Here is a 536,006-nt window from a genome sequence, read left to right on the forward strand (position 1 = left end):
CAGTGATAATCACCTATATTTTCAGGAACAATAGCAATATTTAATAGATCATATAAGTTTTTGACAGAAATAGCTACTCTGTTAGCGAATGAATCGAGCAGCCACTTGACGTAAGCAGAGCTTTTCTGGCGAAAGTTCTTGTGAATAAATGCTTAAATCGCCGAATTCTTCATAAATATGGGCATCAAACAGTCTCGATTCTTGGTCAAAAGCAAAGAAACTATGCAGTTCGCGTTTATTTTACGTAGATTGTCGAAGTACAATGCTACTCTGTTAGCGAATGAGGCTAGCGGTCGCCTGACGTAAAAGCTTTTCTGGCGAAAATTCTTGTCAATAAATGCTTAAATCCCCGAATTCTTTGTAGATATGGACGTAAAACAGTCTAGATTCTTGGTTAAAAGCAAAGAAACCGTGCAGTTAGCGTTTATTTTATGCATATTGTCGAAGTACAATGCTACTCTGTTAGCGAATGAGGCTACTGGCCGCCTGACATAAACAGGGCTTTTCCCGTCGAAAATTCTTGTGAATAAATGCTTAAATCCCCGAATTCTTCATAGATATGAACGTAAAACAGTCTTTATTCTTGGTTAAAAGCAAAGAAACCGTGCATTTAGCGTTTATTTTGCGTATATATGTCGAAGTACAATGCTACTCTGTTAGCGAATGAAGCTAGCGGCCGCCTGGCGTAAACAGAGCTTTTCTGGCGAAAATTCTTGTGAATAGAAGCTTAAATCCCTGAATTTTTTTACAGATATGGACGTCAAACAGTCTTGAATCTTGGTTAAAAGCAAAAAAACGTGCAGTTAGCGTTTATTTTACGTGTACTGTCGAAGTACAATGCTACTCTGTTAACGAAAGAGGCTAGCGGCCACCTGGCGTAAACAGAGCTTTTCTGGCATAAATTCTTGTTGAAAAGATGCTTAAATCCCTAAATTCTTTATGGTTATGGACATAAAACAGTCTCGATTTTTGGTGAAAAGCAAAGAAACCGTGCAGTTGGCATTTGTTACGTATATTGTCGAAGTACAATGCTACTCTGTTAGCGAATGAGACTAGCGGCCGCCTGAAGTAAACAGAGCTTTTCTGGGGAGAATTCTTGTGAGTATATGCTTAAATCCCTGAATTCTTTATAGATATGGAACTAAAACAGTCTCGAGAAAAAAAAAAAACGTGCCAGTAGCATTTATTTTGCGTAAATATTGCCAATTATGAGTCTAGTCAGTTACGAAAATTATCATTCACCGATTTTTGGAGTAAAAAGCACATTTTCAAAATGTATCTATTCTTACAAATTTTTGACCAAATCACATGATTTGGACATCAAAAATTCCGGGACGGTGAGGGGCATAAAACTTGTATACAGAATTTGGAAAAAAATTACGGTTCCCCGGAAATTTGCCAAAAACTTTCCCGTTCATTTTTAATGGGGTGCAACATTTGTTCAAATTTCCTATTCATTTCCAATGGAATTTACAGTGCATTGATGCCATTGACGGCCATGGACGTCCAAATTTCCCATTCATTATTCAATGGCATTTACTTTGTTTAATGCCATTGACGGCCATGTTTGTTGATTCTATTGATGCCAATGTACTCGGATTCCATTCGCGCAAATGTAAGTCGATGCCATTGACGGCCATGAATGTCGATTCTATTGATGCCAATGTACTTGGACTCCATTGACGGCCATGGACGTCCAAATTTCCCATTCATTTTCAATGGCATTTACTTTGTTTAATGCCACTGACGGCCATATTTATTGATTCTATTGATGCCAATTTACTTGGATTCCATTCACGCAAATGTAAGTCGATGCCATTGACGGCTATGGACGTCCAAATTTCCCATTTATTTTCAACGGCAAAAAAAACGAATGTCCCCAAATCAACAGATGACAAGTTATCTATAGGACGTGTCCCCCAAATGACCTAATTTGACGAGGCCACGCCCCCAAATGTCCCCAAATGATCTGATATGACCAGGCCACGTCCCCCTAATGTCCCCAAATGACCTGATATGACCAGGCCACGCCCCCCAAATGTCCCCAAATGACCTGATATGACCAGGGCACGCCCCCAAATGACCTGATATGATCAGGCCACGCCCCCCAAATGTCCCCCAAATGACGATTTATGACTAGGACACGCCCCCAAATGACTTTATATGACCAGGACGTGTCCCCCAAATGACCTGATATGACCAGGATGTGTCCCCCAAATCAACAGGAAGTGACCTGATATTGTCGCAGAAATGTCCTCAAACCTGCCTGGGTGGGGCTAAGATCTGTATACACACAGCAAAGACCCAGAGTAATTTCTACTGAAATTGCAGTTTCTAGTTTTCACATAAAATTTGTTGACTGTCCTTGTTCACCCCCTCATTTTCCCCCCTATGGAACCGCAAGAGGGTGCATCAAAGTTCACACACTTCTGTACAGTACTATGACACCCACTTGTGAGTGCGGACGTCGGAATGGACCGGCGCCAGTGTACTTTATTAAGATTTTGAGCCAGTTCCCAAAAAGTAGGGTTGTAAATCACCAATATCCGAATGATACAATACCGAGTCTTTGCACTGCGATGCTATATTTTCTTATTGTTACTAATCGAGGACCTTAGATTGAACAAGTCTCGAGGCCAGTGACCTACAACTGAACCGTTTGGTTCAGCGTCGAACCCGACTACTGAAGAGCTCGTAAACAGTCTTCTCATCGCCGTGTATTCCCACACGCATTTGCATAAATTTCATAGTCTTAAGTCGCGGACGGTAACCCGCGTTATTAGTCGGCGTTTAGGCGGCGGTCCGAGCCGGTCGCACTGAGGCCTCCTTGTTATCTCGCTGAAAGCACGAGCCGGGTCTTAAGATCGTGGGATTTGTTGGCGTATGAAAGCGGCGGGACGGGCTCGCAAAAAGAAACAGGTGTCGGCTGTTTGCGCGTCCGTAGGTTGCAAAAACACGCTGTTCATCTGTTGTGTGTTTGTGTGCGTATACATGTGACAGAGGGGCTTCGGTGGGGGCCTCATTGAAAAGTGCGCCTCTCCTCCCCTGTTCAACATGCTGGATTAGCACCAGCAGTTTCCCATGGAGCAGAAACGCCCCCCTCCCTGCGCATTTGCATAAGGCGCAGACAGGCGGAGATGTGACAAACAAACCTGGCAGCACACAAGCGAGCACGGACCCCAATAGGAGAGCGCTCTCACCTCGCCACATATTTTTGCCCAGAGGACTCTCCGCGCCGCCGTGAGGCCGCCAAGTTCCCATCAGGCGGCTGATTTACGGCCCGCGATGCATTCCTCGGCTGAAATATGAGACGAAGTGGCGAGAGGGTAGAGAAAATGGCTGACTTGAGGTTTTGGCGCCATTGACAGGAACAGTCGTCCGATCCTTTACGACGGTTCAAATGGATCGGACACCCATCCTATGAAATAAAAGATAATATAGTGTTAATTAGGTTTTAGTTTGTTTTAATCTGCAAAATGTTTACCTTTTTTTTTTTTATCAAAAAACTGATTTTAGGGTGAAACCAGTGAAACCTCGATTACTAATGGGGACCGTGAAGTAGTGTCAACCTTCCCCCACTTTTATCATACATTTTTTGTGTGTATATATTAGAGCTGAAACGAATACTCGAGTAACTCGAGTTTAAAAACTGATCCGAGTAATTTTATTCACCTCGAGTAATCGTTTATTTTGACAGCTCTAAGCATCACGTTTTGCTCTGACTACTTTTAATGCGGGACAACGCGCTGATGTCACGTGCGCAGAGGAAGAAGCAAAAAATAAATAAAAAACTTAATGCAGCCGACAGCCGCTACAAACAACGCCGGCGTTGCTAAATACTAGCCCGCACATGCTACGTTAGTTGCAGGTAGCGTCTGATGAGTCTCTTAGAGATCACATGTATGTTGAACTACGTGCGACATGACAGACTAGGCCACGTCTGGGCAGCGTTAGCAAACAGCCGCCATCTTAAAGCAGTAGAGCGCTAAGTGCGAATAAAGAGCGCTAAGCGCTAATAAATAAGATTAACGTTACTGTCACTACTAGCTCAAGTAACGTTAGCCCTGCAGAGGGCTAGGTTTCTATTAATTATGACCACTTTCGATGCGTGGCTATCGTGTCTTACATACAGGCTTTAACATAGCGTTGTGGAGTGATGAGGGTGTAAAATAAAAACTCAATAATGCTAACTATCAATTTTAGCTCACTAGTCATTGCTGGATAAAACACTAAGTAGCACTAGTTGTGCTCCAATACAGCCTGTATCATACATTTATTTTGAACACTGCAATAACTCAAAATCCTAACAGGACTTACAGTTTAGACTAACTTAAAACCTAATTAGAACTTAAAAGTGGCTTGACACAAATAGAACTTCAATTGAAACACGTGGGAAAAAATCCTAACTTTTAAGTGATGTCTGTTATCAAGCGTAAAGGCATTTTTAGGTGTATATGTATATATATATATATATAATTTTTTTAAAAATAAGATCTAAAAGTTTTTTGAGTGAAAGCAGTGAATTAGTCTTTTTTTTTATTCTAGTTACGTCTGAGATGCAATTGTTAGCTGTTTTCAACAATATATATCGAAAATAAAGACATTGATTGACTGAAAATGGTTCAAGATTAAATGAAATGTCTTGTTTTCTCATGTATATTCATAATTGCTCTTCACCTAAAAATATATTTGTTTTATCCGATTACTCGATTAATCGATAGAATTTTCAGTCGATTACTCGATTACTAAAATATTCGATAGCTGCAGCCCGAGTATATATAATATCACTAAGTGTATAAAACCCTATGAATGAATGTTATCATTAGAACATTAAAGAATAGTTTGAAACATGTAAATAAAACATTAATAAAAATAATAGCGCTGTCAAGCGATTACATTTTTTTAATCACAGTTCATTGCATTTTTGCATCGTTACCTCGCTTTTTAGAATTTTTGTAAAAACAATTCCATCAGATTTTAATACCGTAATTTCCGGACTATACGCCGCTATTTATTCCACATTCTGTTTCTCATGGTTGAGGTTTACCCATGTTGACAATTACAGGCCTCTAATATTTTCAAGTGGGAGAACTTGCACAATTAGTGGTTGAGTAAATACTTATTTGCCCCACTGTATCTTGTCATCTCCTGTTGATTTGGGGACATTCGTTTTTTTGCCATTGAAAATGAATGGGAAATTTGAACGTCCATGGCCGTCAATGGCATCGACTTAGATTTGCGTGAATGGAATCCAAGTACATTGGCATCAATAGAATCAACAAACATGGCCGTCAATGGCATTAAACAAAGTAAATGCCATTGATAAAAATTGGGAAATTTGGACGTCCATGGCCGTCAATGGCATCGGCTTACATATACGTCAATGGAGTCCAAGTACATTGGCGTTAATAGAATTGACATTCATGGCCGTCAATGGCATCAATGCACTGTAAATTCCATTGGAAGTGAATGGGAAATTTGAACCAATGTTGCATTCCATTAAAAATGAAGGGGAAAGTTTTTGGCAAATTTCCGGGAAACCGTAATTTTTTTCTAAATTCTGTAGACAACTTTTATGCCCCTCACCGTCCCGGAATTTTTTATGTCCAAATTATGTGATTTGGTCAAAAAAATTGTAGGACTAGATACATTTTGAAAATGTGTTTCTATTCCAAAAATTGGCGTTTACGGGTGAACGGAAAATTTTTCGGGATCGTTCGAAAAATTCCCTGCCTCGTGTGAAAATTCCGGTCGTTTCTATATTCGAACGACCGCATTTTAATCCTGCGTATAGTCCAGTGCGACTTATTTGTTGATTGATTGAGTTAACAGGAAACACTTTATCTGACAGCGGTGTCATAAAACTGCCAGAAGACCGTCATAATTATGACATGACACTAGTGCTGCAACGATTAATCGATTTAACTCGAGTATTCGATGAGAAAAAAAGAATCGAATTAAATTTTGCTGCATCGAGTATTCGTTTGATTAAAGTGGCGTTGTAATGGTTTGTTTTTGAAAGTGTTTGCATTAGTTTTATTGATTTGGGTGGATACACTGCCCTCTCGTCTGCCTCATTTTACTGGAGGCAAATCTAAATCCAGCTGCTCCCTGTTAAGACCAACATAAGCTAGGTTTTTGTTTGAGCTAATTTTTTTTTTTTTTTTTTTTTTTTTTTGCATTCATAATTTAATTTAAAGGTATATTTAGCCAATTTTTGTGGGAATATGTGTCCGAACCATTTGTTAAGAGCATTGTAAAAAAAAAAAAAAAAAAGTTAGCGTTTTATAGCATTTAAGCTAGCGGACTTTTGCTATGTAAGTTAGCCAATTGTTCTTTTGTTGTACATAGATCCCTATTTATTTATTTTTATACCGTTTGAGGCTCAGGTATTTTTTTTTTTTTTTTTTATGTTTATCCAATTATTCGATTATTCGAACTAACTAGTTCATCGGTTAATCGACTACTAAAATAATCGATAGCTGCAGCTCCACATGACACTATCATGGGCATTACTGAATGCTTATGACTGATGTCATTAAGTGTCATCCGGCAAATTATTAGTCCATTTACGTCCAACTTGGATCTTTTACATCCATTCAAAAGTGAGATAATTTGCCGGATGACACAAAATGATATCTGTCATAAGCATTTATTAATGCTCATGACAGTGTCATGTCATAATTATGATGGTCTTATGACGCCACTGTCAAATAGTGATACCAAATACCATAACTAGCAATAAATGAAACAAGTGGAACAGTAACTGAAGAAATAATTAGGTCAGAATGTGAATTTTAATCGTCAGTAACTGAAAAAATAATTAGGTCAGAACATGAATTTTGATTATCTACATCTGTAGCGCTGCACTGCATACTAGGAGGCATGTTGTACGACAACAGTGTTGACAGCGGGTGGCAGCAGAGGTTCACTGTCTCCCTCAAGGGAACAGTGGGGGCCAAATGAAGCTTCTTGAAGCAATGAAGCTTTGCAGCTCAAAGCTTCATGGTGATTCATTTGGTCTTATGACTGTCTTATGATGGCCGCCATATGTAAACGGAGCTTTTCCAGTGAAAATTATTTTGAATAAATACTTAAATCCCTGAATTCTTTATCGATAGGGACGTAAAATGGTCTCGAGTCTTGGTTTTTAAAAAAAACGTGCAGTTAGCATTTATTTTACGTAAATATGTCAAAGTACGATGCTAGTCTGTCAGTCAATGTGGCGGCCGCCATATGTAAACAGAGCTTTTTCCGTTGAAAATTCTTGTGAATGAATGCTTAAATCCCTGAATTCTTTATAGATATGCACGTAAAACAGTCTCGATTTTTGGTAAAAGCAACAAAACAAAAAAAACGTGCAGTTAGCATTTATTCTACGTAAATATGTCGAAGTACGATGCCAATCGGTGAGTTTAATATGGCGGTCACCATATGTAAGCAGAGCTTTTTCCGTTGAAAATTCTTGTGAAGAAATGCTTTAAATCCTCAATTTTTTTATCGATATGGACGTAAAACAGTCAGTATTCTTGGTTAAAAAAAAACAATGTGAGGTTAGCATTTTACGTAAATATGTTGAAGCACGATGCTAGTCTATTAGTCATTGTGGCGACCACCATATGTAAACAAAGCTTTTTCCGTTATAAAATCATGTGAATTAATGCTTAAATCCCTCAATTCTTTATAGATAGGAACGTAAAACAGTCTGGATTCTTGGTTAAAAGCAAGAAAAAAAACGTAAGCTTATTTTTTACGTTAATATGTAGTACGATGCTAGTCTTTTAGACAATGTGGCGGCAGCCTTACAACAAAGTTTTTTACGTTGAAAATTTGTATGAAAAAACGAAAATTATAATAATGTCCTTGAATCCTCTAACAAATCATTCCTGTTTGTATGCGGTACAGCTTTAGTACATTTTCAACATAAATCCGGTGTTGGATCGCTGCATGTGTTGCTGCGACCCACTGCCAATAACAAGCGGATTGTGGGATGGCCCCCTACTTGAAGGCGTGGCGCAGTGAAGGTCGAATCTGACTCGTCAATATCATTATGAAGTCTATGATTGTACATGACGACATATTTTGTCAGGCTTTTAAAAAAAAAAAACATAATTTATGAAGTATAAAAATATAAAATTGTTCTCAAAAGTGGGGTTTTGCTTGAACTAGCTTGAAGCAAATGTGTGACTCTGCGCTATGAAGATGAGATATTGTCTGCGTCAATAGTAGCGCAATTCATAGCAGTCACACATGTCGGATAAAGCGTCGTGTCGGTGTCAAATTTGGGAGGAATGCCTCACGCTTGTGTTCTTTGCCGTGTCGACATCAAGTGGATGTGAATGTCTCGCTTTTCTCGCCTGCGTGGGCTCTCCTACGCTCTTGGCGTCCGGCTCACCGTCAAATTGCGAGGAGGTGAAGACTCCGAAATAGACGCCCACTGAACCCTAACCTAGGTTTCATAACCTTTTGACATGACATGGGAAACAGGGCCAATTCGGAGGGGGCCTATATTCAAAAACTTCAAATATTTACAAAACCAAAGCTGCGACTGACCTAAAACCAAAACAGGCACCTGCCTTAGCCATATATGAGTCTCCATGAGTTTTTGACCAAAATAGCAACTTTTTTTTTTTTTTACTTTACTTTTACTTTACTGCAAATTTTCAACAGCTAATAAATCACTCAGTTTAACGTCAGAAACATAATATTTGACAAAAACATGCAGAATCAATTATAAATAATATGTAAATAGATTATTAATAAAATCTATATACAATCACAACTTATTATAGAATAGAATAGCCCTTTATAATCATTATACACTATATACTGTTAGTGAATTAGGCTAGGGGCCGCTTAGCATAAAAGGAGCGTTTCTGACGAAAATTCTTGTGAATAAATGCTTAAATCCCCGAATTCTTCATAGATATGGACATTAAACAGTCTCCATTCTTGGTCAAAAGCAAAAAAAAACGTACAGTTAGCGTTTATTTTATGTATATTGACGAAGTACCATTCTACTATGTTAGCGAATGAGGCTAACGGCCGCCTGGCGTAAAAGGAGCTTTTCTGGCGAAAATTCTTGTGAATATATGCTTAAATCCCCGAATTCTTCGTAGATATGGGCGTAAAATAGTCTCGATTCTTGGTTAAAAGCAAAGAAACCATGCAGTTAGCATTTATTTTACGTATATTGACGACGTAGAATGCTACTCTGGTGGTGAATGAGGCTACCGGCCGCCTGGTGTAAAACGAGCTTTTCTGGCGAAAATTCTTATGAATAAATGCTTAAATCCGCGAATTCTTCATAGATATAGACGTAAAACAGTCTCAATTCTTGGTTAAAAGCAAACAAACCGTGCAGTTAGCGTTTATTTTATGTATATTGACGAAGTACCATGCTACTATGTTAACGAATGAGGCTAACGGCCGCCTAGCGTAAAAGGAGCTTTTCTGGCGAAATTTTTTAATCCCCGAATTCTTCATAGATATGGAAGTAAAACAGTCTCAATTCTTGGTTAAAAGCAAAGAAACCGCGCAGTTAGCGTTTATTTTGCGTATACTGACGATGTACAATGCTACTATGTTAGCGAGTGAGGCTAGCGGCCGCCTGCGGTAAAAGGAGCTTTTCTGGCGAAAATTCTTGTAAATAAATGCTTAAATCCCCGAATTCTTTATAGATATGGACGTAAAATAGGTCTCGGTTCAAGGTTAAAAGCAGGGAAACTGTGCAGTTAGCGTTTATTTTACATATATTGAGGAAGTACAATGCTACTATGTTAGCGTATGAAGCTAGCGGCCGGCTAGCATAAAAAGAGCTTGTCTGGCGAAAATTCTTGTGAATAAATGCTTAAATCCCCGAATTCTTCATAGATATGGCCGTAAAAAAGTCTCGATTCTTGGTTAAAAGCAAAGAAACCGTGCAGTTAGCGTTTATTGTATGTATATCGACGAAGTACCATGCTACTGTGTTAGCGAGTGAGGCTAGCGGCCACCAGGTGAACAAGAAGCTTTTCTGGCAAAAATTCTTGTGAATAAATGCTTAAATCCCCGAATTCTTCATAGATATGGTGAACTATGAGGCTAGTCAGTTACGAAAATTAGCCACCTCCATGTGCAGACAAAGAAGAAAATTCCCACGAATAAATGCTTCAATCGCGCATGCTTGGTATGCAAAACATAATATTTACCTTGAATCCTCGAACAAATCACTCCTGAGACAATCTGTTAGTATGCGGTACAACTTTCGTAGTTAAATCCAATCGTAAGTAAATCCAAGCTTAAATCCGACATGAGCGTGTGCCGTCTTCGGCTATTACTAAATGAAGCTCGGCTCACTCTGATAAGGCGTCGCATAAAGAATGACGAAGTGACACCTCAATAGTGATGATATCTATGACAGTAAATCCCTGCAAAGCTTTGCTTAAACTCAAAGGGGAATCCCGCTGATGCGTTTCGACGTCAATTAACACCGTATCCTTCCACTCGCAGCCGCGGTGGCACGTATGTATAAGTCCGCCACCTGTCATCGACGCTAACGAGTAGAAGTGACAGCCAATAAGGAGGCAATCTACTTCCTGAAAATATAATTACATGATGAATAGCGCTACATATCGACCCTGGCACTGTAATATCGCGCGGCCACCTGCGAAAACGCCACGGAATAATTGTTTGTTTTGCGGGCTGCGTTTCGGAATCCTCCCAAACTTCCTGACTGAGCACATTTTTTACGCAGCTGCTTTCCGCAGAAGATTGATGATAGAAATTCGCGTCATTAAAGTGCTGGAATCCCTCACCTGCTTAGCATTTACAGTACTTTCTGGCCGCACATGTTCTGCTAGCTCTTAAACGCTTCCAGATTTCAGCAGCAACGGCTCTTCTCTCTTTGAAACGCTTTTGACTCTTTCACTGCCATTGACGGCGATGGACGACCAAAGGCGGACTCGATGAACTTTTTGACTGGATCTGCACATGCCGTAGATACAGCATGTATAGAGAGCTAGATGCGAAAAGTTGGAGTCGGCGTTATTCCAACGCATTTACCCAGCGATTAAATTTTCTAATGTTATTAAAGTGCGTATGACATCAAAAAGCATGTTTATTTCATATTTCACGCTGTGTTTTATGCTCCTGAATGAAATGGACCACCTGGATTTGTGTGGAAGCGATCGTTTCATACATTCAATTTTTGAATCCCGCGTCATGAAAATAAGTTACTCCCGGCTCCAGTCTCGAGTTTAGGACGTATGGGAATGTGACGTCACCCAGTCTTAGGGGCCGTTTACATGGTGACTCTCCAAGAATACGAAAAATGTCAAATTTGCATTTGCGTCTCCATTTGAACAATGTCGCGATTCCGCATGAAAACGATGTAGTATTCATGCCAGGCCCTAGGGGGCAGTGCAGATTTACTAAGCGACAGAGATTGATGCACTTTGAGTCTCCATGAGTTTTTGACCAAAATAGCAACTTTTTTTGTTTTTACTGCAAATTTTCAACAGCTAATAAATCACTCAATTTAACATCAGAAACGTAATATTTGACAAAAACATGCAGAATCAATTATAAATAATATGTAAAGAGATTATTACTCAAATCTCAATACAATCACAACTTATTATTGAATAGAATAGCCCTTTATAATCATTATACACTATATACTGTTAGTGAATTAGGCTAGCCCCGCTTAGCGTAAAAGGAGCTTTTCTGATGAAAATTCTTGTGAATAAATGCTTAAATCCCCGAATTCTTCATAGATATGGACGTTAAACAGTCTCCATTCTTGGTTAAAAGCAAAAAAAAAAATGTACAGTTAGCGTTTATTTTATGTATATTGACGAAGTACCATGCTACTATGTTAGCGAGTGAGGCCAACACCCGCCTGGCGTAAAAGGAGCTTTTCTGGCGAAAATTCTTGTGAATATATGATTAAATCCCAGAATTCTTGATAGATATGTACGTTAAACAGTCTCCATTCATGGTTAAAAGCAAAGAAACCATGCAGTTAGCATTTATTTTACGTATATTGACGACGTACAATGCTACTCTGTTAGTGAATGAGGCTAGCGGCCAGCTGGTGTAAAATCAGCTTTTCTGGCAAAAATTCTTGTGAATAAATGCTTAAATCCGCGAATTCTTCATAGATATAGATGTAAAACAGTCTCAATTCTTGGTTAAAAGCAAAGAAACCGTGCAGTTAATGTTTATTTTACGTTTTTTGACGAAGTACAATGTTACTATATTATCAAATGAGGCTAGCGGCCGCCTTGCAAGTCCCCACCAAGCTCCCTCAGCCCGGAAAAAAAATATGCTCGCCCACTTGAAGCAATGTTATTTTTCTTTTGCTCAAAAAGGCACAAAAATTGAAACGTTCAACATATTTAATTGAAAAATATTATTAAGACTGTAAATTAAAGCCGACATTCCGCCATATTTGCTGTTTTTAATGTTTAGTAGCACCGCTGCGCACGCCCAATGTGAGGTGTACGAGTGCTGACGATAACGACGTGGTCTCGCGCTGCAGGACCCTTTGATATGCATGCCGAGGAAGCCCCCCTCAACCCCTCGCAATCGGATTCGTCCACTTTGGAGGCAGGATTCAGAATTTTTCATCTTCGCCGACACCATATGCACGCGAAGCGAGTCCGCAACTCAGTCATTGCGTCTTTGTGTCGCAGAGTCGCCATATAAACTGCCCCTTACCCTCACCGTTGGAACACGAAAAATCACACAAAACTTCTCAAACTCATGTCATACACGGCAGCGGGGGTCATTGACTTTACCGATCGGCCAGCATCCGGCGGCGCGCAAGTTTCGGCTTGTCGCTCCCCTGCTGAGGCCCCGGCAGGAGTGCTCGTCGCCGGTAATGCAGCAGGGGAATGAACCCCGAAAATGGCGCATCAGATAAAAAAAATCAGATGAATCCGCAGTGCTTCTCATACATCAGTATGCCTGTATAGTCAAGATAATGTCTCTCGTTGACGTTACATCCGCCGCCATCCTCAATCCGAGACTGTGGCCGGAAGTCTCTTTCGTAGCGTGGGATTAACTATCTCGATCGCTTCTGCACAAACCCAAGTTCACAGGCACTTTTAAAGTCTGCTGAGTGATCATCCAACTCTAAATGTAACTCGTAGCGTTAGCATAGCATTCGCGTTTGCGTTAACATTGGAGCGTCCTCTTAACTCTTGTACATTTTATTTTTACATACAGCTCGTGGCGTCCAGCTGGCTATAATTAATTCAAAATAATGCAGTTTTCCTGCTGAGTGTGTATAATCACCAAGTTGGGTTTGTCCTTGTATACACTACAATATGTGCTCGTCTGTCAAAGTTCTTTCGAAATAATTTGGAAACTTTATTCATTTATTTATTTTTGGTGTATTTTTTAATTTACAGACAAAAACATTTTTAGTAAACGTCGACTAAAACTAGACGAAGACAGACATTTAGAGATGACTAAAATATGACTAATAGTGCCTAAGTATTATCATCCAAAAGGTAAGAGGACACTTTAAAAGGCTACCAAAAACCACACTGAACAAGGCCCAGGTGCAATGAGAATAAACAGGACCACACGAGTGGATCGTTTGACAGGAAGGGTGATTTTTCTACGGGCCCGCTAGAGGGCGCTGGCAGGGATATTTTAACACAGAACTAAACGTGACTGAAAATTCGGCACTGAAAACTATTGGCCGAAAATAGCTAAAAATGCTTAAAATGTTTTAAAGACCGAAATTATACCACAGAATATAGTGAAGAACCTTAGTCCTCTCTGATGATGTAATCAAAACACGGCGAGAAGCAACACGCTGGCTGACTCTGTCTTGCAAGCACTCCTCGCTCACTCTTAACATGTTTGCGGTTCTGAAGTGTTTTGAGGTATCAAAGAAATATGCTCGAATAGCGGTCCTTAAAATCTGTTCTGCTGAAGTGCCTCGAGGGGGCACAACGCCGAAGAATTTTTCCACTTCAGGTTTAATCAGCCACTTGTCCTACAAACAATACAACGGGTATAAGAAGCTGAAGGAAACGAAAACAGTTGCTCCCGTAATACCAACTTCTGTTGCAGACTTTTTCGTTTCCAATATTCAGTTTTTGGTTTCAGCCAAGAATTTTGCCTTTGGTACATCCCTACTTAAAACAGCTTCTTGAATCATATTACCTTTCAGTTTGACCCTCCCCTCGCACAACCACGCCCACTTGACACCCGCAAAACATGCCCCTTAAAAGCCCAGGTGCAGTGCACCACCCCTGGATCGGACGTCTAGAGGTCTAGCGCCGCCAATGGCAGTGAAGTCTTGACCTGGTTGCAATTTAGGAATCTGTCCTCGCCTTCCAAAAAATTCGGAGTATTAAAAGCGAGGATGAACATATGGCTCCTGTGTTCAAACCTGGCAAAGAGCACAAGATGAACAATGATTTGTGTAAAAATGAAACAGACCACCCACCCCAACTCCCCCTCGCAAAAGAAGGTGTAAGTATAACCTTCACTTTCATGTGCCCAAGGGAGTGTGCAAGACAAGGGGGGCTTTATTTTTTTTAATTTATTTATTTTTTAAATTCCTTCCGTTGTGTTTACAGGCAGACGCAACTGGCATCACACGCACTTTTCCCCATATGGCATATGGATCTGGGATGCAAGGATGCTAAAAAAAAATTAGAAGAAGAAGAAAATCAAGCCCCATATGCGTGTCTGTTTCTCTTCATTAGCTGGCGGCCGGAACAGAAGTAGCGCCTCGTCGGATCGACTGAAAGAAAAGGACGATTCGGTGCCACGGAGATCTGACATTCCCTGGAGGGCCTCGTTTGGATTGCACCAATTGGCTTTCATAGGTTTCAAAATGCAGGCTAATAAGCGATTATTTCAGTTTTCAGAAGCATAACAAATGCTTACATGCCAACACGTATGTTTTTTTTTTTACAAGCAGAAACCCCCCCCGCCTCCTGCCTCAACGCCTCCTTGGGCCAGGAGGCGAGGAAAAAAACGGATCCAGTGTCAGACATTCCCCGGATAGTACTGTGTAGCTAGCGGCGCTATTAAGGTTAAAGAGCATTGTGGAGAGGCGGCGGGGCACGGAGGAGGGTTGGGGGGGCTGGATGTTGTAGCTGTGAGGAAGCGAGCGCCCCTGTTCGCCCCTAGCCACCCTCCTCCGACTGCCATCTGATGTGAGGTAACATGTGAGGGCGAGCATCCATCTGTCGGCGGTATACGCTGGCAGAAGGTGCCGCTAATGAGGCTTGATTTGCCGCTGCACCTGCCTCCAATCTGGGGGGGGGTGGCGATGCTCGCGCCCGCGTGCGTACGCATGTGTGCGTGCGCGCCAGGGACGCTCCGTCTCGCCAGCCGCAGCGACCTCCGAGGACGCCCCGCCCTCCTCCCCTCAAGGTGCGATCATTGCCGAGCTCGCCCGCAGGTGGAGGGATCCTGGGAGTTCATTAGGAAGCAAGTGAGACCCTGGCTTGGAAGCGCCTTTGACCCGCCTCCGAAACAGCCAGGATTCCTTAAAAAGTTGGTTGCATTTTCCTTGTTGCTTCATTGCTTGCCATTGACAGCACTAGACGGCTAATCCATATGAAGTGGGAGGGAAGGCAGAAAGCCTCCTACTTCAAATAAATTGAACCTGTACTAGCGAGAAACTCAAAAGTGATGTCCTCAATAAGTATAGACCTGAAAAGTGTGTTTATTTTTCCCCATTATTGTTCAGATATAAGTCAAGTTTATCTCTGGTTCAGATTGGCTTCAGGAAATCAATACCGTTTTTGGTACTCTTAACTCTTTCAGCACCATTGACGATGCCAGACATCCAATCACTGGGCTCTTAAAAACCAAGTAAAAAGTATCTACCAAGTTTATCATTCCGAGTTGGTTGCATTTTCCTTGTTGCTTCATTGCTTGCCATCGACAGTGCTAGACGGCCAATCCATATGAAGTGGGAGGGAAGGCAGACAGCCTCCTGCTTCAAATAAATTGAACCTCTACTAGTGATAAACTAAATTCAGATGTCCTCAAAAAGTATACACCTGAAAAAGTGTGTTTATTTTTCCCCATTGTTGTACAGATAGAAGCCAAGTTTATCTCTGGTTCAGATTGGCTTCAGGAAATCAATACCGTTTTTGGTACTCTTAACTCTTTCAGCACCATTGATGATGACAGACATCCAATCACTGGGCTCTTAAAAACCAAGTAAAAAGTATCTACCAAGTTTATCATTCCGAGTTGGTTGCATTTTCCTTGTTGCTTCATTGCTTACCATCGACAGTGCTAGGCGGCCAATCCATATGAATTTGGAGGGAAGGCAGACAGCCTCCTGCTTTAAATAAATTGAACCTCTACTAGTGATAAACTCAGTTCAGATGTCCTCAAAAAGTATAGACCTGAAAAAGTGTGTTTATTTTTCCCAATTATTTTACAGCTATAAGTAAAGTTTATCTCAGGTTCAGATTGGCTTCAGGAAATAAATACCGCTTTTGATACTCTTAACTCTTTCAGCACCATTGATAATAACAGACATCCAATCACGGGGCTCTTAAAAACCAAGTAAAAAGTATCCACCAAGTTTATCATTAGTAGTAGCAGTCCAATCCATTTGAAGTGAGAGAGTGGCAGTGATTATCGAGCACAGTCAGTGGCAGCCATTCTGCACAGAGAAGCCATTTAAAGGAGAAACTGAAATGTAAATCAAGGCCGCAGACAAACGAAGGGACCGAGGGAAGACTGCAGTTGTCACTTTTTGGGATATTCGCCCCATAAACGATACGTCGCTCATTGTTTGCGTTCCCTAACCGCAAAGTCTCTTAACGAGCGCCGCGAACGGTTCATTAGAGCGACGTGTCAATGCCATATGCTCAGGACTACCTCTCTCTTGTGCGTAATGGCGCTCCATTGCGGCGACTGACGTGGGTCAGATCTCCAGGCAGGTGGCCGGGAAATGGAGGCAGATGGGCCCAGCGGGCCCGCCCATCGCCGAATCTGTGAACTTCACTCTCTCTCTCTTCACTTTCAAGCGGCACTGATGGGCCCTTGAATTATTACCGGGCCCCCCATTCATAATTACCCCGGGCCTGGTGGGGACCAAAGCCCCACTAATGACGCCTTTGTTGCCGTTGATCAACGGCGCACAATCAACAAGAGAGGACGTATGACTGAGAGAAGCATTGAGCGATAACGTGCCTTTAGGGCAGCCTCTCTAAAACAATCACGCATGCTTTCTCTTCGTTCCCCTCGTTAAAGACCGCTGTTCACAGGGAGCGTGAGACTGCGTGTGTTTGTGCGTGCGCTCGTGTCTTTGAGGGCCTCCGATAGGCTGCTTCCCACAAGCTTTAACCATCCATCCATCCATACAAAAAAGTTGAGTGACCTGGCTTTTAGATTTTCAACATTATCAACAGTTTTTCGGCTTTTTCAGATGTCTAGACGAGATCTTGAAAATCCGATTTTTACGGATTCCTCATCCTTAACCGCCAGATACTAAACAGCTTCATTCCAGAATTGTTTTATTGCTCATTTTCTCGCCCTTGAGATGAAGTCGCCTCTTAAAAGCGAAAGGGACGAGGAATTAAATGCGCCTGCTGTCCGCGCTTTGTATTTGATGCCAAAGGTGCCATCGGCGATGGCAATCGTTAATATCCCGCTCTTTGCTTTTGAGAGGGCGCTCTTGAACATCCCTCCAGCCTCTGAGGGATCCTCTGGCAGATTATCCTTCGTCTCGGCTAGCGACGCGGCAGCGCGAGAGCATCTGTTTTCCTCTCGAAGGTAGAGGATTTATCGAGCTGTTCGACTGAACCTTCGGAATGTTCCTCGCGTTTCGCGCCTCCGACTCTAGAAAGTTGACGCTTCGCACGTTGTAGAATGTGTGCATCCGTCTAAGATGGGCGGATCCTCGAGTCGGGAACTTGGCTCCTTTTCAAATGAAAAGTGGATGGGTGCATTTTTATCTGGCCGCTTTGACAGCTTGCCTCCCCCGCCCTTACGCTAAGTCACATGTGCAAGGACCGCCGCTTTCTGCATTCTTGTCCCTGTTTACCCCCTCAAAAAAACACTAAGTATTGATTTTAGAATTTTTTGGGTCGTAGGGTTTCGGATATGAGGAAGCGTGACGTAATTTGGAGCATTTATATTTTAAATTTGTTGGTAAAAAACGAACCATCTTGATGCTACAGGCCCTTTAAATTTGGGTGCAGGAGGATTTAAAAAGACGTCAGGTTATTCCGGCGCTACTGAAACAACTCTGCCTCTTCCCAGTTCTGGGAACCCAGCCATGTCGGTCCCCCGATGCAGCTGTGGAAGCCACCCAAAATTCGGGTGCGGATAAAGGTTCCCGTTGTAACCTAGCAACGGCGAGTAGAAACGCACACACACGTACGCTGGATGGGTGGCCTTGTTGTGCCAGAGGCGGGATGGGGGCGCCTGGCTGCAGCTCAGTGGCAGATGACATTGAGGGAAACCTGCCGTGGTGAGATTAGAGGATCAGATCCTTACAGAACTTCATTAGAAATGTAAAAATGGATGCCAGGATGGGCTTACTGGGCCAGATGTACACAGACATATGACAACATTGCGACTCAACGGTGGGCACCTGACCGCAAGCTAGCTAGCTGTCTCGACATCCGTATTGAAATGTCCTTGAGCAAAATACAGGACCCCACATTGCTCCTATTGAATAAGGTGAAAAAGTGTAAGCTCATTTAACAGCGTTAGCTTTTCAATTTGCGCCAGAACATGACCCTGAAAAAAAGTTATGGTAATGGTCTTTCTTTCAACCTAAACCCTATCGACCACTCGTGCCGGATCCCGTCACGAGGCAGATTACAGTGGGAAAGGGCAACCGGGATCACTCTGAGAGCGCGGCCCCTTCCACCGGAACGGGGATGACGCACAGAGGGAACGGAGGCGGCATCATAGTTCGGATTCCCAATATGTGTCCGGGGAATCCGCGGCGAGGCCAGATGGCACGGGCCCGCCAGTCTTTGGGAAGCGCGGCATACGGCGGCGGCCCGTGTGGCAGAAGGTAGCGGGAAGCAGCGGCAGGGTCAGCACTTGATGTCGGACGCTCCCCGGAGCGTTTCCTTCCAAGCCTTTGAACAAGAAGAGGCGTCTCCGACCCGCAACTGTGCCCGATCCCCGCTTAACACGGCGCTTGACTTCAAAAGCCAGCCCCCTATTCCCACCCGCCCGAAGCCTCCCGAGTTCCCAACATATGTTCTCCGACCCGAGCGTGCCAATAACATGCCGGCGAAGAGCGCACGTGGACGCATTGTGCTCTCTTTTCCGCTTTCATCTCGCACAATTCCGGTCGACCAATTATATCGCCCGTCGCTCCGAGACAGATGTCCAATCTAACCTGGTTAGCGCTAATAGGCGGCTTTTTGAAACCGGAGTAATTATTCGTCATTCAAAATGACGGCGAGCGCGCGTGACAGGTGTCGCCACCGATCGGCCGCCTGACAACCACGGCGGAGACGACCATTTTTGTTCTTCGCCTCGACAATCTTCCCCCATTTCGGTCCGAATGGCCGCTTTTTAAAGGTGGCGTATAAGACAAAGACCCCTCGTTATTCTCATTAATCCTCCATCTGTCTCCTTGGCAAAAACCCACCGTCACCGAGCCAGGCGTGATTAACATTTCATCAAATGATGTCCTGATGAAAAATGAAGTAATCATGGATTTAAGAGTTTTTAAGAAATAGCTAATTTAATGCAGTTGTCACATACATAAAGCTAAAGCTCTTATTTTTGACCAAAAGAATCAACAGAAAGTAACCCAAAATTTCTTTCCCGAGAGCAATGAGCAAAGGAATTAAAAAATTTGCAAATGACCGTATCCACACTGAAAGTATTTTCCATACAGCCATTAATCACTTTACTTTCTTAATTGATTCATGGGGTGTTGTTTAAATCCGAACAAAATCCATCTCCCTTTTAGTGTTTAATATCAGTGCTTTGGCTGACTCATGCTCCCTGGCGAGCAGCCTTTATTCACATCTTAATTATCTTTGATTTCCATTGCACTTTATTTGCGCAAAGGAAATCAATGGGCCCAGTCTGTGGTCAAGACAAATTGTAAGATCAGTAGCGAGCTGAGTGACCGAATGCAAATGGAAGTCCATTCATTGATTTGTGCAAGATGGATGTATTCCGCGTTCTTTCCTTTTTTTGTGTGTGTGCGGCTATATTGGTTTTTTTGTGCTTGCAAAACATTTTGTATGGAAATGAAATGGAGTGGATAGATTTTTATTTTTTTGCTGATTTGTACTCGGGTTGTCAAAAGTATCAAAGTCCCCGGGTTACGAACGAGTTCGGTTCCTACGCTGGCGACGTAACCCGAATTTCCATGTAAGTCGAAATTTACCCTTAATGTACCATAGACTTCATAACCTATGGACATGACACGGGAAACGGGGCCAATTCGTAGGGGGCCTATTTTCAAAAACTTCAAATATTTACAAAACCAAAGCTGCTACTGACCTAAAACCAAAACCTTTGCCACATATGAGTCTCCATGAGCAGCGGCATCAAAAAGATTCAAAGTCGCTCCCTTATAAAATTCCCATTATTTTTTTTTATATAAGTATGACAAATCTTAAAATGGCTATAAAAGTCTCAGATTTTACACTAGATGCACAAAAATCACCAAATGCAGAGATAATCACCTATTTTTTTCAGAATCAATAGCAATATTTTACATATATGTTTTTGACCAAAATAGCAACTTTTTTTTTAATTTACTTTGTTTTTTAACAGCTAATAAATCACTCAATTTAACATCAGAAACTTAATACTTGAAGAAAACATGTAGAATCAATTATAAAGAATATGTAAATAGATTATTTAAAAAATCCTATATACAATCACAACTTATTATAGAATAGCCCTTTATCATCATTATACACTATATGCTGTTAGTGAATGAGGCTAGCGGCCGCCTGGCGTAAACAGAGCATTTCTTGCGAAAATTCTTGTGAATAAATGCTTAAATCCCCGAATTCTTCATAGATATGGATGTAAAACAGTCTAAATTGTTGGTTAAAAGCAAAGAAACCATACAGTAAGCATTTATTTTATGTCTATTGACGAAGTACCATGCTACTATGTTAGCGAATGAGGCTAGCAGCCGCATGGCGTAAAAGGAGCTTTTCTGGTGAAAATTCTTGTGACTAAATACTTAAATCCCCGAATTCTTCATAGATATGGATGTAAAAAGTCTCGATTCTTGTTTAAAAGCAAAGAAAACCGTACAGTTAGCGTTTATTTTACGTCTATTGACGAAGCACCATGCTACTATGTTAGTGAATGAGGCTAGCGGCTGCCTGGCATAAAAAGAGCTTTTCAGGCAAAAATTCTTATGATTAAACGCTTAAATCCCCATATTCTTTATAGATATGGGCGCAAAACATTCTGGATTCTTGGTTAAAAGCAAAGAAACCGGACAGTTAGCGTTTATTTTACATATATTGACGAAGTACTATGCTACTATGTTAGCGAATGAGGCTAGCGGCCGCTTGGCATAAAAGGAGCTTCTGTGGCGAAAATTCTTGTGAATAAATGCTTAAATCCCCGAATTCTTCATAAATATGGACATAAAACAGTCTCGATTCTTGGTTAAAAGCAAACAAACCGTGCAGTAAGCATTTATTTTACGTATATTGTCGAAGTACAATGCTACTCTGTAAGCAAATGAGGCTAGCGGCCGCCTGGCACAAACAGTTCTTTTCTGGTGAAAATTCTTGTGAATAAATGCTTGAATCCCTGAGTTCTTCATAGATATGGACGTAAAACAGTCTCGTTTCTTGGTTAAAAGCAAAGATACTGTGCAGTTAGCGTTTATTTTACGTTAGGGTGACCAAACGTCCTCTTTTGCCCGGACAAGTCCTACTTTCACGTAGTATCCTCGTCGTCCGGGCGGGTTTTATAAATTCATAAAAATGTCCGGTTTTTATGATTTTTCTCGGGACCAATTTGAAGAAAATCCCTCCGGCCGCTGGGGGGCAGCAGTTGGCATGGCTCCTACTAGAGGGGAGGGAAGGAGTAGTTCTTCTTGTTTTTGTTGGCAGTTTACCCCTATCATGAGGCATTACCGCCATCTACTGGGTTGACAATTTGGCCACAACGCCTGCCCAGTTGTGAAGTTTTAAACGATAAATACGTAAATAATGGCTACTGTTGACTTCTGTCGGAGCTTTGACTGTAAAATCCCATTTGGTGTCGCATCATTGCGCTGCCGATGATTGTAAACTTTTCTAGCAAAGTTTGATTTTTGCCTCAGCTAGCTATCAGTAAGCTAAACCATGCTAGGCATTATGGGAAACGTAGTTTGGAACTGCTACGTTTGAAAACATGCTGGTTGAATAGTTTGTCACTTAACTTCGGTTATTGCTTGCAATCTAGAATATTGAATGAGAATATCAATTGAATGGGATAACAATTTGTCAAGCACAATTGTCGCGATAGTAATTTATAAAAATGTTTAGTTGGCACATAGCCTACTGTGTGTATGTGTATTGACTGGACAACATTTCTATGGGTCTGCATTATATATATATATTTTTTAAGTCAATATTTTAATTTTTTGTCAAACTGCATTTTTCCATCCAGAGTAAAGGGGCACACTTTAAATATATTAAAGTGATACAGGCATCTTTGAGTGAACTTCGAGTAAAATTCAAGTATCTTGAGGCCAATCAAAATATGGTCACCCTATTTTGCGTATATATGTCGAAGCACAATGCTACTCTGTTAGCGAATGAGGCTAGCGGCCGCCTGGCGTAAACAGAGCTGTTCTGGCGAAAATTCGTGTGAATAAATGCTTAAATCCCTGAATTCTTAATAGCTATGGACGTAAAACAGTCTCGGTCCTTGGTTAAAAGCAAAGAAACCATGCAGTTAGCGTTTATTTTACGTAAATATGGCGTCTTTAAGCCGCCTCCCTGTGTAAACAAAGAAGAAAATTCTTGTGAATAAATGTGTCAATCACTGAATTCTTTATTGATATGGACGTAAAACTGTTTCGATTCTTCGTTGAAAGAGCCAAAAACCGGGTAGTTCCGCATCAATTTTACGTATTTATGTCGAAGAACGACGCCAATGCCGTAGCGGTTCCCATTCTCCCATTGATTTTATTCACAACGTTTTAAAATGCATGCTTGGTACGAAATATATAATATTTACCTTGAATCCTCGAACAAATCATTCCTGAGACAATCCTTCCTGTTTGTATGAGGTACACCTTTCGTAGTTCTTCCGAAATCCAAGCTTAAACCCGGCTTTGACATGACCATGTCCGACCTTCGACTTACTATTACTAAATGAAGATTCAAGCTCAGCCCCCTATGGTAAGGCGTCGCGCAAAGAATGACGAAGTGTCACGCCAATAGTAATGAAGTCTATGAGTCATTTTAGTCATTTTAGTACCCTGTCGGTAGCAATACAAGTGCAACACAAGTTCCAATGACTGCTATATCAGTTATGGATTGATGGAGGACAGTATCCCCGTTCAATTTCTCTATAAATTGCATTTTCCAGAGCTACGTTTTTGTGTTTCAAGCTGATCAAAAATCCTCTTCAGTTGAACTTTGACATTTTTCTCGGTTACGCAATCAGGCACCCCCTCTGCTAGCCTCTTATCTCGCAGCTCAGACCACACATAAAAGCAAAACAGCGGCGCTACGTGCTATACAAAATCAGCATGTGGGACGCGGCACGGCACCTTAATTGATTTGTTCCAAATCTGCTCTATATGCCCTGAGATAAGTGTATTTTTTTTTCCTTCTCGCCTTGGCTTGTTTGTTTGCTTTCGCTTTGAAGACGATCCAGCGATTCCGTTCGGTATCTGCGGACAAACGCCATTGTTGGCGGAATTTGGGGTCCGAGCCAGAGTCCCTCACGGATGATTTATGTGTTCAGCTGGGACGGACGGGAGGGGGCGAAGCGGGCGAATATCATCTGGCTGTAGAAAGCCGCAGCCCAGCAGGCCGAGAGGAGGCTTAAACAGAAGCAGGACGGATGCCAGGTTCTCTCCTCCGCCATTGTGCTTTAATTAACCTATATAGGAGCTGACTGGTTAAATGTGCAGTGATAGATAAGGGCCCCCACAGATGATTGATTTATTTACTGCGCGCGCTCGTCATTTCCATAATATTATAGAGCCACAAAAACACAGTCAAAGTCCAAGTAGGTGCGGCCCTGCAACCTGCTGATGTTGGAGTCGCACAACGCTGCGCTGTCTGCCGCCATCTAGTGCTTGATAGTGGTATTACAGACGATTTTTTTGGGACAATATTTGTCAAGCCTGCGAAGTCTGTCTCGATTCGATTCAAGGGTCCTAATATTACATACGCATTTGACTCATTCGCTGACATTGATGGCAATAAACGTCCAATTATGTGCTGTGATGAACTGATTTTCCCACGTTCGATTAAGCCATAATGGGGGGAAAAAAGTATTTTATTGTATTTCAAGTTTATTCACAATTTTAGTGATGCATTTATTTAAAATGTACGTCAATAAATTGTACTTGATATAAATTTATTATACTATTATGCACTTAAAACAGAAATTATGTGTAATTTCTAAATGTACTTTTAAATTTTTTTTTTTTAAGTTTTGACACCTCAAAATGTATGCTCATCATTACGTTTTAACATTAAGACTGTTAAAACAAGTTTGAGTGATATGTTTCAGTCTAATAATGAGCTGAAGGTAATTACACTTGTACTTCAGGGTATTATTTTGGAAACTTGTCAGGAATATTTCTGCAAAAATGCCCTCAAACCCAATTAGGACATTTTGTGTTGTGTGTTAAGTACAACAATTGTTAAACTACAAACTGGAATTTCTGGAGAAATTACTCTGGGTCTTTGCTATGTCGAGATACAGATCTTAGGTTCGTTTGGGGACATTTCGGGGACAATATCAGGTCACTTTCTGTTGATTTGGGGACATTTGGGAGACACGTCCTTACATATCAAGTCATTTGGGGACATTTGGGGGGCGTGTCCTAGTCATATCAGGTCATTTTGGACATTTAGAGGGCGTGTCCTAGTCATATCAGGTCATTTGTGGACATTTGGGGGACACGTCCTTGACATATCAAGTCATTTGGGGGGCGCGTCCTATTCATATTAGGTCATATGGGGACATTTGGGGAGCATGTACTAGTCATATTTGGTCATTTGGGGACATTTGGGGGACATGTCCTATTGATGTCTGCTCATTTTCTGTTGATTTGGGGACATTTGTTTTTTTGCCATTGAAAATGAATTGGAAATTTGGACGTCCATGACCGTCAATGGCATTGACATACATTCGTGTCAATGGTATCCAAGTACATTGGCATTAATAGAATTGAAAAACATGGCCGTCAATGGCATTAAACAAAGTAAATGCCATTGAAAATGAATGGGAAATTTGGACGCTCATGGCCGTCAATGGCATCGACTTACTTATGCGTCAATTGAATCCAAGTACATTGGCATCAATAGGACAAACATGCCCCTCAATGGCATTAAACTAAGTAAATGACATTAGAAATCTTATTGTCTTATTATATTATTATATCTTATTATCCGGGTCTTTAAGTTCTTGACTGATAATTGCTGTATTTGTATTGTTTGCAATGTGTTTTTTCAAATACATTAAAGTACTATAATTTTCGGACTATAGGCCGCTAATTTTTCCGTCATTTTGAATCCTGCGGCTTAAAGTCCAGTCCGGCTTATTTGTTGATTTTGTGTGTGTGTGTGTGTTAATAGGTAACACCATATTTGACAGCGGCATCATAAGACTGCCATAAGACAAGAACTTATTCACATATTTCTGTGTACCTCTATCATGGGCATGAATGAATGCGTATGCCAGATGTCATCAAGTGTCATCAGGCAAAATAGGTCACTGACACCATTTATGTCCAGGTTGGATCTTTAACATCCATTGAAAAGTGAGATAATTTGCCGGATGACACAAAATAACATGTGTCATAAGCGTTCATTAATGCTAATGGCAGTGTCATTTTATAATTATGATGGTCTTATAATAGTCTCATGGGGCCACTGTCAAATGGTGTTCCCAAAATACCATAACTAGCCATTAATGAAACAACTGGAACAGTAACTGAAGAAATAATTAGCACAGAACATGAATTTTGATTGTTATTTACATCTGTAGCGCTGCAACGCATGCTAGGAGGCATGTTGGACGACTACAGAGTTGACAGCAGGGTGCAGCAGAGGTTGACTGTCTCCCCCAATGAAGCTTCTTGAAGCAATGAAGCTTTGCAGCTAATTTGTTCAAGCTTCATGGTAGTTCAATTGGTTTTATTACAGTCTTATGATGCCGCTGTCAAATAAAGTGTTCACGATTTTCTGCCAAAATCTCCTACGTCGACGAAACGTCTACATGAGTCGGTTTTGACACCCAAAGTACTACCGTGCGCTCTCAACTTGTTTTGTTTAGATGCATGCAGGCATAACGAACTAAAAAAATGCCTTGAGAAAATACTTAAATGTAGTTATATCAAATACGGACGGTTTAAATACGCTACATGACTAATGTGGTCAATTGCTTCAAAGCTATCAGAAAAAAAAAACACAATGGTAAAAAGTATGAGAGGGTAATATATGTAAAAAGTATATTTGAGGCAATGAAAAGTGTCAAGTTCAAAAATAGACCCTTAGGTAGACATTTGTAAAATTACCCAAAAATAAGGAGAGAAGACACTCAGTTTTCTTGGCCAAGGAGAGCAAAGAGGGACTAGACAGAGAAATGCTAGATTACGCTTTATAGTCACCAAAATTGGTCTCAGGAAAAAACCTCCTTGCTCTTTTTATTAGGGGTTTGTCCTAACACAGAAGGGTGTCGGCCGAAAGGGAGGGGGAAAGCAAGCTGGAGACACCCATGTGATTTTGATTGGCTATGTGTGAGCATGTAGGTGGAACTAACTAACTACACGTGTGTAAGCAAGGGCACAGGTAAAGTGGTCAGAATGACCCAGACACTTCAGTTATGCAACGCTGCAGCCGTGGAAGATGTCCTCGAATGGAAAATTGTCCTCGAAAGTCTAGACGAAAGTCTAGACGTAAGATGCTGAAGATGTCCTAGAAGGTCTAGTTACGCAACGTTGTGGCCATGAAGCAAGGCAGTTGTCATCCCGACCCTCCTTACTCTTTGTAACACTTAAACATTATACTACAACCTAGTATAGCAAGCAATAATCATTTACTGGTTATATCAATAAGAAAAAATATGGCAATATGTATTATGTATGTATTAGGTATGTATGAGCACAAGCAAATATTCAATCAATCAAGCAAATATTCAATCAACCCTCGATAATTAACTCAACAAAAAGGTACTAAAAAACTGAATAAAAACAAAAATAGTGAGTACTCGCCACTTCTAACCGATGTGCGGATGCTTGTGCAAGCGTGCCGAGCATTGTTTAGGACGTTTTGCCGCGTAGGAATTGCTGAACACCGGTTAACATCTTTTGGTGTAAATATCCCATAAGACAGCTGCAGCTTATAGTCCAGTGCAGCTTATCTATGAACAAATGCTGTCCAACCTATCAAATTTGGTAGGTGGCAGCTTATAATCAGGTGCGCCTGATAGTCCAGGAATTATAGTATTTTTTTTTTGTACTGGAAGTAGTCCCACAAGTCTTTTTTTAATATCCAAGTAAAACGCTTATCAGAATAGTCAAAGTAGAAAGCAATACAAGAAGTGTAGCCTCACGAGGAGTAGCAAACTGCCTGCATCGCAATGGTGTGTCAGAGCAACGCTCCTATTGGTGCATTCAATGTGACAACACGACGCTCCCATAGGTAGGATTTGCTGGCGCAAAGACTTGTGCCAGCAGTCAGTATTTGTACGTGTCTGTAGACAAAATAAGAGTCGCAGGGCTCTGCGACTGGCCTCGGGAAGAGATCAAGGGCAAATAGATAGGGCCATCTGCGTGGCTCTCCCCAGGAGAAGGGAGGAGTGGGGTAAGATAAGGGTCTTCGGGAAAGGAAAATTATCATCAAATTAAGCCGAATAAGTAATTTAATATGTCCAAATACGGTTGGTCGTCAGTCAAATTCGTGCTCCTCATGGTGAAGGCGAGATCTCAGGTCCCTTAAGTCATTGTGGTCTGCCTCAACAGTTCAGTCACCTGCCCCGACAGTTCCGTCACCTGGCGCAAGATAGCATCCACTTTCCTTCATCCTTCCTCGGATCGAACCGTGAGTCTACGGAGCCAGTTCTCGATCCGGGCCTCGACGCGATCTTCCAATGCCTTGAATCGCACCGTTTGATCCGTTTTCAATTTTTTGATGTCCTTGAAAGCTGCCGTCTTGGAAACTTTCTGGTAGAGCAGGGCACCTCCTAAGCCAAGCAGAAGGAACCCCACAACCGTCACGCCAAACAGCCAAATATCCTCGATATCTTCCACGGACAGGACAGTAAGACATGCTGGTTTCCAGTGATCCCATGAATCTCTCACATAACCAGCGGCGAAGGTGCCGTCCGGGCAAGACAGCTCTCCTGGTACACCGTGTGAAAAAATCTTGACAAATGCACTGATAGACCAACTAATCAGATCGATTTTTGTATGAGAGATCCACAGAGGAAATAGAAGAGTATGCTAAATTTAGTACACTTAACACATTTATTTTTCACCAGGTAAGGCACATACTGGACTGTCTCAGAAAATTAGAATACACAATATTCTAATTTTCTGAGACAGTCCTGTACATTAATCCACCATTTAAAGCAGGGGTGTCCAAACTTTTTGCAAAGGGGACCAGATTTGGCGTGGTAAAAATGTGGGGGGCCGACCTTGGCTGACGTCCTTTACATAGAACAATATACAGGACTGTCTCAGAAAATTAGAATATTGTGTATTCTAATTTTCTGAGACAGTCCAGTATATTACATTTAGTCAAAGTATGAAAATAGGTGCAACTAATAGTCCAGAAAAGATTATTAAGCATTGAAAAATGGAGTTTTAACTTCTGAACTCTTCAGGGGGAAAAATGTCCCCAAAAAGTATAGACCTGAAAAAGTGTTTTCTGCCATTGTCATGAATGTTTCAGTACTGAAAGATTTTAGGTTGGTCTATTTCTGGTTTTACTTGTGTTTGAATGCACACTCATTCGCTGTTTGAAACTAAGCCATATAAAAGGTGACAATATTGTGTTTTGGTCAATTTCGTTTGAATCAATATAGAACAATAATACGGAATATACAGTAAAACAATTTTTGTTGCTCAGTTTTTGAACTGTATTATCGCTGTTTTCTTACCCAAAAAACGACAAGTACAGTAGTTAATCAGCATAAAAATTGAACCCATTTTTGTTTTTCCGCATTTTCCTCAGTGTAATTTTCTCACTGATTTCCCAGCCGGTTATTGGTGGCTTCACCGCCAAAGCCGTGACACGGCGAGAATCAAAGGCCCTCACCTGCAACTGAGTGAGAAGTAAAAATCCCTACGTGGCTGAGGGCCAAGTGGCGCTTGCATAGGTTTATTAAAAACTTCCCTCATGTGATGAAGCGCTAAAAAAGAAAAAGCCGCGAGACCACGGTCCCCCCCTCCGCTGGTCTGTTTGCGTATGATTAGCAGCCGCCGCTGCGAAACGGCTGCGCAAATACGATACGTGTGTTTGCACGCGTGTTGTGGTACATTTCGGGATTAATCCATAATCTAAACCAAGACGGGCGCACTTTTGATTGCTCAGCTGTGGTCGAAGGGTGTTAAGACGCCTATTTTCATACAAATTTGGACTCCTGGTTAAGATGTCTGGGTTCTCCAAAAATGTTCAAATCACTCACTTATGTTTTCAACTAAACGACTGGATGAGATTCTATTTTTCTAGTCTTTCTTTTCACCCTGACCTGACGCTTTTTCAATGTTTGCCCCTCCATCCAAGGCTGCCCACTGCGAAATTACTCGATTTTATTGCAGTATGTCCAACTGGTTTAAGCACGCTGATCCAGTCAACCCATGACAAGAACGGCCCTCCCTAGTTAAGAGCCGTGTCCTAATAATTTTACCGAAGCAGGGACTGTATAATCTGACTTTACCACTATTTGTCCATTTTAATCCCAGTGACCCGCCATTTATTTGTGGTTTGGGTGGCAAAGTTTGAACTGCCGTCGGTGGTGAAAGACAAACAGGATAGTTCTAAAAATGTACTGTATTACAACCCCTAGCAAAACGTATGGAATCACCAGTCTCGGATGAGCACTCACTCAGACATTTTATTATGTAGAACAAACTCCAAGTGCTGATGGACCAAGTGGATTCACAAGAATCATGGCTCCAACAAGAGAGATGTCTCTTGGGACCAAGGAGAGGATTATCAAACTTCTTGAAGAAGGTAACGCTACATGTATGGTTGCCAAAGATTTGGGGTGTTAACAGTCTGTATCAAAAATCAGGACCAAGTACAAACAGCATGGTAAGGTTGTGAAAGTTAAGCGTACTGGTAGACCGAGTAAGACGTCCAAACGTCATGACAAACAACTAAAGGTCATTTGTCTTGAAAACAGAAGCTGTACAAGACAAATGAAGAAGAAATGGGAGGAAGCTGGAGTCGAGGTATGTGACAGAACTTTAAAGAACAAGGGAAGAACAACATGGGCTAAGGAGAGGCAATCATGGACTGTGAATGACTGGATGAATGTTATTTTCAGTCATGAGTCAAAAATCTGCATTGGACAAGGTGATGATGCTGGAACTTTTGTTTGGTGCCGTTCCAGTGAGATTTACAAAGATGACTGCCTGAAGAACACATCAAAATTCCCTCAGTCCTTGATGATGTGTGGCTTCATGTCAGGCAAAGGCACTGTGGAAATGGCTGTGGTTAAATCTTCAATAAATGTACAAGTTTACATTGAAATTTTAGACAGCTTTCTTATCCCTTCAATTGAAAATATGTTTGGGGATAATGAAATCATTTCCCAAGATGACACAGAGCTAAAACTGTTAAAACATTCCTTGGAGAAAGACTCATCTAGTCAATGTCATGGCCTGCAAATAGCCCAGATCTCAACCCTATTGAAAACCTGTGGTGGAAATTGAAAAAAAAAAAAAAAAAGGATCTGCAAGGATGATCTGGCAACTGCAATCAAAGAGAGTTAGCAGCAAATTGATGAAGAATACTCATCAAGTCCATGTCTCAGAGACTGCAAGCTGTCGTAAAAGCCAGACGTGGTGCAACTAAATACTCGAGATGTGTTTTGATTGTTATTTCTTTGTTTGTTTCTCATGATTCCATATATTTTTCCTCAGAATGGAGTAATTCTATATTTATTTTCCTGCACTTGCTCTATAAAAGTAACATTTACTGACCACCACTGTTTTTATTATTTTCTTTTAGCGTTTCTGAATGCTAAAGAGTTGCACTTTTGAACTAATTCATTATTTTTTTCAAGCTTTTTATCTGAGTTTTTTCTACATAATAAAATGTCTGAGTGAGCGCTTGTCCGAGACTGGTGATTCCATACTTTTTGCTAGGGGTTGCACATTAGCATATGACCACTTACAACACTTAAACTGAACAATCAAATCACTTTTAGATAATCACATCTAGAATCTTGCAATTACTTGCATTTGTGGGATTTTAGATGTACAGTATTTTATTGTTGGTTACACTGCTGTTCTAATATCTTCATTCAACTTTGTACTAAAACAACAGAAGCGGGCATGTCTGCAATTATTGATTAGCATGTTAGCAGAAATACCATTTTCCTTCAACGTCTATCGCCGTTAATGGCAATCACATGATAGTCATCCAATCAATGTGAAATTTTTCATCGCGGGCTTCATTTCCATATCAGTCACGAGATCAAAATAGCGCACGTTGCTCTTTGAAAAGCGGCGAATCTTTGATGCACTGGCGTATTTGCATAGGCTGTGACCACAGGCCTCGCTTGGAATACACTCAGCAGGTGACAGGCAAGCATATGCCTCCGAATGCCATGGGGTCCTGAAGCCGGATCATCTCCAAAGGCTAACTGGCAGCTCTGAGCAGGGACGTCATTAATGCATATTCACAAAGAACAAAAATGTCGCCCAGCTGCTTTGTTGGCAAGCACTACGGAGGCTTCTGACCGCCTTTCCAGACCCGGCTGGGATTTAGCCGCGCTTTCCCTCTTCAGTTCTCATTTTTTTCACACAGGTAGTGGCCTGCAGCTCAGCAACAAAAACAATCTGTATGCCAAATCCTTGATTGTTATATAGATCACGGCAACTGGCTAGTTTTGACAAGTATGCACAAACGTTCGTTCGAATTCTAACTGGATGTTTGTTGTATTTATGACTAATTTGATAGACATGCACACATTTCTTGAATTTTCACATGGGTCAACATCCATCATTTTATTATTTATTCATTTTTTGTACTTGTAAAAAAAAAATTCAACCAATTTTTAGATATTTTTAAAATTATCAAATCCAATTTTTAAAAAAATTCAAAGTGTGAAACCGTTGCTACATTTCCAATGGTTTCTAAGCGTGAAGTTTTTCCACATCAAAAATGGCGGCGACGTTGACGTGTCCATAGATACCAAATGTATAGATCTAGTCTAAAGGCGACGTCGGCCGCGTAAATAATTGTTTCATGATTAATATATTTAATTGCTTCATGATTAATTTGAGTATGAAAATCGATAGCTGATTTTGCTACTTTTATGGAAAACCAATATAATTAAAAATCATTTGAAATTGATTAATTAGTAATCAAAATAAACGCTCCAATTGTTATATATTGTTATCACCAAAGGCATTTTTTTTTTTTAACTACATTTTTTAAGTGTGAAACTGGTGCTTCATTCTTTAGGTACTCTAAACGTGTGTTTTGCCACATCAAACATGGCGGCGAAGTTGACGTACGTTAAGTATGTCCATAGATCCGACATGTGGAAAGGCGAAGTCAGCAGAAAATTTACTGATTTTGCCATGTTTATGGAAAACCAAGATAATTAAAAAATCTTAAATTGATTCATTTATAACCAATTCAAATTAAATTGCAATTTTTATGTATTGTTATAATCATCAAATGCAATTTTGTTAAAAACATTTTTTTGCATGTGTGAAACGATTACTACATTTACAATGGTCTATAAACGTAAGGTTTTGCCACATCAAAGATGGCGGTAAAGTTGACGTGCGTTAAGTATGTCCATAGGTCCCATCTGTATAAGACTAGATGTCTAAAGGCAAATCGGCAGCGTAAATAATTGTTTCGTTTTTTTTTGTTTTTTTTTAATTGTTTCATATGAAGAAAATTAACAGATTTTCCCACGTTTATTGAAAACCAAAATGATTAAAAATCATTTGAAACGGATTCATTTACACCAATTAAAAAATAAACGCTGCATTTGATATGATGTTATACATAACGGCTGCGTCGCAATATGGCCGACAAGTGACAACGCTAATTATGTATATATATGTTGCCTATGAGAATAACAACATGTTAAACTTCTCTCCACTAGTTGGCGACCGTGGAGGCAAACCCACCGGAAGCAGGACGTTCTATTTTTTGATGGCTAAGCAAAAAGTAGTGTTATTTTTCTAACCATTTTCTCCTCTAAACTGAAGAAAATGGATTATCGATACTTGGCAACGTGTAGTAAACTCTTATTTTAAAAGCCATGGCGTTTTACTATGTAAGAGTTTGGTTTCCGTCGTCCTCGTGGATGTACTTTGTTTACCGACTGCTAGCCATGCTAGCCATAAACGATGCAAGGTTCGGATGAAAATTGTTTTGGTGTTAAAAACGGACGCCGACTGCTAATTACAGGGTTTGTATTGATGTTTTTATGAGAATTTAGCAGGGAAAAGCCTGCTTTGGTTTAGTATTCATTTTGCTGTCTACATGCAGATGATCGAGGTGGTGGCTTCCATGGCTCGAGGTCCCGTCTTTCTGGCCGGGGAGCTCATGGAATGTCTCATCACTTTCAGGAATCCCATGTCGCACCTTTCCACTTCTGCCAGCAGGTTAATTCGAATGCTAGCACGCGTTTCGAAGCGATGTTCTACTGTTAGTTCTTCTATGACTGTCTTCTAGTGAGATGTTGGCGTGGGCCAGTGCTCAGATCCACTGTCAGTTTCATGCCAGCGAGAGTAAAGTCAATCTGCCTAACCGGGTCAACAAGCAAGATGTCCAGGCGGACAGTGACACCGTTCTCATTCCCAACAGAGGTCAGAGAGTTAAGACCAGGGGTTAATTTGTGCCGGATCTTGCCGGAACAAGATCCGGCACCTCTTGATTTTGGCCTCCCTGTGTTCCGGGACTTATTTGGGAAGATCTGGCACCTCTCGTGTATAGAAAATAATAATATGAGTTTTTAAAAAATGTATTGTAATAGTATCATTACATATATACTATACATATATATATATATATATAGTATATTACACATACAATCCCTGACAAAAGTCTTGACGCTTATCCATTTTGTAGAAACAATTGCTGATAACTTTTAATGATTCAATTGGTTTCAAAAATGGCTAATATGAAAGCTAAGATCCTCCCAAATGATGTTGAATGTACAAAAATATATTTGTTTCACTGAAAAAAGATTTATCATTTAATGAAGACATAAAGGTCAAATTTTGGCAAGACATAAGTTTTGTCGCCTACAGAAAGTAGTGTGAAAATTGAACAAAAAATTACTTCAAATTAGTGCTGCAACGATTAATCGGTTAACTCGAGTATTCGATTAGGGAAAAAAATTTTGAATTAAATTTTGCTGCTTCGAGTATTCGTTTGATTAAAGTGACATTGTAATGGTTTGTTTTGAAAGTGTTTGCATTTATTTTTATTGATTTGGTTGGATACACAGCCCTCTAGTCTACCTCATTTGACATGCCTGAATCCATCTGCTCCCTGTTAAGACAAACGGAAGCATTTGTTTGAGCTAATGATTTTTTTAAATGCAATCCTATTTTAGTTTAAAGGTATATTTAGCCATTTTTTTGTCGGAATATGTGTCTGAGCCATTTGTTAAGAGCATTGTAAAAAAGTGTTAGCATTTTATAGCATTTAAGCTCGTGGACTTTTGCTATGTAAGTTAGCCACTTGTTCTTTTGTTGTATATAGATCCTCTTTTTTTCTTTACATACCGTGTGAGGCTCAGCTCAGCTATTCTATTTTTTTATGTTCCTTATCCGATTACTTGATTACTCGAACTAAATAGTTCATCGATTAATCGACTACTAAAATAATCGATAGCTGCAGCCCTACTTCAAATACAAAAATATGTTACATAACATAAGCGAGTTATGTAGAGGTGCTGTGAGATCCAAATTTAATATTTTGTATGACTTCCATGGGCTTCGGCAAGGATTCATACAATTTATTGATGAAGTCATCAGGAACATCAAATAAAGCAGTCTTGCATGCCTCCCAGAGTTCATCAACTTTCTTGGGTTTCGTCTTCCATGCTTCCTCTTTCATCCAGTTCATGTTTGGTGGCTAGGCTGGCCAGTCCTGGATGGTCTTGATCTTCTTTGCCTTGAGGAACTTTGAGGTAGAGATTGAAGTATGCGATGGAGCACCATCCAGCTGCAGAATTTGTCCCTTTTTATGGTTAGGAATGTAGGAGACAGCTAAGATTTGTTGATATTTCAGACTATTTATGTTGCCTTCCACCCTGCAGATCTCTCGCACACCCCCATACTGGATGTAACCCAAGACCATGATTTTGTTAATGATGTAACCACCAAACTTCACTGTTTTCTGAGTGAATCTCGGAGCCATGCGGGCTCCAGTCGGTCTCCTGCAATATTTGTGGCGACTGTGGTGTAATTGAATGGACGATTCATCTGAAAAATCCACCTTTTCCCACTTTTCCAGCGTCTATCTTTTTGACAGGCTGCGGGCCTTGGCTAACGCCACACGTTTTTTTTAATTGTCTGCATCCTGAGAGGTAAATAGTCTGAAATATCAACAAATCTTAGCTACCTCTTACATTCCTAACCATAAAAAGGGACAGATTCTGCAGCAGGATGTTGCTCCATCACATACTTCAATCTGTACCTCAAAGTTCATCAAGGCAAAGAAGATCAAAATCCTCCAGGACTGGCCAGCCCAATCACCAGACATGAACATCATTGAGCATGTATGGGGTAGAATGAAAGAGGAAGCATGGAAGATGAAACCCAAGAATGTTGATGAACTCTGAGAGGCATCCAAAACTGCTTTCTTTGATGTTCCTGATGACTTCATCAATAAATTGTATGAATCCTTGCCGAAGCCCATGAAAGTCATACAAAGTATTAAATTTGGATTTCACAGCACAACTACTTAATTCACTTATGTTATGTAACATATTTTTGTATTTGAAGTACATTTTTTGTTCAATTTTCACACTACTTTCTGACGGCAACAAAACTTTTGTCTTGCCAAAATTTGACCTTTATGTCTTCATTAAATGATAAATCATTTTTCAGTGAAACAAATAATTTTTTGTACATTCAACATCATTTGGGAGGGTCTTAGCTTTCATATGAGCCATTTCTAAAACCAATTGAATAATTAAAAGTCAATTGTTTCTATAAAATGGATAAGCGACAAGACTTTTGTCAGGGACTGTAGTTATGGACATTACAGTATAAAATAATATGCATAAATTCATTTACAGAACAAATCCTAAGAATTGCATGTTGTTTATAAAAATTTAACGTAATTTAAAAGAGTCGGAGGTTTGTTGATGCATTGAAAAGCTGGACCAACAAATCGCACCCCTAACATTTAAAAAAAAAACTTGAAATTTGCGGCATCTGGGGAGCAAGCAGCCAGGATCAAACCGTATTTCAACATGCCAAAAAGACCGTTGCATTTACTGTCTTTTTTTTTTTTTTTTAATTAAGGTAGATGAATGGTTCAAAACGAGTCAGACAAGCACAAAAAAAAGAAAAGTCCCACAGCATAGCAAGTGGGCATTTGCGTGTTGTTTTCGGCACCATTTTCTGCGTATGTTCCGGGACCTGTGCCCGTCTCGTCATCCCTGCGTTGTCATATGTACTTTGCATTCCAGCACCTTATGATTGACAAATTAATCACTGGTTAAGAAATAAACGATGAAGTGATCAAATCTCAACGTGATGTCTTCACTAGGTGAACGAGGTCAATGCGTCCTGGACACGCCGCCGAAGATTCTGTTCTGCGATCTGTGTCTAGATCCTGGAGAGAGTAAAACCTGTACGTTATTCCTTGAATTTTTCTTTTCTCATTTTATTTCCTACTCATACTTTTATTTCGCCCGGCAGATTCGTACAGCGAGTACGTACCCGTCGACGGTCCTCCCAGTTTCCGCGGGCAGTCCGTCAAGTATGTTTACAAACTGACCATCGGCTGTCAGAGGGTCAACTCTCCCATCAAACTTTTAAGAGTTCCCTTCAGAGTTTTGGTTCTGCAGGGTGAGACCATCATGGGAGGGGGGGGGATGGCGGAAGTCGCTTGAAATTTGTCTAATTTGTGGTGATCTCCAGGTATGCCAGAACCCTCGTTTCCTCAGGATGAGGAAGTTTCCCCCTCTAACCCGTTCCTTGAGGAAGAGGAAGCCAGTCGGCGGGATGCGCGGCCTTTGGAGAGGGCGCTCGACATGCTAATGATCTCCACATCCAGACGTTGCCCCCGTAAGTTGTTACTTGTGCCACTACTTACCAAAAGCGATGTCTAAACGCGACCTTCTCCAGACATGTTCAACATCACCAATGTGCGAGGAAAAGTGGCAAAGTTCTGCATTTTCAAGACCCTCTACAGACTCGGAGAGGACATCATCGGCACGTTTAATTTCTCTGAAGGCGACATTCCCTGTTTGCAGGTACTTTGCAACTAGGAGTGGGAACCTCTTGGTACCTCACGATACGATACGATTTGCGATACAAAGCTCACGATAACGATATGGCGATACAACGATTATCGATACATTGGTCAGGAAATCATTCTACAATATTCTACAAACAATTAACAGAAAAACAAGCTTCTTGTGTGAATTGGAATTAGTTTATCACTAGTAGACGTCCAATCCGTTCATTCGCTGCCATCCCTCCCACTTCAAACGGATTGAACGTCTATTGCTGTCAGTGGCAGTCAATGCAAGGCAATTAGTTAATTTTGGGCCATTTAAAGTCTTACTGGATCAGCACCAAACAAAAGTTCCAGCATCATCACCTTGTTCAATGCAGATTCTTAACTCTTGACGCCTTGTCCAATGCAGATTCTTGACTCTTGACAAAGTGATGATGCTGGAACATTTGTTTGGTGCCGTTCCAGTGAGATTTACAAAGATGATTGCCTGAAGAAGACATCAAAATTCCCTCAGTCCTTGATGATATGGGGCTGCATGTCAGGCAAAGGCACTGGGGAGATGGCTGTGGGTGGTTAAATCTTCAATAAATGCACACATTTACATTGAAATTTTAGACTGCTTTCTTATCCCCTCATTGAAAATGTTTGTAATTTTCCAAGATGACAATGCATCATGCCACAGAGCTCAAACTGTAAAAGCATTCCTTGGAGAAAGACCCATCCGGTCAATGTCATGGCCTGCAAATAGCCCAGACCCCAACCCTATTGATAACCTGTGGTGGAAATTGAAAAACAATGGTCCACAGCAAGGCTCCAACCTGCATGGATGATTTGGCAACTGCAATCTAAGAGAGTTGGCACCAAATTGATGAAGAATACTCATCAAGTCCGTGCCTCAGAGACTGCAAACTGTCATAAAAGCCAGAGGTGGTGCTACTTAATACTAGAGATGTGTTTTGATTGTTATTTCTTTGTTTGTTTCTCATGATTCTATTTTTTTTCCTGAGAATGGAGTGATTCCATATATATATATCCCTGCACTTGCTCTATAAAATTAACATTTACTGACCACCACAATGTTTTTTTTTTCATTTCATTATATATATATATATATATATTAGGGCTGTCAAAATTATTGCGTTAACGCGCGGTAATTAATTTTTTAAATTAATCACGTTAAAATATTTGACGCAATTCACGCACATGACCCGCTCAGACAGTATTCTGCCTTTTGGTAAGTTTTACAGCAAGGCTTTTTATGCTGTCCAACAGCGAACTCTTGTGGCCGCTTTGCGACATGGTTTATTGTTTTCTTACCATTTCATTATGGCTGCATGACGTCTCGGGCTGATAATGTTGTGCTTCTATGATCCTTGGACAAGATTTGTCCGTAAGTATGGTTGTTGTAAAGAATGTACATATTATGTTAGTAAGCGAAATGTTATATTTTTTGTATGAGACGCTTTTTGTTTATGTTTAGTGAACCTGTATAGCGTGCTAAGCTAGTTGCTAATGCAATGCTTGTGTACTTTTATTTTGTAGTTTTACGACGGTCTAAAGAGGACAATGGTTTGAGGCCATTTTATTAATAAATCAGATGAAAAAGGAAGAAGTGTAATTACTAAGGCGTTGTTCACTAGCTGTCTAGCTTTGGAAAAAGTAGACGCTTCGGAGTGAGGACAGCATAGACAGATTTAAATGACAGTAGAGTGAAATGCCCACTACAGTCCTTATATACCGTATGTTGAATGTATATATCCATCTTGTGTCTTATCTTTCCATTCCAACAATTTATTTCACAGAATATATATATAATTTACAGAAAAAATATGGCATATTTTATAGACTGTTTGAATTGCGATTAATTGCGATTAATTACGATTAATTAATTTTTAAGCTGTAATTAACTCGATTAAAAATTTTAATCGTTTGACAGCCCTAATATATATATATATATAATATATATATATTTTTTTTAAACATTGACACCTTTTTAAAACGATATCTCGATTCTTGGCAGGAGCATATCGATAACCTTTTGGCATACAAAGTATAACGATATATCACCATTTCGATATTTTGTCACAACCTTATTTGCAACACTTGCCGATCGTCGGCATTGTCCCAAAACAACAATTTTTTATTTTTTTTTTGCCAGTATTCAGTGAGCCTCCAGAGCGAGGAGGAGATCGCGCAGGAGTATCAGCGGCGCCCCGGCCAGCCTCTCGCCGTGACCGGACACGGACGTCATTTGGAATCCTGCTTGCACACGGCGTCCAGTCACTTCTCACTCCCCGTTCCCCTCAACGTCACGCCGGGCTTCGGCACAGATGTCGGTGAGTCCGCCGCGCGTCGGTTTATGAGTTCGTTCTTTCTTTTAAAATCAGTAACAAGACACCACGTTTCAGTAACACTGCGCTGGCGCCTGCACTTTGAATTCGTCACTGCACGGGAGCCCGCCGAGCCCCCCGTGGTGTTTCAGAACGAGTCCAAGGCGACAGTGTGGTCCGGTGCCGAGCATGTGGAAGTGGACACTTTTAGCTGGGACCTGCCCATCAAGATCTTGCCTACCAACCCGGCTTTGGCGTCCTACGAGTCCCAGTTCACTGGGACGAACCGGATCAACATTTAAACAGAAACATTGCCCAATTTTTATAGAAAAATTCTCAATTGTACACCTGAAATTAACATCCTGATTAAAAGTGTGATTGAAAGTGGAGTAGGAGTTATTGTCATGTTTAGAACACCAGAAAACATTTCTTTTTGTTGTTGCTTCTCTTTCTGGCCACTGGAGGGCCGTCTAATACGCCCTAATAACCAGTTTGTAATTTAAACTGGAAACTGCAAATCTGGAGAAATTACAATGAGGTTTTACTGTGGTAGATACAGATCTAAAATCCGCCCATGTTGATTTGGGGACATTTCAGAGACACTTCCTGTTTATTTGAGGACATTTTGGGGACACGTCCTGTTGATAGCAGGTCACCTTCCTGTTGATTTGGGGACATTTCGGGGACATGTCCTGTCGGTATCAGGTAACTTGATTTGGGCACGCAGGGTTTTTTTATTTAAAAAAATATATATACTGTATATATCTTAGGATGCCATTGACGGCCATATATATCCAAATTTCCCATTCATTTTGGAAGAAAACAATGTCCTTGTGATTTCTTACCATTTACCATGATAGCCCATTGGCATTCAACTGGTGCCCAAGTAAGTGGATGCAATTGACTGCAATGCACGTCCATGCCATTGACAGTCAGGTACATCCAAATTAGACGTACCTGGCCGTCAATGGCATTATGAGTCAATGGAATCCAAGTACATTGGCATCAATAGAATCGACATACATGGCCGTCAATGGCATCAACGTGGAAAGCCTTTATTGGCATCTGTGAACATTGGTGTAAATGCTATTGGAAATGAATGGGAAATTTGGACGTACATGGCTGTCAATGGCAAGGACGTGCTTGGCTATCAATGGCATCGACTTACTTGGGAACCAGTTAAATGTCAATGGGCTGTCATGGTCAATGGTCAAAAATCACTAGGACCTTGTTTTTCAAAAAAATGAATGGGAAATTTGGACATATATGGCCGTCAATGGCATCCCAATAGAAAGGAATGGGACTGTTTTGGGCCAAGTTTTTCAGAATTCTGTTGATAATTTTTATGCCCCTTAGCGTCGGAGATTTTTGAAATTTCCAAATTAAGTGATTTGGTCAAAAATGGCAGGAAATGTAGCATTTTGAAATTTTCTTTTTCCCAAAAACCAAAGTTTACGGACGAACAGAATATTTTTCGGGGTCGTTTGGAAAAGTTCCTGTCGCGCGAAAATTCCAGTTGTTTCAATATTCGAACTTAACAATATTCGGTCAAACGGTTCGGGCTGTGCGGCGTGGAAAAAACGCGGAGAATAAGATTATGAAAGAAATGCATTATAAAATTGAGGAATTTTACTAACTGGGCCTTAGCAATGTAATGCCCCATATTAAAAAAATTATAAAGTTGAGGAATTTTACTATCTGAGCCTTTGAAATGCAAAGCCTCATTTTATTTTACGTTTAATAAAAAATAAAAACTCCCGTTTGAATTGGCTATAAATTTAGCTCAGTATTAAGCAAGGGGCTCTGACGCAATATGGCCGACCAATGGCAACGCTTGTACACATTGGCTCTCCCCGCACATGGTCTTCGCCCCTTTTTACAGGTTCTGTGCTCGAGCTACGAGTCCATCGATAGTGTTTTGTATTGTATCGAATGCAGAGTCGCATCGATAATTGACTACTTTAGCCTGACAACAGATTTTGCTAGCAGCTGGCTTGTTTGTAGCCTGACTAAAACATCAAATATGTCCCGGAAAAAGCCTTTAAAATGCCAAGTTGGCTTTTAATATGAAATTAGTAATAGTTGGGACAAACTGAGTGTCGGCTGAGACCATCGAGTCTCTGCAAAAGGGGCTTTCTTTGCTCGATCAAGGCCCCGTAGCCCCAAAAAACGCACTCCAAAGTATCACGAGTGCGGTTTATGTGGCGCTTTTTAGTCTAGTTTTGGCTTTACTTTGGTGGACAATGGACACGGATAAGTTTAACTACGTTTACAGCTGCGATTTGGACATCAATGTTCAGCTTAAGATGTAAGTCGAATTTCGAAAATGTACCGAGGCGACGTATAATTCAGTTCTTGTGACCTGACAGGGTGTTAATCAGAAGACTTGCCATAACTCTTTTAATGTATTTAACCCATTGAGGATTGGACGTCGAGCAGTGTCAATGGCACTGAAAAATGTGCATTCATATCTTGTCATCCCAGTTTAAATGAATTTGACGTCTGTTGTGTGCTCAGAGGCAGTTTGGAAGGCAAGCGAGAACAGAAGAGTTACAAAGCCCTCCTTGAAGACCCCATGTTACGCTTCTCCGGACTCTACCAGGATCACTGTTCGGACCTCTACGTCACCTGCCAGGTGTTTGCCGAAGGAAAGCCTCTTGCCTTACCGGTGCGCACCTCCTACAAGGCATTCAGCACACGCTGGAAGTAAGTCTCCAGATTTGTTCCTTGGCACGTTCGAGTTCCTAAAACCACCTCCTGGTCATCCGCAGTTGGAACGAATGGCTACGACTGCCGGTGAAGTATCCGGACCTGCCCCAAAGCGCACAGGTGGCCCTCACCGTCTGGGACATCTACGGGCCCGGTCGAGCTGTCCCAGTCGGGGGTACCACGGTGACACTCTTTGGCAAACATGGGTAAGTCCATTGATCCCGAAGGCATCGGTGAACCCGACTTCAAACCGGACCTCCTATCTGGCGGCAGGATGTTCAGACAAGGGATGCACGATCTGAAGGTTTGGCCCGGGGTGGAGGGTGACGGCGCCGAGGCCACCGCCACGCCAGGTCGCACCAGCAACAGCCTTACCGAAGACCAGATGGGCAGGCTAGCCAAGGTATTTCATTTCATCGTACTTAAGAACCGTGAGAAGCAGACACGACCCTTCACTCTAAAGCACCGTATTATTCCAGGGCCCCGACCTGGAAGTACTTGGTGATGTGAGTACTCGTGGGGTGGTTAGTCTAGGTTGCGCTCACTGGAATGGACTTGATTAGCGCATGGACCTCGGAAGATAAAGGCTGGTAGTTGCTCGGAAAAACGTATTACGATATTTTTTTTGTAGCATCTGTCGTTCAAAGCGCGTTCTCGTTGATGTGCACTGCTTGTACTAACTAATGTTGTGCCTACAGTGTATCACAAAAGTGAGTACACTCCTCGCATTTCTGCAGATATTTAAGTTTCTCTTTTCATGGGACAACACTGACAAAATGACACTATGACACAATGAAAAGTAGTGTGTGTGCAGCTTATATAATAGAGTTCATTTATTTTCCCCTCAAAATAACTCAAAATATAGCCATTAATATCCAAACCCCTGGCAACAACAGTGAGTACACCCCATAGAAACTACGTACATCCCTAAATGTCCAAATTGAGTACTGCTTGTCATTTTCCCTCCAAAATGTTATGTGACTCTTTACAGGAGTGCTGTCAACATTGCTGCAGAGATTGAAGAGGTTGGGGGTCAGCCTGTTAGTGCTCAGACCATATGCCACACTCTTCATCAAATTGGTGTGCATGGCAGTCTCTTCTGAAGACAGTACCCAAGAAAGCCTACAAACAGTTTGCTGAACACATGTCAACAAAGCACATGGATTACTGGAACCATGTCCTACGGTCTGATGAGACGTGCGGGCTTTCTTGTGTACCGTCTTCAGAAGAGGCTTCCTCCTGGGGTGACAGCCATGCACACCAATTTGATGTAGAGTGCGGCGTATGGTCTGAGCACTAAGAGGCTGACCCCCCACCTCTTCAATCCTTGCAGCAATGCTGACAGCACTCCTGCAACGAGTCATGACATTTTGGAGTGAAAATGACAAGCAGTACTCAATTTGGACATTTAGGGATGTACGTAGTTTCTATGGGTTGTACACACTTTTGTTGCAGACTACTTTTCATTGTGACAAAGTGTCATTTTGACAGTATTGTTCCATGAAAAGATACACTTAAATATATGCAGAAATCCGAGGGGTGTACTCATTTTTGTGATACACTGTATACCCTTTTTTGGTGCCCGATACCGATTCCTGTGTGGTAGCGATACCTCGTTTAAAAACATTGTTTTTTTGTAAATAAATCATGAATGATTTCAGCTCACTCTTCCCTACGCAGCTAACCAAGGCCCATCGGCAGGGACACATGGTGAAGGTGGACTGGCTGGACCGCTTGACCTTCAGGGAGATTGAGATGATCAACGAGGTGAGTTTTTGAAGCAGTGGTAACAACGCTTCCGCTAAATGTTCTGTTTTTTGAGAGCAGAGCGAGAAGCGCAGCTCTAACTTCATGTACCTGATGGTGGAGTTTCCTCGAGTGAAAACTAATGACAAAGAATACAGCATCGTTTACTACGAAAAGGTGAAGAACCGTCGTCATGCGGCGGCGGCTCTCGTACGGTCACGCCAACTAAAGGCTTGTCGCTTTCAGGACGGCGATGATGCGGCGCCGGTTCTGTCCAGTTGTGAAATCGTCAGAGTTCCCGACCCACAGATGGGAATGGTGAGCTCATGTTCCTCCGAACGGCTTGCGGTCATTGAGATCTTTTATTCTACTGCAGGAGAACTTGGTGGAGAGCAAGCATCACAAATTGGCGAGGAGCCTCCGCAGCGGACCATCCGACCACGACTTGAAGCCCAACGCCGCCACGCGGGACCAGCTCAATGTGAGTTACGGGTCCGTATAACAGTAAGATCTCCTAACTGATAGTTGGATTTTGGTGTTTCGACAGATCATCGTGAGCTACCCCCCCACCAAGCAGCTGAGCTCTGAAGAACAGGACCTGGTGTGGAAGTTTAGATACTACCTCACCACTCAGGAAAAGGTCCGAGTCGCCCCGTTTCTCACGTCCTGCTCTCGTTCTAGATTTTCCTGGTCTTCTGCCGCAGGCGCTGACAAAGTTCCTCAAGTGCGTCAACTGGGATCTGCCCCAGGAGGCCAAGCAGGCCCTGGAGCTCCTGGGGAAGTGGAGGCCCATGGACGTGGAGGACTCCCTGGAGCTGCTGTCATCGCAGTTCGCCAACCCGACGGTTCGACGCTATGCTGTGGCGCGATTGCAGCAGGCGGACGACGAGGTAGATTTACCCGCGTTCAAACCAAAACAAATGGTAGTCATGAGGCCTTGAGAACACTGAATATGTCTGACTCCTTTGTAGGACCTGCTCATGTACCTTCTCCAGCTAGTTCAGGCGCTCAAGTATGAGAACTTCAGCGATATCCAAGGAGGTCTGGAGCCTGGCAGCAAGCGAGACAGCCAGGGACTTTCAGATGACGCCGCACTGGACAGGTCAGTGATGTCAGTCTAAACCAGGCGTATCCAAACGACAACCCTCGGATTGGAGTTCTTTATACTTCATCAAGACCCCATATGGTCGAAATCGAACTCTACCTGGAGTGTTTGTCATTCATTCGAACCGGCGAATCTTGCCTTTTGACGCCGTGTTTTTTTCCCTGTGCAGCTCCCAGATCCTGACGGCCACATGCGGAGCCCTCCCGACCACGCAGAAAGGAAAAGAAGGAGCAGACGGCGAAAGTCTCGAGGTGTAACGCTCACTCCGCACGGGTGGTTTTCCCAGTCATGGCCTATGCACCAAACAATTTCTTGTCTCTCACGTTCTGCAGCAAGACCTGTGCACGTTTCTCATCTCGCGCGCTTGCAAGAACTCGATGCTGGCCAATTACTTGTACTGGTACGTCTGCATGCGCTTCCTTCGCCAATTCCGTCCAAACGGCGCTAAACTGCTCGCAGGTACGTGATCGTGGAGTGCGAGGACCAGGACACTCAGCAGAGGGACCCCAAAACCCATGAGATGTACCTGAATGTCATGAGGAGGTTCAGCCAAGCTCTGCTCAAGGTCCGTCCCAGTCCCGCTTACGAATACATCTGCCCGCATAGTTTACACACTTCTCCTCTCCAGGGGGATAAGTGTGTGAGGGTGATGCGCTCGCTTCTCGCCACCCAGCAGACCTTCGTGGATCGCCTTGTGCAGTTGATGAAAGCTGTGCAAAGGGAGAGCGGCAATCGCAAGAAAAAGGTATCGATGGATGTGTGTCATGAGTCATGAGTCACCATCAGTTAACGAGCATTAGATTTGAAAAAACAAAAGGCAAGATTCACTGGTTCGAATGAGTGACAAACACTCCAGGTAGAGTTTGGTTTAGAACATATGGGGTCTTATTTATTTTGAAGTATTGATGAAGTAAGAACTCGAATCCAAGGTACGTCATTTGGAAAGCAGCTATTTGAGTATCTAAGAATGCGGACTCCTGGTCTAGACGGAGCGGCTCCAGGCGCTTCTGGACGACAACGAGAAGGTGTACCTGTCGGAGACTGAGCCCATGTCAGGTGTCGTCCAATCACCATCAGTTAACAAGCATTTGATTTGAAAAAACAAAAGGCAAGATTCGCTGGTTCGAATGAGTGACAAACACTCCAGGTGGAGTTTGGATTAGACCATATGGGGTCTTATTTATTTTGAAGTATTTATGAAGTGTGAACTCCAATCCAAGGTACGCCATTTAGAAAACAGCTTTTTGAGTATCTAAGAACGCTGACTCCTGGTTTAGACGAAGCGGCTCCAGGCGCTTCTGGGCAACAACGAGGTGTACATGTCGGAGATCGTGCCTATGTCAGGTTTCTTCCAATCACCATCAGTTAACAAGCATTTGATTTGAAAAAACAAAAAGCAATATTCGCTGGTTCGAAAGAGTGACAAGCACTCCAGGTTGAGTTTGGCTTAGACCATATGGGGTCTTATTTATTTTAAAGTATTGAAGAAGTATGAACTCCAATCCAAGGTACGTCATTTGGAAAACAGCTATTTGAGTATCTAAGAACGCTGACTCCTGGTCTAGACTGAGTGGCTCCAGGCGCTTCTGGCCGACAACGAGAAGGTGTACCTGTCGGAGATCGAGCCCATGTCAGGTGTCATCCAATCACCATCAATTAACAAACATTTGATTTGAAAAAACAAAAAGCAAGATTCGCTGGTTCGAAAGAGTGACAAACACTCCAGGTTGAGTTTGGCTTAGACCATATGGGGTCTTATTTGTTTTGAAGTATTGATGAAGTATGAACTCCAATGTAAGGTACGTCATTTGGAAAACAGCTATTTGAGTATCTAAGAACGCTGACTCCTGGTCTAGACGGAGCGGCTCCAGGCGCTTCTGGCCGACAACGAGAAGGTGTACCTGTCGGAGATAGAGCCCATCCCGCTCCCGCTGGAGCCTCAGATCCGAATTCGAGGCATCGTCCCTGAGACGGCGACCCTTTTCAAGGTTCGGGAACACTCTCATCCGCTCACAGTCATTTGCTCACTGACACCTTCTCGTCCGTCACATCAGAGCGCCCTGATGCCGGCCAAGCTGATCTTCAAAACTGAGGACGGCGCTACCTACCCGGTCATCTTCAAGCACGGAGACGACCTGAGACAGGATCAGCTCATCCTCCAGATCATCTCGCTCATGGATAAAGTACGTCAACCGGTGCTGTGTTCATAGTTCATAGTAGCGTTGCGTCGATACCATTTAATGATCCGTTCATTTGCTGTAATCCCTCCCAATTCAAGTGATGTCAACTATTGATAAATTTATTGTCCATCATCATCTTGGATAGGTCAACTAGCTAAACTAAATCTCAGCGTACATATCGGCGCATTATTATATGGGGCTTTGCCTTGCAAAGCCCAAAATGGTAAAATTGCTGAACTTTATTTTATGGGGCTTTGCCTTGCAAATGTACTTGGATTCCATTGACGCACATGTAAGTCGATGCCATTGACGGCAATGTACGTCGAAATTTCCCATTCGTTTCCAATGGCATTTACATTGCATTGACACCCGTGTACGCAGATGACATTGACGGCCATGTACAGCATGTCGATTCGATTGATACCAATGTACTTGGATTCCATTGACGCATATGTAAGTCGATGCCATGTACTTCCAAATTTCCCATTCATTTTTACTGGCAATGAAAACCCAACAGGAAATGACCTGATACCAATACGGCATGTCCCCAAATCAACTGGAAGTGACCTGATATCAACAGGAAGTGATTGTATCGTGAGATACCCAGAGGTTCCCGCCCATGTTGGACGCTACCCGATTACCGATTCGAGTATCAGCGCAACGGTATTTAATAGCGTTTGATATCTTTTTCAGTTGTTGAGGAAGGAAAACCTGGACCTGAAGTTGACGCCCTACAAAGTGTTAGCCACCAGCACCAAGCACGGTAAGCGTAAGGACACGCAACAAGCGATCGACTTTATTCATCAAACATTTCTCGTTTTGCTAGGTTTCATGCAGTTTGTCCAGTCAGTTCCGGTTGCCGAAGTGCTAGCCACAGAAGGCAACATCCAGGTGGGGTCCGCTCCCGTTGAACAACCGCCGGGTGGTTCCTAACCGGTTCTTGCGCTTCAGAGCTTTTTCAGGAAGCACGCGCCGAGCGAAAAGGGGCCGTACGGCATCAGTTCCGAAGTGATGGACACCTACGTGAAAAGCTGCGGTGAGTCTTTGAGAGCGTGGCGACGCCACGGGAAACACCTTAACATGTGTTCTGAAACCTTTCAGCCGGTTACTGCGTCATCACGTACATCCTGGGAGTAGGAGACCGACATCTGGACAATCTGCTCCTGACAAAAACCGGTACCTGACGTCGACCAGAATGCTGTTTTATTTTTTTACAACTGGATTTGATGAAAATTGCCGCTTCAGGGAAGCTCTTCCACATCGACTTCGGCTACATCCTCGGCCGCGACCCCAAGCCTCTTCCGCCGCCCATGAAGTTGAGCAAGGAGATGGTGGAGGGCATGGGCGGCACGCAGAGCGAGCAGTACCAAGAGTTCCGCAAGCAGTGCTACACCGCCTTCTTGCACCTGCGCCGCTACTCCAACCTTATCCTTAACCTCTTCTCCCTCATGGTGGACGCCAACATCCCCGATATCGCCCTGGAGCCGGATAAGACAGTCAAGAAGGTCCAGGACAAATTCCGGCTGGACCTGTCGGACGAGGAGGCCGTCCACTACATGCAGAGTCTGATCGACGAGAGCGTTGGCGCCCTATTCGCCGCCGTGGTGGAACAGATACACAAGTTTGCACAAGTAAGGCTGCGTTCAGACTGCAAGCATATTAGATTCCTCCTCATATCTGATTTTTAGGACTGACTGGTTTCAATTCCTTTTAAGAAAATCAGTTTTTTGTGTTTTGGCACTGTTCAGTCTACCAAAGAGCCATCTTGTTTCAATCCGGATTTTGGCTGATAGTCTGAACAAGGCTTTAGTGACACGTTACACGACTGTAGCTCTTCATGCAATACCTATTTCAGCCAGGAGATGGCGCCAGATTTGCACTGACTTAGATGAGGCTTTGAAAAAATGAAATGTTGCTAGTACTAAAAGTTTGACCAAATCGCATCATTTACACATAAAAAAATTCCAGGATGATAAGGGGCATAAAAGTTGTATGCAGAATTTGCCAAAAACTTCTCCCAAAACTGGCCAAAAACATTTCTAATGAGATGCCATTGACCGCCATGTGTGTCATTCCCTTCATTTCTAATGGTGACTGGCGCCCATTTGACAGTCATGCATCTGGACGTGTCCCCGAAATGTCCCCAAATCAACAGAGAAGTGACCTGATATCTACAGGACGAGTCCCCGAAATGTCCCAAAATCAACAGAGATGTGCCCTGATATCAACAGGACGAGTCCCCGAAATTTCCCCAAATCAACAGGAAGTCGCCTGATATGACCAAATGTTCCCAAATAAACAGAAAGTGACCTGATATCAACAGGACATGTCCCCAAATCACCAGGAAGTGACCCGATATAAACAGGACATGTCCCCAAATGAAGAGGAAGTGACCTGATACCAATAGGACGTGTCCCCAAAATGTCCCCAATTCAACAAGTGACCTGATATCAACAGGACATGTCTCCAAAATGTCCCCAAATCACCAGGAAGTGACCTGATATCAACAAGACATGTCCCCAAATCACCAGGAAGTGACCTGATATCAACAGGACATGTCCCCAAATCACCAGGAAGTGACCTGTCCCCAAAATGTCCCCAAATAAACAAGTGACCTGATATCAATAGGACATGTCCCTGGTATCAACAGGAAGTGTCCTCGAAATGTCCCCAAATTAACAGGATGTAACCTGATATCAACAGGAAGTGTCCCTGAAATGTCCCCAATTTACCAGGAAGTGACCTGATATCAACAGGACATGTCCCTAAATCACCAGGAAGTGACCTGATATCAATAAGACGTGTCCCCAAAATGTCCCCAAATAAACAAGTGACCTGATATCAACAGGAAGTGTCCCTGAAATGTCCCCATTTTACCAGGAAGTGACCTGATATCAACAGGACATGTCCCCAAATCAACAGAAAGTGACCTGATATCAACAGGACATGTCCCTGATATCAACAGGAAGTGTCCACGAAATGTCCCCAAATTAACAGGATGTGACCTAATATCAACAGGAACTGTCCTTGAAATGTCCCCAAATTAAGAGGATGTAACATGATATCAACAGGAAGTGTCCCTGGAATGTCCCCACATCACCAGGAAGTGATCTGATATTAACAGGACATGTCCCCAAATCAACAGAAAGTGACCTGATATCAACATGACATGTCCCCAAATCAACAGAAAGTGACCTGATATCAACATGACATGTCCCCAAATCAACAGGAAGTGACCTGAAATCAATAGGGCATGTCCCCAAATCAACAGGAAGACACGTGATATCAATAGGACGTGTCCCCAAATCAACAAGAAGTGACCTGAGATCAACAGAAAATGTCCCCGAAATGTCCCCAAATCACCAGGAAATGACGTGATATCAACAGGACATGTCCCTAAATAAGCAGAAAGTGACCTGATATCAACAGGACATGTCCCCAAATCAACAAGAAGTGATCTGATATCAACAGGATGAGTCTCGAAACGTCCCCAAATCAACATGAAGTCACCTGTTATCAACAGGACGTGTCTTCGAATTGTCCCCAAATCAACAGAAAGTGACCTGATATCAACAGGACATGTCCCCAAATCACCAGGAAGTGACCGGATATCAACAGGACATGTCCCCAGAATGTCCCCAAATCAATAGGAAGTGACCTGATATCAACAGGAAGTGTCCCTGAAATGTCCCCAAATCAACAGAGGGTGACCTGACATCAACAGGAAATGTCCCCAATTCAACAGGAAGTGACCTGATATCAACACAACGTGTCTCCGAAATGTCCCAAATCAACAGGAAGTGACCTGATACCAACAGGACACGCCCCCATATCAACAGGAAGTGACCTGATATCAATGGGAAGTGTCCCCGAAATGTCCCCAAATCAACAGGAAGTGACCTGATATGAACAGGACATGGCCCAAAATCAACAGAGTGACCTGATATCAACAGGAAGTGTCCCCGAAATGTCCCCAAATCAACAGGTGACCTGATATCAACAGGAAATGCCCCCAAATCAACAGGAAGTGACCTGATGTCAACACAACGTGTCTCCGAAGTGTCCCCAAATCAACAGGAAGTGACCTGATATCAACAGGACATGTCCCCAAATCAACAGGAGGTGACCTGATATCAATAGGTTGTGTCCCCAAAATGTCCCCAAATCAAGAGGAAATGACCTGATATCAGCAGGACGTGTCCCCCAAAATGTCCCCAAATCAACAGGAGGTGAACTGATATCAACAGGACGTGTCCCCAAATCAACAGGATATCAGCCACAGCAAAGCCCCGTCGTAGTTTCCCCAGAAATTGCAGTTTCTAGTTGAGTTAAGATATCAAAATAAAGACCAAAAATGACCTTTTTTCTTTTGTGTGTTTCAGTACTGGCGTAGGTGAGCTGCAGGACAAGGGTGTACCAATTGCACCTGAAAAGAAAAAAAAAATTAAGCCAGCTGATGAGGACAACTGGTCTTTTTTTATTTTATTTTAAACAAATGTTATATTTAAATGAACTGTGTTAGCCTCCAATATATGAGATTTGCTGATTTATATTAGCACCCAGGGGGGGAAATGGTAAAATAATCAATTCTAACATGTCTTGCCATCCATGCTCAAGAAGACGATGGACTGCTTCTTTAGAACAAAAATGGATTCCTCTCAGAGCTTGGGTCCGTGTATCTTTTAAACATTTGTTTTTTTCTCCTAATTTTGGAAAATAAAAAATTGGAAAACAAACCGAATTCAGTTATTTTTTTAATCAATGTGTATATGCATACAAAAAAGCCTTGATATACGTGATTGTTCTATAGGATGTGGGAGGAAATGTCTGCGTGAGTGGAAGTTTTTTAAGAAACTTAACAGCCGAGGACGAGCGCAAACTGACGCAACAGCGACGCTCAGCGGCGGGAGAACGTACTAATGTATTAATCCGGCGAGCAGCGCTCGAGCAGCTTTTTTTTAAATTATCATTATTTTGTAGTTATCATTTAAAACTTTTTCAACGTTCCCAGGACAATTCCGTTTTGTGTTTTATATGTGGTAAACAAAAAACGAGAAAGTCTCCCGTTTCCCGATTAAGCAGTGGGAATTCAAGAACGGAAAACGAGCCTTGATCCGTTTTTTCAATATTTGTTCATTGAACTGAAGTGGAAAAGGAAAATACAACTAATATTTGTTTTCCGCAAAGTTCGCTTTTGCAATGAGCCATGACCCGGAAATCAATGTTCTTCTCATAATGAGAATGTCTGCTGGGCCATGGCTGATTTTAAAAGCGAACTTGGTGAAATACAAATATGGGGAGTATTTTTGTTTTATGTATGCATGTAATGTTTGTATGAATGTATCTACGTATATATACATATATATATATGTAAGTATGTTTTTTGTATGTATGTATGAATGTAATTATGATGGTTGTTTGTATGTATGTACTATACATGGTTATTTTTGGGCAAAAAAAAAAAGCCTTACTATACATGGTTGTTTTTTGTTGAAAAAAAAAGCCTTACTAAACATGGTCGTTTTTTGGGGGGGAGAAAAAAAAGGCTTGCGTTCGTATACGTTCGTTTTTTTTTATAAGGAAATAAACCTTACTATATACATCAGGGGTCTCCAAACCGGTCCTCGAGGGCCGCTGTGGGTTCTGATTTTGGTTCATACCAATCAAGCACAGACCTTTTAACCAATGTGGTTTCTACTAAAACAAGCAGCACCAGACTGCAATCAACTGATTGGCGAAAAGGTGTGGTCTTGTTTTGTTGAAGTGAAATCCTGCACCCACTGTGGACCTTTGTGGAATAGTTTGGAGACCACTGCTATACAGTCATTTTTTGTTTTGAAAAAAAAAAAAAAATTAAAAAAGCCATACCATGGTTGTTGTTTTATTTAGAAAAAAAATCTTTCCTGTACATATAAAAGCCTCACTATACGGCGGCACGGTGGTTGAGTGGTTAGCATGTCCGCCTCACAGTTATGATAACAAGGGTTCAATCCCGGCCTTCCTGTGTTTGCATGTTCACCCCGAGCCTGCGTGGGTTTCCTCCAACATCCCAAAAACATGCATGGTAGGCTCTAAATTGTGTGGGTGTGTGAGTGAATGGTTTTATGTCTGTGCGCTGGGATTGGCTCCAGCACCTCCGCGACCTTCGTGAGGATAAAGTGGCATGGAAAATGAATGAAGCCTTACTATACGCGTTCATTTTTTATATGAAAAAAAGCCTTACGATACATGGTCGTTTTTTTCTAAGGAAAAAAGCCTTACGATACATAGTCTTTTTTGTTGTTGAAAAAAAAGCTTTACTATACATGGTCGTTTTTTTTTTCTCAGGAAAAAAGCCTTACTATACATGGTCGTTTTTTTCTAAGGAAAAAAGCCTTACTATACATGGTCGTTTTTTTCTCAGGAAAAAAAGCCTTACTATACATGGTCGTTTTTTTCTGAGGAAAAAAGCCTTACTATACATGGTTGGGTTTTTTTCTCAGGAAAAAAGCCTTACTATACATGGTCGTTTTTTTTCTCAGGAAAAAAGCCTTACTATACATAGTCTTTTTTTTTTTTTGGTGGAAAAAAAAGCTTTACCATACACGGTCGTTTTTTTTTTCTCAGGAAAAAAGCCTTACTATACATAGTCTTTTTTTTTGGGGTGGAAAAAAAAAGCTTTACTATACATGGTCGTTTTTTTTCCTCAGGAAAAAAGCCTCACTATACATGGTAGTTTTTTTCTCAGGAAAAAAGCCTTACTATACATAGTCTTTTTTTTTTGGGTGAAAAAAAAAGCTTTACTATACATGGTCGTTTTTTTCTAAGGAAAAAAGCCTTCTTATACATGGTCGTTTTTTTTTCTCAGGAAAAAAGCCTTACTATACATAGTCTTTTTTTGGGGGGTGAAAAAAAACAAACTTTACTATACATGGTCGTTTTTTTCTAAGGAAAAAAGCCTTACTATATATGGTAGGTTTTTTTTTCTCAGGAAAAAAGCCTTACTATACATGGTCGTTTTTTTTGGGTGGAAAAAAAAAGCTTTACTATACATGGTCGTTTTTTTCTCAGGAAAAAAGCCTCACTATACATAGTCTTTTTTTTTGGGTGAAAAAAAAAGCTTTACTATACATGGTCGTTTTTTTCTCAGAAAAAAAGCCTTACTATACATACTTTTTTTTTGGGGTGGAAAAAAAAAGCTTTACTATACATGGTCTTTTTTTTCTAAGGAAAAAAGCCTTACTATACATGGTCGTTTTTTTCTCAGGAAAAAAGCCTTACGATGCAGTCTTTTTTTTGGGGTGGAAAAAAAAGCTTTACTATACATGGTCTTTTTTTCACAGGAAAAAAGCATTACTATACATAGTCTTTTGTTTTTTGGGTGGAAAAAAAATCTTTACTATACATGGTCGTTTTTTTTTTCTCAGGAAAAAAGCCTTACTATAAATGGTCGTTTTTTTTTTCTCAGGAAAAAAGCCTTACTATACATGGTTGTTTTTTTCTCAGGAAAAAAGCCTTACTATACATGGTCGTTTTTTTCTAAGGAAAAAAGCCTTACTATACATGGTTGGGTTTTTTTCTCAGGAAAAAAGCCTTACTATACATGGTTGGGTTTTTTTCTCAGGAAAAAAGCCTTACTATACATGGTCATTTTTTTTCTCAGGAAAAAAGCCTCACTATACATGGTCGTTTTTTTTCTCAGGAAAAAAGCCTTACTATACATAGTCTTTTTTTTTTTGGTGGAAAAAAAAGCTTTACCATACACGGTCGTTTTTTTTTCTCAGGAAAAAAGCCTTACTATACATAGTCTTTTTTTTTGGGGTGGAAAAAAAAAGCTTTACTATACATGGTCGTTTTTTTTCCTCAGGAAAAAAGCCTTACTATACATGGTCGTTTTTTTTTTCTCAGGAAAAAAGCCTCACTATACATGGTAGTTTTTTTCTCAGGAAAAAAGCCTTACTATACATAGTCTTTTTTTGGGGGGTGAAAAAAAACAAACTTTACTATACATGGTCGTTTTTTTCTAAGGAAAAAAGCCTTACTATATATGGTAGTTTTTTTTTTCTCAGGAAAAAAGCCTTACTATACATGGTCATTTTTTTTCTCAGGAAAAAAGCCTCACTATACATGGTCGTTTTTTTCTCAGGAAAAAAGCCTTACTATACATAGTCTTTTTTTGGGGGGTGAAAAAAAAAGCTTTACTATACATGGTCGTTTTTTTCTCAGAAAAAAAGCCTTACTATACATACTTTTTTTTGGGGGTGGAAAGAAAAAGCTTTACTATACATGGTCTTTTTTTTCTAAGGAAAAAAGCCTTACTATACATAGTCTTTTTTTTTTTGGGTAGAAAAAAAAGCTTTACTATACATGGTCGTTTTTTTTTCTCAGGAAAAAAGCCTTACTATACATGGTCGTTTTTTTCTCAGGAAAAAAGCCTTACTATACATAGTCTTTTTTTTTTTTGGGTGAAAAAAAAAGCTTTACTATACATGGTCGTTTTTTTCTAAGGAAAAAAGCCTTACTATACATGGTCGTTTTTTTTCTCAGGAAAAAAGCCTTACTATACATGGTCCTTTTTTTCTCAGGAAAAAAGCCTCACTATACATGGTCGTTTTTTTTCTCAGGAAAAAAGCCTTACGATACAGTCTTTTTTTTTTGGGTGGAAAAAAAAGCTTTACTATACATGGTCGTTTTTTTCACAGGATAAAAGCCTTACTACACATGGTCGTTTTTTTTCTCAGGAAAAAAGCCTTACGATACAGTCTTTTTTTTTTGGGTGGAAAAAAAAGCTTTATTATACATGGTCGTTTTTTTACAGGATAAAAGCCTTACTATACATGGTCGTTTTTTATAAGGAAAAAATAGCCTTACTATACATAGTCGTTTTTTTCTAAGGAAAAAAGCCTTACTATACATGGTCGTTTTTTTTCTCAGGAAAAAAGCCTTACTATACATGGTCCTTTTTTTCTCAGGAAAAAAGCCTCACTATACATGGTCTATTTTTTTCTCAAGAAAAAAGCCTTACGATCCAGTCTTTTTTTTTTGGGTGGAAAAAAAAGCTTTACTATACATGGTCGTTTTTTTCACAGGATAAAAGCCTTACTATACATGGTCGTTTTTGTTTTTCTCAGGAAAAAAGCCTTACTATACATAGTCTTTTTTTTTTGGGGTGGAAAAAAAATCTTTACTATACATGGTCATTTTTTTTTTCTCAGGAAAAAAGCCTTACTATATGGTCGGTTTTTTTTTTCTCAGGAAAAAAGCCTTACTATACATGGTCGTTTTTTATAACAAAAAAAGCCTTACTATAAATGGTTGTTTTTGTGGGGAAAAAAAGCCATTCTATACATGGTCGTTTTTATAACAAAAAAAGCCTTACTATACATGGTCTTTTTTTGGGAAAAAAAGCCGTGCTATACATGGTCATTTTTTTAGGGGGGGGGGATGCCTTACTATACATGGTCGTTTTTTTATAAGGAAAAAATAGCCTTACCATACATAGTCGTTTTTTGGTGAAAAAAAAAGTCTTACTATACATGGTCTTTTTTTGGGAAAAAAAAGCCTTGCTATACATGGTCATTTTTTTTGGGGGGGGGGGGATGCCTTACTATACATGGTCGTTTTTTATAACAAAAAAAGCCTTACTATACATGGTTGTTTTTTTATATGGAAAAAATAGCCTTACCATACATAGTCGTTTTTTGGTGAAAAAAAAGTCATGGTCGTTTTTTGGGAAAAAAAGCCTTGCTATACATGATCATTTTTTGGGGGGGGAAAATGCCTTACTATAGATGGTTGTTTTTTTTAACAAAAAAAGCCTTACTATACATGGTTGTTTTTTATTAGGAAAAAATAGCCTTACCATATATAGTTGTTTTTTGGTGAAAAAAAAAGTCATGGTCGTTTTTTGGGAAAAAAAGCCTTGCTATACATGGTCATTTTTTGGGGGGGGGGGGGGGGGGGGAATGCCTTACTATACATGGTCATTTTTTTTTTATAAGGAAAAAAAGCCTTACTATACATGGTCGGTTTTTATAACAAAAAAAGCCTTACTATACACGGTTGTTTATGTGGGAAAAAAGCCTTACTATACATGGTCGTTTTTTATAAGGAAAAAATAGCCTTACTATACATAGTCGTTTTTTGGTGAAAAAAAAGGTCTTACTATACATGGTCTTTTTTTGGGAAAAAAAGCCTTGCTATACATGGTCATTTTTGGGGGGGTAAAAAAATGCCTTACTATACATGGTCGTTTTTTATGACAAAAAAAGCCTTACTATACATGGTTGTTTTTGTGGGAAAAAAAGCTTTACTATACATGGTTGTTTTTTATTAGGAAAAAATAGCCTTACCATATATAGTTGTTTTTTGGTGAAAAAAAAAGCCTTACTATACATGGTCGTTTTTTATAAGGAAAAAATAGCCTTACCACACATAGTCGTTTTTTGGTGAAAAAAAAAGTCTTACTATACATGGTCTTTTTTGGGGAAAAAAAGCCTTGCCAAACATGGTCATTTTTTGGGGGGAAAAAAAGCTTTACTATACATGGTCGTTTTTTATAACAAAAAAAGCCTTACTATACATGGTTGTTTTTGTGGGGAAAAAAGCTTTACTATACATGGTCGTTTTTTATTAGGAAAAAATAGCCTTACCATATATAATTGTTTTTTGGTGAAAAAAAAAGTCTTACTATACATGGTCGTTTTTGGGGAAAAAAAGCCTTGCTATACATGGTCATTTTTTGGGGGGGGGAAATGCCTTACTATACATGGTCATTTTTTTTATAAGGAAAAAAAGCCTTACTATACATGGTCGTTTTTTATAACAAAAAAAGCCTTACTATACACGGTTGTTTATGTGGGAAAAAAAGCCTTACTATACATGGTCGTTTTTTATAAGGAAAAAAAAGCCTTACCATACATACTCGTTTTTTGGTGAAAAAAAAAGTCTTACTATACATGGTCTTTTTTGGGGAAAAAAAAGCCTTGCTATACATATTCATTTTTTTGGGGGAGGGGGGGGTGCCTTACTGTACATGGTCGTTTTTTAACACAAAAAAAGCCTTACTATACATGGTCATTTTTTGGGGGGGGGGGAATGCCTTACTATACATGGTCATTTTTTTTATAAGGAAAAAAAGCCTTACTATACATGGTCGTTTTTTATAAGGAAAAAATAGCCTTACCATACATAGTCGTTTTTTGGTGAAAAAAAAAGTGTTACTATACATGGTCTTTTTTGGGAAAAAAAGCCTTGCTATACATGGTCATTTTTTGGGGGGTAAAAAAATGCCTTACTATACATGGTCGTTTTTTATGACAAAAAAAGCCTTACTATAAATGGTTGTTTTTGTGGGGAAAAAAGCCATACTATACATGGTCGTTTTTAGAATAAAAAAAGCCTTACTATACATGGTCTTTTTTTGGGAAAAAAAGCCGTGCTATACATGGTCATTTTTTTAGGGGGGGGAGATGCCTTACTATACATGGTTGTTTTTTTATATGGAAAAAATAGCCTTACCATACATAGTGGTTTTTTGGTGAAAAAAAAAGTCTTACTATACATGGTCTTTTTGGGGGAAAAAAAGCCTTGCTATACATGGTCATTTTTGGGGGGGGAAAAATGCCTTACTATACATGGTTGTTTTTTTTTAACAAAAAAAGCCTTACTATGCATGGTTGTTTTTGTGGGAAAAAAAAGCTCTACTATACATGGTTGTTTTTTATTAGGAAAAAATAGCCTTACCATATATAGTTGTTTTTTGGTGAAAAAAAAGTCATGGTCGTTTTTTGGGAAAAAAAGCCTTGCTATACATGGTCATTTTTTTTTGGGGGGGGGGGGGGTGCCTTACTATACATGGTCATTTTTTTTATAAGGAAAAAAAGCCTTACTATACATGGTCGTTTTTTATAAGGAAAAAATAGCCTTACCATACATAGTCATTTTTTGGTGAAAAAAAAAGTGTTACTATACATGGTCTTTTTTTGGGAAAAAAAGCCTTGCTATACATGGTCATTTTTTGGGGGGTAAAAAAATGCCTTACTATACATGGTCGTTTTTTATGACAAAAAAAGCCTTACTATAAATGGTTGTTTTTGTGGGGAAAAAAGCCATACTATACATGGTCGTTTTTAGAACAAAAAAAGCCTTACTATACATGGTCTTTTTTTGGGAAAAAAAGCCGTGCTATACATGGTCATTTTTTTAGGGGGGGGAGATGCCTTACTATACATGGTTGTTTTTTTATATGGAAAAAATAGCCTTACCATACATAGTGGTTTTTTGGTGAAAAAAAAAGTCTTACTATACATGGTCTTTTTTGGGGAAAAAAAGCCTTGCTATACATGGTCATTTTTGGGGGGGGAAAAATGCCTTACTATACATGGTTGTTTTTTTTTAACAAAAAAAGCCTTAGTATGCATGGTTGTTTTTGTGGGAAAAAAAGCTCTACTATACATGGTCGTTTTTTATTAGGAAAAAATAGCCTTACTATAATTGTTTTTTGGTGAAAAAAAAAGTCTTACTATACATGGTCGTTTTTTGGGAAAAAAAAAGCCTTGCTATACATGGTCATTTTTTTTGGGGGGGGGGAATGCCTTACTATACATGGTCGTTTTTTATAACAAAAAAAGCCTTACTATACACGGTTGTTTTTGTGGGAAAAAAGCCTTACTATACATGGTCGTTTTTTATAAGGAAAAAATAGCCTTACCATACATAGTCGTTTTTTTTGGAAAAAAAAGCCTTGCTATACATGGTCATTTTTTGGGGGGAAAAAATGCCTTACTATACATGGTCGTTTTTTATAAGGAAAAAATAGCCTTACCATACATAGTCGTTTTTTTTGGGAAAAAAAAAGCCTTGCTATACATGGTCATTTTTTGGGGGGAAAAAATGCCTTACTATACATGGTCGTTTTTTATAACAAAAAAAGCCTTACTATACATGGTTGTTTTTGTGGGAAAAAAAGTCTTACTATACATGGTCGTTTTTTGGCAAAAAAGCCTTGCTATACATGGTCAGTTTTTTGGGGGAGGGAATGCCATGGTCATTTTTTTTATAAGGAAAAAAAGCCTTACTATACATGGTCGTTTTTTTATAAGGAAAAAAAGCCTTACTATACATGGTTGTTTTTGTGGGGAAAAAAGTCTTACTATACATGGTCGCTTTTTGGCAAAAAAAAGCCTTGCTATAAATGGTCATTTTGGGGGGGGGGGATGCCTTACTATACATGGTCATTTTTTTTATAAGGAAAAAAAGCCTTACTATACATGGTCTTTTTTTTATAAGGAAAAAAAGCCTTACTATACATGGTTGTTTTTGTGGGGAAAAAAAAGCCTTACTATACATGGTCGTTTTTTATAACAAAAAAAGCCTTACTATACATGGTCGTTTTTTGGGGGGGGGGAATGCCTTACTATACATGGTCATTTTTTTTATAAGGAAAAAAAGTCTTACTATACATGGTCGTTTTTTTTATAAGGAAAAAAAGCCTTACTATACATGGTCGTTTTTTTATAAGAAAAAAAAAAGCCTTACTATACATGGTCGTTTTTTTATGAGGAAAAAAAGCCTTACTATACATGGTCGTTTTTTATGACAAAAAAAGCCTTACTATAAATGGTTGTTTTTGTGGGGAAAAAAGCCATACTATACATGGTCGTTTTTAGAACAAAAAAAGCCTTACTATACATGGTCTTTTTTTGCAAAAAAAGCCGTGCTATACATGGTCATTTTTTTAGGGGGGGGAGATGCCTTACTATACATGGTCGTTTTTTTATAAGGAAAAAATAGCCTTACCATACATAGTCGTTTTTTGGTGAAAAAAAAAAGTGTTACTATACATGGTCTTTTTTTGGGAAAAAAAGCCTTGGTATACATGGTCATTTTTTGGGGGGTAAAAAAATGCCTTACTATACATGGTCGTTTTTTATGACAAAAAAAGCCTTACTATACATGGTTGTTTTTGTGGGAAAAAAAGCTTTACTATACATGGTCGTTTTTTATTAGGAAAAAATAGCCTTACCATATATAATTGTTTTTTGGTGAAAAAAAAAGTCTTACTATACATGTTCGTTTTTTGAGAGAAAAAAAGCCTTGCTATACATGGTCATTTTTTTGGGGGGGGGAATGCCTTACTATACATGGTCATTTTTTTTATAAGGAAAAAAAGCCTTACTATACATGGTCCTTTTTTATAACAAAAAAAGCCTTACTATAAATGGTTGTTTTTGTGGGGAAAAAAAGCCATACTATACATGGTCGTTTTTATAAGAAAAAAAGCCTTACTATACATGGTCTTTTTTGGGGAAAAAAAGCCGTGCTATACATGGTCATTTTTTTAGGGGGGGGGGGATGCCTTACTATACATGGTCGTTTTTTATAAGGAAAAAATAGCCTTACCATACATAGTCGTTTTTTGGTGAAAAAAAAAGTCTTACTATACATGGTCTTTTTTGGGAAAAAAAGCCTTGCTATACATGGTCATTTTTTTTGGGGGGGGGGGGGGGATGCCTTACTATACATGGTCGTTTTTTATAACAAAAAAAGCCTTACTATACATGGTTGTTTTTTTATATGGAAAAAATAGCCTTACCATACATAGTGGTTTTTTGGTGAAAAAAAAAGTCTTACTATACATGGTCTTTTTTGGGGAAAAAAAGCCTTGCTATACATGGTCATTTTTGGGGGGGGAAAAATGCCTTACTATACATGGTTGTTTTTTTTAACAAAAAAAGCCTTACTATGCATGGTTGTTTTTGTGGGAAAAAAGCTCTACTATACATGGTTGTTTTTTATTAGGAAAAAATAGCCTTACCATATATAGTTGTTTTTTGGTGAAAAAAAAGTCATGGTCGTTTTTTGGGAAAAAAAAGCCTTGCTATACATGGTCATTTTTTTTGGGGGGGGGGGGGATGCCTTACTATACATGGTCATTTTTTTTTATAAGGAAAAAAAGCCTTACTATACATGGTCGTTTTTTATAACAAAAAAAGCCTTACTATACACGGTTGTTTATGTGGGAAAAAAGCCTTACTATACATGGTCGTTTTTTATAAGGAAAAAATAGCCTTACTATACATAGTCGTTTTTTGGTGAAAAAAAAGGTCTTACTATACATGGTCATTTTTGGGGGGGGGAAATGCCTTACTATACATGGTCGTTTTTTATAACAAAAAAAGCCTTACTATACATGGTTGTTTTTGTGGGAAAAAAAGCTCTACTATACATGGTTGTTTTTTATTAGGAAAAAATAGCCTTACCATATATAGTTGTTTTTTGGTGAAAAAAAAGTCATGGTCGTTTTTTGGGAAAAAAAAGCCTTGCTATACATGGTCATTTTTTTGGGGGGGGGGTGCCTTACTATACATGGTCATTTTTTTTTATAAGGAAAAAAAGCCTTACTATACATGGTCGTTTTTTATAACAAAAAAAGCCTTACTATACACGGTTGTTTATGTGGGAAAAAAGCCTTACTATACATGGTCGTTTTTTATAAGGAAAAAATAGCCTTACTATACATAGTCGTTTTTTGGTGAAAAAAAAGGTCTTACTATACATGGTCATTTTTGGGGGGGGGAAATGCCTTACTATACATGGTCGTTTTTTATAACAAAAAAAGCCTTACTATACATGGTTGTTTTTGTGGGAAAAAAAGCTTTCCTATACATGGTCGTTTTTTATTAGGAAAAAATAGCCTTACCATATATAGTTGTTTTTTGGTGAAAAAAAAAAAAGCCTTACTATACATGGTCGTTTTTTTATGAGGAAAAAAAGCCTTACCATACATAGTCGTTTTTTGGTGAAAAAAAAAAGTCTTACTATACATGGTCTTTTTTTGGGAAAAAAAGCCTTGCTATACATGGTCATTTTTTGGGGGGTAAAAAAATGCCTTACTATACATGGTCGTTTTTTATTAGGAAAAAATAGCCTGACCATATATAATTGTTTTTTGGTGAAAAAAAAAGTCTTACTATACATGGTCGTTTTTTGAGAAAAAAAAGCCTTGCTATACATGGTCATTTTTTTTGGGGGGGGGATGCCTTACTATACATGGTCATTTTTTTTATAAGGAAAAAAAGCCTTACTATACATGGTCCTTTTTTTATAAGGAAAAAATAGCCTTACTATACATGGTCGTTTTTTATAACAAAAAAAGCCTTACTATAAATGGTTGTTTTTGAGGGGAAAAAAAAAGCCATACTATACATGGTCGTTTTTTATTAGGAAAAAATAGCCTTACCATATATAGTTGTTTTTTGGTGAAAAAAAAAAAGCCTTACTATACATGGTCGTTTTTTTATGAGGAAAAAAAGCCTTACCATACATAGTCGTTTTTTGGTGAAAAAAAAAGTCTTACTATACATGGTCTTTTTTTGGGAAAAAAAGCCGTGCGATACATGGTCATTTTTTTAGGGGGGGGGATGCCTTACTATACATGGTCGTTTTTTTATAAGGAAAAAATAGCCTTACCATACATAGTCGTTTTTTGGTGAAAAAAAAAGTCTTACTATACATGGTCTTTTTTGGGGAAAAAAAGCCTTGCTATACATGGTCATTTTTTTTGGGGGGGGGGGAATGCCTTACTATACATGGTCGTTTTTTATAACAAAAAAAGCCTTACTATACATGGTTGTTTTTTTATATGGAAAAAATAGCCTTACCATACATAGTGGTTTTTTGGTGAAAAAAAAAGTCTTACTATACATGGTCTTTTTTGGGGAAAAAAAGCCTTGCTATACATGGTCATTTTTGGGGGGGGGAAAATGCCTTACTATACATGGTTGTTTTTTTTAACAAAAAAAGCCTTACTATGCATGGTTGTTTCTGTGGGAAAAAAAAGCTCTACTATACATGGTTGTTTTTTATTAGGAAAAAATAGCCTTACCATATATAGTTGTTTTTTGGTGAAAAAAAGAGTCATGGTCGTTTTTTGGGAAAAAAAGCCTTGCTATACATGGTCATTTTTTTTTTGGGGGGGGGGGGGGGGGGGGAATGCCTTACTATACATGGTCATTTTTTTTTATAAGGAAAAAAAGCCTTACTATACATGGTCGTTTTTTATAACAAAAAAAGCCTTACTATACACGGTTGTTTATGTGGGAAAAAAGCCTTACTATACATGGTCGTTTTTTATAAGGAAAAAATAGCCTTACTATACATAGTCGTTTTTTTGTGGAAAAAAAAGGTCTTACTATACATGGTCATTTTTGGGGGGGGGGAAATGCCTTACTATACATGGTCGTTTTTTATAACAAAAAAAGCCTTACTATACATGGTTGTTTTTGTGGGAAGAAAAGCTTTACTATACATGGTCGTTTTATATTAGGAAAAAATAGCCTTACTATAATTGTTTTTTGGTGAAAAAAAAGTCTTACTATACATGGTCGTTTTTTGGAAAAAAAAAGCCTTGCTATACATGGTCATTATTTTGGGGGGGGGGGAATGCCTTACTATACATGGTCATTTTTTTTATAAGGAAAAAAAGCCTTACTATACATGGTCGTTTTTTATAACAAAAACAGCCTTACTATACACGGTTGTTTATGTGGGAAAAAAAGCCTTACTATACATGGTCGTTTTTTATAAGGAAAAAAAAGCCTTACCATACATAGTCGTTTTTTGGTGGAAAAAAAAGTCTTACTATACATGGTCTTTTTTGGGGAAAAAAAAAGCCTTGCTATATATGGTCATTTTTTTGGGGGGAGGGGGTGCCTTACTGTACATGGTCGTTTTTTATAACAAAAAAAGCCTTACTATACATGGTCGTTTTTTTTTATGAGGAAAAAAAGCCTTACTATACATGGTCGTTTTTTATAACAAAAAAACCCTTACTATACATCGTTGTTTTTGTGGGGAAAAAAGGCTTACTATACATGGTCGTTTTTTGGTGGAAAAAAAAGCCTTACTATACACGGTTGTTTTTGTGGGAAAAAAGCCTTACTATACATGGTCGTTTTTTATAACAAAAAAAGCCTTACTATACACGGTTGTTTTTGTGGGAAAAAAGCCTTACTATACATGGTCGTTTTTTATAAGGAAAAAATAGCCTTACCATACATAGTCGTTTTTTTGGGAAAAAAAAGCCTTGCTATACATGGTCATTTTTTGGGGGGAAAAAATGCCTTACTATACATGGTCGTTTTTTATAAGGAAAAAATAGCCTTACCATACATAGTCGTTTTTTTGGGGGAAAAAAAGCCTTGCTATACATGGTCATTTTTTGGGGGGAAAAATGCCTTACTATACATGGTCGTTTTTTATAACAATAAAAGCCTTACTATACATGGTTGTTTTTGTGGGAAAAAAAGTCTTACTATACATGGTCGTTTTTTGGCAAAAAAGCCTTGCTATACATGGTCAGTTTTTTGGGGGAGGGAATGCCTTACTATACATGGTCATTTTTTTTATAAGGAAAAAAAGCCTTACTATACATGGTCGTTTTTTTATAAGGAAAAAAAGCCTTACTATACATGGTTGTTTTTGTGGGGAAAAAAGTCTTACTATACATGGTCGCTTTTTGGCAAAAAAAAGCCTTGCTATAAATGGTCATTTTGGGGGGGGGGGGGGATGCCTTACTATACATGGTCATTTTTTTTATAAGGAAAAAAAGCCTTACTATACATGGTCGTTTTTTTATAAGGAAAAAAAGCCTTACTATACATGGTTGTTTTTGTGGGGAAAAAAAAGCCTTACTATACATGGTCGTTTTTTATAACAAAAAAAGCCTTACTATACATGGTCGTTTTTTGGGGGGGGGGAATGCCTTACTATACATGGTCATTTTTTTTATAAGGAAAAAAAGTCTTACTATACATGGTCGTTTTTTTTATAAGGAAAAAAGCCTTACTATACATGGTCGTTTTTTTATAATGAAAAAAAGCCTTACTATACATGGTCGTTTTTTTATGAGGAAAAAAAGCCTTACTATACATGGTCGTTTTTTATGACAAAAAAAGCCTTACTATAAATGGTTGTTTTTGTGGGGAAAAAAGCCATACTATACATGGTCGTTTTTAGAACAAAAAAAGCCTTACTATACATGGTCTTTTTTTTGCAAAAAAAAGCCGTGCTATACATGGTCATTTTTTTAGGGGGGGGAGATGCCTTACTATACATGGTCGTTTTTTTATAAGGAAAAAATAGCCTTACCATACATAGTCGTTTTTTGGTGAAAAAAAAAGTGTTAATATACATGGTCTTTTTTTGGGAAAAAAAGCCTTGCTATACATGGTCATTTTTTGGGGGGTAAAAAAATGCCTTACTATACATGGTCGTTTTTTATGACAAAAAAAGCCTTACTATACATGGTTGTTTTTGTGGGAAAAAAAGCTTTACTATAAATGGTCGTTTTTTATTAGGAAAAAATAGCCTTACCATATATAATTGTTTTTTGGTGAAAAAAAAGTCTTACTATACATGTTGGTTTTTTGAGAAAAAAAAGCCTTGCTATACATGGTCATTTTTTGGGGGGGGGGGAAATGCCTTACTATACATGGTCATTTTTTTTATAAGGAAAAAAAGCCTTACTATACATGGTCCTTTTTTATAACAAAAAAAGCCTTACTATAAATGGTTGTTTTTGTGGGGAAAAAAAGCCATACTATACATGGTCGTTTTTATAAGAAAAAAAGCCTTACTATACATGGTCTTTTTTGGGGAAAAAAAGCCGTGCTATACATGGTCATTTTTTTAGGGGGGGGAGATGCCTTACTATACATGGTCGTTTTTTTATAAGGAAAAAATAGCCTTACCATACATAGTCGTTTTTTGGTGAAAAAAAAAGTCTTACTATACATGGTCTTTTTTTGGGAAAAAAAGCCTTGCTATACATGGTCATATTTTGGGGGGTAAAAAAATGCCTTACTATACATGGTCGTTTTTTATGACAAAAAAAGCCTTACTATACATGGTTGTTTTTGTGGGGAAAAAAGCTTTACTATACATGGTCGTTTTTTATTAGGAAAAAATAGCCTTACCATATATAGTTGTTTTTTGGTGAAAAAAAAGTCTTACTATACATGGTCGTTTTTTTTATAAGGAAAAAAAGCCTTACTATACATGGTCGTTTTTTATTAGGAATCAGCCTTACCATATATAGTTGTTTTTTGGTGAAAAAAAAAGTCTTACTATACATGGTCTTTTTTTGGGAAAAAAAGCCTTGCTATACATGGTCATATTTTGGGGGGTAAAAAAATGCCTTACTATAAATGGTTGTTTTTGTGGGAAAAAAAAGCTTTACTATACATGGTCGTTTTTTATAAGGAAAAAAGCCTTACTATACACGGTTGTTTTTGTGGGAAAAAAGCCTTACTTTACATGGTCGATTTTTATAACAAAAAAAGCCTAACTATACACGGTTGTTTTTGTGGGAAAAAAGCCTTACTATACATGGTCGTTTTTTATAAGGAAAAAATAGCCTTACCATACATAGTCGTTTTTTGGTGAAAAAAAAAGTCTTACTATACATGGTCTTTTTTTGGGAAAAAAAGCCTTGCTATACATGGTCATATTTTGGGGGGTAAAAAAATGCCTTACTATACATGGTCGTTTTTTATGACAAAAAAAAGCCTTACTATACATGGTTGTTTTTGTGGGAAAAAAAGCTTTACTATACATGGTCGTTTTTTATTAGGAAAAAATAGCCTTACCATATATAGTTGTTTTTTGGTGAAAAAAAAGTCTTACTATACATGGTCGTTTTTTTTATAAGGAAAAAAAGCCTTACTATACATGGTCGTTTTTTTATAAGGAAAAAAAGCCTTAGGCAAGGCAAGGCAAGGCAAGGCAAGGCAAATTTATTTATATAGCACAATTCAACACAAGGCAATTCAAAGTGCTTTACATCACACGAAAACCATAAAAATCACATTTAAATCAACACAACGTAAAAACCAAGACAAAAAGACCTTACTATACATGGTTGTTTTTATGGGGAAAAAAGTCTTACTATACATGGTCGCTTTTTGGCAAAAAAAAGCCTTGCTATACATGGTCATTTTTTTTGGGGGGGGGGGGGGGATGCCTTACTATACATGGTGATTTTTTTTATAAGGAAAAAAAGCCTTACTATACATGGTCGTTTTTTTATAAGGAAAAAAAGCCTTACTATACATGGTCGTTTTTTATAAGGAAAAAATAGCCTTACCATACATAGTCATTTTTTGGTGAAAAAAAAAAGTCTTACTATACATGGTCTTTTTTTGGGAAAAAAAGCCTTGCTATACATGGTCATTTTTTGGGGGGAAAAAATGCCTGACTATACATGGTCGTTTTTTACAACAAAAAAAGCCTTACTATACATGGTTGTTTTTGTGGGAAAAAAAGCTTTACTATACATGGTCGTTTTTTATTAGGAATCAGCCTTACCATATATAGTTGTTTTTTGGTGAAAAAAAAAGCCTTACTATACATGGTCGTTTTTTTATGAGGAAAAAAAGCCTTACTATTCATGGTCGTTTTTTATAATGAAAAAAGCCTTACTATACATGGTTGTTTTTGTGGGAAAAAAAGCTTTACTATACATGGTCGTTTTTTATAAGGAAAAAAGCCTTACTATACACGGTTGTTTTTGTGGGAAAAAAGCCTTACTTTACATGGTCGATTTTTATAACAAAAAAAGCCTAACTATACACGGTTGTTTTTGTGGGAAAAAAGCTTTACATGGTCGTTTTTTATAAGGAAAAAATAGCCTTACCATACATAGTCGTTTTTTGGTGAAAACAAAAGTCTTACTATACATGGTCTTTTTTTGGGAAAAAAAGCCTTGCTATACATGGTCATTTTTTGGGGGGTAAAAAAATGCCTGACTATACATGGTCGTTTTTTACAACAAAAAAAGCCTTACTATACATGGTTGTTTTTGTGGGAAAAAAAGCTTTACTATACATGGTCGTTTTTTATAAGGGAAAAAAATCCTTACTATACATGGTCGTTTTTTATAACAAAAAAAGCCTTACTATACATGTTTTTTTTTTTTTTTTGTGGGGAAAAAAGCCTTACTATACATGGTCATTTTTATAAGGAAAAAATACCCTTAGCATACATTGTCGTGTTTTGGTGGAAAAAAAAGTCTTACTATACATGGTCTTTTTTGGGGAAAAAAAGCCTTGCTATACATGGTCTTTTTTTGGGAAAAAAAAGCCTTACTATACATGGTCGTTTTTTTATAAGGAAAAAAAGCCTTCCTTTACATGGTCGTTTTTTATAACAAAAAAAAGCCTGACTATACACGGTTGTTTTTGTGGGAAAAATTCCTTACATGGTCGTTTTTTATAAGGAAAAAATAGCCTTACCATACATAGTCGTTTTTTGGTGAAAAAAAAGTCTTACTATACATGGTGTTTTTTTGGGGAAAAAAAGCCTTGCTATACATGGTCTTTTTTTTGGGGGGGGGAAATGCCTTACTTAATGGTCGTTTTTTTTATGAGGAAAAAAAGCCTTACTATACATGGTCGTTTTTTATAACAAAAAAAGCCTTACTATACATGGTCGTTTTTTATAACAAAAAAAGCCTTACTATAAATGGTTGTTTTAGTGGGGGGAAAAAAGCCATACTACACATGGTCGTTTTTTATATCAAAAAAAGCCTTACTATACATGGTCTTTTTTGGGGGGGAAAAAAAGCCGTGCTATACATGGTCATTTTTTATAAGGAAAAAAAGCCTTACTGTACATGGTTGTTTTTGTGGGGAAAAAAAAGCCTTACTATACATGGTTGTTTTTGTGGGAAAAAAAGCCTTACTATACATGGTTGTTTTTGTGGGAAAAAAAGCCTTACTATACATGGTCGTTTTTTATAAGGAAAAAATAGCCTTACCATACATAGTTGTTTTTTGGTGAAAAAAAAAGTCTTACTATACATGGTCTTTTTGGGGGGAAAAAAAGCCTTGCCATACATGGTCAATTTTTTGGTGGAAAAAAAGCCTTACTATACATGGTCGTTTTTTTATAAGGAAAAAAAGCCTTACTATACATGGTCGTTTTTTATAACAAAAAAAGCCTTACTATACATGTTGTTTTTTTTGTGGGGAAAAAAAAGCCTTACTATACATGGTCGTTTTTTATAAGGAAAAAATAGCCTTACCATACATAGTCGTTTTTTGGTGAAAGAAAAAGTCTTACTATACATGGTCTTTTTTTTTTGGGAAAATAAAGCCTTACTATACATGGTCGTTTTTGGGGGGTAAAAAACCTTGCTATACATGGTCGTTTTTTGTAAGGAAAGAAAGCCTTACTATACATGGTCGTTTTTTTATAAGGAAAAAAAGCCTTCCTTTACATGGTCGTTTTTTATAACAAAAAAAAGCCTGACTATACACGGTTGTTTTTGTGGGAAAAATTCCTTACATGGTCGTTTTTTATAAGGAAAAAATAGCCTTACCATACATAGTCGTTTTTTGGTGAAAAAAAAGTCTTACTATACATGGTGTTTTTTTGGGGAAAAAAAGCCTTGCTATACATGGTCTTTTTTGGGGGGGGGGGAATGCCTTACTTAATGGTCGTTTTTTTATGAGGAAAAAAAGCCTTACTATACATGGTCGTTTTTTATAACAAAAAAAGCCTTACTATACATGGTCGTTTTTTATAACAAAAAAAGCCTTACTATAAATGGTTGTTTTAGTGGGGGGAAAAAAGCCATACTATACATGGTCGTTTTTTATATCAAAAAAAGCCTTACTATACATGGTCTTTTTTTGGGGGGAAAAAAAGCCGTGCTATACATGGTCATTTTTTATAAGGAAAAAAAGCCTTACTGTACATGGTTGTTTTTGTGGGGAAAAAAAGCCTTACTATACATGGTTGTTTTTGTGGGAAAAAAAGCCTTACTATACATGGTTGTTTTTGTGGGAAAAAAAGCCTTACTATACATGGTCGTTTTTTATAAGGAAAAAATAGCCTTACCATACATAGTCGTTTTTTGGTGAAAAAAAAAGTCTTACTATACATGGTCTTTTTGGGGGGAAAAAAAGCCTTGCCATACATGGTCAATTTTTTGGTGGAAAAAAAGCCTTACTATACATGGTCGTTTTTTTATGAGGAAAAAAAGCCTTACTATACATGGTCGTTTTTTTATAACAAAAAAAGCCTTACTATACATGTTGTTTTTTTTGTGGGGAAAAAAAAGCCTTACTACATGGTCGTTTTTTATAAGGAAAAAATAGCCTTACCATACATAGTCGTTTTTTGGTGAAAGAAAAAGTCTTACTATACATGGTCTTTTTTTTTTGGGAAAATAAAGCCTTACTATACATGGTCGTTTTTGGGGGGTAAAAAACCTTGCTATACATGGTCGTTTTTTGTAAGGAAAGAAAGCCTTATCACACATATTCGTTTTTTGGGGGGGTGAAAAAAAGCCTTATTATACATGGTCGTTTTTTATAACAAAAAAAGCCTTACTATACATGTTGTTTTTTTTGTGGGGAAAAAAAGCCTTACTATACATGGTCGTTTTTTATAGGGAAAAAATAGCCTTACCATACATAGTCGTTTTTGGGTGAAAGAAAAAGTCTTATTATACATGGTCTTTTTTTGGGAAAAAAAGCCTTACTATACAAGGTCGTTTTTTTATAAGGAAAAAAAGCCTTACTATACATGGTCGTTTTTTTTGGGGGGGGGGGGGGGGGCTTGCTATCCATGGTCGTTTTTTGTAAGGAAAGAAAGCCTTACCATGCATGGTCATTTTTTTGGTGAAAAAAAAAAGTCTTACTATACATGGTCTTTTTTTTTTTTTTTAAGGAAAATAAAGCCTTACTATACATGGTCGTTTTTTGGGGGGAAAACAACCTGGTCGTTTTTTATCAGGAAAAAAAGCCTTACCACACATATTCGTTTTTTGGGGGGGGTGAAAAAAAGCCTTATTACACAATGTCGATTTTTATAACAAAAAAACCCTTACTATACATTGTTGTTTTTGTGGGGAAAAAGCCTTACAATACATGGTCGTTTTTTAAAAGGAAAAAAAGCCTTACCATACATGGTCGTTTTTTAGGGGGGAAAAACCTTGCTATACATGGTCGTTTTTTGTAAGGAAAGAAAGCCTTACCATGCATAGTCATTTTTTTGGTGGAAAAAAAAAGTCTTACTATACATGGTCTTTTTTTTAAGGAAAATAAAGCCTTACTATACATGGTCGTTTTTTGGGGGGGAAAACAACCTTGCTATACATGGTCGTTTTTTGTAAGGAAAGAAAGCCTTACCATACATAGTCATTTTTTTTGGTGAAAATAAAAGCCTTACTATACATGGTCGTTTTTTTATAAGAAAATAAAGCCTTACCATACATCGTCGTTTTTTTGGTGGAAAAAAAGCCTTACTATACATGGTCGTTTTTTTATAAGGAAAAAAAGCCTTACTATACATGGTCGTTTTTTATAACAAAAAAAGCCTTACTATACATGTTATTTTTTTGTGGGGAAAAAAGCCTTACTTTACATGTTTTTTTGTGGGGGAAAAAAGCCTTACTATACATGGTCGTTTTTTAGGGGGGAAAAAACCTTGCTATACATGGTCGTTTTTTGTAAGGAAAGAAAGCCTTACCATGCATAGTCATTTTTTTGGTGAAAAAAAAAAAGTCTTACTCCACATGGTCTTTTTTTAAGGAAAATAAAGCCTTACTATACATGGTCGTTTTTTTGGGGGGGAAAACAACCTTGCTATACATGGTCGTTTTTTTATCAGGAAAAGAAGCCTTACCACACATATTCGTTTTTTGGGGGGGTGAAAAAAAGCCTTATTATACGATGTCGATTTTTATAACAAAAAAACCCGTACTATACATTTTTGTTTTTGTTGGGAAAAAAGCCTTACAATACATGGTCGTTTTTTAAAAGGAAAAAAAGCCTTACCGTACATAGTCATTTTTTTTGGTGAAAATAAAAGCCTTACTATACATGGTCGTTTTTTTATAAGGAAATAAAGCCTTACCATACATCGTCGTTTTTTTGGTGAAAAAAAAAGCCTTACTATACATGGTCATTTTTTTATAAGGAAAAAAAGCCTTACTATACATGGTCGTTTTTTATAACAAAAAAGCCTTACCATACATGTTATTTTTTTGTGGGGAAAAAAGCCTTACTTTACATGTTTTTTTTTGTGGGGAAAAAAAAGCCTTACTATACATGGTCGTTTTTTAGGGGGGGGAAACCTTGCTATACATGGTCGTTTTTTATAAGGAAAAAAAAGCCTTACCATACATAGTCATTTTTTTGGGGTGAAAAAAAGTCTTACTATACATGTTCTTTTTTTTAAGGGAAAAAAAGCCTTACTATACATTGTGGTTTTTTGGGGGGGTGAAAAAAAAAAGCCTTAATATACAATGTCGATTTTTATAACAATAAAAAAAAAACTAACAATACATGGTCGTTTTTTATAACAAAAAAAGCCTTACTATATACATGGTCGTTTTTTATAACAAAAAAAGCCTTACTATATACATGGACATTTTTTATAACAAAAAAAAAGCCTTACAATACATGGTCGTTTTTTTATCAGGAAAAAAAACCTTACCATACATAGTCGTTTTTTTTTTTTTAATGAAAAAAAACCTTACTATACATGTTCTTTTTTTTTAAGGAAAAAAAAAGCCTTGCTATATACATGGTCGTTTTTTAAAAGGAAAAAAAGCCTTACCATTCATAGTCTTTTTTTTGGTGTAAAAAAAAAAAAATTTTTATAAGGAAAAAAAAGCCTTACTATGCATGGTCGTTTTTTATAACAAAAAAAGCCTTACTATATACATGGTCGTTTTTTTATAACAAAAAAGCCTAACAATACATGGTCGTTTTTTTATCAGGAAAAAAAACCTTACCATGCATAGTCGTTTTTTTGATGAAAAAAAGACTTAGTATACATGGCCTTTTTTTTTTGTTTTTGTTTTTTGTAAGGATAAAAAGCCTTATTATACAATGTCGATTTTTATGACAAAAAAAGCCTTACTATACATGGTTGTTTATTGTGGGGAAAAAAGCCTTTTTTTTGTAAGGAAAAAAAGCCTTATTATACAATGTCTATTTTTATAACAAAAAAGCCTTACTATACATGGTTGTTTATTGTGGGGAAAAAAAGCCTTACTATACTTGATTGTTTTTTGAGGGGAAAAGCCTTACTATACAAGGTAGTTTTTTTGGGGGGGGGGGGGGGGGGCTTACTATACATGGTCGTTTTTTATAAGGAAAAAAAAGGCCTTATTATACATGGTCGTTTTTTTTTTTTTTTTTTAAGAAAAACATTTTATGGGGGGAAAAAAGCCACAAAAAATAAATGGTCGTTTTATAAGAAAACGCCTGAGTATACATGGTTGTTTTTTTTTGGTTGTTGTTGTTTTTTTGTTTTTTTTTAAATAAAAAGCCTTCGTATACATGGTTGTTTTTTGGGGTTGGGGAAGCCTTTCTATACATTGTCATTTTTTATACGAAAAGAAAGCCTTGCCTGCGGGCGCCACACGAGATTGAACAATTTTTTTCTTTTATTTTAAATTAAAATGATGAGGAGACAAAGGTGAACAATCAACAATACAAACCAAAAATAAAATAAAACAAACCCAAATATCCCAGGGGGTACAAATATTCTAAAAATTGTCTATCAAAGAACAAAAAAAAACAAAAAACAATGAATAATGCTGTCATTCAATTATTTAAAAAAAAAGTTTGTTATTACAAATATTGAGTGTTTTTCCGCTTTCAGATTGTTTAATTTTTCTAACAGATTTATGTAGCACACAGTGTCGTTATGAAAGTGAGAAAAAGAAGGTAACAGCTTGCTAAATTTACATTTGTGAAGGTAGAATTTCGATAACAAAATGAGTACATTAATCATAAAAAACATTCTCATTCTTGAATTTTTTTATATACAAAAAAAAAATGTACTTTTCCCATTTGAGTTGAAAGTGCACGCGATTCCAGATGAGGAATTCGTTCCAATTTATTGGAGAAAGCAGGTCCAAAAAAAAAAGGTGTTGAACTGTTTCTGGATGTTTTCCACAGAAATGTCCCGCTTTTTCATGTAGTGGACTGGATAGTCGAGACTGGACGAGAAAAGCGAACTCACGCTTCAATGACGATGTAATTGACGCCGCCGTAAAATGAAGGAATCGACGACGTCATACAGGTTTGATGGACTGAGAGTAGCAAAATTGAATGATCATTGCAGCGGTTCTTCCCAACTTTTATTGTGAAATGCCGAGCGGAAGTTGTGCGGGCTTGACCGCAGGGCGGCTTGACGCTCGTCAGGTCGACGTCGCTGCCGTGGAAACGCCACACGAGCAGCCGAGCGGCAGTCGCGCCGTCCGTTCGCGCATCCATCCTTCCCTTTGCGCCCCGAAACATGGCCGCCGCCCAATGAGAGGAGGAATCGCGTGAAGGTTCAAGAAGAAAGAAAGCAGTCGCAGCAGCCAGGTAAGGCTCGAGCACACGCGCGCAGGAGAGGCCCCTCGATTCATCCGCAAAGCCCCCGACAATCACAACCTCACCCCCCCACAATGGTGCGTTTGCACCGTGACCGACGTCGACGCCCCCCCGCCCCTTTCATCACGACCACCTACGCGTGCTCGCTTGCGGGATGGCGTCCTAACAGATCACGTGAGCAAGGCGTCCGTGGACGTGCGTCTAGATGCCTCGGAGCAAGGCACCAGCATCTCCTATCTTCCTCCGCCCTGGTCCCTCGGGTTGCCATGGTAACCGTGAACGTGCTCCAGTGCGTCAGCCATGTTGAGAGCGGCCTCCACGCGCTTCAGCCTTGTCATTTCGAGGCTCGTTCCTGTGAAAGAATGGCATTTTGCAGGGATTGCTTTGGTGCTTATGTAAGCAAACGGTGGCAAGCGGGGGCTGCAAGATGGCACGGGCGCTCGCTGGTGCCAACTTGAGGTGGGAAACCAAGACGCAGCTTCATGGATTTCATCGGTCTCGCTGAGGTGTCTCACCAAGGGCGTAGTTTTGCATAGAGACGATCGGGACACAACACTACCAACTTTTCAAGATGCTCAAATTGTCCCCACCAACTTTTAAGCAACTTATTTGCATTCTATAATGAACTCCGTTACATACAGTGGGGCAAATAAGTATTTAGTCAACCACAAATTGTGCAAGTTCTCCCACTTGAGAGAGCCCTGTAATTGTCAACATGGGTAAACCTCAACCATGAGAGACAAAATGTGGAACAAAAACCCAGAAAATCACATTGTTTGATTTTTAAAGAATTTATTTGCAAATCATGGTGGAAAATAATTATTTGGTCAATATCAAAAGTTCATCTCAATACTTTGTTATGTACCCTTTGTTGGGAATAACGGAGGCCAAACGTTTTCTGTAACAAGCTTTTCACACACTGTTGCTGGTATTTTGGCCCATTCCTCCATGCAGATCCCTTCTAGAGCCGTGATGTTTTGGGGCTGTCGTTGCGCAACACGGACTTTCAACTCCCTCCACCGATTTTCTATGGGGTTGAGATCTGGAGACTGGCTAGGCCACTCTAGGACATTGAAATGCTTCTGACAAAGCCACTCCTTTGTTGCCCTGGCTGTGTGTTTGAGATCATTGTCATGCTGAAAGACCCAGCCACGTCTCATCTTCGATGCCCTTGCTGATGGAAGGAGATTTTCACTCAAAATCTCTCGATACATGGCCCCGTACATTCTTTCCTTTACACGGATCAGTCGTCCTGGTCCCTTTGCAGAAAAACAGCCCCAAAGCATGATGTTTCCACTCCCATGCTTCACAGTGGGTATGGTGTTCTTCAGATGCAATTCAGTATTCTTTCACGTCCAAACACGAGAACCTGTGTTTCTACCAAAATGTTCTATTTTGGTTTCATCTGACCATAACACATTCTCCCAGTCCTCTTCTGTGTCGTCCAAATGCTCTCTAGCAAACCGCAGACGGGCCTGGACGTGTCCTTTCTTCAGCAAGGGGACACGTCTGGCAGTGCAGAATTTGTTGCCTTTGTTACTTTGGCGCCAGCTCTCTGTAGGTCATTCACTAGGTCCCCCCGTGTGGTTCTGGGATTTTTGCTCACCGTTCTTGTTATCATTTTGCCACCACGGGGTGAGATCTTGCATGGAGCCCCAGATCGAGGGAGATTATTAGTGGTCTTGTATGTCTTCCATTTTCAAATAATTGCTCCCACAGTTGATTTCTTTACACCAAGCGTTTTACCTATTGCAGATTCAGTCTTCCCAGCCTGGTGCAGGTCTACAATTTTGTCTCTGGTGTCCTTCGACAGCTCTTTGGTCTTGGCCATAGTGGAGTTTGGAGTGTGACTGACTGAGGTTGTGGACAGTTGTCTTTTATACCGATTATGAGTTAAAACAGGTGACATTAATACAGGTAACGAGTGAAGCCTCGTTAGACCTCGTTAGAAGAAATTAGACCTCTTTGACAGCCAGAAATCTTGCTTGTTTGTAGGTGACCGAATACTTATTTTCCACTCTAATTTGGAAATAAATTCTTTAAAAATCAAACTGTCAGGTAAACCGGGCAGGCAGGTGGTGTGTAAGCCCAAATGCAGGGAAAGGGAGGCGAGGCAGATAGATGGTGCAAAAATGATTTAATTCAAGCCAACAAAAACAAAGTACAAAACAAAGGCTGTGGTGATCCAAAAACTTAACAAAAGTCAGGCTAACTAATAAACTTACTTTCCAAGCATGACAAGGAACTGGGGAAAAACGTTGACATGAACGTGGAGATTGACATTGACAATGACGCAACAAGGAGTGAAAAGAAACTGGGTACTTATGTACACACATGCAGACAAGGGGTAACAAGACAACGAGGAACAGCTGGGTAATACAGGAGGACTCAGTAGGAGCAGGCACAACAGGTGAAATCAATGGGTAATCACAGGGACAAGTCACACTAGGAAAATACCAACACAAAACAATGTGATTTTCTGTTTTTTTTCCCCATATTCTGTCTCTCATGATTGAGGTTTACCCATGTTGACAATTACAGGCCTCTCTAATCTTTTCAAGTAGGAGAACTTGCACAATTGGTGGTTGACTAAATAGTTATTTGCCCCACTGTAAATACAACATGCCGCATCCTCTCCCCCCTTCGAAGAGGAGGAATATTCGAGTTTTTTTTCTGCCAGCAGCGGCCACTGTAGGTATTGTAAAAAGTCAATGTTGTGGAGGTGGGGAACACACCACTAATTTTGCTACTAAAAGTCCGACCAGCATCAGAGTTTGCATAACATTAATCTGTGTGAATTTCGAGTAGGAAGCTGCTTTGAGAGAAATATCCTCCTTTATGTGTTTTCTACTGTTAACGTTAATTAAACTAAGAAATGTAGTGAGCTAAGGTTTATCCCCTTCTCCCCAAATTTTCATTATTTTAACCCTCAAAACAAGACGGAGAAAATTATTCGACTAGATTTAAGAAAAAATGATCAGATTAAGACATTATACATTTACAGTGTGAATGTTAGTATAAATCAATACAGATTTATTTTGCATTGATAATTTAGCCTATCAATTAATTAGATTCATATTGGTAAGAAATTTAGCCCTGACACCCATTCACCCAATCTCTTTGGTCTTATTCATGTCCCGTTCCCACCAAAAAGTGTAGATGCAGGTTAGGCTTTTATTTTGTCCCTACCAATACCTACGCCCTAGTGTCTCACGTCCCGTTTTGGGCAAACTCGCTGTGACCCCCGCTCCGGGCGGGCCCCCCGAACGTTTTTCTGCCGGATGACTTGACGCAGCCACGCTGAGACCGACACATTCAATTGTGAGGGGCTGGATGGGGGCGGGGGGCAGAGCACAATGCCTGATTTGCCTGACCTGTTTACCGAGAGACAAACGGAACGTGACTGACTGCTCTCACTTGAGTCTCGTTCGCTTGTCAACTCGGACGATGGGCTGACGGGAGGAACGCGGTTGCCGCGATGATGGGATCGCGTAACTTCTCGTTGAATCGGTCGGATCAAGGGCGTAGGTTTGCATAGGGACGGTAAGGACAAAACTTCTCAGGATGCTGAAATTGTCCCCACCACCATTATTAAGTGAATTTTTTTCATTATGGTCAGACTTTCATGTACCTCTTTTCACTTGCTGAATGTGCCGGTCCAATTTTTCCTCCTAAACCCACATTTAATTGGCTAATGACCTGGACCACCCCCACCCACACATTAGATATTAAAGATATTAGTTTTTTTATCAGCCAATAGCAGCCACTGTAAGAAATGTAAAAATATGTCAATGTTGTGGAAGTGGGGAAATTTTTGGGGAATAATTTTGCTACTGAAAGTCTGACCTGCATCAGGTTTGGCATAACATTAAACTGTGTGAACTTGCCAACTTGCAAAACTCGAGTGGGTTGCTGCTCAAAGAGTCCTAATAAATTAAATTGTGAGAAATGTAGTGAACCGAGTTTTACCCCTTTTTCCCCAATTTTACTTTTAATTTTATTAATGTGGTCGTAAAACACCCTACAGGAGCTTTATTTATTCATTGATTTATTTATTTTCAAGTTTGGTTGTGCTTGTGGAAAAAAGCTGTAGTTTACCTGGAAAATAGCACAATTTTTAATTTTTTTGTTATTTCCTGACAAAGAAGATTTTCAGTTATATTTAATTTCTTTATTTAGACAATGTTGAGTACTAAAGTATTAAAGATATTAGATATATTAGATTTTTTTTTTCAGCTAACAGCAGCCACTGTAAGAAATGTAAAAATATGTCAATGTTGTGGAAGTGGGGAACACACCACTAATTTTGCTTCTAAAAGTCTGACCTGCAACCGGTTTGGCATAACATTAAACTGTGTGAACTTGCTAACCTGCAAAACTCGAGTAGGTCGCTGCTTAAAGTGTCCTAATTAATTAAATTGTGAGAAATGTAGTGAACCGAGTTTTACCCCTTTCTCCCCAATTTTACTTTAAATTTTATTTATGTGGTCTTAAAGCACCCCACAGGAGCTTTATTTTATCTTATTCTATTTTTTTGTTGGTTTGTGCTTGTGGAAAAAAGCAGTTTACCTGGAAAACGGCACAAATTTTATTTTTTTGTTATTTCCTGACAAAGAAGATTTTCAGTTATATTTAATTTCTTTATTTAGACAGTGTTGAGTATGAAAGTATTAAAGATATTAGATATATATTACATTTTTTTTCACCCAACAGCAGCCACTGTAAGAAATGTAAAAATATGTCAATGCTGTGGAAGTGGGGAACACACCACTAATTTTGCTACTGAAAGTCTGACCTGCATCAAGTTTGGCATAACATTAAACTGTGTGAACTTGCTAACCTGCAAAACTCGAGTAGGTCGCTGCTTAAAGAGTACTAACTAATTAAACTGTGAGAAATGTAGTGAACCGAGTTTTACCCCTTTCTCCCCAATTTTACTTTAAATTTTATTTATGTGGTCTTAAAGCACCCCATAGGGGCTTTTTTTTTTTTTTTTTTTGGTTTGTGTTTGTGGAAAAAAGCAGTAGTTTACCTGGAAAACGGCTCAATTTTTTTTTTTCCTGACAAAGAAGATTTTCAGTTATATTTAATTTCTTTATTTAGACAATGTTGAGTATTAAGGTATTAAAGATATTAGAGGTATTAGTTTTTTTTTTCAGCCAACAGCAGCCACTGTAAGAAATGTAAAAATATGTCAATGTTGTGGAAGTGGGGAACACACCACAAATTTTGCTACTTTTTAATTTTGCTAATTTTGCTAACCTGCAAAACTCGAGTAGGTCGCTGCTTAAAGAGTCCTCCTTTACAGTCCCTGACAAAAGTCTTGTCGCTTTTGTAGAAGCAATTGCTGATAACCTGACTTTTAATTATGCAATTGGTTTCAGAAAAGGCTCATATTAAAAGCTAAGACCCTCCCAAATGACGCTGAATGTACAAAAATATATTTGTTTCACTGAAAAAAGATTTATCAATGAATGAAGACATTAAGGTCAAATTTTGGCAAGACAAAAGTTTTGTCACCTACAGAAAGTAGTGTGAAAATTGAACAAAAAACGTACTTCAAATACAAAAATATTATATTATAAATTCTGCAGCAGGATGGTGCTCAATCGCATACTTCAATCTCTACCTCAAAGTTCCTTAAGGCAAAGAAGATCAAGTTCCCCCAGCCCAGTCACCAGACATTAACAGGATGAAAGAGGAAGCATAGAAGACGAAACCCAAGAACGTTGATGAACTCTGGGAGGCATGCAAGACTGCTTTCTTTGATGTTCCTGATGACTTCATCAATAAATTGTATGAATCCTTGCCGAACCGCATGGATGCAGTCCTTCAAGCCCATGGAAGTCATACAAAATATTAAATTTGGATCTCACAGCACCACAGTTTTTGTATTTGAAGTACATTTTTTGTTCAATTTTCACACTACTTTCTGTAGGCGACAAAACTTTTGTCTTGCCAAAATTTGACCTTTATGTCTTCAATAAATGATAAATATCTTTCAGTGAAACAAATATATTTTTGTACATTCAACATCATTTGGGAGGGTCTTTGCTTTCATATGAGCCATTTCTGAAACCAATTGAATAATTAAAAGTCAGGTTATTAGCCATTGTTTCAACAAAATGGATAAGCGACAAGACTTTAGGTAGGGACAGTATTTTGCACTGATCATTAAGAATGTCCTATCCCCAGCAAAAAGTGTACATGCAGGTTATTTATGCCATATCGTCCCTACCAATATTGAGACCAAACCTATGCCCTTGGGTCGGATCCATCTTTTTGTGTGTTTTTGTCACTCAGCATGCCGCTGGTGAAGAGAACCATCGAGCCCAGGCACCTGTGCCGCGGGGCGCTGCCGCATGGCGTGACCAGCGAGCTGGAGTGCGTCACCAACAGCACGTTGGCCGCCATCATAAAGCAGCTTGGAGGCCTCAGTGAGTACACGCCGAAGAAACAGTCCTTTTTGGCTTTTTGACTTGACGCGTTCTAACCGCAGGTCGTCACGCCGAGGACATTTTCGGCGAGCTGTTCAACGAAGCCAACAGCTTCTACGTGAGGATGAGCGGCCTCCAAGAACGTGTGGACCAGCTGGCCGTCAAAGTAACTCAGCTGGACTCCACGGTGGAGGAAGGTAGGTGAAGATTTCGTTGTCTCTTTTTGGGACTCGCGGCTAACCTGCAGTGAACTCCGCCACTTTCCGGAATACTTGAAAAGCTCCTTAAGACTGCAAACAAACCTCAAGTGGCTCGAAAGAGCAGATGTCACATCGCTAGGGTTAATCTGAATGTGTGCGCGTGCGACCATCTGGCATTGCCTGGAAAGCGACCACGCCGTGTTAAAACTCTTTAGGCACGTGGCCCGTCTTCGGCCAATCCGGTCAGTGAGCTTTTCTTCCACAGTGTCGCTGCAGGACATCAACATGAGGAAGGCCTTCAAGAGCAGTACCGTGCAAGACCAGCAGGTGGTGTCCAGGACGTCGGTGCCCAACCCGGTGGTGGAGATGTACCATCGCTGCGACAAACCTCCTCCGCTTAACATCCTTAGCCCCTACAGGTGCCAATCATTACCCATCCGCCGCCGCGTCCGTCGCTCTTGTCCTAACCTCAACCTTCAACAGGGATGACAAAAAGGACGCGCTCAAATTCTACACGGACTCGTCCTACTTCTTCAACCTGTGGAAGGAAAAGATGCTGCAGGCCACGGAGGACAAGCGCAAGGAGAAGCGACGGCAGAAGGTATGCGTGGCTCCAGAGTGCCGCCGGATCGTCGGCCTTTCTTTGCGCTTTCCTCTCATCCGGTTTCCGCGACAGCCAGACGACTCCTCGTCTTCTATTGGACTTTTTCCCAATTCCTGACTGGCGTCTGCTGTGCGCGTTTGCTGAGCTTTGTGGCGATTTCATTTTGTCTCCGCCTGCATTTCACCTTTTCCACAATCTGCAGCGCAACCCGACCTCGCCCTGCTGACCTACCTCCTTTCCCCTACTCCCTCTCCCTGGCTCTGTTTCCCAGTCTAACGTGGAAGCTTGTCTCTCCCGTCTTTCCGTAGGGCTGTCCGGCCCATCCCGACAAGCCCCACTCCAGACAGGCCCCACCCAGGAGCCCCCTGTCCATCTCTGTAAGACAACCCCGAACCCTGACCTTTCCCTCCACCCCGCGCACACACACACGTCACTGAGGATGTATGCTTCGAACACCCACGCAGTCATCATGCTTGTTATGCGTTGCTTTGCATTGTGTTCGTTCGCGTCACTTACTGAAAAGTCACCTGTTGCAGACCTGGAAACAGGCCCGCATATTAAGGCATTGTCTTTGTCTACCAGGAGCAACAGAGGCAGGTGGACGAGCCGGGCCGTGAAGTCAAGAAGGTCAGTAAAAGGTCGCCCCTCGAACCTCCGTGTTTTCGTATGAAACTCTCTACGGTTCTCTCCCCAAGGTGCGTAAGGCTCGCAACCGACGTCAGGAGTGGAACGTGCTAGCTTACGACAAGGAGTTCCGACCCGACGCCAGACTCACGCCCTCACCTTACCACGGCATGTCACCCGAGGGGTCCTTGTCACCCGACAGCAGGTACCCAGCTCAGAAGGGCTTTTTGTATACAGTGGGGCAAATAATTATTTAGTCAATCAAGTGCAAGTTCTTCCACTTGAATATATTAGAGAGGCCTGTAATTGTACTTTGAACCTGTAAACAGACTTTGAACTCCCCCTACAGATTTTCTATGGGGTTGAAATCTGGAGACTGGCTAGGCCACTCCAGGACCTTGAAATGCTTCTTACATTTGTTGCCCTGGCTGTGTGTTTGGGATCATTGTCATGCTGAGAGACCCAGCCACGTCTCATCTTCAATGCCCTTGCTGATGGAAGGAGATTTTCACTCAAAATGTCGAGATACATGGCCCCATTCATTATTTTCTTTACACAGATCAGTCGTCCTGTTCCCTTTGCAGAAAAACAGACCCAAAAGCATGATGTTTCCACCCGCATGCTTCACAGTGGGTATGGTGTTCTTCGGATGCAATTCAGTAGTCTTTCTCCTCCAAACACAAGAACCTGTGTTTCTACCAAAAAGTTCTATTTTGGTTTCATCTGACCATTACACATTCTCCCAGTCGTCTTCTGGATCATCCAAATGCTCTCTAGCGAACCGCAGACGGGCCTGGACGTGTACTGGCTTCAGCAGGGGGACACGTCTGGCAGTGCAGGATTGGAGTCCCTGGCGGCGCATTGTGTTACTGATAGTAGTCTTTGTTACTGCGGTCCCAGCTCTCTGTAGGTCATTCACTAGGTCCCCCCGTGTGGTTCTGGGATTTTTGCTCACCGTTCTTGTCATCATTTTGACGCCACGAGGTGAAATCTTGCATGGAGCCCCAGATCGAGGGAGATTATCAGTGGTCTTGTATGTCTTCCATTTTCTAATAATTGCTCCCACGGTTGATTTCTTTACACCAAGCGTTTTACCTATTGCAGATTCAGTCTTCCCAGCCTGGTGCAGGTCTACAATTTTGTCTCTGGTGTCCTTCGACAGCTCTTTGGGCTTGGCCATAGTGGAGTTTGGAGTGTGACTGACTAAGGTTGTGGACAGGTGTCTTTTATACCGATAATGAGTTAAAACAGGTGCCATTAATACAGGTAACAAGTGGAGCCTTTGTTAGAAGACAGCCAGAAATCTTGCTTGTTTGTAAGTGACCAAATACTTATTTTCCACTCTAATTTGGAAATAAATTCAAAATCAAACAATGTGATTTTCTGTTTTTTTTCCCCCACATTCTGTCTCTCATGGTTGAGGTTTACCCATGTTGACAATTACAAGCCTCTCTAATCTTTTCAAGTAGGAGGACTTGCACAATTGGTGGTTGACTAAATACTTATTTGCTCCTCTATCTGTGCTTCTTAATGCACGCCCCTCTCCGTCAGGTCGGCCGCGTCCGACTCCTACCCCGCCAGTCCCAACCACCCTTCGAGCCAGGTCTCTGCCTCGGACCACCACCGCGCCAGGGACCACCCGGGTTCGGCGGCACAGACCCAGTCGCTGGATCGGGGATTGAGGCCTGCAAACCCGCCGGCAGGAGGTGTTGCGGCAGCTGCCGGCGGGCGCCATGCCGCCTCCCTAGGCCGGACCCCGTCGACACAGGCCAACCCAGCTGCTGGGGATCTGACGGTCAACGGGCCCAGGCAGCCGCCGCTTAAGGATTACCGCGCCGGACACGGGTAACGTCCCCTCGTCGCTCAGAGCTGCATTCCAGATTATGACCTCATACCTTTTTCCCCCCAGCGGAGGCCAACCCTCCACCATTCCAGAGTACTACATCCCACCTGCGCCGCCCCCTCCCCCACCGACCATCCCATCGGCGCAAACCGCCTTCGATCAGACCCCGGGCCCGCCCTCTGGCGCCGCGTCCGCTGTGCCCCCCTCTTCCTCCGCCCTATCCCGTCCTTACTCCCCCTCCCCTCCTCCGCCCCCGGTCAACTACGTCCCCTCTCCCGCCCACCCCCCTTCCGGGGTGCCGCCGGCTGCACCGCCTCCTCCCCCGCCTGGGGGTCCGGCGACTCACCGGGCACACCCCTCTCCGACGCGCGCCGGCGCTGGCCAGGCGGCAACGGACGGCGCTCCCCCTGCCAGGAAGGGGGCAGTGCTGGGCATGATCCCCATGAGCGACGCCCGCTCCGACCTGCTCGCCGCCATACGTCGAGGTGCGCAGTCATCTCAAAAAAGCCACTGGATTTGACTTTTTGCATACAGTAACACCTGACTCTTCTACTGCAGGCATCCAGCTGAGGAAGGTGCAGGAACAGCGGGAACAGGAAGCCAAGCGCGAGCCGGTGGGCAACGACGTGGCCACCATCTTGTCTCGACGCATCGCCGTGGAATACAGCGAGTCGGACGACGACTCCGAGCTGGATGAAAACGAGTGGTCTGACTAAAACGCGTCGACCCTTTTTGGAAGAAAAGCACTGCTTGTGTTTTCAATGAAAAATAGTGATGACGTGTGGCTAAAACAAACAAAAATAGTGCTTTTCTTTCAAAATAATACAACCGTTGTTTTTTTGTTACCCCAGACTTCCGGATGGTCGTTGTGAAGTAGATAACAATTTCATGGAAATCACAAAATTATCAGAGTAACACCGAATGTTTCAGCACCAACCAAACAAATTGTCGATTCTCGCCTAATTGACAATTGTACTGTTTGTGTCTATCGGTATAATCATATCGGATGAATCCGGATCATCGCTCACTTTAAGGTGTGTTTATTGACATCGAAGCTGGCCGCTTCTTAACTTGAGTGACCTCTAGTGGTGAGAGTGTAAAATACGTTTTCAAACATGAGCAATTGTACAGTGGCTTTGTTTTATCGTTTGTTGTCATACTTTTGTCGTCAGAAAAGTGACCGAATCGGAATACGACGCGCTGAAGGTAGGCTTTGCTGGCTAGCGTCGCGAACGAGTCTCCTTTATTCGCAATTCGCGAAGTTTTGAAGGATTGTGGCCCACACTAAATAAATCCATGTGCAATTGTAGTATAACGGCGTTAGCACTGGGCTTGACTGTTTTGTTGCTGTGAGACATCTCATTTACGCGACTATTTTGTACTTGATTGAGGTGAAACATTGTGCTTTTAAAAAACAGTCCTGCCATTTAGGCAGCAGGGCCGAGAACGAAAAGTGGAATTTGGTATGTGGCAAAATATATTTTGCCATGTGGCAAAATTGATTTTGGTATGTGGCATTTTTTTGCCATGTGGCAAAATGTGTTTTGGCATGTGGCATTTTTTTGCCATGTGGCAAAATGGATTTTGCCATGTAGCATTTTTTTGGTATGTTGCAAAATGGATTTTGGCTTGTGGCATTTTTTTTTGTATGCGGCAAAATTGATTTTGCCATGTGACATTTTTTTGCCATGTGGCAAAATATATTTTGGCGTGTGGCATTTTTTGGCCATGTGACAAAATGTATTTTGGCATGCGGCATTTTTTACATGGCAAAATGGATTTTGGCTTGAGGCATTTTTTGCCACGTGGCATTTTTTTTTGGTATGTGGCAAAATTGATTTTGCCATGTGGCATTTTTTTGCCATGTGACAAAATGTATTTTGGTATGTGGTATTTTTTTGGCATGTGGCATTTTTTTCTGTATATGGCAAAATGGATTTTGGCATGTGGCATTTTTTGCTACATGCCAAATGCATATGGCATTTTCTTGGTATGTGGCAAAATGGATTTTGGCATGTGTCATTTTTTTTTCATGTGGCTTTTTTTTTTTTTTGGTATGTGGCAAAATTGATTTTGCCATGTGGCATTTTTTTTTTGCCTTGTGGCAAAATGTATTTTGGCATGTGGCGGTTTTTTGCCATTTGGCAAAATGTATTTTGTCATGTGGCGTTTTTTTTTGGTATGTGTGCCTGTGGAATTTTTTTTTGCCATGTGGCAAAATGTATTTTGGCATATGGCATTTTTTTTGCCCTGCGGCATTTTTTGGGGGGGTATGTAGCATTTTTTTTGCCATGTGGCAAAATGTATTTTGCCATGTGGCAAAATGTTTTTTTGTTTTGTTTTTTTGCCATGTGGCATTTTTTGGTATGTGGCAAAATTGATTTTGCCATGTGGAATTTTATCGCCTTGTGACAAGATGTATTTTGGCATGTGACATTTTTTGCCATGTGGCAAAATGGATTTTGGTATGCGGCTTTTTTTTTTTTTTTGGTACGTGGCCAAATTGATTTTGCCAAGTGGTATTTCTTTTGCCATGTGGCAAAATGTATTTTGGCATATGGCTTTTTTTTTGGGCCATGCAAATCTTTTTGCCATGTGGCAAAATGTATTTTGCCATGTAGCATTTTTTTGCCATGTGGCAAAATGTTTTTTTTGGGGTTTTTTTGCCATGTGGCATTTTTGTTTTGCTATGTGGCAAAATTGATTTTGCCATGTGGCATTGTTTTGACATGTGGCAAAATCAATTTTGGTATGTGGCATTTTTTTTTATTTGGCAAAATGTATTTTGGTATATGGCATTTTTGCAGGCCATGCATGTCCATGCCATTGACGGCTATGCACGTCCAAGTTTTCCAAAACACATTTTGCTACATGGCAAAATCAATTTTGCCACATACCAAATACCACTTTTCGTTCTCGTTGTCTATCCATTTAAGGCAGGGGTGTCAAACTCCTATTGTTGAGTGCCATGTCGTAGCTACAGAGTTAATATATCACTCATTTGGCTGTCGTTTACTGCGCTGGAGGTCCAATCCGTTTAGACTGGGAGGGTCAAAAATATTGCCCAATCTTTGGACTACATCAACTTTATTTCAGCTAAATGAAGCGGCGGCCCAGTTTGTCCGGACAGTTTGACACCCCTGATTTAAGGCTTTGCTTCATTTGAATTGCTAGAAACGCACAACTATTCTTCTTATGAATTCAAAGACATCTGCTGTCAGCAAGTATGCATGCAACTGTAGACAATAAACGCTCAACTTGACGTCTTGATTCTGCGCATTGGTTTTCTATGACGCCACAAACAAGACACACACCGTCTTGACTTGTATTTATTTTCCTTTGTTGACCATTTCACCTTTTTTTGGAGTTATGTACAATAATAAAAATAAATGTTTCTCTTGGAGGTTCTACATTCGACATACAAGTGCAACAAGTGTCCCTCTTATAAAGTGCGTATTATATTTTTTCCCCATCTAGATGCTGTTAAAACAGTAAGTGTATCGGCACACACGTACACACACCATGGTCACATTACAAATAGGCCGTACTCGGTCCAAATATTAGCTCTGTTGTGGTTTTTCTTGATTGCTCCATCCGGGAATTCCTGCTTTGGTACCTCAACCTCAGTATTTTAAATGTACATGCAGGACACTAGAGGGCTACCCCTAAAAGGACAGTGAAAAACTCACCAACGGTAGAAAACCAGGCGCAAATGTTCACTCGAGAAATCTGACTTTCTATTTTTAGAAGCGGCCTGACCGACTTGCCTCCTGCAGGTGCGGGGAAGGGAAGCTTGGCAGAAACGTCTCGGGACAAAATCAAAGACACGAGCACAGTGGAAAATATGGCACTTTTTTCTCACACATTTGTCCCGCCACGCCGAAGAAAAGCCAAGACCAGGAAGAACGGCGGGCGACATCGTCTTGCCCTGATGAGATATTACAAAAATATTTGTTTCTGTACAGCGTTGCATAAGAAAAACACTTTCAGAAAATAAGAGCGACATTTGGGTTTGGTTCTTTCTATAACTCCTAGCAAAAAGTATGGAATCACCAGTCTTGGACGAGCACGCAGACATTTTATCATGGAGAACAAACGCAGATAAAAAGCTTGAAAACACTAAAAGAATGCAGATTCTTGACTCTTTACAAATTGATGATGCTGGAACTTTTGTTTGGTGCCGTTCCAGTGAGATTTACAAAGATGACTGCGTGAAGAGAACATCAAAATCCCCTCAGTCCTTGATGATATGGGGCTCAATGTCATGGCCTGCAAGTAGCCCAGATCTCAACCCTATCGAAAACCTGTGGTGGAAATTGAAAAAAATGGTCCACAGCAAGGCTCCGACCTGCAAGGATGATCTGGCAACTGCAATCAAAGAGAGTTGGCACCAAATTGATGAAAATATTCATCAATTCTATGCCTCAGAGACTGCAAGCTGTCATAAAAGCCAAAGGTGGTGCTACTGAAAGCCAGAGATGTGGTTTGATTGTTATTTCTTTGTTTGTTTCTAATGATTCAATTTTTTTTCCTCAAAATGGGAGTGATTGCATATATATTTCTCTGCACTTGCTCTATAAAAGTAACATTTACTGACACTAGTGTTAGCGTAGCCCCATATTATCAAAGACTGAGGGATTTTTGATGTTTTCTTCAGGCAGTCATCTTTGTAAAGCTCACTGAAACGGCACCAAACCAAAGTTCCAGCACCATCATCTTGTCAAGAGTCAAGAATCTGCATTGGACAAGGTGATGATAAATGATGATGAAGTGAAGTAACATTTAGTGACCACCACAATGTTGTTAATTCATTTCTTTTAGTTTTTCTGAATGCTAAAGAGTTTCAATTGAAAGGGATAAGAAAGTTTTCTAAAACTTCAATGTAAACTTGTGCATTTCTTGAAGATTTAACCACAGCCATCTCCCCAGTGCCTTTGCCTGACATGCAGCCTCATATCATCAAGGATTGAGGGAATTTTGATGTTTTCTTCAGGCAGTCATCTTTGTAAATCTTACTGGAACGGCACCAAACAAAAGTTCCAGCATTATCACCTTGTCCAATGTAGATTCTTGACTCCAATGCAGATTGCAAAATCGATTTTGCCACATGCCACAACAATGCCACATGGCAAAATCAATTTCGCCACATAGCAAAAAAAAAATGCCACATGCCAAAATACATTTTGCCACAAGGCAAAAAAATGCCACATGGCAAAATCAATTGTGCCACATACCAAAACAAAAATGCCACGTGAAAAAAAAAAAAAAAAAAAAAAAAAAACATTTTGCCACATGGCAAAAAATGCTACATGCCAAAATCAATTTTGCCACATACCCCAAAAAATGCCACACTGCAAAAAAAAAAATGCCGCATGCCAAAATACATTTTGCCACATGGCAAAAGAAATACATGGCAAAATCAATTTGGCCACGTACCAAAAAAAAAAGCCGCATACCAAAATCCATTTTGCCACATGGCAAAAAATGCCACATGCCAAAATACATTTTGCCACAAGGTAATAACATGCCACATGGCAAAATCAGTTTTGCCACATACAAAAAAATGCGACATGGCAAAAAAAACAAAAAAATTTGCCACATGGCAAAAAAATGCCACATGCCAAATCCATTTTGCCACATACCAAAAAAATGCCAAAGGGCAAAAAAAATGCCATAGGCCAAAATACATTTTGCCACATGGCAAAAGAAATACCACATGGCAAAATCAATTTGGCCACGTACCCAAAAAAAAAAAAAGCCACATACCAAAATCCATTTTGCCACATGGCAAAAAATGCCACATGCCAAAATACATTTTGTCACAAGGCAATAAAATGCCACATGGCAAAATCAATTTTGCCACATACAAAAAAATGCCACATGGCAAAAAAACAAAACAAAAAATATTTGCCACATAGCAAAAAAAATTCCACATGGCAAAATTAATTTTGCCACATACCAATAAAATGCCACATGCCAAAATACATTTTGTCACAAGGCAAAAAAATGCCACATGGCAATATCAATTTTGCCACATACCAAAAAAATGCCACATGCCAAAATAAATTTTGCACCATACCAAAAAAAATGCCAAATGGCAAAAAATGCCACATGCCAAAATCCATTTTGCCACATACAGAAAAAAATGCCACATGGCAAAAAAATGCCATAGGCCAAAATACATTTTGTCACACGGCAAAAAAAAATGCCACAAGCCTATATCCATTTTGCCACATGGCAAAAAAAAATGCCGCACGCCAAAATACATTTTACAAAATACACTTTTGAACTAATTCATTATTTTTTCAAGATTTTTATCCGAGTTTGTTCTACATGATAAAATGTCTGAGTGAGTTCTCGTCCGAGACTGGTGATTCTATACTTTTTGCTAGGGGTTGTATAGCTGTCAAAATGGTATCCTCCAAATCGAATTTATCCCAAGACGACAAATACCTGGTGACCCGTGGTCGTGTAAATACAAATAACTGAGTGTTTAAACCTTTGTCAACAAATACAACACTTCAGTATCGATACTTTGGACAACCGATTTGACAAAGATAATCTGGAGACATGAGGGGAAGGAACCCTGGCCTCGTTGCGCTGTCCTCGGTGCTGAAGTTGACTAGACGGTCCAAATGCTGGTAGCTTTTTCGGGGAAATGTGCTTCAAAGAAGAGGGAAGTCCAACGTCCCCGGGCTACACGTCGCTGGAGGCCCGCGGTCTGGGCGAGAGGTCGTGCGGGACGCAACCGCAGCACGCCATCCACAGCGATTTTTGGATGTCCGGGTGGCGAAAGGCGTAAATGACTGGGTTGATGACGGAGCAGCAGGTGGCGGGCAATGCCGCCACGTAGCCGTACACGGCCGGGTAGCTGGAATCGGCCACGGCGGAGTAGGCGGCGAATGGGAGCCAGCACGCCCCGAAGGCACACAAGATAGCCGACAGCGTGGAAACGCCCTTGGTGGTGGAGCTGGCCGGGAACTGGTGTTGCACGGCGATCTGCTGCGCGTGGCGGAAGGCGATCTTGCAGATCTGCAGGTAGAGCTGCATCATGAGCGCGAAGACCAGCAGGAAGGCCACGGCTAGCGCCACCGCGTTGCTTTTGGTCACCGGTCGGAAGACGCTGCACGCCGAGCGATCACGCAGGCAGTTCCAGCCCAGTGCCGGCAACAGGCCCAGCGTCACGCACGCCAGCCAGATGGACGCAACCATGGCGTAGGTGAAGGTCAGCGTCCGTTCCGTGTGGTAGGTCAGCGCGTTGTACAGCGACAAGTAGCGGTCCACCGTGATGGCCAGCACGTTGAGGACAGAGGCCGAGAAGGCCGAGAGCAGGAGCCCGGCTGAGAGCAAACCGGCAGGTTCGGGCCAGCCGGTCGCCAGGTAGGTGAAGACAAAGTTCAGGATGAGGCCCAAACCGGCCAGGAGGTCGGCGGCTGCTAGCGAGCCCATCAGGACCAAGGTGGGCGCCCGGGGTCCCGGCGCGTAGAACAGCACAGCGATGACCAACGCGTTCTCACAAGAGATGAGCGTCCCCGTCACGCACAGCGCCACGTCCCAGGGGCTCACCTCCGACGGACGCGGCTCCGGCTGGGCGCGCACCTCCGGCTCCGAAGAAGAGTTGGACGGCTCCTCCCACCACGCCGACGCCGACCAGTTGGCGGGGTCCGGGGCCAAGGAGGAGTTCAGGCCGCTCCCGGCCACCGCCGCTGCCGCCAGCGACAGTATCATGGCTGCGGGAGCAAGCGCAGAGGAAGGATGCCGGCTAGTCAAGCGGAATACAATCGGCGTACCCACAAACGCTTCCGTTCGTCATCCTGACGGATATCAACAAATGCTATTTTTAGCACGCCGCTAAAATTGGTGCATGACGTCCTGGGCCGGCGCGCGTGCGTGTGCAATTTTTAGAAGCGCCTCGACCTCATCATCATCTCCTGAGGATGAAGCGGTCTGGGCATTCAAACAGACAAAAAAGACGATTTAGGCTCCGTCAGCTAAAATGACGTCCGTCCGGTGCTCCATTCACAAAAAAAAAAGATGAAAGAAAAAACGGCTAGCGGCTAGACCCCCGCCCGCTCCCCCTCCCTCCGTCTGATTCTGGGAAGGTCACCACCGCCGACAAAGACCACCCCCTCCGTCCGCCACCCCACCCCCGTCGGCTGTGGGGTGCACATCACTGCGGTAAAAAAAAAAGCAATAAAAGTCACCTTTCATTCAGCTGCAGCGTTGCGTGAGAAGATGCGCGACTACCGAAGTGGGATGCATGGGGGCGCGTCAGGATGGGAGGAATAAAAAGGAGAAAATTACCAGCTGGTTGTGGTCCCCGTGGGAAAGCAGCGATCTTCTTCCTCCTGCTTTGGCGGGCAGTCATCGGCGCGCGCCCCGGCGCTGGCTCGGCACGCTTAGTGAGCTGCCGTCCTCATGCCGCATGCACGTCCTCCCTCCTCCGCACGCGTGACGTCACCAAAGTCTCCTCCGGCGTCAGCGTCAGTCACGCCGGGAGCGGAGGAATGTCTCGGTGAGGATTTGAGAATACGCCTGCACATTTGAACGTTGCATCATCAGGGTGACCTTTCCGAAAGGTCACAGGGGTTGTGATGCAATGCAGCATTCCTCAACATCCAGACTAGACCAAGACTTTTGGTCTTGTAATCCACTATTACAGCCAAACACCTACCATAGTTTTTGCACTATAAGGTGCCCCTGACTATAAGCCCCACCCACCAAATTTGACATGAAAACGACATTTGTTCATAGGGAAGCCACACTAGACTAAACACCACAGCTGTCCTGTATTTTGGGATATTTACACGAAAAGACAGTCAACCTCTGCTGCCACCTGCTGTCAACACTGTTGTCGTCCAACATGTCTCCTAACATGCATTGCAGTGCTATAGATGTAAATAACAATCAAAATTCATGTTCTGTGCTAATTAATTCTTCAGTTACTGTTCCAGTTGTCTCATTAGTTGCTAGTTATGGTATTTGGTAACACTAATTAACAGTGGCGCCATAAAACTGTCTTAAGACCAAAATGAACCACCATGAAGCTTTGAATCAATTGGCAGCAAAGCTTAATTGCTTCAAGAAGCTTCATTTGGCCATCACTGCTCCCTTGGGGGAGACACTCAACCTCTGCTGCCACCTGCTGTCAACACTGTTGTTGTTGTCCAACATGTCTCCTAACAATGCTATAGATGTAAATAACAATCAAAATACATGTTCTGTGCTAATTATTTCTTCAGTTACTGTTCCAGTTGTTTCCAGTTATGGTATTTAGTGACATTTATTAGACAGTACCATCATAGGATTGTCATAAAACCAAATGAACCACCATGAAGCTTTGAATCAATTGGCTGCAAAGCTTCATGGCTTCAAGAAGCTTCATTTGGCCATCATTGCTCCCTTGGGGGAGACAGTCAACCTCTGCTGCCACCTGCTGTCAACACTGTTGTCATCCAACATGCCTCTTAGCATGCATTGCAACGCTACGGATGTAAATAACAATCAAAATTCATGTTCTGTGCTAATTAATTCTTCAGTTACTGTTCCAGTTGTCTCATTAATTATTATTATTATTATTATTATTTGGTAAGACTTTATTTGACAGTGACGCCACAAGACTGCCATTAGACAATCAGAATTATGACAATGTCATAAGCATTAATGAATGCTTATAACAGATGTCATTTAGAGTTGTCCAGCAAATTATCTCACTTTTGAATGGATGTAAAAGATTAGAGCTGGACATAAATGGAGTTAATGACATCTGTCATAAGCATTCAGTAATGACCATGATAGTGTCATGTCACAATTATGAAGGTCTTATGACGACACTCTCAAGTGTTACCCATTAACCCAAATAAATCAACAAATAAGCCGCACTGGAATATAAGCCACAAGATTCAAAATGAAGGAAAAAAGTAGCGACTTATAGTCCGAAAACTACGGTGTTGGTGGTCATTAGGCTTGACCTAAAATAAACAGGAGGTGACACAAAATGAACAGAAAGCGATGCAGAAATCACGCTAGCTTACCTTCCATTGACGGCGCTAGACAGCAGCGGCGCGGGAAGTGGAGTGATGAGGGTGCTACAGCGCCACCTGGTGTTAGGGAGAAAAAACGTTTTGGGTAAATTTGTTGTTTTGTATGTTAAAGGGAACCATGGATATAAAGACTTGTATTAGTTAAAAGATAAAACATGAGTTAAAATAATTTGGTATTAAAACCCCTCTTGATGCTTTCATTTTTATAGTAGCCTAGTAGTAGTACGTAAACCATCCGGCATGAGTGAGCCTTTTACCACAAAAAGTGAAGTTTGGTGGTGGCAAAATCATGATCTGGGGTTACATCCAGTATGGGGGTGTGCGAGGGATCTGCAGGGTTGAAGGCAACATAAATAGTCTGAAATATCAACAAATCTTAGTTGCCTCCTACATTTGTAACCATAAAAAGGGACAAATTCTGCAGCAGGATGGTGCTCCATCGTATACTTCAATCTCTACCTCAAAGTTCCTCAAGGCAAAGATCAAGATCCTCCAGGACTGGCCAGCCCAGTCACCAGACATGAACAGGATGAAAGAGGAAGCATGGAAGACGAAACCCAAGAAGGTTGAACTTTGAGAGGCATGCAAGACTGCTTTCTTTGATGTTCCTGACGACTTGTATGAAACCTTGCCGAACCGCATGGATGCAGTCCTTCAAGCCCATGGAAGTCATATAAAATATTACATTTGGATCTCACAGCACCACTACTTAATTCGCTTATGTTATGTAACATATTTTTGTATTTGAAGTACATTTTTTGTTCAATTTTCACACTACTTTCTGGAGGCGACAAAACTTTTGTCTTGCCAAAATTTGACCTTTATGTCTTCATTAAATGATAAATCTTTTCTCAGTGAAACAAATTAATTTTTGTACATTCAACATCATTTGGGAGGGTCTTAGCTTTCATATGAGCCATTTCTGAAACCAATTGAATAATTAAAAGTCAGGTTAAATAGCAATTGTTTCTACAAAATGGATAAGCGACAAGACTTTTGTCAGGGACTGTACATTAAAACTAGGGTTGTTCTGATCATGTTTTTTTGCTCCCAATCCGATCCCGATCGTTTTAGTTTGAGTATCTGCAGATCCCGATATTTCCCGATCCGATTGCTTTTTTTTTTTTTTGCTTCCGATTCAATTCCAATCATTCCCGATAATTTTTCCCGATCATATACATTTCGGCAATGCATTAAGAAAAAAATGAATACAACTCGGACGAATATATACATTCAACTTACAGTACATAAGTACTGTATTTGTTAATTATGACAATAAATCCTCAAGATGGCATTTACATTATTAACATTCTTTCTTTGAGAGGGATCCACGGATAGAAAGACTTGTAATTCTAAAAGGATAAATGTGACTTTGTATATTGTGACTAAATATTGCCATCTAGTGCATTTGTTGAGCTTTCAGTAAATGATACTGTAGCCATTTAAATGTTCTGCCCAAATGCATGATGGGAAGTGCAACCATGACCGTGCGTAGTGGCACCAATTGATATATCTTCTCTGCGTTGGGAAGTAATTTAGGGTGTTAAGGAAAAGATCAACCACTCCTTCATCCCCATGATATTTCTAATTGTTGAGAGAGGGATTTTAAGGCTTTAGCCAATTAAAAAGAGGCTCCAAAGACTGCCAAAATTCTCTCATTTAACGCTGCCTGTTAGCGCTATATATCGGTAAAACAGCGCCATTATAGATTGTACGCGACAATGCGTGAGTAGGTCGTGCAGCGCATGCGTTAATTTATACCTAAAAAAGGCATATCCGATATTTTTTTTGCCGATTCCGATACTTTGAAAATGATGTGATCGGACCCGATCGATCAGGAAAACTGTTCAGACCATTCGGACACTCAGATTTCCATTCTCTGTGTCAAGCACCTGAACAAGACAGGTTTAAAAATTAAAAAATAAAATGAATTGGACGTCTAGTGCCGTCAATGGCAACCGATGAGCTTCTCGTTCTTGATTGTTCTCGCCTTGTGGCGCAACATGGCTGATTCAAAGGTTTCCCTTCCATCCGAGCTTCGGAAGATGACGCACAGGTGGGCGGGGTCTCCCGTGCTTTTCACGCTTGGCCATTGGGAGCCACTAGGTGGCAGCATAGCAGCACGCACACGAGCTCCACGGCCGCATGCCTTTATCTTAAACACCGATTCGAGTACTTGTTGCTTTGGAATGGCTTTAATTGGCTGCCGACGACGACAATAGAGGTCCGGTCTTTGTCGTCAAACGAATGAGATAACGTGACAGTGGTGCAGTGAAAATCATCATCGTCGTCATCCTCATCATCACCTCCCACCGCCGCTTCATCTTTTTGTCGTTAAGGGCAACCACAGGATGGAAGCGCACACACATGCATGCACAAGACGACAAGATGACTAGTGTTTATTTTAAATAGGAGGGTGGAACATGTCCATTTTCAGAATTTCGGGGTCGAACTGAGCCCCAAAGCCCAAGATCATTTGAAGGTAACGTGAGGGTTAATCATAATAATTGGCCTTCATTTACTGCGCGTGCACGCGCGCGCGCTCTGAACGTTTTAACCACGGATCCGCATCGCTTTTGAATCTCTCTCTCACTTGCTCGCCCTTGTTCCTCCTCCGCCCAGCCTTCTCTTATTTCCCTCTTCCCTGTCCTCCACCGCTCTTCCTACCTGCTCCAATTCGTTTCCGGCAGCCAGCGGAGAAGGAGGAAGGGCCCGCCGGCGAGCACTCGGAAGCGGGCGACGAGCGTTCGCGGCAGCCGAGGGAAGGTAAGCCGCGCGCGTGTCGTTGCTTTCCCGCTGACGGCAATTCGACGCGCAGGCAGGGCGGGATGGGGGCTGAAACGCGCGCCGGAACCTGCCAACGAGCGACATTTTCCTCCTCTATTCGCCTCTCATCATCACCACCATCACCACCACATATGTCGCCATCCTAAGGGGCCGTTTTGGAGAACAACAAGACAACCATACAGGAAAAGGTTTGCTTATGTGCGCTTGAGAGGAGACCCCCCCACCCCCTTCCCGAGCATCACCTTACCCAGACCACCCACCCCTCCACATCTATCCGTACGGAGAATACAAGTGCTGTCACCTCTTCTGCAGAGTCCCGTCATGGCTTCCAAACTCAACCCCAACGTTCTATACGTGGCGGAACCCGGCGAGTCGACCCGGGCGGACCCCGAGAGGACCCCTCTCGTAAGTCAAACTTGGGTCCGAGCGACATTTAGCCGATCAATGCCAGTTTGAATCAAAACCCAGCTTTCTCGTAGGCCGGCGACGCGGGAGACGAGTCCTCCGACAGCGACGGGGAGCAAGAGACGTCGCACAAGCTGATCCGCAAAGTGTCCACCTCGGGTCAGATGCGGGCCAAGGTAGGACTGACCCCGTTTTACTATAAAACACCGGTCTTCCCATGAATAATAAGTGAATTAGATGCGTAGCACTCATGCGAGCTCAATGTCACTGTGTCAAGTCCGGATCATTATGTAGCGCCGCCATCGACCGTTGGCTGGAAATTGCATTGGGATCAATCAGAGGCGCGGGATTCTGCCGCCCGTTGCCATGGCGATAGCCTCGGGAAAGCCTAGCTTTCACGTGACCTCCGCGGTGACCCTCAAAAACTTGATTTCAAACTCAAAATCTTAGCGCCTTGGCGTCCTTTTGCACAGGACAGCCACACCCGTTAGAGTCTTGGCGTGCGCTGGTTATGCTCACCTCCACGCGACCTTGGAGACTCGTGGCTAAAACCCCCCCGGTTTGACGTTTCTTACGGATGGAGTTGATTCATGCACTAGCTTGTGCTGGCGCACCGGTGAAGTGCCTCCTCCTTTTCCTCCTCCGCTGCAAGTTTGGTTACGTAAGCTTTCACACTCTTTCCTCCGGTGTGCACTTTACGCTCATGGTGTAGGTGTGCATTTGTGCGCTAGTGGTGTCCCACATGCATGTTAGCATGTTAGGGAACCTCTCTTTAGATGCCTTTGAATGGGGATGCTTTTAGCTAAGCGGTCAGCACGCTCGACTTCCAAGGATGCATGTTAGCATGTTAGGGAACCTTTCTTTAGATGCCTTTGAATGGGGATGCTTTTAGCTCAGCGGTCAGCACGCTCGACTTCCAAGGTGATATTGAAGAGAGATTATCCCATTAGCTTATTAGCTACCATTGACGGCAAGAGACGCCATCGATGGCAGTGAAATATGGTCACTAAATGCCAGTCTTTCCGGGTCAAATGGATTTGAGAACCCGTTAGGGTGAGAAGTGTGTGTCTCTGTGTCGAGCCGCTACTCCTCCGCGTTGAAGGGAGCCAGTTAAAGTGGCTCGGGCATCTGGTTCGGATGCCTCCCTGGAGAGGTGTTCTGGGCATGTCCCGCCGGCGGGAGGCCCGGGGACGACCCAGGACATCCTGGAGAGACTGTCTCTTGGTTGGCCTGTGAACACCTTGGGATTCCGCCAGAGGAGCTGGTTGAAGTGGCTGGGGAGAGGGAAGTCTGGGCTTCCCTGATAAAGCTGCTGCCTCCGCGACCTGACCTCGGACTAAGCTGTAGATCAGGGGTCTCCAAACAGGTCCTCGAGTGCCACTATGGGTCCTGGTTTTTGTTCATACCGATCAGGCACAGACATTTTAACCAATGTGGTTTGTACTAAAACAAGTAGCACCTGACTGCAATCAACTGATTACACTTATAAAACACCAGATTGGTGAAAAGGTGTGGTCTTGTTTTGTTGGAGTGAAATCCTGCACCCACTGCGGCCCTATGTGGAATAGTTTGGAGACCACTTCCATAGATGATGGATTTGATGTCTATAACTGAAAAATGCTACCTGCTACACGCGTAGTATAAAGATATTGCAACAAATTAAAATACAGAAACTATTTTTGTCAGGTTTTGACCTAATGAACAGGCACTGTTTTAGTGGTGCAACAAAATTTAAGCTGAACTCAAGTTGCTAATGCAGGCCATACTCAATGATATTTTCATAGTTTTCTGTGGGCCGATGAAAACTGGGCATTGTTTGGATACCCGTTTTAGTAAATACAGCATCTCCCCAGCGGGCTGGGTAGCTTGGCCGATATGGTAAATGGTGTTATACTTGTATAGCGCCTTTCCACCTTTCAAGGCCCTCAAAGCCAGCACCAGGAGTTCAGTATCTTGCTCAAGGATACTTAGACGAGTTCATCAGAGCAGAGAATCTAACCCACAACCTCTAGGTTGGGGGACAACTATGCTTCCACTGAGCCAAGCCACCCTAAGATGTGCGAGAGAAGCCCTAGGACAGTGGTTCTTAACCTGGGTTCGATCGAACGCCAGGGGTTCGGTGAGTGAGTCTAAGGGGTTCGCCGTAGGTAAAGAAATGCAGAGCTCTGTTTTCGTACGCTGATTAAATCTAGGCACAGTGGCTTTTTAGACCAGGTTTTGCACTGGTTTGCTCCCAATTTACAGGCTTTATCCATTTCTTTTAACTGGTGGTCCTCGATCTGATGGGAGGAGGACCTGGTTTGCTCAGTGGAAGGTTGACTCCCACTTGGTATGAGGGAATACAACAGACCAAAGGGCAGCGTGGTCTCAAATTTTGAGCTGTTTATGAAACATTCTGTCAAAATGAGAAGAATTTTGAACGGGAATTTGCTAAATTATGTTAGCTTGCTAGCTTAGATATATCGGTTTTGAATTTGTAAAAAATAACGCTATATTATCTCATTCCGAAGGGTTCGGTAAATCCACATGTGAAACCTGTGGGGTTCGGTACCTTTAACAAGGTTAAGAACCACTGCCCTAGGACTTGGGACACTGAACACTCCAGGTAGGGCCAGAACCAGAAAGGTACCGCAGTGGTTTGCACACCCCAAACTGCAACCTAATTTTAGCACGTTGGTTTCAATGTTAGCGCCTGCTGAAAAACTGCAAAAACACTAGTTTTGGCCTAAGCGCATTAGTTGAGTTTCTGTTAGTGTGCGCGTAGGCATGGACAAGTTCTAGGTGCGCGCGTGGGCCGGCCAAACTAGCGCACACACCGACGTGTGGGATGCGCCTGCGTGTCTTTTTGCGCGCCCGCTCTGATTTATGCCCCCGGCTACGCGGGCTCCATACTCAGAGGATGCGGCGCTGCAAAGACAAAAGCGTGGATGGGATAGCGTTGGAGTGGAAACTAGTCAAGAGACGGAAAGTGGTCTCTCCATGTAATAGGATCCGAAATCAGCATAGCTCTTATTCGGCTTCCTTGCCGGAAGCAATGATGTTCATCATCAGTCGCGTATAGGCCGATTAGCATGTTCTGCTTGTCCTCCTTTTGTCCTCGCCTTGTCCTTCACATCCCCAAGCTGCTGTACGACATCCCTTTTTCTTCTCCCCGAGCGGCTCCATCCCTTTTTGTCTTTCCCCTTTCTGTCCCAGTGCGACTACTCTCCTCAGCCTGCTGTTAATGAGGTCGTGCCCCTCCCCTCCCTGCGAGATGAAAATACAGCTAACGAGCTATCTTGGGTGCCCATGTCAAACGAGCGACACCCACTTTGAAAACGCGCCAATGACAAGGATAGAACAATGTTGGATGCGTATCAGGTGTGTTTGTCTTGTCACTAATTAGCCGCAACCTGACATGAGCGCTTGCTTGTTTCCGTAGGCGTCCCAACGAGTGGCATTGATCGCTGCTGAGTGCATGCGTATCGCTTTCCCTCCATCTCTTCTTTGAAACCCGACCTCGCTCATCATCGGAGCACAACTAGCTTTGTCATTCCTTCGAAGCTACAAGGCTAAGGGTGTCTGTCCAGGTGTCTGATTTAGCTTCTTTGCGCGAACACCACTTTAATCCCGACTGGGTTTTAGCATCTGTGGCGATAAAGCAGATGATGACACTCTGAACATGTCTAATTCTGCCTCATTCATCATTCAGAACGAGGGGCTGGTGTAGCTTATGCACCGTTCCTAAAATAAGCCATGGTCTACTCCTCCTGTAGGGGGCGGGGTTTGGGTCGGAGCAGCAAATGAACAAGGCCCCAATCATCCTGCATGATGTTCACTCATAAATCCGCGAAAGTGTCGGCAAATGATGCTAAATCGGAAACACAAATGCCAATTAATAACATGCTAACGGCATGGGAACATTCAGGAGAAGCGTCTGTCATCACTTTCCTTTTCCTGCTCTTGTGTGCGTGCATGTTTGTGTGTCTGTGCGTGGTGGGATTATGCAGCACCAGCGCCAGATTTGGTCCGTATGTTCCGACAACCCCCCCTCTTTCCCATCACTAGCAGGAGATTATGTGTCCTTCCATGCACTAACCCCTTCAGGCAGAATCCCAAAAATGGGATGATAGTACAGAATCACATTAACAGCCAAAACATGCGGCTAAACTTGAAGGATTGTGAGTGACAGGAGAGAAACTCATCAGTTTCTTTTCCTGTCCAAGTCTTGTGCGCTGTGCGTGTTTGCGCGTCTATAAATAACCATACAGGGGGTGCATGAGACAGGATGTGGTCGCCATGGTGCAAAGTCCTCCCACGCCTTGTTTTAACTGAGCACCCGTGCTCGTGGTCACAGCGACATGTTTGCACCACAGCCGACACGAGTCTATTTTAAAAATTTCTGGACTTTACCCAACGTTAGCTTGGTTTTGCGTTCCTTTGGCGTTTGCGCACCAAAAAAAAAAACACCAGCATATACGTGAAAAGGTCACAGGGTCCCCACATTTTATGAAGTAGCAAAAAACTAGTTGCTCTTTGTACCAAGAGTCATGATGCTGCCGAGGTTTTTCTTCGACTTCTTATCCCAATCAGTCAAGACTCGCCATTGGTTCACTTAGAAGAGCACTTAAGTACAGTGGGGCAAATAAGTATTTAGTCAAGCACCAATTGTGCAAGTTCTCCTACTTGAAAAGATTAGAGAGGCCTGTAATTATCAACATTGGTAAACCTCAACCATGAGAGACAGAATGTGGAAAAAATAACCCAGAAAATCACAGTGTTTGATTTTTAAATAATTTATTTCCAAATTAGAGTGGAAAATAAGTATTTGGTCAACCATAAACAAGCAAGATTTCTGGCTGTCAAAGAGGTCTAACTTCTACTAACGAGGTCTAACGAGGCTCCACTCGTTACCTGTATTAATGGCACCTGTTTGAACTCATTATCGGTATAAAAGACACCTGTCCACAATCTCAGTCAGTCACACTCCAAACCAGAGACAAAATTGTAGACCTGCACCCGGCTGGGAAGACTGAATCTGCAATAGGTAAAACGCTTGATGTAAAGAAATCAACTGTGGGAGCAATTATTAGAAAATGGAAGACATACAAGACCACTGATAATCTCCCTCGATCTGGGGCTCCATGCAAGATCTCATCCCGTGGCATCAAAATGATAAGAACGGTGAGTAAAAATCCCGGAACCACACGGGGGGACCTAGTGAATGACCTACACCGAGCTGGGACAAAGGCTATTATCAGTGACACAATGCGCCGCCAGGAACTCAAATCCTGCACTGCCAGACGTGTCCCCCTGCTGAAGAAAGTACACGTCCAGGCCCGTCTGAGGTTCGCTAGAGAGCATTTGGATGATCCAGAAGAGGACTGGGAGAATGTGTTATGGTCAGATGAAACCAAAATAGAACCTTTTGGTAGAAACACAGAATCTCATGTTTGGAGGAGAAAGAATACTGAACTGCATCCAAAGAACACCATAAATACTGTGAAGCATGGGTGTGGAAACATCATGCTTTGGGGCTGTTTTTCTGCACGGTTTGAGTCCTGTGTAAAGGAAAGAATGAATGGGGCCATGTATCGAGATATTTTGAGTGAAAATCTCCTTCACTCAGCAAGGACTTTGAAGATGAGACGTGGCTGGGTCTTTCAGCATGACAATGATCCCAAACACACAGCCAGGGCAACAAAGGAGTGCCTTCATAAGAAGTATTTCAAGGTCCTGGAGTGGCCTAGCCAGTCTCCAGATCTCAACCCCATAGAAAATCTGTGGAGGGAGTTGAAAGTCAGTGTTGCCCGACGACAGCCCCAAAACATCACTGCTCTAGAGGAGATCTGCATGGAGGAATGGGCCAAAATACCAGCAACAGTGTGTGAAAAGCTTGTAAAGAGTTACAGAAAACGTTTGGCCTCCGTTATTGCCAACAAAGGGTACGTAACAAAGTATTGAGATGAACTTTTGGTATTGACCAAATACTTATTTTCCACCATGATTTGCAAATAAAGTCTTTAAAAATCAAACTGTGATTTTTGTTTTTTTTTTGTCTCTCATGGTTGAGTTTTACCAATGGTGACAATTACAGGCCTCTTTAATATTTTCAAGTGGGAGAACTTGGACAATTTAGTGGTTGACTAAATACTTATTTGCCCCACTATATGAGCTTATCTGCCGCTATAAGCATGCTTTAAAATGACAGCGTAAAGAGTCCCTACACAAATCCTCGTGATCAACCGTTTTTGACACACGGCAGCCGCCCAATTTTCTTTCAAGTCTGACAATGTTAATTGAGTAGGCGGTTGACTTGAGATGGCACAGGAGGAAGAAAAGAACTGGAGACTTGCCGACTTTGAACTCATTAAATTACAGAATGACATGCTCACAAGCACACAAACACCAGAGTTCGTGTGTGTGTGTGCTCAGGTAGGAACAAGCCTATTTCCTTGTAGCTATATATATTACTAGAGGAACCTGTCTGACTGGGTACACACTGAAAAGGGCGGGCCTTGTGACACACCTGAGGGGGTGTCAACTCACAGCGGAAGCGGTCTGGTATTGCGGAAAGTGAGCTGTGGACCGGTCCCGTCTGGAGACTCAGGAAGCAGCTGTTGCTTCGTCGCCTTGAATCCATTTTTACTCTTGTGCCATTGGGAAGTGACTCCAAAAACGAGCGTCTCTGGCGAGGTTTATGTCACGGGTAGCCCGCCGATGCCGGCCATCTACAGATCCGTAGGGTGCTGCGTAGCTCCCTTGTGTCTCGATGAGGATGAGCAGCTGAGCTGTTCGGAAGCCAATTTGGGACAAAGCTGCCAATCTGAGCAAGAGGTCAGTGCCACATCAGAAAGGATCCCTTTGCTTGGTACGTGGTTCAGAGGGCTCGAGTTGGAACAAAGTCCAAACGGTTATAAAGCGGAATGTAGCGCAATTGCTCGAGTGCAATGGCAGGACTGTTGAGATAAGCAAACTCATGATTCGCATCCGAACACATTCCAGATTATGAGATCATTTCTCTTTCCGGGTGACAGTGTTTGTCGAGAATGTTTGCCGTGTAACCTGACACAATAGATGACTTCCTCCTCTTCATATTTTGAAAGACAAACAAGTGTGACAGTCTACTATGTTGGTCAAGGACCCAAACCTGAGTCACTGAAGCCTCACGTGAACCTTCATTTGTGTACATAGAAGAGTGTGAAAGAGGGAATCCTGTTGAAGCAGACAAGCTCCTTCCAAAGATGGAAGCGCCGCTACTTCAAGCTCCGAGGCAGGACACTGTACTACGCCAAGGACTGCAAGGTAACAAAAAAGCTCCCCAAAACGACTAGCGCTAAGAATTTCTGTCAATCTCATTCCACGGTCCATTTGTGTGTTCTTTCAGTCTCTGATTTTTGACGAGGTGGACCTGTCAGATGCTAGCGTGGCCGAAACGGGCCCAAAGAACATCAACAACAGCTTCACGGTGAGCAATTGCCGTGGCCTGGTGATGCAGACCGCGACTTCTTCCTGACACTGTCGGTTTTTCAGGTGATCACTCCTTTTCGCAAATTGATGCTGTGTGCTGAGAACAGGAAAGAAATGGAAGACTGGATCGGGGCTCTCAGATCAGTCCAGAAATGGGAAATCTACGAGGTGGGTCTGAACTATTTTATTGTTTCCACGTTGAATCCCAGGGTGATAGCTTCAACTCTGTGCAGGCCAGCCAGTTCAACATGGAGCATTTTTCGGGCATGCACAACTGGTACGCGTGCTCCCATGCCCGACCCACTTTCTGCAACGTCTGCAGAGAGGCTCTGCCGGGCGTCACCTCCCATGGACTTTCTTGCGAAGGTACACGCATTCGCACAGACTCTATTCGCATAGTAATTAACCCGATTGTACTTGCTATCCCCATAAGTATGCAAATTTAAGGCTCACAAGCGCTGCGCGGTTCGTTCCACCAACAACTGCAAGTGGACCACGCTGGCCTCCATCGGGAACGACATCATCGAAGATGAGGACGGGGTGCGTTCAGGTTTTTTTGTGCGCGCGCGTGCTGTAATGTTCTCTGGAAATAACCTAGCGCTTCTTTTGCCCAGGTGTCCATGCCCCACCAGTGGCTGGAAGGCAACCTGCCCGTCAGCGCAAAGTGCGTGATGTGCGACAAGAACTGCGGCAGTGTGCGAAGGCTGCAAGACTGGCGCTGCCTGTGGTGCAAGGCTATCGTAAGATTTTCTTGTTCTGATATCATCGCGCAAAAATGAAAGGACTTTAGAATCTAGAACGAGAGAATAGGCTACATGATTTCAAATATAGTGAGGATTCAGGGGCAGAAGTATTTGCACCCCATGCGATTTTGCAAGTTCACCCACTTAGAAAACTGGTAGAGGTCGGAAATTTCAATCACAGCACCCATGAGAATCAACAATAATTATGCCACTCAAAGAGTTGTCAGTCTACCTTAAAAAAAAGTCCACCTTTACCTTATGAGTAACCACCCACACACCCACCCACCACCCGTTTGAGTTCATTATTGTGACGTGTGCACCCCACAGTCAGTCATTAATCCAACTGCTACCATGGGCAAGACCAGAGAGCTTTCGAAAGACATGAGAGAAAACATTTTTGAGCTTTACAAAGCTGGAAAAGGCTATGCGACAATTGGAAAGCAGCTTGGTGAGAATAAATCAACAGTTGCAGAAATGTTTAGAAAATGGAAAAGGCTAAACATGACTGATAATCTACCTCGGACTGGGGCTCCATGTCAAATCTCTCCTCGTAGGGCATCACTCATGATGAGAAAAGTGAGGGCTCAGCCTAGAACTACACAGCAGGAGGTGGTCAATGACCTGAAGAGAGCTGGATGCACAGTTTGAAAGGCTACTCTCAGTAGAACACTCCGGTGCAATGGTTTAAAATCTTGCGTTCCTTAGAACGTTCCCCTGTTGAAGTCAGCACATGTGAACTTTACCAGGGACTATCTGAATGACACAGAGGGATCATGGGAGAAAGTCATGCGGTCAGATGAGACCAAAGTAGAACTTTTTGGTGCAAACTTTAGTTGTTAAGTGTGGAGGAAAAAGAAGGATGAGTACAATCCCAAGAACACCATCCCCACTGTGAAGCATGGGGGTGGAAACCTCATGCTTTGGGGCTGTAGTGTATAAAGCAGAGGATGAATGGTGAAATGTACCATCAGATTTTTAACCACAACATCCTTCCCTTAGTCAGAGACTTGAAGATTAGTCGTGGCTAGATCTTCCAACATGACAATGATCCGAAGCACACAGCCAAGCTGATCAAGGAGTGGCTGCGTAAAAAGGAAATTCGGGTTCTGGAGTGGCCTAGCCAGTCTCCAGACCTCAATCCAATAGAAAATCATTGAATGGAGCTGAAACCTGACAGATTTAGAGAAGATTTGTGTGGAGGAATAGGCCAAAATCCCCATTTCCATATGTGAAAACCTGATGACAAACTACAGAAAGTGTCTGACCTCTGTAATTGCAAACAAAGGCTTCTGCACTAAATATTAGCACCGATTTTCTAAGGGGTACAAATACTTATGAACCCCAGTAAATTAAACAGCTATGATTGAAATTTCAGACCTCTACCTATTTTCTAAGTGGGTGAACTTGAAAAATCACAAGGAGTGCAAATACTTCTGCTCCTCACTGTATGAAGGTTCTCCTGGAATTTGAGTTTCTATGGAGATGTGTGTGTGACTCCAGGTCCACAACAGCTGTAGAGAACAAATGGGCAAAGTTTGCCCTCTGGGTCAGTGTCGGGTGTCCATTATCCCTCCTACTGCACTTAACAGCATCGACTCTGACGGTGAGAGGCCTCTCGCGTAAACGATTGTCTTGACCTCTTAGCGTTTCTTCAACCTATCAACTTCATCAGGCTTCTGGAAGGCTACATCGGCATCCTGTTCCAGCCCTCTTCTGGTCCTGGTCAACTCCAAAAGCGGGGACAACCAGGGGGTTAAGTTCCTCCGCAAGTTCAAGCAGCTCCTCAACCCAGCCCAAGTCTTTGACCTGATGAACGGAGGGCCGGAGCTCGGGTATGGTAGGCGTCGTCATCCGCGCTTGATGTGGACTGTCAGCTTTTTCCTCACGAAGCCTTCTTCCGCATTCCAGCCTGCGCCTCTTTCAGAAGTTTGTGACATTTCGCATCCTAGTGTGCGGGGGTGACGGCAGCGTGGGCTGGGTGCTTTCAATGCTGGATAAACTCAATCTTCACAAACAGGTAGGCGAGATGCGGTGAGACAGGGTTTACGTTTGGTATCCCGCACGGTTTGAGTCCCTCGCCCTCTGTTGTTTGGCAGTGCCAGCTTGGTGTGCTACCGCTGGGTACCGGGAACGACCTAGCCCGCGTTCTGGGCTGGGGGGGCCTCTGCGATGATGACGCCCAGCTGCTGCAGATCTTAGAGAAGCTGGAGAGGGCCACCACCAAAATGCTGGACCGGTAAGAGACTCCGGCCTGCAAAACTCTGCAGCGTTCTCATAGGTTTCACTCGCTCAGCTGGAGCGTGATGACCTACGAGGTTCCCGCCACTTCTAAACATGCCCCGTCAGGCAAGGAAGACGACATCCTTGAATGCCCCCTGCAGGTGAGCGTCGCCAGCAACAAAAAAGCAGCGCCGCAGTTATCGTAATTGGGTTGCTTTTTGTCAGGTTCACATCACTCAGTATGCCGACTCGGTGGCGTCCCACCTGGCTAAAATCCTGGATTCAGACAAACACAGCGATGTCATTTCCTCTGCCAGGTATGCGTGGAAACTGACGATGTCACGTAACCGCTCGAGTCATTCCCCCTCTCACTCGACAGGTTCCTGTGTGGGACGGTGAACGAGTTTGTGGCCGAGGTGGGCAAAGCGTATGAGAGAGCCACGGAGAACAAGGAGGAAGCGGACGCCATGGCAAAGAAGGTTGCAGTTACACAAGTGCTTGTATAACAGCTTGTTTTGTTGGTCATGCGACCAAAAAAGGATGTTCTCCAAACTCTTGCTACAAATGACTGCTTTTTTGTCCTGTCCCAGTGTGCTTTGCTAAATGAGAAGCTGGATTCCCTTGTCAAAGCCTTAAGTGAGGAAGCTGAAGCTCAGGTAAGGAAAGGAGCGACAACTAGCGCCAAGGGCAAAACAAATGATCATTTTCCTGTTTTTCCCAGGTTGTTCCGGCGGGTTCCCCGGCTGGCGGAGGAGACTGTGGCTCCGGCCCTGATAAAGACGGCGACGACGGGTGCTCCGATGGCCAAACGTACCGCTCCAGGGAGCAGCTAATGCTGCGTGCAAACAGTCTGAAAAAGGCGCTAAGGCAAATCATCGAACAGGCCGAGAAAGGTGAAAGAGGAGTGCAGTCGCTTCATTCCAGCACACTCACCGTAATTTTTGGTGCACCTGACTATAAGCCGCCACCCAGCAAATTTGACACAAAAATAGCATTTTTTCATAGATAAGCCTCACTGGACTATAAGTCGCAGCTGTCCCTATTGTACTATGGGATATTTACACCAAAAGATATTAACCAATAACCAGGGGTGCACATAAGTGGTCCGCATGCGCGCATGCGTACTGGACGTAGACAAACGCGCTGGCCCTCAACGGCTTCCATACACTTTTGCGTACCGATGGCTGACCACTGTATTTGCGGCGGACACGAGAAAATAACTTCTCAAAATGTCGAAGAGGCAGGCCACACTGAGTAATTACTTCTGTGTTCCCCCAAAAGACAGACAGACGACGGAGACGTCACCGGAGCCACCGAAAAAAATGACTTTTGCTGAAAGTGGCTACAGGAGGTACCATGGCTAGAAGCAAATGATGCTCGCACGGAAATGCAGTACAAAATGTGCCGTGAGAATCCCAATGTCGCCGATAAGAGCAGCGCATTTTATGTAGGGTCAAAGAATTTCAGCCATCCAAACTTTGAAAAGCACGAAAAAAACAGAGCATGTGGCAGTTAAGCAAACTATCGATGTCAAACAGGACCCCACTCGCCCTGTGGACAAGTGGCGGAATAAAGGTAATGAACAGCGACATGCACTGACAAACGTGTTTTTGCTCGCATTTTACAAAGCTAAACATACACGTTCAATGAGGTCTTATGAGGAGGACATCCCACTTTTAAAAAGGCTTGGAGTTAATGTGGGAGCCGCATAATGCCCTTTATTTTGAATTGGTGCTTTTTATTTCTTTACATTTCACTTCAAAGTAATGGCAATTTTGTTGTGCCAGTTGATGTTAATCAAGCATTAATTGTTAATATAATTAATTAAAGTTAATTGGCTCTAAGTAAAGCTTGTCATAAATTTATCGCATCAGGCGGGTCGGCTCTCAAGCTCAATGAGGACCAAGTCAGATCTCCAGGTGCTCATCTGAGAACCTGGGCAAAAAAATTATGTGCACCCCTGCCAATAACACTTTATTTGACAGAGGCATCAAAAGACTGTCATAAGATGAAATGAACCACCATGAAGCTTTGAACCAATTAGCTGCAAAGCTTCATTGCTTCAAGAAGTTTCATTTAGCCATCACTGCTCCCTTGGGGGAGACAGTCAACCTCTGCTGCCACTATCGGTCAACACTGTTGTCGTCTAACATGCCTCCTAGCATGCATTGCAGCGCTACAGGTGTAAATAACAATCAAAATTCATGTTATATGCTAATTTAGTTGTTTCATTAATTGCAAGTTATGATATTTGGTAACACTTGACAGTGGCACTATAAGACTGTCATAGGACCATCATAATTATGACATCATACTATACCATGAGCATTGATGAATGCTTATGACTAATGTCATTTAGTGTCAGCCGGCAAATCATCCCACTTTTTAATGGATGTAAAGATCCGAGCTGGACATAAACGTAGTGACATAATTCATAATGTCATTAATGCCCATAATAGTGTCATGTCATAGTTATGACGCTGCTGTCAAAGTGTTACCTATTAACCCAAATAAATCAACAGATAAATCGCACTGGACAATAAGCCGCAGGATTCAAAATGAGGGGAAAAAAGTAGCGGTTTATAGTCTGAAAATTACGGTAGTCGTAATTTTTTTTTTCTTGCAGTGGTGGACGAGCAGAACCGACACACTCAAGTCCACAGGATGTGGTCAGCATCTTCCGTCAAACAGGAAAACAGTGAGGAGCTCAAGGATGCCGAGATGCGCACATGTAAAGAAAAATCGAATAATCTCGAGTTTGTAGCAGCAATCGCCGCTTTCCACATTTTTGGAAACAACTCCGTCTAAGCCTTCGCTACACTTCCTCTGTCCAGGCTATAAAAATTTAAGTCCATCATCACCCATCGTGCTGGAAAAATCGGCAAACCTCCACACGGTCAACTACAATGAGGACTCTGTGTAAGTATTAACTCTTCACCGCGCCGGTGGCTTATTTGTCCTTATTTTGTGTCTGTCCGCAGACAATGCTGGGAGAAGTGCGTGATGAACAACTACTTTGGCATCGGCCTGGACGCCAAGATCTCGCTGGAGTTCAACAACAAGCGCGATGAACATCCGAAAAAGTGCAGGTAAGAAGAGAAACCCAGGGTCATTGATCCATTCTCCAAAAATAGAAGGTGAGGATGTTTGTTTGCGATGTTATCCTGCAGCAGTCGCACAAAAAACATGATGTGGTACGGAGTCCTAGGGACTAAAGAGCTGGTCCAGAAGACCTACAAGAACCTGGAGCAGAGAGTTCAGCTGGAGGTAGAGTGCATATCTGGATTCTATTTCAGAAAGCGATTCGTTATATAACACTGAATCTTCTGTGTCTAGTGCGACGGCGTCGCTGTTCCTCTGCCCATTCTCCAGGGCCTAGCGGTGCTCAACATACCTAGCTATGCCGGGGGGATCAACTTCTGGGGAGGCACCAAGGAGGACAATGTGAGTGGAGTATTGAAAACGTGCGGACTTTGGTTAGAATGAGCACTTTTTGCCCTGCAGAATTTTGGCGCACCGTCTTTTGACGACAAAAAGCTGGAAGTAGTAGCGGTGTTTGGCAGTATGCAAATGGCCATGTCCAGAGTCATCAACTTGCAGCACCACCGGATTGCGCAGGTTGGTTGGTAGGAACGTCTTTTGCACAGTCTTAGGACGGATGTTCTGACGTAGGACATCTTGCGTTCAGTGTCGCCAGGTAAAGATCACCATCTTGGGGGATGAGGGTGTCCCCGTACAAGTGGACGGCGAGGCCTGGATCCAGCCACCGGGAATCGTCAAGATACTCCACAAGAATCGAGCTCAGATGCTGACCAGGGACAGGGTCGGTTCTGCATTTTCATGCCGTTATATAGTTCGTAGTCTGTCGTGTAGCTTCAGTAAGGAGGACGGTGGCGCGTTCTAAAGCAGTCTTTCGGTCATCTCTGTGTTCTCGTAGGCGTTTGAGAGCACATTAAAGTCATGGGAGGACAAGTTGAAGATCGACAGCGATCGGGCCAACAGGCCCCGCCTCAACTCGCAGCAGTCCATGGAGTACCTGACGGAGGAAGAGTGCGCTCAGGTGCAGCAGCTGGGCTTGGTGGCTGAAACGCTCATCAGCAAGTCAGTGACGCGCAAAATCCCTCAGGGGAGCTTTATTCCTCTCTGCTCACGAGCGATTGTCCTCCTTCCCAGGATACGTGAGGCTGCTAAGATCCACAAGCTGGTGGAGCAAGAGCTGGCGCACGCTGTCAACGCCAGTGCCGTTGTGCTGACTGAGGCCAAGCTGTCCAGCCCCGAGGTAGGGACAGATGGGTCCAGACGGGGCGACAGATGGCCCGCCGGACCCACGCAATGCACATTTGTACACGAAACGTGCGGGGACGCCGTTACTCCTCAAACCCGAAGCGTCCCGGGGCGCCTCGACGCCCAGCCGACGTGTCGTGACTGGAAACGTTTCTCTATTTGTTCAGTTTCTGAGTCGCAGCACAGCCGTGGAAATCGTCAACAGCAGCAAAGTTCTGCAGGCGGAGACGACAATGCTTCTGGATGGCAAACATCTAGTGAGCTCTCCCTCTGTCATTGCTGCCTATTTTGAGTACCTGGTCAAAGATACAACCTTCTCCTCGTTCTCAGTCCGATTCACCTGAGGAAGAGGAGCTCCGCCTAACATTGAGCAGCCTGAGTGGCGAGCTCCACAAGTTGGACGACATCCACTGGATCTGTCCGCTGATGCACTGTGCCGAGGAGGTGGGGGCCGTGACGCGCTCTGCTGTTAGCGCAATGCGGGCATTGTGACATGGGAACGATTGTGTGCCCGTACAGGAGTCTGTGCGTCCCTGTAGTAAAAGCAGCATGAAGTTGAAGATCATGCCCAAGGTGAAGAGGGAGAAGGAGAAGCTACACAAGCAGAAGTCCAACAGCTCGCTCTCAGGTATAGCATTTTCAGAAGCAATTTCTAAGGCTAGGTTCATACCGCAGGTCTTAATGCACAAATCCGATTTTTTTTCGGGTTCATCCGACTCGAGTCAGCCATTAACTTGACGGTCTGAACAGGACAGGTCGCATAACAGTGGACCATTTCAAATCCGATCTATGTCACTTTCGTATGTGGTTAAAATCTGATCTAGGCCACATTTTTGTCGAATGTGGCTGCGGTCTGAACCGTCAAGTGTCCTAAATCGGAAGAGATACAGCGAGAACGAAAAGTGGTATTTGGTATGTGGCAAAATTGATTTTGCCATGTGGCATTTTTTTTTTTTGCCATTTGGAACTTTTTTTTGGTATGTTGCACAATGGATTTCGGCATGTGGGACTTTTTTGTGGCCGTCAATGGCATTGACGTGCAATGCCAGGTACCAAAGAAAAAAAAAAGGCCACGTGCCAAAATCTATTTTGCCACATGCCAAAAAAATGCCACATAGCAAGATCAATTTTGCCACACACAAAAAAAAGGCACATGCCAAAATCCATTTTGCTCCACACCAAAAAAAAATGCCGCACGGCAAAAAAAATGCCACATGCCAAAATTCATTTTGGCACATACCAAAAAAATGCCACATGGCAAAAAAAAAAAAAAAATGACATGCCAAAATCCATTTTGCCACATGGCAAAATAAATGCCGCATGCCAAGATCCATTTTGCCACATACCAAAAAAAAATGCCACATGCCAAAATCAATTTTGCCACACACAAAAAAATGTCACATGCCAAAATGCAGTTTGCCAAATACTAAAACACATTCCAAAAAAAAAGACATGCCAACATCCATTTTGCCACATGGCAAAATAAATGCCACATGCCAAAATCAATTTTGCCACATACCAAAAAATGCCACATGGCAAAAAATATGCCACGTAGCAAAATCCATTTTGCCACATACCTAAAAAATGCCACACGCCAAAATTCATTTTGCCATACGCCCCCAAAAAAAGCCACATGGCAAAATCAAGTTAGCCACACACAAAAAAAAAATGCCACGTGCCAAAATCCATTTTGCCAAATACCAAAAAAAAAAAAAAATGCCACATGGCAAACAAAATGACATGGCAAAATACATTTTACCACATGGCAAAACGAAGGCCACCCGCCAAAATCTATTTTGCCACATACCAACAAAAAGGCCACATACCAAAATCCATTTTCCCACACACCCAAAAAAAATGCCACATACCCAAATCCCTTATGCCACACACCCAAAAAAATGCCACATGGCGAAAAAAAAAAACCAAAAAAACATGCCAAAATCCATTTTGCCACATAATAAAAAAATGCCACATGCCCCCCCCAAAATGCCACACTGCAAAAAAAAAAAAAAAAAAAATACGCCACATGCCAAAATCCATTTTGCCACTAACAAAAAATTGCCACATGCCCCCCCCCAAAAATGCCACACTGCCAAAATACATTTTGCCACATGGCAAAATCAATTGTGCCACATACACATTACCACTTTTCGTTCTCGACCCTGCTGAATCAGAATTCATGCAGCAATTACGTCACCAAAGAGCGAGAGACACAGGGCGCTACGTTAGCGATGGAGCTGTGCATTAGCACCTAGCCTGAACGCGGCTTTTAGGGAAGAGGCGAGCTTGACAAGTCATAAAAAAATTAAATCAGATGGGGGTTGGGGGTCTGTGCTCCAAATTAGCAATATTTCAAGATAGCTTTTACGGCCGAGAGTCGGGGCAAACTGTCCGTATACTATATGTGCGTCATGCAGGGACAGTGCGTGCACGCTATCCGTCCATTAAAATTTGAACATAAGTCTAAACGAGGGTTATTTCTGTGTGTCATTTGTGTCCTCCTGTTGGAAATCAAGCTATGATCACCTTTGAAAACAAAAAAAAAACATGACAAAAAAATCAGAATTGTGCATTAAGACCTGCCATGGAACCTAGCTTAATTTTCTATGGCTAACGGTTTGGAATCACTGTGCTTCAGGAACATTGGACGTCAAAACCGCGACTCCTGACGCAGAACCGTCAGCCAACTGAGCTTCTTTTGGGCGGAGCGCTTGACTTTTGTTAGCCAACTTCTGAACGAGGAGGCGCCGACGACGTTTCCCCCGCTGTACTTTTCGTTTCGAGACGTGTCTGCCGCGCTACCGAAAGAGCCCGCAATGAATGTGTCCTGTCTGAAACGGTGTTTACACGTCGCCCGCGCGCCGAGCGCGGTCAGCTTATTCAAGCGTCGCAAACGAAACTGCCTTCGGATTGAAGCGAACCGCCCGGGGACGCCTTGTTGCTATGCTAGCGACCTTCCGTGACAAGAAACAAACATATTGAATGTATTTGTGTGTTGAGCTGTGAATATTACTACCGCTAATAATGTGCACATGCAAGGTTTTCAAGTGGTTCTTAGTTTTTTTTTTAGGCTTGCAGTGGCCTCACTGGTACCGGGAGTTGCTAACAAACAGCTGATTGTGGATGTAACGCAGCGTTCCCAATTGTTGTTCTCTTTTGCTGCCTCCCGTGCATTCATGTACGTGATCGTGTTGAACTTAAGCGCTTGTCGTGAGGGGTGCCGCGGCTGCGCGCTATTCATTTAGGATGCTGAAGACGCTCGGACGGCCTGCCGCCTTTTTGCCTTTGGGGCTTTCGTGGTGTCGTGTGCCAAGCGGAGCATGCGCGTAACGTGGCGTCCATTTCAAATTGACTGTCTTGCCTTGCACTTTACACACTTCTCGGTGGGAGGAACGCGGCAACGGGATGAAGAATATGAATGTTGTGAGGAAATATTCAAGATTTCATGTAAACACACACGTGCCCGTCGAAGTGATACGTCGTTCCCGTCCGCCGGTGCAACCATTTGAAGCTTAAAGCCAAAGCTTAAAAGGTGGACTCATGAATCGCTGATTGATTTACGACTCGCGTAGTAGAATATGTGTGACTTTTTTCAAAACTGTATCATCGACTTGCTTCGAAGTTGGCAATTCGTGTGCTGGTTTAAAAAAGGCGAGCTGAAGTATATTTAAACTAATGATTGCTTTCATGTTATTTAACAGGGTTCCGCAGAGTCCCACATGTGTGCGTGTTGCCAATTGTTTAAGACAAAGACAAGTTGTCAGGGCTTTGAATTGATTGCAAGGTTTACAATGAAAAACACGCGGACCTACCCTTGGACTGACACCGCCACTAGCTAGAAGACAAACAAGGGTGTTATCAGAACCTTACAACAGAGAAATGATAGAATACTAAGCCTGCTTGCTCGGGTGAGAGGCAAAACATGAAGGATAACCTACGACCTGGCAAAAAATATGGAATCACCAGTCTCGGACGAGCACTGACTCAGAAATTTTATCTTGTAGGACAAACTCATAAAAAAGCTTGAAAAAATAATGAATTAGTTCAAAAGTGCAACTCTTTAGCATTCAGAAACACTAAAAGAATGAATAAAAAACGTTGTGGTGGTCAGTAAATGATAATTTTATCGCGCAAGTGCAGGGAAATTTATATGGAATCACTCCATTCTATGGAAAAAAAATCTGGAATCGTGAGAAACAAACAAAGAAATAACAATCAAAACATCTCGAGTATTTAGTAGTAGTCTCTGAGGCATGGACTTGATGAGTATTCTTCATCAATTTGGTGCCAGCTCTCTTTGATTGTAGCTGCCAATGCAGATTCTTGACAAGGTGATGATGCTGGGACTTTTGTTTGGTGCCGTTCCAGTGAGATTTACAAAGATGACTGCCTGAAGAGGACATTGAAATTCCCTCAGTCCTTGATGATATGGGGCTAAATGTCAGGCAGAGGCACTGGAGAGATGGCTGTGGTTAAATCTTCAATAAATGCACAAGTTTACATTGAAATTTTAGACAGCTTTCTTATCCCTTCAATTGAAAATGTCATTTTCCAAGATGATAATGCATCATGCCACAGAGCTAAAACTGTTAAAGCATTCCTTGCAGAAAGACTCGTCCAGTCAAGGTCATGGCCTGCAAATAGCCCAGATCTCAACAATATTGAAAACCTGTGGTGGAAATTGAAAAAAAAAATGGTCCACAGCAAGGCTCTGACCTTCAAGGATCAGGCAACTGCAATCAACGAGAGTTGGCACCTATGAAAGAATATTGCACAATTTTACATTGAAATTTTAGAAAGCTTTCTTATCCCTTTAATTGAAAATATGTCATTTTCCAAGATGACAACACATTATGCCACAGAGCTAAAACTTAAAGCATTCCTTGGAGAACGACTCAAAGATGGTCCACTTTAATGTGACTTGTCCCGTTTACACAGTCAAGACCCACACTCGAGTTGGAAAAACATGGAACAAAAGTTCCAGCATCATCACCTTGTCAAGAGTCAAGAATGAATTGGACAAGGTGTCAAGAATCTGCATTGGACAAGGTGATGATGCTGGAACTTTTGTTTAGTGGTGTTCCAGTGAGATTTTCAAAGATGACTCCCTGAAGACGACATCATAATTCCCCTCAGTTCTTGATGATATGGGGCTAAATGTCAGGCAAAAGCATTGGGGAGATGGCTGTGGTTAAATCTTCAATAAATGCACAAGTTTACTTTGAAATTTTAGAAAACTTTCTTATCCCTTCAATTGAAAATACCGTATTGGCCTGAATATAAGACAGTGTTTTTTTGCATTGAAATAAGATGACAAAGTGGGGGTCAACTTATATTCGCGGTCTAGACATTATACCCATTCACGAGGCTAGATGGCGACAGATATCATTGAAGCGATGTTCTGTCATGACAGATCTCCGCTACTCTCAAGTTGAACTAGTTTGCATTATTTTATTGCAATGTTTTTCCTTATTCAGATTTGTTTCAAGACTACAGTTATAGACTTCACTTTGATGGTTAATGCAGTTATTGCAATTGCGGTTTTATCACAATAGATTGGTTTATTTTAGGGCTGTCAAACGATTAAAATTTTTAATCGAGTTAATAACAGCTTAAAAATTGTAATCGCAATTCAAACCATCTATAAAAAAATGCCATATTTTTCTGTAAATTATTGTTGGAATGGAAAGACACAAAGACGACTGATATATGTTCAACATACTGTACATAAGTACTGTGTTTATTATAAAGATAAATCCACAAGATGGCATTAACATTGACATTCTTTGTTAAAGGGATCCACAGATATAAAGACTTGTTCTCAAAAGATAAATTTACGTACTAGTAATTTTATTTTAAAATCCCTCTTCATGTTTTTGTTTTAATAAAATTTGTAAAATTTTCAATCAAAACATAAACTAGTAGCTCGCCATTGTTGATGTCAATAATTACACAATGCTCATGTTGCATAAAATCAGTTGCACCCAAGCGCCAGCAGAGGGAGATTAAAAAACAAGTAAAATGTGGACATGACACTGCTGTCATTTTAATCTGTTTGAGCGGGGCATGTGCGTTAATTGTGTCAAATATTTTAACGTGATTAATTTAAAAAATTAATTACTGCCCGTTAACGCGATAATTTTGACAACCCTAGTTTATTTACATTTCAAAAACCAGAAGCCATTCATTTACGAATGTGATTGCACTTTGGTTTACATATTTAAATGTTCAGATATTAAGATTTGAATGAGGCAAAATAACATGCTTTTTCTCTCAAAATGTTGTTATAATCATTTGTTTCAGATGCACTGCAATTATTTTCTGTATAAAATTTAGTGTTCAAAAAGTCTTTTGTCAAACTCGAGTCTTGAAAAAGAGGGGGTCTTCTTATAATCAGGGCCAATACGGTATGTCATTTTCCACGATGACAATGCATCATGCCACAGAGCTAAAAAACTTAAAGCATTCCTTGGAGAAAGACTCATCCAGTCAATGTAATGGCCTGCAAATAGCTCCGATTTCAACCCCATTGAGAACCTGTGGTGGAAAATGGAAAAAAAATTGTCCACAGCAAGGCTCCGACCTGCAAGGTTTAACCACAGCCGTCTCCCCAGTCCCTTTGCCTGACATGTAGCCCCATATCATCAAGGACTGAGGGAATTATGTCTTCTTCAGGCAGTCATCTTTGTAAATCTCACTGGACCAGCACCAAACAAAAGTTCCAGCATCATCACCTTGTCAAGAGTCAAGAATCTGCATTGGCAACTGCAATCAAAGAGAGTTGGCACCAAACTGATGAAGAATACTCATCAAGTCCATGCCTCAGAGACCGCAAGCTGTCATAAAAGCCAGAGGTGGTGCTACTAAATACTACAGCTGTGTTTTGATTGTTATTTCCTTGTTTGTTTCTCATGATTGATTCCATATATATATTTCCCTGCACTTGCTTTATAAAATTAACATTTACTAACCATCACATTTTTTATTAATTTATTTTAGTGTTTCTAATGGTAAAGAGTATCACCTTTAAACAAATTATTTTTTTCAAGCTTTTTACCAGAGTTTGTTGTACATGATATGAGTGAGTGCTTGTCCGAGACTGGCAATTCCATACTTTTTGCTAGGGGTTGTATACACTAGCCGTCCATTCATTGCCCCAAGAATAATAAAATCAAAGACAACAAGCTTTGGAGATTAAACTGACTTGATGGTGTGTGTGTCTTCTATTGTGTTTGTTCTATTGCTGATGAAAACAACTTATAAGAGAGCAGCAGGCTTGATCAGAACATGACAAGTGGGGACATCAGAAATGTGACATTTTTATTGAAAGCAAAGGATTTTAAAAGGTACAAATAGTTTTCTTCACTCTTCCAGCTCAACAAGTTTCTTTAGCTCCACCTTCAGGGTCTGGTCGTCATCGTCCTCATAGTCTTCCTCTACCTGGATGCCGTCCATGGTCTTTTGCAGGTCTTCCTTGATGCGGTTGAGCTCCAGGAGCCCGTCCTGCAGGTCCTTGCAAACCTCTCGGATCTTAGCGGCAAATTCCGTTTTGGCGCCCTTCTTCAACTCCCTCGAGTCCTTGGCCAAGAAGAAGAGGTCGAGCGCAAGGAAGAGTCCGGACATGACTCCTGTGGTGACGCTCATGACCTGGACGGCTTTGGCGGCGCCGCCCGCAACGCTCAGAATCTGCACGGTGCTAACAAGGCTCTCCGCGTTGACCACCAGAGCCTTACCAGCCCGCCCGCCCTCCTTCATGACATGTTTGATGTTCTGGTTCAAATACTTCTGGGAGATACTCTTAGTGTAGCGCTCAAAGTTCCACTCCTCCAGAGTCTCCATCCCTTCCTGGCGGCGAAGAAAGCATAGTGTGGAGCTAACCAACTTCTGACACCAGTAAATATAGAAAGCTCCCTTTGAGCATTACCACCATATCCAACTACTGTAAATTTCGGACTATAAGGCGCACCTGACTATTAGCCGCCACCCACCAAATTTAACACGAAAACAGCATTCCTTCATAGATAAGCCACACTGGACTATAAACCGCAACTGTCCTCACCATATTATGGGATATTTACACCAAAAAATATTAACCGGTAACACTTTATTTGACAGCGGCATCATACGACTGTCATAAGACCAAATGAACCCCCATGAAGCTTTGAACCAAATGGCTGCAAAGCTTCATTGTTTCAAGAAGCTTCATTTGGCCATCAATGCTCCGACAGTCAAACTCTACTCCCACCTGCTGTCAACACTATTGTCATCAACATGCCTTCTAGCATGCATTGCAGCGCTACAGATGTAAATATCAACCAAAATTCATGTTATATGCTAAATATTTCTTCAGTTACTGTTCCAGTTGTTTCACTGATTGCTAGTTTTGGTATCAACTTTTATTTCACAGTGGCGCCATAAGACTGTCATAAGACCAAATGATCCACCATGAAGCTTCGAACTCATTGGCTTCAAAGCTTCATTGCTTCAAGAAGTTTCATTTGGCCATCACTGCTCCCTTGGAGGAGACAAACTCTGCTGCCTCCTGCTGTAAACACTGTTTTTGTCCAACATGCCTCCTAGCATGCATTTTAGCGCTACAGATGTAAATAACAATCAAAATTCAGGCTATATGCTAATTATTTCTTCAGTAACTGTTCTGGTCATTTCATTAATTGACAGTTATGGTATTTAAGAACATGTTATTTGACAGTGGAGCCATACTACTGTCATAAGACCAAATGAACCACCATGAAGCTTTGAATATATTGGCTGCAAAGATTTATTGCTTCAAGAAGCTTCATTTGGCCATCACTGCTCCCTTAGGGGAGACTGTCAAACTCTGCTTCCCCCTGCTGTCAAGACTGTTGTTGCCCAACACGCCTCCTAGCATGCATTGCAGCGCTACAGATGAAAATGACAATCAAAATTCATGTTCTGTGCTGATTATTTCTTCAGTTACTGTTCCAGTTGTTTCATTTGTTTGGGAACACGTTATTTGACAGAGGCGCCATTAGACTGTCATAATACCAAATGAACCACCATGAAGCTTTGAACCAATTGGCTGCAAAACTTCATTTCTTCGATAAGCTTCATTTGGCGATCACTGCTCCCTTGGGGGAGACAGTCAAACTCTGATCCCACCTGCTGTCAACACTGTTGTTGTCCAACAGGCCTCCTAGCATGCATTGCAGCACTACAGATGAAAATGACAATCAAAATTCATGTTCTGTGCTGATTAATTCTTCAGTTACTGTTCCAGTTGTTTCATTAATTGCTAGTTATGGTATTTGGGAACACCTTATTTGACAGAGGTGCCACACGTCTGTCATAAGACCAAATGAACCACCATGAAGCTTTGAACCGATTGGCTGCAAAGCTTCATTGCTTCAATAAGCTTCATTTGGCCATCACTGCTCCCTTGGGGGAGACAGTCAAACTCTGCTCTCACCTGCTGTCAACACTGTTGTTGTCCAACAGGCCTCCTAGCATGCATTGCAGCGCTACAGATTTAAATAACAATCATAATTCATGCTATATATTTCTTCAGTTACTATTCCAGTTGTTTCATTTATTGCTAGTTTTGGTATTTAGTAACACTATGTGACAGTAGCGCCATACGACTGATTGGACAATCATTATCATGACATGACATTGTCATGAGCATTAATGAATGCTTATAACATATGTCATTTAGTGTTTTCTGGCAAATTATCTCACTTTTGAATGGATGTAAAATATCTGAGCTGGGTATAAATGGAGTTAGTGACATGGTATGCCTGATGACACTTAATGACATCTGTCAGAAGCATTCAGTAATGCCCATGATAGTGTCATGTCATATTTATGACGGTCTTTTGACAGTCTTATGATGCCATTGTCAAAAAGTGTTACCAAATACCATAACTAGCAAGTAATGAAACAACTGGGGCAGTAACTGAAGAGATAATTAGCACAGAACATGAATTTTGTCTGAAAATTATGGTACTCAGAGCGTTACCTGTAAGAACTCCAGACAGTCCTTGATGTCACTCATCTCCTCCTGGTAGCCCTGGATCATTTTCTCCACTTTCTTGCGGTCCGTCTTAGAATGCACCGTGTCGGTGATGTTGGCGGAGGCGGAGGTCACGCCGCCCGCCGTGGCCACGCTGATACCCACAGCCGTCACAATGAGGGACGTCCCGGCCGTGAACGGGGCCAGGATGAGTCCAGTGATGGTGGTAACTGAGCCGGCCACGCCCGCCACGCTCCCGCCCACGCTAGCCGACAACGTCTTCTTGTGGAACTCGTCGGCGGAGTCGGCCAGCGCCAGGAGCTCCAGGATGCGCTGCTGGAGCGAGGCGCCACGCCGGTTGAACAGAGCCACGAACAGCCGCGCCGCCATGAACACACGGTCAGCCGCTTCTTCCACAACCCTGACACCCCAAGATTGAGCAATATGAATCCACCCTCCCTACCTCAGCTTTGGACCAATCCAAACCTGAATTAAGTTGCTGACAAGCTCATGCGAGCATTTGTTTCTTTAAAGAACAGCAGGGAAGCCAAGAAGTTAACTTACTCTTCAGATGAGTGGTTGAGGACACTCTCGTTCCACTCGTTCCAGCCTTAGTAAGAAGAAGACAGTGAGCATATTTGCCTGCCGTGGAACACGCATGCTGTACGTACCGTCGGCTGTTCTCCACCAAGTTAGGAGTCCTCCTTCATCCTGCAAAAAAAAAAAGCACTTTGGGTTTTTCCCATTCCATGGAGTCCACGTGTTTAAATCAAATATTTCAAACCTCCAGAGGGTCCAAGTCATTTGACTCCTGGAGCGAAGGTAAGTCGACCATCTCAAGGGTTTGGACCTCCACCTCCTACCGTACGGGTTTAAAAACAGGAACCCAGGAGAACAGAAAGGAGAACTAGAGGATTTCTAGAAAGTTTGGGATTCTTGTCCTTACCTGAGGCAGTGTCCCAGATTCCTGTGGAGTCCGACAGAACGCAATTGAGCTATTAATGCAGCCCGGAAGACAAAGCAATACAGTTGACTCGTACCTTTGCACCAGAACCAAAGAGGGCAGCGGGAAGAATTCTTTTGATTCTAAAGGTCTGAAAGAGAATTTTTGTTTTTACAAGCAGCACAAAAGTGACATTGGTTAAATGCCAATCAAACCTTCATTCGTATCTTTGGCTTTTCATTTGTTCGACTTTTCAGATCAGCGCCGTCATCATCGTGTAAACTCTCAGTGTTGGCCTGCCAGAACGACATCGAAAGTCACTCAACATTGGTCTCTTGGAGGGGAAATGAAGCTTAGCAGAGCGAACTTGACAATTGGCCTATCTTCATTAGCTTAAAAAAACAAAGAAAACCTCTTGCGGCTTTGTGGATAGGTTGTTCGTGTCAGTCGGATTTTCTCGGTCAGAGGAGACATCGGGCTGGAGAGGTTGCGCGTCCTAATCAAATAGACCACGTTAAAATCAACAGGTGGTTTTCCAAATGACTGTAGTCCTTTACCTTTGATTGCCAGGATTTGAACGGGTTGACCTTCTGGATGGCACGAACAATTGTTCCGGGGTTCTAAAATGAAGACAAAATCAGGGAGACGGTGAGAACCAAAAGTGGTATTTGCCACGTGGCAAAAAATGCCACATGGCAAAATCCATTTTGTCACATACCAAAAAAAAAAAAAAAAAAAAATGCCTCATGTCAAATTCCATTTTGCCATGTGGCAAAAAATATGCTATATGGCCAAATCCATTTTGTCACATACCCCAAAAAAAAATGCCACGTGGCCAAAAAAATGCCACATGTCAAAATCCATTTTGCCACGTGGCAAAAAAAATGCCACATGTCAAAATCCATTTTCCCACATACCAAAAAAAAAAAAAAATGCCACGTGGCAAAAAAAAAATGCCACATGGCAAAATCCATTTTGGTGCATGGCAAAAAATGCCACATGTCAAAATCCATTTTGCCACGTTGGAAAAAAATGCCACATGTCAAAATCCATTTTGCCAAGTGGCAAAAAAAAAAAAAAAATGCCACGTCAAAATCCATTTTGCCAAGTGGCAAAAAAAAAATGCCACATGTCAAAATTCATTTTCAATTTTAAACACTACTCGTCATATCGTACAGCACTACTTCGGGGGTGTGCATAGACAGGTCCTAAATCTATGCTTAAAACTTTCTTAAAAGAAAGTACATACTTATATTTTGGGGTGTTTTACACCTATTTCACCCGCTTTAACCCCTCCGGTTATTTTTGTTTGTTTGTTTTCATTGTACAACAACGTAAAAAAAAATGCCACATGTCAAAATCCATTTTGACACTAGGAAAATAAAAATGCCACATCTCAAAATCCATTTTGCCACGTAGCAAAAAAAAAAATTCACACGTGAAAATCCATTTTGCCACATGGCAAAAAAAAAAAAAAAAAAAAGCCACTATGTCAAATCCATTTTGCTACATACCAAAAAAAAAAAGCCACGTCTAAATCCATTTAGCCACGTGGCTAATAAAAATGCCACATGTCAAAATCCATTTTGCCACGTGGCAAATACCACTTTAAAGTAAATCACATTACAAGCAAGACTCTGAACATTTACTTGTTTTCCATCCTGTTCTTTCTCCGAAGACTCAATCTGAAGGTCCCTCTTTGCCACCTGAAGCAGAGTCCACTTTTGGTCAACAGTTGGAGAGTTTCATGTTTGGGGGAGGTCGCACCTGTCCTGAAGACTTAAATGGGTTGACTTTCTGAATCATTCCTTTCAGCATGTTAGGATTCTGTAGAGTAAAAGCAAGCAAAGAATTTCACCACAAGAGGGTATTGTTGCTTCATTCACCTTGTGGTTTTTAGGTGTTAGTCTCAGTCAAGGACAAGAGTGTCATAATTTTACCATGACTATAAGCCGCCACCCACCAAATTTGATACGAAAACGGCATTTATTCATAGATAAGCCGCACTAGACAATAAGCCGCAGCTGTCCTCACTGTAGTATGGGATACCTAGACAGCGGCATCATAAGAATGTCATAAGACCAAATGAACCACTATGAAGCTTTGAACCAGTTGGCTGCAAAGCTTTATTGCTTCATTTGGCCAGCACTGCTCCCTTGGAGGAGACAAACTCTGCTGCCACCTGCAGTCAACACTGCTGTTGTCCAACATTCCTCCTAGCATGCATTGCAGCGCTACAGATGTAAATAACAATCAAAATTCATGTTGTGTGCTAATTATTCCTTCAGTTACTGTTCCAGTTATTTCATTAATTGCTAGGTGTAGTATTTGATAACTTTGGTAGCTTCATCAAGCTTCATTTGGCCGTCAGTGGTCCCTTGGGGGAGACAGTCAACCTCTGCTGCCACCTGCTGTCAACACTGTTGTTGTCCAACATGCCTCATCAATCAACAAAAGCCGCAGGATTCAAAATGTGGGGAAAAAAGTAGCGTTTTATAGTCCGGAAATTAAGCGTTTCCAACCTGCGTGGATTCAGTTCCAGGTTCCGACGAGTTCGAAGTGACTGTGGAAGGCGTCTGTGGGAAAGGACGGGTTATTAAAAAGGATAAAAACAAGTCACTTATTTTGCTTTACCTGCGACAAAGCTTTGAAGGGGTTGACTTTCTGCATCACGCCCATCACTTGAGTCCTCTGCAAAGTAAACATGCCAATGCATCACTCATGTTTAGTTGGTTTCATTTGGCCTGAACAAAAACTGCGCACACCTTGGACTTGGGGTTACTTGTGGATTCGTTGTTGATTCCCTGCAAGTAATTCAGTTCAGTAAAAATCGCAGAGGTCAGGCCAGCATGTCAGTGTTTTCATGTCAACACTAACCTCACTCCCGACTGCATTCTGTTCAGTCAGGCTGCATGTGACGGTATTCGCTGGCTCCTGTTGAATGGCTGAATGAAAGCCTGTTCCAGGGGCGCCCCAACCATGCCTGAAACATCCCTACCTGTTTGCTGGGCCTCGGTGGGAGCGCCGGGGGGCCCTTTTCTTTCCCGAACATGTTCATGCTAAAACATTCAAGTGTTCCAACAACAGACGCATAATTTAGTATTGGCACCCCTGCAATTCTGTCAGATAATGCTCAATTTCTCCCAGAAAATGATTGCAATTACACATGCTTTGGTAGTAATATCTTCATTCATTTTGCTTGCAATTAAAAACCACAAAAGAGAATGGAATTTTCTTTTTTAATCATTTTCATTTTACACAAAACTCCAAAAATTGGCCAGACAAAAGTATTGGCACCCTTTGAAAAATCATGTGATGCCTCTGCAATTTGTGTAATTAACAGCACCTGTTACTTACCTGTGGCATATTACAGGTGGTGGCAGTAATTAAATCACTTTCAGCCAGTTAAAATGGATTAAAGTTGACTCAACCGCTGTCTTGTGTAGCTATACCACATTGGGCATGGAGAAAAGAAAGACCTAAGGACTGTCTGAGGACTTGAGAAGCAAAATTGTGAGGAAGCATGGGCAATCTCAAGGCTACAAGTCCATCTCCAAAGACCTGAATGTTCCTGCGTCTACCGTGCGCAGTGTCATTAATAGGTGTAAAGCCCACGGCACTGTGGCTAACCTCCCTAGATGTGTACGGAAAAGAAAACTTGACGAACGAAAGATTGTGGGGATGGTGGATAAAGAACCTCCACAAGTTCAAGCTGTCCTGCAGTCTGAGGGTACAACAGTGTCAACCCGTAATATCGGTCAGCATCTGAATAAAAAGGGACTCTATAGTGGGATACCCAGGAAGACCACACTTCTGAGCCGGAGACATAAAAAAGCAGGCTGGAGCAAGTCAAAACTTACCTGAGAAAGGCAAAAACGTTTTGGAAGAATGTTCTCTGGTCAGATGAGACAAAAGTAGAGCTTTTTGGAAAAAGGCATCAAAATAGTGTTTACAGGAAAAAAAACGAGGCCTTCAAAGAAAAGAACACAGTCATGGTGGAGGTTCCCTGATATTTTGGGGTTGCTTTGCTGCCTCTGGCACTGGACTGCTTGACAGTGTGCATGGCATTATGAAGTCTGAAGACTACCAACAAATTTTGCAGCATAATGTAGGGCCAGTGTTAGAAAGCTGGGTCTCCCTTAGAGGTCATGGGTCTTCCAGCAGGACAATGACCCAAAAAAATACTTCAGAAAGCATTAGAAAATGGTTTGACAGAAAGCACTGAAGACTTCTAAAGTTGCCAGCAATGAGTCCAGACCTGAATCCCATAGAACACCTATGGAGAGATCAAAGTGGCAGTTTGGAACAGGCATCCTTCAAATCTCAGTGACCTGGAGAAGCTGACCAAAGAAGAATGTTCTAAAATTCCAGCAGAGCATTGTAAGAAACTCATTGGAGGAGACCGGAAGCGGTTGTTCGCAGTTATTTTAAAGGTTGTGTTACCAAGTACTGTATTAGACTGAGTGTGCCAATACTTTTGTCCGGCCCATTTTTGGAGTTTTGTGTAAAATGATAATGATTGAAAAATTTTTTTTTCATTCCCTTTTGTATTTTTTTCATTGCAAGCAAAATAAAATGAAGGTATTAGTACCGAAGCATTTGTAATTGCAATCATTTTCTGCATTATCTGACAGAATTACAGGGGTGCCAATACTTATGGCCAGCACTGTAGGATTAAATTACAATCACAAAACAACCACGCTCAACTTGAGACCCGTGTTTAGGTTTCAAGAACATTTAGGGATTTTAGAGACCTTATTCAGTGACTGCTCCCAGGCAGAAATGGCAGTTTGTGTACGTGTTTAGCATTAGACCAATTGAAATAACGCCATTACGTTTTTATCTTTCTAGTCAACACTTACTAGCTAAAATTAGCAAGTCAATCATTTGTGTGAAGGTCAGCTTACCTTAGACGACTGCCGCAAATGTCACAACTGGTAAACTCCAAAACGCTTCTCGCAGGGAGAGAAAACACGACAAACCGGTTTAGCAAAAGGTGAGCAACGTGTTAAAGAGGGAAGTTCATTGAGTGTCCTGTTTCACGGTCAATTCCTTGGCAAACAAAGACAACATGTATCACTGGGCTTTTTTCCCCCCTCCAAAATCAAACAAGCTGGCACCAATAGGCTTAACTGGGACGAGCTCATGTGCTGGTTGGTTGCTAATCAGTCATTGGCGCATAAAAACTGAGATTTTTGTACTGAATATGTCTAGTTTTTAAACAATTATGTGAAATTTGATCCTTTCCCACAGTGTTTGGAAATCACTGGCTTATCTGGCTAAGCCGCCAACTACGCACTTGAAAAGTTTTTAAGTTAGCTTCACACACAGCTAATTTAATTGTGCTAGCTACTACAAAGTAAACACAGTACATGTAGCAAAGCATCACCGTGGCTAAGGACGAACAAAAAAACAGTTAAAGATCACTCTGGATACATTTACAGTCATGATTTTAATTCACTTACAGACTTGCATAAAGTTTAGACAAAACATCTTATCAAAGTCAAAACTAGCCCACCCTGCCCTCTACATGTTCTTAGGTTTGGAGATGACGCCGTCCGGGTAGCGTTCCTTGAAGCGGGCCACCACCTCTGGATCGAGGAGATGAATTCCATCAAGCTGGTTACCGAGCGTGACCCTACCAAGAAGGTGAAATTAGCGTAGCACAGATGGTGTGTGAAGATGTATCACAGCTTACCAGTTAGGTTGGACGTTGTGCGGTCGACCAAACAGCTCGATCTTCCTGGTTCCTGGCGAGAGTCTTTCGATCATTCCGTAGATCTCGTCCGGTTTGTGACTGGTGGATCGAACCTGATAGGGAGGGAACGCGCTGACTACGTGATGTTCTTGATAGGGCTGCAGCTTTCGATTATTTTAGTAGTCGATTAATCGATGAACTAGTTAATTCAAATAATAGAGTAATCGGATAAGGAACGTAGAAAATCGAAATGCCTGAGCTGAGCCTCAAACGGTATAAAAAAAAAAGGGGGGATCTAAGTACAACAAAAGAACAATTGGCTAACTTCCATAGTAAAAGTCCGCTAGCTTAAATGCTACAAAACGCTCACTTTTTTTTTTTTTTTAACAATGCTTTTAACAAATGGTTCAAACACATATTCCAACAAAAAACAGCAAAATATACCAATAAACTAAAACATTAGCTAACAAAAACTTATGTTGGTCGTAACAGGGAGCAGCTGGATTCAGCTATGTGAAATGAGTCATGTCATATTCACTGTCACCACTAGAGGGCAGTGTATCCGCTCCAAATCGATAAAAACTTTTAAAACAAACCATTACAACGCCACTTTAATTACCGTAAGTTTCGCACACCTGACTATAAGCCGCCACCCACCAAATTTGACACAAAAGCAGCATTTGTTCACAGATGAGCCGCACTGGACTATAAGCCGCAGATGTCCTCACTGTATTATGAGATATTTACACCAAAAGCTATCATCCGGTAGCAATTTATTTGACAGCAGAATCATAAGTTTGTCATACGACCAAATGAACCACCATGAAGCTTTAAACCAGTTGGCTGCAAAGCTTCGCTGCTTCAAGAAGCTTCAATTTGGCCATCATGATTCTCTTGTGGGACACAAACTCTGCTGCCACCTGCCGTCAACACTGTTGTCATCCAACATGCCTCCTAGCTTGTATTGCAGAGCTACAGATGTAAATAACAAATCAAAATTCATGTTCTGAGCCAATTATTTCTTCAGTTACTGTTCTAGTTGTTTCATTCATTTTTATTTATAGAATTTGGTCACACTTTCTTATTTTTCAGTGGCGCCATAAGACTGCCTTAAGACCAAATGAACTACCATGAAGCTTTGAACCAATTGGCTGCAAAGCTTCATGGTGGTTCATTGCTTCAACTTGGCAATCATTTCTCTTCTGGGAGACCGTCAACCTCTGCTGCCACCTAACGTCAACACTGTTGTCGTCCAACATGCCTCCTAGCATGTATTGCAGCACTACAGATGTAAATAACAAATCAAAATTCATGTTCTGTGCTGATTATTTCTTCTGTTACTGTTCTAGTTGTTTTATTCATTGCTAGTTATGGAATTTGGTAACACTTTTACCGTGGCGCCATAAAACTGTCATAAGACCAAATGAACCACCATGAAGCTTTGAACCAATTGGCTGCAAAGCTTCATGGTGGTTCATTTGGTCATAGCTTCAAGAAGCTTCAATTTGGCCACCACTGTTCTCTTTTGGGAGACAGTCAACTTCTGCTGCCACCTGCTGTCAACACCGCTGTCGTCCAAAATGCCTCCTCGCTTGTATTGCAGCGTTACAGATGTAAATAAATCAAAATTCATGTTCTGTGCTAATTATTTCTTCCCTTACTGTTCTAGTTGTTTCATTCATTGCTAGTTATGGAATTTGGTCACACTTTATTTTACAGTGGCGCTATAAGACTGTCATAAGACCAAATGAAGCTTTGCAGCCAATTGGTTCAAAGCTTCATGGTGGTTCATAGCTTCAAGAAGATTCAATTTGGCCATCACTGTTGTTTTGCGGGAAACAGGCAACCTCTGCTGCCACCTGCCATCAACACTGTTTTCGTCCAACAAGCCTTCTAGCTTGCATTGTAGCGCTACAGATGTAAATAACATAAAAATTCATGTCCTGTGCTAATTATTTCTTCAGTTACTGTTCTAGTTGTTTCATTCATTGCTACTTATGGAATTTGGTAACACCTTATTTGACACTGGTGCCATAAAACTGTCATTAGACCATCATTATTATGACATGACACTGCCATGAGCATTAAATGAATGCTTATGACAAATGTCATTTTGTGTCATCCGGCAAATTATCTCCCTTTTGAACGGAAAAGATCTGAGCTGGACATGAATGGAGTTAGTGACATAATTTGCTGGTTGGCACTTAATGACATCATCGTGTCATAATTATTACGGTCTTATTGCAGTCTTATGACGCCGCTGTCAAATAAAGTCTTACCCATTAAGCAAAATAAATCAACAAATAAGCCGCACTGGACTATAAACTGCAGGATTCAAAATGGGGGGAAAAAAGTAGCGGCTTATAGTGCTAAAATTACAGTAAAAGAATACTCGAAGCAGTAAAATTTAATTAGAATCTTTTTTTCTAATCGAATTATTCAAGTTAATCGAGTAATCGTTGCGGCGGGGCTGGCGCCTCTTTACCTCAGCTACGATGACGTCGCAGTCCAAGCCTCTGTTGAATCCCTGAGGGTTACCTTTGACGCCCACCTGGAGACAGACATGTTTAGAACAAGGATGCGTAACGGAAGAAAAATGTTGACGCACCAGGCAGTGTTCCTTCCCGTGGTTCAGCCAATGTCCCGTTCTTCCTGTGCGGATGATTCTCTGAAGTTGGTTGGTCTTCACCCAGATGATTTCATCGACACGTTCATAGCTGACGTGGCGAGGAATTGATTCAGGCGCTTTGCGACTCCACACAAGACATGGTGACGGTGCCACTTACCCCCACAGACTGAGACACTCCCTGCCCAACTCCATTGCCCTGCGAGAAAAAAGTTGAGGCGACCTAGCCAGAGAACCTTTACAATCGTGGTCGCGTTTACCTGCCAGTGACCCAGAGGAAGAGGAAGCCATTATCCTGGAGAACAGGAATGTTGAGCTTCCTCATCTCGTCGTCAGTCAACGTCCCGTAAGGCAGCTCCATGTGGATGTCCCAGGGCGGGTCGGCCATCACCACGGCAAACTTGCCCAGGACGGAAACATCCAAGTAGCGGATGTCGCAGCAGATCCACTGAGCGGGGAAGAGCTTGCCGACGTTGCTGTCCGAGTCCCCGCCACAAAGCCCCAGCTCGGCCGTCCCGGGCTGGACCCCCGCCGGGCTCCCTTCGGCTTCCGGGGGACTGTCGATCTCGTAGTGGACGTACTTGCAGGTGTCCATGTGGAAACACGTGTTGAGAAAGGAACAGTCGCCCAGGTTCTCGTCCGTGTGGTTGTTGATGATGCGGCTGGGAGAGAACCGAGAGGAGGTAAGTGAGAGCCCGTAGTGTGCAAAGAAAGCCGAGCGCGGGACAACGGAACCCACCGGAAGTGGAGCTTGGTGCAGGGTTGAGGCGTATCGGCCGAACGGACGCACTCCTCTTTGGTCCCGTGGTCGCAAAACTCCTGTACTTGAGCGCGGCCCCGCGAGCGGAACTTCTCCACGATGGATTGCTCCTTGGCCGTGCTGGCGTTGAGCAGCTCCAGGATTTCTCGGCTCACCTACGCAAAGACCACCCATAGACTTCATTACATATTGACGTGACACTTCGTCATTCTTTGCGTCACGCCTTATCAGAGGGGGCCGAGCTTCATTTAGTATAGTCAGGCGAAGAACTACGAAAGCTGTACCGCATGCAAACAGGAAGGATTGTCTCAGGTGTGATTTGTTTAAGGATTTAAGGTAAATATTATATTTATATACAAAGAATTCAGTGATTGAAGCATTTATTCGCAGGAATTTTCTCCTTTGTTTACACATGGAGGCAGCTAATTTTCGTAACAGACTAGCCTCAATGTTGGCAATATTTACGCGAAATAAATGCTACTTGCCTATTTTTTTGTTGTTGTTGCTTTTAACCAAGAATTGAGATTGTTTTGCGTCCATATTTATAAAGAATTCAGGGATTTAAGCATTTTTTCACAAGAATTTTCACCAGAAAAGCTCTGTTTATGTCAGGCGGCCGCTAGCCTCATTCGCTAACAGAGTAGCATTGTACTTCGACATATATACGTAAAATAAACTAACTGCACGGTTTCTTTGCTTTTAACCAAGAATCGAGACCGTTTTACGTTCATATCTACAAAGAATTCAGGGATTTAAGCATTTATTCACAAGAGTTTTCACCAGAAAAGTTCTTCTTACGTCAGGCGGCCGCTAGCCTCATTCGCTAACAGAGTAGCATTGTACTTCGACATATATATGTAAAATAAACGCTAACTGCACAGTTTCTTTGCTAAGAATCGAAACTGTTTTACGTCCATATCTATAAAGAATTCAGGGATTTAAGCATTTATTCACAAGAATTTTTGCAAGAAAAGCTGTTTACGTCAGGCGGCCGCGAGCCTCATTCGCTAACAGAGTAGCATTGTACTTCGACATATATACGTAAAATAAACTCTAACTGCACGGTTTATTTGCTTTTAACCAAGAATCGAGGCCGTTTTACGTTCATATCTACAAAGAATTCAGGGATTTAAGCATTTATTCACAAGAGTTTTCACCAGAAAAGTTCTTCTTACGTCAGGCGGCCGCTAGCCTCATTCGCTAACAGAGTAGCATTGTACTTCGACATATATATGTAAAATAAACGCTAACTGCACAGTTTCTTTGCTAAGAATCGAAACTGTTTTACGTCCATATCTATAAAGAATTCAGGGATTTAAGCATTTATTCACAAGAATTTTTGCAAGAAAAGCTATTTACGTCAGGCGGCCGCGAGCCTCATTCGCTAATAGAGTAGCATTGTACTTCGACATATATACGTAAAATAAACGCTAACTGCACGGTTTCTTTGCTTTTAACCAGGAATCGAGACCGTTTTACGTCCATATCTATAAAGAATTCAGTGATTTAAGCATTTATTCATAAGAATTTTCGCCAGAAAAGCTCTGTTTACGTCAGGCGGCCGTTAGCCTCATTCGCTAACAGAGTAGCATGCACTTTGACATGAATACGTAAAATAAACACTAACTGCACAGTTTCTTTGCCAAGAATCGAAACCGTTTTACGTCCATATCTATAAAGAATTCAGTGATTTAAGCATTTATTCATAAGAATTTTCGCCAGAAAAGCTGTTTACGTCAGGCGGCCGCTAGCCTCATTCGCTAACAGAGTAGCATTGTACTTCGACATATGTACGTGAAATAAACGCTAACTGCACGGTTTCTTTGCTTTTAAACAAAAATTTAGACTGTTTTACGTCAATATCTATGAAGAATTAGGGAATTTAGGAATTTATTCACAAGATTTTTAGCCAGAAAACTCTGTTTACATCAGGCGGCCTCTTGCCTCATTCGTTAACAGTTTATAATGTATAATGATAATAAAGGGCTATTGTATTCTATAGTAAGTTGTGATTGTATATAGAATTTATTAATAATCTATTTAAATATTATTTAAAATTGATTCTGCATGCTTTCCCCAAGTTTCTAATGTTAAAAATGAGTGATATCAGCTTTTGAAAACTTGCAGAAAATGAAAAAAAAAAATGAAGTTGCTATTTCGGTCAAAAACTTATGTGATATGTTAAATACTGCTATTGATCCTGAAAATATAAGTGATTATCTCTGAGTTTGGCGATTTTTGTGCATCTAGTGTAATTTTACATACATTACATAGCCATTTAAAGTTGTGTTATACTTCTATAAAAAATAATCAAGATTTTAATAGGGAACGACTTTGAAGTTTTTGATGCCGCTGCTCATGAAGACTCACATATGGCTAAGGTAGGTGCCTGTTTTGGTTTTACGTCGGTAGCAGCTTTGGTTTTGAAAATATTTGAAGTTTTTGAAAATAGGCCCCATACGAATTGGCCCGTTTCCCGTTTCATGTCAATAGGTTATGAAGTCTATGGACCGCCGTGGGCATCGGGAAGTAACTGACTACAAGGAGATACGGAGAGTCTCGTCTGACCTTCTTGCTCTGTTGTTCTTTCGTGGACTGCTGGTTGAGGAGGCTTTCGATTTCCATGTCCAAGTGAGACGATTGGCTTTTCCCGCTTCTGCCCTTCTTGTCAGCGCCGCTCCCTGACACGCAGGGCGGCCCCGACATCTGCCGAGATGACGCCGGCAGAACAGAGGGGACGGCGGTGGGTCGGGGAGGTGAAGCGGCCCCTTGCGACGAGGGCGAGAAGCCCGGACTTCTGGTGTGCTGGGATTGCTCCTCTATTTTTCTCTTGACTCCTGTCCGTGGTGCGCCGGCGCCCGATCCGATCATAGCCCAGAGTTTGGTGTGATCCACCGCGACCACCACAGTCGTACACGACGAGGATAAAGCCGACTGCCGGACTTCGATGAGTTCCTGGGCGGAGAACTTCAGCAAGAGACTCTGTATGCATCCGTGAGCGATGGCAGTCTCCGACTGTGAACGAGACCGGAGAAATGAGGACCGCGTCAGTCATGTTGTATTCTGCTCAACTCACTCCGTTGAGTTCTTTGGTGATGGCGAGGGAGTCCTTGGGAAGAGAGAGACTCAGATCTGACAAATAGGCCAGCATCCTTTTCTCCAGCTCGGGGTCCGGAGGTTTCTCAGTTTCCTCCCGCGTGCCACACGGCGCTGATGCTACCGGGCTGTCGCTTCTGGATAATGAAACGTCTGCACTTGCGCCAACCTCTGACACACATAAGTAATCAATGAAGACTAAACAAACTATTCAAGCACCCACATTTAGCTTGTTACATTACTTTGATATGAATTTCTACTAAATTTCCAGGGAAAATATGTGTTTTGTCAGTGAGGGAATTGCGTCTTACCGGCTGCCAGAGGTGTCGACGGTTCTTTCCGCCGCCGCTGGAGCCGTTCTCGCAGGGAGTCCAGCTGCTTCTTATGCGCCTGGATGTCGCTCCATGTGTCCGACATGGTTTCCTGAATCAAAAAGGCGCGTTTTGTCGTAAAAAAACACATAAATCCAACAAAAAAAAAGGACGCAACGTTTCTTCACCTTACTATGAAGGGTGATAGCTGCAAACGCTATTCAGCCTCGTAGGTGCACAATGTTCAGTGTAGTGTAGTAGCGGTTATTGTGAACGAAAATTGAAAATGTAAAAACGAGGATGGAGAGTAGATTCTTTAAGTCACAGGATGGAGAACTCTGGTATTTCCCAAAAAGAACTGGTCAGAAATGTGCCTTTTCTAAAGGTTGCCTGACTCAGAGTAGCATTTTAGTTCGCGGCTTTTGCGCCGCATATTACGTCACATCTTTTTTATGCGGGCGACCAAAAGTGACGTAAATATGCAGCGACCAGAAGTGACGTAGCTTGTCTGTGCCGATCAATTCCTTTTTTTTTTATTAACAACACGGCAGAATGAACTATACAAACACAAAAATAGAAAATAAAACAAAAAAAACGAAAGAAAAAAAACTAATAATACTATAAGCAACACAAAAAAAACCACAAAAAGTCACAGCTTTTCACAAAATTTTTTTTTCCGCTTTCCTTTTGATTTTAACAGATTTATGTAGCATACCGTTTCATTGTGGAAGTGAGAAAAAGATGGCAACAGCTTGAACTTCTATTTGTGTAGAATTTCAACAAAAAAAGTAGATTAATAATAAAATATCTTCCTGATTTTTTAAATAAAAACAAAAAAACTACATTTTCCCCATTTTAGCTTGAAGTCCACATGTAGATTCCTGTCAACAAACTTACAAAAATCTTTCCAAAATTTGTTGGAAAACGAACAAGTCTAAACAAGGTGCTGAACTGTTTCTGGATGATCTCCACAGAACGAACAGTTCGTGTCGATCAATTTGTTATCGAAATGCTACCTCCACAAATGTGTTTAAATTTTTTTTTTTTTTAAAACGTGTGAATAGTTGAATGACTGCATTACTCGTAGTTTTATTTTGGGATATATTTTGAATGTTTTCACCCCCTGGCATGTTTTAGTTCTTTTCAGTATGTATAGCGAATTGCTCACCTTATTAACATGAGTGAACAAAGTATATTTCCACGTTCAGTAAACAATGCATTGACCACGGTAGACGTTACGCTACTATGTTGGCATTCATAATAAAACGTCTTTAATGTTCACCTGTGCAACGGTCATTTCCGGGTTGAACGCCAATCGTTGATCCTTCCTCGACAGCAACTTTGGACCAATCGTATTGGAGCGCAAACAGAAGGAGGAAGTCTCCCCGAGACCTGATTGGCTAACGTAACCCTGGTCTTTTCGGTTTTGGTTTAGCTAGCTAACAGCATACGAGGCCGTTTATTTTTACATTTACACTCAACAAGGCAGATTACACTGTTATAAAAGGAGCATCCTTTATTATTTTCTTTAAAGACCAATAAAATAAATACTATACAGAATCCAATGTAGAAAATTTTGATACACTGTTTCTGTCTCAAAAAAGGTTAACAATTCAATATTTTTAAAACAAAAACAAGAAAAAAAAACACCATACACCTCCGGGAAAAAAATAAAGATGTCCTCCAGGTAAGTTTTAAGGAGGCTGTGGAATCTCTAAACTGCAAGTTTGGTCCTTTCACAACACCAAACACCCACCCACATTTTTTGTTGAGGTAGATCACACAAAGTGGCCACCATCTGAATAGAAAATCAATGTAACACTTCAAATACAGAAACTACAAAATGGAGTGGATATGCTAACTAAAATACATTTTAAAAAAAGAACCAACCAGCACGGACTGAACTCACCGTGAACATCCACAGGGCCGCCGTCCTCCACTGACTGGCCCAAAAAAACAAAACAAAAAAAGTGTACATTAATGCTGCTAGAAATGGAAAGTGTTCTTTCCATTTTTTCTGTGCGTTTTCTGGCCCCCGCTCCTGTTCTAGAGTATAAAACAGCAGTTAAGAGGCTCCAAACGATCAAAGTTGATTTTACTATACAGGTCTTTTTATTGAACATGCCCTGTGTTTACTTGTAGCCCCCCCAAAAGATGCAAGTTTAAAGATGGCGTTACGTACACTTGAGGTCTCCTTAACACTGTTTGCGTTCCTACCAACAATCACAGCAAATGTTTCAAGATGTGGCCTCGTAGATGCTAGCTAGCGTTTCGTCCGCGTCACAATGTTTGTGCTTTTTGGATGTGGGCTCAGGGTGTGGGGTCCAGGTTAAAAACATCAAGTGGATGCAAATTAGCACCCCAAAAAACTGGAATGTCCATATTTATATCAATTTTCAGTGAGACTACATGGCAAACAGTGTTAAGCATGCCAAGCCAAAAAAATTGAGGGGAAATGGTCTTCCTTCCCTTGCAGGAGTCAGTCAAGTTTGGGAATTCCAACCAAAATTTGGCCTTTTTTTCTCGTTTTTTTAAACAGTGAAGGGAACCGGGGGCGTATGGATTTTGCTCTTTTCTCTTTAGAAAAGATCAGCCACATTCATGGGCATCTCCTCAATGGTGGTGTTGTAGAAGGTCTCGATATCCCGCAGGATCCGCTTGTCGTCGTCGGTCACCATGTTGATGGCCACTCCTTTTCTGCCGAAACGTCCGCCGCGACCGATCCTGGTGGAGAAAAGCAGATTATGGGGCGGGCCTGCGTGTCGGCGGCGCTTCTTCCGGACTTACCTGTGGATGTAGTTTTCCCTGTTGGTCGGCAGGTCATAATTGATGACCAGCGAGACTTGTTGCACGTCGATACCGCGAGCCTGAAAGAGAGCGGGATTACTTTTTCAGCCGAGATACGCATTTAATCGTCATTAAAAGGGATGTGGTCTGCCAATTAGTTGTCAATCTGGGACCAGAACCCAGCCACAGTGGAGGGCAGACAAGCTTCTCTCCCAAGGAACTTTCAGTCCATCGCCAACACCACAGTTGGGAGGAGAGGGATCCCTGGAACGTGCTATATGTCTAATTTTAACGCATACCAGCAAGTCAGTGGTGATGAGGACTCGACTGGAGCCGGAACGGAACTCCCTCATGATCAAGTCGCGCTCTTTCTGGTCCATTTCACCGTGCTGCAACCACAACGTACACCTCATGATGACGTTCTCAACACCAGCGTGTCATTCGGTCCTTTTCGTGTTTTTTTTTTTTTACCATAGCGGAAACGGTGAAGTCCCTGGACTGCATTTTCTCGGTGAGCCAGTCCACTTTTCTCCTCGTGTTGATGAAGATGACCGCCTGGGTGATGGTCAGAGTCTCGTACAGGTCGCATAAGGTGTCCAGTTTCCACTCCTGAGAAGTCGACAAGGGTCAGTCGGCGGGTCAGATCGGTCGGCGCCCCTGTCGACTAGGGGTGTGCCATCTTAGGCACCTCACGATTCGATTACGATTCAATTCTTGAATGATGGTCACGGTAATCAAGATTATTGATGCATCGTACATTACTGATTAATAAAGTAGCCAAACAAATTTATGTCAATTATTTAAAATATCCTTTTGATCCAACAGGAACGATTGAAACATGCTCATACAACAAAAAGCTGCCCTTAAGCTTCTTTTTTATTTTATTCTATTTTTTTACAAGAAAGTGCAAAAACATTAACCATTTTAAAATGGAGTACTTATTTCTCTCAACAATACAATAAAATTTACACTGGTGGAATGCCACACTTTCTGGACACAAACAAAGTGTCTTTAGAAATAAGACTTCTTTTAACCAATATATTTTCACAGTGTTACCTCCCTTGTGTAACAGGTGGAAATCACAACTGCTCTTGATCACTTTTAACTTGTGGCGTTTATTCCCGAGCACATAAAAAAAAAAGACATCGCCACACACACACACACACGCACACACACACACACACACTCATTACACGCGCACTTTCTTCTCTCCCTGCCTGCCCACACGCCTGTCAGCTCCCAGGCAGCACTTGCAACAACAGATTTCTGTATTATTTCGCATGTTTGTAGTGTTACCGCTGTACTTAATCATGGTTTTACACGTTCTGCATACGAAATACACGTTAGCGAATTAGCTTAGCACTCGGCACCAATTATTAACATCTAAAAAACGACAACAACAAAAACTAAACAGTACAAGAGGGTTAGTGTACTCACCTCTTAGCAACACACTCAGGACATTTTTTAATTGAAATGCCTTAAAACTATTGCTGGACAGCTGAAAGACAAGGCGCTACAAACTATTTCTCTTGCCCTCTCGCTCTAAAAAATAACTTGCGCACAAAAGCCCACCCGCCGAGTCACGCTTCTGTTCCTTCTCGTCTCATACACAAATTAATTTTCCAGCCTTTTAAAAAGGAGTAAATCTCCCTCCCAGTAACTGCAAGCATCCATAATAACGTGCGTGCGTCCGTTAACGGTGTCCGGGCGGCAGATGTGTCTTGACTTTCGTTCCGCTACGAGCAGCTGTCTTAAAGTTATGAGTGATTATCATCGTTTTTGAACCTTTATGAATCGTAATGGAATCGCGATGCATGGAATAATAGATTTTTTAGATCTCCTCTACTGTCGACCCCCTCACCACTGACCTCTTTCTCCACGTTGACGTAGAACTGGCGGATACCCTCGAGAGTCAGCTCCTCTCGTTTGACCAGGATGCGAATGGGTTCGCGCATGAATTTCTTAGTGACCTCCAAAACGTCGGTCGGCATGGTGGCCGAAAGAAGGACGACCTTAATAAATAAATTAAATCAATGGAGCATTTAGAAAGAACCAGTTGTGAAGAACTTACCTGCGTGCTGCCGGGCAGTTTCTGGAAAATCTCGTAGATCTGGTCCTTGAAGCCTCGGCTCAGCATCTCGTCAGCCTCATCCAGCACGAACATTTTAATGAATTTAGAAGCTTAAAAAAAGAACAGAAAAGTTTAGCCCACTGTCATATGATCTATTAACATTCAGGTTAACATTCAGTGCTGTATTCAGAAAAGTGAGTCTGATCACGTCCCCGGATCCCCGACGAACCGGCGACCCCAGCCGGCAAAACGCCGACTTGGGCCTCGACACGTCGGGGCGCTGCCAGGGTCAGTTGACACGCATGGGTTTCATCACCATACAGCAAGCCAATTTTAGTTTTACCAAGCAAGAGCTTTATATAAAGGGGGAAACTATTTATACAATTATGAGATTAATTTGAACTCAACATTTCAGATAAAGTATGTCCAAGCTAAAGCCCAATGCAAATTATGAAAATTAACATGGCCAGCACAAAAAGCTTAAATTCAGCCAAAATTCTGTTGCAGTTCTTAGTTTTAACATTAGCTGGAGCTTGTCACATTAGCTCAGTGGTTCTTAACCTTGCCAAACGTACCGAACCCCACGAATTTCACAGGTGCATTCACCGAACCCTTCGGAATTAAAAAATAAAGCCTTTTTTTCCCCCCCTTACAAATTTAAAACCTAGCAAACTACCAAGTAAGTGAATTCCTGTTGCAATTTCTTAAGATTTCTAATTCACTACAAATAATTTTTCCTTTTGGTAGTGATTTTCACGTCGGTAGATGAAACGAAACTCATTTAATTTCACACTGTTCCTTTTGTTTTCATGTCTATATTCTTATTTTATCGTCGCATCCTTGTATCAAATACTATTTTCACTATTATTTTTAAATATCTACACAGTTCACGATGCCTGTAGGTCTTTTACACTTCTTTATACTGAGAGTGAGTCAACCTTCCACCGAGCAAACAGATTTCTATTAGATAGAGGGCTAGCAGTTGAAATTGAATTAGTGCTGCAAAAATTAACGATTAGCTCGAGTAATTAGAAAAAAAATGCCTTGAATCAAATTTTGCTGCTTCGAGGATTCGTTTAATAAGAGTGGCGTTGATAATTTTATTGATTTGGGTGAATACACTCCCCTCTAGTGGCAACAGTGAATATGACAACTCATCTAACATGGCTGAATCCAGCTGCTCCCTGTAAAGAACTTAATTATGTTTTTGTTAGAGCCAATATGTTTGTTTATGCATTTGGCATTTATTTTTAAAGTATATTTAGCAGTTTTTTTCGTGAGGATGTGTTTGAACGATTTGTAAAGAGCTTTGTTAAAAAAAAAAAAAAAAAAGTTGGATTTTGATAGCATTTAAGCTAGCGGACTTTTGCAATACAAGTTAGCCTATTTTGTTGTACTTAGATCCTTATTATCCTCAGCCTCATAGATCCTCTTTTTTTTTTTTATACCGTTTGAGTCCAAGCTCAGGTACCTTAATTTTTTAATAACAGTGTAGTTTTGAAGAAACACTCAAGAATTTTATTTAGTATTAACATTTAATGCCCTTTTGCAAGTGCAATCTTAGCAAGCCAAAATAATTATTCCAAGGATAAACACTTGTTTCTTTCCTTTTACATGTCCTAAAATTTATTCTGCAACGTATTAAATGTTTGTTATCCGATTACTTGATTATTTGAACAAACTAATCAATAATCGACCTTAAATGGAATAAAACATGTAAATTGAGGGCCGACCAGTCCAAAACCTGGTGTAAAACGCCACTTTGCCTAGATTTAGTCAGCATACAAAATAGGGCTCTGCGTTTCTTAACCTTCACCGAACCCTAGTTAAGAACCACTGCATTAGCTCAAGGGTCAAAACCTGACATGTCAAAATCAATGCTGTAGGATTTCCGTATTGTTTTACATCAACTATTTTTTTTTTTTTTTTAAATCCAATGCGTTAACTTGTCCCATCTTTTTTGCAATATCCATATACTTCTGCTACTTACAGATGTTCCTACGGCTCAACATGTCAAAGACACGGCCGGGGGTCCCCACCACAATGTGAGGGGACTCGCACTGCAGCTTTTGGACCTCGGAGCGGATGTCGGTCCCGCCGATGCAAGCGTGGCAACTGGCGCCCATGTAGTCGCCTAGAGACAGCACCACCTTCTGGATCTGAACGGGAGAGGTGCCACGGCCGTTAAGGTTTGGACGCTACACGTAGTCCTCAAAGCAACTTACCTGTTGAGCCAACTCCCTGGTGGGAGCCAGGACCAGAGCCTGGGTGCCTTTCAGCGTCACATCAATCTGTTGAAGAATAGAAATGGCAAATGTGGCAGTCTTGCCGGTGCCAGACTGGGCCTGCGCAATCACGTCATAACCTGAAGATCAGAGGAAACAAAAAAAATCAAACGACAATAAAACCATTCAAGAACAAAACAGTAACAGCCGTTGAGTTAACAGACATCATTCTAGTGGAAAATTTTGGTAGCCAAAACCTTTTACAGTGGTACCTCTACATACAGAATTTTCAGGTTAAGACAGGCCTCTACGGGAAAATACTGCCTCTTGTTACACAACACAAAAATACAGTCTGGCTGGCACTCGCAGCTACCAGAGTTTACTGAACGTAACATACTTATAGCTGTGGTGCCAATAGCCATTGCCTAGCATTCCTGGCGTCCAATTGGCTAAGAGACCTCTACTGACTGTGTATCCTAGCGTCCTCTTCATATGCCATGAGGTGTTCCGACAGCTTTACGAGTGCATTAACTTTTTGGTTTTTTTACATCATACACAACTGATTTTATGTTTATTGCGCAATTATCTAATTGTAAGATGTATGTGTGTCATGTTTTGATGCATTATAAAAAAATCATGTTTGAATTTTGGGGGGGGGCTGAGAACAGATTAGGGCATTTATATGGAAAATGCGTCTACATACAGAATTTAAGTTACGAAATTACATCCAGAACGAATTAATTTCGTAAGTAGAGGTACCACTGTATTGATTTTTGGTGCTATCCCAATGCTAACCTACTGGGATGCATCACTATCGATAACTACGGGCTGCAGCTAGAGGTGGGAATCTTGGGGCATCTAACGATTCGATTATAAATAGATTATTCATGCCTCCCCAGCTATTAGCGGCTTTTAATGTTTCATACATTAGTTAGGAAATTTGTACAAAAATTCTCGCGCTTAAATTCCTATTTCAGTATCAAGAGTTCAAAACAGTTAAAAAAATACTCAAGTCCCCATTCTGTATCAGCAGCTTTAAACTACATCCAGTTAATTTAATGTTGTGAATCAACTGTTTAAGCTGCTAAAATTGCTCCCGTTATTCCATAATTTCGTTTCTGTCTACTTTCGACATGTGAAAGTTTTATAACGGTTTCATCATTTTGCCGATTATAGGAGTATTTTAGATAAAAAGTCTGTTAGGTTCACCACAACAGCCCTACAGAGAAGTCTAATGCTTCAAGATGATGGCTGTTTTCCAATGCCGGTAAGTGTCATTTCGTATATAGTTCTACATACATCTGATACCTACTAAGGGAGTGCCAAAAAACTATTAGATGCATCGCGATTCGACATGTGACGTTTCGATTACGATTCATAAATGTTAAAAAACTGATTTTCTCTTACAACTTTATGACAGCCGCTCGTAGTGGAACGAAATTCAAGACGCGTCTGCCGCCCGGACACCTTTAACGGACGCACGCACAACGTTATGAAGGATGCTGCCGGTTACTGAGCCAGAGATTTCCCCTTTTTCAAAAGACCTGAAAATAAATTTGTGTATGAGACAGGCAGGAACCCGGCAGTCGCGCTACTGGGCGCAAGCTATTTTTTAGAGCGAGCGGGCAAGAGAAATAGTTCGTTGCTCCTTGTCTTTCAGAAGTCCAGCAATGGTTTTAAGTCATGTCAACTGAAAAACGTCCTGAGTGTGTTGCCAAGACCCGTGTGGGTCTATAAGAGGAGAGTACACGAACCCTCTTGTACTGTTTCGCCTTTATTGTTGTTTATGAGACGTTAACAGTTAGCGCCAAGCGCGAAGCTAATTAGCCAATTCGCCAACGTGCATTTCATATGCAGAACGTGTAAAATCATGATTTGGTACAGCCGTAACACTACAAACATGCAAAATAGCACAGAAATCTGTGGAAACAAAGTATATTGGTTAAAAGAAGTCTTGTTTCCGAACACAGCGCTGTGTTTTAGTTCCGCTTTACTTGGCATATTTGAATAATCGGAATTTGGATGTTTGGGAATCGTTCTCGAATCTTCCACGGACAAATTGCGAACAATCTAAAATTTGGAAATTTCGCACACCTCTAGCTGCAGCTATCCAATATTTTAGTATTGGAGTATTTTACTAAAAATTCCATCAATTAATCTGAGAAAACATTTTTGGGGGGTAAAGCGCAATTATAAATACATGGGAAAACAAGACAGTCCTCCTAATATTGAACCGTTTTTTAGACAATGTCTTTATTTTAGATGTACACTGTTAAAAACAGCCAACAATTTTTCTGATGCGACTAGAAAAAAAACTCACCGCTTCCACTCATAAAAAAACTTAAGATCTAAAAAAATTTTTTTGTTTCTTACCTTAACAATGTTGTTATGCTTGATAACACATCACTTAATAGTCGTTTTGCCCATCTGTTTCAATTGCATTTCCATTTGTGTCAAGCTATTTTGAAGTTCTAGTTAAGTTTTAAGTTAGTTCAAGTTGCAAGTCCTGATAGGATTTTGAGTTTTAGCAGTGTTCAAAATAAATACCTATTCTATTGGAGTACATTAGGCACCTGTGCTACCTTGTCTTTTATCGAGCAATGACTACCAAGCGAAAATGACAGCTTTATTATGCTTTTATTTTACACCCTCATCACTCTACAGCGCTGTGTTTTTTACAGATTAAATAAAGCCTGTATGCAAGACACGTTAGCCGCGCATCGACAGTAGTCATAATTAATAGAAAGCTAGCCCTCGGCAGGGCTAACGGTACGTTAGCAAGGTACAGTAACATTAATCTTATTTATTAGTGCTGAGAAGTCTACTGCTTTAAGATGGCAGCTGTTTACCAATGTGATATCTATGAGACATCAGACGCTAGCAGCGTAGCATGTAGGCGTAGTTTGTAGCGCCTGTTGGCGTCAGTCAGGTATTATTGCTTCTTCCTCTATGCACACGACGTCAGCACATTGTGCCACATTAAAAGTAGTCCGGGCCATAGACTATTACCCATTGACGGGACACGTCGTCATTCTTTGCGTCACACCTCATCAGAGGAGGCCGAGCTTCATTTAGTATAGTCAGGTGAAGACTGCACACGCTCATGTCCAAGCTGAATTCCAGCTTGGATTTTTCAAGAACTACAAAAGCAGTACCGCATACAAACAGGAAGGATTGTCTCAGGAGTGATTTGTTCAAGGATTCAAGGTAAATATTATATTTTTCATACCATGCATGCATTTTGAAACGTTGGGGGAAATCAATGGGAGACTGGGAACCGCTACGGCATTGGCGCCATTCTTCGACAAATATACGTAAAATAGATGCGTAACTGCCCGGTTTGTTGCTCTATTAACAAAGAATCGAGACATTTTTACGTCCATATCTACAAAGAATTCAGAGATATAAGCATTTATTTGCAGGGATTTTCTTCTGTTCACACATGGAGGCGGCTAAATTTCGTAACTGACGAGCCTCATAGTTGACAATATTTACGCGAAACAATGCTATCTGCCATTTTTTTTTTTTTTTTTTAAACCAAGAATCGAGACAGTTTTAAGTCCATACCTATAAAGAATTCAGAGATTTAAGCATTTATTCAGAAGAATTTTCGACAGAAAAGCTCTGTTTATGTCAGGCGGCCGCTAGCCTCATTCACTAACAGTATCATTGTACTTCGACATGTAAAATAAACTGCACGGTTTCTTTGCTTTTAACCAAGAATCTAGACCGTTTTACGTCCATGTCTATTAAGAATTTGGTGGTTTTAAGCATTTATTCACAAGAATTTTTGCCAGAAAAGCTCTGTTTACGTCAGCCGGCCGCTAGCCTCATTCGCTAACAGTATATAATGTATAATGATAAAGGGCTATTCTATAATAAGCTGTGATTGTTTATAGAATTTATTATTCTAGTTACATTTTTTTTATAATTGATTCTGCATGTTTTCCTCAAGTATTAACTTTCTGATGTTAAATTGAGTGATTTAGTAGCTGTTAAAAACTTGCAGTAAATAAAAATATTAAGTTGCTATTTTGGTCAAAATCATTTATGTTAAATATTGCTATTGTTCCTGAAAATATAGGTGATTATCTCTGCATTTGATGATTTTTGTGCATATAGTGTAAAATCTGAGACTTTCATAGCCATTTTAAGTTGTGTTATACTTATATAAAAATTAATCTGGGTTTTATCAGGGAATGACTGAATTGTTTGATATCGCTGCTCATGGAGACACATATATAGCTAAGGTTGGTGCCCGTTTTGGTTTTAGGTCGGTAGCAGCTTTGGTTTTGAAAATGATTATTATTATTTTTTTTTTTAAAAGGCCCCCTACGAATCAGCCCCGTTCCCCGTGTCACGTCAATAGGTTATGAATAGGGTTGTTCCGATCACGTTTTTTTGCTCCCGATCCGATCGTTTTAGTTTGAGTATCTGCCGATCCCGATATTTCCCGATCTGATTGCTTTTTTTCCCCTCCCGATTCAATTCCAATCATTCCCGATAATTTTTCCCGATCATATACATTTTGGCAATGCATTAAGAAAAAAAATGAGTAAAACTCGGACGAATATATACATTCAACATACAGTACATAAGTACTTTATTTGTTTATTATGACAAATCCTCAAGATGGCATTTACATTATTATATTACATTATACCCACTCACGCATTGTCGCGTTCAATCTATAATGGCGCAGTTTTACTTACATATAGAGGTAAAAGATAATGTAAAATGAGTGGAGTGAGTCTTTGGAGCCTTCTAATAATTGGCTAAAGCCTTAAAATCCCTCTCTCCAAAATTAGAAATATCGTGGAAAGCAATGTGGGGAAGTAAGGTAGTAGTTGATCTTTTGCTTAACACCCTATGTTATTTCTCAACGCAGAGAAGATATCAATTGGTGCCCCTACGCACAGTCATGGTTGCACTTCCCATCATGCATTTGGCCAGAACAGTTAAATGGCTACAGTATCATTTACTGAAAGCTCAACAAATACACTAGATGGCAATATTTAGTCACAATATACAAAGTCACATTTATCCTTTAAGAATTACAAGTCTTTCTATCCGTGGATCCCTCTCACAGAAAGAATGCTAATAATGTAAATGCCATCTTGAGGATTTATTGTCATAATAAAAAAATACAGTACTTATGTACTGTATGTTGAATGTATATATTCGTCTGAGTTTTATTCATTTTTTTTCTTAATGCATTGCCAAAATGTATATGATCGGGAAAAATTATCGGGAATGATTGGAATTGAATCGGGAGCAAAAAAAAAAAAAAAGCAATCGGATCGGGAAGTATCGGGATCGGCAGATACTCAAACTAGAACGATCGGGATCGGATCGGGAGCAAAAAAACATGATCGGAACAACCCTAGTTATGAAGTCTATGTCCGGGCGTAACGTCATACAGAGAGCTGGCAAAATTAAACTATTCCTCGAGGCGGAGAAAATGCCTCGATCAAATTTGACAAAATAGTAACTCGAATTATTCGAGTAACCGTTTCAGCTATCGATAACTGACCCTTGATACAAGGAAGAATGGCCCTCTGTTGGATGGCAGAAGGCTTTTCAAAACCATAGGCGTAAATTCCTCGCAGCAAATCCTCACGCAGGTTCATATCATCAAAACTGTCCACAATGTCATTCCAGTTGCTCTGCAGAGATTTGTGAGAGAAAAAAAAAAGTGTCAACGTAAGACATCGTTGATGATGTGATGAATCATCTCGACTCACCTCGATGACGCCATCCGGCTCCATGCCTTCTGGGCCATTGTCTCTGTGAATGAAAAGCAAGCACATTTGACTCCATTTCGTAATCGGCCATTTAATTAAAAAATGAGCAAACCATCACGCTTCCTTTTAAACAAGTCCGCCATTTTAGCTTGTCGCATTCAAGATGGTGGCTCCGCAGCAGGGAGGAGAAAGATGCTACTACTAAACTAAAAAATATGTTGTATCAGTTATTATCAGATTTTTTTTCGTATATTATTCACCTCGAAAAGTCAAGTTAGTTTGCGAAGCGCGCGTCAAAAACAAAATAATCAGTTAGCTTATTCTCTTTAGCATCGAGCCGCTAACTCCCCCTGCGTTTTTCCATACATGGCTTCAGCATCACCACTCGTCAAAACCTCGCCCGCAAACCAACAAAAAATTAAAATTAACAACGTAAATATGACCACATTCGGCGGAATGCGGCCTACTCTTCCGGCATTGTTACCCACAGGCGTGTCCGCCACCACCATGTGCCAGCTTTCCCCTGAAAAAGGGCGAAGGAACAGTCTAATACAAGACTTTTCGCGACGTGGCAAAGCGGTGGTTTCTCGCAGAATTTCCAGCTCGAACGCACAACGAGGCAAAGTGTTTCCAAGCTATTTTTACGCCATTATTTCCACATTAGAGGCCTAAAAAGCGCTTAGGCCCAGAAGCAGTCACATGCTAGCCGGCGACATTAGCTCGGGTTAACAGCTAAGCGCTCTAGAGCCGAACTCAGATATACGCCAAAAACAGTCGCGAATCACATGTAACATATGAATACATTTAGAAATTTAAAAAAAATTCACACGTTGCAGCCATCCGTCGGCTTAGTGTAAAAATCCGACGCATTTCGCGAGGAAATTCTAGCGGAATTTTCCATTCAATAGGCCTAAATACAGGCTCGTAATCATGTTGCGTTTAACATAGGATTTTCGCTACACACACAAGCATTACTGAATAAATATGTATGTTGAGACATTTTTATGGCGAAAAGCTTAACCGGTGAGTAGCTGGAGCTGCGTTAGCCTCCGGACGGTCCCTACCTATTATCGTTGACAGCCGACATTATCACAAAGAAAGAAAGAACGGCGAAATTGTCTTATATACGTCGTCGGCACAACGAAGCTTTCTCATTGGACGAGACGGCCGTCATTCACAGGTAGTCCCGTCTATAGCGTATGGTGATTGGTTCAAGTGTACGTCATCAGGACATGGGCGGGCTAGAACCGTGTCTATGCGTCACCTCCGCTCTCAGAATGGAGTTTGTTGTTAAATCTTTATAATCCATTTTATACGCAGAGGAGAAAGTTTTCTTTTTTTTGGGAATGACGTCTTAAATGTTATCTGGCTTTGATACATGGGTGTTTTTAATTCATTTACAGGTTTGATTGGTGTATTATACCTAACGAGTTTTTTCTTTCATCAGTAGTGCAGTCAATGCAGTGATTTGAATTATCCTTTCACTAGAACAGCACACAAAAATACCCATTGGTCACCATTTTTTTTATTTGCATTTCTTGCAACCAGAATGCTTTGTGTATAGAAAACAACTTGCTTTGCGTCACAAATTCATTAGGAAGGGTTGGCGGGGGCCAAAAGTATCATTACAAAAAAAAAAAGTGAGAGGATAACTTGTGTGACTAAAGAAAAACTAGTCATCATTTTTCTTGCCCCCGCCCCCAGACCTAAAGTATTCTTTTACTGACATGAACGCACGTACAAAAAAAAAAAAAAAAAAAGTCAGATAAATGCAAATTACCTCAATAAAGGACATCACGTAGCAAAAAAAAATTGAAGAGATGGGTGCGGATTTTAAGCACAGAACAAATTTATCTCATTTGCTAGCATATGCTTAACTGTTATTAGGTCTGAACACAAAACTGGCAACCGTTTTGCACGGGTCCGTAGCTCCTCCCCCTTGCGGTGTGAGGGTGAACCCTTGGCCCGTTTGAACTCTGACAACCATAAAAAAATAACACGTGAGAACTGAACAGTTTTGGGTTTAGCTAAACGAGTAGCTCCCATCGTTGAATCCACAAAACGGCCGTCTACGACGGGGCGTTCAGTCTGTCCCGCCCCGCCCGTTTCGCCGCGGCTGGTGTGCTTCGGCACGGATCGAGGAGGTCACACGGTGAGCTTACAGTGGCATAGTTCTTTGTACATTTGCCTTCGCAGGCGAGGCATGTCCTGCTGGCCGAAGCTGAACGGCTGGCCCAAGGACAGACACTTGCAGTACTGGAGAAAGAAAAGAAACAATCAAGCCTCCGAACGCTAGGTGGCGCCAATTCTCCTTCAATAAAGTCAGATGGTGCAAGTCTTCAACCCCTAGCAAAAAGTATGGAATCACCAGTCTCCGACGAGCACTCGCTCAGACATTTTATTATGTCGGACCATCTCAGATAAAAAGCTTGAAAAAATAATAAACTACTTCAAAAGTGCAACTGTTTAGCATTCAGAAACACTAAAAAAATAAAAAACATTGGGGTGGTCAGTAAATGTTACTTTTATAGAGCAAGTGCAGGGAAATAAATATAGAATCACTCCATTCTGAGGAAAAATATATGGAATCATGAGAAACAAACAAAGAAATAACAATCAAAACACATTTTTAGTATTTAGTTGCACCACTTCTGGCTTTTATGACAGCTTGCAGTCTCTGAGGCATGGACTTGATGAGTATTCTTCATCAATTTGGTGCCGACTCTCTTTGATTACAGTTGCCAGATCACCCTTGCATGTTAGAACCTTGCTGTGGACCATTTTTTTCAATTTCCACCACAGGTTTTCAATAGGGTTGAAATCTGGGCTATTTGCAGGCCATTACATTGAGTGAATGAGTCTTTCTCCAAGGAATGCTTTAACAGTTTTAACTCTGTGGCATGATGCATTGTCATCTTGGAAGATGATTTCATTATCCCCAAAAATATTTTCAATTGAAGGGATAAGAAAGCTGTCTAAAATTTCAATGTAAACTTGTGCATTTATTTACAGCCATCTCCCCAGTGACTTTGCCTGACATGCAGTCCCATATCATCAAGAACTGAGGGAATTTTGACGTTTTATTCGGGCAAACATCTTTGTAAATCTCACTGGAACGGCACCAAACAAAAGTTCCGGCATCATCACCTTGTCCAATGCAGATTCTTAACTCATCACTGAAAATAACCTCCATCCAGTCATTCACAGTCCATGATTGCCTCTCCTTAGCCCATTGCAGTCTTGTTCTTTTCTGGTAAGGTGCCAATGATGGTTCCCTTTTAGCTTTCCTGTATGAAAATCCAGCTTCCTCCCATTTCTTCTTCATTTTTCTTGTTGTATGTCTTCTGTTTTCAAGACATATGGCCTTTAGTTGTTTGTCATGACATTTGGATGTCTTCCTCGGTCTACCAGTACGCTCAACTTTAACAACCTTGCCCTGCTGTTTGTACTTCGTCCAGATTTTTGATACAGCTGACTGAACAGCCCACATCTTTGGCAACCATACGTGTAGCGTTACCTTCTTCAAGAAGTTTGATAATCCTCTCCTTGGTCTCAAGAGACATCTCTCTTGTTGGAGCCATGATTTTTGTGAATCCATTTGGTCCAGCAGCCCTCCAAGGTGTGATAACTGCCCTGTTTTTAACTGCTGACTGACGAGCAGATCTAATCTGAGGCAGGGGCCCAATTAAGGAAAGGAAATTGACTGGGTGCGTCTGTATTTTCTACTCAAAATCGAGTGTTTCCATATTTTCTTCAGAATGAAGTGATTCTATATAACATTTACTGACCACCACAATGTTTTTTATTCATCTCTTTTAGTGTTTCTGAATTGATTCCCAAAGAGTTGCACTTTTGAACTAATTCATTTATTTTTCAAGCTTTTTATCAGAGTTTATTCTACTTAATAAAATGTCTGAGTGAGTGCTCATCCAAGACTGGCGATCCCATACTTTTTGCTAGGGGTTGTACACGGATCGGATCGCTCTTTACCTGTAAGACAAACGCCCCGCAGTCGCTGTCGTTGTTCTGCCGGCCCACATTCTGAAACATACGACCACTATCTCAGTCAGTCTGTTCACATTCGAAAACCCATCAAGTGTCTCACCATTTTGAAAAAGCCTTTCCAGCCGGTCAAAAAGTCTTTCTGGTCTTTTTTGATGGCTTCTGCTTGCAGATACTTATGAATGTGCTGTGGACAAAAGATGGGAGGTAAGCTAAGCGTGATTATTTCACATCCAAAATGGGTGGTGCCCACCTTGGGGCAGCGCCTGTTAAGGGTTCTCTGGGAGTCAAAGTAGAAGATGGTTTTCCCAGGAATGTCAACGCTGACCAGAGACCAGTGGACTTCCAGGTGGATGGGGATCAACAGCAGATCTTTCTGGAAGATATCCACCTGGCAGGTAGAAATGTGCATTAACAACAATCTGCTTAGGGGATTCCCACACGTTGCTCCCTTACATTTTTCGTCCACCGTTTGACTCCTTCGTAGCCTTTTGTCCTCAGCTTGTCATAGAAAAAGCTGTTGAAAAAGTGAACCTGAAGACAGCACAGAAAAAAGGAGATGACGTTCTGACACTGACGGAAAGATTTGATCGGTCGACGCGCACCTTCTCTGGAACCGAATCCATGACCAGGTCGCCATACATGTTCATAATCTGTAGAAGGCAAAAACCAGGGTTTGTCGGGTGAGACAAAGGTTCAATTTTCCGTCTTTGACCTACCCTAATTTTCTCGTCTGATTATAAGCCGCCACCCCCCAAATTTGACATAAAAACGGCTTTTTGTTCATAGATAAGCCGCACTGGACTTTAAACCCGCAGCTGTCCTCACTGTTAAATGGGATTATGGGATATTTACACCCAAAGATATTAACCGGTAACACTTTATTTGACAGCGGCATCATACGACTGTCATACGACCAAATGAACCACATTCCATGAAGCTTTAAACCAACTGGCTGCAAAGCTTCATTGCTTCAAGAAGCTTGATTTGGCCATAACTGCTCCCTTGAGGTAGACAGTCAACCTCTGCTGCCACCTGCTGTCAACACTGTTGTTGTCCAACATGCCACCTAGCATGCATTGCAGCGCTACAGATGTAGATAACAATCAAAATTCATGTTCTGTGCTAATTATTTCTTCAGTTACTCATCTAATTGTTTCATTAATTGCCAGTTACGGTATTTGGTAACACTTTGACAGTGGCGCCGTAAGACTCATTAGACAATCATAATTATGTCATGACACTAGGTCCGAACGATATTGGAAAAAACTTGTTGCTATTTTTTGGGGTTTGCGATTTATTGCGATTTTTTTAAAAAGAAATTTTCACTGGATGACTTGAATAGGTGTTTGGAAAGACTTTGGATGATTCACTGTGACCACATTGTACAGTGATCCCTTGTTTTTCGCGGTTAGCTGGGATGAGAACCTGCCGCGATAAGTGAAAAATCGCAAAGTAGCGCCCACCCCCCCTCCCAATTTTTTTTTGGGGTGTTTTCAATATATTCATGCAGATTTAGCATTGGAAAGAGATACATATAAGACATGTTTTTTCACTTTTGACAAGGGCTGTCAAAATTATCGCGGTAGTTAATTTTTTTAAATTAATCACGTTAAAATATTTGACACATTTAACGCACATGCCCCGCTCAATCACATTAAAATGACAGCACTGTGTTATGTTGACTTGTTACTTGTGTTTTTTTGGTGTTTTGTCGCCCTCTGCTGGCGCTTGGATGCGACTGATTTTATGGGTTTCAGCACCATGAGCACTGTGGAATTATTGACAACAATGGCGAGCTATTAGTTTATTTTTTGATTGAAAATTTTAAATTTTATTAAAACGAAAACATTAAGAGGGGTTTTAATATAAAATTTCTATAACTTATACATTTATCTTTTAAGAACTACCCGTCTTTCTATCCATGGATCGCTTTAACAGAATGTTAATAATGTTAATGCCATCTTGTTGATTTAAACAAATACAGTACTTATGTACAGTATGTTGAATGTATAAACCCGTCTTGTGTCTTTCCATTCCAACAATAATTTACAGGAAAAATATGGCATATTTTATAGCTGGTTTGAATTGGGATTAATTACGATTAATTAATTTTTAAGCTGTGATTTACTCGATTAAAAATTTTAATCGTTTGACAGTCCTACTTTTCACATGTGACATGTAGAAATTACAATCTCCTCAAGATCACTTCTAGCGTTTATTACCACGACATGTCCGGCTGCCTCCAACGTCTCGACACACACACACACACACACACACACACATTCATTCCAGTGCACGCTTCCTCGCGCAGCAACTATTTAACCCGTTAACACCTAAGCCTATTTTGGCCGAATTTGCATGCATTTGATGTTGCCTTTATATTTCAAAGAAAAAATTGTTCACAATGGCCAAGTTGGGTCCTTTTTCAGGACACCTTGAGCTTCATGTCCAAACTGTTGTTTTCTTCACTGACCAATTTTAATCCACATTTTGGACCCAAAAAGACAAAAAAATCCGAAAATATTTTTTCAAAATTTGTAATGTTGGTGTCCCATTGACAACCAAACATGCTCGACCAACCGTTTTGAAGCTTGATAATATTTATTCAACTTGTTATGATAAACATTTAATAGAAAAAAATAAAATTGAATAGTTTTATGTTTGACTATTCAACACAAACAGCGGGTATGGTCATCGGCATTTTTGGCCTTTACACATACTATGGTCAAAACAGGTTATATACAGTGCAAAATAGTGAGAAAAAAATTATATATATCATCTAACACAAAAAGGGTTTGGAGGATATCTCTTTGTGAAGTTAGGTATTATACCCATCACCTTATCTAAAGTATACGCACATGCAATCAAGCTTTTCGAACAGACATCTATATAAAAATTGAAAAGATTCATAGTGAAGAAAAAATATATATAACATTGGAAAAAAAGTATTTTCAAAAATATTGACAAGTAGTTCAGTTCAATTCAATTTTTTCAGGCATGCGACTCGATAGTTTTTTTTTTTTTGCGCACTCAATAAAGTTTGTTTTTGAACAGGTCACTGAGCTGCGTCACATAGAACGTCACACAGCCTACTCTTCTGCCGTTTGAGCGCTGCTGTCACTTCTACTCGCCGAGACGCCGACTAATCCGAGGAAAACGACAAATACAGCTCATCCTATTCCTTGAGTTGATAAAAAAATGCATTAGCTTGCGCTAAATTTAGTTTTCGATTCATTCTGCACGTTTCAAAGTCGCTCGCGCAATCCAACCGGTGTTCACGCCTCCTTTTCCTTAGTTGGCGCCTAGCTCGGTAATTTATTAAAAATGTTCACATTCGGTTCGTCCTTCTTGACATCACAACGGATCTTGGGATATGTAATCTTTTGTGCTGCTTTCGGTTTTGAAAAAGGACAAGAAATGATGGAAATATGGAGATAGATCCATGGTACATGCATGCATGTTTTAATGCATATTTATGAGTGCAATAAAACTATAAAACTCAAATGACATTATCTCCCGTTTTTCTTGGTCGATTGACTTCAAATAAAAATTGGTGTGGACATCAACTTCCGCACTTTCAAATGAAACCAACCAGCGGCACGTGGGTGACGTAATTACAGCGTGACGAAGCTTCAAAGACGACATGCGTAAACGCGTCGCTCCCGACACGTTCGGTGTTAAAGGGTTAACAAGTCAAACGATGATTGACGACGTACAAGGCGCATTTGAAGTCGGTGTCTCTAGCAAGATCAAAGACAACCATCTGTCAACATTGTTAACGTTAATAAGCGAGTGCCAGTCACTAAGGAACAAAGAGCTGGCAGAGGGAGGGATGGAGGCTGTGCGAGCGCATGAAGTTTGTGGGATTAAAAAAAAAAAAATGATCACACGCCCTGGCGATGGGACTATTCCGCATGCGCACATCACGATGGCGATGTTTAAACAATATATCGTTCAGGCTTTCATGACACCGTCATGAACATTAATGAATCCTTATAACAGATGTCATTTAGGCTAGGTTCATACTACAGGTCTTAATGCACAAATCAGATTTTTTGTCATATCTCTTTTTTTGGCGTGCCCGTTCAGACTGCCTTTGTCCATTGAGACCATTCAAGTATTACGCATGCGCGCTAATTCACAGTCCGACACGCGCTGAGCAAGACAACCCGCATGCGCAGAAGCATCAAAACAAATGACCACACATGCTGTCATCTGTAATTCCAGGGATATCATATTTTGCTTTTTAAAAAGAGGACACAAATAACAGACATAAATAACCCAAATTTAGGCTTATATTCAAAGTATATGGATCGATAGCATGCACGCACTGTCCGTGCATGTCACACGCACATACGGGCAGTTTGCCCCTACTCTCGGCCGTGTATGCAATGGTGAAATATTGCTTATATGGAGCAGACAGACAACTGATCATTCTCAGGCTTATCCTCAACCCATTTTTATTTTTTTATGACTGTTGTCAAGTCCGACCCTTTCTTAAAAGCCGTATTCAAGGCAAGCTAGGCGCTAATGACGCACAGCTGCACCGCTACCGTAGCGTCTCTCTCGCTTTTTGTTGACGTAATTGCTGCATGAATTCCGATTTGAGAGACTGGACAGTACAGACCGCCGCGACAGTCTGGAAAAATATGGCCCAGATCGGATTTGAACCACATACGAAAGTGACCCAGATCGGATTTGAAATGGTCCAGTTCTATGCGACTTGTCACGTTCAGACAGTCAAGTTAATGCCTCACTCGAGTCGGAAAAACACGAAAAAATCGGATTCGTGCATTAAGACCTGTAGTATGAACGTAGCCTAAGTGTTCTCCGGCAAATTATCTTCACTTTTGAATGGATGTAAAAGATCCTGGACATAAATGGAGTTAGTGACATAATTTGCCGGATGACAATGACATCTGTCATAAGCATTCAGTAACATCCCCTTGGTAGTTTGTTATAATTATGACGGTCTTTTGACAGTCTTATGCCGCCGCTGTGAAATAAAGTGTTACCTATTAACTCCAAAACAGGATTCAAAATGAAGAAAAAAAAAGTAGCGGCTTATAATCTGAAAATTACGGTACCTGGTCGTTGAGCCAGTTCTGTCCATAAAGAGTGCCGAGGTCATCCATTGTAAGAACGTGCCGTTTGTAGTTGACTCGGAAGGTTTTGGCCAGAGCCGATCCCGAGGAACGCTGGAAGGACTGGATCAAGTGTTGGACCATGGCTTTCCTGAAAAGAAATTGGTTGAGAAAGTCTGACAATGACACGCTTACCGCGGGCGTCTACCTGTGCCCCTGCGAAAAGTTCTCGCTGAAGATGTCCTGAAGCCTCTCCGTGACATCTTCCGTGTGAATCGGGATCAAACTGCCGTATTTCTGCAGGCATTCTTCCAGAATTGCTAACCGATGAAGACGTCAAAGTTTCAGAACGTGGTTTGCCGCGACCGGGTGAAAGGGGCTCCCGATACGGACCTGTTACGCAGCTCACGTGCTCCTCGGAAAGCGCCGGCTCGGCCCGTTTGTCTTCTGCTTCCCGTCGGCCTCGGTCCCCGGGCCTGTTCGGAGAGTAGCCGCTCCTTTGTTTTTCTGGACCAAATAGATAGCAAGAGAAGCAATTCTAGTCATGCTATTTCAACTAGAGATTAATATTTTTATTTCATTCTCAGGGCACTGACTGGATTTAAACTGGACTTTTCCAGTTACCCTCCCAAGACCATTGCAAAAGTCCTGTTCAGACCCATTAAATACCCTGAGAATTTCCACCAGCGGCATTTTCAGAGACGGAAGGAATCTGTGCCGTACCAGACGCAGGGAATCCGTCATCGTCGCTGTTCTCGTCGTCAGAGTACGCCGAACGACGATAGTGTTTCATCTTGGTCTTGTTGTTGTAACAATTGTAGTTGGTTGCTTTCAGGCTCCAACGCAGATGAAGGAAGGAGACCCGTTGGGCTCGTTGCCTCCATCGCTTCCACTGCAGGCTGAGCATATAGCCCGGGGTGCCGCGGAACGGCCGCCGTTGCCAGGAGCGCCGCACAGCCCGGAACCTGTGCGGGTGGGGCGTCAATGTCTGCCGGCCCGTTCCGGACAGTGATACTTCCCCATCGTCCTCTTCCTCTTCTTCTACCATCGTCACGTCCTCGACATTCTCCGTCATGCCGAAGTGTTTGTAATGCTGAGCGGCGATGTCCGCCACGGTCCAATCCGTCACAGCCCCCGACTCTTCATCCTCCTCCTCGTCTTCTTCGTTCTCCTCCTCCTCCTCCTCATCGTCATCATTTTCCTCCCAGCAGCCACCTTCAAACTCGTCGGCGAACTCTGCGTTGATGTGGTCCAACCCCTCTTCTTCCGCCTCGTCCTCGCCGCTCCACACCCGCTCTTTCTGACCCAAGCGCAGGTGCATGGGGCTAGGGATGCTATGGTCAGAACCCGGGACAATCAGGTGCTCCCCGGGAATCCCGCCTTTGGAGAAACAGAAAAAACTTTTTAGCTACACTACTGTTCAAAAGTTTGCCGTCACTATGAAATTTCCTCCTTTTTGAAAGAAAAGCACATGTATTTTCAATGGAAATAACAATCAGAAAAACACTATACATTATTAATGTGGTAATTGACTATTATAGCTGGAAACATTCAGTTTTAATGCAATATCTACGTAGTTTTGTAAAGAGGCCCATTTACAGGAAACATCACTCAAGTGTTCTAATGGTACATTGTGCTTGCTAGTTGCCTTAGAAGGCTAATAGACAGGGGTGCACATAAGTGGTCCGCATGCGCGCATGCGTACTGGACGTAGACAAATGCGCTGGCCCTCAACGGCTTCAATACGCTTTTGCGTACCGATGGTTGACCACTGTATTTGCGGCGGACACGAGAAAATCTATTCCCAAAATGTCAAAGAGGCAGGTCCCACTGAATAATTATTTCCGTGTTCCCCCACACCCGTCAAAAGACAGACAGACGACCAGTGTTGTTAATAACGGCGTTAGAATATAATGGCGTTACTAACGCCGTTATTTTTTTCAGTAATGAGTAATCTAATTAATTGCTTTTCTTATCGCTACTATGCGTTACTAAGTTGGTTGAATAAAAAAAGTCTGAGAGAAACTGACTCACGGAGACGAGAGAGCAGAGCAGGAGTGGGGAAGACGCCGTTGCACCCGCGATGCTAGGTGGCTCCAATAATACCTGACTGTAGCCATAGCCGACAAACTACGCCCACATGACACGGTAGATATCATATTATAGAACTAGATGCAATTGACAGACACAGCTGCATTGGCAACATATTTTAATGACTACATGCGCTAGTAAACAGCCGCCATCTTAAAGCAGTAGACCTCTCAGGAAGGCTCTGATGTAGAGATCCTTCATAGCGAACCTAAGTAACTTTTTCTTTTTTTTTTTTTTTTCTTTTTTAAGTCTAAAATGCTCCTAAATCAGCAAAATCTTAACTTAAACCTATCTTTAAATGATGAAACAGTTTTAAAACTTACACATGTTTAAAGTAGACAGAAGGGAACTAATGAAATAACGGGAGCAATTTTAACAACTTTAACGGTTGATTCACACCTTTAAATGACTTCCACACATAGCAAAGGTTACTATCTAGTTATCGCAATACCCTGATGTCTAGTTAAGTGGAGGGTAAAGAATTGGGCTTGGGCCAATTGTCCCCCAAACCCTTTAAACTTCACATTGCGTGACCTGTTTTTTTTTTGGGGGGGGGTTTTGAGAAAAAAAAAAGAAAATTACCACTAGTTACTTTTCCAAGTAACTAATTACTCTTACATTCAGGTAACTGAGTTGCTAACGCAATTACTTTTTGGGAGAAGTACTTTGTAACTGTAATTAATTACTTTTTAAAAGTAAAATTAACAACACTGCAGACGACAGAGACGTCACCGGAGCTACCGGAAAAAAAGGACTTTTGCTGAAAAGTGGCTGCAGGACGTACCATGGCTAGAAGCAAATGATGCTCTCATGGAAATGTGGTGCTAAACTTGCCGTGAGAATCTCAACGTCGCTGATAAGAGCAGCGCAATTTATGTAGGGTCAAAGAATTTCAGCCATCCAAACTTTGAAAATCACGGAAAAAAACAGAGAGCATGATAGCAATTAAGCAAACTATCGATGCCAGACAGGACCCTACTCGCCCTATGGACAAGTGGCGGAATAAAATTAATAAAGAACAGCGCCATGCACTGACAAACGTGTTTTTGCTCACATTTCACAAAGCTAAACATGCACGTTCAATGAGCTCTTAAGAGGTGGACATTCCACTTTTACAAAGGCTTGAAGTTAATGTGGGAGGCAAAAAAAATATGCGTACCCCTGTATACGTCTTTACATTTCACTTCAGAGTAATGGCAATTTTGTTGTGCCAGTTGAGGTTAATCAAGTGTTAATTGTTAATAAAATTAATGTAAGGTAATTGGCTCCAAGTAAAGCTTGTCATAATTTTATCGCATCAGGCGGGTCGGCTCTCAAGCTCAATGAGGACCAAGTCGCATCTCCAGGTCCTCCTCTGAGAACCTGGGCAAAAAAATTATGTGCACCCCTGCTAATAGATGACTAGAAAACCTTGTGCTATTATATTGGCACAGCTCAAAACAGTTTAGGTGGTTAGAGAAGCTGTAAAACTGGTCTTCCTTTGAGCTAGTTGGGTATCTGGAGCATCACCTTTGTGGGTTTGATTAAACTGTCAAAATGGCCAGAAAAAGACAACTTTCTTGTGAAACTCGACAATCTGTTCTAAGAAATGAAGGCTATTCCAGAAGAGAAATTGCCAAGAAATTGAAGATTTCCTATAACGCATTCTGTGTACCACTCCCTTCAGAGAGCAGCACAAACAAGATCTAACCAGAGTATAAAGAGAAGCGGGAGGCCCCGCTGCACAACCAAGCAAGAAGTACATAAGAGTCTAGTTTGAGAAATACAGTGGGGCAAATAAGTATTTAGTCAACCACTAATTGTGCAAGTTCTCCCACTTGAAAATATTAGAGAGGCCGGTAATTGTTAACATGGGTAAACCTCAACCATGAGAGACAGCATGTGGAATAAAAACCCAGAAAATCACATTGTTTGATTTTTAAAGAATGTATTTGCCAATCATGGTGGAAAATAAGTATTAGGTCAATACCAAAAGTTCATCTCAATACTTTGTTATGTACCCTTTGTTGGCAATAACGGAGGTCAAACATTTTCTGTAACTCTTCACAAGCTTTCCAAACACTGTTGCTGGTATTTTGGCCCATTCGTCCATGCAGATCTCCTCTATAGCAGTGATGTTTTGGGGCTGTCGTTGGGCAACACGGACTTTCAACTCCCTCCACAGATGTTCTATGGGGTTGAGAACTGGAGACTGGCTAGGCCACTCCAGGACCTTGAAATGCTTCTTACGAAGCCACTCCTTTGTTGCCCTGGCTGTGTGTTTGGGATCATTGTCATGCTGAAAGACCCGGCCACGTCTTCAATGCCCTTGCAGATGGAAGGAGATTTTCACTCAAAATCTCTCGATACATGGCCCCATTCATTCTTTCCTTTACACAGATCACTCGTCCTGGTCCCTTTGCAGAAAACCAGCCCCAAAGAATGATGTTTCCACCACCACCATGCTTCACAGTGGGTATGGTGTTCTTCGGATGCAATTCAGTATTCTTTCTCCTCCAAACACAAGAACCTGTGTTTCTACCAAAAAGTTCTATTTTGGTTTCATCTGACCATAACACATTCTCCCAGTCTTCTTTGGATCATCCAAATGCTCTCTGGCGAACCGCAGACGAGCCTGGTCGTGTACTTTCTTCAGCAGGGGGACACATCTGGCAGTGCAGGATTTGAGTCCTTGGTGGGGCCTTGTGTTACTGATAGTAGCCTTTGTTACTGTGGTCTCAGCTCTCTGTAGGTCATTCACTCAGTCCCCCCATGTGGTTCTGGGATTTTCGCTCACCGTTCTTGTTATCATTTTGACGCCACGGGGTGAGATCTTGCATGGAGCCCCAGATCAAGGGAGATTATCATTGGTCTTGTATGTCTTCCGTTTTCTAATAATTGCTCCCACAGTTGATTTCTTTACACCAATCGTTTTACCTATTGTAGATTCAGTCTTCCCAGCCTGGTGCAGGTCTACAATTTTGTCTCTGGTGTCCTTCGACAGCTCATTGGTCTTGGCCATAGTGGAGTTTGGAGTGTGACTGACTAAGCTTGTGGACAAGTGTCTTTTATGCGGATAATGAGTTAAAACAGGTGCCATTAATATAGGTAACGAGTGGAGCCTTGTTAAGACCTCGTTAGAAGAAGTTAACCTCTTTGACAGCCAGAAATCTTGTTTGTAGGTGACCAAATACCTATTTTCCACTCTAATTTGCAAAAAAATTCTTTAAAAATCAAACACTGTGATTTTCTGTTTTTTTTCCACATTCTGTCTCTCATGGTTGAGGTTTACCCATTTTCAAGTTGGAGAACTTGCACAATTGGTGGTTGACTAAATACTTATTTGCCCCACTGTATTAGTCTACAGGTTTTCACGACCATATCCCAATGGGAATCAAACAGGTATGACATTTATTAGTTTAAGCAGAGTAAAATAATACATATTCACAGTACAAGAAAGTTGTTTCCGTGTCCATCGATTGGTAAAAAAAAAAAACTTTGTACTAGTGACGTGTGGGCGCTCCCGTCAGGGGAGACATTTCACGCGGGGTGGATATTTTTCGGCACAACAACGGCGCTTCAAAGTGTTCGTTCATAGCCGAAACTTTTGAACGGTAGTGTAACTTCTAGCCATCTAAGCGGCAGTTTACATGGCGACTCTGCGACACGAAAACACAATGAGTTGCGGAATGGCCTCGCGTGCCTATAGTGTCAGCGAAGACAGAAGGCAAAGACACAAATTTCTGAATCCTGCCTCCAAAGTGGAATGATTCGATTCGGAGGGTCGCAGCACATTCGTAGGAATAGAAACCCCCTTCGCTTGGATAAAGTAAGCACTCGCACACGTCACATGGGCGTGCGCAGCGGTGCTATTAAACATTAAAAACAGCAAATGGCGAAACTGCGGCTTTAAATTACTGTTATAATAATATTTTTAAATTCAAATATGTTGAATGTTTCCATTTTTTCTGCGTTTTGGAGCAAAAGAAAATGCCATTGCTTGGAGTGGGCGGGCATGTTTTCTTCCGGGCTGAGCAACTTTGAATCATTCGCTGTCGCCTTGTAAATCTGCACTGCCCCCTAGGGCCTGGCATGAATACATCGTTTTCATGCGGAATTGCGACATTGCTCGAATGGAGACGAAACCGTATTAATGCACATTTGAAATTTTTGGTATTCTCGGAGAGTCCCTATGTGAACGGCCCCTACGAAAAAACAAAAAATTACCTCCACCGGTGTCTTCCTGGCCCACAGCAGTCAGACCCAGATCTCCCTGCCAGCGGTTCTGGGTCAGGCTACCCCCACTGTCTCGCATTATCCACGGACAACCCGCAACCTGCGCCAGCGCGTCACCTAAGAAAAAACACAACATGACGCTCACAAAGAGTTTCAAATTTTCCACAAGAATAAAGTCTGTTAGCTCTAGTGCTGCAACAATTAATCGATTAAATCGAGTATTCAATTGGAAAAAAATATTCGTATTAAATTTTGCTGCTCCGAATATTCATTTAATTAAAGTGGTGTTGTAATGGTTTATTTTGAAAGTGTTTGCATCTAGTTTTATTGATTAGGGTGGACACACTGCTCTCTGGTCTGCATCATTTCACATGGCTGAATCCAACTGCTCCCTGTCAAGACCAACGTAAGCTAAGTTTTTGTTTGACCGAATGTTTTTTAATGTATTCATAATTTAGTTTATAGGTATATTTAGCCATTTTTTGTGGGAATATGTGTCTAAACCAATTGTTAGGAGTAGTGCTGCAACGATTAATCGGTTAACGAGTATTCGATTAGAAAAAAATATTCAAATTAAATTTTGTTGCCTCGAGTATTCGTTTAATTAAAGTTGCGTTGTAATGTTTTATTTTGAACGTGTTTCGCTTTCATTTATTGATTAGGGTGGATACATTGCCCTCTGGTCTGTCTTATTTCACATGGCTGAATCCAACTGCTCCCTGTTAAGACCAACGTAAGTTTAGTTTTTCTTTGGGCTAATGTTTTTTAATGCATTCATAATTTAGTTTATATGTATATTTAGCCGTTTTTTTGTGGTAATGAGTGAACCATTTGTTAAAAGCATCGGGGAAAAAAACGTTAGCATTATTATAGCATTTAAGCTAGCGGACTTTTGCCATGTAAGTTAGCCAATTGTTCTTTTGTTGTACATAGATCCTCATTTATTTATTTTTAATACAGTTTGAGGCTCAGCTCAGGTATATTGATTTTTCATATTCCTTTTCCGATTGCTCGATTATTCGAACTAGTTCATCGATTAATCGACTACCAAAATAATCGATAGCTGCAGCCCTAATGAGATCTAAAAGTTTTTTTGAGTGAAAGCAGTAAATTAGACTTTTTTTTTATTCTAGTCACATCTGAGATACAATTGTTGGCTGTTTTCAACAATGTACATCGACAATAAAGACATTGATTGACTGAAAACGGTTCAAAAATAGAAATGTCTTTTTCTTCTATGTAAATTTATAATTGCTCTCTACCTAAAAAAATTTTGCTTTATCAGATTACTCGATTAATCGATAGAATTTTCAGTCGGTTACTCGATTACTAAAACATTCGATAGCTGCAGCCCTAGTTAGGAGCATTGTAAAAAAAAAAAAACATTAACATTTTACAGCATTTAAGCTAGCGAACTTTTGCTATTTAAGTTAGCCAATTGTTCTTTTGTTGGACTTAGATCGTCATCGATGTATTTTTTTATACCGTTTGAGGCTCGGGGCTCACGTATTTTAATTTTTCATGTTCCTTCTCCGATTACTCGATTATTCGAACTAACTAGTTCATCGATTAATCGACTACTAAAATAATCGATAGCTGCAGCCCTAGTTAGCTCGTTGGCTGCCATTAATGTACGTCCAAAATGACTAGCGACGTTATGGCACTCAAGCATTAGAGTTCAAAGAGAGTTGAAATGAAACGGACGTCCATCGTTGTCAATGGCAGGCAATGAGTTAAATACACACATTTGTTGTATTTACAAAAAATATATATAAATATTCTCATAGTTTATGAGGAAGACAAGTTTTTTTGACGGATTGTCAACGACAGTGCAAAAAAAAAAAAAAAAAATTCCAGTTAGAAATTGCTTATTTTTCCTCTAATACTGCAATTGTATCGTAAATTATCGTACATTGATTTCCCGCCGCGTGTATTATTAATTGTTGTGTCGCCATATTGTAAGATAACGTGTATATACGCCATATATTTGTGCTTTAATTAAGAGACAATAAAGGAACACTTGGGGATTCGTTAGCATGCTAAAGATAGCCAATAGCAATTTCGGTGTTTGTCATTTTTTAGGTCAATAACGAAAACCACACAATACGTCAGTAACGCCTAATAAAAACAAAGCAGAAATATCAAAGAGGGCTATTTTATTTTAAGCCGGCGTGGCCATGTTGTCGTTAGCAACGCTAGCTAGGCTAGCTACTTAGCATCATTTTCGAGTGTGGAAGTCGCAACGTCACGTAACCTACACGAGACGTTACGACGCATTCAAGGCACCTCTTACCGTTTAGTTACCGATGTTGTGTAAAAGTAAGTCCAGGGGTTACCGAAGCGTGTCTTAACGACCTCTTTTTTTTGCTCGCCAAAGCCCAGATAAGCTAAGTGCGATGCTACCGCTTCATTGAATGAAGTCAGGTGGGGGGGCTGTCGTGTAGAAAGCCAAATTCCGCCTCCTCTTGTCGCTCAAGTAACTTCAAATGCAGCAAAAACTCGAATCGGACGACTTAAGTGTCTTCATAACGCCACGCAATGTCACGGAAATTGTGTCTTTTGGCTCTCCGAGCTAAAAGATCGGCGCGGTTATCGTCATCATGTCTTCCGAGTCGTCGCACAGCAAAAGCGTCACGCGGCGGACAGTTCCGAGAGGAAACGGGAACACAAAAAGGCCCATTTCAAGGTTTCATTTCTCTCCTCAAAATAAAACCCAGATTGAAGTCATATTATTTTTTTTTCAATAAATAAAGTACACTAGTTGTGCAACTTGCAAGCAATGGCGTTGGGTTGGTCTCAACAATGGTAGGGACGATATATCAGCAAAACGTGCATGTTGATTATGAACCTAATCGGCTAAATAATTAATGCAAAATAAATCTATATTGACTTTCATATGTATTCATGAATGCTTATGACAGGTGTCGTTAAGTGTCATCCAGCAAATAATGTCACGAATTCCCAAGGCTGGCCCAGCCTATACACAGACTATGCAGCTGCTTAGGGCCCCTGACCACTAGGTGGCCCCCAATCTGGCAACCTCATTTTATACGTTGTTAATAGAGCATCGTGAATAATGTGGCGCGCATTGCTGTTTCTCCATGCAAACATCCATTTTTTTGTTTTTTAACCTGTCCTGTTCAGCTGTTTGACATGGAGAATTGAAGTCTGAGTGCCCGGTTGGTCTGAACAGTTTTAATGTTTCACATTGAGAGTATGGCATACTCCCATTGTGATCATTCACATACCTCGTTTATTATGACAAAACAGTGAACAGGAAGGGGTTATGGGAGAACAGAAGAAAAGAAACACAAGGGAAGAAAGAAAAGAAACATAAACAACAAGAAGAAATACATTGCACATCTACACTAACTACTAACATGTTGGTGCTATCGTCAGCTAGATGTATTTCCGGTTGACATCATGTGGGGGGCCTGTTGACCAGGGAAAGAAGGGGACGTTTATAAGCTAAGTGATTGAAAGGGGAAGAGCGTACACAAATCAGCTCTGTTATCTAGAACCCAGTAATCATGTGAATCCCTTGTGAGTGTAAGCCCGTTGGCAACCGACCTTACGCCGCCCCCCCGCCAATCCCGGCACCGGGACCCCCAACCCGAGGGCACCCCATCACATCCAACCGCACGCAAGCCCCACCAAGTGCGCGACACCCACGCAGACGAGCGGAAACGCCACACGGGTGCCAACCCAGGGCCACGGCCCTCACCCAGCCAGCTCGGGGAGGGATGGGGGTTCAGCTCAGCCTATTAGCAAATTCACACAGTTTAATGTTATGCTAACTCTGATGCAAGTCAGAGTTTCAGGAATAAAATTAGTGGTGTGTCCTCCACCTCCACAACATTGATGTCACATTAACTACAGTGGCGGCTGCAGCTGGCTAAAAAAAAAAACTTCTAATATCCCTCCTCTTTGGAGGGGGTGGAGGAGGCAGCATGTTGTGTTTTTGTCAGGGCCGTGAGTGCGTGTGTGTGCGTGTTGTGTCAAGTCATCAGCCAATCAAATGTGCGTTTGAGGATTAAAAAAAAATGTATTGGCACATTCAGCAAGTGAAAATGGTAAATTTAAGTCTGAACATAATGAAATTAATTCACTTAATAATGGTAGGGTCCGTTCTATTGTTACAACATATATAATGCAAATAAGATCGCTTAAAAGTTGGTGGGGACAATTTGAGTATCCTGAAAAAATGCTAGTGTTATGTCCGTGCTGTCCCTATGCAAATTTACGCCCTCGCCTATTATTTTATAGAAGTTGTACACAGCAGAAGCATTTTGAGAAGATATTTATTGGTATAAATCCTTAAACACACAAAAAGGTCTCTCAGTCTATGTACAAAGCATGTAACCGTCGTCAAGGTGACGACTGTCCGTTATGAAATAAAGCCGAACATTTATAAGGTGCAAACAAACAAATGAACAGGTTCACATTTATTGCCATCATGCTAATAGCAAAATTACTAAACATGCGCAGTTATTTTACAAATTAAGTATTAGAGCCACTCTGAAAAGGACAATTTTCCTATCGAAATACTACCAAAACGACTCCCAAATGTTCTATTTTTATTGTTTTTTTTTCCTCAAGGCATAAAGGTAATGTAGGAAAACTCCAAACTTTACATAAAAGCTCAAATGATTTTTCAGAGTGGTTTTAATATTTGGTAAAGAGTGATAAAGAGCCACAAGCGCTACAAATAAAGCAACAGTATCAACATGGAAAGAGAAGAATTTCTTGACACAATAGTATCCCTACAAAACCCCTAAAGGGACATCGACAGAAATAAAATAAATCTAAACCAAACTACTTGGTGTTCACCAGATAGTATGTGGTGCACGCGAGAAATAATCTGGTGCGCACCAGATAGTATGTGGTGTGCACTAGAAACGATCTGGTGCATACTAGAAACTATCTAGTGCACACGAGAAATAATCTGGTGCGCACTATAATGTGGTGTGCACTAGAAACTATCTGGTGCGCACTAGAAAAGTATCTGGTGCACACCAGCTAGTATGTGGTGTGCACTAGAAATAATCTGGTGCGCACTACAAAAGTATCTGGTGCACACCAGATAGTATGTGGTGTGCACTCAAAACTATCTGGTGCACACGATAAATAATCTGGTGTACACTATGTGGTGTGCACTCAAAACTATCTGGTGCACACGAGAAATAATCTGGTGCACACGAGAAATAATCTGGTGCACACTAGAAAAGTATCTGGTGCACACCAGATAGTATGTGGTGTGCACTCAAAACTATCTGGTGCACACGATAAATAATCTGGTGTACACTATGTGGTGTGCACTCAAAACTATCTGGTGCACACGAGAAATAATCTGGTGCACACGAGAAATAATCTGGTGCGCACTAGAAAAGTATCTGGTGCGCATGAAATAGTACGTTAAGTGCACTACAAACTATCTAGTGCACACGAGAAATAATCTGGTGCGCAGTAGAAATGTATTTGGTGCGCACCAGATAATATGTGGTGTGCACAAGAAACTATCTGGTGCACACGCGAAATAATCTGATGCGCACTAGAAAAGTATCTGGTTCGCACCAGATAGTATGTGGTGTGCACTAGAAACTATCTGGTGCACACGCGAAATAATCTCATGCGCACTAGAAATGTATCTGGTGCGCACTACAAACTATCTGGTGCGCACTAGAAAAGTATCTGGTGCGCACCAGATTATGTGATGTGCACTAAAAAAGTAGTACTGATACTGAAAAGTATCAGGTGCGCAGTAAAATCTATTTGGTGCACACGCAAAATAATCTGGCGCGCACTAGAAAAGTACATGGTGCGCACCAGCTAGTATGTGGTGTGCACTATAAATAATCTGGTGCGCACCACAAAAGTATTTGGTGCACACCAGATAGTATGTGGTGTGCACTCAAAACTATCTGGTGCACACGATAAATAATCTGGTGCACACGATAAATAATCCGGTGCGCAGTAGAAAAGTATCTGGTGCGCACCAGATAGTACATTGTGTGCACTAGAAACTAGTGCACACGAGAAATAATCTGGTGCACACTAGAAAACTATCTGGTGCACACAAGAAATAATCTGGTGTGCACTAGAAAAGTATCTGGTGCGCACCAGATAGTATGCCGTGTGCACTAGAAACTATCTGGTGCACACGCCAAATGTGATGCGCACTAGAAATGTATCTGGTGCGCACTAGAAACTATCTGGTGCACACTAGAAAAGTATCGGGTACGCACCAGATTATGTGATGTGCACTAGAAACTATCTGAAAAGTATGTGGTGTGCACTAAAAATTATCTGGTGCACACGCAAAATAATCTGGCGCGCACTAGAAAACTATCTGGTGCGCATCAAATAGTATATGGTGTGCACTAGAAATAATCTGGTGCGCACTAGAAAAGTATCTGGTGCACACCAGATAGTATGTCGTGTGCACTAGAAACTATCTGGTGCACACGAAAAATAATCTGATGCAGACTAGAAAGTATCTGGTGCGCACCAGATAGTATGTGCTGTGCACTGGAAACCATCTGGTGCGCACTACAAACTATCTGGTGCACACAAGAAATAATCTGGTGCGCACTAGAAAAGTATCTGGTGCGCACCGGATAGTATGTCGTGTGCACTTGAAACTATCTGGTGCGAACCAGATAGTATGTGGTGCGTACTGGAAACTATCTGGTGCACACACAAAATAATCTGGTGCGCACGAGAAAAGTATCTGGTGCGCACCAGATAGTATGTGGTGTGCACTTGAAACTATCTGGCACGAACCAGATAGTATGTGGTGCGTACTGGAAACTATCTGGTGCACACACAAAATAATCTGGTGCGCACGAGAAAAGTATCTGGTGCGCACCAGAAACTATTTGCTGTGCACCAGAAGGTTCCGTTTTATAATTGCGGCATGCTAAAATTGTTAACACAGGACTTAGTTGACCTTTACTTCAATCTTGGACTCAACTATAAAGATACTACTGCATTACCAATAACCAAACGATTACCAATAACCAGTAGTCTTCTTGTGCACACCACTTACTATCTGGTCCGCACCAGATGGTTTAAATTTATTTTATTTCTGTTGATGTCCCTTTAGGGGCTCCGTAGAATCCCAAAATTCAGGTCTGGACCTAAACGGGGTCCAACTTCAGCGTGGAAATACGTTATGTCAGGAAATCTTATTTTTCATCACATGTACTTTAAATACTTGTATATCAACATAAATAGAAGGAAGCTAATTTTTCTTGAAACATTTACAAATAAATATTGGATTTGAATTGAATCTGTTGAGAAGGGCTTTGGAGCGAGGACAAAAAGATCCAGTTATGTAAACTCAGCATGCTCAACAGTAGAAAAGTGTCTGAAAACCAGCATTTCGTTGTATTTTTAGGGGGGGACTAGGAAGGTAAATAGCTTAAAAAGTGTAAGGACAGTTTCAAATAAATACATATCCAATGTCTTGTACAGGAAAGAAGCAAGCGTGAGGTTTATGTTCCACTCTTCTGTTCCCATTCCTGGAAAGCAAACAAACGCAGGTTAAAGAAAACGAACGACTTTAGGATCTTTCCCGAACAGACCTTGGCCTTCCTCAGGACGTGTCCTCGGACCGGGGAAGGTTTGGGGATGCCCTGCTGGCGGCGGAGAAGGGAGGCGCTGTTGACCGGCAGGGAGCAGGACTCGGTGTCGCTGGTGTCGCAGCTGGAGAAGGGCGAAGACCCCTGGACGCGCCGTAAGACCGCCGGCGACTATGTTGCAAGAAAACATCAGGTGTCAAAGTCATACTCCATTTATTACAGAAGGCGGTAATGTAGTGACCTGGACAGGGGCGGATGCGGATTTTGGTTGAATTGTGAGGCCAAGAGTGACCCCTCCGCTCAGAGCCTTCTTTAGGCTGCCTTTGACTTCGGTCAGCTCCAGTTCCAGATTGACTCGCTCTTCTTCCTTCTGTCTGCACTCATCCTCTACCTTCTTCAATCGTTCCGACAGGGAGGCCTGCGATCGCTTGCCTGTTGGAAAGTAACATGTCGTCACCCCATCAGCCAAAAAATTGGCAAACAGCTAGGAAGCCGGCGACAGAGATCGCGGTAGCCTGCCTCTTAATTCACGCACTTCTCACTTTGCACTGTAAATATCTTTCACCCTCGCACCTACATGCTCATTCATGCCTCCGGGGACAATCGGGACGGGGCCATACAGTCCCAGCCTGGCTCCTCCTTGATTTTAATGCATCACACACCAAGGTTGTGGGATGGATGGGACTTGTTGGGAGGAGGTGACATCGCGGTTACCTCCTCACGGTAGGCCCCGCCATTCGCGCAACTTTTTTAACTCAGCACACACATCATACTCCACGGGGGAGCTCCAGCAAAGGGCAGTGGGACGGGCGGCTGGGTAGAAATTCCATGCAGCGGTCCAACTGCCAAGCCGAGCTCTCCTATTTTAATGAATACACTGCACTACCCTCCCCACACAATCCCATCACGATGCTGGGTAATGGCTGCCTGTCGGGGGACCTGGCAGCCACAGTAATAGGGTGGTAAGTGGGTCCTACACTTTTTCTCTATGGCACTGGTCTCAAACTGACTCCTTAAAGGCCAAGTGATCAAGGACCAATCTGATCTCTTACATGTGTAATCAGTTAAACTTTGTCAGGTGCTGCTTGTTTCAACAGAAAATTAATTGGTTAAACTGTTTGCGCGGTATCGGTTGGAACAAAATCCAGGACCCACTTGGCCGTTTGTGGAATTGGTTTGACACCTTTGTTCTATGGCGTGGCTCCTGGGGTGTGGCCTCCCCTCTGCCTAGGCTGCTGGCCACGGGAGTGGGGGTGGGTCAGGGCCCCGGTCGCGCGTTCCCCCGCGGCGGGTCCTCGGAGTTCTCCTGCTTCCGCCTTCCCCTCTCTTTTCTGCCTGGGTATCCGCCCTGTGCTCTGGCGCGGGTCGCTGGCTAGTTGCCAGTGTGTCGGCGGTGTGTTGCCAGCTCCGGCGGGGGGCCCTGCCATGCCCTGGGCTTGGTTGGCCGTTGGGGGTCCCGCGATGTGCCGTGCTGGTTGAGGGGCTGTGGCTGTGGCTCGTGGGCTGGGTGGGCGGGCTTTGGTGGGGTGGGTGTGGGAGTTGGTTGTGTCTCCCCTCTTCCCATCCCTGAGGGCTGGTTGATGAGAACGTGGGTGGCCTGGGGGGACCACCCTGGATATCTGGGAGGTGACGATGGCCCCTTTGCTGGACCGCGGGAGGAGGAATGGGCTACGCCGGAGCGCCCCCCACCTCCTGAGGTTGGCTGGGTGGGGGCCATGGCCCTGGGGTGGCGCCCTCGCTGTATCTCCGCTCATGTGCGTGGCTATCGCATGTTTGATGAGATTCACGCACAGCTGGATGTGATTGGACGCACTCGCGTGGGGGACCTCAGTGCCGGGACTAGCGATGGGGCGGAGTAGGTTCGGTTGCCAACGGACTCACACTCACAAGGGATTCACACGATTACTGGATTCTAGGTCACATGGCTGATTTGTGTACACTCCACCCCTCCCAATCACTTATCTTCTAGACTCCCCCCTCTTTCCCTGGTTAACAGGCCCCCCACATGGTATCAACCGGAAATACATGTAGCTGACGATAGCACCAACATATTTATAGTTAGTACACAGTAGGTGTTCAATGTATTTCTTGTAGTTTTTCTTCTGTTCCCTCATAACCCCTTCTTGTTCGCTGCTTTATCTTAATAAACAAAGTATGTTGAATGAACTCCAATGTGAAACATTAAAACTGTTCAGACCAATCAGACACTCAGACTTTCATTCTCTGTGTCAAACAGCTGAAAATAGAGAAATCGGTCAGCTGCGATACAATGGGTCGACACTGGTTTTGTTATGTCTCACCTGAAGCCGCCTCAATCGCGGCGCGCAGGTCCTTGCGTTCCTTCTTCAGAGCAGACAGATGGTTCCTAATGTCCAGTTTCCTCTTGGTCAGCTCATCATCTTTGGCCTGCAGTCGCTTGGCATCCGCCTCCACGCGGTTTTTCCCGTATTTACATTGCTCTGCATCTGGAAAACCAACCAGATGAAATCCAGATTTCACAGACCTGACGATTGTGACAAAAGCTTGATTTCTTAGCATTTAGCACTACTTACCGGAGTTGTTGCGTTTCAGTGAAGCCGACCCGTTGATGCAACTGACTCCGTTCTTCTTTTGCTGACTTTTTGCATCTGTCTTCTGTTTGGATGCCAACCCATTGCTTGCGCTTCCCTTCTTTCCCTTCAGCTAATTGGTAAAAACACAATTATAATTGCTAAGCACGAGGGACCACGTCAATACGCACGGCACTTTACAGACATTCTGTGGTAGTGTCAAAGTCATTGAGTGAAAAGGTTCAAGTGTGAAAGGGTAGGCTTGTTAATTACGTAGCAAAAAGAACAGAACTAGCAAAACAAGTCATGCCATGTTAGTCACCTGAGTAGCATCTTTGCTTTTAGCATCAGCAGTGAGGAACTTAGAAGAAACTTTAGAAACAGGAGTTTTATAGAGATTCGTAGAGGCGGTCGGCTTGGCCGAAGGCACGTTTTCATAGGAGTTGTCATCCTTTCCGTCGTTGCTGGGTTGCTGCGCAGTAACGCCAAGAGAAGAAGATGCAAGTGTACAGAGTGTGTTAGGAAAGATGTTAGTAGAAGGGGATTAGCTTCTAACAAATGTCCATCATCAAATGTTGCCACTTTGCTCTGACTGCATGTCAAACGCGCCCCGATTCGCTCCCACCTCTCTTGACCAGGTTGGGACGCGACCCACACCGCGCTACATGACGTGCTTAATATCGACAGAGTAGGGACGCTAACCGCTGCGCCATGAAGCTCGAGCCAACGGCACAGCCGCCAGCGTCCCTTCTTGAAGGCATCGGCGGGAAGGTTTTTCACGCACCGCCTCACACATGCGGACCTGCGTGTACCCGTCACACTCACCCCCCGAAAACCTTCACTGCCGATCCGGGTCACGGCACCAATGTAACAGGTTTGAAACACGCTGCACCCCGATGCGATCCGCTCCCACCTCTTTTGACCAGACTGGGACGCGGCCCACGCCGCGCTACATGACGCGCTTAATATCGACAGTGTAGGGACGCTAACCGCTGCGCCATAAAGCTCGAGCCAACGGCACGGCCGCCAGCAGTGACACACGCAGTCAGTAACACTGTACCTTAGCAAATTTCACGCTGCTTAGAAAGAAACTGTAAGTAAGCCTTACCATTCCATTGATAGGTACGTCATGGTAGTGCAGAGCCGTCCCAGTGGGGCAGGCGTAACTACCGCCCTGGTTGTCCAAGTACGGGTTAGGAGAGATGGCGCGCTTACTGGTAAAACTGCGAGAAACATCAAAAGGTCATTTGAGAAATGCGTCCGTCGGCTAGTTTCCCGTCTTACCAGAGGGATTGTTTGGCCAACTGAATGACGTTGGCGGTGGTCTCCACGTCAATGTAGTCGTAATGCAAGGTGGCCGGATCTGCGGTGGAGCCAGTCTCGGCTAGCAGGACCCCCAGCCAGCGACCCATGGCTTCGGAGGAGGATGCCTAAAAAGAAAATAAAAATGAGACCCGACAAATGCGATAATCGTAAAAAGGCCCGGCGAAATGTACCTCCAGCACAGCTACTTCTTGACCGTTGCGCAGCAAGCGGAAGGCAAACGGGTGTTTGTGGTCCAGGCCGGGGCTGACCTCGCAGCCTCGGAGGGGCAGCGAAGCCATGTGGCTCTTCAGGTCGTCTTGGTCCTTGTGCAGCAGCAGCTGGTTGTCTTTCAGACGGCACCAGCGTTCGCGCCAACGGTTATTTGACAGGACGTTCAAGTAGCCTATCGAAGGAAATAGTATCTTTTATCGTATTTACTGTTTGACTGTTTGTATTACTCTAACACACCTAATATACAGTGTATCACAAAAGTGAGTACACCCCTTGCATTTCTGCAGATATTTAAGTAAATCTTTTCATGGGACAACACTGACGAAATGACTCTTCGACACAATGAAAAGTAGTCTGTGTGCAGTTTTTATAATAGAGTGAATTTATTTTCCCCTCAAAATAACTCAAAATATAGCCATTAATATCTAAACCCCTGGCAACAAAAGTGAGTACAACCCATAGAAACTACGTACATCCCTAAATGTCCAAATTGAGTACTGCTTGTCATTTTCCCTCCAAAATGTGATACACAAGAAAGCCCGCCCGTCTCAACAGACCATAGGACATGGTTCTAGTAATCCATGTGCTTTGTTGACATGTCTTCAGCAAACTGTTTGCGGGCTTTCTTGTGTACCGTCTTCAGAAGAGGCTTCCTCCTGGGGTGACAGTCATGCACACCAATTTGATGTACAGTAGAGTGCTGCGTATGGTCTGAGCACTAACAGGCAGAGGCGTAGCAAGGGTCCCCGGGGGCTCCAGGCAACAAGCAACATGGGGCCCTTCGAGCGTGTGCAAGTAAGGGGGACAGTTGGACTTGGAGCAATAGAAGAAAGAGTAGCAACACAAAAATACCACCACCGGATGCGGAGGTATATACCTTTGTGTGAAATCAGTAGTCAGTGTGGCCCTACGACCCACCAAATTCAAATTATTCCGTAAAAACCACTGATTGGTGGACTACCGACCAAAATGAGTGTTAAATTTGCTAATATAATTATTTAGGATTATTTTAGATGCATATATGTTATATTTTTCTTATAGAGTATTTGGCGAGGAATACGATAGACCAGCGGTCTCAAACCGACTCCACAAAGGGCCGCAGTGGGTCCTGGTTTTTGTTCCAACAGATCCAGCACAAACAGTTCAACCAATGAGGTTTCTACTAACATAAGCAGCACCTGATTGCAATCAACTGATTACACTTGTAAGAAACCAGATTGGTGAAAAGGTATTTGTCTCGTTTGGTTGGAATGAAATCCAGTACCCCCTGCGGCCCTTTGAGGACCGGTTTGAGACCACTGCGATAGACCCATTAATGCAGGGGTCTCCAACCCGGTCCTCAAGGCCCACTGTGGGCCCTGGTTTTTGTTCCAACCGATCCAACACAGACCGTTGAACCAATGAGGTTTCTGCTAAAACAAGCAGCACCTGACTGCAGTCAACTGATTGCACTTCTAAAACACCAGATTGGTGAAAAGGTGTCATTTTGTTTGGTTGGAACAAAATCCTGTACCCACAGCGGGCCTTTATGGAATAGGTTGGGGACCCCTGCATTAATAGACTTTTTTGGAAAAATACCCATTTCTTTCTGTAGTCACATGAATAATGAGGTGGCCTGTGAAAATCAACATAAAAAAACTCGGCAAGGACTTTCCAGAGAGTATTTGGTGATTTGGTGAGCAGTTGGACTTGAAATGATTAGAATTTGCAGTGACAAGACAAAGGGCAGCTAAGGGCAGAACAGATACAGGACGCCTCCTGACCACGGAACCCCAATGCACGCGTCATGCAGTTGACTGAACAAGGCTGACGCTGACAAGCAGGTAATAGGCAATAATACATCTACAAGCCAAAATCTGCACCACCAAATCCTGCAATCAGAGCCTTTACAATACTGAATGTTTAACTAATCGTGATTTTTCTCGGGAATCTTTTGTTGGCTTGTGATATGGTGCCTCTGGATCCAGTTTGCCTCCTCCCCTGGGTCTCTCTCTGATGTATGATTGCTGCCGACTTGGAATAAATTGTCAATTTGTGTTTCGAAGCCTTTTTCCAGCTTTTAAAACGGAGTCAGGACAAGGGGTTAAAACTAAGGTGAATTCGCGGAGTTTGGTCTTTTGGCCGGATTGAGACCCACACAGCACTGAGCCACTTGGAACAACAGCAGTGCTACGTCAGGATGCTTTTCATTGACTTTAGCTCTGCATTCAATACCATCATCCTTGACATCCTGGTGACCAAACTACTCAACTTGGGCCTCCTCCCCTCCATTTGTTCCTGGGTCAAGGAATTTCTGACTAACCGCTGACTAACCGCTTAAACTCGGGCCCTACACATCCCTACCATCAAACAGCACTGGAGCCCCTCAAGGCTGCGTGCTGAGCCCGCTTCTCTATTCCTTGTATACTCATAAATGCAAACCTGTCCACTCATCAAACACCATCATAAAGTTTGCTGACGACACAACTGTTGTTGGTCTCATCTCCAGAGGTGAGGAATCCGCCTACAGAGATGAGGTAGAGCGACTGTCAGCATGGTGCTCGGTGAACAACTTCGTTCTGAATACCACCAAGACCAAGGAATTAATAGTGGACTACAGGAAGGTGCGTGCCTCGGAACCTCTCTGGGTAAACGGAGTATGTGTGGAACATGTCCTTCAAATTCTTTGGTGTCCACCTCTCTGATGACCTCTGCTAGTCAGCTAACTCCTCGGCCATGGTGAGGAAAGCTCGCCAGAGACTCCACTTTCTGAGGGGCCTCAGGAGGTACAACACAGGCAAGGGACTGATGATTGCCTTCTACCGATCAGCTATAGAGTCCATCCTCACTACTGCATCTCAACGTGGTATGGAACCTGCTTGGTAGCGGACAAAAAAATCACTGCAGAGGGTGGTGAAAGCGGCTGAGAAAATTATAGGCTCCTCTCTGCCACCACTGGAGGACATTGCTGCTGCGCGACACCTTAAAAGAGCTAGGAACATTTTTAAAGACTCTTCCAAGCTTGGTCATCCTCCTTTGAACTGTTGCCCTCTGGCAGAAGATATCGGGCGATGAGAACACATACAACCAGACTCAGCGATCCGGCCATCCGCGTTCTTAACACTAATTGTTCATGAATTACGCTAGCGCGGTTCCGGCTGTTCAGCTAGCATGATTCCGGCAATCATGCTAGAAGGTCAGATTCCTTCACTATCAAGGGAGTGAACCATGGTAAGACTTCAAATTGAACTTAGAGGATGAACTAAACCATTCGCAAGTATTTAAACTTGGTTTCTTTCCACCAAAGCTTACCGCATGTGGGTACATCTTCCTCCGCTGACGAAGTCTGCTCATCCATAGACGGCTTCTTCTTGCCCAGCCCGATGATTTTGGTGATCTTCTTCCCGGCGCCTTTACCGACCGTCCCGGTTTTACCCTGCTCCGACTTGGAATTCTTCTTCCCTTTTCCTGGAAGAAAAGTACCACGGATGAAACCCTGTCGCATAAAAGCGGACCAAATTGATACGTACCGTGGTCCTTGTTCTCAAAGTGTCCGTTCTCATGTGTGGCTTCGCCGTCCGAGCTCGGTCTGTCACATGAGGATTTCTGAGGAAAGTTGGACCAGGAAACGGTGAAACACAGTCCAATTGTATTGTTATTGGTCCGGGATAACATACAGTGGGGCAAATAAGTATTTAGTCAACCACCAATTGTGCAAGTTCTCCTACTTGAAAAGATGGGTAAACCTCAACCATGAGAGACAGAATGTGGAAAAATAAAACAGATTTTTAAAGAATTTATTTGCAAATCATGGTGGAAAATAAGTATTTTGGTCAATACCAAAAGTTTCTCTCAATACTTTGTTGTGTATCCTTTGTTGGCAATAACGGAGGACAAACGTTTTCTGTAACTCTTCACAAGCTTTTCACACACTGTTGCTGGTATTTTGGCCCATTCGTCCATGCAGATCTCCTCTATAGCAGTGATGTTTTGGGGCTGTCGTTGGGCAACACAGACTTTCAACTCCCTCCACAGATTTTGTATGGGGATGAGATCTGGAGACTGGCTAGGCCACTCCAGGACCTTGAAATGCTTGTTACAAAGCCACTCCTTTGTTGCCCTGGCTGTGTGTTTGGGATCATTGTCATGCTGAAAGACCCAGCCACGTCTCATTTTCACTCAAAATCTCTCGATACATGGCCCCATTCATTCTTTCCTTTACACAGATCAGTCGTCCTGGTCCCTTTGCAGAAAAACAGCCCCAAAGCATGATGTTTCCACCCCCATGCTTCACAGCGGGTATGGTGTTCTTTGGATGCAATTCAGTATTCTTTCTCCTTCAACCTGTGTTTCAACCAAAAAGTTCTATTTTGGTTTCATCTGACCATAACACATTCTCCCAGTCGAATTCCGCGATCATCCAAATGCTCTCTAGCGCACCGCAGACGGGCCTGGACGTTTACTTTCTTCAGCAGGGGGACACGTCTGGCAGTGCAGGATTTGAGTCCCTGGCGGCGCATTGTGTTACTGATAGGAGCTTTGGTTACTGTGGTCCCATCTCTCTCTAGGTCATTCACTAGGTCCCCCTGTGTGGTTATGGGATTTTTGCTCACCGTTCTTGTTATCATTTTAACGCCACGGGGTGAGATCTTCCATGGAGCCCCAGATCGAGGGAGATTATCAGTGGTCTTGTATGTCTTCTATTTTCTAATAATTGCTCCCACAGTTTATTTCTTGACACCAAGCGTTTTACCTATTGCAGATTCAGTCTTCCCAGCCTGGTGCAGGTCTTCAATTTTGTCCTTCGACAGCTCTTTGGTCTTGGCCATAGTGGAGTTTGGAGTGTGACTGACTGAGGTTGTGGAAAGGTGTCTATTATAACGATAATGAGTTAAAACAGGTGCCATTAATACAGGTAACGAGTGGCGCCTCGTTAGAAGAAGTTAGATCTCTTTGACAGCCAGAAATCTTGCTTGTTTGTAGGTGACCAAATACTTATTGTCCACTCTAATTTGGAAATAAATTCTTTAAAAATCAAACAATGTTGATTTTCTGTTTTTTTCTTCCACATTCTGTCTCTCATGGTTGAGGTATACCCATGTTGACAATTACAGGCCTCTCTAATCTTTTCAAGTCGGAGAACTTGCACAATTGGCGGTGGACTAAATACTTATTTGCCCCACTGTATCAGCCATACCTTTTCAAGTTCAGGTTTGTTGACCGGGGATCCGGAGCGATCCAATTCAAAAGTGCCGTTATCGCACACCTCTCTCATGACCTAGAAACATGTCATTCAGTAACACAGCATTAGCCATAAGGGGCTGTCATTAAAAGAAGCGGAAAATCTGCGGACGGCTTTATATGATGCTTGGCTTGCGGAAAGTTAGGACCATAAAACACGGCTGGATTAGGAATCCTGAAATATTTCCACAGATTTAAGATACTCATTCATTACCATTACATAAGAATACGGGGTGTATTTTCTTTCCAAGGAAATTGGAGCGTCCACCCTCGAGTATATATTTTTCGAGCTACTTTTTAGCAGACTTTTCCGTGCTTGAACTGGTGTAGCTAGCAAATTTCCTGTTGCTAAGTGAAACTGCTGCTACACACATTAAGTTTCACAATGGCTCAGGAATCTAAGTTCAACAATGCCAAGGAAGGGTTCATGAGATTTGCAGGGCCGTCGCGCCGGCGTTAGTGACGCGAATCTGCCAATCCTGCGCCAGAGAGCGCTCAGCTCATTGCTCTTGGCTCAGGCACGGCAATTAAGTTTGCCGGGGAAATGACAGGCTGCGAGGCAGACTGGAACGCTGTCAAGTGCCCTCAAATTTGGGCTGTTTAATAGTCAGATTTGGACTTAGTTAGTTTTAGGAGTAGGAAGTGCCACAGTTACCTTGAGCCACTGGTCAGCTTGTTCCTTGCTCTGCACAGCCAGCACCAGGGCATCCGCCCCCTGATGGACGATCTTCAGCTCATGTCGTTTCTTCTTGCCGTCTTTGGGGACGTGGGTGACGCTGCAACCGGATAGGGTGAGCTCCATTTGTGGCGTGTGGTCTTTGGACGACTTGTAGCACTACGGAGCCAAAGGACAAGACCGCGTTAATGTGAAATCTGAGGAAGTCCTGTTGCAAAACCCCCAAAAAAGCTGGAGGTTTTCTTTTCTTCTACTTGTACAACCCCTAGAAAAAAGTATGGAATCACCAGTCTCGGACGAGCACTCACTCAGACAAAGAAATGACAATAAAAACACATCTCTAGTACTTAGTAGCACCACCTTTGGCTTTTATTGAAGATTTAACCACAGCCATCTCCCCCGTGCCTTTGTCTGATGATGGTGGAAAATATTATGTGATGCCTTAACATTAGCACATTATGCCTTTGTGATGTATGATTGCTTCTGTGACCTAGATTGTAACAACTTCTATTGTTTTTCACCTTGGGTCCCATAGTTAGGAGGGAATCTCACGAGATAACTTGTTTTGCACCATAGTACGCGCTTGAGTCCCATAGTTAGGAGGGAATCTCACGAGACAACTTGTTTTGCACCATAGTACGCGCTTGAGTCCCATAGTTAGGAGGGAATCTCACAAGATAATTTGTTTTGCATCATAGTACGCGCTTGAGTCCCATAGTTAGGAGGGAATCTCACGAGACAACTTGTTTTGCACCATAGTACGCGCTTGAGTCCCATAGTTAGGAGGGAATCTCACGAGACAACTTGTTTTGCACCATAGTACGCGCTTGAGTCCCATAGTTAGGAGGGAATCTCACGAGACAACTTGTTTTGCACCATAGTACGCGCTTGAGTCCCATAGTTAGGAGGGAATCTCACGAGACAACTTGTTTTGCACCATAGTACGCGCCTGAGTCCCATAGTTAGGAGGGAATCTCACAAGATAATTTTTTTGCACCATAGTACGCGCTTGAGTCCCATAGTTAGGAGGGAATCTCACGAGACAACTTGTTTTGCACCATAGTACGCGCTTGAGTCCCATAGTTAGGAGGGAATCTCACGAGACAATTTGTTTTGCACCATAGTACGCGCTTGAGTCCCATAGTTAGGAGGGAATCTCACGAGACAACTTGTTTTGCACCATAGTACGCGCTTGAGTCCCATATTTAGGAGGGGATCTCACGAGATAATTTGTTTTGCACCATAGTAGCGCTTGAGTGCCATATTTAGGAGGGGATCTCACGAGATAATTTGTTTTGCACCATAGTAGCGCTTGAGTCCCATAGTTAGGAGGGAATCTCACGAGATAACTTGTTTTGCACCATAGTACCCACTTGAGTTCCATCGTTAGGAGGGAATCCCACGAGATAACTTAAATAAACATTCTACTTTAACCGCTGGGAGCCTCAACTGGGGGGAATCTCATACCCTTGCGGGGTGGGGGGGTCTCACGAGTTTGGGTGGTGCGTTTTCATGGGGGCAGGGAGTGGCCACCCGTGTCCCCGCGTCAGACGTACCTATAAGAGTCGGGAGATCCCCCCAACTCCCCGGAAGTCCGCTGGTGGATTAAACATACGGATCGCCCAGCTTTGTCCTTTCGCCGCTTTGCCGGAGCGTTTTGGCTCCCCGCTCATTTGTCACGGTAAGCGATTTTCATTGCTAAGGGACATTTTGTTGTGCTGTAACGCGGGGATTCTGGGATTGACAAATGCAAATCTAGCGTCATCGTTGCCATTTGTTATGCTTGTTTTTGATACTTGTTTGCTTGCTCTTGTGGGATTGTAATCAATAAATCTCATTTATTCTGCATTTTCTAATCAATAAACATCGTCTATTGAGCAAAAACGTGCTAGTTGCTGACTCACCGCGAACCTGGAAATTTCGGAAAACACCTGACATGCAGCCCCATATCATTAAGCACCAAATTGATGAAGAATACTCATCAAGTCCATGCCTCAGAGACTGCAAGCTGTCATAAAAGCCAGAGGTGGTGCTACAAAATACTAGAGATGTGTTTTGATTGTTATTTCTTTGTTTGTTTCTAATGATTCCATTTTTTTTTCCTCAGAATGGAGTGATTCCATATAAACTTCCCTGCACTTACTCAATGAAAGTAACGTTTACCAACCACCACAATGTTTTTTATTCATTTCTTTAAGTGTTTCTGAATGCTAAAGAGTTGCACTTTTGAACTAATTCATTCTTTTTTCAAGCTTTATATCTGAGTTTGTTCTACATGATGAAATGTCTGAGTGAGTGCTTGTCCAAGACTGGTGACTCCATACTTTTTGCTAGCGGTTGAAGCTCTCCTCACCAGAAGTTTGTTATCTTTAATGACGCAAAGAAGTTTGGACCACTGTCCGAAGCGTTTCTTGCGTAGCAAAAAAGCACAGATCCGGGCGTCCTTCACCAAATCCATGGACGCCTCTTCAGAGGGCCACTGGTGGCGCGTCTTCTGACCCTTGTCGTCCTCTTCTTCTTCGTCGTACGACTCGTACGAGCTGCTCATGGCGTCCGAGTCGTAGTCTACCAAGGAGAGAAATTTAAACGACGGACTCGCGCGTCTGCGTTCAATCTGCGCGTATCTCACTTGACGTGATGTATTCCGGAGCTTTCCCGGGACTTAACGGCACGGCTTCTTCGTAGTAACCTTCTGGTAGAGACGAGCTGGGGAGAGGAGGAGCGCCGTTATTCGGAGCCTGCAGGAAGAACAGAACATTGGAATCAGCGCTAGCTAGCTCTTAGGCTAATGAGACAATTGACATGTGGAGGACAACGAGATCAGACCTTGTTTGAATTGGCTGGCTAACTCCCGACATTTCATTTTGTTAGTTGACCTTACGCAACCTGATCTGGAATCGGCGCTGGATGATTGGATGCGAGCGAGATGAGATAGAGGAATGTTTGCGAGGGGGGGAAAGACAATAATTACACGGTACCGCATGACAGATGAAAACAAGGGGAAGGCCAAGGACAACTTGGGCTCGGAGAGATGTGTAATTAGCCTTCGCAGACATGAACGGAATCGACTCGGAGTTGTAAAATATAGAGTTGAAAAATCCGAGCCTTGACCGAAAAGGTCACTCTCGAAAGGTGAACCGTAGTACCGAATACAATCGAGTACATGTGGGTGACCTACATACGCCGAGCACAACAAAAGCCAGCGAAAATGATGTATGCTTTGGAATTTTAGCGCTTGCGTGATGCAACGCCCTGCCAAGCGGAGGGAAGGTCGGGTCCCGCCCGCCTCGAGGGGGTTAGCGAAAGAGGAGGCGCCGCTCTCCAACGTCAACACATATGGAAGTCATTTGAGAGTCATCCAAAGGAGCGCGGCGGCGCGTGACGTAACCGGGCAAAGGACTGCCAAAAGGTTTCCTTAAAAAACGCGGAGCACGTGAGCCTCACCTGTCCGCCTTTAGCAAATTTAGCGTTTTTAAAAACAAGAGTACAAACAAAATGTCAAAAACACGACAATTCCAATTGTTCGCTAACGTCTCTAGCGCCGTCATTGGCAATGTAAGCTGTTCCAAACGGATTTGATAGACCGGTGATTCAAAAACATGATTAACTAGAAACTGCAATTTCTGGAGAAATTACACCTGGGTCTTTCCTGTGTGGAGAAACAGATCTTAGCCCCACTCAGGTCTATCAATAGCATGGACAATAATGCTAGTCAATGGCATTAAACAAAGTAAACTTCATTAGAAATGATTGGGAAAATTGGACGTCCATGTCCGTCAATGGCAGCACCCTCCATAAGCGTCAGTGCAATCTGGGACATTTGGGGTACACGTCCTATTGATACCTGGTCATTTCCTGTTGATTTGGGGATATTGTTTTTTTGGGCATTGAAAATGAATGGGAAAAAATTTGCAAGTCCATTGACGTCAATGGTATCAATATACATACGTGTCAATGGAATCTAAGTACATTGACATCAATGAAATGAAAAAACATGCTGAAATGCCATTGGAAATAAATGGGAAGTTTGGACGTCCATGGATGTCAATGGCATCACCCTCCATAAGCGTCAATGCAATCGGGGACATTTGGGGTACACGTCCTATTTATATTTGGTCATTTCCTTTTGATTTGGGGACATTGTTTTTTTTTTTGCCATTGAAAATGAATGGGGGAAAAAATTGGACGTCCCTGGACGTCAATGGTTTAAACTTATATAGGTGACAATGGAATCTAAGTACATTGGCATCATTAAAATGAAAAAAACATGAGGAAATGCCATTGGAAATGAATGGGAAGTTTGGACGTCCATGGCCGTCAATGGCAGCACCCCCTATAAGCGTCAATGGAATCGGGGACGTTTGGGGGACAGGTCCTATTGATATCTGGTCATTTTCTGTTGATTTGGGGACATTTTGTTTTTTCCCCATTGAAAATGAATGGGAAAAATTTTGGACGTCCATGGCTGTCATTGGCATCGACATCCATATAGTCAATTGAATCCAAGTACATTGACATCAATACATTCAACATGCATGGCCGTCAATGGCATCAATGCAATGTAAAGTCCATTGAAAATCCTATTGAAAGTGAATGGGAAATTTTCCCATTAGAAATGAATGGGATGGTTTTTGGCAAATTTCCGGGGAACCGTAAATTTTTTCAATTATAATACAATAACACAATCTTTATGCCCCACACCGTCCCGGAATTTTCGATGTCCAAATTATGCGATTTGGTCAAAAGTTGTAGGACAAGTAGCGTTTTGAAAAATGTTTTAAAAATCGGAAAATTACCGTTTACGGGTGAACGGAAAATTTTTCGGGGCCGTTTGAAAATTTTCTTCACGCGAAAATTCCGGACGTGTCGATACTTGAACGGTGCCGATCAGTCAAATGGTTCGGGCTGCGCGGCACGCCAAAAAAACGCGGAGAAGACATTGCTAAAATAAAAATAAAGTTGCAGAACAACATAACCTTGATCTTTCCTTCGGAAAGACCCAGGTAAATATACAGTCATTTTTGGACAATAAGGCGCACCTGAATATAAGCCGCCACCCACCAAATTTGACACAAAAACGGCATTTGTTCAAAGATAAGCCGCACTAGGTCTGCTCCGATCATGTTTTTTTTGCTCCCGATCCGATCCCGATCGTTTTAGTTTGAGTATCTGCCGATCCCGATATTTCCCGATTCGATTGCTTTTTTTTTTTTGCTCCCGATTCAATTCCAATCATTCCCGATATTTTTTCCCGATCATATACATTTTGGCAGTGCATTAAGAAAAAAATGAATAAAACTAGGACGAATATATACATTCAACATACAGTACATAAGTACTGTATTTGTTTATTATGACAATAAATCCTCAAGATGGCATTTACATTATTAACATTCTTTCTGTGAGAGGGATCCACGGATAGAAAGACTTGTGACTTTGTATATTGTGACTAAATATTGCCATCTAGTGTATTTGTTGAGCTTTCAGTAAATGATACTGTAGCCATGGCCAAATGCATGATGGGAAGTGGAACCATGACTGTGCGTAGTGCTACCAATTGATATATCTTCTCTGCGTTGGGAAATAACATAAGGGGTTAAGAAAAAGATCAATTGCTACCTTGCTTCCCATGATATTTCTAATCGTAGGGAGAGGGATTGTAAGGCTTTAGCCAATTAAAAAAAAGGCTCCAAAGGCTGCTAAAATTCACTCTACTCATTTTACGCTGCCTTTTGTCTCTCTATGTAGGTAAAACGGCGCCATTACAGATTGAGCGCAACAATGCGTGAGTGGGTCGTGCAGCGCATGCATTAATAAATTTGATAACACTACCTTAAGCCTAAACTAAAGACTCTGGATGAGTGTAACATATTATGTCTGTAACGTTAAATACAATTAGAAAACGATTTAATTAAAAAAAAAAAAAAAAGTAAAAAAGGCATGGCCGATATTTTTTTGCCGATTCCGATACTTTGAAAATGACGTGATCTGACTAATATAAATATACAAAATATACTAAGTCCTTCTCAAAATATTACCATATTGTGATAAAGTTCATTATTTTCTGTAATGTACTGATAAACACTACACTTTCATATATTTTAGATTCATGACACACAACTGAAGCAGTTCAATTATTGTTTAAAAATGGATGATTTTGGCAAAAAAGTCAAGAAAAACCAAAAATCCCTATCTCAAAAACTTAGCATATCATGAAAAGGTACTCTAAAGAAGCTACTGGCCTAGTCATCTGAATCAACGAATTAACTCAAAACACAGTGCCTTGCAAAAGTATTCGGCCCCCTTGAATCTTGCAACCTTTCGCCACATTTCAGGCTTCAAACATAAAGATATGAAATTTAATTTTTTTGTCAAGAATCAACAACAAGTGGGACACAATCGTGAAGTGGAACAACATTTATTGGATAATTTAAACTTTTTTAACAAATAAAAAACTGAAAAGTGGGGCGTGCAATATTATTCGGCCCCTTTTATTTCAGTGCAGCAAACTCACTCCAGAAGTTCAGTGAGGATCTCTGAATGATCCAGTGTTGTCCTAAATGACCGATGATGATAAATAGAATCCACCGGTGTGTAATCAAGCCTCCGTATAAATGCACCTGCTCTGTGATAGTCTCAGGGTTCTGTTTAAAGTGCAGAGAGCATTATGAAAACCAAGGAACACACCAGGCAGGTCCGAGATACTGTTGTGGAGAAGTTTAAAGCCGGATTTGGATACAAAAAGATTTCCCAAGCTTTAAACATCTCAAGGAGCACTGTGCAAGTCATCATATTTAAGTGGAAGGAGCATCAGACCACTGCAAATCTACCAAGACCCGGCCGTCCTTCCAAACTTTCTTCTCAAACAAGGAGAAAACTGATCAGAGATGCAGCCAAGAGGCCCATGATCACTCTGGATGAACTGCAGAGATCTACAGCTGAGGTGGGAGAGTCTGTCCATAGGACAACAATCAGTCGTACACTGCACAAATCTGGCCTTTATGGAAGAGTGGCAAGAAGAAAGCCATTTCTCAACGATATCCATAAAAAGTCTCGTTTAAAGTTTGCCACAAGCCACCTGGGAAACACACCAAACATGTGGAAGAAGGTGCTCTGGTCAGATGAAACCAAAATGGAACTTTTTGGCCACAATGCAAAACGATATGTTTGGCGTAAAAGCAACACAGCTCATCACCCTGAACACACCATCCCCACTGTCAAACATGGTGGTGGCAGCATCATGGTTTGGGCCTGCTTTTCTTCAGCAGGGACAGGGAAGATGGTTAAAATTGACGGGAAGATGGATGCAGCCAAATACAGGAACATTCTGGAAGAAAACCTGTTGGTATCTGCACAAGACCTGAGACTGGGACGGAGATTTATCTTCCAACAGGACAATGATCCAAAACATAAAGCCAAATCTACAATGGAATGGTTCAAAAATAAACGTATCCAGGTGTTAGAATGGCCAAGTCAAAGTCCAGACCTGAATCCAATTGAAAATCTGTGGAAAGAGCTGAAGACTGCTGTTCACAAACACTCTCCATCCAACCCCACTGAGCTCGAGCTGTTTTGCAAGGAAGAATGGGCAAGAATGTCAGTCTCTCGATGTGCAAAACTGATAGAAACATACCCCAAGCGACTTGCAGCTGTAATTGGAGCAAAAGGTGGCGCTACAAAGTATTAACGCAAGGGGGCCGAATAATATTGCATGCCCCACTTTTCAGTTTTTTATTTGTTAAAAAAGTTTAAATTATCCAATAAGGCAGCGTACAATGAGTAGAGTGAATTTTGGCAGTCTTTCGAGCCTTTTTTTTTATTCATTTCTAAAAAAGCCTTGAAATCCCTCTCTCAACAATTAGAAATATCGTGGGAAAGCATGTTTAAGGTTTACCCATGTTGACAATTACAGGCCTCGCTAATATTTTCAAGTGGAAGAACTTGCACAATTAGTGGTTGACTAAATACTAATTTGCCTTATTGTACGTCAAATCCGAGCAAAAACTGTACTTGGGTCTCACCAGCCAGGGATGAGGGATTTCAGGCAGCGGCATCTGAGGCGGCGCCGGGAGCCCGTTGTGGATCTCTGCTTTACATAACGGCTCTTGCGGAGAAAAGCAAAACCCATCAGAACTTGTTTGCTCCTCAAATCCGCAGCGCTTCACATCTACCTTTATCCGACAGGACTCTGTTGAGGATGTTGGAAAGGTGCGTTTTCTTCTCTCGGATTCCGGCGCTGAGGTATTCCCTGTCCAGCAGGTCCAGGAACAGCCGGAGCTCGTACACCAACTCCTCCATAGCTGAAAAAAAAAATCATACTTGACTCGGCTTTAATTTCTAGCGAAACACGAGCTCGCCCGGGCTCTGTAATTACACTGACGGGGCGCAAGCTAACATCAGAGGGTTGATCGCTATCACACAGGTGGTTAACGTGCGAGCAGATGTTTTCCGAGCCCCGGCGTTCGTAAGCTAAGTGGCTTTTTTGGAGAGAGTGAAGAAGCTCCCTCTGGTATTTCTTTCCAGAGGATAATTAGAGGGTGCGTGCGCGCATGTTCACCGCAAACTGCCAACAGCTTGCCGTCAATGACTCTGACACACACAGCAAACTTCACGTACTCGCTGGTGGGAAGTCACCAAGTGCAAATAGCAACAGAGAACATTGACTAGCATATGCATTTTTATATATATAATGCATTGCAGAGTCACTTTCAATTCAACAATAAATCAAAATACCTGAGCTTAGCCACAAAAGGTATGAAAAATGAATACATGAGGATCAAAGTACAACAAAAGAACATCAGCTAACTTGCGCAGCAAAAGTCCGCTAGCTTAAAAGCAATAAAATGCTAACTTTTTTTACAACACCGTGCAAACACATAATCCACCCCCAAAAAATGACTTAATATACCTATAAACTAAATTACGAATGCATAAAAAAACATATTAGCTCAAATAAACTTACTTATTTTGGTCTTAACAGGGAGCAGCTGGATTCAACCATGTTAAATGAGTTATGTCATATTCACTTTTGGCACTAGAGGGTAGTGTATTCACCCGAATTAATAAAACAAAACGCAAACACTTTCAAGACAAACCATCACAACGCCACTAAACGAATACTCAAAGCGGCAAAATTTGATTCAAAGCTTTTTTTCTGTCCTGATCGAATTACTCGAGTTAATCGATTCATCGTTACGGCACTAAAAATAAAATATTTTTAAATTGAAAATCATTAGTATTTTGTTATTGAACTGTTATTTTTCAGTTTAATTTAAAATATTTTTCGAAAATGTTGATTTTCCTTAAAAAAATGAGTATTATCATTTAATATTATGAATACAAACTGTTATTTTTCTTTTCATTTAAAATATGTAGTAAAAAAAAATAGTTCCTTTAAAAATTAGAAACTTATTTTTCTGTTTTTTAATTTGAAAAAAAAAAAAAAAAATTCTGAGAATATAGATTTTCTTTAAAAACATGGAATATTAAAATTTAACATTTAAAATATTTTCCTATTTATTTAAAATATGTCATAAAAAATCATTTCCTTAAATACCGAGAATGTTAACTGTCTTTGCTATAATTTAAAACTGTTTTTTTTTTTCTGGTTTTTCCATTCAAAAAAATTTCTGAAAATGCAGATTTTTCTTAAAAAATTGAATATTAACATTTGACATTTTATTATTCATATTTATATAAAATGTTATTTTCCTTAAATATTTCCTTTAAAAATAGAGCATGTTAACTGTCTTTGCTTGAATTTAAATCATTTAAAAATAAGTGTTAAAATAATAAAATAAAACTAAAATAAATAGGAAAAATAAAATTTCAAAAATCCATATTTTGTAAAAAAAATAAAATAAAATAGAATACATTAAAAAAAAATATATATATGTATATTTCTTAAAAAAAGGGCGTCTTTTGAATTTTAGATTTTCTTTAAAAAATTAAATATTAGTATCTAATATTAAAACAAACTTTTAGAAACTATTTTCTTCAGTTTTTATTTAAATTATGTAGTTTAAAATAATCCTTAAAACATTTGAGAATGTTAACTGTCTTTAGTATAACAAACTGTTTTTTTTTGCATTTCTTAATTCAACATTCTTAATTCAAAATGTAGATTTTCTTATATATTATTTACATATATCTTATAATATTAAAATTTGGCATTTTATATTATTCATATTTATATGAACTGTTATTTGCCTTTTCATTTAAAATACGTAGTAAAAATAAATTCTTTCCTTAAAAAATTGAGAATGTTAACTATCTTTGCTACAATTTAAATCTTTAAAAATAAGCATTTAAATAAAAAAATAACTAATTTTTTTTTAACTTAACTATTATTCTTCCTCTTTTAAATTAAAATATTTTTAAATTTAATTTTTTTTTAATTCTTTAAATATATACAGTATATGTATTTCCTTAAAAATAGAGGGCATGAACGATTATTCATTTATTTTAAATTGAGAAAGGTAATTTAATTAAAAAAATATATATATTTTGTATTTAAAAAAAAAAGAAAATATAAAGAAAATATTGTTCCACCTTTAAAAAACAACAACAACAAAAAGAATACTTGCTATGAATAATCTAGAAATAAAAAGTTGGTTGACATCACTCAACGATTCATCAACAATCAAAACAGTTCGATGACGTCGATTCATCCGATTTTGCGTTGTTTCCAATCTCTCCCAAACAAAATCGCCTAAAGGTGTGAATATAACCACCAAAAAAAAGGTGAGTGGGTGGAGATCAGTATCTGAAAAGGGGGTTCCTATGACCTATTTAACAACTCTTCTTACCGCAAAACCTCTTCTCAATAACGAATGCATCCATTTCGCGAGAACAAAGCTGCTTATTCGGCGAAAACTTTCTCCTGATCTACATTCAAGTCGGCGTGTAGAGGGGGAAAAAATGCAAAATGTCGCCGTCACATCCGAGCAGAAAAAAAAGCATCCAGGAGGCCAACTCACAGTTAGAAATTCGCTCACTCACCCCCGTTGGAAGTAAAAATCAGAGGGTCGCTCCTCATGGTGAAATCCGCCCAAGGACGTTCCATACGCCGCTTAGACGTCCACGCTGTTCCTTTTCACCCAGGCGTTTTTTTCCCCCCAGAGTTTTCCTTCCAAGTTCTCACTTTCCCCCCTCAGTTTTCTTCTCCTCACCGCCCCCGACGCGACGTGACGCCTTCACGGAGCCTCGGAGTTCCGGCAAAGCATAAATTTTTCATTGATGGCTTTGCACGTAACGCAAAAGCAGTCAAAGGGTGTAACAATTAATCATTGTGGATCGATATATCGATTTTTTAAAAGCAGAATTAAAGGTTATTTGATATGCCATTTTGTAAGGAACTAGATACATTTTGAAACTTTTCTTTGTTTCCCCTTTAAAAATGAATGGGCAAGTTTTTCGCAAATTGCCGGGAAGCCGTACATTTCATCAAAAAACTTTTTATGTCACTTTTATGCCCCTCGCCATCCTGGAATTTTTGATGCCCATCTTGTGTGTTTTCGTCAAAAATTGACAGGCTAGTAACATTTTGAAACTTGTCTTTTTTTCCCATTAAAAATGAATGGGCAAGTTTTTGGCAAATTTCCGGGGAACCGTATATTTTTCCCAAATTGTCTTATTAACTTTTATTCCCCTCAGTGTCCTGGAATTTTTGATGCCCAAATTGTGTGATTTGGTGAAAAATTGTAGGACTAGATAAATTTTTATACTTTTCTTTTTTTCTCATTAAAAATGAATGGGCAAGTTTTTGTCAAATTTCTGGGGAACCGTAAATTTTTGCCAAATTCTGTATACAACTTTTATGTCCCTCACCGTCCCGGAATTTTTCATACCTAAATTATGTAATTTGGTAAAAAAAATTGTAGGCCTAGATACATTTTGCAAATTGCTTTTTTTTCGGAAAATTGCCGATTACGGGCGAACGGAAAATTTTCAGGGCCGTTTGGAAAAAAAGCCTGCGTTGCGCAAAAATTCCGGACGCGTCGATACTTGAATGGTGCCGATCAACAGTTACTTCAAATCAACAGGAAGTGACCCAGTGTTAACAGGATGTGACCCCAGATCGATAGGAAGTGACCCGATCAACCAACCATCACAGTAAAACTACTTTTTTAGTATTTAAGTGTGACTGGTTTGGACGTCTATCCCAGTCAATGGCGGCTAATTTAAGCTCAAATTTTGCCAAAAACGTACCCATTAATTTCTAATGGGCAAAATTTCCCATTGGTTTCCAATGGCACCATTTGCCATTCATTTCAATGGCACATATACCTCCATTCAATCCTATTGATTTCCAAGCCAAGTGTCTCAATATCAACAGAAAGTTACTTCAAATCAACAGGAAGTGACCCGGTGTCAACAGGAAGTGACCCGATCGACCAACCATCACAGTAAAACTACTTTTCTAGTGTTCAAGTGCTATTGGTTTGGAATTCTATCCCCGCCAATGGCGACTAATTTTAAAATCTAAATTTGCCAAAAATGTACCCATTCATTTCTAATGGGCAAAATTTCCCATTCATTACCAATGGCGCTTTTTGCGATTCATTCCAATGGGACACATACCTCCATTCAATCCTATTGATTTCCAAGGCAAATGTCTCAATATCAACATAAAGTTACTTCAAATTTTGTAATGGGTCAAAATTATTTTTCAAACACATCATGTGACTAGCTCCCTAGAGATGGCCATTAGCCTTGCTTAGCCAAAACCACCTGAGGACAGATTTGGGCTGGAATATTCAGTCAAAAAGGATGTGGTGTCTCCGTCAAATTCCGCCTATGGTTTAAGCCCAAAATTTGCCAAAAATGTACCCATTCATTTCTAATGAGCAAAAACAGTAAAACTACTTTTCTAGTGTTTCAGTGCTATTGGTTTGGACGTCCAAATTTCCCATTTATTATTTCCAATGTCATTCACATTACATTGACGCACAAGTACACAATTGCCAAAGAGGGCTATGTACGTCCATGCCATTGACGGCCATGTATGTCGATTATATTCATGCCAATGTACTTGGACTCCATTGACGCATATGTAAGTTAATGCCATTGACGGCCATGGATGTCCAAATTTCCCATTCATTTTCAATGGCAAAAAAAAAACAATGTCCCCAAATCAACAGGAAATGACCTGATATGACCAGGACATGTCCTCCAAATTATTCCCGTCAATGACGGCTAATGTGTAATTTTTGAGGGGGAAAAAACAAACAAACAAACAAACAAACAAAAAAAAACATTAAAGCCGTTTCAACAATAAGAAATTTGTAGGGCTGTCAAAATTATCGCGTTAACGGGCGGTAATTACTTTTTTAAAATTAATTACGTTAAAATATTTGACGCAATTAACGCACATGCCCCGCTCAAACAGACTAAAATGACAGTACAGTGTAATGTACGCTTGTTACTTGTTTTTTGGTGTTTGGCTCCCTCTGCTGGCGCTTGGGTCCAACTGATTTTATGGGTTAGTACCATGAGTGAGCATGGTGTAATTATTGACATCAACAATGGCGAGCTACTAGTTTATTTTTTGATTGAAAATTTTGCAAATTTTAATAAAACGAAAACATTAAGAGGGGTTTTTATATAAAATTTCTATAACTTGTACTAACATTTATCTTCTAAGAACTACAAGTCTTTCTATCCATGGATCGCTTTAAGAGAATGTTAATAATGTTAATGCCATCTTGTTGATTTATTGTTATAATAAACAAATACAGTACTTATGTACCATATATTGAATTTACTGTATATATCCGTCTTGTGTCTTATCTTTCCATTCCAACAATAATTTACAGAAAAATATGGCATATTTTATTAATGGTTTGAATTGCGATTAATTACGATTAATTAATCTTTAAACTGTAATTAACTCGATTAAAAATTTTAATCGTTTGACAGCCCTAGAAATTTGTTGTTCGACAGCTTCCAGTAGTTTGAGTTCAATTTAAACAGTTTCACATTTTCGTGGATTGTTTTTAATCTCTATACACTGAAAAAACTAAACTGTGGCTCATTTAAAAAAATATTGGCTGATCAATAACGCCTAAAATTTTTACTTTTAATACAATGTAAATAAATTAAATTATTTTCAAACAAATTAATTGCATTAGCAGTAACATTTTAGGTGTGATTGTTCTGGCAATATTTTTAAAATTGAGGTGCAATGTAAATAAATTTGTTAAATAATAATAATAATAAGGTTTTTGTACAAGTCATACGCTTCCACGTGAGAATACATAATACAAGAAAAAGCAGTCATCAAACAGGAAAAAAAAGTCGGGTTTTGATTATGAAAGAAGATAAAAATTGGAACATGAATGCTTTTATGGTGATGTCATTGTGTTCAATTAATGAGCACAAGCGCATATTTTTACAGCAAAAATCTGAAATGGGCGAGATCATTTTGCAAAAAAAAATGTGTAAGAAAGAATTAGTTCAAAACGCAAAAAAATATAAATTACACGCCTGAAAGAAAAGACCATTCCTCCCCCCGTGCGTTTGTTTGGCGATCAATTAAAGTGGCTTGAATGACAGGACAATGAATTCTGAGTTCAATAACAATTCAGCAACACAAATAGCAGCAAAAATGGCAAACATACAAAAACACAAGCTGAAATATGAAAGTAAGCTGAGCTCACCTCGCTCTTTTCTCTCCTTTTCCATCTTATTGTTCGAGCACCGGTGACAGTCAATAGGCTGGGCGGAAGTGACGCCGCCGCCCACAGCCAATCCACGAGAGAACATAGAATAATGAATGAAAATTGGATTCGGGTCATTTTTTTTTAATAGGGTGTAATTTGGGCGTAAAAATGGAGACTAACAGAGGAGACATTTTGCGCGAAAGCAGCGCTTCCCAATTATTTTCTGTTACGCCCCCTCCAGGAAGACGTAAACGTTTCGCGCCCCCCCCAACTGCGCCTCCACTGTAAATACAGTGATCCCTCGTTTTTCGCGGTTAATGGGGACCGGAACCACGCGATAAGTGAAAAACAGTGAAGTAGTGCCCAATTTTTTTGGGGTGTGTTCAATGCAGGGCCGGCCCAGCCTATACGCAGACTATGCAGCTGCTTAGGGCCCCTGACCACTAGGGGGCCCCCCAATCTGGAAATTGTTTTATTTTTATTCTATTTTGTTGACTACAGTTTGCTTTATTTGACTTTTGTGAGTTTTGATACTTGATTACAAGCTTTAAAAAATAAAAATTCTTCCTTAACTTCTTTCTTTCCACTTTTAGAAAAAAGGTTTGGCGCTATCACCTGTAACTACTGACAATCATTTGGGGTGAGAAGTTTGAAGTCTGCAGTGCAACAAAATCTGATTAATATACAAAATATGGACGTATGGGTTGGATTACATGTATGGGTTTCACAGTACACTGAGAACGAAATGGTTGGCCAAAAATATGTGCCCCTTTGCATTATTTTGCTTAGGGCCCCCAAATGGCCTGGGCTGGTCCTGGTTCAATGTATTATTCAGATTTAGCATTGGGAAGACACATATAAGACATGTTTTTTCACTTTTGTTCCCAAATTATAATTAAAAAAAAAAAAAAAAAAATATATATATATATATATATATATATATATATATATATATATATATATATATATATATATAGGGGTGTCAAACGATTAAAATTTTTAATCGAGTTATAATTACAGCTTAAAAATTAATTAATCGTAATTAATCGCAATTAATCGCAATTCAAACCATCTATAAAATATGACATATTTTTCTGTAAATTATTGTTAGAATGGAAAGATAAGACACAAGATGGATATATACATTCAACATACGGTACATAAGGACTGTATTTGTTTATTATAACAATAAATCAACAAGTTGGCATTAACATTATTAACATTCTGTTAAAGCGATCCATGGATAGAAAGACTTGTAGTTCTTAAAAGATAAATGTAGTACAAGTTATAGAAATTTTATATTAAAACTCCTCTTAATGTTTTCGTTTTAATAAAATTTGTCAAATTTTCAATAAAAAAATAAACTAGTAGCCCGCCATTGTTGATGTCAATAATTACTTACACAATGCTCATGGGTGCTGAAGCCTATAAAATCAGTCGCAACCATGCGCCAGCAGAGGGCGACAAAACTCCGAAAAACACAACAAGTACACATTTCACTGTGCTGTCATTTTAATCTGTTTGAGCGGGGCATTTGTGCGTTAATTGCGTCAAATATTTTAACGTGATTGATTTAAAAAATTAATTACCGCCCGTTAACGCGATAATTTTGACAGCCCTGTTGGAAAGACAAACATATATATTTTTTTCACTTTTGTTCCCAAATTATAATTTAAAAAAAAACTTCTATGTATATGGCGGAAAACACAGACAAGACTGAAAAAGCAGTTTCTGCTCTTGCACTCCTTTTTAAAAGAAACGGCTGTATTTTAAGCCAAAACAACTGTTATGTTTGATAGAACAATAAGTCTATATGCTGCCATAGCAGATCCATGGCGCATGAAGCCCCCAAACTATTTTTAATTTGACCGTTTTACCCTGCAAACCCCCGTTTACAGACAGTTTTTTTCAACCCAGCCATAAAACGAAGGTAATTAATGATATTTGTTATTCAAAATATCTGTCGTTTTTAGCTTAGAATCATTAATTGATGTCTAATATTTCATAAAAAGAAAAATGTAATCAAAATTTAAAAATTATTGACTTGCATATTGTAAACTATTAAACAAATTACATCACAATGAAAAAAATGGCGTCTGTAAAAAGTCACGGATATTTACCTCATAACTATCGCTTAATTGTTTTTTTTTTTTTGTTTGTTTCTGTTGCATTTTTTCCCGATATGTAAATGAGAAATAATCCATACAAACAAAGAAAAATTAGAAAAAAATGTTTAAAAAGGTAAATATATGTAAAAGAAAATGTCGACCTCTCCTTGATGTCTGCGATTTCTGCATCACGTCCCTTGTTATATGACCATGTTTCACCTATAAAATCCCCCCAAAATCCAGTTGTGGCCATTCATAGCTGTGTCTTTACACTTATTGATACATGCTACATGGAGTTTTTGGATCGAAACAAGGTAAGTACGCGATAATATCTCGTTCAGTTCATGGCGTCTGTAATTCTGCTCTCACCTCCAGATAGGGTTTTGCTGTTTAAACTTTTTTTTTCAAAAAATCCCCTGCTGTTCAAAATTTTTCTTTCCCCAGAAAATTGAGATTTTACGCTTTCCAGTGATGTATCACACATGCATATCGGACAATCTTAAACGTTGGCCAAAATTTGGGGTCTCCGAGCGGAACTTCAAGTCACTTGAGTGTTTTCCGCCATACACGTATACTGTTTATATACAGTGCTGTCCAAAAGTATTGGCACCCCTGCAATTCTGTCAGAAAATGCTCAATTTCTTCCAGAAAATGATTGCAATTACAAATGCTTTGGTAGTAATATCTTCATTCATTTTGAAAAAACACAAAAAAGAATGAAAAAAAAAAAATCATTATCATTTTACACAAAACTCCAAAAATGGGCCGGACCCTCAGCCTAATACTTGGTAGCACAACCTTTAGACAAAATAACTGCAAACAACCGCTTCCGGTATCCATCAATGAGTTTCTTACAATGCTCTGCTGGAATTTTAGACCATTCTTCTTTGGTAACTGCTCCTGGTCTCTGAGATTTTAAGGGTGCCTTCTCCAAACTGCCATTTTTAGATCTCTTCACAGGTGTTCTATGGGATTCAGGTCTGGACTCATTGCTGGCCACATTAGACGTCTCCAGTGCTTTCTCTCTAACCATTTTCTAGTGCTTTTTGAAGTGTGATTTGGGTCATTGTCCTGCTGGAAGACCCATGACCTCTGAGGGAGACCCAGCTTTCTCACAGTGGGCCCTACACTATTCTGCAAAATTTGTAGGTAGTCTTCAGACTTCATTATGCCATGTACCTGGATGACCGAGCTTCTCACCCTATCTCTAAAGTAAAACCCGGACACCCTCACACTCATTTCGGCCGCTTGTATCCAGGATCTTGTTCATTCGGTCACGACCCACAGCTCGTGACCATAGGTGAGGGTAGTAAGTAGATCAACTGGTAAATCGAGAGCTTCGACTTTCGGCTCAGCTCCTTCTTCCCCACTACGGACCGGTGCAGAGTCCACATGACTTCAGACGCTGCACCGATCCACCTGTTGATCTCCCGCCCCCTCCTACCCTCACTCGTGAACAAGACCCCAAGATACTTGAACTCCTCCACTTGGGGTAGGATCTCATCCCCGACCCGGAAAGAGCACTCCACACTTTTCCGACTGAGGACTATGGTCTCGGATTGGAGGTGCTGATCTTCATCCCAACGCTTCAAACTCAGCTGCGAACCACTCCAGTGAGAGTAGGAGGTCATGGCCTGATGAAGCCAAAAACACCACATAATCTGCAAAAAGCAGAGATGCAACGCTCAATGCTTCGGCTGCTGTCCATAAAAATTATGAATAGAATCGGTGACAAAGGCGAGCCTTGGCGGAGTCCAACCCTCACTGAGAACAAATTCGACTTACTGCTGGCAATGCGGACCAAACTCTGACACCGGTCGTACAGGGACCGAACAGCCCTTACCAAGGGGATCGGTACCCCATACTCCCAGAGCACACCCCATAGGACTCCCCGGGGGACACAGTCGAACGCCTTCTCCAGATCCACAAAACACATGTGGACTGGTTTGGTGAACTCCCATGCACCCTCGAGGACCCTGCTGAGGGTGTAGAGCTGGTCCACTGTTCCACGGCCAGGATAAAAATCACACTGCTCCTCATGAATCCGAGATTCGACTTCCCTCCTCTCCAGTACCCCTGAATAGACTTTACCAGGGAGGCTGAGGAGTGTGATCCCTCTATAATTGGAACACACCCTGCGGTCCCCGTTGACCACCACCCCGGTCTGCCAATCCAGAGGCACTGTCCCTGATGTCCATGCGATGTTGTAGAAGCATGTCAGCCACGACAACCCCACAACATCCAGAGCCTTTAGGAACTCTGGGCGGATCTCATCGACCCCCAGGGCCTTGCCACCGAGGAGCTTTCCAACCACCTCAGTTACTTCAACCCCAGAAATCAGAGAGCCCACCTCAGAGTCCCCAGACTCTGCTCCTTGTCTGACTCTGTCTTCAAAGTATTCTCCCAACCGACTCGAAACGTCCCAAGTCAAGGTCAGCAGTGCCCCATCACTATACACACTGTTAATGGAGCACTGCTTTTTATTCTCCGCAGACGCCGGATGGTGGACCAGAATTTTCTCGAAGCCGTCTGGAAGTCATTTTCCATGGCCTCGCCAAACTCCTCCCATGTCCGAGATTTTGTTTCGGCGACTGCCGAAGCTGCAGTCCGCTTGGCCAGCCGGTACTTGTCAGTTGCCTCCGGAGTCCCACAAGCCAAAAAGACACACAGTGGGGCAAATAAGTATTTAGTCAACCACTAATTGTGCAAGTTCTCCCACTTGAAAATATTAGAGTTTGACTTTTAAATAATTTATTTGCAAATCATGGTGGAAAACAAGTATTTGGTCAATACCAAAAGTTCATCTCAATAATTTGTTATGTAGCCTTTGTTGGCAATAACAGAGGCCAAACGTTTTCTGTAACTCTTCATAAGCTTTTCACACACTGTTGCTGGTATTTTAGCCCATTCCTCCATGCAGATCTCCTCTAGAGCAGTGATGTTTTGGGGCTGTCGTTGGGCAATACGGACTTTCAACTCTCTCCGCAGATTTTCCTATGGGGTTGAGACCTGGAGACTGGCTAGGCCCCTCCAGGACCTTGAAATGCTTCTTACGAAGCCACTCCTTTGTTGTCCTGGCTGTGTGTTTGGGATCATTGTCATGCTGAAAGACCCAGCCACGTCTCATCTTCAATGCCCTTGCTGATGGAAGGAGATTTTCACTCAAAATCTCTCGATACATCGCCCAATTCATTATTTCCTTTACACAGATCAGTCGTCCTGGTCCCTTTGCAGAAAAACAGCCCCAAAGCGTGATGTTTCCACCCCCATGCTTCACAGTGGGTATGGTGCAATTCAGTATTCTTTTTCCTCCAAACAAGAGAACCTGTGTTTCTACCAAAAGTTCTATTTTGGTTTCATCTGACCATAACACATTCTCCCAGTCCTCTTCTAGATCATCCAAATGCTCTCTAGCGAACCGTAGACGGGCCTGGACGTGTACTTTCTTCAGCAGGGGGACACGTCTGGCAGTGCAGGATTTGAGTCCCTGGCGGCGCATTGTGTTACTGATAGTAGCCTTTGTTACTGTGGTCCCAGCTCACTGTAGGTCATTCACTAGGTCCCCCCGTGTGGTTCTGGGATTTTTGCTCACCCTTGTTATCATTTTGACACCGAGGGGTGAGATCTTGCATGGAGCCCCAGATCGAGGGAGATTATCAGTGGTCTTGAATGTCTTCCATTTTCTAATAATTGCTCCCACAGTTGATTTCTTGACACCAAGCGTTTTACCTATTGCAGATTCAGTCTTCCCAGCCCGGTGCAGGTCTACAATTTTGTCTCTGGTGTCCTTGGACAGCCCTTTGGTCTTGACCATAGTGGAGTTTGGAGTGTGACTGACTAACATTGTGGACAGGTGTCTTTTATACCGATAATGAGTTAAAACAGGTGCCATACAGGTCATGAGTGGAGCCTCGTTAGACCTCGTTAGAAGAAGTTAGGCCTCTTTGACAGCCAGAAATCTTGCCTCTTTGTAGGTGCCCAAATACTTATATTTTCCACTCTAATTTGGAAATAAATTCTTTAAAAATCCAACAATGTCATTTTCTGTTTTTTTTTTTTTTTTTTTTCATATTATGTCTCTCATGGTTGAGGTTTACCCATGTTGACAATTACAGGCCTCTCTAATATTTTCAAGTGGGAGAACTTGAACAATTAGTGGTTGACTAAATACTTATTTGCCCCACTGTACCTAAACATACCTCTAAACTAAATTACAAATGCATTAAAAAACATATTAGCTCAAACAAAAACTTACCTTGTTTTGGTCTTAACAGGGAGCCCCTGGATTCAGCCGTGTGAAATGAGTTGTCATATTCACTGTTGCCACTAGAGGGTAGTGTATCCACCCAAATTAATAAAACTAGATAAATGCAAACACTTTCAAAACAAAGCCACTCTAATCAAACAAATACTCGAAGCTTTCTTTTTAATCGAATTACTCGAGTTATTCAATCAATCATTGCAGCACGAGTTGAAATTCCCGCCACTGGTATGATTTTATCGCAGAAGAGTGACATCAATAATAAATGGCGGATTTTCTTACCTGAGGACGAAAAGAAAGCCTTTTTAAATATTCTTAAAAAATTAAATAATATATTTTAATTTATAAACAACCCATGAATAATAATAAATAAAATCATTAAAACCTAATTATTTTAGATATCTTTTAATTTACTTATATAAGTTCTTTAATAATTTGCCAAAAGTCAATTCAGGAGCCTGCACCCATGAATTTATAATGGACGGCAATTGATTACACACACATAAATAAGTTGAATGAGTATTTGTGGGGACACAAATGGCACCCTATGAAAAAATGACCCAGGAAGTCACTGGCTCCTATAGACCCTACCCACGTGACGTCACAACTCCGCTCTCCTGACTGGTGCCGCCCAATTGTCCGTCAACACATCGTGTTGACCTGTTACGGCTACGTACATTCCTCCTATTTACGGCGTTTTTCTGCTCGTTAACATTAAAAATCAAAATGGTGAAGGCGTGTGTGGCGGTCGGTTGCAATAACAGAGAAGATAGACGGAGAGACTTGAAGTTCTACCGGATTCCGAGAGACACGGAGAGGAGAGAGCGAGATGGGCTGCTGCAATTCGACGAGAAAACTGGGCTCCAAACGATTACCACAGATTATGTAGAAGTCATTTTATATCTGGTAAGATGCATTTAATATATATTTAGAGGGTTTTGGGCTGACAACCACAATTAAGATCATTGCTAGGCTAATCGCCGACAACATACACGTATGTATGTAGTGAGAGTGCTATCGCTAAACCATATAAACATTAAAAGCCCTAGCTCCATTGACAAATGACATGAAATACATTAGACTTGACAGTGGATGTTAGCAAGAACAAAAGATTTTGAATTGAAAATTTCGTAACTCACCTTTCCAAGCACAAGATAGATTCCTGCCGAATTTTCGTGGACGAGGACCTGTTTCACCCAACCAGCAACGAAGTATTTATAAGCCTCCAAGGTCTTAAAGTTTTTCAAACTTTCGTGAGAATAGGCTGATTTTGTGTGGACAAGATGATTGTAAATATCAGCGTAGCAGATGTCAGGCAGACAGGGCGAAGACAGTGGGTCGAAAAACATCGATTTGGGCATCAAATATGGATCTGGCGACTGTATAGAACCAAGCTTTTCCACATAACGCCTTTTATGCAACACATCCAGTGAGTTTACGGCATCAGAAAGCATCGGGTCTTCCATGAAATGCATTTTAAATTCCTCGATCAATTGAAACCAATGCTAATACAGAGACAAAATGACGGACAAGTGGGCGGAACCATACAGCGAGCACGTGGTTTTGTGACGTCGGTGGGTAGGGTCTATAGACGCTAATGGATGAACCAGAGTTGCTTAAAAAAAATCAATGTTTTTTCCACACATAAGTTAACCATATCAACAACCTTCCTACCTAACATTGGCTGCCATTGACTGCAATTTACGTCCAATCCATTTAGACTGGGAGCGATGTTGCAGATGAGTCATCTGACCAAAATGCGGTTGGGTAAAGCACTTTAATGGCAGACGAACAATAGAAACAGTTAGTGTTTTTCTTAAAAGGCGGAACATAAAACCGATATGTACGCTTATAACTTCCCAAAAAAAATCCCTTCCTTCATATTACAATTAAATAACTTATTGCAAGCATTTCAACCGAAAATAATTCTCATGCAATGGCTTGTATACAGAAATATATCCTTTACAGTTATATAAGTATTCAGTAGTACATCTTGCAGTATTGTCATGGGTTTTACCTTTGCAGTACGCCTTCGAGCAACAGATGAAGCAGGCTGACAAATCTTCGAACACGTCCAAAGTAGAAAACACTGAGGTGGAAAAATTCAAAAACGAAAACGTGATTTCGGATGTTCTCGCAAATATTTCGCCGCAACTCAGCGAGACGCCAAAAACGAACCGAAACTTTGACAATCAATACAAGAACTGATAGAACAAGACCAAAAAAATACGGTGTTATATATTTAAATGTACAAGTTAGACGCCACAATATAACGAGAAATGAATGCAAATTTGGATGTTCGAAAATGGCAATCTTGAATTTCCCGGCTAAACCATCTTGAGAACGCGGCGGGACGAAAAGGGGCTACGAGCAGAAGTCGTGGCGGCCGTTTGACAGGGGGTGGCGCTACAAGCACGGAGGCATGCAAACACGACCGCGTTCCCGTCGGATTGCACGCGTAAAGCGTTGGCGGGCTGCCTAAAACAGGCGAGCCCTCTTCTTCAAGTCGTTCCTCTTCCACAGGGCCAGACGTTCAAATATATCCAGAGTCATTCCGAACACCCTCTGGAAATCTTCGGGTGAGAGGTGGCGCTGGAAAAGCGGGAGAGTCAAAGTCAGCGGCTAGCGAGAGGAATTGTTCATTCATTAGCTAGGAAGCGGTTCGTTCCTCGCCGATTAACGCTCACCTCCAGTCGGGTGCGATCAATGTCTCTGGGAAGCTTGACTTTAACCCGATTGGTGACCGCCAACATTTCGTAAGGGTACACCTGCGGGAATCGGCGAAAATATGCATGGACAGTCGGGCAACCGGCGACATAGAAAACTGGAACTCTTACCTTATACTCTGGAAAAATGAAGGGAAAAAAAGCGATTTCAGTTGAGAGAATACACAAAAATTTGACTTGAAGCCATCAAGAAACTCTCACCTCTCATGCCTCCCCAACTTTGAGAATCTGGATCGGCTTCATCCTCGACCATCTCAGCAGCCTTCCAAAAAAGTACACCATTCATTTTGAATTCACACGATTTACAGATGGTTTATGCTTCTGTGTCGGGCTGCCGGTAGAAGTGACGCATTCCGCTGTAGTGTGCCGCCCAGTCACTAGGGGGGATGTATCCTCGCTTTCGTAGTGCTATATATAGGACTCCTTGGTTTCTTTAAGACAGTACAGAAAATGTGACCTAGGGGGACATACTTTGTTGCCGTACTAGAATAAAGTGTAATTGCACATCCACTCACTGGGTGGCAGTGCCGCTCTCATTTTCAGAGTGTGCGCAGTATTTTTGAACCAAACAAAAGCACACAGCAAAGAGCACCGGAGACATGAAGAGCTAAGACGAGGAAATATGACAAAGCGTATGTAATGTTTGGCTTTGGCCTTTAATTTTTTCATTCAGTGGGAGACGAGAAAAGACCAGACTTTTGTCAATTATCTCGCTTTGTCAGTGTTACATCAGTAAACCAGCGAGCACTGTTAGCATCATATAAGGTTAGCATACCAATAACCAAGTTGCTCAATTGCACATCCTTTCAGTGAGTGGCAGTGGCGCTCTTATTTTTGAAGCAAACAAGAGGACACAGTAAAGACCACTGGAGATGTGAAGAGCAAAGACGAGGAAATATGACGAAGCGTATGTAGCTTTTGGCTTTGACTTTTAATGCAGCGGGAGACGAGTAAAGACCAGTCCGTTTACTGTTTCTAAAAATGATTACAGCGGACAGCAGGAAGCCAAATCAATTAAGATGTCACTTAAAGACATCAGACCCCAATCACATTGACAAGCCTTTTGATTTTTTTTTTCAGCAAAAACGTGCCGAATATTGCCAACAATTGTCCTGCTTTGTTGGTGTTATATTAGTAAACCAGTGAGCACTGTTAGCGTACCTCCACACCATAAAGGAGCTGATACTGCCTGCAGCAAAAATAAAAACTGTCCCTCCATCCAACGACACTTTTTGTTTTTGTTCTATTAATTCTAAATCTTAAATCTATTAATTTTAGTTTTTTCGGTCAAATTGTTTGCCATATTGTCATTAGGGCTGCAGCTATCGATTATTTTAGTAGTCGATTATTATTTCGAATAATCGGGTAATCTGATTAAGAGTAATAAATGCGTTGCATAATCAATTTTAGGAGATGTAAAACTAAGGCTTGCTAAGATTGCAGTACCAAAATAGCATCAAATGCGAATACACAAAAAAAATTCCCGAGTGCTTCTAACTATGCAAAACTGCACTTTCATTTCAAAATAAATTAAAATACCTGAGCTTAAAATAAACAAAAGAGGATCTAAGTACAACAAAAGAACAATTGGCTAACATGCATAGCAAAAGTCCGCAAGCTTAAATGCTATAAAATGCTAACTTTTTTTGACAATGCTCTTAACAAATCATTTAAACACATAATCCCCCAAAAAACAACTAAATATATAACATATTAGCTCAAACAAAAACATATCTTGGTCTTAACAGGGAGCAGCTGGATTCAGCCATGTTAAATGAGTTATGTCATATTCACTTTTCTCACTAGAGGGCATTGTATCCACCCAAACCAATAAAACTAAATGCACTTTCACTTTCAAAACAAACCATTACTACGCCACTCTAATTCAACAAATACTCGAAGCAGCAAAATTTAATTTGAAGTTTTTTTTCTAATCGAATTAATCAACTAATCGTTGCAGCACTAATTGTCATAACAACGGTCTAGCTTGAAAATCGTGAGCCATAATTGCCTTAGAAATCTCTTTGACTTCTAAATTGCTGCCACGACAACCGAGCCGGCGGAGACTTCATGAGGGCAGTAAGGGGAAGACAGGAAAGCTTTGCACAAGTACGTGGCGCTCCCAAGAAAAAATGGGCGCTGGGGATGGCCAAGACATCTACAAGCCGACGTCTGGACCACCAAATCCCACCATCAGCTCACCATCATCCTCTCCTCACACAAGGAACATCTGATGACGGAGGAACCTGCGACTGAGAAGTTGACACTCAGCACTCACGTCGCGCAGAAGCTGGCAAAATCCTCAACTATCGTTGCCCTGACAACAGTAACGCCCGAACACACCCTTCTTCCGGACCAAAGCCCGCCTCACCAGAGCCTTTAAAAAACTGAATGTTTAACTAATCGTTGTCATTTTACCTCGGGAATCTTTTGTTGACCTGTGACCCCGGATCCAGCCGTCCTCTTCGTCTGGGTCTGTTTGCTGTTTTTGCCTTGCTGTCTGATTGCTGTCGACTTGGAATAAATTGTCAACTTGTGTTTCGAAGCCTTCTTCTAGCTTTTAAAATGGTGTCAGCGCAAGGGGTTAAAACTAAGGTGAACACGCAGAGTTTGGCCTTTTGGCCGGGGTGGAGTTGTGCCAGCCCAGGTCATTGGAATTGTGCTAGTGTGAGTTTGGCGGTTTAGGGTTAGGTAGGTTAAATTCTAATACTAAAAAAGAAAACGGTATTCAAGCAAATTGTTTTTATTCGTCATTACTGGGATCAAGAACTGGCGTGTTGACCTGGGTCAGTGGTTTGGATAGTGGGTCCAGTGAACTTCAGTGGCTAATTTCCCTTACTGTCCGCGCAGAAAACTTTTGCGGAGGTGGTCTGTCCGACCACTGAAACAGTTGAGGTGAATTTGCCACACTTGTTCACCCGCCAAACGGAACGTACGAAGAGATATTTTTGGATATCAGCGGGCAGATTTGACGATCTCCTTCACAGAATTAACTCTTTAATATCACACAGTAGCAATAGCAATCACTGAAACGACGTTTTATGTGGACTAATCACAGTCCTTGCCATTCACGTAGCAACGTGTAGTCAGGATTTTTGTGAGGCAACTATGGCATCGCCCAGACGCAGAAGCATAACAGCCCGTTTAGCCCAACGTGAGTTCCAGTTACAACTTTTGCATGTTAGCTTTAGCCTCTATTCGCTCCCAGTCCGATCCTCACCTTGTAAATGCCGTTTCTTCCATAACCCGGTAAAGATGCAGATTTATAATGAGGAAAATCTGAAAAAACATGTAAAAAACACTACTTTGGACTTGTTTCTTAAATAACCCTGAACAAATTTGTGACTGACTTGGCTGACATGTATTCAGTGGCAAACTGCAGGTGGACTTGGACGACGGGTGGTGGTCTTCAGGACCCGTCTGGCTATCAATGTCGCTCTTTGATATCATCCAACTGGGCCGCTGGAACGCAAAAAAAGATGAATAAGGTCAAAATTTGGACGGAACGTGGTAAAATCCTACGTTTATAAAATGATCGTCTCACCTTGCTGTCGTCGCCGTCCTGCCAGGAAGTCCTGGAAACTGCGTAAAGAGTTTCAAACAGAAGTCATACGTTGTCCTATACCACCTTAAACACGTTGTTCTAGAACAGGGGTCAGCAACCCGCGACTCTAGAGCCAGATGTGGCTCTTTAGCAATGCTCTAATGGCTCCCTGGAGCCTTTTTAAAAATGTTTGAAAATGGAAAAAGATTGGGGAGTCAAATACATCCTTTGTTTTAATATGGTTTCTGTGAGACGACAAACACACGGAGCCCCAAAAAGGACATCTACAGAAATTAAATTCAAGCAATTTGATCCGCACCAGATTGTTTCTTGTGCGCACCAGAAACTTATCTGGTAAACATTAGGATTATATAGTATTAAAGCTCGTGACTTTTGCTATGCAAGTTAGCCAATAGTTGTAAACATTAGTTTTACAGTAAAGAGCATTTAAGCTAGCGGACCTTTGCTACGCAAGTTAGAGAATTGTTGTAAACATTAACATTATATAGTATTTAAGACAGCGGACTTTTGCTACGCAAGCTAGAGATTTTTGTAAACATTAGCATTATATAGCATTTAAGCTACCTGACTTTTGCTATGCAAGTTAGCCAATAGTTGTAAACATTAACATTATATAGCATTAAAGCTAGCAGACTTTTGCTATGCCAAGTTAGCCAATTGTTGTAAACATTAGCATTACAGTTTATGGCATTTAAGTTAGCGGACTTTTGCTATGCAAATTAGCCAATTGTTGCAAACAATAGCATTAAAGTATATAGCATTCAAGCTAGCGGACTTTTGCGACGGAAGTTAGCAAAATGAGACAGAATTTTATTCAATTTCATTTGGAAAAACAAAATACATTACATAAAAAAGAATTATGATGAATAATGTAGCTTGAGGAGGCTTTAACGCTTTGGACTTTTGAAAAATCCCAACTCAATATGGAATTTCATCACTACACACATTTTTAAATCTGTAGGAGGTCTGGAATTTTTGTCGAGAAAATCTTAAATCTGAGTAAATCTTATTTTAATTTAGGCAAAATTTCACATTCACTGTGTAAAATACGCGAATCAAAGACCAAATTTTTATGTTTTTGGAAAAATGTTTTCTTTATATTTGGACGATTTAGGTTCCTCTTTGAACCCTAAGGTTATAAGGACCAAAAAACATTGCAAACAATACAGCTTGTGTTGAAAATATCCTCGACCCTTTTATTTATTATTCTTGTTGTAGTAAATTGTTGATTATATGTGAATTGCCTTGCCCTATGTTTGTATATTTGTTGTTAATAAAGTTTGTTTAAAAAATAAAATAAAAAAAAGTTAGCCAATTGTTACTTGTGCGCAACAGAAACTATTTGGTAATCATTAGCATTATATAGACAGACTTTTGCTATGCATGTTTGCCAATTGTTGTAAACGTTAGCATTACAGTATATAGCATTTGAGCTAGCGGACCTTTGGTTTGCAAGTTAGCCAATTGTTGTAAACATTAGCATTACATTATATAGCATTTAGGCTAGCGGACTTTTGCTATGCAAGTTAGCCAATTGTTGTAAACATTAGCATTATATAGCATTTAAGCTAGCAGACTTTTTCCATGCAAGTTATCCAATTGTTGCAAACATTAGCATTATATAGCATTTAAGCTAACTGACTTTTGCGATGGAACTTAGCCAATTGCAACAATTCAACAATTGGCTAATTCGCATTCCCAAAGCCACTTGCAAATTCCACTAGCTTAAATGCTATATAATGCTAATGTTTACCAGATAGTTTCTGGTGCGCACCAGATTACTTAGGTAATACAGATACATACAGTATGTGCTGCCTTCATTGTCAGGCTTAGATACGGCTTTCAATTATTTGATGTTCCAGACATATAATTTGTTTTTTGTTTAATCGTCTGATATGGATCTTTCAACATTTTGGGTTGCTGACCCCTCCCTGTTCTTTAACAACGTTGTTGTTTTGCAGAAAAGCAGCATTACATCAGGGGTGTCACAACTTTTCTCTTCAGGATACAACGGCCATTTTTAGAACAAAATTCTGAATTCCTATAGTTTCCTAAACTGTTTCCATCAGGTTTTGACCCCTGAGCTAATGGGGAGGCACTGTTTAAGTGAATAGTTCCATCTAATGTTAAAGCTGAGAAGTAGGCTTAATTGTAGCTTCTTCTCAGGCCTTAGTTTGGACACCCCTTGTCTACAAGGAATAGCGAGTGGGAAAGGTGCATGCTACCCTAGGAGAGGGAGTGTTAAATAGGAAGTGGACTGTACCATGCTGTTTGTAGATGGGGGGTTTTCTATAGATATTATCTTTGACTTCAGTCTCTGGAAATGCAAAGAGAAGAAATCAAATGAAAGACAAAGAGGGGAAGAGCGAGGAGACAGACGCACAGAGAGAGAGAGAGAGAAGCATGGGTTAGCAGTTATTTTGTGGATGAGAAGCCAAAACATTCTGCGCTCGACAGAATTGTGGAATTTTCAAGGGCTTGCCTCGAAAAATTCCCGTCATCCGTGCATTCCAGGTTAAATCCCCCTTAAGCGCACTTACCTGGTATGTGGAAATGGCGAGGGGCAGCCATGTACGTGGAAGTGGACGACGGGGATTTGCCATCAGAATAGGTGGATAAACTGGGAGTACTCCGACCACTTTCGCTACCTGAAAGTGTGTAATCTGTAGTAAGCGACCATGTTTAGGATGAGTGATGTGTTCAACAGGCACACCACATTACATCATGGGCTTCTCAAACATATGGAGTCCAGGGAGAATTTGTTTCAAGAAACCCCGCGTAATCCTAACAACAATTAGATTAATTTGAAACTAGCCCAAAAAAACAAGCTAATCGAATTCTGACGGACCCCTTGTTTGAGAACCCCTGCAATGTCACAGGCAAGACTTGCAGAAGACCACAAATACACACAATCGTGCTGTTAATCTGGTCTCGGGAAATTCAGGTTTGAATCGACTAACTACGGCCCGTAGATGGCGGCATTGCGGCGCTTCGGCTCTGAATCAGTCGTGGGGGTGAGAGGCGCCGGACGAGTTTAGGCACCTCTCAAAAAGATATTTCATGGAGTGACGACACCACAATACCAGACGACATCACAAATATTGGCTAACCGTTCCACTGAGGTTGAGGGACAGAAGAGAACCGGAGTTTTACCATTAGGGGAAGGGAAACTGAGATGCAAGGATGTCCTAGGTAGGGGGTCTTGTTTGAATCCTGAGAGATAATGAGGAGATTATTAGGATGCCATGCTTAAAAAAAAAACAGTGGTTAAAAGTCATGTTTACTAAAAAGTCAGGATGCATCACAGCAAGCCATTCTTCAAGTCCAGTGAGCTCCAAAAAAGACAATGTTGGATTTGCTGGGGGTGGAACTGAACAATAAAGCTGATGATGATATGAACCTTAACTCAAACTTCTACTGTTCTTAACCCTAACTCTAGGCTTTTGTCCACCAATCCAGCAAATTGTCAACCGTCTGCCAGGAACGAGGCCTCGGTGGAGGGATACCTCGGAAGTAAGGGATGAAGTTGTGCTGCTGCAGCATGGACAACGTGGTGGGGTTCAGGTGTAACGACACACCTCTACCCATACCCCACGGTGTGGCGCTACCGGGACTGCTACAACCTTCGGTGCCCTGGGAATGCTGCACGGGGACGGAAGGGGACACTGCCCTGGCCAAGCTGGAGGTGAACTTGACACCACCCGAGAGTGGGCCCAGTGTAGCCGGGCACTCCACTTCTGGTCCTGATTGTCAAATATTGTCACGGAATGAGGAAAAATGCCAAAAACGAAGGTAAACGATGAACCCGTGTTTCTAACGGGGGTGCAACATACAGAACAGAGTACTCATCTTTAAGCGGTACATAAAAACACAATTGTTTCTGAAGATAGGTAACATCAGTACCTGGTCGGCTGTTGTTCTGAGGGGATCGGGACGGAGTGTAACGTCCGTAGCCCCCCATGGAGCTATTGGAACTGGGGCTGGAGGGCCTGTGCTGACAGGGTGACTTCTCCCCTTCGCCCTGGATGCGCAAGACCAATCGAGAATCCGTTTTTTGCAGCCCCGATAGAACCCCCAACCAAAAACGAAGGCTCGTCTACCGTCTACCTCGCCGTAGTGCCTCTCTTCAGACGGGTAGCTGACGTAGGGCGAGTACGACAGCATATCCGGTCGGTCAATGTTGTAGATGGCCTTGGTTTTCGGAAGGGCTGCCAAGTCCTTGTAGTCCAGCGTCTCTTCTCCCAGCTTCGCCTGCCGACCGAGAACCCCGTGATGCAAAAAAAGAACTGCCAACAGACAGTCGAAAGTGTCTTACGAAAATGACTCTGTTGGGAGAGCCTGAGGCACTGGACGCCGGGACGGATGTGATGCTTTCAGACGAAGTCCGGGTCACCTGGAACAAAGTCTCAAATGATCAAGCAGTGTTTCCCAAACAATAGTTTTCATTGCTAAAATACCAGACTATTTAAAACCTTATCCCGCCTTACCAGCCAAGTCCTTACCTTACTCTTCTCTTCCTGCTTGGCAGCTTGTCTGCAAGGGGGATGCCAGATTGAAGATCCTACAAAAGCCGGACGAGTTTTTAGTTTTCGTTGACACTGACAGCCACCTGCCAACATTTGAGGAAACTTCTACCTTGGAGATACATCTCCTCTCCTTCTGCAAACATCTGCTCGCAACGGGCACAGCGAGCACATGACGGATGATAGTGCTTCTCTCCAGCCTGTTAAATGACAAACACACCCAAGATGTTGATCATCACAGTTGTGATATATTCCTAGGAAAGACCACTAGGCGGAGCTGTACAGTAGCCACGGTACATGCTGCGTTACCTCCAGGACTTTTCCAGTGATGTACTTCTTACAGCTCTCGCACTGGATGCCAAACATGGCGTGGTAGTCCATCTCGCAAAAGGGAATCCCGTCCCTTAAGAAAATAAGCATGTTAAACCAAAAAATATAATCGGAGTGGGGGCCGTCATCAAACACTCACTTGCTAATGTACTCGGCGTTTAGGACCTTGTTGCACACTTTACACTTGAAGCAGCCCAGGTGCCAGTGCTTGTCCAGGGCTACGAGGGACTGTTCGTTCTTAAACTCCTTCCCGCAGCCGCAGCAGTCTAGGCGGAAACCGACAGTCTGCTTGACCGTCTATACCAGGGGTCGGCAACCCAAAATGTTGAAAGAGCCATGTCGGACCAATAAACAAAAAACAACTGTCTGGAGCCGCAAAAACTTAAAAGCCATATCTAACCCCGATAATGAAGGCAACTCATACTGTATGTATCTATGTTAGCTAAACAATCTGGTGCGCACCTTAAACTATCTGGTAAACACTAGCATAATATATCTTTTAAGCTAGGAGACTTTTGATATCCATGTTAGCCAATTGTTGAATTGTTGCAATAGGCTAATTTGCATAGCAAAAGTCCGCTAGCTTAAATGCTATATAATGCTAATGTTTACAACAATTCACTAACTTGCGTGGCAAAAGTCCGCTAGCTTAAATGCTATATACTGTAAAACTAATGTTTACAACAATTCGCTAACTTGCATAGCAAAAGTCTGCTAGCTCAAATGCTATACAATGCTAATGTTTACGACTATTGGCTAACGTGTATAGCAAAAGTCACTAGCTTAAATGCTATATAATGCTAATGTTTACCACATAGTTTCTGGTGCGCACGAGAAACAATCTGGTAAACATTAGCATTATATATAATTTAGGCTAGTAGACTTTTGCTATGCCAGTTAGCCAATTGTTGAATTGTTCCAACTGGCTAACTTGCATAGCAAAAGTCCGCTCGCTTAAATGCTATATAATGCTAATGTTTACAAAAATTGGCTAACTCGCGTAGCAAAAGTCTGCTAGCTTAAACGTTATATACTGTAAAACTAATGCTTACAACAATTGGCTAACTTGCATAGCAAAAGTCAGCTAGCTTAAATGGCATGTATTGCTAATGTTTCCAATGACTGGCTAACTTGCATAGCAAAATTCACTAGATTAAATGCTATATAATGCTAATGTTTACCAGTTTCTGGTGCGCACAAGAAACAATCTGGTGCGCACGAGAAACAATCTGATAAACATTAGCATTACATATCATTTAAGTTAGCGGACTTTTGCTATGCAAATGAGCCAATTGTTGAATTTTTGCATTTGGCTAACTTGCATCGCAAAATCATAACAGAATTTGGCTATGCAAGTTAGACAATTGTTGAATTGTTGCAACTGGCTAACTTGCATAGCAAAAGTCCGCTGGCCTAAATGCTAAATAATGCTAATGTTTACAACAATTGGCTAACTTGCTTTGCAAAAGTCCGCTAGCTTCAATGATATATACTGTAAAACTAATGTTTACAACAATTGGCTAACTTGGTTAACAATTGGGTCATTTGCATAGCAAAAGCCACTAGCCTAAATGCCATAATCATGCTAATGTTTACCAGACCTAAATTTAATTTCTGTCATTGTCCCTTTAGGGGCTCCATATGTTTGTACTCTTAACCATATTAAGACAAAAGATATTTTTGACTCCCCAATCTTTTTTCAGTTTTCAAACATTGTTGAAAAGGCTCCAGTGAGCCATTAGAGCAGTGCTAAAGAGCCGCATGTGGCTGTAGACCCACGGGTTGCTGACCCCTGGTCTATAGGTAAAGACATTTGCGCAAACCCTCGACTGTCACAAAGATGCAACTGACTGTGGACGGCCTGGATGGGTGCAGGGCTGTTCGGAGGAAGAGGCTGAGTACAGCTTTGGCAGATACAATCCTTCCCGTTAAAAGTCACTCGTTCACCAGCCGGAAATGGCTGCCTGAAATAGAAAAAGACTTTGAGGATCTACTAAATTAGACATCTTTCTTGGGAAATGACCTTACTTGCAGGAAGCGCAGACAAAGCAGTGGGGGTGGTAGGTCTTCCCCAAAGCGGAAACCACCTCTCCTTCGATGAAGTCCTGGCAACTGAAGCAACGAGTCCCGTACAGACGCTGGTAGTCCTGAGTGCACATGTACTCCCCCTGTCGCAGGAAGAAGCCTCCGTTGGCCAGTTCGCATCCGCATACTGGCCAGGGGCAAACAACAGGGAGCTCTATTAGTTGCGGTTGACTATAAGTGTTCACGGTCCCCAATAGGTCCATTTTCCCAGCATGTGTGGTTAAGTAGGCCTTTCATGTTTACTCCCAAGATGAAGCATTTTGCGAACACGTGCGGGTCACCTTGCGCTAAAGTGTGAGGGTTTGCAAGAAGGTGAGAGGTATGCACTCTATGTCTCACAGTGAATATACCCTGCCATTCCCCAGCCGTAGATGGCTACTATGCTTCTTTTCTATGTCCAGAGTAGTGGAGTTAAATATGTTGTCCAGCGTCCTTGTTCGAGCTAGCAAGACCATATGCTTGGATAGGGTGACCAAACATCCCCTTTAGCCCGGACATGTCTACTTTTCACCTCCTGTCCGTGGCGTCCGGCCAGGTTTCATAAATTCATGAAAACGTCCGGTTTTCATCATTTTTCACGGGACCAATTAGCGTGTGTTAAAATTGATTGACACTTTGCACAGAATACTACGGTACTCTATCAGTGAGCTAAGACATGCTAGGCATTTTGGGAAATGTAGTTTTGAAGTGCTGCGTTTGGAAACGTGCTGGTTGAATAGTTTAGTTTTGAATAGTCAGTTTATTTCAGTTATTGTTTGCGTGCAATCTAGAACATTGAATGAGAATAACAATTGAGTGGGAATAACAATTTGTCAACGACAATTGTCGTGATAGTAATTTATCCATCCATACATCATCTGCTTCTTAATCCGGGGTCGGGTCGCGGGGGCAGCAGCTTTAGCAGAGAAGCCCAGACTTCCCTCTCCCCAGTCACTTCAACCAGCTCTTCCGGCGAGATCCCAAGGCATTCCCAGGCCAACCTAGAGACATAGTCTCTCCAGCTTGTCCTGGGTCGTCCCCGGGGCCTCCCGCCGGTTGGACATGCCCGGAACACCTCTCCAGGGAGGCGTGCAGGAGACATCCGAACCAGATGCCCGAGCCACCTCAACTGGCTCCTCTCAACACAGAACAGGAGCGGCTCGACACTGAGTCCCTCCCAGATGACCGAGCTTCTCACCTTATCTCTAAGGGAGAGCCCGAACACCCTGCGGAAGAAACTTGCCCTTTCGGTCACGACCCACAGCTCATGACCATAGGTGAGAGTAGGAACGTAGATCGACTGGTAAATCGAGAGCTTCGCCTTTCGGCTCAGTTCCTTCTTCACCACTACGGACCGGTGCAGAGTCCACATCTATGCAGACGCTGCACCGATCCGCCTGTCGATCTCCCTCTCCCTCCTACCTTCGCTCGTGAACAAAACCCCAAGATACTTGAACTCCTCCACTTGGGGCAGGATCTCATCCCCGACCCGGAGAGAGCACGCCACTCTTTTCCGACTGAGGACCATGGTCTCGGATTTGGGGGTCCCAACCGCTTCACACTGAGCTGCCAACCGCTTGAGTGAGAGTTGGAGGTCACGGCTTGATGAAGCCAACAGCACCACATCATCTGCAAAAGGCAGAGATGCAATGCTGAGGTCACCAAACCGGATGCCCTCAACACTTTGGCTGGGCCAAGAAATTCTGTCCATAAAAGTTATGAACAGAATCAGAGACAAAGGGCAGCCTTGGCGAAGTCAACCCTCACTGGGAACGAATTCGACTTACTGCCGGTAATGCGGACCAAACTCTGACACCGGTTGTACAAGTACTGAACAGCCCTTACCAAGGGACTCGGTACCCAGTACTCCCGGAGCACCCCCCCAAGGACTCCCCAAGGCACACGTCAAACGCCTTCTCCAAATCTACAAAACACATGTAGACTGGTTGGGAAACTCCCATGCACCCTCGAGGACCTTGCCGAGGGTGTAGAGGTGCTCCATTTTTCTACGGCTGGGTCGAAAACCACACTGCTCCTCCTGAATCAGAGATTCGACTTCCAGACGAACCCTCGTCTGCAGCACCCCTGAATAGACTTTACCGGGGAGGCTGAGGAGTGTGATCCTTCTATAATTGGAACACACCCTCCGGTCCCCCTTCTTAAAAAGGGGGGCCACCACCCCGGTCTGCCAATCCAGAGGCACTGTCCCCGATGTCCATGCGATGTTGGTACGACAGCCCCACAACATCCAGAGCCTTAAGGAACTCCGGGCGGATCTTATCGACACCCGGGGCCTTGCCACCAAGGAGCTTTCCAACCACCACAGTGACTTTGACACGAGATAAGAGAGCCCAGCTCAGAGTCCCCAGACTCTGCTTCCTCAAAGGAAGGCGCGTCGTGATACTAATTCAAGGGTGGGCAAACTATTCCACAAAGGGCCGCAGTGGGTGCGGGTTTTTGTTGCAACCTATTAAGAGGACTCCTAATCACCAATCTGCTGTTTTACAAGTGCAATTAGTCGTTTGCAGTCAGGTGCTTCACATTTCTGCTGAAATTGCATTGGTTAAACTATCTGTGCTGGGTCAGTTGGAACAAAGACCAGGACCCATTACGGCCCTCGAGGACTGGTTTGCCCACCCCGTACTAATTTATAAAAATGTTTAGTCGGCACATAGCCTACTGTGTGTGTGTATTGACTGGACTACATTTCCATGGGTCTGCATTATATTACTATTTTTTATCATTATTTGTTTTTTGTTGTTTTTTTTTTGCGTTTTTATTGTTTTATTATTTTTTTTAGGAAGAATTAAGCCTGTTGAGTAGGATTTGAACTGTTTTTTGGTTATATGCCAGTGTTTCTCAACCTTTTCTGAGTCACGGCACGTTTTTACATGGGAAAAAATGTTGCGGCACACCACAAACCAGAAATGTTCCAAAATTACTTCCTGTACAGTATATTTAATTAGCCAATAATTTCTCAATATTTATTCTAACTCAGTGTGACTTGAGCCTGTTTAGATGAACACAAAGCCGATATCATGGCTGGAATTGAAGACGCACACGAAGCAGTTTATCGCAGTTACGCTTGAAAAGCTCAGAATTATCAGACAGGGGACTATAGCAATGTCATTAACCGCATCAGGGCCGAGCATCTCGCTGACAATGGCTTTGCAGGCAAGTAGCATTTATGTCACTGCTACAGTGTGCGACTTTTTAGATTTAGTAACAAGTTCAGCTACAAGGTAACTGGCGTTGAGGGCATTCACATTTACCTTTGTAGTTTTTCTCAAAAAAAGTTGCCAGTTTCTCTGTGTTTTCATTAAGGCGGACAAATAGTCCATCGACTTGTTTTAAAGCGACGGGTGTTTCGTTTGGAGATGACGTTCAAGCTTGCTTGGCACCATGCCGCTGTTGGATAGCTGCTCGTGTCGCATTCAAGAACTGCTCTGATTTCTAGCCATCGGCCACCTTGCTGTCCTCGACAATGTGTTGGAATAAAACGCAGGGGGAGGATTGACGGTTGTCACATATGGATGAAATAGAAAGAACACTTTCGTGTATATCGACACTTGACGAGTCTAATCCAGTGACCTACAGTAGACGTGCTGGGGTCCACATTGTCGCAGACAACAAGGTGGCTAGAAATCCGAGCAGTTCTTGAACGCGACATGAGCAATACCTCCCTCATTTGCACACAACCGAAACCTTCTACCTAGTCCTTCCTTCTGCAACTCCACACGACGACGTAAAAAAAAAAAATCGTTTTTGGATTATTTGTTGCGGCACACCTGACAATCTTTCTCTTCGAGTAAAATTCATGTATCTCGAGGCTGGGATGAGTGTCCTCTTTTTTTGTAAATCAAAATATGGTCACCCTATGCTAGCATCTCTATAGGATGGACAAAGAACTGAACGGTACGCACCTTTACAAACAAAGCACTTGATGTGGAAGTGTTTATTTTGGACTCTTAGGGCCTCGCCTTTGCAAGGCTTTCCACAGTTCTGGCAGCTGACGGGGCCTCGACCCGTTTTCGGCGGGCTTTGGACAGCCTGCTGCTGAATCACTAAAGAGGAGGCAGAAGAAATGTTAGCCGATAGACGTCCAATCTTGTGAATTACAATTCATTCGTCACCGGACTTAGCGTCTATCGCCATCAATGACAGATAAGAATGCAAATTAAATACTGACGGAACTCTGGTTTTCTTCTTTGAAAAGAAAGCTAGCTGCCTTAAGGGTTTGGCTTAATTGCTTTTGTTTTCGCAGGAAACAATTGTATGTCAGCAAACCGGTTTCTTCAGACTGCGCACAGGCCAGAGGTTCAAGTTGAATCGTGGATTAACTTGGTGAACGAGCACGTGGCTCATCGGTCAAAAATTCAAATGTTACCCTTGAACACAGATGTTGCGCTATACCATCAAGCCCCTTTTAGGCAGGCTAGGCTATACAGTATGCCCGCTCTAAATATAGGACACCCCATAATACTCGAAAGGCATTCCTGTTGTTGAACGATCAGATTTGTAAGCGGTGTCCAATACTCCCGTTACCACAGCGGGCAACTTTGACTTGACTTTGAAAACACCCCAACACCACAAGGTCTAAAATTCACATCACCTAAATGATAAAAAAATGTAGCAAATCTTTTTTTGGCCTGTTGTGTGTCTTCTCCCACATCGGCCAACCAGGAATGATGAATACGACACAAGTGATTTTCTTAGCGCTTGTTGAAAAAAAGTTTGAGAAGTAATACAAAGAATCCTTCAATCTAGATGTGGGTGGGGCTCGTTGACAAATTAAGCCTTGTGCATTGTTGCTGGATCCCGAAGCGGAGCTACAGCCAAAACACAAGCTGAGCAGGTTGAACAAGGAAAGAAGAAAGAAAACAAAAGCATTTGAAACGCTTAAAATTTTGTAATATTTTTAAAAAACATTGAATAAAACTTTTTTTTTTTTGGAAAATTACGAATTTTTTATTTAAATAACTGTCATTGATGGCGATGGACGTCCAATCCATTTGAACTGGGAGGGTGGCGGCAAAATGTTCATTCACTCCCATTTCAAATGGATTGGACAACTCATTTAAAGAGGTTTAATTGACTTTTTAAATCACTAAAGTAGTTATATATTGAATAGCGTGCATTGGGCTTACATGGTCAGAAAGCATCCTGTGTCTGTTCTGCCGTTATCTGCCCGTTGTCTTGGCGCTGCAAATTCTAATCATTTCAAGTCCAACTGTTCATAATATCAAATATATTCTGCTTGTATTTCTTAAACTATGATTTAAATGCTATTTATTTTATATTTGGTGTGTTAAGAGTAATACAAACAGTCAAACAGTAAATATAAGAAAAGCTACTATTCCCTTCAATATCATAAGGTTAATATGAAATACATTTAAGGCTATGTATCTTTTCAGTTTTGGTCAATTTTAGCGACGCCGGTGGACAAAAACAGTAGTGTTTTGCCTTAAGGAAAACTGTGTTTCCCATGAGGACCAGCACACACCCGCACAGTGTCGAAAAATCCTCAATCAATCAAAAATCAAACTTCCGGTCGCCTGCAAATGGATTAAACAACATTTCTGTTTCCAGCAGTTGTGTGAAGGATGAATAGTAATAAGGTAATGAATCCAGTTGTGGCTAAACAATTGCATATGACGGTTAGCAACCTTAGCTTAGTGTGGCTAAGCCCACCACCCCTCCCGAACTCGTCATCACTGATGAGTGAAACCCGAGCCAATGTTTAACTTTTAGTCTCTTGTTGATCTGCCCTCTTTGCAGAATTCGCACGAAAGCGTACGCATCGACGTCCGTCTTTATAATGAATGGGGAAAGGGGGAAGTCACGTATGCCGTTAAGCAGTCAGCACATTTGTAGTTTTTTTTGTGTGAAAGGGTTCCTGCCACCCTCCACAAAGTTAATTAGTGCCGGTGAAAGCGATACAGACCAGGGCTGCAGCTATCGATTATTTTAGTAGTCGATTAATCGATGAACTAATTAGTTTGAGTAATCGAGTAATCGGATAAGGAACATAAAAAATTAAAATACCTGAGCTAAGCCTCAAACAGTATGAAAAAATTAATAAAAACAACAAAAGTACAATTGGCTACCTTACATAGCGAAAGTCTGCTAGCTTAAATGCTATTAAATGCTAACTTTTTTTTTTTTTTTTAGGGCTGTCAAATTCATCGCGTTAATGGGCAGTAATTATTTTTTTAAATTAATCACATTAAAACATTTGACCCAATTAACGCATGCACGGAATGACCGTTCATCCGTTACCTCAGACCGCTTATATTGACGCCGTTTTCGCACATTGAGAGCGAAAAGGCAAAAAAATGCGAGAGGACACAGGTGTTCCTTGGACCGCGCCTTTTATTGGCTTTGGCAGCCACTACTAACAGTCCTGGTTGCCCAATTTCCCATCATGCATTTGGGCGGACAAGCGATGATCTTTTTATTAACACGCTTAATTGAACACAACGCAGAACACATTGTATACCTTTTGTAGACACTACTGACAGTCATGGCTGCCCAACTTCCCATCATGCATTTGGGCGGTGTAGGAGAGGTTATTTTTCTTAACACTTTAATTGAACACAATGCAGAACACATTGTATACCTTTTGCAGCCACTACTGACAGTCATGGTTGCCCAACTTCCCATCATGCATTATACCATTTGCAGCCACCACTGACAGTCCTGGTTGCCCAATTTCCCATCATGCATTTGGGCGGACAAGCGATGATCTTTTTATTAACACTCTTAATTGAACACAACGCAGAACACATTGTATACCTTTTGTAGCCACTACTGACAGTCATGGTTGCCCAACTTCCCATCATTCATTTGGGCAGTGCAGGAGAGGTTCTTTTTCTTAACACTTTAATTGAACACAACGCAGAACACATTGTATACCTTTGCAGCCACTACTGACAGTCATGGTTGCACAACTTCCCATTATGCATTATACCATTTGCAGCCACCACTGACAGTCATGGTTGCCCAACTTCCCATCATGCATTAAGGCGGAGCAGGAGACGTTCTTTTTCTTAATATAAAATTACTATAACTTGAACTGAAATTGATCTTTTAAGAACTACAAGTCTTTCTATCCGTGGATCCCTTTAACAGAGAGAATGTTAATAATGTTAATGCCAACTTGTGGATTTATTGTTATAATAAATAAATACAGTACTTATGTAAAGTATGTTGAATGTTTATGTCCGTCTTGTGTCTTATCTTTCCATTCCAACAATAATTTACAGAAAAATATGGCATATTTAAGAAATGGTTTGAATTGCGATTAATCACGATTAATTAATTTTAAAGCTGTGATTAACTCGATTAAAAATTGTAATTGTTTGACAGCCCTAGTTTTTTACAATGCTTTTAACAAATGGTTCAAACACATATTCCCACAAAAAAAGGCTAAATATATCTATAAACTAAATTACGAATGCATTAAAAAAACATTAGCTGAAACAAAAACTTAGCTTATGTTGGTCTTAACAGGGAGCAACTGGATTCCGCCATGTGAAATGAGTTATGTCATATTTACTGTTGCCACTAGAGGACAGTGTATCCACCCAAATTAATAAAACTAAATTCAGACACTTGCAACACGCCACAACGCCACTTAAATTAAACGAATACTCAATGCATCAAAATTGAATTTGATTTTTTTTTCTAATCAAATTACTCAAGTTAATTGATTAAATGTTGCACCACTAATACAGAAACCCCCCCCCTTAAGATAGTCAGTCGACATATCAACACAAATGCTATGAAAATATCTTATAAAGGTTGAAAAGTTACCAAGTGTTAATTTAATAAATAACAATGTCATTAAAACGCTACTTTGGGCAAAAATTTAATGAGTGACTATTGTATCAAATAAAATAAAAAAACACAACACAAATATTATTTCTTCAAGCAAATGTAAAATCAACAGAATTTCCATTGATTATAATAACATTTTTCCCTTTAAAAAATCTGTTAAAATCTAAGATGACCCACCAAAAACAGTGTTCTCAAGAGTTGGTTCCTTCAAAAAGAAACATATCCATCCGATTATATACATTTTGTAAATTAGTGTGACCTACAATTTGAAAATAAAATATTGGAAACATTTTAGCGTCCGGGTTCGAGTTGTTGTGCTCCACGCTTCAGTCCCGCTGCAGGTGTTTCTCACACCCACACAAAAACTGCCTTTACCTTGACTATTATTATTATTATTAAATTTTTTTTTTTTTTTTTTAGCTTTTGGCATCTTCCTACCAGTTTTCTCTGGCATGTCGAGGGATTCCGTCCTTCTCGAGCTTTTCCCAGCTTCTGGATGGTCTGCTATGCAGCGGCAGTGTAATAATAAATGAGAGCGTGCCTATCCTAAGCTCTGGAATGAGCTGGAGGTCATGTGACTTTTCTCACTCACTCTCTCTTCTGTGTTATTCCAGACATGTGGTATAAATAGAAGCATAGAGAGTGACGCCGACCTTTGGGGTCCAGGGATGGGGCTCCACCATCCCATAATATCTTCTTGCGTTTCAACACAATCGCTGGCAGCAACCGTATAGTCATAGTGGGTGCGGGTGGGCGTTCCTTTTTGGGGTCACTGTCCGCAGTGACAGCATCAGAACTCGTTCATTAAATGATCATAGAATGAGGCCAATTGCACTCATGTTATGTCCTCCATCATATCAACCTAGCACTTGTGTCAAATGAAAAGGTCTTACCAGTGCTGCTCATGGTGTCAGTCAGATGATGCGCAGGCCCGACATGAATGATGCGGCCCTGGATATTAGGGGCAGTTGTAGGTCGGGCCCCACCGAGAGGCCTGCTGGCTCCTGGCTTGAGTTTACTGATGGAGCGGGGCCCCGGCCCGCAGACACTGCGGCAACGCCTCTCTAAAACGCAGACGGTTTGGGCGTGGACGTACGTCGCAAAACAAGATCTGTCAAAATACAAACTCGAGAGCATTAGTTTCCTTGCATTACTATCAAAATAAAGGCATAAACATGTTATTCAATCATAAATGCAACAACCTGCAAACAATATGTACATTTTCTAATCATTTTTCTGTTCACATTTAAATGCAAATTTATAGCGTAATCTACTGAAAATTGTTTCACATTTTTATTTATAGCTATACATCTTTTACGCTGAAAGAATTATTCCTTAGCCCGCAGGAAAAGAACGGCCTAATTAACAGCTTGTGCCGAGGAAATAGGTGAAAAATTCATTGGGAATTGTAGTCCACAAAGGAACGCAACCCATTTGTTTTGCATAGCGCGGCTCGTGTTTGGACTACAATTTCAGGAACCTTTATAATAAAAAAACAAAGGAGGCGGGTTTTTCTGCTGTCCAATCACAGGCAAGGCAACGCCTCTAAAACCAGAAGTGATTCCAAGCGCATTCGGCTCAGCGATCGCTTCATCGTTTTAAACAGATTACATTTTTGTAAATAATCACACACTTACTGCATGGATACAACCGGGCTAGATGACTCCTGCTTGGGGTACGAAGTTATTCTGAAGGATGATGACACATCAACGCCGCGGTGTCCACATGGTAGGTTCAAACACCAGACGTAGCTAATCGAGCAGGATCTTGAGGTAAATCTGAAACTTTTCGTTTGCAGGACCAACTTTATTGTTTGAGAAACAAGGTAAAGGAGGACAGAGGTTTTACGCGTGCTCGGCTTGCAGAGACCGGAAGGAATGTAGCTTTTTCCAGTGGGAGGACGAAAAGGTAGGGAGGTCACGGATTCTAGGGCTGCAGCTATCGATTATATTAGTAGTCGATTAATCTATGAATTAGTTAGTTCGAACACAGACTTCATAATCTATTGACCTGACACTTCGTCATTCTTTGTGTTACGCCTTATCATAGGGGGCCAAGCTTCATTTAGTAATAGCCGAAGACCTCACACACTCATGTCGGATTTAAGCTTGGATTTTTGAAGAACTACGAAAGCTGTAACCTAGGTTGTGAAGTCTACGGTTCAAATAACCGAGTAATAAGATTAAGAACATAAAAAATTAAAATACCTCAGCTGAGCTTCAAACATTATTAAATAAATAAATTAAGTTCCAAGTCAGTGCTTAATTTTTAAATCATCAGGTGCCAGAACGCAAAGTACATATGACAGCGCAGGGATGACAAGACGGGCACAGGTCCCGCAACATACGCAGAAAATGGTGCTGAAATCAACACGCAAATGCCCACTTCCCATGCTGTGGGACTTACAAGCCTCAATTTCAGATAATATCCATGGTATAAATGTTATGACAGCAATTATAATTATTTAGGCTATACTTTGCACAGCACGGGCAATTGCCCATATAACCAAAGATGGTACTTATAGTACACAGCCATCAATTAGTTTCTCAAGTTTCTCCTCACATCGGCGAGGTTAAGTGTGAAGACCGCAGTTTGTTTACGGTTGCGAGGACAACATGGTTTAGAGTAACAGAGGCAACTACTTTCTGTGAAAGATTAAATCTAACAGAAAGCTTAAGTTTGACAGCAAATTAGCTCACATTATGAACACATTTTATGCAGATTTAAATGTTGTGGTCAGTTATAAATCACAATAGTACACTTGATGCTGTTGTTTAACGTCATTCGTGGTACGAGAGTGCTGGTACTAAGTCGGCTTTACCTTGAACTGAGGTGCTATCCAAACAGTTGTGCATCCCATCCCTGACCTGTCGCTGGATGTCCCACATTCTTTTCCGTTCAGTGTGCTCTCCTCTCCTTCTGAATCTTGCTGTAAGCAAGCTGATGTCCCGGTTCCCGCCTTTTGCTCCGGCTGCTCTACCGGGCTACCTGATGCCAGGGTACTGGCCTGTTGCTCCGGCTGTTTGTGGTACACCTGGCTAACTGCTGGTACTGTAGCTGGACCCCAGTCCGGGTGGCGCTGAAACTGACCAGCTGCTGCAACGGTAGCAGCCTCCTGCCCCGGCTTGGCTGGCTGTCCGTAAACCTAGCTAGCTGCTGCGGCACTAGTATCCTGCTGCACCCGTTAGCATGATCGCTGCAGCTCGTTTTGAACCATCTTCCTTCATTTTTAAAAAAGACAGTAAATGCAACTGCCTTTTTGGCATGTTAAAATACCGTTTGATCCTGGCTGCTTGCTCCCCAGATACCGCAAATTTCCAAAGTTTTTTTTATGTCACACAAGAGGTGCAGGATCTGCCCAAATAAGTCCCGGAACACAGGGAGGCCAAAATCAAGAGGTGCCAGATCCTGTTACGGCAGGATCCAGCACAAATCATCCTCTGATCTAAGTACACCAAAACAAGAATTGGCTAACTTACACAGCAAAAGTCTGCTAGCTTAAATGCTATAAAATACTAAATTGTTTTTTTTTTTACAATGTTCTTAACAAATAGTTCAAACACATATTCCCACACAAAAAAAAAAAACGGCTAAATATACCTCTAAAGTACGAATGCCTAAAAAAATATTCGCTCAACCAAAAACTTAAGTTAGTCTTAACACGGAGCGGCTGGATTCAGCCATGTGAAATGAGTTATGTCATATTCACTGTTGCCACTAGAGGGCAGTGCAGCTATCCAAATGAATAAAACTAAATGCAAATACTTTCAAAACAAACCATTACAACCCCACTTTAAATAAACAAATACTCGAAGCAGCAAATTTCGAATCTTTTTTCCAATCGAATTACTCGTTGTCCGATTAATCGTTGCCGCACTAATGGATTCAGAGCGTCAATGAATGATCTGCTTGCTTCGAAGGTCTCTGAGGTCAGGAAGATGTCCAGGGAAGCGGAGAACCAACGGAAAAAGTTGCCGCCATTCAGCCAGGAACAGTACAGTGCCAGGTTAGTTCAACTTGTTTTGATCTGAGTTGGTAGAAAAATTGTACTCCTTCCTTGGCATCCCTCCAGGTTTCAACAGTTCCTCGCTCTCGCACCGGACCAAATGAAGTTCTGTCAGGATTGCCAGCTCCTCCTCCTGCCTGACGAGATGATGGCGCACGGCACCCACGCTCAAGTTCCCGTGGCAATCCGGCAATTGAGGAGGCCAAGCGGACTGTTGCGTCCCTTGGACAACAAAAAGAGCCATGCGCAGTATCTGTTCACCGAGCGCACCGCCCGCTTCCTTCTTAGCACCCTCACTGACCTGGGCTACAACAAGGTGCTCTGCGTGGGAACACCTAGGTGAACAGTGCCAAACTTGCAGTATCTTTGAGTGAGGCAGGAGTCGGACAATGAGAGTGTAGCTTGACAGACGGCGTTCTTTCCAGGCTCCACGAGCTGATCAAGACGGATGGAAAATCCCGAGCCATGACCAGTCTACTGCTGGACATTGACTTTAGGTGGATAACTGAAAAAGTCGAAAAATAGACCTTATTGTTGACCTAAAAAAATAAATCTCCTGTTTTCTTCTCAGATACGGGCAATTCTATAGTCAAAATGAATTCTGCCACTACAACATGTTCAATCATCACTTCTTCGACAGCCAGGTAATTAAGAAACAAGTGGTGGCCCAAAATAAACAGCAAGCGCCCTATGGGAGTTTAGCGAACAGCTGGTAATTCAGTCTCTTCTGAAATTTTTTTTCTGTGGCAGTATCATCTCCTTTGCTATGGTGTGGGGTTATATAAAGGTTGAAAAGTTACCTGGTATTGCTTTAAATGCATTTAAAAATCTATTAAAATACCTGAACTTAGCCTCAAACTGTAAAAAAAAATGTGGATCTACGTACAACAGAAAAAAACAATTGGCTGACTTGCATAGCAAAAGTCCGCTAGCTTAAATGCTATAAAATGCTAACATTTTTTTTATACAATGCTCTAAATAGTTCAAACACATATCCCCACAAAAACGTTAAATATACCTCTAAACTAAATTATGAATGCATAAGAAAACATTACCTCAAACAAAAACTTATGTTGGTCTAAACAGGGAGCAGCTGGATTCAGCCATGTGAAATGAGTTATGTCATATTCACTATTGCCACTAGAGGTCAGTGTATCCACCCAAATCAATAAAACTAAATGCAAACACTTTCAAAACAAATATTTACAACGCCACTCTAATCAAACGACATAACATTTTTTATAATGCTTTAAACAAACACGTATACCCACAAATAACTGCTAAATATACCTTTAAGCTAAATTAAAGATGCATAAAAAATATATTTCAATGAGAGTGAAACAGACCCCCTCAAGATATAAAAGAGGTGTCATTCAATTAGTGGACATATATTATTATTATATTATATTAGGGCTGCAGCTATCGATTATTTTAGTAGTCGATTAATCGACGAACTAGTTAGTTCGAATAATCGAGTAATCGGCTCAGGAACAGGAAAAATCAAAATACCTGAGCTGAGCCTCAAACCGTAAAAAAAAAAAAAAAAAAATTAAAAAATAGGATTTATGTAAACAAAAGAACAATTGGCTAACCGAGCCAAAGTCTGCTAGCTTAAATGCTATGAAATGCTAACTTTTTTTTTTTTTTACCATGCTCTTACCAAATGTTTCAGACACATATACCCACAAAAAAACAGCTCAAACATGAGCTCAAACAAAAACGTTGGTCTTAACAGGGAGCAGTTGGATTCAGCCATGTGAAATGAGACAACCAGAGGGCAGTGTATCCACCTTAATCAATAACATGAAATGCAAACACTTTCAAAATAAATCATTACAAAAGCAATTTAATTATACGAATATTCGAAGCAACAAAATTAGAATACTTTTTTCCTAATCGAATACTCATGTTAATCGATTAATCGCTGCAGCACTATGTTATAATAATTATATATATTAATTGATTTGGCTTCCTGCTGTCCGCTGCAAACATTTTTAGACACAGTAAACAGACTGGTGTTTCCTTGTTTCTTTGTGTATTGAAAGCTAAACGCTACATAAACTTTGTAATATTTCCTCATCTTAGCTCTTCTTATCTCCAGCGCTCTTTGCTGTGTGCTGTTGTTCGGTTAAAAATGCTGCACACTCTGAAAATGAGAGTGCCACTGCCACCCACTGGATGGATGTGCAATTACACTCTATTCTAATACGGCAAAAAAGTATGGTTCTCTGCCCCCAACTACAGTGGGGCAAATACGTATTTAGTCAATCACTAATCGTGCAAGTTCTCCCACTTGAAAATATTAGAGAGGCCTGTAATTGTCAACATGGGTAAACCTCAACCATGAGAGACAGAATGTGGAGAAAAAAAAACAGAAAATCACATTGTTAGATTTTTAAAGAATTTATTTGCAAATCATGGTGGAAAATAAGTATTTGGTCAATACCAAAAGTTAATCTCAATACTTTATGTACCGGTAATATGTACCCTTTGTTGGCAATAACAGAGGTCAAACGTTTCCTGTAACTCTTCACAAGCTTTTCACACACCGTTGCTGGTATTTTGGCCCATTCCTCCATGCAGATCTCCTCTAGAGCAGTCATGTTTTGGGGCTGTCGTTGGGCAACACAGACTTTCAACTCCCTCTACAGATTTTCTATGGGGTTGAGATCTGGAGACTGGCTAAGCCACTCCAGGACCTTGAAATGCTTCTTACGAAGCCACTCCTTTGTTGCCCTGGCTGTGTGTGTGGGATCATTGTCATGCTGAAAGACCCAGCTACGTCTCATCTTCAATGCCCTTGCTGACGGAAGGAGATTTTCACTCAAAATCTCTCGATACATGGCCCCATTCATTCTTTCCTTTACACAGATCAGTCGTCCTGGTCCCTTTGCAGAAAAACAGCCCCAAAGCATGATGTTTCCACCCCCATGCTTCACAGTGGGTATGGTGTTCTTCGGATGCAATTCAGTATTCTTTCTCCTCCAAACACGAGAACCTGTGTTTCTACCAAAAAGTTCTATTTTGGTTTCATCTGACCATAACACATTCTCCCAGTCCTCCTCTGGATCATCCAAAGGCTCTCTAGCGAACCGCAGACGGGCCTGGACATGTACTGGCTTCAGCAGGGGGAGACGTCTGGCAGTGCAGGATTTGAGTCCCTGGCGGGGACAATGACAATCAGCATTGTGTTACTGATAGTAGCCTTTGTTACTGTGGTCTCAGCTCTCTGTAGGTCATTCACTAGGTCCCCCCGTGTGGTTCTGGGATTTTTGCTCACCGTTCTTGTTATCATTTTGACGTCACAGGGTGAGATCTTGCATGGAGCCCCATATTGAGGGAGATTATCGGTGGTCTTGTATGTCTCCCATTTTCTAATAATTGCTCCCACAGTTGATTTCTTTACACCAAGCGTTTTACCTATTGCAAATTCAGTCTTCCCAGCCTGGTGCAGGTCTACAATTTTGTCTCTGGTGTCCTTCGACAGCTCTTTGGTCTTGGCCATAGTGGAGTTTGGAGTGTGACTGACTGAGGTTGTGGACAGGTGTCTTTTATACCGATAATGAGTTAAAACAGGTGCCAGTAATACAGGTAATGAGTGGAGCCTCGTTAGAAGAAGATAGACCTCTTTGACAGCCAGAAATCTTGCTTTTTTGTTGGTGACCAAATACTTTTTTTCCACTGTAATTTGGAAATAAATTCTTTAAAAATCAAACAATGTGATTTTCTGTTTTTTTCCCCCACATTCTGTCTCTCATGGTTGAGGTTTACCCATGTTGACAATTACAGGGCTCTCTAATCTTTTCAAGTAGGAGAACTTGCACAATTGGTGGTTGACTAAATACTTATTTGCTCCATTATTTGAGAAGTACTGTGCTAATGTTTGCTCTTAGACCTCAAGCGAAGTGGTTCGTGCATTTCTCCGAGAGTCAAATGGAGAGAAGGCGGTGATGGTTGCCGACCCTCCGTTCGGCGGCCTGGTGAAACCTCTAGCCAAAAGCTTCTCGCGTATCTCCCAGACATGGAGGGAACTACAAAGCGACGGTCAGTGGACTTAAATTACAGTGCAAAGAGTGGAGAGTATTTGACTGCTTTGCATTTGCGTGCGTGTAGACAGCAGCAATGTTGACATCCCCATGATATGGATCTTCCCGTATTTCTTTGAACCTCGCATACTGGAATGTTTACCATCTCTGACTATGCTGGATTACCAGGTAAGAGCGGAAATCTCAACTCTGGCTTTTACAACTTTATGAATACGTTTTTTGGGTCCTAGGTGGACTATGACAACCATTCCTTGTACAAACACGGGAAGACTGGAAGAAAGCAGTCTCCAGTCCGGTTGTTCACCAACATCACTCCTTCTAAAATCGCCCTACCAGAGGACGAGGGTTACAGGTAGTCCGGTCTTCTCCCGAAATCTAAGATTTTGCGACTGACAACACTCTTTCTAGGTTTTGCGCCATTTGCGCGAGATACGTGTGGTCCCTCAACACGCACTGTTTGACATGCAATGTTTGCCCTTCCAAGGTAAGATGCGTCAAGATGTTATTTAAATCAGAATGGACACATTTTTTTTTTTTTCAACTTTCAGGATGGCCGTCAATGGAAACACTGCTCTTTGTGTGAACGATGTGTGAAACCATGTAAGTGCGCTTGTTTAGGTTTGGCACGAACCAGTCGAAAATCCCAATTTTTTAAATTTAATCTTTTTATTCGTTTTCACGAAGCGTGGCGACATTGTCAGTCATGTGACCGTTGCGCCCTCCCGGACCACCCGTGTAACCAAAGCAAAGTCAAGGAGGGTTGCTTCAACTGTGCCAGTCTAGGACACAAACGCAAAAGTTGCCCGCGAAAACGCGTCAGCAGGCAAGTACAAATTTCACTATAAAGTACAATTGACCTTCCAAAATGAATTGTTATTATTCCACAGGGGCGGGTCCAAGTCCAAAAGAAGAAACGGTGTTTATGTAAAGCAGCCTGCAAAGAAAATGAAATAATCAATTAAAAAAAACTCTTGTATGAATGGCGACTTTTGTCAAGTTGCAGTTTGAATCTTTGACCACTGGAGGGCAATACAGTGCTTATTACTGGGAGTTCAAGGGAGGGTGTTAATGTTAATTCATTTTTAAAATGTATTATCAAGGTACATAACTTAAAAATTGTTTTATAAAAGTAGTGTTTAATTTTGAATGTTATGAATAATATGATTGTTTTGGCAATACAGGTTTATCGAATTGGATCAAAAGTAGGGTTGTTCCGATCATGTTTTTTAGCTCCCGATCCGATCCCGATTGTTTTAGTTTGAGTATCTGCCGATCCTGATATTTCCTAATCCGATTGTTTTTTTGCTCCAGATTCAATTCCAATCAATCCCGATAATTTTTCCCGATCATATACATTTTGGCAATGCATTAAGAAAAAAATGAATAAAACTCGGATGAATATATACATTCAACATACAGTACATAAGTACTGTATTTGTTTATTATGACAATAAATCCTCAAGATGGCATTTACATTATTAACATTCTTTCTGTGAGAGGGATCTACGGATAGAAAGACTTGTAATTCTTAAAGGAAAAATGTGACTTTGTATATTGTGACTAAATATTGCCATCTAGTATATTTGTTGAGCTTTCAGTAAATGATACTGTAGCCATTTAACTGTTCTGCCCAAATGCATGATGGGAAGTGCAACCATGACTGTGCGTAGTGGTACCAATTGATATATCTTCTCTGCGTTAGGAAACAACATAGGGTGTTAAGAAAAAGACTAATTACTACCTTTCTTCCCCACATTGCTCCCCACGATATTTCTAATCGTAGGGAGAGGGATTGTAAGGCTTTAGCCAATTAAAAAAAAGGCTGCCAAAATTCACTCTACTCATTTTAAGCTGCCTTTTAGCTCTATATATAGGTAAAACGGCGCCATTACAGATTGAACGCGACAATGCGTGAGTGGGTCGTGCAGCGCATGTATTAATTGCGTTAAATATTTTAACGTGATAAATTAAAAAATTAATTACCGCCGTTAACGGGATAAATTTGATAACCCTACCTTAAGCCTAAACTAAAGACTCTGGATGAGTGTAACATATTATGTCTGTAATGTTAAATACAATTAGAAAACGCTTTAATAAAAAAAAAAAAAAATTTAAAAAGGCATGTCCGATATTTTTTTGCCGATTCCGATACTTTGAAAATGACGTGATCGGACACGATCGATCGGCATATTGTGATTAGTACGATTAATCAATTAACTCGCGTACTTTGAGAAGAAACATTTTGCTGCTTTGAGGATTCATTTAATTAGAGTGGCTTTGTCATGGTTTGTTTTGAAAGTGTTTGCATTTAGTTTGATTTGGGTGGATTCACTCTACTGACAATAGTGGGCGGAAGGGTTAGGGGTTCGATTCCCGGCTACGACTGCCCACTGTCGAAGTGCCCTTGGGCAAGGCACTGAACCCTAATTTGCCCCCAATGGGTTAGCAGCGCCTTGCATGGCAGCAGCACCATTGGTGTGTGAATGTGTGCTAATATAAAGAGCTTTGGGCATGGTAAGTAGATAAATCCACTATATAAGTATTTACCAATAGTGAATATAACTCATTTAACATGGCGGAATCCAGCTGCTCCCTGTTAAGACCAACATAAGCTTTTATGCATACGTATTTTAGTTTAGAGGTATATTTAGCAGTTTTTGGGGGGAATACGTGTTTAAACCAGTGTTGTTTTCGTCAACGATGACAATAATGAAACTATTTTGTCAACGAAAACTTTTTCATGACGATGACGAGATTAAAACATGTTTTGGGAGACAAACATAACGGGCCACATGCCAGTTTTTGTCTGACGGGACAAGAACGAGACGAAAATGCGCCATAGTTTCCGTGACATGTACACAATGTGTAGTTAGCCTGCATCGTAGCAGTGTCTGGTTGTGGCACGTGCTGCTGCTCCCCCTGACTAACCAGTATCATCTCCAGTCACTCCAGTTTGCACACACGGTAAGATTTGTTTGCCCTTCTTGGCCAGAAAGAATATACAATGTTGCTTTAGCCTTTAAAGGTCTGTGCTTTATGATCATCACAAACTAAATGTAACTCATAGCATCAGCATCAGGCTAATGCTAATGGTGACTGACCTCTTTTTTTTTTTTTTTTTAACAAACATTTCTTGGCGTCAAAATGGGTATAATTCATTGAAAATAATGTTCTGTTTTCCTGCTAAGAGTATTATCACCAAGTTGGCGCTGTCCTTGTCGACGCTACAATGCGTGCTCGTCTGTGAATGTTCATTCGAAATAGTTGGAAACCATTATTTATTTATGGAATCATTCTTTTAAAAATTTACAGACGAAAATATTTTTGGTAAAACTCGACTAAAACTAGATGAAATTAGTCTTTTTTCGTCAACAAAAGATGTTGAGATGACTAAAATATGACTAAGACATATAAGTATTATCGTCCAAAAGACTAAGACTAGGACGAAAATTTAAAAGGCTACCAAAAACAACACTGTTTTGAATGATTGGTTTAGAGCATTATAAAAAATGTTAGAATTTTATAGCATTTAAGCTAGCGGAATTTTACTATGCAAGTAAGCTAATTGTTCTTTTGTTGTTCTGAGACACATTTTTCCCCATACAGTTAGAAGCTAACCTCAATTTAATGTATTTTTAAATGCATTTAAAGAGCAATTCTAAAAATACATTTTATTTTATATTCACATTTAATGCTCCTTTGAAAGTACAATCTTAGCAAGCCTTTGTTTGATATCTCAAAAAAAATTATTCTGCAATACATTAAATGTTCCTAATCCGATTACTCGATTATCCGAACTAACTACTGTAATTTTCTGACTATAAGCCACAACCCATCAAATTTGACACGAAAATGGCATGTGTTCATAGAAAAGCCGCATCAGACTGTAAGCCGCAGCCTTCCTCATTGTATTATGGGATATTTACACCAAACGATATTAACCGGTAACACTTTATTTGACAGCGGCATCATACGACTGTCATAAGACCAAATGAACCACCGTGAACCGCTTTGAACCAATTGGCTGCAAAGTTTCATTGCTTCAAAAAGCTTCATTTGGCTTGAGGGAGTCAGTGAACCTCTGGTGCCACCTGCTGTCAACATTGTTGTTGTCCAAAATGCCTCCTAACATGCATTGCAGCACTACAGATGTAAATAACAATCAAAATTCATATTTTGACATAATTATTTCTTCAGTTACTGTTCCAGTTGTTTCATTATTTGCTAGTGAAGTTATTTGGTAACACTTTTTGTGTCATCCGGCAAATAATCTCACTTTTGAATTGATGTAAATGATCCGAGCTGGACATAATAGAGTCATTGACATTATTTGCCAGATGACACTTAATGACATTTGTCATAAGCATTCATTAATGCCAATGACAGCGTCATGTCATAATTATGATGGTCTTATGGCAGCCTTATGACGCCGCTGTCAACCTAACCTAACCCAAATAAATAAAAAAATTAGCCACACTGGACTATAAGCCACATGATTCAAAATGAGGGGGAAAAAAGTAGCGGCTTAAAGTCTGAAAATTACGGTAATTGATAGATTAATGGATTACTGAAATAACCGATAGCTGCAGCCATAACTGTGATATTGGTGGTTGAAGTTGCAGCTTCATTGATTGGGAATCAATTGGGCGTGGTTTTTGTTCAATATTTCAGAAGTGCCGGAAAAGCTTTTGCATTCAATCAATTTGTCTATGACTAGACGCGTAGGCAGGAAATGACTTCCAACCTCCAAGGAATGAGCACTCTATCTCTTGTGCTCTTCCTGTGACGTTTGCTTGTGTTTGACATCTTCTTTGTCTGGATTTCGTCAAACTTTGGCACAATGTAGAATTCTCAACGTGTTCAGTTGAAAGATGAATACATTTGAGGATTTTGCTCAATCAAACCAAGGACTCCTAGCGTGAAACCGAGCTCCTGACTGAGGGTCCCTGCCGATGAAACCAATCCGACAGACTTCTCCTGGGAGAACCAGCAACCATCTGGCAGTAAGGCAACACTGCCAGCGGGACAAGGGGGAGGGGCAGCGTGTCCATCTGGAAGGGCCAAAGTCAAACCGTTGCGGACAAACAATAAATGTCGCGCACAAAAATAGGCGTTAATAAATTAGCTGAAAGTACTGATACAGCTACGACATGAGCCTTGTTACTCAATTTTTAAAAATCTTCTACAGGACATTTGAAAACTCTGCAGTTACGTTTAAACATTGACGCTTCTATTAGCATGTATTCCTCGGATGCTCATAGGCGAGTTAAAATATTACTAATCTCGGTTATTTTTGTTAAACTTGAAGCGCATCAATTTGCCTGATTTTCAAAAAAAAAAAAAAAAAAGTCATATCCAAACTGTAAAAATACATTGAAGTAACATTTTTTGACCTTTTGATACTGAAAAATAAAATGTAATAAAATCAATAAATAATAATTCAAATTGATTAGCAATATTAACTCATGAGGACAATATGCCAAACAATTTCACCGAAAAAACAAAAACGACATTGTCATTGGACAAAGGGACAGTTGTTCTGTTTGCTGCAGCCAGTAACAGCTCCTTTGCTATGGCGTCAGGTTATTTTGCACTGAACAACTTGGTATGCCACCTTATATGATGCTAACAGTGCTCGCAGGTTTACTGATGCAACACTGTGAAACAAAGCAGACTGAATCCTTGAAAAACAACAACAACAAAAAGTACCTCATCAACGTGATTGGGGTCTAATGTCTTTAAGTGACATCTTAATTGATTTGGCTCATTTTTTAGACACAGTAAACAGACTGATCTTTCCTCGTCTCCCACTATATTAAAAGCCAAAAGTCAAACGCTACATACGCTCCATCACATTTCCTCATCTTAGCTCTTCATATCTCCAGTGAGTGCTCTTTGCTGTGTGCTCGTTGTGTTCAAAAATACTGCGCACACTCTGAAAATGAGAGCGCCACTGCCACCCACTGAGTGGATGTGCAATTACACGTTGTTCTAGGATGGCAAAAAAAAAAAAAAAAATCCCAGAAGATACATGCGCCACCAACGGCAGGGGGCTCTCCCCACTATTTGAGAAGTACAGCATTAAACACATCGTCTGGAAATTTAGTACTGCAATTTTCCATTAAATCTAAGAGAATTTAAAGGGATCCACAGATACAGTGCCTTGCAAAAGTATTCGGCCCCCTTGAATCTTGCAACCTTTCGCCACATTTCAGGCTTCAAACATAAAGATATGAAATTAAATTTTTTTGTCAAGAATCAACAACAAGTGGGACACAATCGTGAAGTGGAACAACATTTATTGGATAATTTAAACTTTTTTAACAAATAAAAAACTGAAAAGTGAGGCGTGCAATATTATTCGGCCCCTTTACTTTCAGTGCAGCAAACTCACTCCAGAAGTTCAGTGAGGATCTCTGAATGATCCAGTGTTGTCCTAAATGACCGATGATGATAAATAGAATCCACCTGTGTGTAATCAAGTCTCCGTATAAATGCACCTGCTCTGTGATAGTCTCAGGGTTCTGTTTAAAGTGCAGAGAGCATTATGAAAACCAAGGAACACACCAGGCAGGTCTGAGATACTGTTGTGGAGAAGTTTAAAGCCGGATTTGGATACAAAAAGATTTCCCAAGCTTTAAACATCTCAAGGAGCACTGTGCAAGACATCATATTGAAATGGAAGGAGCATCAGACCACTGCAAATCTACCAAGACCCGGCCGTCCTTCCAAACTTTCTTCTCAAACAAGGAGAAAACTGATCAGAGATGCAGCCAAGAGGCCCATGATCAATCTGGATGAACTGCACAGATCTACAGCTGAGGTGGGAGAGTCTGTCCATAGGACAACAATCAGTCGTACACTGCACAAATCTGGCCTTTATGGAAGACTGGCAAGAAGAAAGCCATTTCTCAAAGATATCCATAAAAAGTCTCGTTTAAAGTTTGCCACAAGCCACCTGGGAGACACACCAAACATGTGGAAGAAGGTGCTCTGGTCAGATGAAACCAAAATTGAACTTTTTGGCCACAATGCAAAACGATATGTTTGGTGTAAAAGCAACACAGCTCATCACCCTGAACACACCATCCCCACTGTCAAACATGGTGGTGGCAGCATCATGGTTTGGGCCTGCTTTTCTTCAGCAGGGACAGGGAAGATGGTTAAAATTGACGGGAAGATGGATGCAGCCAAATTCAAGAACATTCTGGAAGAAAACCTGTTGGTATCTGCACAAGACCTGAGACTGGGACAGAGATTTATCTTCCAACAGGACAATGATCCAAAACATAAAGCCAAATCTACAATGGAATGGTTCAAAAATAAACGTATCCAGGTGTTAGAATGGCCAAGTCAAAGTCCAGACCTGAATCCAATCGAGAATCTGTGGAAAGAGCTGAAGACTGCTGTTCACAAACACTCTCCATCCAACCTCACTGAGCTCGAATTGTTTTGCAAGGAAGAATGGGCAAGAATGTCAGTCTCTCGATGTGCAAAACTGATAGAAACATACCCCAAGCGACTTGCAGCTGTAATTGGAGCAAAAGGTGGAGCTACAAAGTATTAACGCAAGTGGACCTAATAATATTGCACGCCCCACTTTTCAGTTTTTTATTTGTTAAAAAAGTTTAAATTATCCAATAAATTTTGTTCCACTTCACGATTGTGTCCCATTTGTTGTTGATTCTTGACAAAAAATTTAAATTTTATATCTTTATGTTTGAAGCCTGAAATGTGGCAAAAGGTTGCAAGGTTCAAGGGGGCCGAATACTTTTGCAAGGCACTGTAGAAAGGCTTGTAGTTCTTAAAAGATAAATGTTATTATAAATTAAAATAATTTGATATTAAAACCCCTCTTGATGTTTTCGTTTTCATACAATTTGTGAAATTAGTTTGTATTAGTATGACGGCTTGCAGTCTCTGAGGCATGGGCTTGATTAGTATTCTTCTTCAATTTGGTGCCAACTCTCTTTGATTGCAGTTGCCAGATCATCCTTGCAGGTCGGAGGCTTGCTGTGGACCATTTTTTTCAATTTCCACCACAGGTTTTCAGTACGGTTGAGATCTGGGCTATTTGCAGGCCATGACATTGACTGGATGTGTCTTTCTCCAAGGAATGCTTTAACAGTTTTAGCTCTGTGGCATGATGCGTTGTCATCTTGGAAAATGACAAACATACAGTATTTTCAATTGAAGGGATAAGAAAGCTGTCTAAAATTTCAATGTAAACTTGTGCATTTATTGAAGATTTAACCACAGCCATCTCCCCAGTGCTTTTAACTGACATGCAGCCCCATATCATCGAGGACTGAGGGAATTTTGATGTTTTCTTCAGGCAGTCATCTTTGTAAATATCACTGGAACAGCACCAAACTAAAGTTCCAGCATCATCACCTTGTCAAGAGTCAAGAATCTGCATTGGACAAGGTGATGATGCTGGAACTTTTGTTTGGTGCTGTTCCAGTGAGATTTACAAAGATGACTGCCTGAAGAAAACATGGAAATTCCCTCAGTCCTTGATGTCATTGTCTGCAAACAGCCCAGATCTCAACCCTATTGCAAACCTGTGGTGGAAATTGAGAAAAAATGGTCCACAGCAAGGCTCCGACCTGCAAGAATGATCTGGCAACTACAATCAAAGAGAGTTGGCACCAAATTGATGAAGAATACTCATCCAGTCCATGCCTCAGACTGCAAGCTATCATAAAAGCCAGAGGTGGTGCTACTAAATACTAGAGATGTGTTTTGATTGTTATTTGTTTGCTTCTCAGGATTCCATATTTTTTTTCCCCTCAGAATGGAGTGATTCCATATATACTTCCCTGCACTTGCGCTACAAAAGTAACATTTACTGACCACCATAATGTTTTTTATTCATTTCTTTTAGTGTTTCTGAATGCTGAAGAGTTGGACTTTTGAACTAATTCCTTTTTTTTTTTTTCAAGCTTTTTATCAGTTTGTTCTACATGATAAAATGTTTGCGTGAGCGCTTGTCCGAGACTGGTGAGTCTATACTTTTTGTGAGGGGTTGTATAATCTATAGTGAAAACTTCCAATTTTTTTTAAAACTTGAGTTTGGAGATGGGGGTGGGGCTGGTGGGCGGGGTGCGTCATTTCCCCTGATACTCTGAAGCCCTTGCTCCGCCACTGGCGGGGCCGCTCAGTGTCTGTGTTATCTCTGCGTGTTTGACACGAGGAAGTGTTTTCCTGATCTCTCTCTCTCTCCCCCTCCCTCTCTTTCTCCGATCCAACAAACAAAAAGAAAAAAAAAAAAAAAAAAAAAAGTGACTTCCCGGGAATCGCACCTTGCTTACTTTTGAGTATTTATCTTTTTTTGGACGGGTGGGGGTGGAGGGGATTCACCCGATGGGGGTCTGCGGCGCTATTGTGGATATATAGAGGCAGAGGCGAGCCATGGAGGACGACATGATGGAAGCGTGGCTGGACGACCACCTCGACTTCACGCACTCTTACTTTGTCAGGAAAGCGTCCAGGTAAATCGAGCGAATTTGCGCGTGCATGAGCCCCGCTTTTATTTATTTTTTTGTAACGTGTTTAATAAGTTTGCATGTGATATAAACGTTCCCGCAGGGGTCATTTAATAATTAACTTTTACAGCACGCTGGTCAATTGGTGTTCTTCAGTGCGATCTCGTGATCTGTGGACAATATGGTAAACAGGAGGGCATGTCCAATTATTTACAAGACGTCAACTCCATTGCTCAAAAACTCGTTGGGTTGCCACGATTAATTTATGAAATCATGTTAACATACCTGTCAACCCGAGGCCGTTGGCAAGCTTACAAATAGTGACGTATGCCCTTACAAATTGGTGACTAATCTTACAACGTTTTGTATAGCGTGCAATGTGAAACTAAAAATAAAACTCAATTTTTTAAAATAATATGAATTTGTTGGTAATATTGTAACATATAACCTGGCGCAATCAAAGAACAATCAATATCTTCAGCTACATCATGATTACTAAAATTTAACAGTGATTTTTGTTATAATTGTATGTAGCACTTTTGGCAATTTCTATCATGTCTTTTGATGGCTTCACTTCACCTCGTAATTCAGTTTGACTTGAAGGTAGTTCGTTAGTGTGTCCAATTATAAATTAAAAAAGTTAATTGATAAAATTAACTTAACGATGCAATCTTTGAGTCAGGGAAAATTTCTTTTGCTAATTCTGAGAAGTGATTAGCAATAGTTGCAAGCAAATTGTGTTCATCAACAAATTGCCAAAATAAAATCTCCGATTTCGTCACTTTTCATTCTGCAGACTTCATCTTTATGACCAGTGTTGTTAATCTTACTTTAAAAAAGTAATTACAGTTACAAATGACTTCTCCCAAAAAGTAATTGAGTTAGTAACTCAGTTACCTGAATGTAAGAGTAATTAGTTACTTGGCAAAGTAACTGGTGTTACCTTTCATGTTTCTCCCCCCCATTTTTTTCAAAAATAACAAAACAAAAAGCATAACAACATTTGCTATGTTTGGAAGTACCGCATTTTGATGTTGTGAATCAACTGTTAAAGTTGTTAAAATTGCTCCCATTTTTGCATTAGTTCGCTTTCTACTTTCAACATGTGAAAGTTTTAAAACTGTTTCATCATTTATAGATAGATTCAAGTCAAGATTTTGCCGATTTAGGAGTATTTTAGATAAGGTTCACTACAACAGAGCCTTTCTGAGAAGTCTACCGCTTTAAAATGGCGGCTGTTAACTAACGCCGCCGAGTCATTTTGCATGTAGTTCTATATGCATGTGATATCTAGTCGTAGATTGTAGGCTTTCGGCTACAGTCAGGAAATATTGGAGCCACATAGCCGAGCATCGCGTTTGCTACAGCGTCACAAGTTACAACACTCTTCCCTTTCTCCCACTCCCGTTCTTCTCTCTCCGTGTCTCTGTCTTTTCGCACGTCATTCAACCAACGTAGCAACGCATAGTAACGCACATTGGTGACAAAATCCGAACGGAGAAAAAAAACAAACCGTAATGCACGAAAAACGTACAGATTTTGAACGTACGGCGTACACTTGTACAAATTACGCCGAAACCGTACAACTTCACAGGTTTGTATTAAAGCCGTCAGAAGAGTAGGAAAGTTGTTGATGTGTTTCCTTAGTGTTGTAAATTTTAATATGTCAGTCATTTTCAAAGCAGCTGTGGTTCGTCCATCACCATCAATGGCAGCCAATGAGATAATCGACAGTTAACCGACCATCAAATGAATCGACAACTAATTTGATCATTAATTGAAAAATTAATCTCTTTTTTAGGCACCGTGAGAAAAGATTTATTAGTTTTTCTTTCATTGTGTTGAAACGAAATGTACAGTAATTTTTAGTAGAAGTAATTTCTGTTCATGGTCTTTTAATTCACATTTCCAGCTAAAATGCCATGAGTCATTTAACTGCAGTGTTGTTTTCATCAACGATGACGCAAACCAAAATATTTCGTCAATGAACGTGCTAAAAACATGTTTTAGGAGACTAAAACATAACAAGACGAATGGCAGTTTTCGTCTGGCGAGAACGATACGAAAATACGCAATTGTTTCTGTTACATGTTCACAATGCGTGGAATTTTATGTGTAGTTAGCATGCATCGTAGAAGTGTCTTGTTGTGTCACTCATGTGACATTCTGAGCCAAACAGACTCACCAGTGTCCTTTCCAGGTTTCTTATCTTGGCCAGAGAGAATATGCAATGTTACTTTAATATTTAAAGGTCTGTGCCGAGTGATCATCACACACTAAATGTAACTCATAGCGTTAGCATAGCATCGTCAATGTTCAATCCAAATAGTTGGAAACTATTAAACGTGGACTAAAACTAGACGAAATTAGTCTTGAGTTTTCGTCAACAAAAACAAGACGAAGACACATTTTGAGATGACTAAAATATGACGACTAATAAGTATTATTGTCCAAAAAAGACTGAGACGAAAATTAAAAGGGCTGCCAAAAACAACACTGTTTAATTGTTAAAAAATATTCTCTGATAATATATTGACTACACTTTTCTTGCTGTAAAAGACATCAACAACCTTTCGGCTGTTCAAATGGCTTTTATATTATTTTATATTTTAACACTGGCTATCATTGACACCAATAGATGTCCAATCCAGGGCTGGGAGTAACAGTCAGAATGGATTGGATGTCTATTGTTGCACTGAAACATGAATGAGTTGATTGTCCTGCCGTCTACAGGGACATGGTGAATGCATGGTTTGCCGAACGCGTCCACACCATCAAGTCCTCCGCCGAACCCACCACCCTTTGCATCTCGGACAATCGCTCCCCTGCAGCCATTGCGGTCCCTAATCAGCCGCCGGCCGCCCCAACTCGCAAAATCTCCGCCTCGGAATTCGACCGCCCGCTCCGGCCCATCGTGGTGACAGACCCGGAGGGTGCGGTAAGCTTCCTGAGCGACGCCGAACGCGACGCACCCCCGCGGGGTTCCGGGATGCCCGACGTGGATGGCGGGAAGGCATCGAGCGGAAACGGCGGTAACCGGGGCGATCGTTGCGCTCGACTGCTGGAGCTGGTGAAGGACGTTTCCAGTCATCTGGATGTGACAGCACTCTGCCACAAGATTTTCCTCCACATCAACGAGCTCATTGACGCTGACCGATATTCACTATTTCTGGTACGAGGGCGAAGGGACACCACTCTTTAAAAACAAGTTGCAGTCAACGTAGTTTCTGGGCAGCGTGATTGCCCTGAACGTAAAAACAACAACAAGTTTTTGCAATGAACTCATTGGCTGCCAGTGACCTAATGAATGACAGCTACAACACTAGTAGCTCCTCCCCAAAACCTGTAGCTAACATGAGCTATTTGTGTTTATTCAGGTGGGCGAGGACAGCTCCAACACCAAGTTTCTGGTCAGCCGCTTGTTTGACGTGGCCGAGGGCTCCACGCTGGAGGAATCGTCCAGCAGCAGCATCCGTCTTCAGTGGAACAAGGGCATCGTGGGACACGTGGCCGCCACGGGACAACCGCTCAACATCAACAACGTTTACGAGGTGACCTTACTAAAGTAAACATTTCACCAAAGCACGTTGTAGAGTTTTCGTCTTGATTAACCCCGTTCCTCTGATTGCGCGGTCCAATTAGCGTGCCTCTTCATGCGAGGGCTCTTGAGCGTTCAAGAGTGTTTATCATGATTTATCCGGTTCAAACCGGCTAACGCTCCAGTCCACATCTTCACTTCAGCTTGTCAAACATATTCACATTAGATTCAAATCACCGTCCTTTGATGAGGTCCGATGACATGCTAATGACATGCGTCGTGAGCGTTCAGTGCTCCCATTTTTGGAGACTGAAACGAGCAAAGGTTCACGTTCTGCTTCGCTTCCCTGCAGGATCCTCGATTCAACGCGGAGGTGGATATGATCACAGGGTACAAAACGCACAGTATTCTGTGCCTGCCCATCAAGAACCACCGAGATGAGGTAACCAGATAGCATTTGAAAAATGAAGAGTGCACAAAAAGACCAGGAAACCTACAGAACCATGCATTGGCAGGTTGTTGGAGTGGCGCAAGCTATCAATAAGAAAAATAGCGACAACGGAGCCTTCACTCAACAGGATGAAAAGGTGTCCTATATAATAAAAACGACGTCCGATGATACCAGAATGAGTAAAAAATCTCTCTCCAAACAGGACTTTGCGGCTTACTTGGCCTTTTCAGGCATCGTTCTGCACAATGCCCAGCTCTATGAAACGTCACAGCTAGAAACCCGACGTAATCAGGTCTCCCACCATCTCCGTACATCATCATTTTTGTGGATACGTGCATACAAAGTTTGATATAACATGTCGGTTTGCACAGGTGCTGTTGGAACTTGCCAGTCTCATCTTTGAGGAGCAGCAAAGTCTGGAGGTTTTACTGAGCAAGTTCGTCGGAACCATCTTGTCCTTCATGCAGGCCCAGGCTTGCACAGTCTTCATTGCAGAGAGTGATTCCACTGAGGTCAGCACCAAATGAGCGTTTGTTGCCCCCGGGCTGTACGTTACTCACTCTTTGGTTTCAGGACTTTAAAACGCCTGAAGAAAAGCATCCCTCTTGAAAGCACTTAGCCTTGCAAGTGACCCCGTGTTAAGTCCAAACATTGAAGGATCTTCTATTTAAAGCCATTTTTATGACCCGAGGGAGTGACGCTTCACAAGGCTAGGGGAGCAAAGTTTTCCTAAACAAAAAGGGAAAAAAGGGATTGGTTTATCTTGAACATCCTGTTAACAAGGGAAAAGAGCAAAAACAAGTCCCTATAAGGGGGGCGGGAGCAGAAGAATGTTGAAATAAACTCTCCATCTGGCAAGGCTTAATGTTTAATGGACCTTTGCTTGTGACTTGGACCGCTTGCATTGTCTTAATAGCTTAACTGAAAGAAGTCTTGATGTTTCAACTGGTTCGTTGGATTTTCAGAACCCCTTCGCCAGTGTCTTTCATATGGAAAACGAGGGGCAAGGTGAAGTCCTTCATTCATATAAAAGGTAACCCAGTCAGGCCATTAGATTTAGCCTATGGACAGTGATACAGTGAGGAGCATAAGTATTTGCACCCTTTGTGATTTTGCAGGTTCACCCACGGGGTTCCTAAGTATTTGTACCCCTAAGAATCAGCAATAATTATGACACTCAAACAGTTGTCAGCGTACCCTAAAAAAATCCACCTTTACCCCATGAGTAACCACCCAACCACCCGTTTGAGCTTGTAATTGTCACCTGTGCACCCCACAGTCAGTCATAATCCAACTGCTACCACAAACCTGGAAAAGGCGATGGGACAATTGAAAAGCATCTTAGTGAGAATAGATCAACAGATGCAGTAATTGTTAGACCATGGAAAGGCTACACATGACTGATAATCGACCTCGTACTGGGGCTCCATGTGAAATCTCTCCTTGCGGGGTATCACTCATGATGAGAAAAATGAGAACTACACACCAGGAGCTGGTCAACGACTTGAAGAGAGCTAGATGCACAGTTTTCGAAGGCTACTGTCAGCAGAACACTACGATGCAATGGTTTGAAATCATGCATTGCTCAGAAGGTTCTACTGTTCAAGCAAGTACATGTGAAGGCCTGTCTGAAGTTTGCCAGGGACCATCTGAATGGCGCAGAGGGGTCATAGGAGAAAGTAATGTGGTCAGATGAGACCAAAGTAGAATTTTTTGTTTAAACTTGTTGTGTGTGTCAGGAAAAAAAATGATGAGAACAATCCCAAGAACACCATCCCCACTGTGAAGTATGCGGGTGGAAACCTAATGATTTAGGTCTGCTTTTCAACAAAGGGGACAGGACGACTGTACTGTTTAGAGCAGAGGATGAATGGTGAAATGTATAGTCAGATTTCGGGCCACCTTCTTCCCTCAGTCAGAGACTTGAACATGAGTCATGGCTGGATCTTCCAACATGACATGCTGAACAAGGAGTGGCTGCGGAAAAAGCATACCAAGGTTCTGGAGTGGCCTAGCCAGTCTCAAGACCTTAATCCAATAGAAAATCTTAGAATGGAGCTGAAACTTGGTGTTTCTCAACGACAACCTGACAGATCTAGTGAAGATTTGTGTGGAGAAATGGGCCAAAATCCCGGGTTCCATATGTGAAAATCTGCTGAAAGCGACTGACCTCTTTAACTGAAAATAAAGGCTTCTGCACCAAATTTTAGCTCTGATTTTCTCAGGGGTACAAATACTTATGAACCTCAGTAAATTACAAATAAATTATTGAAAAACATACAATGTGAGTTCCGGATTTTTTGGGAGATTGTTTCTATGAGTGGAAATGCATCTATGATTGAAATAGACCTCTACCTATTTTCAAAGTGGGTAAACTTGTAAAATCACAAGGGGGTGCAAATACTTCTGCTCCTCACTGTGTACGTCACCCGAGGATTCATTTTGTTGTAAATCTCCTCAGGGAATCTCCGTGTGTCAACCAGATCAACTACATGTATGCTCAATATGTTAAAAACACCATGCAGCCTCTCAACATCACAGATGTCACCAAAGATCAACGTTTCCCCTTGATGGTCTGTATTTGTCAGTTTTTGGTGTTCATTATTTCCCTTACAAGCAATTTTTTTGAACCTGTCAGTGCGATAAGCAAAATCTCACCAAAGAGACAAAGAGCCTACTCTGCACCCCTATCAAGAACGGCAAGAAGGACAAAGTCATAGGTAGGAACTCGCAAGAAACGATTGGTAACGAGAAAGACCTTAACGCGGATCCTTGTCTGTAGGTTGCTGCCAGTTGGTCAACAAGATGGACGACCTCGGCGTCACAAAGACCTTCAACAGGAACGACGAGCAGTTCTTGGAGGCCTTTGCCATTTTTTGCGGCCTCGCCATTCAGAACACGCAAATGTACGAGACGGTGGCGAGAGCCATGGCCAAGCAGCAGGTGACCCTGGAGGTCAGTATGCGCCGCGTCAACAGAAATCGCCTCGTTAAGAGTTTCGGGGGAGATGTTTAGTGTAATTATGAAAATGCTGGCTGTGTGTTTTGCAGGTCCTTTCATATCACGCTTCCGCGTCTGCCGAAGAATCCCAGGGGCTCCAGGTGACAGCTATGTTTAATTGATACACTTGCTAAATAAAAGATGACTAAGGTATCTAGCGCTGGAGGACCTTAACGGGTAACCAATACTTGTTTCCGCGGAGCTAGGCGGCCACCATCCCGTCGGCTCAGTCGCTTCGACTCCTGGACTTCGGCTTCAGCGACTTCGACTTGTCGGACACCGAAACCACGTTGGGTACCGTGCGCATGTTTGTGGACTTGGACCTGGTGCACAACTTTCAGATGAAGTACACGGTAGGCATCCCAGTTTAAGCGATCAGATGCGTACGAACGATAACGACTCCTTGGTGGTCGGTGCTAGAGTTTATGCCAGTGGATTCTGAGCGTCAAGAAGAACTACAGGAGGAACGTGGCCTATCACAACTGGAGACATGCTTTCAATACTGCCCAGAGCATGTTTGCGCTGCTAAAATCAGGGCGGTTACAGGTTAGCATATTTCTAAATGATCCATTCAAAAGCAAAATTCAAGCTAACGTGCATTGGTTTCCATTCAGAATCATTTAAGGGATTTAGAGGTTTTGGCTCTGATGATCGCTACTCTCTGCCATGACCTGGATCACAGAGGAGTCAACAACTTCTACATACAGAGGTAAAGAAGCCAGAGAACAGTCCTACAAGTGTAGCATCTCAGCACTATTCGCTAAATCACCAGGAGCGCGCACCCGCTAGCGCAGCTTTACTGCCACTCCACAATGGAGCACCACCATTTTGACCAGTGCCTCATGATCCTCAACAGTCCGGTAAGCGCGCAGGCACAAAATGGCGGCCCTTTCTTCCAGTTATGACACATCCACGGTACTCCAACTGTTTCAGGGCAACCAGATCCTGAGTGGCCTCTCCTTGGATGAGTACAAATGCACTCTACAGATGATTGAGAGGGCTATTTTATCCACCGACCTGGCCCTGCACATGAAGTAGGTAGCAAACACTGCAAATACAAAGGAAGTATTTGTCCAAATACCGTCGTCTTAGCAAGGTTTCAGTGCAGTTTTAACTTAAAATGTGTCAACAGAAGGCGCGAAGAGTTCTTTGAGCTCACTCACAATAGACAGTTCATTTGGGAGATGGATCAACATCGAGACTTACTTAGGTAAGATTAAATCCTTTTCAGATGAGTCCATTTTTTTGGCAACGTGTGTACTAAAGTTACGCATGTCCTCATTTAGGTCAATGCTGATGACTGCTTGTGATATATCGGCAATTACCAAGCCCTGGCCGGTGCAAAAGAAGGTACAAAACATTATTAGCTTCTTTTTTGGGGGGACATTTTATTGAGATTTCAGACAAATCTGATCCAAAGTGAGACTATCTTCATGCTCCTATTCAATTTTTTTACGCTGTAAAATTCCGACTCAATTCCCAAATGACTTTAAGCACACGATTGTAATTGCCTAAAGCATCTGGCAGCTGCGTCCCAACTATTTGATCTCCGTGGTGATAATTGTTAGTCTGCACCTTCTTAGGAAACGCAAGCTTGGTGGAAAAACCGATGAGTTAATCACTTGGAGATGAATGAAGTTTGTTGACGTGATGACAGTTCATCTATTTATTTTGGACAATTATAGGTAGTCCCCAGGTTACAAACGAGTTCCGTTCCTAAGCCGGCGACGTAACATGAATTTCGGTGCAAGTTGGATTGAACCCTTTAAGAACCCTTAAATACTCAACTATCCAAAAACATGCATCATACGTCAACATTGTATAGTCCTCGCTAAGCCGTTGGCTTTAAGTCCTAGCTAGACAGCGAGCTTAGCCCCAAAATGACGATGACAGACGTCTGTGTGGTTTGCTGACTTTATTCAGCTGCTCATGACATCTACACTTGCAGAATGAAACCAAAATAACAATGAAATTACCGTATTGGCTCGAATATAAGACGGTGTTTTTTGCATTGTAATAAGACTGAAAAAGTGGGCGCCGTCTTATTTTTGCGGTCTAGACGTTATACACATTCACGACGCTAGATGGCGCCAGATATCATTGAAGCGATGTTCTGTCATGAAAGAGCTCAGCTACTCTCAAGTTTAACCAGTTTGCATTAGGGTTGTTTCGATCATGTTTTTATTGCTCCCGATCCGATCCCGATTGTTTTAGTTTGAGTATCTGCCGATCCCGATATTTCCCGATCCGATTGCTTTTTTTTTTTTGCTCCCGATTCAATTCCAATCATTCCCGGTAATTTTTCCCGATCATATACATTTTGGCAATGCATTAAGAAAAAACATGAATAAAACTCGAACGAGTATATAAATTCAACATACAGTACATAAGTACTGTATTTGTTTATTATGACAATAAATCATCAAGATGGCATTTACATTATTAACATTCTTTCTGTGAGAGGGATCCACTGATAGAAAGACTTGTAATTCTTAAAGGATAAATGTGACTTTGTATATTGTGACTAAATATTGCCATCTAGTGTATTTGTTGAGCTTTCAGTAAATGATACTGTAGCCATTTAACTGTTCTGCCCAAATGCATGATGGGAAGTGCAACCATGACGGTGCGTAGTGGCGCGAATTGATATATCTTCTCTGCGTTGGGAAATAACATAGGGTGTTAAGAAAAAGATCAATTACTACATTTCTTCCCCACATTGCTTCTCACGATATTTCTAATTGTTGTGAGAGGGATTGTAAGGCTTTAGCCAATTAAAAAAAGGCTCCAAAGACTGCCAAAATTCAGTCTACTCATTTTACACTGCCTTTTAGCTCTCTATACGGGTAAAACAGTGCCTTTATAGATTGAACGCGACAATGCGTGAGTGGGTCGTGCAGCGCATGCATTAATTGCGTTAAACGTGATTAATTAAAAAAAATTCATTACTGCCGTTAACGCAATAAATTAGCCACTACTTTAAGCCAAAACTAAAGACTCTGGATGAGTGTAAGACATTTTGTCTGTAACGTTAAATACAATTAGAAAACGATTTAATTAAAAAATATATATCTTAAAAAAAAGGCATGTCCGATATTTTTTTTGCCGATTCCGATACTTTGAAAATGACCTGATCGGACCCGATCGATCAGCATCCGATCGTTTGCATTATTTTATTGCAACGTTTTTCCTTATTCAGATTTGTTTCAAGACAACAGTCACAATAGATTGGTTTATCTACATTTCAAAAACCAGAAGCCATTCATTTACGAATGTGATTGCACTTTAGTTTACATACTTAAATGTTCAGATATTAAGATTTGAATGAGGCAAAATAACATGCTTTTTCTCTCAAATATATTGTTATAATCATGTTTCAGATGTACTGAAATTATTTTCTGCATAAAAATTAATTTGGTGTTCAAAAAGTATATTTTCCAAACTTGAGTCTTAAAAAAGGGGGTCGTCTTTTAATCAGGGCCGTCTTATATTCGGGCCAATACGGTAAGTCAGTTTCGTCTTCAATAACACCAATTCAAATTGTGTTTATACCTACCTGCTGATACAGTAAAAAAAATCCACACAAACGATTAGCATGTGCCAGTTAGCGTCCGCATATCATCGAAAACAATTACATAAATTCGCTTCAAGTATTTAACCACAATTTAAAACGCACAATAAACAGTACAAAAGGTGATCTATCCAGGCGTTCCGTCTGTGGATGCTTCACAAGCGACAAATGTGAGCGCAGACTTACAGCTGTAATATTTTCACACTTTCTCACTCGGTTGCGTGACTTTTTTGTGTGCGCAAATACGTTCTTCTTGAGTACATGCGCTCTTACCCGCGTGTGGAAGTATTACCTGCTCAAACTACAAGTATTTTTATTCGTAATTGCTCATATTTCAAGATATTTACCGTATATTCATCCTTTATATATTTAACCTTTTCGCGAATTTTCGCCAATGAGTTAAAATGACTTCCCCACTGTGCTTCCAGATTGCAGAGCTGGTGGCGACAGAGTTCTTCGAGCAAGGCGACAAAGAGAGACGAGAACTGAACATTGAGCCCAGCGTAAAGCATAGACGTCTCCCCAAGTGACGATACTCCAACCGGCAGGTTTAACCTCATTTCCTTTCAGGACCTGATGAATCGGGAGAAGCGAGATAAGATTCCCAGCATGCAGGTGTCCTTCATTGATGCCATCTGCACACGATTATACGAGGTGATTTCCAAATCAACTCTTTGGGAAAGTCGTATGAATTGTAATGTTTTTTTTTTTTTTTCGGGTCACAGACTTTGGTAGGAATGTCTGACTGTTGTTCCCCTTTGCTGGAGGGATGCCGGACCAACCGTCAGCATTGGAAGTGCTTGGCTGAAAACTCAGAGAAAGGCTTGCTCAACAGTCTGGTGTGATTGCTTACTGACTAATCCGAGTAGATTTGTGTACATCGCCGTCTAGTGGTTGGCCACCATTACTGGGGTGTTTGCACGCCTATAGCAGCCCAGCGTCAGTCAATGTAAACAGTAACATTAGCTGTCGTTGGCTGTGTGCGGTGGGCGGCAAACCTCAGCAATGGCAAACGAGGTACTTCGGGTTGTTTTGCTCGGATTGTCGCAAAGCGTTATTTTGATAGTCGATTAATCGGTACTTATTTTTGCCATGAGTCGAAATGTGCATTGAGAGCATAACGCAGCACAAAGTAGGACAACAAATATTCCACAGAAAAAGCAACAGATTTCTGTTTAACTTTTTTTTTGTAAAACAAAAAATGAAAATGGCAACATTTAGAAATAAACTGATAGTTTTTATGCTTTTAAACTATTTTGAAAAAATAAATAAAAATTGTGACTTTCTATTTTAAATTACTGAAAAACAGCATTTTAAAATTAAAACAATATTGACTGTTTTATTAAATTTGATAAAGAGACTTCCTTTTTTTTTTTACTGTTTTTATTTGCCATTTAAAAAAAAGATGAATATAAACTTTTTTGTTCCTTTTTTAGGAGCTGCAACTGCAGCCCTAGCTCAAACAAAAACTTAGCTTATGTTGGTCTTAACAGGGAGCAGCTCGATTCAGCCATGTGAAACGAGTTATGTCATATTAACTGCCACCACTAGAGAGCAGTGTAGCCTCCCAAATCAATACAACTAAATGCAAACACTTTCAATAGAAACCACTACAACGCCACTTTAATTAAACGAATACTCAAAGCAGGAAAATTTAATTTGAATCTTTTTTCTAATCGAATTACTCGAGTTGCAGCTATCGATTATTTTAGTAGTTGACTGATCGATGAACTAATTCGTTTGAATAATTGAGTAATCAGAAAAGGAACATAAAAATTAAAATACCTGAGCCTCAAACAGTATTAAAAAAAAATGATCCAAGTACAACAAAACAATTGGCTAACTTACATAACAAAACCCCACTAGCTTATATGCTATAAAATGCTCTTTCCCCACAAAAAACGGCTAAATATACCTATAAAATGATCAATGCACAGAAAAAAAAAAACATTAGCTCAAACTAGTGCTGCAACGATTAATCGGTTTACTAAGTAATTCGGTTAGAAAAAAAAAGTCAAATTTTGCTGCTTCGAGTATTCGTTTAAAGTGGCGTTGTAAATGTTTGTTTTGAAAGTGTTTGCATTTAGTCGATTTGGGTGGATACACTGCCCTCTAGTGGCGACAGTGAATATGACATAACTCATTTCACATGGCTGAATCGAGCTGCTCCCTGTGAAGACCAACATAAGACAAGTTTTTGTTTGAGCTAAAACATTTTTTAATGCATTCATCATTTAGTTGATAGGTATATTTAGCCGTTTTTATGGGAACATGTGTTTGAACAATTTGTTAAGAGCATTGTAAAAACAAAAAGTTAGCATTTTATAGCATTTAAACTAGCAGATTTTTGCAATGTAAGTAGCAAGCTAATTGTTTTGTTGTACATAGATCCTCATTAATTTTTTTATACCATTTGAGGCTCAAGTTAATTTTTTATGTTCCTTATCTGATTACCCGATTATTCGAACTAACTAGTTCATCGATAAATGGACTACTTAAATACTCAACAGCTGCAGCACTAGCTCAAACAAAAACTTCTCTTATGTTGGTCTTAACCGGGAGCAGCTCGATTCAGCCATGTGAAATTAGTTGTCATATTCATTTTTGCCACTAGAGGGCAGGGTATCCTCCCAAATCAATACAACTAAATGCAAACTCTTTCAAAACAAACCCATTATAACGCCACTTCAATTAAACGAATACTCAAAGCAGGAAAATTAAATTCAAATCTTTTTTTCTAACCCAATTACTCGAGTTGCTGCAGCACTACTTTACACCACAAAATAAAAACATTTAGACTACGTTTAAGTTAACGATGTCTCTAATCCAGGGGTTTTCAACCCAGTCCTCAAGGCACACTGTGGGTCCTGGTTTTTGTTCCAGCCGATCCAGCAGAGACAGTTGAACCAATGAGGCTTCTGCTAAAACAAGCCACACCTGACTGCAATCAACTGATTGCACTTGTAAAACACCAGATTGGGGAAAAAGTGTTGTCATCTTGTTTGGTAAGAATGAAATCCTGCACCCACAGTGTGCCTTAGTGGAATAGGTTGGGAACCCCTGCTCTAATCAATTAACCGACTATCAAAATACCCGATTCGTTCAATAACCGATTAACAGATTCATCGTGGCAGCCCTAACTGTTAACTTCCTGTCTACTACGACTACTTTTTAACTCTCTGGCTGCCTTGACGCCACAAACAACAATCGACCGCCGAATGGATTTCCAACCAAGGAAATCACTCAAAAATCTGTGGTCACCATAATGGTCTCGTGTATATATGAACAGCCGGCGAATTACGAGTGCAGTGCTTCACGCAAATAAGTCAACGGTCACTTTTTTTTGTAGCCAATACAGTACAGAAGCTATTCATTATTTTTGAGAAGACAAAAAAAATACTTCATTGCCATGCAGATATCTACAAACACAAAATAAGGTTAGCCTATTTATTTGCTGAACATATTTATTAGCTATTCAGTCTTTTTTTAAGCACCTTGTCAGAATTTTTTTTAAATGGTTATTTTTAATAATAATAATGAAAAGAAATCTCCACTGCCTTGTTGGAAAAGTCCCAAATTGCGCATTTTCTGGACTATAAGCCGCATTGTTTTCATCATTTGGTCAGGCTAAATTCACACTGAAGGTCAATTCCGATACGCTACACATATCTGATTATTTTTCAAAAAGTCTTATAGTCCATAAAATGTTTTGGGAAATGTAACTTCTGAATTTTGTAATCAGTTCCAAAATAAAACGAGTTGGACATAAATTCTGTGAACGTGCTGCATTTTCTGCGTTTTTAATGATGTGGTAAGAAAGATCCTTGTGAAAACTTACCTGGCATTGAGAGAAATAGACGTCCAATCCATTTGAAGTAGGAGGGTGGCAGCGAATGAACGAACGTTCATTCGCTGCCACCCTCCTACTTCAAATGGATTGGACGTCTGTGTTAAACTAATGTAAATAACAGCAGGAGGATGAAAAGAACCATATTGTGTTTTAATAAATGCACATAGCAAATATAGCAAAAAAATAAGGTTTATTATTGTTTCATGGTTGTTTGTAGGTTCCTCAAGTTTGTGTTCTTGCCCACCTCCAGCGTTTAAAACGGGCCCGTCTTCTTGTAAGTCACCAGACTGCAGACTTTGTGGATGGTGGTGGTGAAGGAACGTAGGCGAACCTCTTCTGGTTCGCGGATGTGATACGGGCTGGACTCCTCCCATTTTTCGGGAATGGCCAGGTCTTTGTCGGTGTAGATCAGGAGGTTAAAGCCACCTGGTGGTGGGTGGGGGCAACATGTCAGGACAAGAAGTATGGTCAAAAAAATTAAGAGCGAGAACCAAAAGTTGTATTTGCCATGTGGCAAAATGGATTTTGCCATGTGGCAATTTTTTATGCCATGTGACATTCAACGAACACCCATGTCAGGCTATGCCATTGACGGCTATGCACATTCAAATTTTCCATTATTTTAAATGGCAGAAAAACATGTGTGGCTGTAATTTTTGACCATACACTTTACATTACAGCGCATTGACATTCAACTAACACCCAAGTCAGGCTATGCCATTGACGGCTATACACGTCCAAATTTTCCATTCATTTTAAATGGCAGAAAAACGTGTGGCTGTCATTTTTACCATACACTTTACATTAGACCGCATTGACATTCAACTAACACCCAAGTCAGGCCATGCCATTGACGGCTATGCACGTCCAAATTTTCCATTCATTTTAAATTGCAGAAAAATGTGTGGCTGTGATTATTGACCATACACCAGTGGTGTCCAAACTATTCCACATAGGGCCGCAGTGGGTTTTTTGTTCAAATCAAAACACCTAAGTCAGGTTATGACTTTGACGGCTATGCACGTGTATGGGCTTGGACGTGCATGGCCTGCAAAACTACCATATATTCAAAAATATATACCCCGCCAAAAATGCCACAAACCAAAATGCATTTTGCCACATACCCCAAAAAAATGCCACATGGCAAAATCAATTTTGCCACATGGCAAAATCAATTTTGCCACATGGCAAAGAAAAAATGCCACATGGCAAAAAAAGAAAGCCACATGGCAAAATCCATTTTGCCACATGGCAAAAAAATGCCACATAGCAAAATCCATTTAGCTATCTGGCAAAAAAAATGCCATGTGGCAAAATCCATTTTGCCACATGGCAAAAACAAATGCCAACATAGGGCTGGGCGATATGGCCTTAAACATGTATCACGATAAATTGAGCAGATTTATCTCGATAACGATAAATGACGATAAATTCGCCCAAGCGGACTGTTATATAATTTGAAAATCTGAATCAATGCATGAAATACAGATTAACTATTTCTTGTTGATTTATTTACCAGCATTCAATTTGATATACTGTATTTAACAATTGTACATGCCGTCTAAACATTAAGTTTATAAAAATGTATTGTAAGCAATAAGAATTCAAGTATGAACATTTATAACAGCGTGTATGACTTGAACAATGTACATTGTCAAAATCAATATGCCTGTGCAAACATGTAATTGTAACACAAATGACTTGCAGCTTGAACAGTACACTTCAAAAAGACAACTTATTGTTAATGGCTGCTGTGACTTAATTATTAAATACAAGTGTTTACTTTATGGTTTAAGGGTTTTTTTCCCCCCCAGTGCATTTTTTAATAAATGCACGCACAATAAAAATAGCTGGGGCCATTTCTCGGTCATTATAAGTTTTGCCGTTGGATTGTACTTTATGCTGAATGCTTTACCATCACAAAAGCTATCAGAGGAATTACACACAGACAGATACAAAATAACGCCACATAGTAATTGCTAGATGCAGTCCGTGCCCAATCCACTCATTAAATTCAGCTGTTTCGACAAGGTTAGAGCCGCTATCCGACTCCATAACGTTCATTTGTAGCGTTAGCCGCTAGCTAGCGTTAGCCTGGCTACCAGTAGAAAGCACTGAAAGCACCATCTCCGTAAATCGTGAGAACAAAGGAGGACAGCGGGTGAAAGCCTGTCTGGATGCCACCAAGAGTCTACTAAATGTCGGTTGAAAGTTTGGTGAACCTCCCTTAAGCCACACTCCATCACGTTTTGCTTGTAGCGTTAGCTGCTAGCGTTAGCTTACCGGGATTTTGTTTGATTGGCTTCCTGATGATCACGTGACTCCCTACGTAAGCACATTGACTGCCTTCTTAAAGGGGAATGAACATAGACGAACAACACAGAATCAAAGCGGGATGAAAAGACTACATTTTCTTGTTTTATTAATTTACCGAATTTACCGACACGGACAAAATTACGTCGGTCATCGTTAAGAATTTCGGTGACGGTAAATTTTCGGTTTACCGCCCTGCTCTACGATGGCAAAATCCATTGTGCCACATCAAAAACATTTTTTGCCACATGGCAAAAAAATACCACATGGCAAAATCTATTTTGCCACATGGCAAAAAAAAATGCCACGTGGCAAATACCCCTTTTGGTTCTCGGCCCTGCTGGAAAATTTGAATCCGGTATTGTCTTACACGGCGTCTCCAACAAGGGCAGGAAGGTCACAGAGGCGGTGATCTGTCGGAGGACGGAGCGGATTTCGCCCTGGATGGCTTGAATGGGCTTCTCTCTGGGGGCACTGATCCCACGCCCCCCAAAAAAAACATTAAAAGACTACATGTTACAGTGTCGCCACCTGGTGGCATTTCAGTGCCAGGTCAAGAAGTTTCACTTGGACCAAAATCATGTTACACCACAATGTTGTGGTACGTATGGAAGACTACATAGACTTAATAGTGCCACCTACCTGCACTCAGTGACCGACTTGTCGCACTCGATGTCAAACTGCCAGCGCTCCAAGACCTCGTCCGTTTCCAGACACGTGACCACCAAGACCAGCTTCTGCACTGTACAGTTGAGTAGCCACTCTGGACAAATACAAATCAACAACGAATCGATGAGCAAATGATTGAATGATGACATTTTGGTAGTGGATTAATCATTTAGAGACAATTTTGCCCTAAAAATTACTTACTATAATTCACAAAAGGGGGATGAAGAGCCATTTGATTGGACGACTATCAACGTCAATGGCGCTGAAAGTGTTAAAAGCAATTTTTTTTTTTTCCACGTCAATTGCGGCGAGGCGAGGTTTAGCGTTATGGCTGTTTAGGGCTTCGACTATAGTGTCACACCTGATTTGGGTTTTTGTTTGTGTGTAATTTGAGGCTGTGCGCCAGTGATTAGCGCAAGAGAGAGAGTTCACTGCTACACTCAGGTCGCTGAATCAATAATATTACGAAGCATCGAGACTTAGATTGTCTTTTGTGTTGTTATATTCAGTGTGCCTCCGTCAGAGTAAATAAAGCCAATTGAATTGTTTGTATTTTTATTGATCAGAAGTTACTACTGTAGTTACTTAGCACGGAGCGCTGAGCAAGTGAGCAATTATGCTGATCACTGTTTTGAGTGTCCGTTTGTATTGTGGTTTGCAGAACCATATTAGCACTTGAGTTGTTGTTAGATGGTAAAGTCTCATTTCTTTTTATAAGGAAAATCACACACATAAACCCAGTTTAGACTGTCAACACAAACTCCCATTCAAACTGTAAATTCTCATACAAGAAAGTGTGCTTTGAAATTGGATTTGGATTGTATTTATGAACAACGGTTTGATTAAGAAAACTGATTGATAATAGTCTGCCTCCTCCTTATTCGATTTTGTTTAGTTTATTTAAAGAAAATAAATGAGTCATTGACACAATTTATATCGGCGCTTTGCCCGCTTAAAAAATGTCAGATCAGCAGCACTTTTTTTTTTTTTTCATTTCAATGAAGAGAACATTTGTCTGAAAAATTCTTTTTATGTTTTATACCCAGACCCTTTCTGAAAAACTTTAAACAAATTTTATATACCGTATTGGCCCGAATATAAGACGGTGTTTTTTGCATTGAAATAAGACCGAAAAAGTGGGGGTCGTCTTGTATTCGCGGTCTATTCATTATAGCCATTCACGACGCTAGATGGCGCCAGATATCATTGAAGCGATATTCTGTCATGACAGATCTCAGCTACTCTCAAATTTAACCAATTTGCATTACTTTATTGCAATGCTTTTCCTTATTCAGATTTGTTTCAAGACTACAGTTACAGTAAGACTTCACTTTGATGGTTAATGCAGTTATTGCAATTTTGTTGTTTTATCACAATAGATTGGTTTATTTACATTTCAAAAACCAGAAGCCATTCATTTATGAATGTGATTGCACTTTAGTTTACATATTTAAATGTTCAGATATTAAGATTTGAATGAGGCAAAATAACATGTTTTTTCTCTCAAATATATTGTTATAATAATTATTTTCTGATGTACTGTAATTATTTTCTGTATAAAAATTAATTTGGTGTTCAAAAAGTCTTTTTTTCAAACTTGAGTCTTGAAAAAGAGGGGGTCGTCTTATAATCAGGGCCGTCTTATAATCGGGCCAATACAGTACTTAAAAAAGTACAGTTGTAGACTAGAGTCCGGTTGAGTCAGGAAGTTATAATAAAATATTTTTGAAGGAAACAGTCATCCATTATGTCTTCATTGTTACTTACAACATGCCTAAAACAACTTCAATTTAAATTGTGAAGTGAAAAAAGTGACATTTATGCGATTAATCATTGACTTAATTGTCCAATTAATCGATTATAAAAAATAATTGTTAGTTGCAGACTAGTCCTACTCCACACCAAATTTTCCGGACTACAAGTCACAATTTTTCGTAGTTTGGCTGGCAAGTACGACTTACAGTCTGAACAATACAGTAATGTGCTAACCCGAATATCTCATATGTGCGGTGACAGCACCACAACTGAAGTGTTTAGTGTTCTGAGATACCTTTAAGCTGTGACACCACACTGTCAAGATACTTCTTGAGGTCAGGATCCGAGGTGACCTGCAGGCTCATGTCATACTGACTGACTCTGGTGAATTTCTCCGGAGGATAGATCCCACGCTGGTACAAGATGCTGTTGATGCCAAAAGCTGTCCAATACACAACATTATTATGTATACAAGTGTGCGTTAAGTCATTTTTCTGAAAGTCTAACGTCCCATTGACCACAACATATTCACATGACAACACCAGGTGATACTTGGACAGTTAATAACCATATAAAAGTGACTTTACAGGACATTTAAAAAGGATGGGAATACTTTTGCAGCTTCTAGAAACGTATTTAATAATACTTGGGTCCAAAAGAGAACATTTCAATAGCGGAATGTTGACGACGAGTTAGTACTTACAAAAGAAGTCAGCCACAAGCTCCGCGCTTCCTTTAAGAGTAATGCCTTTCAATGTGCTAGTCATTGTGTACGTTGCTTTAACGTCTTTTACTTAATTATTTATTTTTCACTTACAAACAAAAACTCGTCGTTTTGTTCTTCTTGCTAACGTTGCTCAAATGCTGCCCGCCGTTCCATTTGAAAATAGGCCGCTCCTTTGGTTATGCGCATGCGCGTGTTTCTTCTTCTACTACTATAATGCTGTTGTTTGCTGAAAAAGCGCCCTCTTCAGCTTCGGTTATATATTCATAGACGCTGCTGTTCCGCATGTATGAAAATGGAATATTGTTGACAGTCAAATTTTAAAAAATGAAACGTTTGTAATATGATTTAAGTCTTCCAGTAGTTTGTGTTGGTTGTAATTACAGTAAGTAATTCACTGCCGATGGTTAAAAAAGGTTTACCTAATAAATTTTGACATATGAAACACACAACCACAAATGTATATAAAAGAGAAATACATTATATATATACAAAACATTGGCTATAAATCTCCAATAGACGATCTTTGACCAACCATAGACCCCCCTCCTCTTCCTCTCCCCTCTCATCTTCCTCCTCCTCCTCCTCCTCGCCTGTCTTTTTCTGGCCTCTGCAAAGCGAACGAAAGGTAGCAGCCCGCTGCAACCAGGAAGACGAGTGGACGCCGACCGCTCGACCGTCGTCTTTTTTCGCCTTTCGAGTCCATTTTGAAGCCGCCGAGATGTCGGTCGCGGGCTTGAAGAAACAGTTCCACAAAGCCACGCAGGTAAGACGTCGTGCGAGCGTGCGCATCCCTCAGCATCCGAGACGTAAACACGACACGCCGAGCGCACCGCATTCGCATCGCGTCGTTCTGCTTTTCCTCATAAGGGAATTCCACACGCGTGCAGCTTTAGGATGGAAAATGGGTGCATTTGTGGAAGCTGTCTGGTGGCTGGCTGGCACGCGCACGGCGGGATGTCATGTTACGTAACAGATAGGCCTTTGGAAGGGCGCCTCTGATTGGTCATTGCTGCACACAACAGGGAATTCCCTCATTCCTCCATCACAGCATCTTTCGGCTCCATCATCCTCACCACGACTCCGAATAGAATTGCTTTTGTGCGGTTTGACAACAGTAAATATGATCTGAAGAGGCGTGGCGCCGCGACATGGCCGCCAGAAACGCGATACCTCGGTCACCTGACTGAATAAAACATGAGCAAAAGGGCGAGAGACGCTCCAAGTACTTTACCTTGACTTATGAGCTCATTTTTTCCATGACCACAAGTGTAACTTTGCTATTAGTGCTGCAACGATTAACCAATTAACTCAAGTATTCGATTACAAAAAAAAAACCATTCAAATTAAATTTTGCTGCTTCAAGTATTCGTTTAATTAAAGTGGTGCTGTAAAGGTTTATTTTAAAGGTTTTTGCATTTACCCTAATTTTCGCACTATAAGGCGCACCTGACTATAAGCCGCCACCCACAAAAATTGGCATGAAAACGGCATTTGTTCCTCGATAAGCCACACTGGACTATAAGCCACAGCTGTCCTCACTGTATTATGGGATATTAACACCAAAAGATATTAACCGGTAATACTTCATTTGACAGCAAAATCAAACGACTTTCATAAGACCAAATGAACCCCCATGAAGCTTTGAACCACTTGGTTGCAAAGCTTCATTTGGTCATCACTGCTCCCTTGGGCGAGACCACCTGCGGTCAACACTGTTGTTGTCCAACATGCCTCCTAGCATGCATTGCAGCGCGACAGATGGAAATAACTATCAAAATTCATGTTCTGTGCTAATTATTTCTTCAGTTACTGTTCCAGTTGTTTCGTTATTGCTAGTTATGGTATTTGGTAACACTATATTTGACAGTGGCGCCATACGACTGTCATTAGACAATGATAATTATGATATGACACTGTCATGAGCATTTATGAATGCTTATAACAGATATCATTTAGTGTTATCTGGCAAATTATCTCACTTTTGGATGTAAAAATTCAAGCTGGACATAAATGGAGTTAGTGACATCATTTGCCAGATGACACTTAATGACATAAGTATTCAGTAATGTCCATGACAGTGTCATGTCATAATTATGATGGTCTTATGACAGTCTTATGACACCGCTGTCAAATAAAGTGTTCCATTTTAACCGAAATAAATCAACAAATAAGCCGCACTGGACTATAAGCCGCAGGATTCATAATGAAGGAAAAAAGTAGCGGCTTATAGTCCGACAATTACGGTAGTTTTATTGATTTGGGTGTATACACTGCCCTCTAGTCTGCCTCATTTCACATGGCTGAATCCAGCTGCTTCATGTTAAGACCAACATAAGCCAAGTTTTTGTTTGAGCTAATGTTTTTTAATGCATTTGCAATTTAGTTTATTGGTATATTTAGCCGTTTTTTGTGGATATATGTGTATGAATCATTTGGTAAGAGCATTGTAAAAAAAAAAAAAAAAAAGCGTTTTATAGCATTTACGCTAGCAGACTATTGCTATGTAAATTAGCCAATTATTCTTTTGTTGTACATAGATCCTTATTTATTATTTTTTTTACAGTTTGAGGCTCAGCTCAGGTATTTAAATTTTTCATGCTCCTGATCCGATTACTCGATTATTCGAACTAACTAGTTCATCGATTAATCGACTACTAAAAGATTCGATAGCTGCAGCCCTATTTGGTATATCAACAACCTTCCTACTCTGCTTTAATATTATTTCATAAATTGACATTTGGGGGTGGGGGCCGTGGCCCTGGGTTGGCGCCCGCGTGGTGTCTCCGCTCATCTGCGTGGCTGTTGCGCGCTTGGTGGGGCTTGCGTGCGACTGGATGTGATAGGGCGCGCTCGGGTGGGGGGTCCTGGTGCTGGGATTGGCGATGGGGCGACATAGGGTCGGTCACCAACAGGCTTACTCTCACAAGGGATTCACATGATTACTGGGTTCTAGATCACAGAGCTGGTTTGTGTACACTCGACCCCTTTCAATCACTTAGCTTATAGACTCCCCCTCTTTCCCTAGTCAACAGGCCCCCCACCTGGTGTCAACTGGAAATATATCTAGCTGACGATAGCACCAACATATTAGTAGTTAATGTAGACGTTCAATGTATTTCTTGTTGTGTTTTTTTTCTTTCTTCTCTTGTGTTTCTTTTCTTCTGTTCCCCCGTAACTCCTTCCTGTTTGCTGCTTTGTCATAATAAACGAGGTATGTTGAATGATCACAATGGGAGTATGTCATACTCTCAATGTTAAACATTAAAACTGTTCAGAGCAACCGGGCACTTAGACTTCCATTCTCCGCGTCAAACAGCTGAACAGGACAGGTTTAGGATAAAAAAATACAAAATATTAAAAAATTGACATTTGCTGCCGCTGACGTCGATAAACGTCCTTTCAGTCAAAAAATAGTATCAAAATTGATACTATTGCCTTGTTGATGCCACGTTATTGTTGCAGGTTTGCCATAAAAAGCCTTTGTTTTGAACGTGACACGTAGCCCAGCCATTTGATTGCTTCCCAGCCCCCCGCCATTCATGGGATGGTGTCGCCACGGCAACAGCACACGTGTGACCGGAGCGCGAGTGCGACGCGTACGCTGTGGTTGGCTGGGTCAATAATTGATGGCTCTAGAGGGTATTGCACGTGGCGTTGGCGCGCGCCTGTTTAGGCCGAGGTTAGAGTCAACAGTATGGTCATCTGTTTGTATAGAAGATCTCTGCAGTTCTACGTATCTCCTTCCTGTCTGAGCGAAGGAATGGTGAAAGAACTTCCAGAAATGCTTATGCAACAAGATAAGGGCTGCGTCTCCACGGCAACTGCATCCGCACGTTTGCATCCGATGCTCTTTTGCGAGTGGGAAGAGACTGTTTGTTTTCTTGATGCTCTTCCTCGCAATGTTCTTCACTTTCTTCTTGCCTCCATAGAAAGTCAGCGAGAAAGTGGGCGGCGCCGAAGGGACCAAGCTGGACGATGACTTCAAAGAAATGGAGAAGGTAACGCGCTGTAGATGTGTTGATAAGTGCGAGACGAGGGTGAAACGCGAGGGTGTGTCTCCGCAGAAAGTCGACGTGACGGGTCGAGCGGTTCTGGACATTATGACCAAAACTACTGAGTACCTGCAGCCCAATCCGGCCTCCAGAGCTAAGCTCAGCATGATCAACACTATGTCCAAAATTCGCGGCCAGGAGAAGGGACCGGGATACCCGCAGGCCGAGTCGGTCCTTGGGGATGCCATGTTGAAGTTCGGACGGGAACTCGGGGATGACTCCTGCTTCGGTAAGAATAAGCCTCAGCTTGAACAACCTCAGTTTAATCATCCTCCTCTGCCCAGGCCTAGCATTGATAGACGCGGGCGAGGCAATGAAGGAGCTGGGCGAGGTAAAGGACGCTCTGGACATGGAGGTGAAACAGAACTTTATTGATCCTCTTCAGAACCTCCACGACAAAGACCTAAAGGAGATCCAGGTGAGAGGTGTGGGTCGACTCATAACAACCTCTCATACTCACACTTACCGTGTCCTTCCTCTCAGCACCACCTGAAAAAGATGGAAGGTCGACGTCTGGACTTTGACTACAAGAAGAAGCGTCAGGGAAAGGTGCAGGACGACGAGATCAAACAAGCGCTGGAGAAGTTCGACGAGAGCAAGGAGATCGCCGAGCAGAGCATGTTCAATCTTCTGGAGAGCGACGTAAGACCTCCACGTTCTCCGTGGATTGTTCCGATTGGCTCTCATCGATACATCTCTTGCAGATAGAACAGGTGAGTCAGCTGGCGGCGCTGGTCCAGGCCCAGCTAGAGTACCACAGTCGCACCGCTCAGATCCTCCAGCAGCTCTCCAGCAAGATGGACGACAGGTATACAAAATCCGTGTTGACTTTATCTTTGTTATTCTTCTGCTGAAAGAAAACATTCTGACTTTCAGGATAAAGGAAGTGTCCAGCAAGCCCAGGAAGGAGTATGTTCCAAAACCACGTATGACCTTGGAGCTGCTCCCACCTAGTGAGAGCCACAACGGTGGCCTCCACTCTGCAAAATCCCCCGGAAGATCACCAGGTACAAAAATGACCTTAGTGCCAAGAAACCTACCTACATACAGTGGGGCAAAAAAGTATTTAGTCAACCACTAATTGTGCAAGTTCTCCCACTTGAAAATATTAGAGAGGCCTTTAATTGTCAACATGGGTAAACCTCAACCATGAGAGACAGATTGTGGAAAAAAAACAGAAAATCACATTGTTTGATTTTTAAAGAATTTATTTGCAAATCATGGTGGAAAATAAGTATTTGGTCAATACCAAAAGTTCATCTCAATACTTTGTCATGTACCCTTTGTTGGCAATAACTGAGGCCAAACGTTTTCTGTAACTCTTCACAAGCTTTTCACACACTGTTGCTGGTATTTTGGCCCATTCCCCCATGCAGATCTCCTCTAGAGCAGTGATGTTTTGGGGCTGTCGTTGGGCAACATGGACTTTCAACTCCCTCCACAGATTTTCTATTGGGTTGAGATCTGGAGACTGGCTAGGCCACTCCAGGACCTTGAAATGCTTCTTAGGAAGCCACTCCTTTGTTGCCCTTGCTGTGTGTTTGGGATCAATGTCATGCTGAAAGACCCAGCCACGTCTCATCTTCAATGCCCTTGCTGATGGAAGGAGATTTTCACTTAAAATCTCTCAATACATGGCCCCATTCATTCTTTCTTTAACACAGATCAGTCGTCCTGGTCTCTTTGCACAAAAACAGCCCCAAAGCATGATGTTCCCACCCCCATGCTTCACAGTGGGTATGGTGTTCTTCGGATGCAATTCAGTATTCTTTCTCCTCCAAAAACGAGAACCTGTGTTTCTACCAATAAGTTCTTTTTTGTATAACACACTCTCCCAGTCCTCTTCTGGATCATCCAAATGCTCTCTAGCGAACCGCAGACGGGCCTGGACATGTACTGGCTTCAGCAGAGGGACACGTCTGGCAGTGCAGGATTTGAGTCCCTGGCGGCGCATTGTGTTACTGATAGTAGCCTTTGTTACTGTGGCGCACAGTAACAGCTCTCTGTCGGTCATTCACTAGGTCCCCCTGTGTGGTTCTGGGATTTTTGCTCTCCGTTCTTGTTATCATTTCGACGCCACGGGGTGAGATCTTGCATGGAGACCCAGATCGAGGGAGATTATCAGTGGTCTTGTATGTCTTCCATTTTCTAATAATTGCTCCCACAGTTGATTTCTTTACACCAAGCGTTTTACCTCTTGCAGATTCAGTCTTCCCAGCCTGGTGCAGGTCTACAATTTAGTCTCTGGGGTCCTTCGACAGCTCTTTGGTCTTGGCCATAGTGGAGTTTGGAGTGTGACTGACTGATGTTGTGGACAGGTGTCTTTTATACCAATAATGAGTTAAAACAGGTGCCACTAATACAGGTAACGAGTGGAGCCTCGTTAGCAGAAATTAGACCACTTTGACAGCCAGAAATCTTGCTTGTTTGTAGGTGACCAAATAATTATTTTCCACTCTAATTTGGAAATAAATTCTTTAAAAATCAAACAATGTGATTTTCTGTTTTTTTTTTTCACATTCTGTCTCTCATGGTTGAGGTTTACCCATGTTGACAATTACAGGCCTCTCTAATAATTTCAAGTGGGAGAACTCGCACAATTAGTGGTTGACTAAATACTTATTTGCCCCACTGTAGGTCTCCCCAGCCTGGGGTTTCTTGTGAATTTCTTTCGAGAACTCCCCCTGCTGAGGTAGCCCTTTAAGTGCTTGCCATAGTCTTAAAGTATCTACCATCTGAGGAATCAAAATATGCGTATCACAATGCTAGTTATGTATTATACCTACCTAACTTAGTTCATGCTTACCAGGAACAAAGGTAAATGGTTAACCATAGTTCCGTCCTTTTGTCCAGTGAAGGTCTGCTAACTAAATGCTAACGTATAACGCACATTCATGGCTAGCAGTGCACCTGCCTACCTAGTTACCTATTGACAAGCATACGTTTGCGTTTCCTAGCGCCACTGGACCAGCCGTGCTGCCGGGCGCTTTACGATTTTGAGCCGGAGAACGAAGGCGAACTGGGCTTCAAGGAGGGCGACGTGATCACGCTGACCAATCAGATTGACGACAACTGGTACGAAGGGATGATCCACGGCCACTCGGGCTTTTTCCCCATCAACTACGTCGACATCCTGGTGCCACTCCCGCATTAAGGCGCCGCCGTCGCTACGATCCCGTTCCGGCATCCTCCTCTTCTTCCTCCTCCTTCTCCGTATTTTTCCTCTTCCTCTTCTTCTGCTGCGCTTTGTGACACTGAGTCGCGGGACACGAGGGGAAGAAGAGCGAGCAAATGACCACGTGATGATGCCGCGCCGAGCAGGCTAGCGCCAACTGAGCAGGCTAGCCCCAGCGCGCGTGTGTGTATGTGTGTCGTCTTGTTCACGTCGTTCCTGTCGAGGCGCCGTCGCATGGCTCTGGCCTGGTCTTCTTTTCCTGATTCTTTGGGCTGTTTGCATGAGCTAGCTCCTGAAGTGAAGCAGCAATGCATCCTGGGACCACAGCTACTCAGCAATAAGGGGGTGGGCAGACGCTTTGTGTCCAGAGGCTGCTTGTCGACTCGTTTTTCTATGTGGCTTTTGCATGCGGGACAGATTGACTGATTGGTGTTACATGTGTCACAAGGTCACAGTGGTGAATTGTGAGTGATTTTGTGGCAAAAGCAGCAGTAGTCGTGGCTTCGTTAAACATCACAAGTCAATTTCTAGCAGCTGTATTCAACTTAAATGGCGATACGGACCACTTGGGTGTACTCTGTACTGTATATTCCCTTGGTTGTGGTCGTCTTGCGTGCATGCCGGCATCTCCCACATCCAACAGGAATCTAAACAGTGTTCCGCCGTGCTAACGGTACTGTATTCAATGTTAGCGGCGGTCGCTAATGGTGAATGTGTTCACGTACTGAGCGAGTATTTTGCACTGTGGCGGGAAGTAACCAAGTACAAATGCTCCGTTACTGCACTTGTGTAGATTTTTCTGGTATTTGTATTTTACTTTGACTCCCTACATTGAAAATAGAAAACAGAACTCATTGGAAACCAGAGTTCCTTGAAAAATGAGTTGTTTTCACTACAGTAACTTTGGTATATTAACATTTACATGACTCAGATACATCATCAACAACCTTCCTGTTGTACAAACGGCTTTAATGTTACTTCATGATTTAATATTAATGCCACTGACAGCGATACAGTGGTATAAAAAAGTATCTGAACCTTTTGGAATTTCTCACATTTCTGCATAAAATCAAAATCAAATGTTATTTGTTCTGTGTCAAAACCACACAGATGAAAAAAACAGTGTCTGCCTTAACTAAAACCACCCAAACATTTATAGGTTTTAATATTTTAATGAGAATAGTATGCGAAAAATGACAGAAGGGAGAAAAATAACTAAGTGAACCATCACATTTAATATTTTGTGCCCCCCCTTTGCAGCAATAACTTCAACCAGACGCTTCCTGTAGCTGCAGATCAGTCTGGCACATCGATCAGGACTCATCGTGGCCCATTCTTCACTACAAAACTGCTGTGCTTCAGTCAGATTCCTGTGATGTCTGGCATGAATCGCTGTCTTTAGGTCATGCCACAGCATCTCAATGGGGTTTATGTCTGGACTTTGACTTGGCCACTCCAGAATGTGTATTTTGTTCTTCTGAATCCATTCTGAAGTTGATTTACTTCTGTGTTTTTGCATCCACCCTATTTTTAGCTTCAACTGTCTAACAGACGGCCTCAGTTTTTTAAGCAAAACATACTGACAAACTTCTGAATTCATTCTTCCATTAATGGTTGCAAGTTGTCTAGGCCCCGAGGCAGCAAAACAGCCCCAAATCATGATGCTCCCTCCACCATGCTTCATGGTGGAGATGAGGTGTTGATGTTGGTGAGCTGTTCCATTTTTCCTCTACACATGACGTTGTGTGCTACTCTCAAACATCAGTCCACAAAATATTTTGCCAAAACTTCTGTGGAGTGTCCAAGTGCCTTTTTGTGAACATTAAGCGAGCAACAATGTTTTTTTAGACAGCAGTGGCTTCCTCCGTGGAATCCTCCCATGAAGACCATTCTTGACCATAGTTTTACAAATAGTTGATGTGTGCACACAGATATTGGACTGTGCTGGGGATTTCTGTGAGTCTTTAGCAGACACTCTAGGGTTCTTTTTTTACATCTCTGAGTAGTCTGCGCTTATCTCTTGGCATCATCTTTGGTGGACGGCCACTCCTTGGGAGACAAGCAACAGTGCCAAAACTTTCTCCATTTGTAGACAACTTCTCTGACTTTCGATTGATGAACATCCAGACTTTTATAGATGGTTTTGTATCCTTTTCCATCTTTATACAAATCAACTGTCCTTAATCGGAGGTCTTCAGACAGCTCTTTTGACCGAGCCATGATGCACATCAGACAATGCTTCTCATCAAGACATTTCTTACTAGGTATGTGTTTTATAGTGGGCAGGGCAGCTTTAAACCACTCATGAGGGATTGGGCACACACCTGACTTAAAATGTTTGGTAAAAATTAGTTTCAATTGCTCTTTCAGTCTCATTAGGCAGAGGGTTCATTTACTTATTGTATCCCCCTTCTGTCTTTGTTTTCATGCTATCCTCATTATAATATGCAAAAAAACCTATAAATGTTAGGGTGGTTTTAGTTAAAGCAGACACTGTATTTTCATCTGTGTGATTTTGACAAAGATCAGATCACATTTGATGGTGATTTTATGCAGAAATTTGAGAAATTCCAAAAGGTTCAGACACTTTTTCATAACTCTGCAGATGTCCAATCCATTTGGACAGGGAAATGTTAACTGCCACCCTCCCAGCCCAAATGCATCAGACGTCTATCGCCGTCAATGTACTGGAACATGACCCTAACCCGAAGCACAAGGCAAATTCTGGAAAATAATTGACCCTGCATATGACACAACACAAACACCATCAATATGCTATTCACTGTGAGGGCAATAAAAAAACGATACACCAATAAGCTTATCTACGTTTGTGCATGCTTTGCATCACGGTGGCCTGAATCACGTCTTACTCCTTTTCATTTAAACGTCTTTATCGACGGCGCCGTGTATTTTGACCTCAATGAGGGAACCGTACGGCCTTCGTCGTCATGTCACGCCGTCGCGCACAGCAACGTACTAGCGATGGCGTGGCCTAGCTTTGCCTTGTGGCTGTAAAAATGGCCTCCTGCCTGCCCGGTGTTTTTTGCTGAGCTACGCGTGTACCTTATTTATTGTTATTTATGATTTATTTATTCCCGTGTTTTATTTTTTGGGTGGGAGGTTTAGCGAGCATACACCTGTGGAAGAGGTGTTGTCCAAGCTAGCCTGGGATTCTAACTGTTGCTCTCCTCATATTGGACGATGATGCTATATAAGACCAGTGTATGTATATCTGCTTATTGTGAAGAAGACTTGCAATGTACTGACAATAAAGGATTAACACAACAGACGCTCATTCTTATTTATTGACATTAAGTCATCGACTTAGTTTCTCATATTGACCACACGGTAATCTTGGCATGTTAGCACCAACAACTGTTCAAACAGCTATTTCATGAAATGAACATTTCTGGTAATTCAGACACTCCAAATCAGTGTTGTTTTAGTCAGTGATGACAATAACGAAAATATTTCATCGACAAACTAATTTTTCATGATGATGACGAGACTATAACGAGCTAAAAACGCATCTTGGGAGACTAAAACATAACTAGCCGAATGCCAGTTTTCGTCTGACGAGAAGAGAACAAGACTAAAATGCGCCATAGTTTCCATCACATGTTCACAAAGTGTAACATTTTTACGTGCAGGTAGCCTGCATCTTAGCGGTGTCTGGTAGTGCCACTCATGTGATGTGCTGCAAACCCCCTCCCCACCTACAACTCACCGGTGTTCTTTCCTCTCCAGGCTTGCTTGTTTTCAAACACATGTTAAGATTTCTTGTGTTGGCAAGAGAGAAAATACAATGTTGCTTTAGCCTTGAAAGGTCTTTGCTGAGTGATCATCACACACTGAATGTAACTTGTAGTGTTAGCATAGCATTCACTTTCGTGTTAGTGTAAAATTTTTATGTGTAGCTAGCCTGCATCTTAGCAGTGTCTTCTTGTGCCACTCATGTGATGTGCTGCACTCCCCACCTGCAACTCACCAGTGTTCTTTCCTCTCTAGGCTTGCTTGTTTTGAAACACATGGTAAGATTTCTCATGTTGGCAAGACAGAAAATGCAATGTTGCTTTAGCCTTGACAGGTCTTTGCTGAGTGATCATCACACACTAAATATAACTCGTAGTGTTAGCATAACATTCACATTCGTGTTAGCATTAGGCTAATGCTAAATGCAAGCGTCCTCTTAAACTCTCAGACAACATTTTTTACATGTAGTCCGTGGCGTCCAGCAGGGTATAATATAGGGGTCCCCAAACTACGGCCCGCGGGCCGGATACGGCCCCCCTCCACATTTGGTCCGGCACCCTGATTTTTTTTTTTTTAAACTTGTGTTATTATTTCCTGGCTTTTTATGTGAAGAACCCAGAGAGGGTTATTTGGGTATTATCTACTTAATTAATAGTGTTATTATTATATTCTATTAATATAATATCAATATTATTTTTTATTTTATTTTATTTACTTTTGTTCCGTGAAGAATCCAGAAAGGTTATTTGATTGTGGCTTTCTGAAAAACAATAATTTTTTACATTTAGGCACTCCTGCAATCGTGACACTTTTTCTGATACAAACGGACCCCGGCCCCTCATCAGAGAAGGGAAAGGTTATGATGCCCTCACAGGAAAAAGTTTGGGGACCCCTGGTATAATACATTGAAAGTAATGTACTGTTTTCCTACTAATCACCAAGTTGACGTTGTCCTTGTAAACGCTACAATACGTGCTCGTCTGTCAATGTTCTTTCGAAATTGCTGTAAACCTTTATTCATATATTTATTTTTGGACAAAAAATGTAGAATTTTACGGACAAAAACATTTTGAGTAACCTTCGACTAAAACTAGATGGAATTCGTCTGAGTTTTTGTCAACAAAAAATAGACGAAGAAAAATATATTTTGAAATGACTAAAATATGACTAAGACTAATAATTATTTTCGTCCAAAAGCCAATTAAAAAGGCTGCCAAAACAATACACTGGCTCCATATCTAACAGACTGCCTTGTAGTTTGGCCGTTTGTCCACCAGTAGCGCTATGGAGTCTTGTTTTTGTTCTGAGGCCGTTTCCCTCCATTCCTCTGACGTGTTTACGTGCTCCCAAAAGATACGTAAAGTCATCGTTTGGCAACGATTGCACACTTGGCAGAGGTTACGTTAGTGTGTTTGAGAAATTTACAAAAAAAAAAAAAAAAAAAAATTTACTCAAAGAATAAATCGACAAAACCAACACCTCCAACGCATTTTCAAGTGACTAAATCCACGACTTGATAGAATGTATTCAGAAAACACTGAAATGCGTGAAATAATAGAGAAAGCACGAGAAATTCCGAGCAATAAACGGCTGACCCACTTTTTTTGCAAATCGCGTAGAGACTAAAATCTAGGCAGGACTAGCGTGCTTACAGAAAGGAAGTACAACATAAATTGTAAACTGTTCAAACAAAATAACAACAAACGTTTGATTATTTCTTCAAATGCGTCATAAAATACTTTTTTTCTGCAACAGAATCAATTGATTAAGCTGTTCTGTTCTGTAACTTCATTTTAAATGACACCCCGTGCTAAGGTGAACTTTAACTTTGAAAGTCCTCACCGGATGTAAAGGCTTTCTAACAAATACGACTTGACACTCATCCGCTGTGTTTGGGACCTACGAGGATCAGCGGAGAAACAACTATTTCGAGCCAGAGACCCGAACTAAAGCCAAAAACCAGAGGAAATGGACATGAAAGAAATGCTTTCGGTGGAGCTACGCCAACGGTCGCCGAAAGACGTACGTAGCCGCCTTTACACTCGAGTTTACCGGGCAGCCGTTCCGGCGCAAAGCTGGCCGTGAAACAGCACCGACTGAGACTGAAGAGCACATGGCGTACTTGGCGATGGTTCCGAAACGGTCCAAACGCAATTAAAACGTGCGAAAGATGCTGCAACAATATGTCCAGAGTGGCTTCAAGTAGTTGAATATCGTCCATTTTCCAAGCCGACGTCTTTTCGTTTCTGACCTGGCCGTGCAGACACATGGCGCCATGTTCTTTATTGTATTTAGCCTGTGTTACGCGCGTACGTATTCCTGTCAACTTTTGTTCCAAATTACCATAAAGAACGTGTGCGTGGCGGGCTTGATTTAAGTTTAGTTTGCTCACTTTCATTTAATCATGTTTAAGAAGCTAGCTGGCGTGAAAACACACGTGCTCGTAACATCAATAGCGCCCAAGTTGTACAACTTTTGGTCGGAGTCGTGAAAATATTTCTTGTGCGTTATTATTTCGCATATTTAAGTCATTCGGCTATTAAACATCCCTTGGTTTTTGGAATTGGTCGGTTAGTATTGGGTTTCGGGCGCGCAGATAGCGGCGTGCTAACGCTAGCTGCTAGCTAGCCGAAGGTTCGAAGTTAGGAAGGTTTGCAGCAGGGGCGTCACTAGGTTTTAAGAACAGTGGGGGCATAGCCCCCTGGAGTTTAACAGGATGTGAGTGAATGCAGCGTAGAAGCACAAAACTTCACAAAAAGCTAACAAAGACTGATAATTTATATATATATATATATATATATATATATATATATATATATATATATATAATCATAAATGCTAATGCCATGTCTTTCACAACACAGTAATTGTTTGTTCCCAAATATTTGTAAATCACACATACTACATTTGGGCACATATGTAAAAAAATGGCTGTTATTTCAAACTCTGAAAATGACTACTAATTACTTGAATTTAAGTAATATCTGGGTGAGGCTAATTTGCCTTACAAACACACATGCACACAAACATATATCCAAAAATTATTCAAAACATAAATACAGTACAGGCCAAAAGTTTTGACACACCTCATTTAACTCATTCACTCCCAGCCATTTTCACCAGTGCAACCCCTTTCGTCCCTGGTCGTATTACTGGATTTTGACTGATTTTGCAAGGCCCACAGAAAATTCTGTTCTATTGCTATATAAACATGGAACCCACCCAAAAAAAGATTAGATTCTCTTTCAGCAGGAAAAAAAAGTTAGTTCATATCTTTTTCCATTCTTTAGAAATCAGCATTAGAAAATAACTTGGAGCAATTTTCCAATTTCTGATGAAAAAAAAGAGAAATTGAGCTTTTTGTAAAATACATTTCAAACATAACTTTGACTTTAACACAGCTATTTTTTGCTTTTGTGATATCCCAAACATCTGAATGTTTTCCTTCTACAAAATAACAAAAAGAACATTACAAATAAAGCTTTTGATAGCAAAGTAACAATTTATTTACACATAACTAAACTATTGAACTGAGAGTTGGCGCGGTTGTGGCGGCGACAGTCATGGTAAACTTTTCCCTCATCGCCGCCTGACTCATCAAGATATATTTTTTGGAGTCTTCCTTTTGTGGTGACCAGTGACTCGTGCCGGAGTTCACCTGGGGAACTTGTGTGTGTGTGTGGGGGGGGGCACTGGTTTGGCCGTGCGCGTTTCTGACTGAGTAGTGGGGGTCACGAGCGGCCGAGCACTGCGTCGCGGGTTCTGCGTGGCGAGCAGCACGGACTCAACGGCATCGTCCGCTGCACTGGTGGTCCCGGTCGTTCTGCTCGGTCGTCAAGCGCCTGGCGTCCTCCCGGTTGTTCTGCTCGGTCGCCCGCTGCCTGGCATCCTGGACGTCGCACTTTGTCGTCTTCCGCTGACGCCCCAGCCGTGCGGCCCGGCCATTCGTTCCAGTGAATCGGGTTGCGGGTCCTACCAAATGCGCTACTGCCCTCCAGTGGCCAGTTTTATTGCTTTAAAATGGATTTTCAGCATTGTGCTTTGGAGCTAAGTTGCATCAGAACCTAGAGATGTCTCTTGTGAAAAAAAAACGCAAAAGACGTATAAATACATCTTTGGGACACTGAAACAATTAAAAATAGAACGTATTTATACGTTTTTGGGAGCAAATGAGTTAATGCAACACAAATGCAGGTCCCAACCCTTTTGATAAAGCAATACATTCCACTAATTAACCCTGAAAAGGCATAACTGTGAAGTCAAAAACCATTTTAGATGACTCATTCTTGAAGCTCATCAAAAGACTGGCAAGAGTGTGCAAAAAATCAGAGCAAAGGTTGGCTACTTTGAAGATACTAGAATGTTATGTTTTTAGTTATTTCACATTTTTTGCTAAGTACATAATCCCACACGTGTTCATAGTTTTATTACCTTCAACGCACTAATGAGAAGGGGTGTCCTTTGCCTGTACTTTATATATGTGTGTGTGTGTGTGGGGTGGGGTGGGGGGGGTATGTATTTTATATAATCATCTTCATGGCTTTATCCCCTTTCTAATCATTACTCACCTTTTATGTAGAGATCTCTCCTCTGTCACCCTCTTTGCTCCTCTGCTCTGACTGCAACAGGTCAGTAAAGGCGGTGGAGTGATTATAATTAGTGTATTATTATGACTATCAACTGATGATAATCATACGTGAATGAGCTCAGTTCCTGTACTCTTCTGCGTAAAGTGAGAAACACAGCTGATGCTCCAGAAGGAAGTCACCCCAAAGATAGTGGTAACAATAGTGCACACTTAAGTCTACTAGGACCGCCACAATGCATTTTAGACTAAATAGCGAGTAACAGCGTTATTTTAGAGCTTGGATGTAACTTTTGACCGCAAAACAAGGGTAAAAGACGTGCACTGAGACGGAGTGCGGTAAAAATAAAAAGGTAGTACCGACTGCAACCTTACTCGATGAAGGGGAAACTGACAGATTTATGATCATATTTAAAGTAATAATGAAAGATTATTAAAGGTTATATGATTATTGATTTAAAATAATATTGTGGCAACTTTATAGTGAATATGTCAGCATTTTTTGTAATTTTTTTTTTTTTTTTAAATATAAAACACCACCAAATTATTAAGGGAGGCTTAAGAATATTTTAGGGGGGCTGAACATGACGCCACTGTTTTGCAGTAGATTGATTGGAGGTCCTGTCAACGTCAATTAGTTAATCATTTAAAGTAAAAAATATATTGGTACAATTTAAAAATATATTTTTCAGCAAATACATTAAGACAAAACTTGCTTTTGATGTAACTGTACTCAGGTCCAGGAACTGGTTCTGGACAACTGTCGAGCCAGCAACGGACGAATTGAAGGCCTCACAGAAGAGTTCTGCAATCTGGAGACGCTGAGCCTCATCAACGTCCGCTTGACCACTTTAGAAGATATTCCCAAACTGGACAAATTGAAAAAGGTAGGTACGAACGGATGTTGTTGAAATCAGAGAAACTGAGTTTGTTTGATTCCCTGGTAGTTGGAGCTGAGCGACAACAGGATATCAGGGGGTCTGGAAGTTCTGGCTGAGCGACTGAAGAACTTGACGCATCTTCATCTCAGCGGAAACAAGTTTAAAGACATCAGCACGCTAGAACCACTGGTGGGTCCGGCTAGGAAACCAAATTAGTTGTGAAATAACTTAAGCCAGTGGCTAACACTGTGCTCGTTCCCGACAGAAAAATCTGCCTCAGCTGAAGAGTTTGGACCTTTTCAACTGCGAGGTGACCAACCTGTTCGACTACAGAGGGTCCATTTTCAAGTTGCTCCCCAACCTCACCTACCTGGACGGCTTCGACATAGACGAGAACTGCGAGGCGTCAGACTCCGAGGGCGAGGTGGATGATGATGAAGGTGAGACTTTGTCTTCACTAAGCATGTGCCGGTATGAGACTCAGACGGAATGTGTTACTTTGAGATTTCAGGGTTAGAATGAACAGGATTGAACAGGATTTTTATTTTTTAAAACATTAACAAATTGAAACATATAGTATAATGCTAAGTTAAAATAAATAAAAATAACAACATTAAAATAAATGCAGTCTTTTAGGTGAGCCTAAACCCACAGTCACAGCTCAACATTATTACCATCAGAACAAAAATACATAAACAAAAATTACTTCCATAAAACGCACGTGTGTATGACTCGTAACATGGTTACATTATACACACTCGACACGGGCAGTTGCCAGAGAGGGGGAGAAAACACGTTTTACCACCGCTAGACACACTAAACACGCTGGAGTTTACTCTCGTAGCTTGTAGGAAACGTTCATGACAGTTTTTATTAGCCTTTAATTTTGTATAAATGTGAAATCATATTGGAGGTATTGCCTACTCGGCAGCCATCCTCCGAAAACATGTTTTACGTTAACTTATCTATAGCCGAAGTTTTTCCATAACAGCGATTTGTTTTCTTTTGATGGAGAGAAAAAGTTCAGGAGTTTCACCTCCTCAAGCCATCATGTAGCACAGCTGACTCACTGACACTGAGCAACTACTTGAGGGGGAGGGTTTTCTCCCTGCATTTTTGGGACATAAAAAATAGCTAATACCATAGGGACGGTATGACGGAAAATTTTTGCGGTTTTGAAACCGTGACTGTATACCTCGAAACCGGTACTCGACACATGTCGACGTTCCCATTTTTTTTCTTTCCGTTTTATTCCAGGTTGCGACTCGGAAGACTTTGAGGATGAAGAGGAGGACGACGAAGAAACAGTCGCGGCAGTAGATGATGACGATGAAGATGACGATAGCGGCGACGATGAGGTGAAATAGCGGCGATCAAGTTTCAGTGGAGTTACCGTAATTTTCGGACTAAACGGCGCACCTGACTATAAGCCGCCACCCACCAAATTTGACACGACAATGGCATTTGTTCATAGATAATCAGCACTGGACTTAAGCCGCAGCTGTCCTCACTGTATTATGGGATATTTACACCAAAAGATATTAACCCTGAGCACTTTATTTGGCAGTGGCTTCATTAGCCTGTTATAAGACCAAATGAACCACCATGAAGCTTTGAACCAATTGGCTGCAAAGCTTCAAGAAGCTTCATTTGGACATCACTGCTCCCTTGGGGGCAGAAGTGGGTAGAGTAGCCAAAAATTTTTACTCAAGTAAGAGGAGCGTTACTTCAAAATAATATTACTCAAGTAGACGTAGTCATTCAGAAAATGTACTCAAGTACAAGTAAAAAAGTATTTGGTGAAAAGAATACTCAAGTGATGAGTAACATTGTGAGTAACTGCTTATGTTTTTGTTGGATTTTTTTTTTTTTTTTTTTTTGAACAATGATAGTTTTCTGAGCACAATTATCTATATGAACTGTTGTTATAATGATACTGTGCAATAGCCCATTACATAAACACATCGAATAATCAATGAACTAGTTAATTCGAATAATCGAGTAATCAGATAAGGGAGATGAAAATTTCAAATACCTGAGCTAAGCCTCAAACGGTATAAAAAATAAATGAGGATCTATGTGCAACAAAAGAACAACTGGCTAATTTACATAGCAAACGTCCGCTAGCTTAAATGCTTTAAAATGCTAACATTATTAATTTTTTTTTTTTTTTTACAGTGGTCTTAACAAATGGGTCAGACTCGTATTCCCACAAAAAACGGCTAAATATACCAATAAAATAAATTACGAATGCATTAGAAAAATTAGCTCAAACAAAAACCTAGCTTACGTTGGTCTTAACAGGGAGCAGTTGGTTTCAGCCATGTGAAATGAGGCAGAACAGAGGGCAGTGTATCCACCCTAATCAATAAAACGTAAACACTTTCAAAGTAAACCTTTACAACACCATTTTAATTAAAAGAATGCTCGAAGCTACAAAATTCGAATATTTTTTTTCTAATTGAATGCTCGAGTTGATCGATTAATCGTTGCAGCACTAACCACATGAAGAAAAAAAAATACAAAGGACGAATAATCAAAAATCATTTAATTCTGATGCGGAAAAAATTACAGAAATGGAACATTAATTGTCCAAAGAGCATGAGTACCCTCTGGTGGAGAAAATAGTTCTAAGTTGGAATAGTGATAGTGACTTCATAATTACTATTTTGAAATTAAAAGGATCATATCTCCGGTTTTCCGTGGTCAATCGGTGTCAAATAAAAACTGGGAGAGAGGTTAAAATCCATACTTTCGAGTCATGTTGAGGGTAGTGATATACATCAAATACATTTTTTTACGGTACTTTAAAGACACCACATGATTGAACAGGCTGGTGTGAAGATGGAACGGCAAACTTGCGTCTGATTGGTATAATGAAGTCGTGATTATTGTTGCGGCGTCTCATTTGGGAAATTGGTAGAGCTACTTGCTACTACTACAGCTGCTACAGCTACTTGGAATCACTGGCAAAAAAAAAAATCTAATATGTAGAACAAAGAGGAAAAAATATAACCACTCTTATGCAGCCCAAAGTGGAGTAAGAGTACCGTTTTTTTCTTGACAAATCTACTCAAGTTGAAAGTATAGCTTACTAAAACTACTCTTAGAAGTACATTTTTCTCAAAAACGTTACTCAAATTGAATGTTGTATGTGTAACGCGTTACTACCCACCTCTGCTTGGGGGAGACAGTCAACCTCAGCTGCCACCTGCTGTCAGCACTGTTGTTGTCCAACATGCCTCCTAACATGCAAGGCAGCACTTCAGATGTAAATAACTATTAATATTCATGTTCTGTGCTGATTCTTCGGTGACTGTTCTAGTTGTTTCATTAATTGCTAGTTATGGTGTTTGATAACACTATTAGACAGTGGCGCCATAAGCCAGTTATAAGACCGAATGAACCAGTTGGCTGCAAAGCTTCAAAAAGCTTCATTTGGCCATCACTGCTCCCTTGGGGGAGACAGTCAACCTCTGCTGCCACCTGCTGTCAGCACAGTTGTCGTCCAACATGCCTCCTAGCATGCATTGCAGCACTTCAGATGTAAATAACAATCAATATTCATGTTCTGTGCTAATTACTTCTTTGGTGACTGCTCCAGTTGTTTCATTACCGTATTGGCCTGAACATATGACGGGATTATAAGACAACCCTCTCTTTTTCAACACTCAAGTTTGGGAAAAAAAGACTTTTTGAGCTGACTCACTGACACTGAGCGACTACTTGAGGGGAAGGGGTGAGCCCTGCGTTATTGGGACATAAAAAATGGCTAATAGCTTATTGGCCCGAATATGACTGCCCTGATTATAGGACGACCCCCTATTTTTCAAGACTCAAGTGTGAAAAAAGACTTTTTGAACACCAAGTTTTTATACAGAAAATAATTACAGTACATCTGAGACAAATGATTATAACAACATATTTGAGAGAACAAGCATGTTATTTTGCCTCATTCAAATCTTAATATCTGAACATTTAAATATGTAAACTAAAGTGCAATTACATTTGTAGATGAATGGATTCTGGTTTTTGAAATGTAAATAAACCAATTTATTGTGATAAAACAACAAAATTGCAATAACTGCATTAACCATCAAAGTGAAGTCTTAACTGTAAATGTAGTCTTGAAACAAATTTTAATAAGGAAAAACATTGCAAAAAATAATGAAAACTGGTTAAACTTGAGAGTAGCTGAGATCTGTCATGACTAGGGTTGTTCCAATCATGTTTTTTTGCTCCAGATCCGATCCCGATCGTTTCAGTTTGAGTATCTGCCCGATATTTCCCGATCTGATTGCTTTTTTTTTTTTTTTTGCTCCCGATTCAATTCCAATCATTCCCGATAATTTTTCCCGATCATATACATTTTGGCAATGCATTAAGAGAAAATGAATAAAACTCGGACGAATATATACATTCTACATACAGTACATAAGTACTGTATTTGTTTATTATGACAATAAATCCTTAAGATGGCATTTACATTATTAACATTCTGTGAGAGGGATCCACGGATAGAAAGACTTGTAATTCTTAAAGGATAAATGTGACTTTGTATATTGACTAAATATTGCCATCTAGTGTATTTGTTGAGCTTTCAGTAAATGATACTGTAGCAATTTAACTGTTCTGCCCAAATGCATGATGGGAAGTGCTACCATGACTGTGCGTAGGGGCACCAATTGATATATCTTCTCTGCGTTGGGAAAGAACATAGGGTGTTAAGAAAATGATCAACTACTACCTTTCTTCCCCACATTGCCTCCCATGTTAATTTTAATTGCTGAGAGAGGGAATCTAAGGCTTTAGCCAAAATAAAAAAAGGCTCCAAAGGCTGTCAAAATTCTCTCTAGTCATTATATGCTGCGTTTAGCTCTATATATTGGTAAAACAGCGCCTTCATAGATTGAACGCGACAATGCGTGAGTGGGTCGTGCAGCGCATGCGTTATTTAACGTGATTAAGTAAGAAAAAATAATTACCGCCGTTAACGCAATAAATTTCATAGCCGTACTTTAAGCCAAAACTACTCTGGATGAGTGTAAGACATTTTGTCTGTAACGTTCTTTACAATTAAAAAACGATTTAAATTAAAAAAAAAAATATATATATATATATATATATATATATATATTATATATAAAAGGCATGTCTGATATTTTTTTGCAGATTTTGATACTTTGAAAATGACGTGATCGGACGCCGATCGATCGGGACATCTTTAGTCATGACAGAACATCGCTTCAATGATATCTGGCGCCATCTAGTGTCATGAATAGGTTTAATGTCTAAACCGCGAATATAAGACCCCCACTTTTTCAGTGTTATTTCAATGCAAAAAACAGTCTAATATTCGGGCCAATACAGTACTTCTTCAGTGACTGTTTCAGTTGTTTCATTAATTGCTAGTTATGGTATTTGGCAACTTTATTTGACAGTGGTGCCATTAGGCCATCATAAGACCATCCTAATTATGACATGACACTGCCATTAGCATGAATGAATGCTTAGGACAGATATCATTTTGTGTCATTCAACAAATTATCTCACTTTTAGATGGATGTAACAAATCAGAGCTGGATGTATTGTAAATGGAGTTAGTGACATTATTTGACATCTGTCATAACCATTCATTAATGCCCATGAAAGTGGCATGTCATAATTATGACTGTCTTACGGCAGTCTTATGACGCCGCTGTCAGATAAAGTGTTACCTACTAACCCAAATAAATCAACTAGTAAGGCGCACTGGATTATAAGCCGCACGATTCAAAACGAGGGGGAAAAGTAGCGGTGTATAGTCCGAAAATTATGGTAAGCATAAAATTCCCGTACTTTTCAAACCCTAATTGTCATCTTTTTTTTTTTTTTTCAGGACGGCGATGTCGACAGTGAAGACGACTTGGATGATGAAGATGATGACGACGAGGATGAGGACGGTAAGTGGCCCAGGTGTACGCACGCGCGCTTTTGCATCAATTAATATTGAGTCGTCTATGTCCATAGCAGAAGACTGCTCGTCTCCGGCCGCCAAAGGAACGAAGAGGAAGAGGGACCCCGACGACAAAGATGAAGAAGACGATTAATTCTCTCACCAACTTTACCGGCTGCATTCCGTTTCTCCAACTGGTTACCCCTCACCTGATGACACACGATTTTTTTTGCGTGTTCTGTTTTTTTTCTTTAGTTCAAATAACTGACATTGAAACTTAAGTTGACTTTCCAAGTTGGAGGAGACGCGGCTCAGTTTTGTGTCCATGTCGCCGTGTCGTCCCAAAGTTTCTCAGGATTTCGTGCTCCGAGTAAAACCCATCACAAGAAGATTAAGGGATGTTTGTCACGTATCGCTAGAATGCTCATTTTTATATTTAGTCTGGTTAAATATGCAATGCTAGAGAAGGTAATTGCACCAAAACCACCCCAAGGATGTCATCAACCCCTCTGAGCGCTCAGGGTTAAATTTTTCCTGTTTTTTTTTTTTCAAACCTTTGCCAACATTTTTTTTTTTTTGAGAAATGTTGATTGTTCAGAGGGCTTTCTACCGTCTTCTCTACCCTACCCTCAGTCTTTGCCTTCACGTTTACACTGATTAGTTTTTTTTACTTTCTGTAAGTTAAAGGAAAAACTTTAAACAAAAAAAAACACAAAATACAAAAATTAACGTTGTAAATAAAATCTTAACATTTTGATTTTCGCCGTCTCATCTGGATTGATTTCCTGGACCGCCATCAGGCCTTCGAAGGAGTTCAAGTGCATGAATAAAGTGGGTTGTTCCTTTTATTGTTGTGGTTCTGTCACCATGTCGCACTTTGGCGGTCGTCGCTTTGTCCGACTTCTCGTTCGAGCTCTGCGATCCTCGCCTGTCGTAGAGGAAAATTAGCGGTTAGCGATGATGCCGCAGAAACATGACGACGTGTACTGACGTCTTTCTGGTCGAGTATTTCGCGGAGACCTCTGATCTCCTCTTGTTGTTTGTAGAACGCCTCGCGGAGCTGGTGTCGGGAAGGATTCAAAATAGTGGTGCTAAAATGTTTTAGTACCTGACATTAAAGGGGAAACTAATCTCACCTCATCCTCGGTGGTGGGCGGCGGCCTCTCGGCAGGCTCGCAGCAATGGGGCGTGACGTCATACATCCACAGCTCCGACCCTGAAAGATTGTGTGCTTCTCTGTGATATTTGGCATCCTGGTAGGCTAGCTGCTCCTCCAGGAAGTTCTGATGCACAAATAGTAATCAAATGATAGCATGGGATGTAATACTGCTTGGAAATTAGTACCCAGGTTTAATACCTTCTCATTGAGGCCCGTAGTTGAACGGGGAAGCAGTTTTGTAGCTGTGGACTTGAGGTACAAGCTCTTGTCTGCGGGGGTGTCTGGGTAAGGGTTGACCACGCGAGTGCCAGGATGTAGAGACATCAGGACCGGACCTGCGAGAGCCAGAGAAGTTCCTGCTGAGTCCAAATTGGAAAGGCAGTCGTCGTCCTCGGTCCACTGACCCCTGTTAATTCCTGCCAGCCACTCCTGAGCTGTCACGGCTGCCCTATTTGCCGCTGTCATTGGGTAGAGGTCCTCGTGGAATGTCGCTGACTGTCAGTGGAGAGGAAACATTTGAAGCCTTCCGCATTTTCAACTCCGCTAACAAACCACGCTAACCTCCTTGCGCGGCACGATCATGGACAGCGGTTCCACCAGGCCTTTGACGGCGATCAGGCGATAGAATCGGAAAATCTCGCAGGCGCCGACATCTAGGCCACGCTTTGGCATAACAGCTGGGTCGCCACGGAGGTCATGTTTGGGTCAACTTTGTGCAACTGATTTGAATGTCTTGAATTATAGTTTCTGTTGGTTTGCTCTCACCAAGTCCTTTGTGGGGAAGTGGAGACCTAAATTCAGTCAGGAAGCTGATGTAAGGTTTCTCCAAACTCAGCTCATAGTACCTAATGTTCCCGTCACCCTGTAGCACACAAATTTTAGCTGACATTGTAATATGGGTCTATCATAATGATGTCAAGTCATAGCATAACACCTTGCCTGCCAGATACAGCATGTCAGTGTCTGGATCATAGAATGGAAAGAGAACTCCTGCCGCACCGTCAAGATCTTCTTCATACAGAGGCTCCGACAAGTCATCCTGCTTACAAAAATATGTCTTCACCTGAATCGATAATTTACTACACCTGAGCTCAGTGTTCTTGTATTTTTAGCATAACCTGCAAACAGAACATACGGGGTCCCAGAGGACAATCTGTCTGTGATTCCAGGGCGAGTAGCCAGTGCTCAGAAGCATCTTCAAACCTCCGATGTACACAACCTTGTTGGCCCTGTGAAACTTGTTGCAGGAGACCTGCAGTACCAGCAAATCCTTTTAAACATTGTCATAGGTCTTACAACACGATAACACACCTGGAGGATCCTTCCAGTGCGAGGGTCCAGCACTCGAACGCGTCTGTCTTTACATGTGACCGCCAGCCGGTTTCCTTCCTGGTTGAAACTGACGGAGAGCAGCAACATCTCTGACGGGAAGCGGTGGCGGATGGGCGCCATGACCACACGCACGGGGCGCCTGAGCACCGGCCCATCCTGCGACACATCCCAGAGGAGGACCTGGAGATACAAAAGAGGATTTCTTCTGATATCATTTCAACAGCCGCTACCTTAGTTCGGACCGTACCTTGTAGTCGTAGGCCGCACTTAGCAGAAGGTTCTCGGCAGTTGGATGCCACTCGATGAGCCCCACCCTCCGGGAGTGACCAATCAGACTCTTCCGAGCCTGTGTGAGGTTCCGTTGGATGCCATTGAGTGGAATGTCCCAGATCTTTACCTGAGCAGTAACAAGTTTAGCCACGACCGCAATTAGAAGCAGAGCAGAAGAAAGCTAGAGATATTCTGGCACCGTGCAGTCCTCAGAACACGAGGCAATGCAGCTGTCGTTGAACGGGTTCCACTTGACGTCAAGAACCTGAGCCTTGTGACCACACACCCTCGGGTGCTGGGGGTCAACTCTGCCTGTCTGGAATGTGAAAAGTCAAACATCTGTCCAACCACTCACAGGGATTATGACTTCGTGCCTACGTGATGGATGGGCAGCACCAGGAAGGACCCGCCCCCGGTGCACTCGGTCACCATGGCGATGAAACAAGGATTAACAGAGCAGTAGTGATTGTCATGGACTCCACGTGTGATAGGAACGCTGTCGTAACTCTGCTCCCTGCTGGATGTTTTCCCGAATACGTGACGGAACTTGGAGCAGTGGAAGGACGAGCGCCACGACATCTGCGGGAGAGGAACGCTTGTGTACTCTGTCACCATTCCATGTACTCCATGATTAGGTCAAATCAATAATGCAAACATGTCACTATTGGGTTTAATTTTCTCATCAATAATAAATCCATAAACACACACAGAGCGACAAATTGCTTATCTGTAATGGATCACTTCCCTTGTGAAATATTTATAAGTAGCATAAACCTCCAGTTTAGCAGGTAGAGGGAGGAAAAGAAAGACAGTTTCGGATTTGGTGTCCAGACAACATGTTTCTCTCCATGCAGGGTTTACTTTAAAAAGGAAATGTTTCAACAGTGAAGCGAACCGTCTTTCAATCAGTGAGACCTCCACAATGGAGGCCCGACTACTTGTCCATAAAAACACAAATCCATGTTGAAAACATGGATAAAACAGCATGACAACTGACCCCATCTTATCACAAAGATTCCAAATGGATGGAGCAGATTGGTCGTATTCAAGCATTCTCACCTCTGACACGGTCATGTAGAGATCTGGCAACACTGAGAAAACAGCTGGAACAACTGGATGAAAGACCAGTAACTGCAGAACAGTCTCAGAAGCAATACTTGTGACAGCCGCTCCAGCGTGGCCTCTTGATCTGTGACGTCCCGCCTTAGCGCACACATGAGCCGAGGGGGGTTCTCGCACGACTGAGCGCGCACAAACGCGCCGCATCACGTGACACCGCCGCCAGACACGCTAAGGTGGCCTGCCGTCGACAACTTCAGCCTCCATCCTTCTTGCAAAACACATTCTTTCTCAACGAACTAAGAATCTTCTTCATACCCAAAATTTATTGAGCCAAACAGCATATTTTTACAAAACAAAACTGGATAGACAGGTTTTTTTGGAACCTCTGCCATTTAGTGGAAATGCTTGAACATCTATGTCACATTCCTTAATTTTATTTCCGCACAAACAACTTCAGCATTCAAATTCAAAACAATCGTTGAAGTTGCCTTTGTCACACTTCTCCTCACTAACTTCAGATGTATCAGCCTTCTGTTTTGAGTCCACCGGGTTGGAGTCTCCAGAAGTCTCCGAGTGGTTAACGTGGACCTGTGGTGCTGCAACCACAAAGAACTGTCAGAATTCCATCTATCTTGAATCTGATCTTTAAATAAAAAACAAGTACCATGCTCCTCGAATTCTTGGACCATGCCGTTGGTTACTGCAGACATGGAAAGATCACAGGAGGTCTCTCTGCCTTTTGGGGTCACAGCATTTATTTTACTTGACTTTCCAAAATGGGCTGGCACCATAGTTTGAAATGGAGTACTCAATGGAGTACCTCGGTCATTTAGCGAGAGTGCCTCAAAGTTGCCTGCGTGATCTCCATCAGAATTGCCACTCCGGAGGTCAAACGAGTATGTCTGCAAAGGATATTCAAAAATGAGAAGCTAGCGTATCCTTAGGGGTGTGGCTCTTACCCGGGACATTCTCCTCAACAAGTAAAGGATGACTATAAGGATGATGATCACGAGGAGAAGCAGCACCAACAGGATGTAACCTGAAGAGCGAGGGAGATGTCTTGTTAAGGCTCCAAACGAAACATCTTCAATGTTGTACCATTCTTACCCCAGACGGAAGTACGGGAGACCACAGTAGGTGCTGAAAAAGACCACTCTAGTCAGTATGGCTTGTTCATGGTGCTGCTGGATGTCATTATTTGTTTACCGGTCTCTTTTGGGACACTTGGAGATATTGTGGAAACCACAGAGTTGTCCTCAACTGGTGTTGTGGTCTTCTGGTCATTGTTATCATGTTCTTCACTTGGGTTTGTGGCTTCTCCTTTGGTGCTGGGTGTTTGTGCCTGTTCAAAGAGTTTTAACTCATGTTTCCTTAGGATTTAAACCGGACAACTGTAAGCGGATGCATTTTTAAATTTAAAAAAAATTCAAGTCAAGCATTATTTTACATAGAACGAACTGTTTGACGGCCAGGGTTCAAAACGGAATGAAATTAGAGGTAAGAAGCACCGTTGTATTTGCCTCAGATTGATTCATCAAAGTCCGGTTCTGATTGGACGGCGTCCATGATGTCTCTGTGATGAGGGTGGCTAACGTTGGAGCATCTGGAGCACACAATAATGAGACGACATGAGCAGTAGACTACAAGGAAAAACTGCTTTTCAACTCCATTTTTAATTTACCTGAAATGTGGTTCCTAGGCGTCTGCGTTTGGTTTTGTCCTTGACAAACAGATGCTGCTGCAACAACTAAAAAAATAAAATTGTGAAGCATAATGTATTCAGGCGTCTTGATCCAATATATGAGGTCTTCAGATGCACCCACCAACGTAAAAAAGTCGAGGGTTCATTTTTGTTGTGAAGAAAGATGTCGATGCAGCTTCAACTCTCAGATGCAAGCCCGCCAGAAAGCTCCTCTGCTAATTTATTACCTTACACTTAATCACAAAGCGCTCACAATGATCTGTCGGCCTCAGATTCAGGAAGTGAGCCACCAACCACAGGGCGAGCGAAGGCTGCAAAGACAGGATGTAGGCACTTGCTCTTGTCACTTGCCTTAGTCTAAATCCAGAGTTTGAAATTGAGTCTAAACCAATTCTATTAATTTACATTTCTTGTTTGTCATCATCATCAATGATCATAAGTTTGTGGATCTTATGGTAATCCGCCACTTTGTAGCACCAACTGACCCCACAAGTTGTTTATAATTTACAGCATCACTGTTTTAATGAAAAAATGTCCACAAAGATACAGTGAAAAAAGGGATCAGCATAAATAGCATAACTAGCATCACACTGTGCTCCACAGTCCAAAAATTCAAGGGCTTCCAGGAAATATAAATAAAGCAAGTAACAATTCATTTTCTGATGAGGCCTGCCTCCTCTACTCTTCTGTCGTCCAGTCCGGAGCGATGCTGTGCTCCAGGGCGATGGCGGCTAGCTCCTTAAGGAATTCCGCGTATAGGACAATGGCGAAGACTCGACTCTTATCTTGGGGCGGGATGGTGGGGCAAGGTGGCAGGAGGCCGAGATGGGGAGCTGATAGAGAGTTCCTCACTGAGCCGTTCGGAAGAGAGCATTCTGGATCTGCCATGCCCTGAGACTGGAGGCTTTCTGGGACACATCCAGATGATTCAGAACATGTTCAGTATTCTTTCTTCAACTAGTGGCCACTGAGCAAACAACACCTACTAACCTCGGATCTTGCTGTCTTGGTCTTTAGCTAACAAGAACCTCCATGCCTGTGTGATCAAGGCGGGATACTCTGGTCGGACTCGGATGTAGCGCTCAATTTGGCCGTGAAGTGATACCAGCACCTACATTTTTAAGAGATGCCTTCAGTTGAATTTTAAATATAGTAACAAAATAATTAGCTAAAATAATAAGAAAGAATTGTGTTACCTGGTGCAGTGTACACACACCGGCCTGCTGATAAGTTTGTGTACTGAGCAGGAAGGATCTTAGCAGAGGTTGTGGGTACGACGCTAGCTGAGCCAGTATGCCAGTCACGAGCAGGTTTACGGCGATGGAGTTCTCTAGAAGGTTCTCCAGCCGCGACAGCAGGACACTAATGAAGGGCCCTGTAGCATCATGGAAAGGGTTAAATCCAACAGTATCATGTAAGGATGTAAAAACCAACCTGTGAATGGAAGACTGTGGTTATCCCCCTCCTGCTCCTCCATTGTCTCCTCCTCTAGTTCTTCTCCTTCTTCACAATCCTCATCTACCAGTCGTTTCTTCAACTCCTGAATACGCCTCCTAAAGTTGGAGATGTCGTCTGGGATGTTGTCAGACTCCGGCTCGGCCCCTAAAGAGCGCATTAGTTCGTAGTACTGGGACAGGAAGTCGCCATTGTCATTAATGGTTTTGTTGTCGAGCAGATTTGGCAGCTGACACGTGGAGTTTGTCAGAATCGGATGGCCATTAAGCGGAGTGTGATTTTGCGCGTTCGGTGCAAGGTCAATACTGCGATTGTGGTTGTCCTCACTGCTTCTCAACTGGCCATCGTCGCATATCCTTCGTGATGACATGATGCAGTTAACTGTTTCATGTACTGTCCTTCCTGTTGTTGTGGGGGAGATGCCGCCTCTGCGTGCTTTTCGGTTTACTGCCGTTGTTTTTTCCAAAAGGGCAGTCTTGGCGTCTTTTTGGGCGACGAGATCGTAGACCAGGACGTCCTCCTCAAATTCACTTTCCTCCACGTAGGCACCGTGCACCAGTTTGATGGCGCTGCGTCGCATTTCTTGGATGTGGCTGGGAGGTAAGGGTGGTAAAGGTGCCACATAGCAGCCAAACGTCGTCGACGATGCTTCGCCATCCGCAAAGATGTCATCCCACTCCAGCTCCAGGCTGGAGCTGGTTCTTCCTGCGTGGTTACAGTTTGAGACGGGATCCACGGAGGGAGAGGTTGGGGAGGCATCGAGGGAATCGATCTTTAGCTGTCCTTCAATATCGTCCACTGTTCCAGATAGGTCTTGGGCCGTAGGTGGATCATGGCCATCGTAAGGTGCCGACCAATGTCGACACGCCCTGAAGGGCACCAACTTATGTATTATTTGTATAGTACAATACGTTCAAGTATAGTTTCACTGACCTGTTGGAGGTGGCAATGGCTTGTCGGGCATCCGAGAGGTAATGGAGGTAGTTGACTTCCATCAGGAATTCTGAGCCCCTCCAGTAACCAACACCGTCAGTCACTGACCCATCTTATCAGCACAGACCATAAGTTCAAACATGTGATGGGCTTGCTTCAGTCACACCATCTGCACCACCAAATAAGCTTCACCTTCTCCTTTCGGCCAGTGAATATGCTCCGAGGCCCCGTTTGTGTTGGGTAGGCGGACGGGGCACCAGGAGGGCAGGAGGAGCAGGAAGGAGGCGGAGCTGGATGAACACCAGCTCTTATGCTTGAGGGATGACCAGTGTTTCCTGCTCACATGGTTGCAAGCAATCAAAAACCTGAGGACACAAGTGTGGCATTCTATACTTCCCTGAAGCAGGTATTTACAACTGGACCCTAAATGGTGATGCTGCGACATTATCAAGCTGACCTGAAGATGAGCTGAAGCATGACGTCCTCGCAGAAGAGACCAATGAGTGTCCTGAACAGAGCTAGCGACACCGTTCCCAACTGATGGGCAACAAGATGAGGTCACGTCTTTAATTGGGTGTGGCTTGATCGGAGTCGGGTGCGCTACCTGGAAGGGTGTGTTGACTCTGCTGACCAAAGTGTCTAGGATGTGAACATTGTCGTGGGTATGTAGCAGGATGAAGGATAGGAAGGTCTGTAGGAGGGCAGGCTCAGATATGGTGCGCAGGAACAGGTCCAGGTAGGCTGTGGTCGTCATGACCTCCTCCACAGTCAGCTGTACAAACACTCCAAAAATACTTTTATTTGTTCAAACCGTAAGACTAACATGACAGATGTGCAATACCTTATGCAGTGCAGGAGCCAACACCGGAACCAGGAACCCGTTGTGGATGTAACTCAGAAGCTGGGAGCGAATAGAAGGATGAGTCACCTGGAGAAGGATAGGATTGTTAGGCATGATATTGTCTTCTTAAAACTTGTGTTTGTTTGATAGTGAGTGCATTACACTGGTGACAGCGCTGCAGAAGCCCAGCGAGTGCAGGAAGTGGACAAGTGCTGGAACCTATCGAAAGGACCAAACATTGGCGCCATTTGCTCGCAAGCCGGTGTCAAAGGTGTTATCGTTACCTGTTGCCAGTCGGGCTGGTCCAGACAGTGCCAGTCTTCGCTGTAAACCTGCAATCTGGCTGGCAGAGACGAGTAGAGTCCGGAAAGACCCGTGGCCAGAACCTGTACCAGGCGCACATGGATTGAAAATTCCAGAGTGTATTATCCAAGAGCTAAACACGGGGGGAGTAATTTTATTTTTTTTTAATTCCTTTAAGAGGTGGAGCCAGAGATCCAAACTCAAATCAAAACAAGAGCTAGCGTCAATAGCGGCAATGCTGCTCCATTCACACGCAGACTTGCTAATCCCACCCTCGTCACGTGCTGATTTTCTAATCTGCTCTTTACCAGGAGATTGAGGTCAGGGTGGTCACATGGATTTAAATCTGAAGGTGACTCGTGAGCATACACAAGCTAAAGCTATGTTTGGAATCATTCACGTCTACCCCTGAATTACGATGTTGGGAAATTTGAGGTAAAGGAATATTGAACTAATTTTTTCCTCCTATAGCTATGGCCATCAGGTGGCGTGGTGCTGCCACAGCCCCTCCAAATGTTTGACCCGACGTAATTTGAACTCTGCTAGCTTGTTAAATTGTTACATAACATGGTACAGAGACATCACAATGGACACTGACACAGCCGCTTCATTCATTGTCGCAAACATCAAAGTTGCTGCTAACTCATTTTGACAAGTGGCATCAGCATTTAACCTACAGTATGTTGTGCGCATGTGGACTTACTGGGCAGAAGTACGTGTTCTGGGCAATGTGCTGGGCCACCCGAGGCTCGGATGCAGAAAGAGACATGATGAGCAGCAGAGCTTCTCGGGCCTGCTGACCTACTGGACCTTGTCTGAGGGAGGAATTCAAAGTCACCTTCGGGGTGCGCTGCTTGAAATGATTTTCATTCCGGGTGTGTTTTCGAACCTGTGTGTATACGGGATGAGGAGGGAGAAGAGCAGGAAGTTGGCGGCGCCTTGGTCCTCACTGGTGTGGAAAAAGAGCTCCAGCACCGAGGGGTCCTTGACCAGAGCGGCGCACAGTTGGTTCAACAAGAGGACCAGCTCTGCCTCCACGCGACCGCCGCAGTCTAAAAAGTATGGGTGCTCAACTGAGGGCGTCGCTTCAACCTTGGGCACGTGGTGTACCTGTGCCTGCGCCACCGCAGGACGCCAGCAGTGTCATGAGCGGCCTCAGCAGCGGCTTGTGGTGCAAGAGCGGCTGGTGCGCCTGGGTCAGGAGCATCTGGTACATCCTCAGCTGCTCCAGTTTCATGTCTTCGGTGAACTGTCTCCTCAGGCTCCAAAGAAACAGGCGCTCCATCACGCCCTCCTGAACAACAAACTCCAAAATGGGACCCATGGCTCCTCCTGTGGATTATGGGTTCATGGAGAGTTTGTCCTGATGAATATTCTGAATCTAATGCTGTAGAGTCTGATTTTTGATCTTACCTCTGCCTGCCTCCTCCTCCATTAGCAGGAACAGCATGTGCTCCACGTAATTCTGGACGGCACTGGCCTCGTCAGGCGGGATGGACCCAAGCCGGGTGCCGCCACCGCCGGCGTGGCCAGACAGGAAACCTAGTGCACTAGTGCCGCTGCGACTCGGCTCATGTTTCTCCAGGATCTTCACCACCTTGATGCCAAGGAGAGCAGGTGAAATAGAGAAACCATCGATTGATGCTACTGCCATTCAGCGCGGCACGCCACCTGCGCCCAGTGATTCTTAAACACGATCATGCACGTTTCCGGGTCCACTCCTTGTAGCGTCAAGGACTTCCTGCGTCGTCCCCCGGTTGTTGCTGAACCCATCATCCTGACTCGCGGCCGTCAGCCCAGGATCACCCGCTGGACATCGGAATTGTGAATGAGTATGTACGTACGGTCGTCTGTGGTAATATTTTGGCAGGGGATAAAGAATACATGCTCGTCAGTATTGTTATTCTGTCTGTTACTGTATTGCTTAGCATGTTCATAGAGTTTCCTACACTAGGTTTCTGCTAAATTGTCCCGAACAGGAATAAGATTGTCGGCGGCCGCATGTAAACAGGAAAACGGGAACAGGACCCACCCAGGGTGTTCAGGGACATTCCGCGAACGGTCTGAAGAACGTTGTGTTGGAAGGAGATTAATCTGGAATGAGACAGTGATGTTTAATCCCAAATGGCTGCTGCTGGGAGTGTGTGTTGACCGTCACATGCCACCACACAAGCAGAGATTAATCACAAAAACAAAAATGTTTTCCTTGTTTTGATTTTGTTTATTTGAGTGATACGACAAAAAAAGGCAAAAAAGTGCCAAGAATGCAAAAAAGCATCGTTTCATAAATGACATTTTCAAATAACATTTTATTCCAGTGGAATATTAGCAAGTAAATGTTGATACTTTATTGTTAAAGTTGTGTCTAGACGATAATAACACCTTTATATCATATCATATTTCAATAAGGAAAATTGAATTTTGATTTACCTCGGCTGTTGTGATTTAAGGACCATCCAGTCACTCCTGAGGGACGTCCAAAGTACTTTGTGAGCGCAGCTCGGCTCTTGGGGCTTTAAGCTTCTAAGCTGTCAATCAAGGTGAGGTCACGTCTGACCACGCCTACTATTTCCCTGAACCACGCCCCTGGAATGTGGCCATTTTTCACATTTGTTTTGAATATAAAACTAAACGAAAAAAGGAAAAGTATCACTCTCAGACTAAGAATTATAATTCACAGCTTTGAAAAATGTATTTCCTAAAATAATACATATTTTCATGCGTTATATGTGACGTCAGAGTGCCGGCTGGCGAGTTCTCGCTCCGCCGCTTGGTGGAACTGGGAAGCTGGGAGAAAGTTGTGGTGTTAAGTTTGTCAACACAACAAGTGCTTCCGGCTAAAGATCACGTTCGAAAGCACTGGCCAAATTGTTTCGGTGCCCCAATTGAAGACGATCGCTTCAACTCTAGGCGAGTTTTGTCGGACCGCGCGACGCTAAAAGACGGGTAGACATGGCCGAGGCTCGGCCAGAGGAAGACGAGGAGAATATGAGAAGGGAGGCCGGGGAGCAAGTGGTACGACGGCAGTCGGACGGTAAGAACAAAAAAACACAAGGACGGACTCGATGGTCCACAGTGTTGGGCGTGAAGTTCACTGCAAACATTTTGGACCTAGTCAAGTTTCCCGCGAGCTTTCCATTATCTCAAATGATACAAATTGTCTTTTTCCAAGTGAGTAAAATCAAAAAGAAAAAATACATTTATTGGAAGAAGTTTTTACCTGGTTAAGAATTAATTTTTACTTTGTCACGAACGATCGGCGATATTTAGAGTGCCTTGTTGTTGAATGTAATTGTTATAATTGTGCATTGGAATTACATAGGGCGTTTCAGGACACTAACAAAAACACTTTATATTGTCCTCTCAGGTGGAGATAAAATACTATTGGATCCCTCCCAAAAACCCTCTCACTCACCTGTCCCATCCCCGAACTGGATCACGATATAGAAATAACAATATGACAAAACAACCAATTTACCTGACAACCATAGGCGGAGTTTCACTTTTGGGGCGGGGGGGGGCACAACATGTTGATGATGCTGAAACGCAGTGTTAGCAATAAAATTAACTTACAAGAATATTTATAATAATAAGATGACAAGTTGAGTGTTTTTGTGTTTCCCATCATTCTTGAGGGAAATTCTAAATCAGGCTGTTTAGGCCAGGGGTGGTGTCCAAACTTTTCGCAAAGGGGGCCAGATTTGGTGTAGTAAAAATGTGGGGGGCCGACCTTCGCTGACGTCCTTTACGTAGACAATATATTTCAGCAAATTTTAGCAAGCCATTCTGTGTGTCACATTTGCTTTAATATTTTTTCAAATTATTAATTTAAACAATCTCGCAACTAGCCTCTGTGGCGTTCTCTTTTGACTCTCGGGCTCTTGCGAAATACTGCTGCTGTCAAATTATGCTAGCTTCAGGTTGCTTGAATTTCTCACTGCTTATCTTCCCTATAATCTTGTTGTACATGTCAGCGTGTCATGTTTGGTAATCTCGCCTCACATCGAATTCTTTAAAAACAGCGACCGTCTCTTTGCAAATGAGGCACACACAGTTGCGTATTTTAGTGAAGAAGTAGTCCAATTTTCACCTATCCTTGAAGTGTCGGCCTTTTTTTGATTGGCGTCATTTTAGAAAATTGAAAGTAAAGGGTCACACGGGGTAATATTGCTTAGAGTGCTGCTGCCTTTTAGTGGGTAAATGAGGAGCAGCATTTAGTGTGTAAGCTGCTTCATATGCTGGTAACAGTACTCCTGACCAATTTATTAAGTTTGTGTGAGGGCCAGATGTTATTGATTTTATGACAGATGCTGGGGGCCGGATTAAATTTGACCACGGGCCGCATTGGGCCCCCGGGCTGGACTTTGGACATGTCTGATTTAGGCAATACTTTTCGCCAAGATCGTCATCCATTGAATATGGTACGCCTGCCGGTGTCGTGCCAATGTAGTTATCACCGTCAAAAATTGTATCCCCTGAGGGGAGCCATGTGGAGGTAGATTTGTTTCTTTAGTATTCAATAAAAAAAAAAAAAAAGTTGCTTCAGTCAAAATATATATTTTCAACCAAAAAAAGTCACTTCAATTAAAAAAAATGTGTTTGAATGCAAAAAATACATTGGAAAAAAAAATGCATTTGAAAGCTATTTTTATTTGAAATTTTTTCTGATTGAACTCAACTTTTTATTTTTTTTTTGATGTAATGTTGATTTGTGTTTGGGCCACATTTTGGCTAGGACATTTGTGTCTTGATTATTCAATCCAAAAAAAAGTTGCTTCATACAAAAAAAAAATATTTTCAAAAGAAAAATCACTTCAATCAAAAAAAGGACAATTTCAATCATAGAAAAAAAGTTTTTGTATGGGGAAAAATATTTGAGACTAAAAATTTGCATTTGAACACTTAAATTTTCATTTAAAAAAAGTTGTCTTTGATTTTTGCAATCCTTTTTGTGTTTAGGCCATATTATGGGTAGGACGTTTGTGTCTCAATCATTCAATCCCCCAAAAAGTTGCTTCAATCATTAAAAAAATATTTTCAATCAAAGAAAAAAATCATTTAAAAAATAAAATTGCCCTCCCCTATTTTTTATTTTTTTGTTGTTGAAAATAATATGCAAAGCAAATGACTGTCTAAGGTGCTAGTCACATGATCTGTTCGAAAAATAATTTTTACCCATTGTAAAATTATCTTTTTTTTTGTTCATTTCATTCATTTTTTTTTTTCCTTGCTTTACAACTTTTATATATATATATATATATATATATAGACCCTACTCACCAACGTCACAAAATGACGCGTCGTTGTATCTGGCCGCCATATTGTCCGTCATTGTTTAGCCCTATTCTCAATGGTTTCAATTAGTTGTGCAATTTATAGAGCAATTCATGGAAGCCCCGGTGTTATCTGACGCTGTAAACTCATTGGATGTGTTGCATAAAAGGCATTATGTGGAAAAGCTTCAGTTTATCCATTCGCCAGATCCATATTTGATGCCTAAATCGATGTTTTTCGACTCGCTGTCTTCGCCGTCTCTGCCTGACATCTGCTACCCTGATATCTACAACTATCTTGTCCACAGAAACTCAGCCTATTCTCAAGAAACTTTGAAGAACTTTAAGAGCAGCACTCTAAGCAACATTACCCCATGTGACCCTTTACTACCAATTTTCTGAAATGGCGACAATCAATTAAAAAAAAAAAAAGTTGACTGCGACGCGTCAAGGATAGGTGCATATTGGACTATTTCTTCAATAAAATACACAACTGTGTCTGCCTCATTTGCAAAGAGACAATCGCGGAAGATACGAAACGAGAAATTAAAGCAACTTAAAGCTAATTTAATTTCACTTTCATTTAATTTTCTTTCACTTGTTACCAGCTAAATATTATTAAAAAAATAAAGATGGTGGAAGAAATAAGCATCTTGAATTTGAAACGGTATGTTGTCCGCGATTAGCCTAGCAATGATCTTAATTGTGGTTGTCAGCCCAAAACCCTCTAAATATATATTAAATGCATCTTACCAGATATAAAATGACTACTACATAATCTGTGGTAATCGCTTGGAGACCAGTTTTCTCGTCGAATTGCAGCAGTCCATCTCGCTCTCCTCTCTGGGTCTCTCGGAATACGGTAGAACTTCAAGTCTCTCTGTCTATCTTCTCTGTTATTGCAACCGACCGCCACACACGCCTTCACCATTTTGATTATTAATGTTAACGAGCAGAAAAACACGCCATAATAGGAGGAATTTACGTAGCGGTAATGCATCAACACGATGAGTTGACGGACAATATGGCACGGGGGCGTGGTTGTGACGTTATGTGAGTAGGGTCTATAGGAAAGTCAATTACATGCAATGACACTTTTTGGCCACCAGGGGGGCCTGGCTCACTCATCTGTCCCATCCCCAAACTCTGCCACGATATAGAAATAATAATACAACAAAACAACCAACTTACCTGACAATATAAAGATCTTTGTTTCATTTTGCAAGGTGTGTTTTTGGTAGAGGACAGCGGATATATCGGCCGGCCGATATATCGGGCCGATATATGGACGTTTTCCAATATCGGCCGCTTAACAAAGAAATAAAAAGGATTTCGATCTGGCATCTGTGTGGGCAACTGTGGTCGCCGCTGACTGACGGTAGGACCCCGGAAGGACCCTGCAGCAGCTTGAAGGCAGGCTCATATAGGAAGCTTCAGGCTTGCCTGTCTTGCCTGTTTTGTAAATATTGTAGTGTTGCAACGATTTATCGATTAACTCGAGTAATTCGATTAGAAAAAAAGATTCAAATTACATTTTGCTGCTTCGAGTATTAGTTTCATTAAAGTGGCATTCTAATGGTTTGTTTTGAAAGTGTTTGCATTTACCCTGCCCTCTAGTGGCAACAGTGAATATGACATAACTTAGTTCACATTGCTGAATCCAGCTGCTCCCCGTTAAGACCAACATAAGTTTTTGTTTTAGCTAATGTCTTTCAATGCATTTGTAATTTAGATAATAGGTATACTTTTGTGGGAATATGTGTTTGAACCAATTGTTAAAAGCATTGTAAAAAACAAAAAAAAACTTTTGCATTTTATCGCATTTAAGCTAGCGGACTTTTGCTATGTAAGCTAGCCAATTGTTCTTTTGTTGTACTTAGATCCTCATTTATTTATTTTTAATACCGTTTGAGGCTCAGCTCAGGTATTTTAAATTTTTATGTTCCTTATCCGATTACATGATTATTCGAACTAACTAGTTCATTGATTAATCGACTACTAAAATAATCAATAGCTGCAGCCCTAAAATATTGTCAGACTGTTTTTTTATCTTGCATGAGAGACTTTGCAGTGTTGTTTTAGCCTTTATAGGTGTTTACATAGTGATCCTTGCACTCTAAATGTAACTTGTAGCATTAGCGTAGGACACCGGAAGGAGTCTACAGCAGCTTGAAGGCAGGCTGCTATTGGAAGCTTCAGGCTTGCCTGTTTTGTAAATATTGTAAGACTAAATATAACTTGTAGCATTAGCATAGCATTTGCGTTGGCATTAGCTTTAGCATGGCGAGCATCCTCTTAAACTCTCACTTGTTTACATCTCGTCGTGATGTCCTGGTGGGTTTAATTATTTAAAAAATGACGTACTGATCTTGCTGAGTAAGTACAATCCCTGACAAAAGTCTTGTCGCATATCCATTTTGGAGAAACAATTGCTAGTAACCTGACTTTTAATTATTCAATTGCTTTTAGAAATGGGTCATATGAAAGCTAAGACCCTCCCAAATGATGTTGAATGTACAAAAATATATTTGTTTCACTGAAAAAAAAAAGATAATTTAATGAAGACATAAAGGTCAAATTTTGGCAAGACAAAAGTTTTGTCGCCAACATAAGGTGTGTGAAAATTGAACAAAAAAATGTACTTCAATTACAAAAATGATTTGATGATGACTGTTTTCTGAATGAATCTTGGATCCATGCGGCCTCCAGTAGTTCTCCTGCAATATTTGCGGCGACCGTGGTGTAATTTAATGAAAGATTCATCTGATAAATCCACCTTTTGCCACAAAACAGTGAAGTTTGGTGGTGGCAAATTCATGTTCTGGGGTTAAATCCAGTATGAGGGTGTGCAAGAGATCTGCAGGTTGGAAGGCAACATAAATAGTCTGAAATATCAACAAATCTTAGCTGCCTCTTACATTCCTAACCATAAAAAGGACAAATTCTGCAGCAGGATGGTGCTCCATCGCATACTTCAATCTCTACCTCAAAGTTCCTCAAGGCAAAGAAGATCAAGATCCTCCAGGACTGGCCAGCCGTGTCACCAGACATGAACAGGATGAAAGAGGAAGCATGGAAGACGAAACCCAAGAATGTTGATGAACTCTGGGGAGGCATGCAAAACTTATTTCTTTGATGTTCCTGATGACTTCATCAATAAATTGAATGAATCCTTGCTGAACCGCATGGATGCAGTCCTTCAAACCCACGGAAGTCATACAAAATATTAAATTTGGATATCAAAGCACCACCGCTTAATTCGCTTATGTTATGTAACATATTTTTGTATTTGAAGTACATTTTTTGTTCAATTTTCACACTATTTTCTGTAGGCGACAAAACTTTTGTCTTGTCAAAATTTGACTTTTGCCTTCATTAAATGATAACTTTTTTCAGTGAAACAAATACATTTTTGTAGGGCTGCAGCTATCGAATATTTTGGTAATCGAGTATTCGACTGAAAATTCTATCGATTAATCGAGTAATCGGATAAAACTTTTTTTTAGGTAGAGAGCAATTATAAATTTACATGAGAAAACAAGACATTTCATCTAATATTGAACCATTTTCAGTCAATCGTCTTTATTTTCGATGTAAATTGTTGAAACTAGGACGGCAGCTATCGATTATTTTAGTTGTCGATTAATCGATGAACTAGTTAGTTTGAATAATCGAGTAATCGGATAAGAAACATGAAAAATTAAAATACCTGAGCTGAGCCCTAAACGGTATAAAAAAAAAAAAATAAGGATCTATGTACAACAAAAGAACAATGGCTAACTTACATAGCAAAAGTGCGCTAGCTTAAATGCTATAAAACACCAATGTTTTTTATTTTATTTTAAACAATGCTCTTAACAAATGGTTCAGACACATATTCCCACAAAAAAAAAAACGCCTAGAAAAATATACCAATAATCTGAATTACGAATGCATTAGAAAAATCATTAACTCAAACAAAAACTTGGCTTATGTTGGTCTTAACATAGAGCAGCTGGATTCAGCCATGTGAAATGAGGCAGACTAGAATAAAATAAGAAGAAGAATAAGAATAAAACTAAATGCTAACACTTTCAAAATAAACCATTGCAACGCCACTTAAATTAAACGAATACTCGAAGCAGCAACATTTAATTCGAATCTTTTTTTTCCTAATCGAATACTCGAGTTAATCGATTAATCGATGCAGCACTACATTTTTGTACATTCAATATCATTTGGGAGGGTCTTAGCTTTCATATGAGCTATTTCTGAAACCAATTGAATCACTAAAAGTCAGGTTATTAGCATATGTGCTGTGTTCATCGGTTTGGTGGCCCTAGACCGAATTATCTGTCGTCCTCTAGTTTTAGTACCTCGAGTAGGGACTTAATCCACAATCATGTCCCAATTTTAGAAAGCATCAACTTTACAGCATGAGGAAAAAGTGATCTATTTGGGTGGGGGCGGGGGCCGCAAACATCTGGAAATGCTAAGACCGGCGCCATGACTCCAGTATAAGTTGTCGCAGCCAATCGCTGCTGCGCTTCCCGAAGAGGATAGTCCCAAATTGGGAGTAGACCGGACAAACCACGGCAAGAAAATCAGTCTGCCGGAGAGAAGACGGGTTGATGATAAAAATAATTTTGCGGGGAAACGGAGCCTTTGTTGAGGGCCGGCTGATGATACGTTGACATTGAGGGTTTCCTGTCACAACCTTTGTCTCATCTTTCTGATCTACGCAGGTCGCCCTGGCAGGAGAAAGCCAGAGAATCGTCTCAGGTTGAACCCTTTTTGCTATTTATCTGTGTGTGTATGTAAGCCAATATGTTCATCTAAAGGCTTTTGTGCTTAAAGTTCATTCCTCACTTTGCTGTGTCTGCATCCCCCACCATTCCTCCCTACTTAGGCTCTGACACACTCTTGAAAGTATTTGGGCTGTTGGTCTGTCGGCACGGCAACCAGCCGGGGGCAGAGTCAGCGTGTGTTTATGGGGCAAACTTGGATTTGTTCAATGTGGAGTGTGCTGACTCTGTGCCTTAGCCTAATCTGCCTAGCAACTAAGAACATCTTGAAATCCGTTTGACTGGTGGAACTAACTGCTGTTTTTCCATTTCTCACTCTATGTAGCCAAGGTCCGCTTTGGGCCCTCAGAGCAGCCATCAAAAGATGTGAGTGCCCAAAAATGCAACATTTTTTCAAGATAAAACTTCTTCAATGTTCTTTTTTTTCCATCCCTCAGCCACCAGCAGGTCCAGTTTCTCTGACCAACCGCGTGACAGAAACCGAGACGGCAACGCCAGGTAAGGAAGTTGCCATCTCTCCCCCCTCACCAAGTGTGTGTTACCCTCCTTTTGTCTACTACCCGTCGGCAGGCGACCGGAGATCACCGTCTTGTCGGCCGAACCGCTACCCTCACCTTCCTGGTTGGCAGGAACACCCGGCACCTTCCCGCCTCCGCCGCCTCCAGCTGCGCAAATCTGGGGACCCACAATCCCGCCGGACGTACAGGTAACTCTGCTCCCATGATGCCAGGCTGCGTCTCCTGGAACTTAAATTTTCCTCACTGCCGCGCAGCCTCCTCCCTCATATGAGGACGTGATAAGAGAGAAGACACAGGAACAGGAAGTGCATTCATCATCACCTGCTCCATCACCATCAACATCATCATCTCATCCAGCTAAAAGAACGACCATTGCTACTCAGACAGACACTGGATCCTCTTCTGGAGCTCAAGGTCCGAGGACTCTTTTATATCAAATTGAACTCTCGCTGTTCTCTCCCTCCAAGGGATAAATGTTTGTCTTGTGTTCAGCTGAACGGCTCAAACCGCAGCGGCCGCCGATACCCGCAGCTCCGTCTCAAGCCAATGGTGAAGTCGCATCCCCTTTGACCCCAGGCCCTGAGAGCGAGCAATTGGCACCGTCCCCCTGCGCCAACGAGGCACAACGCCCCAGACCCCGTCCCCGCCCCCGATCCAGTCTCGCCACAACCCCGGTCAGCAACGAGGTCAAGGTTCAGACTTTGGTGAAATTGCGAGAGGACGGCCTGGCCACGCTCGCGGCCCTCGCTCGCAGTGACGCCACCAAGCAGGACGCGAGTGGTGGTAAATACCTTCAAGAGCTCTTAGAGGCCTTCAGCTCTGACGACTGGGGCTTTCCTGAACAGCAAGGGGACGACAGCGGTCATAGCCTGTCTGAAGAAGAGGAGGAAGAAGACATGGCGACTCTAAGGGCGAGGATCCAGGCCTTCGAGAAGCAGCAGGTAGCGCTTGATGGGAGTGGCGGTGACGCGGATATGACTGAGGACGTGGTCGCCAAGAGACCTGAACCCCGGCCGCGTCCTCGTTTGCAAGTGCAACCCGCCAAAATGCAACCTCCTGTTCTTGCTCCTAAACCGAAAAGCCTGTCAAAATCGGCCTCTGCAGATGAAACCTCCCCTGAGATCCCCAAACCAAAACCACCGCCAGTCACTGAGCCCCTCTCGACTCACCTCCCCCCCACCGCTCCCTGCCCTGCACCTGTCCCAGCTCCAAGGCTCCCACCGGTCAAAACCACCCCAGATGAAAACACAACCAAATTTTTATCCAGACCAACGGTTGCACCTCGGACAAGCGTTGGGACACCACCGCACGAGAAGGCACCCTCAGCCAGACACGTCACCCCAATGAGGCCCCCTAGACCTTCCATGAAGGTCAGCAGGAGGCCACCGCCTCACAGTCAGGATACTATAGACCTCACAGGTAAGTCATGTCCTTCTCTATTCAGTTTTTGCTACTTTGTTCCAGATCAACCATGTGCTGACTCCCATTGAACATGGGTTGAACACGTGGCCTTTGTCTGCGCTGAATACTAACCTGTTCTCTGTGGCATTAGTCCTCCGCACCCACACTAGAAGAAAGGAATAGAAACGCGTCACAGGAAACAAGGAAACCTGTTGCTTACTATGCAAGCAGCCAGATGAAATGACCGTATGATGTCTATACTTCCTAGTCGCCGAATCAACAATGAGTCTTTGCAAATCAGCTAAACTGACCGACCTAGTGAATTGCATTGTGGGTAATGTAAGCTGCGTCGCCTCGGCACAATGCGGCTTTTGAGAGAGTTGCGCTTGCCCGATTCAGCCTCAACATTGGCTGATTGTGTGTGGAGAAGAAGCCCCTCTGTGTGGACATAACCCCCAGCCTTCAACGATGTTATTTATGATTTTCAAAGTTGTTATTGTCTTTTTAGGTCCCTCTCTGGAGCTGAATGCCGTCCCCTTTAAGACTCCCGCACTGGGTCCGGCTCCCGTCCAAACAAAAGTGATCTCCACGGGCTTTAAAAAGGCAGAAAGTCTCTGCGAGCCTCCTCTACCTCCAAGGTGAGCGAGACTAAATTTGCGCTATTTGGTTGTGACCTAGCCTGTTGCCGCTGACCTCTTGTCTGCAGGCCCTCAAATGTGAAGCACCTCCCTCCCAGGCCTCCACCTATCAAATCCGTCCCTGCCCGGCCGCCACCTCCCGCCTCGGCCTCGCCTGTGAACCGTCCGCTTACGCCGTCTTCCTTGACGGGAGTCAATCACAGAGCATCAAAGCGAGGGCCGCCTCTGCCCCCTCGCCCCAAGCCTGGACATCCGCTGTTTCGGGACAACATGGTACCACGAAAAGGTTGCAAATGTCGTCCTAAGTGCGCTGCGATAAATTTTTTGTGTCCCAGAAGCAGGAAGTCCTCATCGTCTTGGATGAACTGCCACCTGAGCCTCTGACGACCTCCGTCACAGGGCTTTCATCAGAGTGTCTCCTGGATCTTGACGTCTTTCCCCCAGCACAATTACCGGAACCTGTGGTGGAGGTTTATCAGCAGGTAATAACCATATGATATAAACCCATTTTTTGATTTTCTTTACTTTGTCTACTAGATAATCACTTGTTTTGTTCTTGCAGAAACAAACCGAGCTGCCTCCTCTCAGGTCTGATGCGATCATACCAATTTGAGAGGAATCCTTTGGTTGTTAACTTCTTTACGTGTGCGCAGCATCCCTCGTCACGTGGCTTTGTACGACTTTGAGGGAGCCCAAGATGACGAGCTCACCTTCGCCCAGGGAGATGCCATCAGCCTGCTGGAAGTGGTGGACCAACAGTGGGGCCGCGGCCAAATAGGCGGACGTGTCGGGCTCTTTCCAATGAGCTTTACCCAGCTCGCCGAGGACCGTCCGTTAGAAATTTCTGGTGAGCCGCGATGAATGTTTGTACAGTTGTGTTCAAAATTATTTAACCCCAAGAGTAGATACACTGTAAGTGTTTTTGCAAGTTTGACTTTTATTTTCCATTTTGTTTATAATCACATTAAATAATGACATGTCATATAGACATATACAACTGAAGTAACAAAAATGTTTTCTGGAATATTCCAACATATGGCCTTTCTGTGATTACTTCATTGACAAAATTATTCAACCCCTTAGGTATGTATACTTTAGTACCTAGTTCAACATCCTTTGCGACAATAACATCCTTTAGACGTGAAGCATAGCTTGACACAAGTTTCTTGCAGCGATCCACAGGTATCTTTGCCCATTCCTCATGGGCAAAGGCTCCAATTCATTAGCATTTTTGGGCTTGCGTGCTGCAACTGTCTTCAAGTCCCACCAGAGATTTTCAATGGGATTTAAGTCTGGTGATAGCGATGGTCACTCCAGAATCTTCCCGCATTTCTTTTGCAACCAAAATGTGGTAGAAGTTGAGGTATGCTTAGGATCATTGTCCTGTTGGAAGGTCCAACCTCAGCCTAGCCTCAGCTTTGTCAATGACTGCATGACATTTGCATTCAAGATCTCCTGAACTGAATTCATAATACCTTGCACACACTGAAGATTCCCTGAAGCTGAAGAAGCAAAACAATCCCAGAGCATGACTGACCCCCCCACCGTGCTTCAGAGTAGGCAGGGTGTTCTTTTCTTTATAGGCATCATTCTTCCTCTTCCACACTTACCGTTGATCCATTGATTCAATTCAGTTCAATTCAATTGTATTTGTATAGCCCTATATCACAACAGGTTTGTCTCAGAGAGCTAGAAGACTAGTCAACTAGATATTACAATTAGAAAAGAAAAATAAAGTAAAGACAAGTGGTAAGTAGAGTGAAAAACAGAGGATAGGACTAAGTGGCTGTACTTCCCCCAGCATTATAGCTCTTAGGGCAGCTTAGACTGAACCGTGAGTGTAGTCTGTTTTCAACTAGCCTGCCCGTAAGCTTCGTCAAATAGGAACGTTTTTAGTCTAATCTTAAATGTACAGACTGTGTCGACCTCTTCAATATCAGCTGGAAGCTGATTCCAAAAGACAGGAGCTTGGTAACTAAAGGCTCTAGCTCCTACTGTACTTTTAGAGACCCTGGGAACTACCAGTAGACCTGCATTCTGAGAACAAAGTGTTCTGTTGGGGTGATATGGAACCAGAGGATCTGTGAGATAAGATGGCCCCAAACCATTAATGGTCTTAAATGTAAGTTAGAGCTGCAGCTATCAATTATTTTAGTAGTCGATTAATCGATGAACTAGTTAGTTCGAATAATCGAATAATCGGATAAGGAACATAAAAAATAAAAATACCTGAGCTGAGCCTGAAACGGTATAAAAAAATTAAAAATCAGTATCTATGTACAACAAAAGAACAATTGGCTAACTTACATTACAAAAGTCCGCTAGCTTAAATGCTATAAAACGCAAACTTTTTTTTTTTTTTTTTTTACAATGTTCTTAAAAAATGGTTCAGACACGTATTCCCACAAAAGACTGCTAAATATACCTCTAAACTACTTTACGCGTGCATTTAAAAAAAACATTAGCTCAGACAAAAACTGAGCTTATGTTGGTCTTAACAGGGAGCAGCTGGATTCAGCCACATTAAATGAGGCAGACTAGAGGGCAGCCCAAATCAATAAAACTAAATGCAAACATGTTCAAAACAAACCATTACAACACCACCTTAATTAAACGAATACTCGAAGCAGCAAAATTTAATTCGAATCTATTTTCTAATCGAATACTCGAATTAATAGATTAATCGTTGCAGCACTAGTAAGAAAGAGGATTTTATATTTAATTCTGAACTCCACTGGAAGCCAGTGAAGGGCTTGGAGCACAGGAGTGCCGTGCTCTCTTCTATTAGTTCCTGTTAAAAGCCTTGCTGCTGCGTTCTGGGACTAGCTGAAGACCTTTTAGGGAACTTTTAGGACAAGCTGCGAGTAAGGAGTTACAGTAATCCAATCTAAATGTAACGGACGCCTGAATTAATTTTTCTGCATCGCTTTTAGACAGAATATTTCTAGTTTTGGCTATGTTGCGCATGTGAAAAAAGGCTGTTCTGCAGGTTTGATTGGTATGAGCTTTAAATGATAGGTCTGGGTCAAATAGAACTCCTAGGTTTTTAACTGTAGTGCTGGAGGCTACAATCACATTGTACAGAGTGACTATCTGGGAAGTTAGAGAGTCTTTCACACTTTTAGGGCCTATTATACTGACTTAACTGACTCCGGAATACGGTGATGATTGCTGGTTTACATTGACAAACAGGTACCTATTAGATAAATAGGATTTAAACCAGCTGAGGGCTGCTCCTCTAATGCCAATATCCCATTCTAGTCTCTGCAATAAGACATTATGGTCGATTGTGTCAAATGCTGCACTCAGGTCCAGCAGAACCAGGATCGAGACTAATCCAGCGTCAGCACCTAGTAACAAGTCATTAGTTACTATGACTAATGCAGTTTCAGTGCTATGATTAGCTCGAAAGCCAGACTGGAAATGTTCAAATAAACTATTGTCCTGTAGGTGCTGACATAGTTGTTTAACTACCACTCTTTCAAGGACTTTGGAGAGGAAGGGTAGATTAGAGATAGGTCTGTAATTAGCTAAGATAAGGTCCAGTTTGGTCTCATTACTCCAGAGAACAGTATCCCAAAAACTTTGTGGTTTGTCCACATGGTTTTTGGCACACTTCTTGTGCTTTGGTGTCAGCGCCTGGGAGTTCTTGCATGGAAGCCATGATTTCGCAGTGTGCGTCTTATTGTCTGGGATGAAACCTGAATACCTTTCTATGACATGTTCTTTCATAGTTCATCAGCTGCCACCCGGGGATTTTTCTCCAACTTTCACTTCAGGTATCGCACAGCAGTTGCAGACCGTAACCTCTTTCTACCACACCCAGGTAGCGTTTCCACTGTGCCTTTAGCTTTGAACTTGTGGACTATGCTCCCAATAGTGTCTCTTGAAATTTTTAGTCCTTTTGCTATCTTTTTATACCCATATCCTTTTTTTAAAAAAAAAATTAATTCGCATTTTATTGTCATCATCATCGGTATCATTGACAATCATTGACAATTACAAAATGTGGTATGATTTGCCCGAAGGAACCGAAGAAGACGACAGAGGCGGACGAGATGAAGCATATGCTTATCAGTTTCCCGTCCCCCATACAACTAAAGATGCACATTCAGGCATGGAACATACATCAAAACTGTAAAATAACACAGTCAACAATCTGGGTTTGGTAACTAAGCGTCCAGTCAAGTAGCTCGATTAATTTTAGGGCGTACAAGGTTATGACTTTATCATGTCCCTGACATTTTTGCATCTGTTTGCTATGGAACATTTTGTTATGGCTATGTGTGTGACATGTTATCACAGCTGGTGTGAGTAGCGACTCGAAAATCAAATCAATTTCTTGCAATTTCGGCATTTCGGCGAGTCAAGTTGTCATTCAAGAAAATCTTCGACCCTTCCAGGTGGCGGCGCTGGTTAAGCAGGGCAGTCTTGGTCTTGTGGTCTGCCAGCTTCATGAGCACCGTCGCCGGTCCTCTCCCCCAGAAGGCAGCGACGGATGTCCAGCGGTTCCATGTTTATTCCATACTCTTTCAGCGTAGCAATTGCCAGTTGCGCCACTGTGTCCCCTGGGCCAGGAGTCAGTTGTAATCCAGAAATGATGAGCTCATATACGCGTCGGCACTGGTCGAGATCGTCAGCCAAAATTTCCAGCTTCTTGATGCGAACATCTCTCTCCTCGACCGCCTGCTTGAGTTTCTCGTTTTCAGCGCGAATTAAATGGAGCTCTCTGACGATTTCTTGATTCTGGTTTTGAATCAAGCCAGTCAAGGAGACCTCCAACTTCTGTATGGAGGATTTTATTTCATCCAAGTCTCCAGGTTTCAAATTAATTATTCAATTTATTCAATAGTTTCAGATTAACTTCATAATCCTTGTTTATGAAGTGAAATGACCTCCTCTCTGAACTTTTTTGACCATTCCTTGGACTTCAGCATCTTGTAAAGATGTCATTAACTGCCAAGAAGAGCCATGTGTCATAGTCCTTTTAAATCTGCTTAATTTCTGCTCATTAGAGTTCCGTTCACATCTACAGATGTTTTCATCAGCTGTTTGACAACACTTGCTGGAAACCTTTGTTTTTAAGAGTTGTGGACTTGGGGGGTTGAATAATTTTGAACACAACTGTATGAAACATGATTCAATATTTCATGTTTATGTTTTTTCCCCAGTGGTACTGACACCTTCAAAAGAAATGGAGGTAAGTTTAAAATGATTCATAAGACCGAAAAACTCCCATAATGCTCCACTAACATGCCTTTAGGTGGAAGAATGGGCATTGGCGCTGTTTGACTTCGCCGGTCAGACTGCGGAGGATTTGTCTTTCCACAAGGGGGCGCACATCCAAGTGATCGAACATGTAGACTCCGAGTGGAGGAGGGGGCGACTCGCCGGGAAGGAGGGGCTTTACCCCGTGGCTTTCACGCAACCCTGCCAAGGTGCGACAATATGCATAAAATTGCATTGGTTGGTTGGGGAGTGCTTTGCTGCTTCAGGACCTGACGTCATTCATTGCTAGCATTGACAGAAAAATGACTGGCACTTTTTTCCTTGGTTTCAGCTCCACCAATCGCAAGTTCCAAGGCGGCAGTGAAGGGTGTGGCCAAAGCTTTATTTGCTTTTACCGCCGAGAACGAAGACGAGCTCACAGTTAAGGTGAGAATGTTCAAACACGTCATTATACACCGCATCCTGAGTAATTGTTGTCTTCTTCCTTTAGCCTGGCGACATTATCACACAAGTGGAGTCTAGTGATGAGCAGTGGATTGTGGGAGTTGTTGGTGGTAAGCGTGGAATGGTGCCCAAAAACTACATTTTACTACTTTGATGTAGACAATCTGCTGACTGGACGTTATTGGAGAGGTTTGAAGTCTGAAACTGGACATTGAAGATCAAATGTGGGAACATTTCTTTGTTGTAACATGTGTACGAAACAATTTAACTCCACTAACCAATCGTGTAGGATGTCCTGGTAGTTTTCCGTTAAGTTTCTGAACAGAAAGTGGAGTTAAATGATCACAAGTGTATTTCCAGAGCGGTGTTATACTTCTTTGATGAAGTTAGCGGTGCAATTATATGAATGTAATCGTAAGAAACATTCCATCTTTTAAATCCTAATAAAACTGCAACATTCCTGTTAATTATGTTGACCTCGTCTTTGAACGAAGACCGCAACATAGTGTCGATCGAAGAGAAAATGGCGCTGTGGTGTAAATCAGTTAAACAGAAGGAAAAAACGTTGTTTTTACCGTCTAAATTTTATTTCACAGTTGAATGCATCTTTGTCCTCCATTGACTTTGTATGCAACCTGGCTCGTGTTCTAAATGCTATTTAACACGTTGACTGCTGTTGACGACGATAAACGTCCAATCGCGGTTCAAACTCATTCAGAAGGAGGAAAACCGCCACAACTGGACGTTTATCATCGTCAGTGGCAAATCCAAAAGACCTTTGCCACGGAAAATGTTTGAAAAAAGTTCTAATCTACTGCACTTGATTGAAGGTTAATAAGGCATGATGACTTGCACATACATGAACATAAGTTAAAGCATGTTTTGAATGAGAAGTTAGCTTTGCTAACAGTATCAACACTGCAAGGCGTCTTTTGGTTTGGTGTAAAGCAAAGGAAAGAAGGGAGTAATACTTAAGAGGGTTAAGAGTTAGCTACAGTGGTATGAAAAAGTGTCTGAATCTTTTGGAATTTCTCACATTTCTGCATAAAATCCCCATCAAATGTGAGCTAATCTTTGTCAAAATCACACAGATGAAAAAACAGTGTCTGCTTTAACTAAAACCACCCAAACAATGACAAAAGAGGGAAAAATACGTCAGTGAACCATCACATTTAATATTTCATAACCCCTCTTTGGCAGCAATAACTTCAACTAGACGCCTCGCGTAGCTGCAGATTAGTCTGGCACATCGATCAGAACTAATCTTGGCCCATTCTTCTCTACAAAACTGCTGTATTTCAGTCAGATTCCTAGGATGTCTGGCATGAATCGCTGTCTTTAAGTCATGCCACAGCATCTCAATGGGGTTCAAGTCTGGACTTTGACTTGGGCACTCCAGAACGTGTATTTTGTTCTTCTGAAACTATTCCGAAGTTTATTTACCGTATTTGCCAGAGTATAAGACGGCCCTGATTATAAGACTACCTCCTCTTTTTCAAGACTCAAGTTTGAAAAAAGACTTTTTGAACACCAAATTATTTTTTATGCAGAAAATAATTACAGTACATCTGAAATCAATGATTATAACAATATATTTGAGAGAAAAAGCATGTTATTTTGCCTTATTCAAATCTTAATATCTGAACATTTAAATATGTAAAGTAGTGCTGCAACGATTAATCGACTAACTCGAGTATTCGATTCGAAAAGAAATATTCGAATTAAATTTTGTTGCTTCGAGTAATCGTTTAATTAAAGTGGCGTTGTAATGGTTTATTTTGAAAGGTATTGCATTTAGTTTTATTGATTAGGATAGATACACTGTCCTCTGGTCTGCCTATTTTCACATGGCTGAATCCAACTGCTCCCTGTTAAGACCAACGTAAGCTAAGTTTTTGTTTGAGCTAATATTTTTTAATGCATTCCTGATTTAGTTTATAGGTACATTTAGCCGTTTTTTGTTGGAATATGTATCTGAATCATTTAAGAGCATTGTAAAAAAAACAAAAAACTTTAGCATTTTATAGCATTTAAGCTAGCAGACTTTTTCTGTTTAAGTTGCCCAATTATTCTTTTGGTGTACATAGATGCTCATTTATTTATTATCATTTTTTAATACCGTTTCAGGCTCAGCTCGGGTATTTTAATTTTTCATGTTACTTATCCGATTCCTCGATTATTCAAACTAACTAGGCCATCGATTAATCGACTACTAAAATATTCGATAGCTGCAGCCCTTATGTAAAGTGCAATCACATTTGTAAATGAATGGCTTCTGGTTTTTGAAACGTAAATAAAACAACTAAATTGCAATAACTGCATTAACCATCAAATTGAAGTCTAACTGTAGTCTTGAAACAAATCTGAATAAGGAAAAACATTGCAATAAAATAATGCAAACTGGTTAAACTTGGGAATAGCTGAGATCTGTCATGACAGAACATCGCTTCAATGATATCTGGCGCCATCTAGTGTTGTAAATGGGTATAATGTCTAGACCGCAAATATAAGATGACCCGCACTTTTTCAGTCTTATTTCAATGCAAAAAACACTGTCTTATATTCGGGCCAATACGGTACTTCTGTGTTTTGGATCATTGTGTTGTTGCAGCATCTATCCTCTTTTTAGCTTTTAATGTCTTACAGACAGCCTCAGGTTTTCCTGCTAAACATCCTGACAAACTTTTGAATTCGTTCTTCCATTAATGGTTGCAAGTTGTCCTGGCCCTGAGTGAGCATAACAGCCCCAAATCATGATGCTCCCTCCACAAAGCTTCACAGTGGGGATGAGGTGTTGATGTTGGTGAGCTTTTTCCATTTTTCTCCACACATAACATTGTGTGTTACTCCCAAACAATTCAACTTTAGTTTCATCAGTCCACAAAATATTTTGCTAAAACTCTTGTGGAGTGTCCAAGTGCCTTTTTGCGAACATTAAACGAGCAACAATGTTTTTTTTTTTTTTTAGACAGTGGCTTCCTCTGTGGCGTCCTCCCATGAACAACATTTTTGGCCATAGTTTTACATATGGTTGATGTGTGCACATAGATATTGGACTCTGCCAGTGATTTTTGTAAGTCTTTAGCAGACACTCTAGGGTTCTTTATTACCTCTTTGAGTATTCTGCGCTAAACTCTTGGCGTCATCTTTGGTGGGCGACCCCTCCTTGTGAGAGAAGCAACTCTCTCCATTTGTAGACAACTTCTCTGACTGTCGATTGATGAACATCCACACTTTTAGAGATGGTTTTGTATCCTTTCCCAGGTTTATACAAATCAACAATCCTTGATCACAGGTCTTCTGACAGCTCTTTTGACCGAGCCATGATCCACATCAGACAATGCTTCTCATCAAGATATTTCTTACCAGGTGTGTGTTTTATAGTGGGCAGGGCAGCTTCAAGCCACTAATCAGTGATAGGACACACACCCGACTTAAATTGTTTGGTAAAAATTGGTTTCAATTGCTCTTTAAGTCTACTTAGGCAGAGGGTTCCTTTACATATTTTAACCCCTTCTGTCATTGTCATCAAAATATGAAAACCTATAAATGTTTGGGTGGTTTTAGTTAAGGCAGACACTGTTTTTTCATCTGTGTGATTTTGACAAAGATCACCTCACATTTGATGGTGATTTTATGTAGAAACGTGAGAAATTCCTGAAGGTTCAGATACTTTTACATACCACTGTAACACTACACTTACCACCGTAGGGTCATAAATGATGAAGCACCATTCCGATTTTTCTGTTTCTACGTTATCCGACTTCACGACAGACTCACACACATTCTCGACGGCTAACAGCTACAACAGATTTTCAAGGGTTTAGACTGAAATGTCACTGAAATGTCAGCTTGGTGACTTTTTTTTTTTTTTTTTTTTTTTTTTTTTACAAAACCCTGTATGGATCAGTGCAGACAGGCACAGTGCTTCTGGCCTCGGATTGGGAGATTAGTTGCCGGGGGCGACACATACAAAATGGAAGGAGCTCGGGATTGTTCTTCCCTGAAAAAATGGAAGACATTCTGGATACGGGGAAAGGCTTGAAATATTTCATCCACTGTTTGTGATGGATTTTTTCCAAAATACTTCTCGGGAAAAGTTGAGGAAATGCTCATGATGATCTGGGATTGTCATGTATGAAGGTAAAAAAAGGCTCCAGTTTGCGGGAGGATGTGTTGCAAACTCGAAACTTGCTCAGAAGTATGAAGTGACGTTTTTTACGGCCTGGTGTTTGAAGTCTACACCAGCGGGGAAGGAACCTGCTTGGTTTCCAGCCCTGGAGATTCCATCTCCGTTGCGCCGGGGTCTTCGTTGCCGGAGTCGTTGGGAGCGTCGTCCTACAAGAGAGTACGGTATCATTTATTTGGATGAAAGGCAAAGCATAGACATTACCATCAGATGACAAGACAGCTTCCACAAACATTGCGCCACGCCTTTCTCATTGGGGGCCGACCCAGGCTTTCACTGTGATAAACGCAAACACGCTGCGTTCAAACGCTGGATTTAGGTTGAAACGGAACAAATGTTTTACTGTATACAAGCAGGCAGGAGTGTCTCAAGAGTGATTTAGTCCAGGATTCAACTGTAATTTTCAGACTATAAGGTGCACCTGACTATAAGCCGCCACCCACCAAATATAACATAAAAAGAACATTTGTTCATACAGTGCCTTGCAAAAGTATTCGGCCCCCTTGAATCTTGCAACCTTTCGCCACATTTCAGGCTTCAAACATAAAGATATGAAATTCAATTTTTTTGTCAAGAATCAACAACAAGTGGGACACAATCGTGAAGTGGAACAACATTTATTGGAAAATGTAAACTTTTTTAACAAATAAAAAACTGAAAAGTGGGGCGTGTAATATTATTCTGCCCCTTTACTTTCAGTGCAGCAAACTCACTCCAGAAGTTCAGTGAGGATCTCTGAATGATCCAATGTTGTCCTAAATGACCGATGATGATAAATAGAATCCACCAGTGTGTAATCAAGTCTCCGTATAAATGCACCTGCTCTGTGATAGTCCCAGGGTTCTGTTTAAAGTGCAGAGAGCATTATGAAAACCAAGGAACACACCAGGCAGGTCCGAGATACTGTTGTGGAGAAGTTTAAAGCCGGATTTAGATACAAAAAGATTTCCCAAGCTTTAAATATCTCAAGGAGCACTGTGCAAGCCATCATATTGAAATGGAAGAAGCATCAGACCACTGCAAATCTACCAAGACCCGGCCGTCCTTCCAAATTTTCTTCTCAAACAAGGAGAAAATTGATCAGAGATGCAGCCAAGAGCCCATGATCACTCTGGATGAACTGCAGAGATCTACAGCTGAGGTGGGAGAGTCTGTCCATAGGACAACAATCAGTCGTACACTGCACAAATCTGGCCTTTATGGAAGAGTGGCAAGAAGAAAGCCATTTCTCAAAGATATCCATAATAAGTCTCGTTTAAAGTTTTCCACAAGCCACCTGGGAGACACACCAAACATGTGGAAGAAGGTGCTCTGGTCAGATGAAACCAAAATTGAACTTTTTGGCCACAATGCAAAACGATATGTTTGGCGTAAAAGCAACACAGCTCATCACCCTGAACACACCATCCCCACTGTCAAACATGGTGGTGGCAGCATCATGGTTTGGACCTGCTTTTCTTCAGCAGGGACAGGGAAGATGGTTAAAATTGACGGGAAGATGGATGCAGCCAAATACAGGAACATTCTGGAAGAAAACCTGTCGGTATCTGCACAAGATCTGAGACTCGGACGGAGATTTATCTTTCAACAGGACAATGATCCAAAACATAAAGCCAAATCTACAATGGAATGGTTAAAAAATAAACGTATCCAGGTGTTAGAATGGCCAAGTCAAAGTCCAGACCTGAATCCAATCGAGAATCTGTGGAAAGAGCTGGAGACTGCTCTTCACAAACACTCTCCATCCAACCTCACTGAGCTCGAGCTGTTTTGCAAGGAAGAATGGGCAAGAATGTCAGTCTCTCGATGTGCAAAACAGATAGAAACATACCCCAAGCGACTTGCAGCTGTAATTGGAGCAAAAGGTGGCGCTACAAAGTATTAACGCAAGGGGGCCGAATAATATTGCATGCCCCACTTTTCAGTTTTTTATTTGTTAAAAAAGTTTAAATTATCCAATAAATTTTGTTCCACTTCACGATTGTGTCCCACTTGTTGTTGATTCTTGACAAAAAATTAAAATTTTATATCTTTATGTTTGAAGCCTGAAATGTGGCGAAAGCTTGCAAGGTTCAAGGGGGCCGAATACTTTTGCAAGGCACTGTAGATAAGCCGCACTGGACTATAAGCTCCAGCTGTCCTCACTGTATTATGGGATACAGTATGTACACCAAAAGATATTAACTGGTAACACTTTATTTGACAGCGGCATCATAAGACTGTCATAAGACCAAATGAACCACCATGAAGCTTTTAACCAATTGGCTGCAAAGCTTCATTGCTTCAAGAAGCTTCATTTGGCCATCACTGCTCCCTTGGGGGAGACAGTCAACCTCTGCTGCTACCTGCTGTCAACACTGTTGTCCTCCCAACATGCCTCCTATCATGCACTGCAGTGCTACAGATGTAAATAACAATCAAAATTCATGTTCTGTGCTTATTATTTCTACAATTACTGTTCCAGTTGTTTCATTAACTCATTTGCGCCCAAAAACGTATAAATATGTTCTATTTTTAATTGTTTCCGTGTCCCAAAAACGTATTTATACATCTTTTATTTTTTTTTTCCACAAGAGACATCTCTAGGTTCTGATGCAAGTTCGCTCCAAAGCACAATGCTCAAAATCCATTTTAAAGCAATAAAACTGGCCACTGGAGGGCAGTAGAGCATTTGGTAGGAAGTCATATCGGACCATTAAAGGAAATGAATGAAGAGAAATAGTCAGGAAACGGAAGTTGGAAGAAGTAAGAAGCGTAGGAAAAATGTGGAGAACGATGTAAATACAAGGCACATGCCCCACACATGTTCCCTAGGTGAATTCTGTTATGAGGTAGTGGTCACTACAAAAGAAAGATTAAAAAAAAAATCTGTCTTGATGAGACAGACAGGCGGTGATGAGGGAAAAATTTACCCCGTCTGCCGATACAGCCGCGGCCACAACAGCGTCATCTCTCAGTTCAATAGTTTAGTTATGTGTAAATAAATTGTTACTTTGCAATCAAAAGCTCTATTTTACTTGTTGTTTGTGGTATTTTGTTGAAGGAAAAAAATATTCAGATGTTTGGGATGTCACAAAAGCAAAAGACAGCTGTGTTAAAGTTATGTTAGAAATGTATGCTTTTACAAAAAGCTCAATTTCTCTGTTTTTTCATCAGAAATTGGAAAATTGCTCAAACTAAGCTTTTTCTAATGCTGAAATCTGAAGAATGGAAAAAGATATGAACTTTTTTTCCTGCTGAAAGAAGAGAGTAATCTTTCTTTTGGTGAGTTCCATGTTTATATAGAAATAGAATTTTCTGTGGGCCTTGCAAAATCAGTCTGGAAATGGCTGGGAGTGAATGAGTTAATTGCTAGTTATGGTATTTGGTAACTAGCACCAATTATGACACTGTCATGAGCATTAATGAATGCTCATAACAGATGTCATTTAGTGTTATCCGGCAAATTATCTCACTTTTAAATGGATGTAAAAGATACGAGCTGGACATAAATGCAGTTAGTGACATAATTTGCCGGATGACACTTAATACCATCTGTCATAAGCATTCAGTAATAGGCCATGATAGTGTCATGTAATTATGACTGTCTTATGACAGACTTATGAAGCTGCTGTCAAATAAAGTGTTCCCTATTAACCCAAATAAATCAACAAATAAGGCGCACAGGACTATAAGCCGCAGGATTCAAAATGAGAGAAAAAAGTAGCGGCTCATAGTGCGAAAATTACGGTATTTAAAATTGTGAAAAAAATGCATGGAAAAAATTAGCGTAACTTTAGCTCGAAATATATCCGTAAAATGAATGATAACTGCCTAGTTTTTTGCTTTTACCCAAGAATCTATGTTCATATCTACAGAAATTGCGGGATGTACGCATTTATTTACAAAAAGTTTCAACTTAAAAAGCTCTTTGTTTTGTGATGGTCGTCATGTTGTATCCATACACAGTAGCGTTTACGGTAAGTTTACATTCAAATGATCAGGTAATTTTCGGCCAACTGCCCGTTTTTTGGCAAAAAAGTCGTAATTTAGACATTTATTTTATGTAATAATCGAAAAAACGACGAGGCCCAGATGCTTTTGTTGAGTAAAATTAAGATGATTCTGCATGCTTTCTTCAAGTATTAAGTTTCTGATGTGATTTATTAGCTGTTGAAAACTTGCACTAAATAAAAGAAATTTAAGTTGCTATTTAGGGTAAAAACTTATATATGATAAATATTGGTATTGATCCTAAAAATATAGGTGATTATTAGGGTTGTTCCGATCATGTTTTTTTGCTCCCGATCCGATCCCGATCGTTTTAGTTTGAGTATCTGCCGATCCCGATATTTCCCGATCCGATTGCTTTTTTTTGTTCCCGATTCAATTCCAATCATTCCCGATAATTTTTCCCGATCATATACATTTTGGCAATGCATTAAGAAAAAAATGAATAAAACTCGGACGCATATATACATTTAACATACAGTACATAAGTACTGTATTTGTTTATTATGACAATAAATCCTCAAGATGGCATTTACATTATTAAAATTCTTCCTGTGAGAGGGATCCACGGATAGAAAGACTTGTAATTCTTAAAGGATAAATGTGACCTTGTATATTGTGACTAAATATTGCCATCTAGTGTATTTGTTGACCTTTCAGTAGCCATTTAACTTCGGCCATATGCATGATGGGAAGTGCAACCCATGACTGTGCGTAGTGGTACTAATTGATATAGCTTCTCTGCGTTGGGAAATAAAATAGGGTGTTAAGAAAAAGATCTTCTCCACATTGCTTCCCACGACATTTTTGATTGTTGAGAGAGGGATTTTAAGTCTTTAGCCAATTTAAAAAAGCTTCAAAGGCTGCTATAATTTTCTCTACTCATTTAACGTTGCCTTTTAACTATATGTATACGTAAAACGGTGCCATTATAGATTGAATGCGACAATGCGTGAGAGGGTAGTGCAGCGCATGCATTAATTGTGTTAAGTATTTAAAAGTTATTATCACCGTTAGCACGATAAATTTGATAGCCCTGGTTTAAGCCAAAACTAAAGACTCTGGATGAGTGTAAGACATTTTGTCTGCAACGTTAAATACAATTAGAAAACGATTTAATAAAAAAAAAATTAAAAAAAAAATTTAAAAAGGCATGTCCGATATTTTTTTGCCGATTCCGATTCTTTGAAAATGACGTGATCGGAATGCGATCGATCGGGACATCTCTAGTGATTATATCTGCATTTGGTGATTTTTATGCATCTAGCGGGAAATGTTTGAATTTTATAGGCATTTTTATTTTTGTTGTATTAAAAAGTAATTAATGGGGATTTCATTAGGGAACGGCTTTAATTTTTTTGATGTCGCTGCTCATGGAAACTCATTTATGCCTAAGGAAGGGGCCTGTTTTGGTTTTAGGGCGCTAGCGGCTTTGGTTTTGAAAATATTTGAAGTTTTTGAAAATAGGCCCCCTACGGATCGGCCCCGAGCCCCCCTTGTCCTGTCAACTGATAGTGAAGTCTATGCGGGAAGAAAAATACGGTCTTTCTCAAAGGTGGAAGCTCACCGACACCCATGAGTGCGCGAGAACCTCGTCCGCTGTGAATCGAGCGTCCACGTTCACCTGCAGCATCTGACTAATCAGCGTCTGAGGAAGACACAGTCAACAATGAGGCACTGTAAAGCCTCTCAGAACCGCATGAAAATAATGTAGCATCATCCAAAGACAGTTGTATCCGCACCTTAGCAGGAAGGCTGACGGCATCCCAGTCTGGAGACGGAAACTCCAGCTTCCCTTGGAGGATCTGATCAAACAACTCCTCTTGGACATTGTTCTCACTGAGGAAGACACAGCGTATTTAGATTGAAAATAGGCACTCTGTTTTAAGAATGTTTGACACAACTGACCTTCTAAATGGCGGGAAACCACAAAGGAGGATGTAGGTGATGATGCCCGCTGCCCAGATGTCTACCTTCAAACCATAGCTGGGGACAGACACACTCATAAATGAACGCAATCACCAAATAAGTTATGCGGCTGGTCCTCGTGTCTTCTCACCCGCTCTCCGCAATGATCTCCGGGGCGACGTACGTGGGGGTGCCGCACACAGTGTAAAGTGGCCCTTCGACCACCGTGGCTAGACCGAAGTCTCCCAGTTTGAGTGACTTTGTGCCATCTGGGTACTCGCAAACCTGCCGGAAACACAACCGTCTCACAGACTGCGCGGCATCTACGTCGGACGCCCGCTCAAATCCTACCAATAGATTTTCCGGCTTGATGTCCCTATGCACGATGTTCATCCTGTGCAGGTACTTGATGGCTCCGGCCAGATTGTACACCATAGCGCTGGCGTCATGCTCGCTGTATTTGGTGGACGACGTGATGGCATCAAACAGATCACCGCCCTAAGGTAGATGGAGACACGGAATTTGAAATTTGTCGCTTCAATTTGGCATCACACCGGAATGGAAAAGACCACCTTGACTAGCTCCATGACCAAGAAAAGCTGAGATGGTGTTTCGTCCACCTCGATAAGTTGGATGATGCTAGGGTGTCGAACCCGCCTCAGGACCGCCACCTCGTTCTCAATCAGGTGCTCCTATTGTGCCCAAAAATTAGCATTAGCATTAGCCTCAAACCCGAAACAAATGTCCACATTACCTTCCCACAGCAACGAGCTTTATCGATGATCTTCAGCGCGAACTCCTGCCCAGTTGACCTACAGTGGGGCAAATAAGTATTTAGTCAACCACTAATTGTGCAAGTTCTCCTACTTGAAAATATTAGAGAGGCCTGTAATTGTCAACATGGGTAAATCTCAACCATGAGAGACAGAATGTGAACATAGTGGAAAATAAGTATTTGGTCAATACCATAAGTTCATCCCAATACTTTGTTATGTACCCTTTGTTGGCAATAACGGAGGCCAAACGTTTTCTGTAACTCTTCACAAGCTTTTCACACACTGTTGGTGGTATTTTGACCCATTCCTCCATGCAGAGCTCCTCTAGAGCAGCGATGTTTTGGGGCTGTCGTTGGGAAACACGGACTTTCGACTCTCTCCACAGATTTTCTATGGGGTTGAGATCTGGAGACTGGCTAGGCCACTCCATGACCTTGAAATGCTTCTTACGAAGCCACTCCTTTGTTGCCCTGGCTGTGTGTTTGGGATCATTGTCATGCTGAAAACCCAGCCACATCTCATCTTCAATGCCCTTGCTGATGGAAGCAGATTTTCACTCAATCTATCGATACATGGCCCTATTCATTCTTTCCTTTACACAGATCAGTCGTCCTGTTCCCTTTGCAGAAAAACAGCCCCAAAGCATGATGTTTCCACCCCTATGCTTCACAGTGGGTATGGTGTTCTTTGGATGCAATTCAGTATTCTTTCTCCTTCAAACACGAGAACCTGTGTTTCTACCAAAAAGTTTTGGTTTCGTCTGACTAACATATTCTCCTAGTCCCCTTCTGGATCATCCAAATGCTCTCTAGCGAACCGCAGACGGGTCTGGACGTGAACTGGCTTCAGCAGGGTGACACGTCTGGCAGTGCAGGTTTTGAGTCCCTGGCGGCGCATTGTGTTACTGATAGTAGCCTTTGTTACTGTGGTCCCAGCTCTCTGTAGGTCATTCAGTAGGTCCCCCCCTTGTGGTCCTGGGATTTTTGCTCACCGTTCTTTTTATCATTTTGACGCCATGGGGTGAGATCTTGCATGGAGCCCCAGATCAAGGGAGATTATCAGTGGTCTTGTATGTCTTCCATTTTCTAATAATTCCTCCCACATTTGATTTCTTTACACAGATCGTTTTACTTATTGCAGATTCAGTCTTCCCAGCCTAGTGCAGGTCTACAATTTTGTCTCTGGTGTCCTTTGACAGCTCTTTGGTCTTGGCCATAGTCTTTTATACCGATATTGAGTTAAAACAGGTAACGAGTGGAGCCTCATTAGACCTTGTTAGAAGAAGTTAGACAGAAATCTTGCTTGTTTGTAGGGGACCAAATACATATTTTCCACCATAATTTTGAAATAAATTCTTTAAAAATCAAACAATGTGATTTTCTGTTTTTTTCTTCTTCCATATTCTGTCTCTCATGACTAAGGTTTACCCATGTTGACGATTACAGGCCTCTCTAATCTTTTCAAGTAGGAGAACTTGCACAATTGTTGGTTGACTAAATACTTATTTAATAGTATCATGCCACATTCACCCTACAAATATCCCAAGTTTTCTTTTCTTTACCTCTCAATGCACTCTTTCACCACCGCAAAGTTTCCGTCTCCGATGACTTTACCGATTTTGTACTTGCTGCTGATGAGGGTTGACGACACCGACAGGTTTCCGTTGACTTGTAAGAGAAGTTAGACGATCATGCCCTGTAGGACAGTGTAGTGGGCATGCTAACGCACCTTCTATAGTCCCGTCATCGGCATGTTCGGCCGCGCCATTGACATCCGTGGAGGAAGACCGATGTGGGGAAACCTGCCAATGGAACATACATGGATGAAGAAGTGATTAAATACTTCAGTTATGACAAGGAGGATTTACCTTACCTTGAGGCTGGGGGAGGGGCTAGACCTGGATGACTTTGCCTGCGATCCCGAAGCTTCATTGGCTACCAAAGACGAACGGAACGATGTTGCGTTACAATGCAAAAACGTTTTTCGTATACGTCGGTTCTTACCTGTTCCCGGTGACCTGGACCGGGTCACAGCTTTAGCGGAACCCTTGGAGGAGGCTAAAACAGAGCCGCTGGGGCTCTTTGGAGCTGAAGTCCTCTGAGAGACGCCGGGACGTGACGATTTGACACGACATTCTGGTAAAAAAAACAAGGGTCAGATTTCTCCTCCAGTTTATTTAAAACTGTAATGTGCCTGCAAGACCATTGACAAAGGCCGCAGTCTTTCCACCGTGAGTCAGCACGAAGTCGTCTTGAGCATAGCGGAATTTCTCCAGCCCGCACGCCATGAACACGTCGTCGTCTCCAAAGAAGTCCTGGAGACAGGTAAGCTACACACACACAGACCGCTTAAATTTTTTCACCCAAGTTCCCCGCTGGACTGATTTTTTTCTTTCTTTTCTATGTTCTTCAATTGCTGCCATGTTTAAAAATAGCTCAATGTCGCGTGTTAAGCCAACAGTATCTTCAAAGGTAGTATCTCAACAATGAGGCGTTTTATAAATTTGGCTTACCTGCTTTCCGTCCAGCGTGTACAGCCTCTTAACAGCTCCTGAGTCCAGCTTAATGGCCTCGGTGATGTCAGCCAGCACTTGTTCGAAAGAGTGGGCGGTCTTCTTGTTCAGGAGGATCCGCACCGCCTTACGGGGTTTCACACCGCTTCGGATCACTGTCACCAGCTTGGGCTTGATGAAGTCTTTGCTCTCTCGCCCCTCGGCTCGCTCTCTGCCGCCCGCACCGCCCGCCGACCCAGCTGACGCGGCGGTCGGCCTGTTGGAGCTGGTGCCGCTGCTCCCAGACGCGGCGCCGGGCTTCCAGCTAGGGACTGAAATCTTGGTGTAGTCTACTTTGCGGTAAGGCTGGTTGGAGGCACAAACGTAGCACTCGCCTGAAAAAGAGAGATGGTGCTTTCAGGTGAAATTTCATGATAAAAACATATGCTCCAGCCACTCGACGAGTACAGACGCACTCTCAGAGTTCCTGAAGCACTCCAGCAAAATTAGATCACTGATCTGCTATTGCAACATGCGCGCTGTGTTTAACCTGCTGTGAGATGGAGCTCCTTGACTGGACACTTAGCTCATTGGACAAAATATTTTCTACAATGAGACCTACACCAGACCAACGGCCATGTTCGGCCAACACCTTCACGTCTGGATATGTGGAGGATGCCTGGGGAAAATGGAGGCCCATATTCTTAACGTCTCTCCAGATTGAGGACGTCGAGGACCTCCCTGCCATCACTGGGCGAAGTTATCACTGCTTTATCTTCGGCTCTCTGATGGCACTCGCCTTCCTGCTGCTTCTTGGTGCCCTCTGGGTACACCGATTCTCGATGAAAATGAAGCGTCAACTCAACGAGGCAATGGAGATTGCTCGTAACAGCGGTTACAAATTGTCCCAGGTGACGAAGGAACAAGCAAATGGTCACGAAAATCATCACGGAGATCCGGGATTATGAAAGGCTCGCTCGCGAGAACCGGGCAAGGGAGGATGATGACTAATCTTCCGGAGCGAATACAGCAGACGTGGGCCTCCATGATACCCCCGGCCATCCCTCCCTACACCAACTTGGAAATCAACCTATCCAATGAAGCTACTCAAATTGACAATATTGCGAAATCCCATGATAATCAATGACTTTTGGAAAGATATATAAGTAAAAAAATGGAATATGCAACACTAACATGCTAGACTGTGCGTCCCGGGCTGTTGGGGGACGGGTATCGATAAGCATTTGCTTTTTTCCCGTCTTCCTTTGTCTGTCATCATCTTTCCGGGCAAATTATTCAATATTCTGTGTCAATGTTTCTCTTTTTTGGCCAAACTATCCCACACTCTGTAACTGTCAATGATAATGATGATGATGACAATGACGATAAATTCATTCATTCATTGCGACAACCTAGCTAGAACAAACAGAAACCCTTGAACAATGTTCATGTTGTGTATGTATGCTCTTTGCCGCAAGTGATACATCTATCCGTGTTTCCATACATTAGTGGTCATTAGTTGTCTTTACAGTCATCAATATTGATGTGTTGTGTGAAAGCAACCATTCAAGTCATTTAACCTCTGATCATACATTAAATTCAGAAATTGCTAGCCCAGACTTTCATTATTTCAATTCAGTGCTTCCCAAATATTGTGCTACCTTCCACCAGCTCGTCCAAGCTGGTGATCTTCTTTGTACCATCGATGGTGTAGATGGTCCGCACTCCTTGAGGCAGGTGGAGGTTGTCTGCCAGCGAACGGGTGAGCTCCACCAGAAGGGCATCGTACGAGCGGAACCGGTCGCTTGAGACGGCGTACAGCAGACCCTTAAAAGAACGGTCGCCATTGCGGTAGAAGCGCACTTTCTTGGCGCGCTTCTCCAAGGTGAGCGCCTGCAAAGTGCGGGTGCGATAATAGCTGCAGTTGGTGCTGTGCGCCGGGCTGGGAACCAGGCTGCTTCCACGGGAGCTCGGGCCTGAGTCGTCTCGTTTAGCTCGAGTGGAGCGCCCGCGACGGACCTTGTCGCGTTCGTCAAAGTGCTCCAACTCCATGGTCTAACTGATCAAGTCCGGATGTGCGGCCCCACTACTTGGGATTCATCTCGATTCGGATCTGTGATTTTGAAGGAGGCAACCGAATGTGGGGATTTCAGGTGATTGGAGGATTCTAGTGGAAAGATTCTGAAAAGAAACAAGGAGCCTGAATTAGGAGTAGAGGTCACGACAGCATCCTGCAGCAGCCTCCGGGTCCAGTCTCTGTCACAGGTCTAGTCTAGCACGGTCATGCCAGCCACTAGTTCACAAATGAGAATTTTCACATGCTCTTAAGACTGATGATCTATCATCAAGGGAGTGAGCATCACCTTGTAGCATGCCAGCATGTCAGTCAAGGTTGCAGGTGCAATCCAGTCACGTGTTTGCTTATCATCCCGTTCTGCACAACCTGCAGATGGGATTAGGACAAAAGCATGAATGCACCCAAACGTGCGCACTGAGGAGGGAGGCACCTACCAATAATGCCGTGGAGCCGGTTTGTTGCTATGGAGGTCCCCCTCCCTTCCCCTCTACTCCTCCCCGGTGCGCAGGTTCCGGTATTTTCCGGCTGAAACCGCGGCTGAAAGGCGACGAGGGCTGCGCCGGGCCGCTAATGGGGATAGGCGCTGAGATGTTAGCGGGATGCGGCGCGATAGGATCCGGACGGCAGCAGCTGCGCAGCCGCTGCAGCAGAGAGGAGACGCCGGCACAACGAGCTTCCGCTCCCGCCCCTCCTCCGAGGCGCTGTGTCTATCACTCTCTCTCTCTCACCACGTCTTTTGTCTAGGTCGCTCTACCCCTCCCCCCTAATCTTGTCCCATTTCTGTCTCTTTAGTCAATTAAATCCCCCCCCAAAATGGCAAACGTGTCAAAAAACAGAATAATCGTAGTTAAGACTGTACACAAACAGGTATATAAATGATCAGTCACTTGCTAGAGAATTGTAACGGCAAAGTAAATTTATTTGTTTTGCTTTCATACTGAAGAAGAACCTAAGACAAAACTTCGGAAGTCCAGTTTTTATTTCACGATAACATGGCATAACCCTTACCTGCAAGAACTGCATCAATCCTAAGCTATTGACAACCAGACTGTTTCATTCTTGAAGGAAATAGTTACCTTTCTTGCACACACCATATAACTGTTTGCATTACTCTAACACTTAATACAATCAATCAGGGAATAGTATCATTTCTCATATCTACTGTAGGACTGTTTGTATTACTCTAACACACCTAATATGAAATAAATGGCACTTATACGATAGTTAAATGAAAAGAAGCAGAATACATGGCGTAAAAGATACACAACGCCATTTTATCACAGAAGCCCAACGCGTCATGAGCAAGATTAATGCACCAACTCCTTCAATCAGTTCTCCCAGGCACCCCAGGGCAAAGAGCAGGGCCCTCTGTCCTAAATCAAGTCGCATCAATCGCCCAACCAGGATAACAAGTTGATAGCGTGGGCGCCTGGGACGTCAAGACCGCGTCGGTCACTGTGGCAACCACGTCCCACTGCCTTCGGCCCGGCCCACCCCACGGCAGCTTTAAAAAGACTAAACATTGAGATAAAAAAACTGTCGCTGCTCAGGAACATTCCTATGTAGCCGTTGTTTTGCCGACCCTGGATCCAGAATTGTCCCTCTGTCGTCTGTTTTTGCCTTGTTTTCTGACCACTGCCAACAAATAAATTGTCAACCTGTTTTCCGTGAGCCTTCTTCAAACTTTTAGAACATGGAGTCAGTACAAAGGGAATTTTGGCTCCTCTCGGCTCTTCGCGGGAGCGGTCTCAGTGGAGCACCATTTCCGTTCGGCTGTTGCCGTTTCCGCGGCTTGGCCGGGGGAGGGGTGGATTCCTTCATTTTTCAGGAGATGAAATGCATGCTCAATTGGGTTCAGGTCTGGTGATTTTCCTCTTGATGAAGCACTTTTTGATTTTTTTTCTTTGAATTGTGTTGTTGTCATTCTGCGTTTAATAAAGAGTAGAATGTAAAGTCCTCAGTGGTGCTTTGTAGTCTCTTCCAACCTCTAAATCAGCAGATAATTCAATCACCATGGTTCCAGTTACAATTATTTACCAGATGGATGATGTCATACTCCACTGAGCTTGCGACCTCATCTCGAGAGTGAATCATCAAGTTTCCCCCACGCTCCAATGAACCCGTCCCGGGACACACCCTGCCTGCGATGCGGTGTAGTCTTTTAAAAGCCAGAGTGCTGACTCGAGAAAGCCTAGCAAGGGATAACTGCGCTGGCTTGAGTGGCTGACAGGAGACTCCTGTGCCTTCATTTGGGATACCCGCGTGCCGAACATCTTGTTTTAGAGAGTGTGGTAAGGTCTTCAACTTCCTGTGCGGTTCCATCCACGGAAGTCAATCATATGGAGGTCCGTCTGCCAAGGTTATCTCGGGTGGCCGTCTGCGGCGGTACCCATGGCAACGAGCTCTCAGGGGTCTTCCTAGTGAGGGAACTGTTGAAGACAGGTGGCGAGGCGGGAGCGGGGACATCAGTGCAGGCTGTCTTGTCCAACCCGCGTGCTACCCAGCTGTGCTGCCGATACATTGACACGGACCTCAACCGATGCTTCACCCGCGCCACCCTCGAGTAAGATCAGTCATGTCCCATGCCTGCCAACTTTCTAGAGGTTCTGAAACTTTTGACCCATCAGCTTTATTTCAAGTCTTTGACATGACTCTCTGAATCCTTCCCCTCAGCGTCCCAGCGTTTGACACGGAGTCATACGAGGTGACCCGCGCCCGGGAACTGGACGCCCAGCTGGGCCCCAAAGGGAGTCCGCATGCTTACGATCTCATCTGCGACCTTCACAACAGCACCTCTAACATGGGCCTGTGCGTCATCGGTTTCTCCGACTGTGACTGGATCTGCTTACATGTTTTCCGATACCTTCAGGTATATTGCCGGACAGTAAATGCATGTTTTACTCATTTAACTTTAGTTTGGCCTCACGTTTTTGCAGCGGCAGATGTCAGATATACCAGTGAGGTACATACATTTTGACCTCCCTGACAAGGACTCGTTTTCTCTCGATTCCGTGGGAAAACATGGCTTTGGTAAGATCGGGATTTTATATATTCTCACTGTAATTTTTTTGCGACATCTCTCATAATCTGTCATTCAAGCTTTAGAGATCGGTCCCCAGCCTCATGGTGTGGTGAGGTCCAATATCTACACTAGCATGAAAGATGGTGTGCGTCACGTATTGGACTGGGTGCGTCTCTTCAACTCAGGTACAAAAAATGGTCGCTAACGCACTCTTACGACTCGATCCGTATTGCTTCATCTTCTGAGCTCCAGGCAGCGTTTTCGAGGGCGGGCCCGTAGACGTCTTCACCGCGGTTGGACACCTTGACTATCCGAGAGACTGTGAAACGCGACAAATCACGGCGGCAATCCATCCTCGACTTCAGGTAGAGTTCGCAAAAACTGTTCCGCAAGACTTAACGTGAGTTACTGTCAGGTAAATTTCTCGCGGCAGGACCAAGACTTTTGCCTTCTGCATCCCAACGAATCCGTATTCCAGACCTTTTCCGGCCAGGTGTTACCCTATGAAGGCAGCGAACCTCTTTACCCGTTTTTCATCAACGAGGGCGCCTATTACGAGAAGGGCGTGGCGCTTTACCTAGCCAGGAAGAGATCGGTCACCCTCCCCAAACTTCGGGTATGCAAAGACGGCCGTGCAGGTGACTTGATGTCGGAAGAAAAGGAGGAATGAGGCTGAAAACACCGTTTGGACAAAAGGTTTTTACTAGAAATAGCAACACATGGACGCTCACATCACACAAGACTTTTGGCATTTAATAGCAAGTCATAAAAATCTAGTGATCTGACATCTACCTTACTACAACTTTTCAAAAGCTGTATGGCAATATGGCCTTTAGTGTACATTCATAACGCTTGACGAGGAAGTATATTATTAAAAAACAAAAAAATCCACTTGCAGCAACTTCTGAGTATTTCCTCGATAGAGGGTACCGTAATTTTCCGACTGTAAGCCGCTACTTTTTCCCCCTCATTTTGAATCATGTGTATGATATATAATGGTCTTATGACAATTTTATGGCACCACTGTCGAATAAAGTGCTACCAAATGCCATAGTTATCAATAAATGAAACAAATAGAACAGCAACTGAAGAAATGATGAGTACAGAACATGGGTTTTTACTAAAAATGTCCCGATTGATCACGTCATTTTCAAAGTATCGGAATCGGCAAAAAAATATCGGACATGACTTTTTTGATATATATATATATGTATATGTATATATATAATATACGTATTAGGGGTGTCAAACGATTAAATTTTTTAATCAAGTTAATTACAGCTTAAAAATTAATTAATCGTAATTAATCGCAATTAATCGCAATTCAAACCATCTATAAAATATGCCAAATTTTTCTGTAAATTATTGTTGGAATGGAAAGATAAGACACAAAATGGATATATACATTCAACATACGGTACATAAGTACTGTATTTCTTTATTATAACAATAAATCAACAAGATGGCATTACTATTATTAACATTCTGTCAAAGCGATCCATGGATAGAAAGACTTGTAGTTCTTAAAAGACAAGTTATAGAAATTTTATATCAAAACCCCTCATGTTTTCGTTTTAATAAAATTTGTAAAATTTTCAATCAAAAAATAAACTAGTAGCCCGCCATTGTTGATGCCAATAATTACTTACACAATGCTCATGGGTGCTGAAGCCTGTAAAATCAGTCGCACCCAAGCGCCAGCAGAGGGCGGCAAAACTCCGAAAAACACAACAAGTACTCCTTTCACTGTGCTCGCATTTTAATCTGCTTGAGCGGGGCATTTGTGGGTTAATTTTGTCAAATATTTTAACGGGATTAATTAAAAAAAATAATCACCGCTCGTTAACGTGATAATTTTGACAGCCCTAATATATATTCTTTAATTAAATCGTTTTCTAATTATATTTCATGTTACAGATAAAATGTCTTACACTCATCCAGAGTCTTTAGTTTTGGCTTAAAGTAAGACTGTCAAATTTATCGCGTTAACGGCGGTAATTAATTTTTAAAAAATTAATCACGTTAAAATATTTATTGCAATTAACGCATGCACTGCACGACCCACTCACGCATTGTCGCGTTCAATCTATAAAGGCGCGGTTTTACCTATATAGAGAGCTAAAAGCCAGTGTAAAATGAGTAGAGTGAATTTAGGCCGTCTTTGGAGCCTTTATTTAATTGGCTAAATCCTTAAAATCCCCCTCTCAACAATTAAAAATATCATGGGAAGCAATGTGGGGAAGAAAGGTAGTAGTTGATCTTTTTCTTAACACCATATGATATTTCTCAACGCAGAGAAGATATATCAATTGGTATCACTACGCACAGTCATGGTTGCACTTCCCATCATGCATTTGGGCAGAACAGTTAAATTGCTACAGTATCATTTACTGAAAGCTCAACAAATACACTAGATGGCAATATTTAGTCACAATATACAAAGTCACATTTATCCTTTAAGAATTACAAGTCTTTCTATCCCTGGATCCCTCTCACAGAAAGAATGTTAATAATGTAAATGCCATCTTGAGGATTTATTGTCATAATAAACAAATACAGTACTTATGTACTGTGTGTTGAATGTATATATTCGTCCGAGTTTTAACAGCAGGTGGCAGCAGAGAGTGACTGTCTCCCCCAAGGGAGCACTGAGGCCAAATGAAGCTTCTTGAAGCTCAGTGGTTCGTTTGGTCGAAGACAGTCTCATGATGCCATTGTCAAATAAAGTGTTACCGTGCGGCTTATCTATGAACAAATGCCTTTTTCGTGTCAAATTTGGTGGGTGGGGCTTATAGTCAGGTGCGCCTTATAGTCAGGAAATTACAGTACTTGTAGAAATAGTGAAAAACTAAACAATACCAAACATGGAAACACAAAAAAAAACGAAGCTTAAGTTAAATCAGCCACTAATACTGACAAAGAAAGACACTCAAAATAATAAATAAATAAATCAATAGCAACTTGGTTTACATGGTGAAATACAGTTCTGATGATTAACTGAGGAGCAAACAGCAGCAGTTTTCTAATATGACTTTTTTTTCTACAAGAAAAATAGGCCTCGCAATTTTTGACGATTAATTTATCCCAGAATTCCAATTTTGACATCTGTCTGTTAAATATTCTTTTTTTGGGGGGTTATCTTTAGTTTTTTTAACACTTGTACCATAATTTTGTATATAGGTTGTCCCTGGGTTACGAACGATTTCCGTTCCTACGCTGGCGACGTAACCCGAATTTCCCTTTAAGTACCCGTAAACCATAGGCAGAGTTTGACGTTTGGGCCAGGGGGGCACAACATGTTGATGACCTCGAACTGCAGTGTCAGCAATAAAATTAACTTACAAGAATATTTATAATAATAAGTTGAAAATGAGCGTTTTTTTTTTTGTTTTTGTTTTCCATCATTCTTGAAGGGAATTCTAAATCAGGCTGCTTAGGCTATACATTTCGCCAAGATGGTAATCCATTGAATATGGTACACCCGCCGGTGTTGTGCCAATGAAGTTACCCCAGTCAAAAATTTTATCCCCTGGGAGGAGCCAATGCGCTGCACAGATTTGCTTGATTTCCGTGTTTTGGTGATGTACAGTGGGGCAAATAAGTATTTAATCAACCACCAATTGTGCAAGTTCTCCTACTTGTGTATTGTGAACATGAGTAAACCTCAACCATGAGAGACAGAATGTGGAAAAAACCCCAGAAAATCACATTGTTTGATTTTTGAAGAATATATTTCCAAATTAGAGTGGAAAATAAGTATTTGGTCACCTACAAACAAGCAAGTTTTCTGGCTGTCAAAGAGGTCTAACTTCTTCTAACGAGGCTCCACTCATTACCTGTATTAATGGCACCTGTTTTAACTCATTATCGGTATAAAAGACACCTGTCCACAACCTCAGTCAGTCACACTCCAAACTCCACTATGGCCAAGACCAAAGAGCTGTCGAAGAACACCAGAGACAAAATTGTAGACCTGTACCAGGCTGGGAAGACTGAATCTGCAATAGGTAAAACGCTTGGTGTAAAGAAATCAACTGTGGGAGCAATTATTAGAAAATGGAAGACATACAAGACTATTGATAATCTCCCTTGATGTGGAGCTCCATGCAAGATTTCACCCCGTGGCGTCAAAATATTAACAAGAACGGTGAGCAAAAATCCTAGAACCACATGGGAGGGACCTAGTGAATGACCTACAGAGAGCTGGGACCACAGTAACAAAGGCTACTATCAGTAACACAATGCCCCGCCAGGGACTCAAATCCTGCACTGCCAGACATGTCCCCCTGCTGAAGAAAGTACACGTCCAGGCCCGTCTGCGGTTTGCCAGAGAGCATTTGGGTGATCCAGAAGAGGACTGGGAGAATGTGTTATGGTCAGATGAAAAACACAGGTTCTCGTGTTTGGAGGAGAAAGAATACTGAATTGCATCTGAAGAACACCATACCCACTGTGAAGCATGGGGGTGGAAACATCATGCTTTGGGGTTGTTTTTCTGCAAAGGGACCAGGATGACTTATCTGTGTAAAGGTAAGAATGACTGGGGTCATGTATCGAGAGATTTTGAGTGAAAATCTCCTTCCATCAGCAAGGACATTGAAGATAAGACGTGGCTGGGTCTTTCAACATGACAATGATCCTAAACACACAGCCAGGGCAACAAAGGAGTGGCTTCGGAAAAAGCATTTAGAGGTCCTGAAGTGGCCTAGCCAGTCTCCAGATCTCAACCCCATAGAAAATCTGTGGAGGGAATTGAAAGTCAGTGTTGCCAAACAACAGCCCCAAAAATTCACTGCTCTAGAGGAGATCTGCATGGAGGAATGGGCCAAAATACCAGCAACAGTGTGTGAAAAGCTTGTGAAGAGTTACCAAAAACGTTTGGCCTCCGTTATTGCCAACAAAGGGTACATAACAAAGTATTGAGATGAACTTTTGGTGTTGACCAAATACTTATTTTCCACCATGATTTGCAAATAAATTTGTTAAAAATCAAACTGTGATTTTTTTGGTTTTTTTTCCACATTCTGTCTCTCATGGTTGAGGTTTACCCATGTTGACAATTACAAGCCTTTCTAATATTTTCAAGTGGGAGAATTTGCACAATTAGTGGTTGACTAAATACTTATTTGCCCCACTGTGGTTACCTGCGAGGTTTTAAAACATGGCCTATCCATCAAATTTTTGAACGTAAAAAAAGGCAATGTTTAAGTGTTTTACTAGTAGGATGCCTATAACTGTTATTCCAGTCCTGTATGGAGTTTCTCCAGTTTAATAATCGTCGATGACCAAAATATACACTATAACTGTGTTTTAGCTACATTGGCAAGACACCGGTGGTGGCTTTGTTGTACAATGTGTCTTTAGTAGGGCAAATTGAAACTTCGCTCACCATTTTGGCAGTTGCTCTCTGGTGTTTTACGGTCCACAATTTAAATCCTTGGTTCTTGCTCAGTAGTTGTCGCTTTTGAGAGCCTAGATTTAAAAAAATTACGTATATCCATCTTGTCTCTTCGGTCCTCGGGTGGTTTTGGCTAAGCAAAGCAAATGACCGTCTAAGGTGCTAGTTACATAATCTGTTCGAAAAATAATTTTGACCCATTATAAAAATATCTTTTTTTGTTCATTTCATTCATTTTTGTTGTTGTTATATTGCTTTACATCTTTTATAGACAATATTTTACCGGAAAATTCTTAATTTTAAAATCATACATTTCGGCCAACAAACTCCGCGTATGCCCTAAACACCCCTGAAATCTCAAAATAACTATCCAAAAACATGTCGTTGCCAAGATGTTGGAGCTAAGTCCTAGCTAGACAGCGAGCTAAGCTGCAATGTTTCCCTTCACTCTCACTTGGCTACGCGACTTCTTCGTGGGTGCAAATGCGCTGTTCTTCGTGTGCGCCAAATACATTCTTCTTCGTCCGTACATGGGCTCTTACTCAAGTGCGGAAGTACTACCTGCGCCAAAATAAAAGCATGCATCACAAAACAAAAGTCAACATTATAAGCAAATACACATTTCGCCAAAGGGCAGAACAGTCATATTAATAAAATCAAGTAAAAATAAGATACTGTGAAGTACAATAAGGTACTGTTTACACAACTTTAAAAGAAAACAAAAGGACAACAAAATGGCGGCCGAGACTCCGCCGTCGTCAAGTCGAAATCACGTAAGTCGGGTAAGTCGAAACCCGGGGACTACCTGTAATTTTTTAGTGTTGCACCGATATCAGTATACTTTGTACTCACTTGAATGTATAGTGATTGCTATCGTGGCTTGGTCAGACACTGCTTAACTCATTGACGGCTATAGATGTCCAATTCATTTGAAGTGGGTTGGCAAACGTTGCCAGTCTCCCACTTCAAATGGATTAGACTTCTGATAAACACATTTAAATTTACAGCAGAAAAAACCCCAATGAAGTTTGGTTTGGTTTCCCAATTTAGCGTGTTTTTGCGAAAGCTAGCAATATTAACCGGTCAAGCAACGCGGTAGGCGGCCATGCGGTAGTAGCTACGTCCGTGGCTACGCGCCGCCCACAGCAGCAGGGCAGCCGCCATCATGTGGAGGGGCGACGACATGAGCGCCAAGTAGAGCGACCAGCCCAGTGAGCCGTCCACCTTGTCGGGAAGCACCGACACCCTGTGAAGGAGGTCCGTCCCCGCCAGGTAGCAGCACACTGTGGCTAACGAGCACAGACCTGCCCAAAAGTTCACATTTCAACCATATCCATTCTGGTTCAAAAGGATGGAAAGTTACCTGTCAACAGGTGAAGCACGCCGATGGTTAGCGTAGGTGCTAGGCTCCGGCACAGGCAAGCGCAGAACCCTATCAGGCCCGCCAACACCTCTAGACCCAGAGAGACTAGCGGCAGCACAAACTGGAAACGCCATAAGTCTGCAAAAACAGAAGCGGTTTTCTTCTCACGTTCAGAAAACTCAAAGATGGATGTCTAACGTACAAGTGCGGAGCATGTCTTCTCCGCTGTTGTGGTTTCCGGGCTCCTTGTACTTTGGCGTCAGCTGTTGCTGGACGGTGAAGCTTCTGCACTTCAGTGCCGCCTTCCCACCTGTTGAAAAGTGTAAATGCTTTCTGAAAGGTATGTTTAAATTAAAACGGTATTTTTCAGTCTACAAGTCGCACTTTTGCATTCTTGGTTTGGTGAAATTTTAGAACGCTGCTTGTACTACAATTTTTGTCCAAATCACATTATTTATACATAAAAAAAATTTTAAATGCACAAAAGTAGAATACAGTTTTTGCCAAAAAAATACCCATTCATTTCAAATGGGCAAATTTTCCCATTGATTTCCAAAGGCACAAAAACTTCCATTCACTATTTCCAACACAAGTGACGTAATATGAACAGGGAGTTAACCCTAAATGCCCCAAAATCAACAGGAAGTGACCCGAAATCAACAGGAAGTGAACGCAAAACGGCCCCAGATCAACAGGAAGGGACCCCGAAATGACCCCAGATCAATGGGAAGTGACCCCGTGACCAAAAACTTTTTTGAAACGCTAGTTTTTGTTCAAATCACATTATTTACACATAAAAAAAAAATTAATGCACAAAAGTTGAATACAGTTTTTGCCAAAAAAATACCTACTCATTTCAAACGGACAAATTTTCCCATTCATTTCCAATGGCACAAAAAACTTCCATTCACTCATTTTTCCAGCACAAGTGTCATAATATAAATGTTGAGTTAACCCTAAATGCCCCAAAATCAACAGGAAGTGAATGCAAATTGCCCCAGATCTCAATAAGAAGTGACCCCGAAATGACCCCAGATCATTACGAAGTGACCCCGTGACCAAAAACATGTTGTTTTTTTTTGGGTGAAATTTCAAAATGCTACTCTTCCCACCGTTTTTTTTTTTTTTTTCAAATCACATAATTTACACATAAAAAAAAATTAGGATGCTAAGGGGCACAAAAGTTGAATACAGTTTTTGCCAAAAACATACCCATTCATTTCAAATGGGCAAATTTTCCCATTCATTTCCAATGGCACAAAAACTTTCATTTACTATTTCCAACACAAGTCACGTTATATAAATAGGGAGTTAACCCTAAATGCCCCAAAATCAACAGGAAGCGACCCAAAATCAATAGGAAGTGAACGCAAACAGCTCCAGATCAACAGGAAGTGACCCCGAATTGACCCCAGATCAATAGGAAGTGACCCCGTGACCAAAAACGTGTTGTTTTTTTTTGTGTGTGTGAAATTTCAAAAGGCTACTTGTCCTCTAGTTTTTGTCCAAATCACATAATGCACACATAAAAAATCAGGATGCTAAGGTGCACAAAAGTTGTATACAGTTTTTGCCCAAAAAATACCCATTCATTTCAAATGGGCAAATTTTCCCATTCATTTTCAATGGCACAAAAAACTTCCATTCACTCCTATTTCCAACACAAGTGACATGATATAAACAGGGAGTTAAACTTAAATGCCCCAAAATCAACAGGAAGTGACCTGATGTCAACAGGAAGTGACCGCAAAACGGCCCCAGATCAATAGGAAGTAACCCAGAAATGACTCCAGATCAATAGGAAGTGACCCAATAACAATGGCAAGTGACCCTAAAATGACCCCAAATCAACAGGAAGTGACTGCAAAATGACCCCAGGCCAATGGGAAGTGACCCTAAAATGCCCCCCAAATCAACCGGAAGTGACCCAATTTGAATATGAAGTGACCCCATAATGATCCCAGATCATTAGGAAGTGACCCCATCACAGAAAGTGTCCCAAAAATGCCCCCAAATCAACAGGAAGTGACCCAATATCAACAGGAAGTGACCGCAAAATGACCCCAGATCAGTTGGATGTGACCCCAAAAAGACCCCAGATGAATAGGAAGTGACCCTATAATGCCCCCAAATCAACAGGAAGTGACCGAATATAAACAGGAAGTGACCTTAAAATGCCCCCGAATCAACAGGCGAACGCAAAATGACCCCAGATCAATAGGAAGTGACCCTAAAATGCCCCCCAAATCAACCGAAGTGACCCAATATGAATATGAAGTGACCCTGAAATGACACCAGATCAATAGAAAGTGACCCCATCACAGAAAGTTACCCTAAAATGCCCCCAAATCAACAGGAAGTGACCCAATATCAACAGGAAGTGACTGCAAAATGACCCCAAATCAGTTTGATGTGACCCCAAAAAGACCCCAGATGAATAGAAAGTGACCCAATATCAAGAGGAAGTGACCCCGAAATGACCCCAGATCAATAGGAATGACCCCATGACAGAAAGTGACCCTAAGATGCCACCAAATCAACAGGAAGTGACCGCAAAATGACCCCAGATCAGTGGGAGGTGACTCCGTAATGACCCCAGATCACTAGTAAGTGACTCTGAAATGACCACAGATAAGTAGAAAGTGACCCCGAATTACCCCAGATCAATAGGAAATGACCCCGAAATCACCCCTAGATCAATATGATTGACCAAATGACAACAGGAAATGACCCTAAAATGACCCTAAATCAACTGGAAGTGACCCAATGTGAACAGAAAGTGACTCCGAAATGACTCCAGATCAATTGGAAGTGACTCCATAAAAGCAGAAGTTGACCCTAAAATGCCCCCAGACCAACAGGAAGTGACCCCGAAATGACCCCAGAACAATACGAATGACCCCATAACAACAGAAAGTGACCCTGAAATGCCCCCAAATCAACAGGAATTGACCCCGAAATGACCCCAACAATTGGATGTGACCGCAAAATGACCCCAGATCAATAGGAAGTGGCCTCATAATGACCCCAGATCAATAGGTGACCCAATATGAACAGGAAGTGACCCCGAAATGAGCCTTAATCAACAGGAAGTGATGCAAAATCAATAGAAAGTGAGCCGAGATACCAACCATTACAATACCAGAAATTGCATTTTTTTAGTGTATATTAAAATATGTAATTTTACACTGACCAAATATGGTCTTATCTCGGTTTAGAAAAATCATGTTTTAAATCAATTGTGTGGGGTACAGTTTACGGTTTGTCCACATGAGAGCGCCAACAGCCCAGTAAACGTGATAATGTGGTGTTAGTGGGAAAACTACAATACAGATCAGCAACCTTCATTCAGTTCAAACTGCTTTAATTTTTTAAATATTTTACAAATATGAACTCCTTTGTCTGTTCTGATCGTTGCTAGCCCTCCCAGTCCAAACGGATTGGACGTCTTAATGGCATATTAAACATTTAGACGTTCATTTGCCGCACGTTCAAAAGGACTGAACACTCGGTTCGTTCTCCTTGGGTCCACAAGAGGTCGCCCATACGTCCCAAAGGACGTGACTATTGTCGGGGACGCGCGTACCTGTCTCCTTGGCCCATTGCGGTGCGTCGGGCACGAGCACACAACGCCACCACAGGCCCACGCTGCCGTTGAGTCTGAACAGCGTGTCGCTGTAGGTCTTCTCGTCGAATTCACCGTCCATGAACTCGTCGTAGAGGCCGCGTAGCTCGGATGCATTGGCTTCGCCGCGCACCGGCGGGCTGCTGTACTGGTACCAATGCTGCGTGCCCACGCCCACGCACAGGTAGGCGGTGGCCAGGAGGCTCAGCACGCAGGCGATCACCAGCGCCGTGGCGTAGCGATTGTCCACCATTGTCGGCCGAGTCCGAGCCCGGCCGGGATGCCGCTGCCTCAGCCGCCGTCGGCGTCTGTCCCCGCCCCGTGGCCCACTTCCACAGATGGCGCTCAGCTTGCGCACTAATCCGGCGCCTTTCCTCTTCCGCCGCCACAATCACGTTGAATCAGACAATGCAATCAGCTGCGAGAATGTGCAACGACTAAAAACATGTATTGAATTAATATATATATTAAAACAAAAATGATATTCTGTTGGCTGGACATGAGACTGCAGTTTTCCCTCCCTATTAATTTTATAGAGCTTTTCTGCCTTTTATTTATCACGTTCTATATTTTGGTTTGTTGTGAATCACTTTGAGTACCCTCTCATATTTTTCCAAAGGGCTATATGAATAAATTTGATTTTATTTGTAGTATTATTTCACAGGTGTCAAACTAGCAGCCTGTGGCCCAGATCTTGCCCGCCACATCATTTTTTGTGGTCTACAAGCAACGGAATAGGGTTGCATAGCAAGGGCGTAGGTTTGGTCTCAACATTGATAGGGACGATATAACATATCAAGATATCCAAGGACTGATCTACATCTGAGGCATACTAGACTTCCCCAAGGCTCGAACCAAAGTACTCTCATGAAATTCTGATGTGTGATTTAATTTCACAGATTTTTGTCTTATGTCATTTGATGTTCATGTTAAATAAAGGAACTTGGACTCTGAAGCCGCCATATTGCATTACCATAATGCAAACAATGATCCAAATGAGGGATGGCTAGCTTGACTTCGTTATTCCTTGTGGAGGCTGTCCTGACCGCAGTAGTTTTGCAGGTTAGCAGGTTCACACTGTTTAATGTTATGCTAACTCTGATGCAGGTTGGACTTTCAGTAGCAAAATTAGTGGTGTTTCCCCTACCTCCATAACATTGACGTCTTGTTACAGTACTTGCAGAAGCTGCTGCTGGCCAAAAAAACTTTATTCCTCCCCTTCGAAGGGGGCAGAGGCGGCGGCATGTTGTCGACATGAATCTGTCGGGGCTGCGTGTGTTTGGTTCATGGTGGTTCATTTGGTCGAAGAAGTGTTGCCAGTTAATATCTTTTGATGTAAATATCCCATAATACGGTGAGGACAGCTACGGCTTATAGTCCAGTGCGGCGTATTTATAAACAAATGCCGTTTTCGTGTCAAATTTGGTAGGTGGCGGCTTATAGTCTGAAAATTACGGCAATTTTTTTTTTTTTTACTGTTTGCGGTCCTTTTGCAATTAAAAAAAACCAAAAAACGTAAATTTAGAAAGAAAAATAAGAGAATGTTAGCTATAGTAGGGTTTGCAAAAAGATTTTTAGATCGACAATGCTTATGAAAATCTTTTTGAAAAATGAAATAAATATTGCTCAATGGCAATAATGAGTTAATAACGCGTGTATATCGTCATCTCCTGCCTTTTGAATGGCTTTCCTTTTTCCATCCGTGGCTCAAATCAAGAAAAGGAAAGAAAAACAAAATGTCACATATTGTGTATGACAAAGGGGCCCAGCCTCGTGTTATGATGTACAAACCCGATCAACTGGCGTCAAAAATAACAAGCGCGTCCATCTATTGTCTCGCGGTATTGCACAAAATGCCATCGCGGGTGTGTTTTTCAAAACCCACATAATCATCATCACACTAAGTTAAAAAGTCAATTTTTTTATTGAGTCTCAAACATGGATAAATCAAACCACAATTTATTTTTTTTAAATAGAATATATTAAAAGGCGAATAGAATAAGCGCATAAATACCTCAAAAAGTGCGTATTGGTTTAAAACCCTGTTGTTTCAATGCAATTATGATTGAATTCCATTTCTGCCAGGAGAGGGCGCTGATACATCACTCTGATAGTGGTTAAGCTCAGTTGCTGAATCCCTCTCCAAAAGTCATTCAGTCATTGAATTCCAGCATTTATGAAAACATAAAGTCCTGATTTAAATACAGACGTGAAATACAGACATGATTTTTTTTTTTTTATTGCTGACTTGACAGGATCCACGAAACAGCCACCAAAGAGAGAGCGCAGACCAGGCTGATGTTGTGGGTCGTTCCGCTGGAAACTGGAAAACAAAAGAGTCATTTTTATTCAGTCCCATAAATAGACAACCAAACCATTTAGACTGGGTAAAAACAACAATGTACCGATTCCTTCGACGGTGATGGAGCTTTGCTCGATGTCAAAGCCGGTGACCACTGGAGCAGCGTCGATAAGGACGGCCCGGATTGCCGTATGGTTGGGCGCCGCGTTGGTGAAGCTCAGGTCCATGTCGTTGATGACCGAGCCGGGTCTGCGCGCCAAAAGGAGTAAAAAAAGGGAAATTAGTTTGTTAATAGTTTGCAATTGTAAGGGAAATGAACTGACTATAAGCCGCCACCCACCAAATTTGACACAAAAACGGCATTTTTTTCATTGACAAGCCGCACTGGACTATAAGCCGCAGCTGTCCTCACTATATTATTTGATATTTACACCAAAAAATATTAACTGGCAACGCTTCTTCGACCAAATGAACCACCATGAAGCTTTGAACCAATTTGCTGCAAAGCTTCAAGAAGCTTCTTTTGGGCATCACTGCTCCCTTAAGGGGAGACAGTCAACCTCTGCTGCCATCTGCTGTCAACACTGTTGTCGTCCAACATGCCTCCTAGTGTGCATTGCAGCACTACAGATGTAAATAACAATCAAAATTCATGTTCTGCGTTCATTATTTCTTCAGTTACTGTTCCAGTTGTTTCATGTATTGCTATTTATGGTATTTGGTAATGCTTTATTTAACAGTGGCACCGTAGGGCTTGCATAAGACCATCAAAATTATGATATGACACTGTCATAAATGCTTATGACAGACGTAATTTTGTTCATAGATAAGCCGCACTGGAGTATAAGCCACAGCGGTCCTTACTATGTTATGGGATGTTTCCACCAAAAGATATTAACTGGCAACACTATTAGATAGAGATGACGTGATCGGATCGGGTCCGATCACGTCATTTTCAAAGTATCGGAATCGGCAAAAAAATATCGTCCATGCCTTTTTTTTAATATATATATATATTTTAATCAAATCGTTTTCTAATTGTATTTAACGTTACAGACATAATATGTTACACTCATCCAGAGTCTTTAGTTTAGGCTTAAGGTAGGGTTCAATCAAATTTACCCCGATAACGGCGGTAATGAATTTTTTAAAAAATGAATCGTTAAAATATTTAACGCAATTAATGCATGCGCTGCACGACCCACTCACCCACACCTCACTCATTGTCGCGTTCAATCTGTAATAGCGCTGTTTTATCTATCTATAGACCTAAAAGGCAGCGTAAAATGAGTAGAGTGAATTTTGGCAGCCTTTGCAGCCTTTTTTTAATTGGCTAAAGCCTTACAATCCCTCTCCCTATGATTAGAAATATCATGGGAAGCAATGTGGGGAAGCAAGGTAGCAATTGATCGTTTTCTTAAAACCTTATGTTATTTCCCAACGCAGAGAAGATATATCAATTGGTAGCACTACACACAGTCATGGTTCCACTTTCCATCATGCATTTGGGCATGGCTACAGTATCATTTACTGAAAGCTCAACAAATACACTAGATGGCAATATTTAGTCACAATATACAAAGTTACAAGTCTTTCTATCCATGGATCCCTCTCACAGAAAAAATGTTAATTATGTAAATGCCATCTTGAGGATTTATTGTCAAAATAAACAAATACAGTACTTATGTACTGTATGTTGAATGTGTATATATTCGGCCGAGTTTTATTCATTTTTTTTTTAATGCATTGCCAAAATGTATATGATCGGGAAAAATTATCGTGAATGATTGGAATTGAATCGGATCGGGAAATATCGGGATCGGCAGATACTCAAACTAAAACAATCGGGATCGGATCGGGAGCAAAAAAACATGATCGGAACAACCCTACTATTAGACATTGGCATCATAAGACTGTCATAATAGCACATGAACCACCATGAAGCTTTGAACCAAATGGTTGCAAAGCTTCATTGCTTCAAAAAGCTTCATTTGGCCATCATTGTTGCCCTAGGGGTGACGTCAACTGTCAACTGCTGCCATCTGCTGTCAACACTGTTGTCGTCAAACATACCTCCTAGTATGCATTGCAGCACTACAGATGGAAATAACTATCAAAATTCATGTTCTGCGCTCATTATTTCTCCAGATACTGTTTGAGTTGTTTCATGAATTGCTATTTATGGTATTTGGTTACGCTTTATTTGACAGTGGCACCATACGACTTTCATAAGACCATCAAAAATATGACATGAAACTGTCATAAATGCTTCTGAGAGACGTAATTTTGTTGATAGATAAGCCGCACTGGACTATAAGCCACAGCTGTCCTCATGGGATATTTACACCAAAAAATATGAACTGGCAACACTTCTTCCACCAAATGAACCACCATGACGCTTTGAACCAATTGGCTGCAAAGCATCATTGCTTCAAGAAGCTTCATTTGGCCATCGCTGCTCCCTTGGTGGAGACAGTCAACCTCTGCTGCCATCTGCTGTCAACGCGGTTACCGTCCAACATGCCTCCTAGTATGCATTACAGCACTAATTATGTAAATAACAATCAAAATTCATGTTCTTCGCTCATTGTTTCTTCAGTTACTATTCCAGTTGTTTCATGAATTGCTATTTACGGTATTTGGTAACGCTTTATTTGACAGAGGCGCCATAAAACTTTCATAAGACCATCATAATTATGACATGACACTTTCATGAACATTAATAAATGCTTATGACAATCATACGTAATTTTCTTCATAAATAAGCCGCACTGGAGTGTAAACCGCAGCTGTCCTCACTGAATTAAGGGATGGTTACACCAAAAGATATTAACTGGCAACACTTCTTCGACCATATGAACCACCATGAAGCTTTGAACCGATTGGCTCCAAAGCATCATTGCTTCAAGAAGCTTCATTTAGCCATCACTGCTCCCTTGGGGGAGGCAGTAGACCTCTGCTACAATCTACTGTCAACACTGTTGTCACCCAACATGCCTCCTAGTATGCATTGCAGCACTACAGATGTAAATAACAATCCAAGCTCATGTTTTGTACTAATTACTTCTTCAGTTACTGTTGTAGTTGTTTCATTCGTTGCTTGTTATGGAATTTGAAATTATGTAACTAACTCCATTTATGTCCAGCTCGGATCTTTTACATTCATTCAAAACTGAGGTCATTTGCCACATGACACAAAATGATGTCTGTCATAAGCATTTATTAATGCTCATGACAGTGTCATGTCATAATTATGATGGTCTTATGAAAGTTTTATGGCGCCTCTGTCAAATAAAGTGTTACCTATTAACCCAATAAATCAACAAATAAGCCGCACTGGACTATAAATTGGAGGATTCAAAATGAGGGGAAAAAGTAGTGGCTTATAGTCTGAAAATTACAGTAATTGTTTATACCTGAATCCAATGACTACCAGGACTCTGAAGATGGAAGGAAATTCCCTTTGGAATAACGGTTGAAGCTGCAAAAGAATAAGACAAGTGAATGCTTTTCTGTGATGTGACTGAGATGTTTGAGATGTTTATTCATGGATTCCTACCTGACTTTTGATCATGGTCGATCGAGACAAGAAGGCAGGAGATGACTGATTGAACAGCTCGTTGCTGAACGTGCTTTGAAGGGATCGGAAAGAAACCCGTCTGGTCACGACAGTAATGGTGGTTGTTGTCGTCGTCGTTTGTGTTGCCCTTCGCGGGGTTGTTGCGACAATTCCCGTTGCCGGGTTTGTCGCGGCGTTTGCAGTCGGGGCTTTTGTCAGGGAATTTGTCGTAGGGTTTCCTCTGGTGGGAATTGATGGGACATTTGTAGTTGACACTTGTTTAGAAGTTCTTGTGATGGCTACAGAAGGTGTTGTTTGGGATTCCGCATTTGTGGCTATTAAAGTTGTTAACCCAGTTGCTGTTACAGAAGGTGTCTCACGAGTTGCTGCAGATGCCGTTGACACAGTTGATGGTTTTACAGTTGTCTGAGCTGTTTGGGATTCTGCACTTGTGACCCCAGATGTTGTCACTCTAGTTGCTGCTGCACCAGATGTTGCCGTCTCAGTAGTTGCTGCGGATGCTGTGGACACAGCTGATGTTTGTACAGTTGTCTGAACTGTTTGGGATTCTGCACTTGTGACTGCAGATGTTGTCACTCCGGTTGCTGCAGCAGCAGATGTTGCCGTCTCACTTGTTGCTGCTGATGCCGTTGACACAGCTGATGTAGTTGTCGGAACTGTTTGAGATTCTGCACTTGTGACTCCAGATGTTGTCACTCCTGTTGCTGCAGCAGCAGACGTTGCCGTTTCACTACTTGCTGTGGATGCTGTTGACACAGCTGATGTAGTTGTCGGAACTGTTTGAGATTCTGCACTTGTGACTCCAGATGTTGTCACTCCAGTTGCTGCAGCAGCAGATGTTGCCGTTTCAGTACTTGCTGTGGATGCTGTTGACGCAGCTGATGTAGTTGTCTGAACTGTTTGGGATTCTGCACTTGTGAGTCCAGATGTTGTTACTCCAGTTGCTGCTGCAGCAGATGTTGCCGTCTCACTTGTTGCTGCTGATGCCGTCGACACAGCTGATGTAGTTGTCGGAACTGTTTGGGATTCTGCGCTTGTGAGTCCAGATGTTGTCACTCCAGTTGCTGCAGCAGATGTTGCCGTCTCAGTAGTTGCTGCGGATGCCGTCGACACAGCTGATGTAGTTGTCTGAACTGTTTGGGATTCTGCACTTGTGACTCCAGATGTTGTCACTCCAGTTGCCGCAGCAGCAGACGTTGCCGTTTCACTACTTGCTGTGGATGCTGTTGACACAGCTAATGTAGTTGTCTGAACTGTTTGGGATTCTGCACTTGTGACTCCAGATGTTGTCACTCCAATTGCTGCTGCAGCAGATGTTGCCGTCTCAGTATTTGCTGCGGATGCCGTCGACACAGCTGATGTTTCGACAGTTGTCTGAACTGTTTGGGATTCTGCACTTGTGACTCCAGATGTTGTCACTCCAGTTGCTGCTGCACCAGATGTTGCGGTCTCAGTAGTTGCTGCGGATGCCGTCGACACAGCAGATGTAGTTGTCGGAACTGTTTGGGATTCTGCGCTTGTGAGTCCAGATGTTGTCACTCCAGTTGCTGCAGCATATGTTGCCGTCTCAGTAGTTGCTGCGGATGCCGTCGACACAGCAGATGTAGTGGTCTGAACGGTTTGTGATTCTGCACTTGTGACTCCAGATGTTGTCACTCCAGTTGCTGCTGCACCAGATGTTGCGGTCTCAGTAGTTGCTGCGGATGCCGTCGACACAGCTGATGTAGTTGTCTGAACTGTTTGGGATTCTGTACTTGTGACTCCAGATGTTGTGACTCCAGTTGCTGCTGCAACAGATGTTGCGGTGTCAGTAGTTGCTGCGGATGCCGTCGACACAGCTGATGTAGTTGTCTGAACTGTTTGGGATTCTGCACTTGTGACTCCAGATGTTGTCACTCCAGTTGCTGCTGCAACAGATGTTGCCGTCTCAGTAGTTGCTGCAGATGCCGTCGACACAGCTGATGTCGTTGTCGGAATGTTTTGAGATTCTGCGCTTGTGACTCCAGATGTTGTGACTCCAATTGCTGCTGCAGCAGACGTTGCCGTTTCACTACTTGCTGTGGATGCTGTTGACACAGCTGATGTAGTTGTCGGAACTGTTTGAGATTCTGCACTTGTGACTCCAGATGTTGTCACTCCAATTGCTGCTGCAGCAGATGTTGCTGTCTCAGTAGTTGCTGTGGATGCCGTCGACACAGCTGATGTAGTTGTCTGAACTGTTTGGGATTCTGCACTTGTGACTCCAGATGTTGTCACTCCGTTTGCTGCAGCAGCAGATGTTGCCGTCTCACTAGTTGCTGTGGATGCCGTCGACACAGCTGATGTAGTTGTCGGAACTGTTTGGGATTCTGCGCTTGTGACTCCAGATGTTGTCACTCCAGTTGCTGCAGCAGATGTTGCCATCTCAGTAGTTGCTGCGGATGCCGTCGACACAGCTGATGTTTCGACAGTTGTCTGAACTGTTTGGGATTCTGTACTTGTGACTCCAGATGTTGTCACTCCGTTTGCTGCAGCAGCAGATGTTGCCGTCTCACTTGTTGCTGCGGATGCCGTTGACACAGCTGATGTAGTTGTCGGAACTGTTTGAGATTCTGCACTTGTGACTCCAGATGTTGTCACTCCAATTGCTGCTGCAGCAGATGTTGCCGTCTCAGTAGTTGCTGCAGATGCCGTCGACACAGCTGATGTTTCGACAGTTGTCTGAACTGTTTGGGATTCTGTACTTGTGACTCCAGATGTTGTCACTCCGTTTGCTGCAGCAGCAGATGTTGCCGTCTCACTTGTTGCTGCGGATGCCGTGGACACAGCTGATGTAGTTGTCGGAACTGTTTGAGGTTCTGCGGTCGTGAGTCCAGATGTTGTCACTCCAGTTGCTGCAGCAGATGTTGCCGTCTCAGTAGTTGCTGCGGATGCCGTCGACACATCAGATGAAGTGGTCTGAACTGTTTGGGATTCTGCACTTGTGACTCCAGATGTTGTCACTCCAGTTGCTGCAGCAGCAGATGTTGCTGTTTCACTAGTTGCTGTAGATGCCGCCGACACAGCTGATGTAGTTGTCTGAACTGTTTGGGATTCTGCACTTGTGACTCCGGATGTTGTCACTCCAGTTGCTGCAGCAGCAGATGTTGCCGTCTCAGTAGTTGCTGCGGATGCCGTCGACACAGCTGATGTTTCGATAGTTGTCTGAGCTGTTTGGGATTCTGTACTTGTGACTCCAGATGTTGTCACTCCGTTTGCTGCAGCAGCAGATGTTGCCGTCTCACTTGTTGCTGCGGATGCCGTTGACACAGCTGATGTAGTTGTCGGAACTGTTTGAGATTCTGCACTTGTGACTCCAGATGTTGTCACTCCAATTGCTGCTGCAGCAGATGTTGCCGTCTCAGTAGTTGCTGCAGATGCCGTCGACACAGCTGATGTTTCGACAGTTGTCTGAACTGTTTGGGATTCTGTACTTGTGACTCCAGATGTTGTCACTCCGTTTGCTGCAGCAGCAGATGTTGCCGTCTCACTTGTTGCTGCGGATGCCGTTGACACAGCTGATGTAGTTGTCGGAACTGTTTGAGGTTCTGCGGTCGTGAGTCCAGATGTTGTCACTCCAGTTGCTGCAGCAGATGTTGCCGTCTCAGTAGTTGCTGCGGATGCCGTCGACACAGCAGATGAAGTGGTCTGAACTGTTTGGGATTCTGCACTTGTGACTCCAGATGTTGTCACTCCAGTTGCTGCAGCAGCAGATGTTGCCGTCTCAGTAGTTGCTGCGGATGCCGTCGACGCAGCTGATGTTTCTACAGTTGTCTGAACTGTTTGGGATTCTGCACTTGTGACTCCAGATGTTGTCACTCCAGTTGCTGCAGCAGCAGATGTTGCCGTCTCAGTAGTTGCTGTGGATGCCGTCGATGCAGCTGATGTAGTTGTCGGAACTGTTTGAGATTCTGCACTTGTGACTCCAGATGTTGTCACTCCAGTTGCTGCTGCAGCAGATGTTGCCGTTTCAGTAGTTGCTGCAGATGCCGTCGACGCAGCTGATATTTCTACAGTTGTCTGAACTGTTTGGGATTTTGCACTTGTGACTCTGGATGCTGTCACTCCAGTTGCTGGAGCAGCAGATGTTGCCGTCTCAGTAGTTGCTGCGGATGCCGTTGACGCAGCTGATGTAGTTGTCGGAACTGTTTGAGATTCTGCACTTGTGACTCCAGATGTTGTCACTCCAATTGCTGCTGCAGTAGATGTTGCCGTCTTAGTAGTTGCTGCAGATGCCATCGACACAGCTGATGTTTCTGCGGTTGGCAGACCAGTTACAGATCTATCAGTTGTGGTAAGTGCTATTGTCTCAGCAGTCGTTGCTACAATATTTGGAATAGCAGTTTCATGTGTTGATTTCAACATGGTTGTTTTTGTTATTGAAGGTAAAGTACAAAGAGTTGTCTGACCTGTGTTTTCAGATTCTGAGGTTTTGAGTGTTGTTACTGTTGTAGTTGCCTCAGTAGGAGTCACTATCGTCGTCGACCCAGGCGTTGTAGTTACAGCAGATTGCGTTGTCCGCGAGTCAACTGCCGTTGACTCAACAGTGATGGAGGCAGTTTCAATATCGAAGCCGTTGACCTCTGGAGCTGCATCGGACAAGACGCTTGCAACTTGAACGTTATTTGGTGCAGACGATGCTATGAACTCAAGATCCATGACATTGACGACTGAACCACTTCTGCAGAATAAAGCAACAAAAGCATTTACTCACTAGTACTTTTTTAAACGAGTTGAACCTTTCAGCAAGTCAACAACAACAAGTACCTGAATGCGATGATGATTAGGTTCAAGAAGGAGGAAGGAAATGCCGCAATGAATTTTATCAAAAGCTGCGGAACAAAAACATGTCACAATTTTGCATTTCATTTTCTTTTACATTAATTAAACTTACTTGTTCCTTGATCATGGAAGCTCGGTTTTGGTATACCGTGGTGCTGGGATCCAACAAGTCATTAGTAAAAACACTTTGAAGGGATCGGAAAGTGGCTCGTTTGGTTATTTTGGTTAAAGAATCTGAAGTTGTTTCTTCAGGTGTATTCCCTACAGTTGTTATAGATTCTCTTGTTGTGGTAATAACTGTAGTTTTTTCAAGTGTTGTCTCTTCAGTTGTGAAACCTGTTGTTGTGGAAACTGTTGTGGTTTCTTCAGGTGTTGTCTCTGCAGTTGTTGTAAACTCTGTTGTTGAGCCAATAGTTGCAGTTTCCTCAGGTGTTGATGCAGTTGTTTTAGTGTCTGTTGACGTGACAACAACTGTTGTTTCTTCAGAAGTTGTTCCTGCTGTTGTAACAGACTCTGTTGTTGAGGCAACGGTTGTTGCATCTTTAGTTGTTGTTCCTGCAGTTGTTGTGGAAACTGATGTGCTTTCTTTAGGTGTTGTCGCTACAGTTGTTGTAAAGTCTGTTGTTGTGGCAATAGTTGTAGTTTCCTCAGGCGTTGTTGCTGCAGTTGTTGTAGAGTCCGTTGTCGTGAAAATGACTGTTGTTTCTTCAGATGTTGTTCCTGCAGTTGTTGTGGAAACGGTCGTGGTTTCTTCAGGTGTTGTTCCTGCAGTTGTTACAGACTCTGTTGTGGTGGCAGCAGTTGTTGCTTCTTCGGGTGTTGTCTCTCTGGTTGTTTTAGATACTGTTGTTGAGGCAACGGTTGTTGTTTCTGCAGTTGTTGTTGTCGAATCTCTTGTTGTGGAAATGGTTGTGGTTTCTTCAGGTGTTGTCTTTGCGGTTGTTGTAAGCTCTGTTGTTGTGGCAATAGTTGTAGTTTCCTCAGGTGTTGTTGCTGCAGTTGTTGTAGAATCTGTTGTTGTCGAAACGGTTGTAGTTTCTTCAGGTGTTGTCTCTGCGGTTGTTGTAAGCTCTGTTGTTGTGGCAATAGTTGTAGTTTCTTCAGGTGTTGTCTCTGCGGTTGTTGTAAGCTCTGTTGTTGTGGCAATAGTTGTAGTTTCCTCAGGTGTTGTTGCTGCAGTTGTTGTAGAATCTGTTGTTGTGGAAACGGTTGTAGTTTCTTCAGGTGTTGTCTCTGCGGTTGTTGTAAGCTCTGTTGTTGTGGCAATAGTTGTAGTTTCTTCAGGTGTTGTCTCTGCAGTTGTTGTAGAATCTGTTGTTGTGGAAACGGTTGTAGTTTCTTCAGGTGTTGTCTCTGCGGTTGTTGTAAGCTCTGTTGTTGTGGCAATAGTTGTAGTTTCTTCAGGTGTTGTCTCTGCAGTTGTTGTAAACGCTGTTGTTGTGGCAGCGGTTGTTGATTCTTCAGTTGTTGTTCCAACAGTTGTTGTAGAATCTGATGTTGCGGAAACAGTCGTGGTTTCTTCAGGTGTTGTCTCTGCTGTTGTTGTAAACTCTGTTGTTGTGGCAATAGTTGTAGTTTCCTCAGGTGTTGTTGTAGGTGTTTTAGTGTCTGTTGACGAGACAACAACTGTTGTTTCTTCAGGTGTTGTTCCTGCAGTTGTAACAGACTCTGTTGTTGAGGCAACGGTTGTTACTTCTTCGGGTGTTGTATTTATAGTTGTTTTAGATGCTGTTGTTGAGGCAACGGTTGTTGTTCCTGCAGTTGTTATAGAATCTGTTGTGGTGGAAACGGTTGTGGTTTCTTCCGGTGTTGTTTCTGCGGTTGTTGCTTCTTCGGGTGTTGTATCTCTGGTTGTTTTCGATACTGTTGTTGAGGCAACGGTTGTTGTTCCTGCAGTTGTTGTAGAATCTGTTATTGTGGAAACGGTTGTGGTTTCTTCAGTTGTTGTCTCCTCGGTTGTTGTGGCAATAGTTGTAGTTTCCTCAGGTGTTGTTGCTGCAGTTGTTATAGAGTCCGTTGTCGTGAAAATGACTGTTGTTTCTTCAGATGTTGTTCCTGCAGTTGTTGTGGAAACGGTCGTGGTTTCTTCAGGTGTTGTTCCTGCAGTTGTTACCGACTCTGTTGTGGTGGCAGCAGTTGTTGCTTCTTCGGGTGTTGTCTCTCTGGTTGTTTTAGATACTGTTGTTGAGGCAACGGTTGTTGTTTCTGCAGTTGTTGTTGTCGAATCTCTTGTTGTGGAAATGGTTGTGGTTTCTTCAGGTGTTGTCTTTGCGGTTGTTGTAAGCTCTGTTGTTGTGGCAATAGTTGTAGTTTCCTCAGGTGTTGTTGCTGCAGTTGTTGTAGAATCTGTTGTTGTCGAAACGGTTGTAGTTTCTTCAGGTGTTGTCTCTGCGGTTGTTGTAAGCTCTGTTGTTGTGGCAATAGTTGTAGTTTCTTCAGGTGTTGTCTCTGCGGTTGTTGTAAGCTCTGTTGTTGTGGCAATAGTTGTAGTTTCCTCAGGTGTTGTTGCTGCAGTTGTTGTAGAATCTGTTGTTGTGGAAACGGTTGTAGTTTCTTCAGGTGTTGTCTCTGCGGTTGTTGTAAGCTCTGTTGTTGTGGCACTAGTTGTAGTTTCTTCAGGTGTTGTCTCTGCAGTTGTTGTAAACGCTGTTGTTGTGGCAGCGGTTGTTGATTCTTCAGTTGTTGTTCCAACAGTTGTTGTAGAATCTGATGTTGTGGAAACAGTCGTGGTTTCTTCAGGTGTTGTCTCTGCTGTTGTTGTAAACTCTGTTGTTGTGGCAATAGTTGTAGTTTCCTCAGGTGTTGTTGTAGGTGTTTTAGTGTCTGTTGACGAGACAACAACTGTTGTTTCTTCAGGTGTTGTTCCTGCAGTTGTAACAGACTCTGTTGTTGAGGCAACGGTTGTTACTTCTCCGGGTGTTGTATTTATAGTTGTTTTAGATGCTGTTGTTGAGGCAACGGTTGTTGTTCCTGCAGTTGTTATAGAATCTGTTGTGGTGGAAACGGTTGTGGTTTCTTCCGGTGTTGTTTCTGCGGTTGTTGCTTCTTCGGGTGTTGTATCTCTGGTTGTTTTCGATACTGTTGTTGAGGCAACGGTTGTTGTTCCTGCAGTTGTTGTAGAATCTGTTATTGTGGAAACGGTTGTGGTTTCTTCAGTTGTTGTCTCCTCGGTTGTTGTGGCAATAGTTGTAGTTTCCTCAGGTGTTGTTGCTGCAGTTGTTGTAGAGTCCGTTGTCGTGAAAATGACTGTTGTTTCTTCAGATGTTGTTCCTGCAGTTGTTGTGGAAACGGTCGTGGTTTCTTCAGGTGTTGTTCCTGCAGCTGTTACCGACTCTGTTGTGGTGGCAGCAGTTGTTGCTTCTTCGGGTGTTGTCTCTCTGGTTGTTTTAGATACTGTTGTTGAGGCAACGGTTGTTGTTTCTGCAGTTGTTGTTGTCGAATCTCTTGTTGTGGAAATGGTTGTGGTTTCTTCAGGTGTTGTCTTTGCGGTTGTTGTAAGCTCTGTTGTTGTGGCAATAGTTGTAGTTTCCTCAGGTGTTGTTGCTGCAGTTGTTGTAGAATCTGTTGTTGTCGAAACGGTTGTAGTTTCTTCAGGTGTTGTCTCTGCGGTTGTTGTAAGCTCTGTTGTTGTGGCAATAGTTGTAGTTTCTTCAGGTGTTGTCTCTGCGGTTGTTGTAAGCTCTGTTGTTGTGGCAATAGTTGTAGTTTCCTCAGGTGTTGTTGCTGCAGTTGTTGTAGAATCTGTTGTTGTGGAAACGGTTGTAGTTTCTTCAGGTGTTGTCTCTGCGGTTGTTGTAAGCTCTGTTGTTGTGGCAATAGTTGTAGTTTCTTCAGGTGTTGTCTCTGCGGTTGTTGTAAACGCTGTTGTTGTGGCAGCGGTTGTTGATTCTTCAGTTGTTGTTCCAACAGTTGTTGTAGAATCTGATGTTGTGGAAACAGTCGTGGTTTCTTCAGGTGTTGTCTCTGCTGTTGTTGTAAACTCTGTTGTTGTGGCAATAGTTGTAGTTTCCTCAGGTGTTGTTGTAGGTGTTTTAGTGTCTGTTGACGAGACAACAACTGTTGTTTCTTCAGGTGTTGTTCCTGCAGTTGTAACAGACTCTGTTGTTGAGGCAACGGTTGTTACTTCTTCGGGTGTTGTATTTATAGTTGTTTTAGATGCTGTTGTTGAGGCAACGGTTGTTGTTCCTGCAGTTGTTATAGAATCTGTTGTGGTGTAAACGGTTGTGGTTTCTTCCGGTGTTGTTTCTGCGGTTGTTGCTTCTTCGGGTGTTGTATCTCTGGTTGTTTTAGATACTGTTGTTGAGGCAACGGTTGTTGTTCCTGCAGTTGTTGTAGAATCTGTTGTTGTGGAAACGGTTGTGGTTTCTTCAGTTGTTGTCTCCTCGGTTGTTGTGGCAATAGTTGTAGTTTCTTCAGGTGTTGTTGCTGCAGTTGTTGTAGAGTCCGTTGTCGTGAAAATGACTGTTGTTTCTTCAGATGTTGTTCCTGCAGTTGTTGTGGAAACGATCGTGGTTTCTTCAGGTGTTGTTCCTGCAGTTGTTACAGAGTCTGTTGTTGTGGCAGCAGTTGTTGCTTCTTCGGGTGTTGTCTCTCTGGTTTTTTTAGATACTGTTGTTGAGGCAACGGTTGTTGTTGCTGCAGTTGTTGTGGAAACGGTTGTGGTTTCTTCAGGTGTTGTCTTTGCGGTTGTTGTAAGCTCTGTTGTTGTGGCAATAGTTGTAGTTTCTTCAGGTGTTGTTGCTGCAGTTGTTATAGACTCTGTTTTTGTGGCAGCGGTTGTTGCTTCTTTGGGTGTTGTCTCTCTAGTTGTTTTAAATGCTGTTGTTGAGGCACCAGTTGTCATTCCTGCAGTTGTTGTAGAATCTGTTGTTGTGGAAACGGTTGTGGTTTCTTCAGGTGTTGTCTCCTCGGTTGTTGTAAACGCTGTTGTTGTGGCACTAGTTGTAGTTTCCTCAGGTGTTGTTGCTGCAGTTGTTGTAGAGTCTGTTGATGTGAAAATGACTGTTGTTTCTTCAGATGTTGTTCCTGCAGTTGTGGTGGAAACGGTTGTGGTTTCTTCAGGTGTTGTTCCTGCAGTTGTTACAGACTCTGTTGTTGTGGCAGCAGTTGTTGCTTCTTCGGGTGTTGTCTCTCTGGTTGTTTTAGATACTGTTGTTGAGGCAACGGTTGTTGTTCCTGCAGTTGTTGTGGAAACGGTTGTGGTTTCTTCAGGTGTTGTCTTTGCGGTTGTTGTAAGCTCTGTTGTTGTGCCAATAGTTGTAGTTTCTTCAGGTGTTGTTGCTGCAGTTGTTATAGGCTCTGTTTTTGTGGCAGTGGTTGTTGCTTCTTCGGGTGTTGTCTCTCTAGTTGTTTTAAATGCTGTTGTTGAGGCACCAGTTGTCATTCCTGCAGTTGTTGTAGAATCTGTTGTTGTGGAAACGGTTGTGGTTTCTTCAGGTGTTGTTCCTGCAGTTGTGGTGGAAACGGTTGTGGTTTCTTCAGGTGTTGTCTCCTCGGTTGTTGTAAACGCTGTTGTTGTGGCACTAGTTGTAGTTTCCTCAGGTGTTGTTGCTGCAGTTGTTGTAGAGTCTGTTGACGTGAAAATGACTGTTGTTCCTGCAGTTGTGGTGGAAACGGTTGTGGTTTCTTCAGGTGTTGTTCCTGCAGTTGTTACAGACTCTGTTGTCGTGGCAGCAGTTGTTGCTTCTTCGTGTGTTGTCTCTCTGGTTGTTTTAGATACTGTTGTTGAGGCAACGGTTGTTGTTCCTGCAGTTGTTGTTGTCGAATCTGTTGTTGTGGAAACGGTTGTGGTTTCTTCAGGTGTTGTCTTTGCGGTTGTTGTAAGCTCTGTTGTTGTGGCAATAGTTGTAGTTTCCTCAGGTGTTGTTGCTGCAGTTGTTATAGACTCTGTTGTTGTGGCAGTAGTTGTTGCTTTTTCGGGTGTTGTTGCAGTTGTTTTAGTGTCTGTTGACGTGACAACAACTGTTGTTCCTGCAGTTGTTACAGACTCTGTTGTTGTGGCAGCAGTTGTTGCTTCTTCGGGTGTTGTCTCTCTGGTTGTTTTAGATACTGTTGTTGAAGCAACGGTTGTTGTTCCTGCAGTTGTTGTTGTCGAATCTCTTGTTGTGGAAATGGTTGCGATTTCTTCAGGTGTTGTCTTTGCGGTTGTTGTAAGCTCTGTTGTTGTGGCAATAGTTGTAGTTTCTTCAGGTGTTGTTGCTGCAGTTGTTATAGACTCTATTGTTGTGGCAGTAGTTGTTGCTTCTTCGGGTGTTGTATCTATAGTTGTTTTAGATGCTGTTGTTGAGGCAACGGTTGTTGTTCCTGCAGTTGTTGTAGAATCTGTTGTTGTGGAAACGGTTGTGGTTTCTTCAGGTGTTGTCTCTGCGGTTGTTGTAAACGCTGTTGTTGTGGCAGCGGTTGTTGCTTCTTCAGTTGTTGTTCCAACAGTTGTTGTAGAATCTGATGTTGTGGAAACAGTCATGGTTTCTTCAGGTGTTGTGTTTGTGGTTGTTGTAAGCTCTGTTGTTGTGGCAATAGTTGTAGTTTCCTCAGGTGTTGTTGCTGCAGTTGTTGTAGAATCTGTTGTTTTGGAAACGGTTGTGGTTTCTTCAGGTGTTGTCTCTGCGGTTGTTGTGGCAATAGTTGTAGTTTCTCCAGGTGTTGTTGCTGCAGTTGTTATAGACTCTGTTGTTGTGGCAGTGGTTGTTGCTTCTTCGGGAGTTGTCTCTCTAGTTGTTTTAAATGCTGTTGTTGAGGCACCAGTTGTCGTTCCTGCAGTTGTTGGAGAATATGTTGTGGAAACGGTTGTGGTTTCTTCAGGTGTTGTCTCTGGGGTTGTTTTAAGCTCTGTTGTTGTGGCAATAGTTGTTTTTTCTTCAGGTGTTGTTGCTGCAGTTGTTGTAGAGTCTGATTTTGTGGCAGCAGTTGTTGCTTCTTGGGGTGTTGTTTCTATAGTTGTTTTAGATGCTATTGATGAGGGAGCAGTTGTTGCTTCTTCAGTTGTTGTCTCTTTAGTTGTTTTAAATGCTGTTGAAGAGGCAACGGTGGTTGTTCCTGCAGTTGTTGAAGAATCTGTTGTTGTGGAAACGGTTGTGGATTTTTCAGCTGTTGTCTCAGCAGTCGTTGCTGCAACAGTTGAAATAGCAGTCTCATGTGTTGATTTCAACATGGTTGTTTTTGTTATTGAAGGTAATGTACTACGAGTTGTCTGACCTGTGTTTTCTGATTCTGAGGTTTTGAGTGTTGTTACTGCTGTAGTTGCCTCAGTGGGAGTCACTATCGTCGTCGGACCAGGCGTTGTAGTTACAACAGATTGTGTTGTCAGCGAGTCAACTGCCGTTGACTCAACAGTGATGGAGGCAGTTTCAATATCGAAGCCGCTGACCTCTGGAGCTGCATCGGACAAGACGCTTGCAACTTGAACGTTATTTGGTGCAGACGATGCTATGAACTCAAGATCCATGACATTGACGACTGAACCACTTCTGCAGAATAGAGCAACAAAAGCATTTACTCACTAGTAATTTTTTAAACGAGTTGAACCTTTCAGCAAGTCAACAACAACAAGTACCTGAATGCGATGATGATTAGGTTCAAGAAGGAGGAAGGAAATGCCGCAATGAATTTTGACAAAAGCTGCGGAACAAAAACATGTCACAATTTTGCATTTTTTACTTTTACAAAAAATTAACTTACTTGTCCCTTGATCATGGAAGCTCGGTTTTGGTATACCGTGGTGCTGGGATCCAACAAATCATTAGTAAAAACACTTTGAAGTGATCGGAAAGTGGCTCGTTTAGTTATTTTGGTTGGAGAATCTGAAGTTGTTTCTTCTAGTGTATTCCCTACAGTTGTTATAGATTCCGTTGTTGTGGTAATAACTGTAGTTTTTTCAGGTGTTGTCTCTTCAGTTGTGGAAATTCTTGTGGTTTCATCCGGTGTTGCTTCTGCAGTTGTTGTGGAGTCTGTTGATGTGAAAACGGCTGTTGTTTCTTCAATGGATGTTCCTGGAGTTGTTATAGACTCTGTTGTTGTGGTTCTTGTTCCCCTAGATATTGACTCTGCAGTTGTTGTAGACTTTGTTGTTGTGGCAGTGGTCGTTGCTTCTTCAGTTGTTGTCTCTTTAGTTGTTTTAGATGTTGTTGTTGAGAAAGCAGTTGTTGTAGAATCTGTTGTTGTGGAAACGGTTGTGGTTTCTTCAGGTGTTGTCTTTATAGTTGTTTTCGATGCTGTTGTTGAGGCAGCGGTTGTTGCTTCTTTGGTTGTTGTCTCTACTGTTGCTTCTTCAGTTGTTGTTCCAACAGTTGTTGTAGAATCTGATGTTGTGGAAATGGTCGTGGTTTCTTCAGGTGTTGTGTCTGCACTTGTTGTAAACTCTGTTGTTGTGGCAATAGTTGTAGTTTCCTCAGTTGTTGTTGCAGTTGTTTCAGTGTCTGTTGACGTGACAACAACTGTTGTTTCTTCAGAAGTTGTTCCTGCAGTTGATACAGACTCTGTTGTTGTGGCAGCGGTTGTTGCTTCTTCGGGTGTTGTATCTGTAGTTGTCTTAGATACTGTTGTTGAGGCAAGGGTTGTTGTTCCTGCAGTTGTTGTAGAATCGGTTGTTGTGGAAATGGTTGTGGTTTCTTCAGGTGTTGTCTTTATAGTTGTTTTCGATGCTGTTGTTGAGGCAGCGGTTGTTGTCTCTACTGTTGCTTCTTCAGTTGTTGTTCCAACAGTTGTTGTAGAATCTGATGTTGTGGAAACAGTCGTGGTTTCTTCAGGTGTTGTCTCTGCAGTTGTTGTAAACTCTGTTGTTGTGGCAATAGTTGTAGTTTCCTCAGGTGTTGTTGCAGTTGTTTTAGTGTCTGTTGACATGACAACAACTGTTGTTTCTTCAGAAGTTGTTCCTGCAGTTGTTACAGACTCTGTTGTTGTGGCAGTGGTTGTTGCTTCTTCGGGTGTTATATCTATAGTTGTTTTAGATGCTGTTGTTGAGGCAACGATTGTTGTTCCTGCAGTTGTTGTAGAATCTGTTGTTGTGGAAACGGTTGTGGTTTCTTCAGGTGTTGTCTCTGCGGTTGTTGTAAACGCTGTTGTTGTGGCAGCGGTTGTTGCTGCTTCGGGTGTTGTCTCTCTGGTTGTTTTAGATACTGTTGTAGAGGCAACGGTTGTTCCTGCAATTGCTGTCGAATCTGTTGTTGTGGAAACGGTTTTGGTTTCTTCAGGTGTTGTCTCTGCGGTTGTTGCAAACGCTGTTGTTGTGGCAGCGGTTGTTGCTTCTTCAGTTGTTGTTCCAACAGTTGTTGTAGAATCTGATGTTGTGGAAACAGTCGTGGTTTCTTCAGGTGTTGTCTCTGCAGTTGTTGTAAACTCTGTTGTTGTGGCAATAGATGTAGTTTCCTCAGGTGTTGTTGTTGCAGTTGTTGTAGAGTCTGTTGACGTGAAAATGACTGTTGTTTCTTCAGGTGTTGTTCCTGCAGTTGTTACAGACGCTGTTGTTGTGGCAGCAGTTGTTGCTTCTTCGAGTGTTGTCTCTCTGGTTGTTTTAGATACTGTTGTTGAAGCAACGGTTGTTGTTCCTGCAGTTGTTGTTGTCGAATCTCTTGTTGTGGAAATGGTTGTGGTTTCTTCAGGTGTTGTCTTTGTGGTTGTTGAAAGCTCTGTTGTTGTGGCAATAGTTGTAGTTTCTTCAGGTGTTGTTGCTGCAGTTGTTATAGATTCTATTGTTGTGGCAGTAGTTGTTGCTTCTTCGGGTGTTGTATCTATAGTTGTTTTAGATGCTGTTGTTGAGGCAACGGTTGTTGTTCCTGCAGTTGTTGTAGAATCTGTTGTTGTGGAAACGGTTGTGGTTTCTTCAGGTGTTGTCTCTGTGGTTGTTGTAAACGCTGTTGTTGTGGCAGCGGTTGTTGCTTCTTCAGTTGTTGTTCCAACAGTTGTTGTAGAATCTGATGTCGTGGAAATGGTCGTGGTTTCTTCAGGTGTTGTCTTTGCGGTTGTTGTAAGCTCTGTTGTTGTGGCAATAGTTTCCTCAGGTGTTGTTGCTGCAGTTGTTGGAGAATCTGTTGTTGTGGAAACGGTTGTGGTTTCTTCAGGTGTTGTCTCTATGGTTGTTGTAAGCTCTGTTGTTGTGGCAATAGTTGTAGTTTCTTCAGGTGTTGTTGCTGCAGTTGTTATAGACTCTGTTGTGGCAGCGGTTGTTGCTGCTTCGGGTGTTGTCTCTCTGGTTGTTTTAGATACTGTTGTAGAGGCAACGGTTGTTGTTCCTGTAGTTGCTGTCGAATCTGTTGTTGTGGAAACGGTTTTGGTTTCTTCAGGTGTTGTCTCTGCGGTTGTTGTAAACGCTGTTGTTGTGGCAGCGGTTGTTGCTTCTTCAGTTGTTGTTCCAACAGTTGTTGTAGAATCTGATGTTGTGGAAACAGTTGTAGTTTCTTCAGGTGTTGTCTCTGCAGTTGTTGTAAACTCTGTTGTTGTGGCAATAGTTGTAGTTTCCTCAGGTGTTGCTGCAGTTGTTTTAGTGTCTGTTGACGTGACAACAACTGTTGTTTCTTCAGAAGTTGTTCCTGCAGTTGTTACAGATTTTGTTGTAGTGGCAGTGGTTGTTGCTTCTTCGGGTGTTGTATCTATAGTTGTTTTAGATGCTGTTGTTGAGGCAACGGTTGTTGTTCCTGCAGTTGTTGTAGAATCTGTTGTTGTGGAAACAGTTGTGGTTTCTTCAGGTGTTGTCTCTGCAGTTGTTGTAAACGCGGTTGTTGCTTCTTCGGGTGTTGTCTCTCTGGTTGTTTTAGATATTGTTGTAGAGGCAACGGTTGTTGTTCCTGCAGTTGCTGTCGAATCTGTTGTTGTGGAAACGGTTGTGGTTTCTTCAGGTGTTGTCTCCTCGGTTGTTGTAAACGCTGTTGTTGTGGCAATAGTTGTAGTTTCCTCAGGTGTTGTTGCTGCAGTTGTTGTAGAGTCTGTTGACATGAAAATGACTGTTGTTTCTTCAGATGTTGTTCTGTCAGTTGTTGTGGAAACGGTTGTGGTTTCTTCAGGTGTTGTTCCTGCAGTTGTTACAGACTCTGTTATTGTGGCAGCAGTTGTTGCTTCTTCGGGTGTTGTCTCTCTGGTTGTTTTAGATACTGTTGTTGAAGCAACGGTTGTTGTTCCTGCAGTTGTTGTTGTCGAATCTCTTGTTGTGGAAATGGTTGTGGTTTCTTCAGGTGTTGTCTTTGCGGTTGTTGTAAACGCTGTTGTTGTGGCAGCGGTTGTTGCTTCTTCAGTTGTTGTAGAATCTGATGTTGTGGAAACAGTTGTGGTTTCTTCAGTTGTTGTAAACTCTGTTGTTGTGACAATAGATGTTGTTTCTTCAGGTGTTGTTCTTGCAGTTGTTACAGACTCTGTTGTTGTGGCAGCAGTTGTTGCTTCTTCGGGTGTTGTCTCTCTGGTTGTTTTAGATACTGTTGTTGAAGCAACGGTTGTGGTTTCTTCAGGTGTTGTCTCTGCGGTTGTTGTAAACGCTGTTGTTGTGGCAGCGGTTGTTGCTTCTTCAGTTGTTGTTCCAACAGTTGTTGTAGAATCTGATGTCGTGGAAATGGTCGTGGTTTCTTCAGGTGTTGTCTTTGCGGTTGTTGTAAGCTCTGTTGTTGTGGCAATAGTTTCCTCAGGTGTTGTTGCTGCAGTTGTTGGAGAATCTGTTGTTGTGGAAACGGTTGTGGTTTCTTCAGGTGTTGTCTCTATGGTTGTTGTAAGCTCTGTTGTTGTGGCAATAGTTGTAGTTTCTTCAGGTGTTGTTGCTGCAGTTGTTATAGACTCTGTTGTGGCAGCGGTTGTTGCTGCTTCGGGTGTTGTCTCTCTGGTTGTTTTAGATACTGTTGTAGAGGCAACGGTTGTTGTTCCTGTAGTTGCTATCGAATCTGTTGTTGTGGAAACGGTTTTGGTTTCTTCAGGTGTTGTCTCTGCGGTTGTTGTAAACGCTGTTGTTGTGGCAGCGGTTGTTGCTTCTTCAGTTGTTGTTCCAACAGTTGTTGTAGAATCTGATGTTGTGGAAACAGTTGTAGTTTCTTCAGGTGTTGTCTCTGCAGTTGTTGTAAACTCTGTTGTTGTGGCAATAGTTGTAGTTTCCTCAGGTGTTGCTGCAGTTGTTTTAGTGTCTGTTGACGTGACAACAACTGTTGTTTCTTCAGAAGTTGTTCCTGCAGTTGTTACAGATTTTGTTGTAGTGGCAGTGGTTGTTGCTTCTTCGGGTGTTGTATCTATAGTTGTTTTAGATGCTGTTGTTGAGGCAACGGTTGTTGTTCCTGCAGTTGTTGTAGAATCTGTTGTTGTGGAAACAGTTGTGGTTTCTTCAGGTGTTGTCTCTGCAGTTGTTGTAAACGCTGTTGTTGTGGCAGCGGTTGTTGCTTCTTCGGGTGTTGTCTCTCTGGTTGTTTTAGATATTGTTGTAGAGGCAACGGTTGTTGTTCCTGCAGTTGCTGTCGAATCTGTTGTTGTGGAAACGGTTGTGGTTTCTTCAGGTGTTGTCTCCTCTGTTGTTGTGGCAATAGTTGTAGTTTCCTCAGGTGTTGTTGCTGCAGTTGTTGTAGAGTCTGTTGACATGAAAATGACTGTTGTTTCTTCAGATGTTGTTCCGTCAGTTGTTGTGGAAACGGTTGTGGTTTCTTCAGGTGTTGTTCCTGCAGTTGTTACAGACTCTGTTATTGTGGCAGCAGTTGTTGCTTCTTCGGGTGTTGTCTCTCTGGTTGTTTTAGATACTGTTGTTGAAGCAACGGTTGTTGTTCCTGCAGTTGTTGTTGTCGAATCTCTTGTTGTGGAAATGGTTGTGGTTTCTTCAGGTGTTGTCTTTGCGGTTGTTGTAAACGCTGTTGTTGTGGCAGCGGTTGTTGATTCTTCAGTTGTTGTTCCAACAGTTGTTGTAGAATCTGATGTTGTGGAAACAGTTGTGGTTTCTTCAGTTGTTGTAAACTCTGTTGTTGTGACAATAGATGTTGTTTCTTCAGGTGTTGTTCTTGCAGTTGTTACAGACTCTGTTGTTGTGGCAGCAGTTGTTGCTTCTTCGGGTGTTGTCTCTCTGGTTGTTTTAGATACTGTTGTTGAAGCAACGGTTGTTGTTCCTGCAGTTGTTGTAGAATCTGTTGTTGTGGAAACGGTTGTGGTTTCTTCAGGTGTTGTCTCTGCGGTTGTTGTAAACGCTGTTGTTGTGGCAGCGGTTGTTGCTTCTTCAGTTGTTGTTCCAACAGTTGTTGTAGAATCTGATGTCGTGGAAATGGTCGTGGTTTCTTCAGGTGTTGTCTTTGCGGTTGTTGTAAGCTCTGTTGTTGTGGCAATAGTTTCCTCAGGTGTTGTTGCTGCAGTTGTTGGAGAATCTGTTGTTGTGGAAACGGTTGTGGTTTCTTCAGGTGTTGTCTCTATGGTTGTTGTAAGCTCTGTTGTTGTGGCAATAGTTGTAGTTTCTTCAGGTGTTGTTGCTGCAGTTGTTATAGACTCTGTTGTGGCAGCGGTTGTTGCTGCTTCGGGTGTTGTCTCTCTGGTTGTTTTAGATACTGTTGTAGAGGCAACGGTTGTTGTTCCTGTAGTTGCTGTCGAATCTGTTGTTGTGGAAACGGTTTTGGTTTCTTCAGGTGTTGTCTCTGCGGTTGTTGTAAACGCTGTTGTTGTGGCAGCGGTTGTTGCTTCTTCAGTTGTTGTTCCAACAGTTGTTGTAGAATCTGATGTTGTGGAAACAGTTGTAGTTTCTTCAGGTGTTGTCTCTGCAGTTGTTGTAAACTCTGTTGTTGTGGCAATAGTTGTAGTTTCCTCAGGTGTTGCTGCAGTTGTTTTAGTGTCTGTTGACGTGACAACAACTGTTGTTTCTTCAGAAGTTGTTCCTGCAGTTGTTACAGATTTTGTTGTAGTGGCAGTGGTTGTTGCTTCTTCGGGTGTTGTATCTATAGTTGTTTTAGATGCTGTTGTTGAGGCAACGGTTGTTGTTCCTGCAGTTGTTGTAGAATCTGTTGTTGTGGAAACAGTTGTGGTTTCTTCAGGTGTTGTCTCTGCAGTTGTTGTAAACGCTGTTGTTGTGGCAGCGGTTGTTGCTTCTTCGGGTGTTGTCTCTCTGGTTGTTTTAGATATTGTTGTAGAGGCAACGGTTGTTGTTCCTGCAGTTGCTGTCGAATCTGTTGTTGTGGAAACGGTTGTGGTTTCTTCAGGTGTTGTCTCCTCGGTTGTTGTAAACGCTGTTGCTGTGGCAATAGTTGTAGTTTCCTCAGGTGTTGTTGCTGCAGTTGTTGTAGAGTCTGTTGACATGAAAATGACTGTTGTTTCTTCAGATGTTGTTCCGTCAGTTGTTGTGGAAACGGTTGTGGTTTCTTCAGGTGTTGTTCCTGCAGTTGTTACAGACTCTGTTATTGTGGCAGCAGTTGTTGCTTCTTCGGGTGTTGTCTCTCTGGTTGTTTTAGATACTGTTGTTGAAGCAACGGTTGTTGTTCCTGCAGTTGTTGTTGTCGAATCTCTTGTTGTGGAAATGGTTGTGGTTTCTTCAGGTGTTGTCTTTGCGGTTGTTGTAAACGCTGTTGTTGTGGCAGCGGTTGTTGCTTCTTCAGTTGTTGTTCCAACAGTTGTTGTAGAATCTGATGTTGTGGAAACAGTTGTGGTTTCTTCAGGTGTTGTCTCTGCAGTTGTTGTAAACTCTGTTGTTGTGACAATAGATGTTGTTTCTTCAGGTGTTGTTCTTGCAGTTGTTACAGACTCTGTTGTTGTGGCAGCAGTTGTTGCTTCTTCGGGTGTTGTCTCTCTGGTTGTTTTAGATACTGTTGTTGAAGCAACGGTTGTTGTTCCTGCAGTTGTTGTTGTCGAATCTCTTGTTGTGGAAATGGTTGCGGTTTCTTCAGGTGTTGTCTTTGCGGTTGTTGTGAGCTCTGTTGTTGTGGCAATAGTTGTAGTTTCTTCAGGTGTTGTTGCTGCAGTTGTTATAGACTCTATTGTTGTGGCAGTAGTTGTTGCTTCTTCGGGTGTTGTATCTATAGTTGTTTTAGATGCTGTTGTTGAGGCAACGGTTGTTGTTCCTGCAGTTGTTGTAGAATCTGTTGTTGTGGAAATGGTTGTGGTTTCTTCAGAAGTTGTCTCTGCGGTTGTTGTAAACGCTGTTGTTGTGGCAGCGGTTGTTGCTTCTTCAGTTGTTGTTCCAACAGTTGTTGTAGAATCTGATGTTGTGGAAACAGTTGTGGTTTCTTCAGGTGTTGTCTCTGCAGTTGTTGTAAACTCTGTTGTTGTGGAAATAGATGTTGTTTCTTCAGGTGTTGTTCCTGCAGTTGTTACAGACTCTGTTGTTGTGGCAGCAGTTGTTGCTTCTTCGGGTGTTGTCTCTCTGGTTGTTTTAGATACTGTTGTTGAAGCAACGGTTGTTGTTCCTGCAGTTGTTGTTGTCGAATCTCTTGTTGTGGAAATGGTTGCGGTTTCTTCAGGTGTTGTCTTTGCGGTTGTTGTGAGCTCTGTTGTTGTGGCAATAGTTGTAGTTTCTTCAGGTGTTGTTGCTGCAGTTGTTATAGACTCTATTGTTGTGGCAGTAGTTGTTGCTTCTTCGGGTGTTGTATCTATAGTTGTTTTAGATGCTGTTGTTGAGGCAACGGTTGTTGTTCCTGCAGTTGTTGTAGAATCTGTTGTTGTGGAAATGGTTGTGGTTTCTTCAGAAGTTGTCTCTGCGGTTGTTGTAAACGCTGTTGTTGTGGCAGCGGTTGTTGCTTCTTCAGTTGTTGTTCCAACAGTTGTTGTAGAATCTGATGTTGTGGAAACAGTTGTGGTTTCTTCAGGTGTTGTCTCTGCAGTTGTTGTAAACTCTGTTGTTGTGGAAATAGATGTTGTTTCTTCAGGTGTTGTTCCTGCAGTTGTTACAGACTCTGTTGTTGTGGCAGCAGTTGTTGCTTCTTCGGGTGTTGTCTCTCTGGTTGTTTTAGATACTGTTGTTGAAGCAACGGTTGTTGTTCCTGCAGTTGTTGTTGTCGAATCTCTTGTTGTGGAAATGGTTGTGGTTTCTTCAGGTGTTGTCTTTGCGGTTGTTGTAAGCTCTGTTGTTGTGGCAATAGTTGTAGTTTCCTCAGGTGTTGTTGCTGCAGTTGTTGGAGAATCTGTTGTTGTGGAAACTGTTGTGGTTTCTTCAGGTGTTGTCTCTATGGTTGTTGTAAGCTCTGTTGTTGTGGCAATAGTTGTAGTTTCTTCAGGTGTTGTTGCTGCAGTTGTTATAGACTCTGTTGTTGTGGCAGCGGTTGTTGCTTCTTCGGGTGTTGTCTCTCTAGTTGTTTTAAATGCTGTTGTTGAGGCACCAGTTGTCGTTCCTGCAGTTGTTGGAGAATCTGTTGTTGTGGAAACGGTTGTGGTTTCTTCAGGTGTTGTCTCTGGGGTTGTTGTTAGCTCTGTTGTTGTGGCAATAGTTGTTTTTAATTCAGGTGTTGTTGCTGCAGTGTTTGTAGGGTCTGATTTTGTGGCAGCGGTTGTTGCTTCTTGGGGTGTTGTTTCTATAGTTGTTTTAGATGCTATTGTTGAGGGAGCAGTTGTTGCTTCTTCAGTTGTTGTCTCTTTAGTTGTTTTAAATGCTGTTGATGAGGCAACGGTTGTTGTTCCTTCAGTTGTTGAAGAATCTGTTGTTGTGGAAACGGTTGTGGATTTTTCAGCTGTTGTCTCAGCAGTCGTTGCTGCAACAGTTGAAATAGCAGTCTCATGTGTTGATTTCAACATGGTTGTTTTTGTTATTGAAGGTAATGTACTAGGAGTTGTCTGACCTGTGTTTTCTGATTCTGAGGTTTTGAGTGTTGTTACTGCTGTAGTTGCCTCAGTAGGAGTCACTATCGTCGTCGGACCAGGCGTTGTAGTTACAGCAGATTGTGTTGTCAGCGAGTCAACTGCCGTTGACTCAACAGTGATGGAGGTAGTTTCAATATCGAAGCCGCTGACCTCTGGAGCTGCATCGGACAAGACGCTTGCAACTTGAGCGTTATTTGGTGCGGATGACGCTATGAACTCAAGATCCATGACATTGATGACTGAACCACTTCTGCAGAATGAAGCAACAAAAGCATTTACTCACTAGTAATTTTTTAAACGAGTCGAACCTTTCAGCAAATCAACAACAACAGCAAAGTACCTGAATGCGATGATGATTAGGTTCAAGAAGGAGGAAGGAAATGCCGCAATGAATTTTGACAAAAGCTGCGGAACAAAAACATGTCACAATTTTGCATTTTTTACTTTTACAAAAAATTAACTTACTTGTCCCTTGATCATGGAAGCTCGGTTTTGGTATACCGTGGTGCTGGGATCCAACAAATCATTAGTAAAAACACTTTGAAGTGATCGGAAAGTGGCTCGTTTGGTTATTTTGGTTGAAGAATCTGAAGTTGTTTCTTCAGGTGTATTCCCTACAGTTGTTATAGATTCTCTTGTTGTGGTAATAACTGTAGTTTTTTCAGGTGTTGTCTCTTCAGTTGTTGTGGAAATTCTTGTGGTTTCATCCGGTGTTGTTTCTGCAGTTGTTGTGGAGTCTGTTGTTGTAGCAGCGGCTGTTGTTTCTTCAGTTGTTGTCTCTATAGTTGTTTTAGATGCTGTTGTTGAGGCAACGGTTGTTGCACCTTGAGTTGTTATTCCTGCAGTTGTTGTGGAAACGGTTGTGGTTTCTTCAGGTGTTGTTGTTGGTGTTTTAATGTCTGTTGACGTGACAACAACTGTTGTTTCTTCAGGTGTTCTTCCCGCAGTTGTTACAGACTGTGTTGTTGAGGCAACGGTTGTTGCATCTTTCGTTGTTGTTCCTGCAGTTGTTAAAGACTCTGTTGTTGTGGCAACGGTTGTTGCTTCCTTGGTTGTTGTCTCTATTGTTGTTTTAGATGCTGTTGTTGAGGAATCTGTAATGGAAACGGTTGTGGTTTCTTCAGGTGTTGTTGATACAGTTGTTGTAAACTCTGTTGTTGTGGCAATAGTTGAAGTTTCCTCGGGTATTGTTGGTGTTTTAGTGTCTGTTGACGTGACAACTGTTGTTTCTTCAGGTGTTGTTCCTGCAGTTGTTACAGACTCTGTTGTTGTGGCAACGGTTGTTGCTTCCTTGGTTGTTGTCTCTATTGTTGTTTTAGATGCTGTTGTTGAGGAATCTGTTGTGGAAACGGTTGTGGTTTCTTCAGGTGTTGTGGCAATAGTTGTAGTTTCCTCAGGTGTTGTCGCTACAGTTGTTGTAAACTCTGTTGATGTGGCAATAGTTGAAGTTTCCTCAGCTGTTGTTTCTTCAGGTGTTGTTCCTGCAGTTGTTACAGACTGTGTTGTTGAGGCAACGGTTGTTGCATCTTTCGTTGTTGTTCCTGCAGTTGTTACAGACTGTGTTGTTGTGACAACGGTTGTTGCTTCCTTGGTTGTTGTCTCTATTGTTGTTTTAGATGCTGTTGTTGAGGAATCTGTTGTTGAAACGGTTGTGGTTTCTTCAGGTGTTGTCGCTACAGTTGTTGTAAACTCTGTTGTTGTGGCAATAGATGAAGTTTCCTCGGGTATTGTTGGTGTTTTAGTGTCTGTTGACGTGACAACAACTGTTGTTTCTTCAGGGGTTGTTCCTGCAGTTGTTACAGACTCTGTTGTTAAGGCAACGGTTGTTGCATCTTTAGTTGTTATTCCTGCAGTTGTTGTGGAAACGGTTGTGGTTTCTTCAGGTGTTGCTGCTGTTGTTGCAGAGTCTGTTGACGTGAAAATGACTGTTGTTTCTTCAGATGTTGTCCCTGCAGTTGTTATAAACTCTGTTGTTGTGGCAGTGGTTGTTACTTCTTCGGGTGTTGTCTCTATAGTTGTTTTAGATGCTGTTGTTGTGGAATCTGTTGTGGAAACGGTTGTGGTTTCTTCAGGTGTTGTCGCTACAGTTGTTGTAAACTCTGTTGTTGTGGCAATAGTTGAAGTTTCCTCAGGTGTTGTTGGTGTTTTAGTGTCCGTTGACGAGACGAAAACTGTTGTTTCTTCAGGTGTTGTTGCTGCAGTTGTTACAGACTCTGTTGTTGTGGCAGTGGTTGTTGCTTCTTCGGTTGTTGTCTCTATTGTTGTTTTAGATGCTGTTGTTGAGGCACCAGTTGTCGTTCCTGCAGTTGTTGTAGAATCTGTTGTTGTGGAAACGGTTGTGGTTTCTTCAGGTGTTGTCTCTACGGTTGTTGTAAACTCTGTTGTTGTGGCAATAGTTGTAGTTTCCTCAGTTGTTGTCGCTACAGTTGTTGTAAACTCTGTTGGTGTGGCAATAGTTGAAGTTTCCTCAGCTGTTGTTGGTGTTTTAGTGTCTGTTGACGAGACAAAAACTGTTGTTTCTTCAGGTGTTGTTCCTGCAGTTGTTAAAGATTCTGTTGTTGTGGCAACGGTTGTTGCTTCCTTGGTTGGTGTCGCTTTTGTTGTTTTAGATGCTGTTGTTGAGGAATCTGTTGTGGAAACGGTTGTGGTTTCTTCAGGTGTTGTCGCTACAGTTGTTGTAAACTCTGTTGATGTGGCAATAGTTGAAGTTTCCTCAGCTGTTGTTGGTGTTTTAGTGTCTGTTGACGTGACAACAACTGTTGTTTCTTCAGGGGTTGTACCTGCAGTTGTTACAGACTCTGTTGTTAAGGCAACGTTTGTTGCATCTTTAGTTGTTATTCCTGCAGTTGTTGTGGAAACGGTTGTGGTTTCTTCAGGTGTTGCTGCTGTTGTTGCAGAGTCTGTTGACGTGAAAATGACTGTTGTTTCTTCAGATGTTGTCCCTGCAGTTGTTATAAACTCTGTTGTTGTGGCAGTGGTTGTTACTTCTTCGGGTGTTGTCTCTATAGTTGTTTTAGATGCTGTTGTTGTGGAATCTGTTGTGGAAACGGTTGTGGTTTCTTCAGGTGTTGTCGCTACAGTTGTTGTAAACTCTGTTGTTGTGGCAATAGTTGTAGTTTCCTCAGGTGTTGTCGCTACAGTTGTTGTAAACTCTGTTGTTGTGGCAATAGTTGAAGTTTCCTCAGGTGTTGTTGGTGTTTTAGTGTACGTTGACGAGACGAAAACTGTTGTTTCTTCAGGTGTTGTTGCTGCAGTTGTTACAGACTCTGTTGTTGTGGCAGTGGTTGTTGCTTCTTCGGTTGTTGTCTCTATTGTTATTTTAGATGCTGTTGTTGAGGCACCAGTTGTCGTTCCTGCAGTTGTTGTAGAATCTGTTGTTGTGGAAACGGTTGTGGTTTCTTCAGGTGTTGTCTCTACGGTTGTTGTAAACTCTGTTGTTGTGGCAATAGTTGTAGTTTCCTCAGTTGTTGTCGCTACAGTTGTTGTAAACTCTGTTGATGTGGCAATAGTTGAAGTTTCCTCAGCTGTTGTTGGTGTTTTAGTGTCTGTTGACGAGACAAAAACTGTTGTTTCTTCAGGTGTTGTTCCTGCAGTTGTTACAGACTGTGTTGTTGAGGCAACGGTTGTTGCGTCTTTCGTTGTTGTTCCTGCAGTTGTTAAAGATTCTGTTGTTGTGGCAACGGTTGTTGCTTCCTTGGTTGTTGTCGCTATTGTTGTTTTAGATGCTGTTGTTGAGGAATCTGTTGTGGAAACGGTTGTGGTTTCTTCAGGTGTTGTCGCTACAGTTGTTGTAAACTCTGTTGATGTGGCAATAGCTGAAGTTTCCTCAGCTGTTGTTGGTGTTTTAGTGTCTGTTGACGTGACAACTGTTGTTTCTTCAGGTGTTGTTCCTGCAGTTGTTACAGACGATGTTGTTGAGGCAAATGTTGTTGCATCTTTCGTTGTTGTTCCTGCAGTTGTTGTGGTTTCTTCAGGTGTTGTTGCTGCTGTTGTTGCAGAGTCTGTTGACGTGAAAATAACTGTTGTTTCTTCAGACGTTGTCCCTGCAGTTGTTATAAACTCTGTTGTTGTGGCAGCGGTTGTTGCTTCTTCGGGTGTTGTCTCTATAGTTGTTTTAGATGCTGTTGTTGTGGAATCTGTTGTGGAAACGGTTGTGGTTTCTTCAGGTGTTGTCTCTACGGTTGTTGTAAACTCTGTTGTTGTGGCAATAGTTGTAGTTTCCTCAGGTGTTGTCGCTACAGTTGTTGTAAACTCTGTTGATGTGGCAATAGTTGAAGTTTCCTCAGCTGTTGTTGGTGTTTTAGTGTCTGTTGACGAGACAAAAACTGTTGTTTCTTCAGGTGTTCTTCCCGCAGTTGTTACAGACTGTGTTGTTGAGGCAACGGTTGTTGCATCTTTCGTTGTTGTTCCTGCAGTTGTTAAAGACTCTGTTGTTGTGGCAACGGTTGTTGCTTCCTTGGTTGTTGTCTCTATTGTTGTTTTAGATGCTGTTGTTGAGGAATCTGTTGTGGAAACGGTTGTGGTTTCTTCAGGTGTTGTTGCTACAGTTGTTGTAAACTCTGTTGTTGTGGCAATAGTTGAAGTTTCCTCGGGTATTGTTGGTGTTTTAGTGTCTGTTGACGTGACAACTGTTGTTTCTTCAGGTGTTGTTCCTGCAGTTGTTACAGACTCTGTTGTTGTGGCAACGGTTGTTGCTTCCTTGGTTGTTGTCTCTATTGTTGTTTTAGATGCTGTTGTTGAGGAATCTGTTGTGGAAACGGTTGTGGTTTCTTCAGGTGTTGTGGCAATAGTTGTAGTTTCCTCAGGTGTTGTCGCTACAGTTGTTGTAAACTCTGTTGATGTGGCAATAGTTGAAGTTTCCTCAGCTGTTGTTTCTTCAGGTGTTGTTCCTGCAGTTGTTACAGACTGTGCTGTTGAGGCAACGGTTGTTGCATCTTTCGTTGTTGTTCCTGCAGTTGTTGTGGCAACGGTTGTTGCTTCCTTGGTTGTTGTTCCTGCAGTTGTTAAAGATTCTGTTGTTGTGGCAACGGTTGTTGCTTCCTTGGTTGTTGTCGCTATTGTTGTTTTAGATGCTGTTGTTGAGGAATCTGTTGTGGAAACGGTTGTGGTTTCTTCAGGTGTTGTCGCTACAGTTGTTGTAAACTCTGTTGATGTGGCAATAGTTGAAGTTTCCTCAGCTGTTGTTGGTGTTTTAGTGTCTGTTGACGTGACAACTGTTGTTTCTTCAGGTGTTGTTCCTGCAGTTGTTACAGACGATGTTGTTGAGGCAATGGTTGTTGCATCTTTCGTTGTTGTTCCTGCAGTTGTTAAAGACTCTGTTGTTGTGGCAACGGTTGTTGCTTCCTTGGTTGTTGTCTCTATTGTTGTTTTAGATGCTGTTGTTGAGGCACCAGTTGTCGTTCCTGCAGTTGTTGTAGAATCTGTTGTTGTGGAAACGGTTGTGGTTTCTCCAGGTGTTGTCTCTGCGGTTGTTGTAAACTCTGTTGTTGTGGCAATAGTTGTAATTTCCTCAGTTGTTGTCGCTACAGTTGAAGTTTTCTCAGCTGTTGTTGGTGTTCTCGTGTCTGTTGACGAGATGAAAACTGTTGTTTCTTCAGGTGTTGTTCCTTCAGTTGTTACAGACTCTGTTCTTGTGGCAACGGTTGTTGCATCTTTAGTTGTTGTTCCTGCAGTTGTTGTGGAAACGGTTGTGGTTTCTCCAGGTGTTGTTCCTGCAGTTGTTAAAGACTCTGTTGTTGTGGCAGCGGTTGTTGCTTCTTCGGTTGTTGTCTCTATTGTTGTTTTAGATGCTGTTGTTGAGGCAGTTGTTGTGGAAACGGTTGTGGTTTCTTCAGGTGTTGTTCCTGCAGTTGTTATAGACTCTGTTGTTGTGGCAGCGGTTGTTGCTTCTTCTGGTGTTGTTACAGACTCGGTTGTTGTGGCAGCAGTTGTTGCTTTTTCGGTTGTTGCCTCTATAGTTGTTTTAGATGCTGTTGTTGAGGCAAGTGTTGTTGTTCCTGCAGTTGTTGTTGTCGAATCCGTTGTCGTGGAAACGGTTGTGGTTTCTTCAGGTGTTGTCTCTATAGTTGTTTTAGATGCTGTTGTTGAGGCAAAGGTTGTTGCTTTTTCAGTTGTTGTTACTGCAGTTGTTACAAACTCAGTAGCTGTGGATCCGGTTGTTGTTTCCTCAGGTGTTGTTCCTGCAGTTGTTTTCGTGTCTGTTGACGTGAATACAACTGTTGTTTCTTCAGGTGTTGTTCCTGCAGTTGTTGATTCCTCAGTTGTTGTAGCAACATTTGCGGTTTCTTCAGTTGTTGTCTCTGTAGGTTTTGTAGAATCTTTTGTCGTTGCAACTGTTGTGGTTTCTTCAGATGTTTTTTCTGCAGCTGTTGTAGACTCTGTTGTTGTGCCAATAGTTGTTGTTTCCTCAGGTGTGGTTTCTGCAGTTATTATAGACTCTGTTGTTGTGGAAATAGTTTTAGTTTGTTCAGGTGCTGTCGCTGTAGCTGTTGTAGATTCTGTTGTTGTGGCAATGGGTGTAGTTTCATCAGGTGCTGTCACAGCTGTAGTTGCCTCATTAGTCGTTAGTTCTGTTGTTGTCAATACAGCGGATGCCGTTGCAGCAGATTGTGTTGCTGTCGGGTCCGTGGTTGTTGACTCAACAGTGATGGAGCTTGTTTCAATGTCAAAGCCACTTACGGTTGTTGCCGCATCAGACAAGACAGTTGCAACTTGGTTGTTGTTTGGTGCAGATGTCACGTTGAACTCAAGATCCATGACATTGACGACTGAGCCACTTCTGTCAAAGTATAAAGAAATATACAAAATGTATTTGAATAGTTAAAATTCTCTATGTAGGAATTCTATATGAAAATGTATCTTGAAATGTATTTAATTGAACAATAACTCCTTACCTAAATTCGATGACGATCAAGAACCTGAAGGATGAAAATTCTGTACGTAATATTGGCTCAAGCTGTGGGAAATGCATGAAGTTGGGTAAATCTTCATGTCAATCTTACATTGCATTGCATCAAGATGTTGGAAAATACTTACCTCTCCTTTAATCATTGCTGCTCTGTTTTGGAAAGCTGCAGAGTTGGAGTCCAACAATGCACTTGTAAAGATGCTTGTGAAGGATCGGAAAGTTGCTCGTTTGGTTATTGTTTTGGGAGAGTCTGGCGTAGCAACATTTGTTGTTTCTGTAGAAGTTGTCACTCCAGATGTTGATGGTTCTGTTGTTGGGGTAATGGTTGTTTCTAATGGGTTCACTACTGAAGTAGTAGATACAGTTGTTATTTCGAAAGGTGTTGTTTCTGCAGTTGTTGAAAATTCTTTTGTATCAGCAGTTGTTTTGACAGCATTTGTTGTCAATGTTACAGGAATTGTACTTTTTGCAAAGGATGTTGTTTTTACTTGTGTCGTAACTGCAATTGTTGTCGAATCTGTGGTTGTCAAGGAATTTGTTGTTTCATCTGGTGTTGTTGACTCTGTTTTTGTGGCAATGGTTGTGGTTTCAGGTTTTGTTTTCGCACTTGTTTCTTCAGATGTTGCCTCTGCAGCTGTTGTTGATTCGATTTTTGTTGCAACAGTGGTTGTTTCTTCCGGTGTTGATTCTGCAGTTGTTTTAGATGCTGTTGTTGAGGCAACGGTTGTTGTCCCTGCAGTTGTTGTTGACTCTGTTGATGTGGCAATAACTGTAGTTTCCCCAGGTGTTGTTGCAGGTGTTTTAGTGTCTGTTGATGTGACAACGACTGTCGTTTCTCGTGTTGTTGTTCCAGACACAGTTGTTGTGGATGCAGTTATTGTGTCTTCAGGTGTTGTCCCTGCAGTTGTTATAAATTTTGCTGTGGCTGCGGTTGTTGTTTCCTCAGTTGTTGTCTCTATAGTCGTTTCAGATGCTGTTGTTGAGGCATCAGTTGTCGCGTCTTCAGTTGTTGTTCCTGCAGTTGTTGTAGACTCTGTTGTAGTTTCCTCAGGTGTTGCTGCAGTTGTTTTAGTGTCTGTTGACGTGACAATACCTGTTGTTTCAGACTGTGTTGTTGTGGCAGCGGTTATTGCTTCTTCAGGTGTTGTCTCGATAGATGTTTTAGATGCTATTGTTGAGGCAGAGGTTGTTGCTTCTTCGGTTGTTGTCCCCATAGTTGTTTTAGATGCTGTTGTTAAGGTAAAAGTTGTTGCAGAATCTGTTGTTGAGGAAACGGTCGTGGTTTCTTTAGTTGTAGTTTCCTCAGGTGTTGTTGCTGCAGTTGTTGTAGAGTCTGCTGACGTGAAAATGACTGTTGTTTCTTCAGGTGTTGTCCCTGCATTTGTTAAGATCTCTGTTGTTGTGGCAGCGGTTGTTGTTCCTACAGTTGTGGTTTCTTCAGGTGTTGTCTCTGCGGTTGTTGTAAATTCTGTTGTTGAGGCAGGGGTTGTTGTCTCTATAGTTGTTTTAGATGTTGTTGCTTCTTCAGTTGTTGTTCCTGCAGTTGTTGAAGAATCTGTTGTTGTGGTTTCTTCAGGTGTTGTCGCTGTAGTTATTTTAGATGCTGTTGTTGCTTCTTCGGTTGTTGTCTCTATCGTTGATTTAGATGATGTTGCTGAGGCAACGGTTGTTGTTCCTGCAGTTGTTGTTGAATCTGTTGTGGAAACTGTTGTGGTTTCTTCAGGTGTTGTCTCTGCGGTTGTTGTAAAATCTGTTGTTTTGGCAATAGTTGTAGTTTCCTCAGGTGTTGTTGCAGTTGTTTTAGTGTCTGTTGACGTGACAACGACTGTTGTTCCTTCAGGTGTTGTTCCTGGAGTTGTTATAGATTCTGTTGATGTGTCAATCGTTGTAGTTTCCTCAGTTGTTGTTGCTGCAGTTATTATCGTGTCTATTGACGTGACAACGACCGTTGTTTCTTCAGTTGTTGTTCCTGCAGTTGTTACAGACTCAGTTGTTTTGGATGCGGTTGTTGTTTCCTCAGGTGTTGTCGTTGCCCTTGTTGTGGACACAGTTGTTGTCGCAACATTTGCAGTTGCTTCAGTTGTTGTCTCTGCAGGTTTCGTAGAATGTGTTGTTGTTACAACTGTTGTGGTTTCTTCAGGTGTTGCCTCTGCAGTTGTTTCAACTGTTGTGGTTCCTTCAGGTGTTGTCTCCACCCTTGTTGTGGACTCATTGGTTGTAGCAACATTTGTGATTTCTTCAGTTGTTGTCTTTGCAGGTGTCGTGGAATGTGTTGTTGTTGCAACTGTTGTGGTTTCTATCGGTGTTATCTCTGCAATTGTTGTGAACTCTGTTGTTATTTCAACTGTTGTGGTTCCTTCAGGTGTTGTCTCCGAAATTGTTGTGAACTCTGTTGTCGTTTCAACTGTTGTGGTTCCTTCAGGTGTTGTCTCCGCCCTTGTTGTGGACTCAGTTGTTGTTGCAATTGTTGTGGTATCTTCAGGTGTTGTCTTTGCAGTTGTTGTGAACTGTGTTGTTGTTTCAACTGCTGTGGTCTCTTTAGGTGTTGTCTTAAAAAATGTGGTGAACTCTGTTGTGATGGCAAATGTTGGGGTGTCTTCAGGTGTTGTCTCTGCCCTTGTTGTGGACTCAGTTGTTGTCGCAACATTTGTGGGTTCTTTAGTTGTTGTCTTTGCAGGTGTCGTTGTTGCAACTGTTGTGGCGTCTTCAGGTGTTGTCTCTATAGTTGTTTTAGATGCTGTTGTTGAGGCAGGGGTTTTTGCTTCTTCGGTTGTTGTCTCTATCGTTGATTTAAATGATGTTGCTGAGGCAACAGTTGTTGTTCCTGCAGTTGTTGTTTCTTCAGGTGTTGTTGCAATTGTTTTAGTGTCTGTTGACGTGACAACGACTGTTGTTTCTTCAGGTGTTGTTCCTGAAGTTGATATAGATTCTGTTGATCTGTCAATAGTTGTAGTTTCCTCAGCTGTTGTTGCTGCAGTTATTATTGTGTCTGTTGACGTGACAACGAATGTTGTTTCTTCAGGTGTTGTTCCTGCAGTTGTTACAGACTCAGTTGTTTTGGATGCGGTTGTTGTTTCCTCAGGTGTCATCTCTGCCCTTGTTGTGGACACAGTTGTTGTAGCAACATTTGTAGTTTCTTCAGTTGTTGTCTCTGCAGGTGTCGTAGAATGTGTTGTTGTTTCAACTATTTTGGTTTCTTCAGGTGTTGTCTCCACCCTTGTTGTAGACTCAGTTGTTGTTGCAATTGTTGTGGTATCTTCAGGTGTCGTCTTTGCAGTTGTTGTGAACTGTGTTGTTCTTTCAACTGTTGTGGTCTGTTTAGGTGTTGTCTCCAAAATCGTGGTGAACTCTTTTGTTATGGCAAATGTTGTGATTTCTTCAGTTGTTGTCTCTGCAGGTGTCGTAGAATCTGTTGTTGTTGCAACATTTGTGGTTTCTTCAGTTGTTGTCTTTGAAGGTGCCGTAGAATCTGTTGTTAGTGCAACTGTTGTGGTTTCACCAAATGTTGTCTCCGCCCATGTTGTGGACAGAGTTGTTGTAGTAACATTTGTGGTTTCTTCAGTTGTTATCTTTGCAGTTGTTGTGAACTCTTTTGTTGTTTCAACTGTTGTGGTTCCTTCAGGTGTTGTCTCCGCCCTTGTTGTGGAATCAGTTGTTGTTGCAATTGTTGTGGTATCTTCAGGTGTTGTCTTTGCAGTTGTTGTGAACTGTGTTGTTGTTTCAACTGCTGTGGTCTCTTTAGGTGTTGTCTCCAAAATTGTGGTGAACTCTGTTGTGATGGCAAATGTTGTGGTGTCTTCAGGTGTTGTCTCTGCCCTTGTTTTGGACTCGGTTGTTGTAGCAACATTTGTGGTTTCTTCAGTTGTTGTCTTTGCAGGTGTTGTTGAATGTGTTGTTGTTGCAACTGTTGTGGTTTCTCTCGGTGTTGTCTCTGAAGTTGTTGTGAACTCTGTTGTCATGGAAACTGTTGTGGTTTCTTCAGGTGTTGTCTCTATAGTTTTAGATGGTGTTGTTGAGGCAGGGGTTGTTGCTTCTTTGGTTGTTGTTCCTGCAGTTGTTGTTTCTTCAGGTGTTGTCTCTGCGGTTGTTGTAAACTTTGTTGTAGTTTCCTCAGGTGTTGCAGTTGTTTTAGTGTCTGTTGACGTGACAACTACTGTTGTTTCTTCAGGTGTTGTTCCTGGAGTTGTTATAGATTCTGTTGATGTGGCAATAGTTGTAGTTTCCTCAGTTGTTGCTACCGTTGTTTCTTCAGGTGTTGTTCCTGCAGTTATTACAGACTCAGTTGTTTTGGATGCGGTTGTTTTTTCCTCAGGTGTTGTCTCTGCTGTGGTTGTGGACACAGTTGTTGTAGCAACATTTGTAGTTTCTTCAGTTGTTGTATCTGCAGGTGTCGTAGAGTGTGTTGTTGTTGCAACTGTTGTGGTTTCTTCAGTAGTTGTTGTGAACTCTGTTGTTGTTTCAACTGTTGTGGGTTTTTCAGGTGTTGTCTCTGCAGTTGTTGTGAACTCTGTTGTTGTTTCAACTGTTGTTGCTCCTTTAGATGTTGTACCCGAAATTGTTGTGAACTCTGTTGTTATAGCAACTGTTGTGATTTCCTCAGGAGTTGTCTCTGCATTTGTTGTGGACTCAACTGTCGTTGCAACATTTGTGGTTTCTTCAGTTGATGTCTCTGCAGGTGTCGTTGAATCTGTTGTTGTTGCAACTGTTGTGGTTTCTTCAGATGTTGTTTTGGCAAGAGTTGTCCTTTCCTCAGGTGTTCTTGCTGCAGTTGTTTTCGTGTCTGTTGACGTGGAAACGACTGTTGTTTCTTCAGGTGTTGTTCCTGCAGTGTTTATAGACTCTGTTGTTGTGGAAATAGTTTTAGTTTGTTCCGGTGTTGTCTCTGTAGCTGTTGTAAATTCTGTTGTTGTTGTGGCAATCGTTGTCGTTTCATCAGGTGCTGTTTTAGCTGTAGTTGCCTTATTAGTTGTTTGCTCTATTGGTGTCAATTCAGTGGATGCTGTTGCAGCAGATTGTGTTGTTGTTGAGTCTGTGGTTGTTGACTCAACGGTGATGGAGCTAGTTTCCACGTCAAAGCCACTTACGGTTGTTGCCGCGTCAGACAACACAGTTGCAACTTGGTGGTTGTTTGGTGCGGATGTCACGTTGAACTCAAGATCCACGACATTGACAACTGAGCCACTTCTGCCAAAGTATAAAAAAATAGACAAAATGTATTTGAAAGGTTAAAATGCTCTATGTAGGAATTACATATATATGAAAATGTATCTTGAAATGCACAGTATTTGATTGAACAATAACTCCTTACCGAAATTCAATGATTATCAAGAACCTGAAAGATGAAAATTCTGTCCGGAATATTGGCTCGAGCTGTGGGAAACACATGAAGTTGAGTAAATCTTTTTTCAGTCTTACATTGGGTTGCGTCAGTATGTTTGAATATACTTACTTCTCCCTTGAGCATTGCTGCTCTGTTTAGAAAAGCTGCAGAGTTGGAGTCCAACAATGCATCTGTAAAGATGCTTGTGAGGGATCGGAAAGTTGCTCGTTTGGTTATTGTTTCGGTAGAGTCTGGTGCCGCAACATTTGTTGTTTCTGTAGAAGTTGTCACAAAAATTTTTGATGATTCTGTTGTTGGTGAAATGGTTGTTTTTGATGGGTTCATCACTGAAGTAGTAGGTATACTTGTTATTTCGAAAGGTGTTGTTTCAGCAGTTGTTGAAAATTCTTTTGAATCAACAGTTGTCATAAAATCTGTTGTTGTCTCGATAGTTGTTGTTACTTCAGTTGTTGTCTCTGCAGCCATCGAAGAATCTGTTATTTCAACTGTTGTGGTTTTTTCAGGTGTTGTCTCCGAAATTGTTGTGGACTCAGTTATTGCAACTGTTGTGGTTTCTTCAGGTGTTGTCTCTGCAGTTGTCGTAGAGTGTGTTGTTGTTGCAACTGTTGTGGTTTCTTCAGGAGTTGTTGTGAACTCTGTTGTTGTTTCAACTGTTGTGGGTTCTTCAGGTGTTGTCTCCGTAGGTGCCGTAGAATCTGTTGTTATGGCATCTGTTGTGGTTTCATCAAATGTTGTCTCGGCCCTGGTTGTGGACACAGTTGTTGGAGCAACATTTGTGGTTCCTTCAGGTGTTGTCTCCGCCCTTGTTGTGGACTCAGTTGTTGTTGTAATTGTTGTGGTATATTCAGATGTCGTCTTTGCAGTTGTTGTGAACTGTGTTGTTCTTTCAACTGTTGTGGTCTCTTTAGGTGTTGTCTCCAAAATCGTGGTGAACTCTTTTGTTATGGCAAATGTTGTGGTTTCTTCTGGTGTTGTCTCTGCAGGCACTGTAGAATCTGTTGTTATGGCAACTGTTGTGGTTTCCTCAGGTGTTGTCTCTGCCCTTGTTGTGGACTCAGTTTTTGTAGCAACATTTGTGGTTACTACAGTAGTTGTCTCTGCAGATGTCGTAGAATCTGTTGTTGCAACTGTTGTGGTTTCTTTAGGTGTTGTCTCTGCCTTTGTTGTGAACTCTGTTGTTGTTTCAACTGTTGTGGTTTCTTCAGCTGTTGTCTTTGCAAGTGTCGTAGAATGTGTTGTTGTTGCAACTGGTGTGGTTTCTCTAGGTGTTGTCTCTGCAGTTGTTGTGAACTCTGTGGTTATGGCAAATGTTGTGGTTTCTTCAGGTGTTGTCTCTGCCCTTGTTGTGGACTCAGTTGTTGCAGCAAAATTTGTGGTTTCTTCAGTTGTTGTCTTTGCAGTTGTCGTAGAATGTGTTGTTCTTGCAACTGTTGTGGTTTCTTCAGGTGTTGTCTCTGCAGTTGTTGTGAACTCTGTTGTTATGGCAAATGTGGTTTCTTCAGGTGTTGTTTGTGCCCTTGTTGTGGACTCAGTTGTTGCAGCAACATTTGTGGTTTCTTCAGTGGTTGTCTTTGTAGGTGTTGTAATATGTGTTGTTGTTGCAACTGTTGCGGTTCCTTCAGGTGTTGTCTCTGCAGTTGTTGTGAACTCTGTTGTTATGGCAATTGTTGTGGTTTCTTCAGGTGTTGTCTCTGTAGGTGCCGTAGAATCTGTTGTTATGGCAACTGTTGTGGTTTCACCAAATGTTGTCTCTGCCCTTGTTGTGGACACAGTTGTTGTAGCAACATTTGTTGTCTCTGCAGGTGTCGTAGAATGTGTTTTTGTTGCAACTGTTGTGGTTTCTTCAGGTGTTGCCTCTGCAGTTGTTGTGAACTCTGTTGTTGATTCAACTGTTGTGGTTCCTTCAGGTGTTGTCTCTATCTTTGTTGTGGATTCAGTTGTAGTTGCAATTGTTGTAGTATCTTCAGGTGTTGTCTTTGCAGTTGTTGTGAACTGTGTTGTTGTTTCAACTGCTGTGGTGTCTTCAGGTGTTGTCTCTGCCCTTGTTGTGGACTCAGTTGTTGTAGCAACATATGTGGTTCCTTCAGTTGTTGTCTTTGCAGGTGCCGTTGAATGTGATGTTGTTTCAACTGTTGTGGATCTTTCAGGTGTTGTCTCCACCCTTGTTGTGGACTCAGTTGTTGTTGCAGCTGTTGTGATTTCTTCAGGAGTTGTCTCACCATTTGTTGTGAACTCAGCTGTCGTTGCAGCATCTTCGGTTCCTTCAGTTGTTGTCTCTGCAGGTGTCGTAGAATCTGTTGTTGTTGCAACTGTTGTTGTTTCTTCAGGTGTTGCCTCTGTAGTTGTAATGAACTCTGTGGTTATGGCAACTGTTGTAGTTCCTTCAGTTGTCTCTGCAGGTGTTGTAGAATCTGTTGTTTTTACAACTGTTGTGGTTTCTGCACGTGTAGTCTCTGTAGTTGTTTTGAACTCTGTTATTATGGCAATTGTTGTGGTTTCTTCAGGTGTATCTGCAGGAGTTGTAGAATCTGCTGTTGTTACAACTGTTGCGGTTTCTTCAGGTACTGTCTCTGCAGTTGTTGTGAAGTCTGTTATGGCAACTCTTGTGGTTTCTTCAGGAGTTGTGTCTGATCTTGTTGTGGACTCAGTTGTTGTAGCAAGATTTGTGGTTTCTTTAGTTGTCTCTGCAGGTGTTGTAGAATCTGTTGTTGTTACAACTGTTGTGGTTTCATCAGGTGTTTCCTCTGCAGTCGTTGTGAATTCAGTTGTTGTGGAAACATTTGTGGTTTCTTCAGTTGTTGCCTCTTCAGGTGTCGTAGAATCTGTTGTTATGGCAAATGTTGCGGTTTCTTCAGGTGTTGTCTCTGCAGGTGTCGTAGAATCTGTTGTTACATCCATTGTAGTCTCTTCAGGTGTTGTCTCTGCAGTTGTTTTGAACTCCGTTGTTATGGCAACATTTGTGGTTTCTTCAGGAGTTGTCTCTGCAGTAGTTGTGAAGTCTGTTGTTATGGCAACTGTTGTGGTTTCTTTAGGTGTTGTCTCTCCACTTGTGGACTCAGTTGTTGTGGCAACATTTGTGGTTTCTTCAGTTGTCTCTGCAGGTGTTGTAGAATCTGTTGTTGTTACAACTGTTGTTGTTTCTTCAGGATTTGTGTCTGCAGTTGTTGTGAAGTCTGTTGTTCTCTCTGAAGGTGTCGTAGAATCTGCTGTTGTTACAACTGTTTTGGTTTCTTCACGTGTTGTCTCTGCAGTTGTTTTGAACTCTGTTGTTATGGCAAATGTTGTGGTTTCTTCAGGTGTTGTCTCTCCACTTGTTGTGGACTCAGTTGTTTTGGCAACATTTGTGGTTTCTTTAGTTGTCTCTGCAGGTGTTGTAGAAACTGTTGTGGTTTCATCAGGTGTTTCCTCTGCAGTCGTTGTGAATTCAGTTGTTGTGGAAACATTTGTGGTTTCTTCAGTTGTTGCCTCTTCAGGTGTCGTAGAATCTGTTGTTATGGCAAATGTTGCGGTTTCTTCAGGTGTTGTCTCTCCACTTGTTGTGGACTCAGTTGTTGTGGCAACATTTGTGGTTTCTTCAGTTGTTTCTGCAGGTGTAGAATCTGTTGTTGTTACAACTGTTGTGGTTTCATCAGGTGTTTCCTCTGCAGTCGTTGTGAATTCAGTTGTTGTGGAAACATTTGTAGTTTCTTCAGTTGTTGCCTCTTCAGGTGTCGTAGAATCTGTTGTTATGGCAAATGTTGCGGTTTCTTCAGGTGTTGTCTCTCCACTTGTTGTGGACTCTGTTGTTGTCTCTGCCCCTGTTGTGGACTCAGTTGTTGTGGCAACATTTGTGGTTTCTTCAGTTGTTTCTGCAGGTGTTGTAGAATCTGTTGTTGTTTCATCAGGTGTTTCCTCTGCAGTCGTTGTGAATTCAGTTGTTGTGGAAACATTTGTTGTCTCTTCAGGTGTCGTAGAATCTGTTGTTGTTGCGACTGCTGTTGTTTCCTCAGGTGTTGTCTGTGGAGTTTTTGTGAACTCTGTTGTTATGGCAACCGTTGTGGTTTCTTCAGGTGTTGTCTCTGCAGTGTTTGTAGACTCTGTTACTGAGGCAACCGTTGATGTTTCTGCTGATATGGAAACAGTTGGTGTTTTCCCACCAGAGTCCGCTGTTTCAGCACCAGTTCTTCCTTCTGGCAGTGTTGTCACTTCAGTTGTTGTTACTGCTCTTGTTGAGGCAACAGTCACTGTTGTTACATTGGTGTCGGCAATGTTTGTCTCTAAAGTAGTTGAAATTGCTCCCGTTGCCATATCTGTTGTTGTTTCTTTCGCTTTTGTCGCTGCTGTTTCTGCTGCATTTATATATGTTGTTTTTACAGATGCTGTCACTGCCATTGTTGTCGAGTCTGTCCTTTTTTCTTCTGTTGTTGTTTCTGACGATGTTGTCACAGCCTTTGTCGCAATATCTTTTATGCCGGAAGGCGTTGTTTTTTCCGTTGGCGTAGTTGACTCAGGTGTTGTTATTGTGGCTGATGTTGGATCCCACGCATGAACTGATGAGTAATGAGGTGTTGTGAAAGGAAACAAGAAAAAAATACTTCTGAAATCTTTTCTCATATTTATGATGTATGCAACATGCTTGTTTCAACTTCATATATTAAGTTACCTGCAACAATCAGGAACGTTGCCATCTTCAGTCCAATTCGCATCTTGCATGTGGTTTGTTCTATATAATGGAAAAGAAATATACAGTAAGCACACTTTCTAAATAAACTCACATCCTGGAGGTGTATTTATTAATTTGTTACAGTTTACTTGAATTTGTACACATAACCTACTGCTGAGATAACTCTTCATCTACCTCACATTCCATGTTAAATCAAACTGATTTAGTTTCGTTACATGTAATAATATACGTATGCACTGCATATTTATTTATTTTTTTGATTCATTTTCAATAATCGTACATTTTTAGTAGGGGTGTCAAACGATTACAATTTTTAATCGAGTTAATTACAGCTTAAAAATTAATTAATCGTAATTAATCGCAATTCAAACCATCTATAAAATATGCCATATTTTTCTGTAAATTTTTGTTGGAATGGAAAGATAAGACACAAGATGGATATATACATTCAACATACGGTACATAAGTACTGTATTTCTTTATTATAACAATAAATCAACAAGATGGCATTACCATTATTAACATTCTGTTAAAGCGATTCATGGATTGAAAAACTTGTAGTTCTTAAAAGATAAATGTTAGTACAGGTTATAGAAATTTTATATTAAAACCCCTGTTAATGTATTTGTATTAATAAAGTTTGTAAAATTTTCAATCAAAAAATAAACTAGTAGCTCGCCATTGTTGATGTCAACTATAATTATGGTGCTGAAACCCATAAAATCAGTCGCACCCAAGCGCCAGCAGAGGGCGCCAAAACTCCGAAAAACACAAGTACACATTTCACTGTGTTGTCATTTTAATCTGTTTGAGCGGGGCATTTGTGCGATAATTGCGTCAAATATTTTAACGTGATTAATTTAAAAAATTAATTACTGCCCGTTAATGCGATAATTTTGACAGCCCTAATTTTTAGATATCCCCGAGCTTCTACATTTTCCTTTGGTCGTAAGTCGCTCCAGAACTATTACTCTTTTTTTTTTTCTTTTTTTCTTTCATTATAAATGATTTAATAGGTTCAAAGTCTCGTCAAGTATGTAAAATGTTGAAGATAAGTAGACAGATAATCAGAATTTTCAAAGTGAACACATGAAAATTATGAACCAATGACAGAGAAATATATATTGTGATCAAATACAAATTCAAATACTGTAAGTATTTATCGGTTAAATTGAGCAAAATAAAACAGATTTTTAAATTTGATTTGCGACCTTTGAGGAATAATCCGAGAAATCTTAAAAAAGAACTTAAAAAAAGCTTACATACCTTAAATAATAATAATAATAATAATAAATAAAATCCTCTTTGTGATTCAGTTTGAGATGCGTTGTCTTGTGAGTGTTAAGGTGCACCTTTCCCAGCACTTTTTATATGCCATGCTACAAAAGCAGCTTGGTATGACCAAAGGTGATACAATGTTTTGCGACATTATTGAACAATCCCTGGATCACTGGCTGTCACCTGTCACTCACACCCTCTATTCATTTTTTGCTATGCATTCCGCCCCATTGTGACATATAGCAAATAAAGAATAGGCGGAACCACATAACGTATAACCATTAAGATTGGTTAAAACGGAGCTAGACGTCGAATCCATTTGAATTGGGAGGGTAGCAGTGGCCTCCCAGTTCAAATGTTTTAGATGTCTACGTGTGTTAATTTAAAAACATTTTTTTCTTAGTTAAGTCCCGAACAATATTGATTACTGGTGACCATACAAATTCAAATTTTAGCTTGGACGATCCACACCCAGCATTCCATTGTATAAAGCGATGAGAAAAAGATGATCCCCTTGACGCCTCTTTTCAATCATTTCACAATGTTGTTGCTTTAACGTTTCGTATGTCGCAAATGGCTGATCGTGACGTCAAATTTTTTGTCTAAAGCGCTGTGTAACGTAGAGAAAGATTACATCTCTATGATTCATGTATTATTATATAATAAGAAAGCGCAAAATCAATTTTTACTGTATTTTTATCAGTTAATTGCTGGTTGGGTCGAGAATTATTCATTCACTGAAATTGATGTATTTGTTCTTCTATTTATGCTCCTGGTCAAAATTACTCGTATACTGCCATTAATGTGATTGAAATGTACTAGTGACAAACTCATTTAAATTCAGAGCAGATGGGTGAAAACAGCCACATGATTGGATGTTCATCAGCATCACTGGACTTAGTGTTCAGTTCCAGCCTATGTCATGTATAGCAGCCAAAGTCAGGACACGTTAATTCAGTAGTGGAATGTGACAGTTAATGTACTTCGTTACTGTATGGGTGTTGGAAAATGTTTGACAATTTTCGTTGGAATTACCTCAAATTTTCACAGCTTGAATGGAAACATGTCAAGTTTTTGTGTGTAACGTTCGGCATTTCTATCTTTTCAGGTTAAGAAATGCTGTTCACTTCAAAAGAAAATGCATTTTGCGTGTTAAAGTATGCTCGGACTCGGTCACCGAAGACGGTGCCTTCTTCACAAATTTTGCAAAGAATGGTAATGGCTGCCAGCCGGGAACCTGGCATAGGGTGGTAGGTGGGTCCCACACTTTTTTTCTATGGCATGGCTCCTGGGGCGTGGCCTCCTTTCTGCCTGGGCTGCCGGCCGCGGGAGTGGGGAGAGGTCGGGGCTCCGATCTTGCGTCGCCCCGCGGCGGCTCCTTGGCGTCCTCCTGCCTCGGCCTTCCCCTCTCTTCTCTGACTGGGTATCCGCCCTACAATCCGTCGCGGATCGCTGCCTGGGCGCCGGTGTATCAGCTAGATGTTGCCTGCTACGGCAGGGGGACCCTGCCCTGCCCTGGGCTTGGTGGGCTGCTGGGGGTCCAATGACGTGCCGTGCCGGCTGCGGGGGCAGCGGCTCGTGGCCCGGGTGGGCGGACGGGGTTGGGACTGGCGTGGGGTTGGTGGTGCGTCCCCTCTTGCCATCCCTGAAGTCCGGTTGATGGGTGCGCGGTGGCCCGGGGGACCACCCTGGATTCCGGGGGGAGGACGAGGCCTCTCCTTTGCTGGGCTGCAGGAGGAGGGATGGGCGATGGGGCGGTGTATAAGGTCGGTTGCCAATAGGCTTACACTCACAAGGGATTCACACGATTACTGGGTTCTAGGACACAGAATTGATTTGTGTACACTCTAACCCTTTCAATCACTTAGTTTATAGACACCCCTTTCCCCCTCTTTGCCTGGTCAACAGGCCCCCCACATGGTGTCAAACGGAAATACATTTAGCTCGGCTAGATGTTGCCTGCTACGGCGGAGGGACCCTGCCCTGCCCTGGGCTTGGTGGGCCGCTGGGGGTCCCGTGGCGTGCCGTGCCGGCTGGGGGTGCTGCGGCTGTGGCCCGGGTGGGCGGACGGGGCGGGGACTGGCGTGGGGTTGGTGGTGCATCCCCTCTTGCCATCCCTGAAGGCCAGTTGATGGGTGCGCGGGTGGCCCGGGGGACCACCCTGCATTCCGGGGGGAGGACGAGGGCTCCTTTGCTGGGCTGCGGGAGGAGGGATGTGCGATGGGGCGGCGTATAAGGTCGGTCGCCAACAGGTTTACACTCACAAGGGATTCACACGATTACTGGGTTCTAGGTCACAGAGCTGATTTGTGTGCACTCTACCCCTTTCAATCACTTAGCTTATAGACTCCCCCACCCCCTGTTGGAATTTAGTCCCCCCGGCCAAAGCTGCACGGAAACGGCGGCAGCCGGACGGAAATGGTGCTCCGCTGTTTACCGCCCCCGTGAGCCAAACCGGGAGGAAGCAAAACTCCGCGCGTTCCTGTGTCAACCCTATGTACTGACTCCATGTTCCAAAAGTTTGAAGAAGACTCACCGAAAGCAGGTTGACAATTTCTTCGTCGACAATGGTCAAAAAACAAGGCAAAAACAGACGACGGGGGGACAATGCTAAATCCAAAACAAGGCTACATAGCAAATGTTTCCAAGCAGCAAATCTGTGTTGTCTCAGTGTCCAGTGTTTTTTAAGTCTGTGGTGTAGGAGGCCGGGCCGAAGGTGTGTCCGGGCATTGCTTTTGGAACCTTCCCCCTGTGGCCAGTTTAGGTTCGTGCGTGGATGGGACGTGGTTGCCACGGCATCCAACGCTGGTCTTGACGTCCCAAGCGCCCGCTATCAACTTTGTTATCCGGGCTGGCGCTACTTGTTTTAGGACAAAGCGCGCTGGTCTTTGTCCTTGTTCATTGTCGGGAGAACTGATTGGCAGAGTTGGTGCGTCACTCTTGCTCGTGACGCACACGTTGGGCTTCTGTGATAAGATGGCGTTGTGTATCTATTCTGCTTCTTTAAACTTGAATCATCACAATGGGAGTATGTCATACTCTTAACGTGAAACATTAAAAATGTTCAGACCAACCGTCCACTTAGACTTCCATTCTCCGTGTCAAACAGCTCAACAGGACAGATTTAAAAAAAAAAAAAAAAAATTTTTTTGCAAAGAAGGCACCAACAACAAACAAATTAGGACTTGGAACCCAAAATTTTAAGAAATTTCAACAAGTTTAGCACGAGCTCAAATACTGACTCGACGTGTGCAGAGTCACAGGCGGCGCTCATATTGAACATTTATGAAAATCTGTAATAGAACCAACAAATATTTGTACTTTTTTTTGTAAATTTAACTAATAAAAATGTGTATTTAGTTTCATTCAGATCCATCAAGTAGTGATGATATGGGCATTTAGAATGGGGTCAACCATTTTGGAACACCCTACACATAAGTGCATTTTTGATTGTTTAATTTTCATCGATTAGCCCCTTGCAACTGTGCCGTAAGTAAGCACTAGAGGTAGCAACACGAGTAAAAGCAAGATTAGGCAGGTGAACAAGATATTAACCAATAAAACCCATCAGTGAGCAAGTAGGTCCAACTGTGGCGCGCAGTACTTGCCCATCTTTTCACGTCTCTTTATTGGTGCTTTCCACGTCCCATGACACAGAAAAGGGGCGAAAATCTTTCAACAACGAACACATTTTTCATGAGGATGACGAGACGATAACAGGATCAGAATAGCTTTATTAGTCGTTGACACCAACAGATGACAACGAAATTGCGTTCGATGAGTGAGCTTTGTTGGTTCAAGAAAATTCATTTGGCTATCACTGCTCCCTTGGAGGAGACAGTCAACCTCTGCTGCCACCTGCTGTAAACACTGTTGTCGTCCAACATGCTTCCTAGTATGCATTGCAGCAATAAAGATTTAAATAACAATTGAAATTCATGTTCTGTGCTAATTATTTCTTCAGTTGCTGTTCCATTTGTTTCATCAATTGAAATTCATGTTCTGTGCTGATTATTTTTTCAGTTGCTGTTCCATTTGTTTCATTAATTGCTAGTTATGGTATTTGGTAACACTTTATTTGACAGTGGCGCCACAAGACTGTCATACGAACAAATGAACCACCATGAAGCTTCATTGCTTCAAGAAGCTTCATTTGTTCATCACTGCTCCCTTGGAGGAGACGGTCAACCTCTGCTGCCACCTGCTGTTAATACTGTGGTCGTCCAACATGACTCCTAGCATCCATTGCGGCGATACAGATGTAAGTAACAAAATTCGTGTTCCGGGCTAATTACCTCTTCAGTTACTGTTCCATTTGTTTCATTAATTGCTAGTTATGGTATTTGGTAACACTTTATTTGAGGGTGGTGCCATAAGACTGTCATACGAACAAATGAACCACCATGAAGCTTCATTGCTTCAAGAAGCTTCATTACGCCATCACTACTCCCTTGGAGGAGACAGTCAACCTCTGCTGCCATCTACTGTAAACACTGTTGTGGTCCAACATGCCTCTTAGCATCCATTGCGGCGATACAGATTTAAATAACAATTAAAATTTATGTTCTGTGCTAATTATTTCTTCAGTTGCTGTTCCATTTGTTTCATTAATTGCTAGTTATGGTATTTGGTAACACTTTATTTGACAGTGGCGCCATAACACTGTCATACGAACAAATGAATCACCATGAAGCTTCATTTGGCCATCACTGCTCCCTTGGAGGAGACAGTCAACCTCTGCTGCCACCTGCTGTTAACACTGTTGTCATCCAACATGCCTCTTAGCATGCATTGCGGCGATACAGATGTAAATAACAAAATTAATGTGCTGTGCTAATTATTTCTTCAGTTACTGTTCTATTTGTTTCATTAATTGCTAGTAGGGTTGTTCCGATCATGTTTTTTTGCTCCTGATCCGATCCCGATATTTCCCGATCTGATTGTTTTTTTTTTTTTTTCTCCCGATTCAATTGCAATCATTCCCGATAATTTTTCCCGATCATATACATTTTGGCAATGCATTAAGAAAAAAATGAATAAAACTCGGACGAATATTTACATTCAACAAACAGTGCATAAGTACTGTATTTGTTTATGATGACAATAAATCCTCAAGATGGCATTTACATTATTAACATTCTTTCTGTGTCAGGGATCCATGGATAGAAAGACTTGTAATTCTTAAAGGATAAATGTGACTTTGTATATTGTGACTAAATATTGCCATCTAGTGTATTTGTTGAGCTTTCAGTAAATGATACTGTAGCCATTTAACTGTTCTGCCCAAATGCATGATGGGAAGTGCAACCATGACTGTGCGTAGTGGCACCAATTGATATATCTTCTCTGCGTTGAGACTTACCACAGGGTGTTAAGATAAAGATCAACTATTTCTTTACTTCACCACGTCGCTTCCCACGATATTTCTAATTGTTGGGAGAGGGTTTGTAAGGCTTTAATCAATTCATAACAGGTTCCCAAGACTGCCAGAATTCACTCTACTCATTTTACGCTGCCTTTTAGCTCCATTTGTAGGTTAAACGGCACCAATATAAATTGAACGCGACAATACATGAGTGGGTCGTGCAGCGCATGCGTTAATTGCGTTTAATATTTTAACGTGATTAATTTTTTAAAAAAGTAATTACCGCCGTTAACGTGATAAATTTGATAGCCCTACTTTAAACCCAAAACTAAAGACTCTGGATGAGTGTAAGACACTTTGTCCGTAATGTTACATACAATTAGAAAACGATTTTATTAAAAAAAATATATATATATTAAAAAAAAGACATGTCCGATGTTTTTTTGCTGATTCCGATACTTTGAAAATGACGTGATCGGACCCGATCGATCGACATCTTTAATTGCTAGTTATGGTATTTGGTAGCACTTTAATTGACAGTGGCGCCATAGGACTGCTATATGAACAAATGAACCACCATGAAGCTTCATTGCTTCAAGAAGCTTCATTTGGCCATCACTGCTCCCTTGGAGGAGGCAGTGAACCTCTGCTGTAAACAGTTGTTGTTCAACATGCCTCTCGCATCCATTGCGGCGATACAGGTGTAAATAGCAATTAAAATTCATGTTTTGTGCTGATTATTTCTTCAATTACTGTTCCATTTGTTTCATTAATTGCTAGTTATGGTATTTGGTAATACTTTATTTTACAGTGGTACCATAAGACTGTCATAACACCATCATAATTATAACATGACACTGCCATGGGCATTAATGAATGCTTACGACAGATGTCATTTTGTGTCATCCGGCAAATTATCTCACTTTTCAATAGCTGTAAAAGATCCGATCTGGACATAAATGGATTTAGTGACATAATTTGCCGGATGACACATAATGACATTAATGGCCATGATGGTGTCAATTTGTCAATTTGACACAAAAACATAATTTGTTCATAGATAAGCCACACTGGACTATAAGCTGGAGCTGTCCTCACTGTACTATGGGATATTTACAGCAAAGCATATCAACTGGTAACACATTTTTTTCACAGCGGTATCATAAGACCAAATGAACCACCATGAAGCTTCATTTGGCCGTTCTCTTGGGGGAGACAGTCAACCTCTGCTGCCACCTGCTGTCAACACTGTTGTCGTCCAACATACCTCCTATCATGCATTGCAGCGCAACAGATTTGAAAAATCAAAATTCATGTTCAATGATATACTTCTTCAGTTACTGTTGTAGTTGTTTCATTAATTGCTAGTTATGGAATTTGGTAACACTTTCTTTCACAGTGGTGCAATGGGACTGTAATAAGACATTCATCATAATAACATGTTACTGCCATGAGCATTAATGAATGCTTATCACAGATGAAGATGGATTTTGAATGGACGTAAAAGATCCAAGCTGGACATAAATGGAGTTAGTGACATTTTCGCTGGATGATACTTGTTGACATCCGTCATAAGTGACATTTTCGCTGGATGATACTTGTTGACATCAGTCATAAGCATTCATTAATGCCCATGATAGTGTCATTTCATAACTATGACAGTCTTATGGCAGTCTTATGACGCCAAATAAAGTGTTACCTAAGCCGCTAGTACTAGTACTAGTTTCTAGTCTGAAAATTACAGTAAAAGCTTCCGCTAGATATCAAATGTGCAAAAGCTTTAATGTGTATGAAGACAGGCAAGAAAACAAAATAGACAAGGGAATTTTAGAACAGTTTTTAATCATGTTGTGTTTTTACTGAGATTTTCATATCATATCCCTCACACATATTTTGCAACGTCCATTTTCTTTCATCCATAGAGTACATTGAAACAATACACTTTCGTTTATACAGTGTACAGAGGCTTTAATTCTTACAGTGTGCACTTTTATTCTTCTAGTATTTACAGGTTTTAGTTAGTATAAGGTTTAAAAAAGCTTATTTTATTTGCATTAAGTTATAGACTCCCAGAAATGATAATACAACATCAACTTATAATATTCTAGGGACCCATTTTGGGCCCCTTAAAGCAGGCTTGAAAGTAACCATGACAACAGCACCACGCCGGATGCAGTGACGAGGCTGGTTTTGTGGCTTGTCCCACTTGAAAACTCTATTCAAATTAGAAGAAATATAACAACTCAGTGATTTTGAATGATTTTGAAAAAAACATTTTTAGGAGCTTACCTACACCGTCCACAAAAATGGACGATGTGTTAACGTTGAAGGCTGTGATGTTGGGGGCAGCGTTGATCAAAACGCTGGCAATCACGCTATTGGCGGGTACATTGTCGGATGTGAAGCGCAGGTCCATGTTGTTGATAATGGAACCATTACTAAAATGAATCAATAAACAAGCCATTAATGTACATACACATAGAGATTCAGTTTGTTATTCTTTTCAAATACAGTGGGGCAAATAAGTATTTAGTCAACCACTAATTGTGCAAGTTCTCAGATCTCCTCGAGAGCAGTGATGTTTTGGGGCTGTCGTTGGGCAACACGGACTTTCAACACCCTCCACAGATTTTCTATGGGGTTTAGATCTGGAGACTGGCTAGGCCACTCCAGAACCTTGAAATGCTTCTTAAGAAGCCACTCCTTTGTTGCCCTGGCTGTGTGTTTGGGATCATTGTCATGCTGAAAGACCCAGCCAAGTCTCATCTTCAATGCCCTTGCTGATGGAAGGAGATTTTCACTCAAAATCTCTCGATACATGGCCCCATTCAGTCGTCCTGGTCCCTTTGCAGAAAAACAGCCCCAAAGCATGATGTTTCCACCCCCATGCTTCACAGTGGGTATGATGTTATTCGGATGCATTTCAGTATTCTTTCTCCTCCAAACACGAGACCTGTGTTTCTACCAAAAAGTTCTATTTTGGTTTCATCTGACCATAACACATTCTCCTAGTCCTCTTGTGGATCATCCAAATGCTCTCTAGCGAACCGCAGACGGGCCTGGACGTGTACTGGCTTCACCAGGGGGGCAAGTCTACCAGTGCAGGATTTGAGTCCCTGGCGGCGCACTGTGTTACTGATAGTAGCCTTTGTTACTATGGTCCCAGCTCTCTGTAGGTCATTCACTAGGTCCCCCCGTGTGGTTCTGGGATTTTTGCTCACCGTTCTTGTTATCATTTTGACGCCACGGGGTGAGATCTTGCATGGAGCCCCAGATCGAGAGAGATTATCAGTGGTCTTGTATGTCTTCCATTTTCTAATAATTGCTCCCACAGCTGATTTCTTTACGCCGAGTGAAGAGTTACAGAAAACGTTTGGCCTCCGTTATCGCCAACAAAGGGTACATAACAAAGTATTCAGATGAACTTTTGGTATTGACCAAATACTTATTTTCCACCAGGATTTGCAAATAAATTATTTAAAAATCAAACAATGTGATTTTCTGTTTTTTCCCCCCACATTCTGTCTCTCAGGGTTGAGGTTTACCCATGTTGACAATTACAGGCCTCTGTAATCTTTTCAAGTAGGAGAACTTGCACAATTGGTGGTTGAATAAATACTATTTTTTCCCACTGTACAAATTAAAATACCTGAATGAGGTTACTGTCAGGTCTCTAAATGCAGAAAATGTGATTGTGAAGAGTTGCCCAAGCTGTGGAAAGAACATTCGCATGTATCAGCTTCGGGTTCAAGTCAGGATTCAACCAAACCAAAAGTTAGCATCAATCCTTTCTGTTATAGTTTTAATTGAATGAGAGTGTATTCCATGCGTCTCACAATTGTCTTGATGCGCCCGGCTCGGTCAATGAACGCTGCCGAAGACTGATTGAGCAGGTCGCTTGTGAACGTCTCTCCAATGGATGTAAACGTCAAGGTCCGCGTGACGAGAGCTACGGTGTTAGCAGCTGGACTGTTAGTGTTGCTGGCAGTCGTCGCTTGAGCGGATTGCGGGGATTCTGTCAAAACAGTCAAACGAAGTCGTGGCGGCAAGAGTTCTTAGGCAAATTATATGCAGTTTGGTGGTAGACCCACCGATAACTTGTACGGTGTTGGCGACGATGCTGATGTTGAACGTGTTGTTGGGCTGAGCCAGAGTTTCTTCTAAGGTGTTGACGACAACCTCGTCCTCCGGAGTAGAAGAAATGTTCTTGAACTCCAGTCCTACGTCCACTCGTGTGTTGTCCATTCGAGTCACAACCACAGCACGACTGCATAAATGTGCAATCGTTGGGACTTAACCTTGCGTTGGTGCCAAAAAATAATTAAGGAAACTTACACTATCCGAATTACAAAGGTACGGATGAAGGTGAGAAAGAATCTCTGCCTGTAGATGGCGTCACACTGTAACGTGGAGGAAAATGCAACTGATTTGAACCTAGAGAAAAAAATCAACTAAAAGCTGAGTGTGGAGAACGCGTGTACTCACCGCCGTCACAACTTGGGTTTCAAGAGCTCTGTATTCCGCACTGCTGGCATCATTGTATGCTTCCAAAAATGGTTCCTCTAAAGTTGCTGTCAGAGTAACAACTGCTGGTGGAGATGTGATGACTTCTGATAGAGTTGTTGTTTTTGGAACAGTTGGATTTGGGGTTGCAGGAGCAAGGGTGGTGATTGGCCCTTCAGTTGCAGAAACATGGGTTGTCGTTGGCCCTTTAGTTGCAGGGACATTGCTGGTTGTTGGCCCGTTGGTTGCAGGGATGTGGGTGGTGGTTAGCCCTTCAGTAGCAGGAACATGGGTTGTAGTTTGACCTATAGTTGCAGGAACATGGCTGGTTGTTGGCCTGTTGGTTGCAACAACATGGGTGGTGGTTGGTCCTTTAGTTGCAGTGATATGGCTGGTGCTTGGCTTGTTAGTTGCAAAGATTTGGGAGGTGGTTGGCCCATCAGTTGCAGCAACATGGGTCGTTGTTGGACCGTTGGTTGCAGGGATATGAGTTGTGGTTGGCCCTTCAGTTGCAGCAACATGGGTGGTGGTTGGCCCGTTGGTTGCAGGGATATGAGTTGTGGTTTGCTCTTCAGTTGCAACAACATGGGTGGTGGTTGGCCCACTGGTTGCAGTGACATGGCTGGTGCTTGGCTTGTTGGTTGCAAAGATTTGGGAGGTGGTTGGCCCATCAGTTGCAGCAACATGGGTCGTCGTTGGACCGTTGGTTGCAGGGATATGAGTTGTGGTTGGCCCTTCAGTTGCAGCAACATGGGTGGTGGTTGGCCCATTGGTTGCAGGGATATGAGTTGTGGTTTGCTCTTCAGTTGCAACAACATGGGTGGTGGTTGGCCCGTTGGTTGCAGGGATATGAGTTGTGGTTTGCTCTTCAGTTGCAACAACATGGGTGGTGGTCGGTACTTTTGTTGCAGTGACTAGGCTGGTGCTTGGCTTGTTGGTTGCAGAGATTTGGGAGGTGGTGGGCCCATCAGTTGCAGCAACACGGGTCGTTGTTGGCCCATTGGTTGCAGGGATATGAGTTGTGGTTGGCCCATCAGTTGCAGCAACACGGGTCGTTGTTGGCCCATTGGTTGCAGGGATATGAGTTGTGGTTGGCCCTTCAGTTGCAGCAACATGGGTGGTGGTTGGCCCATTGGTTGCAGGGATATGAGTTGTGGTTTGCTCTTCAGTTGCAACAACATGGGTGGTGGTCGGTACTTTTGTTGCAGTGACTAGGCTGGTGCTTGGCTTGTTGGTTGCAGAGATTTGGGAGGTGGTGGGCCCATCAGTTGCAGCAACACGGGTCGTTGTTGGCCCATTGGTTGCAGGGATATGAGTTGTGGTTGGCCCATCAGTTGCAGCAACACGGGTCGTTGTTGGCCCATTGGTTGCAGGGATATGAGTTGTGGTTTGCTCTTCAGTTGCAACAACATGGGTGGTGGTTGGCCCGTTGGTTGCAGGGATATGAGTTGTGGTTTGCTCTTCAGTTGCAACAACATGGATGGTGGTTGGTCCTTTAGTTGCAGTGACTAGGCTGGTGCTTGGCTTGTTGGTTGCAGAGATTTGGGAGGTGGTTGGTCCATCAGTTGCAGTCACATGGGTTGTCGTTGGTCCTTTAGTTGTGGGGACGTGGCTGCTGGTCGGCCCATTGGTTGCAGGGATATGAGTTGTGGTTGGCCCTTCAGTTTCAACAACATGGGTGGTGGTTGGACCGTTGGTTGCAGGGATATGAGTTGTGGTTTGCTCTTCAGTTGCAACAACATGGATGGTGGTTGGTCCTTTAGTCGCAGTGACTAGGCTGGTGCTTGGCTTGTTGGTTGCAGAGATTTGGGAGGTGGTTGGCCCATCAGTTGCAGTAACATGGGTTGTCGTTGGTCCTTTAGTTGTGGGGACGTGGCTGCTGGCCGGCCCATTGGTTGCAGGGATGTGGGTGGAGGTTGGCCTTGTAGTTTCAGGAATAGGGGTGGTAGTGGGTCCGTTGGTTGCGAGGACTTGGCTGGTGGTTGGCTCGTTAGTTTCAAGGACATGGGTGGTGGTTTGACCTTTACTTGTGGATATGTGGGCCGTGTTTGGAACTACAGTTGCAGGAACATGGCTGGAGCTTGGTCCGCGAGTTGTAGTTTCAGATGCTGTTTAAATGCAAGTAATCAACAAAATTTTAATTGACAATAACAGAAGCGAATTTCACGGTGGTGACTCAAGTCTTTACTTACATATGACGGCAATCGAGTCTGGATCAATCTTAAGGGGAAAATTGTCGTTGGGGATGTTCACAGCTTGTACCAATGTCTCGACGACCACATCGGCTTCAGGGATTTGATCACTCGGTATAGAACTGTTGAATTCCAGATCCAATTCCACTCGGGTATTTCCCTCTTTTGGACTTAAATGAAGATTGCAGAGTGAGTTGACATGGCCATATACTTCTTGAAGTTCAAATATTACCTAAATCCAGTCACGATTGTGCGGATGAAAATGGTCCCAAATTCTTGCAAGAGGATCAAGTCACACTGTAAGAAGAATCAAAGTTACGTTAAGGAAATTACTGAATTAGCAAATATCACATGAAATTGTCTCTCCATCCATCCACTCTCATGTGTACATATGTAGGTGACAGGTGCTGCAGTCTAAGCATGATGGTTTTAAATTTCCCTGTCTCCAGTTTAACTGAAAGAACTTCAGCCGTGAGGCTTTCAGCTGGTCGGACATACCCTGGAAGTAGTACTGTGAGCCGTCTCATCCTACTCTAGACTGGATGTGCTGTTCCAGGAAAAAATCACAAACCTGTCTGAAAATGGAATAAGTCAAACCTTTACCTACCATTGACACAACCTTTGTTTCGAGTTCTCTGTATTGCTCACTGTTGGGATTGTTCAATTCTGTCACAAACGGTTCCTCCAGAGTGGCTTCAACTGACACGACTGGTGGGAGAGCTGAGATGTTTGCAGTGGTGGCCTCTTCAGTTGTTCTTGGTCTATTAGTCATTGTTAGTGGTCTGTCTGTAGTCGCTGATACCTCGAAAAGAGCTGTTGAGTCATCAAAAGTACTTATTGATCCATCGCCAGTTAACGGTTCCTCAGTAATCAAAGTTAAGTCATTATTGGTTGTTGATTTGTCAACAGTAGATGATTGGTCAAAATGCTCTATCGATTGTTCAGTCATAGTTAAGTCATCAATAGTAGTTGTTGATTTGTCACTAGTTGTTCGTTCAACAATGGTTGTTGATCTGCTGAAAGTAGGTAACTCGTCAATAGAAGTTGTAGAGTCTTCAACAGTAGCTACTGAGTCATCAATTGTGATCGGTTCTTCAGTAATCGATGTGAACTCATTTGTGATTGCTATTTTGTCAACAATGGTTGTTGTCTTGTCAGTGGTAGTTGATTTGTCAAAAAGTGTTGTTGATTTGTCAGTAATAGTCGTAGCGATTGTTTTGTCACTAGTTGTTGGTTCTTCAGTGATTAGTTTTACTTCATCAGTGGTTGTTGATTTCTCAGAAGACGTTGAGTAATCACTGCTTGTGGTTTGCTCTTCAGTAATTAATGCTAATTTTTCAGTGGTTGTTGATTTGTCAAAAGTTGTTGACTTGTCAGTGGAAGTTGTAGATTCTTTAACAGTAGCTATTGAGTCATCGCTCGTTATCGGTTCTTCAGTAACCGATGTTAACTCATTTGTGGTTGCTAATTTGTCAACAATGGTGTTTGTATTGTCAGTCGTAGTTGATTTGTCAAAAAGTGTTGATTGGTCAGTAATAGTGGAATCATCTATTGTAGCTTTTTTGTCATTAGTTGTCATTTGTTCTTTAGTAGTTGATGATTTGTCAAAACTAGTCGATGCGTCAATAGTAGTTGTTACACCCAAATTTTCAGTTATTCTGTCAATTGTCGTTGTTGATTCATGTATACTTGTAAGGTCATCATTAATTGTCAATTTTTGCAAAGTGGTGGTTAATCTGTCAATAAATGTTGTTTCAGTCATAGTTGTTGATTTGCCAAGAGAAGTTTGTTCGTTAGTAGCTGTTGACTCATCAATAGTGACGGTTGACTTGTCGGTAGAGGTTGCTGAGTCGTCAAAAGTGATTGTTACTTTTTCAACAGTAGTTGTTGATTTGTCAACAACAGTTGCTGAGTGGTCAAATACAACCGTTGAATGGTGAGTAAAAGTCGCTCCATTAACGGCATTTGTTAATCCATCAAGTGTCGTTGGTGATTCATCAGTAGTTGTTGTCAATTTCTCTGCAGTTGTCCTTTTGTTAGTAAGAGTTGATTTATCAGTTATCTGTTCTGATCCATCAATAGTTGTTGACTTGTCAATGATAACTGTTGATCCTTCAGTTGTTGTTCTTGGTTCGTCAGTGTTTATTGTTGATTGGTCGATGGCTGTTGTTGATTCAGCAACAGTTGACGATCCATCAATGAATGTGGGGTCCTTGATAGAAGTTGATCTGAAAATATTTGTTGTTGGTTTGTTGAGAGATTCTGTTGGTTCTTCAGTAGCTGATGATTTGTCAGTAATTAATGAACCATCAGTAATCAATGAACCATCAGTGCTAATTGTAATATCATAAGTGGTTGTTAATTCTTCAAAAGCTTTGGTTGATTCTTCAGTAGTCACCGTTGATTCGTCAACAGTTGTTGACAATCGCTCAAGAGTTGTTGACTTGTCACGAGCTGTTGTTAATTGGTCAAACGCAGTTGTTGATTTGTTAATACTAGTAATTTCATCAATAGAATTTGATGATTCATCAGCATTAATTGTTGATGTGTCAAGTGTTGTTGATTTGTCACCGATTGGTTCTGAGCTGTTAATAGTAGTTGATCTTAATTCATTAATGGTTGTCGACTTGTCAAAGGTAGTTGTTTGTCCTTCAATAGTTGCTTTCGGCTCGTCAACAATTATTGTGGTTCTGACGATTGTTGATTCGTCGGAAGTTGTTGATCTGTCAGTAAATGTTGGTATGTTGAAAGAAGTTGTTTTGACTATAGTTGTAGTTGCTTCTTCTATAGTTTCTTTTGTATCTTCAGTAGTTGGTGATTTGTTAGTAATTGTCGATCTGTCAATAGTTGCTGTCAATTCATCAGCAGTTGCTAATTCATCAAGAGTTGTTGGAGATCCCTCAATAGTCGTTTCTCCGTCAACTGTGATTGCTGATTTGTCACTAGTAGTTGTTTCATCAACAGCAAAAGTTGACACATCAAAAATAGGTGTAGACATGTGAACAGCAATTGTTGATTGGTCAAACACAGTTGTTGATGCGTCAACACTTGTTGATTTGTCAAACGCTGCTGTTGATTCATGAAGAGTTGGTCTTGATTTGTCAGTGGCAGTTGTTGGTTCATCAGTAGTAGCTGTTGATTCCTCAATAATTGTCGATTGGTTGGTTGGAAATCCCTGAGTAGTGGTTATTCCATGAGTAACAGTTGAGAATTTGTCAAAGGTAGTGGCTGAGTCATCAATTGAAGTTTTTAATTTATCAGTCGTTGAGCCTTCCGAAGTTTTCTGTTGACTTGTGAGTTCAACAGTTGTTGGTGTGTGAGATGTTGTTGATCTTTGAGTTGTTGGTGTTGATTCTTCAGCTAAATCGAAAACAAAGGGTAATATTCACTATTCAATTCAAAATTCTGAATTCGATACGAACTGAAAAGTATGACAAATTTTGACTTACAAATGACTACAATTGATTCTGGGATAACGGTGAGGTCCAAGGAGTTGTTGCTGCTCTTCACAGCTTCTACCAATGTGTCTAGAATCACTTCAGCATCTGGGATTTCTTCAACTGAGACCGAACTGTTGAACTCTAGTTCCACTTCTACACTGGTGTTTCCCATTTCTGGCCTTAAATGACAAGAGCCCTCCATTAATATTATTTCTGGATCATGTAAGCTGGGGTACAATAGATCACATTAACAAACTTACTTGAATTCAATTACAATTGTGCGGATAAAAATGTATCCAAACGCTTGAAAGAAGATGAAGTCACACTGTAGGAATCAAAGTGCACAACTGGTAAGTAAAAGTTAGTTTCATTTCCAAATTCAACTTCTCTGGTTCACGACTGATTGCAAAATTGATCGTAGAAGCAATGCTTTCTGCGGTTATTTGCACAAGGATCTCAAGGAATCTGGTCTATAGTGATGGGTGAACAAGCAGAGCTTGAAACTCTTTAAAAGGATGGGTTCAACAGTACAAACAAAACCGAAACCCCACAGTGGAACACAACCTGGGGGATCACCACTCAGAATTGCCTGCCTACAAAAACTATATGAGAACTAGGCCTCGACGATAACATAGGAAGACCTCATTATCCCCAAAACAGACCTACTGTAGAGGAGGTTGCTGGAGACAGGGAAATCAGAACTACCCCACCTAATCTGTTACCTCCATGACTCGGCATTGATGATGAATGAGTGGATGGACGGATGGGCTCACTAGCCAGGAAAATTAATTCACTGTAAGCCTGTACCCACCATAGAAACAACTTGGTTTTCAAGTTCTATGTATTGTTCACTGCTGCGATTGTTGAGTTCTTTCACAAAAGGTTCCACCAGAGTGGCTTCAAGAAGCACAACGGGTGAGGAAACTGAGATGATATCTGTTGTCTGTTGAGTTGTTGCTGATGTTGGTCCTCGGGTGGTTTCTGAGGCTTTTGGTGTTTCAGACATAACAGTAAATTAAAATTTGTTAAAGTTTTTTGTTTATATTGAAAGCCGTTGATACTGCAGGAGTGAAGGTTACTTACAAATGACTGCAATTGAGTCTGGGTCAAGAGGAAGCTCGAAGGAGTTGTTCTTTACAGCTTCTACTAAGGTTTCTACGACTTCATCTTCATCTGGGATTTTTTCAACTGGTGCTGAATTGTTGAACACCAATTCCACTACAACTTGCGTGTTTTCCATTAGTGGCCTTAAATGGAAGAACACACAAATAAGCTCGGTATGAGGCTGTTCAGGTGAAAGTACAGTACTTTGCATTTATATACTACCTGAATTCAATGACAATCGTGCGATTAAAAATTGAACCAAACGCTTGTAAGAAGATGAAGTCACACTGGAAGAAGAACAGATTTTTACGTTCAGGCAATATGCTGAAAAAAATCTGGCCATTCTAGGCTTTTGACATTTAGTACCCACCACTGTGACCAATTGCGCCTCATATTCTAAGTATATTTGACTTAAGCGATTGTTAAGGTCTTCCACAAAAGGTTCTTCAATAGTCGCTTCCAGAGTCACAATTTGTTTAGGAACAGTGATAATATCTGTCGTCTCTTGAGTTGTTGCTGATGTTAAGGCAAGAGATGATGTTGGTCCTTGAGTGACTGTCGATAAATTTGAAGCTTCGGAGAGAAGAATAGACCAATGCGTGTTTGTTTTCTGATCTGTAAAATCCATGAACATGATTGTTGTCACTTACAAATGACTGCAATTGAGTCTGGGTCAAGAGGAAGCTCGAAGGAGTTGTTCTTTACAGCTTCTACTAAGGTTTCTACGACTTCATCTTCATCTGGGATTTTTTCAACTGGTGCTGAATTGTTGAACACCAATTCCACTACAACTTGCGTGTTTTCCATTAGTGGCCTTAAATGGAAGAACACACAAATAAACTCGGTATGAGGCTGTTCAGGTGAAAGTACAATACTTTGCATCTTATGTACTACCTGAATTCAATGACAATCGTGCGATTAAAAATGGAACCAAACGCTTGTAAGAAGATGAGGTCACACTGGAAGAAGACCAGATTTATACATTCAGGCAATATGCTGAAAAAAATCTGGCCATTCTAGGCTTTTGACATTTAGTACCCACCACTGTGACCAATTGCGCCTCATATTCTAAGTATATTTGACTGAAGCGATTGTTAAGGTCTTCCACAAAAGGTTCTTCAATAGTCGCTTCCAGAGTCACAATTTGTTCAGGAACAGTGATACTATCTGTCGTCTGTTCAGTTGTTGCTGGGATTGAGCCAAGGGCTGTTGTTGATAAGGCGAGAGATGATGTTGGTCCTTGGGTGGTTGTTGATGAATTTGGTGCTTCAGGGAGAAGAATAGATCAATGTGTGTTTGTTTTCTGATATGTAAAATCCATGAACAAGATTTTTGTTACTTACAAATGACTGCAATTGAGTCGGGATCGAGAGGAAGCTCGAAGGAGTTGTTCTTTACAGCTTCTACTAAGGTTTCTACGACTTCATTGTCATCTGGGATTTTTTCAACTGGTGCTGAATTGTTGAACACCAATTCCACTATGACTTGCGTATTTTCCATTAGTGGCCTTAAATGGAAGAACACGCAATTAAACTTAGTATGAGGCTGTTCAGGTGAAAGTACAGTACTTTGCATCTTGTATACTACCTGAATTCAATGACATTCGTGCGATTAAAAATTGAACCAAACGCTTGGAAGAGGATGAAGTCACACTGGAAGGAGAACAGTTTTATACGTTCAGGCAATATGCTGAAAAAATCTGGCCATTCTAGGCTTTTGACATTTAGTACTCACCACTGTGACCAATTGCGCCTCATATTCTAAGTATATTTGGCTGAAGCGATTGTTAAGGTCTTCCACAAAAGGTTCTTCAATAGTCGCTTCCAGAGTCACAATTTGTTCAGGAACAGTGATACTATCTGTCATCTGTTCAGTTGTTGCTGGGATTGAGCCAAGGGCTGTTGTTGTTAAGGCGAGAGATGATGTTGGTCCTTGAGTGGTTGTCAATGAATTTGGTGCTTCAGGGAGAAGAATAGATCAATGTGTGTTTGTTTTCTGATATTTAAAATCCATGAACAAGATTGTTGTTACTTACAAATGACTGCAATTGAGTCTGGGTCGAGAGGAAGCTCGAAGGAGTTGTTCTTTACAGCTTCTACTAAGGTTTCTACGACTTTATCGTCATCTGGGATTTTTTCAACTGGTGCTGAATTGTTGAACACCAATTCCACTACAACTTGCGTGTTTTCCATTAGTGGCCTTAAATGGAAGAACACACAAATAAGCTCGGTATGAGGCTGTTCAGGTGAAAGTACAGTTCTTTGCATCTTATATACTACCTGAATTCAATGACAATCGTGCGATTAAAAATTGAACCAAACGCTTGGAAGAAGATGAAGTCACACTGGAAGAAGAACAGATTTATACGTTCAGGCAATATGCTGAAAAAATCTGGCCATTCTAGGCTTTTGACATTTAGTACCCACCACTGTGACCAATTGCGCCTCATATTCTAAGTATATTTGGCTGAAGCGATTGTTAAGGTCTTCCACAAAAGGTTCTTCAATAGTCGCTTCCAGAGTCACAATTTGTTCAGGAACAGTGATACTATCTGTCGTCTGTTCAGTTGTTGCTGGGATTGAGCCAAGGGCTGTTGTTGATAAGGCGAGAGATGATGTTGGTCCTTGAGTGGTTGTTAATGAATTTGGTGCTTCAGGGAGAAGAATAGATCAATGTGTGTTTGTTTTCTGATATTTAAAATCCATGAACAAGATTGTTGCTACTTACAAATGACTGCAATTGAGTCTGGGTCGAGAGGAAGGTCAAAGGTGTTGTTGCTACTCTTTACAGCTTCTACTAAGGTTTTTACGACTTCATCGTCATCTGGGATTTTTTCAACTGGTGCTGAATTGTTGAACACCAATTCCACTACAACTTGCGTGTTTTCCATTAGTGGCCTTAAATGGAAGAACACACAAATAAGCTCGGTATGAGGCTGTTCAGGTGAAAGTACAGTTCTTTGCATCTTATATACTACCTGAATTCAATGACAATCGTGCGATTAAAAATTGAACCAAACGCTTGGAAGAAGATGAAGTCACACTGGAAGAAGACCAGATTTATACATTCAGGCAATATGCTGAAAAAAATCTGGCCATTCTAGGCTTTTGACATTTAGTACCCACCACTGTGACCAATTGCGCCTCATATTCTAAGTATATTTGACTGAAGCGATTGTTAAGGTCTTCCACAAAAGGTTCTTCAATAGTCGCTTCCAGAGTCACAATTTGTTCAGGAACAGTGATACTATCTGTCGTCTGTTCAGTTGTTGCTGGGATTGAGCCAAGGGCTGTTGCTGTTAAGGCGAGAGATGATGTTGGTCCTGGAGTGGTTGTCAATGAATTTGGTGCTTCAGGGAGAAGAATAGATCAATGTGTGTTGTTTGTTTTCTGATATTTAAAATCCATGAGCAAGATTGTTGTCACTTACAAATGACTGCAATTGAGTCTGGGTCAAGAGGAAGCTCGAAGGAGTTGTTCTTTACAGCTTCTACTAAGGTTTCTACGACTTCATCTTCATCTGGGATTTTTTCAACTGGTGCTGAATTGTTGAACACCAATTCCACTACAACTTGCGTGTTTTCCATTAGTGGCCTTAAATGGAAGAACACACAAATAAACTCGGTATGAGGCTGTTCAGGTGAAAGTACAATACTTTGCATCTTATATACTACCTGAATTCAATGACAATCGTGCGATTAAAAATGGAACCAAACGCTTGGAAGAAGATGAGGTCACACTGGAAGAAGAACAGATTTATACATTCAGGCAATATGCTGAAAAAAATCAGGCCATTCTAGGCTTTTGGCATTTAGTACCCACCACTGTGACCACTTGCACCTCAAGTTCTATGTATTGTTGACTGATGGGATTGTTAAAGTCTTCCACAAAAGGTTTCTCAAGAGTCGCTTCAAGAGTCAGAACTTTTCCAGGCACAGTGATAATATCTATTGTCTCTTGAGTTGTTGCTGATGTCAAAGCAAAAGATGATGTTGGTCCTTGAGTGGTTGTCGATGAATTTGAAGCTTCAGAGAGACGAATAGATCAATGTGTGTTTGTTTTCTGATATTTAAAATCCATGAACAAGATTGTTGTTACTTACAAATGACTGCAATTGAGTATGGGTCCAGAGGAAGCTCGAAGGAGTCGTTCTTTACAGCTTCTACGAAGGTTTCTACGACTTTATCGTCATCTGGGATTTTTTCAACTGGTGCTGAATTGTTGAACACCAATTCCACTACAACTTGCGTGTTTTCCATTTGTGGCCTTAAATGAAGAACACGCAATTAAACTTAGTATGAGGCTGTTCAGGTGAAAGTACAGTACTTTGCATCTTATATACTACCTGAATTCAATGACAATCGTGCGATTAAAAATTGAACCAAACGCTTGGGAGAAGATGAAGTCACACTGGAAGAAGAACAGATTTATATATTCAGGCAATATGCTGAAAAAAATCTGGCCATTGTAGGCTTTTGACATTTAGTACCCACCACTGTGACCAATTGCGCCTCATATTCTAAGTATATTTGACTGAAGCGATTGTTAAGGTCTTCCACAAAAGGTTCTTCAATAGTCGCTTCCAGAGTCACAATTTGTTCAGGAACAGTGATACTATCTGTCGTCTGTTCAGTTGTTGCTGGGATTGAGCCAAGGGCTGTTGTTGATAAGGCGAGAGATGATGTTGGTCCTTGAGTGGTTGTTAATGAATTTGGTGCTTCAGGGAGAAGAATAGATCAATGTGTGTTTGTTTTCTGATATTTAAAATCCATGAACAAGATTGTTGCTACTTACAAATGACTGCAATTGAGTCTGGGTCGAGAGGAAGGTCAAAGGTGTTGTTGCTACTCTTTACAGCTTCTACTAAGGTTTTTACGACTTCATCGTCACCTGGGATTTTTTCAACTGGTGCTGAATTGTTGAACACCAATTCCACTACGACTTGCGTGTTTTCCATTAGTGGCCTTAAATGGAAGAACACACAAATAAGCTCGGTATGAGGCTGTTCAGGTGAAAGTACAATACTTTGCATCTTATATACTACCTGAATTCAATGACAATCGTGCGATTAAAAATGGAACCAAACGCTTGGAAGAAGATGAGGTCACACTGGAAGAAGAACAGATTTATACATTCAGGCAATATGCTGAAAAAAATCTGGCCATTCTAGGCTTTTGACATTTAGTACCCACCACTGTGACCAATTGCGCCTCATATTCTAAGTATATTTGGCTGAAGCGATTGTTAAGGTCTTCCACAAAAGGTTCTTCAATAGTCGCTTCCAGAGTCACAATTTGTTCAGAAACAGTGATACTATCTGTCATCTGTTCAGTTGTTGCTGGGATTGAGCCAAGGGCTGTTGTTGTTAAGGCGAGAGATGATGTTGGTCCTTGAGTGGTTGTCAATGAATTTGGTGCTTCAGGGAGAAGAATAGATCAATGTGTGTTTGTTTTCTGATATTTAAAATCCATGAACAAGATTGTTGTTACTTACAAATGACTGCAATTGAGTCTGGGTCGAGAGGAAGCTCGAAGGAGTTGTTCTTTACAGCTTCTACTAAGGTTTCTACGACTTTATCGTCATCTGGGATTTTTTCAACTGGTGCTGAATTGTTGAACACCAATTCCACTATGACTTGCGTATTTTCCATTCGTGGCCTTAAATGGAAGAACACGCAATTAAACTTAGTATGAGGCTGTTCAGGTGAAAGTACAGTACTTTGCATCTTGTATACTACCTGAATTCAATGACATTCGTGCGATTAAAAATTGAACCAAACGCTTGGAAGAAGATGAGGTCACACTGGAAGAAGACCAGATTTATACATTCAGGCAATATGCTGAAAAAAATCTGGCCATTCTAGGCTTTTGACATTTAGTACCCACCACTGTGACCAATTGCGCCTCATATTCTAAGTATATTTGACTGAAGCGATTGTTAAGGTCTTCCACAAAAGGTTCTTCAATAGTCGCTTCCAGAGTCACAATTTGTTCAGGAACAGTGATAATATCTGTCATCTGTTCAGTTGTTGCTGGGATTGAGCCAAGGGCTGTTGTTGTTAAGGCGAGAGATGATGTTGGTCCTGGAGTGGTTGTCAATGAATTTGGTGCTTCAGGGAGAAGAATAGATCAATGTGTGTTGTTTGTTTTCTGATATTTAAAATCCATGAGCAAGATTGTTGTTACTTACAAATGACTGCAATTGAGTCTGGGTCGAGAGGAAGCTCGAAGGAGTCGTTCTTTACAGCTTCTACTAAGGTTTCTACGACTTCATCGTCATCTGGGATTTTTTCAACTGGTGCTGAATTGTTGAACACCAATTCCACTACAACTTGCGTGTTTTCCATTTGTGGCCTTAAATGAAGAACACGCAATTAAACTTAGTATGAGGCTGTTCAGGTGAAAGTACAGTACTTTGCATCTTATATACTACCTGAATTCAATGACAATCGTGCGATTAAAAATTGAACCAAACGCTTGGGAGAAGATGAAGTCACACTGGAAGAAGAACAGATTTATATATTCAGGCAATATGCTGAAAAAAATCTGGCCATTGTAGGCTTTTGACATTTAGTACCCACCACTGTGACCAATTGCGCCTCATATTCTAAGTATATTTGACTGAAGCGATTGTTAAGGTCTTCCACAAAAGGTTCTTCAATAGTCGCTTCCAGAGTCACAATTTGTTCAGGAACAGTGATAATATCTGTCGTCTCTTGAGTTGTTGCTGATGTTAAGGCAAGAGATGATGTTGGTCCTTGAGTGACTGCCGATAAATTTGAAGCTTCGGAGAGAAGAATAGATCAATGTGTGTTTGTTTTCTGATCTGTAAAATCCATGAACAAGATTTTTGTTTCTTACAAATGACTGCAATTGAGTCTGGGTCGAGAGGAAGCTCGAAGGAGTTGTTCTTTACAGCTTCTACTAAGGTTTCTACGACTTTATCGTCATCTGGGATTTTTTCAACTGGTGCTGAATTGTTGAACACCAATTCCACTACAACTTGCGTGTTTTCCATTAGTGGCCTTAAATGGAAGAACACACAAATAAGCTCAGTATGAGGCTGTTCAGGTGAAAGTACAGTTCTTTGCATCTTATATACTACCTGAATTCAATGACAATCGTGCGATTAAAAATTGAACCAAACGCTTGGAAGAAGATGAAGTCACACTGGAAGAAGAACAGATTTATACGTTCAGGCAATATGCTGAAAAAATCTGGCCATTCTAGGCTTTTGACATTTAGTACCCACCACTGTGACCAATTGCGCCTCATATTCTAAGTATATTTGGCTGAAGCGATTGTTAAGGTCTTCCACAAAAGGTTCTTCAATAGTCGCTTCCAGAGTCACAATTTGTTCAGGAACAGTGATAATATCTGTCGTCTCTTGAGTTGTTGCTGATGTTAAGGCAAGAGATGATGTTGGTCCTTGAGTGACTGCCGATAAATTTGAAGCTTCGGAGAGAAGAATAGATCATTGCGTGTTTGTTTGTTTTCTGATCTGTAAAATCCATGAGCAAGATTGTTGTTACTTACAAATGACTGCAATTGAGTCTGGGTCGAGAGGAAGCTCGAAGGAGTTGTTCTTTATAGCTTCTACTAAGGTTTCTACGACTTCATCGTCATCTGGGATTTCTTCAACTGGTGCTGAATTGTTGAACACCAATTCCACTACAACTTGCGTGTTTTCCATTAGTGGCCTTAAATGGAAGAACACACAAATAAGCTCGGTATGAGGCTGTTCAGATGAAAGTACAGTTCTTTGCATCTTATATACTACCTGAATTCAATGACAATCGTGCGATTAAAAATTGAACCAAACGCTTGGAAGAAGATGAAGTCACACTGGAAGAAGAACAGATTTATACGTTCAGGCAATATGCTGAAAAAATTTGGCCATTCTAGGCTTTTGACATTTAGTACCCACCACTGTGACCAATTGCGCCTCATATTCTAAGTATATTTGGCTGAAGCGATTGTTAAGGTCTTCCACAAAAGGTTCTTCAATAGTCGCTTCCAGAGTCACAATTTGTTCAGGAACAGTGATACTATCTGTCGTCTGTTCAGTTGTTGCTGGGATTGAGCCAAGGGCTGTTGTTGATAAGGCGAGAGATGATGTTGGTCCTGGAGTGGTTGTCAATGAATTTGGTGCTTCAGGGAGAAGAATAGATCAATGTGTGTTGTTTGTTTTCTGATATTTAAAATCCATGAGCAAGATTGTTGTTACTTACAAATGACTGCAATTGAGTCTGGGTCGAGAGGAAGCTCGAAGGAGTTGTTCTTTACAGCTTCTACTAAGGTTTCTACGACTTCATCGTCATCTGGGATTTTTTCAACTGGTGCTGAATTGTTGAACACCAATTCCACTACGACTTGCGTGTTTTCCATTAGTGGCCTTAAATGGAAGAACACACAAATAAACTCGGTATGAGGCTGGTGAGGTGAAAGTACAGTACTTTGCATCTTATATACTACCTGAATTCAATGACAATCGTGCGATTAAAAATTGAACCAAACGCTTGGAAGAAGATGAGGTCACACTGGAAGAAGAACAGATTTATACATTCAGGCAATATGCTGAAAAAAATCAGGCCATTCTAGGCTTTTGGCATTTAGTACCCACCACTGTGACCACTTGCGCCTCAAGTTCTATGTATTGTTGACTGATGGGATTGTTAAAGTCTTCCACAAAAGGTTTCTCAAGAGTCGCTTCAAGAGTCAGAACTTTTCCAGGCACAGTGATAATATCTGTTGTCTCTTGAGTTGTTGCTGATGTCAAAGCAAAAGATGATGTTGGTCCTTGAGTGGTTGTCGATGAATTTGAAGCTTCAGAGAGAAGAATAGATCAATGTGTGTTTGTTTTCTGATATTTAAAATCCATGAACAAGATTGTTGTTACTTACAAATGACTGCAATTGAGTATGGGTCGAGAGGAAGCTCGAAGGAGTCGTTCTTTACAGCTTCTACTAAGGTTTCTACGACTTTATCGTCATCTGGGATTTTTTCAACTGGTGCTGAATTGTTGAACACCAATTCCACTACGACTTGCGTGTTTTCCATTTTTGGCCTGAAATGGAAGAACACGCAATTAAACTTAGTATGAGGCTGTTCAGGTGAAAGTACAGTACTTTGCATCTTATATACTACCTGAATTCAATGACAATTGTGCGATTAAAAATTGAACCAAACGCTTGGGAGAAGATGAAGTCACACTGGAAGAAGAACAGATTTATACGTTCAGGCAATATGCTGAAAAAAATCTGGCCATTCTAGGCTTTTGACATTTAGTACCCACCACTGTGACCAATTGCGCCTCATATTCTAAGTATATTTGACTTAAGCGATTGTTAAGGTCTTCCACAAAAGGTTCTTCAATAGTCGCTTCCAGAGTCACAATTTGTTTAGGAACAGTGATAATATCTGTCGTCTCTTGAGTTGTTGCTGATGTTAAGGCAAGAGATGATGTTGGTCCTTGAGTGACTGCCGATAAATTTGAAGCTTCGGAGAGAAGAATAGATCAATGCGTGTTTGTTTGTTTTCTGATCTGTAAAATCCATGAGCAAGATTGTTGTTACTTACAAATGACTGCAATTGAGTCTGGGTCGAGAGGAAGCTCGAAGGAGTCGTTCTTTACAGCTTCTACTAAGGTTTCTACGACTTTATCGTCATCTGGGATTTTTTCAACTGGTGCTGAATTGTTGAACACCAATTCCACTACGACTTGCGTGTTTTCCATTAGTGGCCTTAAATGGAAGAACACACAAATAAGCTCGGTATGAGGCTGTTCAGGTGAAAGTACAGTTCTTTGCATCTTATATACTACCTGAATTCAATGACAATCGTGCGATTAAAAATTGAACCAAACGCTTGGGAGAAGATGAAGTCACACTGGAAGAAGAACAGATTTATACGTTCAGGCAATATGCTGAAAAAAATCTGGCCATTCTAGGCTTTTGACATTTAGTACCCACCACTGTGACCAATTGCGCCTCATATTCTAAGTATATTTGACTGAAGCGATTGTTAAGGTCTTCCACAAAAGGTTCTTCAATAGTCGCTTCCAGAGTCACAATTTGTTCAGGAACAGTGATAATATCTGTCGTCTCTTGGGTTGTTGCTGATGTTAAGGCCAGAGATGATGTTGGTCCTTGAGTGACTGCCGATAAATTTGAAGCTTTGGAGAGAAGAATAGATCAATGCAAGTTTGTTTGTTTTCTGATCTGTAAAATCCACGAACTAGATTGTTATTACTTACAAATGACTGCAATTGAGTCTGGGTCAAGAGGAAGGCTGAAGGAGTTGTTGCTACTCTTTACAGCTTCAACTAAGGTTTCTACCACTTCATCGTCATCTGGGATTTCTTCAACTGGTGCTGAATTGTTGAACACCAATTCCACTACGACTTGTGTGTTTTCCATTTTTGGCCTTAAATGTGAGAACACGTCATTAAAACTAGTCCGGGATCATTCAAGCAAAAGTACAGTATTTTCCATCTTATATACTACCTGAATTCAATGACAATCGTGCGAATAAAAATGGAACCAAACGCTTGGAAGAAGATGATGTCACACTGGAAGAAGAACAGATTTATACATTCAGGCAATATGCTGAAAAAAAATCTGGCCATTCTAGGCTTTTGACATTTAGTACCCACCACTGTGACCACTTGCGCCTCAAGTTCTAAGTATTGTAGACTGAAGCGATTGTTAAGGTCTTCCACAAAAGGTTCTTCAATAGTCGCTTCCAGAGTCACAATTTGTTCAGGAACAGTGATAATATCTGTCGTCTCTTGGGTTGTTGCTGATGTTAAGGCCAGAGATGATGTTGGTCCTTGAGTGACTGCCGATAAATTTGAAGCTTCGGAGAGAAGAATAGATCAATGCGTGTTTGTTTGTTTTCTGATCTGTAAAATCCACGAACTAGATTGTTATTACTTACAAATGACTGCAATTGAGTCTGGGTCGAGAGGAAGGCTGAAGGAGTTGTTGCTACTCTTTACAGCTTCAACTAAGGTTTCTACGACTTCATCGTCATCTGGGATTTCTTCAACTGGTGCTGAATTGTTGAACACCAATTCCACTACGACTTGCGTGTTTTCCATTTTTGGCCTTAAATGAGAGAACACGTCATTAAAACTAGTCCGGGATCATTCAAGCAAAAGTACAGTATTTTCCATCTTATATACTACCTGAATTCAATGACAATCGTGCGAATAAAAATGGAACCAAACGCTTGGAAGAAGATGAGGTCACACTGGAAGAAGAACAGATTTTTACATTCAGGAATATGCTGAAAAAAATCTGGCCATTCTAGGCTTTTGACATTTAGTACCCACCACTGTGACCACTTGCGCCTCAAGTTCTAAGTATTGTTGACTGAAGCGATTGTTAAGGTCTTCCACAAAAGGTTCTTCAATAGTCGCTTCCAGAGTCACAATTTGTTCAGGAACAGTGATAATATCTGTCGTCTCTTGGGTTGTTGCTGATGTTAAGGCCAGAGATGATGTTGGTCCTTGAGTGACTGCCGATAAATTTGAAGCTTCGGAGAGAAGAATAGATCAATGCGTGTTTGTTTGTTTTCTGATCTGTAAAATCCATGAACAAGATTGCTGTTACTTACAAATGACTGCAATTGAGTCTGGGTCGAGAGGAAGGCTGAGGGAGTTGTTGCTACTCTTTACAGCTTCAACTAAGGTTTCTACGACTTCATCGTCATCTGGGATTTCTTCAACTGGTGATGAATTGTTGAACACCAATTCCACTACAACTTGCGTGTTTTCCATTTTTGGCCTTAAATGTAAGAACACGTCATTAAAACTAGTCCGGGATCATTCAAGCAAAAGTACAGTATTTTCCGTCTTATATGCTACCTGAATTCAATGACAATCGTGCGAATAAAAATGGAACCAAACGCTTGGAAGAAGATGATGTCACACTGGAAGAAGAACAGATTTATACATTCAGGCAATATGCTGAAAAAAATCTGGCCATTCTAGGCTTTTGACATTTAGTACCCACCACTGTGACCACTTGCGACTCAAGTTCTAAGTATTGTAGACTGAAGCGATTGTTAAGGTCTTGCACAAAAGGTTCTTCAATAGTCGCTTCCAGAGTCACAATTTGTTCAGGAACAGTGATAATATCTGTCGTCTCTTGGGTTGTTGCTGATGTTAAGGCCAGAGATGATGTTGGTCCTTGAGTGACTGCCGATAAATTTGAAGCTTTGGAGAGAAGAATAGATCAATGCAAGTTTGTTTGTTTTCTGATCTGTAAAATCCACGAACTAGATTGTTATTACTTACAAATGACTGCAATTGAGTCTGGGTCAAGAGGAAGGCTGAAGGAGTTGTTGCTACTCTTTACAGCTTCAACTAAGGTTTCTACCACTTCATCGTCATCTGGGATTTCTTCAACTGGTGCTGAATTGTTGAACACCAATTCCACTACGACTTGTGTGTTTTCCATTTTTGGCCTTAAATGTGAGAACACGTCATTAAAACTAGTCCGGGATCATTCAAGCAAAAGTACAGTATTTTCCATCTTATATACTACCTGAATTCAATGACAATCGTGCGAATAAAAATGGAACCAAACGCTTGGAAGAAGATGATGTCACACTGGAAGAAGAACAGATTTATACATTCAGGCAATATGCTGAAAAAAATCTGGCCATTCTAGGCTTTTGACATTTAGTACCCACCACTGTGACCACTTGCGCCTCAAGTTCTAAGTATTGTAGACTGAAGCGATTGTTAAGGTCTTCCACAAAAGGTTCTTCAATAGTCGCTTCCAGAGTCACAATTTGTTCAGGAACAGTGATAATATCTGTCGTCTCTTGGGTTGTTGCTGATGTTAAGGCCAGAGATGATGTTGGTCCTTGAGTGACTGCCGATAAATTTGAAGCTTCGGAGAGAAGAATAGATCAATGCGTGTTTGTTTGTTTTCTGATCTGTAAAATCCACGAACTAGATTGTTATTACTTACAAATGACTGCAATTGAGTCTGGGTCGAGAGGAAGGCTGAAGGAGTTGTTGCTACTCTTTACAGCTTCAACTAAGGTTTCTACCACTTCATCGTCATCTGGGATTTCTTCAACTGGTGCTGAATTGTTGAACACCAATTCCACTACGACTTGCGTGTTTTCCATTTTTGGCCTTAAATGAGAGAACACGTCATTAAAACTAGTCCGGGATCATTCAAGCAAAAGTACAGTATTTTCCATCTTATATACTACCTGAATTCAATGACAATCGTGCGAATAAAAATGGAACCAAACGCTTGGAAGAAGATGAGGTCACACTGGAAGAAGAACAGATTTTTACATTCAGGAGTATGCTGAAAAAAATCTGGCCATTCTAGGCTTTTGACATTTAGTACCCACCACTGTGACCACTTGCGCCTCAAGTTCTAAGTATTGTAGACTGAAGCGATTGTTAAGGTCTTCCACAAAAGGTTCTTCAATAGTCGCTTCCAGAGTCACAATTTGTTCAGGAACAGTGATAATATCTGTCGTCTCTTGGGTTGTTGCTGATGTTAAGGCCAGAGATGATGTTGGTCCTTGAGTGACTGCCGATAAATTTGAAGCTTCGGAGAGAAGAATAGATCAATGCGTGTTTGTTTGTTTTCTGATCTGTAAAATCCACGAACTAGATTGTTATTACTTACAAATGACTGCAATTGAGTCTGGGTCAAGAGGAAGGCTGAAGGAGTTGTTGCTACTCTTTACAGCTTCAACTAAGGTTTCTACCACTTCATCGTCATCTGGGATTTCTTCAACTGGTGCTGAATTGTTGAACACCAATTCCACTACGACTTGTGTGTTTTCCATTTTTGGCCTTAAATGTGAGAACACGTCATTAAAACTAGTCCGAGATCATTCAAGCAAAAGTACAGTATTTTCCATCTTATATACTACCTGAATTCAATGACAATCGTGCGAATAAAAATGGAACCAAACGCTTGGAAGAAGATGATGTCACACTGGAAGAAGAACAGATTTATACATTCAGGCAATATGCTGAAAAAAATCTGGCCATTCTAGGCTTTTGACATTTAGTACCCACCACTGTGACCACTTGCGCCTCAAGTTTCAAGTATTGTTGACTGAAGCGATTGTTAAGGTCTTCCACAAAAGGTTTCTCAAGAGTCGCTTCAAGAGTCAGAATTTTTTCAGGAACAGTGATAATATCTGTCGTCTGTTCAGTTGTTGCTGGGATTGAGCCAAGGGCTGTTGTTGTTAAGGCAAGAGATGATGTTGGTCCTTCAGTGGTTGTCGACGAATTTGAAGCTTCAGAGAGAAGAATGGATCAATGTGCGTTTTTTTTTTTTTTTTTTTGCTGGGATTCAAAATCTATTAAGAAGATTATTATAACTTACAAACGACTACGATTGAGTCTGGATCGAGAGTGAGGTTGAAGGAGTTGTTGTTACTCTTCACAGCTTCTACCAGAGTGTCTACGACTACATCAGCTTCTGGGATTTTTTCAACTTGTGCTGAATTGTTGAACACCAATTCCACTACAACTTGCGTGTTTCCCATTTGTGGCCTTAAATGACAAAACGCTCCATAATATTTTGTTCTTGAACAAATGTCGGGTGGTACACCATTTAATTTTTTATTTCAAATCTTACCTGAATTCAATGACAATCGTGCGAATAAATAAAGTACCAAAAGCTTGGAAGAAAATGAAGTCACACTGAAAGAAGCATCGTTGATTAATTTGCTGAACGAATTCAGGCATTTGAGATTTTAACACTTGTACCCACCATTGTCACCACTTGACTTTCAAGTTGTATATATTGTTCACTGCTACGATTGTCGTATTCTTCCAAAAAAGGTTCTCCAAGAGTGGCTTCAAGAGTCACCGCTGTTGGAGGGATTGACGTTGTCATTGGTCCAGGAGTTGTTGATTCATTTTGTGCTGAAAATTTCAAATAGATCACGAATGAAGTTGTTTTTTTTCCCGCCACAGGTTAAATCTACATAAAGCAATTTTTGGATTTTTTTTTAACTTACCAATAACTTTGACTGAATCTGGAAAAACTGTGAATTTGAAAGGGTTGCTGGTATTATTTACAACATGGATTAAAATTTTTTCCACGACATCATCTTGCGGGATTTGATCTAGGGAAGTACTGCTGAACTTCAGTACCACTTCCACTTGCGTGTTTCCTTTATTTGAACTGAAAAACAAAACCAAAGCAATAATTATTTGAACTTTTCTCATGTGCAATTTACTATAAATCTTACCTAAATCCAACCAAGGTCGTGTTAATGAAGTTTTTTCTGCATGCTTTGCTGTAGATGAAGTCGCACTGCAAGACGAATCAGTCACGTTTTTTAAAAGAAATTTAAAAATGTTTTTAACTTGTACACACCATTGATAGCAGTTGTGCTTCAAGAGTTTGGGATTGTGCACTGCTGCTGTCGTTCAATTCTTCCACAAACGAGTCCTCTAAAGTCATCACAAGAGGCACGTTGACGATCGTTCCGTTATCAGTTCTTACGTCTTCGCAAATGAAGACGCTGCTGAGGACGGATGCTTGGATGGAGACGTAAAAAGCCATGGTCCCTATGGTTTGGAAACCAAATATACCTCTCAAGCTTTTCCCTTGTCCTAGTAGATTTCTGAAAGTATTATTTTTGTCGTACTCACCCAGAAGGACCGCAGCAGTCCCAGCACCCATAGCGTCACCGCTACCACCTCTGAAATCATTTAATTTATATTTTTTGTGCTGTTAATCACAAATCAATCAAATCTTGGGGTTTTGATTCAGTGAAATTCTCAGGAAAAGTTGGAAGTGTTACCCCCTAAAAATCGTGTTTATTACTAGTGGACTTCAGTCAGTCAATCAGTTAAAAAAAGGTAAACAGTTCTGGCGGGATCCCAAGGCATTCCCAGGCCAGCCGAGAGACATAGTCTCTCCAGCGTGCCCTGGGTCGTCCCTGGGGCCTCCCGCCGGGGAGAATATTATGTGACCCGAAGTGAATTTCCACATTATGCCTTATGATAAAATCAATCCGGGTCAAAGGGCAGAATGAAGGGGAAAAATATTATGTGATGCCTTAACATTAGCACATTTGCACCCATAATATTTACCGCGGGGACAAAACATCTGCTGCCGGGACTGCACAACAAGTCAACCAATACACGAGGCTCATCTCCTTAAGAGGTTGAGCAAAGACATGTTAAGATTACCATGTATGGGCAGAATGGTTCGTCTCCAGGGCTTAGAGGCTGGCCACCTGCGGGCCTCCATGGCGTACTGTTATAAAGCCAGGAGCTTTCTCCACCCCCTCAGAGTCCGCCGTAGGATTAACGTACGAAATCGCTAGGCTTTTTTCCTTGGCTACTCTGACCCGGGGCGTTGGCTCTCCGCTCATTTGTCAACGGTAAGAGATTTTCATTGTTAAAGAATCTTGTTGTGCTTTAAGGGTAACGCAGGGATTTTAGGATTGACAAACTATATCTAGCGCTATTGTTTCTTGTGTTTTGCTTGTAATCAATAAACTTCATTTATTTCGCAAATTTCGCAAAAGTGCCCGTTGCTGACTCAGTGCGAACCCGGAAATTTCGGAAAACAGGCGTCCAGGAGGCATCCGAACCAGATGCCAGAGCCACCTTAACTGGCTCCTCTCAACGCGGAGGAGTCGCAGCTCGACACAAAGTCCCTCCTGGATGATCGAGATTCTCACCCTATCTCTAAGGGAGAGCCGAACACCCTTCGGAAGAATCTCATTTCGGCCGCTTGTATCCGGGATCTTGTTCTTTCGGCGACCCACAGCTCGTGACCATAGGTGAGGGTAGGAACGTAGATCGACTGGTGAAACGAGAGCTTTGCCTTTCGGCTCAGCTTCTTCTTCTGCAGAGTCCGCATTACTGCAGCTCCTGCACCGATCCGCCTGTCGATCTCCCACTCCCTCCTACCCACACTCGTGAACAAGACCCCAAGATACTTGAACTCCTCCACTTTGGGCAGGATTTCATCCCTGGCCCGGAGAGGATACTCCACCCTTTTCCGACTGAGGACCATGGTCTCTGATTTGGAAGTGCTTATCTTCATCCCAACCGCTTCACACTCGGCTGCGAACCGCTCCAGTGAGAGTTGGAGGACACAGCTTGATGAAGCCAACAGCACCACATCAACTGCAAAAAGCAGAGATTCAATGCTGAGGTCACCAAACCGCACCCCCTCAACGCTTCGGCTGCGCCTAGAAATTCTGTCCATAAAAATTATGAACAGAATCGGTGACAAAGGGCAGCTATGGCGGAGTCCAACCCTCACTGGGAACGAATATGACTTACTGTCAGCAATGCGGACCAAACTCTGACACCGGTCGTACAGGAACCGATCAGCCCTTACCAAGGGGCTCGGTACCCCGTACTCCCACGAACACTGTCAACGCCTTCTCCAGATCCACAAAACACATGTAGACTGGTTGGGCGAACTCCCATGCACCCTCGAGGACCCTGCCGAGGGTGTAGAGCTGGTCCACTATTCCACGACCGGGACCAGAACCACACTGCTCCTCCTTAATCCGAGATTCGACTTCCCGATGGACCCTCCTCTCCAGCACCCTTGAATAGACTTTACCGGGGAAGCTGAGGAGTGTGATCCCTCTAGATTTGAAACACATCCTCTGATCCCCCTTCTTAAAAAGGGGGACCACCACCCCGGTCTGCTAATCCAGATGCACTGTCCCCGATGTCCACACCAAAATTTAGTCTTGAAAAAAAACCTAAAATTAATCTTAATCTTAATTTTTATCACTATTATATACTTTAAATTTAAACCAACCTGTGTTCACATGATACATAACGTATAATGATAAAAATTTTGATTGTATGTACAGTCAGTTTTTCTAACTTACCCACCGAGAAGAAAAGCAAATTCGGAGATTAATCCCGTTTAAAATGATGATCACACCGCAAGTCCGTCGTCCTTTTCTGTCCGTCCCGGTACATGGAAGGCGTTTTATTAAGTTATGCGGTGACCGTGAGACATCTTTCAAAAATGTCGGTCTTAATCCGCTAACAATAAGCGGCCCTCAACTTGACAGCATCTTGGCTCACTGTACTGTGGTGTCCTCCCTTCTTTTTGTTCACTAATAAAATTTAAAACAACTATCTGAGAACACCTGTCAGTCAATACGTGTCTTTGATGATGAGGCTTTTTGTTGACGTAAATTTAAGATGTGAAAAGAACTGTTATTTTTAAAAATACCATAATTTTCAGACTATAAATTTTTTCCTTCATTTTGACTGCCATAAGACTGCTATAATTGTGGCATGACACAATCATTATGATTTTACACATAACTCCAAAAATGGGCCGGATAAAAGTATTAGCACCCTTTGAAAAATGATGTAATGCTTCTCTGATTTGTGTAATTAACAGCACCTGTTACTTACCTGTGGCACATAACTAAATCACACCAGTTAAAATGGATTAAAGTTGACTCAACCTCTGTCCTGTGTCTTTGTGTGTACCACATTGAGCATGGATATAAGTAAGAAGACCAAAGAACTGTCTGAGGACTTGAGAAGCATGGGCAATCTCAAGGCTACAGGTCCATATCCTAAGACCTGAATGTTCCTGTGTCTACCGTGCGCAGTATCGTCAATAAGTGTAAAGCCCATGGCACCGTGGCTAACCTCCCTCGATGTGGACAGAAAAGAAAAATTGACGAGAGATTTCAACGGAAGATTGTGCGGATAGCGGATAAAGAACATCGACTAACATCCAAACAAGTTCAAGCTGTCCTGCAGTCCGAGGATACAACCGTGTCAACCCGTACTATCTGTCGGCGTCTGAATGAAGAGGGACTCAAGGATACCCAGGAAGACCCCACTTCTGACCCGGAGACATAAAAAAGCCAGGCTGGAGTTCGCCAAAACTTACCTGAGAAAGCTAAAAACGTTTTGGAAGAATTTTGAGACAAAAGCAGAGCTTTTTGGGAAAAGGCATCCATGGTCATTTTTTGAACAGAAAAAAAGCCTTTCTATACATGGTCGTTTTTTGAAAAGAAAAAAAAAGCCTTACTATACATGGTCGTTTTTTTTTAAGAAAAAAAAGCCTTAGTATGCATGGTCGTTTTTGAAGAAAAAAAGCCTTACTATACATGGTCGTTTTTTGAACAGAAAAAAAAGCCTTACTTTCCATGGTCGTTTTTTGAACAGAAAAAAAGAAGCCTTACTCTACATGGTCGTTATTTTTGAAGAAAAAAAGCCTTACTATAAATGATCGTTTTTTGAACAGAAAAAAAAAGCCTTAATATAGATGATCGTTTTTTAACAGAAAATAAACCCTACTATACATGGTCATTTTTAACAAACAAAAAAAAAGCCTTACTCTACAAAGGCATTTTTTGAAGAAAAAAAGCCTTTCTATACATGGTCGTTTTTTGAAGAAAAAAACCCTTACTATACATGGTCTTTTTTTTTTCAACACGAAAAAAAAAGCCTTTCTATCCATAGTCGTTTTTTAAAGGAAAAAAAAGGCTTACTATACATGGTCATTTTTGAAGAAAAAAAGCCTTACTATAAAAGGCTGTAAAAGGTGCGCCTTACAGTTAAATTACGATGTTTTTTTTTTTTTTTTTTTAACCATTTAAGTGATTAATTTTTGGTAATGTGAAAACCTACATTTATAATTTTTCTGAAGCAAACTTTCAAAATTTTCCAAAAATATTCATATTTAATTTTTTAAAAAATGTCACAGACTTTCACCACCCCCCCCTCCCAATTTTTTTTTTTTTTTTTGGGAAAAAGCAGGTTATCCTCAGTGAGTTGTTCATTGCTCATTAGCCATGTTTAATATAGTGCCTCATCAGCACTGACGAATTCAGGTGGGGTGGAGGGTGGGGGTTAGCTGTACTAAACCACACAGTTGCTAACCGTCATATGCTATTGTTTAGCTACAACTCGATTCATTTTCTTATTACTTATCCTTCACACAGTCGCTGGCCCTAACTGGAAACGCGATCTTCCCTAAGGAAAAACACTACCGCTTTTGTCCACAGGCGTCGCTAAAATCAACTAATCACAAACGTTACCAATTGTTGCTTTTAAAGACACTAAACCCCAATTACATTGATGAGCCACTTGATTATTTTTCAACGAAAACGTGCCGAATATTGCCAACAGTTGTCCCACTTTGTCAGTGTTACATCATATAAGGTGGCATACCAAGTTGCTCAGTGCAAAATAACCCCACACCATAGCAAAGGAGCTGATACTGCCTGCAGCAAAAATAAAAACTGTCCCTCTGTCCGATGACACTGTCAATTTTTGTGGCATATTTTCTTAGTGAATTAATGTTGCTAATCAATTTGAATTTATTTTTATTGATGTTATTAAATTTTTCAGTATCAATGTCAAAAATTGTATTGTATGTCTATACTTGAGTGTATTTTTACAGTTTGGATGAAAGGTTTATGTCTTCCCATGGGGGCATAACAGAAAATAATTGAGAAGCACCCAGCTACAATTTCCATGGATATGATATTGCCAAAATAAATCAACAACTAGCTAAACATCTTGCTAGCGCTAGTTCGTTCATTGGTTGCCATCCCTCCCACTTCAAATAAATTGGACGTCTAATACCATCAAGAAATCACGTGTATTCCCATGAGGACCGCGTGGGCTGGACATCAAACAAAACGCAGACTACGCTTGCGAATTCTTGAAGTGTTATATTTTGTGTTCCACAAGTTCCACCGGTTGACTGATAATCCGCTGACTCAAGTGTTTTCAAAACAACCTGCGCATTTATATCAACTCTGTTAGTAAGGAATGTGACAAGAAAACCCAGTGTTTTGCTGTCATGAAAACTAAACACGTTCAAAGTAATAATTTAACAGTAACATGCTGTTAATGCATCAAAGAGCTTTTTAGGGCTCTTTTCATTTTATAACCGCTTCAAGGCTAAAAATAAAGGAAACCAATGTTGTCACTCGACGTGAAAAGGTTCTGATCGGACCAGTGTTGTTTTTGTTAACGATGATGATAACGAAAATATTTCATCAACGAACGATTTTTTTCATGAAGATGACGTCGCCTTGCTAAAAAAGTGTCTTGGGAGACTAAAACATAACCAGATGGATGCCAGTTGTCGTCTGACAAGACGAGAACTAGCTGAAAAGTCGCTACAGTTTCTGTCGTAAGTTCACAGTTTGTGATATTTTCTTATTTTACTTCTCCATGAAAACATTCAGTGGGCACGAATGGACTTCAACCCAGGCAAGTCACGCAGCATTTCAATCGTTAAAGGCCAACTGACAGACGAGAGGTTCCACATCAGTTGTCAAACAATCCCAACACTCCTGGAGAAGCCCATCAAGAGCCTTGGGTCTTGGTATAATGCAGACCTAAGAGACACCCAGCAACTTGAACAACTGCGACAGGACACAGCCAACGGTCTTAGATAGGTCGACAACACTGCGCTGCCAGGGAAACTGAAGCTCTGGTGCCTCCAGTTTGGATTACTGCCCAGACTCCAGTGGTCGTTGACAATGTATGAAGTCCCTATATGCCATGCTAAGTGCTTGGAAAGGCTGGTGAACTCCTATGTGAGGAAGTGGCTCGGACTTCTGAAGTGCCTCAGCAGCATTGGACTCTACAGAGCCTTGTCACTGCCTATCTCGAGCTTGGTTGAGGAGTTCAAGTGCGCCAAGGTGAGGCTGGAGATGTCCCTCACTGATTCCCGGGACCCCATAGTGAGAGGTGCCCCTCTGACCTTGACAACAGGGAGGATATGGACCCCTGCCACCACTGTCCTTCAGGCCAAATCTGCTCTCCTCCATCGTGATGTAGTGGGGCATGTCCAGCAAGGCAGAGGAGGTTTTGGCCTTGGAACTGTAACTCCTCTCTGGCAAAAGGCATCAGCAACTGATCAACGAACCATGGTTGTAGCAGAGGTGCGCCGACAGGAAGAAGCAACTAGACTTTTCAAACCGGGGACACATGCCAAACAGGGCCGCTGGACGAGGTGGGAGGGTGTCCAGAAGAGGAGGCTCTCATGGAGTGAACTTTGGGGCATGGAATCCAACAGGTTGAGTTTCATCGTTCGAGCAACGTATGATGGCCTACCATCTCCCGTAAATCTGCAACAATGGTTTGGAAAGGACCCAGCATGCCCCTTGTGTGCGACCCCAGCAACACTCAAGCACATCATAGTGGGCTGCAAAACCATCCTCACTCAAGGCAGATACACATGGAGACACAACCATGTCCTCAGATGTCTAGCTGATAAACTTGAGTGCAAAAGGGTTTCCATCAATGCCCAACCTATCAACCAGCATACGTACCAACACCCACCATCGTTTGTTCGGGAGGGGGAAAAGCAGAGATCAAGGCCCTAACACCCTGACCTGGGCCCACTGAATGTAGCCAGGGACTGGCAGACGCAGGTCGACCTACATCGGAGGCTCATCTTCCCCCTGGAGATCGCAGCGACCACCCTACGTCCAGACCTCGTCCTATGGTCTAATACATCAAAGCTCGCCTACATCATTGAGCTAACAGTTCCTTTGGGAGGATGCCGTCGAAGAAGCGTATGAACGCAAGAAGCTGCGGTACTCCGACATAGCGGCTGCAGCAGAGGACAGAGGCTGGAAGGCAAGGGTGCGTCCGCTGGAGGTAGAGTGTAGGGGTTTTGTGGCCAGGTCATTAAAGAGCTGGCTAACACTGCCGAGAGCAAGCGATTGGCTGTGGCTGAAGAGGAGCAACACCATCTAGGGCAAATGCTTAGCCCTGAGACACACACCCAGGAGTGATCAACCTGTGGTGGGCCAGCCTCAGCTGAGGGCCTCTTGTGATAAGTGGCCAAAACACCCCGTGATCTGAGGACAACAACTGATAATGTGTCTCAGTGGCTGAGCAGAGCCTTAAAGCAGCAGCTCCTAGACCATCCAGGTATGCGGTCAGGTGCAAGCTTGGCTCAGGGAGAAGGACACCCCTGCCATACGTAGTCCTGGGGATTGTCACACCGAGTCCTTTTATCGAATGCATCAAATGTGTAGTTAGCACGCATATTAGCAATGTTTGGTCGTGTCACTCATGTTACGTGCTGCCCTCTCCCCGCCCCATACACAGCCCGGTGAGTAAGCGTGTGCCCATCCCAGGCTCCTTGTGTCAGGTGCTGCTTGGTAAGTTTTATTTTCGTTATCTTGGTTCTGCCATGTTGCATTAGCCATCAAAGTGCGTATAACAGAATAAAAAAAAAAGTCTTAAATAGCATTATTATGTAAATTAGAATCATATATTGAAACGATTCAACTATATACAACATTTTGTCAAAGGGCAGATGACCAGAAATTAGTCTTTCAATCTGCCGTTAACCCCGCCTCCTATTATAGCGCATTAGCGTCCCTAAATGGAGGATGACGTTGGCAGGGTCATGATTTCATCTGATTTAGAATTCGGCCCATTGAGGGGGAATTATTCAGAATGAGGAATATGCGATGAAGTGGGCAACAAAATGTCATTGTTTCATTCCCTCTACTCCAATATTTTATACAGGACATTCAAGTATTTTTCCCCAATTGCTAAATAAACGGTATGGCCATGACAAATAAGTCTTGTGCTAAATGGAATATGAAATATTAAAAATGCATTTATTCAGTACAAAGCCAAATTACTCCATAATGGTCAAAACTGTCGACTTCACCTTCAATGTCGCACCTCCCGAACAATATTTTATGCCACCGGGGTTAGTCCGACTTTTGTCATTTCCTTGTCACGGCTTCGGAGAATGTAAACAAACCAGGAGGTGTGACAGCTAGCCGACATGCTAACCCGAACCGAGTGACGTCTCAGTCTTATTTTCACTTTTTGAAGCAAAAAATGACACAAAGCTAGCCCGGATCATATCAAACGGCGGCAGGGTTGTCGATTGTCTTCGCCGACGACAACCTCCCCAGTGGCGAGCAGGTTACAGCTCGTTCCCCTGCTACGGACAGGAGAGCTAGCCGTGGAAGCAGCTGGAGAGTACCGCTGGAAAACCTTCTGACGTCGGAGGAGCGCGTGGCTGCCACAGGTGCCGCTGCTTCACGGTGGGGGTGAGGTGTTGATGTTGGTTCGATTTTTCCTCCACACATGACGTTGTGTGTCATTCCCAAACAATTCAACTTTGGTCTCATCAGTCCCCCAAAAAAATCTATTATTTCTGTCACATTTTCACAATGTGTGACATTTTATGTGTAGTTAGCCTGCATCGTAGCAGTGTCTGGTTGTGTCACTCGTGAAGTGCTGGCCCCCACTCTTCCCGACTCACCAGTGTTTCGTCTCCCGTCTCCATGCAGGCTTGCACACACGGTAAGATTTGTTTTCTTGGCTAGAGATTATGCAATGTTGCTTTAGCTTTTAATGGTCTGTGCTGAGTGATCATCACACACTAAATGTAACTCGTAGCGTTAGCATAGCATTTGTGTTGGCGTTAGCATTACGCTAACGCGAGCTTAAATTCTTGGACAAGTTTTTTGACATACAGTTTGTGGTCTCCAGGTTTTTTTCAAATTCTATAACAGCTTCATGACCCCCCCTTCCCTTCCAAAAAATGGAAACCAATGTTGTCAATTTACTTGAAAATAGAGTAGACTTTATTTGTCATTATAAATAGTTCCATAAGATTAAATGTTGTAATATGATCGGACTCATATTGTTAAAAAATGACAACATTTCACAATATCATACCATGATTTGATGTATTCAATGTTGTATAGTTATTACACTGATGAAATTAGATTCAAATGTTAGTGTTTTAAAAGATAGATTTCATAATCTGATACGGTTAACCCTTGATAGGACCATTTTTGGTCATTTGTGTAACTTTCACATTATTATGACGTGAATATTGTTTTGATTATAAAACGAAATGTCTTTCAAAATATTTTCTAAATTGATAAATATGTGAATAAAATGAATAAAAACTTAATTTCTGGAGAAATTGCACAGGGTTGCTGGAGTCACTTCCTGTTGACTTTGAGTAACTTCCTGTTCATTTTAGGGTGTCAATAGGTCACTCTCTATTAATTTTGGGGCATTATTGTGTCACTTCCTGTTGATTTTGGGTCATATCTGGGTAAATTTTTGTTTATTTTGTCACTTCTTGTTGACTTTTGGGCTGTTCGGGTCATTTTCTGTTGATTTGAGGGCATTTCCATGGGAAATAAACCAGTGCTTTTCCCCAGTAATACTATATAAATGATTATAAAAATAAAAAAGATCATAGCATTTAAACACGTGCTCTATAAAGGGTTAAATCCGTAACTACTGTACAGTGCTGTAATACCAAACAAATGTCATTTTACAAGAAAAATGATGATGATTAGTTCAAGACGAACAGTTGTTGTAATGTGTTTTTGTGAATCAATCGAAAGTACACGCCACATTAGCATTTTCATTGCTAGTTTGCCAACAACCACGACAGAAGCAGTAGGCAGGAAGCCGTGACCAGGCTGCTTTCGTAGCATGTTCCTTTTGAAACCTCTGTAAAACAAAAACAGAATAAAACATGAGTCACTCACGGAAGAACCTTAAGCGTAACCGAGCACTTTTTCGAACAACTTACGCGCTCCGCCCACAAAAATGAAGGAAGTGTCCACGTTAAAATCTGTGATGTTTGGCGCGGCGTCTATCAAAACTTGCCCGATGACGCTATTGTTAGGCACGGAGCTGGCCGTGAAACTCAAATCCATGTTGTTGATGATGGAGCCGTTACTGATAAGAACAGAATTGTTAGTAATAATACCAATCGGAGTCTGTTATGAGGGCCTTAAAGTGGTACTGACCTGAATGAAACCACGGTCAAGAAGCGGAATGAAGCGAGTTTTCTGAAGAAAACTTCAAGCTGTGGAAAAACGAGTAAAGATGGAACACTAAAAAAAACAATAATTTAAGTGTCTTTATAGGACAATTTAAATGTGGCACATGGGAGATCATCATCATTGAGTGTAAACTCATTTCATGGCATTGCTAACAGTGAGGGCTGTCGACTTGCAGGGGCCCGGGGAAAATTTAACAGACCGTAATATGATGACACACTATAAACAAACAATTTCCATCTATTTCCCATGTAGGCAACAATACAGTACAACTGAAAGCGCTATGCATGCCTGCTAAGCAACAAAACAGTGTAACTAAACATCCTGTGCCTGCCCCCTCCACATCCCTGGGGTTATCAAGCCCTCAAACACTGATGCACCTAGATTTTTTGACAGCAAAGTCATTTCTAACATCAGTGAAATCCAGTTTTTGAGCAAGCACACACTCAATGGAGATTATGGCTTGGTTGTTAAGCCTGCCCTGTGATATGGTGGAGCGTAGGTAGTTTTTTATTAGTTTCATTTTACTGAAGGCTCGCTCTCCTCAGAGCTCGAATCAGGCTTTGGTCATGGTGATCGCGAATGTAAACTTTCAGTGTTAGCAGCTGTTGTTCACTTACCGACATCACCGTCCACAGCCAACTCTAGCCCTAATTCTCTAACTTCTTGTCCCTTTTTTAAAAACTTCATTGTTTCTCATTCAGCTGGGACCACAGTAACAAAGGCTACTATCAGTAACACAATGCGCCGCCAGGGACTCAAATCCTGCACTGCCATATGTGTCCCTCTGCTGAAGAAAGTACATGTCCAGGCCCGTCTGCGGTTCGCTAGAGAGCATTTGGATGATCCAGAAGAGAACTGACAGAATGTGTTATGGTCAGATGAAACCAGAATAGAACTTTTTGGTAGAAACACTGGTTCTTGTGTTTGGAGGAGAAAGAATACTGAATTGCATCCGAAGAACACCATACCCACTGTGAAGCATGGGGGTGGAAACATCATGCTTTGGGCCTGTTTTTCTGCAAAGGGACCAGGACGACTGATCTGTGTAAAGGAAAGAATGAGTGGGGCCATGTATCGAGAGATTTTGAGTGAAAATCTCCTTCCATCAGCAAGGGCTGGATCTTTCAGCATGACAAAGATCCCAAACACACAGCCAGGGCAACAAAGGAGTGGCTTCGTAAGAAGCATTTCAAGGTCCTGGAGTGGCCTAGCTAGTCTCCAGATCTCAACCCCATAGAAAATCTGTGGAGGGAGTTGAAAGTCCGTGTTGCCCAACGACAGCCCCAAAACATCACTGCTCTAGAGGAGATCTGCATGCAGGAATGGGCCAAAATACCAGCAACAGTGTGTGATAAGCTTGTGAAGAGTTACAGAAAACGTTTGGCCTCCGTTATTGCCAACAAAGGGTACATAACAAAGTATTGAGATGAACTTTTGGTATTGACCAAATACTTATTTTCCACCATGATTTGCAAATAAATTATTTAAAAATCAAACAATGTGATTTTCAATTTTTTTTCCACATTCTGTCTCTCATGGTTGAGGTTTACCCATGTTGACACTTACAGGACTTATGGTCCTGAGGCCTGGGACAACATACCCGGTTGCCCACCCCCCTGTCGACAGGTTTGCTGACAGTAGATCTTCAAAACTGTACCAAGATTTGGAAGAGTAACATCCTCCTTTTCAATAGTACTTACAGTTTTCTTGATAAGGTCCGCTCGATTGATAAATGCTGCGGAAGCTGGATTCAACAAGTCCTGGGTAAACTGCTCTCCCGCCGATCGGAATGTCAACCGACGCGTTGCAAGAGCAGTGGTTGTTGGCGCAGCTGCAGTTGTTAGAATCTTTTCTAAAAGCATCAATCAGGAAATATTCATGGGTGAATTCAGAAACAGGATCTGGACTGAATGAATGATAGCTTACCGGTGCCTACTATGGAATCAATATTGATGTTTAGAGGGTTGCCTGTGTTGTTCAGACCCTCTTTTAACGTTAACGCTACGTCATCTGGTTCAGGAAGTGCTTCGCCTGACGTGCTGTTGTTTATAAACTCGATGTCCACATCTGCCACAACATTATCATCCTCTCGGGTCAGGGTTGAGCTGGGCCTGCATTGGTGACCCGTTACTACCATAGTTTGACGACGACATCAACATCCGTCCAGTGCTAGTGTTACCTGAAGCCTGTGACAACGCAGCGGTTGTATGTTGTGTACCTCCGTCTGTATATCACGTCGTACTGTGAAGAGAACACGCACATCAGCTCCAGTAACCTCAGACTATTAGCAAATGGTAAATTGTTGCTGTACTCACCACCAAGAAGATTCTATCAGCAAGGAAACGGAATTCAACACTCGTAGGGTCTGCCAGCGCCGGTACGTATGGTTGGACAATTACTGCAACAATAATGATGACAAGATCTGGGCGGGGTGCAAGAATAGCCGTGGGAGGTGTTGCTGTATCAGGCGCGGTGGCTGGCGGGCCTGCGGTGGCTGGTGTTTCAGCAGTGGCTGGCGTTATCACGGTGGCGGGTGTTTCAGCGGTGTTTGGCGTGTCCCCAGTTGCTGGCGAGGCCCCGGTGGCTGGTGTTACTGCAGTGGCTGGCGTGTCCCCAGTAGCTGGCGTTACTATGGTGGCTGGCGTTGCAGCAGTGTTTGGCGTGTCCCCAGTGGCTGGTGAGCCCCCGGTGGCAGGCGTTACTACGGTGGCTGGCGTTTCAGCGGTGTTTGGCGTGTCCCCAGTTGCTGGCGAGGCCCCGGTGGCTGGTGTTACCGCAGTGGCTGGCGTTTCCCCGGTGGCTGGTGAGTCACCGGTGGCAGGCGTTACTACGGTGCCTGGCGTTTCAGCGGTGTTTGGCGTTACCACAGTGGCTTGTGTGTCCCCTGTTGCTGGCGTTTCAGTAATGTTTGGCGTTACCGCCGTGGCTGGTGTTTCTGCGGTGTTTGGCGTGTCCCCAGTGGTTGGTGAGCCCCCGGTGGCGGGCGTTACTATGGTGGCTGGCGTTTCAGCGGTGTTTGGCGTGTCCCCAGTGGCTGGTGAGTCACCGGTGGCAGGCGTTACTACGGTGGCTGGCGTTTCAGCAGTGTTTGGCGTTACCACAGTCGCTTGTGTGTCCCCTGTGGCTGGCGTTTCAGTAGTGTCTGGCGTTACCGCGGTGACTGGTGTTTCCACGGTGTTTGGCGTGTCCACAGTGGCTGGTGAGCCCCCGGTGGCTGGCGTTACCGCAGTGGCTTGTGTGTCACCGGTGGCTGGCGTTTCAGTAGTGTTTGGCGTTACCACGGTGGCTGGCGTTTCCGCGGTGTTTGGCGTGTCCCCAGTGGTTGGTGAGCCCCCGGTGGCAGGCGTTACTATGGTAGCTGGCGTTTCACTTGTGTTTGGCGTCTCCCCAGTGGCTTGTGTGTCCCCGGTGGCTGGCGTTTCAGGAGTGTTTGGCGTTACCGTGGTGGCTAGCGTTTCCGCGGTGTTTGGCGTGTCCTCAGTGGTTGATGAGCCCCCAGTGGCAGGCGTTACCGCAGTGGCTGCCGTTTCAGCAGTGTCCGGCGTACCTGCGGTGCTTCTTGTCCCTTCGTTTGTTGGTGTTGATGTGGCAGTTGGAAGGATCTTTTCTGTATGTATTCATTAGGAAACATTTAGTTGGTGAATTCAGAAATTGATCGGGACTAAATTAATAGTTACTTACCGACTCCTTCTATGGACTCAGTGTCAAAGGTTAGGTTGGTGTTTGTGTTGTTCAGGCCCTCTTTTAGCGTTAATGTCACGTTGTCCGGTTGAGGAAGCGCTTCGCCTGACGTGCTGTTGTTTATAAACTCGATATCCACATCTGCCACAACGTTGTCATCCGTTCGAGTCCGGGATGAGCTAGGCCTGCATTGGTGATGCGTTACTGCCATAGTTTGACGATGACATCTATATCAGTCCGGGGCTCGTGTTACCTGAAGCCTGTGACGATGCAGCGGAAGTATGTTGTGTACCTCCGTCTGTATATGACGTCATACTGTGAAGACAATAAGCACCTGAGTTCCAGTGACCTCAAAAAATTAGCAAATAGCAAACTGTTGCTGTACTCACCACCAAGAAGATTCTATTAGCAAGGACACGGAATTCGTCACTCGTAGGGTCTGCCAGCGCCGGTACGTATGGTTGGAAAATTACTGCTACAATAATGACGACAAGATCTGGGCGGCGTGCAACAGTCGTGGTGGGAGTTGTTGTTGGATCAGGCACGCCTGCGGTGGTTGGGGCGGCGGTGGGGTTTATCGTCATCAGCGTGGTGGTGTTTGTTGTCGTAGGCGCAGAGGCGTTTGTCGTCGTAGGCGTGGTGGCGTTTGTCATTGGTGGCGCTGTGGCCTTTGTCGTCGGTGCTGTGGTGTTTGCCGTCGGCACAGTGGCGTTTGTTGTTGTCGGCGCAGTGGTGTTTGTCGGCGGCGGCACAGTTGTGTTTATCAGCGTCGGCGCAGTGGTGTTTGTCTGCGGCGGCACGGTGGTGTTTGTCAGCAGCGGAGCAGTGGTGTTTGTTGTCTGCGCAGTGGTGTTTGTCGTTAGTGCAGTGGTGTTTGTCATTGGCGCGGTGGTGTTTGTCGGCGGCGGCGCAGTTGTGTTTATCAGCGTCGGCGCAGTGGTGTTTGTCAGCGGCGGAGCAGTGGTGTTTGTTGTCTGCTCAGTGGTGTTTGTCGTTAGTGCAGTGGTGTTTGTCATTGGCGCGGTGGTGTTTGTCGTCGGCAGCGCGGTGGTGTTTGTCATCGGCACTGCAGTGGTGTTTGTTGGTGGCAGCGGGGTGGTGTTTGTTGTCTGCGTGGTGGTGTTTGTCGTCGACAGCACAGTGGTGTTTGTCGTCTGTGCTGTGCTGTTTGTCATTGGCGTGGTGGTGTTTGTCGTAGGGAGCGCGGTGGTGTTTGTCGTCGGCATTGCGGTGGTGTTTGTTGTCAGCGCGGTGATGTTTGTCGTCGGCAGATCGGTGGTGTTTGTCGTTGGTAGAGCCGTGGTGTTTGTTGTCTGCGTGGTGGTGTTTGTTGTCAGCGCGGTGGTGTTTGTTGTCAGCGCGGTGGTGTTTGTTGTCAGCGCGGTGGTGTTTGTTGTCAGCGCGGTGATGTTTGTCGTCGACAGCGCGGTGATGTTTGTCGTCGGCAGCGCGGTGGTGTTTGTCGTCGGCAGAGCGGTGGTGTTTGTCGTCGGTAGAGCGGTGGTGTTTGTTGTCAGCTCGGTGGTGTTTGTTGTCAGCGCGGTAGTGTTTGTTGTCAGCGCAGTAGTGTTTGTCGACGGCAGAGCGGTGATGTTTGTTGTCGGCAGATCGGTGGTGTTTGTCGTCTGCAGAGCGGTGGTGTTTGTCGTCAGCAGCGAGGTGGTGTTTGTTGTCAGCACGGTGGTGTTTGTCGTCACCGAGGTGGTGTTTGTTGTTGGCAGAACAGTGGTGTTTGTCGTCAGTAGAGCGGTGGTGTTTGTCGTCGGTAGAGCGGTGGTGTTTGTCGTCGGTAGAGCGGTGGTGTTTGTCGTCGGTAGCGAGGTGATGTTTGTTGTCTGCGCGGTGATGTTTGTTGTCAGCGCGGTGGTGTTTGTCGTCGGCAGTGCAGTGGTGTTTGTCGTCGATTTGGTGGTGTTTGTCGTCGAAGCGGTGGTGTTTGCTGTCAGCAGCGCGATGTTGTTTGCCATCGGCAGAGCGGTGATGTTTGTCGTCGTCAGAGTGGTGATGTTTGTCGTCGGCAGAGAGGTGGTGTTTGTCGTCGGCAGCACGGTGGTGTTTGTCGTCGGCTGCGCAGTGGTGTTTGTCGTCGGCTGCGCGGTGGTGTTTGTCGTCGGTAGCGAGGCGTTGTTTGTTGTCTGCGCAGTGGTGTTTGTTTGCGCGGTGGTGTTTGTTGTGAGCGCGGTCGTTTTTGTTGTCAGCGCAGTAGTGTTTGTCGTCGGCAGCGCAGTGATGTTTGTCGTCGGCAGAGAGGTGGTGTTTGTCGTCGGCAGCGCGGTGGTGTTTGTCGTCGGCTGCGCAGTGGTGTTTGTCGTCGGCAAAGCGGTGGTGTTTGTCGTTGGTAGCAAGGCGTTGTTTGTTGTCTGCGCAGTGGTGTTTGTTGTCTGCGCGGTGGTGTTTGTTGTGAGCGCGGTCGTGTTTGTTGTCAGCGCGGTGATGTTTGTTGTCAGCGCAGTAGTGTTTGTCGTCGGCAGCGCAGTGATGTTTGTCGTCGGCAGAGAGGTGGTGTTTGTCGTCGGCAGCGCGGTGGTGTTTGTCGTCGCCAACGCAGTGGTGTTTGTCGTCGGCAGCGCGGTGGTGTTTGTCGTCGAAGCGGTGGTGTTTGCTGTCCGCAGCGCGACGTTGTTTGTCGTCGGCAGCACAGTGGTGTTTGTCGTCGGCACTGCGGTGGTGTTTGTTGTCTGCGCGGTGGTGTTTGTCGTCGGCACTGCGGTGGTGTTTGCTGTCTGCGCGTTGGTGTTTGTCGTTAGCGCGGGGGTGTTTGTCTCCTCCTCCTCGGCGGCGCCTAGCACGGCTGCTGCTGTTCGACATGGCATAGACAGTCATTGTTTAAGGTTAGTACAGTAGTGTACATTAAAGGGTTGAAGCAATTTGATTTTTATCTTGGTACGGAATGTAGACTTTACCGTTAAGCATCAGCAAAGCTATCAGTGCTGCTCGAATCATTGTTTTTCTCCTATAACCTGCAAATCACATGAAATCCACTTTAGCACAGTATCTTTTTTTTAAATTTCGGTAACACTTTATAATAACTATCCGTTTTACTAGTTAATAGATCATTAGTAAACTGTTGATAAATCATTTATTGTTGATTTGTGAAGTATTTGTTAACAGTTTGTTAAGCATTTACAGGGTGTTCCAATATGGTTGACCGCATTCTAAATGCCCATGCTAGTTGATGGATCTTAATAAAACTATATACACTTTATGTTGAAGGTCATAAGTTTTATTGGTTAAATCTACAAAGAAAAGTACACATATTTGTTGGTTCTATGGCAGATTTTCATTAATGTGCAACATCTGCCTGCAAAATGCCTTATCAAAATGCCTTTTCTTTTGAAGTGAACGGCATTTCTTAACCTGAAAAGATGAAAATGCCGAACGTTACACACAAAAACTTGAAACCTTTCGACTCAAACTGTGTTTCAGGTTAAGAACACCCTGTAAATGCGTAACAAACAGTTAACAAATACTTCACAAATCAACAATAAATCATTTATAAAACGTTTACTAATGATCTATTAACTAGTAAAACGGATAGTTATCATAAAGTTTTACCAAAATTTCTTTCCTGATTATATTGTCAAACGTCAATTCGTAAAATCATGTTTTGGAATGTGAATGAAATAGCCTTTCGTCCACTCGATATTACAATTAAAAATGACGTTTTATTTCACTTACACTGATAACTAATTTCTCAATTCATTTTTCCAACGAAGACATCAAATGTTTTTGATTTCAACTGTTTGTAAAATTTTTAGCACAATAATAATCATTATAATTAGAGATCGGGATGCCGATCGATCGGGTCCGATCACGTCATTTTCAAAGTATCGGAATCGGCAAAAAAATATCGGCCATGCCTTTTTTTAATATATATATATTTTTTAATTAAATCGTTTTCTAATTGTATTTAACGTTACAGACATAATATGTTCCACTCAGTCTTTAGGCTTAAGGTAGGGTTATCAAATTAATCCCGTTAACGGCGGTATTTAATTAAAAAAGAAAAATTATCACGTTAAAATATTTAACGCAATTAACGCATGCGCTGCACGACCCACTCACGCATTGTCGCGTTCAATCTGTAATGGCGCCGTTTTACCTATATATAGAGCTAAAAGGCAGCGTGAAATGAGTAGAGTGAATTTTGGAAGCCTTTGGAGCCTTTTTTTTAATTGGCTAAAGCCTTACAATCCCTCTCCCTACGATTAGAAATATCGTGGTAAGCAATGTAGGGAAGAAAGGTAGTAATTGAGCTTTTTCTTTTTCTTAACACCCTATGTTATTTCCCAACGTAGAGAAGATATATCAATTGGTACCACTACGCAAAGTCATGGTTGCACTTCCCATCATCCATTTGGGCAGAACAGTTAAATGGCTACAGTATCGTTGACTGAAAGCTCAACAAATACACTAGATGGCAATATTTAGTCACAATATACAAAGTTGCATTTATCCTTTAAGAATTACAAGTCTTTCTATCCTTGGATCTCTCTCACAGAAAAAATGGTAATAATGTAAATGCCATCTTGAGGATTTATTGTCATAATAAACAAATACAGTACTTATGTACTGTATGTTGAATGTATATATTCGTCCGAGTTGTATTCATTTTTTTCTTAATGCATTGCCAAAATGTATATGATCGGGAAAAATTATCGGGAATTATTGGAATTGAATCGGGAGCAAATATCGGGATCGTCAGATACTCAAACTAAAACGATCGGGATCGGATTGGGAGCAAAAAAACATGATCGGTACAACCCTAATTATAATAATTAAATAAAAGGATATTAATGCATAATATTAGAAAGTTACTTTACCAAATATTTACTGAATAAAATGTAAATGTTCCCGTCATGTTTTGCAGCAAATTGTATCCAACATTTTGTTCATTCAAAAAAATCTATCAAAATTTCACTTTTTTTGTAAGAAAAAAAAATTTGTATTAATTAAGAATCAATCATTTTCATTCAAATTGTTATACACTATCGTAAAACGATAGTGTATAACAATTTGAAACGATATCTTTAAAAACATAAAAAATATCAGAATTTGAATAACCAGTTATAAATAATAGAATATTTGATTTAAATTACAGATTCAATGTAAATGGAGAAAAAAAAGTGCACTGACCTCTCCTTGGTCCTAGATGAAACCAAATAGCTACAAGAGTAATAAATCAATGTAATATCAAAAAATAATACCCCCAAAAAAAGATTTTCTATATTTTCATCATTACGCGTCTACTTTTTGTCCACCCGCGGTGATGCTGGTTCTTCACCCTTGCAATATGATGAATGATGGAGACACACATATATATAAACGAGGGATGGGAAAGGAAGTGACGCGTCCGTCGGATCTTGCCAAGGTTGGTATCAAGTGATGATGAAAGACAGGACAAAAGAAAGAAAACTGCCCAAACCGCTCTCATCTCTGCCCCCGTTCAAGGCACGAGACAATGAGGGACGCATTCCGCATACGTCAACCGTCTGGGCCGCGTGTTTATTCAAAACTCCGTGCAATATTTTTCTTGCTGCGTGTTGCGACATTTCAAGTTTGGGGATTTTACAACTTCGAAAATTCCTCCTTTTTGCTCATAGTGGAGTGTTAAACACACAAATATTAGGAAAATGACAGTGATAACACAAAAAAAGAACATTCTAGACGTACGTACATGTTCTAATTGTTTTTTCTTTTATACCTTTAATGTTCACCTTTTTATTGGAGTTAAATTTTCATTTGTTAACATTGATGCATGTCCATTTTAGATTATTAAATATAATTGTAGTTTATAGTAGTTTTCATTTTTATTTTTGAATTAGGGCCCGAGCACCAACATGGTGCGAAGGCCCTATTGTTATGCTAAGGATTATTAGGGCACGAGCACTAAGTGTTATTTTTAATTTTTTTTCAGGGCAAATGAAAACGGCCAATTTGGAGGCCTGAACATGCACGAAAAGTCACCAAAATTTTCACATTTTCACATCGAATGTGCCAATGGGTTTTCCCATTGTGAGTGTATCAAATACTTGTTCTCCCCACTGTACGTGCGGAAAATTGTAAATTTCGATAATTTTGCAACGTTGCATAAAAATGTAACAAAATGGCTCAGTGGCGCCCCCTTGAAATTTTAAAATTGGCTTATAACATTAGGGTCTGTCAGCGTAGAGTGATGAAATTTGGGAAGTTTATACCTTGTCCAAAACCGCTCCAAAAAAGCATTTACACCCATATTCCAAACCCAACAGGAAATGGGTTATTTTGCATCGAATATGACATTTTTATCGATTTACAGGGTGCACATTTGAGACTTTTTCGCCAAAGAAGTTAGTTGGATCATCTTCAAAATTGGTGAGACTGTTCAGGAGACATATGAGATCTTAAGTTTTTAAAATGTTGCGTTTTCATTCACATGTCTGACCTGGGCGTGGTGCCAAAGTCGGCCATTTTTTCGGCAAAATGACAAATTCAGTCAATGACTAATAGTTCCTTGACACAACGTTCAATCTTAGTGTGAAGCGCTTTGAGCGCCTTGAAAAGGTGGAGAAGCGCTATACAAGTATAACACCATTTACCATTTTTCATATTTGGCATGTATGTGCGGTATCCCACCCTTAACATGTGTGCATTGAAATATTACCCATTAGGCCTGGCGCCCCCTAGTGAGAACAGGAAATGCTTTTTTTTACTAGACAGGTTCCTCCTCCAAGGGAAAAGAATCTGTTGACCTCAAACCTGCATCAGGGGAGCCTTAAGACCTGTGTTCTGGTGCCTGATGAAAAATATTGAGGTTTCGTTGAAGCGGAGGGGTCCAAACAGGAAAGTGAAAATGACCGTCAACAATTTGTTTCGCTAAAAACTTTGAACAGTCATAACTCAGCAGATATACAACATTTCTGTGCCAAATTTCCCGTGCTTGTTGAGAGTCATACCCTGAAGGGTCTTGTAAGGGTCATTTGCATTATCTCTACAGTGCCAACTAGTGGTGACAGAAAGGAGTCTTAAAACAGGCCTTTCCTATTGGTTTTTTTTTCAACGTAGAGCAATGAAATTTGGGGAGTCCATACGTTATACAAAACTGTTCCAAAAAGTCTCTTGCACCCAATTTCCAAATCCAACAGAAAATCAGGTATTTTGGATCGAATGTGAAATTTTTTATCCATTTGTAGTATAGTTTACATTTGGAGGCCTGAACATGCACGAAAACTCACCAAATTTTGCATATACATGTGGCTTTGCACGGATTTCGATAATCTTGTGACGTTACAAAAAAATGTAACAAAATGGCTCAGTGGCACCCCCTTGAATTTTTCAAAAAGGCATTTCCTATTAGTTTTTTTAAACGTAGAGCAATGAAATTTGGGGAGTCGATACCTTGTGCAAAACTGCTCCAAAAAGTCTCTTGAACCCATATTCCAAACCCAACAGGAAATCGGGTATTTTGGATCGAATGTGAAATTTTTATCAATTAACAGGGTGCACATTTGAGACCTTGTCACAGAGGGAGTTAGTTGGGTCATCTTCAAAATTAGTGAGACTATTCAGGAGACATAGGAGATCTAAAATTTTCAAAATGGTGCGTTTTCATTCATGGGTCTGACCTGGGCGTGGCGCCAAAGTCGGGCATTTTTTCGGCAAAATGACAAATTCAGTAAAAGACTAACAGCTCCTTGACACAAAGTTCAATCTTTTTCATATCTGGCATGTATGTGCGGGATCCCACCCTTAACACGAGTGCATTGAAACATTACCCATTAGGCCTAGCGCCCTCTAGTGGGAACAGAAAATGCCTTTTTTTACTAAACAGGCTCCCCCTCCAAGGAAAAAAATAAAATATTCACCTGAAACCTGCATCAGGGGAGCCATAAGACATGTGTTCAGGTGCCTGATGAAAAATACTGAGGTTTGGTTGAAGCAGAAGAGTCCAACAGGAGAAGTGAACATGACTGAAGCCATTTCGTCTCACCACAAGTTTTGACAAGTCATAACTTCTACAACATATCTGCGCCAAACATCTCGTGCTTGTTGAGTCATACTCTGAAGGGTCCTGTAGGGGTCATTTGCATCAACCCTACAGCGCCAACTAGTGGCAATAGAAAGTCACTCATTTTTCTAATATATGTCCAGTTCTTTTCAGGTTGGTCATTGTAGTTTCAAGACCTTTTGAAATACTTATTTTACATCCCATGTCCACATGTCTCTGTCTGTTGCTGTGACGACCCTTTATTCGCTCCTTTTTTGTAGTACTCTCTCCAATGGGGGTTTTTATCTCTTAGGTGTGTGAATGTAAAGAGGCGACTTTCGAGCATGTTAGGTTCTAATGAGATGATTAGAGAGGACGATCTGCCACCACCCTGACCTGCACACTGTCCGAGTTGCGTGACGTCCGAGTTGGGCTAGATTGCGAGGGCCCATTCAGTCCTGCTTGCAGGCCTAGTTATTATTGTTTTTTTCATGGCAAATGAAAATCGCCCATTTGGAGGTCTTAACATGCTCAAAAACTCACCAAAATGTGCACAAACATGCGGATTCGCGAAAATTTCGATAATTTGGCAACGTTGTAAAAAATATTTTAAAAATGGCTCAGTGGCGCCCCCTGGAATTTTTAAAAAAAGGCCTCTCCATTTAGGTTTTTTCAACGTAGAGCGATGAAATTTGTGGAGTTGATACCTTGTGTAAAAATGCTTCAAAAAGTCTCTTGCACCCATATTCCAAACCCAAAAGGAGATCGGGTATTTTGGATTGAATATTGAAAAACATGCCATTTTTGTCGAAAACCAGGGTGCACGTTTGAGACCATTGCGCCAATGCAGTTAGTTGGATCCTCCTCAAAATTGGTGAGATTCTTCATGAGACATATCAGATGTTAAGTTATCAAAATGGTGAGTTTTCAGTCACGGGCCTGACCTGAGCGGAGTACCAAAATCGGGCTTATTTGGGGATTAGGGTTACAGTTTAGGTGGTGGTGGGGTGACTGGGGATCCAAGCGCAGAGACAGCGCGCAAGCTGGGAACGGTAGCAATAGTTTATTGGTAGTTAGAAGCAGATCGTGTCCGAAGAATCCAGTGGAGAGTTTGGCGATAGAACAGGTAAACAGCCAGGCAGGCAAACAGTACCCAAACCCCCCCAAAAAAACAAAAACAAAAATTAGCTCAGAATCAGGATTACAAGATTCGTTGTTAGCTGAAAGCTGGAGTCACAAACTCGTGGAGTTGAGGCGTTTATCTGGCGATAACGTGAGGCCAAGCATCGGTTTAAATAGGCTGCTGGCGATTATCACCTGCACTTGGTCCCAGACTCACCCATCTGTCGAATCCTGCCATGAAGACAGTGACACACAAACACACGAGGAGGAGGAGCTTGGCTCACGGGGCAGAAGCCCTAACAGTATTCCAACATTGAAACATTCACAGCAATGCAGAGTAAATGAATGCTTTCTCCCTCCATGTGCTGTTCTACAACAAATTTTTAATTACTTCACTTGTCGACATGGCAGAACACTTGGATACACAAGCCATTGAGAGAGAGAGCTCAAGGATATCACAAGTCACCGAGCAACCACAGGTTACGAGCTGTAGACTTATGGGTAATCAATATTTGTGATTACAAATGATTTAACGATAAAGGACTATCAAATAAAATACTGAGATGTGGCAATTTATTACTAGGCACAGCCGAAGTGTTGACGGGGTCCGGTTTGGTGGCCTCAGCATTGCATCACTGCTTTTTGCAGCTGATGTGGTGCTGTTGGCTTCATCAAGCCATGACCTCCAACTCTCACTGGAGTGGTTTGCAGCTGAGTGTGAAGCGGTTGGGATGAAGATCAATCAGCACCTCCAAATCCGTGACCATGGTCCTCAGTTGGAAAAGGGTGGCGTGCCCTCTCCGGGTCGGGGATGTGATCCTGCCCCAAGTGGAGGAGTTCAAGTCCAGTGCCTTGCAAAAGTATTCGGCCCCCTTGAACCTTGCAACCTTTCGCCACATTTCAGGCTTCAAACATAAAGATATAAAATTTTAATTTTTTTGTCAAGAATCAACAACAAGTGGGACACAATCGTGAAGTGGAACAAAATTTATTGGATAATTTAAACTTTTTTAACAAATAAAAAACTGAAAAGTGGGGCGTGCAATATTATTCGGCCCCCTTGCGTTAATACTTTGTAGCGCCACCTTTTGCTCCAATTACAGCTGCAAGTCGCTTGGGGTATGTTTCTATCAGTTTTGCACATCGAGAGACTGACATTCTTGCCCATTCTTCCTTGCAAAACAGCTCAAGCTCAGTGAGGTTGGATGGAGAGTGTTTGTGAACAGCAGTCTTAAGCTCTTTCCACAGATTCTCGATTGGATTCAGGTCTGGACTTTGACTTGGCCATACTAACACCTGGATAGGTTTATTTTTTAACCATTCCATTGTAGATTTGGCTTTATGTTTTGGATCATTGTCCTGTTGGAAGATAAATCTCCGTCCCAGTCTCAGGTCTTGTGCAGATACCAACAGTTTTTCTTCCAGAATGTTCCTGTATTTGGCTGCATCCATCTTCCCGTCAATTTTAACCATCTTCCCTGTCCCTGCTGAAGAAAAGCAGGCCCAAACCGTGATGCTGCCACCAACATGTTTGACAGTGGGGATGGTGTGTTCAGGGTGATGAGCTGTGTTGCTTTTACGCCAAACATATCGTTTTGCATTGTGGCCAAAAAGTTCAATTTTGGTTTCATCTGACCAGAGCACCTTCTTCCACATGTTTGGTGTGTCTCCCAGGTGGCTTGTGGCAAACTTTAAACGAGACTTTTTATGGATATCTTTGAGAAATGGCTTTCTTCTTGCCACTCTTCCATAAAGGCCAGATTTGTGCAGTGTACGACTGATTGTTGTCCTATGGACAGACTCTCCCACCTCAGCTGTAGATCTCTGCAGTTCATCCAGAGTGATCATGGGCCTCTTGGCTGCATCTCTGATCAGTTTTCTCCTTGTTTGAGAAGAAAGTTTAGAAGGACGGCCGGGTCTTGGTAGATTTGCAGTGGTCTGATGCTCCTTCCATTCAATATGATGGCTTGCACAGTGCTCCTTGAGATGTTTAAAGCTTGGGAAATCTTTTTGTATCCAAATCCGGCTTTAAACTTCTCCACAACAGTATCTCGGACCTGCCTGGTGTGTTCCTTGGTTTTCATAATGCTCTCTGCACTTTAAACAGAACGCTGAGACTATCACAGAGCAGGTGCATTTATACGGAGACTTGATTACACACAGGTGGATTCTATTTATCATCATCGGTCATTTAGGACAACATTGGATCATTCAGAGATCCTCACTGAACTTCTGGAGTGAGTTTGCTGCACTGAAAGTAAAGGGGCCGAATAATATTGCACGCCCCACTTTTCAGTTTTTTATTTGTTCAAAAAGTTTAAATTATCCAATAAATGTTGTTCCACTTCACGATTGTGTCCCACTTGTTGTTGATTCTTGACAAAAAAATTAAATTTCATATCTTTATGTTTGAAGCCTGAAATGTGGCGAAAGGTTGCAAGATTCAAGGGGGCCGAATACTTTTGCAAGGCACTGTATCTTGGGGTCTTGTTCACGAGTGAGAGTAGGAGTGAGCGGGAGATCGACAGGCGGATCGGTGGAGCGTCTGCAGTGATGCGGACTCTGCCGCTGGTCTGTAGTGGTGAAGAAGGAGCTGAGCCGAAACGTGAAGCTCTCGATTTACCAGTCGATCTACGTTCCTACCCTCACCTATGATCACGAACTGTGGGTCGTGACCGAAAGAACCCGGATACAAGCGGCCGAAATGAGTTTCCTTTGCAGGGTGTCCGGGCTCTCCCTTAGAGATAAGTTCGTTCATCCGGGAGGGACTGTGTGTCGAGCTTCGTGTTCAGAGGTTCAAGTTGAGGTGGCTCGGTCATCTGGTTCCGAAGCCTCCTGGATGCCTCCCTGGAGAGGTGTCCCGGGCATGTCTCACTTGCGGGAGGCCCCAGGGACAACTCAGGACACACTGGAGAGACTGTCTCTCGGTTGGCCTGGAAACACCTTGGGATCCTGCCGCAGGAGCTGGTTAAAGTGATTTGGGAGAGGGATGTCTGGGCTTCCCTGCCAAAGCTGCTACCCCCGTGACCCGACTCCAGATTAAGCAGTAGATGATGATGATGGGGATAATTTACATTCCTCGATAGTAGGTGACTGTGTACCAGACCCGGCCTCAGCTCGCCAGATTCACATAGCAAACACGCCCGCTGAACGTCAGTGCACTACATGCATTTCTGGGACTCCTTCAAATGGTGAATTTCTATGTAGAGTTTCCTGCTACTGTTGTTGAGTTGTTCCACAGGTTTCTCCCAGAGTAGATTCAACAGTCACAGCTCGTTCTGGAACAGTGATAATATCAGTCATCAGTTGAGTTGTTGCTGACAATGAGCCAAGCGCGGTTGTTTGTAAGGCAAGAGATGATGTTGATCCTTCAGTGGTTGTCGGTGAATTTGTTGCTTCAGAGACAAGAATATCTCAAAGTGCGGTCGTTTGTTTGCTCGGATTTGAAATCTAGTATTGAGATTGTTGCCACTTACAAATGATTGGGACTGAATCTGGGTGTCTTGCTGTCATGAAAACCAAACAAGTACAAGCTAATAATTTAACAGTAAAATGCTGTTCATGCATCAAAGACCTTTCAAGGGTTCTTTTTCTTTGATAATAGCTTCATGAATAACCCCCCCTCCCCCAAAAAATGCAAACCAATGTTGTCGCTTTATGTAAAAATAGAATAGAATTTATTTCTCAATTATGAATAGTACTTTGAGAATAAAAGTACTGTCGAAAAATAACATTTCACAAGATGATATCATGATATTTAATGCTGTAAAGTTAGCACACTGATGAAATTGATTTAAATGTTAGTGTTTTAAAAGATAAATCTCATAATCTGATACGGTTAAACCTCTACAAGACCATTTTTGGTCATTTGTATTATTATTACATAAATTACTGTTCTGATTATTATAATTGATTATAAAAACAAACAAAAAAATTATTGTATTTAAACGTGTGCTTTCCAAAGGGTTCCTTCCGTACAAAACAATAGTGCGGTAATACCCAACAAATGTCATTTTACAAGAAAAATGATAACGATGATTACTTCAAGACGAAGTTGTTGTAATGCGTTTTTGTGAATTAGTAGAAATTGTCTCATTAGCAATATTATTGCTAGTTTGCTAACAACCACGACAGCAACAGTAGGCAGGATGCAATGACCAAGCTGCTTTCGTAGCGTGTTCCGCTCGAAACCTCTGTAAAACAAAAACAGAATAAAACATGAGTCACTCACGGAAGAACCTGAAGCGTAACCGAGCACTTTTTCGAACAACTTACGCGCGCCGCCCACAAAAATGAAGGAAGTGTCCACGTTAAAATCTGTGATGTTTGGCGTGGCGTCTATCAAAACTTGCCCGATGACGCTATTGTTAGGCACGGAGCTGGCCGTGAAACTCAAATCCATGTTGTTGATGATGGAGCCGTTACTGATATAAACAGAATTGTTAGTAATAATACCAATTGGGGTCTGTGATGAGGGCCTTAAAGTGGAACTGACCTGAATGAAACCACGGTCAAGAAGCGGAATGAAGCGAGTTTTCGGAAGAAAACTTCAAGCTGTGGAAACACGAGTAAATGACTTTGAGTTTAAGTGTCTTTGTAGAACAGTTTCAATGTGCCTCATGGGAGTCCATCATCATTGACTGTAAACTCATTGCACGCTATCGCTAACAATAGATATTTAATTCATTGAAACTGTGCCAAGGTTTGGAAGAGTAACATCCTCCTTTTGAATAGTACTTACGATTTTCTTGATGAGGTCCGCTCGATTGATAAATGCTGCGGAATCTGGATTCAACAAGTCCTGGGTAAACTGCTCTCCCGCCGATCGGAATGACAGTCGACGCGTTGCAAGAGCGGTGGTTGTTGCCGGTGTGACGGTTGTTGGCGCAGTTGCAGTTGTTGACGCAGTTGCAGTTGTTGGCGCAGGTGCAGTCGTTGACGCAGTTGTTGGCGCAGTTGCAGTTGTTAGGTTCTTTTCTAAAAGCATCAATCAGGAAACATTTGGTGGGTGAATTCAGAAACGGATCTGGACTGAATGAATGTTAGCTTACCGATGGCGACTATGGATTCAGTGTCAATGGTTAGATTGGTGTTTGTGTTGTTCAGGCCCTCTTTTAATGTTAGCGTGACGTCATCTGGTTCAGGAAGTGCTTCGCCTGACGTGCTGTTTCTTATAAACTCGATGTCCACATCTGCCACAACATTGTCATCCGCTCGAGTCCGGGGTGGGCTGCGCCTGCATTGGTGAGAAATTATTGCCATAGTTTGACGACAACATCGACATCAGTCCAGGGCTTGTGTTACCTGAAGCCTGTGACGACACAGCGGCTGTATGTTGTGTACCTCCGTCTGTATATGAAGTCGTACTGTGAGGAGAACATGCACATTAACTCCAGTGAACTCAAACTATTAACAAATAGTAAACTGTTGCTCTACTCACCAACAAGAAGATTCTATTAGCAAGGATACGGAATTCGTCACTGTTGGGGTTATCCAGTTCCTCTTCGTATGGTTCGATCAATACCACAGTAACGATGATGACAAGATCTGGAGGTGGTGGAGGAGTTGTGGTGGGAGTTGTTGCTGTAACAGGCACAACTGCGGTGGTTTGGGTTGCGGTGGCGTTTGTCGTCGGCGTGCTTGGGACAGCGGTGGCGTTTGTTGTCGGGGTGGCAGTAGCGTGTGTCGTCGGGGCGGCGGTGGCGTTTGGCGTCAGGGCGGCGGGGGCGTTTGTCGTTGGGGCAGCAGTGGCGTTTGTCGTAGGGGCGCCGGTGGCGTTTGTTGTCGGGGCGGCGGTGGTGTTTGTCGTCGGGGTGGTGGGTTTCGTCGTCGGTGCAGTGGTGTTTGTCGTCGGCATGGTGGGTTTCGTCGTGGGAGAGGTGGGTTTCTTCGTCGGCACGGTGGTGTTTGTCGTCGGCGCGGTGGGTTTCCTCGTCGTCGGCGCGGTGGTGTTTGTCATCGGCACGGTGGGATTTGTCGTGGGTGAGGTGGGTTTCGTCGTTGGCACGGTGTGTTTTGTCGTCGGGGCAGTAGTAGCGTTTGTCGTTGGGGGGGCGGTGGCGTTTGTCGCCGGCACGGCAGTGGCTGGCGTCCCTTCGGTGGTTGGCGTGCCTGCAGTTGTTGGTGCTGGTGCAGTAGTTGTAATGATCTTTTCTGAAAGTGTCAATCAGGAAACATTTAGAAAGTGAATTCGTAAATTCATCTCGACTGAATAAACAGTAGCTTACCTATGCCTTCTACGGACTCAGTGTCAATGTTTAGGGTGGTGTTTGTGTTGTTCAAGCCCTCTTTTAATGTTAATGCCACGTCATCTGGTTCAGGAAGTGCTTCGCCTGACGTGCTGTTGTTTATAAACTCGATGTCCACATCTGCCTCAACGTTATCATCCGCTCGAGTCAGGGCTGAGCTGCGCCTGCATTGGTGAGACATTATTGCCAGAGTTAGAGGACGACAGTGACATCATTTCAGGGGACATGTTACCTGAAGCCTGTGACGATGCAGCGGCTGTATGTTGTGTACCTCCGTCTGTATATGACGTCATACTGTGACGAGAACACGCATATAAGCTCAAGTGACCTCAAACAATAAGCAAATAGCAAACTTTTGCTGTACTCACCACCAAGAAGATTCTATTAGCAAGTATACGGAATTGGTCACTCCCAGGGTCTGCCAGTTCCGGTACGTATGGTTGGAAAATTACCGCAACAATAATGACGACAAGAGTTGGGCGGGGTGCAACAGAAGTGGTTGGAGTTGTTGCTGTGTCAGGCGCGCCTGTGGTGGTTGGCTCGCCTAGGGTAGTTGGCGGGACTGCGGTGGTTGATATGCCATCGGTTGTTGTAGCGCCTCCGGTGGTTGTGACGGCTTTGGTTGTTATCTGGCCTACTGTGGTTGTCGTGGCTGCGGTTGTTGTAGTGTCTACGGTGGTTGTCGCGCCTGCGGTGGTTGTCAGGCCTGTGGTGGTAGTGATACCTACGGTGGTCCTGGCGCCTGCGGTTGTTGTAGTGGCTGCGGTGGTTTTCGGGCCCATGTTGGTTGTTTCACCGGCTGTGGTTGTTGCGCCGGAGGTGGTTATTGCGTGTTCGGTTGTTGTCTGGCTTTCGTTTGCTATAGTGCCTGCGGCTGCTGTAGCGTCTACGGTGGTTGTCACGCCACCGGTTGTTGTCAGGCCTGCGGTTGATAGGACACCTGCGGTTGTTGATGTAGCGCCTGCGGTTGTTGTAGTGGCTACCGTGGTGGTCGGGCCCACGCTGGGTGTTGCGCCGGCAGTGGGTATTGCGCCGGCAGTGGGTATTGCGTCTTCGGTTGTTGTCTGCCGTTTGATTGTTGTAGTGGCTGCAGTGGTTGTCGGGCCCACCGTGGTTGTTGCACCGGCTGTGGTTCTTGCACCGGCTGTGGTTCTTGCGCCGGTGGTGGTTATTGCACTCCCAGTTGTTGTCTGGCTTTCAGTTGATATAGCGCCTGCGGTTGTTGTAGCGTCCACAGCGGTTGTCACGCCTGTGGTGGTTGTCAGGCCTGCAGTGGTTGTGGTGCCTGCGGTGGTTGTGGCGCCTTCGGTTGTTGTCTGGCCTTCGGTTATTGTAGTGGCTGCAGTGCTTGTCGGGCCCACGGTGGTTGTTTCGCCGGCGGTGGTTTTTGCGCGTTCGGTTGTTGTCTGGCCTTCGGTTATTGTAGTGGCTGCGGTGCTTGTCGCGCCCACGGTGGTTAATGCACGGGCTGTGGCTGTTTCGCCGACGGTGGTTTTTGCGCGTTCGGTTGTTGTCTGGCTTTCAGTTGATGTAGCGCCTGCTGTTGTTGTAGCGTCCACAGTGGTTGTCACGCCTGTGGTGGTTGTGGCGCCTTCGGTTGTTGTCTGTCCTTTGGTTGTTGTAGTGGCTGCAGTGCTTGTCGGGCCCACGGTGGTTGTTGCACGGGCTGTGGTTGTTTCGCCGGCGGTGGTTTTAGCTCGTTCGGTTGTTGTCTGGCTTTCAGTTGATGTAGCGCCTGCGGTTGTTGTAGCGTCCACAGCGGTTGTCACTCCTGTGGTGATTGTCAGGCCTGTGGTGGTTGTGGCGCCTTCAGTTGTTGTCTGGCCTTTGGTTGTTGTAGTGGCTGCAGTGCTTGTTGGGCCCACGGTGGTTGTTGCACGGGCTGTGGTTGTTTCGCCGGCGGTGGTTTTTGCGCGTTCGGTTGTTGTCTGGCTTTCAGTTGATGTAGCGCCTACGGTTGTTGTAGCGTCCACAGCGGTTGTCACGTCTGTGGTGGTTGTCAGGCCTGCAGTGGTTGTGGTACCTGCGGTGGTTGTTGCGCCTTCGGTTGTTGTCTGGCCTTCGGTTATTGTAGTGGCTGCGGTGCTTGTCGGGCCCACGGTGGTTGTTGCACGGGCTGTGGTTGTTTCGCCGGCGGTGGTTTTTGCGCGTTTGGTTGTTGTCTGGCTTTCAGTTGATGTAGCGCCTGCGGTTGTTGTAGCGTCCACAGCGGTTGTCACGTCTGTGGTGGTTGTCAGGCCTGCAGTGGTTGTGGTACCTGCGGTGGTTGTTGCGCCTTCGGTTGTTGTCTGGCCTTCGGTTATTGTTGTGGCTGCGGTGCTTGTCGCGCCCACGGTGGTTGTTTCGACGGCGGTGGTTGTTTCGCCGGCGGTGGTTTTTGTGCGTTCGGTTGTTGTCTGGCTTTCAGTTGATGTAGCGCCTGCGGTTGTTGTAGCGTCCACAGCGGTTGTCACTCCTGTGGTGGTTGTCAGTCCTGTGGTGGTTGTGGCGCCTTCAGTTGTTGTCTGGCCTTTGGTTGTTGTAGTGGCTGAAGTGCTTGTCGGGCCCACGGTGGTTGTTGCACGGGCTGTGGTTGTTTCGCCGGCGGTGGTTTTTGCGCGTTCGGTTGTTGTCTGGCTTTCAGTTGATGTAGCGCCTGCGGTTGTTGTAGCGTCCACAGCGGTTGTCACTCCTGTGGTGGTTGTCAGGCCTGCAGTGGTTGTGGTACTTGTGGTGGTTGTGGCGCCTTCGGTTGTTGTCTGGCCTTCGGTTATTGTAGTGGCCGCAGTGCTTGTCGGGCCCATGGTGGTTGTTGCACGGGCTGTGGTTGTTTCGCCGGCTGTGGTTTGTGCGCGTTCGCTTGTTGTCTGGCTTTCAGTTGATGTAGCGCCTGCGGTTGTTGTAGCGTCCACAGTGGTTGTCACGCCCGTAGTGGTTGTCAGGCCTGCAGTGGTTGTGGTACCTGCGGTGGTAGTGGTGCCTTCGGTTGTTGTCTGGCCTTCGGTTATTGTAGTGGCTGCGGTGCTTGTCGGGCCCACGGTGGTTGTTGCACGGGCTGTAGTTGTTTCGCCGGCGGTGTTTTTTGCGCGTTCGGTTGTTGTCTGGCTTTCAGTTGATGTAGCACCTGCGGTTGTTGTTGCGTCCACAGCGGTTGTCACGCCTGTGGTGGTTGTGGTGCCTTCGGTTGTTGTCTGGCCTTCGGTTATTATAGTGGCTGCGGTGCTTGTTGGGCCAACGGTGGTTGTTGCACGGGCTGTGGTTGCTTCGCCGACGGTGGTTTCTGTGCGTTCGCTTGTTGTCTGGCTTTCAGTTGATGTCGCGACTGCGGTTGTTGTAGCGTCCACAGTGGTTGTCAGGCCTGTGGTAGTTGTCAGGCCTGCAGTGGTTGTGGTACCTGCGGTGGTTATGGTGCCTTTGGTTGTTGTCTGGCCTTCGGTTATTGTAGTGGCTGCGGTGCTTGTCGGGCCCACGGTGGTTGTTGCACGGGCTGTGGTTGTTTCGCCGGCGGTGGTTTTAGCTCGTTCGGTTGTTGTCTGGCTTTCAGTTGATGTAGCGCCTGCGGTTGTTGTAGCGTCCACAGCGGTTGTCACTCCTGTGGTACTTGTCAGGCCTGTGGTGGTTGTGGCGCCTTCAGTTGTTGTCTGGCCTTTGGTTGTTGTAGTGGCTGCAGTGCTTGTCGGGCCCACGGTGGTTGTTGCACGGGCTGTGGTTGTTTCGCCGGCGGTGGTTTTTGCGCGTTCGGTTGTTGTCTGGCTTTCAGTTGATGTAGCGCCTGCGGTTGTTGTAGCGTCCACAGCGGTTGTCACTCCTGTGGTGGTTGTCAGGCCTGCAGTGGTTGTGGTACTTGTGGTGGTTGTGGTGCCTTCGGTTGTTGTCTGGCCTTCGGTTATTGTAGTGGCAGCAGTGCTTGTCGGGCCCCCGGTGGTTGTTGCACGGGCTGTGGTTGTTTCGCCGGCTGTGGTTTGTGCGCGTTCGGTTGTTGTCTGGCTTTCAGTTGATGTAGCGCCTGCGGTTGTTGTAGCGTCCACAGTGGTTGTCACGCCCGTAGTGGTTGTCAGGCCTGCAGTGGTTGTGGTACCTGCGGTGGTAGTGTTGCCTTCGGTTGTTGTCTGGCCTTCGGTTATTGTAGTGGCTGCGGTGCTTGTCGGGCCCACGGTGGTTGTTGCACGGGCTGTAGTTGTTTCGCCAGCTGTGTTTTTTGCGCGTTCGGTTGTTGTCTGGCTTTCAGTTGATGTAGCACCTGCGGTTGTTGTAGCGTCCACAGCGGTTGTCACGCCTGTGGTGGTTGTGGCGCCTTCGGTTGTTGTCTGGCCTTCGGTTATTATAGTGGCTGCGGTGCTTGTCGGGCCAACGGTGGTTGTTGCACGGATTGTGGTTGTTTCGCCGACGGTGGTTTCTGTGCGTTCGCTTATTGTCTGGCTTTCAGTTGATGTCGCGCCTGCGGTTGTTGTAGCGTCCACAGTGGTTGTCAGGCCTGTGGTGGTTGTCAGGCCTGCAGTGGTTGTGGTACCTGCGGTGGTTATGGTGCCTTCGGTTGTTGTCTGGCCTTCGGTTATTGTAGTGGCTGCGGTGCTTTTCGGGCCCACGGTGGTTGTTGCACGGGCTGTGGTTGTTTCGCCGGGGGTGGTTTTTGCGCGTTCGGTTGTTGTCTGGCTTTCAGTTGATGTAGCGCCTGCGGTTGTTGTAGCGTCCACAGCGGTTGTCACTCCTGTGGTGGTTGTCAGGCCTGCAGTGGTTGTGGTACTTGTGGTGGTTGTGGCGCCTTCGGTTGTTGTCTGGCCTTCGGTTATTGTAGTGGCCGCAGTGCTTGTCGGGCCCACGGTGGTTGTTGCACGGGCTGTGGTTGTTTCGCCGGCTGTGGTTTGTGCGCGTTCGCTTGTTGTCTGGCTTTCAGTTGATGTAGCGCCTGCGGTTGTTGTAGCGTCCACAGTGGTTGTCACGCCCGTAGTGGTTGTCAGGCCTGCAGTGGTTGTCGTACCTGCGGTGGTAGTGGTGCCTTCGGTTGTTGTCTGGCCTTCGGTTATTGTAGTGGCTGCGGTGCTTGTCGGGCCCACGGTGGTTGTTGCACGGGCTGTGGTTGTTTCGCCGGCGGTGGTTTTTGCGCGTTCGGTTGTTGTCTGGCTTTCAGTTGATGTAGCGCCTGCGGTTGTTGTAGCGTCCACAGCGGTTGTCACTCCTGTGGTGATTGTCAGGCCTGTGGTGGTTGTGGCGCCTTCAGTTGTTGTCTGGCCTTTGGTTGTTGTAGTGGCTGCAGTGCTTGTTGGGCCCACGGTGGTTGTTGCACGGGCTGTGGTTGTTTGGCCGGCGGTGGTTTTTGCGCGTTCGGTTGTTGTCTGGCTTTCAGTTGATGTAGCGCCTACGGTTGTTGTAGCGTCCACAGCGGTTGTCACGTCTGTGGTGGTTGTCAGGCCTGCAGTGGTTGTGGTACCTGCGGTGGTTGTTGCGCCTTCGGTTGTTGTCTGGCCTTCGGTTATTGTAGTGGTTGCGGTGCTTGTCGGGCCCACGGTGGTTGTTGCACGGGCTGTGGTTGTTTCGCCGGCGGTGGTTTTTGCGCGTTCGGTTGTTGTCTGGCTTTCAGTTGATGTAGCGCCTGCGGTTGTTATAGCGTCCACAGCGGTTGTCACTCCTGTGGTAATTGTCAGGCCTGTGGTGGTTGTGGCGCCTTCAGTTGTTCTCTGGCCTTTGGTTGTTGTAGTGGCTGCAGTGCTTGTCGGGCCCACGGTGGTTGTTGAACGGGCTGTGGTTGTTTCGCCGGCTGTGGTTTGTGCGCGTTCGGTTGTTGTCTGGCTTTCAGTTGATGTAGCGCCTGTGGTTGTTGTAGCGTCCACAGTGGTTGTCACGCCCGTAGTGGTTGTCAGGCCTGCAGTGGTTGTGGTACCTGCGGTGGTAGTGGTGCCTTCGGTTGTTGTCTGGCCTTCGGTTATTGTAGTGGCTGCGGTGCTTGTCGGGCCCACGGTGGTTGTTGCACGGGCTGTAGTTGTTTCGCCGGCGGTGTTTTTTGCGCGTTCGGTTGTTGTCTGGCTTTCAGTTGATGTAGCACCTGCGGTTGTTGTAGCGTCCACAGCGGTTGTCACACCTGTGGTGGTTGTGGCGCCTTCAGTTGTTGTCTGGCCTTCGGTTATTATAGTGGCTGCGGTGCTTGTCGGGCCAACGGTGGTTGTTGCACGGGCTGTGGTTGTTTCGCCGGCGGTGGTTTTTGCACGTTCGGTTGTTGTCTGGCTTTCAGTTGATGTAGCGCCTGCAGTTGTTGTAGCGTCCACAGCGGTTGTCACTCCTGTGGTGGTTGTCAGGCCTGTGGTGGTTGTGGCGCCTTCAGTTGTTGTCTGGCCTTCGGTTATTGTAGTGGCCGCAGTGCTTGTCGGGCCCCCGATGGTTGTTGCACGGGCTGTGGTTGTTTCGCCGGCTGTGGTTTGTGCGCGTTCGCTTGTTGTCTGGCTTTCAGTTGATGTAGCGCCTGCGGTTGTTGTAGCGTCCACAGTGGTTGTCACGCCCGTAGTGGTTGTCAGGCCTGCAGTGGTTGTGGTACCTGCGGTGGTAGTGGTGCCTTCGGTTGTTGTCTGGCCTTCGGTTATTGTAGTGGCTGCGGTGCTTGTCGGGCCCACGGTGGTTGTTGCACGGGCTGTGGTTGTTTCACCGGCGGTGGTTTTTGTGCGTTCCATTGTTGTCTGGCTTTCAGTTGATGTAGCGCCTGCAGTTGTTGTAGCGTCCACAGCGGTTGTCACTCCTGTGGTGGTTGTCAGGCCTGTGGTGGTTGTGGCGCCTTCAGTTGTTGTCTGGCCTTTGGTTGTTGTAGTGGCTGCAGTGCTTGTCGGGCCCACGGTGGTTGTTGCACGGGCTGTGGTTGTTTCGCCGGCGGTGGTCTTTGCGCGTTCGGTTGTTGTCTGGCTTTCAGTTGATGTAGCGCCTGCGGTTGTTGTAGCGTCCACAGCGGTTGTCACTCCTGTGGTGGTTGTCAGGCCTGTGGTGGTTGTGGCGCCTTCAGTTGTTGTCTGGCCTTTGGTTGTTGTAGTGGCTGCAGTGCTTGTCGGGCCCACGGTGGTTGTTGCACGGGCTGTGGTTGTTTCGCCGGCGGTGGTTTTTGCGCGTTCGGTTGTTGTCTGGCTTTCAGTTGATGTAGCGCCTGCGGTTGTTGTAGCGTCCACAGCGGTTGTCACTCCTGTGGTACTTGTCAGGCCTGTGGTGGTTGTGGCGCCTTCAGTTGTTGTCTGGCCTTTGGTTGTTGTAGTGGCTGCAGTGCTTGTCGGGCCCACGGTGGTTGTTGCACGGGCTGTGGTTGTTTCGCCGGCGGTGGTTTTTGCGCGTTCGGTTGTTGTCTGGCTTTCAGTTGATGTAGCGCCTGCGGTTGTTGTAGCGTCCACAGCGGTTGTCACTCCTGTGGTGGTTGTCAGGCCTGCAGTGGTTGTGGTACTTGTGGTGGTTGTGGTGCCTTCGGTTGTTGTCTGGCCTTCGGTTATTGTAGTGGCAGCAGTGCTTGTCGGGCCCCCGGTGGTTGTTGCACGGGCTGTGGTTGTTTCGCCGGCTGTGGTTTGTGCGCGTTCGGTTGTTGTCTGGCTTTCAGTTGATGTAGCGCCTGCGGTTGTTGTAGCGTCCACAGTGGTTGTCACGCCCGTAGTGGTTGTCAGGCCTGCAGTGGTTGTGGTACCTGCGGTGGTAGTGGTGCCTTCGGTTGTTGTCTGGCCTTCGGTTATTGTAGTGGCTGCGGTGCTTGTCGGGCCCACGGTGGTTGTTGCACGGGCTGTAGTTGTTTCGCCAGCGGTGTTTTTTGCGCGTTCGGTTGTTGTCTGGCTTTCAGTTGATGTCGCCCCTGCGGTTGTTGTAGCGTCCACAGTGGTTGTCAGGCCTGTGGTGGTTGTCAGGCCTGCAGTGGTTGTGGTACCTGCGGTGGTTATGGTGCCTTCGGTTGTTGTCTGGCCTTCGGTTATTGTAGTGGCTGCGGTGCTTGTCGGGCCCACGGTGGTTGTTGCACGGGCTGTGGTTGTTTCGCCGGGGGTGGTTTTTGCGTGTTCGGTTGTTGTCTGGCTTTCAGTTGATGTAGCGCCTGCGGTTGTTGTAGCGTCCACAGCGGTTGTCACTCCTGTGGTGGTTGTCAGGCCTGCAGTGGTTGTGGTACTTGTGGTGGTTGTGGCGCCTTCGGTTGTTGTCTGGCCTTCGGTTATTGTAGTGGCCGCAGTGCTTGTCGGGCCCCCGGTGGTTGTTGCACGGGCTGTGGTTGTTTCGCCGGCTGTGGTTTGTGCGCGTTCGGTTGTTGTCTGGCTTTCAGTTGATGTAGCGCCTGCGGTTGTTGTAGCGTCCACAGCGGTCTTCACTCCTGTGGTAATTGTCAGGCCTGTGGTGGTTGTGGCGCCTTCAGTTGTTGTCTGGCCTTTGGTTGTTGTAGTGGCTGCAGTGCTTGTCAGGCCCACGGTGGTTGTTGCACGGGCTGTGGTTGTTTCGCCGGCGGTGGTTTTTGCGCGTTCGGTTGTTGTCTGGCTTTCAGTTGATGTAGCGCCTGCGGTTGTTGTAGCGTCCACAGCGGTTGTCACTCCTGTGGTGGTTGTCAGGCCTGCAGTGGTTGTGGTACTTGTGGTGGTTGTGGCGCCTTCGGTTGTTGTCTTGCCTTCAGTTATTGTAGTGGCCGCAGTGCTTGTCGGGCCCACGGTGGTTGTTGCACGGGCTGTGGTTGTTTCGCCGGCTGTGGTTTGTGCGCGTTCGCTTGTTGTCTGGCTTTCAGTTGATGTAGCGCCTGCGGTTGTTGTAGCGTCCACAGTGGTTGTCACGCCCGTAGTGGTTGTCAGGCCTGCAGTGGTTGTGGTACCTGCGGTGGTAGTGGTGCCTTCGGTTGTTGTCTGGCCTTCGGTTATTGTAGTGGCTGCGGTGCTTGTCGGGCCCACGGTGGTTGTTGCACGGGCTGTAGTTGTTTCGTCGGCGGTGTTTTTTGCGCGTTCGGTTGTTGTCTGGCTTTCAGTTGATGTAGCACCTGCGGTTGTTGTAGCGTCCACAGCGGTTGTCACGCCTGTGGTGGTTGTGGCGCCTTCGGTTGTTGTCTGGCCTTCGGTTATTATAGTGGCTGCGGTGCTTGTCGGGCCAACGGTGGTTGTTGCACGTGCTGTGGTTTCGCCGACGGTGGTTTCTGTGCGTTCGCTTATTGTCTGGCTTTCAGTTGATGTCGCGCCTGCGGTTGTTGTAGCGTCCACAGTGGTTGTCAGGCCTGTGGTGGTTGTCACGCCTGTTGTGGTTGTGGCGCCTTCGGTTGTTGTCTGGCCTTTGGTTATTGTAGTGGCTGCGGTGCTTGTCGGGCCCACGGTGGTTAATGCACGGGCTGTGGTTGTTTCGCCGGCGGTGGTTTTTGTGCGTTCGGTTGTTGTCTGGCTTTCAGTTGATGTAGCGCCTGCTGTTGTTGTAGCGTCCACAGTGGTTGTCACGCCTGTGGTGGTTGTGGCGCCTTCGGTTGTTGTCTGTTCTTTGGTTGTTGTAGTGGCTGCAGTGCTTGATGGGGCCACGGTGGTTGTTGCATGGACTGTGGATGTTTCTCCGGTGGTGGTTTTTGCGCGTTCGGTTGTTGTCTGGCTTTCAGTTGATGTAGCGCCTGCGGTTGTTGTAGCGTCTACAGCGGTTGTCACTCCTGTGGTGGTTGTCAGGCCTGCAGTGGTTGTGGTACTTGTGGTGGTTGTGGCCCCTTCGGTTGTTGTCTGGCCTTTGGTTATTGTAGTGGCCGCAGTGCTTGTCGGGCCCACGGTGGTTGTTGCACGGGCTGTGGTTGTTTCGCCGGCGGTGGTTTTTGCGCGTTCGCTTGTTGTCTGGCTTTCAGTTGATGTAGCGCCTGCGTTTGTTGTAGCGTCCACAGTGGTTGTCACGCCCGTAGTGGTTGTCAGGCCTGCAGTGGTTGTGGTACCTTCGGTGGTAGTGGTGCCTTCGGTTGTTGTCTGGCCTTCGGTTGATGTAGCACCTGCGGTTGTTGTAGCTTCCACAGCGGTTGTCACGCCTGTGGTGGTTTTGGCGCCTTCGGTTGTTGTCTGTTCTTTGGTTGTTGTAGTGGCTGCAATGCTTGATGGGGCCACGGTGGCTGTTGCATGGACTGTGGATGTTTCTCTGGTGGTGGTTTTTGCACGTTCGGTTGATGTCTGGCTTTCAGTTGACGTAGCGCCTGCGGTTGTTGTAGCATCCACAGCGGTTGTCACGCCTGTGGTGGTTGTCAGGCCTGCAGTGGTTTTGGTACCTGCGGTGGTTGTGGCGCCTTCGGTTGTTGTCTGGCCTTTGGTTATTGTAGTGGCTGCGGTGCTTGTCGGGCCCACGGTGGTTAATGCACGGGCTGTGGTTGTTTCGCCGGCGGTGGTTTTTGTGCGTTCGGTTGTTGTCTGGCTTTCAGTTGATGTAGCGCCTGCTGTTGTTGTAGCGTCCACAGCGGTTGTCACGTCTGTGGTGGCTGTCAGGCCTGCAGTGGTTGTGGTACCTGCGGTGGTTGTTGCGCCTTCGGTTGTTGTCTTGCCTTCGGTTATTGTAGTGGCTGCGGTGCTTGTCGGGCCCACGGTGGTTGTTGCACGGGCTGTGGTTGTTTCGCCGGCGGTGGTTTTTGCGCGTTCGGTTGTTGTCTGGCTTTCAGTTAATGTAGCGCCTGCGGTTGTTGTAGCGTCTATAGCGGTTGTCACTCCTGTGGTGGTTGTCAGGCCTGCAGTGGTTGTGGTACTTGTGGTGGTTGTGGCGCCTTCGGTTGTTGTCTGGCCTTTGGTTATTGTAGTGGCCGCAGTGCTTGTCGGGCCCACGGTGGTTGTTGCACGGGCTGTGGTTGTTTCGCCGGCGGTGGTTTTTGCGCGTTCGCTTGTTGTCTTGCTTTCAGTTGATGTAGCGCCTGCTGTTGTTGTAGCGTCCACAGCGGTTGTCACGCCTGCGGTGGTTGTCAGGCCTGCAGTGGTTGTGGTACCTTCGGTGGTAGTGGTGCCTTCGGTTGTTTTCTGGCCTTCGGTTGATGTAGCACCTGCGGTTGTTGTAGCTTCCACAGCGGTTGTCACGCCTGTGGTGGTTTTGGCGCCTTCGGTTGTTGTCTGTTCTTTGGTTGTTGTAGTGGCTGCAGTGCTTGATGGGGCCAGGGTGGCTGTTGCATGGACTGTGGATGTTTCTCTGGTGGTGGTTTTTGCACGTTCGGTTGATGTCTGGCTTTCAGTTGACGTAGCGCCTGCGGTTGTTGTAGCATCCACAGCGGTTGTCACGCCTGTGGTGGTTGTCAGGCCTGCAGTGGTTTTGGTACCTGCGGTGGTTGTGGCGCCTTCGGTTGTTGTCTGGCCTTCGGTTATTGTAGTTGCTGCGGTGCTTGTCAGGCCCACGGTGGTTGCTGTACGGGCTGTGGTTGTTTCGCCGACGGTGGTTTGTGCGCGTTCGCTTGTTGTCTGGGTTTCAGTTGATGTAGCGCCTGCTGTTGTTGTAGCGTCCACAGCGGTTGTCACGCCTGTGGTGGTTGTGGCGCCTTCGGTTGTTGTCTGGCCTTCGGTTATTGTAGTGGCTGCAGTGCTTGTCGGGCCAACGGTGACTGTTGCACGGGCTGTGGTTGTTTCGCCGACGGTGGTTTCTGCGCGTTCGGTTGTTGTCTGGCTTTCAGTTAATGTAGTGCCTGCTGAAGTTGTAGCGTCCACAGCGGTTGTCAGGCCTGTGGTGGTTGTCAGGGCTGCAGTGGTTGTGGTACCTGCGGTGGTTGTTGCGTCCCCGGTTGTTATTTGGCCTTCGGTTATTGTAGTGGCTGCGGTGCTTGTCGGGCCCACGGTGGTTGCTGCACGGGCTGTGGTTGTTTCGCCGACGGTGGTTTGTGAGCGTTCGCTTGTTGTCTGGCTTTCAGTTGATGTAGCGTCTGCTGTTGTTGTAGCGTCCACAGCGGTTGTCACGCCTGTGGTGGTTGTGGCGCCTTCGGTTGTTGTCTGGCCTTCGCTTATTGTATTGGCTGCGGTGCTTGTCGGGCCAACGGTGGTTGTTGCACGGGCTGTGGTTGTTTTGCCGACGGTGGTTTCTGCGCGTTCGCTTGTTGTCTGGCTTTCAGTTGATGTAGCGCCTGCTGATGTTGTAGCGTCCACAGCTGTTTTCAGGCCTGTGGTCGTTGTCAGGCCTGCAGTGGTTGTTGTAACTGCGGTGGTTGTGGTGCCCTCGGTTGTTATCTGGCCTTCGGTTATTGTAGTGGCTGCGGTGCTTGTCGGGCCCACGGTGGTTGCTGCACGGGCTGTGGTTGTTTCGCCGACGGTGGTTTGTGCGCGTTCGCTTGTTGTCTTGCTTTCAGTTGATGTAGCGCCTGCTGTTGTTGTAGCGTCCACAGCGGTTGTCACGCCTGCGGTGGTTGTCAGGCCTGCAGTGGTTGTGGTACCTGCGGTGGTTGTGGCGCCTCCGGTTATTGTCTGGCCTTCGGTTATTGTAGTGGGTGCGGTGGTTGTAGGGCCCACCGTGGTTGTTGCACCGGCTGTGGTTGTGGTACCTGCGGTGGTTATTGCGCCTTCGTTTGTTTTCTGGCTTTCGGTTGTTGTAGCGTCTAGGGTGGTTGTCACGCCTGCGGTGGTTATCAGGCCTGCGGTAGTTGTGGTACCTACGGTTGTTTTGGTGCTTTTGGTTGTTGTCTGGCCTTCGGGGTACATTGTCGGAGCGGTGGTGTTTGTCGCCCACGGGGCGGTGTGAGCTGTTGTCGTTGGCATTGCTGTTGGAGTGGCATTTACTGTCATTAGTAAAGAATAGTTGCGTTTATGTAAGAGTTGGAACAATTTGATTTTTACGTTGACACGGAATGTTGAATTTACCGAAAAGCATCAGCAGAGGTATCAGTGTTGCTCGAATCATTGTTTTTCTCCTGTAACCTGTAAACCACATGAAATCCACTTTTGCATCATTGCTTTTATCATATTTCTCTCCTGATTATATTGTGAAATGTCATTTCATAACATGTTGTGAAATGTGTGTTCAAACAGCCTTTGGTTCACTCAATACTACAGTAAAAATTACGTTTCTCAATCAGTTTCAATTCATTTTTCCAATGAAGACATCAAACTTTTTTTTTTTTTCAATTGCTTGTAAAACACAATATTTTTCATCGTAAATAATAATCATAATAATTAGGTAACGATTAATTATTTTTTAAAAATCAATCAAAATATCCACTTTTTTGTGAGGAAAAAAACATGGTCTTAATTAAGAATCAGTGCTGGATTTTCATTCATTCACATCATATGCACTATTGTACAAATGGATTCCCTTTCTCCAATTTCTTAAATTGGGAAGTATGTCAAGAAAGGATATCTTAAAAAAAACAAAAAAAACATCCAATCAGAATAAAAAATTATGAATAATAGATCATTTAATTTGAAGATTTGAATTGCATCTTCAACGTAAATGTAAAAAAAAATACAAAAGTGCACTGACCTCTACTTGGTCCCAGATGAAACCAAATGGCTACAACAGTTTAAAAAACTAATTAGAAAATTTTAAATGTAATATCAACAAAAATATTAATCTCTTGAAACTCACCTCAGTTCTATTTTTTGTGTCGTTTTCTATAATTTCATCATTACGTGTTAACTTTTGTCCACCCGCGGTGATGCTCTTCCTTCACCCTTGCTATTTAATGAATTATGTTGATGGCGACACATATATATATAAACGAGGGATCACAAGGGAAGTGGCATATCTGGCGAATCTCGCCATGGTCCAGCGGTATCAAGTGACAATGGCAGAGAGGACAAAAGGAAGAAAACTTCCAAAACGGCCCTCATTTCTGCACCCGGTCACAGCACAAGATGAGTAACTTATTCCGCATACTCCAACCGACTGGGCTGGATTTTTATCCAAAACTTCACACAATATTTTTCTTGATGTAAGTTGCGCCATATCAAGTTCAAAGTTTTTAGCACAGGCGGAATTTGACTTTTGGGGCAGGGGGGGGCACAACATGTTGATGACTCCGAAACGCAGTGTCAGCAATAAAATTAACTTATATTTATAATTAACAAGAATATTTATAATAATAAGTTGACAATGAGCGTTTTTGTTTCCCATCATTCTTGAGGGGAATTCTAAATCGGGCTGCTTAGGCAATACTTTTCGCCAAGATAGTCATTCATTGAATACGGTACGCCCCAGTGACGTGCGGTGAGGTTCATGGTTGGTGAGGCACTGACTCCTTTAGTGTCAGATTTCCAAATACAGTGCCTTGCAAAAGTATTCGGCCCCCTTGAATCTTGCAACCTTTCGCCACATTTCAGGCTTCAAACATAAAGATATGAAATTTAATTTTTTTGTCAAGAATCAACAACAAGTGGAACACAATCGTGAAGTGGAACAACATTTATTGGATAATTTAAACTTTTTTAACAAATAAAAAACTGAAAAGTGGGGCGTGCAATATTATTCGGCCCCTTTACTTTCAGTGCAGCAAACTCACTCCAGAAGTTCAGTGAGGATCTCTGAATGATCCAATGTTGTCCCAATTGACCGATGATGATAAATAGAATCCAAATGTGTGTAATCAAGTCTCCATATAAATGCACCTGCTCTGTGATAGTCTCAGGGTTCTGTTTAAAGTGCAGGGAGCATTATGAAAACCAAGGAACACACCAGGCAGGTCCGAGATACTGTTGTGGAGAGGTTTAAAGCCGGATTTGGACACAAAAAGATTTCCCAAGCTTTAAACATCTCAAGGAGCACTGTGCAAGCCATCATATTGAAATGGAAGGAGCATCAGACCACTGCAAATCTACCAAGACCCGGCCGTCCTTCCAAACTTTCTTCTCAAACAAGGAGAAAACAGATCAGAGATGCAGCCAAGAGGCCCATGATCACTCTGGATGAACTGCAGAGATCTACAGCTGAGGTGGGAGAGTCTGTCCATAGGACAACAATCAGTCGTACACGGCACAAATCTGGCCTTTATGGAAGAGTGGCAAGAAGAAAGCCATTTCTCAAAGATATCCATAAAAAGTCTCGTTTAAAGTTTGCCACAAGCCACCTGGGAGACACACCAAACATGTGGAAGAAGGTGTTCTGGTCAAATGAAACCAAAATTGAACTTTTTGGCCACAATGCAAAACGATATGTTTGGCGTAAAAGCAACACAGCTCATCACCCTGAACACACCATCCCCACTGTCAAACATGGTGGTGGCAGCATCATGGTTTGGGCCTGCTTTTCTTCAGCAGGGACAGGGAAGATGGTTAAAATTGACGGGAAGATGGATGCAGCCAAATACAGGAACATTCTGGAAGAAAACCTGTTGGTATCTGCACAAGACCTGAGACTGGGACGGAGATTTATCTTCCAACAGGACAATGATCCAAAACATAAAGCCAAATCTACAATGGAATGGTCCAAAAATAAACGTATCCAGATTTTAGAATGGCCAAGTCGAAGTCCAGACCTGAATCCAATCGAGAATCTGTGGAAAGAGCTTAAGACTGCTGTTCACAAACACTCTCCATCCAACCTCACTGAGCTCGAGCTGTTTTGCAAGGAAGAATGGGCAAGAATGTCAGTCTCTCGATGTGCAAAACTAATAGAAACATACCCCAAGCGACTTGCAGCTGTAATTGGAGCAAAAGGTGGCGCTACAAAGTATTAACGCAAGGGGGCCGAATAATATTGCACGCCCCACTTTTCAGTTTTTTATTTGTTAAAAAAGTTTAAATTATCCAATAAATTTTGTTCCACTTCACGATTGTGTCCCACTTGTTGTTGATTCTTGACAAAAAATTAAAATGTTATATCTTTATGTTTGAAGCCTGAAATGTGGCGAAAGGTTGCAAGGTTCAAGGGGGCCGAATACTTTTGCAAGGCACTGTATATAAACCAAAAAGGGTAGCTTATTCAATTGGCTACTGTTTATTTCATATCTCATCAGCATTCTTCACAAAACACGCACACACGGTACATATTATCGATACGTAAAAGTAAATAAATAACATGCATTTGCTTTACACCCTCAATGTGTTGGCCGTCGCAATTCTATAATTCATGCAACATAAATGAGAGTAAAGAGTGGTGTACAAAACCACAGAATTCAATTCTGACCTTTAGTGAAATATTCAGTTTTTAAAACTTTTAATTCTGATACTTTAATCATTCGTAGGGACGATATAACAGGAAATGACCAGATATCAATATTACGTGTCCCACAAATGTCCCCGATTCCATTTACACTTATGGAGGGTGCTGCCATTGACGTCCATGGACGTCCAAATTTTTTCCCATTCATTTTCAATGGCAAAAAATAAATGTCCCCCAAATCAACAGGAAGTGACCTGATATTGTCCCCAAAATGTCCCCAAGCCAACCTGGGCGGGGTTAAGATCTGTATCACCACAGAGCAAAGACCTAGAGTAATTTCTCCAGAAATTGCAGTTTCTAGTTCTTGTTATACAAACCGCACACAGACTACTTTTCATTGTGTCAAAGTGTCATTTTGTTAGTGTTGTTCCATGAAAAGATATACTTAAATCTCTGCAGAAATGCCAGGGGTGTACTCACTTTTGTGATACACTGTATTTCAGGAAATTCTTCAAATGGTACTGAATTTCTATTTATTGTTCACTGCTACTATTGTTGAGCTGTTCCACAAGTTTGCCCTAGAGTAGCTTCAAGAGTCACAGCTCGTTCGGGAGTAGTGATAATATCAGTCGTCGGTTGAGTTGTTGCTGACAGTGAGCCAAGCGCGGGTCTTTGTACGGCAAGATATGATGTTAATCCTTGAGTGATTGTCGGTGAATTTGGTGCTTCGGAGACAAGAATGTGCGTTTGTTTGCTCGGATTTGAAATCTTGAATTGAGATTGTTGACTTTAATTGAATCTGAATGGAGAGTGCTTTGCTACGGTGGCCGAGAGGTGTCAGGCGAAATGCAAAGTCCAAACACATTGCCAAAAGAAAAAAGCACAAACTCCAATTGCAAACGCTTTGCAAAAGAAGAAAAAAGCACGAATGCGAACTGCCACAACGTGATTCCAAATTCCTAAAGCGCAATTGTCAATTTGGCAAAAGCATGAACCCCAACTGCCACAACACAAATGCAAAAAGCCACAGCCATAGACTTCATTACTATTGACGTGTCACTTCGTCAATCTTTGCGTAACGCCTTATTAGAGGGGGCCGAGCTTCATTTAGTAATCGCCAAAGACGGTACGCGCTCATGTCGGATTTAAGCTTGGATTTACTTACGATTGGATTGAACGACGAAAGCTGTACCGCCTACAAACAGGAAGGTTTGTCTTAGGAGTGATTTGTTAGTGGATTCAAGGTAAATATGATATTTTTCGTACCATGCATGCGTGATTTATTCACAAGAATTTTCTTCTTTGTTTACACACGGAGGCGGCTAATTTTCGAAACTGACAAGCCTCATAGTTTACTTTTAACCAAGAATCGAGACTGTTTTTACGTCCATATCGATAAAGAATTCAGGGATTTAATTTATTCACAAAAATATTCGCCAGAAACGCTTCTTTTACGGCAGGCGGCCGCTAGCCTCATTTGCGGACAGAGTAGCATTGTACTTCGTCAATATACGTAAAATAAACGCTAAGTGCACGGTTTCTTTGCTTTTAACCAAGACTCGAGACTGTTTAACGTCGATATCTACGAAGAATTCGGGGATTTAAGCATTTATTCACAAGAATTTTCGCCAGAAAAGCTCCGTTAACGCCAGGCAGCCGCTAGCCTCATCCGCTAACATAGTACCATTGTACTTCGACAATATACGTGAAATAAACGCTAACTGCACGGTTTCTTTGCTTTTAACCAAGAATCGAGACTGTTTTACGTCCATATCTATAAAGAACTGTGTTATTTAAGCATTTATGCACAAGAATTTTTGCCAGAATAGCTCTGTCCACGCCAAGCAGCCGCTAGCCTCATCCGCTAGCATAGTACCATTGTACTTCGACAATATACGCGAAATAAACGCTAACTGCACGGTTTCTTTACTTTTAACCAAGAATCGAGACTGTTTTACGTCCATATCAATGAAGAATTGTGTGATTTAAGCATTTATTCACAAGAATTTTTGCCAGAAAAGCTCTGTTTACGCCAGGCAGCCGCTAGCCTCATCCGCTAACATAGTACCATTGTACGTTGCCAATATACGTGAAATAAACGCTAACTACACGGTTTCTTTGCTTTTAACCAAGAAACGAGACTTTTTTACGTCCATATCTATAAAGAATTGTGTTATTTAAGCATTTATTCACAAGAATTTTCGCCAGAATAGCTCTGTCTACGCCAAGCAGCCGCTAGCCTCATCCGCTAGCATAGTACTATTGTACTTCGACAATATACGCGAAATAAACGCTAACTGCACGGTTTCTTTGCTTTTAACCAAGAATCTAGACTATTTTACGTCCATATCTATGAAGAATTGTGTGATTTAAGCATTTATTCACAAGACTTTTTGCCAGAAAAGCTCTGTTTACGCCAGGCAGCCGCTAGCCTCATCCGCTAACATAGTACCATTGTACTTTCCCAATATACGTGAAATAAACGCTAACTGCACGGTTTCTTTGCTTTTAACCAAGAATCGAGACTTTTTAACGTCCATATCTATAAAGAACTGTGTTATTTAAGCATTTATGCACAAGAATTTTTGCCAGAATAGCTCTGTCTACGCCAAGCAGCCGCTAGCCTCATCCGCTAGCATAGTACCATTGTACTTCGACAATATACGTGAAATAAACGCTAACTGCACGGTTTCTTTGCTTTTAACCAAGAATCGAGACTGTTTTACGTCCATACCTATGAAGAATTGTGTGATTTAAGCATTTATTCACAAGAATTTTTGCCAGAAAAGCTCTGTTTACGCCAGGCAGCCGCTAGCCTCATCCGCTAACATAGTACCATTGTACTTTGCCAATATACGTGAAATAAACGCTAACTGCACGGTTTCTTTGCTTTTAACCAAGAATCGAGACTGTTTTACGTCCATATCTATAAAGAACTGTGTTATTTAAGCATTTATGCACAAGAATTTTTGCCAGAATAGCTCTGTCTACGCCAAGCAGCCGCTAGCATAGTACCATTGTACTTCGACAATATACGTGAAATAAACGCTAACTGCACGGTTTCTTTGCTTTTAACCAAGAATCGAGACTGTTTTACGTCCATACCTATGAAGAATTGTGTGATTTAAGCATTTATTCACAAGAATTTTTGCCAGAAAAGCTCTGTTTACGCCAGGCGCCCGCTAGCCTCATTCGCTAACAGTATATAGAGTATAATGATAATAAAGGGCTATTCTATTCTGTCATAAATTGTGATTGTATATAGAATTTGTTAATAATCTATTTACATACTATTTATAATTTATTCTGCAGTGATTCATTAGCTGTTGAAAACTTAAAGTAAATTTTAAAAATTAAGCTGCTATTTTAGTCAAAACCTATATGATATGCTAAATATTGCTATTGATCCTGAAAATAGAGGTGATTATCTCTGCATTTGGTGATTTTTGTGCATCTAGTGTAAAATCTGAGACTTTTATAGCCATTTTAAGTTGTGTTATATAGAAAATAATTAATTGGTGACTTTATAAGGGAACGACTTTGAATTTTTTAATGCCGCAGCTCATACACATATATATGGCTAAGGTAGGTACCTGTTTTGGTTTTAGGTCGGTAGCAGCTTTGGTTTTGCAAATATTTGAAGATTCTGAAAATAGGCCCCCTACGAATCGGTCCCGTTTCCTGTTTCATGTCAATAGGTTATGAAGTCTACGACTGCAAGACGACGTTTAAAATGTTTAAAAAAAAAAACAAAAAAAAAACGGACGACACTTTGTATATTACTATATGTGCTTTGTGACCATCTCTACAGACCTCCCTAAAGTACCCCCCCATCAGATGCAAATTTACATAAAAATGATATTTATGATGCTATCGTTTGAGATATTTATAATTCTTTTATAGTTTAATCTGAAGTCAATTAGCCTTCCATTTTGATTAAAAATTGTTTCTATAGTTTGTGCTGTAAAAATTGTCGTTTTACACAGTGGTATGAGGAGCCCCTACGGGAAGCCGTGATGCGGAGAATGACGAAGAGTCAGGTCAGTAGGTATTGAAGTCTATGATTACAGTGCCCTTTGTTCAGGTTTGAGGGTAGCGGGTGACCCAAGCACAGAGACGGGAGGCAAACTGGCAGTGGTAACAAGAGTTTATTGACAGTTAGCAGGAGTGGTAGATAGTGTCCGAAGAATCCAGTGGGCAAAAAATGAGCTCAGAATCAGGATTACAAGATTCTTTCCAAGCTGAAATCTAGAGTCACAAACTCAGGGAGTTGGGGTGTTCTGGCGATGAAGTGAGGCCAAGGACAGGTTTAAGTAAGCTGCTGACGATTATCACCAGCATCTGGTCCCAGGCTCACCCATTTGTCCAATCCTGCAATGAAGACAGTAACACCAGGGGTGAAAGTGGCTAGAATTTCTTGCCGGACCTCACTGACTACATTTTTTTTTTTTTTTTAATGGGGAGGACGGGGGGTCAAACTTCCTAAAACCACCGAAATGCAAAAAAATCAAGGGTTCAATCCCAAGCTCCAGCCTTCCTGTGTGGAGTTTGCATGTTCTCCCTGTGTCTACGGAGGTTTTCTCCGGGTACTCCGGTTTCCCCTCACATCACAAAAACATGCTTGGTAGGCTCATCGAACGCTCTAAATCAGCGGTCTCTTAACTTATCCACATCGGGCCGCAGTGGGTGCAGGATTTCACTCCAACAAAACAAGACCACACCTTTTCACCAATCTGGTGTTTTATAAGTGTAATCAGTTAATTGCAGTCAGGTGCTGCTTGTTTTAGTAGAAACCACATTGGTTAGAAGGTCTATGCTTGATCGGTATGAACAAAAACCAGGACCCACAGCGGCCCTTGAGGACCGGTTTGGAGACCCTTGCTCTAAATTGTCCCTTAGTATGATGGTTTGCGCGAATGGTTGTTCATCTCCTGGTGCCCTGCGATTGCCTAGCAACTGAGTCAGGTTGAGTCACTCATGACATATCCAGTCTCCATGCAGGCTTGCACACACGGTAAGATTTGTTTTCTTGGCTAGAGAATATGCAGTGTTGCTTTAGCTTTTAAAGGTCTGTGCTGAGTGATCATCACACACTAAATGTAACTCGTAGCATTAGCATAGCATTCGTGTTGGGGTTAGCATTAGGCTAATGCTAATGGCAAGCATTCTCTTAAACTCTTGGACAACTTTTTTTTTTACATACAGTTCGCGGTGTCCTTCTTTTTATTCTTTAACAGCTTCATGACCCCCCACCCCTTCCAAAAAACAGAAACCAATGTTGTTACTTTACGTGAAAATAGAATAGACTTTATTTGTCATAATAATACCATGAAATTAAAAGTAGTGTTCTGATCGGACACTTGTTGAAAAATGACAACATTTCACATTAAAATACCATGATTTGGTGTATTCAGTGTTGTAAAATTAGCACACTGATGAAAATTGATTCAAATGTTAGTGTTTTAAAAGATAAATTTCATAATCTGACACGGTTAACCCCTAATAGGACCATTTTTGGTCATTTGTATAACTTTCATATCATTATGACATAAATACTGTTTTGATTACAAAACAAAATGTCTTTCAAAATATTTTCTAAATTGATAAATACATTAATGAAATGACTAAAAACTAAATTTCTAGAGAAATTGCAAAGGGTTGCTGGTGGAAAAACTCCCTCGAGTCACTTCCTGTTCATTTTAGGGTATCAATGGGTCAATTCTTATTGATTTTGGTGCATTCCCACGTCACTTCCCTGTTTATTTCATGTTGAATTTGTGTGATAACCTGTTTATTTGATCACTTTCTATTAATTTTGGGGCATTCTTGTGTCACTTCCTGTTGATTTTGGGTCGTATCTGAGTAAACTTCAGTTTATTTTGTCACTTCTTGTTGACTTTTGGACTGTTCGGGTCATTTTCTGTTGATTTGAGGGCATTTCCATGGGAAATAAACTAGTTCTTTTCCCCAGTAACACTATATAATTGATTCTAAAAATAAAAAAGATCATAGCATTTAAAAACGGGCTCTATAAAGGGTTAAATCTGTAACATAACTACTGTACAGTGCTGTAATACCCAACAAATGTCATTTTACAAGAAAAATGATGATTATTACTTCAAGACGAGCCGTAATTGTAATGCGTTTTTGTGAATTAGTAGAAAATACAAGTCTGATTGGCATTTTTAGTGCTAGTTTGCTAACAACCACGACAGAAGCAGTAGGCAGGATGCAGTGACCGAGCTGCTTTTGTAGCGATTTCCGCCTGAGACCTCTGTTAAACAAAAACAGGGAGAAAAAAATATTAGTCACTCACAGAAGAACCTGAAGCGTAGCCGAGCGCTCTTTCGAACAACTTACGCGTGCCGCCCACAAAGATGAAGGAAGTGTCCACGTTAAAATCTGCGATGTTTGGCGCGGCGTCTATCAAAACTTGCCCGATGACGCTATTGTTGGGAACGGAGCTGGCCGTGAAACTCAAATCCATGTTGTTGATGATGGAGCCGTTACTGATATGAACGGAATTGTTAGTATTAAAACCAATCAGGGTCTGTGATGCGGGACTTAAATGGGAACTGACCTGAATGAAACCACTATCAGGAAGCGGAATGAAGCAAGTTTTCGGAAGAAAACTTCAAGCTGTGGAGACACGAGTAAAGACAGAACACTTAAAAAAAAATGAATTTGAGTGTTGAAGGGAATAGTTACCTTTCTCGCACACACCATATAACTGTTTGCATTACTCTAACACACTTAGTATAATCAATCAGGGAATAGTATCATTTCTCATATGTATTGTAAGACTGTGTGTACTACTCTAACACACTTAATATAAAATAAATAGCACTTACACCCAAGCAGAATAGATACACAATGCCATCTTATCACAGAAGCCTAACGTGTGCGTCACGAGCAAGACTGACTGTCCAACTCTTGCAATCAGTTCTCCTGGCCACTACAAGGACAAAGAGCAGGGCGCTCTCTCCTAAAACAAGTAGCATCGGCCGCCCAACCAGGATATAAAGTTGATAAAGGGCACTTGGGAGGTCAAGACCCGTGTCAGTCAGTTGGGCAACCATGGCCCAGCCACGAAGGAGGACACACGAACCTAACCACCCAAAACCGGCCACAGAAGGATGATCCCATAACAAAACCCTGCCACATCTTCGGCCCAGCCCACTCCAACCGCAGCTTTCAAATTGACTGGACACTGAGATAACAAACGGTTCGCTGCTCCATATCATTGCTATGTAGCCGTTGTTTTGACGACCCTGGATCCAGAATTGTCCCTCCGTTGTCTGTTTTCGCCTTGTTTTTTGACCATTGTCGACGAATAAATTGTCAACCTGTTTTCGGTGAGCCTTCTTCAAACTGGGAGTTCATCATCATTTACTTTAAACTCATTGCACGCTCTTGAAACTGTGCCAAGATTTAGAGGGGTAACATCCTCCTTTTGAATAGTACTTACGGTTTTCTTGATGAGGTCCGCTCGATTGATAAATGCTGCGGAAGCTGGATTCAACAAGTCCTGGGTAAACTGCTCTCCAGCCGATCGGAATGACAGTCGACGCGTTGCAAGAGCGGTGGTTGTTGCTGATGTGACGGTTGTTGCAGTTGTTGATGCAGCTGCAGTTGTTGGCGCAGTTGCAGTCGTCGACGCGGCTGCAGTTGTTGACGCAGTTGCAGTTGTTGCTGTTGTTATATTCTTTTCTAAAAGCATCAATCCGGAATCATTCAGTGGGTGAATTCAGAAATGGATCTGGACTGAATAAATGATAGCTTACCGGTGCCCTGTATGGAATCAGTGTCGATGTTTAGGGTGGTGTTTGTGTTGTTCAGACCCTCTTTTAACGTTAATGCCACGTTATCCGCTGTTGGAAGCTGTTCCTCTGACGTGCTGTTTCTTCTAAACTGGATGTCCACATCTGCCACAACATTATCATCCTCTCGAGTCAGGGCTGAGCTGCGCCTGCATTAGTGAGACATTATTGCCATAGTTTGACAACGACATTGACATCAGTCCGGGGCTTGTGTTACCTGAAGCCTGTGACGACGCACTGGAAGTATGTTGTGTACCGCCGTCTGTATATGACGTCGTACTGTGGAGTGAACACGCACATCAGCTCCAGTGACCTCAAACAATCACCAAATAGAAAACAACAGAATTGCTGCACTCACCAACAAGAAGATTCTATTTTCAAGGGTGCGATATTGGGGACTCGTAGGGTCATCCAGCTCCGGTACATATGGTTGGACAATTACCACAACAATCACGATGACAAGAGTTTGGCGGGGTGCAAGAGTAGTGGTGGGAGTTGTTGCTGTATCAGGCGCGGTGGCTGGTGTGCCTGTGATGGCTGGCGTTTTAGCGGTGCCTGGCGTGTCCCCAGTGGCTGGCGTTACCCCAGTGGCTGGTGTTACCACATTGTCTGGCGTGCCCTCAGTGGCTACCGTTACCGCAGTGGCTGGCATATCCCCAGTGGCTGGCGTTACCACTGTGGCTGGTGTTTCTGCAGTGGCTGGTGTGTCCCCGGTGGCTGCCGTTACCACGGTGGCTGGCGTGTCCACAGTGGCTGGTGTTACCGCAGTGGCTGGCGTGTCCCCGGTGGCTTCCGTTACCGCGGTGGCTGGCGGGTCCACAGTGACTGACATTACCACAGTGGCTGGCGTGTCCTCAGAGGCTGCCGTTACCGCGGTGGATGGCTTGTCCTCAGTTGCTGGCGTTGCCACAGTGGCTGGCGTGCCCCCAGTGGCTTCCGTGCCCCCAGTGGCTTCCGTTACCATGGTGGATGGTGTGTCCCCGGTAGATAGTGTTACCTCGGTGGTTGCCGTGTCCACAGTGGCTGACGTTACCGAAGTGGCTGGGGTGCCCCCAGTGGCTGCCGTTACCGCGGTGGCTGGCATGTCCACAGTGGATGGCGTTACCGCAGTGGCTGGTGTGCCCCTGGTGGCTGGCGTTTTAGTGGTGTCTGGTGTGCCAACTGTGGATGGCGTTACCGCGGTGGCTGGTGTGTCCCCGGTGGCTGCCGTTACCGCGGTGGCTGGCATGTCCCCAGTGGCTGGCGTTACCGCGGTGGCTGGCATGTCCCCAGTGGCTGGCGTTACCGCAGTGGCTGGTGTGCCCCCGATGGCTTCCGTTACCACGGTGGCTGGTGTTTCAGCGGTGGCTGACGTGCCCCCAGAGGCTGGCGTTTTAGCGGTGTCTGGTGTGCCTATTGTGGATGGCGTTACTGCCGTGACTGGCGTGTCCCCGGTGGCTGGTGTGACTAAGATGGCTGGCGTTTCAGCGGCGACTGGCGTTTCGGTTGCTGGAGTGTCCGCAGTGGCTGGCGTTACCGCGGGGGCTGCCGTTTCTCCGGTGGCTGGCGTAACCACAGAGGCTGACATGTCCCCGGTGGCTGGCGTTTCAGCGGTGGCTGGCGTGTCCCCGGTGGCTTGCGTGTCCCCAGTGGCTGCTGTTACCGTGGTGGCTGGAGTGTCCACGGTGGCTGGCGTGTCCCCAGTGGCTGCTGTTACCGTGGTGGCTGGAGTGTCCGCCATGGCTGGCGTTACACTGGGGGGTCGAGTGTCCCCGGTGGCTGGGGTGTCCCCGGTGGCTGGCGTTACCGCTGTTTCTGCTGTTACCACAGTGGCTGTCATGCCCCCGGTGCCTGCCGTTACCGCGGTGCCTGGCGTATCGCCATTTGCTGGCGATACCACGGTGGCTGTCGTGCCCCCGGTGGATGGCGTTATCGCAGTGTCTGGCGTGCCCCCCGTGGATGCCGTTCCCCTGTTGGCTGCCGTTACCCCAGTGTCTGGTGTGTCTCCGGTGGCAGGCGTAACCGCAGTGGCTGGCGTGTCCCCAGTGGCTGGCGATACTACGGTTCCTGGCATGTCCCCTGTGGCTGGCGTTACCACGGTGACTGGCGTATCACCTGTGGCAGGCGTTACCGCGGTGGCTGGCGTGTCCCCAGTGGCTGGCGTTACCACAGTAACTGTCATGGCCCCAGTGGATGGCGTTATCGCTATGTTTGGCGTACCTCCAGTGGATGCCGTGCCCCTGTTGATTGCTGTTGACGCGGTGCCTTGCGTGCCCCCGGTGTCTGGCGTGCCCCCGGTGGCTGCCGTTACTCCGGTGGCTGGCGTGTCTCCGGTGGCTGGTGTTACCACGGTGGCTGGCGTGTCCCCGGTGGCTGGCGTTATCGCAGTGTCTGCTGTGCCCCCAGTGGATGCCGTGCCCCTGTTGGCTGCTGTTACCATGGTGCCTTGTGTGCCCCCGGAGGCTGCTGTTACCCCGGTGGTTGGCGTGTCCCCGGTGGCTGGTGTTACTGCGGTGGCTGGCGTGTCCCCGGTAGCTGGCGTTAACGTGGTGTCTGGTGTGCCCCCAGTGGATGCCGTGCCCCTGTTGGCTGCTGTTACCGCGGTGCCATGCGTGCCCCCGGTGGCTGCTGTTACCCCGGTGGCTGGCGTGTCCCCAGTGGCTGGCGTTACCGTGGTGGCTGGCGTGTCACCTGTGGCTGGTGTGTCCCTGGTGTCTAGTGTTACCGCGGAGGCTGGCGTGCCCCCGATGGCTGCTGTTACCATTATGCCTTGCGTGCCCCCTGTGGCTGGTGTTACCGCAGTGGCTGGCGTGTCTCCGGTGGCTGACGTTACCATGGTGGCTGACGTGTCCCCGGTGGCTGGCGTTACTGTGGTGGCTGGCGTGCTCCCGGTGGCTGATGTTACTGCGGTGGGTGGCGTGTCCTCGGTGGCTGGTGTTACTGTGGTGCCTTGCGTGCGCCCTGTGGCTGGTGTTACCGCAGTGGCTGGCGTGTCTCCGGTGGCTGACGTTACCATGGTGGCTGACGTGTCCCCGGTGGCTGGCGTTACTGTGGTGGCTGGCGTGTCCTCGGTGGCTGGTGTTACTGTGGTGCCTTGCGTGCGCCCTGTGGCTGGTGTTACAGCAGTGGCTGAAGTTACCATGGTGGCTGGCGTGTCCTTGGTGGCTGGTGTTACTGCGGTGCCTTGCATGCGCCCTGTGGCTGGTGTTACCATGGTGACTGTCGTTTCAGTGGTGTCTGGCGTTACCGTGGTGGCTGTCATTTCAGCGGTGGTTGACATCCCCCTGGTGGCTGGCGTGCTCCCGGTGGCTGATGTTACCGCGGTGTCTGGCGTGTCCTCGGTGGCTGGTGTTACTGTGGTGCCTTGCGTGCGCCCTGTGGCTGGTGTTACCGCAGTGGGTGGTGTGTCTCCGGTGGCTGACGTTACCATGGTGGCTGAGGTGTCCCCGGTGGCTGGCGTTACTGCGGAGGCTGGCGTGCTCCCGGTGGCTGATGTTACTGCGGTAGCAGGCGTGGCCCCGGTGGCTGGCGTTACCATGGTGACTGTCGTTTCAGTGGTGACTGTCGTTTCAGGGGTGGTTGACATCCCCCTGGTGGCTGGTGTTCCCCCGGTGGTTTAAGATTAGTAGCATACATTCAAGTGTTGAAGCAATTTTGATTTTTATCTTCTCACAAAAAAAAATCGAATTTACCGTGAACCATCAGCAAAGCTATCACTGCTGTTCCAATCATTGTTTTTGTCCTCTAACCTGCAGATCACATGAAATCCAAATCACTGTTTTCCTTGATACTATTTTCAAATGTTAATTTGAAAAATCACTTTTTTGGAAAGTTATGGTCATTTTCAGCCTTCCGGTCTCCAAAATATTAAATATCAAAATGTCATTTTATTTCACTTATAATGATGACTGATTTTGATTTTTTTTTCCCCAAAGAAGACATCAAATTTGTTTTATTTCAACTGTTTGTAAAACATAATATTACTATAATAATAAAATAGTAGTAAAATAAAAAGGTGTTGATGTAGCATATTAACAAGTCACTTTACCAAATATTTACTGGATAAAATTGTGTCTAACATCTTGGTCAATTCAATACGAAAAACAAAATATCCACTTTTGTGAAAGAAAAAAATAATTACAAAAAATTAAGAATATTAAATATTCATTTAAATTAGATACACTATTGTATAAACAGATTCCCTTTCTCCAATTCTTTTAATCAGGGAGTATGTCCAAAAAAATACGTACTTACTTACCAGACACCGATTGCAGAAACAATATCTTGGGGAGGGAAAAAAAGCCAATCAGAATAACAAATTATGAATTATAGATCATTTGATTTGAATTACATCTTCAATGTAAATGTAAAAATAATTGCACTGACCTCTACTTGCTCCCAGATGAAACCTAATAGCTACAAGAGTAAAAAATAACAATAATAATTTCAATGTAATATCAAGAAAAAATTGATCACCTGAAACTCACCTTATTTCAGTTTTTTTGTTTTGTTTTCTATATTCTCATCATTACGTGTGGACTTTTATCCACCTGCGGTGATGTTTGTTCTTCAACCTTGCAATATGACAAATAATGTAGCTGGACACACATATATATACTAGTGTATATAAACAAGGGATGGGAAGGGAAATGACGCGTCTATCGGATCTCGCCAAGGTTCGGTGCTATCAAATGATGATGATAGAGAGAACAAAAAAAATAAAACCACTCAAACCTCTCTCATCTCTGCCCCCGTTCAAGGCACGAGATAATGAGGGATGCATTCCTCATACGTCAACCGACTGGGCCGCATTTTTATTCAAAACTCCATGCCATATTTTTCTTGCAGCGAGTTGCCACTCAAGTTTGGGGATTTTCCAGCTACGAAAATTCCTCCGAGTGTTAAGCACACAAATATTAGGAAAATGACAATGATTACAAAATCCATGTTTCTCATACATTAGGGCCCGAGCACTAAGCGTGCGAAGGCCCTATTGTTTTGCAAAGGATTATTATTTTTTTTTTTTTTTCAGGGCAAATGAAAACAGCCAATTTGGAGGCCTGAACATGCACGAAAAGTCACCAAAACTTGCACATACGTGCGGAAAATTGTATATTTCGATAATTTTGCAACGTTGCAAAAAAATGTAACAAAATGGCTCAGTGGCGCCCCCTTGAAATTTTAAAATTGGCCTATAACATTAGGGTTTGTCAGCGTAGAGCAATGAAATTTGGGGGGTCTATACCTTGTCCAAAACCGCTCCAAAAAAGCATTTACACCCATATTCCAAACCCAACAGGAAATCGGTTATTTTGGATCAAATATGAAATTTTTATCGATTTACAGGGTGCACATTGGAGACCTTTTCACCGAGGGAGTTAGTTGGATCATCTTCAAAATTGGTGAGACTGTTCAGGAGACATATGAGATCTTGAGTTTTTAAAATGGTGCGTTTTCATTCACGGGTCTGACCTGGGCGTGGTGCCAAAGTCGGCCATTTTTTCGGCAAAATGACAAATTCAGTAAATTACTAATAGTTCCTTGACACAACGTTCAATCTTTTTCATATCTGGCATGTATGTGCGGTATCCCACCCTTAACACGAGTGCATTGAAATATTACCTAATAGGCCTAGCGCCCCCTAGTGAGAACAGGAAATGCCTTTTTTACGAGACAGGTTCCTCCTCCAAGTGAAAAAAATCTGTTGACCTCAAACCTGCATCAGGGGAGCCTTAAGACCTGTGTTCAGGTGCCTGATGAAAAATATTGAGGTTTCATTGAAGCGGAGGGGTTCAAACAGGAAAGTGAAAATGACCGTCAACAATTTGTCTCGCAAAAAACTTTGAACAGTCATAACTCAGCAGATATACAACATATCTGCGCCAAACTTCCCGTGCTTGTTGAGAGTCATACCCTGAAGGGTCTTGTAGGGGTCATTTGCATCAACTCCACAGTGCCAACTAGTGGCGACAGAAAGGACTTTTAAAAAAGGCCTTTCCTATTGGTTTTTTTCAACGTACAGCAATGAAATTTGGGGAGTCTATACCTTATGCAAAACTGCTCCAAAAAGTCTCATGCTCCCATTTTCCAAATCCAACAGAAAATCGGGTATTTTGGATCGAATGTGAATTTTTTATCCATTTGTTGTATAGTTTACATTTGGAGGCCTGAACATGCACGAAAACTCACCAAATTTTGCACATACATGGGGCTTTGCGTGGATTTCGATAATCTTGCGACCTTACAAAAAAATGTAACAAAAGGGCTCAGTGGCGCCCCCTTGAATTTTTCAAAAAGGCGTTTCCTATTAAGTTTTTTTAACGTAGAGCAATGAAATTTGGGGAGTCGATACCTTGTGCAAAACTGCTCCAAAAAGTCTCTTGAACCCATATTCCAAACCCAACAGGAAATGGGGTATTTTGGATACAATGTGAAATTTTTATCAATTAACAGGGTGCACATTTGAGACCTTGTCACAGAGGGAGTTAGTTGGATCATCTTCAAAATTGGTGAGACTATTCAGGAGACATAGGAGATCTAAAATTATCAAAATGGTGCGTTTTCATTCATGGGTCTGACCTGGGCATGGACCTAAGTCGGCCATTTTTTCGGCAAAATGACAGATTCAGTAAAAGACTAATAGCTCCTTGACACAACGTTCAATCATTTTCATATCTGGCATGTATGTATGGGATCCCACCCTTAACACGAGTGCATTGGAACATTATCCATTAGGCCGAGCGCCCCCTATTGGGAAGAGGAAATGCCTTTTTTTACTAAACAGGCTCCTCCTCCAAGGAAAACAAATATATTCACCTGAAACCTGCATCAGGGGAGCCGTAAGACATGTGTTCAGTTGCCTGATCAAAAATACTGAGGTTTGGTTGAAGCAGAAGAGTCCAACAGGAGAAGTGAAAATGACTGAAGCCATTTCGTCTCACCACAAGTTTTGAACAGTCATAACTTGTAACTACAACATATCTGCGCCAAACATCTCGTGCTTGTTGAGTCATACTCTGAAGGGTCCTGTAGGGGTCATTTGCATCAACCCTACAGCACCAACTAGTGGCAATAGAAAGTCACTCATTTTTCTAATATATGTCCAGTTCTTTTCAGGTTGGTCATTATGGTTTCAAGACCTTTTGAAATATTTATTTTACGGCCCATGTCCACATGTCTCTGTCTGTTGTGGTGACGACCCTTTATTCGCTCCTTTTTTGTAGTACTCTGTCCAATAGGGGTTTTTATCTCTTGGGTGTGTGAATGTAAAGAGGCAACGTTCGAGCATGTTAGGTTCTAATGAGATGATTAGAGAGGACGATCTGCCACCACCCTGACCTGCACACTGTCCGAGTTGCGCTAGATTGGATTGCGAGGGCCCGTTCAGTCCTGCTTGCAGGCCTAGTTTTTTTTTGTATTTTAATTTTTTTTTTTTTTAAAGGGGAAGGTTTTTTTTCGTTTTATTTGGACATTTTTATCTATGAAAGTTACTTAAAGGGATCCACGGATAGAAAGACTTGTAGTTCTTAACTCATTCACTCCCAGCCATTTTCACCGGTGCAACCCCCTTCACTCCCGGCCGTTTTACTGGATTTTGACTGATTTTGCAAGGCCGACAGAAAATTTTGTTCTACTGCTATGTAAACATGGAACCCGCCAAAAGAAAGATTAGACTCTGTTCTTTCAGCAGGAAAAAAAATTAGTTCATATCTTTTTCCATTTTTTCGAAATCAGCATTAGAAAATAACTTAGTTTGAGCAATTTTCCAATTTCTGATGGAAAAACAGAGAAATCGAGCTTTTTGTAAAAGCCTACATTTCAAACATAACTTTGACTTTAACACAGCTATTTTTGCTTTTGTGACATCCCAAACATCTGAATAATGTTTTCCTCCTACAAAATAACATAAACAACAAGACAAATAGACAAATCCCTTCTGTCATTGTTTGCATGCGCTCATTAAAATATGAAAACCTTCGAATGTTCGGGTGGTTTTAGTTAAAGCAGATGCTGTTTTTACATGTGTGTGTTTCTTTTAAATGGAATTTTATTGTCATCATCATCGGTATCATTAACCATTTACAATTACAAACAAGTTGTTATACTGGTCGGCTGTGTAGTATTTACAGTTATCCGGCTATTGTAGTCAATTGGTCAAGACTCGTAATAGCTTTAATTTTCACATCTTGCGTCTTGACAAGGATCCTGCAATCCGAGACCCAGGTGTTGGCTATTTTCCCAGCTTTCTTGAGTTGACGTGCTTTTCTTGCAATTTTGGCATTTCAAGTTGTCATTCAAGAAAATCTTCGACTCTTTCAGGTGGCGGCACTGGTTAAGCAGGGCAGTCTTGGTGTTGTGGTCTGCCAGCTTCATGAGAACGGTCGCCGGTCCTCTCCCCCCAGATGGGAGCAGAAGGCAGCGACGGACGTCCAGCGGTTCCATGTTTATTCCATACTCTTTCAGTTTAGCAATTGCCAGTTGCGTCACTGTGTCCCCTAGGCCAGGCGTCAGTCGTAATCCAGAAATGATGAGCTCATTCGCGCGTCGGCACTGGTCGAGATCATCAGCCAAAATTTCAAGCTTCTTGATGCGAACATCTCTCTTCTCGACCGCCTGCTTGAGTTTCTCGTTTTTAGCGCGAATTAAATGGAGCTCTCTGACCATTTCTTAATTCTGGTTTTGAATCAAGCCAGTCAAGGAGACCTCCAACTTCTGTAAGGAGGATTTTATTTCATCCGAGTCTCCAGGTTTCAAATTCTTTGGAGCCATACTGGGAGTCGAGCTTGCTGGCCCTGAGCGCTTATCGGTTAAGATAAGAGAGTGCTTCAGAGTGCGTCTACGCGGCGAAGGCAGAGCAGCGAATTTTGACAAAGATCAGATCACATTTGATGGTGATTTAATGCAAAAATGTTTGAAATTCCAAAAGGTTCAGATACTTTTTCATACCAATGTAGATCTTGAGATATTAATTTCGAGTGAGGCTGTCATAACTCCTGTGGCTGGTGGAGCGTAGCAACTCTCAATAACAGAGGGGTTTCCAAACAACTAGCACGAACGTATCAGAAACGAATGGCACCACATTGGGTCCATTTTGCAGGAAATGTAAACAGTTTACAATTCGGGTTCGTACCTAAAAAAACAAAAAAACAAAAAAAGGAAACCAATGTTGTCGCTTTACTTGAAAATAGAATAGACTTTATTTCTTATTATTTGTCATTATAAATAGTACAATGAGATTAAAAGTAATGTTCTGATCGGACACATATTGTTGAAAAATGACATTTCACAATATCGTACCATGAATTAGTATATTTAATGTTGTAAAGTTAGCACAGTAATGAACACGGATTCAAATGTTAGTTGCTTTAAAAGATAAATCTCATAATCTGATACGGTTAAACCTCTATTGGTCAATTCAACTTTCGTATTTCTATTACTTTTTTTTTTTTTTTTTGGATTATAATAAAAATGCCTTTCAAAATATTTTTTAAATTAGTAAATACATTAAAAAAATAAATAAGATGTGAATAATAACTAAATTTTTGGACAAATTGCGTAGGGTTACTACCCGAGAAACTTCCTCGCGTCACTTCCTGTTGACTTTGGGTCACTTCCTGTTCATTTTAGGGTATCAATGGATCAATTCTTAATGATTTTTGGGCATTACCACACCACTCCTTGATTATTTTAGGTCACTTCGTGTTGAATTTGTGTGATGACCTGTTAATTTGGTGACTTTGTATTCATTTTGGGGCATTATTTTGTCATACCTGGGTAAATTTCAGCTTATTTTGGCACTTCCTTTTCACTTTTGGGTTATTCGGGGGGACATTTTTTGTTGATTCGAGGGCATTTTCATCTGATATAAAGTAGTTCTATCCTCCAATAACACGATACAATCGATTATAAAAACAAAAGAAAATCATAGTATTTAAACGCACGCTCTCCAAAAGGTTAAATCAGTAAATCAACTTTAGTGCTGCAATACCCAACAAATGTCATTTTACAAGAAAAACAATCATGTTAATGATTACGTCAAGATGAACTGTTGTCGTCATGCGTTTTGGTGAATTAGTTGAAAGTACGTCTAATTAGCATTTTTATTGCTAGTTTGCTAACAACCACGAAAGCAGCAGTAGGCAGGATGCAGTGAGCAGACTGCTATTGAAGAGTGTTCCACTTGAAACCGCTGTAAAACAAATAAGGAAAAAAAATGAGTCACTCACGGATGAACTTGAAGCGTAGTTGAGCACTTTTTCGAACAACTTACGCGTGCCGCCAACAAAAATGAAGGAGGTGTCCACGTTGAAATCTGAGATGTTTGGCGCGGCGTCGATCAAAACTTGCCCGATGACGGTATTGTTGGGCACGGAGCTGGCCGTGAAACTCAAATCCATGTTGTTGATGATGGAGCCGTTACTGATTCGAACAGAATTGTTAGCATTAATACCAATCGGGGTCTGTGATGAAAGCCCTAAATGGGAACTGACCTGAATGAAACCACGGTCAAGAAGCGGAATGAAGCGAGTTTTCGGAAGAAAACTTCAAGCTGTGGAAACACAAGTAAAAATTTAACACGTAAAAAATTGAGTTTGAGTGTCTTTAAAGAACAGTTTTAATGTGCCACATGGGAGTTCATCATCGTTTACTTTAAACTTATTGCACGACATTGAAACTGTGCCAAGATTTAGAGGAGTAACATCCTCCTTTTGAATGGTACTTACGGTTTTCTTGATAAGGTCCGCTCGATTGATAAATGCTGCAGAAGCTGGATTCAACAAGTCCTGGGTAAACTGCTCTCCCGCCGATCGGAATGACAGTCGACGCGTTGCAAGAGCAGTGGTTGTTGCTGATGTGACGGTTGTTGCAGTTGTTGATGCAGCTACAGTTGTTGGCGCAGTTGCAGTCGTTGACGCAGCTGGAGTTGCTGACGCAGTTGTTGGCGCAGTTGCAGTTGTTGACGCAGTTGCACTTGTTGGCGCAGTTGCAGTTGTTGATGCAGCTGCAGTCGTTGGCGCAGTTGCAGTCTTTGACGCAGCTGTAGTTATTGACGCTGTTGTTGGCGCAGTTGCAGTTGTTGGCGCAGTTGCAGTTGTTGACGCAGTTGCAGTTGTTGGCGCAGTTGCAGTTGTTGGTGCAGTTGCAGTTGTTGACGCAGTTGCAATTGTTGGCGCAGCTGCAGTTGTTAGATTTTTTTCTATAAGCGTCGGTCAGGAAACATTAAGTGGGTGAATTCAGAAATGGATCTCGACTGAATGAATGGTAGCTTACCAAGGGCGACTATGGATTCAGGGTCGATGGTTAGATTGGCGTTTGTGTTGTTCAGGCCCTCTTTTAACGTTAATGCCACATTATCTGGTTCAGGAAGTGCTTCGCCTGACGTGCTGTTGTTTATAAACTCGATGTCCACATCCGCCTCAACATTGTCATCCGCTCGAGTCCGGGGTGGGCTGCGCCTGCATTGGAGAGATATTATTACCAGAGTTTGAAGACGACATCGACATCAGTCCGGGGCTTATGTTACCTGAAACCTGTGACGACGCAGCGGCTGTATGTTGTGTATCTCCGCCTGTATATGAAGTCATACTGTGAGGAGAACATGCACATTAACTCCAGTGACTTCAAATAATTAGGAAATAGTAAACTGTTGCTCTACTCACCAACAAGAAGATTCTATCAGCAAGGTTCTGGAATTGTTCACTCGCAGGGTCTGCCAGTTCTGGTACGTATGGTTCGATCAATACCACAGTAACAATGATTACAAGATCTGGAGGTGGTAGAGGAGTCGTTGTGGGAGTTGTTGCTGTATCAGGCGTGACTTCGGTGGTTGGGGTTGTGGTGGCATTTGTCGTCGGCGCGGCGGTGGCGTTCGTCGTCGGGGCGGCGGTGGCGTTCGTCGTCGGGGCAACGGTTGTAATTATCCTTTCTGAAAGTGTCAATCAGGAAACATATAGTAGGTGAATTCAGAAATGGATCTGGACTGAACGAATAGTAGCTTACCGATGCCTTCTATGGACTCAGTGTCAATGTTTAGGGTTGTGTTTGTGTTGTTCAGGCCCTCTTTTAATGTTAACGTCACATCATCCGGTTCAGGAAGCGCTTCGCCTGACGTGCTGTTGTTTGTAAACTCAATGTCCACATCTGCCACAACATTATCATCCTCTCGAGTCAGGGCTGAGCTGCGCCTGCATTGGTGAGACATTATTGCCATAGTTAGACGATAAAATTGACATCAGTTCAGGGGACATGTTACCTGAAGCTTCTGACGATGCAGCGGTTGTATGTTGTGTACCTCCGTCTGTATATGAAGTCGTACTGTGAAGACAACACGCACATCAGCTCCAGTGACCTCAAACAATTAGCAAAAAGTTAGCAAAAGCAATTAGCAAACTGTTGCTGTACTCACCAACAAGAAGATTCTATTAGCAAGGATACGGAATTGGTCACTCCCAGGGTCTGCCAGTTCCGGTACGTATGGTTGGAAAATTACTGCAACAATAATGACGACAAGAGCTGGGCGGGGTGTAGGAGTAGTGTCTTCTGACGGTGTGGTATCTACAGGTGGGGATGGTGTGGACTCTTCTGGCGGGAATGGATCTACAGGCGGGGACAGGGTGGCGTCTCCGGGTTGCGTGGGGCCTTCGGACGGCATGGGATCCTCGGTTGGTGGGGGGCCTTCAGACGGCGTGGGCTCGTCGGGCAGCATGGTGCCTTCGGGCGTTGGTGGGTCTACGGGGGATGAGGGATCTTCGGGCGTTGGGGGGTCTACGGGGGATGAGGGATCTTCGGGCGTTGGGGGGTCTATGGGGGATGAGGGATCTTCGGGCGTTGGGGGGTCTTCGGGCGTTGGTGGGTCTACGGGGGATGAGGGATCTTCGGGCGTTGGGGGGTCTACGGGGGATGAGGGATCTTCGGGCGCTGGGGGGTCTTCGGGCGTTGGTGGGTCTTCGGGTGTTGGTGGGTCTACGGGGGATGAGGGATCTTCGGGCGTTGGGGGGTCTTCGGGGGTAGGTGGGTCTTCGGGCGTTGGTGGGTCTACGGGGGATGAGGGATCTTCGGGCGTTGGGGGGTCTTCAGGCGTTGGTGGGTCTTCGGGCGTTGGTGGGTCTACGGGGGATGAGGGATCTTCGGGCGTTGGGGGGTCTACGGGGGATGAGGGATCTTCGGGCGTTGGGGGGTCTACGGGGGATGAGGGATCTTCGGGCGTTGGGGGTTCTTCGGGCGTTGGTGGGTCTTCGGGCGTTGGTGGGTCTACGGGGGATGAGGGATCTTCAGGCGTTGGGGGGTCTACGGGGGATGAGGGATCTTCGGGCGTTGGGGGGTCTACGGGGGATGAGGGATCTTCGGGCGTTGGGGGGTCTTCGGGCGTTGGTGGGTCTACGGGGGATGAGGGATCTTCAGGCGTTGGGGGGTCTTCGGGCGCTGGTGGGTCTTCGGGCGTTGGTGGGTCTACGGGGGATGAGGGATCTTCGGGTGTTGGTGGGTCTACAGGGGATGAGGGGTCTTCGGGCGTCGGGGGGTCTTCGGGCGTTGGTGGGTCTTCGGGCGTTGGGGGGTCTTCGGGCGTAGGTGGGTCTTCGGGCGTTGGTGGGTCTTCGGGTGTTGGTGGGTCTTCGGGCGTAGGTGGGTCTTCGGGCGTTGGTGGGTCTTCGGGCGTTGGTGGGTCTACGGGGGATGAGGGATCTTCGGGCGTTGGGGGGTCTTCGGGCGTTGGTGGGTCTACGGGGGATGAGGGATCTTCGGGCGTTGGGGGGTCTACGGGGGATGAGGGATCTTCGGGCGTTGGTGGGTCTTCGGGCGTTGGTGGGTCTACGGGGGATGAGGGATCTTCGGGCGTTGGGGGGTCTTCGGGGGTAGGTGGTTCTTCGGGCGTTGGTGGGTCTTCGGGCGTTGGTGGGTCTACGGGGGATGAGGGATCTTCAGGCGTTGGGGGGTCTTCGGGCGTTGGCGGGTCTTCGGGCGTTGGTGGGTCTACGGGGGATGAGGGATCTTCGGGCGTTGGGGGGTCTACGGGGAATGAGGGATCTTCGGGCGTTGGGGGGTCTTCGGGCGTTGGTGGGTCTACGGGGGATGAGGGATCTTCGGGCGTTGGGGGGTCTACGGGGGATGAGGGATCTTCGGGCGTTGGAGGGTCTTCGGGCGTAGGTGGGTCTTCGGGCGTTGGTGGGTCTACGGGGGATGAGGGATCTTCGGGCGTTGGGGGATCTTCGGGCGTTGGGGGGTCTTCAGGCGTTGGTGGGTCTTCGGGCGTTGGTGGGTCTACGGGGGATGAGGGATCTTCGGGCGTTGGGGGGTCTACGGGGGATGAGGGATCTTCGGGCGTTGGGGGGTCTACGGGGGATGAGGGATCTTCGGGCGTTGGTGGGTCTACGGGGGATGAGGGATCTTCGGGCGTTGGGGGGTCTACGGGGGATGAGGGATCTTCGGGCGTTGGGGGGTCTACGGGGGATGAGGGATCTTCAGGCGTTGGGGGTTCTTCGGGCGTTGGTGGGTCTTCGGGCGTTGGTGGGTCTACGGGGGATGAGGGATCTTCGGGCGTTGGGGGGTCTACGGGGGATGAGGGATCTTCGGGCGTTGGGGGGTCTACGGGGGATGAGGGATCTTCGGGCGTTGGGGGGTCTTCGGGCGTTGGTGGGTCTACGGGGGATGAGGGGTCTTCGGGCGCTGGTGGGTCTTCGGGCGTTGGTGGGTCTACGGGGGATGAGGGATCTTCGGGCGTTGGTGGGTCTACAGGGGATGAGGGGTCTTCGGGCGTCGGTGGGTCTACGGGGGATGAGGGATCTTCGGGCGTTGGGGGGTCTTCGGGCGCTGGTGGGTCTTCGGGCGTTGGTGGGTCTACGGGGGATGAGGGATCTTCGGGCGTTGGTGGGTCTACAGGGGATGAGGGGTCTTCGGGCGTCGGGGGGTCTTCGGGCGTTGGTGGGTCTTCGGGCGTTGGGGGGTCTTCGGGCGTAGGTGGGTCTTCGGGCGTTGGTGGGTCTTCGGGCGTTGGTGGGTCTTCGGGCGTAGGTGGGTCTTCGGGCGTTGGTGGGTCTTCAGGCGTTGGTGGGTCTACGGGGGATGAGGGATCTTCGGGCGTTGGGGGGTCTTCGGGCGTTGGTGGGTCTTCGGGCGTTGGTGGGTCTACGGGGGATGAGGGATCTTCGGGCGTTGGGGGGTCTTCGGGGGTAGGTGGTTCTTCGGGCGTTGGTGGGTCTTCGGGCGTTGGTGGGTCTACGGGGGATGAGGGATCTTCAGGCGTTGGGGGGTCTTCGGGCGTTGGCGGGTCTTCGGGCGTTGGTGGGTCTACGGGGGATGAGGGATCTTCGGGCGTTGGGGGGTCTTCGGGCGTTGGTGGGTCTACGGGGGATGAGGGATCTTCGGGCGTTGGGGGGTCTACGGGGGATGAGGGATCTTCGGGCGCTGGAGGGTCTTCGGGCGTTGGTGGGTCTTCTGGCGTTGGTGGGTCTTCGGGCGTTGGTGGGTCTACGGGGGATGAGGGATCTTCGGGCGTTGGGGGGTCTACGGGGGATGAGGGGTCTTCGGGCGGTGGTGGGTCTTCGGGTGTTGGTGGGTCTACGGGGGATGAGGGATCTTCGGGCGTTGGGGGGTCTTCGGGGGTAGGTGGGTCTTCGGGCGTTGGTGGGTCTTCGGGCGTTGGTGGGTCTACGGGGGATGAGGGATCTTCGGGCGTTGGGGGGTCTTCGGGCGTTGGTGGGTCTATGGGGGATGAGGGATCTTCGGGCGTTGGGGGGTCTACGGGGGATGAGGGATCTTCGGGCGTTGGGGGGTCTTCGGGCGTTGGTGGGTCTACGGGGGATGAGGGATCTTCGGGCGTTGGTGGGTCTACGGGGGATGAGGGATCTTCGGGCGCTGGGGGGTCTTCGGGCGTTGGTGGGTCTTCGGGCGTTGGGGGGTCTTCGGCCGTTGGTGGGTCTACGGGGGATGAGGGATCTTCGGGCGTTGGTGGGTCTTCGGGCGTTGGTGGGTCTACGGGGGATGAGGGATCTTCGGGCGTTGGGGGGTCTTCGGGCATTGGTGGGTCTACGGGGGATGAGGGCTCTTCGGGCGTTGGGGGGTCTTCGGGCGTTGGTGGGTCTTCGGGCGTTGGTGGGTCTACGGGGGATGAGGGATCTTCGGGCGTTGGGGGGTCTACGGGCGTTGGTGGGTCTACGGGGGATGAGGGATCTTCGGGCGTTGGGGGGTCTTCGGGCATTGGTGGGTCTACGGGGGATGAGGGATCTTCGGGCGTTGGGGGGTCTTCGGGCGTTGGTGGGTCTTCGGGCGTTGGTGGGTCTACGGGGGATGAGGGATCTTCGGGCGTTGGGGGGTCTACGGGGGATGAGGGATCTTCGGGCGTTGGGGGGTCTTCGGGCGTTGGTGGGTCTACGGGGGATGAGGGATCTTCGGGCGTTGTGGGGTCTACGGGGGATGAGGGATCTTCGGGCGCTGGGGGGTCTTCGGGCGTTGGTGGGTCTTCGGGTGTTGGTGGGTCTACGGGGGATGAGGGATCTTCGGGCGTTGGGGGGTCTTCGGGGGTAGGTGGGTCTTCGGGCGTTGGTGGGTCTATGGGGGATGAGGGATCTTCGGGCGTTGGGGGGTCTTCAGGCGTTGGTGGGTCTTCGGGCGTTGGTGGGTCTACGGGGGATGAGGGATCTTCGGGTGTTGGGGGGTCTACGGGGGATGAGGGATCTTCGGGCGTTGGGGGGTCTATGGGGGATGAGGGATCTTCGGGCGTTGGGGGGTCTTCGGGCGTTGGTGGGTCTACGGGGGATGAGGGATCTTCGGGCGTTGGGGGGTCTACGGGGGATGAGGGATCTTCGGGCGCTGGGGGGTCTTCGGGCGTTGGTGGGTCTACGGGGGATGAGGGATCTTCGGGCGTTGGGGGGTCTTCGGGGGTAGGTGGGTCTTCGGGCGTTGGTGGGTCTACGGGGGATGAGGGATCTTCGGGCGTTGGGGGGTCTTCAGGCGTTGGTGGGTCTTCGGGCGTTGGTGGGTCTACGGGGGATGAGGGATCTTCGGGCGTTGGGGGGTCTACGGGGGATGAGGGATCTTCGGGCGTTGGGGGGTCTACGGGGGATGAGGGATCTTCGGGCGTTGGGGGGTCTACGGGGGATGAGGGATCTTCGGGCGTTGGGGGTTCTTCGGGCGTTGGTGGGTCTTCGGGCGTTGGTGGGTCTACGGGGGATGAGGGATCTTCGGGCGTTGGGGGGTCTACGGGGGATGAGGGATCTTCGGGCGTTGGGGGGTCTACGGGGGATGAGGGATCTTCGGGCGTTGGGGCGTCTTCGGGCGTTGGTGGGTCTACGGGGGATGAGGGATCTTCGGGCGTTGGGGGGTCTTCGGGCGCTGGTGGGTCTTCGGGCGTTGGGGGGTCTTCGGGCGTAGGTGGGTCTTCGGGCGTTGGGGGGTCTTCAGGCGTTGGTGGGTCTACGGGGGATGAGGGATCTTCGGGCGTTGGGGGGTCTTCGGGCGTTGGTGGGTCTTCGGGCGTTGGTGGGTCTACGGGGGATGAGGGATCTTCGGGCGTTGGGGGGTCTTCGGGCGTTGGTGGGTCTTCGGGCGTTGGTGGGTCTACGGGGGATGAGGGATCTTCGGGCGTTGGAGGGTCTTCAGGGGTAGGTGGGTCTTCGGGCGTTGGTGGGTCTTCGGGCGTTGGTGGGTCTACGGGGGATGAGGGATCTTCGGGCGTTGGGGGGTCTACGGGGGATGAGGGATCTTCGGGCGTTGGGGGGTCTTCGGGCGTTGGTGGGTCTTCGGGCGTTGGTGGGTCTTCGGGCGTTGGTGGGTCTACGGGGGATGAGGGATCTTCGGGCGTTGGGGGGTCTTCGGGCGTTGGTGGGTCTTCGGGCGTTGGTGGGTCTACGGGGGATGAGGGATCTTCGGGCGTTGGAGGGTCTTCAGGGGTAGGTGGGTCTTCGGGCGTTGGTGGGTCTTCGGGCGTTGGTGGGTCTACGGGGGATGAGGGATCTTCGGGCGTTGGGGGGTCTACGGGGGATGAGGGATCTTCGGGCGTTGGGGGGTCTTCGGGCGTTGGTGGGTCTTCGGGCGTTGGTGGGTCTACGGGGGATGAGGGATCTTCGGGCGTTGGAGGGTCTTCGGGGGTAGGTGGGTCTTCGGGCGTTGGTGGGTCTTCGGGCGTTGGGGGGTCTTCGGGCGTTGGTGGGTCTACTGGGGATGAGGGATCTTCGGGCGTTGGGGGGTCTACGGGGGATGAGGGATCTTCGGGCAGTGGGGGGTCTTCGGGCGTTGGGGGGTCTTCGGGTGTAGGTGGGTCTTCGGGCGTTGGTGGGTCTACGGGGGATGAGGGATCTTCGGGCGTTGGGGGGTCTTCGGGCGTTGGTGGGTCTTCGGCCGTTGGTGGGTCTACGGGGGATGAGGGATCTTCGGGCGTTGGGGGGTCTACGGGGGATGAGGGATCTTCGGGCGTTGGTGGGTCTACGGGGGATGAGGAATCTTCGGGCGTTGGGGGGTCTACGGGGGATGAGGGATCTTCGGGCGTTGGGGGGTCTACGGGGGATGAGGGATCTTCGGGCGTTGGGGGGTCTACGGGGGATGAGGGATCTTCGGGCGTTGGGGGTTCTTCGGGCGTTGGTGGGTCTTCGGGCGTTGGTGGGTCTACGGGGGATGAGGGATCTTCGGGTGTTGGGGGGTCTACGGGGGATGAGGGATCTTCGGGCGTTGGGGGGTCTATGGGGGATGAGGGATCTTCGGGCGTTGGGGGGTCTTCGGGCGTTGGTGGGTCTACGGGGGATGAGGGATCTTCGGGCGTTGGGGGGTCTACGGGGGATGAGGGATCTTCGGGCGCTGGGGGGTCTTCGGGCGTTGGTGGGTCTACGGGGGATGAGGGATCTTCGGGCGTTGGGGGGTCTTCGGGGGTAGGTGGGTCTTCGGGCGTTGGTGGGTCTACGGGGGATGAGGGATCTTCGGGCGTTGGGGGGTCTTCAGGCGTTGGTGGGTCTTCGGGCGTTGGTGGGTCTACGGGGGATGAGGGATCTTCGGGCGTTGGGGGGTCTACGGGGGATGAGGGATCTTCGGGCGTTGGGGGGTCTACGGGGGATGAGGGATCTTCGGGCGTTGGGGGGTCTACGGGGGATGAGGGATCTTCGGGCGTTGGGGGTTCTTCGGGCGTTGGTGGGTCTTCGGGCGTTGGTGGGTCTACGGGGGATGAGGGATCTTCGGGCGTTGGGGGGTCTACGGGGGATGAGGGATCTTCGGGCGTTGGGGGGTCTACGGGGGATGAGGGATCTTCGGGCGTTGGGGCGTCTTCGGGCGTTGGTGGGTCTACGGGGGATGAGGGATCTTCGGGCGTTGGGGGGTCTTCGGGCGCTGGTGGGTCTTCGGGCGTTGGGGGGTCTTCGGGCGTAGGTGGGTCTTCGGGCGTTGGGGGGTCTTCAGGCGTTGGTGGGTCTACGGGGGATGAGGGATCTTCGGGCGTTGGGGGGTCTTCGGGCGTTGGTGGGTCTTCGGGCGTTGGTGGGTCTACGGGGGATGAGGGATCTTCGGGCGTTGGGGGGTCTTCGGGCGTTGGTGGGTCTTCGGGCGTTGGTGGGTCTACGGGGGATGAGGGATCTTCGGGCGTTGGAGGGTCTTCAGGGGTAGGTGGGTCTTCGGGCGTTGGTGGGTCTTCGGGCGTTGGTGGGTCTACGGGGGATGAGGGATCTTCGGGCGTTGGGGGGTCTACGGGGGATGAGGGATCTTCGGGCGTTGGGGGGTCTTCGGGCGTTGGTGGGTCTTCGGGCGTTGGTGGGTCTTCGGGCGTTGGTGGGTCTACGGGGGATGAGGGATCTTCGGGCGTTGGGGGGTCTTCGGGCGTTGGTGGGTCTTCGGGCGTTGGTGGGTCTACGGGGGATGAGGGATCTTCGGGCGTTGGAGGGTCTTCAGGGGTAGGTGGGTCTTCGGGCGTTGGTGGGTCTTCGGGCGTTGGTGGGTCTACGGGGGATGAGGGATCTTCGGGCGTTGGGGGGTCTACGGGGGATGAGGGATCTTCGGGCGTTGGGGGGTCTTCGGGCGTTGGTGGGTCTTCGGGCGTTGGTGGGTCTACGGGGGATGAGGGATCTTCGGGCGTTGGAGGGTCTTCGGGGGTAGGTGGGTCTTCGGGCGTTGGTGGGTCTTCGGGCGTTGGGGGGTCTTCGGGCGTTGGTGGGTCTACTGGGGATGAGGGATCTTCGGGCGTTGGGGGGTCTACGGGGGATGAGGGATCTTCGGGCAGTGGGGGGTCTTCGGGCGTTGGGGGGTCTTCGGGTGTAGGTGGGTCTTCGGGCGTTGGTGGGTCTACGGGGGATGAGGGATCTTCGGGCGTTGGGGGGTCTTCGGGCGTTGGTGGGTCTTCGGCCGTTGGTGGGTCTACGGGGGATGAGGGATCTTCGGGCGTTGGGGGGTCTACGGGGGATGAGGGATCTTCGGGCGTTGGTGGGTCTACGGGGGATGAGGAATCTTCGGGCGTTGGGGGGTCTACGGGGGATGAGGGATCTTCGGGCGTTGGGGGGTCTACGGGGGATGAGGGATCTTCGGGCGTTGGGGGGTCTACGGGGGATGAGGGATCTTCGGGCGTTGGGGGTTCTTCGGGCGTTGGTGGGTCTTCGGGCGTTGGTGGGTCTACGGGGGATGAGGGATCTTCGGGCGTTGGGGGGTCTACGGGGGATGAGGGATCTTCGGGCGTTGGGGGGTCTACGGGGGATGAGGGATCTTCGGGCGTTGGTGGGTCTTCGGGGGATGAGGGATCTTCGGGCGTTGGGGGGTCTTCGGGCGCTGGTGGGTCTTCGGGCGTTGGGGGGTCTTCGGGCGTAGGTGGGTCTTCGGGCGTTGGGGGGTCTTCAGGCGTTGGTGGGTCTACGGGGGATGAGGCATCTTCGGGCGTTGGGGGGTCTTCGGGCGTTGGTGGGTCTTCGGGCGTTGGTGGGTCTACGGGGGATGAGGGATCTTCGGGCGTTGGGGGGTCTACGGGGGATGAGGGATCTTCGGGCGTTGGGGGGTCTTCGGGCGTTGGTGGGTCTTCGGGCGTTGGTGGGTCTACGGGGGATGAGGGATCTTCGGGCGTTGGAGGGTCTTCGGGGGTAGGTGGGTCTTCGGGCGTTGGTGGGTCTTCGGGCGTTGGGGGGTCTTCGGGCGTTGGTGGGTCTACGGGGGATGAGGGATCTTCGGGCGTTAGGGGGTCTACGGGGGATGAGGGATCTTCGGGCAGTGGGGGGTCTTCGGGCGTTGGGGGGTCTTCGGGTGTAGGTGGGTCTTCGGGCGTTGGTGGGTCTACGGGGGATGAGGGATCTTCGGGCGTTGGGGGGTCTTCGGGCGTTGGTGGGTCTTCGGCCGTTGGTGGGTCTACAGGGGATGAGGGATCTTCGGGCGTTGGGGGGTCTACGGGGGATGAGGGATCTTCGGGCGTTGGGGGGTCTTCAGGCGTAGGTGGGTCTTCGGGCGTTGGTGGGTCTACGGGGGATGAGGGATCTTCGGGCGTTGGGGGGTCTTCGGGGGTAGGTGGGTCTACGGGGGATGAGGGATCTTCGCGCGTTGGGGGGTCTTCGGGGGTAGGTGGGTCCACGGGGGGTGGGGGGTCTTCGGGCGTTGGTGGGTCTACGCGAGGCGTGGGGTCTTCAGGTAGTGAGGGATCTTCGGGCGTTGGTGGGTCTACGAGGGATGAGGGGTCTTTGGGCGTCGGGGGGTCTTCGGGAGGTGTGGGGTCTTCGGGGGGCGTGGCGTCATCGGACGACGTGGCGTCATTTGATTGCATGGCGTCTTCAGAGGGCGTGGCGTCATCCAATGGCATTGCAGTGATCATCACAGTCATGGTGCCTAGAAAAGATTGGTAGCGTACATTCAACTTTTGAAACAATTTGATTTTTCGCTTGGTCGAGAAATTTGGAATTTACCGTAAAGCATCAGCAAAGATATCACTGCTGCTCGAATCATTTTTTTTTTTGTCCTCCAACCTGCAAATCACATGAAATCCAAGTCACTTTTGCACGACTGCTTTTTTTGCATTTTTCTATTCAACTATTGTCAAACGTTAATTTGTAAAATTATGTTTTGGAATGTGCATGAAACAGCCTTTTGGTCCACACAATACAACAACAAAAATTACATTTAATATCGCTATTACTGATGACTGATTTCTCAATCAATTTATTTTTCCAATGAAGACATGAACTGTTTGTAAAATACAATCTTTTTTAGAATGATCATAATGATAATAAAATAAAAAGGTATTAATGCATCATAATAACATGGCACCTCCCCAAATATTTATGTAATAAAATGTTAAGTGTTCCCATCATGTTTGCCATGTCAGCAAATTGTATTCTACATCTTGTTCAATTCAGTACTAAAATCAAAATATCCACTTTTTTATAAGAAAGAAAATAATTTGTATCAATTAAGACCAAATACTGGATTTCCATTAATATTAGATACACTAATGGTTTCCCTTTCTCCAATATTTTTTAAAATCAGAGAAAAAACTTATCTCTCCCCAGACACCGAGTGCAGAAACGATATCTTGGGGGAAAACAATTAAAATGTCCAATCAGAATAACAAATTATGAATAAAAATAATTAGAAAATTTTAATATCAACAAAAATTTAATTGCCATCACTTGAAACTTACCTCAGTTCTGTATTTTTGTGTCGTTTTCTATATTCTCATCCTTACGTGTGTACTTTTGTCCACCCGCAGTGATGCTCATTCTTCAACTTTGCTGTAAGATAAATGATGCAGATGGAGGCATATATATATGAACGAGGGATGGGAAGGGTTGTGGGATATCTGGTGAATCTCGCCAAGGTTGGAAAGTATCAAGTGAGGCAGAGGACAAAACACAGAAAACTGCCAAAACGGCCCTCATTTCTGTTTCTGTTCATTGCACGAGACAATGATTGACACATTCCGCATATATCAACCGACGGGGCCGCATTTTTATTCAAAACCATGCAATTTTCTTCTTGGTGTGGGTTTGGACATTTCAAGTTTGGGGACTTTAGGGCTACAAAAAGGCCTCGTTTTTGCTCAAAATGGAGTGACAAGTACACAAATATTAGCAAAATAACAAAATGTACAAAAAAAAAAGAACAATTCTAGACGTACAATTTATTTAAACTGGGAAGGCTGGAAGCGACGGGTTATGTTTAATGGCCACTGATGGTGATAAACGTTCGATGTTTCTCATTATTTATTTTATATTTTAAATGTTTCCCTATTTATTTATTAAAGTTAGTTAAACAGTTTTTTTTTCTTTTTTAAAATATTTAAATATAATTTGTTTTTTTTTTTGTATTTCGAGTTTTAGAAAAAGGGGGGGAAAACGTTTTTTCATTTTTTTTTTGACATTTTTATTCATAAAAGTTGATTAAAACAGTAAATGTTATGAATAGTGTTATGACATTTGTTTTATTCTTATTAGAGTGGTATTGACAAGTTTGATAATTTTGAAGATTTTCCTCTGTAAATCTCATAATTTGGAACAAAAATACAAGATAAATATATCATATTGGAGATGAACAGAGTAATATTAGAAACGGAAATGAAGTGCATAGGATGGACAGAAAGCTAGTCTGCGTGGCTGTTGCGTGTTTGGTGGAGAGCACGTGCGGCTGGATGTGATCGGGCGCGCTCGAGCGGGGGGCCCAGGGCCAGGATTGGCAATGGGGTGGCATAGGGTCGGTTGCCGACGAGCTTACACTCACAAGGGATTCACAGAGCTGATTTGTGTACACTTCACCCATCCCAATCACTTAGCTTATAGACTCCCTCACCCCTCTTCCCCTTCTTTCCCTGGTCAACAGGCCCCCACATGGTGTCAACCTGAAATATATCTAGTTGACGATAGTACCAACATATTCATAGTCAGTGTAGGAGTTCAATATATTTTTTGTTGTTGTTTGTGTATCTTTTCTTTATTTTCTTGTTTATTTTCCTCTGTTCCCCCATTATCCCTTCCTGTTCGCTGCTTTGTCGCAATAAACGAGGTACAGTATGTTGAATGATCACAATGGGAATATGTCATACTCTCAATGTAGAACTGTAAAACTGTTCAGACTAACCGGACACTTAGACTTCCCCCAAAAAACTGTTATAATTAATTAAACAAAAATAGGCCAGTGCATAAATTTAGGCACCCTTACAGATAAAATGATCAATTTTTAGTAGAGCTCCAGGGTGGCTCCCGCGCGGCATTTCCACTCATCTGCAGGACTATCAAATGTCTGACGAGATTCACGCATAACTAGGTGCAATGAGACACACGTGATCAGGCAGCATAGAATAGGATACCGACATATCCACACTCACAAGGGATTCACACAAATACTGGGTTCTACACCTCTCATGGCTGATTTGTGTACATTTCACTCCTCCTAATCACTTATCTTCCTGACCCCCCACACCCCTTACTCCTTGGTCAACAGGCCCCCACATAGTGTCAAAGGTAATACAGCTACCTAACTATAGCACCAACATATCCATAGTTAGCGTTAGCATTCAATATATTTCTTGTCGTGGTGTGTGCTTCATCTGTCTCTCTCTCCTTCTTTACACCCCCCCCCCCCCCCAACAAACACCTTCCTGTTCGCTGCTTTTTCCTGATAAAAGAAACACATTGAATCATCACAATGGGAGTATGTCATACTCGGAGTATATCATACTCCCAATTCAGACCAATAGGACAGTCAGATTCCCATTTTCCGTGTCAAGCAGCTGAACAGGACAGGTTAAAAAAAATTTAGGAAGACTTAAATGCGCCCCACCCACCCCCACCCACTCTCTGCCGTCCCTGTAAATAGTATAATAATAATAATTTTATTGACAAATGATAGTACACCTCTACATAACATTGCGTCCTTTTATTATATTAAAGTAAAAAAAAGATCAACTTACAATAAACTATAACTTTATTAACATTGTTTTGTTTGTAACAGAAAAGACTTAAAAACTAGAACTACTAAGGTTGGATCAGTTCATACAAATCCCTTTTGTGTCCAGAGAAGGGTCATCTGACCCTAAGTAGCATATCTTTTGTGAGCATTGAGGTCCTCATTAGTCATTCCAATTGACACTCGCAAAACCACAGGGTTGGATTGCTCCAATTAGCATTTTGAGAGTTTGCATGGCAGTGCTGCCTTGGCTTTGTCGGACAGTGGACCGCTCAGGCAGGTAATCGGGCGGACAACCTTTTATACATATTCCAAAAGCTGCAGTTTGCCTATACAAGGTACAGTGTAATAAAAAATTAAACCAAACATTTTTTATGTAGTGACATATGACACGTCGCCCTTATCCCGGGGCTAGGTGTTGGAGGTCGTTGCCGAAGCAATTTTTCCTCCTGCGCCTTCTTTGCGCCCACATGAGAGTGAGCCAATTCCTTTGCAAGACCACCAAGAAGTCCACCCGTCTCTCTTGCCTTCCGGTGCATGCCTGAAACAACACATATGCATTCAGTGCTGCCATGTCATTCATATTGTAGAACACGGCGGCTGGCCATTGCTGTGTTACTCCGTGTTTGAAAAAACCAAGAGAGCCCTGGATTTGCAAATATTCAAGATGCTAATTGCAGCTATCCAGAGTGAACCCCCACCCCTTCACACCTAGGCAGCGACGCCACAGGAGTGTGTAGGGCGGTTGTGTACTTGATTGCTTGTTTGAGTGGTCTTTTGTTTGACAAAGCCAAGTAATCAGTTTGTTATCGGTGTCATTTGACACCTCTCTGTTATTTTTTATTGCAACACCCCCCCCCCCCCCCCAGGACTTCCAGTGTTAAAGAACATCATATGCCTGAGTTAAAAAAATATATATAAGTCAGTTCCAAACTGTAAAAATACACTGAAAGTACATTTTTGACCATTCAATACTGAAAAATACAATTTGATCAAATCAATGAATAACAACAAATTCAAAATTGATTAGCAACATTAACTCATGAGGACATTATGCTCAACAATTTGACCGAAAAAACAAACAAAAAACCCAAAAACGCAAAAACGACAGTGTCATTGGACAGAGGGACTTTTTTAAATTCTTGCTGCAGCCAATATCAGCTCCTTTGCTATGGTGTGGGGTTGTCTTGCACTGAGCAACTTGGTATGCCACCTTATATGATGTTAACAGTACTCGCTGGTTTACTGATGTAACACTGACAAAGCGGAACGATTTTTGGCAATATTTGGCACGTTATCGCTGGGGGGGGGAAATCAAGCAGCTTATCAATATGATTGGGGTCTAACCCCCAATAGCTTCCAATGAGGTCTGGATATGGGCTGAAAGTATTTTTGACCATTCTTCCTGGCAAAACATCTGCAGCTCAGGCAGTCTTTCAGCTCCTCCGCGTGTTCATTTTCAATTCAGGTGAGATGGCTAAACTAAACTGTTGAATGAAGACTGGAGACAAGAGATACTACGCTGTTTTAATTTCCGAAATTTCTGGGTGCATTTAGTTACAGAAAACGCTGCATAGAGAAAATGCACAACAAGCAAAGTGTTCAGTCTTCCTGATACACAGGTAATAAGGTGTGTGGAAAATTTGGTGGTTAGCTCTTCTCATGGGTAAACCTCAACCATGAGAGACAGAATGTGGGGAAAAAAACAGAAAATCACATTGTTTGATTTTTAAAGAATTTATTTGCAAATTATGGTGGAAAATAAGTATTTGGTCAATACCAAAAGTTCATCTCAATTCTTTGTTATGTACCCTTTGTTGGCAATAACGGAGGCCAAACGTTTTCTGTAGCTCTTCACAAGCTTTTCACACATGGTTGCTGGTATTTTGGCCCATTCCTCCATGCAGATCTCCTCTAGAAGCAGTGATGCTTTGGGGCTGTTGTTGGGCAACACAGACTTTCTATGGGGTTGAGATCTGGAGACTGGCTAGGTCACTCCAGGACCTTAAAATGCTTCTTACGAAGCCACTCCTTTGTTGCCCTGGCTGCGTGTTTGGGATCATTGTCATGTTGAAAGACCCAGCCACGTCTCATCTTCAATGCCCTTGCTTATGAAAGGAGATTTTCACTCAAAATCTATTGATACATGGCCCAATTAATTCTTTCCTTTACACAGATCAGTAGTCCTGGTCCCTTTGCAGAAAAACAGCCCCAAAGCATGATGTTTCCACCCCCATGCTTCACAGTGGGTATGGTGTTCTTCGGGTGCAATTCAGTATTCTTTCTCCTCCAAACATGACAACCTGTGTTTCTACCAAAAAGATCTATTTTGGTTTCATCTGACCATGGATCATCCAAATGCTCCCTAGCGAACCACAGACGGGCATGGACGTGTACTGGCTTCAGCAGGGGGACACGTCTGGCAGTGCAGGATTTGAGTCCCTGGCGGTGAATTGTGTTACTGATAGTAGCCTTTGTTACTGTGGTCCCAGCTCTATGTAGGTCATTCACTAGGTCCCCCCGTGTGGTTCTGGGTTTTTTGCTCACCGTTCTTGTGATCATTTTGACGCCACGGGGTGAGATCTTGCATGGAGCTCCAGATTGAGGGAGATTATCAGTGGCCCTGTATGTCTTCCATTTTCTAATAATTGCTCCCACAGTTGATTTCTTTCCACCAAGCGTTTTACCTATTGCAGATTCAGTCTTCCCAGCCAGGTGCAGGTCTACAATTTTGTCTCTGGTGTCCTTTGACAGCTCTTTGGTCTTGGCTATAGTGGAGTTTGGAGTGTGACTGACTGAGGTTGTGGACAAGTGTCTTTTATACCGATAATGAGTTAAAACAGGTGCCATTAATACAGGTAACGAGTGGAGCCTCGTTAGACCTCTTTGACAGCCAGAAATCATGCTTGTTTGTAGGTGAGCAAATACTTATTTTCCACTCTAATTTGGAAATAAATTCTTTAAAAATCAAACAATGTGATTTTTTGTTTTTTTTTCCACATTCTGTCTCTCATGGTTAAGGTTTACCCATGTTGACAATTACATGCCTCTCTAATCTTTTCAAGTAGGAGAACTCGCACAATTGGTGGTTGACTAAATACTTATTTGCCCCACTGTATTTACCTGAAATTTTTGTTCCAAATAATCAGCGATTTACAAAGGGAAATCTTAAAACTTCTCTCGGGGCAGCTCAAACTTTTGCAAACCACTGTATTTCACTGTTGATTTCAAATATTTAAACATATTTTCAAGTCTTTTTATATTTAATTTCAATGTGTGTTTTTTTTTTAAATGTAAGTATTCTCTTTGTTTTAAGTATTGTCAAAAGTTTTAGTTTTTCAAATAATTTATAATCCTTAATACTTATATATTTTAAAATGTTGAAATATATTTAGGAATATTTTTATTTTTGTAGTTTGATTTTAAAACAACTAAAAGAAAAAAAACTAAATATTCTTTTTGTTTGGGGTAATAAATAGTAAGCATTTTGTAATTTCTGCACTCCTCGATCAAAGCAGATGATAATCTATGTCATCGAATCAAAACTTAATATTTGATTCGTAATACAATAATACATTGAGCCCACATTTGAATTTGATGTGTGAGAAATATGGCAGCCCCGCCCACATTTGTCAGTCAAGGTGTGTCTTATCAAAGGAACAATATTTTGCCGTTGATGGAAAGCGGTTATCACAAGCTGCGTGCAGGCATGCGACTGAGACGTCGCTTAAAGGTGCGGCGCCAGAAGTGATATCAATCGCAGCTTAAAACGTACTTCTGCAGTCCTCCAAAGTCACATTTCCTTCATTTTAGATGTTAAAAAGCTCAAACAAACACTCATTTTTCTTTCATGAATCTGTCATTGTGGGGTCCGAATATGCGATAGTACAAACAAAGTAGCTAGATGTCCTATTTTTAGTCCGACTTGACGCAAAACGAAACCGGTTCATGTTTGCATTAGATGCTTATCTCTAGCTGATCATGACGGCAAAGTTTTCTTGACCTTTGTCTTTTATTTTGACATGCATTTTTTGCATGTCTAACATATTTCCAGGGTGTCTGTGCTCAGATTAGTGTCCGATTAGGGCTGCTGATTTTGTCGCCGTCCCTCGTTTTTGTTCCCCCTTATGGGTGTGACTGAAACGTCCTCGTAGGACAGAAATATGTTCTTTTTTTTTTTTCATGTTATTAATCACTGCAATTTAGCAAGCTCATTGAACGTTTTGGCTAGTTTATCACATTAGGACAGTGGTTCTTAACCTAGCTAAAGGTAATGAACCCCATAACTTTAACATATGCATTAAAAACTGATGTAGCTAAGCTATAGCATGCTAATATCTGAGTGAATTCCACTTCAAATTTCAAATATACTACACATATTTGTCCCTTTTGCTGTTGATTTTCTCATTGGAAAATGATTTTTTTTGGCTTAATGTGTACATTCTGTTGCATCCTTGCATCACATACTATTTTCATAGTGTAAAATGTGACGAAAAATGTTTGTTTGTTTTTTGTTATACTTACTTGTACCAAGTGCGGGGCAACCTTCCACTGAGCAAACCTCCCATTAGATAAAGGGCTAGTGGTTGAAAGAAATGGAATAAAGCCTGTAAATTGGGGGCAAACCAGTCCAAAATTGGTCTAAAAAGCCACTTTGCCTTTAGTCAGTGTACAAAAATAGGGCCCTGTGTGTCAAAACCCTGGGGTTTGATTGAACCCAGGTTAAGAACCACTGCACTAGGATGATAAAAATGCTTTATTGGTTGTGATGATAAATTCTACTTGCTCCTTTTGATTTGTTTTTTTTGGAGCTCGCAAAAGGATGCGTCGGACCCGATTTGATTCCAAGGCTTTAAGTTTGACACTTATAACTAAAGATCACGTCATTGTCAAAGTATCAGAATCGGCAAAAAAATATCGGACATGCCTTTTTTAAATATATATATATTTTTTAATTAAATCGTTTTCTAATTGTATTTAACGTTACAGACAAAATTTCCTACACTCATCCAGAGTCTTTAGTTTTGGCTTAAAGTAGGGCTATCAAATTTATCGCGTTAACGGCGGTAATTAACTTTTTAAAAATGAATCACGTTAAACTATTTAACACAATTACCGCATGCGCTGCACAACCCACTCACGCATTGTCGCATTCAATCTATAATGGCGCCGATTTACCCATATATAGCACTAAAAATCAGCGTAATATGAATAGAGTGAATTTAGGCAGTCTTTGGAGCCTTTTTTAAATGGCTAAAGCCTTAAAATCCCTCTCTCAACAATTAGAAATATTGTTAGGAAGCAATGTGGGGAAGTAAGGTTTTTCTTTACACCCTATGTTATTTGGGATAGTTAGCCATTTTTTTGTGGGAATATGTGTCGGAGCCATTTGTTTAGAGCATTGTTAAAAAAAAAAAAAAAAAACTAGCATTTTATAGCATTTAAGCTAGTGGACTTTTTCTATGTAAGTTAGCCAATTGTTCTTTTTGTTTTACATAGATTCTAATTTTTTTTTTAATTATACTGTTTTAGGCTCAGCTCAGGTATTTTAATTTTTCATGTTCCTTATCCGATTACTCGATTATTCGAACTAACTAGTCCATCGATTAATCGACTACTAAAATATTCGATAGCTGCAGCCCTAGTTTATTTGTTATAATAAACAAATACAGTACTTGTGTACCGTATGTTGAATGTATTTATCCATCTTGTGTCTTATCTTTCCATTCCAACAATTTATTTTACAGAATATATATATATAATTTACAGAAAAATATGGCATATTTTATAGATGGTTTGAATTGCGATTAATTGCGATTAATTACGATTAATTAATTTTTAAGTTGTAATTAACTCGATTAAAAATTTTAATCGTTTGACAGCCCTACTCAAAACCGATTTCCAGAAAAACTGGACATTGGACGTTACTCATCTGTGATGCTACTGAAATTTCTTGCTGGACTTGAGCTATGAAGAAAAGAAGATAACAACTTGTTTGGCAACCTGACTTCAGGAGAATAGAAAGAGAAAGAGCTCGAGTAGAAATTGAGGAAATCGCAATGACCTTTCATATGATAAAAAGGACTGATTCCTATGGAGGTAGATTTGTGTCTTTATTATTCAATCCAAAAAAAAGTTGCTTCAATCAAAATATATATTTTCAATCGAAGAAAACTTCACTTCAATAAAAAAAATGTGTTTGAATGCAAAAATAAATTTGAAAGTCAAAAAAATATATTTGAAAACTATTTTTCTTTGATTGATTTTTTTTTTTTTTTTTTTGATTGAAACACCATTTTTGATTTAAGTCATGTAATTTTGCGTTTGGACCACATTTTGGCTAGGACATTTGTGTCTTTATTATTCAATCAAAAAATAAATTGCTTCAAACAAAAAAATATTTTTTTTCAAAAGAAAAATCACTTCAATCAAATTTTTTTTTAAAAAATCAATCGTAGAAAAAAAGGTTTGAATGTGAAAAAATATGGCTACACTGGTACGGGGGTGTGGAATGATGTCACACACCCGTACCGGTGCCCTATATTCGGCTTAGACTCCAGCAGTCTCCGATGGCTGGATGGAGCCCTGGTGGCCATTATGCTTGCTTCATGCTTTTATGCCATTGGCGTAGTCACCTGCCACTCACACATGTCGGAAGTAGCGTTGAAGTTGAATCTTTGTGTCAAAATGATTCAATCGAAAAAAAGTGCCTTCAAAACTTTTTCCACTTCAAAAAAAAAAAGTGTGTTCAAAACTTTTTCCACTTTGAAAAAAACAGAGTTTAAAACGTTTTACTTTTCAAAAAAGTGACACTTCAATAATTTTTTTTTTTTTTCGAAAAAATGTATTTTTGCAAATGATTTTTTTTCTTTGATTAAAAATAAATTTTTGATTAAAGCAACTTTTATTGCGACTGAATGATTTTGAAACAAATGTCCTACCCCTAATATGGCTCAAACACAAAAAGGATTGCTTCAATCAAAGAAAACAGTTTGAATGAAAAATAAAGTGTTCAAATGCGAATTTCTGAGTCTCAAATGTTTTTTTTTACGATTGAATATTTTTAAAAAATTTGATTGAAGTGATTTTTCTTTTGAAAATATATTTTTTTTTGTTTGAAGCAACTTAATTTTTGATTGAATAATAAAGACACAAAATGTCCTAGCCAAAATGTGGTCCAAACGCAAAATTACATGACTTCAATCAAAAATGGTGTTTCAATTAAAAAAAAAACTTGACTTAAATAAAAAAAAATAAAAAAAAAAATCAATCAAAGAAAAATAGTTTTCAAATATATTTTTTTGACTTTCAAATTTATTTTTGCATTCATTTTTATTTGATTGAAGCAACTTTTTTTTTGATTGAACAATAAAGACACAAATCTACCTCCATAGGATTCCAAGCACTCTTCTTGTTTTAAGCACCATCTACTGGTCAGTTCATATACTGCAGCACCTGTGTCTTCCACACACACTTAAGCCTATCAAAGCTGCCAGTGTGCTGACTCATCTACATTAGCATTTTTAATTCTTTTCTTCTTCACTTCTCCTACTCATCTTTCGTCCGTCTTCAAGTACTCCAAGTTCACTCAATCCAAGAAAAATTATTGTTCTTGTTTTTAATCACATTCGTTCATCCAGAAGTTGTGCGCGCGTGCGTATGAGTCGCGCGCTATCATCCCCGCGCTAATCTCATTATCTGTGAACGCTTCAACTGGATTGGGGGCGACTTTTTGTTTCATCTGGTGGATTTCAAGCTCGTTTTAAGACGATGGTTTGGGTATAGACAAGAAACCCGGGAGGTAACGCGAAATCTGGTCTAGCCGCTCCTTCGGGAAGGCCTGATCGTTTCGCCAGTGGACCTGAACAACATGGAGGACCGCAGGTGAGTTGCAAAGTGGATTTTTCAGGTTCATATGTACTAGATTTTGCTGGTGTTTCAGGTCTGCAGGACTTCTCTTCAACGTCAACAACAGCAACAACAACAAAGACAAGTAATGCACGTAGACGCGTCGCTGCTAATCCACATCGGTTGACTATTATTCTGTCGTTTTGTAGGGATGAGAAGAAGAAAAAGAAGAAGAAAGAGAAGAAGAAGAAAGTCAAAGTTGAGAAGAAGAAAGACAAAGAGAAGGAAGAGATGTAGGTTGATTGGGGATTCAGGTTTTTAGAACTTGTGTATATTAACTCTTAGTTTATCAGTAGTAGAAGTCCAACGTCTAGTCACAAAATCCAAATTCCCAAATAGATCTGAATACTTTTGTGTGTGTTTGCGTGTTAGTCCACGGGAGATCACTGCGGTGGACCCGGCGGGAAACACTTATTACCACTGGCTCTTCATCATCACGGTTCCCGTCATGTACAACTGGACCTTCATCATCGCCAGGTAAGGTTTTAAATCCGGGTTCTCCCAATCCTGCCCCATTTCTGAGCTGATATCACCAAATCAAGGTGTGCTTCGAGGAACTTCAGATGGACTACTTGCGCTACTGGACTTTCTCAGCGACTGCATCTACGTGGCTGACATGGTCTTCAGAACCAGGACAGGTATTTGTACACAGGAGTTAATGGACATTGTCACAGTTCTGGAACCGGTTCTGGGCGTGCAGGCTACTTCTGGTTAAGGATGAGCAGAAGCTACGTGAGTTTCCAGTTCCGACTGGATGTTCTCTCCATCGTCCCCACTGACATTCTATATGCCAAGCTGGGTCTCAACTACTCCGAGGTCCGCCTCAACAAGCTGTTGAGGTTCAACAGGTAGGACTGACAGTATTCCAATGGTGACTGGGAGCCATCTTGACAAGTATAACTCCTGTTTTCAGGATGCAGGAGTTCTTCCAGAGAACTGAGACCAGAACCAAGTACCCCAACCCATTACGGATCTCCAACCTGTACATTGTTATAATCATCCACTGGAATGCCTGTCTCTATTACTCATTCTCCAAAGCCATTGGTATGCTTACACGAATTGTTAGTTAGCTAAACAATCAAGAAAATACACATGCACCTTGTTTTCCTTCCTCTACAGGTTTTGGCTCAGACAGGTTCGTACAGTGGGGCAAATAAGTATTTAGTCAACCACTAATTGTGCAAGTTCTCCCACTTGAAAATATTAGAGAGGCCTTGTTTTCCGAAATTTCTAGGTTCGCGGTGAATCAGTAACAAACACGACGATGTTTACTGATTAGAAAATGCAGAATAAATGAGATTTATTGATTAGAATCCCACAAAAGCTAGCAGACAGATATCAAAAACAAGCAAACAAATGGTAACGTGATGCTAGATTTGAGTTTGTCAATCTCAGAATCCCCACGTTACGTTACAGAACAACTACTTGTCCCTTAGAAATGAAAATCGCTTACCGTGACAAACGAGTGGGAAGCCAAAAACACTCCAGTAAAGCGGCAAAGGGACCGTACGTGACCCGCTGGCGGACCTAACTGGTCGCCCGGAAATCAAATCTAGCATCACGTTACCATTTGTTTGCTTGTTTTTTATATCTGTTTGGTTGCCCTTGTGGGATTGTAATCAATAAATCTCATTTATTCTGCATTTTCTAATCAATAAACATTGTCTATTTTGCAAAAGTGTGCCTGTTACTGATTCACCGCGAACCTGGAACTTTCGGAAAACAGGCCTGTAATTGTCAACATGGGTAAACCTCAACCATGAGAGACAGAATGTGGAAAAAAATAACCCAGAAAATAAAATTAGTTGATTTTTAAAGAATTTATTTGCAAATCATGGTGGAAAATAAGTGTTTGGTCTATACCAAAAGTTCATCTCAATAATTTGTTATGTACCCTTTGTTGGCAATAACGAAGGCCAAACATTTTCTGTCACTCTTCACAAGCTTCTCACACACTGTTGCTGGTATTTTGGCCCATTCCTCCAAGCAGATCTCCTCTAGAGCAGTGATGTTTTCGGGCTGTCGTTGGGCAACACGGACTTTCAACTCCCTCTTCACCCCGTGGCGTCAAAATGATAACAAGAACGGGGAGCAAAAATCCCACAACCACACAGGTGACCTAGTGAATGACCTACAGAGAGCTGGGACCACAGTCAGAAAGGCTACTATCAGTAACACAATGCGCCGCCAGGGACTCAAATCCTGCACTGCCAGATGTGTCCCCCTGCTGAAGAAAGTACACGTCCAGGCCCGTCTGCAGTTCACTAGAGAGCATTTGGATGATCCAGAAGCGGACTGGGAGAATGTGTTATGGTCAGATGAAACCAAAATAGAACTTGTTGGTAGAAACACAGGTTCTCGTGTTTGGAGGATAAAGAATACTGAATTGCATTAGAAGAACACAATACCTACTGTGAATCATGGGGGTGGAAACATCATGCTTTGGGGCTGTTTTTCTGCAAAGGGACCAGGACGACTGATCTGTGTAAAGGAAAGAATGAATGGGGCCATGTATCGAGAGATTTTGAGTGAAAATCTCCTTCCATCAGCAAGTGCATTGAAGATGAGACGTGGCTGGGTATTTCAGCATGACAATGATCCCAAACACACAGCCAGGGCGATAAAGCAGTGGCTTCGTAAGAAGCATTTCAAGTTCCTGGAGTGGCCTAACCAGTCTCCAGATCTCAACCCCATAGAAAACCTGTGGAGGGAGTTGAAAGTCCGTGTTGCCCAACAACAGCCCCAAAACATCACTGCTCTAGAGGAGATCTGCATGGAGGAATGGGCCAAAATACCAGCAACAGTGTATGAAAAGCTTGTGAAGAGTTACAGAAAACGTTTGGCCTCCGTTATTGCCAACAAAGGGTACGTTACAAAATATTGAGATGAACATCTGGTTTTGACCAAATACTTATTTTCCACTCTAATTTGGAAATAAATTCTTTAAAAATTAAACAACGTGATTTTCATTTTTTTCCCACATTCTGTCCCTTATGGTTGAGGTTTACCCATGTTGACAATTACAGGCCTCTCTAATATTTTCAAGTGGGAGAACTTACACAATTAGCGGTTGACTAAATACTTATTTGCCACACTGTATATAATCGTCGCCTCGCCCACCTGGGCGGTATGGTCCCTCCTTTCAAGCTCGGGTCCTCTACCAGAGGCCTGGGACCTTGAGGGTTCTGCGCAGGATCTTAGCCGTCCCTAGGATTGCGCTTTTCTGTTGGAGCCATGCACCCAGCTTGGGGGTTACTGCCCCTAGTGTCCCGATCACTACTGGCACCACTGTTGCCTTCAATCCCCACATTTTCTCCAACTCTTCCTTCAACCCTTGATATTTCTCCAACTTTTCGTGTTTTTTTTTCCTGATGTTGCTATCGCTCAGGATTGCAACATCTATCACTACTGCTGTCTTCTGATGTTTATCCACCACCACTATGTCAGGCTGGTTGGCCATCACCAGTTCATCTGTCTGGATTTGGAAGTCCCACAGGATCTTGGCTCGGTTGTTCTCGACCACCTTTGGGGGTGTTGCCTACCTTGACTCTGGGGTCTCCAGTCTGTACTCGGCACAGATGTTCCTGAACACTATGCCTGCTACCTGGTTATGTCGTTCCATGTATGCCTTGCCTGCAGGCATCTTGCACCTTGCTGTGATGTGCTGGACTGTCTCTTTGCATAGCCTGCACCTGGGGTCCTGTCTGGTGTGATAGACCCCGGCCTCTATTGATCTTGTGTTTTGGGCCTGATCTTGTGCTGCCATGATCAGTGCCTCCGTGCTGTCTTTCAGTCTGGCCTTTTCTAGCCAGGGGTACGTTTTTACCATGTCAGCTACCTCCTCAATTTGTCGGTGGTACATCCCATGAAGGGGATATATATATGTATATATATCTATATATCTCTATATATCTATATATATATATAGATATATTAGGGCTGTCTAACGATTAAAATTTTTAATCGAGTTAATTACAGCTTAAAAATTCATTAATCGTAATTAATCGCAATTAATCGCAATTCAAACCATCTATAAAATATGCCATATTTTTCTGTAAATTATTGTTGGAATGGAAAGATAAGACACAAGACGGATATGTACATTCAACATACGGCACATAAGTACTGTATTTGTTTATTATGACAATAAATCAACAAGATGGCATTAACATTATCAACATTCTGTTAAAGCTATCCATGGATAGAAAGACTTGTAGTTTTTAAAAGATAAATGTTAGTACAAGTTATAGAAATTTTATATTAAAACCCCTCTTAATGTTTTCGTTTTAATAAAATTTGTAAAAATTTCAATCAAAAATAAACTAGTAGCCCGCCATTGTTGATGTCAATAATTACTTACACAATGCTCATGGGTGCTGAAGCATATAAAATCAGTCGCACCCAAGCGCCGGCAGAGGGCGGCAAAACTCCATAAAACACAATTGACATGTGGGCATTTCACTTTACTGTCATTTAAATCTGTCTGAGTGGGCCATGTGCGTGAATTGCGTCAAATATTTTAACGTGATTAATTTTAAAAATTATTTACCGCCCGTTAACGCGCTAATTTTGACAGCCCTAATATATATATATATATATATATTTTTTTTTTTAATTATTAAATTTATTAGGATCATGGAAGCTTCCACTTTGGGAAAATATATACATACAGTATATCCTGTATATACATAATATCATCAAAATATAAGTAATATAAGTTTTAGGCAAGACACCTGCCTAAAACTTTTGCACAGTACTGTATATATATATATATTAGGGCTGTCAAAATTATTGCGTTAACGCGCGGTAATTAATTTTTTAAAATTAATCACGTTAAAATATTTGACGCCATTAACACACATGTCCCGCTCAGAAAGTATTCTGCCTTTTGGTAAGTTTTACAGCAAGACATTTTGTGCTGTCCAACAGCGAACTCTTGTGGTCGCTTTGCGACATGGTTTATTGTTTTCTTTCCAGTTCATTATGGCTGCACGACGTCTAGGGCTGATAATGTTGTGCTTATATGATACTTGGACAAGATTTGTCCGTAAGTATGGTGGTTGTAAAGAATGTACATATTATGTTAGTAAGCGAAATGTTATATTTTTTGTATGAGACGCTTTTTGTTTAGTGAACCTGTATAGCGTGCTAAGCTAACGTTGTTGCTAATGCAATGCTTGTGTACTTTTTTTTTTGTAGTTTTACGACGGTCTAAAGAGGACAATGGTTTGAGGCCATTTTATCAATAAATCAGATGAAAAAGGAAGAAGTCTAATTATTAAGGCGTCGTTCACTAGCTGTCTAGCTTTGGAAAAAGTAGACGCTTCGGAGTGAGGACAGCATAGACCGATTTAAATGACAGTAGAGTGAAATGCCCACTACAGTCCTTTTGTACCGTATGTTGAATGTATATATCCATCTTGTGTCTTATCTTTCCATTCCAACAATTTATTTTACAGAATATATATATAATTTACAGAAAAATATGGCATATTTTATAGATGGTTTGAATTGCGATTAATTGCGATTAATTACGATTAATTAATTTTTAAGCTGTAATTAACTTGATTAAAATTTTTAATCGTTTGACAGCCCTAATATATATATATATAAACAAACAGATATAAAAAACAAGCAAACAAATGGTAACGTGATGCTAGATTTGATTTCCGGGCGACCAGTTAGGTCCGCCAGCGGGTCACGTACGGTCCCTTTGCCGCTTTACTGGAGTGTTGTTGGCTTCCCACTCGTTTGTCACGGTAAGCGATTTTCATTTCTAAGGGACAAGTAGTTGTTCTGTAACGTAACGTGGGGATTCTGAGATTGACAAACTCAAATCTAGCATCACGTTACCATTTGTTTGCTTGTTTTTGATATCTGTCTGCTAGCTTTTGTGGGATTCTAATCAATAAATCTCATTTATTCTGCATTTTCTAATCAACAAACATCGTCGTGTTTGTTACTGATTCACCGCGAACCTAGAAATTTCGGAAAACAAGGCCACATTGTTTTTTCATAATACATTATGTCAAGTGGAACAAGCAACTGCACATTAAATGAGCCATTACTAGACTTTAAGCAACATGTTATATTTGTTAAGGTTCTTTGGTAACGGGGGACCCAAGCGCAGAGACAGGACGCAAATTGGCAGTGGTGACAATAGTTTATTGACGGTTAGAGGCAGATCGTGTCCAAAGAATCCAGTGAGGAGTTTGGTGATGGAACAGATGAACGGGCAGATAGGCGACCTAGCAGGCAAGCAGTACCCAAAAAAAAAATTATATATATATATATCAGCTCAGTATCAGGAATACAAAACTCTTTGTTAGCTGAAAGCTGGAGTCACAAACTCGTGGAGTTGGGGTGTTGATCTGGCGATGATCTGAGGCCAAGGACCTGTTTAGGTAAGCTGCTTGCACACACTGTACTGCTCTTGGTCCCAGGCTCACCCATCAGTCCAATCCTAGTGACATACGTACACACAAGAAGGAGGAGCTGGGCTCTGGGGCATTCCAACATTGAAACATTGACAGCAATCCAGAGTAAATGCTTTCTCCCTCCATATGTTGTTCTGCAACAAATGTTTAATTACTTCACTTGCAGACATGGCAGAACACTTCAATACACAAGCCATTGAGAGAGAGAGAGCTCAAGGGTTACGCAAGTCACCGAGCAGCCTCAGGTTACGAGTTGTAGACCTACGGATGATCAATATTTGACCTGCCAATGGGTTGGCAGAGCCTTGCATGGCAGCAGCACCATTGGTGTGTAAATGAGTGTGTGAAAAGGTAAATATGTGCCAAAGTAAAGCGCTTAAGACATAAATGCGGAATGTAATTACTCTCCATTTACCATTTATTTTGTCACTTCCTATTGATTTTGGGGGCATTTTTGTGTCAGTTCCTGTTGATTTGGGGTAATATCAGGGTACATTTCGGTTTATTTTGCCACTTCCTATTGATTTTGGGTCATTTCCGGGTAAAATTCGGTTTGTCACTTCCTGTTAACTTTTGTTGACTTCTACTTTCTGTTGATTTGAAAGGCATTTCAATGGGAAAAATGGTTCTTTTCCCCAATAACACTTTATAATTGGTTATAAAAAGTACATAGTATTTAAACGCGTGCTCGAAAAGGGTTAAATCCATAACACAACAAATGTCACTTTACAAGAAAAATGATGATTACTTCAAGACGAACAATTGTTGTAATGCGTTTTTGTGAATTGGTAGAAAGTACATGTCTCATTAGCATTTTATTGCTAGTTTGCTAACAACAGTGACAGAAGTAGTAGGCAGGATGCAGTGACCAAGCTGCTTTCGTAGCGTGTTCCTTTCGAAACCTCTTTAAAACAACAACAGAAAAAAAAATATTAGTCACTCACGGAAGAACCTGAAGCATAGCTGAGCATTTTTTCGGACAACTTACGGATGCCTTCCACAAAAATGAAGGAGGTGTCCACATTAAAATCTGAGATGTGTGGCGCTGCGTCGATCAAAACTTGCCCGATGACAGTATTATTGGGCACGGAGCTGGCCGTGAAACTTAAAACCATGTTGTTGATGATGGTGCCGTTACTGAAACGAACAGAATTGTTAGAATTAATACCAATCAGGGTCTTTCATGAGGGCCCTAAATCGAAACTGACCTGAATGAAACCACGGTCAAGAAATGGAACGAACAGAGTTTTCGGATGAAAACTTCAAGCTGTGGAAACACAAGTAAAGATAAACCACTTTAAAAAAAAATGTTAGTGTCTTAACTAGGGCTGTCAAAATTATCGCGTTAACGAGCGGTAATTAATTTTTTTAATTAATCACGTTAAAATATTTGACGCAATTAACGCACATGCCCCGCTCAAACATTAAAATGACAGCACAGTGAAATGTGAACTTGTTGTGTTTTTCAGAGTTTTGTCGCCCTCTGCTGGCGCTTGGGTGATACTGATTTTATAGGCTTCAGCACCCATGAGCATTGTGTAAGTAATTATTGGCATCGACAATGGCGGGCTACTAGTTTATTTTTTGACTGAAAATTTTACAAATTTAATTAAAACGAAAACATCAAGAGGGGTTTTAATATAAAATTTCTATAACTTGTACTAACATTTATCTTTTAAGAACTACAAGTCTTTCTATCCATGGATCGTTTTAACAGAATGTTAATAATGGTCATGCCATATTGTTTATTTTAGTGCTGCAACGATTAATCGATTAACTCGAGTATCCGATTAGAAAAAAATATTCAAATTAAATTTTGTTGCCTCGAGTATTCGTTTTAATTAAAGTGTCGTTGTAATGGTTTATTTTGAAAGTGTTTGGATTTGGTTTTATATATTAGGGTGGATACACTGCCCTCTGGTCTGCCTCTTTTCACATGGCTGAATCCAACTGCTCCCTGTTAAGACCAACGTAAGCTAAGTTTTTGTTTGAGCCAATGTTTTTTAATGTATTCATAATTTAGTTTATAGGTATAATTAGCCATTTTTGTGGGAGTATGTGTCTGAGCCATTTGCTTAGAGCATTGTAAAAAAAAAAAAAAAAAAAACGTTAGCATTTTATAGCATTTAAGCTAGTGGACTTTTTCTATGTAAGTTGGCCAATTGTTCTTTTTGTTTTACATAGATTCTAATTTTTAAAAAATGTATACTGTTTGAGGCTCAGCTCAGGTATTTTAATTTTTCATGTTCCTTATCCGATTACTCGATTATTCGAACTAACTAGTCCATCGATTAATCGACTACTAAAATATTCGATAGCTGCAGCCCTAGTTTATTTGTTATAATAAACAAATACATTACTTGTGTACCGTATGTTTAATGTATATATCCAGCTTGTGTCCCATCTTTCCATTCCAACAATAATTTACAGAAAAATATGGCATATTTTATAGATGGTTTGAAGTGCGATTAATTGCGATTAATTACGATTAAATAATTTTTTAGTTGTAATTAACTCGATTAAAAATTTTAATCGTTTGACACCCCTAGTCTTAACCCTTAGATGCATAAGTGGGTTAAAAATGACCCGGTGAAGTGGTTTTCTTGAAATTAGAATTAATAATTGTGATCAATTCATATTTCAGGTATTCCTCAAATAAAATGTTCTTGATCTAATGACATTCGAATTTTTGATGAACTTTTTATACATTTGAAGAAATTGTCATTTTTGTATTACTACCTCAAGCTTCCACAAATGGGTAAAAAATGACCCACATGCATTTTCTATGGAATCCAATGGGAATCTTTCATTCTTATCAACTTTGGCTGTCAGGAATAAATTTACCTTGGACCACACAGACTAGGTATGTAAAAAGTGACATCCTTTAAGAAGATTATAAGTATTATGTCCATATAGTATTTTGTGTGTGTGTCTTTCATGACTCTATTATTATTTATCAACAAATTAACCGACTTCATAACTAGCTAGCTAACTAAGGCTAGGTTCATACCGCGGCATCCCGATCGATCGGGTCCGATCACGTAATTTTCAAAGTATCGGAATCTGCAAAAAAATATCGGCCATGCCTTTTTAAAATATATATTAGGGATGTGAAATGATTAAAAATTTTAATCGAGTTAATTACAGCTTAAAAATTAATTAATTGTAATTAATTGCAATTAATCGCAGTTCAAACCTTCTATAAAATATGCCATATTTTTCTGTAAATTATTGTTGGAATGGAAAGATAAGACACAAGATGGATATATACATTCAACATACGGTACATAAGTACTGTATTTCTTTATTATAACAATAAATCAACAAGATGGAATTACCATTATTAATATTTTGTTAAAGCGATCCATGGATAGAAAGACTTGTAGTTCTTAAAAGATAAATGTTAATACAAGTTATAGAAATTTTATATTAAAACCCCTCTTCATGTTTTCGTTTGAATAAAATTAGTAAAATTTTCAATCAAAAAATAAACTAGTAGCCCGCCATTATTGATGTCAATAATTACACAATGCTCATGGGTGCTGAAGCCCATAAAATCAGTCGCACCAAAGTGCAAGCAGAGGGCGGCAAAACTCCAAAAAACACAACAAGTACACCTTTCACTCTGCTGTCATTTTAAACTGCTTGAGCGGGGCATTTGTGCGTTAATTGCGTCAAATATTTTAACAGCATTAATTTTAAAAATTAATTACCGCTCGTTAATGCGGTAATTTTGACAGCCCTAATATATATATATTTTTTTAAATTAAATCGTTTTCTAATTGCATTTAACGTTGCAGACATAATATGTTACACTCATCCAGAGTCTTTAGTTTAGGCTTAAGGTAGGGTTATCAAATTTATCCTGATAACGGCAGTAATTCATTTTGTAAAAAATGTATCACGTTAAAATATTTAACACAATTAATGGCTGCGTTGCGCGACCCACTCACGCATTGTCGCGCTCAACCTGTAATGGCGCCGTTTTACCTATGAAGAGAGATAAAAGGCAGCGTAAAATGAGTAGAGTGAATTTTGGCAGCCTTTGGAGCCTTTTTTAATAAGCTAAAGCCTTACATTTCCTCTCCCTACATTTAGAAATATCATGGGAAGCAATGTGGGGAATCAAGGTAGCAATTGATCTTTTTCTTAACACCTTATGTTATTTCCCAACACAGAGAAGATATATCAATTGGTAGCACTACGCACAGTCATGGTTCTACTTCCCATCATGCATTTGGGTTGAATGGCTGCAGTATTATTTACTGAAAGCTCAACAAATACACTAGATGGCAATATTTAGTCACAATATACAAAGTCACAAGTCTTTCTATCCGTGGATCCCTCTCACAGATAGAATGTTAATAATGTAAATGCCATCTTGAGGATTTACTGTCATAATAAACAAATACAGTACTTATGTACTGTATGTTGAATGTATATATTCGTCCGAGTTTTATTCATTTTTTCTTAATGCATTGCCGAAATGTATATGATCGGGAAAAATTATCGGGAATGATTGGAATTGAATCGGGAGCAAAAAAAAAAAAGCAATCGGATCGGGAAATATCGGGATTGGCAGATACTCAAACTAAAACGATCGGATCGAGAGCAAAAAAAACATGATCGGAACAACCCTAGTTAATAGAACAGATTGCTAACAATAGATGTTTAGTTCATTGAAACTGCCAAGATGTGGAAGAGTAACATTCACCTTTTGATAGCACTTACGGTTTTCTTAATGAGGTGCGCTCGACTGACAAATGCTGCGGAAGCTGGATTCAACAAGTCCTGGGTGAAATGCTCTCCCGCCGATCGGAATGTCAGCCAACGCGTTGCAAGAGCGGCGGTTGTTGCCGGTGTGATGGTTGTTGGTGCAGCTGCAACAATCAGGAAACATTAGGTGGGTGAATTCAGAAATGGATCTGGACTAGACCAGTTGGCGGAACGCTAAGTGGGTTGGTTGGTGAACCTGTTGGGGGGGTGGTAGGCGGAAGGCATGGCGGTGTGGTTGGCGGAGTCCATGGTCTGGTTGGCAGAGCGCATGGCGGTGTGGTTGGTGGAGTGCATGGCAGTGTTGTTGGTGGAGCGCATGCCGGTGTGGTTGGCGGAAGGCATGGCGGTGTGGTTTGCAGAGCGCATGGCAGTGTGGTTAGCAGAGCGAATTGCGGTGTGGTTGGCGGAGCCCATGGCGGAGCGCATGGCGGAGTAGTTGGTGGAGCACATGGCGGTCTGGTCAGCGGTGTGCATGGCAGTGTGGGTAGTGGAGCGCATGGCGGTGTGGTTGGCAGAGCGCATGGAGGTGTGGTTGGCGGCACGCATGGCGGTGTGGTTGGCGGAACGCATGGCGGTGTGGTTGGCGGAACCCATGGCGGTGTGGTTGGCGGAACGCATGGCGGTGTGGTTGGCGGAACCCATGGCGGTGTGGTTGGCGGAACCCATGGCGGTGTGGTTGGCGGAACCCATGGCGGCGGGGTAGTTGACGGCGCCGGGGTGGTGCACGGTGCACTCGGTGCCAGGGTGCTTGACGGCACTGGTGTGGTTGATGGAGCGCCAGGCGCCGGGGTGGTTGAAGGTGCCGGGGTGGTTGATGGGGTGCCCAGCGCCGGGGTAGTTGACGGTGCCAGGGTGGTTGACAGCACGTCCGGCGTGGTTGACGGAGTGCCCGGCACCGGGTTGGTGGACAGCGCTGGGGTGGTTGTGGTTGACGGTGCTGGGTTGGTTGACAGCGCGCCCGGAGTGGTTGACGGAGTGCCCGGCACCGGGGTGGTGGACAGCGCCGGGGTGGTTGACGGGGCGGCGGTCGCCTGCGGTCGGGTGGGCAGGGCGCCCGGGGTCTCTTGGCCAGCTGCCGCTGTTGGCGTGTTGACATGGCATAGACAGTGATGGTTTAAGATTAGTAGCGTACGTTCAAGTGTTTAAGCCAGTGGTTCCCAAACCGGTCCTCAAGGACCCCTGTGGGTCCTGGTTTTTGTTCCTACCGATCGAGCATAGACTGTTTAACCAATGAGGTTTCTAGTGTTGGGAATAACGGTGTCATAACAGGGTAATCTAACTAATTATTTTTTCCGCCGTTACAATGCCATTACTGTTACTGATGGTCAAAAGCGGTGCGTTACTTACTTTGAATAAATTGAAGAAACTACCAGCCGTAGCGAGTCTACTCTGCTCTGTTTATTTGTCATCCAAGACTTGGGGTGCGGTCAGGTTCATGGCAATGAAAATAGTAAACACACAAGAACGATGGAGTTGCCGTTTGATACGGTCATAATGTGCAGGTCCTGCACCCATCCACAGCAAAACTGTTCGTAGCTTTGTAGCGATTTGTAATTTCGGAATCGTTGATGAGTTTAGTAACATACACCAAACAATAAATACAGCAGAATGTCTATTTCGCGTAATTGTGGAAGCCCATCGACATTTTGACATTTCCTCCATTTGTCTTCGGCTTGCTCGTAAGGGTCAACATTGTTCACATCCTTAAGTTTGATCACTTATCCGTTCTTCGTCTTAGTAACGAATTTGTCTCTTTATCGAACTGGCAAGTTAAATTTTAATGTCCCGCAAGCCAGACCTGCTTCCAATATGGCTGCGTTGTTGTCAAATCTCACGTGATCCCCCATTCTGTGACGTAAACGCTCGAGCCTAATAGCGCACGTACTCCAGACCTGGTGTTTTCACACACAAACCGGAACAGCGCGTGCGGCAAACACACACACGCAAAACAGATGCAGAGGGATATGATGGCAGAGCATTCAGAGGAAAATTTGTCCTTTACGAGGTGGAGATATAAAAACTAGGGCTGTCAAAATTATCGCGTTAACGGGCGGTAATTAATTTTTCGGATTAATCACGTTAAAATATTTGACGCAATTAACGCACATGTCCCACTCAGACAGTATTCTGCCTTTTGGTAAGTTTTACAGCAAGGTTTTTTGTGCTGTTTAACAGCGAACTCTTGTGGTCGCTTTGCGACATGGTTTATTGCTTTCTTGCCAGTTCAATATGGCTGCACGACGTCTCGGGCTGACGCCTACGTTGTAATGATGTGCTTATATGATTCTTGGACAAGATTTGTCCGTACGTATGGTTGTTGTAAAGAATGTACATATTATGTTAATAAGCGAAATGTTATATTTTTTGTATGAGACGCTTTTTGTTTATGTTTAGTGAACCTGTATAGCGTGCTAAGCTAACGTTGTTGCTAATGCAATGCTTGTGTACATTTTTTTGTAGTTTCACTACGGTCTAAAGAGGACAGTGGTTTGAGGCCATTTTATTAATAAATCAGATGAAAAAGGAAGAAGTCTGATTATTAAGGCGTCGTTCACCAGCTGTCTAGCTTTGGAAAAAGTAGACGCTTCGGAGTGAGGACAGCATAGACAGATTTAAATGACAGTAGAGTGAAATGCCCACTACAGTCATTATGTACCGTATGTTGAATGTATATATCCATCTTGTCTTATCTTTCCATTCCAACAAATTATTTTACAGAATATATGTATAATTTACAGAAAAATATGGCATATTTTATAGATGGTTTGAATTGCGATTAATTGCGATTAATTACGATTAATTAATTTTTAAGCTGTAATTAACTTGATTAAAAATTTTAATCGTTTGACAGCCCTAATAAAAACTATTTCAAGTTGGTCGAAATTAAAGAACGTGCATGTAAAGTGTAATTTATGTCCCGGGGCAAAGCTTTTGTCGACATCTGTGGTAAGCAATTCAAATCTGTTTATTTTTGTTGCACTTCAAGTGTAGGATAAATCTGTTGCTGGTGAGGTGCAATAAATATTACAAGGTTCTATAACACAACTACCTGTCTGTTCTTCTCTATTCAACTGACTCGAATACTGCTCAGAAAATTTCAAATTCTTTGACATACAAAAACAACTTTTTAAAGTAACGGAAATAGTTACTTTACTTTTTTTTTTAATTCAGTTACTAACTAAGTTACTTTTTGTTAGAAGTAGTGAGTAACTATAACTAATTATTTTTTCAAAGTAACGTGCCCAACACTGGAGGTTTCTGCTAAAACAAGCAGCACCTGACTACAATCAACTATTACACTTGTAAAACATCAGATTGGTGCAGATGTGTCGTCCTGTTTTGTTGGAAAGAAATACAGCACCCACAGCGCCCCGATGTGGAATAGTTTGGGAACCCCTGGTTTAAACAATCCAATTTTTTGTCTTGGCACAAAAATGTCGAATTTACCGTAAATCATCAGCAAAACTATCACTGCTGCTTGAATCATTGTTTTTCTCCTCAAACCTGCAAATCACATGAAATCCACATTTCCACAATTGCCTTTTGAACTGTTCTTTTCTGATCATATTAGCAAATGTTAATTTGTAAAATCATGTTAGGATTGTAAATGAAACGGTCTTTTTTTCCCACACTAATTTACAATTAAAATGACATTTTATTTCAGTTGTACTTTAAAAAAAAAATTTTTTATTCATTTCATTTCAGGCAGTTACATTCATCTTCACGAATTCAGACAAAAAAAAGAAACAAAAACAAAACAAAAAAAATGCCTGAGAGGGAGTGGGATGAAGAAAACAAGAAAAAAAAGAACAACAAAACAAAAATATGTATATATATATTATATACAGTATATTGATATATATATATATATATAATATATATCAATACATAAGTATGTGTGTGTGTGTAATTATATACATATACACACACACTTATATTGCGTATATCCATACCAATATGCTAAGAAGACTTCCACAAACATATATATTAGGGCTGTCAAAATTATCGCGTTAACAGGCGGTAATTTTTTTTTTTTTAATTAATCACGTTAAAATATTTGACGCAATTAACGCACATGCCCCGCTCAGACAGATTTAAATGACAGTACAGTGAAATGCCCACTTGTTAATTGTGTTTTATGGAGTTTTGCCGCCCTCTGCTGGCGCTTGGGTGCGACTGATTTTATAGGCTTCAGCACCCATGAGCATCATGTAAGTAATTATTGACATGAACAATGGCGGGCTACTCGTTTATTTTTTTGATTGAAAATTTTACAAATTTTATTAAAACGAAAACATTAAGAGGGGTTTTAATATAAAATTTCTATAACTTGTTCTAACATTTATCTTTTAAGAACTACAAATCTTTCTATCCATGGATCGCTTTAACAGAATGTTAATAATGTTAATGCCATCTTGTTGATTTATTTTTATAATAAACAAATACAGTCCTTATGCACCGTATGTTGAATGTATAGATCCATCTTGTGTTTTATCTTTCCATTCCAACAATAATTTACAGAAAAATATGGCATATTTTATAGATGGTTTGAATTGCGATTAATTGCGATTAATTATGATTAATTCATTTTTAAGCTGTAATTAACTCGATTAAAAATTTTAATCGTTTGACAGCCCTAATATATATACATTTAAGACCCTCCCTGAATATACTGTATTTTGACCAAATGAATTGTTTATAGTGCAACTTAAATATGTGAATATTTTTACACTCTCTAAGTGATGAACTCAGATTGTTCCATGATTTAACCCCGCGTACAGACACACAAAAGCTCTTATGCATAGTTCTAAATCTAGGAAGTACGAACTCCCCGTAAGCTCTTAAATTGTGAGCTCTTTCAAGAATGGTGAAATGTGTCTGTAAATTTGCCGGTAATGTATTATTAAAAGCTTTATACAGAATTATGGAAGTGTTGTAAATTTCAATACCAAATGTTGGTTCAGTATTATTTTTTTACATTCCCAAAAATCATTGCTTTAGTTTTACTTATATTCAATGATAATTTATTTATATCCATCCATTCTTTAATTAAGTTTAGTTCCCTGTTCACAGTAGTCACACGTTCAGTGTAACTATCACTACTGTAAAAAATATTTGTATCATCTGCGAACAGAATGAGTTTTATAAATTGGGATACATTAAAAATATCATTTATATACAAGGAGAAAAGCTTAGGCCCCAACACTGACCCCTGTGGAACCCCTGATGGCGGAGTTCTTAAACAATTCATTTTTCTCAGAACATGAAGACATAAAAATTTTTTTTTTCAACTGTCTGTAAAAGTTAATATTGTTTGTAAAAGATAATATTTTTCAAAAGAATTCATCGGTAACACTTTATAATACCTATCGGTTTTACTAGTTAATAGATCATTAGTAAACTGTTGATAAATGATTTATTGTTGATTTGTGAAGTATTTGCTAACAGTTTGTTAAGCATTTACAGGGTGTTCCAATATGGTTGACCCCATTCTAAATGCCCATGCTAGTTGATGGATCTTAATAAAACTACGTATATACACTCTATGTCGAAGGTCATAAGTTTTATTGGTTAAATATACAAAGAAAAGCACAAATATTTGTTGGTTCTATGGCAGATTTTCATAAATGTGCAACATGAGCGCTGCCTGCAAAATGCCTTATCAAAATGCCTTTTCTTTTGAAGTGAACGGCAGTAAATGATACTGCAGCCATTCAACCCAAATACAGTACATGATGGGAAGTGCAACCATGACTGTGCATAGGGGCACCAATTGATATATCTTCTCTGCGTTGGGAAAGAAAATAGGGTGTTAAGAAAATGATCAACTACTACTTTTCTTCCCCACCTTGCCTTGGGAGTTAAAAAGTTAAAAGTCTTTAGCCAAATAAAAAAAGGCTCCAAAGGCTGTCAAAATTCTCTCTATTCAGTATACGCTGCGTTCAGCTCTATATATTGGTAAAATGGAGCCTTTATAGTTTGAGCGCGACAATGCGTGAGTGGGTCGTGCAGCGCATGCGTTCATTATTTAACGTGATTAATTAAGAAAAAATAATTACCGCTGTTAACGCCATAAATTTGATAGCCCTACTTTAAGCCAAAACTACTCTGGATGAGTGTATGACATTTTGTCTGTAATGTTATATACGATTAGAAAACGATTTAAATTTTTAAAAAAAAATATATATATATATATATATATACATATATAGTGCCTTGCAAAAGTATTCGGCCCCCTTGAACTTTGCAACCTTTCGCCACATTTCAGGCTTCAAACATAAAGATATAAAATTTTAATTTTTTGTCAAGAATCAACAACAAGTGGGACACAATCGTGAAGTGGAACAAAATTTATTGGATAATTTAAACTTTTTTAACAAATAAAAAAATGAAATGTGGGGCGTGCAATATTATTCGGCCCCCTTGCGTTAATACTTTGTAGCGCCACCTTTTGCTCCAATTCCAGCTGCAAGTCGCTTGGGGTATGTTTCTATCAGTTTTGCACATCGAGAGACTGACATTTTTGCCCATTCTTCCTTGCAAAACAGCTCGAGCTCAGTGAGGTTGGATGGAGAGTGTTTGTGAACAGCAGTCTTCAGCTCTTTCCACAGATTCTCGATTGGATTCAGGTCTGGACTTTGACTTGGCCATTCTAACACCTGGATACGTTTATTTTTGAACCATTCCATTGTAGATTTGGCTTTATATTTTGGATCATTGTCCTGTTGGAAGATAAATCTCCGTCCCAGTCTCAGGTCTTGTGCAGATACCAACAGGTTTTCTTCCAGAATGTTCCTGTATTTGACTGCATCCATCTTCCCGTCAATTTTAACCATCTTCCCTGTCCCTGCTGAAGAAAAGCAAGCCCAAACCATGATGCTGCCACCACCATGTTTGACAGTGGGGATGGTGTGTTCAGGGTGATGAGCTGTGTTGCTTTTACGCCAAACATATCGTTTTGCATTGTGGCCAAAAAGTTCAATTTTGGTTTCATCTGACCAGAGCACCTTCTTCCACATGTTTGGTGTGTCTCCCAGGTGGCTTGTGGCAAACTTTAAATGAGACTTTTTATGGATATCTTTGAGAAATGGCTTTCTTCTTGCCACTCTTCCAATAAGGCCAGATTTGTGCAGTGTACGACTGATTGTTGTCCTATGGACAGACTCTCCCACCTCAGCTGTAGATCTCTGCAGTTCATCCAGAGTGATCATGGGCCTCTTGGCTGCATCTCTGATCAGTTTTCTCCTTGTTTGAGAAGAAAGTTTGGAAGGACGGCCGGGTCTTGGTAGATTTGCAGTGGTCTGATGCTCTTTCCATTTCAATATGATGGCTTGCACAGTGCTCCTTGAGATGTTTAAAGCTTGGGAAATCTTTTTGTATCCAAATCCGTCTTTAAACTTCTCCACAACAGTATCTCGGACCTGCCTGGTGTCTTCCTTGGTTTTCATAATGCTCTCTGCACTTTAAACAGAACCCTGAGACTATCACAGAGCAGGTGCATTTATACGGAGACTTGATTACACACAGGTGGATTCTATTTATCATCATCGGTCATTTAGGACAACATTGGATCATTCAGAGATCCTCACTGAACTTCTGGAGTGAGTTTGCTGCACTGAAAGTAAAGGGGCCGAATAATATTGCACGCCCCACTTTTCAGTTTTTTATTTGTTAAAAAAGTTTAAATTCTCCAATAAATGTTGTCCCACTTCACGACTGTGTCCCACTTGTTGTTGATTCTTGACAAAAAAAATTACATTTCATATCTTTATGTTTGAAGCCTGAAATGTGGCGAAAGGTTGCAAGATTCAAGGGGGCCGAATACTTTTGCAAGGCACTGTATATATATATATATATATGTATATATATATATATATATATATATATATATATATATTAGGGCTGTCAAACGATTAAAAATTTTAATCGAGTTAATTACATCTTAAAAATTAATTAATCGTAATTAATCGCAATTAATCGCAATTCAAACCATCTATTTAATATGCCATATTTTTCTGTAAATTATTGTTAAATGGAAAGATAAGACGCAAGATGGATATATATATATTCAGCATGCGGTACTTAAGGACTGTATTTGTTTATTATAACAATAAATCAACAAGATGGCATTAACATTATTAACATTCTGTTAAAGTGATCCATGGACTGTTGGTCCATCCATAGACTTGTAGTTCTTTATGAAAAATGTTAGTACAAGTTATAGAAATTTTATATTAAAACCCCTCTTAATGTTTTCGTTTTAATAAAATTTGTAAAATTTTCAATCAAAAAATAAACTTGTAGCCCGCCATTGTTGATGGCAATAATTACTTACACTATAAAATCAGTCGCACCCAAGCGCCAGCAGAGGGCAGCAAAACTCCGCAAAACACAATTAACAAGTGGGCCTTTCACTCCTCTGTCATTTAAATCTGTCTGAGCTGGGCTAAGTGCGTTAATTGCGTCAAATTTTTTAACGGGATTAATTTAAAAAATTAATTAACGGCCGATAACGCGATAATTTTGACAACCCTAATATATATATATATATATATATATATATATATATATATATATATATATATATATATATATATATATATATATATATATATATATATATATATATATATATATATACACACATATATATATATAAGGCATTTCCGATATTTTTTTGCCAATTCCGATACTTTGAAAATAACATGATCGGACCCGATCAATCTTTAAGTAAAACGGATAGTTATTATAAAGTGTAACCAATTAATCTTCCTAATAATAAAATAAAAAGCTATTAATGCATCATACTAACAAGTCACCTTACTAAATATTTACTGAATAAAATCTAAATGTTTCCATCATGTTTTGCAGCAAGTTGCATACAACATTTTGTTCACTTCAATTTTAAAATAAAAATATCAACTTTTTTGAAAGACAAAAAAAAAAAAACTAGTATAAATTGTCATTCAAATTAAAATACATTATTGTACGAATGGATTCCCTTTCTCCAATTTTGTAAATAAGGGAGTATGTAAAAATACAAAAAAAGCACCAACTGCAGAAACGATATCTTTAAAAAACTAATAATTCCAATTAGAACAACTAATTATGAATAATAACTCATTTGATTTAAATTACATCTTCAATGTAAATGTAGAAAAAAAAGTGAACTGACCTCTACCTGGTCACAGATGAAATTAAATAGCTACAAGAGTTAAAAAATAATAATAATAAGAAGAAAATTTCAATGTAACATCATCAAAAAAAATAATTACAATCACTTGAAACTCACCTCAGTTCTACTTTTTGTGTCGTTTTCTATATTTTCATCATTACGTGTGTACTTTTGTCCACCCGCGGTGAATCAGGCCCTTGAACTTTCCAATATGATGGATGATGTAGATGGAGACACATATATATATCAACGACAGCTGGGAAGTGAAGTGAAGCGTCTGTCAAATCTCGTCAAGGTTTGGTGGCATCGAGTGATAATGACAGAGAGGACAAAAGAAAGAAAACTGCCCAAACCGCTCTCATCTCTGCCCCCATTCAAGGCACGATATGACGATATCGTTATCATATGGTGATGAGGGACGCATTCCAACCGACTAGGCTACATTTTTATTCGAAACTGCTTTATATGAAAATGTAATAGACTTTATTTGTCATTATAAATAGTACAATGAGATTAAAAGCAGTAACAGTATGTAGGTAGATTTGTGTCTTTTTTATTCAATCAAAAAAAAAAAGTTGCTTCAATCAAATAAAAAGTTGCTTCAATCAAAATATATATTTTCAATTGAAGAAAAAGTCACTTCAATCCACAAAAAAAAAAAAAAAAATGTGTTTGAACGCAAAAATAAATTTGAAACTGAAAAAATGTATTTGAAAACTATTTTTCTTTGATTTAATGTTTTTTTTTTTTATTTACGTCAAGTTTTGTTGTTTTTTTTTTAATTGAAACAACTTTTTTGATTGAAGTAATGTAATTTTGTGTTTGGACCACATTTTGGCTAGGACATTTGTGTCTTTATTATTCAATCAAAAAATAAGTTGCTTCAAACAAAAAAATACAGATTTTCAAAAGAAAAATCACTTCAATCAAAAATTCAATCGTAGAAAAAAAGGTTTGAATGTGAAAAAAATATTTGAGACTCGCTTTTTAATCAAAGAAAAAAAATCATTTCCAAAAATATTTTTTTATTTGAAATACATATATATATATATATATACAGTGCCTTGCAAAAGTATTCGGCCCCCTTGAATCTTGCAACCTTTCGCCACATTTCAGGCTTCAAACATAAAGATATGAAATGTAATTTTTTTTGTCAAGAATCAACAACAAGTGGGACACAGTCGTGAAGTGGAACAACATTTATTGGATAATTTAAACTCTGTCTGTCCATAGGACAACAATCAGTCGTACACTGCACAAATCTGGCCTTTATGGAAGAGTGGCAAGAAGAAAGCCATTTCTCAAAGATATCCATAAAAAGTCTCGTTTAAAGTTTGCCACAAGCCACCTGGGAGACACACCAAACATGTGGAAGAAGGTGCTCTGGTCAGATGAAACCAAAATTGAACTTTTTGGCCACAATGCAAAACGATATGTTTGGCGTAAAAGCAACAGCTCATCACCCTGAACACACCATCCCCACTGTCAAACATGGTGGTGGCAGCATCGTGGTTTGGGCCTGCTTTTCTTCAGCAGGGATAGGGAAGATGGTTAAAATTGACGGGAAGATGGATGCAGCCAAATACAGGAACATTCTGGAAGAAAACCTGTTGGTATCTGCACAAGACCTGAGACTGGGACGGAGATTTATCTTCTAACAGGACAATGATCCAAAACATAAAGCCAAATCTACAATGGAATGGTTCAAAAATAAACGTATCCAGGTGTTAGAATGGCCAAGTCAAAGTCCAGACCTGAATCCAATCGAGAATCTGTGGAAAGAGCTGAAGACTGCTGTTCACAAACACTCTCCATCCAACCTCACTGAGCTCGAGCTGTTTTGCAAGGAAGAATGGGCAAGAATGTCAGTCTCTCGATGTGCAAAACTGATAGAAACATACCCCAAGCGACTTGCAGCTGTAATTGGAGCAAAAGGTGGCGCTACAAAGTATTAACGCAAGGGGGCCGAATAATATTGCACGCCCCACATTTCATTTTTTTATTTGTTAAAAAAGTTTAAATTATCCAATAAATTTTGTTCCACTTCACGATTGTGTCCCACTTGTTGTTGATTCTTGACAAAAAATTAAAATTTTATATCTTTATGTTTGAAGCCTGAAATGTGGCGAAAGGTTGCAAAGTTCAAGGGGGCCGGATACTTTTGCAAGGCACTATATATGTATATATTATTATTGAAGTCTCACTTTTTTTGAAAAGCAAAAAGTTGTACTGTTTTTTTTTTTTTTTTTTTTTTTAGGGTAAAAAGTTTTGAACGCACTATTTTTTTGAAGTGGAAAAGGCACTTTTTTTCGATTCAATCATTTTGACACCAAGATCCAACTTCAACGCTACTTCCGACATGTTTGAGTGGCAGGTGACTACGCCAATGGCATAAAAGCATGAAGCAAGAATAATGGCCACCAGGGCTCCATCCAGCCATCGGACTCGGAAATAGGGCACCGGTTCGGGGGTGTGACATCGGCATCTCACCGGAGTGCCCGCGATGGTACGGTGCCCTGTCACGGCACACTGGTGCGATACCGATATCGCCCCCAAGGCGCGGAGGCCGGCTGTCGAGTGGATGGCCCGCGAGTGACACGACACTCATTCAAAGCTGAAGTGACGGGGCTCCCGATGGGGCTGCCGGCGCGGACGCCGGCGACTCACCACTAGTCCACTCGCTTACTTGGCAGGCTAGTGTCGGGCCACTCGCCGGCCACTCCTGTACTGCTGCGTCGCGACACTCTGGTTGGACCCCAATTGCCAACGTCACGTCAGGGCAGCGAGTGAAGTTCCCCGTGCTGAATCACATTAAGCAGCAGGGCACCGTACCATCGCGGGCACTCTGGTGAGATGCCGATGTCACACCCCCGTACCGGTGCCCTATTTTGGGCTAGGACTCGAGCAGAGTCCGATGAATGGATTGAGCCCTGGTGGCCGTTATTCTTGCTTCATACTTTTATGCCATTGGCATAGTCACCTGCTACTCAAACATGCTGGAAGTAGCGTTGAAGTTGGATCTTTGTGTCAAAATGATTCAATCGAAAAACAGTGGCTTCAAAACTTTTTCCACTTAAAAAAAAAGTGTGTTCAAAACTTTTTCCACTTGAAAAAAAAAGTAAATTACATTACTTCAATCAAAAAAGTTGTTTCAATCAAAAAAACTTGACTTCGGACAGCCTGGCGTCTTTCAAAGGGGTTACGTCTTCTGACGGGGTTGCATCTTCTGAAGGCGTGGCATCTTCGGACGGCTTTGCGTCATCGGACGGGATTTCATCTTCGGACGGGGTTGCGTCTTCCGACGGTGTGGCGTATTCCGATGGGGTGGCCGTCTTTGGACTGGGTGGCGTCATCAGACGGGGTGGTGTCATCGTACAGCGTGGTGTCTGCCAATGGGGTTGCATTTTCTGACGTGGCTGCATCTTCTGAAGGCGTGGCGTCTTCAGACGGCGTGGCGTCAACAGACGGCATGGGGTCGTTGGAGGGTGTGCCATCTTCCGACGGTGTGGCGTCTTCTGACAGTGGTGTGTCTTCTGAAGGCGTGGAGCAGGGGTGCCCAAATCCGGTCCTCGAGAGCCCCTATCCAGCTTGTTTTCCATGTCTCTATCCTCCAACACACCAGAATCAGATGATCAGGATTGTTAGCAGGGTCCTGCAGAACTTGCTGATGAGCTGATCATTTGATTCAGGTGTGTTAAAGGAGAGAGACCCGGAAAACAAGCTGGATAGGGGCTCTCGAGGACCAGACTTGGCCACTCCTGGCGTGGAGTCTTCGGACGGCGTGGTGTCTTCGGATGGGGTGGTGTCTTCTGACGGGGTGGTGTCTTCAGAAGGCCTGGTGTCTTCTGAAGGCGTGGCGTCATCGGAGGCGTGGAGTCTTCGGACGGGATGGCGTCTTCTGACGGGGTGGTGTCTTCAGAAGGCCTGGTGTCTTCTGAAGGCGTGGTGTCTTCCGACAACGTGGCGTCTTCTGATGGGGTTGCCTCTTCGGATGGGGTAGTGTCTTCTTAAGGCGGGGAGTCTTCAGACTGCGTGGCGTCTTCGGACGGCGGGGCGTTTTTCGACGGGGTTGTGTCTTCCGACAGGGTGGGGTCATCAGACGGCATGGCATTGTCGGACGGCGTGGCGTCTTCCGAAGGCGTGGCATCTTCGGAAGGCCTGACGTCTTTGGACGGGGTGGCGTCTTCCGACGGGGTGGTGTCTTCAAAAGGCCTGGCGTCTTCGGACTGTGTGGCATCTTCTGAAGGCATGGCGTCATTGGACGGCGTGGAGTCTTCAGACAGGGTGGTGTCTTCAGAAGGCCTGGTGTCTTCTGAAGGCATGGCGTCTTCCGACAACATGACATCTTCTGATGGGGTTGTTTCTTCGGATGAGGTTGCGTCTTCGGATGGCGTAGGGTCTTCTTAAGGCGTGGCGTCTTCAGACTGCGTGGCGTCATCAGACAGCGTGGCGTCATCGGACGGCGTGGCGTCTTCCGACAGGGTGGTGTCTTCAGAAGGCCTGTCGTCTTCGGACCGTGTGGCATCTTCTGAAGGTGTGGCGTCATAGGATGGCGTGGAGTCTTCAGACGGGTTGGCGTCTTTTGATGGGGTGGTGTCTTCAGAAGGCCTGGTGTCTTCTGAAGGCGTGGCGTCTTCAGACTGCGTGGCGTCATCAGACAGCGTGGCGTCTTTCGACGGGGTTGTGTCTTCCGACGGTGTGGCGTCTTCTAAAGGTGTGGCATCTTGGGACGGGGTGGCGTCATCGGACGGCATGGCATTGTCGGACAGCATGGCGTCTTCGAAAGGCGTGGCATCTTCGGACGGCATGACGTCTTTGGACGGTGTGGCGTCTTCCGACAGGGTCGCATCATCGAACGGGGTGGCGTCTTCCGATGGGGTTGCGTCTTCCAGCAGTGTGGCGTCTTCCGAAGGCGTGGCGTCTTTCGACGGGGGTGTGTCTTTCGACGGGGGTGTGTCTTCCGACGGCGTGGCGTCTTCTAAAGGTGTGGCATCTTCGGACGGGGTGGCGTCATCGAACGGGGTGGCGTCATCGAACGGGGTGGCGTCATCGGACGGCGTGACATTTTCCCACGGCACTGCAACGGTCATCACAGTCATGGTGCCTAAAGATTGTTTACATTCAAGTTTTGAAACAATTTGAGTTTTACCTTGGCACAGAATTGTCGGATTTACCGTAAAGCATCAGCAAAGCTATCACTGCTGCTCGAATCATTTCTTTGTTGTCCTCGAACCTGCAAATCAAATGAGATCCAAGTCAATTTTGCACGATTGCTTTTCTGCATTTTTCTTTTGTAGAAATATTGTAAAATGTTAAATTTGTAAAATTATTTTTGGAATGTGAATGAAACATTTGGTCCACACAATATTACAATTAACATGACATTTTATTTCACTTATAATGATGACTGATTTCTTAGTCAATTCATTTTCCAATGAAGACATCAACTGTTTGTAAAACACATCTTTATAATAATAATATTAATAATAATAAAATAAAAAATGTACTAATGCATAGTGTTGAGTTAATTATCGAAGGTTGATTGAATATTTGCTTGATTGATTGAATATTTGCTTGCGCTCATATATACCTAATACATACATAATACATATTGCCATATTTTTTCTTATTTGATGTAACCAGTAAATGATTATTGCTTGCTATACTAGGCTGTAGTATAATGTTTAAGTGTTACAAAGTGTTAAAGAGGGTCGGGGTGACAACTGCCTTGCTTCATGGCCGCAACATTGCGTAACTAGACCTTCTAGGACTTCCTCAGCGTCTTACGTCTAGACTTTCGTCTAGACTTTCGAGGACAATCTTCCATTCGAGGACATCTTCCATGGCCGCAGCGTTGCATATCTGAAGTGTGTGGGTCATTCTGACCACTTTACCTAAGTGCCTTTGCTTACACACATGTATTTAGTTAGTTCCACCTACATGCTCACACATAGCCAACCAAAATCACATGGGTGTCTCCAGCTTGCTTTCCCCCTCCCTTTAGGGCGGCACCTTTCTGTGTTAGGACAAACCCCTAATAAAAGAAAGAGCAAGGAGTTTAGTTTTAGATCAATTTTGGTGACTATACAGCGTAATCTAGCATTTCACTGTCTAGTCCCTCCTTGCTCTCCTTGGCCAAGAAAACTGAGTGTCTTCTCTCCTTATTTTTGGGTAATTTTACAAATGTCTACCTAAGGGTCTATTTTTGAACTTGACACATAGACACGAATATTTAATGTATTATAAATATAAGTGTTCCCGTCATGTTTTGCAGTAAATTGTATCCAACATCTTGTTCAATTTGTTGAAATTCGCCTCCCCAGACAAGCCGCACGGAAACAGCTACAGCTGAACAAAGTGCCGCTCTGCCAATGCTGCCTCCGCGGAAAGGCGGAACTTCGCACGTTCACCTCTAATATTAACCCTATGTACTGACTCCATGTTCCAAAAGTTTGAAAAAGACTCGCCGAAAGTAGGTTGGCAATTTATTCGTCAACAAAGGTCAAAAACAAGGCAAAAACAGACGACGCAGGGACAATTCTGGATCCAAAACAAGGCTACATGTTTCCGAGCAGCAAAATCTGTCTTATCTCAGTGTCCAGTGTTTTTTATGTCCGTGGGCCGGCCGAAGGTGTGTCCAAGCGTTGCTTTGGGATCATCCCTCTCTGGCCGGTTTCGGGCTGTTTAGGTTCGTGCGTGGATGGGATGTGGTTGCCACAGCGACCGGCGCTGGTCTTGACGTCACAAGCACCTGCTATCAACTTTGTTATCCGGGCTGGCACTATTTGTTTTAGGACAAAGCGCGCTGGTCTTTGTCCTTGTTCGTTTGTCAGGAGGACTGATTGCCAGATTTTGGTGCATCAATCTTGCTCGTGACCCACACGTTTTGGGCTTCTGTGATAAGATGGCGTTGTGTATCTATTCTGTTTCTTTAAACTATGGTGTGCTATTTATTTTACATTAGCTGTGTTAGAGTAGTGCAGTCCTACAGTGAATATGAGAAATGATACTATTCCCTGATAGATTATATTACGTGTGTTCGAGTAATGCAAACAGTTAGACGGTGCCTACGGTACCATTTTTCCTTTTCCCCCTCATGAGCGCCGATAAGGTGATTCACTTTACAGTGTTCAAGGCCACTGAGTGGAGTCTGCCTAAACTATAGTTAAATGAATGTGTTATACTAATGCAAACAATTATATGGTGTGTGCGAGAACAGTACCTTTTCCCTTCAAATTCAATAATTCCACTTTTCTGTAAGAAAGAAAGTACTGGATTTTCATCAAAATTTGGTACACTATTGTATATATGGATTCCGTTTCTCCATTTTTTTTTTTAAATCAGGGCGTGTGTAAAAATAAAAAAATACACTGAGTGAAAAAATGATATCTGCGATGGTAAAAAGTCCAATCAGATTAGCAAATTATGAATAATAGATGATTTGATTTAAATTGCATCTTTAATATAAATGTCGAAAAAAAGTGCACTGAAATTTACTTGGTCCCAGATGAAACCAAAATTTCAATTTTATATCAACAAAAATTTAATTGAATATAATCACTTGAAACTTACTTTAGTTCTCTATTTTTGTGTCGTTTTCAAGATTTTCATCCGTACGCGGGTACCTTTGTCTGCCCGCCGTGATGCTCTTTCTTCAACCTTGTTATACAATGAATGATGTTGACGGAGGTACATATATATATACGTAGGCTATATAGGCGACGGATGGGAAGGGAAGCGACATGTCTGTCAAATCTCGCCAAGGTTTGGTGGTATACAAAAGAAAGAATACTAACAAAACAGCCCTCATCTCTGCCCCTGTTCACAGCACGAGACAATGAGTGATGCATTCCGCATGCGTTAACTGACTGGGCCGCATTTTTATTGTTCAAAAAATGTACGCGATATTTTTCTTGCGATTTCAAGTTTGAAGATTTTAGGACTATTAAAAGGCCTCGTTTATGGAGTGATAAGTACACAAATATTAGCAAAAGGACCAAGATTACACAAAAAGAACAATTCTGGATGACAATTTAATTAAACTGGGAGGGATGGAAACGAATGGTCATGTTTCAGGGCCATTGACGATGATAAACGGCCAATGTTTGTCATTATTTATTTTATATTTTAAACGTTTTTAGTTATTTGAGTTAAAGCAATATTGGGTTTTTTTTCCTTAAATATGGCGGAAAACGCAGACAAAGCTGAAAAAAGTTTCTGTTCTTGCACCCCTCTTTAAAATAAACTGCTGTATTTTAAGCCAAAGAACTGTTGTGTTTGATACAGTGGGGCAAATAAGTATTTAGTCAACCACTAATTGTGCAAGTTCTCCCACTTGAAAATATTAGAGAGGCCTGTAATTGTCAACATGGGTAAGCCTCAACCATGAGAGACAGAATGTGGGGTAGAAAACAGGAAATCACATTGTTTGATTTTTAAAGAATTTATTTCCAAATTAGAGTGGAAAATAAGTATTTGGTCTATACCAAAAGTTCATCTCAATAGTTTGTTATGTACCCTTTGTTGGCAATAATGGAGGCCAAATGTTTTTCACAAGCTTGTCACACACGGTTGCTGGTATTTTGGCCCATTCCTCCATGCAGATCTCCTCTAGAGCAGTGATGTTTTGGGGCTGTTGTTGGGCAACACGGACTTTCAACTCTCTCCACAGATTTTCTATGGGGTTGAGATCTGAAAACTGGCTAGGACCTTGAAATACTTCTGAGGAAGTGCTTCTTTGTTGCCCTGGCTGTGTGTTTGGGATCGTTGTCATGCGGAAAGACCCAGCCACATCATGGCCCCATTCATTCTTTCCTTTACACAGATCAGTCGTCCTGGTCCGTTTGCAGAAAAAGAGCCCCAAAGCATGATTTTTCCACCCCCATGCTTCACAGTGGGTATGGTGTTCTTTGGATGCAATTCAGTATTCTTTCTCCTCCAAACACGAGAACCTGTGTTTCTACTAAAAAGTTCTATTTTGGTTTCATTTGACCATAACACATTCTCCCAGTCCGAATTTGCGATAGTACAAGCAAAGTAGCAAGCATGTCGTATTTTTAGTTCGGCTTGACGCAAAACGAAACCGGTTCATGTTTACATTAGATGCTTATCTCTAGCTAGCTGATCTTTGTCCTTTATTTTGACACGCATTGTTTGAATATCTAGCATACCTCCTCTGGTGTAAGGAGTACAACTACATTACCCAGCAGTTCAGTCTGTACAGCGCGACTGGCACAAGTGAGAAACCGAAAGTGTTCGTTAAAATCAGAGCGTGATTACAACGCTTCGTCGTCTTATTCAAATAATAAGCTAAACAACACATAGTATCAGAATAGAACGTGTACGAACTCGGATGGAAGTTTTGTCACGGGAAACCCTTGTCCTCTACCAGTGCTTAATTTGTAAATCACAAGGTGCCGGAACGCAAAGTACATATGACAGCGCAGGGATGACGAGACAGTCACAGGTCCTGGAACATACGCAGAAAATTGTGCTGAAAAAACACGCAAATGCACACTTGCCATGCTGTGGGACTTAGAAGCCACAATTTCAGATAATATCAGTCGTATAAATGTTATGACAACAATTTACAATTACAGTGGGGCAAATAAGTATTTCGTCAACCACCAATCGTGCAAGTTCTCCTACTTGAAAAGATTAGAGAGGCCTGTAATTGTCAACATGAGTAAACCTCAACCATGAGAGACAAAATGTGGGGAAAAAAAACAGAAAATCACTTTGTTTAATTTTTAAAGAATTTAGTGGAAAATAAGAATTTGGTCACCTACAAACAAGCAAGATTTCTGGCTGTCAAAGAGGTCTAACTTCTTCTAACAAGGTCTAACGAGGCTCCACTCGTTACCTGTATTAATGGCACCTGTTTTAACTCATTATCGGTATAAAAGACACCTGTCCACAACCTCAGTCAGTCACACTCCAAACTCCACTATGGCCAAGACCAAAGAGCATTCGAAGGACACCAGAGACAAAATTGTAGACCTGCACCAGGCTGGGAAGACTGAATCTACAATAGGTAAAACGCTTGGCGTAAAGAAATCAACTGTGGGAGCAATTATTAGAAAATGGAAGACATACAAGACCACTGATAATCTCCCTTGATCTGGGGCTCCATGCAAGATCTCACCCCGTGGCGTCAAAATGATAACAAGAACGGTGAGCAAAAATCCCAGAACCACACGGGGGGACCTAGTGAATGACCTACTGCAGTGGTGTCAAACCAATTCCACAAAGGGCCGCAGTGGGTCCTGGTCTTTGTTCCTACAGATCCAGCACAGACAGTTCAACCAATGAGGTTTCTGCTAAAATAAGCAGCATCTGACTTCAATCCACTGATTACGCTTGTAAAACACCAGATTGGTGAAAAGGTATTCATCTTGTGTGGTTGGAATGAAATCCATCACCCACTGTGGTCCTTTGAGGACGGTTTGACACCGTTGACCTAAAAAGAGCTGGGACCACAGTAACAAAGGCTACTATCAGTAAACATTGCATCCCCAGGCACTCAAATCCTGCACTGCCAGACGTGTCCCTCTGCTGAAGCCAGTACACGTCCAGGCCCGTCTGCGGTTCGCTAGAGAGCATTTGGATGATCCAGAAGAGGACTGGGAAAATGCATTATGGTCAGATGAAACCAAAATAGAACTTTTTGGTAGAAACACAGGTTCTTGTGTTTGGAGGAGAAAGAATACTGAATTGCATCCGAACAACACCATACCCACTGTGAAGCATGGCGGTGGAAACATCATGCTTTGGGGCTGTTTTTCTGCAAAGGGACCAGGATGACTGATCTGTGTAAAGGAAAGAATGAATGGGGCCATGTATCGAGAGATCTTGAGTGAAATCTCCTTCCATGAGCAAGGGCATTGAAGATGAGACATGGCTGGGTCTTTCAACATGACAATGATCCCA

The 536,006-nt window shown here is 42.6% G+C and overlaps 31 protein-coding genes and 1 non-coding gene across 51 annotated transcripts; 12 read left to right on the forward strand and 20 right to left on the reverse strand.

The window, feature by feature from the left end:
* Nucleotides 1-33,481: 33,481 nt before the first annotated feature.
* On the forward strand, nucleotides 33,482-40,515 carry rgp1 (GP1 homolog, RAB6A GEF complex partner 1). Its single transcript, XM_057855738.1, has 9 exons — nucleotides 33,482-33,780; nucleotides 33,861-33,976; nucleotides 34,047-34,180; nucleotides 37,101-37,184; nucleotides 37,253-37,402; nucleotides 37,475-37,621; nucleotides 37,682-37,809; nucleotides 39,955-40,132; nucleotides 40,205-40,515. The coding sequence occupies exons 2-9, from the start codon at nucleotides 33,861-33,863 to the stop codon at nucleotides 40,426-40,428; spliced, it is 1,161 nt and encodes a 386-aa protein (XP_057711721.1). The 5' UTR covers nucleotides 33,482-33,780; the 3' UTR covers nucleotides 40,429-40,515.
* A 1,563-nt stretch (nucleotides 40,516-42,078) lies between these two features.
* pik3c3 (phosphatidylinositol 3-kinase, catalytic subunit type 3) lies at nucleotides 42,079-52,597 on the forward strand. The gene is made up of 23 exons (XM_057855356.1): nucleotides 42,079-42,434; nucleotides 42,644-42,832; nucleotides 42,898-43,041; nucleotides 43,109-43,238; nucleotides 44,516-44,602; nucleotides 44,663-44,758; nucleotides 44,828-44,899; nucleotides 44,958-45,062; nucleotides 45,129-45,221; nucleotides 45,286-45,471; nucleotides 45,553-45,683; nucleotides 45,856-45,937; nucleotides 46,019-46,086; nucleotides 46,146-46,251; nucleotides 46,315-46,431; nucleotides 47,543-47,674; nucleotides 47,741-47,869; nucleotides 48,560-48,629; nucleotides 48,693-48,757; nucleotides 48,818-48,902; nucleotides 48,968-49,042; nucleotides 49,112-49,497; nucleotides 52,249-52,597. Exons 1-23 carry the CDS (start codon nucleotides 42,370-42,372, stop codon nucleotides 52,261-52,263), a joined length of 2,628 nt encoding a protein of 875 aa, XP_057711339.1. The 5' UTR covers nucleotides 42,079-42,369; the 3' UTR covers nucleotides 52,264-52,597.
* A 23,438-nt stretch (nucleotides 52,598-76,035) lies between these two features.
* Nucleotides 76,036-88,080, forward strand: LOC130929275 (actin-binding protein WASF3-like). Of its 3 annotated transcripts, none has more exons than XM_057856352.1 (11): nucleotides 76,036-76,239; nucleotides 82,552-82,685; nucleotides 82,748-82,882; nucleotides 83,151-83,304; nucleotides 83,369-83,486; nucleotides 83,798-83,866; nucleotides 84,072-84,116; nucleotides 84,185-84,318; nucleotides 85,665-85,958; nucleotides 86,023-86,441; nucleotides 86,515-88,080. In XM_057856352.1, exons 2-11 carry the CDS (start codon nucleotides 82,553-82,555, stop codon nucleotides 86,670-86,672), a joined length of 1,659 nt encoding a protein of 552 aa, XP_057712335.1. In that variant the 5' UTR covers nucleotides 76,036-76,239; nucleotide 82,552; the 3' UTR covers nucleotides 86,673-88,080. The 3 variants fall into 3 exon arrangements, with proteins under 3 accessions (XP_057712335.1, XP_057712337.1, XP_057712336.1); XM_057856353.1 differs by lacking the exon at nucleotides 76,036-76,239 and adding an exon at nucleotides 76,311-79,791; XM_057856354.1 differs by lacking the exon at nucleotides 83,798-83,866.
* A 4,523-nt stretch (nucleotides 88,081-92,603) lies between these two features.
* Nucleotides 92,604-94,478, reverse strand: gpr185b (G protein-coupled receptor 185 b). Its single transcript, XM_057855644.1, has 2 exons — nucleotides 94,261-94,478; nucleotides 92,604-93,686 (listed from the first exon to the last, which is right to left on the reverse strand). The coding sequence occupies exons 1-2, from the start codon at nucleotides 94,322-94,324 to the stop codon at nucleotides 92,653-92,655; spliced, it is 1,098 nt and encodes a 365-aa protein (XP_057711627.1). The 5' UTR covers nucleotides 94,325-94,478; the 3' UTR covers nucleotides 92,604-92,652.
* A 3,826-nt stretch (nucleotides 94,479-98,304) lies between these two features.
* On the forward strand, nucleotides 98,305-120,570 carry si:dkey-172j4.3 (diacylglycerol kinase eta). The gene is made up of 32 exons (XM_057855643.1): nucleotides 98,305-98,481; nucleotides 98,622-98,974; nucleotides 99,099-99,191; nucleotides 99,266-99,367; nucleotides 106,365-106,475; nucleotides 106,558-106,638; nucleotides 106,704-106,808; nucleotides 106,874-107,006; nucleotides 107,074-107,180; nucleotides 107,255-107,380; nucleotides 108,884-108,986; nucleotides 109,056-109,215; nucleotides 109,292-109,400; nucleotides 109,480-109,619; nucleotides 109,677-109,764; nucleotides 109,829-109,920; nucleotides 109,983-110,082; nucleotides 110,194-110,259; nucleotides 110,325-110,496; nucleotides 112,230-112,334; nucleotides 112,438-112,522; nucleotides 112,585-112,692; nucleotides 112,774-112,870; nucleotides 112,940-113,047; nucleotides 113,108-113,221; nucleotides 113,292-113,426; nucleotides 113,541-113,704; nucleotides 113,777-113,882; nucleotides 114,055-114,144; nucleotides 114,218-114,331; nucleotides 114,407-114,515; nucleotides 116,526-120,570. Exons 3-32 carry the CDS (start codon nucleotides 99,108-99,110, stop codon nucleotides 116,576-116,578), a joined length of 3,267 nt encoding a protein of 1,088 aa, XP_057711626.1. The 5' UTR covers nucleotides 98,305-98,481; nucleotides 98,622-98,974; nucleotides 99,099-99,107; the 3' UTR covers nucleotides 116,579-120,570.
* A 598-nt stretch (nucleotides 120,571-121,168) lies between these two features.
* LOC130928454 (uncharacterized) lies at nucleotides 121,169-129,946 on the reverse strand. Its single transcript, XM_057855063.1, has 18 exons — nucleotides 129,729-129,946; nucleotides 127,820-127,880; nucleotides 127,699-127,755; nucleotides 127,587-127,625; nucleotides 127,456-127,512; nucleotides 127,344-127,397; nucleotides 126,589-126,648; nucleotides 126,471-126,527; nucleotides 125,379-125,441; nucleotides 125,234-125,317; nucleotides 125,037-125,117; nucleotides 124,919-124,972; nucleotides 124,825-124,845; nucleotides 124,663-124,737; nucleotides 124,550-124,589; nucleotides 124,443-124,488; nucleotides 123,885-124,299; nucleotides 121,169-121,732 (listed from the first exon to the last, which is right to left on the reverse strand). The coding sequence occupies exons 2-18, from the start codon at nucleotides 127,877-127,879 to the stop codon at nucleotides 121,250-121,252; spliced, it is 1,746 nt and encodes a 581-aa protein (XP_057711046.1). The 5' UTR covers nucleotide 127,880; nucleotides 129,729-129,946; the 3' UTR covers nucleotides 121,169-121,249.
* Nucleotides 129,947-130,260: 314 nt separating this feature from the next.
* mettl3 (methyltransferase like 3) lies at nucleotides 130,261-137,787 on the reverse strand. Its single transcript, XM_057855062.1, has 11 exons — nucleotides 137,501-137,787; nucleotides 137,313-137,424; nucleotides 136,982-137,172; nucleotides 136,474-136,920; nucleotides 133,885-134,060; nucleotides 133,406-133,807; nucleotides 133,306-133,344; nucleotides 133,128-133,236; nucleotides 133,005-133,070; nucleotides 130,520-130,632; nucleotides 130,261-130,459 (listed from the first exon to the last, which is right to left on the reverse strand). Exons 2-11 carry the CDS (start codon nucleotides 137,416-137,418, stop codon nucleotides 130,348-130,350), a joined length of 1,761 nt encoding a protein of 586 aa, XP_057711045.1. The 5' UTR covers nucleotides 137,419-137,424; nucleotides 137,501-137,787; the 3' UTR covers nucleotides 130,261-130,347.
* A 1,023-nt stretch (nucleotides 137,788-138,810) lies between these two features.
* Nucleotides 138,811-151,316, reverse strand: LOC130928457 (eukaryotic initiation factor 4A-I-like). The gene is made up of 11 exons (XM_057855065.1): nucleotides 151,204-151,316; nucleotides 150,140-150,182; nucleotides 149,929-150,061; nucleotides 144,396-144,535; nucleotides 144,161-144,329; nucleotides 142,171-142,280; nucleotides 141,968-142,111; nucleotides 140,571-140,708; nucleotides 140,399-140,488; nucleotides 140,100-140,179; nucleotides 138,811-140,036 (listed from the first exon to the last, which is right to left on the reverse strand). The coding sequence occupies exons 1-11, from the start codon at nucleotides 151,224-151,226 to the stop codon at nucleotides 139,892-139,894; spliced, it is 1,215 nt and encodes a 404-aa protein (XP_057711048.1). The 5' UTR covers nucleotides 151,227-151,316; the 3' UTR covers nucleotides 138,811-139,891.
* Nucleotides 142,352-142,492, reverse strand: LOC130929322 (small nucleolar RNA SNORD10). Its single transcript, XR_009066861.1, has one exon. It is a non-coding gene; the product is annotated as a small nucleolar RNA SNORD10 (small nucleolar RNA).
* A 318-nt stretch (nucleotides 151,317-151,634) lies between the features above and the next one.
* LOC130928455 (sentrin-specific protease 3-like) lies at nucleotides 151,635-168,172 on the reverse strand. Its single transcript, XM_057855064.1, has 12 exons — nucleotides 167,828-168,172; nucleotides 165,526-165,651; nucleotides 159,952-160,608; nucleotides 159,622-159,735; nucleotides 159,437-159,548; nucleotides 159,232-159,379; nucleotides 154,747-154,794; nucleotides 154,598-154,675; nucleotides 154,395-154,532; nucleotides 154,245-154,328; nucleotides 154,130-154,180; nucleotides 151,635-152,395 (listed from the first exon to the last, which is right to left on the reverse strand). Exons 2-12 carry the CDS (start codon nucleotides 165,611-165,613, stop codon nucleotides 152,285-152,287), a joined length of 1,629 nt encoding a protein of 542 aa, XP_057711047.1. The 5' UTR covers nucleotides 165,614-165,651; nucleotides 167,828-168,172; the 3' UTR covers nucleotides 151,635-152,284.
* Nucleotides 168,173-169,821: 1,649 nt separating this feature from the next.
* Nucleotides 169,822-197,823, reverse strand: afap1 (actin filament associated protein 1). 3 transcript variants are annotated; one of them, XM_057856379.1, is made up of 18 exons: nucleotides 197,759-197,823; nucleotides 191,270-191,398; nucleotides 191,120-191,202; nucleotides 185,728-185,836; nucleotides 185,452-185,663; nucleotides 183,078-183,257; nucleotides 182,379-182,459; nucleotides 180,712-180,787; nucleotides 180,494-180,649; nucleotides 177,163-177,374; nucleotides 176,951-177,096; nucleotides 176,775-176,889; nucleotides 175,989-176,138; nucleotides 175,670-175,799; nucleotides 175,418-175,582; nucleotides 173,359-173,549; nucleotides 173,121-173,288; nucleotides 169,822-173,057 (listed from the first exon to the last, which is right to left on the reverse strand). In XM_057856379.1, the coding sequence occupies exons 1-18, from the start codon at nucleotides 197,781-197,783 to the stop codon at nucleotides 173,031-173,033; spliced, it is 2,355 nt and encodes a 784-aa protein (XP_057712362.1). In that variant the 5' UTR covers nucleotides 197,784-197,823; the 3' UTR covers nucleotides 169,822-173,030. The 3 variants fall into 3 exon arrangements, with proteins under 3 accessions (XP_057712362.1, XP_057712361.1, XP_057712363.1); XM_057856378.1 differs by lacking the exon at nucleotides 197,759-197,823 and adding an exon at nucleotides 194,100-194,247; XM_057856380.1 differs by lacking the exons at nucleotides 175,989-176,138; nucleotides 197,759-197,823 and adding an exon at nucleotides 194,100-194,247.
* Nucleotides 197,824-205,892: 8,069 nt separating this feature from the next.
* Nucleotides 205,893-226,291, reverse strand: ablim2 (actin binding LIM protein family, member 2). Of its 8 annotated transcripts, none has more exons than XM_057855901.1 (20): nucleotides 226,071-226,291; nucleotides 221,262-221,402; nucleotides 217,303-217,486; nucleotides 217,126-217,238; nucleotides 215,414-215,540; nucleotides 215,254-215,347; nucleotides 215,057-215,144; nucleotides 214,924-214,982; nucleotides 214,737-214,814; nucleotides 214,529-214,672; nucleotides 214,325-214,442; nucleotides 213,928-214,164; nucleotides 212,962-213,069; nucleotides 212,685-212,738; nucleotides 210,401-210,438; nucleotides 210,207-210,318; nucleotides 210,077-210,135; nucleotides 207,058-207,118; nucleotides 206,818-206,975; nucleotides 205,893-206,722 (listed from the first exon to the last, which is right to left on the reverse strand). In XM_057855901.1, exons 1-20 carry the CDS (start codon nucleotides 226,081-226,083, stop codon nucleotides 206,609-206,611), a joined length of 2,100 nt encoding a protein of 699 aa, XP_057711884.1. In that variant the 5' UTR covers nucleotides 226,084-226,291; the 3' UTR covers nucleotides 205,893-206,608. The 8 variants fall into 8 exon arrangements, with proteins under 8 accessions (XP_057711884.1, XP_057711885.1, XP_057711883.1 ...); XM_057855902.1 differs by lacking the exon at nucleotides 226,071-226,291 and adding an exon at nucleotides 225,616-226,032 and having other exon boundaries at nucleotides 210,216-210,318; XM_057855900.1 differs by lacking the exon at nucleotides 226,071-226,291 and adding an exon at nucleotides 225,616-226,031.
* A 391-nt stretch (nucleotides 226,292-226,682) lies between these two features.
* Nucleotides 226,683-234,271, forward strand: zcchc4 (zinc finger, CCHC domain containing 4). Its single transcript, XM_057855909.1, has 13 exons — nucleotides 226,683-226,905; nucleotides 226,976-227,085; nucleotides 229,098-229,183; nucleotides 229,250-229,522; nucleotides 229,609-229,680; nucleotides 229,755-229,827; nucleotides 233,077-233,227; nucleotides 233,297-233,397; nucleotides 233,460-233,581; nucleotides 233,638-233,713; nucleotides 233,778-233,829; nucleotides 233,914-234,052; nucleotides 234,117-234,271. The coding sequence occupies exons 1-13, from the start codon at nucleotides 226,818-226,820 to the stop codon at nucleotides 234,181-234,183; spliced, it is 1,410 nt and encodes a 469-aa protein (XP_057711892.1). The 5' UTR covers nucleotides 226,683-226,817; the 3' UTR covers nucleotides 234,184-234,271.
* Nucleotides 234,272-242,579: 8,308 nt separating this feature from the next.
* On the forward strand, nucleotides 242,580-255,399 carry pde5ab (phosphodiesterase 5A, cGMP-specific, b). Its single transcript, XM_057856275.1, has 22 exons — nucleotides 242,580-242,723; nucleotides 245,451-245,889; nucleotides 246,095-246,268; nucleotides 246,608-246,697; nucleotides 246,771-246,842; nucleotides 246,909-246,998; nucleotides 247,078-247,218; nucleotides 247,672-247,739; nucleotides 249,168-249,279; nucleotides 249,345-249,426; nucleotides 249,489-249,661; nucleotides 249,757-249,807; nucleotides 249,913-250,059; nucleotides 250,127-250,252; nucleotides 250,321-250,415; nucleotides 250,479-250,566; nucleotides 250,640-250,740; nucleotides 250,839-250,916; nucleotides 250,993-251,056; nucleotides 253,706-253,780; nucleotides 253,848-253,931; nucleotides 254,003-255,399. The coding sequence occupies exons 1-22, from the start codon at nucleotides 242,644-242,646 to the stop codon at nucleotides 254,120-254,122; spliced, it is 2,550 nt and encodes an 849-aa protein (XP_057712258.1). The 5' UTR covers nucleotides 242,580-242,643; the 3' UTR covers nucleotides 254,123-255,399.
* A 1,899-nt stretch (nucleotides 255,400-257,298) lies between these two features.
* mad2l1 (MAD2 mitotic arrest deficient-like 1 (yeast)) lies at nucleotides 257,299-263,096 on the reverse strand. Its single transcript, XM_057856276.1, has 5 exons — nucleotides 262,568-263,096; nucleotides 262,160-262,306; nucleotides 260,083-260,203; nucleotides 259,811-259,914; nucleotides 257,299-257,553 (listed from the first exon to the last, which is right to left on the reverse strand). The coding sequence occupies exons 1-5, from the start codon at nucleotides 262,629-262,631 to the stop codon at nucleotides 257,381-257,383; spliced, it is 609 nt and encodes a 202-aa protein (XP_057712259.1). The 5' UTR covers nucleotides 262,632-263,096; the 3' UTR covers nucleotides 257,299-257,380.
* A 65-nt stretch (nucleotides 263,097-263,161) lies between these two features.
* LOC130929276 (endophilin-A1-like) lies at nucleotides 263,162-273,103 on the forward strand. The gene is made up of 8 exons (XM_057856355.1): nucleotides 263,162-263,354; nucleotides 266,521-266,589; nucleotides 266,656-266,872; nucleotides 266,928-267,061; nucleotides 267,127-267,285; nucleotides 267,348-267,451; nucleotides 267,520-267,650; nucleotides 269,601-273,103. Exons 1-8 carry the CDS (start codon nucleotides 263,310-263,312, stop codon nucleotides 269,795-269,797), a joined length of 1,056 nt encoding a protein of 351 aa, XP_057712338.1. The 5' UTR covers nucleotides 263,162-263,309; the 3' UTR covers nucleotides 269,798-273,103.
* A 2,323-nt stretch (nucleotides 273,104-275,426) lies between these two features.
* LOC130928181 (acidic leucine-rich nuclear phosphoprotein 32 family member D-like) lies at nucleotides 275,427-285,729 on the forward strand. Of its 2 annotated transcripts, none has more exons than XM_057854456.1 (7): nucleotides 275,427-275,593; nucleotides 278,894-279,043; nucleotides 279,104-279,226; nucleotides 279,303-279,477; nucleotides 280,295-280,395; nucleotides 284,916-284,979; nucleotides 285,047-285,729. In XM_057854456.1, the coding sequence occupies exons 1-7, from the start codon at nucleotides 275,540-275,542 to the stop codon at nucleotides 285,124-285,126; spliced, it is 747 nt and encodes a 248-aa protein (XP_057710439.1). In that variant the 5' UTR covers nucleotides 275,427-275,539; the 3' UTR covers nucleotides 285,127-285,729. The 2 variants fall into 2 exon arrangements, with proteins under 2 accessions (XP_057710439.1, XP_057710440.1); XM_057854457.1 differs by having other exon boundaries at nucleotides 285,050-285,729.
* Nucleotides 284,201-289,006, reverse strand: LOC130928183 (coronin-2A-like). The gene is made up of 13 exons (XM_057854461.1): nucleotides 288,793-289,006; nucleotides 288,112-288,312; nucleotides 287,933-288,049; nucleotides 287,711-287,860; nucleotides 287,443-287,643; nucleotides 287,267-287,383; nucleotides 287,066-287,170; nucleotides 286,897-286,993; nucleotides 286,693-286,808; nucleotides 286,536-286,626; nucleotides 286,330-286,466; nucleotides 286,109-286,255; nucleotides 284,201-286,032 (listed from the first exon to the last, which is right to left on the reverse strand). The coding sequence occupies exons 1-13, from the start codon at nucleotides 288,997-288,999 to the stop codon at nucleotides 285,835-285,837; spliced, it is 1,884 nt and encodes a 627-aa protein (XP_057710444.1). The 5' UTR covers nucleotides 289,000-289,006; the 3' UTR covers nucleotides 284,201-285,834.
* A 79-nt stretch (nucleotides 289,007-289,085) lies between these two features.
* On the reverse strand, nucleotides 289,086-290,765 carry LOC130928182 (uncharacterized). Of its 2 annotated transcripts, none has more exons than XM_057854460.1 (9): nucleotides 290,619-290,765; nucleotides 290,477-290,542; nucleotides 290,316-290,398; nucleotides 290,002-290,137; nucleotides 289,903-289,935; nucleotides 289,755-289,834; nucleotides 289,616-289,697; nucleotides 289,460-289,531; nucleotides 289,086-289,391 (listed from the first exon to the last, which is right to left on the reverse strand). In XM_057854460.1, exons 1-9 carry the CDS (start codon nucleotides 290,641-290,643, stop codon nucleotides 289,249-289,251), a joined length of 720 nt encoding a protein of 239 aa, XP_057710443.1. In that variant the 5' UTR covers nucleotides 290,644-290,765; the 3' UTR covers nucleotides 289,086-289,248. The 2 variants fall into 2 exon arrangements, with proteins under 2 accessions (XP_057710443.1, XP_057710441.1); XM_057854458.1 differs by having other exon boundaries at nucleotides 289,096-289,391; nucleotides 290,304-290,398.
* Nucleotides 290,766-291,164: 399 nt separating this feature from the next.
* On the reverse strand, nucleotides 291,165-296,569 carry LOC130928177 (FHF complex subunit HOOK-interacting protein 1A-like). 4 transcript variants are annotated; one of them, XM_057854452.1, is made up of 18 exons: nucleotides 296,460-296,569; nucleotides 296,062-296,123; nucleotides 295,701-295,879; nucleotides 295,443-295,626; nucleotides 295,140-295,361; nucleotides 294,919-295,081; nucleotides 294,733-294,844; nucleotides 294,011-294,112; nucleotides 293,889-293,945; nucleotides 293,727-293,813; nucleotides 293,490-293,657; nucleotides 293,343-293,422; nucleotides 293,078-293,220; nucleotides 292,886-292,997; nucleotides 291,932-292,821; nucleotides 291,694-291,872; nucleotides 291,488-291,608; nucleotides 291,165-291,405 (listed from the first exon to the last, which is right to left on the reverse strand). In XM_057854452.1, exons 3-18 carry the CDS (start codon nucleotides 295,803-295,805, stop codon nucleotides 291,176-291,178), a joined length of 2,955 nt encoding a protein of 984 aa, XP_057710435.1. In that variant the 5' UTR covers nucleotides 295,806-295,879; nucleotides 296,062-296,123; nucleotides 296,460-296,569; the 3' UTR covers nucleotides 291,165-291,175. The 4 variants fall into 4 exon arrangements, with proteins under 4 accessions (XP_057710435.1, XP_057710434.1, XP_057710432.1 ...); XM_057854451.1 differs by having other exon boundaries at nucleotides 293,078-293,250; nucleotides 295,701-295,838; nucleotides 296,460-296,568; XM_057854449.1 differs by having other exon boundaries at nucleotides 293,078-293,250; nucleotides 296,460-296,558.
* Nucleotides 296,570-296,768: 199 nt separating this feature from the next.
* LOC130928178 (SH3 domain-containing protein 19-like) lies at nucleotides 296,769-312,794 on the forward strand. 2 transcript variants are annotated; one of them, XM_057854454.1, is made up of 16 exons: nucleotides 296,769-297,063; nucleotides 304,027-304,063; nucleotides 304,412-304,452; nucleotides 304,524-304,584; nucleotides 304,657-304,792; nucleotides 304,859-305,018; nucleotides 305,097-306,023; nucleotides 306,514-306,643; nucleotides 306,712-306,916; nucleotides 306,982-307,125; nucleotides 307,206-307,231; nucleotides 307,297-307,490; nucleotides 311,815-311,843; nucleotides 311,907-312,081; nucleotides 312,204-312,298; nucleotides 312,363-312,794. In XM_057854454.1, exons 1-16 carry the CDS (start codon nucleotides 296,982-296,984, stop codon nucleotides 312,468-312,470), a joined length of 2,550 nt encoding a protein of 849 aa, XP_057710437.1. In that variant the 5' UTR covers nucleotides 296,769-296,981; the 3' UTR covers nucleotides 312,471-312,794. The 2 variants fall into 2 exon arrangements, with proteins under 2 accessions (XP_057710437.1, XP_057710436.1); XM_057854453.1 differs by having other exon boundaries at nucleotides 296,770-297,063; nucleotides 306,979-307,125; nucleotides 312,363-312,792.
* LOC130928179 (serine/threonine-protein kinase DCLK2-like) lies at nucleotides 312,236-328,427 on the reverse strand. Its single transcript, XM_057854455.1, has 17 exons — nucleotides 328,182-328,427; nucleotides 328,034-328,113; nucleotides 327,332-327,851; nucleotides 325,692-326,065; nucleotides 325,382-325,508; nucleotides 325,183-325,314; nucleotides 325,052-325,113; nucleotides 324,908-324,980; nucleotides 324,741-324,846; nucleotides 323,158-323,215; nucleotides 322,976-323,095; nucleotides 322,755-322,901; nucleotides 322,555-322,688; nucleotides 322,404-322,481; nucleotides 322,238-322,334; nucleotides 322,063-322,143; nucleotides 312,236-316,654 (listed from the first exon to the last, which is right to left on the reverse strand). Exons 3-17 carry the CDS (start codon nucleotides 327,720-327,722, stop codon nucleotides 316,556-316,558), a joined length of 2,079 nt encoding a protein of 692 aa, XP_057710438.1. The 5' UTR covers nucleotides 327,723-327,851; nucleotides 328,034-328,113; nucleotides 328,182-328,427; the 3' UTR covers nucleotides 312,236-316,555.
* A 1,625-nt stretch (nucleotides 328,428-330,052) lies between these two features.
* Nucleotides 330,053-331,623, forward strand: LOC130929016 (N-acyl-aromatic-L-amino acid amidohydrolase (carboxylate-forming) B-like). The gene is made up of 6 exons (XM_057855872.1): nucleotides 330,053-330,310; nucleotides 330,421-330,616; nucleotides 330,684-330,777; nucleotides 330,847-330,954; nucleotides 331,022-331,134; nucleotides 331,203-331,623. The coding sequence occupies exons 1-6, from the start codon at nucleotides 330,087-330,089 to the stop codon at nucleotides 331,437-331,439; spliced, it is 972 nt and encodes a 323-aa protein (XP_057711855.1). The 5' UTR covers nucleotides 330,053-330,086; the 3' UTR covers nucleotides 331,440-331,623.
* A 1,726-nt stretch (nucleotides 331,624-333,349) lies between these two features.
* LOC130929309 (claudin domain-containing protein 1) lies at nucleotides 333,350-341,524 on the reverse strand. Its single transcript, XM_057856412.1, has 4 exons — nucleotides 341,117-341,524; nucleotides 337,733-337,840; nucleotides 337,531-337,668; nucleotides 333,350-337,471 (listed from the first exon to the last, which is right to left on the reverse strand). The coding sequence occupies exons 1-4, from the start codon at nucleotides 341,406-341,408 to the stop codon at nucleotides 337,251-337,253; spliced, it is 759 nt and encodes a 252-aa protein (XP_057712395.1). The 5' UTR covers nucleotides 341,409-341,524; the 3' UTR covers nucleotides 333,350-337,250.
* Nucleotides 341,525-373,918: 32,394 nt separating this feature from the next.
* On the reverse strand, nucleotides 373,919-385,085 carry LOC130928676 (mucin-2-like). The gene is made up of 5 exons (XM_057855393.1): nucleotides 381,143-385,085; nucleotides 380,907-381,052; nucleotides 380,766-380,827; nucleotides 378,506-380,641; nucleotides 373,919-374,030 (listed from the first exon to the last, which is right to left on the reverse strand). Exons 1-5 carry the CDS (start codon nucleotides 385,083-385,085, stop codon nucleotides 373,919-373,921), a joined length of 6,399 nt encoding a protein of 2,132 aa, XP_057711376.1.
* Nucleotides 385,086-393,952: 8,867 nt separating this feature from the next.
* On the reverse strand, nucleotides 393,953-409,442 carry LOC130928486 (mucin-2-like). 3 transcript variants are annotated; one of them, XM_057855139.1, is made up of 31 exons: nucleotides 409,228-409,442; nucleotides 409,080-409,144; nucleotides 408,836-408,999; nucleotides 408,535-408,758; nucleotides 408,387-408,451; nucleotides 408,137-408,306; nucleotides 407,836-408,059; nucleotides 407,017-407,081; nucleotides 406,773-406,936; nucleotides 406,469-406,692; nucleotides 406,321-406,385; nucleotides 406,071-406,240; nucleotides 405,770-405,993; nucleotides 405,623-405,687; nucleotides 405,379-405,542; nucleotides 404,386-404,609; nucleotides 403,566-403,630; nucleotides 403,323-403,486; nucleotides 403,051-403,226; nucleotides 402,500-402,564; nucleotides 402,249-402,418; nucleotides 399,407-402,159; nucleotides 399,032-399,096; nucleotides 398,800-398,969; nucleotides 396,590-398,715; nucleotides 396,440-396,504; nucleotides 396,196-396,371; nucleotides 395,941-396,119; nucleotides 395,754-395,815; nucleotides 394,394-394,542; nucleotides 393,953-394,319 (listed from the first exon to the last, which is right to left on the reverse strand). In XM_057855139.1, exons 1-31 carry the CDS (start codon nucleotides 409,357-409,359, stop codon nucleotides 394,231-394,233), a joined length of 8,883 nt encoding a protein of 2,960 aa, XP_057711122.1. In that variant the 5' UTR covers nucleotides 409,360-409,442; the 3' UTR covers nucleotides 393,953-394,230. The 3 variants fall into 3 exon arrangements, with proteins under 3 accessions (XP_057711122.1, XP_057711123.1, XP_057711124.1); XM_057855140.1 differs by lacking the exons at nucleotides 408,137-408,306; nucleotides 408,387-408,451; nucleotides 408,535-408,758; XM_057855141.1 differs by lacking the exons at nucleotides 399,407-402,159; nucleotides 402,249-402,418; nucleotides 402,500-402,564.
* A 71,672-nt stretch (nucleotides 409,443-481,114) lies between these two features.
* Nucleotides 481,115-484,671, reverse strand: LOC130928488 (mucin-5AC-like). The gene is made up of 10 exons (XM_057855142.1): nucleotides 484,348-484,671; nucleotides 484,195-484,256; nucleotides 483,942-484,126; nucleotides 483,602-483,867; nucleotides 483,466-483,527; nucleotides 483,213-483,397; nucleotides 482,666-483,138; nucleotides 482,432-482,490; nucleotides 482,212-482,360; nucleotides 481,115-482,130 (listed from the first exon to the last, which is right to left on the reverse strand). The coding sequence occupies exons 1-10, from the start codon at nucleotides 484,645-484,647 to the stop codon at nucleotides 482,048-482,050; spliced, it is 1,824 nt and encodes a 607-aa protein (XP_057711125.1). The 5' UTR covers nucleotides 484,648-484,671; the 3' UTR covers nucleotides 481,115-482,047.
* Nucleotides 484,672-484,737: 66 nt separating this feature from the next.
* On the reverse strand, nucleotides 484,738-485,958 carry LOC130928677 (cell surface glycoprotein 1-like; the record flags this gene model as incomplete). The annotated part of the gene is made up of 1 exon (XM_057855394.1): nucleotides 484,738-485,958. A coding segment is annotated over one exon (1,221 nt), but the record flags the coding sequence as incomplete, so codon positions are not given.
* LOC130928678 (uncharacterized PE-PGRS family protein PE_PGRS54-like) lies at nucleotides 485,958-492,765 on the forward strand. Its single transcript, XM_057855395.1, has 3 exons — nucleotides 485,958-486,072; nucleotides 486,171-492,660; nucleotides 492,711-492,765. Exons 1-3 carry the CDS (start codon nucleotides 485,958-485,960, stop codon nucleotides 492,763-492,765), a joined length of 6,660 nt encoding a protein of 2,219 aa, XP_057711378.1.
* Nucleotides 492,766-492,824: 59 nt separating this feature from the next.
* Nucleotides 492,825-494,626, reverse strand: LOC130928679 (cell surface glycoprotein 1-like). Its single transcript, XM_057855396.1, has 4 exons — nucleotides 494,521-494,626; nucleotides 493,787-493,846; nucleotides 492,937-493,709; nucleotides 492,825-492,860 (listed from the first exon to the last, which is right to left on the reverse strand). The coding sequence occupies exons 2-4, from the start codon at nucleotides 493,824-493,826 to the stop codon at nucleotides 492,825-492,827; spliced, it is 849 nt and encodes a 282-aa protein (XP_057711379.1). The 5' UTR covers nucleotides 493,827-493,846; nucleotides 494,521-494,626.
* A 9,848-nt stretch (nucleotides 494,627-504,474) lies between these two features.
* On the forward strand, nucleotides 504,475-505,833 carry LOC130929239 (cGMP-gated cation channel alpha-1-like). The gene is made up of 7 exons (XM_057856287.1): nucleotides 504,475-504,665; nucleotides 504,724-504,774; nucleotides 504,839-504,922; nucleotides 505,062-505,166; nucleotides 505,232-505,327; nucleotides 505,390-505,537; nucleotides 505,603-505,833. The coding sequence occupies exons 1-5, from the start codon at nucleotides 504,652-504,654 to the stop codon at nucleotides 505,302-505,304; spliced, it is 327 nt and encodes a 108-aa protein (XP_057712270.1). The 5' UTR covers nucleotides 504,475-504,651; the 3' UTR covers nucleotides 505,305-505,327; nucleotides 505,390-505,537; nucleotides 505,603-505,833.
* Nucleotides 505,834-512,173: 6,340 nt separating this feature from the next.
* Nucleotides 512,174-516,750, reverse strand: LOC130929237 (uncharacterized). The gene is made up of 4 exons (XM_057856284.1): nucleotides 516,099-516,750; nucleotides 515,858-516,006; nucleotides 512,335-512,393; nucleotides 512,174-512,263 (listed from the first exon to the last, which is right to left on the reverse strand). The coding sequence occupies exons 1-2, from the start codon at nucleotides 516,590-516,592 to the stop codon at nucleotides 515,865-515,867; spliced, it is 636 nt and encodes a 211-aa protein (XP_057712267.1). The 5' UTR covers nucleotides 516,593-516,750; the 3' UTR covers nucleotides 512,174-512,263; nucleotides 512,335-512,393; nucleotides 515,858-515,864.
* Between the last annotated feature and the right edge of the window lie 19,256 nt (nucleotides 516,751-536,006).

The sequence above is a fragment of the Corythoichthys intestinalis genome, chromosome 13 (genome assembly GCF_030265065.1).
Source record: "Corythoichthys intestinalis isolate RoL2023-P3 chromosome 13, ASM3026506v1, whole genome shotgun sequence".
NCBI lineage: Eukaryota > Metazoa > Chordata > Actinopteri > Syngnathiformes > Syngnathidae > Corythoichthys > Corythoichthys intestinalis.

Bases quoted from the DNA above. Each gene is read 5' to 3' on its own strand.
- rgp1 (XM_057855738.1), top strand. From the start codon at position 33,861: ATGATCGAGGTGGTGGCTTCCATGGCTCGAGGTCCCGTCTTTCTGGCC. The intron at 37,622-37,681 runs GTAAGTTGTTAC...GACCTTCTCCAG, and splicing joins CACATCCAGACGTTGCCCCC to ACATGTTCAACATCACCAAT. The intron at 40,133-40,204 runs GTGAGTCCGCCG...ACCACGTTTCAG, and splicing joins GGGCTTCGGCACAGATGTCG to TAACACTGCGCTGGCGCCTG.
- pik3c3 (XM_057855356.1), top strand. From the start codon at position 42,370: ATGGACACGGATAAGTTTAACTACGTTTACAGCTGCGATTTGGACATC. The intron at 46,087-46,145 runs GTACGTCTGCAT...AACTGCTCGCAG, and splicing joins CTGGCCAATTACTTGTACTG to GTACGTGATCGTGGAGTGCG. The intron at 47,870-48,559 runs GTACGTCAACCG...TATCTTTTTCAG, and splicing joins TCATCTCGCTCATGGATAAA to TTGTTGAGGAAGGAAAACCT.
- LOC130929275 (XM_057856352.1), top strand. From the start codon at position 82,553: ATGCCGCTGGTGAAGAGAACCATCGAGCCCAGGCACCTGTGCCGCGGG. The intron at 84,117-84,184 runs GTCAGTAAAAGG...TCTCTCCCCAAG, and splicing joins CGGGCCGTGAAGTCAAGAAG to GTGCGTAAGGCTCGCAACCG. The intron at 85,959-86,022 runs GTAACGTCCCCT...TTTTCCCCCCAG, and splicing joins GATTACCGCGCCGGACACGG to CGGAGGCCAACCCTCCACCA.
- gpr185b (XM_057855644.1), bottom strand. From the start codon at position 94,324: ATGACTGCCCGCCAAAGCAGGAGGAAGAAGATCGCTGCTTTCCCACGG. The intron at 93,687-94,260 runs GTAATTTTCTCC...TTGCTCCCGCAG, and splicing joins ACGGGGACCACAACCAGCTG to CCATGATACTGTCGCTGGCG.
- si:dkey-172j4.3 (XM_057855643.1), top strand. From the start codon at position 99,108: ATGGCTTCCAAACTCAACCCCAACGTTCTATACGTGGCGGAACCCGGC. The intron at 107,381-108,883 runs GTAAGATTTTCT...GTGTGACTCCAG, and splicing joins GCCTGTGGTGCAAGGCTATC to GTCCACAACAGCTGTAGAGA. The intron at 109,765-109,828 runs GTGAGCGTCGCC...GCTTTTTGTCAG, and splicing joins TCCTTGAATGCCCCCTGCAG to GTTCACATCACTCAGTATGC.
- LOC130928454 (XM_057855063.1), bottom strand. From the start codon at position 127,879: ATGAACATGTTCGGGAAAGAAAAGGGCCCCCCGGCGCTCCCACCGAGG. The intron at 127,626-127,698 runs GTTAGTGTTGAC...AATTACTTGCAG, and splicing joins AGAATGCAGTCGGGAGTGAG to GGAATCAACAACGAATCCAC. The intron at 124,973-125,036 runs GTTTGATTGGCA...ATTCTCTTTCAG, and splicing joins AGCCAAAGATACGAATGAAG to ACCTTTAGAATCAAAAGAAT.
- mettl3 (XM_057855062.1), bottom strand. From the start codon at position 137,418: ATGTCGGACACATGGAGCGACATCCAGGCGCATAAGAAGCAGCTGGAC. The intron at 136,921-136,981 runs GTGAGTTGAGCA...TCTCGTTCACAG, and splicing joins TCACCAAAGAACTCAACGGA to TCGGAGACTGCCATCGCTCA. The intron at 133,808-133,884 runs GTGGGTTCCGTT...GTTCTCTCCCAG, and splicing joins TGCACCAAGCTCCACTTCCG to CCGCATCATCAACAACCACA.
- LOC130928457 (XM_057855065.1), bottom strand. From the start codon at position 151,226: ATGTCGGCTGTCAACGATAATAG. The intron at 140,489-140,570 runs GTAAAAAAAAAA...TTGTGGTTGCAG, and splicing joins ACTTCACCGTTTCCGCTATG to CACGGTGAAATGGACCAGAA. The intron at 140,180-140,398 runs GTATGCGTTAAA...GCTCTCTTTCAG, and splicing joins TCATCACCACTGACTTGCTG to GCTCGCGGTATCGACGTGCA.
- LOC130928455 (XM_057855064.1), bottom strand. From the start codon at position 165,613: ATGCGAGACAGTGGGGGTAGCCTGACCCAGAACCGCTGGCAGGGAGAT. The intron at 154,329-154,394 runs GTGGGCACCACC...TTTTGTCCACAG, and splicing joins TTAACAGGCGCTGCCCCAAG to CACATTCATAAGTATCTGCA. The intron at 154,181-154,244 runs GTGAGACACTTG...CGTATGTTTCAG, and splicing joins GGAAAGGCTTTTTCAAAATG to AATGTGGGCCGGCAGAACAA.
- afap1 (XM_057856378.1), bottom strand. From the start codon at position 194,163: ATGGAACGTCCTTGGGCGGATTTCACCATGAGGAGCGACCCTCTGATT. The intron at 175,800-175,988 runs GTGACTAACATG...TTTACCAATTAG, and splicing joins AAAGCAAAGATGCTACTCAG to CTGAAGGGAAAGAAGGGAAG. The intron at 173,058-173,120 runs GTCTGTTCGGGA...TTTGCTTTCCAG, and splicing joins ACGTCCTGAGGAAGGCCAAG to GAATGGGAACAGAAGAGTGG.
- ablim2 (XM_057855900.1), bottom strand. The intron at 215,541-217,125 runs GTCAGTTGCATC...GTTTCCGCCTAG, and splicing joins ACCCATCCAGGCCGTCCACA to ACTGCTGCGGCTGCGGGAAG. The intron at 214,673-214,736 runs GTAAGACACTTT...CTCGGTCGGCAG, and splicing joins CTCCCAACAGAGTCATTTTC to GCGAAGCTGGGAGAAGAGAC.
- zcchc4 (XM_057855909.1), top strand. From the start codon at position 226,818: ATGGATACAACCGGGCTAGATGACTCCTGCTTGGGGTACGAAGTTATT. The intron at 233,228-233,296 runs GTCAGTGGACTT...GCGTGCGTGTAG, and splicing joins GAGGGAACTACAAAGCGACG to ACAGCAGCAATGTTGACATC. The intron at 233,398-233,459 runs GTAAGAGCGGAA...TTTGGGTCCTAG, and splicing joins TGACTATGCTGGATTACCAG to GTGGACTATGACAACCATTC.
- pde5ab (XM_057856275.1), top strand. From the start codon at position 242,644: ATGGAGGACGACATGATGGAAGCGTGGCTGGACGACCACCTCGACTTC. The intron at 249,280-249,344 runs GTCTGTATTTGT...TGAACCTGTCAG, and splicing joins ATCAACGTTTCCCCTTGATG to TGCGATAAGCAAAATCTCAC. The intron at 249,808-249,912 runs GTGACAGCTATG...CCGCGGAGCTAG, and splicing joins AAGAATCCCAGGGGCTCCAG to GCGGCCACCATCCCGTCGGC.
- mad2l1 (XM_057856276.1), bottom strand. From the start codon at position 262,631: ATGACTAGCACATTGAAAGGCATTACTCTTAAAGGAAGCGCGGAGCTT. The intron at 260,204-262,159 runs GTATCTCAGAAC...GTATTTGTCCAG, and splicing joins TGTGGTGTCACAGCTTAAAG to AGTGGCTACTCAACTGTACA. The intron at 259,915-260,082 runs GTAGGTGGCACT...GCGTGGGATCAG, and splicing joins AAGTCGGTCACTGAGTGCAG to TGCCCCCAGAGAGAAGCCCA.
- LOC130929276 (XM_057856355.1), top strand. From the start codon at position 263,310: ATGTCGGTCGCGGGCTTGAAGAAACAGTTCCACAAAGCCACGCAG. The intron at 266,873-266,927 runs GTAAGAATAAGC...TCCTCTGCCCAG, and splicing joins CGGGGATGACTCCTGCTTCG to GCCTAGCATTGATAGACGCG. The intron at 267,062-267,126 runs GTGAGAGGTGTG...CCTTCCTCTCAG, and splicing joins AAGACCTAAAGGAGATCCAG to CACCACCTGAAAAAGATGGA.
- LOC130928181 (XM_057854456.1), top strand. From the start codon at position 275,540: ATGGACATGAAAGAAATGCTTTCGGTGGAGCTACGCCAACGGTCGCCG. The intron at 275,594-278,893 runs GTACGTAGCCGC...AACTGTACTCAG, and splicing joins GCCAACGGTCGCCGAAAGAC to GTCCAGGAACTGGTTCTGGA. The intron at 280,396-284,915 runs GTGAAATAGCGG...TTTTTTTTTCAG, and splicing joins ACGATAGCGGCGACGATGAG to GACGGCGATGTCGACAGTGA.
- LOC130928183 (XM_057854461.1), bottom strand. From the start codon at position 288,999: ATGCGGCGCGTTTGTGCGCGCTCAGTCGTGCGAGAACCCCCCTCGGCT. The intron at 288,313-288,792 runs GTGAGAATGCTT...CCTCTCCCGCAG, and splicing joins TCTACATGACCGTGTCAGAG to ATGTCGTGGCGCTCGTCCTT. The intron at 286,033-286,108 runs GTGAGATTAGTT...TCCCGACACCAG, and splicing joins CGCCCACCACCGAGGATGAG to CTCCGCGAGGCGTTCTACAA.
- LOC130928182 (XM_057854458.1), bottom strand. From the start codon at position 290,643: ATGAACCCTCGACTTTTTTACGTTG. The intron at 290,399-290,476 runs GTAAATTAAAAA...TGTGTGCTCCAG, and splicing joins GCCTAGGAACCACATTTCAG to ATGCTCCAACGTTAGCCACC. The intron at 290,138-290,303 runs GTGCTTCTTACC...CTCTTTGAACAG, and splicing joins AATCTGAGGCAAATACAACG to GCACAAACACCCAGCACCAA.
- LOC130928177 (XM_057854451.1), bottom strand. From the start codon at position 295,805: ATGATGGGTTCAGCAACAACCGGGGGACGACGCAGGAAGTCCTTGACG. The intron at 292,998-293,077 runs GTGAAGCTTATT...TGTGCTGATAAG, and splicing joins TCACTGGCCGAAAGGAGAAG to ATGGGTCAGTGACTGACGGT. The intron at 291,609-291,693 runs GTAACACAATTC...TTAAAAATGTAG, and splicing joins GTGTGTGTACACTGCACCAG to GTGCTGGTATCACTTCACGG.
- LOC130928178 (XM_057854453.1), top strand. From the start codon at position 296,982: ATGGCCGAGGCTCGGCCAGAGGAAGACGAGGAGAATATGAGAAGGGAG. The intron at 304,064-304,411 runs GTTGAACCCTTT...CACTCTATGTAG, and splicing joins AAGCCAGAGAATCGTCTCAG to CCAAGGTCCGCTTTGGGCCC. The intron at 307,126-307,205 runs GTAATAACCATA...TTGTTCTTGCAG, and splicing joins TGGTGGAGGTTTATCAGCAG to AAACAAACCGAGCTGCCTCC.
- LOC130928179 (XM_057854455.1), bottom strand. From the start codon at position 327,722: ATGGAGTTGGAGCACTTTGACGAACGCGACAAGGTCCGTCGCGGGCGC. The intron at 326,066-327,331 runs GTAGCACAATAT...TCTCTTTTTCAG, and splicing joins CTTGGACGAGCTGGTGGAAG to GCGAGTGCTACGTTTGTGCC. The intron at 322,335-322,403 runs GTCAGTTGTGTC...TGTCTTCCTCAG, and splicing joins GGTTTCCCGCCATTTAGAAG to TGAGAACAATGTCCAAGAGG.
- LOC130929016 (XM_057855872.1), top strand. From the start codon at position 330,087: ATGGAGGTCCGTCTGCCAAGGTTATCTCGGGTGGCCGTCTGCGGCGGT. The intron at 330,311-330,420 runs GTAAGATCAGTC...CCTTCCCCTCAG, and splicing joins TTCACCCGCGCCACCCTCGA to CGTCCCAGCGTTTGACACGG. The intron at 330,617-330,683 runs GTATATTGCCGG...ACGTTTTTGCAG, and splicing joins ATGTTTTCCGATACCTTCAG to CGGCAGATGTCAGATATACC.
- LOC130929309 (XM_057856412.1), bottom strand. From the start codon at position 341,408: ATGGTGGACAATCGCTACGCCACGGCGCTGGTGATCGCCTGCGTGCTG. The intron at 337,669-337,732 runs GTACGTTAGACA...CTGTTTTTGCAG, and splicing joins AGAAGACATGCTCCGCACTT to ACTTATGGCGTTTCCAGTTT. The intron at 337,472-337,530 runs GTAACTTTCCAT...ACTTTTGGGCAG, and splicing joins CGTGCTTCACCTGTTGACAG to GTCTGTGCTCGTTAGCCACA.
- LOC130928676 (XM_057855393.1), bottom strand. From the start codon at position 385,085: ATGGCAACGGGAGCAATTTCAACTACTTTAGAGACAAACATTGCCGAC. The intron at 381,053-381,142 runs GTATACCTACTA...CAACTTCTACAG, and splicing joins AACACCTTTCGAAATAACAA to AAACAACAAATGTTGCGGCA. The intron at 380,642-380,765 runs GTAAGGAGTTAT...ATACTTTGGCAG, and splicing joins TTGATAATCATTGAATTTCG to AAGTGGCTCAGTTGTCAATG.
- LOC130928486 (XM_057855139.1), bottom strand. From the start codon at position 409,359: ATGACAGATATTATCACTGTTCCTGAACAAATTGTGACTCTGGAAGCG. The intron at 409,145-409,227 runs GTGGGTACTAAA...GTCTTCTTCCAG, and splicing joins AGGCGCAATTGGTCACAGTG to TGTGACCTCATCTTCTTCCA. The intron at 408,759-408,835 runs GTAAGTAACAAC...TTCTCCCTGAAG, and splicing joins AGACTCAATTGCAGTCATTT to CACCAAATTCATTGACAACC.
- LOC130928488 (XM_057855142.1), bottom strand. From the start codon at position 484,647: ATGCTGCCCGACGAGCCCACGCCGTCTGAAGGCCCCCCACCAACCGAG. The intron at 484,127-484,194 runs GTAACATGTCCC...TCACCAATGCAG, and splicing joins TGCATCGTCAGAAGCTTCAG to GCGCAGCTCAGCCCTGACTC. The intron at 482,131-482,211 runs GTAAGTTGTTCG...TTTGTTTTACAG, and splicing joins CATTTTTGTTGGCGGCACGC to CGGTTTCAAGTGGAACACTC.
- LOC130928678 (XM_057855395.1), top strand. From the start codon at position 485,958: ATGAGGGATCTTCGGGCGTTGGGGGGTCTTCGGGCGTTGGTGGGTCTA. The intron at 486,073-486,170 runs GTCTTCGGGCGT...GGGGGTCTTCAG, and splicing joins GGATCTTCGGGCGTTGGAGG to GCGTTGGTGGGTCTTCGGGC. The intron at 492,661-492,710 runs GTCTTCGGGCGC...CTTCGGGCGTAG, and splicing joins GGATCTTCGGGCGTTGGGGG to GTGGGTCTTCGGGCGTTGGG.
- LOC130928679 (XM_057855396.1), bottom strand. From the start codon at position 493,826: ATGATTCGAGCAGCAGTGATATCTTTGCTGATGCTTTACG. The intron at 493,710-493,786 runs GTAAATTCCAAA...AATCTTTTCTAG, and splicing joins ATCTTTGCTGATGCTTTACG to GCACCATGACTGTGATGATC. The intron at 492,861-492,936 runs GTAGACCCACCA...CATCCCCCGTAG, and splicing joins CCGAAGATCCCTCATCCCCC to ACCCCCCAACGCCCGAAGAT.
- LOC130929239 (XM_057856287.1), top strand. The intron at 504,775-504,838 runs GTAATGCACGTA...GTCGTTTTGTAG, and splicing joins AGCAACAACAACAAAGACAA to GGATGAGAAGAAGAAAAAGA. The intron at 505,167-505,231 runs GTAAGGTTTTAA...CACCAAATCAAG, and splicing joins TGGACCTTCATCATCGCCAG to GTGTGCTTCGAGGAACTTCA.
- LOC130929237 (XM_057856284.1), bottom strand. From the start codon at position 516,592: ATGGGTTCCGCCAACCACACCGCCATGGGTTCCGCCAACCACACCGCC. The intron at 516,007-516,098 runs GTTCACCAACCA...TGATTGTTGCAG, and splicing joins GCCTACCACCCCCCCAACAG to CTGCACCAACAACCATCACA.